A 474,661-nucleotide genomic window follows, 5' to 3' on the forward strand; every position below is an offset into this window, starting at 1 on the left:
GTTTTAAAAGGTCCTTCTGTACCCTGACACAGTTGAAAACATTCTCTTCTAAAGGATATTAAAAAATTGATGGATTAAGATATAACATTTAAATGAGTTCTAAACATTTTCAAAATTCTTCTCTTTCTATGATTGTAATGAATAAAATGAAGGAATAGGAGGAAAATACTTAAAAGAAAGAAATAACTGCCAAGAATTCTAAGTCAAATAATATTTGCTATCCCCTCTATTAGATGTACTATTATGCATTTAAAAGGAGTCTTGACCTAACTGCAGGAATAACCTACATTTATATATATCACATGTAAATATACACAGATGTATATTTTATATATATCTCTGTGGAATCAAAACCAAGCTTCAATAAGGAGAGAAACAGAACTATTTCATCAGATGCAAATTCATCCTATGGCCAAAAATCCTTAAGTTTTTTGTGTATTAATGTTTATATACTTTTATATGTTTATATAAAAGTGGAATTATTTATAAATGAAACTGAAGACTATTAAAACCTTCTAATCCCGTGCTTTTGCCAGGTCATTTTTTAATAGGTTGTGCATTACCACTAAATATATGGCCCCAATTCCACAAGGCAATGAAGCACACAGTTAACTTTAAGCATCCTTGAAATCAAAGAGACTTATTTGCTTTGATAAATTCGGGCCCTAGGCTTCTTGAGATATTAAATAATATATCATATTTCTATCCATTAAGCAAACTGCAGGGACCAGATATTTTGGGAGGTGTTTTGTTTTAACTTTTTTGCAATGACACTCTCAAAATAAGTATCTTGCCCAATGCATATGGGCAAGAGTACCTTTGTGCCCTCACATATTGCACAGGCTCCAAGGAACTCAGAAAGTGACACCGAGAATAGCTGTCAGAAAATGTCAGTAAAAATGCAGTTCGTTCTATTTTTATAGTTTTATTATCTTTTTGGCATTGACACATTTCAGAAGGTTCTGAAGTGCTTTGTGGCCCCAGTTTGTCAGATCACGGAGAGTTACGTCACTTGTCCAAGCTTGGCCAAAACAGGCAAGGACTTTACAGTCTGGAAAGGAGTTCAGGAGAAAAGAATAGATATTGCATTGCATAACAACTAAACCAATGGGGGAAAAAAAGAAGAAAAGAGAAAAGCCAATAGACTTTGCATGTCTCACAAAACTGCAGTTAAAGACTCTAAACAAGTTATCTGGCAGCTAGTTTAAACTGAGGAATATAAAATACTTTTTTATTTTTAATATGCATATGTGATAGATGGGGTGATAATGGGTAATAAACAGTACACTTGGATGTGCTAAGAAACTCATGAAAAGTCTTTGTTTTTAAACAAAATTCAATCTAAGAACAAAGAAACAAGCTTAAGCTATTATATTTGGGAATAAATGATGTATTAATCCATTTTTTACTATCAAGTGAATTGCTGAAACAGTGTGAATACTGCTTTGCAGGACTAAACAAAGAAAAGATGTATTCAAACAATATATCAGTGTATTGTTCTTTACATCAAAATATTAAAAGATTTTTGTCCACTTATTTCTAACATTCACACTCCAGTTTGTCTGTAAATACCTAACAAGGGAGAGTCTGCTTTTCAAGCTAACTCCACAAAAGTAAATACCAGAAAGTGACAGTTAGGGTACATATGAAGGAAAAAAGTCATCTTAATCAGAATTATTAACTCTTGGACCTGTCTTCCACAGGAAAAGGTTATTCTAGTAAATTCTTACTGTCCTGTTAGTTTAGCTGTAGGACAAAATCCTCCCTCAGCAGTGAGGAGTGAAGCAAGGGCAAAGGTTTCTACGTATGAACTGGAAACATTGATGATTGAAAACAGAAGATGTACCAGAAGGAAAAAGCATAAATCTGAATAATCTCAACCTAACCATATCAAAGCTAAAAGCTATTCAAATTCATTTCTGGGAAGGTAGAAATAGACAAGCTTCAAACAGGAAACTCCTTCATTTTTTGGGTGTGAAGCAATATGATTCCTTTTCCTGGTTCTATGGAGACTGAAATAAAAGATAGGGCTGCAAATATGATGGGGATAAAGATGGGGATAATCTTCCTGAGGTGGTTTCAGTGTCCCAGAAGCTCTACACAGGCAATATATGACATCTGCTCTTGTCAAGTCACCAGAAGTTGGTTGCTTGATAACAAACAAAAGAAAGAAATACACTGGTTTGCACCTAAATAAATGTCCCAATCTTACTTTTTTTTTTTTTCAATTTTACCTTTTTCATGAGCATCAGCCGTTAAAACTGACCAACTGAGATCCCAGCTTCCCTGAACTTGGAAAGCTTGTAGGAAGTTTGCTCCAAAGCCACACATCTCTCAATGAGAACAATGAGAGAGGACACTCAGCTTGACAGCTAGGGCATAAAACTCCCATTCTTTCCTTAAACACAAAAATGATGAAAACATTTATTATGAAACATATTTTCCATTACTGTATTGTAGAATGTAAACAAGTTCTCATGACATATGGGGCCATGTGTTTCCTTAAAGAGGTGTTATGTATGTCAGAAGCAGCATATGTACCGTGTGATACAGCTACCACCATGGTAAGCATTTGTTATTGCCTAGTGAACAGGTGCATAAAATCCCCATGTAAACAGATGTCATAGCTGCACTGACATCTCTTACTCATGTCTACTCCTGCAGGAAAATGAGGGGGTTTGTTTCCCCCTCTTGGGTGTTTAATGTGGATGGCCTAGACTTGTGTGTCTGCATCTTCCCACTTTCACGGATCTCCTCCTTGACTGCACAGTGGCTTTTAGGAGGAATAATCACCCAAAGAAGAACCTTTTTCCATAAGAGGTTCCATAGTCATGCTCTTTCCAGAAGTCTCCACCTAGATACTATTGACAGGCACCACCAGTTTCATTAAGAAACTAATCTAACATTGAGAATCCTGAAAGGCACAACCAGATTTTCCACTGATTTTTCTTTTAGCCCAAGAAGATGGCTTTTCTTCATGAAAAAAAATTAAAAAAATCAGACAATTGAAGTGAAGCCCATTAGAAAAAAGACAAAGCGCACAGAAAAACACTGCTCCTTGCTGTCTCAGTTTGCAAGGTGATGCTTGCAGGTGGATTAACATGACCAGGTAAAACACAGCAGATCTCACTGGGAGTCTCTGCATGGCCACAAGTCCCTGCAGTGGAACCAACCCAAACTCACTGTACTCACGTGAGAAAATTTTCCTTCCCCACTAGCGATCTCAGAGATACCTGCACATCTCATGAGCTCCAGGTGCTCTTAGATTTACATATTGTAATTAGTGCAACCCTGAGTTATCAGGTCACTTTGGTGAGAATGAACCAGAAGCTCACAGAACCCTCTGTACCAACTCCCTGAACCCTTTGGAGACTGAGTAATGTAAGGAGTAAACATAAATATGTCATTTCCTTTTATCAAACATATGCATTCAAATCAGGCAAAAAGTCTCGAAAGCTAAGTGTGGTACAGCTTCACACAAACATGAAGGGGCTGGTGTGCCAGATCTGGCTCTTCCCTTCTCACACCTTCTTTTAAACTGAGATATTTGCCAGAACTTTTCAATGTAAGCCAAGGCTGTGGCTCTCTGCTGTTCTCAGACGTGGTCACATTTGTGCTTGTCCTTGCCTGGTACATATTAAAATAATAATTTTTCCTTCCTTTCACCCTTCCAGAGCAAAGTAGTCTGTTTCTGCTCACATACTAAATTTTTAATGCAGTTTTCATTTTAAATTCCTTTAGCACAGTTTCTGTGGTTCTTTTTGCCTTCCTTTCTTCCCCACTCCCCTCCACTATGGCTTGTTGCACAAAAGAAAAAGCTATTCTCACAAAATTATGAAAAGAGACAGTATATTAGGAACATGAATCTGGGCTTGATCCAAAGCCCACTGGAGACAAGGCTATTCTTCACATTTATTTCAACAGGCTTTGGATCAGTCACTCACTCAACAAAAGTCTCTCAGCGTAGATCATTTAAGTTATTAACCATGGCATGTTTCTTTCCAGTGAAATGCAGCACAAATGGCACCAGATAACCCACTGCAAAAAATGTACATGGTAAATCTGAGCATGCTCAGCACTTTATTTATGGCAATTTCTGATAGAGCAGTCAGGCTAACCAATATCCATAAATTCTGTGTAAAAGGAGGTGTTGTGTGCACTGGGAACAGCATGGCTGCAAGTTGTGGCCCTATTCAGGTGCCTGAGATTGTATCATTTCTTGGCTTCCTTGTGGTTTCTAGGAGTTGGTGATGACAAATCACAGTGGGAGCTTGTCCTTTAGAGAAAACGTCCTTCAAGACTCATCCTGCTAACAGAGATGAGGTGATACAGTGAAAGGAGTGAAGCACAAGCCAAGGAGATTGAGGGAAATCTGCTGAAGACCACCTGGGAGAAATGATCCCTTCATGAAGAGACAGGCATAGAGGAAGGAAGACAAAAAGTTCGGCATGGTTGGCATCTCCCACACCACAGACTGCTAGCAGGCATCACAGGTTTGGGTGCAGGTGTGGAGCCAGAGGTGGCAGGAAGGTCTCTTCCCTGGCCAGGGGGATCCCACCCATCCCCAGCCACCTGCCCTCAGTCACCTCTCACTTCTGGAAACGTCGCAGGTTTGGGTTTTTTTTCAGGAGCATCTCTCTGCCATCTCTCCCTGTTCTGACTCAGCTGAGCTGGAGATCAGACAAGATCACAGCCTAGAGCTAGTGGTACAGCTGCAGGCTGTAGCAGGATCCATGGTACACCCTGGGATTAGGGAATCATCCTCCTTTCTCCCCTACTTCTTGCAGTGCCTTTCCAAGATGATGTGACACAGAGAAAACACAGCCTGCTGGTTTATGATATGAACAATGATATTTAAATTTCAAGTATTTAAATACTAGTAAGAGATGCTCTGCAACCATTTCCCAAGGAAGTTTTCCACAGCCCCTTATTTCTGAGCGAAGGAGCAAGTTAATTTTCAAATTAAATGAGAAAACTAACCATCACATCCAAATGCCCCTATCTTTCTCCTCATTCCCTGATCACTTCATTAAGTTTGAACAAAACCATCTTTAGCTGATACCAGGAAATTCATACCAGAGTCTTTTAAGACAGTGCTTTTTAGATCTGTATCAAACCAGAATGCTGGATCTGAAATAAAATATTGAAAATTCCCCTCTGACCTTACTCATTGAGTGTGTATATTTTTCCGGGGCTGTCCTCACCCCTCTGGGAACCTTTCTACTGTGAAAGATAGATTACTACACTTTTTTTTTTTTTTTTTTTAAGTGGCAGGAAAAATCTTTGGAATATCAGTGGCTGGATCAAAATAAGGGATTCATCCCAAGATTTATTCTGTTTTCCATCCCTCATCTGTTTTCATCTCAGCAAGAACTGTGCAGCAAGGGTGGGACAGGCAAATGCAGAGTGGCATTGGTAACCTGTTGTTACCTAACATGCAGGTACTAAGGCAGCAAAAAGAAAATATATTCTTTCAGAGAGAAGAAAAATAACTTTGTATCACAGCATTCTTTCAGTTTGTACACTTTAATATACAATTGTAAATTTTTATTAGAGTTACTAAAGAAAAATTATGAAAAGAATGTCTTTTAGGATCCAAAATCTTGATCCTAGAATGGGAACTTGTTAACAGGGGTTTTATTAACCTTAGTGACACACAGCTCTGGGTCTGCTTGAGGCCTTAGCCAAGACATAGTAGCAATAATAGCAAAAATATAAATAAACCAGAGAGCAGATGATCTGCAACTGTTTTGTCATCATGAAGTAAAAAAGTAAATGGGATCAATAGGGAAATGTGTTAGAAACTGTAAACCTCGTAAACGTAAAATGATTGGGGAAGATGGAAGGATAGAAAGCCAGACAACCTCCCCATTGTTGAAGAGTTGGATTTCTAGAGGGAATTAAGTATTATGGTATATGCTAAACCATGTTGTATCACCCAAGGTCTATTAAAATGTCATTCTAGGGTCCAGATTTTATCTTCCCCTCTCATTGCTGGTGTTTGTTTTCGTAGAGTCTTGACTTGCTCCTTAATGCCATTACTGAGTAGGTTCCCTTGAGAAACTCCAATCCTCTATTTTATTTTTATAGTTTTCTGTGCTGATTAATTCCTGAAAACATATTTCAACCTTTCAATTTCTAGCACATATCTCATTTCACATGTCATGGGAAGCAAAAAAGTATTGCTTATTTTGGGGGGGGTCTTACTTCCCCTCTCTCCCACCCTATACATTTGACTTAATTTCATTTTCAGCTGAGCAGAATTATTGAAAGGTGTTGGTGTGTTGCCACAGTTTTTGAGCTTGGTAAGTCTTGGATACCACGGACCAGGCTGACAGCTGCAATGACCACAGCAGGGTTCACAGTACTCCTCCCAAACAATGAATGATCCAGTATCCCTGTATTTCCCACTACCAGTATCACCCACTTAGCTTTGGCTGGGGTGGGTTGACAGAAGACTGGAGAAAGCGTGTTCTACTTCAGGTTTTTGATAGTTGATTTGGACCCATGCTGTGATCAAGTGCTGGATGCTGATATGCATCAAATCAAACAGCGCAGAGGTAAAGCTGCATGACAGCTTAGAAAAAAAAAAGTAGGAGAAATAAAAGAGAAATAAGTGATCCTTCATTTCCAAGGACTTCCGTGTCTTATCTTTCCAGAAGATTGCTACAGCTAGCTCAATTATTACTTTCCTGGGATGTCTTGTTTGCTTCCACCAGACGGAAGTAATATAAAATTATGTAAATCAGCTTTCTTGAAGTAAAGAATCATGGACCAGTCAATAATGTTTATGCATTAAGAAAGGGCAGCTCCTCCTGGAAGAAATAACACAGGGAGCCGATCATAAGCAAACATTTCTAAACAGACAAAGGGCTGGTCCCTGCAGCACAATATATTATCATATTTCCACATAATTAGTTTGTTTTCCACTTGAAATCAGAAAACGATTCGACATTGCATTCTATGCCTCAGGATGGTGCATACAGTACAATTCTCATGTGCAGGTTCATATGTTGAATAATTAGTAAGAATTAATCTGTTGAAATTAAAGTTTGGAATATTATAGAACTCATGAATAGTGCATGGAACCATCAAGTAAATTAAACCAGAAACAGAATTTAGGAAGCCAGACAATAGCAGATGACTGCTGGCAATCTGTTTTTTAATCAGTGCGTTACAAGCCAGAGGGATGAATATTGTTACTGACTTTGGAAATAGTGTAAAACGTTAGCAGGCACAATAAAGAAGAACTTAGGAAGTGAGCACATTTTTACTATGTTTGTTAAAGAAGGACATTTCAAAAGGACCTGGTCACTTAGATGTGTATCTGTTCTCCACGATGCTCAGATCGGAAAAGATTGGACTTATGGAGGGTCCTGTACTTCTGGTCTGCACTGCAAGTGCACTAAGGACTTCTGAGAACTCCATCCCAGTCTATTTTAAAGTTGCATTTGCTTATCTGAAGCCAAAAAAATGTGTAAGTTTCTTTTTAGTTTCTTTAAAATTAGAAATTGAGTTGCTGTAAGTCTTGGGCAGCATGAGACCAGTGTGATGATTTCTCATTTTAAGAATTTAGAAAAGCCATGCTTTAGTTCAGTTTTATTTTAAATTAATTTAACCATCATAAAGATTTTAGGGTTTTGCTTGCTTTACTGTGAAGAAAGCACTGGTAAAGGCTTTAAAAAAAAAAATTGAGAGCAGTCAGAAATCCTGTGAGGACTAGGTTGATTCATGCTGAAACGCATATATTCCTTCCCTTGAAGGGAAGAGCTTTAAATCTACTAGCACACTTGACTTTTTCTGTTCTGTATGATCCTGTTAAATTGGAAGAGGTTTCCAGATCTATTTGAAAAATGGCCACTACAGTTAGCTGAAACTTCAATCTTGAAAATGAATGAATGGAGCTGGTCCAGTACATTGGCTCTGGACCAGTCTTTAAAATACAGCAGAACAATGAATAACTGAATTCACAGCCAGCTGGTATCATAGTTGGGCAGTGAAAGTGTCAAAATATTAGTGACTTTTTTACATTTGTCAAAATCATTGCCAATATGGGAAGCATGGGCAGCTTGCAAATGCGAATCTTACACCAAAATAGTTTTAAAATCTTGCCTTAAGAATCTGAGCGCAGCTCCTGGTTTTATCTCACCCATCATGGAAAAGACGGAAGAGAATAAAATATCTTTTACTTAGAAGATAAAAGCTATTATTGATTTATCATCAAACATCAACTACTAATGTGGTTGAGTGGTGCTATATGCCCTGAAGGAATAATGGATCAAGCGGCATTTCTGTGCCTTATTTTCTGGAGTCTAATAAGTCCCTTCTAATAAGTCCATCACTGGATTCATTTCTAGAATTTAGCATGTAAAATCTCCATGAAAAATAAGTATAAAATTTATATCTGTCTATACATACTCACACGACATAAAGGAGAAGGAAACAGAATTTGGCCATGCTTCAGTTCCAGGAGAGAAAAAGAAAAATAAACATATGTTAGTGGTGTCTGACACATCTTTCTGCTCCAATAATTTGAAAAATGTTTGTTTTATTTTTAAAACAAAATTTTGCTGGCATTCACTGGATGCTGCAGTTGAGACAGTTTCGCTCTTTTTGGAAAGAATAAAAAAGCATCTCCATGACCGAGTTACTCCAGTGCAGCAATGCAGAAAGTGCCTGTGCTCGTGCACTCAGTTTGTTCTCCAGGAAGATGCTGGGGAATTTTCAGTGCCCACATTGTGGGTGCTTCCTTACCCCCATGGACACAGATCCTTTTGGGTGTCATCATTCCAGAGGGCTTACATCAATTATCCTGTGATGAGGTACACAGCAGCCCAGCATTGCTCAAACCAAGACCCATCTCTCATGGAACACAATGGATTATCACAGAGAGTTTTGGTGACCTGTATCTGCTGACAACTTATTGATGATCTCCAAAGGCCTGATGTGCAAAAATGAGTGAACAATTAACTCTTGTGACCAGTTAAATTAGGATCTATGGAAGCAATCTCGGAGCTAATGAACTTGGGAGCCGCAGCACTCCATCAGGAGCAGGTAGATTTGTGGGAGGACAGTGCAAAACTCCCACTGATGCATATTGGACACAAATCAAAACTCAGCTTTTAAAGAACAGGACATACCTCCTCATTTATTTTTCACTTTAAAAGGCTAATTTCAAAATCAAACACGTACATAGCTAGATCCATACTTTATATAGGCAAATTCACTGCAGTGATTAAGAGAATCTTTTTAATGTCTCTGTGCCCAAATTTCTGATCGATTCCTTTTTTTGCCCCTTTGGAATTCATTAGTTAAGTGAATAATTTCTTTATGCTCCTTTATTAGTTATAAACAGAGAACCAGGAACCTGTGCTATTTTCCCCTGCTCCTCTGCAATGTTCTTATTTCAGCAAAGTAAGGTTTGAGCTGGAAAGTTTCCCTGAGAAGATTTTCATTTCTCATCTTGTCTGATGCAAAGTAAAGAGTATGCCAAGTGCCACTGACCTTAACTCTCCTGAATCAAAAATATCTGATGTGATATATAGAAAACTTTGATGTGTAGATATGCTAATCAGCAGAGAAATGTCAAATTTGCATACATTTCAAGTGACCCAACAATATTTACCTTAGAGCTAAGTTTCATATTTTTCTGACAATTGCAGCATTGAACAAGTGACTCATTTAGCATATCTAAGCAGCATTATGTCACAGGGATTTACCTCAGAGTTGTTTGAAAGCATCAAAAAGATGAACATCACTGTCTGAAATTAACAACAAGCCTAATTTGATTTGACAAATGATGTTGATTTAGATAGGGTCACTAGCTATTGAAGATGCGGAGGACAAATAGTGCCTTGAAGCCTTGATAAAACTGAATATTTAAACAGTTCATTATGCAAATTTGCCCTCTACCTGTCAGTAGTGACTAAAGTATAGGGTTAGAGTGCTGCAGAGGCTTGGTGCTAAGGAGATGACTACTGTATGTGTACCTGGATCTGCTTATAAAAACAACTCCACAGACATTTACAAAGTGGATGTACATCAGCCCCATCCTCCCCAGGTTTGGCAGTGACAGAACCAACAAAGGCTTGATTCTGAAAACTTTCAACATCAGTGCAGAAAACTTCACTGGTTTCAAGGGAGCAGGTAAACAGGGTCATTTTCCTGTTGCATATTCAGGGACTTGTTCTCCAAGCCTTTCTCACAAGATGCACTGTCTGGGAGCCCAGTGGAGCTACCTGCATTATCACTGGTGCTGCTCACATGAGGATGCTGGATGAGAGCCCTGAAGTGTAGGCAGGTAGGAAAAGATCTCCAAATCACTAAGTCCAACCCTTGGCCAAATACCACCATGCCCACTAAACCATAGGGACTCATGCATAAGGACCTGGGAACCACAAAGATCCAGGTTGTTTACAGCTGTGTGCTACACCTATATATAAACCTCCACTATTGCTCCCATCAGCACTTGGCCAACTGGTATGCATTAGCAGCAGAAAGAGAAAATCCTATCCAAGAAAAGACCTTGGGGTTTGAAAAAATACCTTGGGATATCATTGCCCATTCAAAACAGATGGCTTTGGCTCTTTAGGGTCCACTCTAAAAAACAAAATATACTTAAATGCACCAATTCTGGATGAGAACACACATTGTACCAAAGGAACAAAATGTGTAGTAACTTGGAGTGGATATATAAGTGTTCAGGAATAATTAACAATATTTACATGTTCCAAATCTGCAGTACTAATAAATCCTTATTTTGAAAGGAAGTGCTGCAGAGTAATTAATCTATACAGCAGCAACTCCTTAAAGTTATTTTCTTGGTTGGTTTTCTGTTGGGTTTTATTTTTTTGGCGATATACATGCACACAAACTATGGGTTTAGTATTTAGTATACTTCTCTTTACCACCACACTGCATGGCCATAGGTCAGCAGCTTTTAAGATACCACATAATGTTTGGGCAATGTTACTCTTTACAAGTTAATTTTTTGTAAGACTCTTTCCACCACATTTTTCTCAGAGCTCAGAAAAGCCCACTGGCATAAGCCAGGCTGAATTCTGATGCAGTGCCTTTAGAAAACTGTATGAAAATGTCAGTTTAAGTATTGGCAAGTAGATTACATCAGAATAGCAGACAGAAGCTATTTAATTAAAGAAGTATGGGAGAGCAAGAACAATACAGAGGGCAGATAGAATATCTGTTCTGATCCCAAGAAAGCCTTGCCTGGGGTGAGCTGTGCCCCCATGGGCCAGGGTGCCTGTGCAGCAGGTGAAGGATGTGGTGTCAGCAGAGGGGCTTGGACCCACCCTGCCCCACAAACAGAGCTCCTGGTGATGCTGGTACAGAGGCCAAGCCAGATATAAATCAGGAGCAGCACTGCTCTTGCTCACAGCCCTGTGCGTGAACACAGCATACTCACCAAGAAATGGGATTTCTTAGGGCTGAGGAGCCAGGGAAATGTTTATACCACATGTGGTAGACTTGGGCTAAAGTATAGAGCAGCACATTATGCAGACTTCCCAGCTCAGGAGCTCATTAGCACCCAGGAATGTAAGCCAAAAGCATCATGAACCTTTTGCATTATGTACTTTTATCATGCAATCTTATTGATTCATTTCCATGTGTTTTGGAGTATTTGTGTTTTCTTTATCCAGGTTTATCCCATCTCCCCCTTGCTGGTCAGACTAATTGGGAGATGGCTGTATTTACCATTTCACCGGATCTGAGAAAACATGCCTTGTGAGCAACCTTGATTTGTTTATAAACTACTCCCCTAACTCTGCTGAGCTTGTAAGTTCTTGGCTAATTGCTCTCATGTCCATGAAATGGGAGAAACCCAAGTCTGAAATACATGGAAACAATTAGGGCAGAAAAAAAAAAAATAAAGGCTTTCCCTGTAAACAGATGTCTATGCCAAGATACCCTACCTAGAGCAACTGGCACGTGGTATGTTTGCAGATGGATCCACAGTAGGATCTAGCCACTTATATTTAGCATGTAGTGTTATTTGTTTCAGCTTGCCAGTGAGCAATGGGCAGGAGTTGGAATGGGAACCCATCATTTTTGCACCGAAGTGCACCAGTACACCCCAATCACATACCTTAACTCTTAATTATTACACATGCACAGCCATTACAGGAATATCTTCCTTTTTTCCTCCAAAGTTGTCTTAGAAGAGCATAGGTAAGATGATTTGTAATGTGCTATCTCATTACATAGTTTGAGATGACATTTTGTTCCTTACAAGTGGAAAAATAAAGAGCAATACAGCAAAGTGTTCCAGCCTGTTTCATTATGTTGGTAATTTCCACTGCATGGATTTACTGTAAACTCTGGTTAGCATGCATGAAGTAATTCAACAGTCTGAAGGCCAGGAGGGATCATTTGTGCATCTAGTCAGATCCTCCTCCATAAACTGTGTCACAAAATTTCTTTATCTTCATCCACTATCTGTATTCTGCCTTCTTGGTGAGTGAAAATGAAAGAAAATCCTTTTGAAGATTTGAAGCCTAAAAATTATGAGAAAAACCTATTATCCTTTTTCTACATATACTGTTCAAAGGTCAAAATTAGTTGCTGTACTTTCAATGTTTTCCCTATTCAAATGCATTGATTACAAAATCAGAGCTGTTTTGAAGTGGACATAATTTTAAGCTCATGCAGGACTCCTGAAGCAAAAAGTTATTATTTTTTATGAGATGAAAAATCACTTGAAGGAAATGAGAGCACTGAAATGTCAGACAGACATGGTCTTTGGGCTTACATCCAAAAGGAATGGCCACATTTCCATGACCCACAAAGCAGGCATAGATGGTCATATTGACCCTTTCTGCCCTAAAATAATCAAAAAGTTTACAAGCTGATACCTTGGAGGGGTTCCTTTAGCAAAGTCTTGCTAGTATTTGCTCCCTGCCAGTTTACATATGACAACATTAATATTAAGGTTTCTTTCTTATTGGAAGGTGTTCCAAGCACTGATGATCTACAGTATATTTTTATCTTTATGAATTCATAAGTTAAAATGTGTTTTCTGGTAAAAGGAAGGGGACTGAAGCAACAGTTTTGATGGAAAAACTAAAAGCCTAGTCATTTATGTATATATTTAGATGCAGAGTTCATTCTCTCTTGTTCTGCTGAACAAGCACCTCTGCAATCTCTGTATGAAAATGAAAAGGCTGCTTTAAAACATCTCAATATTTCTGAGTTATTGCAAACGCCACAATCCAGAAATCAATAATTGAACCAACTTCAAGGAGTGCTGATTTTGTTAAGAACCCAATTCTCTTTTTCCAAGTATTGTTATTCAAATATCATTAATTTAATGACTCAAAGTGACTATGGATTTATTTTTGTAAATCATAGTATCTTCGAAGCAGATTGAGTGGTTTTGACTCCTCTTTTGCCACAGGACAGATTCTTCAAGTTCTGCTAAATATACCCAGTGTTCTCTAGACTGCATTCTATCTTTGAGGTTGTTTCTGAGACATTTCAGGGTGCTTTATGCTGCAGCTGCTCTAATACTTGGTGTTACACCTCCAAGCATAGGCAGGATAGGTAAGCAAACACTTATTCAGATTTGAATATCAGAAAAATATGGTCCTTCACTTTCTCTGGAGCTCTCCAGAAAATTAAGTTTTTCTCTAGAGACATGCCAGTAATGGTAACATTGGAGTATTTCGTAAGGGATAAAGATCAAAATATATCATCATACTCTGGCTTTACAGCCTCCTTGCTTTGTGAAGCTTTAAAGGTCTGTGAAGGTTTGTGAATAAATACAGGTAAATAAATAGGTTTTCTCATTAGACTTTATTTCCTTTTACTAGAGGAAATCAAAATCACACATAATTTTTCAATTAAAAAGAAAAAATAAAGAAAGGATGTCTCAATTGTGAAAAGAACAAGCAACTGACAAATACCAGGAGGATGAACAGCAAGCAGTGGTCTTCAGAATATTCCTGGAATGAATATCGTACTGGTGACTGGATTTCTGCCAAGACTTTTTATTCTGTTTTAAAAAATGCATAGACTAGTAGAGTCATAAAAGAATGTTTTGTCTCTGGAATATGCTGGAACAAAAGCCAGATATGCTTAGGCTTTGACATGGACATTCATCATGTCCCAAGCTGAATCAGTTATTAATTCTGAAAGTATTAAATATGAAACGGGCTGAGTGTCTAACAAGTCCACCATGTTGTTCAGTTATAACTAAACTGATTGAATTTTGAGAAACATCCTCCTGTATATTAAGTTGTGTGAACTCAACCAAGCAGCTCCTCCAGTCCCAGGCCCCATGGGGACCTCCATCACTTTACCTTACAGGGTGAAGCTGAAGCACCAGGATTATTTTCATTGGCATGGAAAGGTTTTCAACACACAGAGCACAAGCTCCACACAAAATTCATAGAAGCTTCTTATTCTGAAATCTTGCTCTGCACGGGCTCCTTCCTGCTGGCCAAATTGACACGTTGGTTTGAAGGCTGCTGTCATCAGATTGTTGGAGCAATATCACAAGGGTTCAAGACATCCTCCACCTTTTCAGCCTCTCCTCTCTAGCCCTTCAGACCACGTTCAGGGACACACATGCAATTATTTCTGCTATTTAGTTACACTCTTCAGCAAGGTACTGGCTCATCAGTACTGGCTCATCAGTACTGACTAACGTAGATGTAGCATTATTATATCTTACAGTGCTTAGAAACCCACCAATGTTTATTGTAATGGTTGTGTGAGCAGCACTGCTGGGAAATTCTGAAGTTGCAGCATCAAGCCACTTCCACAAAATCTGTATTTAAGTGCCATTTCATTTTTCGTTGCTATGTTTGTTCTGCATTAAAGAGAAAGCAGAACTCTCCTCCAGCTGTTCATCAGCACCATTGCTTATCACCAAGAGGGGCTTCTTGGGAGGGGAAAGGCTACAGCTATAGCTCATGGAGGATGCAAGAATTCTTAAGGACATTCGCTGCACTAACAAAAGAATTCAGCACTTTTTAGTCCTAAATTAAGAAAGGCCTTACATTCAAGGAAAAAACACACCTTTACAGGCTAAAATATTGTTAAATGTGGATTCCTGCACTCCAGCTTTCACCATAAATGCATATCCCACAAAAAAAGTATTCCTAGACAGACAAAAGCTGAATGCTTTCTTAAGCTCCCAACTTAAACCATCTTCAGACACTAAAAACAGAAGGGAAAAAAAAAACCAGCCACAAATCAAGTTAAGTCTTGATTAAGAGCTGATCAAGAGGCTCTGTTAGGATCTCTCAGAATGTGCTTCTCCATTTTCTAATCAATTTTTTAAGTGATGGCAATAGCAGTAGCAATAAATATTAATATTAGTGCTGAGCAAAGTCACCACTGGAACCCATTGCACTGAGCAGAGAAGGGACAGTTCTTGTGCAGAGAGACTTTCATGTGAAAGCCATCACTAGGCAAAAGGATTAAAAAGCATAGGAACTAAAAAATAGGACTGGGAAAGTGCCCAAGGGCCCAGGCTCCACCATCCTATGGACATCCCAGGATCTGACCTGATTTTTTAAATCTTGCTCTGATAGCAGTACAAGGCCTCCTGTATTGTTTCTTATTCCTCCCTTGTAGGAAAATCTCCCCACCAGAGGGGTGTCCATCTCCTTCCTCCTGTCCCCCTTCCTTTTGCCAGAAGTATTTTCTCAGAATGGGAGAAGCCATACATATTAACGCTGCCTCGGACTGTGTAACCAGAGGAAAGTGCCTTTTGAACCATGAATTCCTGATACTGAAGATCATCCGCCAGAAAAAGCCTTCAGCTTTACCTCTGACATTCAAAGCTTTTGTTTATTCCACTAAGCGTGCATGTAATTTTTTAACTCAGAGAAATAGAAGACAAATGTTGTCTGATGCCTACCCAAGGAAATAAAGAAGGTGGAAGAGGATAAAAGGATGTTTGTGCTGTTGTGTGTTAAATTGAAGTGGGATTCTGATATTTCCTCTCAGTTTTAGCACCGTGATAGCAATATCAGAGCTGGAGCCTCAGTATTTCTCCTCTCTTCAGTTTGGGTCTGTGGCTGCACAGAGTCTGTAGCATTTTAGCCCCTCAAAACGATCTTCAAAACCAGTTTCTCTAAATTCCTACTGGTTTTTTTGTCCTGCCCCTCACCTGTATGATCAGAAGCTTGTTTTATTTAGTCCATTATATACCAGATCTGTTCAGCAGAGGGGATGCTCTGCATGAAGCAGGAATCCTTACAGAATTTCTGCATAAACTCTGATTTATTGTCAGAATAGGCTGAAATAAGTCACCCTCAAGCCAGATATGAGCAATTACATACAAATAAGAAATATTCTAACCCAGTTAAGTTAAAAATCACTCTTTATCAAACCAGTGCAAGTTTGCTTCTAGAAAAGGCCTACTAAAATTTGCTACGCTGTTTTAAAACTATTTTTAATACTTTTGGGCAAGCAGCTTATACATCCAGTGTGTGGCTAATATTAATGGCAGAGCTGTAAATCCCTCACAAGGGAGTTTGTGGAAGTGCTGATATATCCATTACCAGCACAGAAAAGTGCTGCCAGGCTCTTCTGTAATTACAGCTTCTTCAAAGGCAGAGTACATCATTTGGTCTGCAGAGAGAAGCAGCAAAAGCCAACACGAGAGGAGACTGACTGATTTCAGAAGTCCTGGTGCCAAGGGCATGAGTACTTTGGTACCCCGACTTCCTCACCCAGGTCCCACTGCAGCAGAGAAGAGCAAATTCCTACCTTCTCCACCACTTTCCTGCTCTTCTTCCTCCTTCATTACACCCACTTGTTCTTTTGCAACCCATGTTTCCCCAACACCCATCAACACAACAGTCATGCCATCCCTCTATATAGCATTTCCATCTGTAACTCTCAGAGTGTTTTGCACAAGGCAACAAACAAGCTGCTTCCTCCACCCAAGGTCACCCATAAGGTCAATGCTGAGCCCAGGAACTGACCCCAACCTCTCAGGACCCATAGCAAGGAAGGGACAGGCTGTACCACTCACAGCCACCTGTTAGGGAACACCACAGCCTGAGGAAGAGCTGAGCTCTTACAGGGTGCTTGACACTACTCCTAATCATGTAAAAATAATGAAAACTATTTTCTGTCCATTTGAGGCACTTGCAAATTACCATTCACTGTCATATTTAAGTGCCAAACACTATCAGGCATACTGACAGGCTTTGAAGGCTTCCAAGATGAGGTGGTATTAATACAAGCCTGTCTCACTACAGTACCACAAGAATTATATAGTGGATACTGAAATGTTGGGCTCTGTGAGTACAATTTGGTTCCTTGCAATTGGTAGAAACAGAGCCTTGGAATGGAGCAAGACTGCTGTGACAGGATCATTAGGTTCAGCACCATCACACCCCTGTGGGGTATCCACAAAAAAGATGTTTTGGTCATGTCCCACAACTCAAGGGCAGTGGTACCCCACAACATCCCCAGGAGTCAGTGGCTGTTCCCAAATAAATGTCTGGCTTTCTGCTGACATGAAATTCTGATGAATCTTGTATTACAGACCAGATAAAAACACTCTGCTACTGGCCTGTGTGCCTATCTTGTCTCTCCACTGCAAATAGTCAAGGAAGAAAAGCTTCCTGCTTCACATGCATGAGGAAATGGTCTCCCACAATTCTGGTCACTGCCCAGGGTACCAGAGTTCATAAAAATGCATCACAAAATTTCTAATTCTGCAGGCAGACATCAAGGGGAAATCAACCCCAGAGGATGGGAACCTGAGACCTTCAGTGGCTGTGTTTTCACTGCTGCATGATGGCATCTGAAAAAGAAATTAGGATGAAAAAAGAAAGAGAAGGAGAACCCTCTATTGTGAAAGAAAATGCCAGCTTTTGCCATCTTGGCTCTTACTCCGATATGGAATCCCTATTCATGTAGTGCTGAGTTTCAAGATGATTCAAGGAGCTTGGACTCAGTTTGAGTACACTACACTTGCTTTCATGAAAGACAACATTTTCCACTCTATTTCAGATATGGCCAGCTTTGTTGGGAGAGAACTACTTTGGACTAGGATACAGGAGTAAGAAATGGTATTTTATTTTCTGATAAGATCAGCAAAACTCAGGTTATAAATCAGTCAAACTCTTTGCATTTTTTGTTGACTCATTAGCTGAACAATTTCAGTGATGCCTTGCTTAAAGGGTATGTGATTCTTTCTCTAGCTTGTGACAAAATTCTGCCAGCAAGTAAGCAGAAGCAAAAATCTCCTAGACATTGTCAGTTACTGCAAATTTAAACGTGTGACTGTATGGAAATAAGTCACTACACATCAGAAAGGCTCCTTTATGAAAGCTCAATATGTGTGATAGAAGTTAAAGGGAAGCAAATACTTCTCAAACAATAATGAAAACATAGTTTTGGGGTTTTTCACCAGACTTAAATAATTTTAAGACTTGTTCTATCTTAAGGGGAAATCTGACCACAGTTTATTGCCAGCAGGGTCACAAAGGGTGATTAAATAATACAAAATAGGGAAAAATAATCCAAAATTTCAGTTACTCAGTGTTTTCCTCCTGCAAAAATAACTGATCTACCATCCTACATGACTTCATCTTTGATATTCTAATTCCTTTTCTATTTCAAAGCCATGGATTGGAAGTGTTTTTCCAGCAGCATTTGGAGCACCACATAGGTCTAAAAAGCATAAACCTGCAACCCTACTACAACGTGTAGTTTCCTTAAAAACATGCAAAGTAGGTGAAAAACATCACCAGCTATAACTACAGTGTAGTTATATAATTACTGCATTTTGGACAAATTACTGAGTACAGGATTACAGGCAATGTATCAGCACACTCTCTTCCATTTAAATCAGATCTTAGTTAGAAATCAAGAAATTTTTTCAAGTTTTAGGGCTTTTTTTGATTTCCTTTTTTTCCTATCATTTAATCCAGAAAGCTATCTTTCAGACATGGCCATCTAATTCAGACATAGCCAAACTACTATTTTAAGTTACAGAATATCTAATGAAACTAAACAGGACATTGAGCAATGAATTTCTACTCAGTCGTTAGTGGACAGCTCTCTCCAAGATGAGCAGCACTGTTTGCACTACTCAACAATTCAGGCAGATTAAGCAAGGATTGAATACACCTCCACACAACCAAAAACTGCTTTTGAGACCATGCTTAAGTCTCAATTGCTTCAATACTGCTGTTGGCCTCTTTTATTTTCTGCCAGTGAACTTGGGCCAGGAGCTGGAAGCCTGTCAGCTTTTAGAAAGCAGAAGCAAAACATGTCCAGGCTGGGCAGTTGCAATTGATTCTCTTGTGACTCTTCCCAAAGATGACTCACACGTTTCAGTTTGTTCATGCTTTGACAGAGCAGAGCATGAGCAAGATCCTCCTGGTGATCCACGAGCCGACCTGCTGCGTGCTGCTGGTTGTCACTCTCCCAGTAAAGCCTGCCGTGGGCTGGAGCAGGGCTTTGTGGGGATCACTTCTCTCCCTGCACACCATCACACCACCCAGGCTCAGAACTCAGTGCATCTGCTGGCAATGCAACTGGCTGCATGTTCAGGGAATGAGGCTTTAAGCAAGGGGTCACCAGATGGCCATTCCTTGTAGCTTCACTTGACCTTCAGAGAGCACTGCTGTGTCCTGCGCCGCGCGGCACCGCGGAGCTCTGAGGCACAGTGTAAGATGCATTAGTAGGTCAAACACTTTCTTGGCTGGAGACCATTGTGGAACTATTTATTATGGCCAATTGGGGCAGATTGCACTGGGCAGGGACGTGCTATAATAAGCACATTAATGCTAAGTGTCACATGCCAAGATCTGACAAAGAGGGGTGAAGAACATCAGTTCATACTTCACTCATCTGTTTTTCCTGGGTAGCTGCACAAGAGGATTAGAGAGCTTCTGCCCATTCTACATCTAACCTGCTGAAAAAGAATCAGAAACCTCAATTTTCCAGCCCAAAACTCACTCCAAATCCACCCAATCTGCTTCAGTTGCAGTCAGAAAAAAATCCTGACTGAACTACATAGGGTTAAGCACTGGCCAAAATATCAGCAGAAGCAGGAGGCTTGGGTGCTTTGAAACTCTGTTCAACATATGTCTGAAGGATTTTTGGGACTGCACAAAACTGTAGTAAAAGAAAAGATTGGCAAGGCAGATGTTCGTTGTTTACTGACCCCTGATGAAACCTGCCCTTTCCTTTACCCATTTGAGATGTTCAATAGATACGTTGGTGCTGATTTTTAAACCATGTGCTGCCAAAAATCTGGTGTATTTCTACGTCCCTGAGAGTTTGAAAACAAGAAGTACACTAGACTAGTGTGAAAACACACTTCCTTATGGCAGGTTTATAAGCTGATCACTGGAAACGAATTTCTTGCAAAGTAACATGTTGAAAACCATGACAGGCTCATTGACAACAAGCAAAGCCCTCACATTTCTATCTCAGGAAGAGGGTCAGTTTGCAGAGCAGGCACCAAGCGATTGTTTATTGGAGCTTTTGCAGAAAAAAAAAGGAAATTTTGCCTTCCGGGTATTTATGTGGAAAAAGCTGATACTGTCGCAAACACAAATAACACAAAAACAGGACTGTGAGAACTCCCAAGCACACTCAAGCTTTCCTGTCCACGCCATTTTTCTATATGGCTAACATGGCAACCTTGGAATCTCAGCCAACGTGGTAACACTTCCGACTTTGGAAGAGACCAGCACTTTGCTTCGCTTGATTTTTCCCCACCTGTCAGGCATGTCTTGTCCAAGAATATTTCCCAAGCAGCTGAAGGGATGGAGGTGCAGACATGACAAACACAATAATGAAGATACTTTCTAGAGCAGCTTCCTAGAATTGCTGGGGCAGCAGCAAGCGATAACCCTCGGGACTCTCATTCATGGGAAGCCAACACCATGGTGGTCCCAGATGGAGTAACTCAGCATTTCTGAAGTCACAGGCACTATTTCTATCACACATTCACACCCTGCTTTCATAGTCACACTTGTCCTAGCTTTCACTATATTTCCAGGTCTTGTGAATGCCAGAAAATAATCCCCACACAGGTAATGTGTAAAGCTGCTGTAAATGGGGCACAACCTGAGATCTAAAAACCTGCAGAGCAAACTGGTATTAAGTGACATCCCATCAGGGAAACCTCCAACATTCCATGCATCCTGGAATCAGCCTACTCATGAGAGTACACATACCAACAGCAGAGGTCTCCTGCTACAGGACACGCAAGACTCAACTTCAGAACATGCCTTAGTGTCTGAGTAGCATATTAAGCTCCACAAAGGACCACCAATATTGTTAAACATGACACACAGTGTTCTATTTTAAGTGGTGCATGGTGCTGACAAAGTAGCTTTCTTCAATAGTAATAACTAGATTAAATCAACGATCATTCCATGCATAATGGAACAGCAGAAATTGATGAAGAGTAGGTTTGAAAATCGAGGGTGGGTTATTATACTACTAACAAACTCTTCAGCAGGAAAAGGTGTTAAATAAAGTTATGGACAAAAAACACATGGAATACTGAAAAGAGCAGAGGAAATGTGATGCTCAGTGTCCCCAGAGTAACCTGGCAAAATCATAGGGTGAAAGGAAGCAGGAGTTCAGAGAAAGCAATTTCTCAGTCACCATCACTGTTAATACATCTTGCAGTCTTCACAAGAAGCTCAGCTGATGGCCTTTGCCATATTTTTAACAGAATACACATGTCATTAATGCTCTGTGTTCAATAATGTGAATATCACAGACCCATGAGAGGCTACTCCAGCATGCTGAGCTGAAGAGTAGAGGAGCCAAGGGAAGCCTCCACACAAAACAGAGCTCAGAGGAAACCCAGTACAGCAGAGATGACTTTGCATACCAGCAGCAGATATTCCTACAAGAGCTTCTACTGCATCATCATCAGCAAACTGAAAACTCATCTCTTCATGAAAACCAGAGAGAAACATCGCTTCAGTAGGAATCAAGGACCCTAACTCTATCCTATGACTTGAAATCAACATTCTTCAAGAATAAATCCTTGCTTTGCCCAGCATGGCCCATTTCCTCCAGGATCACAACCTCCAGCAAGTTTCTCTTTCCACAGAGGCAGACTAACAAAAGAAGGCTGCAGATACTCCATGATCTTGGGCACAGACCTTGGAGACACCAAATGCCTCAGACAAACCTGGCAGAGGGGTGGTTGTCACAGGCAAGGACTCCACCCATGGCACCAGACCCACTTCACAATACTGAGCAGACAGCAAAATAATGCAGGACAAATGAAATTAAAGAACCTATACCAACAATAACATTTCCAGTATAGCAAGCACAAGCCCTAGCAGGAAATTACTTTGGGCAACAGCAAGAAGCAGCAGGGAGACTTTTCCCCATTCCAATCTCAACAGGTTCATCCCTCAGACAAGCAGGGGAGCTCCCTGGTTTTTACTGGAACAGCAAACAACTCCAATACCCAGCCCACTGCTGTCACATGCAGGAAGGTTAATTGTAATTACACAAGTGAAGTTTCCTGATGAATGTATCTGGGGATCTGCCATTTGGCTCACGCTCTTTCTATTTTACAGGTAAAGTTAATGAGTACACAATTAAGCACTTGAGAAACAGATCACTGACAAAGTCCAAACCAGGTTCACTGGAGAGTGACATGAGCAAGTTCAGGGAATATTCCCTATTCTCTCATATCATCTTTCCTGCTCTTCAACAAATATGAAGGAAATAAGCTACCAAACACCTTTAGCTGTTGTTTTCATTTTATTAATGTATTCCTACTGCCATTTTCAGCTCCTAGTCAATGTCTTTGATAGCTGACACATCGTTTCTATCACATCATATTTTGCTGAAGGCATTTTCCAACTCCCTTAAGCCTTTCCATTCCCAAGTACAGTGCATACTTTTGAGCTAATATTAATTTAAATGACCTTTTTTTCCCCTAGATCTGCTTTTTAAATTTAATGAGTTCTCACAATTATACCTGCACTCACCAACACCCACAGGGGTTCAGTCTCTTATGGACAGATTTGTACCAGCTGAACTAAGGAATGTAACAGAGGAAAGATTTACAGGAAGCCGAAGTTCATATGAGGGCCATGTTCCTGCTTCCCCTCCAGGAGCGCCCATTCAGTTCAGACCCCCTGTTTATATTGTGGCTTTGTGGCACAGCTGGTGATGGAGAGAAAAGGGAAGCTACTGAGCCTGAAACTTCACCCAGTGAACACCTCTGCTTTTCTAAATGAGTTATCCCCAAAACCTGGAAGGTCATACATCCAGCATCAGGGCCAAACATGTAGAACTCGTAATTTCAGTCTCCTCACTGGAGACCAGGGACCCCACATCCACCTTCTCTTTCAGCTTCCAAGCCAGCATGGAACAAGCAAGGGACCAAGCCTTCCCACCCCTCCCAGCTCCACCAGCCTTCCTTGGCAGGCTTGCCTCCCACAGCTTGCTTCTCCAACACCTCCCCACCTACTACTCCTATTCCTGCTGGGCTGCAGCCTTTTATAGCAGCTGTTTTTTGATTGGCATTTTTTCACAGATGGGGGAGGCAAATAGGTCCTTCATTAACCCTTTGCAGGTTGCTGCCAAATGTGTGTGGGGGTTATATGTCATTTTTTTAATGAAGTGCCTTCTGGAATTGAACCCCGCCCTCCTTAACTGTGTGGTTCGGTACATCTAACTGGAAAGTACAAACAATATCTATTCTTAATCTTATTTATTGTTAGCAAATGAGGCAGTGAAGTGGTTGGGTGAAAAGCCAGAATTCTGAATAAACAGTTCCCTTTATCCAAGATAAAATTTTAAGATTAGCAGACTTTGGAAAACCACGCAAGTATTTTGTCTCCATAGTTCTGTTTGATTTTTATTTTGCTAAATGAAGTCTAGGATAAACAGGAGTGAAGAAAAGAAACAGTTTGCTTCCCCACTTTCTCCTTCCATGTCCAAGGATCCCTAGCCCGTTTGGTTCTCTAAGGTAGCACTCAACATCTGTTTGCAGGTACTGCGTGCTGGTGGCACGGGACAGAACTCAGCAGCACGTGTGAGCTACCTAGCTGGCTGACCCATGTCTTGGTTTGATTTCTTTTTGTGTCCTTGCTTTGCACACACTCCTGGCCTAATGCTCCGCAGGAGAAATCAATTTGAGAAGGTTTATTAAAATGAAAAGTTCTCTGCCCCACAAAGGGGTTTGAGGAATTTTGCTGTTGGTGAAACATGAGTAAGGTTATAGAGAGAAGTTCTCAAAAGTGAGATATAAGTTATTTAAACCAGAAGCATTTAGAAACAGTATTTGCTCACTTTTCCTATTTGTATTGTGGCTGTAACTAACTACCATACCCTACATCCTCACCGCATCTCAAGCTCAGATACTTTCTTCTCCATTCCTCTTTCAAACATGAGGTTAGGAACAAAGCCAGATGGCAAAAAGGTTGAGAACAGGACAAGGTATTCTAACTACTTCTTGGGACAGGGAAAGGTGAAGGAGAAATCATCAAGATCTGGATAATCATCAATGGCTGGAAAAAACTTCCTACCTCTTCTCAGAACAACCATCTTAGGCATTCTGCTACCATGGGAAAGAGCTGATTGCTTTACTTACACTGTGGCTTTTTCTAAAAGGACACTTAGGGCTGATGTAAAAGTCATTAACACAAGTAGTCCATTCCACCCAGTTTTGGAGGGAAAACACAGCAAAAAACATTGAATAAAATATATTAGATGTCTTCTGCATGATGATATAATACATCAAAATCTGATTTTAAACTTTTTGACAAGTTGCCCCAGGCTTTATATCAAAATTAGCCTTGCGCTTCTGCTGCTGAAAGGAAGGAGGAGGGGGGACAGCAGAATACCACGCATTAAGGAAATAAGCAACCACATGAAAAAGGTGCTTGAAGAGTAACCAACCCTAGTACTCCAATGGTTCCAGGGATTTATGTGACATACGGTGAAAAGGCACAAGCTCAATCTGTCCCCTTTCCAAAGTGGTCAAAGCCTTGTGGTTAACACCATGCCAAGACCAAATGGGAAAGCCCTGCCAGAGACCAAATATATTATCCTGGACTTGGTGCTGTGTTGAGACAGCCACATGGAATATGGACAAACTGGGACACAGACTAAGTGAGGCTGTGTTTGCTGATGATGTACTGGCAAATGAACTTTATGTTCATCCAGAAGACCAAACAAAGGATCTTCCGGCACCATGTCACTAAGGAAAACATGCAAGGCACCCTTTCCAAATTTCCCCATAAAATGGAATGGACAGGCTAGAGCTTCCTGCAAGCAAGGACACATGGGATGTATGTTTAGACAGGCTTCTGAATGGTTGAAGCTGTGCCTTTTCTAGTGTGGATTCAGTGTAAACTCTGTGCACTCTCTCATAGGCATGTACAAAAATGTCTCTCCTGGGGGTATCCAGAGCTTTGCACCTTAAAGGTGAAATTACACCAGCAACTCCAGTGCCAGCATCCTTGATGATCGTGGAAAATGCAGCAGCTGCATAGAAGAAACCAGCACTCATTTCCTGTTAATATTGTTCTTATTTCTGTTTAAAATCCTGCTTGTTTTGATGCCTTATGCAGAATAATAAAAGAATCACTAAGGTACTGACTCTGTGCAACTCTATAACCACACCTTAGGGGTTTAGGGAATAAATATTCTTTCAGTTATGACACTATCTTACACCGATGAACCTTGAATTGGTAGTGCTGCACTTTTAATTAAGCTCTGCAGATTGGTAATGGGAGAAGCATTCACTTCTCCAACAACCCGCCCCAATGAAGTCTCAAAAAATGGCTTGATTTCCTTCCCTTGATTTCATTTACTTTCCCAATGTAATGTCACATTTCCTGGTTTAATTTGGAATAGAAGAACAAGCATCCTGTGAAAGAGCTTGTTCTCTTGAGGCTGCTTTACCTCAGCTTGGTTTATTCAAATGGCTTTGAATAAACATCTGGAACAGCCGAGTGCTTTATCCCATCTTAACATTTAACACCCATCCCTAGTAGTGGAGTGGACCATAGTGGAATTAGATCCAAAAAGAATTTATCTGCATTCATGAGTGCCGTGTTCAGTGAAACTTCACATCCATAGACAAAATCCACAAATTGTCACTGTGCCCAGACAAGTTACTTGTCATTACGATGATCTGCAAGGCATCCATAGAAAGAAATCATTTTGACTGAGCTTCGTTCCTCAAGGACAACGCCAAGGTTAATTTATTTGTTTTTCACTTTGAGTTGGGGGTGGACAGTCCCTGGAAGAGTAGCAGTGTTTGCCAAATGTGTTTCTGGGAGTATTTGCTCAACAACGACTCTTCTATTCCACACCTTCCCAAATGTCTCCAGGAATGTAGGCTGTGTCCATAAGCTCAGTTTGTTCTCAAGGTTTCACTCCACCCAAGTGGTCCCTGGATGAATTTCTCAGGATTTGTAAAAGTGAAAATGGGGATAGCTAAATGTCAATGATCAGTGACACGAGAAACACACTAAGAAATAATAGGTACATTGTTAGAGAGAAATGCAAACTGTAGAGTTGGGAAACAAAAAACGAAATCAAACACTAGAACCAAAAAAGCCCAATTTTGTTCAGAATGTAGAATCACACTGATGGAAGAAGGAAGTCTTTTCCCCCTTCAAGAACTTCTCTTGGGTATGAGGGCAATATATTTACCCTTTCTTCATGGTTTGGTGTTTTGTGTTTGTGGGTTTGTTTTTTTCCTTTTTTTTTTTTTTTTTTTTTTTTTTTTTTTTTGGTTTGTTTGTTTGTTATGTGAGGTGGTATCTTGCTGTCTGCATAATTTGCATAGAAATTTCCTCAGGTCTCCTCATCTTTTAGGGACTGTCTAAGCTTTCAAGATAAAATCTAGAGGTCCATATTGAAATTTAGAGCCTGTTGAGATTTCCAGAACTCTACACTATATTTCTGTAAGTAACTCTCACTATATTTTTGCTTTAGCTTCCCAGGTTCAGAGACATGGCCATGGGCATACAATAAACAGCCCCAACTGTACCTTTGGAATCAAGCCTTTCTCAGAGAACCACATCCACAGACACTTTTGACTGTCTGTATACACCAGGATTAATAAACTCATCTCCTACAGATTATTTCCAAACTAGAGAAGAAAAATGCATATTATTAAACCACACTTACTTAAGGGAAGTTGGATTGTAGAAACATTGACTGCACTTTGAACACACTTGTGAATGTCACTGTAAAAAGTAATAAGTAAAGGTCCTTCTTAGTAAAATTCAATTTTCTGGGGCCACAGTTTGGCAGTTGGAGACAAGACAGTGTTTGGGGGAATTTTTTTCCAGTTCTGACTCAAACTTAAAGGGTTTAATGAAAATTGACCAGTAACTTCAGTAACTTCAGTAACTTCTGGAGGATAGCCTGGTTTGGACATTACATCTACAATGCCAGAAGAAGAAAATCCCCCCAAAACAAGTAGATAACACAAAAAATTAGGTACAAATGCAAGTAATTTTGTTCAAAAAAACCCAAGATATTTTATGCACATTTAATAAAAAATTGATATATTTGCTGCGACATGGTGCTTGTAATCTAAAATAGCAAGGTCAAAATTCAGCCTCACATGAGATATCCATGCCCCATATATTTGAGCAAATGTGGACTTGAACCCAAAACTGTTCTTAAAACTCTGCATGTATGTTCAGTGGTAAAATGACTTCTTATTTTCAATGTGTGTCACATCCATTTGCATCCTGGCCAGTCCTCCACTATTGAGAACCATATGGCTGTTGTTTTAAACAGGTTGAACTCTTTTCAGAATCCATTATAGGGAGCATGCTAAGCATCAGCTTTCTGAAATGAACAGAGCATTTATTCAGCCCTGTCTACACCAGGACTTATATACGTGTAGGGAATTCATGGAATCTCCACCTTCATCAATAACAGTGAATGTTGTCAGAATAGATAAGGTGCATTTAATACATTAAGAATATAGAGAATACAGAGACTTCAGATCGAAATTAAAAGTTTTAATTTAGTATCTGTCTATTAAAAATGCCTGATTAAGCAAAAGGAAACACAGGATGAAGGTGTGATCCCAAGCTACATGACTTGAAAGCAATACACATCCGAGTGTTTGGTAATTTCAGATACATGAACTTCATTATGGCCTGTGCCAACAACGCCCCATTCAATAGCAATAATAATTGCTATTGTTATTTATTATAATACACCACACATAGCTAACAGTGATATCTGATATGCAAAGTGTGTCTCTCAAAGAGGAGAATTTCTTAGATGACATTCTCCCTGCCCCAAACATCCTTTCTGTGTGCTGACTCACATGACTTCCCAGGATATCTGACTGGGAATAGGGCACCTTGCAGTCTCCCTGATAATTTCTTTTTATATTTCTAGTGTCACACATTCCTGTCCCATTCCTGAAATACATTGTCTGTAGTGATCTTCAAAATGATCTTTAGTGATCTTTAAAATGATCCCTAAATACTGCATCTCTCACTGCCTAATCCTGGGTTCAGGACCAACTTATCAAAATCCTGTTGATATCAAGGAGATTGTTTTGCTTAGGGTGAGTGCAGAGTTTGGCCACTATTCATAATTACACCACATAAGTGGAAGGTGATTATTTCCAAACTCTCACTCAGCATGTGGCTAGGTGACTCAGGTATTTTCTTTATTTACTTATATCCTTCTGCAGTTAATTACAAATTGTTGGCCCCAAATCATGACCACAGAAAAAAACAACCACTGCAGCCACAAGAGTAGGCAATCATGTTTTACAAGGCTCCCGAAGAGCTGGAAACTCAAGTTTTCTGTCTCCAAACAGTGACAGGGATAAAGAAGAAAACAAACTCATGCAAACCAGGGAAAATGCATCCTGGGGAAGCCCTGACTTCTTGCACCAGGTTACTTTGCGCAATACCTTGATGTTAACCTGACCACAGCATATAACTGGAGAACTCAAGTAAAATAAATGAAATCAGCTGTCTGACTTCTTTAAGATAAATGATATTATTACAGCATAATTGTATAACCCCATATAGCTTACAGCAGCAAAAGGATGTGTATTTCACATGCCCTACTATAATTACATTCCCATTATAATTTTGCAGTTAGTTGCTATGAGCTCTGGTCATGAAAACATGCCAATTTTGTATGGGATTGAAGTCTGCCTAATTTTAGCAAATTGAGAGCTGCACAAAAGAAAAGAGATAAATACTATGTTGTTATTTTTCATTAGAGAATTGCTATATTAAGAGGCTGTGATCCAGCTGTGTTTGTTTAAATAAAAGTGTGATTTGAATACCTCCTACAGCTATGTTCCTGCCAATGAATAAAAGATAAAATGCGGCTCTCGTTGGATGTTAGTCTCTGAGTTCTAGCTGACTCAGAGATTTATTGTTTAACATAAGGAAGTGAAAAGCATGTAGAGCAGACCACACACAGGGCTCTTTTGTGTATTGTTTCAAGCCATACCACTAATAGATTTGTTCCACCAAGGCTCGCAGCAATTCAGCTGTGCTAAAATGCTCCACTTAACTGTGAAAAAAATAATAATAAAATAGTAATTATGTCTCGATGGCAAATGCAGCTTAGACCAACACCACGAGTAGTGTAAACAGGAACTAATACCATTCAAAGCTGTATGTTATCATCATTATGATAATGAAATTAAGCTTTTATTTCCAAAAAACAAGCCCTTAACATACTACTCAGTGTCTGTATAAACACACTGACTTCCTCTCATAGCTTGATATGACTCTGTAGCTGCTGAGCTAATATCCTTCTAACAATACTTATAAATAAATCTACATATAAATACATACACAAAATGTACAGTGCACTCCAGCAGCCTGAAACTTAATGCAGACAACTTGGAACTCCTTGTGTGTTGGAAGAGCCTTTTACAATGCAAATAAAAAGATGCTTATAAATAGTCCTTGCTTTGTAGCTGCTTGTTTTGTAGGTTCCTTCATGGTAATCTTAGATGGAGGCACATCATTTTCCAGGAGCTGATATGTTTGAATGGATTTCATTATGGGCAAGTGCAGCAGTGAGTGGCTGTGTGCCAGTCACAGCCGACTACCGAAGGGCTTGGGTTGTCAAAGGACTCGCTTGGGCTGTCGGAGTTCATTTAAATAACACAGCGTTCTCCAGTTTGGGGTAAAGAAAAAAACTGAGAAATCCAAAAAGGAAAAAAAGGAAAGGAAAGCAGGACTTTTTCAGCTGTTATATTTACATTGGATTTACACCTATAATGGATTGAGAAATTACATTGCATATGTACAGATTTGTGCAGTGATCAGTAACTATATTCCAGATTTGCAATAATCTCAGTTACAGGCTAACAGGGAGGTACCATGTTCCTGGAATAAAGCAGGGCAGAGTGCAGAGTATCCATAGCTGAAAGGACCATGCGTGGTTAGCCTGAGACTTGAACTGTGTGTTCAGAGAAAAAAACTTGAATCTAAATCTTGCATTTTTGATGAGAAAATGGGACTTTGTGCCTACATTTATCTACTCTAGGGCAGGAGAAAAGCAAGGAGAAAGACCAGAAACCTGATTCTACTCAGAATTTGCCCTTTGGGCAAACAGCACAGTCAGCGCGTGCACAGAAGAACCAGCGACTCTTAGTGCAGTGCAGGCAAATGCTCCATTCTTCTCTTCTCACTTCCCCATGGATGCAGAGGGTGAGCCACAATTCAGCCCTGACCTGGAGTCACCCAGTGCCTGGAGCAGAGCAACATTCACTGTTCTTTGCCCCAGCCTGTGCCGTAAGAACTGCCCAGAGCCTACGAGCGTGTTGAAGCTGTAAGAAGTGTGTTTTGAAGATACAATCTCAGCTTGTTCTACAGGACTTCATGCTTCAAACTCTCAAGACTCTTAATAATAATATCCTGTTTGCTTTTTATGTAGCACCTGTCAACCCGGAGGGACCAAAAGCACTTCAAAAACTCTATGTGGTTGTTGCTGTTAAAAAACTCAGGAATCACTCCTTGAGTTGCCTGCAGGAGGCTGAAATGTAGGATATTTAGCATTAAAGAAGAGCAAGTAATTAGCTATGAATAATTTATCCCCTCAAATCAGCTTCTTTTTGACTTTATTGAACATCTGCAAATAGGTCTCAGCTTCACTCTTAGCTTTATTTGCTAGTTTCGGTTCACTTTTTTCTTTTTTACACCACTGCATATTTTCCTGAACTGTCACCTACCTAAAAACATGTGAAAGAAAATAAGAGCAAAATTTAAATTACCTGACTATAGACACAATAGAAGCCACTAATGCATAATGAGGAGAGACAGAAATTTTAAATAAAATGATGGACAAAAAGCATCAAGTAAAAGGTTGGAAAGAAATGAGTGAGAACAAAAGAGGGTGAATTGTCCATGACACAGCTGGATAGAGACATTTTATGGATATATTTACAGCAATAGCATTTTGGAACTCTAGGCTGAAAGGAAGAGAGGCTCTGGGAGAAACTGGAATAAATGTGGTTGTTTGGATATGCATGTCTGTAAGCAGACATCCCAAGGGAAGCTATAATCATCAAGATGAAAGGAAGAGAAGGTATGAGTAAAATTTAGGGAGGGAGACATCAAACCTGTAGCACAACAGAAGCCATTTCTGAAGCTATGATTAATTCACAGCTTAACTGCATTAATTTAGACTTTCTTCTTCCTGATCAGAACTTTCCTGTCAACACACTTAGTTTATTTGAAATTGTTGAAAAGTTTTCTGAAAATCTGTTTCATTTAAAGGTTGATGATGAGATATTGGGTTTCACATGTTTTCAGTTAGACAGTGTCCACAGTATGGGATAGGATGCCCCAACCATGTGAAACAGATGCTTTTCTAAGCAGGAGGAGGGAAACCACAGCTTGCTGAGTGCTTTCTACTACACATAAACTATGCTGAAGTGAAATTCTATTTATATATAGGTATATATTATGCAGGGTAATTACAGTGAAGAATTGGTTGGATGCCTTTTTAAAATTGATGCACATAAGGTTTTGTCTCAGGATAAAATTCAGAATTCCTCAAGACAAGGTGAAGCAAATATAGAATGATAACTTGAATAAATGCTCCAAGGAGTGAAGTAGAAGAAATAAATGCTCTAGACTTCTCTGACTTTCTAACAAAAGTCTTCCTTCACTCTCCTGGGATTTGCTTGTGACAGAGGACTGCCCCACAGTCCAAAAGCCTTCTTAGATTTGCTGTTCCTGGCTGTTTAACATTATTGGTTTTACTTTTTGCTGGTTTTCTAGGGATCTACCAGCACAGTAATGCTGACGTTTCATTATTTTCTAGGCTTTACTGTTTGAACCCTTCACCTTTTCCCCTCTTTTTACTGCTGGCAAGATTTACTTGCAGTTGCAAAAATACCGACAAACTGATTTTCTAGCTGTGACTGAACTTAAATAAACTGAAAGAAGAAGAACTATTGTAGGATTAAAGTAGTTCAACAGTTTACAACGTGAAACGATTTAAGTTTTGACACATTTCCTATCTTTTCTTATTGAAATATACTACAAATAACAGCTCAGCATGGTAGTGCTGACAGAAGTCACTGCCTGCTGAAGGTTCGAGCACCCAGTGCAGGGATCCCAATGACTGAGCAGCATCTGCCAAGAGCAGGAGATGGCAATGACACCAGCTAGGAAAGGCTTCACCCCTCAATGCTTCCAAGACTTTGGAGCAGTGGATAGCCCCAGTACAGGCACTGGAGCCAGAACAGACAGCAGGTCAGCCTTTTTACGTGGAACAAAATGCATCCCAACCAAAAGCAAGTTCAGGTTCTTTGCTGTAGAAGAATGGAAAGCCTATCAGCCATAACTGGGAACAGAAGGCTCTCCAGATTCCAGGAGCTGAGCACATACAGCTAAACCCACCAGTCAATCCAGGAAATTAAAATCATAGCATCATAGAATCATTAAGATTAGAAAACACCTCCAAGGTCATCAAGTCCAACTTTGACCAAGTGCCACCATGCCCACTAAACTGTGTCATGAAGGGCCACAGTCACTCATTTTTTGAACACTTCCAGGAACGTTGAATCCTCTGGCTCCAATGAGGAGCCTGTTCTAGTGCTTAACCACTCTTTCAGAGAAGATATTTTTCCTAATATCCGACCCAAACCTCTCCTGACACAACTTGAGCCTATTTCCCCTTATCCTGCCCCTTGTTCCCTGGGAGCAGAGCCTGATCCCCCCCAATGCCCTCTCCTGCCAGGGAGTTGGAGAGCAAGAAGGTCCTTTCTGAGCCTTGTTTTTTCCAGGCTGAGCCTCCCCAGCTCCCTCAGCCACTCCTCATAGGACTTAGATTCCAAATCCTTCACCAGCTTTGTTGCCCTTCTGTTGACTGCTCCAGCCCAAGATGCACCATGGGAAACAAGAAAACATCTTTAGATAATGTACTTCTACCTGCAGCCATACTACTACATACTGCCTACTATGTAGTTGTACCTAGCCAGTTCCTATCACTTCAGAGGAAAATAGAAGCCCTAAAACATGGAATTAGTTTAACACAAACACAACAGAACTCATTCAAATCTCTTTTCACCACTCTTTTGTGATTAAAGAATCAACATACTGAAACAGCCCAGATAGCATGATCAGAAACAGTCATTTCAAGATTGCCATTATTCTGTTTTACAGTCTCATTCATTAATTCATTAAAGTTGCTCTTGAAACTATATCCTTTTGGTGAGGCCATTCCAAAACTTCTGGCAGCTACAAACTATCTTCTAATTCCTGGACTAAAAATATTGAGAACAATGTATATTCAGTTGATATTGTACCAGCCTCATGTTACCACTTGTTAGGCAGCTAAATTAAACATTCTGATGTTCCAACACAGTGTTAGGAAGTTCACATGTGTTACAGCTGCTTCTCAGCAACATTTGTGGTAATGTAGGAGAATGGGACTTCATTGTGCTGGGTATGGCAGAAATACATGGAAAGAAATAGATCCTGCTATTCAGAATAGAAATGGCACATAGATCTTGGGGAGATAGGGGAGTAGTATAATGGTGTATACATTTTTAATGTGCTTTAAAAATATGGATATTATTAATCTCTCCTCCCTCCTCAGGTCTCTTTCACTGGTTGATTTTCTTTTGTTTTTATCACAGAGGTGTGACTTGAGAACTAAAAGAAAAATAATCTTCACTGGTGTAATTTGTTGGGACCAGCTGAGAGAGCTGGAGTTCTTTAGGCTGGAAAAAAGGAGGACAAGGGGAACCTCCTCACCCTCTCTCTGACAGGAGGGTGCAGCCAGGGGGGATTTGACTCTGCTCCCAGGGAGCAGGTTACAGGACAAGAGGAAGCCTCAAGTCCCACCAGGGGAGGTTTGGGTTGGGTATTAGGGAAAATTTCTTCACCAAAAGGGTTGTCCAGCCCTCTCACTGACTGCACAGAGCAGTGGTGGAGTCCTCATCCCTGGAGGGATTTAAAAGTCATATAGATGTCATGCTTGGGGACATGGGTTAGTGGTGGCCTGGGCAGTGCTGCATTAATTGTTGGACTCAATGAACTTCAAGGGCTTTTCCAGCCTCAATGACTCTATGGTTCTATGGCCAAATTGATGATAAGGGAGATGAGAGAATGGAATTATTTCCTTGTTTTCTGGGTCAGAGACTGAAATGGATCAAACCTGACCACTGTAGGTTGCAGACCTGAGCTGCAAGGGAAGTGTGGTGCAGCCAAGGATCATAAACAACAAATAGGATGAGTGAAATATTAAGGATATGTTAGGAGTTAACTTCTGTCTGTAAAGAATTTCAGTTATAGCAAAATATCCAGGAAAACACATCCATATTCTGAAATGTATGTTCAGAAACAGTTCACAAGCAGAATTTCAGAAAAGAATGGGTGTAAAGACAAGAGGTGAATGTGCTGAATGGCCAGGTTAAAAAATGGGCAAGAGGTATGAAGAAAAGAGAGGAAAGCACAAGGAAAAGGAGTTTTGGAGCACTCTTACTTGGAGGCAGAAAAAAAGGACAAAAACAATATTTAAGGACTAAAAGAAAGAAATCCTGAATGTTTCCTCTTAGAAAAGAAATGGTAGCCTATATGTCCTGCCCAAATTTCCATTCTCCATTGTTTTATTTTAATTTTTCACATAGATAAAGATGTTCCCCATATTTTTTTTGTTCTCTTTGGTTTTATAATGTAACCTGATATATTCCACAAAAGTGATGAGTGTTTTTCAAAATGCTTACTGTACTGTATGCATCACTTGATTAAATGCATGAGTGTTAGGGATGAGAGATACTGCTCAACAAAGATCTGTTATTAATGTTCTTGGACCATCAGTGCAGAACACAACAATCATTTTCATTGTAAGTTTTTATCTCTCCTCTCCTTCTGCAGAAATGGTAAAGTTTCTCATGCAAGAATCACAAAGCAGGTTCAGGAGGGAGCCTGGCTACAAGTACGTATGGATTTTGGATACAGTTTTGTTATGCCTTACTTCAGCAGAATATCCAAGGCAACAAAGAGAAGGGAAATGTGAAACCGTCCAAAGCACTGGCTGAGCCGTAGCGCCAGGGGGGGAAGAAAGCACAGAGAGACAGAGAATGCCTGAAATGTCTGCAAAATGTAACTCAATTATCAGAGATCAGCCATAACAAGGAAAAAAAAATCACATAAGGCTGTAAGAGCTATAAGTATCAAATAGTTACGTTTACTGCATTTATAAACAGATATCTTTTGGCAGGAGACTCAAAGAGGCCTCCACAAGGCACGAGAATCTGGGCTTGAATCCATTCACTCTGTGAATTAATTGACTTGGTTTGAACTCTACTGTTTTCAGTTGGAGAATTCACTGTGAACATGTTGTACATATCTCAGATATCAAATAGCAAATGTACTGAAGCCAGATACTGAACTGGAGCCAGAAATTTTTCATTAATCAGTATTGTATGCTTTCTGTGAATAGGAAATAGAACAACAACAAAAAGCAGACAAGAATGGGGAAAATATTTTTCTCTCTCTCCCTGTTTCTACACCCCCACATATGCTATTATTATTACTCAGTATTTACATTGCAGTCACACCCAGTGGTTCCAACCGAGCAGGAGCCCTGCAGCGCTAGGTACTGTACAAAATAAACACACTCGAAGAGACAATGGCTGCTCTCAAGAGCTTAAAGTCCAAACAGATGGGACAGATGAGAGAGAGGTGTAGAAAGGTGACTGAGGTGGCCAGAGGTCAGACAGTGAGTCTGTGCAAAAGCTCAGAATCCCATTCTAGGGGGAAATCCTGAAATAATTGTCAAAACCTGTAAGTTTTAGCGGAGAAAACAGTTCATCCCACACCACCAGTAACCATTACCCACCAGGCTCCAGCAGCTCCCCAGTGCTGCAGCTCAAAATTCACTTCCAGGCAGAAAGGGTAGCTGAAAATCACAATAACACATTATAATATCACACTCACAGGCTTTTGTGAAAGGGCAGATTTAGCAGGGAGCTGAGAGTACAGTAGCCCTCACCACCATCTGACAGAAAAGAGGCTGCCCCCCCTTCTGTGGGCTCCTTTAATTAATCCATTAATTTCCTCATGATTTACGCCATCCAAGAGGTCAGAACCAATATCTTTACAACCCAGGAAAGAATGATAGGTTAGATTTTCATTTCTTTGCAGTTCCCCTTGGCAAAGCACGACACAACTGGCAGCCATCACAAACAAAAGCCACCCCTCCTTTTGGGCAGCCAGAGAGGATACAGACATTTTGCAAAGCACCTTTGTTTGCTCAGCAAACTCAGTGGTTCCCATCCTTGCTGTGCCCAAGTCAGGTAGTGACAGAGCCTGCATTTACTGTGCATTGTGTTCTCTGCTTCAGTCTCATCTCCCACATAACCTGTCCTGAATAAAACTTCATCACTCTGTATTTAGATTGTGATGTGCCATGGCCAAAAATATTTATTTGGAAAAAACCTGCAGGAATATATTCTAAACACATGAGGATTCTGCTGGAATTTGATCATGGCTTCTCTGTCTTGTCTCAGCTTTTTCAGCTACCTATTTGCAAGCCAAATATACACATAAAAGGGAAAGCACGTTAAACAGTTGCTGGAGGGAAGGATATTCCTACTTATACAAATGAGCAGGGGGAAATGGAAACAGAGAGAAGAAGACCATAACCAGGAAAATAAATGAGCAGATGGAGAAAACAACAAATGAGGAAATAACACCAGGCAGAGTCATGGCTGTGATTCCAGACGGCCCACCTGCACATGTTTTATGGAGAGCATGCATAAGAAGAATATTTCCATTGGCCATCTCAGTGTTTGCTTCCCATTACTGGCACATCCTATTTGCCCTAAATCCTGCTGAATGCTGGAAAGAATACAGAAACAAGCAAAAATAACAACACAAAGGGTTTATTAATGTCTCTGGGACTTACGAGTCTGCTGGCAGCAAACTGGGGAATCCTCTCAGGGAGCCCACTGACCCAGAGCTCTTCCCACTTCATTCCCCCTGAATTCTGACCCCAAGCATCCCATTAACCTCATCTCCAGCTCTTTTGGAAATCAGAAAAAACTCACAAAATAATTTGACTCCCTAAACCACTGACCTTTGAAATTATATTCATAGTTTAAAGGCCCAGTCCAGAACAGCCTACTGTGAACGTAAAGACACGCACTGCATATTTAACCCATGAATCAGAACAATAATGGGGTACATATAGATTCCATACATATTACCTAGCTAACTGCCAGGTATAAGCCCATTATTAACCCCGAACAGATAACGCATATGAAATATAATTGCTTTGTCTTCAGCAGGAATTTAACATGGTTTAGCTCAGACTAACTTAAAAATTACTTTTTTTTTCCCTCATGAATCTATATACAGCATTTGAGCAATTGTTTGGAGAAATCTCTCTATTCTGTTCTACAGAGCCCCTTACCTGAGTTTTGTAAAGATTGGTAATCCTACCTCATCTGGTCAGGAAGCACAGTTTGCTTCTGACTCTTGAATTTTTATTGTTTACATAGAGTGCTCAGAACAGTTCCAGCCATGTGCACTCCAACTTCCTGAGCAAGAAAATGTACATCAGCTCCCAGCCCTTCTGCCCTTTTTACAGATTTCAGGGAGTGGACAAACACCAAGGAAACACAAAATGAAAACATGGACACCTTTCCCCCACAATGGCCCACTTCCCCCGCCACCCCCAGAATAGCGCTGTATTTGTACAATTAATTGGAACAGAAAGGAAGGAAAACATCATTTTCCTGAATTTCAAAGCAGAATCCCTAAGTCTCTCCCATAGCTAAAATTCACTCCTCCTCCATGCATATGAAACTCCTGTTTATGTATAATGATGAAAATTTTGGACAAATGAAAATGCAGTTTACCGGTACAATAATATAAGGAAAAGGTCTTTGCCACTTTGGGGAGTAGATTTCTATTTAATTTGTATTTTTTTTACTGTTTTGTTTTACTTTTTTCAAAAGGTTCCCCAAATCACTAAGCTTCCTCTGGCAAAAGGAATACAACTCACTAAGAATTGACCTCCAAAAGCAGTAAGAGACCCTGACACAGCTATCTATGCTCATAAAGTATGCAAACTGTATTCTTCCTTCCAGCACCCATTTAGTCTGTTCCAGAATAAATATATTTGCTTGTAGCCAAGTCTGAAGAAAGTACAGTCAATAGACAGATGTGTTATATGTTTTGGTAAGAGGGTCCATTTCCTCTCCACGTCACCTCCCATTTCTGGTAGTTCTGTACTCTAAATAAAGAAGGACTAAAATCCCTTATTTGGCATGGGAGATTGCCAGCTGTTGAATCCAAAGCAGTTCAATTTAATCTAGACGACCACTGTCTGGTTCAAATGAAATATGAATATTTATTGTTACTAAATACATGAATTATTTACATTATTTATATTAGCCAGAAAAAAAGTTGCAAGCATCTTTAAAACAAGAGATGGTTATGCTGCTGACTGTGAAGAGTCAGAACTATAAAAATATTCTTAAAATATTTTATTTATTGATTGAGCATGCACAGTTTGCATACAATCTAGTCTTGGGAATATATATAATAATACATATATAGGTATGTATGTATATATACATAGGTATATCTGAATAGGGCAGGAACTGAGAGAAGGGCAATGTTCTTGATCCCTAGGAGATCAGAATCTTGTAGGATGAAAGTCAGGCAAAGTAGGAAACAGGCAGATGATAATAAGCAAGAAACTGGGACTGGGAAAAAGTCTATAGTGTAAGTGTCCATAGGAAAGAGAAGAGAGTGGTAAAAAGAGGTAGAATTTAGGAGGACATTTAGGGAGAAGTCACAGAACCTGGAAAGGAGTGAAGAGCAATTAACTCAAGTGCAGTCAAATGAAAAACAGGGAAGAAATTCGAAGCTGAGAAACTTGTTATAGGTGGTGATCCTGAGAAAGGGGAGCCTTTCCATTTGGTCTCTGTAGCAGGCAGACAAGTGCTGCTAACAGCCTGTCTACAATTTGAAGGGAGGAGCAGGGGTTGTGGGAGTGAAGACACCCAAGGATTCAGCCTGAATGAGAATGGCTGGAGCGCCGGCTGCAGTCCCAGCTCAGTGCTAACCAGTGCTCCTACTAAAAAATCCACCTCCTTTCAGACATGTGGAGCCTTCTCGTGTTATTATGCAGCACTCTGCATGTGCAGAAGTGTCTGGGGTCAGCTGTGTGGCACTCACAGCATGGAGCAGAGGGATGCCACGGGGAGATGAAGCAGTGTGGTGGAAACAGAGCGAACAGGGCAGCGCTTGGATGGCTGGAAAAGCTGGACAGGCTTTGAACAAGGGGAGGAAAAGGATTTATCTGCACCCCCACCTATTTTTTTTGACATTTGGAGAGTATTTTGATGCAGAAATATGGAGTAGCAGGACTACTTCAGCTAACAGCTAGGAATATCCAATGGGGACGAATTATTTTTCCACATATTGTTGAGGGCTTGCTCTCAGAGGGCACCTTGGAATGCAGGTGACCAATAAATACCCTTCAAGAGATCATGATCTTTGAGAAGTGTGAATAGAGGCAGCACTGACTGTACTGGCTTGGCTGTAAAAATCTGCACTTGATCCAAACCAAAGAGAATGGGATTTTACTTTGGAATCTTTAGCTTTTCTGAAAAAAAAAATTCTCATTTAATAGAACCATAGAATCATATAATTATTTGGGTTGGAAGGGACCTTAAAGATCATCTAGTTCTGCTGGGGATCAAAATGTTAATATTAAACAAATGATCATGGAGAAACTGAGGCAAAGGTTTTATTGCTAGGCAAATATGAAGGACAGCTGCTGTTAAATAATGCAGCAAATATCCAGGATATTTTAAATCTGAAAAACATCCAATCACTGACTCAATAGTTGTAAAAAATATTTGTGAATAGAACATTCCTTAAAAGCCTATTACAAAGTACCCTGCATTTGTTTTAGGACTGTCTATACCTAAGTTATTTTGACCTAGGGTTGATCTGAATTTTGAAAGCAAAAGCCATTTTTGAGTGTTCCCATGCTGGGCAAGCCACAGTCACATGCTCACATAGCTATCTTATCACATCAAATAGCATTGCTGTGGGATCATATTAGGTGCTGGGCAAACCCAAAATGCTGATTGTTCCTGCTCAGAGGCAGAGATCAGCACAGGGCTGGGACTGCCTTGCTGAAACCCTCCAATATCCTGTGTAACTGTTTCTGCACTTTCTCATGCTGATCAGCAGTCTGAAACAATTAATCTTTAAAACATAATGCCCACAGAATGAGCCCTCTGCACTTTCCTGACCAGCCAAGGTGTATGAGAGGTTGGGAAGGAAGATGGAGTTGCTCTTCCTCCCTGCCCTGAATCAAGGAGATGCTGAGAACAGCCTCAGCAAATCCACATTTTCCTGCTCTTAGCCAGTGCGTGACCTCTTCAGTGAAAACATACAACACATTATGTAGCTGCTATTAGTAACAACACTGTAGCCCAGAAACTAAAAAGGTCAGATTAATATTAATTGTCTTATAGGTATCAAGTTATATGCCATATATATTCCTACTAAAGGTCAATATGGCCTTCCCTTATTTTATATCCATCTGCTTCATTAGGTAAGGAAAAGTAAGCTAGATATAATGGATTTTTTGGTAGCTTTAATCAACAATTTCATCAAAAGCACATTTTTCACCTGTACTAACAACATAATGGAAAACTAGATCAATACATTAATTATACCTGCTGCTTTCTAAACTCTATTTTTAAATGAATTATGGTAAATGTTGTAGAAATAGGAAAGAAAAAACCTTTACAACCAGAAGACATTCACTTTCAGTGTCAGGCAAATAGTCTTGAAAATATGTCTGCCTATTTTTATTTTTTAAATAGTTTCATTATTGTTCCATATAAAAGATCAGAAATTAGCAAGCCTTTAATTGCAATGTCCATCCAATGGCAAACAAGCAGCAGAATTGATTTTGGTGGCACACTACACAGAGCAGGGTGAAGTAACAGCAGACTGCTAATGGTAGAAATGGCAATTGCAATTTTACTCTGGGGGAAATCCAAAATGTTTACTTGTGGGACCTCCTCCTCAGACCACTACAGTGAGGATAAATATCCTCATCACTCCATCCACCTGAGGTTCTGTGACCAAAACAACATGAGAGGTCAGAGCTATAGGGAAGCATCTCTACAGCCGGGATGTTTTTCCTTTTTCAGAAAGTGTGTTTCCATACTGAAAGACCTATTTGTCTCCCATGGTGCTGAGTTCTTATTTGTCTCCCAGGATGTGGAATTCTTATGAGTCTAGAAAGTAGAAAAGAGCTACAAATCAGCTGAAATTTCTCTGCAGACCTTATCAGGCTTTGAAAAATATTTGTTCTCCAGGGAAAGTAGGAGCTGCATTTCTCTCCAGTTTTTCAGCCTCAGTAACTCACTATCCACATCCAAAGCTCACCACACATCTCATATGTGCTTCATTGTACAACAGAGAACGGTGCAGAGACCCCCAAGCAGGCACCATTTTGGGCCAGAAAGTCTCTACACAACCAACCCAGCTAATTTACACGGCACAGATCCACAAGCAGCTCTGCCTTAGAGACAGAGCCTATTAATTTGGATGCAAACCTGCAGAAGTGTGGCTGTAGAGATTCAGATCCAGCTCATGGATCTCATGGAGATCCAGCTCATGGAGAGCAAGGAGGGTCTTTCCCTTCTTGCCTCAGTGACTCCAGTTCCAGAGTCAGCTGTGACATTTTAACTTGCAATCTAAGTCAGCTTTATTCATGTACAGTAACTACTCAGCATCTGTTCCAGTTTCCTTACCCCAAAAGACACTTCTTTCATTGGCTTGTTTTCCACCTCTGGGCAATATTGAGAAGACTGAAGACAGGGCAAGAGATGGATTAATCTAAAAAGGAACAAGATAATTTTAAGCTAGTGACTCTTCCATACCAAGGTCTATTTACCATCATGCTGTGCTACTGCTCCCATTTCTTCTCTCCATTCTCCCCAAAACAACACCTCTTTAACTCTTATTTCCTAATTTGTTCATATATTTTAAGTACCTACTTAAAACGGAGAGTTGAGTCCTACATTATTTTCTTCTTCTTCTTCTTGCAGGTTAATTCCCAAAGACATCCTGCTTTCAGGCATACCCTGAAGCTTCCTGATGCACAAGTCTACACCATTTGGGAAGCTTTAATTACATAGCCTATCACATGATCCTGATCCTCTGACCCATAGGACAGGTCAAATTTAAAAACATCTGGGTCTAAATTCTTTGCTGGTTGTGGGGAAAGGGGAGAATTCTAATCTTCTGACTGAGAAGTGAAGGGAGACCTCTGCAAATATTAAACAAGTAATTGTGTGAGGAGTGGAATGAATTAAGTCTGTCTCTTTATGAATTTGAGGTGCATAAAAGCATGACCTTGGGCTGCAGCTTTTCTGTGTAGCTGTGTTATTTACTGCAGCTCTCACTTCCTTGAATTCTCTGGAGTCTCATAAGATGTAAGTTCATGCTGCAGCTTTACCTCAGCTGGGCAACATCAATGTCTTTGTTCATCTATCTGGCCCCATATTTTTAGGAAATTTGTTAGAACCCAGATACTTCGAAAATTCTGTCATTTCATCACAGTTGATTGGAAAGGGCCACTAGATTCAAAAATTATTAGGGGGTACACAAGGACAGATACATGCACAGAGACAGCCTGATCACAGATGCCTTGTTTCCATAGGAAACCAAACTAAAAATAGACAGTTTCTTAAGTGTTAAAGATGGAATTTTTATTTGTTTTTGCAGTTGGGAACCAAACAGACCCACTATTCACATGGCTGTAGCACATGAGAAATATGAAAGAAAAGTAATCTTAGTTTTTTCTGATAGATACCTCAATAAGTGTAATTCAGTGACCAGTGACACAACAACCAAGTGTCCAAAGGCTGAAATACACTGGGCTGATGAAAGGTTGTCTATGGGACAGTAACTATGAGCTTTTTTTCCTTTTGGCACTATCACTTAAATAATTTGTTAAGTTTTTTGTTACTAGTGAAACACATGATGACATCGAATCTATGTAAATATCATTGTTTTGAATGATCTGTGCACAACTAAGGTCTCTGTTTGGTTTTTCATTCATCAAAAAATGATAAAACAGATGTTAGCAACTCATTTTTTCTCCACATCAGTTGCTAAGTATCAACCTCAAAGTGACATGCAGCAGCAAATGATAGCTAGGCATACCACGAGTGAGAAGGCACAGCTTTATTTATGATCAGAATAATATGGTCATTACAGCCTGCATATGACCTGTGCAGGACAACCTTTGCCTGCATCCTCATAGAAGCAGGCATCTTACATCCAGATGTCTTTAGTGTATTTGAGGTGTTTCAGCTGAATCCCTCGGGGATATTATATAAAGATCCTATAGGAGTGAGGTGAGGTTCTCAAGGGATGGATAGGAGAGATGGAGAGAGTGACTGACAACTCAGGCTATCTGTGTATCATCCAGCTAAACACATAGGGATCACAGGACCACAAGAACGATATAAATACAGATAATCTGAGAACACCAAAGGATCTTGAAACAGAAGGCTATTTTTAAGGTGTAGTAATAACGTGGAAAGAACTTCCATGGCATTCTATATGGCAGTATGTGAGATTGTTGTGTGAAAACAATCTTTTAAACCCACTTTTGTTGAGACAGAAGCTGCAGGTAGTTCAGACTGGTTGTGCCTATTGTTACTACCACACCTCAGGTGAGATCTGAGTAGTCAATAGCTTAAAAGGCTGAGCACATCATTTTAGCTGTATAAATGTGGATTCCTGGGCCACTACCAGCAAATAGTGGAGCAGCTGCAGATTTCCCAGAAAGCAGTGCCATGGCATCAATTTTTTGCCTTCATGCAACAACAGACAGCCATGTAAGCTGGTGTGGAGGTCTGTGTCTCCAACCCCTGTGCAACCCAGCTGCTGCTGGGCCTCAGCTTTACTGTGAGCCCTCTCTACTTCCTACCTCAGAAACATAAAATCATGGAGTCATCGAGATAGAAAAAGCCCTCAGGCCATCACATCCAAATGTTCCCTCAGCAACACTGAGGCTGCCACAAAGCCATGTCCCCGAGTACCTCATCCGTACCTCTTTCAAATTCACCCAGGAATGGCGACTCCACTGCTCTTCTGGGCAGTCTGTGACATGGCTGGACATTTCCCATGAAAAAATTTTCCCTAAAATCTAATCTAAACCTTACCTGGTGCAACTTGAGGCTGTTTTGTCTTGCAAGAATAACAATCTTGTGGTTAGTAGCGTGCTCAGAGCCCCCTCATGCAGCTCGCAGCTACAGCGGGGTGGGTGACACTGAGGGCAGCTGTGTTGCCACAAGGATCCTCATCTTCCCGCCAAAATGTTCCCCATCTTCCTGTCACAGCCTTGCTTCAGGAAACACAGACATGTTCTGTAAAAAGTAAGTGGGAATGTGGAGTAGGTGGGGGACCCCAGGTGAGGGTGAGCAGGGAGCTGGGGACGGGTGTTTGTGCTGACCGCTGAGGTGGGAGGGAGGGCCGGGAGCCTGTGAGGGAGCACGGCCGAGGCGGCCGCCATGATGGCGGTCTGAGGGAGGGAGCTGGCCGCTGTCCGTGAACGAGTTAAAAGTCACATCTGAAAACTTTTTCCACACCGCAGCTTGGATGCTGGGTAGAGAAAAGGTTAGGAAGTGCTAGCTTAAATCCAGGATGGAGTTTTTCAAGGATAGGTTGTTACACACAGATTGATGCCACACTGTTGTCAACATGCCAGGGGTAGTTTTAGCTGTCAGCTCTGTCAGAGTCTGCCAACCAACTTTAACTTGTTTTCTGACTTTTCCAAATGTTTTCCAAGTTTTTGCTTGCTGTGCTGAGGATAAATTGTCCCTCCGTTTCTGTAAAACCACATTTGTTTACTTGTTTCCTTTTCATCTTCATTTCTTTCTGTGGTTTTCCCTCTTTAGGGAAGAAAAAAAGCACAAAACTTGCACCTTTGCCCAACCATAATATAAACACAGTTCACCGAAGCTGCCTCATGAACCATAAGATTTTGTTCACCCATATTTGTGCAATGCACTCTTGCCTCCCTCATGGGCTGGGATGTGCTCCACCACAGCCCTGCCCAAGGTAAGGGAATGGGCAGCACATCCCAGAATAAACTCGGGAATAAACTGTCAGCATAGCTCTTTTCTGCATTTTCCTACAGGTGAAGACTTCTTTCTTCTGGAATGAAAGATTTTGAGGAAAAATCTTCAGTTTGGTCAGAATTATCTGACCATGTGTGCAAGGGATTTGAGCAGGTAAGCCACAATCCTTTCTCCTTTCCCAGAGCCTCTCTGGACTGATAGAGAATAACTCCATTTGGGAAAACAAATCTCTCATTACAAACACAGTAATTACAGTGAAATAACATTTAAGGAATGTTAAAAGGACTGGGGACTTCAAAGATTGAAACATTAGAAAGCTGAAATTAAGACTGCACAAGTTCTATGTATGCATTATGCTACGTTTACTCGACTGTGTGGGTTTTTATTCACATATAAGATAGATGGGACAGAAAAACTTCTGTTTTTCCTCACAGTTCAATGTGTGGTCCCAGGCCTTGTTTACTGCCCTGAGATATTAATTTCCTCTTCAGCTTTTTACAGTCACATTTATGTATGTAACCAACAAGATTTAATTTATTTTTGTTATACTACCAGAAGGTGAAGGGAAATGATGTACAGAAAGCAGAAGAAAAAAACCCTAATTTTATAATTATTTTAGAATACTTAACTAGTTCCTTACATTAATACAGTAATTCAGGGTTAACTATAGAAAATATGTCCTTATGACTATTATTTTTTTAAATGCAGCAAGTAAAAATCTGCAGCAGTTGGATCACCTGAGTGACATTAGTGAGTTGCTAAATTAAATATTTTTTCTTTGGAATCCACTGAATTCATAGTGATAATATGTATAAAAGAGAATTTTCAATTCAGGCTTCTTTCTATTTTCACTGTATCTAAAAAAATTCCATCATTTCCATATACTCATGCTTCTTTTTTACTGATACTTGAGTTTACTATAAATGTTTGGTATAGGTTGAGTTACCATAAATGTTTACGGGAATACCAAGTTAAACTTTATATGTTCCTGGCATGACCCTTTATGTCCTCACCTTCAGCTGGTTCAGCACTTCAGTGTTTCTAAACCTGGAGTATCAGTTTGGGCCCTCTGAAAATGAGACACAGGTAAGTGACCATACATCACTGACTACATGATGATTTTAGTAATGGCACTTAGAGAGTCCAGACCTCAGCTGTAAGTGGATTTAACTTTCCTATAACTCCCAAGAATCTCTACCTCATTTATTAGCTCTAGTTTCTCAATATGTGGAGATCCAGAGCAGCCTACTTCACTATTAAACTCTGGTTCATCCCAGCATCGGTCAGAACTGTGCAAGGAATAAGGCAAGAGACTTGTAGAAAAAATAGCACACAATTATATTATTAAAGATATAATGCATATGAACAGAGAGAATTCAATTTACACTGAAGGAATGACATCGATTCTGTAATCTCTTTTCCCATAAGTCCTTGGCATTAAAAGATGTATAATTTCAGTATAGTCCCTGCCTGTCATCTTTCTAAAAGGATCATAAATAAAATGGAAAATAGATCTTCCATCACAATGACTTCCCTGAGGGTCACTCCTGAGTCTGGGACCTTTTGTACCATAGCTTGGACCTCTCTACCTGAGCTAACAGAGCAGTTAACAGCAGCTTCTACTCATGCTGTCCTTATTGGCTTCCAGTGCAGGTTTCTCCACTTACACTCTTTCCATAGCCAGCTCCAGTCCTTTTTTCCCTTGCTAATTTGTCAGACCTGCCTTTTTTACAACCTATAAGTATCTCTGGGACAGGATTTCTTCAGGGAAAGGCTGCAAAAAAGACCCTGAAAGGCTGCTGAACCCTTCTCTCTACCACAGTACACAAAGTTAGGCTTGTCCTCTCAGATGTGTTCCGGAAAATTAATCAGGATGAATTTTGATAGTGGATTAAAGGGCGTAAATGGAGTGATGGAGGGTAGAGGCATATAACCAAAATATTCCAGCATAGATTTGAGGATGAAGTTGGTGGGCATGAGCTGCTCTGCAGTAATTGCATGTGTGCTTGTTACTCCACTGTATATTAAATATAACACAGCCCTCTGTAAAATAAACTGTTTCACATTTACCTCTACTTGCAAGGCGTGCTTGCATACTGGCAGTAATTATGGTTTATATACTGCAAATTCACATTCAAGTTAGGTCACTGTCATTAATTTCTAGACCTGTGTGAGAATGAAGTGGCCCTACATCGTGTGAGTTGCACTTTGCAGCAAGGTCACTGTCATTCTGCAACCACCAAGTGTTTTGTGAAGGGCAACAGATCCACTATGAATTCACATTTCTATTTAACTCAGCTTTTCATACATAGCACCAAGTAAACAAACACTTTTCCACCTCTTTCAGAGTCATCATCCCAGGAGGAAATTGTCATGTTGTGATTCAGCTCTGTGAGTGGACCAGTCTTTGTGGTAAGTCCAAGGCAGAACTATCAGGGTTTTCTCACTCCAAGTCATGTAAAGCATAACAGTAAAACATGCAAGAGGAGGTTGTACATGATATATCACAAAATGTGGTTTGGCACCCAGCACAGTAACAGTTTAGGGAACAGGCTGTTCTTTAAATAATATGCTTTTGTTTTCATGTTTTAATTCTTCAGGCTGCTGATTTAGAGCAAAGGCTTTTTTCTTTAAAAAAAGATCATTATCTAATGCATCAAAACAGAAAAGTATGTGGTTTCTTTGTCAAACATTTCAATAAAGGATTCAACTTTCTCAAGGGGCCTTTGTAGACTTCACATTGGAACAGGATTCTGGGTGGGTGTTTTTAATTTTAACCATGGGCTTGGTTTTCAATTGTTGATGCCTGCAGATGTACATGCACAAATTCACATGCCTGACTTCGAAAATTTGATCTCAAACACACAGCAGGTGAGTGAATGATGTGGGGGACTGAATAAAACTTAATTTTTCACCTAAAAATACCAAAAGAACCATGACTTGAGAGGTGCCTGTCACCAGGCTTCAGCAGAGGTCAAGGGGCAATGTAATTGGCACCTCTTGAATTTGGCGTTGTTATATCACTAAACACAGACCCAGCAGTTAATCCTTAAAAATTATTCGGGGTTCAAGGCTCCACTTCATTTTGTCTGTTTTTGTTTCTCTCTCCCCTTTTAGAAGGAAGTTTATTTTCTGTCTTACTGGGTGTTTATACTGAAGACACTATAGAGCAACTCCTGAGTTAAGTCTGTAGTAGAATTACAGGTAACAGAGGAGTTTAATGTGTGGTGAGGAGAGTTGTTTGATAATGCCACTACATCAGCTTTTTGGTTTCCTGTATATGAAATACACAGAAAAAAAAAAGCTCAGTGATCAAATTTTCAATTCCTTTGCAAAATAAATAGTAACAAAAAAATGTGTTCTGCATTGTCTTTGAATTTAACATTCAAATATATTTTTTTTCCCTATTTATATAACTTAAAATTTCTCATGAGTCTTATCTTCTTACACATTTAGGTAAAATTTTTAATGACAGATACATGTTTCTGAGGGGAAATTCTAAAGTATTCATAACCAAACAAAGAGAGATTTCCTGGAATCAGACATTTTTATTTTGAAAAGGACCAGAAAAAAAATGATTTGCCCTTTAGATTTTTTGTATATTTTTTCCAAATTTTTGGCCAAATCTGTTCTAAAAGAAGAAAAACATATTTTTCTTCAAAACTGTCAAAAAAGCCCTCTGATTCTATATTGCACATTCCATTTATTATGAAAAATAATATACAACAAATTTTGAAATTTTTTATTTAACAACACAAAATTAAAAGAGAAAAGTGAAAAGTAAAATTTATTTTCACAAGATGGAGCATTTGAAACAAATTTCTCATCTGTCTTTGTGGAAATAACTTATTTTTCACTAAAATGTGGTGATAGATGGCCAAGGCATCTGGTCTTCAGCAGTACCTGGGATGTTACTGGGCAAACCTACAAATACAGGGCTTGCAGCAAAGACTAAAGGGGAAACAAGAGGCAAAACTCCTTATTTGGTGGACTAAAAGCAGTGAAAAACCACCCAGATTGTTAAGCCAAGTGTAGACTGAACATGAACAGAGGGGAAACATTAAAATGCTAAAAACCACTTGAGCTAAACTGTGTCAGTTTCAATGTGAGTTCTCTCTTGCTGAAGCCCCTCATGTTGATAAGCCCTGCTTATAAACCTCCGTCACAATAATGCTGATAATTGTAAATGTTGAGGCCCAGGGTGAAATCCTGGCTCTGCTGACATCACTAACAGTTCTGCCTTTGATCTGAACTGGGTTGGGTTCAGCCCAAATGAAAGCAGTGGCCTTGCTGACAAATGGCCAGTGGTCAAAGGGAGGCCCAGTCACTGAGTCCCATAATATATTCAACAAAGGTCAATAAGATGGAAGGTCTTGGATTTAGATCCCTTGGAAGATAAGTATGCCAGGCTGAAATCCAGAGAAATCAAGGGACAGCATTATTTGGCTATTTGCTGTATGGCTTGTTGGAGAATTTTAAAAATGTACTTTACCCATATTCAAATCCAGTTTAAATCAAAGTAGAAGAATATTATCTCTGTGGGAAGAAGTCACAGAAACAATATCTGTGCACCTGCCTACAGATCTATGAAAGTATTTTCAAAACAGTCATTTTGGAAAGAGGCAGCTACTGCAAATCTATTATTGTTTCCATGCAGATATTTATATAAATCCTCTTCTCGTAAAATGCCACATACCCTGCTTAGCTTTGCACTTAGGCAGAAGAAGCACAAGTTCAACCTATGCAAATAAAATTTAAAACTGAGGTGACTTAGAAATCTGGGCTTAATAGATGCAACTGTGTAAGAATTATCTATTAATTATAAAATCATTAGCTTAAAACGATAGTAAAGGATAGTTTTAAATTACTTTTAAACATTTTCCTCTTGACTGTATTTCCTTTAGGAAAACCTAAAAATGCAGTCTGAATAGTAGTCATAACCCTATCCTATCCATCAACTGTACCTGTTAATTTAAGATACAATCACTTGAACACAGTGGGATAAGACACACTGTAACGCTGTGTGTGCCAGTGCACACACATGTGTTTATCCCTACATGCCTTCTTTAATTTTCTTCCTGAGACCAGCACGCTTTGGAATGATATTTTAATTTATTATTATGAAAGGAATGGCAACTGGTTTTTAATGGTTACAGAATGGTGACTCACAACACTGTCCCAGATGCTGTCACCGTCGCTATGAGAGCAGATTTGCAACATCTTGTCATGGGCACACATCAGTGCTCATGCCTGCTGCCTTCATCCCAGAGGACAGCCTAACACCTGCTGCTGGCAGCGTGCCGGCCCTTCAGGGAACAAATGTTCCATTGCTGCTGGGTGATAGGACAGGACAGACTCGAGATTCCAAGTGAACTGGCTAAAGGCACCCTAGGGCTCAGTGCACCCACCCCAGCACCCAGATGGCTGCTGTTTCTGTAGGAATATTAGAGAGTGAGTGGTGTGTCTGTAGCTGTCCCCTATAAATAAAGGAAAAGAGAAAAAATCAACAGCACACTGGATGATAAGACCTCTAGCATTTGCTGTTGTTTCTTATGAAACCCCCCCCAACAATATTTTTCCACTCATTATCATACTGATGCCTACTATATTCATATAAAGAACTTAGAAGAGTCTGTAAAATATAATGTTTTAATAGGAAAATAAAAATGCAAATCCACTTCCATAAGGATAATGTGCTTTTTTCCTGCAGAATATTCTTAACCTTACACAATTTATAAATTCTGGACAAAATAAACGTGATTTCTATATTTCACATAATGTTCAGCTACCATACATTTATGTTACCAGAGGCATTACATTTATATGCAAGAACAAAACAAACAAAAAAAGAGTAAGCATATTTAGTGTCTTTGAAATGTATTTTTCAGCGCACCTATCCTAGAGTTGTAAGAATAAAGAATACTATGCACAAACTCTGGGGAGCCCAGATTTCTCACTGAGGTCAAGGAGAGCTAAAAGGACTCCTGGCTTGGAATAAGAATCTCAGTGCAATTCAGGATCAGGTCTCTTGGACTGCATGTAATGCATTTCTTTCCATTTATTCCCACTCCACTTCCAGTGGGGTGATAATAGCAGCGTTACAATGTCTTCACTTCATGTGGATTGAATAGCAGGCTAATAAAGATGAGGGTGGTGCTTTTTTCAGCTGTTATACTCAAATTTCAAATAAGACCATTTTTATTCTCTTTTTTGAAAAGGCTTTTTGTCCACATTATTCCCTAAAGCTTAGATCAAAACCATGTCATGTGTCTGAGGGAGGTGCAGTCCAGGACACAGTGCATTAGTATTTCATCTACTGTAATATAGTTTTGATACTCCTTTGCATTTCAGCTTTTGCACAGAAATTTACTCCCATGAAAATGAAGTACCTCAAAAAACAAAGAGATTGATCATGTATTTATAGAAGGGTGGCTTGATCAGAAGTCACTAGATTGTTGCAGTTTAACTCTGTGTGGTTTAAATCAATGTGCAGTGGAGGTGATATTTCACATTCCCTGCAGTGTGCTGCACTTCTCTGCAAAAAATCAATCAAATCTACATCACAATACACTGAGCAACACTGAACTGCCAACAAGAGAATTCTGCATGACTTTCACTGATTAAAATTTCCCCCTTTTTCTCCTGTTAGGTTAATGGCTGGGATATATCCATAATTCTTAGGAAAGAGCATATCACACACACGGTGTCCACACTCTGTGTAGTTCTTTGAACACGTATTCCTATGTTATTCTTTCTGATGATCTCTAAATGAAGTTCCCAGGTAATGCCAATTTACAATAATCTCTCTGCTTGTGATCCCACTAGATGCCCTGGGCAAATCTCTTTGTTTTTCTTTGTCCCCTGACTGCTTCTGTAAAATTATGCTAATAATAGCCACACCAGAGAGATGCTGGGTAAATTTGTGTGCCTGCAGAGGACTTTGAAGATGAAAAGGCTTATTTAAATGTTACATATTGCCACAAGTATTATTATTAAAGCTTAAGAGTGCATTCTGCCCTTGGATGGACACACGCAGCTGCTGCTGTCCCCACTGTCTGTGTTTGCACATGCAATGGGGCAGAGCTGTAAGATCTAGAGACTGTAAGTTCAGCAAGTCAGCTTTGCTGGAGTAAAGACAGGGTTTCTGTGCAGATGGCAGGCATGCAAATTTGGTATGATCACAATTTAGAGGTGCTTGTAAAGCATTTGCGTCGGATGAACTCTTTGCTGCTTCTATTTCTACAATGCTATTAACTACAGGGAGAAAGAATAGAGTGGAAGAACAGGAAAAATATTTATCATCAACTTCTGGCTAAATGTCCTAATCAAAAATGAGCAAAGCTAGGGCAGTCCTGGTGACAAAGACCAGGCTGTGATTCCAAGGTCAGGCTGAGCTCTCATGTCACATTTGGGTCGTGCTCCATGAATTGTATTCAAGGCTTCCTTGTAACCTGTGAAGTGTCCCGGGTCACAATGCAGGAAATAAGCTCCAAAGGTGTGATGAATCTTAAAGTGCCTTTGTAATCCAGAATTTCTGTTCAAACTGAAAAAATTATGAAGATCCTGTTATTGCTCAAGCATCGCACTCTGTTTTGCCACTGTTAAAACTGTTTTGTACACTGTCCTGCAGATAGTCTTTACAGAGGATTTACAAGCTAATCTTTCTGACTGTGCCATGTCACACTTGTGGAATTCAATTGCAGTTCTACAGTCACACTGCCTTTGATTAACTTGCCAGGTGTAACGTCAGTAAAATTTGGCCTAATAAGAAGAAACTTAGCCTTGTTCTCAAGTAAAAATCAAAGGAGACTCTCCCTAAATAGATTGTCATATTCCACTCTTCAATGTAGGCTGCTTTGTTTTAATTCCCCTTTTTCTGGCTTAATCAGAATGCTTGCAAAATAATCTGAGTTCAGAAACAAAATAAAGAACACTGCCACTGCTGTTGTTTTAAAGACTGTGTTGGCAAAGAGCAGGTATGCTCCTTTTACCAGCAAAAGCAGGGAAAAGCATTTCTTGCTTTATGTTCAGAATATCCTGAGAAGTGAGCAGAAATGAGGCTGATCCATGCAAGAAGCAGGGTTTCAGAAGTCAAATAAAAAAGTTCCTGCAGTTATTGCTACCTTCCAATACACTTTTTAAGGTCAAGAACAAGTAAATCACAAACAGGAGATATATGCATCTTCAAAAGCCAACCTCCCAGACCTGTTGTGTTTTTTTTTAATAAAAAGATCAAAAGTGGCTTAGGGTTTTGAGTACTCAACATTACTATTAGAGAGTCTGGAATTAAGATAAGGGAAGTCAGAGAGTGTGGGCCAAGCTGACTGACAGAGCAAGCTACTGTCTGGGCAGCTGCCTAAATCCTAAAAGGGCTCTCCTTCCTTTTAAAGTTTAGGACAAAAACAGGGGGAAAAGAAAATCTTTCATTAAAGCTCTGTTGCCCTGGATAACCAAGGACAGATTCTGGGTGGTCCCCATAAGTTTCTTTTTAACTTGATAGCCAAACTCATGGGTATTTTCCAACAGTTGTAGGGGATGAAATAACACTGAATTAATTCCTTTTTTAAAAATAAAAGGAATGAAAGGAACAGCTAGATGTCTGTACAACCTCCCTTGAAATCATCACTATTGGGCTTGTCTGCATGTTCTCTGCAATTCTATGAATTCACATGGTTTGGCCCTCCCTCAGGCTGAACAACTGATCTCAGTAACTTCACTGGAGCACAGCAGGTCACTTGGGCTGGTGAGTGTTCAGGAACGTTATTAAGGTTATTTAGTGGTAAAATACATGCCCTGCTTACCTGGCTTCTTTAAAAAGTGTAGCTGTCTGCCACCTCTAAATCATGTTCTCCTGTACTGTAGGAACAGCATGCAGAGGATATAAAGATTTTAAGATGACATCTGCTAAAGCCATTGATGTAATTGGCTATCTTATATGAGGTTCCAAAATAAGTCAAATATTTGTCAAAACAGTAAACAAGAAATTTTCACAATCTAAAGGAAATTTTAGCTGCTATTCTTGCTCCATGTGGCTCTGTAGCAAAGGTCTGCAAAGAACAGTGAGCCTTGATCTGCTGAACCAGAGGTTATGACCAAGTCACCCTTACATAATTAGAGTCAACACACTTGTAAATGGGGAGAGCCAAATTCTGACATCCCCATTTTGATTTTACCATTACACAAACATAAAATAATAAAATCATGGTCTTATCTGGAAGCTCAATTTCAGGTAAGATGAACACAAGGCAAATTAACATAACAAAGAAGAAAGAAGGAAATATCTGTTGGAACATCTTAATCTGAAATTTGAGTTAAAAGACAGTACCGTTTTTAAGAATTAGAAAGAAAGTACCTTTGATAAGGGACATGGACATCCTCAGAAAATAGTTTTATTTGTAAATTCTTCTTTAAGGGAAGAATTTATATTCTCTTGCAATCAAATTTCCAACTGTTCACATTCTGGCTTGGTTTTCCCAGATGTTCCTTCTCAGGTTGTCAAAGAAGCGAAGTAAATTTCTGTAGTTTGCAGGTGTTAAGTTGCAAGTACATAATTTCATTTTCAAAGATAAAATTCAATAAGGAGAAATAAGATTCTTGGAAGATAAATGTAGTCTTGTGTCTATTTATTTGCATTCCTGTCACCTCTTTCTTACTTATATTAATAGCAATAAAAATCAAGGAAGAGGTGTGAGGTAGATTGATGGTTTCCCAAAATATAATTTCTAAATAGAATCACACATGAATCCAAGAATACAAATGCTAATTAGACAGAAATTTGATTCTGCATTCACCTGCATAGACATTAAAAGCCTTCATGTGGCCAATAATGCGTGTTCCGTGGCTTGAGATAGTTTAAGGACACTTCCCAGCCCACTCAGTCTTCAGCCAGGAGAGGTCTGGGAGAAATCACAATCTCATTGCAAAAGATTACAGTCAGGAAAGTCAAATCAAAGCAAGCCAAGGTATCATGAAATATTTTTTTAGTTCTAGATGACAGTTAAAGCAAGAAAGACCAAGTATTTAAACAGGCATGAAACCAGCTCATGATTCTGTGTCCTCTGAGAAGTGCTGGAGGCACGGCAGCGGCCTCCTGGCTGCCCCCACTGTGCCTGCTGCAAGAACAGCTAAAGAACTTCAGCTTTTAAGCCAAGGCCATTTCACTCACTAAAAGTGGTTTGATTTTTTGGGGTGTTTTTTTGTTTGGTTGGTTGTTTTCTATTTTACAAGAGCAATATTTTTTATTAAAGCTCCCAGCATTTAGAGCAAGGGGAAATTAGGTGACAAATTTACCACAGTAGTGCTTTTCCTTGAGAGACCATTGCTTACTCAAAGATGTAATTCCTATCTCCAGACCATTGCTTACTCAAAGATGTAATTCCTATCTCCAGCTTTTCCCTTGCCTTGAATGTCACGTGTTTATGGCTCCCACCTTCAGTTTTGTACCATGCTCATCATTCCAGATACTGGATATCTTCCAACAGTGGCTATTCTGGATGCAAGGACAGGTCACATATTGTTTGTTCCCTTGCTCTCAGGACGGGCAAATTATTTTGGTAAAGGAAGCATTTGAAGAGGATTGGATAGAGCTTAAGTAAACATCTAGAAAAACATTTTCATTGCAAAGGCTTATGGAATATTTCTGGTTTGGTTTTCTTGTTTGTTTGTTTGTTTGGGTTTTTTGTTCTTTTCTAGCAGAAAAGACTGCTTAGGAAATTCTGGTTATCACTGTTCATAAGAACATAAATAAGCCTTTCTTCAAGTTTGATTCATCTAACCTAATGTCCCCTCTACTAAAGGAGTCAGAAGTGAATTCCAGGGCCATTTCTCTTGTAAAATCATTCTAGCTTTCAACAGTCAGTAGTTTAAGGACTCAGAATTGCAGCTGGATCATCTATCTAATGGATATCAGTAGTTATATACCCCATAAATTTGTTTAACTCCTTTTTTTTGTACCATCAGATTTATTATTCTCCACATCAGTGCCAGGGCTTTGGATTGGATCATTGCGAGAGTATACTATACATTATTTATATTCAAAATATTTAATGTCTGCCTCAACAATATAGCTTTACTTGTTCTAAGATTATATATGAGGTTGATATTGCTGCTTGAATAAACATACACTGACTAGTTAATAAAAACAACATTTTAACTGCTTGAGTGCAATGTTCCAGTGACCCATAAGATCAGTTCTAGGCTCTTTGCAGTCCTAAGCTCAGCATGAATTTAACCTTCATCCACGGGTCCACAGCAGCCATTGAACAACTGATGAACTCCCCTAAAAGAAGAGAGCAAAAAATGCAAACATCAATTTAAATGACTGCATGGAAAAAGCAAAAATTTGCTGTTAAGCTACAGCAGGCTGAAATGAGAGCTGAGAATGACAGAGAGGGCAGGTACTGACCCCCATACTAAAAGATGTACAACAAAGGCATTTGCTCTAAGTTCTCATGGAAAGCCTTTTAGACAAATTAATTAAGCAATAAGACATGACAGGGTGTGAATCGCTTGGTAATGATTTACGCCTATTGTGTTGTTAGGCAGAAGGCCAAAGGCCGAGTGCTGTCAAATCACCTAGGTGTAAATTATCATTTGATAATTTGAGCCCTGGAGTGCGTTATTGTAATTAGAAGGTGTTCTATCATAAGTTTTCTACTTCATTCCATTTTTTTTTCCATTCTCAGCTCCAGTTTGATACTTAGAATGCTATCATTAAAAATTAAACCTTTTCTTCACAATTATTTTAGACAACTAATAGCCTGAGAGACTTTACACAACAAACCCTGTCATATACCACAATGCATAGCAGATAAGTCAATGCAGGCATGTCATCACTGTAATTTAATCACCGTGCCTTCATTCATAAAGCCAGTTACAGACAAAGGGAGGTATTAGGGTTATAGGGGAATATGCAATCAAAATTAGTTGGAAGTTAGGTGCAGAGTCGATGAAGAGGAATGAAGCAGCTGCACTTTCTCTTTTCAAATTAAATAGCACAAAAAAGATGGAGAGATAACAACATGAATTCTTCCAAGCTGCAGCATTCAGACAGCTGCAGAAACCTCAAGAAAGCCATTCCAAAACTTGAGTATTCAAACTGAGAGAATTAAAGTGCAGCAAGGGGTGTTCAGAGCAAAGATGTGAACACCATCTCTAGCTCTGGAAATTCATACAATGCAGCTTACTGGGAGAAAGTTATTACTACCTACTCATCTATTTGTTCTGTTCTTCTGTGTTTCTGGAGATGGGATATTTAAGTAGCAGGATCTCCAATTTGATTCAGTTTTCCATTCGTAGCTACCTGGGGTCATTAATCACATGTACTGAGCAGAAGAAAGGTATTTCAAGTCTGGCATAGAAATGGATGTCATGACAGCCTCTTTTTGCCTCTTGCCTCATCTGTGGCTCCAACATAGGGAAAAATATTTTTATCAAATCCAGCTATTGTTTCCTAAACATTAACCAAGATCACAGTAATCTGCAATAGAACATCCTTAATGTTCTTGCATGACTCGATGACAACAGCCTTCACTGGAGATTTCCTAACACTGAAATGATTCCCACTGATAAGAAGCAGTCCCATGATGGCAGTACCAGGGTGAAATGTTAAGGTGAATCAAGAGAACATCTTTCTGAGCATAAGACACATGCAGAAAAAGAAAATTTTATCACTGGTCAGCCATGATTTCAAAACCAGCAAGAAACCATCTTGTAAGTGATATAACTGTGAAAACAGAGCAGGTCAAATTTGTTCTGAAAAATGACAGGTCTTAAAATTCTTTTTCTAGAGTTTACTTTTGATGTTTGCTTATCAGTGGCATATGCTCCTTTTTTTTTTTTTTGTCATGATTCTTTTTGCATCTATTTTTTTCCATACATTTTTGTGTTGTCGCAAAAGCTGCCACACATCCACATTGCATTTATTTAATCAGAAGGATTCAGATAGCGTGATACTTGGTTTTACCATCCATCTAGCATATTATTAGTAGGTTAGGGTTTGGAAAACTGACAGAGAAACAGATGTTGGGATTATTTTATGTAGCTTGAATACCATAATGATATACAGTTGTCAGAAGCATCTATTTTCTTATTTTAGGAAGATGATTATTTTATGGAGGAAATGGCTCAACTTTTTATAACCCAGAGGGGAGAGGAAAATAAAATGAAGGACCTGAGGAAAATATCTAAGGAAGGAGTGATGGATGTTTAGTCTGTGCCTAAAAGTCTGTGCAGAACATGTGCAATTTATGAAATTGTTCTAAGGGAATAATCCTGGCTGTGCCTGTTTCCCTCACAGATACATATTTAATGAAATAAGGTAAAATAAATCAATAGTATCATGATTTGCATGTCCTTGGTCTGCTGTAAAGCGTGACAGGAAGGAGACACTATATTTGTTAGTTGCAGTTTAATAATGTAATATGCAGAGGTTACTCCGTCTCTCAGAAGGAAACAGAAGGTTGGAAATGAAGAATCTGGACATGCTTGGCATGGCTTCATTCCCTTTTCGCTATGCTTATCCATCATAGAGGGGAAAAAAGATCTAGCTGGTGTCCAAAGGACAAAGGTCAAAAAAACTTCATTTCCATTTTTTCCCCTACATTTAGTGTTTTAGTCTCGAACTTTTAGATATGAAATAATGAGATCAAGTTTTCTTTTGGTTGCTCATGACTTTGCTTGCTTTCTTTTCTGGCCACCTGCTCAAATGACATTTTAGAAAGAAACTGAGGGACAGTGGAAATACTGTGAAAAGGACAAAGTTCCCAGAGCTTTGGTGCCTACTTTTAGAAATGAATATCCATTTCTACCTTTCTTTACCTCTAATTCCTCTTTTCCTGCCTATTTCATCACTTCATGTTAATGCCAGATGTGGAAAAAATTCAGTATCTGGTAAGAAAATTACATTTAGTTCCCATCACTGTAATTTAAGTCTAAATAGTATAGGCACTCAGCTACTTCTGGAGGTGAAATAAGTCTCAAGAATTAGTTCCTTGAGTAGTGGGGAAGGCAATATCTGTATATTTTTCATCCAGCATTCATGAGTATGGCTTGATACCTCTACCACAGACATCTGCAGAAACATTCTGGGGAAAAAAATTGAGAAAACAGAGTTGTGTGTGGATTGGTGTGACTCTGAGTCCAAAGTGGGGAGAAACTTCTCTGCATGTCTATGCACATTCACATGCAGACACTCATGCACAAGATGTTCTATGACTTCTGAAATCTCTTATTTAACAAAATAGAAAATATGTATTCAGTCTTCAAAAAGCACATGAAATTGGGGATGAATAGAGTAACTGCACAGGATGATATAGTCAAGTAAATCCCTAGGAAATTTGTGAAGATCTTTATTAATAACATCAAATATTCTCTTTTCTTGTTGAAGGCATAAATCTTTGTATTGAAATAGAGTTCATCACCTCTAGATTTATATTCTTGGCAGGGGTTTAGATATTTATGGATCCCTCCCACAAAATTTAAGAGATAATAAAGAAGTACTGATCTAATAAAGTCAACAGGTAGTTGATACAATATTTGAATTTAGACTTCACTATTTAATTATAAGGTTGCAACATGTAATATACAGAACTGCCTCTGGACATTCGTCAGAAGTGTCTCCTTTTGATTCACTTACCTAGCCATTGGTTTCTATCTAGTATTGCTCAATTCATAAGCAACTGGGAAAGGATGAATCTGTTAGTAAAACTATTTTCATTAAGATATTTAAGAAAAAGAACATGAATTTTTCCATGCAGTTTTAATCAAAAAAGAGCTGTTCATCGTGCTTTAAAACAACAATAGTTATTGCCAGTACACCGTAAAATTATTAGATTAATCTACCGATCATATTATTTATTCCTTCTTCTCTCTCCTTTTATTTACTTTAAAATATTAATTTCATGGGTGTTATTGACAGTGAAGAACAAAGAAAAGAAAGTCAGCTGAGTCTCCACTGCTCCAGTGCTCCAATTCTGTTCTCACAGGAGCAAGGTTTTAGTGTTCGGCTATGCCCAGCCAATTTTTGAAGTGAAAAAATTGTAGATATTAGCAAAAGTTTTAGACAAAAATTCTGGATCAAAGCATTCTTTTTCTGGGGGAACTCTCGTTTAAATTCTATTCTTCTTTGTCACAGCCTCGTCCCAGGCTCTGAATTCAGATTAATCCACGATATTGAAGTAACTGTGATCTGAACCTTAACTTTGTATTTATGGTCCATCTTAGCAACATCCAGTGACTCCAGAACATCCAAGTGCTGCTACAAGTGACCAACTTGGAAAGGCAAATAGAGACTTTCAAGGTCTGTCAGGAAAGCTTCTAGGATTTGCAAATTATTATTACATAAGGTAAACCAGAAAAAATGTGTATTTGAAATATTTGAGAAGTGTTTGTGTAGTTTTATGTGATTAAACTGCACACCAAAAGAATGGGAAAAATTACCTGTCAAAGATAGCAGACAGGGACTAAAGCTACAGAGGAATGAATTGGGATCACTTCAAACAGATTATTTTATCCTTAAGGTAGATGTGTAGGAGAACTGTATTCCAAGATTATTCTTTTCCTTGGAGAACTAACCAGAATAATGTGATAGTCTTTACAGCCTTCAGTTTAACATATCCAGGATCAGTAATTTAGCATTTTTATATATTGAACAGATCTGCACGCTAACGACAGCAAGCAGCATGATACAGATTGTTCTGTAGCTTTGACCTACAAGTACATTTTATAGCTGAGCTGGTGTCAGGATTCTGTCTGGCTGCTGCACCAGCCTCAAAACACAGCCCAGCTCCCTCGTACTACTTGCAAGCAATTCAGACACAGAATATTTTGGGGATCGTAAATGAGCAACATCTATTCCCAGGGTAAGGCAAGTCTATTTCACAAGTTACTTTATGGACCATATGGTTATACTTGGTTACGTTCAGTCACATAACATCACATAAAGCAACTTAATCCAGTATATTCAGATCCATGCAATGCAAATGGAGCATCATTTCCAAGCTTTAAAGGAGCCTTGTCTTTTCCCCTAGGGAACATGGTGTAGACCATAGTTTTAAATCAAACTTCTCATAAACTTTTAACACTCAAGTCTTAACAGAAATCATGTCATCCTCCAACTTGGTGTGATGCAACTTATTATCTGTATGTCTGAGCATAAAAAAGGCACTCTGGTGTTCTACTAAAATTATGCTGAAAATAGAAAATGTGATTGCAACCAGTAAAGAGGAGAAGTCAGAATTGCTCCAGGATTTTAGTACAATCCTTGCCAAAACCAGCAAAGCATCCCAGAGGCCTCCTTATCTGGTGTGCTGAGATGAAGCCTTCTGGAAATAGCAGGCTTAAAGGTTGCTAAGCCAGACACTTTCTTAGATAATATCAAGGCTTATAACCAGGACGTTTTAGTACTATATAGGGAAATAGCTCTCAGCCTCAAATATGGCAGATATTGGATGTAATTATGGGGTGAGCAAGACAGAAAGCATTGCTCAAGAGGCAAGGAAGGAGTTAATCATTATGCACTCAAAGGTAGGATTCTGTCCCAGGCTAACAGCCCTCCAACACAACTTCCCATTGTTCACAGGTCTGGTGAGTTCCTGGGGTAAAGTACTTTTTTGGCTGTTGATGTCAGGAATGCTATCACTTTTGTGATATAATTTGGTTTTCTGTGTAATTACACCCTGGCAAAAGCATATTTCTAATAGCACAGCTAGGATTTTCTGTTTAAAATGCTCTGTTTAAATTGTTGATTTTCTGCTGGAATGCTGTATTTGGTTACATTCCACCCTCATTCTAGAGCTCCCTGTACATCCCAGAGCACAATAGCGTCATTATGCGCTACCTTGGCCTCCAGGTCATGAACTACAATTATCTCTTTTCATGGCAACAATCTTTATAACCTAGAAACTACTCCCAGGGACAACATTATAAAGAAGGATTGGCATATGCATAAATAAAGATGAATAGATATTGGCACTCCTCAGGGTTTTTGCCATTGATTATGGAATGTTGATTAATGCCATAATCACTACCTCCCCTCGAAAGCGATAGCGGCATTTTGTTCTGGCTTCACTTTTCTGTCTTCACATCTGCTGCTTTCTCTCCAGTCCCTGGCTCTTGTCACCCATCTGATTCATCCTCGTAGCACGATGACAAAAGTCACAATGTTTGGTTGCCAGCGAGAAAATTTCAGAGGAACAATTTTGAATCTGATTGTTCTCGACTAACATGCTGCTCCAACGGATTATAGCACTTTTATATGCAGTTGCTTTTTGCTAGGTCCATCTGTCTGCACTCCAAGCTGTGCTCCTAAGATTTGACATTTCAGGCAGTTCTGATTCTGTTTTCTCTCATTCAGTTTCAGTTTTTGAGAACAGAAATCCAGTCATGAAGGTTATTTGGGGAGCAGTAAGCAAAAAGCATGATTATTATTAGCACTCTTCAAGCTATTAACCACAATGCTTTGTATTTACTTGACATTCCATTAAAAAATATCTACAACTTATCTACAAGGCAGATGAGTAAATAGCACCTGCACTGCATGTAAGTAACTCAAATCCAGAAATCAGACATTCTGTAATCCACAGAAGGAGCTTATCCAACCTAACAGCTACTCCCAAAGCAGTAATTACTACAATATTCCCCATCCTCATTGGATCAATTATTTGAAAATTCATCTTTTCTTCATACAGGATGCTCACCTGCAATAATAGGTAATGAATGACTTGTGAGATGCAGCTGCATTTTTACAGACTGGCCTCACAGACTTCACAGAACATGATCAGAATCATGAGTGATAGAGATTGCTTTGCAGGAAGAGGCTATGCTAGAAATTTATGTCAGAGTCAAATAATTAATTTACATGCATTGTCATTTTATGCAACATATGTTCATTTTTTAAATACTTGCCTTGCCAGAAGCTAAGGAACCAGCCATAAAGATAAACTAAAGCAGACAATGTCTGATAAAGTTTAGAGTAAAAATTGCTCCAAGTCGTACTGCACTGGTCTAGATGTCCTCCTGTAGACTTTAAAATAGATGGTCACATCACGTTGATTAGGTTAGTTCAAACACGCTAGATGAAAATTACTTGGTTTTGGTATCAGGGAAATCTTCTGGTTGCATGTGAAAAAATGCTTGAGGGGAGTTTGTTAGCCAACACCAGAAGAGGTTTTCTCTACAGGAATGTTTAGAGAAGCCTATGCATGTCTATATACTTTGTGTATCTGGTTTATGTGGGACAAGTAGAAAAAAAGAATTTTGTCGCTTTGGTTCCTCTGCTGTGTGGGCTAGGTGTCCAAAATAAAATTGCATTATCCCTAAATGCCAAAGGTTCACTCTCGCAATATAGAAGCTAGGAGCAAGAAAGGAGTAAAATACATAGGTAAGTGGCATAAAAATATATCAAAGCCAGAAAAAATTAAACTGAAAGTTTTTTCAGTTGTACAGGACAGAATAGAGAAAGCTGGGCACAGAAACCATGGGTTTCCACATTATAAGAGCACTTAAAGGCTAGAAATTCATTTTCTACACCAGAAGATTGAACATTTTTTTTGTTTTGTAAAAACAATCCTGCTATTTAATAGCAGCTTAATGAAAGAATTAACAAAGCCTTTAAGAGACAGGGAATTTCTTGAAAGAAGTAGAGGTTGCACAGATATTGTGTCCTTTTATTCAGGAGCTGGCAGAAGAAAGAAAAAAAGATGTTGCAAGCCAGCAGTTCTCTAAAGATGCCTGGGTGAACAGTTGCTACTCTGCTGGTCCTAGCACAATAATGTGGCATGTGGATAATGAGTCCAACTTTTAAATGTTCTTTTTCCAAAAGGCTTGTGGATCTGTGTCAATGTGCTGCCTGTATGAAGTGGCCCATTGCTGTTAGCCCCCAGAATGGTCAAGCCAGTTTCTTTTTGAGATGGGAATTCAACCTCCATAAAATTTGCTCAAAGATTTGGCTGCATGCACATTCAGAGGGGGAAAAAAAGGCAACAAGAAAAAATCAAGCAAAAATCCTCAAGGTGTGTTTAATTATGGGTTAGCACAGGGAATTAGTCACACCGAACAGGACTCCCATAGGGTGGATGTAGAGCAAATCCCTTTAACATTTGCTCCTGCAATCCAGAGGGGTCAGTGAACAACAAATGTGTTCTCTCCATGGTAAAATGAGAGCAGCAGAATGGAATGATAAGTAATATCCTACTTTCTGTACAAAGTACAGAAACAGAGTAACTGCTTTGAAGAATTCCTCAAAAACTGCAAAATAATGAAGAGTTTATTTGAATATATGAAAGGGGTGAAATGCAGAAAAGGATCTGCACAGCAGGAAAAACAAGTTTGTCCAGTACAGCATGATATACTCCCAACATTTGACAAATGAGCCAGGAGCTGCTCTGTCCTCATGCATTTCCATTTTTATCACTGCAAATCCACAGTGAATACAGTTTTATGTAGAAGGAACTGCCTCTGACAGATAGAAAATTACTTCAACACCAACATAGTTTATTGCCCACTCCTTTGCTGTTTACACACAAGCCAAACTCCAGTTCCCAGCAATGTCTGCTGTCTGCTGTCCCTTTAAAGAATTCAGGTGTAATGCCTGAAGTTCATTGACTCTTTATCTGTAGCATGATCTTCGCTGAAAAAATAATGTCTGAACTGAGCAGACTTTAATACATTTATGCCTGTGGAAAATCAGGAATTCCTCCCCTATTCCTGGATAAAAGCAGAAAATAATTATGTCCCTGCTTTTCAGTCTGTCTCTTATGGACAAATACCATCTAAAAGGAGCCCAAAGTATTCCCATTCAGCTTGGTGACAGACTACGTAGGTAGGCTGGAACTAAACTAAGCCCTGTCTGTCTGTCTGTGTGGCAGCAGAGGTGACAGGAGAACACCATTTGCAGTGAGGCAGCCAAAGAGCAACGACAGCAGGGATGATGGTAGTTGCAAAGTGCCAGCAGACTCAGCTTTGGAACAGATTTGCCAAGACTGCTGCACCATGTGATGACACAGATTCCATGCTGAATGCACAGTGACATGGAAAATGTCTCCTAGTGGTGTCCAGGCGTCACCAGTTAACTCCTCTAATAGCTGCTCTCCCCTGACTTTGTCCTGTTTCACCAGCTGTTGTGCATCTCCTGTTCAGGAGGAAACACTGGCACAGTGGAAGAATCATTAGGGAAATGCAACAACATATGGATGTGAGAGGGAGGTTCAATAATGAGTTTCTCTGTGTCTGTGTTCAGTACATGCACAGGGAGCACCATCTCATTTACTTGAGCTTGATTTGCTGTTTGTATCTTTCTGTACCAAGGAGCTCTTGGAAGCGCAGAGCATTCGGGAGGTTACAAGAGCAAATCACCAAGCACAGTTCAGTTCAAACAGGAAATGCAAAGTCTAGAGTGGAGAAAATTCCTGTTTAGTGAAAAGTCAGCTCAGCAATCCAGCTGAATATCCTTCACTCCTGGTTGTCTTCCAGGGCTGAGGACATTCACCTGGTGCCGCTATGATCTATGACTGCTGAATAGCCCCTTGAAGTTTGTGATATCCAGCAGGAACTGCCTTGGGAAGCCTCAAGAGCAGAGACTTGAAACAACCTATTCCATGAGAATTAGAGCTAATGAAGCCTGGGCTTGTCTGTGAATTTATGTCTTAGTGTAAGTCTTTGGATGCAGGGTCAAACTGAGGTTTTTGGAATGCTAGGTAGGAGCAATTCTCTGAGGATTCTCTGAGATCTAATACTGTCAGCTTTGTGAGAAATGCTTCCTTAGAGTATACATAGGTTCATTCAATGGGTCAGCTCTTCTAAATACTGATTTTTACCCAACCTGGAGAAGCTTAGCTGTCCTTAGGATATGTTAACAAAATATTAAAGGCCACAACACAGCAAGATAGCATGTGCCCCCTAAAATCCATGCCCTCAGGAGCCTCATTCTGTAGGTCTTGCCTCTGTATGAAAGGTATTTAAAATAAATTCAGATTTTTTTTCACATTTTCCTGCCTGGTTTTGCCTGGTTGGTCAACAGCCTGGCTGTAGCATGTGAATCCTGGCACTCTGTTCTGCAGGTTATGAAACCCTCAGGAAGGCATTGTTGCAATAAAGACTGACAAAGTGATTGCACTGTCTTTTGCCTTTCCTAGAACCTGTCATGTGTTCAGTGTCTCCAGGTGCCCTGGGGCAAAATTCCTAAGTTTTAGAGGTTTTTTGATCTCTTAAGTTCACACATCCAAGCAGCACAAAATTTATTAGGGCCACACTTAATTAAAGGCTTTCAAGAGTTTATTAGCATTTCTTCCAAGCTTTCTGTTTATGACTGAGATAAGGATGTGTTCCTGCATTCTACCTCACACCTGCCTATTATGTGTTTCATTATTAAAAGCTTTTATTCGTAAATCTCCCACGAGATGCATACCTTAGAGAGTAACTCAAATCAGGCAGTCACAACCTGTCCAATTTAATGTTTCATAAGAAGGAAGCTCTAGAATTCCATCTGGCATAGTAAAAAATCACCAGATATATCACCATGAAAATGCATTGGAAAAATAATCATTAAAATTATTTTTCTGTGTGCTGGAGGCCACTCACTCAACTCTCCTGTTACCCAGAGGAGCTGTGGCTGCCCCATCCCTGGAAGTGTCCAAGGATGGGTTGGATGGGGCTTGGAGCAACCAGATCTAGTGCCTAGCATCTCTGCCCATGGTAGGGGCTTTGGAACTGGATGATCTTTAAGGTCCCTTCCACCTCAAACTCAAAGCACCAGTCTTCAGAAACAAGGCCCAAACTGACTTGTGATGGTTCTTTACTGATGTGTCCAGAAGTGGCAGAAGGGGGAATAAGAAGAGACAGAAGAAAGCAAATCGGGTCATTCTGAGAAAGAAGATTATGATGGTGACTGTAATAGATTCCACAGCTTGCACGTTTTTCGACAACTCATTTGTTTTAGGCTTATCTGCATTCAGATCACATTAATTCAAAGGGCAGTGGATCCAATTTTCTGTTGCCTGACACTTTGTATAACATTTGCCTCTTCTCCAAATGAAGGGAAAAATTGATGTAAAATGCTGCTCAGGATCTGGGCTTTGCTTTCATCTCCCACTAGTTTAGTAGAAATGCCTCTGTATTGTTATTTTTCCTCAGTTACCCTCGCGTGACAGCAGTGGAACAATATGACCTTCTTTTGTCCTTGCTCTACTTACATGTAGCCTATGTTCTTATCAAACCAACCCCAAGCCTGTTTTTTGCCTGTAACTGCAGGTCAAAACATCAATTTTGGCAATTCGGCTGCCCCCTCTGCCATTTGGAAGGAGCAAGGTGGAGACAGCTGGCAGTTAGGGGAGCACTAGGAAGCATATGGTAGCTCTGTGTAGTGTTGTCCAAGGGCTCATAGGACAATCACTCACTTGCTTCACTGATTTCCAAAATGCACATCTCCTTTTTGGGTCTTTTCTCATAAGCCCCCAGGATAGCCATTGTTTCAGCAAAGGTCATTTTAGGAGACACTCCATATTTTGATATTATTTGGTTCTTTCCAGAAAGAAAATCTGCTTAAAAATTATCCTGATACCATAAATGACGGATAAATAAAAGTAACTGGGTAGAGACTGGGGCAATAAAATATTAGAAGAGACCATCCTAAATTTAAGGAATTATGTAGCTGGGCATTTGCAACTTGTGTTTTTAGCATGGCAGCTGGTCGGAGGGTTAAGAAAATATGTGGCCATGCAATGTTGGCTGAGATCCTGCCTGATCTTGAGAGTTAAACACAGCCAAGCCCTGTAGTGTTGGATGGGAAACCGCCAAGGAAAATCCAGGGATTCAGTAAGTGGCATCCTTCCTGCACGATTACAGCAACCCAAGTGCCAGCATGGTGCTCAGGGATAGTTTTGTTGGTGGCAGTGATATTTTAATATGAGATGTAAACTTGTTGAAGGATCTAGTGATGATTTGCACAAAGATAAGGAAGTTTTAATAATCACTGCCTTGTAATTCCATTCTCTGCTTTCTGTTTCATGGAGCTTTCTGCCTGTTTTATTCTCTTGGTTGATCATGATCATCACTACAATAAAAGTGGATTCTTTCAAGGAGGTGGCTGCATTTTTATAAATTCTGTTTATGTGTACTGCCTCCAGAACCTGTACAGCATTGGGTGAGGTGTAGGACCAGAAGTTTGTGCCTGTATAGAGATGTTTTAAATACTCTCCAGCAGTAGAAAATACATTGGAAAGCTTGTAATAAACAATTTCTCTCCCTTTACTGCTGTTGTTGATTTCAGCTCCTGAGCTGCAATACTTTTGTTGATGCAACTGTACTTTATATACCAGAGCAGTGTGCTGGTTTGGACAAAAAAAACCCCTCTAAAAGCAGACATTATTCAACTTGTATAAATTCTGATGAAGTTTGAAGAGCAGCCATACAATCAGTTCCTAAAGCACAACTGTGGAGGCAGTAAATCCCAATGCAGACCTAGATGAGGGGGAGCAAGGAGGCGGGAAACACCTTCATGTGGTTTTTACACCAGAAGAAACAGTCTGACACATTTTTACCACTGCCAGAAGAGTAATGCCTATTTTAAGGTTTGAAGTTTACCTACTAGACATCAATATCCAATCTTTTTGCAGTTAAATTTACATTATATAAGGAAAAGTTTGGAGTTTATAAAGGATATGCAAAGTGGTTTTGATCCTTGAGTTATAATTGTGTCTTGTGATACTATATATAATGCACAAGTAGGAGTGGCTAGATGAACATTTTTGCAGAGGTCAAGCTGTAATTTTTGTTATTTCACTTCACTATTTCCATTTGTAATAAGATTCCATGACACATCTAAATGATTATACACAAGAGTCTCTTCTAATAGTAGTAGGCTCATAAAAAATAACAAGACCAAATGATAACTGTCTCCTGACCCATACATGTATTTACAATAGAAGTACTTTAATAAAGGTAGCTACATCCTCTAGATCCCCAGACCTTTATTTGAACTCTTCTGTAGCATAATTGACAGACAGAATTAGAGTGTATATTAAGACCTGAAACTGAACTTTTTCCATAGACTCAGCTTCACTTACATCACTCATAATATTAGAAAGAATCTGTGACAATCATATTAAAATGATGCCACCCTGACACAGATTAACAGGGTATGCAATTATATTTAAATGCTGTAATTGGAACTTGTTGTTAAGTGCCTACTGTCACTTCTTAATTCCCCTCAAGGCAAGTAAACCACTTCTTCCTTTGCTCTCTGAATTTAATGCCATATTCTGCACACAGTAAGAGCTGGTATTTCATCAAGAGCATTTTGTTTGCCTCAAATGCTGTGAAAACACAGGCCTTGTGAACACTGCAGGAGATAAATCCATCCTGGAAAATGACTCTGTTAAAAAAAAAAAAAGGGCATTTTGCCATTTCATGCTTATGGGGACAACCTGGGTCTTTGCATTTGATGAGTTTCTTCACCTGAAAGCCATTTCCAGCTCAGTCTTTTGTAGATAGCATTATTAGGTGTAAAGATCCTGAAGGCAGGCCTAGGTGAGACTGATTATACCTAGCTGAATCTTTTTAAACCCCAGGGATGCACCCAGGTGTTTCTTAGGGCCTCACCTTGGTGGTAAAGCAGCTTTTGCTTCTGGTGGTGCATGACAAGGGAGAGCTCTGTGGCATCTTCTTGGCAGAGGAGGAACTGCAAATGGGATAGGTGGGAAAAGAGAGCTGTTGTTTATGCTTTTAAAGTAAGGTTTTATAAGAAATTTTTAGAAAAATAATGATGGGAATGTCTTTCATGGCTTTTGGGAAATATCCTCCTCTGAGTGCCTCCTCAGTTCTCTGTGAATGTGACAGTGTTGCCTGTTGGTCATCAGTCAATTTTTTTCATGTTTTCTAGGTTTACTCAGAATTGTGTGCACCCCAGGTTTTGGTATGATTCCTTTTTTGGATTGTGCTAGTTAACACCTAACACGTCTACCTGTGTAAAGAGCAGTGTTAAAGTTTGGATGAGAGTCTTGCCCTTCTCATGGTTCCAAACTGACTGAAGCTGGACTTTTATTTTTCTTGCACAGCCAGGAACAGCGCTGCTTTTCCTTCATGTCTGTTGCCAAAATGACCTAGACTTGAACTCTCCCAAGGATGGGAATGTGATTTTGTGTAGTTGCCATACTGGAGCACTCCTAGGGATCTCAGCTGATAGATGTGATAGCCTAGTGCATGTTACATTGCTAATGCAGAAATCTGCAGCGTTGACTCTTGCTCACTGGAAACTTAATCTAAGGCAAGTCCCTTCTCAAACCTAGCAGTTCAATAGTATCCATTTGGAGATGCTTTGGGAAAGGCTGACTGGAAAGGATAGGAAGGAAAAGGTAGGATTTTTTTAATTGTTATGACTGACTATAGCTTTACTGTGGAAATTGGTATTATCCAGACTGGGGTGCAATTAGATACGCATTCTTAGTGGTGTTGCTTTTCTACATTCTGTACTTGTGCTAATTCTACATGATGTCTACAGGCTTGTGGATGTTTTGAAAGCAGTGACTATAAAGCTGTGCATTGATGGCTTTGATAAATGCATAAGGGACTCAAATCTGAGCCTGGGCATTGATCTACATTGTACAAAAATCCCTCTATTAATCCCTTTCCATTTTCTGTCTTGAATCCATGTATTTTTCTCTGAGCAATGAACTAGAAACCAGCATACCCAGATGCTACAGAGGGCCTTTGGCTCCTTCACAAAATTTGGTCTTAAATAATGTTTTTGCAGTGTGGCAAGTGCTAGAACCCCACATGGTGACCTACATGGCGTTGGCTAGAGCTTTTCTTGTGAATCTAATCCAACAAAAGCAGCTGTCTCTAAACCAGCAGAGCTGCAAAAGCGCTCATGTTTTAGCACTGTGGCCATTCTTCAGGGTACCAGATAGTAAAAGTGAATATTTCAAATGGGATACAACACTCTCACTAAAACACTGGCATGCACATTTTCCTGTAAAATTATTTGTTTACTTGTGGGTTTTTTGTTTGTGGTTTTTTTTTTATTTTGGTCTTCAGACTATATTTACACACACACTACTCCCTGCCTAAACTGGTGGAAGGTAAAAATACAACTGAAAACTCTCTTAAATAGACTTCATGCTGCATCTGATTGGCATTATTGTATGTTTATGGCCTCATTAGAGAATAATAAATACAATGGAAACAGTAATATGGAAACACACAATTCCTGCTGATTCCAAGCCTGTGTGTTCTCATCATGCCTTTGTGTCAAGGAAAGAGTTCAATTTACAGGGAGTCCCAAGAACCCTTCAATCATCCCTTGCAAAAGTTTTCCTTTATTTTGTTGGAGTCCAACAGCATTGTTAATTGAAGGATTTTTTCCAAGTACTTTGAGCATTATCCTACAACAATAATTCACTATTATTTGATCAGAGTTTGTGACATTGACTGCTGCTTTCTCAGCCACCATAGCAAGATTCTGTAGATTAGGTCCTGCCTACATTATCTGAGCCACAATCTCCATCATTAAGACAACTGAGGATATTTCAAGGCTGTATTTGAACCACTGCACTTGTTAAACTACTTCGTTAATGAAATTCTTTCTCTCAGGATTCCCTGTAAAATATGCAGAGTAAAATTCTGGCCCCAGTGAAGCCAGTGGCAAAACTCCCATTGATTTCAATGATCTGAGACTTCATCCTTAAATCCAAACTGGAAGAGATACAGGCCAACAGGCTGCAAAAATACTAATAGAGTCATTTTCAATCCAGTGCCGTGACTGAGGCTTATATTTTGGAAGTGAGAAGCTTAATCCCAATAGTAGGCGACAATACATCTCTCTAAGGAACCAGTGGAAGTGCTGGTGAGGCTTAGAGGTTGTGACAGGCCTGCTGTCCTAATTAATAACTTGTCAATCTCAGGATGGAGTTAGGCTATTTCATCAGCCCAGGACTCCAACCTGGGGATACGCAAAGGCGAATTTAATTGAGGCTCTGCTCTAGCTTAAAATATCACAAAGTTTGGGGGGATTGAAGGATCTGGATTAAACTTCTGATGTGCAGTGATACTTCATTAACTTCAGGATATATTTCTAACAAACAGCATCATAGTATAAAATAAGCTGGAGTTTGATAATTATCTTCCACGCTACCAAAGATACACCCAAATATCTCAAAATATTTTGTATTTAGTAAAAGAAAAGAATAATCTTCCAGGGTTTTAGGATTGGGAGAATAAAGGTGCAGATTTCCTAAAACACTGTAGTGCTGAGGAAAGTATCAGGGACAATAAACAGAAGAGGAAAGACAGCATAAAATAATTGCATAATTGTTTTGAGAAAATAAAACACTGACTACAGTGACCTGAAAAAGAAACAATAGCAAGTGGCCAAATTTTGTATCAGTTTAGTTCCGACATTTTCATTGTCAGACCCTGAGAACCTCAGAGGGTTATTTTTTCATGCCTTTACAAGGAGATGGAAGCAACTGGAAACGAAAGCACAAAAAAGACGTGCCAAAGACTGTACAACCTACTAAGAATTTTGAGTCTGCAATCCCTATATCCTATTCCAGCCCTCTAAAAAACTAATTGCAGCAACTTTGCAGGACTGCCTGCATACAGATAGTTTTCCATATTCTGCTTGAAAGGTATACTTGGTATTCAATGGCTTTTTGGGAGACAATATTCATCAGTCAGCTGAGGCCCATTGTTTTGAATCATGGATATCTCTGCAGCCAGTGAAGAATTTAAAATATTGAAGGAGTCTCCCTGCTATATCCATGTGCTCATTCCCCTCTACAACATATGGATCTGTAAGTCCTGGGACACCAGTTAGCTATCCCAAATCCACCATCACTGGTTGTCACTGGATGTTGTTGAGGAAGCAAACTTGGATTTATTGTCTCATTCTAGCAGGCAGCCAGAAGGGGGGGATGACAGCAAGGTTGTTTAAGACTTAGAGGGCCAAATTATTCTTGATGCCACTAATCAGCTCTAGCACGAATAGAGAGGCTTTGCTGTCCATTCTATTGACTGGGAAAAGCAGACTTAAAACTAGAAGATGTAAGGTATGAATGGAAATAAGGGAAGAGAATGCTTGAAAACCTTGGGAAGCCATGATATTGATTTTGGGAGAGTGTAGGTTCTGCCTGCCCCCAAGGGGAGCAGGAAAGGTGCCTGTGTGGAGGAGTTTGCACTGAAGGACTGTGTGTTGTGTAAACAGATCATGTTAGGTTCACCTTGTCTTTGGCAGCTGTCAGGTCTGATGGTTATAATATCACCTGTACTCCTATAAAATTAAATTGTTTTTCCATCCAGGCTACTAAATGTCATTTCTGTATTCAGCAGCAAGGTGTAAGGGGAGTAAAAAGTCCAGTGCATTTAGTCCATTAGAACTAGGAGTAAGAACTTATGAAATTCAGGGAAAATATTGTATATGCATGAAGAGTCTTGTGCCTGGCAGGTGCAGCTTCCTCTTCCTCCTGACATTTTGGATTGCTGACTGTTTCACAGCTTGTTTTTTTTCAGCTGAGATTTTCTGTGTTACCCTGATAAAATCATAGTGTTTGATAATAAAGTTGGGAAGGAACAGTAGCCTAACATGGGACTTATCTAATGTTGAAAGTGGTTATTTGTAAACAGATGCTGCTACTAAGTGCTTAAATTAGATAATAAATGGTACCTATCTCATGAATTCCTTCCCTCCATTTACTGTGGTGTGCAGTCTGGGAATTTTTTTTCTGCTTTTAAGATGTTTTAGAGATGCAATTTGCTTGTGAATCTTGTGCAACTGTCACTGGTTCAATACAGGCTTAAAGGGATTAATTCTTTTCTAGAGGGTCCCAAGTGGATTTTTTATTAACCTTTTGGGTAATAAACATTTATCTCATTTTTACAGCAGCATTTAACACTATCTATTTATGGCCAAATATCTCTAAATCCATTACATGAGCTGAAAATGCACCTGCTTCAGAAAAAAACCTCTCTGGAGAACCCAGAGCAGGCACTGATAATTGTAAACAAAACAAAAGAGCCCATAAAATAAAAATAAAAGTATTACCTTGAGTATCATGTCTTACAGAATGGCTGCTTTGAACAAAAACCTAATTATAATCATAGCATGTCTATTAAAAAAAAGAAAGAATGAAGAGGATTGATGGAGTTGGTGTGAAACTGAGGTGGGTTCTTATGTGTCCAAGCCACAAGAGCAGCATCTGGGATGTTGAATGTGTATTGATTGAGACCATGACACACTATGATCTATGAGCCCACCCTCTGCCTCATTGCTTATAAATTTATAGCCTCCAAAACTGTATTGAAAGCTCTGTATGAAGAAATAATAATATGAGCTACTGGTAGAAGCAACCCTGGTAAATCCTACATCTGCTGTTGGCTCTTCTCCTCAAAACCCTGGAGAATCAACATGGGTTTTAAAGGAGTAAGGATGAGAAAGGAATGGAGGAAAATACTACCTGCCATCCAAAGAACATCTCTGCATGCTGTGAGCCCAGGTAACACGGAACAGAGAGGGTGCACACCTGAAATCTGCAACAGCATTCTCAGGGGGAACAGATTTTAATCACGTGTTGATTTAAGTGTCATCTTCCTTTCCTAAAGTTAGGCATGTGCTTGAGAGCTTTGAACTGGAATTGTAGTAACAGATAGTCCCATTAAAAAAAGAATCAAAAAGTTTTCTAGAAAGTGTGGTTGAGTTTCAGTGTACAATATCATTCTTCTTGCACGTCTATTGGACTTTTCATGACCTCAAAATCTTTAAGGTTAAGCTAGCTTCAAATTTGGACAAGAGTTGGGATTTAATCAGAGCTGCATTTCTTCTTACCAGTCACTAATGGACTGCTAATATTGTATATGTACATCAAATTTCCTAAAAGATCATAATTTTCTTATTATGAAGCATACAGTTTTTCATAGTTCCCATGTTTTCCAAAATTTACACAATTCAGTTTCCTTAAAAAGATATTTATCTGGAGCAACAGGAGGTGTAAATGTTCATGGCATTGAGGCAACCTGAAAGTTTGCCATTTTAGAAAGAAGTATTTTCACTTACTGAAGTAATTATTCTGTAAATATAACTGATTGTAATGCAGTCATGACTATTTCAAAATGTGTGAACCTCTTACATCTGAAAGGTAGAAATAGGGGTCAAAGAAATTGCATCATTGCAGCATGAAAGAAAGAAGCACTCTTTTCGCTGGGCTGATCAAATTAATTATGCTAAATAGCTGAAAATAGAGGGAAATGAAACAGAATTAGCCCTTCAAAGGATGCTTAAGGCAAAGCCAGAAATGAGCCCACTTCAGAGTGGTCTAGTGATATTTACAACCGGGGATCTTATGCTGTGCCCTCTGGCTCTGGCTGACACCAGTTCAAGTTACTGGTGCAGGTTTCTGTGGCAGAACTGTGCCATAGGAGAGCAGAGGATGAGAGCTGTGAAGTTCTGGGATGGCACTACCACTAAACATGCAGGTTTTTAGAGACTTTTCAGCAATTAGTAACTGCTGAATTTTGATTTGCCATTTACATAATGTGATTTTTCTTTTCTGTAAGTGGAAGCTAAGAGCTTCCCAAGAAGTTGTGTGTTTGGAGGGAATAGGTAAATGTGCATCAAGCCAAATTTCTGTAGCATGTACACCTGTGCAGCCCAGAGGGAGCAATGGAATCAAACAAATTTAACAGAAGAACAGGGAGTACTGAACAGGGGGGAAAACTGTTATGTTTTCATTTATATATCAAAATAAATGATAACAGTATTTATTCCCAATGCTGAATCCATTCACAAGGTGATTTTGACTTAATTTAATGAGTAGTCTTCCTGCTGCTGCAGTGCTCTGAAAATTATTGATTGTGCTCAATTCCCAACATAAAAGCAGTTTGCTAGTACTATCAATTTAATCATAGCTGCATTTTGGTTAAAATGCTTGTCCTATCGATATCAGTATTTATCTCCTTCCTTACTTGAGCTGACAATGTAATCAAAGTACCAGATGTACCAGAATCTTTGCACGCTTTGTAGGGATTTTCTTAATATTCACTACTGTGCATGTAATCTCAAGTAAATATAGAAGACAAGATATTGCGTAGTCAAGGAACAAATCAGGAGCATTTGCTTTGGTTTTGAGGTTTTGTTTTGCTCTGGTTTTGATTAATACAAGGCAAAATTTTCTTCTGTAGAAGTCGTGGCATATCCTTTCCACACCAGCAACGGGCTTAAGTCTTCCCCTCCTGTCTCTATCAGTCAGGAAATGTGTGAGTGAGAAGCAGAAACTGTTCCCAATAGTTCTCATGATTCAGTGAAGGTCACTGATTTTCTGGTACTCAACCAGAAAAGACTTAACATAAGAAGTTAAACAATGGCTTTACTGAAGGTTAAAAGTCTTTTGTACTAGGAAATATTCCACTGTATAGGGAATAATAAATGGAACAAGGTTTGTAAGACCACTTTTAAAAATCTAAAATCCCATCTATTTCTTTGCATTTGCATACATATTATTACATATTATTATGTCCACTTTCTAAATAGGGAGCCTTAGGAATACTTCATACATGGGTCATGTAGTGTATCCACAGAAGAATTAGGAGTACTGAATTGTCCTTCTGCTGGCTGAATCTGATTGTACAATAACCACTACACAACACTGGGTAAATAAAAGGCTGGTGAGAGGTTTGCAGAGGCCTTAAAAGCTCTTTCTATTGTGAGAAATTAACCCTTTGAGAATGAACTGTTACTTGTTGAAGTAGATGACAAGAAATTCACTGCAGTAAAGTTATTAGGAAATATTCTTGAGACAAGATGAAATGCTTCCCTGGGTGGAGCTACTTAGCCAACAAGATTGTTAGGATTCTATAATGGTAGGGGTTCCTCCATAAATAATATATATGTAAATCCCTTGAGAGCTGTGTATTACTTAATAGAATATTCTGCATACTGAAAATGATAACTGCAGAAAATACTAAATCTACAGAACACTATCAGCATTGCTAGGACTTAAATTATGCTTCTTCACACCAAAAAAACCCCAACCTTTATGAGATGTTACTTGCTGATGGTCTGAAGCATGTAATTTAAATCTGAATGGTTTCAAAACTTGAATTAGAAACTTGAGTGACTCATCCAATTCAACATAAAGAAACATGAAGTAATGAGATTGGAGGGGAAGGTAATGAAGAGAAAATTTTACTGTTATTTCTTATAGGTTATGGGAATATGAACAAAAGAAAGATGTGGTACTGATTTGAAATGAGCCCTCTGAAGTAATGAAATAATTTTCAATAGCAATAAAAAAAACCTTAGGAGCAAGGAAAAGTTTTAATGTTTGGGACCTCATTTATTAGACCAAGAAATGCCATAGTAAACAAACTGACAGGGCAAAAGGTTATTCCTCTGGGGGTGTTCTGTGACTCATTAACACTACGAATCCAAGCCTGAGATAATAAAAGAAGCTCCTGAGCTCTGTTACAGAATGCATGTAATACACTTCAGAAGTGATTTGTGTACATATTAGGAAAAAGAAAAAATGGAGATAAAGCTTGTTACCAGACTTCAGTGGACCAGGACTTGTGAACACAGGGGTTTTGTGCTTTCACCATCTCAGCTTCCAAATGATTTAGGTGTATTAGAAACAGAGTTGTGGCTTTGGCTTCTCTGTTGTAGTCACCAATACTGAGATTAGACAGGTGCCTAAAATCCTGCACTTGTGCTCCCTGAACCAGGCCTCCAGTGCCTGCTTTCCTTGGAAAGGTGCTTTGATAGGAAACAGAGAAATGTTAGTGGAGCTTCTTATTTGCCAAGATAAGAATTCCCTGAATTTGAGCCCAAAACTGTTCTAATACCTGATTTGAATTGCTACAATGGGTAATTACATTCAGATTGAAGAAAAATGGTTGAAAGACTCTTGGAGTCTTCAGTTACGTGCAGAGTCCTCATTCTCTTAAAAACACATTGAGAGATTACTCTTTCTATTAAGAAATCTTTCAGATAAATTGCATTTGAGGACTGTCAGTTGTATTCTCTGGCATTTCAACAAAATGAGTTGGATAAGGACATATCACAGATAATAGGACTGCTGAGACATCAGGTGAAGAACCACAGAGTCAAATGAGCATTGCTGAGAACTGAGGGCACGTTCACATTGCTGTGCTCAGTGCAGGCCCCAGTCTGAATGCAGTGAGTTGTTCTCTGATCCAAACACTTGAGTGGTTTAGAGGACAGGGCTGATGTCAGCAAAGATGCAATTTTGTAAGTGATTGTTTAATGTGATGTCAGTGGACAGCAGGCAGAGCTGTTGAGAACAGGTAAACTGCAAAAATACAAATAACTGAAGTACCTGAAAAAAATAGTTTGAATCAAACAAGACAGTGGGGAAAAAAAATTACTTCATTTCTTGTGAGGGCTGCAGATCATTGGTTAACCTCTAGTACAACAGGAGCTGTAATTTGCCATAGTATTTTCCAGAACTAGCACTAAACTACCAGTACCAAAAATAAATAAATACCTCTGAGAAATTTTTTCTATTGTGGTTTTGATCTACCTAGAAGCCACTCAAGGAAAGCCATTTCTTGCTGTGTTTCTGGCTTATTTTATGTATTGCTTGTTGGTTTGACCAAACACTCAAGCTTCTGAATTGATTCAGCTTTTGCCCACAGTTAGAGGTGTCAAATCACAACTGAAAGCTGGAGGAGCACTCATTTTTCTTTCCCATTCACAGCTGCCAAGCTCCTGTGTTTTAGCACCTGCCCAAATTAGCATGCTCTGCTCCAGCCGAGGACTGACTCCCAGCCATCTCTTATGGGCTAAGCCAGAGATTACAATTGGCTTCAGAAATGCCAGCTCTTCTTGTGGTCTCTGGCCTTCTTTGTGCCTCATCCAACCAGAGCCAGGATGTATTCCTAGCTGGTGAAAATTGATTTGAACACACAAAAGCCAGGGATGCTTTAGTGGTTTGTATCTAGCAGGGGTCTGACCTATCTTTGAACTCTGCATAGGCTGATGCTGTTTTTTCCCAAATAATGTTTAAGAGTCTGGTGAGCCTTGTCCAAACTTTAATTTATGGAATATGAGTGGACATAAAATTGAGTTTACCTTTGCCAGCTTGCCTTTGCTACTTCATCAAATAGCCAGTTAAAATCTACTCAGGCAAACCAAATCTTATGCAAAACATCCTTCACGGCCTAGCCCCTTTACAAGAAACACAAATTTCAGGACAGTGCTGTCACTATAGCTTCAAGTTTTGATAAATACCACCCTGTGTGGCTGCTGGGCACTGCCATGTGAGAAGCTAGCGCCCAGGGATAAATCCTGACTGTGAGTGAGGGAATTTAAACTAATGAGAGTGGACACACACCAAGCCTCTCACAACTTGGCTGAAAAAAAAAAAAAAAGACTGGTAAAACTTTTGTTTAATTTGAAGAGAGTTTAGATAAATGCTTTGCAGAGAAACCTTCCTGATGGTTTTGTATGGTGTTTGGGGTCCCTTTGTAATAAACTTGGGGTAGCAAAGTCATAGCACTGAGCTGCCTGTATTTCTCCTGTGAGCACCTCACTGGATGTGGCTCCTGTGCGAGATCAGTGCCAACAAACAGCCTCTGCCATCACTAATGTACCAAAGCATCAGTGGGACCACCGACCGCTCCTTTTACATACTGAGCCCTGAAGTGGTTATTATTTATCAAGCGATTCTTTCTGAAAATATGCTCAGCAGGTTCTCTCATTCTCTTTTCCTTCCCTCAATGATGAGCTAGGGTGCACTATCTTCCCCTTGTACAGCACAGTAATTAACAGTAGACACTTCACAAGAAAAAGAAACAAAAACAAAACAAACAAAAACCCCAAACAACAACAACAAAAAAAAAACAACAAAAAAAACCAACAAAAACAAAAGCAAATAGGTTTAAATATGGGGAAATATTAGTAAATGCTCATATCATAATTCTAACTTCAGTGATCCTTGACAGTCCCTTCCAACTCAGGATATTGTATGATTCTAATTGAATTTTAATCTCTCATTTCTCTGGAAATAGTGAGAGAAATTGTGCACCTGACAGAATAGAAAGTTATCCCTCACAAATTTGGATAACTGCAATTATATAATGTTGTAATTTTTATAAGTTTTTCATAATTTTTGAGAAAAATCCTTTTCACTGGGAACCCTGAATCCTGTTTCAAAATACTTTTTCTTTGCAAAAATTTTATGCTCCTATGACTTCAAACTGATGCAAAAATGTAAGTTTGCATTATTTTGTATTTTATGAAATTTAGAAGTATTGCTCCTACAGTTTACCATGCCATATTTTTTGTGTGTTGCTCTAATCAGCTGTATTGTAGACTACCTTGACAAATACATGCGCAGAGATTGTCCCAGGCATTATTTGAATGATTTCTGATTGGAGTGGGCAAAGGAAGCAGCAGCAGTGAAATGCAAAGAGGGGCAGAGCTAAGGCTGCTTTTTTTGCTCGATGAGACAAGGTGGCAAATCCAACAGAGGAAAAACTGCTGGGAGTCAAAGCCAACTTCTCCCAGCTTGGGGCATGAGGCTCTTCCCGTTGGAAGCAGTTGTGCTTTTTTCAAGGCCACGGGAGCCTGGGGGAATGGTTCTTGGGCTTTTGCTTGCCCACATCTTCCCTTTTCCTGCCAGCAGCCCTGGCCCCGCTCCCATTTCAGTGACGGCCCTGTGAACGAGTCTGTAACCTTGGTGGAGAAGCAGGAAAGTGGTGTTAATAATAAAAGGGCTAATTGTGCACCCCATCTGCCTTGGAAATGGCTGAGTTCAAAGGAACTGTCCTTGCATAAAGCAAACAGTCCTCCTCCAGAAAACATGGAGCGATGTCTTTTAAATGGCTTCTGCAGAGGAATATCTGTGCAGTATATCAGTGTGCATATGAGATGCTCATACAATTGTGACTCTAAAAAACCTGATTTAGTAAGTATCTAATCCTTCCAAATTTTTTTTTTCTCTGAGGCATTTTATATGGCACTCATAAGAGTTGACAGAGCTGAAGGGTTTTGTAATGGAGAGAGCAAAAATACTTTAAATGTGGTTCAAGTGGCAGGACCTTGTGAGGCAGGGGGTTCCCTTCGTCCAAACTCCTTTCTGTGTTAAATATTTTATATTATAAAGACATATTCCCCTTGTACTTTGTAACATGCACAGTGTCAGGACTGAGAGGGAATGGGGTGTAAATCTGCTGGAGTTACCCCCTGCACCCTCACACACACCATTTTTAATCTTCCAACATCAGACACAACACGTGTGATTGTGATCTCATTTATAGTACTACAAAATGGAGATTAATTCCATCTAAATCACACACCAAGTTAAGTTTTGGAAGTGTACCTTTAAGAAGCATATGGCAGAACACAAATGTATTAAAGTCATCAATATTTATGGAGCAGGTAAAACGCATATTAGACAGGCTAGATGCCATCTGTCAAAATAATCTTGATTCCAACTTGCTATCCAAAAAGATGAAGACTATTTCTAGGGCCAGCTCCTTAAGTCAGGTTAAAAGACAACATATTCCTGTGCCAACAAAAGTGAGGTTATCACATAAAAGAATATGAAAGGATATCCTTATGTATTGAGTCACTGTCAATTCCAGACATGTACCAAAAATGTCGGACTCTGAACACGTCATGGAGCAGCCCCTAGGCACGACTTTGTCAAAGTAATTTTGTCCTTCAGACCAGAGTGCTAATTGTTCAGAAGTATTCCGGGCAAATTTAGCCAAAAGTAAATTAACTGGTGAGTCCATATCCCATTTCCTAAATCATCTATGAGAAGAGTGGACGATAGAAGCACATTGGTGGAATAGATTATTTTAGGTAAGGAACAGGCTGAAATTTTCCCCTTTCTAGATTAATTTCAGGAAGTGTTGGGATTTAAATATTTAACGGTCTAATTCTGCATCAGCTTATGTTAATAAAACTGCCATTAAACCCTGGAGGAAGAAATTTCAGACCTTGGAAGTTAAATTTATTTTAATCCTGTTACACAGGGCTGTTTAATGTTCTCCACAGAAATCCCCGAAATAAGGCAAAAGTGACTTGGTTTTCAGATTTTGGGGGAATTTTTATTTCACACGCACCAACCTGAAGCTCTGATCATGTTTGCCAATTTGGCTAGAATTCTGACTAAGCCTAGGGAAAAAAAACAAACCTAAGTTATAGCAGGGGTTTCATGTGGTTTACAGTTTCAACCCAAATAACTTTTAGAATTTTTTGAGTTTCATTCAGAATAAAACAAAGCGGACAGTACGTTGAAGAAAAGGGGATGTGAATGGTGGTGCAGCCCAAGCAGGTTGGTTGTGTAATAGTAGAGAGAGGGCCTTCCACTGGTTATTATCAGGGCTAAGTGAAAAATCCCCCTTTTCAATGTTAAAAGAAGTATTTGAAATTATGTTAACTAACATAGTGTCAGCTGCTGCTTTTTTTTCCTCATTCTTAAGAAACTCCAAGAGTAGACAATTTCCGTATATTTAGAAGAGTTTTTTAAAATGCCAGGAAATGTGTCATATTCAGTAACCAACAGACACTTCATTAGCAAAGCCGTTATTAAGCAACACCTAGCCAAAGTCTCCTAAAATCAAAAGAGAGCTTTCCATTTGCACCTTAAACCAGACCATTAAATGCAAGCCAGGTAGTAAAAAATGAGGCCTAATTATTAGATTTATTTTTTATGAAATGCTTATGTCCTCTGCTATGTTATTAAATGCAGACTGCCTGATCAAGGGTATTTTTTCCCTGAAATGGATTCCCCAAGTCTATTTTATGTCATAGCAAATACCTGCAAAATATTTCATTTGCTCATTAATGCCTTCATTAAATACAAGTTAAATTTTTAAGATGAAAGCAACTTTCTTGGGAGGAGTGGTTTTTTCCCCTCCTACCAGCTCCATTTTTCATCAGTGATGTGAATCACAGAATCCTAGAATGGCCTGTGTTGGAAGGGACCTTAAAGTTCACCTTGTTCCAAATCCCCTGCTGTGGACAAGGACACCTTCCCCTAGACAAGGTTACTTGGAGCTCCATCCAACCTGGCCTTGAACTCTTCCAGGGATGAAGAATGGATGGTTTGCTGTTGGTGACACAAAAGAACTTGCAGTCTTTTCATTTTTCTCTCAAAACCTCTTATTGGGATAATACATTGAGGTACTAAGTGCAGTGGGGTTTGTTTGCTTTCCCCACCTTCAAAAGGTGTTTATGGAATAGTAGAAAATGACACATTTTAATATTCCAGCTCAGAGGTGGAAAGGGGGGAGGAAAAATAAAAGAGTAAGGTCACCGAAAACAGGGCATATTTTTTCTGTACAAGTAGAGGTTTGTGTTCTCATCTCTTAAGCCCATCCTGCAAAATGTTTTCAAGTGTGCTCTTCACTGTGAGTGGATGCTTCTGAGCTCCATCTCTAACCCAGACCTCATATAAAACATTCAAGGAAGACTAAGTCTAATTTAATCCATTACATGATTGTGCAAAATTGCTTAACCACATCAAAGAAGCGAAGGCATCTACCCTGGGACAGACATTGTCAAAGAGCTTTCAAATGCAAAATGCAATCTTACAGGTGATTTAGTCGTGGGAATGCAGCACTGAGTGTGTGCTTCACTTCTGCCTCTCCAACCAAAACAAAGGAGCCATTATCAGAGAAAGAAATATTAGATGCATTTGCCTTATTAACTTTTCTTATTAGAGGATATTTAGCTATCTATTCATCTTTTCTTTTTCTTCATTTAATCAAAGCAGTTTTGTAAAGGATCCTTATTAGTAATAAAGCTTCTTCCAGAGGTGAAGAGACATTTTAATTCTTTTTCTTAAGTAATAAATTTAAATATTTAAAAAAGGAAGAGGTGGGAGAATTTTGAATGAAGTGAATCAAATTCAATACTGAATGAAGTTTCTTTCCACGAAATCCAGTAATTCTTGCAAAAGTAATATTTCTTCTGCAACTAGCTCTTGCTTGTTAGTCACTGAATGTTGTTTATTGGTTGAATTAAAAAAAAAAAAAAAAGAGAAAGTGTTTTGTTATTTGGTTTCTGCACGAAGTAGTTTAAATGCATGTTTACATCCCATTTGGTGGTTAAGCTGGTAAAATGTCCTGACAAAACCCTCAAAACCCTTTTTTGCTGATTTGGTCAGTCCTACTCCAGGCAAACACTACCATGCAAATGACCAGACTTCAGTGAAACTCTACCCCATTTTTCATTGTTTTAGTCTGACATTGCACCTTTAGCAGAGGAGTGGAATAGCTGACACAAACCTGAAAAGTTTGGCTCTAGGGTACCTCACCTCTGTTGTCCTTTGCAGGCCTTTGATTTTGGGGCCATTTACATTCACTGTCAGAGCACAAAGGGGATGTTATGGGAAATAACAAGACCTGGAAGAAGCCCAGCCATGACCCTTCCCCAGGCACATCCTGGAGAGTGATGGCACAGACCTGTTCCTCTCACCTGCCTCTGATCACCCCCCGGAACAGATTGATGTTGTCACATAACCAGGCTCATTTTGGATACCGGGAATCTTTATGAACCATTAATTACTGAGGGTCCAGCTCGCTGACATCCATCCCACACCATCTGAATTGCCTGGATCCTCCTCCATGGCTTCATTTGAAGGCGAGCTGAAGCATAGCCAACCCCCCAAGGCTGGCAGTGATTGAAGGGGGCAGAGTGCCCGGGAGCAGGGAATTATCCTTTGCAGCAGAGTGGGAGTGCCTCTGCACCCTGCACCTCCTGCCTTGCTCACAACCACAGAGCATTCAAAACACAAACTGGGGCAGACAGGGAGAGTCAGGATTGATGTTACCTGAGGAGTCCTGTGCGCTCAGTCCAGTTCCTGTGTGCTGTAGTGGCAGGAAGGAGGCAGGCAGAGCAGCCCAGATGTATTTTTCTGAAACACTAAATCTTTGCTCAGAGCATAGAAAAGTCTAGAAGTCCTCCCTCTGAAATAAAGGTGAAACTGGACAAAATATCAGTGTCTCAAAGAAGATATTTGTGGGATTTCAGCACTCTTGCTCTATGGGGAACATTGGGAGACAGAAACACGCTGGTTTCAAGGACCTGTAAATGCTGATATAGACCACCAAGATGTTGTTTGATTGCAAAAGGAATTGTTTGTTCTAAGCAGTGGCAAAGCAATTTTCAGATATATGGGACTTCTCTTAACAGCCTGCTCATTCCTTGACTGGATTCAGAATGTGTAAATCCACTTAGTATATTTATTTTAAAATAACAATGTCCCTAAAAGGCTATAATAGCCTCTTACAGGTGATTAGCAGGTGGCATGCACTGTGTAGCTTTTAAGGATTGCGTGTAGTAGTGGAGTTGTTATGTGCTCTCATGTATAGTTATATGCTCAGGTGTGAAGGTGTTTCTGTTGGGCACAGACAAACTGCACAACTCCAAGTGCCAGCACTCCCTGGAGATGGAATTTCTTCATCCCAGACAGTGTGGTGGCCTGGAAACAAGAGCTGGCACAGCAGTGCAGGTGCAGTGGGAGGTGTGGCTGCACAACACCTGCACTTCTGCAGCACTGGTTCAGTTGTGCTTCTGCCAGGAACACACCTGGATAATTTCACCTGCCTGTTGCGATCAGGTTTTGGCTCCAGTGTGAATTAACACCAGGGCTTTAGCAAATGTGTGACAATTACAGTGCAATGCTTCTGCAGCAGAACTGGGCTGGGTGCAAGCAAGTTCTGAATTTCTCAGTGGATGAAACTGATGTAATATTGTCCATATTGAATTGCATTTAAAAACAGAAATCCTTCCCCATTCCTTGGTAATTGGAGGAAGCAGATTATAGCTGCCAAAACCACAAGTCAAATGCCAATAATTTAAAGCACAAAGTAACTGAAGTAATAGACACGCTAACCTAGATATTAGAAAAATTGTGTAGGAGGTGTTTTCCTGTTCTATTTTAAGCCATATAAAATTAACACTTCATTAAAATCCCTGAAACATCAGCTTCAGGGCTAAATTTAGCTTGCACCAGCATAAATCCAAATCACCTCTCCTAAAGCAATAATTTTATATAGATATAACCAAAGTCTAATTTTGTCACTTTTGAAAGTGCAACCTTGTAGCCATAGAGATGGCAGCAGAATTGTGAATCTGGCCTTTTAATAGCAAAGCTCTTCCATTTGTGACTAAGTATGCAAGCTGCCCATCTACCTTCATGTAGAGAGGCAATGCAGAGAGAATGAGAATTAAATTTAGGGAAGCCTGATTCTGAAGAGCAAGCTTTAGCAAATATTATTAAATACTGTACTTGGTAACCTTCTGAACTAATCAGCCTCTGGAGCACAGCCCCACTGCTTGTTTCCTCAAGCAGTTTCATTTGCTGTCAAGTTCCCTTTATTTCCATTTCATGAGCTAGGTGCTAGATGAAACACCCTGCCATGGTATACTCAACACTGAGATATTTCCTCTTTCCAGAAAGTACTTACTGTGGACATTTGGTCTTGGGTGCATTGGAAATCCTGCTGGAAAATAAATACAAATACAGACTGTGAAGTCTCTCTGCTCTTCAAAGAGCAGACTGTTGTTCCCCTTATCACCCACAAAAGTACATCGAAGTATTGTTTCCTCCTTATGTTCTTCCTGGTGATCCTCCAAGGATTTTGATGTTTAACATAGACCCTTGTTCAGAGTTGGGATCTAAAATCCTCAGTTAACTGGTGTGTTTGACAGCAAGTAAAAATCTTTATATGCATTTTGAACTGTCCTGTGGGTCCTTAAGGATTAACTTTCTGCTAGGTAGTCTGGAAAACCCATGAGAGAATACTGGCTTTCCTTTCCCTAGGTATTTCTGGTGTAGTTCTGTTTTCTCCCTTCTAATCTAGGGTTTTGTTTTTTTTTTTTTTAATAGAGATATAAAGTTTCAGCAATAGCAATTTTGGCTAATTGGTAGTGCCAAAAGTTTCTACTAGAAATCTTGCAGAGAAGCTGCTTAAATGATCTACGCAAGATCTTCTGCTCTTTATTTTGTTGTGTTTGTTTGTTTTTGTTGTTGTTGTTACAGATTGTACATTTATTGCTGAATAAAATATTTTCATGGGTACAAGGTGCACAATTTTTATGTGAAGAGCTTTGGCGATTCAGTGCACTTGGGTAATCTGAGGAACAGGAGGAGCACATGAGATGGTGCAGGAGCCCCAGCACTTCCCTCCTGTAGCATATGGTGCTTCTGGTCTGCAGGACACGTGTCTGTGTCTGTAAGAACTGAGCTACAAAATGTAGCCAGTCACTCTGCATATGCTGCTGCTTATGAGTCCTTGCAGTGGTTAAAGATGGTGTAATTGGCCGCAGGAAGTATAACCCTCTGTCTCATACAGAAAAAAAATCCTTTATGCTTAACAAGCCTTAAATCTTTTATTTCTCTTGGTAGCTGCTACATTATCTGAGTGCATGCAGCCACTGAAACCATAGAGAGCACTCTGAGTAAAGTATCCAGTGTGGGGAAAACATGGGAAGATGAGGATGTGGTCTTCAAGCTCCAAATTTGCCAAATTGTGTTGCCCATAACCTGTAAGTTACAGTGCACTAACTGACAAACAAAAAAGCTTTTATGAGTATCTGTGTGGTGTGGGAACCAAACAAACCAATTTTGCAATTTGTGACTGCTTAATTATGTGATTGGAGGCCAGGCCTGTTCCAGATAGCAAAGCAATTCTAATTCTGTCCCACAGTGGAAGGTTTAAAAGTCTCTTAAAAGGTTTTACAGCATTAAAAATGCACTAACTATTTTGTTTATTGCTGGACACAATGAATGACATGCATTCTGCCTTGCATATCTTCTCAAACAGCAAAGTTTTGGACAGTTTGGTGGACACTTGAAGAGAGGAAAAGATCCATGCCTGGTTGCCCAGAGTGCATTACAGAGCAGCTCCCTGTCCCAAACCATGTATCTTCCCCCAACTGTATTTTCTGTGTGTAGTGGGAGTCATTTCTTTCACCTGCTGGCCAGGCTACTGCTCCTGAGCTATTCACACATCCACAGCAGTTTGGCTGCCCAGGGAATTTGGAGGGAGACAGGAGGAAGCAGGAGGCAGTGGCTTTGCTTTGGCTACCACACTGATCAGAGGTGGGATCAGAAAGTACCATCCTGAAGCAGCTGCCGGTTGCTGCTTTCTTCCCAGAGGTAGAAAGATGTGATTTTATGTGACAGCTTTCTCAAGGTGATGTGCTACCTTTACTTGAACAGCAGTTATCTGTTCTTTTGGCAAAAGAATGACTTCAGCTGCAGGCTTGGGTTTGTCTGTTGCAACGGAGTTGTAGCTATGCTGTGAATCAGTCTCTGATTCTTCCTGGATTCATAATGTATATATCAGAGTTTGGGCTGGCTAAATCAGCTTGTTTGGTGTAGTGGGGAGCTGAGCTGATTCCCTGTGGATCCCTAAAGAAAACTATGAAAGAAGGAAGCTTGGTGAAGTTTTCAGGAAGGACAGATAAGATGCAGGCAAAGATTTTTTCTCTGTGCCACTATGGCATCTGCTGACCCAAATGCCCACTGTCACACAAGGGAGCAAACCATTATTGGACAGTAATTACTGCTGTGACATCATGCAATTAACTTGAATCACTTGTACTAGCTGGAAGGTGGGAAGGGAGGTGGAGATGTGAAACCTTTCTTCCTTGTGCTGCTCTTGTACAGACTTGCAATACATGAGGAGAGAAAGCAATTAAGTCAAATTTAGACCCACAGCACATGGAAATTATATGTTTAATACAGAAACATGCACCACTGTGAATGCCATGTTCAATCTCTATGCTAACCCATAAGGAGTGCTCCTGTATGTGATAGACAGCACCAAGGGTCAAGTGTTTAAATAACAGTCTGCAGAAATATGATTTTTAAGTTACAGAAGAAATAATAATCTTATCAGTCCTGAAACTGAAGGAAAATTTCTATCAATAATCACAAAGGGACAGTTTCTCAACTCCAGTTAGGAAAAAAAACAAATTGGAGGCTGCCAACTTATAAATTCAGGAGCTCTGGATATTTTCTCCTTCACGGGGACGACTTCCAGCTCTGGAGTGCCCAGCCAGAGTAAACAGGCAGCCTCCAGCCCACCTTCCCAGGTGATCCCATCTGCCCCATGGGGCTCCCAGCCCCTGAGCCAGCACAAACAGCCTTTGCTTCCAGCCCCAGCCCAACTCCGGATCAGGCAGGCACCAAGGGGAATTCCTGGGATATGCATCACCGAGCTGCCACAGTGATACTGCTCAGATCCAGGGACCTCCCCCAGACCACTCTTACCTTGTTCTCCTCACATCTCAAAACTTCTACTCCAAAACTGCCCAAGAAATATTTTGAGAAAAGATCCTACTGCCCTCCTTGCAGAGCAGAATCTCCAAGGCTATGCTTACTGTTAGCTAGCTTACTGTTAGCAAACCATAGCTATAAAATGCTCCACTATTTTCCCAGAACTGGGCACAGTGCAAATGAGCAGTAATTAGGAGCAGGGCAGATGACCTTCTTTTGAACTTAATGGTTCCTTTAAATTTTGATGAAAACTTATCTTTAACCTTTATCTGTATTTCTTCTTTTGGAGAGGGGGTGAAGTTTTGAGCTTTTATTTTTTATCCCTTGTCATTCTTTGCTGAGGGAGAGAGTACAAAATTGACTGAGAAAGGAATTTTATTCTGCAGCTTTTAAAGGGGGCAAGGGCATTGCAAGCAATGGAGATTAAAAAAAAAAAAAAGAAAATGAAACTATAAAGAAGTACTTGACAGTGTCTCTTCTGCACTTATTGGAATATGCTGCTCAAGCTAAAAGAGAGGGCAAGAGGTAATCTGCTCTGCTATTTGCTTTTAATATGATCATGGTTTTGGCTCCCACTACATCTAATGCTGCTTGTATCGTTCAAAAACACACCTCATTATCTCCTGGTAAATGTTGAGCTGCTGCAAAACCAATTGTAGTGGGTAGAGTGCCTCTGAGGTCAGGGTGTACATGAAATATGTAAGCTCAAAATATGTTTGCAATCAGTGACAATACTGCCTGCTAATGTGTTATTGCACCATTTATCTTGCTCTTGGTCATAAATATTTTGTTTCTTAAGCTTTAAGGCAACTCCATATCAGAGACTAGGTTTCACATAACTGGTTTAGTCATTGTTGCTCTGACATTTATCTTGGATGCACCAACTTGTGTGTAGTCTGCTAAAATCAATACATAAAACATGTAAACTTAGTTGGAGAAGAGTGGGTGTCTTTTAAGCTTTTTTTCATATGGTAAGTAGAGGGCTGATATGAAAATCGTGCAGCTAATTTAAACAAGGGTAAGGGAGAAATTAGATTTTGCTCTCTGAGCCTCATTTTTAAGGAATGAAAAGCTCAGTCCAGGTTCAATGCAGCATTCTCGGAGCATTGAACAAAATCAGTCTTTGTTCTTCAGTGAAACTTATCTGTGGAGGAGCTGCATAACTTCCTGTGAAACCCAGCCCTGCAGATGTGCTGTGCTCGTTGTCCCTCTGCTTTTGCTTCCTTTGGTCAAGGAGTCAAGAATGGACACTTTGTGCTGGAGTGAAAATGATGCTGCCTGGTTTGCCCTCTGATGAGCTGGAGCCCTGCTCACCAAAGGGACATGACTTCCTGCCAGTTACTCTGCTGTTTGTTTATTTGTCAAGTGGAATGGGATAGCCCTCAGTGAAACCAAAGCCTCCCTCCCCCAAACCTCGGAAAAAGAGGCAGCAGGTTCTCGAGCAAGTGCAAACAACCTGGACTGATGCTGTAAATGCATAAATGTAGGTAATAAACAAGTGGAGAGAGTGGATGTGGTAGACAATAATTAAATAGTTTAGCTCCTGCAAGCATATGACCAGAGTTCAGGAGGTAGCTGATCCACTTTAACGAGTCAGAATATCAGAAAGTGAATTGTAGCAAATTAAGACTTTAAGTGGTTGGGCTATAAACCAGAATAGAAATTGATTTTCTAATAGTCTTGCATACTCCAAATATCCTTAAGTGCTTTATGTTTTAAATAGAATAAATGCATAGCAAAATGAATTGCCTATTATGCATCAAATAGTACATTTGTTATTAAATCCTAGAACAAGACAGATTTTACCAGTATCTTTTCCCTAGGGATTTATTTAGTATAAAATTTACTTTCTAGAATGAAATTGTCCAGAAATCAGATCCCCATTCATGGCCCCTGTGTGTTAGCTGGAGTATAAATAGAGTTAATAAGATCCCTGCTCCAAATAATCTGGGGTGTTAGAAGGCAAAAAGCACAGGGGTTAGTGAACACATCTGGCTTTCTGTGTTTGTCTCTATATATATTTGTGTTATATTGTCCCAGCTAAGAGGGACAAATCAAGCATTTTCTGATTTGTAGATTGCCACAGAGGTGGGTGTGGGAATGACCAGAGAACTCCAGTGGGGCAGGGCAAGGGAGTTACAGAATGAAGTGGGAGGAAAAAGAAACCAGAAATGCATTGAAAATGAAAAGAGGCCAGTTGTGGAGCAAGAGAGGTCTGAGCAGAAGCATGGCTATGTGGAGAGATGGGAATACCGATGGGATAAGTTTGTGCTGCTGCTGAGTGCAGCTAAGAGTGCTGAGCAAGGTGATCTAGACTGGGGAAACTGATGACTGCAGGTCTGAGAAATAATGAAGTGCAGAAAGAGTAGGACAAGGAGATGTGCAGAGGTGAGAGGATGGAACTTGCAATGTGTCCCATCCCCAGGGAGGATGGAAACATGTGACTGCTGTCAGGGAGATGCTGGCAGAGGCATGAATGGAGAATATGAGTGTAGAGCCACTGGGTTCCTGTGGAGCTGTGAGAATAAAGCAATCTGATGAGACACTGAAGAGGGACAGAGTTTTGTTTTCTTAATTTTTTCACTTGGTTTAAATTAATATAAAAGCAGTTAGAGTGATGTATGTTCATAGTCTGTGCAAGTGTTTTGCATTGTTTGATACATAATACTTGCCCATTTTCTCTAATTTCACATTGGTCCAGGCAGCTTTCCCAGTAATGTATTCCTGGCTCATATTTGTGGTGTGACATTTTTGATAAGTATTGTCTGGGTTAATCCACTGTGGAATAATGGTTTGGATGATGCACCAGAGCCCTGGTTTCCCAACACAAATAAGCTGTAGTGAACGTTGTTTCTCTTTAGGAAGGTAATCACTGTATTCTTAGGTGAAGCAGTTACAAGGAGGAACCTGATTTTTTTTGTTCATTTTAAATACAAAATGAGACATTTTAGGCAAAGTACCATCCATTTCTGACTGGAGGGGTTGGGGCTGGGCATAAAGGTGCTAAGTTCTCTTGCCCCTCTCTCTTTCTGCCTCATTTGGAACATGTTGAGGTACTGTAGGTTTGGAAGCCCAACTCAGTATGAGGTTTACATAAACTGCTCAGTAAAAAGGGGATTATGTGCCTTCCATAAATATGCAAGCCATATTCATACCCCTGTATTCCCTTCTTAGTAAACAGTTTTTAGTCTTGCTGAAATACAAGTTACTCACAATAAGCTGAGCCTCTGTGCAAAGGTTAGAGCCTGAAATATGCTCTTACCCACTACATGGTGCTGTTTGTCTGTGTTATCTCATGCAAACAAGAACTTTTTTCTCCTGCTGCTTATTGATCCCAGTAGGTGAAGGAAGAAACACCTGATTTATTAGTCATTGGTCCCTTTTCCTGAGGACTCAGCATCTGAAATAAATTGAATGGGGTTAAGAATGTACTTAGACCCAGACACAATTGTTTGTGTGCCTTGTCTTTACAATAAGAAAAAACTCAGAAGCAAATTCAAAGTGTCATTAGTGTCATGCTATAAATAAACAAAATGCTGCACAGATAAGAGAATACCACATTTTCCATCTTGGAAATAGCTTACAAGCCATTAGGTGCAGGATAAGACATAGAACCACAGATTTAGAAAGGAAAAGTAAAGACAGATAAGTGCTGAGGAGCAGAACAAAAAGGCAATCTGTGACTGTGATGTTTGGATTTTCCATCCTGACATAAAACTATTCACTCTAGAAACATGAGGAGACGCCAGTATTATTTGTAAGATGTTCTGTCTGCCTCTGAAAAGCATTCTCAAGGAATGGGAAGCTGACCTCAGCTATCTGATGGCATTCTCCCATGATGGGAGAGCCCCTGTGGCAATTCTGGGCCCTCTGTTTCTTTCCAGGATCAGCAGGAGTGAAGTGTCAGGAGGTTGGATGGGAAGCATTAGAGCACCCTCTATTTGGTGTATGCCATGGCCTGATGCATATCTGTGGAGTCAGATATTACAAAGAACTGCTCCTTCTGCACCTCAGACATCTCAGGAAACAGGGGGGGTGTAACGCATTATTTTTGTATTTTTCCTCTTTTTTTTTTTTTCTATTTTGCAGCACACAGCAGTCAAAGCAACTCCCTCTGTCTGGGCTGTCTGCAGCCCAGTAGATAAGAGAGCAAACACCTCCCATAGTGACAGGGACTCGTTCCAACCATTTGTTTTGAGTTGAATGGTAGATCTTGGAAAACATGTTTTTCATTCATAAAAAGGAAAAAAAGCCCTACTCTCGATACTTTCTAATGCCATCCTCTGGAGGCTTGAGGGCCATGTGTCTCACACCCTTACTTTGGAGGTCTTGCTTTTATAGACTTTGTTTTTCACTCCCAGAGATTTATTATCCCAGTGCAGAAACAGTCTGGCTATGGCTCGGCAGTGGAAATGCAGCCATCTATTTGCTAAGAACAAGCTTGTGGTTTACCAGAATATTTCTGTTTCCTTCTGAGGTTTCCAGCTAATGAAGGGGAATTTATCCAGTACATTTATTGACATTAAAATAAGAGTTGCAGTCCATAAATAATCCCATTGTTGTTTTAGTTTGCAGTTTAAAACATTTTGTCAGCAGCATTGTTGTCCACTGTGACTCAGCTTGTGTTTGTGCTCATAGTATTAGGGCTGGTAACACAGACACACATTCCAGCTGTTCCCACCAGAAAAGCTTCAAAGTACATTTTGAAATCATTCCTGAGCTTTTCAGCACTGAACACCTTTGATCCCAAACATGGAGACAAGCTCACAGCTATTCCTCAAGTGACACCTATGAAGATAAAAGCAGCCCCCAGACTAATTTCTGGGTTTGTGCAAACTCCTGCCAGCACACAGAAGCAAGAAATCCTGTAAGGGACAGGTAAAGTGGCAGGAAAAGAGCCACCTCCTGTTTTGCCCACTCCCAGGAATGCTCCTGGCCCTGAACCCCCTCTAAAGGAGCCTTCATAGACAGAAGTGTCATCTTCTTAATACTGGATCCCTGCATTAGGAAAAGATGGAGGTGCATCAAGGGACACTGCAATTCCTGCATCCTTCTATTTCTGTTTTCTAGAATGTCAACCAATTCTTTCATATCTGTCAGCCAGCTTTGCAAAAGAAAGTCCTTTAGCCTGAGGAAAGAGTCAGGTCTTCAGAATTAGGGCCATAAAGAATTGGATTTGTTATATTGTCTTATTTTAATGGGAATTCCAATGGATACAAAAAAAATAAAATCATTTCTACATAGCATCTTCTTTGCTGGCAATACACCATGTGTTGAATAAGACTTGATTTTCAAATATGTGAAGTAATCAAGTTTCATAAATTCTAAACTCATGGCAAATTTTCAACTTGATTAGTTGAAAAATTTTTGCTCTTCCTGGTGTGTTGGTTATTATCAGCTAAGATTCGTGCATATTTTTAAAACCTGTTTCAAAAAATATAAGGAGCCACAGCAGAAGACGCACATCTTACAGACTTCATCTCCAAAATTACTTTGTCTCTATGATCAGTTACTGGAGGGGAAAAAAGGGTGTTTAGAGTGATTTAGAGTGATGTGTTTTGAATGAACTTCATTCAGTTTTCTCTTCCGTGATGTGATGTCCAGTGCCATAGATTACACAGAAGTGTAAATATGTCTTTACAGTCACAGAAGTGTTATCTTACTGTTAAATTTTCAGTAATCCGGAGCCACTTCAACAGATTATGCCTGACTTGCTTGTAAAATTTGCTTACACAGAGCTCAGCCCTGCCAAAGCACTTCTCTAGGTATTTACCTGCAGTGCTCAGCCTGCTGGCTGCCAGTCAGCTGGTATTAGCAGGAGGAAAAGTGTGACACTCAAGAGGTAAAGCAAAGAAATTGGCAGGTATTTAAGTAGATGTATGAGCCAGCAAACAGGCGTGTTTTTAATATTAGTAGCATTTTAATCTCGTTCTCTAAACAAAAGCGGGTTTACTTATTCATGGCTCAAGAATTACAAATTAATGTGTGGAACTGGAGTTAGAACTGAGGGCACTGGAAATTCCTATCATTCAGAGTATTTATTGTTTTAATTGTTCATATTTCCTTTGCTTTGAGGGATTTGGTCTTTGAGAGTAACATGATGGTCACTGCCACATCTGTCTTGGATTCCTTATTCCTTAAGAATAGCCCTAAGCAGAGAGTGTTACAGAAGTCTCTCATTAGGAAGGAGCAGTCTCAGTCTTTTATGTAGCTGTAGATGATAAAAAGCACTGATTTAGCACTGCTGCCTGAAAGTCCACCAGCACTGCTGAACTCAGTAGGTCTCGTCCAAGAAAGCAATTCCAGAGAGATTTGAGGACTTGTATGTCCCTCCTGGTTAACAATAAAATCATTTTTTCCACTATGAGCCACCTTATCCAAAAACTGAAGAGTAAGTAAAAGCAAAAGGAAATGTTCAGAGATTAGTGTTTCCTAGAGCATATAAGGCTTCATCTTTAAATCCAAAAGTAGTCCTGTGGCATTATCTACAAACTGGCAAGTGACCCTTGCCTGTGCCTGCACAAATAGCCATGGGCTCAGCAAGCCCTGGCCCTCAGCATCCTATGTCTGACAAAGTTCATGACAGAAATGTGCAGAATTTCTGCATTTTCACCTGCTGGCCTCACTCCCTTCCCATTCCCTGTAGCTCTCAAATATTAAAGTGGGCTGCAGCAATCCCCCCAGTTCCCACTTGAGTACTTTGGGTCCTTCTACACCCCTCTCCTCCTGACCTACAGAGAAGCAAGCTTGCATGGAGAGATTCTGAAGGGTTATTTCTCACAGCACCAGACAGCCTGAAAAACATTTTACTCATGGCAAAACAAGGCATCCTAAAGTTGGGCAGCATGTGCAGCTATAGCAGATGTTTCTGGATACACAGAAAATTTGGAATGAGGTTATGATTTGTGTTAATATCAGCTAAGCCATAGCTCAAATAATGTCCTGGAACGACGATTATCAGTGTCCAGTTGCACCTCTGAAGATACAGAGAAAAAATAAAATCCAAAGAAGAGGCTCATCTCACAATCAGGTTTCAGGTGACTCAACATTTGCATTTTATGTGTTATATCATCCACTCAATAAAATAGTTTTAGACCTGTAAAAACAGATTGAAAGGGACTAAGAAAATGAATGGAACAAGCTATTCTGGATTTTCATTTAGGATGGGATTACTTTAGAATTAATAAATCCTTTCAGGATGGGATAGTGAATCATTAGGGCAATGTTCAGCAACTGTGCCCTCCCTAAGAAAAGACTTAAATACTGGCCCACTTCTGGTATGTCATGGATCTTTTTCCTGATGATAACTTATTTCTTTAATTATCTACAACTGATTTGCCTAAGAGTCATATAGAGATTATCATATGACACGAAAAATATCAAACATTGTTAATTTTTAAAAAATTCTATCAGCCAATCTTAAACCAACTGGCTATCATATAGAATTAAATAGGAAAATAAATACTCTGTCCTCCTGAATAAGATTTTTTCCAATTGGCTGGCACAAGGAATGAATTCATCATATAGATGCCAATTTACAAATATGTCCAATAATAGTAGGGGGAGCAACTGTTCCACAGCTCTGCCAGTGTTCATCAGACACGGTGACAGTAGCCACATCATTAATCTCATGGTATATTAGAAATAAAGTCACCGGAATGGAATGATGTCAAAGGATAAATGTTTCCCCCTTTGAAAATAAACTTCTCAGTTTCACCTCATTGTGTAGCCTTTTTTTTTTTCTTTCCCCCTCCCCCTTTTCACCCGCCCTCCTATAAATCCTTTGGTTTCACCTGGCATTTAGGTAACAGTAGGAGACCAATATCCTGTGTCAGAGCTCATTCTACAGTTATCAGTTTAGCATACCCTTAAATCCCCACGATTGCTGTGCCAAGACCAATCCTTCCTCTGCGAGGTTAAACATATGCATTACATATTGAAACAATGTAAGTAGCATGTAATTAGCGCTGTTTATGCATTCGCACTTTAAATTATACTTCTAAACCTATGATGTTTTTCAAGGCACTTCATGTTAGAGAGACTTAAATGAGCATTCATCTTGTCATTTTTAACTTTATTCATAAATAACCCTCTAAATATATTTGAATGGTTTATTACATTAGAGCCCATGAACTGACATACACATTCTTCCCTAAGAGAATATAGTTCTTAATAAAACATCCTTTAAAATTATAAAACCCGTGAACATGGCAATTAAATTTACAAACAGTGTCATCGACAACTTTGACAAAAGATGTTTGAAGAGGGGGGAGTGTTGGGGGGCCTTTTTTCTGTCCTTTTAATTTTTTTCTCTTTTTTTCCCCTCCTCTTTTTCTCCCTTTTTTTAAAGCCTTGTTCCATAAGGATTATAGCTCCCCCGCTGTTTGGAAAAGATAATTTCACTTGTAACACTAATAACTTGAGCAGGGAGAAGGCTGGCTGGGTGAATGGAATGCACTTCACTGCACATCTTGGCTTCGCTAGAAATCGGAAACAGATGGTCCTTGCGGCTGGCTTCCCACTCGGGCCCGCTCAGTGCCAGCCTGTGGTCGTTGGCTGGTTGCTGCTGGCACTGTGTGACTTGAACATAGTAGGACAGTGGCAAAAGAAATCAAATCTTTTTCATTGAGCACCAAACTGTAATGAAATTTGACAGATCTGACATTCTATACCCAACATCTAGTTAGAATATATTAACCTTTTAGTTTTCTTGAGCTCCTCTCCTACTAGTTATGAATCTCCTTATTAAGGGGTTGCAGTGGCTCTGGAGATGGCAGTATCTTCTGCATGCCCTCTAATGCTGGAACCCAAAATACATAATGCAAATAGTAAAGGATCTGTGGGGCTTTTAACCCCTCCCAAATTCTTCTACAAAAAAAAAAACAACCCTGTGCTAGTAATAGAAATAGTGGTTAGGCCCTTTTGTTAATATTAATTCTAAGGAGAAAAAATCATAGAAGGTATTCCACCCCTGTACACACAATATTTTCTGTGTAAGTTTGGTATGCCCACCCCACTGAGGCAATGATACCCTTAATCCAGCTGCATCCAAACTGACTTTGTGATTTCAAATACTTTCATTTCAAAGTCTATGAATTTGCATTTGCTTAGATGATATGGATTAGTCCGGGGCAGGATTCCTCCTTTCCCTCTAAAGGCTTCTCTCAATACGTGCTTGATATTGGTTTTTTTTAAGACCCTGCTCAGTCCTTCTTGAGGTCATGTTGGCTGTCACACAGGCCTTGAGTCAGCCAAGTGTGTGCTCCTGGGGGACAGGGACCTCTCATGGGTGAAGAGCATGTTGAAATGTTGTACTGAGTTATGGTCACAGATTAAGAAATAGTTGGTTATATTTAGACTTAAAAATAAATCTGGTTTATGTTCCTTTGCATTTTGGGTAGATAGAGAAGAATTTCTACTTATTTTTTAAAAATGTTTGTATGTGTCATTCCTTCGCCTTCAGTCCTTTCATCTGTTCCTCCTGTTTCTTTCAGACATGAAGTCACAGCACTGTCTGTGATGTCAGTGTGTTTCCATATTGACAGACCGTTCTGTCAGAAACAAGATCTTGATGCTTGTTTCAGATGAGGGAAAAGGGGAATACAGATGGTAGGAAGAAAATCAGAGGAGTGAGAGGGGAGTAGGGAGAAACACACACAACAGAGCTTCAGGGGGAAATGCAGAGTCCAAACCCAACTTTTCCTGCAGAGGGCAAAGGACCACTTTCCCTGGGTTCAGGAAGAGCATCCAAAATGTGTGTGTAACATTAAGCAACCACTAGAAGCTTTATCATTGCACTCCTTTTGGCTCAGGAGTCCTTGAAGGTGCAGCAGCAATGGTCACATGCTGCTTCTCTCCTTGTTTACGCCTTCAGCAACAGCAGATCCTCTTGATTGAAGCCAGGATTATAGGATTTCCAAAAGCTAGAGCACACTCGTTGTCAGCAACTTTGCATCAGTTCAGAGGCTGCCCAAAAATCAACCGCCTGCTCTCACGTGGCTCTTGAACTAATTGTCACTGTTTGAGATAAGGAAATCCTCCTCGTAACTCATCGAAGTTGAGGCTTCCCAAAGAAAATGCCTCCAAAATTAGGAACAGATCTAAATCACACTGGTGCAATGAGCTGAAAAGGTTCTGAGCAATTGCAACTGGAGAAATAGGGGGAGGCAAAGGGAACAAAGAGAGGGTTAATGGGCAATGGGTACCGTGCAAGTAATAGATAATCTAACAACGAGGTCTGAGATCCTAAAGATGTGTCTGGCACTGGGAGCTGCCCGCAGTTCTACCGCGTTTCTTTTACCGATGTGAACAGTAGAAGCCAACATTTGGAGAAACCACCCACTATGCCAACATTTCTAATGCTCTCATGCATTCGGTTTCCAGTAGACTGTAAAATGCCAGCTTGATACAGTCATCTGAATCAATATACTTTATTAGCCTTTTTTTAGTGTTCTTTCCTGTTTCCATGCACTTGATAGGAACAACAATATCCTCGTCCAAACTTGTGGCTAAGGGAAGATAGAGGGGCCTGCTTGTGCTGTGTGAGCTGCAGCAGGTAACTCTGCTCAACAATTGAGCAAATTATTTGTGGGTAGTTGGCCACAAGAGCTTCAATCCATTGCTTAAGGCCTAAAGCTATGAGAAGACAAATCTCCTGTAGTCCACAACATACACACCTAACTTATTTCCAACTTGAAATACCACTCTATACTGCAAGCATTTTTATTTTGCAGCTGTATCTGCACAAATGTTGATGCCACACGAAGGCTTTTTCTTCCTTTGGAACAGATCTGATTTAGAAGCAAATATCTTTGTTGCTTATTAGTCTTTGGAAGGCATCGTTTTGTCCCAGTACTATTCACAGGGAGTGTTGTGCAGAATGCTGATTGACAAGAGTTAAATTCAAAACATGTAGCCATTTTCTGGTGTGTGGTTTTTTTCCTGATTGAAGGAAAACTACTTAGATGTTTGTTTCCAAAACGGCATCTGTCAGCAATCAAAGGGGAAAAATTGCATAAAACAAATGCAATTGTTTGGAGTAGCATTTCCTGGATCATGTTAAATGCTTGATTTGCTCCCCATTATGCTCACCAAATAATTTTATTTTCCACAATAATTGCAATATTTAACATGTTGTATTTAATCTTGTTTTAATGCTATTAACAACAGCCGCTTATGAAAGGAGTAATTGCTCCACGGGTAAGAACCCACCATCCCCAGCATCAGAAAGAACAATGGCAAAGTTAACTGCACCTAATTGTTCTGAATTTAAAACACTGTTAACCAACAGCACTCCTCATTTCTTTGCACATAACCACTCCTCTGTCAGGAAGGAAATGGTTTCATGCTTCTGTCATTCATAATCTGAAAAGTGTATGTTCTAAAAAAAATATTTAGTTGGTGTGTTTACAATTAATATTGGGAGGTAAAATCATATGTTGGTATAGGAAGAAGTGGTTAATACAGCAATCCAGAGAAAGTTTGTCAGTAGATCTCTAACTACACCAGGTGCTAAAAACACATATAGAATACAGATTTATCAGAACTTGCCTGGAATGACATGCAGCACAACTGGGTATGAAATACTAAATAAATAATAAGTAGGGCGGGTAAGATGATGGGTTTGAGAGATAGGAGCAGAGAGAGCAGCAGAAAATCGAATCTGACACCAATTCAAGGGCTGATTGTTACTAAGAGTTTTACTTTATATTTTGTGTGACTATTTGGAGAGGGAGGTTTTTTTCCCAATAAGCAGTGAGACTGAAAGGACAGGTAGTGTTAGCAAACCTGCAGTAACAGAAGACAATAAATACTTTGGCTAGCCAGAGCAAGGACAGTTCCTGGCACAGTGTCCATTTTTTTTTTCTGGACTCAAAATAAAACTTAACACTTCCTATGCTAGTCAGACCCTTTTCTGTAAATAGCAGTGGGATTGTACCGGCTATCTGGAGCTAAAAGTGCAAACTGGGATGCTGTAGTAGCATAGATCATTCACTGATGTTCAGTCCAAACAGATTGTAAGATTTGGGGCAAAAAACCCCCAAACCCCTGCATATTACATTAGCAGTTCGTGCTTACACTAAATCATTTGCTTATCATCTCGCACATCACAGAAATGCAAGGGTATTATTGAAGCTCAATAAAAGTTAGTTCTGTTCTGTACTGAATGGCAGTTCTGTAATCTGTGCAGCCCAGAATTACAATTTTGCTGTAGCCAAATAGTTAAACAACAGTTGATACACAAAATAATCCAAACAAGAATTGTGCACCCACGAGCTCCTCTTGCTGATACAAACAGAAACGAATATTGTTTAAAATCGAGTGGATGTTTTTAACACATTTTCCTCTTGTGTCTAAATCACAAAAAAGATTTGCAGAGTGTAGCTGTTTCTGAGTGAGCGAGTTGTATCAGCCATAGCTCCGCAGCCCCAAGAAATATTCCTGGCAAGAGTGTGTTTGCCAGTTCAGAAGTTCATTTTTTCGAGCACTTGAGGAAAGGCTCTACTGTATAGGCTGGAGTGCCCTGTCAGGGACTGCGGTGGTCACAGCCGAGCAACCGTCGCTCCGTGTGACACAGCGGGGTGATTTAAATGGAAAGCATTCACTGCCTGCTTAATAGTCAGCTGTCACAAAAGTAGTACTTCAGTTGGGTTTACAGTGCACCAGGAGAAGTGGGGAAAATGAGATGAGAAAACCTATGATTATCTCTGGCTTTGCTAGGCAGGAAAAGATTTTAATATCAGACAATAACATGATTTCATAACTTTTCAAAGCAGTTTGTTTTGGGGCTGTCTTTTCCCAAGTTATCTGTCAATTCCTCACATAAATTTTGAGTGTGGCAGAGAAGTTTTGCAGGAGGGAGAAACAAACCTCTGTGAGTTTGGCAGATGTCACCTGATGGGAATAAGAAATGTAACATTAAAAACCACATTTAAAAAAATGTTGTAGCAAAATTATATTTTACAAACATATTGAAAGGGAATTGTTCCATTCTTAGAGGGCACTTTGAACCTTTATATGAAAAGTCATTCATTTAAACAACATGATTTAATATCTAAAATCAAGAAGCAATAAATAGTCAGAACTTGAGTGTCTCAAAAGACCATGAAAGATCATTTGATTCCTTCAGAAAGGATCTATCACTTGATTGAGAAATTAACTTGGACAGTTTATACTTTTATTTTGCCTTTCACTGCTTAAATTATTATATGCACAATTATGAAAGAAAGACGCAATCTTTTTTCTTTTTTTGCTCAGTCTTTCCCCCCCCAGTCACGTACATGAGAAAAGTAGCTGCGATAAACAGATACTGAATCAGACTGAAAGTCTTTAAAAAAAAAAACACCCAAAACATTGCATGATAGTCTCTAAGCAGTTCCATCTGTCAAGCAGAAATTTTAGGCTAATAGCCTGTGGCGATCTCCCTCCACAGTCCACTACCTGCCTTTGTCCTATTAAATCTCTTTATTCTTCTTAAAAAATAAAAAAGAGGAAAGAAAAACCTTGCAGACCAAAATCATCTGAGTGATGAAGCCCTAATTTTGACCGCCTCTCTTTGATGTTGAGCAGTGGGTTCTTATTTAAAAAAAAAAAAAGGGTGAGTGAGAGGGGGGGAGAGAGGGAGAGAGAGAGAGAGAGAGAGAGAGAGGAGAAGACAGTGCTAGGAGCAGATGACTTTTCATCTCCACTTCACCTTGCCACTGGGTCTGTGAGAGATTGGTTCATTGTCAAGGAGATTTTTTTTTTTTACCCATGATTCCATATGGTATGGACCGGGCTACATGTTGCCCAACATGCCAGTGCAAATGTTTTCTCAATTAGGTGTCTTATCTCCCGTGAGTTAGCATCAGATGAAGCTTGCTGACAGCATAATGGCAGGGAAAACCTCCGACGGCTCCATCAAATGGCAGCTCTGCTACGACATCTCGGCCAGAACTTGGTGGATGGTGAGTTGGCAGCAGGGCTGCTTTTTTTTTTCTCCCTTTTCTACTTTCCCTCCCTCTTTGACAAAATGTCCCAGACCTCACATTTATCAAATTAACATTTGATTTTTTTCACACTCTTCAGTAGAGCAGCCTCACACTTGTCCCACTTGTGTGCTTTCCCCTGTGTAACAGGAGACTGTTAATGTGCACTACAGTTTCCAGAGGGAAGCTTTTTCAATTCTCCTTAAGGGAAAAAAAAAAAAAAGTATGCAAAGAAGTAGTTTGAAAAAGCCTTGTTGTGCAGAGTAACTTGTCTCAGTCGGCTGCCTAACGCTCAGTTTGTTTTATTTTATCTGCTGCTTTCCAGCGTCCGTGTGCGCGTGCATTTTTCACCATGCAGTATTTTGTAAAAAGGGAAGGTGGAAAGTTCAGTCCGTTACAAAGCGAGTCGATCCCTGTAAAAGCCTGGAACGGTGCGGTCGTGGCGTGGTGTAAAATCATCACGTGTGAGAGGAGCGCGGTTTGCGAGGTGCTGCCGTTCATCCGAGACCCCGGTCTAACTTTTCCCTCCGCTTGTTTGCGTTAGAACAGGTTCCCGGGCTGTGCTGACCTGGAGCCATGTGTTACAGATCCCACATAGTCTGGCTCTAGCTGCTTTTGGGCACAATTAAAGTTTCAATAAAGTCCCAACGTGCTCCGTAGAACGAGTTAACTAGCATGTCATGGTCAGCCGGGCCAGACAACCTTTGACATCTTGAATCTATAAGAGGTATAGTGAGTTAGGAGGATGCACAATAGCCCATTGTAGCAGAAGATGCAAGTCCTGTTGCGAGGAAGAGAGTCCTCAAATCATTACTGCCCTCGTTAGCGTGTTGTCCGTTAGGGATTAATTCGTTAGCAGCGCATTTTTAGTTTTCTGTAATTATTATTCTTGTGGCAAGCGTGAATTCTTCCAGTGAGAGGAAAAGTTTGCTGCCAGGACAATGAATGTATTATCCGCTCCTAACTGGACCGTGAACCTCAGCTCATTTCACATAGATATCAGTTAAAAAAGGACTGGCGAGTGGAATTACAAAACAAGGCATGATCACTTTCATTGTATGATACGCTGAAACAAGTCGGGGGCTTTCCCTCCCCCTTGCCGCCCCGGACCAATTTTGGTATCATTTGGAAAGTTTAAGACCTCAGAGGACTTGAAAGACTTTTAAAAGTGAGATCCGGAAGGTTTTTATTCTGCAGCTTGGTGGTAGCCATTGTGTATATCATGTGGCTTATATTTAAAGGTGTTTGGGCTCGGAGTTTTCCGTTTTGGGGTTTTTTTTGTCTAAACTCTTAATTTTTTAAGCGTCTATTAGAGGTTTGCCAGCGGTTGCCAGTGAAATGTAACATGCAGTGTTTGGTTAATGGGAATAGGGAAGGCTAACCACTTTACTTATAGTACTGATTTTCCAATTAGACTTTCTGCCAGGAGAAGTTGGAGGGGGAAGGGGTATTTGCATGCACATAAACTGTTGATTATTCATGTGACTTTTTTTTTAGCTTGTTAAACCCCTGTAAATAAGGCTATTGATTTTTACTTATCGTTTTCAAAGCAAAGTTTTTCAAGTACCTGTTTTAGCCACAAGATTTATATCATGCTGTGATTTTGCCTTATTCCAAGCCATTTGTATATTTTATTACCACTCCTCTTTTATTGTCTATCGGCTGCTTTTATGATGAGGTACGTCCGTGTTTATTATTTAATAAGTATCCTCAAATGTTACTAGGCAGTTATTAGCACTCTAGAGAAAGTGTCCAAGGAAGTTTCATTTCAGTCACATCTATTTCACAGATGTTTTAGTGCTGTGAATATAATATGTAAAAATCCTGGAAACATTTAGTAATGCACTTGCCTGAAAATAAACAGTTTTATAACCACACATGCTGTTGTTTAGATTAAACATTGCAGAAAGTTCTCCTTAAACTTGAACGTCACACCATTTATTTTCTAGCAGAAAAAAAAAAATCACTTAAATAGCCTTTTTTTGTAGAAGTTGTGGTAGATAAGAGATGTTATTTTTAGCTGAAGTGAATAATTCAAGATCTTTACAATAGATGTGTTAATTGCAAATAATTTTCATACAAAGTTTCAATTATTGATGGAGTAATAAGCAGTTTTTCATACATAATGAATCTAAGACACACAACAAAAATAGATTTTTTTACCCCCCCCCCCCAAACCTCGTCCCATTTGCCACATTCTTTTCATCAAAAGTAAGCTAGAGAGCAGATTTTAATGTTTTAAAGACAAATAAAGCTTTGAAAATTACCTCATGCATCGTCTGGCTGCACAAAATCTCAGCTGCACAGTGCTAAACTTCGGTTTGGTACTGCCAGCATACAAAGAGATGAGTGAATACCCCTTGCACCCATATGGACTCAGCTGCCAGCACTGGGATATGCAATTTTGCTTTTTAATGAATCGTAAACAATTTGTGTGTCAGGCAAGGGAGTTTGGTTTTTTTCTGGAGCAGGTTCTAAATCCATTTGAAGCTATAGCTCTGTACTGTACTGGAGCATTATGCCCAAATTTAAAGGTTCTGTGTCACTGGGATGAAAAGACCTGTTATAATGAAAGAAACGGCTTTATAAAAGGCTGGGTATAGTAATCTCTCTCTCTTTCTTTCTTTCTTTCTTTCCCTCTCTCTGTCTCTCAACCTCACACTCTCCCTCTTTCACCCCAGTCTATAGCATGTTTATAGCCAGCTCTGGAGATAATGGAGATTGGTTGATTGCATGATTAGTAAAATGAATGGATTTTAGCATTGGGCAAAGCAGCTTGCAATTTTGAAAGGTGGCTTTAAAATGCAGAGTTCTAATTTTGACCTTATTTTCTTTCATAGATTATCTTTATTAATGCTCCTTTAATTCGTTTTTCCTCATCACAGCAAGTTTTTCTCCCCAGCCATCTGATGGAATGGCTAATATATTTTATCTTACTTGCCAAAACAGCAAGAGGTCAAAGTAAAAGAAAAAATGTTATTTCTCTTTCTTGTAGACAGTTGTAAATGTTTCAAACTATTTCAGTAGAAGCTGCAGGATTTGTATATTTCAGTAATAATTGCATTTGTCTCCACTGTTTTAAGGCACTCTTACACCTAATCTACTTTTTTATGCTTTAATCAAGTAAATGCAGAAACAGTTATTATTCTGTCTATATTGTAATGTGACATTTTAGCACAAAATTTCCCCCAAATGCTGTAAATTTGTGTGAGAAGGAGCTATATTTACTTTTAAAATATATATAAAATAGCAAATAATTTAACCAATATAGGAGCCTGAAGATACGAGGTGAATTTGTTGGAAAAATGATCATTATTTTGTTTTCATTGGCACTTTCAATTGAAATTTCCTGCTGTCAAATAGACACTAAAGGGTTAGTCATAGAAAAGTTTCAGTACTCTGTCTTGCATTTGTAACAAATATGTGCAGCTGTGCTACTTTTATAAACATTTATTTCAAGCTGATTATTTTTTTTTAATTATTTGCTCTAGCAAGCCAGTATGATGTGACCATAATATGTTTAATAAGGGATTGTCTGCAAAATTCCTTTGCATGGGGTTGTTGAAATAGATGTGCAGCAAAGGTATATACTGGAGGGAAAATCCTCCATGGCAAAACAAAACTAAATACCCCAAATTGGGCCAAATTCTGCACAAGGTTTACACTGCCACCAGCCTGAAGTGGCTGCGTTGGGAGGAGTGGAGCAACTCCAGGTTCGCTCACCTGAGCAACTGAGTTCCAACCTGGGCCCATAATTTGAGTTATCTCCGTCCAAACAGTTTCAAACCCCCAAACTGCGCTCTTTGTGAAGCATCTGAAGGGAAAAAAAGCCTCATTAATAAATAAGAAGCCATTTCAAATGACTCCATGTATCAGCAAACTGCTGTTATTGAATGCGACAGTTAAAGCAGATCTTCCAGTCATTTCCAAAATAATTATTTTCTAATTTTACTATCCCACTCTCGATCCACAGTTCAGTGTGAATTGTCTTTATTTTCTGTTGAAGCCATGAGTGAAACCAGAATTTATTAAAAATAGTCAACCTAGACTTAAAATGGTAATTTAGTTACTTTAAAGGTTCTTAACATTATTTTTTCACTGAAGCTTTTGGTGACTACTTTTCTTCCACACCTTTGTTTATTCAGAGGAATAACTGGAATTATTCAGGTAATTAATGCAATTTAAAAAAATATGAAAATGTCAAAATGTTGCTAGCATTTCCATCAATTAAGAATTAATAGAATCCTCACTATAAATATCATTGCAAATGAAAATCAAAATGACGGCGCATCTAATAAATATTCAATTTCATCATATGGAAAGATAATTGGCACTGCCAAAATACTCAAAAAAGTATTTTTTGTTTAAATCTCTGAGCATATCTATACGCACTTTCAGTCCAAGTTTATCATGGTAATCCCCACATGCTGTTGAACTGTCCGTGGCTTTGCTGATTTGTGCTTCTTACTTATGATTTATGGTATATCAAAAGGCATACATGTAGCAATAATTATCCTGCTCCTGCCCCTATAAAAATAACAAAGTGTGAACAGTGTAACATTGCAGCATGGATTTCCTTTGTTTTATACAGTAACTCTTGTATGTTCATACGCTGCTCTGCTGCTGTATAAATATTTTTAATAAAATTATTCCTTCTCTATCAGAGTTGCTAAATTCTCTGTATAGCTTAAACACTTCAGTGCATCATTATACATACTTTATATTGTATTCATTTTCTATAAGTGGCCTCCTCTTGCTTACAAGTATTTATCTTAGTTGTTTGCTACTCTTTTTTCCTTCACCTGTCCTGAATATTGCCATGAATGTTTCTAATTTAAAGCCAGAGGAGTCAGTGGCTGATTAGAAGACAGGAAATTGGAGGATTAAACTGTCTGGTTGAACTTCCTTTACTTATCAGTACTGTGTAACTCACACTGGATTATAAACTCATTGGGACAATTTCTACAGTGTATCAGTACTTCCGTTTTCTTAGTCTATTTTTGTGGAGAAACTACAGAAAATGGGAAAATGGGCAATTTGCAGGTAAAACCAAATATTTTTAATAACAGCGAAGCACTGGAAGTTTAAATTAAATTTGTACAAATGTCTTCAGGTATGAGAATTCATTCAATTTTAAGTCACGCAGGTCTATAATATAGATTTTAAATTCAGTATATAAACAACCAAGCAACAGATACTTTCGGGGAGGGGGAGGGAAATGACATCATTTTAGTAAGAGGAGAATGCGCCATGTTAACCCTTGTTCAACCCTCTTCCCCTTTGGAAACTTCCACATCTGTTGTGACACAGTGGTGTAGCTGTGGGACAGTCTGAGGAAAGGCTGGAGAGAAAAGCCTGTTTATCCAAAAAAACTTTGTCTGGGCTCCCAGTGCTGCCCACTGAGCCAGGAGCTGGAGACGCGACGTCCTCGCTCGGCGTTGGCTGGGAGGAGGACGTTGTGTAGGTATTTGTGTCACCAGGAGGAAGGCACAGCTTTGTCCCCTTAAGGGCCAGCTCATTCTTGCTAGTGATCCCCATGTCTGATTTCCAGAGCTCATCATGCCCCTGGTTGTGAAATCGTTGTGATACCTGGGAAAGACTGTAACAGCACAATGTTTTGGAGGGTCTGTGTGGTGAAGGATGAACAGGAGAACTTCCAAGCTCAGTCTGAGCTATACCTGAGGGGTCTCTGTGCTACCACTCACCATCATTTAATCTTACACACTGAACTGAGATCAGAAGCTGTCAAAACTGTGTTTAAAACCAGACAAAATAGACACTACCTGAAAGATCTAACATCTCAATTTGAACCTAATCATGTACTCCAGTTTAAACACCAGCACTGGATCTTTCAATGTATTGGGATGCTTGTGATTGTTTCTGGCAGTCTGGCCTTTATACTTTTGGCAAGTCCCTCACTATATCGGGAGTATAGTGGAAATAGAGATGAAAATAGAAGAATATTCTGAAACTTTTTGCTGCAAAGGTCCCTGTAGTTTCCATACAAACAATCTGAAACTTTTTACAAATAAGGAAATAGGCATTTGCTTTCCTTAACTCCATATGAGAGAAAAAGGTAACATTTTTGGTTTATTAAAAGGTTCCCATGCTTTAATCCCAGAGTGAAAAGAATCTCACTGTGCTGCTTGAAGCATCCCTCTCCCTCAGATGTGGTCACTCACACTGATTAATATTTAAAGATTATTTTAGGATGAATAGAGTTGTTTCTTCATTGACATTTGAAGACAAATATTCTGGTACATAACAGCGTGGTTTGAACTGATAATACCTTTGTTATTTCCATGAGTGTCACTAGGAACCTCTTTCACAAGTGCTGCAGGTAATAATTACAGAGCTCATTTTGGATACTTGACTTCTTTGTATGTGTTCAAACACACACTTTGCACATGAAATACACTCATACTCTATTCACCCACAAGCAGCAGAGGCCCTGCCATACTCCCAAGAAATTCAACTGATCTTGGAGCAGGAGAAGCCAGTCTCAGTGAGGATCAGGTGCTGCACAAACCTGCAGTAGCTCTTTTACACAAAGGTTTTAGCCCTTACATTCACTGCAATGGAGATCTCTGGATCTATTTTCCATAAAGGAGATTAATGAAGAGTAATTCTCAGTAAGATAAAAATCATTAGAACAGATTAAATAGATGTGTTGACTAGTGGAGTGAGATTCAAAATATTTTGCCTGTATAAGCGTATCTGTTGTTCTTTGGTGGTTTGTTTTTTTTTTCAGAGGCTGTGAAACACAAAGTTAGCAATACAAGTAGGGATGGGTGGAAGTGTTGGATAGTACAGATGGCACTATAAGCTTGTAGGCTCTTACTACCCATAATTGCAATGCCCTTGCTTTCAAAGGAGTGCAGGTTGCCCTTGATGTACGCAAACAGCCATATTAATTTCACAACCCAATTGGAGTCGCACACACGGATTGAGGTTGTCAATAGGAGCACTGTGGAAATTAAGAGCACAAACAGTGCTCTCAAATAGGCCTTTCTGCTTTAAACACGACTAACTCAAAAGGCACAGGGTGTACATGGTCACTGACAGGGTATTTCCATAACTGAGTGTCTGTGAGTAAATTAAAGGGGAGTTTTTCCACAATTTTTTTTTTTTTTAATCCGGAATTCAATTAGTCTGAAACTGATTCCGCATGGAAATATACTAGTAAAGAAGGAAAGTAGAGCATGTCTTATTGGTTTATGTCAAGGGAATATAAAGAGTATTCCAAAGTGACCCAAGTTAACCTTTTGTGTTCAATAAGAAAAGAAAAAAATCTGCCTCATTTGATCATTCAGTCAATATTTGTATTTACTTTCAGGAACAAATAGAGACAACTTGCGCGCACTTCTCCTTGCCAGGGTTTTTTACTAGATATTTTCTTTTGTGATTTTATTTGAAAGAGGGTAAGTTAAGAAGAATGGGTTAAATGGATTATTTAGGGCAGTGACTGAAAGGTGAATCACCAGGGTTTTACAAGAGCACAAATGGGGGACAAGTTTTCAAGGATTATAAGCAAACACAAGTAAAATTCAACTTTACTCATGATCTGCTGCTAATGAGGACTTACAGTTTAGACAAATTAGGACTTGTTGCTTCCTCTCCTTTTACGTTGGTTTCTGAAGGAAATCAGCTCTCTGTCTGCCATGTGCATGGAAAGAAATAAGCATAAGGCACTACTTGATAAACACAAGGGCTTCCCTCTTGTTCAAAAATCAATGAATAATGCTCAAACAATTTTAAAGAAAATAGTAACTTCTTTTACAAATTATAACTGTCTCACCTGATTTTAGGATGCAACTTTTTCATTATGGAGACACGTAGAGTTGTTGAAACTTGTTATTTTTCTATGGGCACCCATTCTTTTTGTTCTTAATGAAGTTTTCTAAATATTCCACAGAAAAATGGGAGAAATACTTTCCAGGGAAGTATGAGGGCATGTAGGAAGAGGACAGAGGCTTATAATGGTGGGAAACCTTTGGTGAGGGCCTTGCTCTTGGCAAACAGTGACCTTTGGTAATTTCTAACATAAATTTGTGTCAAGAGCTGAAAGTGTAAAGAATAGAAGGAAGAGGATCAACCCAAGAGTGGGTGCTCAGTACCAGCTCTGTAAAGGAGACTGAAGGAAGGAGAGGCTGTGATCTGAGGATGTTCCCTAGCATTAGGAAGAGATCACACCTAAGCAGAGAAAGTGAACCACAGGATTGGGTTTTTTACCTTCTCCAATCACTCTTTGAAGCTGTTTCTTTTCCATTACTTAAAATCCCATTCAGTAACATATGGGCTACTAACTGCTCAGGTCCAGTAACCAGACCACTGCACAGAAAACTTTGTGGTTTATTTTCCTCTCTTTGGATGCAGATGCAGGGTTTGAATTGCAGAGCAGTTCCTCATTCGCCCAAACTATTCTGCACTGAGGCAACTCCACAGCAGGAAGCCAAAGAGCCACAGGACAGCAGCAAAGGCTGAACAGAGCAAGGTTCTGTGGCAGCTCCACGAGATGTCCCCATGACCAGCAGTGCAAGCACTTCTGATTGCATCTGCTCCGTTACAGAATTTTAGGGAATGTTTTAGGGAGCTTTGCTGTAAACTCTGTCCAGTGGTAACTGAGAAAAGGAAAACAAGGGGGGGAAAAAATGTGAAGACCAGGCTGACAGTGTGCCCCTGCAGCACAGGGATTCAGAAAAGCCTGCTGCTCCACTGGTCATGTCCCACAGCCCAGCATCCTGGTGTCTCCCACTTGCAGCTTGACAAAGTGTGGTGTCACAGCACCTTAACCTCCCTCCTGGAACCAGCTATCCTCATCTCTGAGTGGTGCAGTCCACCTTTCTCTTACTTGCCCCAGTTTTTGAATCTACTCCTTGATCACTGAAATGATACTTCATAAATCCCCAGATCTTTGCAATAGTCAGATGCAGAGGGACAGGGAAGAGCACAAAGCCCTAATGAAAAAAATGTTTTATCTAGTCAGAAAGTGAGTTATTGTCTGCCTAAAAACAGATAGATAGATGGGCTGGGGACTTTTATTTTCCCTTGCAACAGGATAAGGGGCTAGAGCCAAAACACATGGAAGTTGTAGCCTGAAAAGCAGTGTGAGACAAGGCCTTCTGGAATATGAGAAATACAGACTGATAAGGGTGGAACAGCAGAGCTGCAGAGTTTTGAGTATAGTGAAAATTTCAATGTGATGCAAACATCTGTTCATGTACTCTGGATTGAAATACCCAAACACCTGCACTCCCATACACATGCTCATGGCTGCAGATTCCTTTCTTCTAACAAGTTTTCTGGGTGCACGCTCTGGGACAGGTGTGCATGAGCTTGGTGTGGAATTGTTTGTATGCTGAAGGTGTTTGTACCTGAAAAATGCAGGTGCCTGCTTTAAATGTGTGTTCTCACAAGCAGATGTGCAATGTGTTTCCCTTGGTTTCTGTACAGGTCTGCCAAAACTATCACTTTAATTCCTTTATGTCTCGTTATTCCCTTGTATGGAATAGAATAAAAAAACTCACCTCAGAAAGGGTGTTAGATGGTAATTAATAGGTTTTAAAAAATATTTGTAGATGCTGTAATTTAAGTACTTGCCTTTTTTAAAATAAAAGTTATTTGTGAATATAAGGGTTTGCAGAATTAGGGAACTAAAGACAGGAAAGACTGTGAGTCTTTCCATCTCCCAGCAGTCTGTTTTTTACTGTTTATTTATTGCTGACTTTTATTTTGCCTTTAAGCCAAACACTATGGGTTACTCATATAGCATATGCTTCTTCACTCTGCACACAAGTAAAAGCAGTGATCTCCAAATCAAGATAATATTTTAATAAATCTTGACTGAGGATGCCTGAAGTGGTACGAATGCTCACACTGCGTAAGACTCAGGCATCTCCGTTTCATATTAAGTAGGAGTTTAGTAAATTGGGTGGATTACTGGGATTTCATTAAAAATTAAATGTACAATTATTTAGATGAATTTTTCACATATGCTTGTGGGCAAACAATTTTTGATTAGTTGTTGACATATAGTACACACAGTGCGTGTGTGTGTGCGTGTGCACATGTATATTTACATGCACGATATATAAATAAAATACAGACAGTAATGCAGTGTTAGGAAAGTCCACTAGTAGTCATTAATTTGACAAGACTTGTATAGGATGAGAAGAATGATCTTCCTCAGAGTGAAAAATTGTTTTCACTACATCACATTAAGACATTTATCCAATGAGCAGTGTAAGAGCTCAGGACCAAGCACAGCTCATCTCAGCTCGCTTTACCCACCTCTTTGTAGAACTTCCTCTTCCAAATGATGCCGTGGAAGAAAAAATGTGTAATGCCTGTTACTGGCCTGGGGTTGCAGGATTTGCATCAGTGGAAGGAACTCTCTCCGTTTAATTTTAATTAGAAATCAGGTGGTAAAGCTGGGGAAATGATTTGTAAAGATCTGAAGTGTCTGAAGAGGAGTGGCTTGAATAACACTGTATTAGTCATGAGGCGAGGAAGGAAGAATGTTGTCGTGATTTGAAAGTAACATTGTTCAGTAAACGAAGATGTGTGAAGCACTTGCTAAACTAAATTAGTTTTGAGGTTTGGTGCGCGTTTGTGTAACTCTGTTCATTGAAGCTTTGAACAATTGTGAAGGAGAAAACAGAAATTTATTTATTAAGTAAAAAAAATGCTTGAATTCTCTTCTGGTGGTGTTTATCTGCAGTGATTCAGCTGTGATTTTTCATATTTCAGACAGAATCATTAATTAGAACAAATAAATAGACACAATACTGTGTAAGCCTCTGAATTTTATTTTCAGGTGCCAATATAACAAAGACTTTGCTTTCTTTCATGCAAACAGAAGTTGTATGAGAGAACTTTTAGGACCCTCTGCTCCTAATTTTTCTAAAGAAACTGTTCCTTAACAGATGACCTTTTTCTAATGCATGGATTCCTTATGCAAGAAGGGTAAATCTTGCAGTCTGACTGTCCTCTGTAGAATGTAATTGAATAATTGTAACCATAGACTTCATATTGTATTATCTTGTGATTAATTTTTCCAAGAGTTGGCGCTCCGACCTCTTTGTGGGGAGGGGGGACAGGATCTGCACTCTCAGGTCACGTTGTTCCCACCTCATTTTATGGCACCCCTGACACTCACCCATCTACCCGGGATCTTTACCTTTGTGCCACTACACTTGTTGCTGTCTTACTCAGTTAAGAAGTACAAATAGCCCCAGCATTGCCAGCTGCAGTCCCAGGCTGGATCATTACTCCAGATTTGAGGTTAATCAACTGCAAATTCCATTAGCTTCATACAGAGTGAAAATAAAGAACAGACGGTCTCGCATGTGAGCCAGAAGTCAGGTGCAGCACAATACGGCCAGCCTTCAGGTAGAAGGATTTTTTCCCCTTTGGCCAACACCTCTGAGATCAGACCAAAGGAGCAGATCAAAAAATTTTTTCATGAAAGTTTTATAGACTCACTTTTTTTTTTCCCCTTCCCTTTTCTCTCTATTTCCAATTGCAAATGTTAATTCTTCACTTGGCTCTGGTGGCATTTTTACCCTTTTTTTCTGCTAAACAATATGGAAAATTGCTGTTCAGAGTTATAATCTCAGACATTTTATCTTTGTGGCCTACTTGTTGATTGTGTGACTTGTTTTACTGCTTGAGGAAGTGCTGGGTGAAGTCTGGGTGGGATAGGGATATCCCACTGCTGAAGACCCATTTACTGAGATTCTGACAGGCACACGCACCTTGTGAGCTCTGCCACGGATTTCATAAGGACTCACACAATCAAAGCTGGACACACGGGAGAGCAGAGGCAGGAACCAGGCTTAGACACTTCCCTGCTGCTTTTATTCCATGCTCCATCTCCCCCCACTCCCCTGAGGTTTGTTTGTCATCGGTGATTTTCTCACTAGTCCATTTAAAATGTTTAACTACTTATTTTTGCATGTGCTGCAAGGGTCAATACTTGTAGAAAAATTTCTAAAAATTAATCTGCAATTAATTTTGCAAGTTGAATGCAAAAATAATGTCTTTGATAATCCGAATATTCTAAAGCAAAAGCTTTCCCATAGAGCAGAAAAAAACTGCAGGAAAGTCAGGTCTGCAGGCAGAAGTTGAGATGCTGCTGCACTCACAGTGCTCTGCACTTTCCAGGCTGAATTCTCAAAATGTACATTAGCACAGTGATTGCCAAACAAAGTGAATTTTGTGTGCTTTGGTTTTTCTGTGCATCCCTCTCTCTTCACCCGGCTTTGATGGGGAAGGGAGGTGCCTCTGTGTATGTGTGTGTATATCTCCCTATATACATATGTTAGATTATCACTGGCACACCACTACAAAAGGTTAGGGAAAATATTGCTGCCAACAGAACTAAAGATTAAATAATCCAATCTCTGGGAACTGTAAACTAACAATCACTATCACAAACGGGCCCTTTCTAATCATAGTTTGTGGTGGAATGAAAGATGCAATTGTCTGGAATTGATGAATATGGGATCCATGCTGGCTTCAGGGTCAAAGGTGACTTCATGCAAAGGTCCCTTTCTCTCTGGCACTGCTGCCTTTGTATAGCATAGCTTGGCAGCTATCTCTTTGCACTTCGGCTACCTGCCAATGCAGCTGGTACTGTGCAACTGTCTGGTACAGACTACAAAGCATCACTCAGCAACCAGCAGCTCCGCATGGGGCCCCTTTTCTAGGATGACAAAGAAAGATGGGCTATACATTCTGCCATCTATGCCCATTAAAAAGACTCTTAAATTGCATTACTACAAGTTATTGTTAATTATGTAGTAGTCACTGGATCTGTATGATCCTTTGAGGGCTTGATAATCTTTACTGTATGCTGGCAGTACGAGTAATCAAGAGGGAAAAATCAGTATTTTGTTGTGTCAAAAGTAAGTACTTATGTGGTGAGTTGCTTGTGTGTAGCCATATGAATGAAACCTTCACTTGGACAGGTTTCTGGCATATGCAGAAACAAAACTGATTCAACTAGGCAAATTACTTGTGAAGTTGTGTCCTTAGAGTTTCAATATTCATGTTGCAGTTAGACTTGGGAAGTGCTTTTGTTGGTAAGCGTTTATCCTGAAAGCTTGCTGGTTGTTAAAATGTGCCTTGAGCAGAAACAGGGATGGAAGAAAACAAAGTTCCTGAGTACATTAGAATAAACAATTTCAGTTTAGAAATCATAAAACTAACCAGTATTTAGAGGAGGGGATTCTGATAAGGGAAGTGGCAACACTGTCAGACTGACGGGACTCTGAATATCCCGAATACCTTTTGCCTCAGTAGTGCATTTCCATCCTGTTCTTAAGAAACTGTTTGTAGTGTAGTCAACAAAAGGAAAATGTTTGTCCCCCTTAAAGTTGAGGTCCTGGCTGTCTCCTGAGGAATGACTGAGCTACTTCTGTCTAGGCATGATGAATTGCATTGCAACTAAATCTGCAGGCCTGATTCCAGTGGGTATTTTCCAACTCCTGTAAGTCTATCAGTGTTAATATAAAACTGGAATCGCTAATCTGGGCAAGCAATATTGGATTCACCTTCAGCAGGATGTATAGATGACTTGTTCCATAGATCCAAGTTATTTCAGCTTAAATATCTTGAGCCAAGTGCCCCTGTCAGCTGGCACAGCTCCCCTGAGGTTAATGGAGATGTACCAGTTTACCTCTCCTGAACTTTCTGGCACTTGTTTTTTCTGAGATTTCAAGGAAAAATCTGTAAGGAAAATGGTGGGACTTTTTTTTACTAGTGACTGAGTTTTTTCCCCCTTTTCTTTTTTCCTGCTTTCCCTGCACTATTTATGATCTTGCACTTGCCTCCTGTAGAGCTGGCAGGCAGCCTAAGATGTACACCAAATTCTGGGAAGGAAGCAACACCATTTCTGTATAGTACCACTGTGAGAGCTCGTCTGTTGGACCACTTTTATTTCCTCTTTTGTTCAAATTACACAAAAATCTGAGAGACACGAGATACAACAGGAGATGAAAACCCTCAGTCTTCAGTTTCTCTCTTTCCTCCTTGCATCTAATATTCCTTTTCTAGCCTTGTTCTGGTATCGGCTATTTGAAATAGTTATATATAATTTAACATTATACAAAAGTATTGTCATATCAAACATAGTGAAACGGATTCCAAAAACACCATCTGGTATTTGGGAATGCACTGTGAGTTGGGAACGTGAGAAGAGATATTCTTTGCCACTTTGCTTGGGACCCAGCCATTAGCAGTGTAATTGCCAAGAAAAGGTGACAGGCTTCAGGCTTAATGCAAGTGGTTGGGTTTTTTTCCTCTCTCTCTCTCTCTCCCAGTCTGTTAACTCTATGAGTCCTAAACTAAAAGCAAAAGGCACTGTAAGGACAACACCAGGCAAAAAAAAAAAAAAATAGACTCCCTTAAATTTAAAGGCATGGCAGAAAATGAAAACAGTCTCTGGGCTCCTATAAGAAGACTGGAATAAGTGAAAGCAAAATAAGCTTGTTGAGAGGAGGAAAGAAAATAAGACATGTATGCTTTAAATCTGCAGTGTGCTACATGGAATTGTTCTCTTAAGTAGTGGATTTCTAATGATTAGAGTTTCCCAAGCTTTATCCAAAAGCTCATTTCAAAGCCATCATTAGTTTCCTCTAATCCACCCAAAATTGCAAAACGCATATTGTGAAGGTCATCCGTGACTATTTGAAACCTGCTTTATTTGATGTTATCTTGCTTCTTCCTCCGTATCTCCATCTATCCCTTTAAGGTGGGGGGGAAGAGAGAGAGGGTTTAATAAATTAAAATCTCAGATTGATTTCTGTGGGAATATTATTTTGCTGTGTAAGACTCCAAAGGGCACGCACAGTACAGTTTATATAATTTCATGTTGCTGCCATTGGCAGGTGTAATTCTAACAAGTTCTGCCAATAATTCTCACCTGAGAACCAGATCAAACATGAGGGATGTGAAAAATCAGAGATATTTGAACAAGGATCAAAGTCTCTGTATTGCATGCAGGAAGGCAAATAAACTTTGCAGCAGAGGATGAAAATAAGTGAATAACACAGAAAGATTTTCATCTTTATTGATTTCCATCTAACATTTGAAATACAGCCCTGTATTAATTCTCAGCTTTAAAAAAAGGCCACATTGATTTGTTTCGGCATGTCAGAAACTGCGATGCTACAATAGATCTGCTATTAAATTACACAAAATAAAATGATTTCTGGTGGGTGTAGCTAATGCTTGCCAAATTAGATGAAATGAAAGCTAACCCTCTTAGTCTAGCTGTTGTTTTTAAATATTTATGTCTTTAACAGACATTTGTGTGTGCCATGAGGGGGACTAGAAACTCCTTTGCTATCAGTCAGTTGATGTAGACATGCAAAATTCTTACAATCTCAGTACCAGACTCACATGAAACATTTGTCACCGCAAGTTCTTTCAATTTCTTTGAAATTCTTCCGCCGATTCACCACGCTGCTGCTTTGGCTCCCGCTACTTATTTATTTACTGCGATTGCATTTCCCTGCAAACGGGTTCTGTATGCAAAATTTAGGCTACAAGGTGTAGCACAGATTTTTGGAGCTGAACCTTTCAGCGCAGAAAAGGTGGTGGCAGCCCCATGGCTGCCAGATTGCTCGAGGGACTGCGAGAGAAGCTGCGAGCCCAGAGCTCGCCCTCTCTGCCGGCGACCAGCCGGTGCGAAACTTTGCCCTGAAACAAACACCGCCATGCATCCGAGTGGGAAAGAGAGTCAAACACCACAAAGGAATCTCTCTGTTCCTTCTGAGACCTTTATGGGGTGCAATTGTATCCTGGTTGTGCTCGGCCTGACCTCCAGTGCTGTTTGCTTTCTAAAAGGCAGCGATGGTCTCTGATACGGCGCTCATTTAGTACCAGGTTTTTGGCTTTGAACTGTGTCGATACAAGACAGTCCCCAAAGCACCAGTGACCCAAACCCTCTGACTCAGAACCCAACCCAGGCAGCCCAGAAGAAAGATAATGTTCTGATTTCTATCTCACAAAAACAAACACTCTTTTCAGGTAAAGCCAGTCTCCAACAGAGTGTTGTATTCCTGGCCTTGTTCCGTACCCGCTGCTCCAACAGCTCTGCTTGGGATGGAGCAGTGAGGGACACATCTGGCACCCCAAAGTACAGAAATTTCTTGCTTCGATCAGTTCTGTGACACAGGGACAGACCACATGCAGGATTCCTGATTCCCACTGAAGGAATCAGGGAACACAACCAAAGACTGAATTTCCGAAGAGGTGTATTCACCTTTGAAAACTTTTACATACAAGAGGGAAAGCCCTTCAACACAAGTGAAATGTGGTAATACTTTCTGCATTACAGTTCCTCCAGCAACTGAAATTGCACAAATTCTCTCTTTTTGGCTGTGCTTTTTTTTTTTTTTTACTTTTGCCTATTGAAGAATCTATTTTTAAAATACATGTATTTTATTTACCAGTTTTAATCAACAACTACAGTTACAAAAATTTGTATCTTCATTCACTAAGTTAATATTAAGTGGTTTTAGCCTCTGTTGAGCACCTGCAGCCTCTGTGACCCAAAGCCCGCTGCTGTGGTTAACAGCAGCAATACCTTGATTTAGGACAATTTACTCCCCATTCATCCCCACCACCCAGCATGGGGCACCTCGGGGACACCCTGGGTGTGTGCAGGCTGCAGCATCCTGTCCCCAGCTTGTCTGGGTTGTGGGCACACTGATGCTTTCTCAGATGGTAAACTACCAACTCCAGCAGCTTTAGCTTTTTATCACCTTAACAGGAACGTGCCACCCACAGCAGTGTGGAATTACTGGATCTTTCCCCTCATTTTTTCCCTTCTGCATAAAGGGCTTTGCTTCTTTCTCCCTTCCCAGCCTGTGCCAGGCTGGGGTTTTGTTTTGCTCTCCGGAGACATGATGACAAACTGCAAATGAATAATCAGAAGTACTTAGAATGAAAATGGCAAAAATATTATTAGTTGCTGCCCCCCACCCCTACTCCCGCTCCGCTCTCCCATTTTCCCCTCCCTCCTCTTTTGACGGCAGGCAGAAAATGCAGATGCCAAGGCAGCGGAAGATATTTTTAAGCAGGAGCATCTGGCTCCTTGGCAGACTTCACAGGCAGTTGGTTTGGTTGTTTTGGAGTTGCCTCTGGGTCTGTCACATGTTTTGGCATCTGACTGATTGTCTGGGCTGCCTCCTCTTATTGGACATATTTTTTGTTTGACTCACCTTTGATTCTGAATTGTCTCTTTATTTTCATTTGCCAGTGAACAACAACTTCAGCTGATCCTGGGCTTGTTTATGTAGAAATAGTCCCTGTGGTTCCCTGCCTGTGGCTCACGGGAGCCTCCTGCCTGCCCTCTCTGTGCTACCAAAGGTGCTTCCTGCTGCTTCCTCAGGACTCGGGTTAGGCTCTGAGCACTCCCTGGGAAGGAAACTGTTCTATGGGGAAGGGTTTTTCTGCCTTCAAATATACAGCCAAAAGCTGGACAGACACTTCCCAATATATGCTGTATCTCTGTGTGTGGTTTTTAAAATATATACACATAAAATTATTATACTGGGGAGAAGGTTTATCTTAAAACAGTGTCGTTTTTACTACTTTTGCAGAGTGTAAAAATCTACTTAAAATTTTGTCTGTTCCCATCTTGTAAAGTTAGATGCTTAGCAGCATTTTCTTCTCTGTTTTCTCGGCATGGTAAATCAGAGCCAAAGCTATTTTTTAACTCAAAAGAACTTTTTCCCCCTTAAACATCGCATCCAGGCAGTCTGGAAGGCGGTCCCTGCGACCCACCCCAGCCTGCGGAGCCAGCCCCGGGATTTTCCGAGTGCCAGGGCAGCGAGGCTGGCAGAAACAGGTGGGCTCACAGCAGGGAGCAGCAGCCCAAGCCCCGCCACAAGTTCTGCTGGGATTTTTTTTTTAGGTGGTTAAACTAAATCTAATTAAGCCAGAGCATGTTTAAATGAGCTTCATTTAAACGTGCACTTTGTATAGGTCCTCTACTAATAACAGCAGCTCTTGCTTTTATTATTAGTGCTATCAGTTTTCTGTCTTTTCTGATATTCCCAGGGAGTGAATGGATTATTTCTCAGAAGGACAGGGTTTATATTTCCAAAATGCTGGTTTGGATCTGTCCTCTGAACTAGTCCTTGCTGTGCTCAGGAGGCACCACGGAGACTCAGACATGAGATAGAAATCTGTGTTTCCAAGCTAAAAAGAGACTCTATTCCATAAAGTGTTTTCATTTAAGGAGCCTGCAAGCAGAAGAGAGAAAAAAATGCTGGTTTCCAAATACATTTGCAGTGTTTTGAAGGCAACCTTGTCAAAGATTGTTTTTCACTGATCTGATGGAAAGAAGGCATCATGTAACTTATATGTTGCTTGGGATTTTTTCTTAATTGGACCAAATTGAATTAAACTTTTTCAGGGAAAAACATAATACAGCATTTTAAAACAAAAGCCCCCAGTATGTGATTTTCATTGGAGTTAAAGTATTGCCTTGTCTTTCACTGGCCTGTTATTATGGCCCCATTCAGGTACATGTTTGGAAGGTCCATCTCTATTATCACTGTAAATAGCAAGGATGTCAGAGGCCAAGGAACTTGCACATATGGAATAAAGCTATTTATTCATTTATTCCCAAGACAGGATGTTGTGGACTCCTAAGACCCCTTCTTGTCTCTTCTACCTGTACACAGCAGGGAACTGCAGAGTAACTCTCCTGGTACTTATGGAGGTCACAAACACAGAGAAAGGTTACTAAAAAGATTTAAAACTCTGAGAGAAACTGTATCTGCAGTTAATTTTTTTTGTGTATGTGGAAAGGAAAATCTTATTTTCAAAGAAATTGTAATTCCTAAACCAATGACTGAAGGAAAAGGCAGAAAAAGCCCCACAGGTGTGAATACAGACACACTTGCATGCACACACTCCTTACACAAAATTACTTTTACCATCCAATCACAAGACTTGGCCTGTCAGATTCCAGGCAAAAACCAGATCCCAAATCTGTACAGGAATATTAGTAAACATTTGCACTGAACACAGTATCACATACAAATTAAAGTGAGTTTCCAGCTCTGTTTGCAGAAGGAAGCCTATTGGTACAGTGAAGGCCTGAGTTCTGAAGTCTGAAAAAGAAAATTACTTTAAAACCAGCAAAGCCCCCAGTCTACACTGTGTTTTAAAAGTCATCTTGGTATTCTAGAGTATGTGCACCATAAATTTTGAATAGATGGGATTAGCAATATCATGACGGGGAATCCCAAAGGAACTATCTCCAACAAGGAAGGAATCTTGTAAAAGGCATTCACAATAAATCCTTTCACAGGCCTTGGCATTTGGATGTAACTCTGTGTATTCCCTGTTAGGTTTCCCTGTGAGAAAAAAACACAGGTCCTTTTGGGCTTTTGATTCTGTGAGTCGGTTTTGTGATCCGAAAGCACCATATGGGTGCTTTCACCTTTGTTTTTCAGCACCTGCAGCACTTGGCAGATCCATGGCAAAGCAGAAGCAGCAGCACAAAACAGGATATTATTGGGAGAGGGAGATGCAATTCTGAATTCTCTATCCTCTTGGGGCAAGCAAATAGCAGAAAGCAGCTACAGCACTGTGCCAAAGTGGTCCTGGGGGATGATGTGGTTACAATAACTAATCTGGAGAATAGCCTTGCTCCTGCTACTCCAAGTCTTGCAGCCTTGTTCAACAGGAGACTCGATTTTCAAGGGCACAGCTCTAGGAGCATGAGGTTACAACCTCTGAATGAGAGTTACAGGTTTTGGACAGCAAAAAGCACGGGGGCTTTTCTGTCCTGCCCTTAAAACTCCTTAGATCTGTAGATACTGTGGACAGTGCTGCAGCTGGACAGACACCCTTCTCAAGGGAACAGAGACATCTTTAGCACTTCTGGCTTGGTGTCCTGGCTCCTGGCTACTCAGGTCAACACACATTTCCCACCAAGGGTAATTGCCTGTACTTCTTGTTGTAAAGAAATCCTCAGCCAAAGTCAAGTTCTGACAAGTCCTCAACTATGTAGCTGCATTTTTAGGCTTTCAGAAACCCTAAAAACAAGTCTGTGGGTCTTACTGTGTCCTTTTCTGTGATCTCTTTTATGGCCACAATGGGCTTTGTACATCTACAAGAATTAATGAAGGAAGATTTCAAAAATATTAGGAAAAATAATGAAGTGAGATCATTCCACTTGGGAGGGAATAGCAGTCTTCAGTTTAGCAGTAGAGAAAAAGGAGTTAATTGATTCTATGATTATTGAACACTGTCCTGTACAAGGCCAAAAGTCACTCCATCACTACATCAACCCTGATGTAAACTCTGCAAACACATTGTAAAAGATGAATGATGAGCTTGACTTCTCTTCCTGCTTTACCAAGATCCTCGGTGTCATGAACTTCAGTGATTTGAGAAAGGTGGTTCTGTTGTCTTTGTAGCTGAACTAGGAAAGAAATTCATCTGGTTTCTCTCAACTGAAACGAGTAGCAAGGGAAAATATAAAACTGTTCAGAAATCATTTGTCATAAGGACACAAAGATCTGGCTAAGGTCAGAACTAAGACTGAATATTATCCCTTAAATCCCCTAGAAGCTGTGGGTGGTTACACTGGTGTCACCAAGAGGCTCTGAGCATCTTGCTACTGCAGGTTCTGTAAACCTTTTTTCTGCTTCAAATTGAAAGGTGCTGCTGTTACCAATCAGACTTCCAAAACCAGGGACATGGCTTGGCCACTGCTGAGATGGATTTAGTCTCCCAGAAAAGTTGTTTTCTCTGTCACCATCTGACACAGGTGGAGCTTGTGCCAATGCAGCGAGCGCAAATTACAGCCAACATGATGCAGAATATCTTGTGCACGGACCTGTGTAGCTGTGTAATTGCTTGGCATGTCTTTGGCCCTTCACTTGTCCCAAGTGATAGGTGTGTGAATGGGTTTATAAGAATAATAATTTTTGAACTTACAGCCAACTCTTTTCCTCTCTCCACTACCCTGCTGCAAAAGATTTCACAGCCATTTCTGTTGGTTGCAGAAGCCCGCGGAAGACGTGAATTTAATCAAAACTTTGGCTGTCACTCTGCTCCTAGCAGAGATTTTTTTGGAGCTGTGTTTTCATGTTCACAGCAATGAAGTTTTCCTCATATTTTAAATGATCCAAAAGTCATGACCCATGACAATGAGAAAACAATGGCTTAAGGTCTAGATCATCTGGAACCTAAACTGATCCATGGACCAAAAAAAAAAAAAAAAAAAGAAGGAAAAAAATGTTTAAAATAAAATCACATATGACCCAGGAATAATTGTCCTCCCAGCTCTCCAGGTTCACACAGAAAGGTGTGAAATTGAAAGGGCAAACCATGATACAAATTTCACTCACCTGTTGTGTCACTGAAGATCAGTAATACACGGAGGTTATGGAAATGAATCCTGGGATTCATTGCAGAGTATAACAAGGAATATCAGGTCTTCATACCTGAAGTTTAAGTGAGTGTTTAAACATAACTCAGGAACACAAAAGAAAGTTTAACTGTAAAATTTGATAATGAGAATGCTCTCCTGATGCACCACATGCTCATCACCAGAGTATCAATCACTTTTGCTCTGCCTTCTTCATGAAATAGGTAATATTTTCCTTTCCCACTCAGTATTTTTACTGGGGATTTGGGCCTCAGCATCCTCCCAAAATAGTGGGAGCCCCTTATATCAAGAGGGAAGTGCTGTGCTCCCTTTGTGATTGCCCTGGGACAAGGCTCAACTCAAGTGAGATGTGAGCTCTGCAAGCCTAAACACTGCTCTGTGGGTTTGGGTTTGTGGGTTTCTGCCTGATCTATGAACTTTACATCACTTAAGGGTAGATTCTCCCTGTGGTTTAGTATAAACAGCCAAGGGTTGAATTCATACTGTGTTCTTGCAGGTGAAACTTCACTGACTTGTGCCAAGCAATATATTCTGCATGTTCCCAGTTTACACATTAAATCTATGGGGTAGAAGTGGGCAAAAAGTAGGAAATCTCCTATTACTTATGTAGGGTGAGAAATAACATTTGGTGGGTGGATACAGTTTCTTGAGGAAATGAGCTGTCTCTGCTTTGAAGGAACATTTCAATAGGAGGGAATAGTTTGAAGCAGTAAATGAAGTAGAAAATTTCACTTCCTTCTTTATTCCAGAAAATATCAGTGATATTCCCCAGACAGGACAAGAATATATCATAATTGAGTTGAAATCCTTTGCACACATAGATTTTAACCTCATCGGAGAGAAGAATTTACAGTGAATCATTTGTTCACAGAGATGGGAGAAAATAATTGAGGGTTTATTTCTGGTGGAGAAAGTGCTTTGTAAACAACCAAGACGTGTGTTTTGAAAGATGAAGGTGAGAATGAGCAGGGAGTTAGTTGTCACTATTGAGATACCATAGGTTAATTTATAAACAATGCTTTTATTGCAGCTCGTTATTGTTTAGTATGTGAAAATATACTCATTCTTGCATTTTGTGATGTTTCAGTGCACACAGCCCCTCCCCAGCATCACTAAATGCAGGGAGTTTTCTTTATCTTGTGTTTCTACAGCACTGATCCCAGTAGGCTTCTGGTCCATTCCTCAGGCTCCTAAAGGCTGTTACAGTAAATAAACACAACATCCCTGAATTTCAACAAGAGTTGCAGAAGTATTCCCTCTTCCCAAGGAAATAATTGGACTTGTTTGCATTTAAAGAACTAAGTTTGTATTTCTAAAAAGCAAACGAAGTGGAAAAGATAGCCTGCTTGTGGAGAGCCCCACTGACCCCTGTAAGACTGCAGGTAGTTAATTTTTGGCATAAAGCAAAATACATTGTTGGTGTGTTAATGTCCCATATAGGAAGCCAAAAAAAATGAATGTGTGGGCACTAGAGAGGTAGTTAGAAACATCTTCAATAAACACCTTCCTTGGGAATTTATGGTAAAAGTGAAAGGAGGGCAAACTGGGGAGACCGTGCTTTTTTTACCACTGCTCTGGTTAATGTGAGTTTGATTTTTGCCTTTGACAGCAACTCTGGGGTACTCATTCAATTGTTTGCTCCTCATTTTTCCCACATTTAAAACAGCAGAAGTAACACACTGTTGCTCTGTAAGGATCCTGAGAAGGTAAAACCACAGGGCACAGCAGCAGATAAATACAGTGGTGGGGCAGGTCACCTCTGGCTGGTGTGCACTGAAGTATGTCAGACCAAAAATGCAAGTGGGGCAGGTGGCAAGCTGCATATTTGTATAATTGAGTTAAACTGAGACTGTCAATAAATTATATAGATGCTGTGCAATGTCTTGGGGAAATCAGCTGAAATGCAGCTCAACAGTTGGAATAGAAAGTCAGGATTTCACATTTTCTTTGCGTGAAGGCAGCTGGGAAGGACTTAGAAACCAGTCAGACAAGACTGAAAAGATAGTCCTTTGTAATGGACTGTCCTAAAATCATGTTATCCTGTAACAGGATTATCCACAGGAAGATAGAGAATTGATACCTTCATCCTATAAAATGATGGTCTTAAAATAATCTCCTCTTGTTAACCTGCTAGTCAGCTTTAGGACAAAGTGACGACTCAGCTGCTTCACAAATTTCTGTACGTTTATAGGAGGAAGCACAGGCAAGACCTGGTTTGATGAGTCGTAACTCACCTTTGTCTTGCTGGACTGTTTTCTAGCTCCTTCTGTAAAAAATTGTTCTCCTTTAAAGGCAGCCCAGGCAGCCCAGCCCTGCCAGCACTATGGAAGTGGCTTTGTCACTCCAGCTATGCCGTGCCTGCAGTCTGTGCTCCGGTGATTGATGGATCCTCCAGATCCATCGTGACCTTGCTATTCCTATCAATGGGCATCCTGTCGGGAGCCCCAGGGCTTCTGTCACACTGACACCTTCACAAGCCCATCACAAGTTTCATGTTGCAAGTGCTTTCCTTTGAAGCTGCAGCTCCTTTATTTAGCCTGCCCCAGTACAGTTGTTTTGTCCACCTTTGGTGTTGCATCAGCAAATGAGTAGCTCTCAGTGGTCTCAGTTGTTACCACACCACAAAGAAGTGGAACAAGACGGCTTTGCCAATCAGCAAATCAGTACTTATGATCTCTCTTATCTGTTGTTGTTTTATTTCTGACCTTGGTTACCACAAGTTTATCTACAAAATACTCCCAGCCTGTCTTATGCTTGGTTTAGAGAAGCAGGAGATTCACTCACAGAGTTTCTTGTCTGAACTCTGGGCACAGGACAGCATGACTTGATGCAGTAAGTGCAGAGCACCCCATGCCATAGAGAGTTCAGGACAGTGCAGAGCAAATGTGAGCTGGTGTCCTAAGCACAGGCTGAGAAATAGGGCTTTAAAGTCAGTTATGTCACCAACAACCATGAAGAGAAAGACCACGAGAAAACTCAGGTGGAACGAGTACTGACACAGAAACATAAATTATTTCTGGCTGGGCTAGCTGGGGTCCTGATCTCCTACAGACACCAAGGACAGCTTGCCAGTGACCCCAGAGTGCTTCCCTCACACACCCCCATCACTGTCCCAGCCTCACTGCTCTCCTCTGTTGGCAGCAATCCAGGTGAACTTGTTCATTCTTCCCTCTCACCACTGATAAATGCAGAGAAGCATTTTATTTCATTTTTGAATGGTTTCAGCACAGGGAATGGTATCAATAAAACAATAAAGCTCCTACCAGATATGACATAATGATTCTTGGAGGTCACATCATTCCCTTCCTAGATAGCAGAGCTGTTCTGGGGCTGTCAGCCCATTAGTCTGATAGGATTGTCATGATAACCAGAAAAATGCAGTCAGGCCGAGCTCAGAGAAAAATTCTTTTCTCTTGCAAAAGCAAAGCTTTCAATTTCTGTGTGCCCTGAGATGCAAGAGGAGGTGACTGAAGCCAACGAGGTTTCTACAAATAGAAATCTTTATCATTGTAAATCAACTCAGTGAGCAGCAATCGACTTCTTTGTCTCTAGAGACATTTAATAAAGTACCCTGCAGCCTCTTTGTCATCCATTAGTCACCAGATATTGGACATTCCATTTTAAAAGCACCATTTCTTCTTTTAAATATATAGCCTATGAAAGATCTATATTTTACTTCTTTTTGGATGGACATGTTAAAGGATACTCTTACTTCCCACTCTGGACTGAAAGTGCTAAGAAAGTCCTGTTGTAAATGAAGAAAATGTAAGTGCACATTTAGCAGGGGTTTTGCTTACCTTTTTTTAATTGATAGTAAGTTGTACACCTCCAGCCTGCTCTGGAGGCCAGAGCCTCCTCCAGAAGAGTTGCTGGAGGAAATCCAGCCTGGCCAAGGTTTTAGGGAAAAATGGCATTATGGGAAATAGGAAGAACCATTGTTATTCTTTGTATAGTATTTAACAAAATCCAAAAACTAAAATATAGAACAAATTCATCAGCTGCTCAAATTTATTAGTGTGCATATTTTGAGGAGTAAGGATGTTCTCTTCATAGAATCCCAGAATCACAGAATGATTTGGGTTGAGAAGCACCTTAAAGATCATCCCATTCCACCCCCTGCCATGGGCAGGGACACCTTCCACAATCCCAGGGTGCTCCAATCCCTTTTCAACCTGGCCTTGGACACTTCCAGGGATGCAGCAGCCACAGATTTTCTGGGCAACCTGTGACAGGGCCTCTCCACCCTCACAATAAAAAATTTCTCCCTATTTTTCCTGTATTTCTTCTTCGTGCTTTTAGCTGATTTGCCACGAACCTCTGTTTCTGCCCGTGCTGCAAGTCCTGATTGTAGCAGACTTCAATCTGTTCAAGGGCAGGAACTGCTGGAGGTTGATCATGCCACTAATCTGAGCTTTGGCACAAAATAAAACACAATCCCGTTCTTCATGGAGACAGAGCAAAGCTTGACAATCCAAACCCTAGAAGGTCCAAAAATGTCATATAACAAACAGAAAGGGTATATCTTTAGCTTCTTCTGTTTAGTATCCTGATTTTCTAGTCAATGTCATGATGTTCGTGGGGTCTGGTGCATGATTTTGACATTGATGATGCCACTGTTCTCACCACAGGGTGCTGCTGAAATGGGCACTGTATTGTAGGACATCTTGTACCAGTGTGTAACTGGACCCCAGCTCCCTGGGAAATTTTCCATTTTTAGCTGTTCCCTCGGCAGGCTGATGACACCAGCATTTTCCTTCTGGACCAACGTCTTTCCGCATCCTTACTCTGCATCCCAGAGTAAGACTTCAAAGCTCTGCTTCCATGGCGAGGCAGGTGAAGACCTTGCTGACACTTTGCAATCAGTGAAGTGTGGGTTTGGCTGCAGTTACTAATTTTGTAAAACAATGGACACAGGCAGGACTCAAGTAAATGGCTGAGCAGTGAGGAATGCCGCAGTTGATATCTGCACTTTTCAGTAAATCGCTTGATATTCACTGTGACAGAGTCCCATTTCTCTGGAGTGCTTTATTGCATGTCTTTTATTGGCTTTTTGAGTTCAGATTCTGTGACTGGTATATTAATTTTATTTTTTTATTATATTTCCTCCTTTTATATTCTGCAATTACATTAACTCAGCCTTTCACAATCAATAATTGTTGCAAACAATTTGTCTTTCACTGCACATACAAAATCTGTAAAAATAGTCATCAAGCCTTTATGGATTCTTTACTGGTCTTAAATTTATTATACCCTATTAGCATAGGAAAAAAGGCCAGTAAATGACCTGCTGCAGTTTCAGGTGAGTACCAGACTCTACTTCTTGCAAAAGAAGTACCTAGGAAAAAAAAAAATCCACAATATTTTTTCTCAAGAAATTTGTAGCAGGGCTGGCATTACCAGCATAAATTCTCTGTGGTAGCTTTTAAATCCGTGCAAGCTCTGCTTAACTTCACGAGCATGTTGTTGGTTCCTCAGCCCTTTTCAGTGGTGGATGAGGTCAAATGGGATTATCATAATGGTCCTTCCTGGCCTTGAAAACCAAAGCCAGTGCTGGAAGGGTTTGTCTGTCTCCAGCCCTGAATGGAACATGCAGAGGAAGGTGAGTGTGGTAACCTCTGTCCTGCTGCCCCCTCCCCTCTGCTCCTCTGGTCTTTAGTTCTAAAGTCCCAGAGCAGGAATAAGTGTAGGATCCCAGTGGTGCCTCCCTCCTCCAGCAAAGCAACTGGGAAGAGACAGAGCCCTGGCAGAGGTGTCTGGGAATGGCCACAAGACCCTGCAGCAGCAGCAGCAGCAGCAGCAGCAGCAGCAGCAGCAGCAGCAGCAGCAGCAGCAGCAGCAGCAGCGTGATGCCAGGGAGCCAGGAGCCCCACGGGAGCTGGGATGAAGGCACTCGACACTTGGGGCAGCCGGCACGGTGCATCCTGCCCCATGGGCTGTGCAGGGCCAGGGCAAGCCAAGGAATGCTTGGATTCTACTCCCTGGGGGGAAGAGAGATTGTTCATATTATTTTCTCTAGACTTCAGGCTAAATCTTACTCATTTTATTTACAGAAACTGTTTCAATCCATTGACTAGAGCAACACTACTCATATGGGTAAAGAAAAGAAGAATTTGGCCTTGTGACAACTTTAAAGTCCTAGGATTTATGTTCCTTGCATCCCTCAGATATATTTGCAAATGTTGACGCATACTCCTAGATTTTCACTCATAAAAATGCTGCTTGTGTTTTGGAGTTTCTTAGAAAAATATTTTTAAATCACTTTCCACCCTTAAGGGCCATTTGAAATTCACACTCCCAAGGCTGTAAAACAACACTCCAGGTTTGGTTTTAACAGGGAAAAGGCAGGAAGCTGGGGTTTAGTACTGCTCTCAGAACAGTAGGTGATTCTGAAGACAGCTTTGGTGTCAGCTCTGAATATCCCATCTTGCACTGGTCCAAGCAAGGCCAACATATTTCTTTTTTTGCTTTGGCTTTCCAACATTTAATTTTATTAGCTGGGGGGAAAAAAAGGTGGACATAAACTTTTAATGGGAGTGCATGAGAACTGACATATCAGGAGCAATTACAAATACAAGCTGTGTAACGTAAACCTACAGTCACTCTTTACAAACCAGGGGCTTTGGTTCCATGCATTTTAATGACCTCAAACATTCTTGCCTGTCAGTAAAAAATCAAACCTTCTTGTCTGTCAGTATAAAACCAAACACTTTGTCTTCAGTGTGATGTGTACCTAGGAAATATTTTTTATCGTGACTCTCTAACTAGGGATCGAACCCAGCACCTCCCTCTCTGAAAGCACAACCTGCAGTTTGAATTTTGTATCTGCTCCCTTGTCCCATGGAGGTGCCCACTCCAAGGTGAGTGGTCTGTCACTCAGGGCCCTGGCAGGAGCACAGCTCTGCTGCTGCAGTGCAGGTCATCCTGGGAAGGAGGAGATCAGTCCACAGAATCAAAGAACCATAAAACGGTTTGGGTTAGGAAGGACCTTAAATCTCATCTCACTCCAATCTCCTTCCACCATCCCAAGTTGCTCCAAGCCCTGTCCAACCTGGCCTTGGACCCTTTCAGGGATGGGGCAGCCGCAGCTTCTCTGGGCAACCTGTGCCAAGGCCTCACCACCCTCACAGGGAAGCATTTTCTCCTAATATTTAATCTAAACCTACTCTCTGTCTGAGGGAAGCCATTCTCCCTTGTCCTTCAGGGTCTTGAAGGTACTGGAGGGCCTCAATTAGGTCATCCCAAAGCTTCTCTTCTCTGAACAATACAAAGCTTGTGGACCCCAGCAAGCTGAGTGCAGATTTGTGGTGAAGGGTTGAGCGAGGCTTTAGGTCAAAAGTCCAAAACCCCCCACCCTTTCCAAGGGGCACACTAATACCCAGATGGATTTGCTTGCTTCCGTTTTACTTTTCCCGGTACTTAGGCTGACTTCTGTTGTTATAAGTAGTACTAATTAGGATCACCATGATTGCAATGAAACCTGATTCTGAGTGAGTGCCATATGCTCCCAGGGGATTAGGTGTGAGTGCTGCCACAGCTCCTGGGGCTGCAGCTCTGTGTCCTGCTCTCCATGGAGCTGCACTGGGATCTCAGCCCCCCTGACTCTCACATCAGACCAGGAATGGGGGACCCTCATGGTTTTGCCACAGGAGCACCAGGGAAGCTGGATCAGGGTCAGGCTTCTCTTTCTCCTGTGGCAGCTGGGGGTTTTTGTGCCTAAGACATGCTGGTCCCAACCTCCTGGGCAGGAGACTGGGAAGGGCTTGGGCTAGGCTGGATGGTGTAGGAAGGAGAGGAGTGTCCATTGCCCCAACCACCAGCCTACACCACATCTTTTAGGATGGGCTAAAGGTTTGACTTCCCCCTGAGAGGACGACAGCTGGGAAATAAGGAATTAATGAACCCCTGCTCCACATGCTGCCATGCCTCACAGCTCCCTCTGCCACCCTTGGAGCCTCTGTGGAGCCGTGACACTTTGAACATGTAGGTGTCATGAAGGACTCAACTGATTGTTCCTGGCACCTGTTATAACACATTGTTGCCATTTTTCAAGGTGAAGATTCTCTGGCATTTTGCATACGCCTCCCAAGGGGTATCCCAGTCTTTCCATCCAAGGAGAGTCTTTCCATTCATTGTACTTTGTTCTGTAAAACTGCAATTAAGGGAGACAAAATGGTGAGCATCATATTGTACAGCTTCTGTTTTAGCCACAGCTGACAACAGGACTGGGAGAAGGGAATTGGATCCTGATTTCCTATAGGATGGAGCAGCACTGCTGTAGCCCTTCTGAGCTCAGGGATGTAATTACAAAATGGGTCTATAAACAAAAATTCACCATTATGGAGCAAATAAAACCAAAGGGTAGTTAATCCAGGGATATATCACACATCAAATTAAATCTCACTTTGCCTGCAGTAATAACAGAAATAATTCATTAAGATAAACCTCTAGATTATGCACAGCATCTGGAGATAGAATTAAGACCTTAGCTGTGAGTGCCTGTGCACGCACACTCCCTTCCTCCCCCCTCCAAAAAATGATGCCAGCATAAAAGGCAGTTTAGAGTTCACTGTTGAGCTTTTCCCATCCATTTCTTTCCACCACTTACAGAGAAAACAAATGTGATTTCAAAGGAGAGCTGTCTCTGGAAGGGTAAAAAATTCCCACATCCTTTACCCTGTGAAGGAATGTAACATGATGTAGGGGCCCCTGTGCAGAGTCAGGAGTGCTCAGAAAAATGTTGACGTGCAGCCTTGGAACTTGATCTAGCTTCTTATAGAGGCAGTGGGAGTTTTTCCATGTATTTCAACAGAAGTTGAAGGAGGCCCTTCCATTCTTTCTGCTTCACCTGTTTGGTGGAAATAATGCTGCTTGTGAAACTCTTTGTGGGCTGTGTGAAATGTTTGTTATCTCAGTGCTGACCACGGGATGACAAGATCTGTCTGAAGAAGCTGGGTGTGCTAATAGAGCTAGAACTGAATCTGCATCCACATTCAGTCTGAAGCTATCCCAGAATCATACCAAACTGGCATTTCTGCTCCTGTCATGGACCAAGGAAGAGCAGTGCTTTGCTCTGCAGCTCACATTTAGGAATTTTCAATGAAATCTGTCATTTTAAAGCATTTTCCTCCTATAATCCTGAATAATATTAAGACTGGACAAACTGACTTGAGGTAAATAAAATCAGACCACAAAGCCTAAAAAAAACCTCAAGCCAAAATGGATACAAAACTCCTTTACCATTTCTGTGAGCTCTTTGGAACAGAAATTCTCCCTTCCACATCTGTTTTCATAACTCTGGTGCAAGCCCACTCTTAGTACTCTGTACCAGCTCTTACAGCTGTCAGGAATGTGCCCCTGGAAGCTCTCAAATACTTTGACTCTCCATTGGATGTTATTGCTGCTCCTGTTCTTTTTCCAGACCTTGCAGAAAAAAACTCCTTAGGACATGCCCAGGCCACTGTAACAGATCATGCTAAAGAATATGCTTGACAAATCTCTGCCAGGAACAAGCCAGTTTTTGGACAGAGGCTCTCACAGGGGATTTCTCCAGGTCCAGACCAGCCCTGTTTTCATGAACCCATCAGCAAACCGTATGTTAAAAATTCTTACTGGCAGGAATTATAATGATATAATTGGTAGAGCGGAGATAAATCAGCCCTCATTCATTCCTGAAGGCACTCTATTACATTCAGACAGTTCATTTTCTTCTGGACCTTTCTAGAAATGCCCTGACACCTTGTTTCCCATCCGTGCCCTGCAACAGCTGTTACAGCAAATGGATTTTTCTATGGCTCATAGTGAGTAATGGGGGACTATCAATTAGTGCATGCTTGGGAGCTCCCAAGGAATAGCAGCCATCATCTAATTACATTTCTAATTAAGGTTACAGGAAGACTAAGACCAGTAAAGAATAAATGTGTGGACTTGCAGCAAAATATGTATTTGGAGAATACCATCAGGGCTGCCCCAAATGTGTTAGAGAGCAGCAGACAAATCGAGGCGCTCTGAAGGCCTCAATGAAAGATGAGCGTACACAAAGGAACTGACAGCAAAGCCCTGGGAAAGGACAGCGACATGCTGGAGGTGCAGGCACGAATCCAAAACAGAGAAAAGCCCAGCAATGGGTGCCTGAGAGAGCAGATCAAGAAGACAGGATCAGAGGGAGTGGGAAAGCCACAACAAAAGCCAAGGCTGGGAACTATTAGGTCACAGTATCTGCTGCAGCAGGGCTTTAAAATCCCAGTTAGTGCAAATAGGGACTAGCTACTAACTCAAAAGCAAGACTCTATGGAATGGACTTAAATATTTTTTTTCTCCTCTCCAGAAGAGAATCCTCTGCAAAATCTGGTGGCATATGTCATAGGATTCTAGTTTCCAGGGAAAAAAGAAACTGGGTAAGATCCACTGCTCTGGAAGGTCCCTGCCAGTCTTAACCACTGCCAGGCTGGATGTTAACAACAGTCTCCACGTTAATTCAGAAGTAAAATACAATCTGTACAATAAGGCTGAAGCCTATAGTTTAAACATAGAAACTCTTACACAAGTAGAGTTCAGACTTTGGTTCTAGATATGACCCTGCTGGCTTCCAGGTGTGGAATTTAAACCACCAGCCAGAACTCGATGTCCAAACGTGCAGAGTTTGATCCAAGCTGACACACATCATATCACTTGAGTTTGAAAAACAAGTGAGAAACTGCTTAACAGGCTTCTCACTCGGACCCCTTTTAGGTTTTACTGCATTTAGGACAGAAAAAGATCTACATAGCCAGATTTTTTCAGTGTTATTTTTTGTTTCCCCTTCAGTTTGTGAGCAAATTCATCAATTCACTTCCATCAAGTGGGAAAAGCAATTTTAAAAAGCAGGGTCTTGCTTGACACATGGGTTTGATTCATTCTGAGTGTCAGCAAGAGGCAGGAGATAAAAGTGAACAGGGACAGAGGAAATCTCCAAATCTTTGGAAAAGGAGGAAGGTGTGTTAGTTGTGTCACTTGGAGGGTAAAATGAGGAAAGATCATATGGGCTCTTTGCTTTTCTGCTTCCCAACTGGAGAGAGCCAGGCTTTGCAGCACTGCTCTGCCTTCCATGTTCTCCAGTAGGTTCATTTATCCTTTTGTACCCTGCCCATGGAGGATGTCCTATGGACTTCTGTTGGAAGGTACCCTGCCCATTCTGGGGGGGGGTTTGGAACTGGATGACCTTTAAAGTCCCTTCCAAGCCAAGCCAGCCAATGACTCTGTGACCATATGCTGACCATCACTAGTCAGCAGGCCCATAGGAATGAGAAAAGCAACCTCTACGTGCAGGTTTCTTTCCCAAGCCCAGAATCAGAAACTTTAGTGATTTGCCTCTTCTCTCACCTTATAGTATTTGAGATACCCCTGCATCCCAGCCCTGGACTGAATTTAAGAAAAGGTACCTGTTCATTGCCTTCTGCAAACTAATACTCCTTCCTCTTCTTTCTTTTCCTTTTTTTTTCCCCAGTCTCCTGTGTGTGCTGATGCATTCAAATACTCCCCAAACATTCCTCATTTGTTTATTTGTCCATTCCTATAACTGCCTTGTGTCTCTCAGGCTTTTCTGACCATACCTTTCCATGTGATCATTCCCTCTGTGGTGATGCCAGAGCCAGGGTAGGGGTATTTCAGCCTCTGCAAGGTAACTGAGCTCCCACACTGAGCACTGACACTTGGAGTTTTGAAACTATCACTTGCTTAATAACTCTACATCCGTCATTCTTGGATGAAATCCATGGCAAACAGAATGTGAGAAAGTGAAAACTAATGAGCGTCTTCAAGAAAGGATAGGGAGCTTCTGTTATTTCATTTAGTCCTAAGAGTTTAACTTCTGCCACCTCCATCACATTTCCAAATGGTAACTAAAGGTTGTTACTTTTTCAAGTTGTGCTGTGTAGCACATTTCATCAATTAAAATGCACCCTCAATGTAAAATCACAACAGGGCCAGCCTGGCATGAAGGATGCTATCATGTCATGGTTTTTTTCTGCTTTTAAAGGATACTTTTGTCTCAAATTGCTGAGATCTTTATAGAGCAGATTTAAATTAAAGAAAACACAGATTTAAATATAACCATGGAAAGAATACAACATGCCTTCATCTTAGAGTACTATGCAATTTACACTCTGAGTGGAGAGAACTCTGCTTTGTGTGCTCTCATTTCATGCTGTTTCTAATGGTGATTATTAACTGGCTTTGTACTGAGAGGACATAAATATCTCCTTTATTATGTGGGGTGTTATGCAATGACCCCATGTGGGTCTGAAGCTTCCATAGCAGTGTTATCAGATTGCACTTTCCAGGCAGTTGAGGAGGTTTGGATGAAAGAATCAGCATTGCATAGCAGCTAGAGGAGGAGGGTGAGGATTAGAGCACCCAGGGTCTGCTCCCAGTTCTGTGCTGGCTCCTAAAGCACCTCTGCCACAGCCTGTGCTCCACTGCCCAAGCTACTTGCTGCTTCCCACCCTATTCCACATACCTGGGATTAATAATGTTTGGGGGCAGATGTTTTGTGCAGTGCATCAGTGTTTTCACCCATTGTCTGGTGTTCTGGCTGCACCTGCACAGCTGCTCTTCCAGTTCTGCACTGCCATACCTGAGGCTGCTCAGCAGACCTGAACCACCCTCTGTCCTCTGTCTTCCTTGGTTCTGTTTCACCCCCAGGGTTTGTGTTCATGAGGGCTGAAGGATAGAACTGGTGAAGGATGAAAGCAGAAAAATGCAGTTTGATGTGTGAGTTCCTAAAGTTACCAAAACTTCAGCCAGGTGACAAAAATTCACATTTCAAGGGTTCCAGTTTAGCCATTTTTACCAGTGGACAGAAATGAAAACCAAAGTCCTTTCTCTATTACAAGACAGCAACTGACCTCTTTACAGGTCCTTGTTAATTAGAGAATGCCTAAAAATCCCAAATTGAACAGAAATTAAGTCAAAGCACCTTGCTCCATGCACAACCAGCATTCTAGGTTTTCCCTTTCATTTGCTCAGGCTGAACTTTGAGCATTTTTGCTGCAGTTGATATCAGGTAACAATCTCCTACAAAAGTCTATACCTAATGAAAATGATAAACATCCCCTGGCAGAGAAGGCAGGTGTGTTACTGGGTACCCAAATTAGACTAGTTTGAGTCAGGCATCAGAAGAAGGAGACATTTAGGCAACCTGTACCTCTTCCCAAGGGTATATCTTCAATCAATCCTGCTATGGCGCTGGCTCAGCTGTCTGATCCCTAAGTGACATTAGGACCAAGGACACTGATGGAAAAGACTTGTCCCACTACCCAAAGTGCATCTTCCCTGTGCTGGAGCAGAAATGCAAAGTTGAAATTATCTTCAAACCCCTCAACATTCACAGCTCTGAGTTATTGAGCAATGTGCTGAAAACAAACCAAAAAATGATCTGTGATTTTGTTTAAAGTTAACATTTAATTTGTTTTCTTGGGCATCAGACAAAACTATACATTGAAGAATTCAGCTGCAGTGATCAATAGGAGAGGTGGGTCAGCCAGGTAAATAAATGCAAGCCTTGCTGATCTACGTGGTAATTGTCATATAGCTCCTCTGCACCAGCTTATGCTAGCTAAGAATATGGCCTTTCATTTCTATTTTAGTAAAGTTCAGGAAAGTTTCAGGTAGTAATTTTTGTGCTGAGTTTCACCCTCTCTTTGAGTGAAGACTGACCCTCCACAGAAACCTGAAGCTGTTCCAAAGCTGATTTACACAAAAAGTGCATTGATTTTGCTAGAGGAACAATTCTGCACGACCTCAAAGTCCCTGAATTTCCCAAGCGTGGATGGTACAAGTAAACACAGGACTCGATCTCCTCTGAGTCTATCAGCAATGCCTGGAATCATTTGTATTCACAACAGTCTTCCAGGCTGAATGCAGGACCAGGATTTAGGTCTGATGGAACGAGGTAGGGACAAAAGTAGGTCAGGCTTGGAATCCTGCTTTACCAGCCTGCACGCCTCAGGACGAGTGCAGATCCCCAGTGTCTGCAGGGCCAGTGATGATTCCCATCTGAATCACTACTTTAGATTCCATCAGCAAAATGATGCACTGGCTCTATTTTCACAAGTCTGCTCAAGTGCTTATGAAATAGATTTTTGGTTTTATCTGTGTGTCCTTCTTACTACAAATACTGTGCGCTCCGAAAGAGAAAGAGCAATTTTTTCTATTGATGGAGCGAGTGAACAGCCATTCATTTACAGAGTATCTGTGTGTTCTGTACAATTCAAATGCTGCCTATTCAGCCAGTCAGATATCTTTGTTCTATGTCCAAGTAGGCATTTATTCATCACTACATCGCCCTGCCATTCAAAGGCTCAGATGTTTAAAGATATATATAGGCAATATTTGGCTGGCACTGGCATCCCTGAATGGCTTGGACAGCCAAGTCCCATCGGACATCTAAGTCCTCTTGTTAAAGGCAAACAGAAACCCAGGCTCTCAGGGCTGACTTCAGGCACCTACACCCCTTGGACTGTATCTCTGAGATGTTTAAAGGGTCTGTTTTCTGTTTTCATGGACAGATGTATGCATATCATGGGATGGACATATCCAGTGACCTGTCCTGCATCCTGAAATTCAGTGGTATAAAACCAGAATACTTAATCCTCACATAGAAGTTGACTGAGAAGCCACAGCTGGTGTGCTGCAGTTGATGCTTATTAAACACATAATCATTTCAGTCTTACCTGGTGCTTCCCCATCTGTCTGTATCTTCTCTGTATCTCATCTTCCACCCAGACAGGAGCTCCTTGGGATGGGGAATGTTTTTCACTGAGTTTATACAGTACCACACAGCTCCAAACCAGCACTAAGGCTGAGACGATGGCACTCACTAAGGAAACTTCCCATGTTGTAGGGGATTATTTTCAACACCTCCATATGATGGGTTTGCTTGGAGAGTTACTTGGAAGTCAGGTATTTAGGACTAGAGCTTTTGATCTCCTAGTCTGACCTCCTGTATACCACACATTGTAGACATTCATCCTTTGATTCCCAGTGGGAACAGAGTGATGTATGTTTGACTGGAGGTTAACTCCTGGAAAGGCATCCAGCCTTGTTGGGATGAGATCAAAGGGAAAAAAATTAGGTGTTCTTGTCTCTGCAATAGTTTGTCCCAGTGATCCACTGTTACCATAGCTCAAAGTCTTGTGCCTGCTCCCAGTTCTGGTGAATTCTTATGGATGTGCTTGTCTCAGCTGGACAGTTGCATCTTAGAGAGGTTGAATAATAAGAGTAACAGCAATGAATAAGCACCTCATAACTATTTACATGACATTTGCATGCAGTGAGGCATCGTTCCAAGTGTCACAGGTGTTGATATCAAATTGAGAGTGGCTCAGGCTCTCCTGGCAATAATAAAAAAAGATGCCAGTCTTCTTCCTTCACCAACATCTACTGTCACCCCTAGAAAACCACAAGTTTCCTTTGCTTTGACTTTGGTTTCCAAATAAACAGAGAAGATCTCAACCTTACCTAGTTCTGCAAGCTGTGTGACACCTCTGCAGGAATACCTATGTATCCTGTAGTGCAAATTCCCATTTTAACTTGGGATTAAGCTGTCCCTTATTATTTCCTGAGTTTGTTCAGCTCTCCAGAGGAGCTCCCTTCTCATGGAGCACCTTTAGAGGATGACAGTGCCAGCTGAGCAGGCCAGCACTGAGGTCCCTTGTCCTTCTAGTCCCTTCTTCCCTCCTCGAAGGTGGCTTTGCCCATGGGAGGTGCAGGAGCACAGACACACAGAGCACCACGTTCCATCTCCAGCTCGCTCTTGTGCGTGTGTGGCTTTTTGGAACCAGCTCAACATATGTGAAGGAGAGTTTAACCAGAAAAGGAAATATAAGCAAAGTGGTTGCATCCTTTTGCAATCAAGTATTTTCAAGGCTGGCCGTCATGTGCTTAATGAGCAGACTTTTTCCAGTTACCAATGAATAGTTTTATTTTACGTAATTGCAACCATTTCAGCATGGCAATTAAGATAGAATGTTACCTTTGGGATGGGATCAATTAAAGGTTTGAAAATTGAATTTGGGATCGTGATTAGTCTCTTATACATTGCTTTAGTATTCTAAAATATATAATTGTATCATTCAATCCTTTTTCATACATATAGTAAATATAAGCTTTCAAGGTTTCTTTTTAAGCAGAAACAGATTTTTAGAGGCCTACTGGTAACTAAAACCATAGCAAAATAGAGAAAAAGGGCTTCCCCTATTTGATTAGAGGAGATTTTAAACTTATCATACATGAAAATGTTGAATTTAGTATAATTGGTTGTTGGATTTCTTCAAAATTGAAATCATTATGCACTGGCCACATTCCAGGACATCTTTATTTTATTCTCTCTTTTCTTTTTCTTTTTTTTTTTCCTAAGTTACAATTCAAACCAATGTGTAACACACTATAATGTTGTAGTTGGTCATGTAATGTCACCAAAGCTGACTTCAGAATACAGACAAAGGACTTCATGTACCCCAGTGCTCCACCAGTGGAAAATTGATAGCAGCATGAGATATGCTATTACAAGCTTTTTTTTTCTACCTCCAAATTTGTGCTGACTAAAGTGCTTTTGTGCCTGCATGGAGGGAAAAAATCTGTCTAGAAGAGGCTGGAAGCTTAAAACAAATGCGGCATGGAGGGCATAGATTCTTAAGCAGGACTGTGTGAATTTAGCTGGAGCTCACTAAATAACAACCCAAGTGCTTTATTTTTGTCAATTACTATTTCCTGAAAGGACATGAATCACAGGGAAAATGATCGAGCAGCAAAGAATAAAATTCTCTCCAAGACCAAAAAAAAGTAAAATGAAATAGAAGAATTAAGCAGTGTTTCCTAACTCTTGTCAGTCCAGAGTGGAGTTATTGCCAGGTTTGTACACACCACAATCTATTCAAGCATTACTGAGAGATAGGAGCCAGAGATGCACTTTGAATGCCAATTAAGTGTGCACTTTCTTCCAAAGCAGCTTGAAAAAGTCAGCGTGACCATGGATATACGCCCCCTTCCTCCACCCTCCTTCTGAACATAAATAAATCAGCCAAATAGCACCAGCGCCGCTGCCCCCACACCCAAACTGGAGAGAAAAGGCCAAAATAAACATTGTTAGTCGTGAACATTTCACCTCATCTTCTGTGGCAATATTGGTGGGGTGTCTCAGGGACCAGACAGTGAATAGCAAAAGGCTTTTGCCACTGCATGTGTTTCAGGTGACTTTGCAGATCCCTGGACAGTGGAGCTGCCCTTGGAGAGCCATGATGGCCATAATCCTTCCTTTACTACAAACAGTGCCTTTTTGGGATTTGGGGAATGAAACTGGGGGCTGCTTCTATTCCCATCTCAAGGCACCACAGGCAGGCAGCCCTGAGAACTGTCCCTTCCTTGCAAGACCAGCTGCAGGATTGTGAGACCTCTACCTTGCCTGCTCTGCTTCACAGAGCTTTTTCTCCTCTTCCTGGCTCTCTCTGATGTCACACACTCATTTTCCTTCCCACTTCAAATTAAATGTGTTCTCTCTCCATTCATTTCCCTCTAGCCCCGGGCAGAATGCACTCCGTGTCCCTGTGCTGTACACAACCCCAGCACTGCCTGAACAAGCAAATCCCTTTTTTCCTTAAACACAAGGCTGGGTTCTCCCTCTGACCTGCCAGGGCTTGGCTTTGAATTTTCATGTGAATCACAAGGTGCAAGGTTAGCTGGTTCCAGACAAGGTCACTTCCATGCACGGCAGCGACAGTGGGAATGAGTAACCTCCTATCCATCCGCAGCTCTTGCTCCTATTTATCTATAGTTTTATTGAAGAATTCTTCTCCTCCACACAGATAAATCGAGCTGACATCCTGAGAGGTAACTAAATAGCAGCTACAAAACAAATGGACCAATAGTCTATTTAGCCGAGTCAGTGTGATCAGAATATATCCTTCAAAATAAAACACCAGTGGATAGGGTATGGGAGTCCTCCAGATGGCCGAGTGGATAGCTTTCTAGGGTCAGCATGAATATTTAAACAGCATTTTCTACAGTGCAAGCATTAAAGGCACAAAGTTGGAGTTGCTCGTGGTATCCATGGAACCCAGACTGTGAGCAAGGATACCTCTTTACCAAAGAAAAAGGCAAAACAGCCAGGCTTTTGGATTACTGAAGTATATAGGAAATACATTTATTTATTTCTTAATGTGTTTTAATCATGCAGGCTTTTCAGTGATGGGGTTTTTTCATGCTGGCTTTGTACTGGCTGACAACAGTACCAGAGACTTGCCACGTGTGGAATCAGTGTTGGGGAGACATCAGTGGTAGCAAAGTGTTAAAATCAGATTACAGATGGTTACAGTGGTTTCAAGGAATGGCAGTTCCTTCCAGAGAGGCTGGGCCAGGCTCTGCTGGAGCTTTTTCAGACTCCTCTGTTGAATTTAGCTGACCCTGCTTAGCAGAGACACACAGAACGCAGGGGCATCACCTTGTGCAAAACAAGGCATTTCCCAGGCTGTTTCATACCATGCCAAGTGCTCACTCTTTCCCCAGAAAGATGCATGTGCAGGGGTGATACTGGAGTTGGGAGCCCATATTTATTCCCTGGACTTTTTACTCTGCTTTCCCAAACAATAAATGTTTTTCACTTACAAACTCCATTTCTTTCCTGCCAGGATGCCACTCCTGCATCCCCTAGAATCCTGATCCTGTACCCTCACTCTCAGCAACCCTTTCACCAGCAAGCACATGCTTGCTGTCAGACAAAGAAACCCCTTCCGAAAATGATCCTACTTCCATTAATCCCTCTCTTTAAAGAAAAATACAAAGAGAGATGGGTTCATGCTACCACAAATCCAATAACCATATCACCATCCTAAAATTATCGTGCCATGGTCCCTGGGATGAAATCACCTGAGGGTTCTCAGACTACTCCTAAAAAGTCCATGAAAAGCCACTAGCAAAGCAAGCCTCTTCTCCATGGCCTTAAACTTCCTGTGCATGGATCCTCACCTCCAGTGGGGATTAGCAAAGAGAGGAAAGACTGAAATCCATTTTCTAGCCCTGTGCAAGGTCTGAATTAATGCAGAATTATTACATAAATACACAGCATCGTTGTAAAGGCCTTCAAAACAGGTCTGGGTTGTTGGTGTTCACCTATATTTTGTAATGGGATCATGCCCATGTCTTAGCCTTGTTCTGAGATGCTCCCAGTCCAGGTCAGAATTTTGGAAGTGTAAGCTATAGATCAGCAGGTCCCTGGTTTCTCTGTATCACCTTGTCGATGTTAGTCTTGGAGCCAAATTTTTTGAAAAATATGATTTCAACTTTCTTAAAAAGTAGGTGACTAGACTGAGATAACGGGAGCTGTGAGCCAGGTTTTCTCAGCACATAGCACTATTTACAAAAAAAAAAGAAAAAAAATATTATCTAACAATGAGCACTACAATCTACATGTTGTTTCTTTGATCTTTCAAATAGTGCTTTGCTAAACAAACCCCTTGTGATTTCTTTTCTTTTGCTTTTCCATCTGTTTTGCTGAGACTAAGCCTCACAACAAGTACAGTACCCAGAGTGTTTTCTACTGTGAGGTTCATTCCAGAGCTTAGTACCCAGGGTTACTGCAAGGTAACCAGGAAATAAATCTTTCTTGCTTCCTTTCCTACCTTCTTTCTCCTCTGTAGTAAAGACATAACAAATACAATGAATTTAAAGTGATTTTTTACACTTATCTCAGAAATCTGCTTTTAAAAAAGTCAAGCCTGTTGTACAAGCACACCTGGTATATGGCTGCACATGTACCTGTCCTCTCAGACATTTGGCATGTGGTGATACCTCTCTGACACACAGCTGTCCCCTGGCTCCAGGATGCAGTGATGGGGCAGGGGATTGCACAGGTTCATCCTGGCTTGTGCCAGCTCAGCCCAGGGCACCAAGGAGGGAGGGGGCACAGACTCCTGCTCAGACACTACACATTAAATAAAAGACCTTCCTCCTCCTCCCAAGACCCTGCTCCTACTTATTTCCACTCTCTCCTTTGCCAAGGAGAAAGGAAGCCAGCAGGATTTGCTTTCAAAGCTCCATCCTTTCCCTGATCCCACACTGCCCAGCTGCAGTCCTGGGACATTTCCTTTGGCTGGGGGCTAGGCAAAGAGTTTTCTCCTCAACCAACAGACATCCCTTTGCTTCCTGAGCCAGCCTTGGGTGCTACACTGTGATTGGGACCATCTCTCCCGTTCCAGACACCAGTGAGCTACATCTGGGTTAGATTTAAATCTTCCTCTTGGCCAAAATCTTTCCTTTGTTATTTGAAATAACTGTTTCCATCCCAGACTCCTGCCCATCTTCCCCTTCTGTCCGTGACAGAAAATAAAAACAGAAACAGCACTAAAACACATCTCTAAAAGTTGTCAGAGGGTGAATTAACACATTTTAGTTGGTAAATGTGATTACTTGTAGGAATTGTGCCTTTGAAACCAAATCAGCAGGAGGAAGGGTCTGAGTTCTTCTGCCTGGTGCTCAGCTGATGAGTACCTAAGTCAGGTTGTCAGTGCCCCTCTTTGCAATCTGTGGCAAAAAACCAGGCCCATAAAGAAAACTAAATTGCATTCAGGATGGGCATATTCTTCTCCACTGGCTGGTAAAGGATATTACTATGATAAAATCCTTGTGTTTTGTTTAAGTATCTCCTCTTAGGTAAGATGACTGAACCCAAGCCAAAAGCCTTGCAGTGCATGCTACCAGGCCGGACACAGGGATGAAACAAGCTGCAGTTACCCACTGAAACCTGATTTCCAAACCAGCTGTACTGCAGGCTTTGTTTTCTCACACAGGATGGTATCACCAGCCACAGATCAATACTGGTGCTAAACAAAGTCGTGTTGAATTTCTGAGGCAGTGCCGTGTCTGGCGTAGCTTCCTTGCAGCTCACAACACCAGGCCCAGAAGCGTGGTGGCAAGTCTGTTCCAAGCAGGAAAAATGGGGAGGTGATGAAATGAGGATCTGCCCAAGGCTCTGGAAAACTGGAGACAGATGATGGTGCACTGTATTAGGCAGGCACATGCTGATGAGTGCAAGAGCAGGCAGTGACGGATCCCAGCAGCAGGGACATTTGCTTCCCTACAGATTGTAGGAGTAACTGGTTGGAATCCTTATACGCCAGAGTCCCTATAAAAATAACATGCAGGAAATGTTTTGGACTGGCTACTTTTAATAAGCTGAAGGGAGCAGTTGCCCTCCTGAAAATCAGGCACCTCCTGACCTACTTCTTAATAGGAGCTGAAATCAAAGACCCTTTATGCTGCTGAAAGTCTGAAACTGGGAGGCTGTTCCAGCAAGGAAGAAGTCCTGAGGCACTTCTCCTTGTCCCTTATATGTTCTTTCTAGCCTTTGGCTACTCATGGAAAGAAATGCCTTTCTACTTAAACATAGTTTGACTAATTAATCTATTCCATCTGTTCCTTCCTCCCAAAATGTAACCATGACACTGAAGTTTCCGAAACAGATTTGGTTCTCATATTGATAAACAGGTCACAGAAAAACAGGAGTGTGGGGAAGGGGATGAAGGGAAATGTTGGGATTTTAGCTTTTATTTCATCCTGACCAGCTTTTGATACTTTCATGCAGATGGTGATTTATACAGGTGCTGCGTACATGAGGGCAGTCAACAAACACAATGAGATTGTTCATGAAATCAGATCAGGAAAGCCCATCAGTGCTGGCAGAAAGGCTCTGAAAGTGTGGTGTGTTAAAACTGGGGGGGGGGGGGGGGGGGGGGGCGGGGATTGGACAAATTTCAGCAGAATTAAGTCATTCCTTTAGGGTTTTCAGGTGATTTTCCTCCTGAAACATCTACCCAGAATCTGGTGTCACCCACAGAGACTAGTAAATAGGGGTATAGTTTGATCTTTTTCTTAAAACATTAAAAAAAGAGCCAGGTGGGTTAATTTTTAACAGTTCCGAGTGTACTTGAGCTGCTTTGACACTCCCCAGTTCACACTGCTGCAGAGTTGAGAGCAGCCCTGTGCCATGTGCAAGTTTGCTTCTAACAAGTTAGCCCTGCTCATGGAGATCAAACGCCCTTTATCTGAACCGACAGCAGGTAACTGATCAAATATTACTGAGTTTGCCTTTAAATTTTAACCTGCAAGACTTACACTGCATCCTGTCGGATTTTATGTTTCGTGACACAGTGTGCCAGAACCAGGCAGTACAGCACAGCATAATGCAACGTGACAGCTAAATTCAAAGGAAAAGACAGTTCTCCTGCAACAATTAACCACTCTGGATACTTGGAGTGCTTTGGAGTTACAGCAGCCACCAAGGAGTCCCCATAGCAGGCCTGTCAGCTGCAGGGATGCCCATCTTTTTTGAAGGCTCAAAGCCAGGCTGCTGGTGCTGGTTTCCTGAACTTTGTTAGGTTTGGGATAAAAAAAACTTTGAATGGCTTAGTTTTTTCTTTGTGTCCTGATTAGTTTCTCTTCTTGGCAATAGATTGCCCATGTTACTGCCTCAGTGCAAAAATATAATAATATTATTTCCAAACTTGAAGAGAAAATAGTAAAAAATACATTCTCTAATGAGATAAGTGTGCTCCGTCCAGACTGTATGTAATTTGGATAACCTTGACAACTAACACAATAAACAGTGCCATGATTTTAAGTGGGGATGAGCTAGCATGTTACAATCTCCCTGCCAAATCTAATACAGGCGCCAAGCCTTCCAGGTGTTTCATTGTGTTATCACACAGAACTAACATAATTTTTTCTTTCAGTTCTGAAGAGGTGGTCCAAAATGTTTAAACTACAGTAGTTGCAACATGTCAAAGAGGGAATTTATTATCTCAGCCCCAATAGGTCTTAATAAGCCTTACACAACTGTTTAGGCATTTATTCTATTAACGGCTGTTCATTCCAGTGGCTTCACCTGAATATTCATGATCTTACTATTCCCAGTGCTTCAGTGTAGCAGCTGTTTGAAATCCACAGCAAATGTTCAAGAGAGTTCCACAAATATAAACACCCTCACAGCTGAATGTTTGGGGCCTGTGCATCGCAGAGGAGAGACATGAAACATTTATGTGGAGTGATTTTTGGAGGACGGCATTTACAAAGCTTAAATAGTCCTCGCACATTTGGGAGCACTTCAGTGTGATTGGGACATTACCATGGAGGACAAAGAGTCTGGAAGAGCCCACATCCCACAAAGATGTTACGCTTGCCTCTGTGCGATAATTCAGCGTAACAGAGGATTCCTGCTAAATTCCAGATTTGGAATCAAACCTAGGCAACTAGAATCGATGGTGGGGTGTTCTGGGTTTTTTTTTTCTTGCCTCATCAAAATGGGATTGAATGAGGATGGAAATGGCACACACAGAAGGGAGGGAACATGAAAGTGAAAAGAAGCAGAGTGTTCAATTAAATTAAACTAAACAGAGAAGGAAACAGGTCATTATAAATAAATCCTAAAAATATTTAAATCACCTCATTTGTGTATGAACTGAGTGTCTAACTCAGGTCTCTACCGATGTAAACCATTTGTCTCATATTAAGTAGAAAACAAGTTATGATGGAGTCTAACCAGATAAGACACTTTAATTAGCAGGCACATGGAGGACATAAAGAATTCAAGCTCTCTCAGAGGAGTGGGGATGGGAAGTGAGTGCTCTACCTGTGGTTCCATCTGTTCTGCCACTGCCCCTGTCGCTGGCATCTAGAAATTGTCACGGGCGCAGGATTATTTAGGAAAAAATTTTTGCTTGTGAGGATGGTGAGGCCCTGGCACAGATTTCCCAGTGAAACTGTGGCTGCCACATCCCTGGAAGCGTCCAAGGCCAGGTTGGACGGGGCTTGGAGCAACCTGGGATATTGAAAGGTGTCCCTGCCCATGGCAGGGGGTGGAATGAGAGGAGCTTTAAAGTCCCTTTGTACCCAAACTATTCTGATGATTCTGTTGCTATTGGTAGTCCCTGCTGAAATTACTGGAAATATTTAGCCCACTTCTCACAGGACAGGTGCTCTCCTGATTGAAAATGCTTGTAGGACATGAGAGGAAGTTTTGCTCTGAGAAGATGGAGCAGAGGTGCTGGGATTAGGGTTTGGTAATGTTGCCGTCTGCATGAAGGACTCAGAGGGAAAGCAGGAATAGTTGCGCAGTTGAGGGCACTGTCACAGGTTCTGCAAGATTGAGGTTTCTGCCACATTTCATGAATTTCCGCAGTTGTGAGATCTCTGATGCTGGGGGTGGTTTTCACCACAGAAAGTGGCAAGTGGGGCAGAAACATGAGAGCAGGACTGTCTCCTACAGTGATTTGAAAACACTCCCTTTCCAGTTCATGAGGTGGGTCTGCATTTCCTTCCCAGAGACCTCCCTGCTTCTTAAGTCGAGATCCACATGTGGACAGATGCACTTTTGATGGAAGAGGAAAAACAGAAAAACAGAAACTGGAAACACAACAGCCAAAAGTCTTCCCCACTCTCTGAACCACTCAAATAGGAAATTTTAGAGTGACTCTGGTGGCCAGTTTTCCCTGGACTTCTTTTAATACACTGACAGAGTTAACATGACAGAAACACTGAATTAAAGTTAATTAAATAGTTAAACTATAGTTACTGTTAATGAAATAGTTAAACTATAGTCAAATTACAAAAAATGTCAGTCTAAATATTGCAAATATATACACATATTTCTATGTGTTGTGCATGCAAACTAATTAAGATCTTCCATAAACTATTGAAAACAGCCATATTTAGCTTTTGTAGAATTCAGAGAAAAGGAATGGCCTTTCAAAGACTTTGCCACTATGCAGATCTCACAAAAAATAGAGTTCTAGTGTTTAAAGGAAACCTTACAACAGCCCCGGGATTTTCAGTAATATACTGGGGGAGGCATTGTTCATATACAGACCTGATCTCTGTGAACAGTAACGGTTCCAGGCTAATAATGAAATAATCCATTTTTAGTAGATGAAAGAAGGGGGATCAGAAAAGTAACTTGATCCATGGGTAATAATGGTGCCAAAAGCTTATAATGGAAAATATCTAAAGAATCCGAGACTCTCTTTGAGAGATATGAATGATTTCTTTTTTCTTGCGAAAAGTGTATGAAGAACTTGAGAAGAAGTGCCTGAGTGAATTTTATGAGAAAAAGCTCTGTTTGGGGGAGAAAGGGGCAGTGTCGAGTTGCAGCCCAAACACAGCCCAGCCTTACGTAACAGGAGGCACAGCTGAAAGATGCTCCGATGCCTGCACTCGATGCACTTGCACTTTAGCTTATTTTTTCTTTTTCCTTCTCCTTTCATTTTCTGCTCTCCAAAAACCAAAGTTTATAAACGTACAAGAAAAGTCCCTGCGTCCAATTTTCCATCTATTAACATGCTCCATGATTCATACCCTAATAATCATTCAGCAGCAAGAAAATACGGGGTAAGATCACTAAAATCAACGCAACACTTGCTGTTTATTTCAACACGGTCAGGGTTTTGCCATTCCTGCCCAAATACTTTGACTGGGGAGTCAAACTAAATTTCATACAGATACATAACCAGTGTGCACTGCTCGGCTTAGCTCACTTGTGCAAACAATCCTTACTCAGACAACCAGCCCTAATAACATCCCAGAACCTCTCCACAGAGGAGGGCTGGCAGGAGCCTCCCCTCCATCTGTGAAAGTTTTGGAACTGCAGCACTGAATCCTGAAGCACAGTCAGGATTTAGCCAGAACTAATGCTCTTGTACAATAGTATTCTTTGGAGTTTTCACAGGTAATCAAACCTACCTATCCCTGGTTTACAGTTGGGGTAAGATGAGGTGTCAAGGGGCAAATATTGCCCATGGTTACACAGCAAATCTGCACTCACAGCGTGCTCTCAGCAATGCTTTGCTGTCTGTCTGGATGAGGCAGACATGGGAATGAGAAGGAAAATCAGGAGGCTGGGTTTAGGGCAGGTAAAATGGCCCTTTTGGCCATCCCCTCCATTAAAATCCTTTTATTTTCTGCAGTTTCCTCAATTGCATTGCAGGTATAACATCCAACTCCCATTCAGTCATCCTGGGCACGCGGGTACTGGGTACCAGCAAGTAAATAATGACATTGTGGGTATTTCTCTGGCACAATCATTTAATGTGTATTGCAAAATTCAGCCTTTCTCTCTGTAGTTGTACACACATAAACCTCTCTACTCTGTGTGTGAGTGCATGTGTAATGCAGATAAATCATTGGATTTCAATGACTACTGGGCTGAGATTGAAATAAGAAATAGCTTGTTGATTACTAAGGCGATTAAAAGGATCATCTTATTGATTCCCACCCAGCCAGGCACAGACCTCAGTAATGAACATCGACTGGTTTAATAAGGGAAAAGGCAAGATTTACTGGATGCATGTGCTTTTCATTAGAGTGAGCTGAAAGGAAATAAAAAATGCTGACCTACCCAGTCATGGGCCACTGTGCCTCTTACTCTTACGAGTACAGCTAGTACAGGAAAGTAATAGAAAGCAGTATGTGACTGAACAGGGGCAATACTAATAAAATTATTGAAACTAAAGTACCAGAAATTAAATTATTTTCTTCCATCTATCTCTCTTTTTGGTACTGATTTCCATTCCCTTTGCTTAGAGCATAAGAATTTGGATTTCCATTAAAAATGAAAGCTGACTATGTGTTTAAAAATCAGAGGCAAGGTCTCCTTCCCATGTAGATCTGTTGGGAGGTATGAGATGCCTATAAGTAGTTCATCCATCTGGGTTCATACTAGGAGCAAAGGAATCTCTGAAAGATAAGCCTGAGGTTAAAAAGGCATCAGCATGAATGTTTGTGTAATACAGGAGTTCAGACATCAGTCCTATTTGTTCTTGTAACAATCGATGGCTCTGTGAATGTCCCCTTCAGAAAGACTTTCATTTCTCAGCCTGAATCAGGCACAACTGCAGGTACTTGGTACAGGTGATGGGTGAATTTCTCTTCCTAACCAGCAGCAACACTCGCTGATTTTACAGGAAAACAAATAACCATATTTTTACATGTGTAAATCATACCTCAGAAAATTTACACCCTGTCAGAGGACTCATACTTGAACCTAACTCCTACACTGATGTGTAACCTCCTCAACATCCAAGGCAGGGAGGTCAGCAGAGCACAGGAACCAGGCTGTGCAGGAAAGATCTTGTTTCTGGAGGAGAGGAAGTGGGTCTCTGAGAATTAGAGACAATGTGGGCTGCTGAGGGAGACAAGACTTTCAGATAAACATCCCTTCACATCACCCCCTGATTCACAGAGCCCACAGTGCTGCTGAATCACAGGGATTTTTACAAATAATCAAATACCTTGCATATCACATATATGAAACATGATGTTCTTACTTGGTAGCCCCAAGGAGAGTATTCCTTTCTAAAACAGCACAATGTGTGTTTTCTTTGCCTGCTTACACAGTGAATGATGAGGAAATGACGAAATTCAGTATTGTGACCATTTTTAATTCTACGTGAGAAGTGCAGGTTTCCTGGAGCATTTAAAACCAGAGGGGCCAAAGTCTGCTTAGATCTGCAAAGTCTGCAGATCCAAAGTACCTCCACTATCCCTAGGAGTTTTGTGCAACATCTGCCACCAAGTCTCATTTTAAGGAAAGGGGGACAGCCCCTGTGAGTTGGTAAATTTTCCTTTGACTTGAGGAATTGGTACAATACTCACAGCTACATCAATGCCTCTGTGAGTGGCTCCTTGTCACTGCATCCTTTCAATATCACAGGAACTGATCTTCCTTCAGTTTAATTTCTTTTTAGTATTGTTAATGACTCTGGGATGGTACCAAGGTGACGTCATTTGAGTAAAGTCCCTTCCTGCCTATGTGTCCTACTAGAGTGGTCTTCTCTGCTCAGTCTTCCTGGTGAGCTCAGTTCTGCCTCCAGGGAGCACACGCAGAGTCCCAGCTGTTTTGGGTATCTTGGTGGTCCAGGAATCAGCAGCCCTTTACAAGTGGAGTTCAAAGCATTGCATTCTCTCTCAGCTGAAAGCCTTTGGGTAACAGCTCAGCAGCAGTTTGGAGAATCAGCCTCCTAAAGAACCAAGATGCTGATAAGCGATATCCTGCCTCCAGGCAGATGCTCCCAGCTCCCAGGAACTGCTGAGCTCCAAATTCAGCAAGAACCAGTGACACTGACATGACATTCAGGTGAGAGAGGCCACTGCTGAGGGCATGAATTATGCCTCATAAGTGATATCTCCTCGGGAGCTGAGAGCCCTTGTCCTCGCAGGGAGGTGTCCCTCAGGCCATCGCAGTGCCTGGCCTGGAGCCAGCCCTGCCAGTGCCACTCAAAGCCAGAGCATCCATTCCTGTGCCGTGAGCGCAGCTCTGAACGCGGCTCCTCCAAGCGCGGTTTCCCTCTCGGCTCCACCCCAGCTGTCCCTGACACAGGTTGATGGCTGGGCTGGATAAATGGCTGTAGCACAAGATGATGGACCAGTGACATGAAAAGCTGTTTCAGGGGCTGTGAAATGCTGCCTGCGCAGGAAGCCTCTGAGGTGCTAATATTAAACAAGTCCAAGCACTCTGAAGCCCTTTGTGAACACCTTTCTCTCTGCTTATGAGTGGCCTCTTTAAATTCAGCTCAGAATGGTTATGTCTGAAATAAAATGCAGCTGAAGGGCTCCAGAAGCACCGAGAAAGGATTTCAACTCAAAAGAAATGGCTGAGCTTCCAGTCACACCAACCATCTGTCTGGTACCTGTGGCCAAAACCTACCAGAGCCCTGCCAGAAGGGATGGGGGTCTCTCACCTTGAGTCCTACCATCTTCATCCCTTTCCCAGAAACCAAAGATGCCATTTCCAGTCCTGAATACAAGTGACTGATTTAAGGAATGTTGTACATTATGCTGTAGACTGGAAAAAAGCCCACATTGTCCAGGCAAATGTTTTCCTAGATCTTATTTCCCTCCTCTGTCTGCTTCCAGCCAAGAGGTGCCAGCAGTCAGTGTTTCCCCTTCCAAAAGTGGCGGTGCCAACTTCCAGCTGAGGTCAGAGTTAAGGTTTGTTCCTTTTGCAGAGGAATTTGGGCATGTGTTAGATTTCTTGGATGCTGGAAATGCAAAGAGTTTCTTGTGGAGGCTGTTTCTCGGTGTGATTGCTTGCTATAATGTGTGGGCACAAAGGGGTGTCCAAAGCTCTCCTTAGCCAAATATTTCCCTGCATTTTAAGATTTGCATGGGTGGGTTTTGTACTTAAGCAGCCTTTAATGTATTCAAAAAAAGGTTTGGTTGGTGGCTTACATAATCGTGTTGAATCTGACCCAGACGTGTTGTCACAGCACTGCTGTCAGAGAGAGTGAGCTGTCAGATTGAAATATTCACTTGTAATGTAGGTTATTGGGCCCCTTCTTTCTAAAGTGCACCTGGCAGAAAGGCAGGAGTGGTAGGAACTGGAATTGCAGAGTTCTCCAGCCGGGTTAAATCTTCTCAAGCAGAGAATTTTCAGGTAAACTTTGTTCTGTTTCAGCACCAGATCCCAGCTGATTGTTTTTTTCACTGTTCTTCACCAGAATCATGGTCAGAGGTTGTAACTTCACCTAATGGTCTATAATTCTAGGTGTTTACTGGAAATATGCCCAAATAGGAAGTAAAAACATTCAAGGACTCAGGCTGTCTGCAGTCAGCCTTACAACACAGAGCACTGCACCATCAGGCACCATCATTACATAGTTGATCTCTAATTAAAACCTTAAATATCAGAGACCATATAAAGGACTGACCTTTTCCACTGAGAAAAGACTCATTGTTCTTTGTTGCTAAAGATACATGAGGTATCTTTGAAGATGTAACCTTGCTCATTCCAGGACACTTTTTAAAAAAGATTCTGCTCTAGTCATTGAGAAGACGATCAAGTAGCTATAAAAAATAAATTATACCACATAACAGCAGTTACATACACTTGAAAACATTTTACTGTGTATTTCTTAGCTATTGAGACTTGAATTTTTATTATGTACCATCTCCTTTTTTAAATCATTTTGAGTATCAGAGACCAAAATATTAAGTTTGTCTTGGAGGGTATTATTTCTCAATCAAAGAATGTAATGACTTCCCAAGGATAAATCTTGCACTTGCCACGTGTAGTCTTTATAACATGGTGATCTGGCAGTGTTGTGACTGCTTGATACAGTATATCACATAATATATCTGCTACCTGGATTCTCATTACAGAGAGAGAGACAAGTGAGATTGGAAAGTGAGAGCAGAACCCTTCAGATCAAAGTAAAATGGAAAATAGTGAGAAGTAAAAAAAGACTGGAAAAGCCACATAATCAGGACCTTGAATTCTCCCCAGGTTCAAGTGGCACAAGCAGAAAAACAGCTTAATTTCTGCCCTATCAAAAGACAGTCTTTTGATCAGAGGAGAGGGAGGTTAGGAAAGGAAGTGAGTTTGTTGGGAAGAGAAGGCATCTGTGGAAGATATCAATCTGAACCAAAAAAATGTGTTGGTATCCTTGGCTGGAGCGACGTCTGCAGCCTCAGTTCCCCGGGGCTCCCGGCTGCTCTGGCTGCATTTGATGCGCTTTGCACCAACTCCAAGGCAGCTCCTCTCCCCTGTGGATGGTGTGGAGCTCTCTCCCCTTGCACACATCACAAACACTGGCTGTTTGGAACAGTTTAGCTAAGCCAAAACTCTTCATTTGAAGCTTCATCTGCAGGGATAGCTCTGACAGTTCCACCAAAGGCAGAGAAAGGGTCCTGAACTTCCCACCACCAGTGTGTTGTACGGGCTCCAGGAGGTCCCTGATAGCCATCGCTTCTGGTTTGTGTTTGTGCACACACAGCTGTCTGAGCTTTGTTTCTGTTTGGTACTACTTCTACTTCTGATAGATGGGGAATCTAACCCTGCCTGTAACAATGGACTTGATTGCTTAATTGAGCTTTGTGCTGGTTTTGCTCGCACGCAAGTGAGTTCACAGGAATTCAACATGTGCTCCAATATTTCCTCCTTCTGCACAGAAGGAATAAAAGAAACTTTGCCCAAGCTGTTCCACAACTTCTCCCTTTGCTGCCTTTCTCTGGTATTCCTCAGCCTTGACACCGCGGAGCTTATTTTGCTGACCCAGCTGGATTCTTTATTTCCAGGATGGAGAAAGATGAGGCAGCAACTTCAGTTCAGTTCTCTTCTCTGAAGCTTCCCCAGCTCACACCACCCAGTTCATTTTTACTCAGCACCTCACTCTCATGAAATCTGCTTTAAGTTAATCTGGGCAGTATGTCCAATACTGGTCCTCACTTACTAATTCAGCTTCATTCTTTAAATTAAATACTGCGGGGCAGAACTGATTATAAATGGTGGAGGCCACTTGCATCAGATAATTGACTGGCAACTGAACAGTCTCTCCTAGGATTTGAATTCCATGGGCAATGGTGTGTTCTGTCAAGAAAAGAAACATTTGCTAAAGCCTGATCTCAGTGCTCTTTGCATAGGCAGGATGTGGAATCGGCCATAACCCAGCACGGACCAGTGTCCTGCCCTGGGATGGGACATGGGCAGTGTCTGAGCACGGCTGCTCCTCACTGAGGCTGGAGCAGGCTGGAGGAGCTGCCACCACTGCAGTGCTATTGATGGGCAGGGACCACTCCAGTGTGCACTCACTGTCTTTGTGACATTACCAAAGAGAACAAAAAAAAAGAAAGAAAGACATAGAAAGGCTATAAATCCCCTAAAGTGGGGAAGATAAATTTGTGTGAAAATTCATGAGGAACCTGACAGGAAAGAGTTACTTTATGCCTCTTAGTGGCGAGGAAAAACAGCCTTAGGTTTTCTATTGTCTGCAGGTTTTTCTCTGTGAGAACAGAAGGTTGGGCACAAGGTGAACTGTCAGGAGGAAAAATCGAGGGAATCATAGAGAAGATAGGCCTTGTACATAATTGATCTGACAGAGTGCTGCCCACTCCATCATTGTGGCTGAAATATGCTCGGCCTCCTGCGCAATAATGCATGTGAGTTTAGCAGCGCAAGACTTGGTCTATTAGGGAGTTTGTTTAATCAGGAATGCTCCCATCCCTGCCAGTGCTCAGTGTCGCTTGCAAAACATGAAATCTGCTCTCTGACTGGAAGAGAAAATTCTGCTGTGCTCAACACTTTCAGCAGCAGACATAAAAGCAGAAAGTGACTTTGAGTAAAATCGGGAGCTATTGGAAATAAGAGCAACACCTCTACTGCCTTCAACAGGGCCAGAACTGTGCTTTGATCCCTGAAGAATTCCCTCACTGTTTCCCCCCATCAAATTTCTCTCTCCTTTTTTGATCCACTTAGTGGAAGGCGTTATCATCTCATTGAATTGTGTCACAACCATCCCAGCAATACGGAAAATCAGAAGCTCGGTGGCCCTTTATAACTAGTTGTAAGTTGCTTTCATGTGAGGGGCAAAAGATCCCTGAAGATTGGGGATTTCAAACCTGGAGCATTATTGCAGCCACTAAATATCACGGCTTTGCTACTGCAAGATAAAGAGGCAAAGCTTAAAAGATGAAGATACACCATGCTTTGTGTGAGTTCTGATAAAAGTTGGTGATGGTCTTTTGAAGATTCCAGGTGGTCCAATCCTGCAGACTTTTTTGGGAAGCCTCTGTCCTGCCTTGCTTTGAGACAAATGTGGATGAGTGGGCAAATGCTGCAAAGTGCCAGCAGTTCTCTGGGAGTGGAGAGCTCCTGCACCCCGAGGTGTTTGTGGCACTCAGCTCCCCACTGGCTCAGGCTGCATAGGAGATGCAGATCCTGCTGGCTGTCCTCAAAAACACAGAGCTCGAGAGCTATGGAGGGACCACGGAAATTTCCCTACACCATGACCTCTGTCACCTCCTGCTGAGGCCACAAATTGAGTGCTGGATGTTGTCCCTTCCAGCCCATCCTACGGTGGATAAATCAAGCCCGCAGCACAGTTATATTGCAGAAGGGTCACCACAAGCAATTTTCTAAAAACTGTGCTGACATCACCAGAAATTTTATTTAAATCCTTACTATTTCCAGCTAAAAAATCCATCATCATTATGAAAATGACTTGTACCAGACCCCAGAATAATCTTTTCAGATAGGATGACACCTGATGTTTAAACCGATTGTGATTTATTTTACCTCTTAGATTTTTCCTCTGGCTAATGCAGGCAAGAGCTGCAATCACCAACTTCAAACTCAGTAATTTTGCCTAAAAACATTTGACAAAAAAGGGGTTAATGATTTCCATGCAGGGTGAAGCTATCAGGAATTAGTGCTTCGGAGTGTAGAACATTCACTTTTACAGTAGGTGGTGTTCTTGTTACACTTTCATACATGCCAGGCTAATTAACGGTCTTAAAGACCACATCATTAAATTATTTCCCCTGCTTAAAACGCTGCAATGTTTAATGTACCCCAGCAATTCAATTATGTTTAAAACAATATCCTAAAGATGAACTACTATGGGGTGGCATTTAGAAGAAATTTCACGCTTTACCTCAAAAGCAGGTAAAACACAAGAGCAAAAATAGAATTTGAATTCCAAAATAGCTGTTTGAGAAGAAAAAACTCTTCCACAAAAGCCTGTAAATTGAGCTAATTATTATAATGTCGATGATTCATTTTGCCCTAACTCTCTTTCGTAAAAGTTCAAAGACTTGAAAGAGTTTTGGTTTTCCTTCAATCTTTGTTACGATATGCCTGTTCCATCTCATATTTCTATTTTTTTGTTGCTTTACCTTCTTTCCCTGATGCAGTTTCTATTATTTTAAGAAAAAAGCACGTGGCTTCGTTAAGTATAACACATTGGAAGGGAGGTGAAGTCCTGACGGTGTATTTCAGATACTGTGCTAGGGAGGCCACACGCAGATGCCTCTGCTGCACCCCTAATCAAACCAGCTCACGTTCACTTATGAGAAGAGAAGCGGCTGCGTTCTGGCTCTGCCACCTTCCACACCAGCATCATTTCCAGGCACCAGTGATGCATCTCAGCGTGGCAGAAGGAGTGCAGGGTGAGCAGGCTCAGGAAGGACACGGCGCTGCTCCCGCCCGCTCGCTGCCACCGGGGGTGCAGGGAATGTCCTCGGCACTGGGGCCCGGAGCGCCCGGCTCGGCCGCAAGGGTAGGAGCGGCTGCTGCATCAGAAGCTTGTGTCGTTCTGGACCCAAATCAGGGCTCAAAGGAACAAGAAGAATATTTTGGAGCACACCTGAGTCCAAAACCAGCCAGACTCTCCTCTACAATCTTTGCGTAGTGTTTAAAAATACTGATCCCTGATGTCAGGGAATCAAGCTGAAAAATACTTAAAAGTCTTGTTGATATTTGGATATGAAGCTGTGTACTACAACAGGGTTTGTTTTTTTTTTTCATAAACAAATCAAATTAGTTTTTAAAACCTTAGTAGACACACTTCAGGTCAATATACAGATTTTGCTGTTAGAATTGGGATAGCACCCAATTGAAATGCTAATCATCAACCCAAAAATTGAATTGCATTCATCTTCATCTTCTGTCTTTTCAATAGGAATGCCAGTCATCTGAATAGCTTTGGTACCACTCCATATGCAGGAGATGCCCAAACCCTACCCCATTTTCTAAAGCCTTGTGCCAAGCCATGTGAGGGTAAGCAGTATCTTGTAGATAAAATTGCTGAGGCCTAACTCAGGTAATAAACCCCAAGGAGGATGTGTAGGAAGCACAAGCACACAGAGAAGCCAGAACTCAGAGCTGTTGCTTTCAGTGGCCGAAGATGTAGCTCCCACTAGACCAAAATGCTTGTATCCAGCACAATGTGATAGTTTTTGTTTTCAATGAGTGAGAAAAGCCAGGTCAGGTGACTTGCTGCAGTGTAATCACTCATGTGACAGAAAATGCAGTCAGCACCTGGCTGTACAGTTTCACTTCCCTGTGTGATGCCATCACGTGGGGAGATGTGCCATTGTCATGTCACAGAGAGGGACCCGGCTGTGTCTTGTGGCGGACACTTCAGGTGATGCAAGGTGGAAAATCACTGTGCTCACAAAAAATGGGGTCTGTGAACAAGCTGGGGCCACCAAGCAATTTAGCCTCTTCTCATACTTGATGATCTTTCCCAGTGGACTGAATCCAGCCTTTAGGGAATAAACTGGTAGTTCCTAATCTAAAGGAAATGAAAAGGAACTGCAGTGCCGACAGGAGACAATGAAATTTGGACTTTAGTGTAGAAATATCAAGTTGTTCCTATGCAACTGAAAATATACTACTGCAGCTTAGTACCTCACCAGTGAGAAACCTTCCCAGATTTTAAAGGTCTCAAATTAGAATGTATTTAGTGGCAAAGACTGGGTTGATTTCTATTGTAAGGAATTCCCTCACCATGAGGGAAGAGTATATGCACCAGCAATTTCTACCAAACAGTGGCTGCAAATCTCACAGGGCCTTGCTTACATGGCCAATATGGGCAGAGGAAGCTGCTTCTTTAGCAGCTTGGTGGTGGGTGTATATTCTCCTCGTGCAGGTCTGTAAGGAGGTCCATGATCCAGGTGAACACTGATACCTGGAGATTGCACAAGTATTTTCATGCACTTTCCCAGACTTCCAGAGCAGCTGAGAGAGAAGGAGTCCTGCTGTCACTCCCTCTTCATGCAGTGAACCCAGGCAAGGAAATGGCCTGTCAGAAAACCAGGCATTTCTTTTTTAAACCAGGTCAGTTTACACTGAGATCAGTTTTCTGATCTCTCACTGCATGGTCGGAGAAACACCTGTGCTGACACAGGGGGAGGGAGCACAAACAACCATCTGGAGAGCACGGGGGGACAGGAAACCCATTTTGGTTGCAGAACAGGCTTCTGCCAGCTTAACTAGGCATGGAGTGGTGGCGTTAATCAAGACCTTGAAACAAGCCTCAAGGCAAACATAGCATGGCATCTGAGGGATTAACCATGGGAGGAAATACATTACTGGCCATATGATGACTCAGAAGTCCTTAAAACATGTACATCTACACTGAGATACCTCAGTGCTGGGCTAAGGATGCCATCAATTTTATTGGGAGCTGCTCAGGAAATTCTGATTATGTTATGGTTGGAAAAAAGTAGGTCTTTGATGTGTTAATTCACAGTAATGAAGTTAGTATAGAAATATACATTTGGAACATTAATAGGTACCTGTTTGTTTCTAAAATGTGGAGTGTAAGCCTTTTGTACCCTGCTTAAACCTGTGCAAAAGGTTTGGGGTTAGGTCCTTGCCCTGGTGAATCCTGCAGTAAAGTGCAGACATTGAAGCCATCCTGACTCCATTTAAAGTCCAGGCACATCCATGCTATATATTGTGTTGCTTAGTTTTGCATTTGTTTCCTTCTTTTGAATTATTCTTCCCAATTTTAAATTGGCTTTAATGCATTTATTTTCCATATATGTCCCTATGATTTATTTCTCATTTTATTCCAATTTTTATGCCATCATATACTTAGACAAATCTTTTTTTTCAACCTTCAGTTTCTGCATCTGTTTTACAAATAAATTGCAAATGTCAAGATCATTTCCTTTCTCAAGCATTTCCTAAACCCTAACCAGCTCAACAAGTTGCATGTAACATAAAACATACAGCAGGAACTTAACACACAGGAATGCATATAATAATCTCTTTTTTTCCCTAATGTAGTTATGCTTACTTAAGGCATTGATTTCCTTGAAGCAGTCAATAAAATACTTCAGGTAGTAAAATATACCCTGACAATAATATTTTCCATTCAGTACTTCTCCCTTTCCTTGCTGAAGACTCCAGTCATTATGAAGATAATAACTGTTATATATGTTTAAATGGTATCTCAGGATCTCAGCTAGACTATGGTCTACTCTTGATCCAGGCATTATAGAGTTGGGCTATCCATAATGTGGATATTATTCAGAATCACTCACTTTCTTAGGAAAGAATTTGTCACACTGATTTCAACTCCTCTTTTTTGTAACTTAGTTGAACATGCAAAATGAGATTTTAGAGCTTTGGGAGCCACTCTCTTAAAAAGGCGGCTAGAAAATACCTTTAACTAAAAGCAAAGCCCACTGAATTCTGAAAAGTAATTTCTCCAGAAAGAAATTACAGTCTGGATGGTAAGGCTCAGCCTGTCCCTGGATATCCATCTGCAATTGGAGGACCTCAGAACAGCAACATTTTTGAGAAAAGATGAATCCTGTAACTATCAAACTAAACCACGATTCACCCAACTCAATGACCTTTGGCTTGTATGCCTCTGTTCTTGTCCCCTTGCACTTTGCCCACCAAGCTCTGGGAAATGTTGGTCTGAACCAAACTGATCCATAGAGGGCAATGGGAAAATGTCCCTCAATGCAGGCAGGTGTCACCCCTGAATGCCTTTTTCTCTAGACCAGCATCACCCCTGGGAGCCAAGGGCATGGCACCCCACAGGGCCAAAAGCTGGGCTAGGAAAGCCTGATGTGACTAAAATCAGCTGAACTTTATTTGAGTTGTACATTTAAAGTTGCTGCAAATACCCTGGACTGTTTAGTGCAGAAAATAGGTTTGCTGGGATTAGAAAAGGGCAGTAAATCAAGCATATACAGTGCTTGCTCCTACTAAACAAGCATCTCAGTTTCATGTCTGACTTGAACCTATACCAGAAGGTTACAATAGTTTTGCAACACTCATTTTATTTTAGATGCATATGAGGGAGATTTAAGGAGGTGCTGAACACCCCCATTCCTAATTTGCAGTTATAATTATTTTGCAAGAAACATAGTTCTGCAAAGTCTGTGAGTGACAGAGCTGGAGACCGGAATTTTTCTTCTCTAAACTAAAGGTGTGGGAAGGGACAGAGCAGGGATCCCACTCTGACCTCATCAATCACCTTCACCTCATACCACAGGCCAGAAAGGTGCCTGTGCTGCAAGGGGCTCCTCTGTAGGAGCCATGGAATTTTCAGCTTCTCCTCTGTCACTTCCACATAGGACCAGAATTACAGCTTTGAAAATAGCAGAGGCAAGAAGAGCTCTTTAGAGCTCCAAGTTATTTCTTGCTCTTCTCCAAACCACAATCACATGGGGAAAAATCATCCCTAATAACCAGCAGCAACTGTCCTCTGGAATCAGCAAGGTAAAAGGCCACATGTCCCAGCCAAAGTGCACTGGCTTTTGTGACAAATTTCCAACAGCAGATATTCAAAGCTAAATTCAAATTAGGAACACTCAGTGCTCTGAGGGTAAAATCAATTTTTACTGATTGGCAAACTCATCTGTGAAGCAAATAACAGACTTGATCACAAAGATAGTTCTGAAATTTTATTTTCTGCCTCTCCTGTTTCTGTGAGCCCCCAGTTCCTTGCCATGTGCTGCCACTTCTTTCCCAAAGGGAAGATGATAGGCTCAGTCTATCACAGAGCAGGAAGGATTTTCTTTGCTCTCCAGGTGATGCCTGCTGGTCACTGTGCCCTGTGAGTTACACAGCCCTGTCACTTAGTGAGCTCAGCAAACCCATGTTTTCCTAATGACCCTGTCTCAGCCAATTCATACAGCATCATCCAGAGGGTTTGGCTGCCTTTTGTCACTGCCTCCATGAGAGAACAGAATGGAGACAATTCCTACTGGGGATCTGAGTCCAATTTGCCACTGTGCTACTCCAGTTTTAAATAAGTGTCTCTCTAGTGCCTTCTTAGGAAGAAGATTCTTCTTCAGAGGGTTAAAATATCTCAATAACTTTATGTTAGTGAAGAATTGACAGCCCTGCTGTATACTAAAGTATTTTCTATTGCAAGGACCAGACATAGGTGCTGTATGGATGAGGCAGTGCATGAGAAAAGCCCTTGTGGTGCAGGATGGCTGGGCGGTCTGGAGAGAGACCAGCCTGCTCTGTGCACCTCATTAAACAGAACATGCATAGAAAATACACTCATCATTGTAAGGAATAAAATAAGTAGGTATATGTATCCATACACATATTCTGCTCCAAAACCTCAGGTAGCAGAATTTCCACAGTTTTGTTTCAAACTACAACTACTGCAAAAACGAGAAAACTGTATGCTAAATTAACCTAACAATTCAACTCATAACCTGTTCATTTGTCACTGGGTGTCCTGAACATATCCCAGAGAGCCAGGCATTGCTTGAAAATGTTTAGGACAGAAATTTCTCCTGCCTCTTATACCCTTTGCTACTCCTTTGCAGGCCCATTTAATGCACTGTGTCACAGAAACGTGACTCTGTGCTTTAGCAGTGCCAGCAGATTGCGTTACCCTGCCTGACTGTACCCAAGTCACACATTTCTCTCTGCCTGCAGTCCCAGAGGTCACAGCTAAGGTCAGCAGAGAACAAAAACGATGCTTTGTGATCCAGAATTCAGACAGTTACCAACTCATAAATCTTGGTCAGACTGTAACAACAAAGCATGGGACAGTACAATCCTCACACACACAGAGATGTCTTCAGGAAAAAGAAGGCAGAACTATGCATCAGACAAAAATGACTGAATTTAGCATGTGGCAAAGCAGACATGCCTTCTTCAGCTATTTTTATTTTTCTATTTTCCTCTCCTCTTTTTTCCGCATTTCTAGGTGGGAATAGAAGACTGTGTCACCACTTCAAAGTATTTATAGCAGTTAGCTAAGGAGTAATGATCATAAGCAGAATCACTTAAAGAACAACATTGAAATGTTTTTCATACTGAAAATAAATGACTCACTCCTTTGTATTTGGCAGCTTGAAATGGGACCTCTTTCCTTAATGGCATTCCTCCTTTGCAGTGTGCTTGTAGTCACTTGCTGTTGTTCATTTGTTTGTAGTACCAGTAATCCTTGGCACTTACAGTCCGTACTGTACTTATAATTCAAAGATTTTATGAACCCTAATTAATTAAACTGAACAGAATCCTTAGGAAGGTAATGGTTATATCAGTTTTCAGATCAGAAAAGTGAAAGGGATTAAGTTTTCTATAAAAAACCCAAACAGACAAAACAAACCTGCTGCAAGTCACAGGTGAATTCCAGAATTCAGAGGGGTTTTGCTCCTTCTCTCATCACCAGGATTGAGGGCAGCATGGCATGTGCCATGCAAGATTTCTACCACTTGAGACCAAGCCAGTTAACTAAGAAATGTTGGGAATTTTGGTCCTGGTTTGGTTGGAAGGTGTCTGCTTCTTCAGCTCACATGAGTGTGACATTTAAGCATTTCAAGTTGTGGCTGCTCTGAAGGACAATCCTTCCCCATCTGTAACATCTGGTTCCATGAATGCTTCCCTCAAGCTCTCATCCAAAGAGATACTGCAGCCACTGGGAACAGCCTGGCTTTGCCTGCATTCATACAACTTCCTTGCTGGGCAGTTTGATTTCTTATTCTCCTCTATGAGTCCTTTTTGCTGGTGAAGTGTATTAGCAAGTTATGGACAGTACTGAATCAATCCCACTGCACTGGAAAAGTCCTTGGGAAATCTCCTGTTCAACTTTCCAAGTAGCTTCTGCCTCTGAGAGAGTTTCTCTCACCTCCTTTTGCAAGGAATCCTTCACACTTGCTCTGACAGAGATGTACCACTTTGGGGTAATTCATTCAACAACAGCCAGATCTTTCCAACGGCTTTATAGCCTGTCCTCTCCAAGCATTCTTTCAGTAATCCCTATACCAAAGCTGAACCAAATGTGTGTTTATGTAAAACAGCCCATGCTATATACAGCCCGTGCTTTTTGCATGACCTTTAGTGTAAAATGCAATATGTCTGGTCTCAGTTATGTTATTCTGTCAACATGTTCCAGTTTGGGCTAAGCTGGAAGCAGCACTCTGTACATCTGGCTCAGGAAGAGAGGACATCTGTGCAACTAGTCTAATAAACCAGAGCAATTCAATGAAATATTGTTCTAGTGTTAGGGAATGAAAAGAATTTTTGCATTGCAAAACACAACAAATGCTGACTTCTACCAATAAGAGTGATGTCCACAAATCTGGGAGATAAATCAGTATGAGAGAAAGGCAAAAAAATTCTAAATGAGGCTCTTATTTCAAGTGTAAACATCTTCCAAACATAAATTGTCTCATTTGATTTAAAGTGATTTAGTTCACATGGAGTTAGGTAATGTCCTCCTTTTAAAATACAACTTTGTAAATTTATGGATGGAAAGTGCTAATTTTGTATTTTTAAATGCATTTGATAATTTCACTGTGTGAATCCCTTAAGGACATTATGCTGTCTACAGGTCCTCCCCTCTCCTAACATGGATTTTGTGAAGAGCAAATTGCTAATGCAGTCTAAATTAGACAAAGGCATTTTGTGAGGTCAGAATGTTATTGCTTGGAGGTTCCCATTTTATTTTCTTTGGCCATTTTGAAGAAGATAACACCTTATACTTACTCTAATAACTGCATGTAACTCTGAAGTTATTTATTCTGCAATTGTATTTAGCTGCCTTAAAGTCTGTATGAGCCACATTTATCCTTCTTTTCCCAGTCTTTCAAATAGTGAAACAGTCCAAAGTGAAGTAAGCTCTTGCCCTTCTTTTTTAAATAACTCCACTTGTAAAAGCTACTGAGGGTCACTGACAACACAGAAAAATCCCATTTTTCTCTTACATACTGAATTTCATACTTTGCCTCACTTAGGATGGAAAGAGCACAGTTCTGTCAGATTTCTCATGCTGTACTTCACATTCATTGCCACTTCATGTAGCCATTGATCTTTCTCCTAGAATTTCTCTACAAATCCCACTATCCATTCTGCCCATGTATATTTGCTCTTGTCCCCTATCCCAAAAAGATAATACTGCTCCTTTATTTCAGAATTTGATCCAAGAGCCCATCAGGCTGATTTCCAGCTCTCTTGCAGTTTGCTTTCAGTAAACTTTCCTGCTCTAAAGCAGTCCATCACCATAAAAGCCCACATGGAACTGAGTTCATCCTGTTCATCACCTTTGTAAAACTTCCATCTGTCCAACTCCCATTGATAACCTTTTTCCAAGGTGGGTGAAGAAGTAAGTCCAATTTGATGAGAATGATCTCCAGAGAGCAGGGGATACATCTCCATTTATTAAACAGCCTCTGCAGTGGCTGCTTGCAGCGTATACCAGATTTACAGCATCTCCGGAGAATCCAAGAAAACCCAACAGTCAGTGCAAGAGAACTGCAAACCCAGAAATATTTGCAAAATCTCTTTCCTTAAAAGAGACTAAAAGACTCTTAAAAGTTCCCTCCAGGCAATTTGATTTTGGTCCAAGGGCTTAGAAGAAAACAAACCCATCCATATATCTTGATGCATTCTTCACTGTCCCAGGATATGCTCCTGACCCAAGGAACTCCATCAGCCACGGACAAGGCAACATCAGCTCTGGATGTCTGACAACACTTGTCACATAACACTTGTTATGTTTGCCTACAGGAATTTGGGAAGGCAGGAGATGGTGGTGTTATATCTGACAGCCCTGGTGTATAATTGATGAAAGTATTAATGTAGCAGCAATAATGGTCCAGGAGACCCAGCCCTTGATGAAGAATCAAGCTCTCCTCCGAGCCTGTCCACATACCAGACATTGCATCCAGAGGAATCCTTTTGTCTTTCTGCACATCCTTTTCCCAAAATATGCTTTGTTCTAAATTGCTGGGAAGATAGGACCTTGTGCATGTTTCCTAAGGCACATCAGTGCAGGACTGATGGCCTGGATTCTGAGAACCAAGTGCTGTCATTACAGTGGACCCCAGAAGTCTCGTAAAGAGACTCATAACTTGTCTTTTTTCTTAGAAGAGGGGAAGAAAAGACTTTTCAGCTGTAGGAGTACAAAAAAAGTCTCCAACTGAAAAAATGTAAGCAATTTTTCTAACTAAAAGAAGTGAGTGTAAGTTTGTATTTTTATTGTTTTTATTAATAACTTCCAGATGAATCTCTGCACTTTAAAATTTCATTTCAGAGTGAGTTATATTGGCTGCCATAGAAATCCTCAGAAAAAATTCAAATGGAAGTAAAGACTAGGCCAAACTCCCAGTAATTTTCCTAAATTCCAGGGAAATGTGTATCTGAGCCTACACTTCCCACTCCAGAAACATTTCCTCTCCTGGCTCCAGACAGTGTCTGGAGCTTAAACATATCTAAACTTTAGCAGCATTTAAAGGCAAAATGCTGCTTTGTTTCTAGTAATACACATTTCTGCACATTTCAAAAGCCACCAGAAAGCTTCAGCTCTTGTCAAATACCTCATTCCAAATGACTTACCTTGAATGAGTCTAACTGGGCTGAACAGAGGTCAGGAAATACAAAGTGGATATGGTATGGAAATGAAGGTGAGGAGCTCTGTGATGGTGAAAGAGTCAAGAAATGGCACAGTAACACAGTGTGAAGTGGTGGTGTGCTTGAGCTGTAAGGACTGCAGAAATACACATGTAAATGTAGGCCTGCTTAAAATCCTGAAAACCCACATAACCTCTAACCCTGTTACTATTCAAGTTAATAAAATAATACAGGAGTAAAAGCAGTCCACAGATTTTTCAGGATGTTTGCAGTATGTCTCCCTGCAGCACTGAGACCCAGAAGCCTTCTTACCACCTCGGATTTCCCCTGATAAAATCTTCCACTTCCTTAAAATTGCTGAAAACAATCGCGCTTTAGCATCATCTACTGGGAGAGATGGGCAACTGACTGGGAGGCTCCAGCAGCGCAGACGCTCCCACCCGCATCCCCCTGCCTGCTCCCAGGCAGGGCTCAAGCCACACTCCAGCAACACAGGGAAAACTGGACATTTTTCTCTTCAGAAGCTGCATTTTAATGAACAGAGCAAATGTTTTGGTGCTGATATAACAGAGACCAGAATGACTACCTGGGTGCTGCTTCCTGCCAGGCCTTTTGAGTCACGCAGCAGGAGGAGTAAGAAGCCGGGAGGAAGGGAGCAGCTGATCTCACAGACCAGTTGGTGCTACGAATTTTGTCGCCGCAGTCTGAGGTTGGTGGTGGCGATGCTCGGCGCAGCGGGGCCCGGGGGCTGTGCTGTCTGCTCTGCTCCACGTGCAAGACAATCTGAAATTCATGACCAGCCTGCACTTTTTGCCAGCAGCATCAGCCACCCAAAGACCTCAAAGTGCTGGGGACAGTAATCCTGCCTGGCAGGTTGAGGCTATCCCTGTGCTGAAAACAGGGAAGTGGAGACAGAGTTTTAAGAGCAAGAATCCCAGCAGCGTTTAGATGCTTAAATGATTGACAGCAAGCTGGACAAATCCCTTGAAACTGCCACGATTTCACACCTAAACACCCTGAAAAACCCCACCCAAGGTTCCTTTTCCAAGATTCACAGGCTCAGGGTGCGAGAGGGGCAGCATCCAGATCCTAGGAGTTGTGATCTTTTTAATTACTGGTCTGTGCTTTAACCTTCTTTGTAGATCTCTATTAAGGTCTTGCATCAAATGTGCATTCCATGTACAAAGGCAGCAGGTCTCATCTGGGCATGAAGGGTGGATTCACCTCCATTGCATTTTACTGCCTAACATCAGATGTCAACCCTCAAACAGGTGCTCAGCTGCTTTGGCAGTCAAGGAAGAGAGGGGCACTTCCAGGGAGGAGTCCACCTTTCCCATCACAGGATTGCTTCCTTGGGGTAAAATGCAATCACCTGGAATTATCTCACCATCTCCAACTCAAGCTATCAGTTTGGAACAGGTGCTTTTTATCTCAATTATTATTTTAGACACCTACGTCTTGGCTGTGGACACCTATTGGTGCATCCACACCGAGTTGCATCATCTCTGATGGCTCAGTCTTGGTATCTTCCTGCACCAGTGGCAGAGCCTGGACTTGGCTCTACTGCAGGCCTGGAGCCCGAAGGAGCTCAGACCAGGCAGCCAGCTGCAAAATCTCACCCCCACAGATTGTTACACCATAACAATTGATGCTATTCAGAAGAGCAGAGTAACAGTAATATTCCATGTGTATCAAAAAAAAATTACACATGTTTTGGAATTCAGTGGAGTGACCTTTTGACCAAAGATTGAATACATTAACTCATCAGATATCTGTAATCAAGGCCAGGGGGTTTAGGTGTGGGGTTTAAAAGCTCCTGCAGGTGCTAAAATAATGGGTTGATTTTTCAGGTTCTTTACAACTCACACCATTCTTTATAGCATTTCTAATTAAGATACCTTAAAATGTCTTTTTTGCATTTCCAGGGTAGCTCATATTCATTTGTCCTTTAGAACTCTACACATCTTCTCCAACAGCTTTGGAGGCCAAGTAGCAAAATTCTCATAAAAGATTTACTGAGGTTTCAAAAAGTTGACTAAAAATAAATGCTGAATATTTGAGAATATACAACTCATGTATTTCAGAAAATCTCTAAAATCAGCTGCAGTGACTGCATAGCTGATACACATCTCACTTTAGAGAGTCTTCTGTTTCTCTCAGCTACAGAGTTCCCTAAAACTGTGTTACTAACATTGTGTAAAAATACTGCAGCTGTAAAACTGAGTCTGGACTTCCATTACGAACACTCCCAACCTTCAGCTGCCTTCAGGAAACGGCTTGATTACTTATCACACCTGGAAAACTGTGTCTTGAGAAATAAATTAGTCACCAGACAGTTGGCTGAGATCAGCCACCCATTGGCTTTCTCGAGGCAAAGGGAAAGGTTCTTTGCCCAGTTTCACATTTTGGCAGGAGCAGAGCGAGTCCCCTGCCCAGCCAGGGTGACTGTATGTGGAAGCTGGCTGCTCTGAGGGCAGGCAGGGCAGACCCCTGTCTCTCCTCCTGCATAACATGCAGATTCCTCTCCCAAGATACTTCAGATTTTTGAGAAAAATGTAAGGAATACTGCCCAGCTGTGCACTGGCTTGCATTGAAAGAGCCAGGCAGCGTTTTGGAGCTGTCAGTGGCTGGTGTGAGATGTGGTGGTGGGACTGACACCTCACAAAACCCCACCACAGCTCTCCAAGAGGCCCCAAAGTGAGGAGGCTCTGGGACTGACCCATCCTGCTCCACACAGAGAGCACCTCTACAGACCTGTTCCCTGCAGGGATGGAACAATTTCAAAGTCTAACTCTGCTGTCTGTATGATTACTAATTAGGATTATTTTTTAAGAAACATGAGAGCTCTCACTGGATGTCCTTCATTAGTTGGTGGGTACATTACCTGTCCCTTTGCCAGAGGAACTCCAGCACACCCAACAGGTCAGAAACACCAAGGAGACACAAACCGCATTCTGATTGCCCACCTAAAATAGGGAAGTATAATTTAGCACAGAATGTGAGAATGGCAGTGAACAGCTCACCCCACTTGCCATCTCTGCTCTCTGACAGTACATGGAAAGGGGTGTTGCCTCAGGGGAAGAGGAAATAAGGAATAGACCCACTCATGCAAATCTAGAAACTCTCCATTAACAAATATTGTGTGTCAGGCTCTGTTCATGTCTGTTCTGCATTGACCTGCCTCTGGGTGGGGGGTTGTGAGGACAGGGGTGGTGTTCTGCTCTGTGCCTGCTCTTGGATGGCAGCAAACCAAAGCCTTCCCAGTGATGAGCTGCTACCTTGATTCTATTAAAGGCCTCAGTTGGATGCTGGTTAGATCTGGTATTTAAGCACCTCAGCCAGTCTTATCCCTTGAATGCATGAAACCCTGTGCAAGGTTTATCTTCGCACTTCCCCACCAGTTTCCAGAGTCTACTTGACAATTCTGGGGCAGCCAAAAGCCAACACTGAGGAAAAAAACAACCAAGGAACCAAGCCTGATTACATGAGCAGACACTTGAACTACTTGTTTTGGTCTTGTGGGGGTTTTTTACAGAACTAACTTTAACTCTGTGTAAAAGTTTTTCCATCTGTAGAAAAGCCTCCTCTTTCAAAGCTCTGTAGAGATCTCTATTCTTAGCGGTGTTATGTCAATATGTAATTAATTTGCCTAATTCTGCTGTACCGTTCTGAAATACTTGGAGATTGAAGTGTAGACTTTTTGTGACTTGGTTAAAGAGAAAAACAAGATAAAAATAATGGAGTGTTGGATGCAAATTTATTCCCCAAGTTACTAACGCATTAGATTTCATGTGCACTACTGAAGATATATCCATCTGAGTACAAAGATGCCAAAACATGGCTTACTGAGGCAGCTAAAAAAAGAAAGGGTGACACGGCCAATGACAATTTAAATAGTTCTGACAACGATGTGCGACCTGATTTGTTGCTTCCTGAACAGGATGGTAATTTTTGCTGTGTGCGTTGGCAGGGTTCATATGGGTTTATTTACTTGCCATCCCATGTTTAGATGTTGCTACTACGAAGGGGCCAAACTGTGCTCCCTGGGCCTACAGCCTCTCCCTCAGCACACAGGAGCTGCAGTGCTCATTGGGAGATCCCAGTGTGCTGCTCTCCATGTGCTTTGCCAGCTCCCTAAAACCCTGGCCAGATTCTGCTGCAGTCAACAGGGACACTCCCATGGACTTGGAGCTGGATTAGGTCACTGGCTGCCATGGGAGAGGAACACGGCCAGGTCCACTGGCTCAGACACGCAGCGACTTCAGCCTGTGAGGTAGATAGAAATAGCAGGCTACAGCTTCTTAACAAACATTCAGAATAACTAACCAGTGGTTACAGGATACTGTGTCCATGTAGGGATTATGCTGCACTACAGGTTAAGAGTTCTTAGCTGTGGGTTCCAAAGGGCTTTGGCCCCTTTCCCAGCACTGAGGAACCACAAATTCTCATCTTACAGCTCAGCTCCTGCTCAGCAGTGAATGCCCGCTGCTGGGGTCCTTCTCAGAGCTCTTCAAAGTTCAACCCATAAAAGACACAAGGGGTTTTTATTCTGTTGTGAAAAGAAGTCACTTTGGTTGTGGCCAGTGAGGTCTTCAAAAGAAGTCCCTCCCCAGGTTTTGCTTCCATCCTAGTTGCCATGTGCTGCTGGGACTCACTTAAAGTTCTCTTGATGCTTATGGCTCTGTAAGTGAGCTGGCCAAAAGATTAACCAGTATTTTTAAGCCTTTCAGCTGTCAACTCTCTCCATCATTATTTCACACTGGTCTTTAGGAAAAAGGAGTGGCAGCACTTCACCTAGGGCATCTGCCTCTACAATTCCTATCTGGAGGAACCAAATTCCTCTGCCCCAGCCACCATGGGGGAGGATCTTCTCTTTCACCCTCTCCCACCAGCCTGTGCTACCATGGTGAAAAGGTTACTGGTTTTATCCTTTCTATGAGAGGCTGGGCAGAGGGCACTTCTTCCCCTCCATTTGTTTCCTGCAAATAACATCTGTACCTGAAACAGTAGTGAGCTTAATCAACAGACCTGTTTTACTGAACTTTCTCTGAAACACTGCATGCTTTTACAAAGCAGGTTTTTGTGCTTAGGGACTGCACTGAGTGCTGAGGGGGGCAGGTGTTGTCCCATGCCTTGGCACCAGGCCTGAGCCTCAGGTTTAGGTGTCCTCCAAGGTTACTCAGTCACAGGAAACTCTCCCCTGCCTAAGCTGGTGTTTCAGAAATTATGTGGATTTTAACTGTTTGCTAACAGTAAAATAAATGTATAGGAAGGTCAGCCCTGGCTTCAGGAGTTTGGTCACATTTCCAAAAACAAACCTAACTGAACTTACTGATTCATCTCTAGCCAGTTCTGGAAAGAGCTCTCAGAAGGGTGCCCACTTTCTGTCATTCCAGCCTGAGAGAGAGGCCAGACCCCTTACCAGCTTCAGGAGCCCACTCTTTATCATCCAAGGAAATTTTATTCTGCATAATTATATTTTAGTTATACTATATTATAGAGATTATATATATATATATATATATATATATATATTTTAGTTATAACTATTTTTCTAGTGGGTAAACCAAAATCAGTCCTCTACAAAACCAATTGAAAGAGTTCAGCAGCTATAATCTACTTTGTGCCTGTGGAGAACTAGGGAAATGTACATGGGTACATACACATACAAATTTTTTAAACATTCATGAGATTTCATGGAAAGCCTGGCCTTTGAAAGGTAGGGTTTATTTCATTTAATGGCCATACACACAAACAGCATTTCAGAAGATGCCAGTATTCCTGCTACCTTGATCTACGTCTCATTTATCCAAAAATCTCTGCAGCATTGTTATTATGTATGTTATACATAAAAGCAATTGTACCAAAGTGGATTAAATGACAGAAGTACCCAACTCAAAATGTCCGTATTGCAGTTAAGCTTCAGAAAGTACTGAGACGTATTTCTCCCCATTTACTTTAAAAGTTTGTCCCTCTTAACCACAAGAAGCTCTGGAGATGTGGAAAGCATTTTAAGAGAAGCTTTTATATTTATTCCTGATTTAGACTTGATGAAGTACTCTTAAAGAACAGGTCTTATATCTTGTCATTACTATTTTTGTTGTATCTACAGCGTGACAAGAAAACACTTGCCCAAACTACCAAAAGAGAAAAAACCTCTTGAGAGAGCCTGTTCTTGCAAGATTTTCCATCCCAATATTTATGAGCCCAGGAGGTCCAGATAAGCTTTGGATATGCATCAAAGCTCCTGGATGGTTATTCAGAACAAGCACAAGCCCTGAACCTTTTGAAACTTGTCCATCACTAGCTATCACATCCAATTCCTCCCCTTTCCACCAAGAATCAGAGTGTCCCTCTTCAGGAAGTTCCTATGCTCAGTGACTCTTGATTGTCCACAGAGGGATACATAGGATTTCACTAATGTCTATACCAGGCTTTCAAAAGAAGTCACACTGCTATTACTTTCCAGCATTTAAGCAAATCTTTCTTATTTAAAACTTGAAAAAAACTGAGCTTATACTTCCAAGCATTACCTTGACAAAGCATCTGCAGCTCTTGCCAATGATCAGTTGAGAGTCTGTAGGTTCAGGGGTTCAGTGAGGCACAGACTTGGACTCTCCCCATTGGGACCGAGGCTGGAGTTCATCCATCCTGCACTCTGGAGTGAAATACGGGCAGCAGATTCTACTCAGTCCCCAGTGAACAGTAGCTCACACAATAAAACTATCATACCTAATTCAGCTTTTGAGGGAAAGGCCTTGCCTGCAGGCTGATTTATGGGCTAACCCAGCAGAAGATACTCCCTATAGGTCAGGTGTGATGAGGTCATTGACAGGGCAACAGCAACGAAGTTTTTGACTGTAAATTCCCTTTATTTCAAAAGCTCTAACAGACAACTATAAACAATTTGGATAAGGTTCCTCCTTAACTCAAGGAAAATATTCTTGCTTTATGTACTTCATAAAGTTTTGCTATATTGCCATTATCTTTTCTTTCCTTTTCCTTATGTATAAAGTAAGGCTACTAGGATAAATTTATTCTCCACGTTGACAGAACTATCTTCTAAGTACTTTCAAGTTCATTTACAAAATTCAGTGGAGATTGCTTCAATTAGGGTCATCTGGTCATGTATCCTTGATCCTTTGATCACCAAAGCAGAAATACCATGTTAGTAATCTCTGGGCTACCATTTGGGTTAATGAATCGGTTTGACTTTAATTCTAGCCCAGATGTAATCTTTTATAGCTTAATGATTTGTTCCAACATGAACTCCAATTGAATGTAAACAGTTTCTTTATTTAGAGAGAAAATTCTTTTTTATAACTTGTTTCTCTTCCTAATTAATTCTAGAGCAATTAAATCAAACCTTGATCTGTGGCAATCAAGATTAAATCATAGTATAGGTTAGGCTGTTAATATCGTCTTTGAGTTCATTATTATCAAGGCTAACAGTAATCAGCAAAGAAGGGAGAAACTGATGTAGCGAAGACTACAGATCTGAGGACTTGTTCTTATTTTTAATAGCTGATCTGATTTAATATATGATAATACTTGCACTTATTTAGTAACTGTTTTCCAAGGAGCTCAACATACTCTCCCAAAGTTAATTTATTCTCACAACACTGATGTGCAGGAGGTAAACATTATCTCCCAGGGACACTGAAAAGTTTTGAGGCACAGAAGAGTTGTGGGCTGTTTGCAAAGTCACAGATTGGGGCCCAGATCTTAATGCCATTAACAAATCATTAGCTGGGGACCTTCTCTGTAAACTCTGGTTATGATAAGAGAGGACCAGCACCTCATCCATAAGCACTCACTGAGCATCCTTAAGACGGATTTGTTGGCCACTGCATCCCAGCAGGCCTTGGAGTTAAAAGCTGCCGGTGCTGTGAGCTGGCTGCCTCCACAGACCTCCTTCCATCACACCTCCTCAAGAGGACTTGCCATGTAGCTCGGCCCTGCAGTTGCCAAGGGGGATTTGTGTTCCCAGAGGTAAAAAAATTCATTTGTAAGTTAACTGATGGATTTGACAGACATTGCAGTTCTGAGCTTTGTTTAAACAGTTTGGCCTGTCCACATTACCTTCATTCTGAACCAAACCTAGGTTTAAAGGACAGTGAAAGGGACACTTTGCAGCCCTGACTGTTCTCAAATCGAGGCACTGATGTCCGAGAGGAGCCCCAGCTGAACCTGTTTTCTGCCTGGATCTCTGTCCATAATTATATTATCCCATGCTGTGGCAGATTAATCCTGACTGTGCAGGAAACTCCTGCCCATTTGGGTCATCCCTGCAAGGTACAGCAATTGTATGGAGAGGACTGAATCACCCCAGTTCAACTCCTAACAAGGGAAACACAAGAAAGCATCACAATGTTGTTTGTACTCCAGTTCTATATTAGCTTCAAAAAAACTACAGCAGTGCCATTTTCAATTCAGTGTTATGCTGAAAAGGTTGCAAATTAATTAGAATTATGCCTTCTTTGTGCCAAGTGATAATTTACTGCAATTAATTATCAAAAGATCTACTGCTGTCAATTACGGTACTTGCTCTTTGGGGGGGAGAAGCTATTTACGTATAGCTAAATTCTGTAACAAAGTTCCATTTTACTTTTATTGTTTTCAATTAAACTATCATCATTTGCCTTCCCTCTGCCAAATACAATAAAGACTCGTTAAGAACTAATCATGCTACTGTGACCTTTTTTTTAATCCAAACATTAGCTAGACCTGCACTGAGTCAACACTCCTATTGTTACACCTGCAAATTGTACGTAGAGAGGAGCATACTTCAGAATTAATGAGCACAGCTGTGGTCTCTCTTACATTCAACACTTGTAAAATAGACCTCTTTAAAGTGCCATTATCACAATATTGATAGAGTTATTTATAGTACTGCAAACGTTCCCAGTCATAACAGAGTCCTTGTTATCCCCCACAGCAGTTCATGTTGTTGCCATCTCCTGGACTCATTCCACAGTTTGTGATAAGGCACCACGTGGACAATCCTTTACGAACAAACTATAAAAGACATTAGGAAAACTTCTACATAGGCAAGTTTTAAAGCTGGGAATAGGTCAAGCTGTCAAGACCCAGCCTGCACAAGACTTGTCATGTTCTTGTGCTGTGCAGTTTCCTGTAATTTCTGGGTGGGATGTGAAATGAAATTACAGGAAGCACAAGCTGCAAAGGATCTGGATGGCATTGTCCAAATGAGAGCTGCTTTTTGCAGTTAGTAAGACTGTTTTACCATAATTCAGTAAAACAGATGTAAGTTCAAACTCTTGGTGTCAGTCGCTGAAAACAAATACCACAGGTGCCAACTTTGGTTGCTAAGGGAATACAAGCTCCTTGGGCTTCCCAGTATGTGTGCAAACAGCTAGAAATTGGCCAAGGCAGAGGTTCTGCTGTCAGCAGGAAGGAAGTTGCTTTCTTCAGGTGTCTTTCTACTCAGCTTGATCTCCTGACACATTACTGAAGTATCAGCCAATGTGGTCAAGATGAAGTCAGTAGGAGACTTCATCAGTGTGAGTTTTCCTATTAACAGAACTGCAGTGCCAGGCACTTGTTTGTGATATTAGTCTTATTGTAATATTTCATATTAGGTTTTGTTGCACTTGGCTCTGTGTCCACTAAAGATCTGGATACAGCATTTGTGGGGATGCATTCATGGGAAGGTCTCCGGAGTCATCCTGCAGATGCAGCAAACCCAGTGCCCCCAGCCCTTTCCCCCCCTCTTTCTGGTTGCAATGTTTTACTTCTCTTCTTATAGGACAGGAAATGACTTTGCTTCTGATCCACTGTCCCTTATCTGAGGAAAATAGTTTTGTCATAATTCAGCCTTCGTTTTGGAAGGAATTGCTGAAAAACCTCAATTCCCCCAAGAGTTAAAGTTCAACTAACACTTGGTTTACTTATGAATTATTTCCCCAGATCCACCTATTTCATATCTTAAGTGCTTTGTGGCCGAAAAGTCAGATCTAAAATAACCTCACATTATATTCTCCCACTGAATATAAGAGATTACTTTCATTGTACAGGTCAGCTCAGAGACCCAGCCAAGTAGTGTTTAGCTCACAGTTGTTGCTGGTTCAAATCTCCTGAAGGCAGAGTAGACTTGTATGGTGATTCCCAGCTGAAGGCTGGTTGGCTCCTGTGAAGTTATTTGTCAGCTGTTCCTGGCTCCCTGGGGAAGGGAGGAGGTGAACTCCTGTTTTCTCTGAGGCAACAGGGAAGTACTCCAGCACAGAGTTTGAAATCCCAAATTCCCCCACTGAGCTGCACATTTCAGGGAGGATTTTAATACTCTGTTATACATAACATGGTTTGGGAAATGACTTATTGTTGGAAAAATATTTTTTCCAGAAGCCTCTGAGTTGTTTGGTTTGGTTTTTGTGAGTTTTTGTTTTGTTTTTGCAGTTGTTGTTGTTGAGGTTTTTTGGTTCTTTGTTTTATTTTGTTTTGGTTTTTGGTTTTCTTCTTACTTCTAAATAATTTCTGTTGTCAGGTATGCTTGTCTCTGTGTGTATGTACATTCTTTGGAGTCCCCCCTGATTTTGTTAGTGTATTTATCCTGAGCTATATCAATATAGTAGAATAAAAGCTGAAGAAAGAATGGGAGGAGGTGGTATCAAAACCTTCCAGTTACTTTGTGACTTGGAAGATGCTTACATTTTGAGTAGCTTTTCAGGGTTTTGGAAATGTTTCTGTTTCTCAACAAAAGGGTAGAAAGGGACAGAGTAGTTATGGGGACATTGGGTTCTGTGGAAATGAAGGAAAGGCAGAGAGGGCTGGAAACCAGGGCTGTCAGCTGGAACCCTGCTCTGCCATTTTCCTCTGAGTGAGTGACCTTGTTCATCAGAAGAAAGCTCTTGTGTAAGGAAATGCAGAGCTGGGCTGAAGTGAGGGATAGGGAGCAGTACAGAGCTTTTTGTTTCCGTAAACTTAGTGAGGGATGGCACGCAACTTCAATGCACATGTGATTAAACTAATCTAGTTAAAATCAGAAAAGGATTTCTCATAATTCAATTGGAGTTGTTTTTAATGTTTGGACTTTGGTCAAGGACAGATTTATTGATTGAATTTAATTGCTTATATTTTCCTGTCCATTTATTGAAGCCCATTTTTCAAGTCACTTGAGAGGCTGCTAACATTTCAGAAAGGGGATATGCCAAAGCATTGCTTTAATTCATTATCTTTTTGGACATACAGTAGTTGCTACTTGGCCCAAATTAAATCCGTTAGAGAATGTGATAGCATAATTACTTACAGGTATCCAAAACTGCTTTTAACAGAATTCTCTAGGAGGTTACGCATAAGATTTGTTTTGCCCTTACATTGGATGCAAATGTCTGGGATTTCAATGATAAATAAATATTTCATCAACTGAGGACAGATTTTTCTCATTTCCATATGTTGCTGATGGACTAAAATTCTTGTGAGGTCTTTATTTCTCCTTAAAAGTAAAAGTCGTATAAATTAGCTCAGTCACTTTTTCTAAATATGTAAACACAGCAACCCTTGAGGTAAAGAATAAGCCACCTGTGATTCTGACGTGTTTTTTTTTCTTTCAAACTGTGCTCAACCCTGAAAGACTTGCTAGACAAAACTCCACATTAGCTTGATTGCTTCACGCTGTGTTCTGATGACATCAAGTCTGTGATTCTCTAAGAGTTATGTCAGCCTGATTCCAAATGGAGTGAAGGGCTGGATGTTCCCAGCCTGGAAAGACCTTTGGGTTGGAAAACACCGCAGGAAGGTCAGCAGCGAGTTGCACTGCAAACCCCCATCACAGCCTTGCACAGAACCGAGCTCCTGTAAGCTCTGTCCCTGCTTTCCTCACCTATCTGCTCCTATTTCCTCGTCTTCTGCTCCCAGTTGTGGCTTCCCACCCTGAAGTTCTCAGTCTAGCAAAGAAATGGGACATGAGCAGCTCTGTAAGGACAGGGGAGTGACTGCTGGCACTTGTGGACCCACCTGGTGTTGGGCTCAGCGCTCTGGCTCTGCACTGAAAGTACCTTGCATTATCTTGTGGTTTGTGAAAACTAAAGCTGCAGTGGTTGCAGTTTTTAGGATTGTATTTATTGATACAAGGCCTAGGCAGGAAATGTGAATCTACCTATAAAAACCTCACATTCGGTGCTTTTCAGGCACCTGACTCTTTTGTTAGGGAGATGCATATGACAAAACTTAGTTTAGTTTCAAAAACTTCAAATCAAACACAGTCCAGACTTACATATTAATTTTTCTTATTTAAGAGAGCATAATGCTTCCTTGGAGTGAGACAAGGTTCTCACAAAGACCCCAGGATTTATCCTCTTCTTGCAGTAGCTCTGTGGTTAACAAATGCAAGCTGAAATACCTGATGTATGTAATACCTCTCCTCCCCCCAAAACACCAAACATTTAAATGTTGCCTAATTCACAAAAGTTTTGCTTCGGAACTCAGCGATCATATCTGATAAAAGGCACAAGGAATTCCTTTCACAAGGAACTGAACCACAGATGGTTATGTGATTTGAGGGCCACTGAACATCAACAGTTTTACCAAGTGAATCAGAATTACAGAAACACCTGCATGACTGCATCTGCAGACTCAGCTAAATTACGCTCCCATCCAGCCACATGATATTTAATGTGTAATTCTTCTGCATTTTAATCAAATGTATTGTAATGACAGTACAAAATTTCAATATGAATGCACCTTAATGTAGGAGTAACTAATAGCTACCATCCATTAGTACCAGCTAAGAAACATACTTCCTCCTAAGCAACAGGGGCATGGTTATTTTACCTCATTACCTGCTTTGTAAATGACATTTAATTGCACATGAAGTGGATATGTTCACAGGACACTGCTGGGAATGCAAGATTGAGCACCCAGAAGTTAGCAAATATTTGAAAGAATATTGTAGATAGGTGTTCATGAACCCCTGCATGGCAAGACAGGCTCTGTGCACTCTTCCCAAATGGTGCCTCTTCCCTGTAAAACCTGCTCTGACTTTAGCAGTTTAGTGCTGTAAAATTTTTGCTGATCACAAGCAAATGTGAAGTTTGTAAAGGCTTTTGAGATTCAATGGATTTTTGAGACGTCCATAAAACATTCCTTGAGAAACAGATGATGTAGGGCAGTCTCCTAGTTGTTGCTTTCAAACCAGGATCTTATCAGCGCTTTACAGGTCAAACTATGAGAACAGTAACACTGAAAAATATTTCCTAGAACCTTTCTTAAGGATAGATGAATTAGTTTGGATAAAAGTTTTCTAGAAATAAATCAGCCTGACAAAAAAAAATGAATTTTGGAAAATGTCTCCTAGTGGTTAATACCAGATCAAATTTTGAGCATCAAAAATCAACCTTTAAAACAGAAAAGACTGGCCAACCTTGGGAGATGGATAAGTGTGAGTTACTGTGGGCTGAAATTGCTCTTATTTGGCTTTATCCTGATATGTGCCCCCAGTTTAGTCAGAGGTCAGTTCTGATGTCCACAGGGACTAAATTCAGGCTTTTGGCCCTGGTATGAAGTTCTGCCCACAATGAAGCTGGGGGAATCAGGGCCAGATCTCTGGGACACAGACACTTGTATCCTGGTACTCTGTTAGAGGCTTGTTCATGCTTCTAGTGCCAGTAGGGAAAATCTGAAAGCATGGAGTGAGGTAGAAAGTGAAGATTTAAACTAAGAAAATTAATTCCTGAAGGGCTGGCTATTGAAACACTGTGCTTCCTGCCCATGTTTGACTTTACTTCAGTTCATTGGTCCCTAGTGCACCCAGAATTATAGCTCAGTAAACTTCTCCAAGGATCATACATTTAAAAAAACAACCATCCAAAATCTCAAAGTGTGGCTTAAAAGCAGGAAACCCACTAGCAGAAAAGAGATTGAGAGAACACGTCTTGTCTTGGTCATTTCCTACTTCAGATGTGGACACATTTTCATTACAAATTACGCTGAAATCAGTAATGATTTTCATATGGTTAACAAAAAATACTGATTCAACATTTGCATCTCCCTGACTTGCAGTGGAGTGGGATAACAAATGGCAGAGATGCATCAGTTTTACAAAACTTCTGCTTCATGATGGAAAGTGTTCTGTCATTGCTTGAATGGCACATGATACCAGCAGAGTGGGGAGCCCACAGTAACCACAAAAGATGCTAAAAACAGGTACATGGAAATAAAATGTAAATACTCAAAGTTAGCTCAGATTTCTATTTGTTTTCATAAGTAGTGAGTGTTAAAACTCCAACCATCCTGCCTAGGTGGAGCCACAGACAGAGCCCAAACATCCAAGTCCCACTTAATTCCTTTAAAAACCTGCTCTTTCTTTAATGGAGTGACTTAACTGTTTCATGGCAAACAGAAAAGAGCACACAGAATAAAGCTACTTTTGCAATAGCCTTGGATTCCAGTCTGTGTCTAAGAAATGTTTACCATGAGCCTGCAAACTCCACCAAGCAGCTCCCATGTGGAAGAAGGAGAAGGAAAGGGAGGTTGCACTCGGTGGTCCTGTTAAGTTCAGTGATTTCTAGTAACAGCCACGTTTGCTGTGAGTGATCTGGATCAACATCAAAAAAAAAAATCCCCATCTAGTCAAGTGCCCAGCAAGGGGTCTATTCTCATGTCCATGCTCATATGTTAAGTCCCATTGACAAGCATTAGTGGGAGCTGCATGGACATATGGATATGTGAATAGCCCCAATGGGATCTGCATAAAGCAGTGTTTGACTATACAGAGATCGCTTCAACTGCCACAATAAAATAATAGAGGAGGGAAGCCTTAAAGAGTGCTGTGAACAAGACAAACAATTTCAAGAAATTGATAAATAATGGAGGTTAAAAATGAAACAGCAAAATTAAAACAGCATTGGAATCTATTATTTGAAATACATAGAAAATGAGAATTATCTTTAAGAAATTAACCCTGGCAAAAATTTATAAAACAGTTCATAACTCCAAGTTCTCTAATTTTTAAAACCTCTTTGTCTTCCTCTTACTCTGTATTCTAAATAGAAACAATAGACACAGCAAAAAGCTCTTACTGACAAGAGGTGAGTTAAGAAATGCACTGATAAGCATTGCTCTGCTGAAGAACAGGGGACATGAAATAGTGGCAGCTCTACAATAGGTCAATGATAATGATGCTCCTGAGGTTATGCAACACCGACAGCCACTGCATAAATGTCAGAGCACTGCAGAAACTTCCTGGAAGTGGTTTCTTGCTACCTGAGAAGGCTCCAGCAGCCAGTCTGCTGGACACCAAAAATCTCTAAAGAATTTGTTCTCTTTCTGCAGGAAATCTTCAAATTTTCCCCTGAAGCTACTGCCTAATTCAAAATCCCATTTTGGAGATTTTGAGGATTTTTGAATGCCTTTTTGATGATTTGGAGAACTGTTCTTACTTATGCTCACATAGCTGAAACAACAAAACGCTTCCTGACAGCCACACATAAATAGGTGCAATGAACAATGAAATCATCAATTAGCAGAGCAGACAGCAATCACTGCTGTGATAAGTGCCCATATTAAGAACCTAAATTGATGTGATATGGAATAGATGATAAGCAAATAATGTGTATAAATCAGGTCTAATTGTGATCAAGATCACTGGTTTCTTACCCCGCTCTGATGCCCATAGTGGAATTCAACTACTGAATTGCAAGTTATTGCAGAGTTCTGCATGTCTATGAAAGTCTCACTGGCTTCAGACCCAGGTCCAAACTGTTCCAGCAATGGTGCTTTGGAACATTCCGAGGTGAAGCAATCCACATGACTGACAGTGAAAGCTCTTATCATACAGGATGTCCTTTTCCAGTGGTCATTTAGACCAACAGCCAACCTATTAATCACAGTAAACCAAAGCTTGTTAGGTCCCTGCTGGCCAAAGCACTTGAGAAGACAAAAGACAGCACGTTCCAGCTGACACCTGCAAGTAATTACACATGGTGAGAGGAGTGCCTGAAAGTACAATTTGAGAACCAATGCTAAGAGGAGAGGTGCATTGCTTTTTCATAGACTGAACTATTTTCTGATCTCTAAGTGCCTTAGGGTCTTAGAAATCAAAGGCAAATTAGGCAAGGTAAAGAAAATCAGTTGCCAGGTGTTTATCTGGAGAAATTATAGATCTTCAGTGATTCTCACCAGTTCTGAAAGCAAATTCCCCTTCTAAGATGACACTGTATTTTATTGTAAGGGTGTTTAATCAGCGTAATGGCAGAGGGCAACTGCTCCATGGAGAACAGAATCTGAGGCCCACTCTCCCAGTGTTTTCTCTACCTACCAACAGATTTTTCAGTCTGTCTCCAATGTGTTTGGATATCAGAACACATAGACATGACAAAAACAGGCATGCATTTTTAGAAGGTAAAATATGATGGCTGATCCTTTTCTAAAAACCTCCTGGAGAGAAGAGAGAAGATGAGAACACGGCTTCTCCTCTGAAGAGCACCAACCAACCACAGCCAGGTAGGAGAATTCTAAGTTATGTTCCTCTTTAGTGAATATTTATTATATTAGTACTATTTGAATGTTCCTGAATCTTGGTTAGAAAAGGAATGATGGGAAGATATTCAATTTAGGCAGGATTTGTTAATAAAACTCAAAATGCATGCTATGTTTTCAGTACTTAATTCTGTTTTGATAAAACCCATTATCAGAAATTGTTTTTACTCTATCAGTGCATTGATATAAGTATCTAGAAATCCTAAGCAGAAAATAATGTTGCAAGGAGCAGTAAAGATATATGATAACATATTTTGCCCTGTTTTCTAGATTCCCACTGCTGGAAAATAATCTAACCCCAGGTTCGACTTTGAAGACTTCTTCATATTGAACGAAAAGAGGAAGATGAATTTACATTCAGAGACTGAGAAATAAATCACCATCATGTTGTACTGCCACATCCTGGATCTATCAGATGTTTTAAAGAAAAACAAGTTTCTTAGATAATATCCACCCCAGCAACTAATTTCAGCTCATGTTTCATTTTAAGCTGCTGCGTTGATCGGCGGGACAATTTTCTGCACTGAGTCGATCACCAGCATCACTGCAAGCCAAAGGCAGGTCCTCAGCCACTGCATCGATCTCTGCCTAAGTCCCTGAGACTGTTGAGCTGCCCAGGCTTTGCTATCACTGACAATTTCAATGTCCCTCAAACCTCTGGCATTTAAGTTATCAAGTAATAATGGTACTCAGTGTCTTTTTTTTTTGCTTTGGTTTGTTATGGAGTTATCAGTGTCTCTTCCATGGACAGTGTGTAGTAGTTATGCTGCAGATACATAGGCTGAAATACCATCAGTGGCATTCTGCACTTACACATGTGGGCCATGAATGAAATGCATGAGTCTCATAGAGGTTTGAAATTTCCCTGAAGAGCAGTGCTCTTGGGGAAACCACCCAGGACCACCTGGAGGCACACGTTCCATGCAGCTGGTGGAGTGTGTGAGGGAAGGCTGTAACTCCAGCTAGCTACAGACAGTTGAGGGACTGCCTCAGGTAAATAATTAGGAGGTGCATACACAAAGTGCAATCTCTTCATGTACCACACATGCACTCTGAGCTCTGCTGAATGGAGTTGCTTTGCAGAGCTTGACACAATCAACTTGAGCTGAGGTTTTACAGAGGATGCTTAGTATAGACTGAAAGGGTTTTAACTGTCAGGAATGGCATCTTCCCTTGAGCATTTTTCTCTAGGGGAAAACAGCCTGATCCTCGCCAGCTGTAAATGGCAGGGCTGCTCCCACGGAGGAAAGGGCTGTAGCAGGGGTGGCTGGAAAGACCCCAGGGAGCAATAAAGGAAACCTGAGCATTAAAGTATTTCATATCAGATCCAGTTACATCTGTCTGTAAAATTAGTAACAACACAGACACCTGGTAGTTATGATTCATGGGCTAATAAATATGTTAAAAGGTACAGAGGACTGTGCTGAGCCTTGCACTGAACTGTCTGTGCTATTGGGTTTGATAGAGTTTAGCTCCTGGCTTTGGTCAGGGGCTAGGCTAAACTGTGCTCTGTCCAAACTTAGGAGACCTCCAGCAATGTGCCAGAGCTGAAGGAAATGGGATGAGGTCCCTGCTTCCTCTTCTTTCTGCATTACATTTAGCTGTAATTGGAGGCACCATGTGGTGGTACTGTAGAGTCTTGAAATGATTACTGTCTGCTCGTGGCTTTGACAGTTGTTGAGGGTTCTTGGGTGTTGAGAAAGGAGCAAGTTTGTAGGATGCAAGCAACACATAGGGAACTGCTGTGGTGGGTGTGTATGGCCAGAGCAGAAGGAAACTGTGTGAGCAGCAGGAAAAGTGTTTGGCAGCATTTCTTACAGTAATCAATTACTGAGACAGAACTGTACAGAAAAAGTGGCTTGGGGTGAAGCTTGAGGCTAATATTCTGCCTGTAATCCAGTCCCATCCAGGAATGTCTGATTCACACTGTGAATAAAAAAAAACAGTGTAAGGGTATCTTCCAGGTAAAAGATGTCCAGAGATGGGGTCACTGCTTCTCCTTAACCACAGAGCAGAGGCACAGAGCTCTGAGGAATCAGCCATTTCATACCAGGAGGCAGAAAAGGGGTGAAAGATCTACTGGCTGGGGGCTGCTTTTTGGGGGAGTTGTGTAGCTCCAGCAACACGCAAACTGTCTCTTTCTAAAAATAATACATTATTAGAGATATATGAATGTGCAATATCTGCACACCTGGCCTGGGTCTGGAGAGCCCATGAAATGTGTTAGACTAGTTATTACTTGATTATTCCATCGCACAGGTGTACGTTCCTGCTCCCAAATGATTATGCAGTGTCTCTGCTGATGTATACAGACTCACAGCACTGAAGGCTAGAGAAGGCCCCTTAATACATGACAACACACTGCGTGCCATTGCCCCTGCATTAAATACACTCACTTGGTTTTAGTTACCACAGGTCTCCTAGTCTTGCTTAGAAAATAAAATTTAAAAAAAGACAGTATCCAGTTTGTGCCTTGAAAGTCAGCCTTCAGCTACTCTGACTATTAAAGCCCCCTAAATTCTCTCTTGAGTTTGACTTCAACTTGCAGTTATCCATTTTTCTCTGAAAGATTAAAAATGTTATCGGTATCCAGCAGATATTTCCAGACACATCTCGTAGATACTTAAATACTTACACATTACACTCATGTCACGTCCCAGTCTTCCTTCCAGTAAGCAAGGCAGATTGAGCGCTTTAAGTCTTTCACCATTAAGCACTTTCTTCAGCCCTAAAATCCTCTCTGTGGTTCTTTTCTGCACCCACTCCAGTTTTCCAACAATTTTTTAAAAGTGTGAGCACTAGAAACTGCATAATCTTACATTGTCTGTATTAAAAGCAATTGTGTTTGAATGGGCTCAGCTCATGAAGCAACTGAGATCACTTGGAGTGCCATTCTCATCGCTGTCTGTCACTCCACCAATGTTCCTGTCACCCTCAGATTTATCAGCTGTGAATTTACAGTGTTTACATCCAAATCATTGAAGAAAACATTGACTAGCATCTGACCTGATGCTGATCCTGGTAAAACTCTCCCGTTTGATAACGGCTCCTGATTCATAGCTACTTTTTAACAGGCTGTTTGCCAATTCCTAATCTAATTAGTGCATGCTCTGCTGCTATTTCTAATGCTTTTTGATCGGAATATCACACAGTGTTAATTCTAATCTCCATAAAAAAATGAATATCACATCTCTTCATTGACCTTTATCATTCAGTCTTTACCTTCATCATATTATTTGATGCACCTCATCAAAGAAAGAAATTGCGTTTGTCTGCTAAGGCTTATTTCTCCTAAAACTGTATTTACCATCATTAATTCCATTTCCATTCTTCATGGCACCTTTTCCAATACACAGTAACAGCTCAGGATGTGTTAGAGGCTCAGCTTTGAGGTCTGTACGTTGTATTATCAAACCAACCACAACAATTCAATTCTTAAACCCATGCTATGAAACCTGATACATTTCATTGTAGTGGCTTGATGCTTATTTACATTTATATATCATCAGGTGATAAAAAAGGACTACTTGCCACACTGCCTTAAGCATAACCCATGGAAAAACTCGTAGTCCTGGCCTCTGTTTTCCAAGTGTTTCCCAGTGGCCACTGGTACAGAAACCAGTACAACCTTAAGCTTCCAGGGAGAGCTATGCGCTTCCTGAGGCCTGCCTTAGAACACCACCATGAAAGGGATGATGATGAAATATCAGCTATCATGTAACTATCTATAAATGTTAGATTTCTACAAAGTGATTCCACTGAATTGTAATTAAGGGTTTGAAAGTCGAATGATTTTAAGTGCTAGTTTTAATTACCGCTTGGTGAACTTTAGTGTGTTAGAATTGTCACAACTTTCCTTTAGAATTAGTGTCAAGCCAGGCAATACAGTGGGAAATTATTAACTCATACTTTGGTTCAGCAATTATCTGCATTACAAGGTTTATGCAATTAGCTGTTTAAGATGTCATTATATTTTGCCATCTGGTACACAGGAGTTTATGCATATGAACAGGCACATGTTGAAGTGATTTTCACTATATGACACTTGATCTCAACCCAAATCATCACTATAATGAGTGGAAGACACAGTGTACAGTACATTAGTGGCAGGTGCATACTATCAACTTCATTTTAATAGAAGACTTTCATGTTTCCATTTTTAAAGTATTCTGCACAAGTGCTGAAGAATTAATTGCTCGTTTGCAATCTAGCAAAAACCGAGGACACATTATTGCTAAATGCTAAGGAACATCAGCTTTCAGGAAAGTGGCCACTTATTTAAGTTCTTTCCATCTGTAAATCCAGGCCAATTTCTGCTGCAGACAATAAGAAAGTCTAGCTAAGTTCAGCTTAAAATGTTCTCTGGGGAACATGCTGAATTAACTTTTGATAGGCTCACAGCACTGAAAGCCTCTTGAGGATGCCTATGGTGTGGTCCATGTGTGACAACCTCCAGTGTCACCAGTCTCTGCCAGTGCACATTCTATTGTCACCTGTGTCCTTGGCCTGACGTCACTTGTGCCTGTTGGCTCACGCTTGACACACAGATTCTAAATCTGGGGGGGGGAAGTGCTGCTGTTGGCAGCTTCCCACCAGGAAATCCTCACTTCCAGGCAGCACAAAATGTAAATATCGATAACGCCAGCACTGCGTACTCAGATAATACCTGGTATTTCTGACACATACTGCGTCTGGTGTTCTAAAAATATTCACAGCCTTTAATTAATTAAATTGCACACAGCTATTAACCTCATTTGACACAAGGAAACCGGTCTCTGGAATGGTAAGAGACCTCCTCAGTCATGGGAAGGCTGTGAAGAGCCTGAGTGAGCAGCCTGCAGGGACTGTGCTCACTGAACTGCAGTGCAGGCAGCTAAAACCAGGCTGAAACTGCAGCACTGTCCTTTACCTGCCGAAGCTGGGGCCGTGGTTTGTGGCAGGACATGGGTTTGTCACGGGAGAATGGGCAGGACAGCTCCTGCCACATCCTTCTCTGAGCAGGCCTTGTTGAACACGAGACACGTGGGTCTGCTGGAAAATCACACTTCTTAGGAACAGTCATTATTTTGGGTTCTGGTATTCCAGTCAGGATATTCCCCGTGTCTTGGGGCAGTGCTGGTTGCCTCAAAGCAGGAGGAGGCAGCGTTCCCAGGCCGGCTTCCAGCCACAGCCCGGGCTCCAAGCAGGGGACAGCGCTGCATCTCCACGTGCAGTCGCTGCAACTTCATTATTGAATTACATTAACAGGCCGCCCTCTAGTGTCACATTTTATTACTTGGGTAAAAAAAAAATGGGCCGGTCGGGTAAAAAATGCGTATTTTGTCTCAGTGAACACCAGCAAGAGAGGCAGCCACAGAAGCAGCCAAGAAACGTTTCTGTGGAGCACGTTGGAAAGTTCTCTGTCAGGTTAAAATCCCCAAAGTTTGGAGTTTTCTCCTGAGGTTCTGGAATTCAATCACAGAAAGCCCAAGGAAAAAATCACAAATCCTGCACAGAGTTTTCCTTCAAAATCGATGCTAACATTTCTGTAGGTGGTTACAACAACACTGTGGTATATACATGCATCTATACCTCTGATGTGAAGTATTTTGTCCTCTTGTATGTACATCGGTGTCATTCAGGGAGATAACAGGGAATGTCCTTCAAGGAAACGGTCCCAGGGCACAGGGATTGCTTTGCTGAGGCTGAAGACAGAAAGGTGATAGACATAAGCTCGCGGGCAATTATTCAGGAGTCTGCAGCATTTGAGAGCTAAAACTTGAAAAAACTAATGCTGAACAGACAATAAATACTTTTATGTCCTGAAACCCTTACAGGCATTAGCATTTAGTGACCAGACCTGCCCTTACTGGGCCGGTTAGGAGTGGAAAAGGGGACAAAGCACCTTCAGGACCATTGGCAAGACAGGTCAGGCCAACAGCTGGTGTGAATTAGCAGGTGAAGGCAGCTCACATCCATCAGCCAGAGACCTGTCCTTGTGTATTAATGTTCCCCCAGGCTGAAGCCACCTGCCCATCTTCCATTTTTCTGAGCACACCTGTCTCCCATGGGAGATCTGCTTGGTTGCATGACAAAGCACCCTTTGGATAAATAACGGGAAGGATCTCAGCGCCAATTGCAGGGCACCAGGATCCCTTCCTGACCTGCTGGGGACCGGGATCTGCCCCACACACAGGACACTGATGGTATTCAGGGATGGCTTGGCTTGCGGGAAAGGTGGGAAATGGTTTCCCCCAGGGGAGTGTAACATCTGCATCCTCTCTCCTCCTCCAAAACCTCCCTGGAAGGAGGAAGGAGGAAGAAGGAAGGAAGGAGTAGGGGACACCCCACCTTCAAGTCCCACACGCAGGTGGAGGACAGAGAAAGCTTGACTCTGCTGACATCAGCCACATGCACTGTGGCTGTCAAGAACCTTGGCAAAGCAGGGCGAGGGTGCTCGGAGGCGTTAACCTGGATGCGTTTTCGCCGCTTTTGCGGTATTTTTGCCGGTTTCGGCCTCGAGGGCTGCCCCGGCCCCGCGGCCCCCTCAGGCTCCCGCCGCTTCCCGCCGGGAGGGGGCGCTGCGCCGCTGAGGCGGTGGGGGGGGGCGCGGCGGGAGGGGCGGGGCGGCACCGGGCGCGCGCGGCCGCCTCCAGGGGGCGCCGCGGGGCGGGCGCGGGGGCGCGCAGCGGCGGGGGCGCGCGGACAGGTGCGCACCCACCCCCAGGTGCGCGGGCACGGGAACACCCCCCAGTTCCGCGCACCCCCCCGAGCCCCCTCTGTCACAGCATCGCACACGGGAAAGGGGAGCAGCGAGGAGAGCAGGGGCCCAGGGATGCGCCCATCTCAACAAATCGTCCGAGGAAGTTGTTGGGTGTTACCGTCCCGACCCTCCGATCTGTATTTTGCAACCGTTCAGGAACGCAACTGGGATTATTTATTATTGTTCCCTCTTATTAATTTAATTAAGTCTTGTTGGTGTAGCATTTTTTCGCCCCGTATTAAAGGAAATGAAGTCAACATCATTAAAAGGAGTGGAATAGGCGTATGCCAAAGTATTTGTAAGAGCACGTTAAAAATATTCTAATATGAATTCCAGCTGTCTCTCAGGCCTCTGGTAACTTTTCCGAAGAAATCCAGCAACGCCGCAGCCCCGCTGCTGTCGTCTGTGGGCTGAATGCAAATTTGTGGCAACAGGGGGAAGCAACCTTCGTTATTTCCTACAGTCACACTTTTTAAATCAAGTTAACTAGGAATTTTTAAAAGCCTTTGGCATTGCCTTTGGAGTAAGGCTCGTGATGTTTGGGATTAAAGGGAAATTGTACCAACCTCACCTGCTCCAGGGAACATCAAAGACCTCGATGAGCCCACACCAGTGCCACACAGGGCATGTGGCATGGCAGGGGGTTGATGGGGTACCTGAGTTCCAGGGGCTGTGTTTTGGGGTATCCCTGTTCAGGTACAGCCATGTACAGCTGGGTTCTGGTGTGCAGAGTGGCGTGGTGTGTCAGGGTACCTGTGTGGCAGGATACCTGTGGGCAGGTGTAGCAGTGTATTGGGGTAACTGCATGCTGGGGTACCCATGTGAAGGTGCAGTGCTGTGCTGGGATCCCTGTGTCTGAGTGCTGGGGTACCTGTGTGATGGGCACCTGGGAGGGGTATCCCACCCCCTCCCTAGCCTGCCTTCCCCAAGGTGTCATAAAACCATCCCAAGGGATGAGCAGAAGAACGGGGGTCCCAGCAGAAACAAAGAGCCCCCCTTGCAAAAGGGGGTGTATGGATGCTGCTTCCTTTGCAGTCCCCTGGCTGGAGGGCACTGGGAGCACCAGCACTGGTCCTTTCCCTGTTTAAAAACACCAGGAGACATTCCTGGTGTCTCAAAGTGCTGGGAACAGCAGCACCACTGTGAGGAGGGAAAAGCAGCTTCCCTGGAGTGTCCACTGGACATGGACTGCAGTTGACCATGGTCACTCTCTCCTTCCACTCAGGTGTCCATGTTTTCCTCTGCTCTATACATCTCTCCCTGGCTTTCTGATTTTCTAAACCATAGGGAAGGATTTTCCATGGGGATTCAGTGCTCTGTCTGTGTTGCACATGCAAGGCCGGCCCACAGGTTCCCTTTGCCAAGCAGGGCAGAAGTCACTTGCACCAAAGTTTGGAGCTCAGCAATACTGAAAATCTGGAGATATTTCTTGAATTTAAGGAGGAGGGCTGCATGTAAGTCAGAGTTTGATGCTGCAGTGCAGTGGCAGGGAAGAGTTTCAGCCTCCTGCCCTGTGTGCTGCATTACTGCTGGGGGTTTATCCCGGATTTTATTAGCCGTGTAAGCATCTCCAGCAGCATGCGACCGTCCTGCTCTCTGCAGTGATTCCTCCCTGCCTCAGCAGTGCAAGTCTCAGGGACTTGCCAGTGCAGCTGCTGGGATTCAGGCATTCCTGAAACTTCTCTCCCCTGCAACCCTGCCCTGACCCTGGCCACAGCCAAGGGTTGGGACAAAATTCCCAGGGATTGTGTCAACCCCCGAATTATAGTGATACCACCAACAGTTTTCATAGGGATTTTCCTTTTTTCTTTACTGTTAAAGGATGTGATGGGACTAACAGGCAAAGCCACTGCAGGGCCTAACAGAGATGGTTTGGGGAGCCCAAGCTGCGGTCCCAAGCCATGATACCCTAATTTCTCAGGACCAGGGGATCCTTGGCTTTATGGATTTGATTCATGGGCAGTGGGAGCAGTGCTGGGACACCGGGGTACCGCAGTCACTGCACCCGGCTGGCACAGAGCCCCTCTGCCGCAGGGCTGGGAGAGCCGGAGGCTGCCCGAGGCTTTGCATCCCACTGCCGCCGGGGCGGATGCCGCAGCTCCAGCCCGGGAGCTGTAACCCTCCCACAGCCGCATCCATATGGGATGGGGATATATGTGGATACGCACATGTACACGCGGGTTGCGGCGCTGGCAGGCAGGACCTCGCTGGGCGGGAGAGCTCAGGGGTCCCCCCGCAGCCCCCGCGGCGGAGCCGGGCCCGGGAGGCGCCGCGGGGAGCGGCGGGGGCGGGCGCGGCGGCTGCCAGGTGCCCCCCTCCCTCCATCCCTCCCGCCCTCCGCGCCGCCCCCGCCACTTTTATTGAGACTTTATTTTGCAGCGGGGGTCGGGGGGCGCCGGCTCTTCCCTGGATTTCTCCCCCCCTCACCTTTTTCTTTTCGTTATTTATATTTTTGAAAATTTTTTATTAATTTTTTTGGGGGGGGGGGAGGGGGGGGGAGTGGGGAGCTGGCCAAAACCTTCCCGCTCTCCGCATGTGCGTGATTTAGAGTGACAGAATTGCGAGCCGGGGCTGGAGCAGCGATAAATCAGCTCCTCGCCGGCGCGGGTTGCCGGGACTCGCCCAGCACCGGACGGAGACTGCGGCAAAAGAGAGGGGGAAAGGGGAAAAAAAAAAACAAAGGAAAAAAAAAGAAAAGAAAAGAAGAAAAAAAAAAGGAAAAAAAGGGGGAAGGAAAAAAAAAAAAAAACCCAAAACGGGGGGCTAAGACAGGAAAAACAAAACTGGGCAGCCCGCCGGCCGGCGGAGCGAGCGGCGGGGGTTGCGCGGGTGCGGAGCGGCTGCAGCGGCCCCGGTCTGCGCTGCTCCGCGGGGTTTTCCTGTCTTGGTTCCTTTTTTTCGGGTCCTTTTTTCTTAAAGATTTTTCGGCTTTCTTTTTCCTTTTTCTTTCCTCCTCCTGTACCTTAGATGAAAATGGCTACCAGTGACTTGGCGAGCGTTGGGAAGGCAGAGCTGGCAGGTTGCGAGATTTATTTATTTATTCCCCCCCACCCCTTTCCTCCAAATAATCCAGAGGCAGAGCAAAATCACACAGCGAACTTTAAAGGCTTCGCTTTAATTCTTTCCGCCCCGCACCTCCGTTTTCTCTGCCCCCAGCCGCGATGCGGTGCCAAGGCTGTGCCGGAGGGGGGGCCCGGAGTTCGGGGAGATGCGACGCCCATCACGGTCGCCCACGCCGGGCAGCGGCTGCTCGGGGAGCGGGCAGGAATCGGGCAAAACCGGGCAGAAATCGGGCAAAACCAGGCAGGATCCGCCGCGCTGCGAACTCCCTCGGCGAGTAAAAATGGTGCCGCGGAGCGGGCGGATGCTGCGGCGGACACTGCGCTCCCGCGTAGGGATTATCCACTTTTTTCTTTTTTCATTTTTTCTTTTTTTTTTTTTTTTCAATTATTATTATTTATTTTTGTGTCATGCCACAGATCTACAGCTGTACGTGCAAATAAAAGCGAGAGCTCACGGATACCGCTTTCCTTCCAGCGAGGACTGAGTAGTTAATCCAATAAGTATCTGTATTGTTTGGGGCGATGTGTGTGTGGTAGGGGGGAGGCAGTTAATCATGTATCGCAATGTATGGATAAAATAGATGAATATTAAAGTGACGTGGGGAAAGAGTGCCGGCGCGGGGGCTCCTTTCGGGGGAGAGGACAAAGAAGAAAGTGGAAACAATCTTTTAAAATATTTTCCATTCATAAAAATGGCAGAGGGCTTATCCACCAGTCTATTTCTGCGTCTGACTGAACAGCTAATGCGTTATTGCCAGCTTCAAAAGATAATTGTAGTGTCGGTAGAGACCTAATAATACAGTAGCACATGTAATTTTAAACAACACCTCATTGTTTATTGGGATGTAACTTTCCCAAAGTTTATTTGTAGCATTAAGAGATTTTTAAGTGCAGGAACAAATTGCAAATGAGCAGCTGTGGGGCGATGCACGGTTTGTGTGGCTACAAGAGTTTCTATATTTAGTGACAATCTGAATCTGAAGAGGGTAAAAAAAAAATTGAATATTTTTAAGGAAATGCTTATTTCCTCCTGGAGGAGGGGGGAGCTGGGCTGGGGGATCTCCTGGCTCGGGTTTTCAGTTTTCTGAGGGAGAAATAATGCAGTCAGTGTGTCTTTGCCCACGAGCTTCACCACCGTACGTACACCTGCTCCACAGGCTCAGAAATAACCTTTTCATGCAAGAAGTAAAGGAAGGGGTCGGGCATACGTACGTGGGGCGGTGTTGTGATTTATGTGCTTTTCCAGGAATCCAAATAAAACCATAGCTGAGCGTATCCCTTTGTGAGGGCCACCTGTGCATCGCGCCTGCTTCTTCCGGGGGTTACCCTATGGAAATCTTCCCAGCCCAGCATAGAAGTTAACACAACAGTCGGGTGAGCAGAGGATGCTCTCACCTTCTCCCTGCTGTTAGGAGAGGAAAGCAGTGATTGTGACAGGCAGCCCACACGGATTACACTTCCTTTTTTTTCTTTTTTTTAAAGAAAAACTCCCTTTCTGAAAAAAAAAAAAAAAAAAAAGCAAACCAACAAAGCAGCTTCTCCAGAGAGATCCAGTACCAGCGCAGGGTGCCCAGTGCAGGGATCTATATTGCCAGGGCTTACAATGCGGCAGGTCAGTGAATTACAGTAATAAAGACTTCAAAAAAAAAAAAAAAAAAATTCAGGTGCTGAGACTAACACATTTCCTTCACTACTCCAAAGGAGCCATGGGCTCTGGGAAAAGGCAGAGCAAGCAAAAGGGACTGGGCGCACTTCACTCTGTGTTTTTTTTATAAAAATCTTTTAGGCAGAAGCATTGGGTCTTGTGCAGGTTTTGGAGTTATTACAACCAACTTTTGCATGTGAGCTATGGCACAGACAGCTTTTATGGCTCAGTCCTTGTACGTTATGAAGTTGTCTATAAAATTAGAGGAGGTAGAGAAGTAAAAAGTTACTAATCTCGGAGAAAGAGTATTACTTTCAATTCTCTATGATTTCATTTAACTTGAAGCTTATGGGCTAGAAGTGGGGGGCTCTAAACTATCTTGTGTCAGTGCCTGTCTTTCCTATGAAGAATAATGCATCACCTTTTAAAGAATAAATAATTTAGGGCTGAAAGAGGTATTTTTAATAGTAGAAAAGAGACAGAGTCAGGAAAACTTGTGATGGAAAACTTTCCTGCTCTGTACCCACGAGGAAAGTGATCAGACTTCATGTGCTGTCTGGGTTAGCAGGGCTAAAACTATTTTATAAAAAAATAACTGCAGAAGAGAATTGCAGATAAATTTTGTGCTAGAAAAATAGTAATAAACCTGCACCTGTTACTGTGCCCTTCTACCCAGCCTGTCTCTAACCTAGGCACAAAGTTGTCCGAGTTTGTGTCTGAACAGGCCACTCGTATTATTGTTTTTTTCTTTCTTCCCAAAACTTTAGCATAGATAAGAAAAGTGAAAAAAATTTACTTATCAGTGAAGCAGATTGCTACTTTGAATTTTATTTATTTATTTATTTGGGGAAATAATGCCCATCTCATTGTGAAAGTTACAGACTCCAGAGAAAAGCCTGCAGCGAAGGGCAGCAGGGAACGCATGTTAATGAGGGCTAAAAGACCACCACTGCTTCTAAGCAGCATAGGCTGATGTTTAATATTAGTATTAATATTCTTTTTTTCTCTTAGACATAACTTTTCTTTGTCACGTAACTGTTTGTGCTATCTGAAACTTTACAAAGTACAGTCAGCAATTCCTCAGGTTCATTTTTCACACCCTGTATTGAATCTCAGCTTTTATATTCTGAGCGAACCCTGAATGTAAAATGTTCTCATGTAAAAGCAGGGACAAAAGACTTACTTTCCTTTTGAGAAATAGATTGCATAAATAAATATGACAACACATGGATATATAATATACTAAAATAAATAGTGTGTGGATGGGTGTGGATGGGTTTATAAACAATATTTGCCACACCATGTTTATACCACTCTTGCGCAAACTTTATCAAGTGAAATTTTCATTGAGGTGTGCGAGATTAGGACCAAAGTGTTTATGCCAAACTGCCTGATAAAACATTGGGTTTAGGACAACAGCAGTATCAGTTCTGCATGGTGTAATCACCCCGTATCGCTGGAGAATGATTTTGTACCATTGTGAGAGGCGTCCCTCAGCTTCCAGCAGCGATAACACTGCGGGACTGTGTACAAATAAAATATAGCTGAGGACAACTGTACCTATTTGTGTCTTTCCTGGCTCTGAACAGGGGATTTATCCAGTTGCATGGTGGTATCAACATGGTAAGAAGGGAGTTTTAGGTCCCTGCTGGCCCATGGTGTGGCCTGGGCCGACAGGCACTGCTAGAGCCCACTCGTAAACCACAGCAAGCTTATTAAACTCCATTCAGTTTCATAGGGAACTTTCACTTCAAGGCATGTTTAGTTTTTTCAAATAAACCCTGCTTGCAAAGGGGTTTTCAACTTAAAAATGTTACCACTTATTTTGCTCCCCACAAGAAGATCTACAGCAAAACAAAAGGGGAAACACTGCCTCTCCCGCCTCTGTCCGTTCTGTTGCTTCCTTTCTGCAGTGTGCACACCACTTTTGCTGGGAAGTTATTTCCTCCGCAGTGCATTTCGCAATAGGCTCGAGCCCCTGTGGAAATGCATTACAACTCTGCAGGCATTTCTGCTCTGCAGCCAGCGCCCCACGCACGGCCGTGCCAGGCAGCGATGCTGCCACGAGCTCACGGTCCAAGCAGGTCTTTTCACACAAAGATTGACCAATTTTTAGTGTCCTTACTCCCACTTGCCCTTAGCACAGCTGCTTTAATTCCCCACATCAGTGTGGCTTTGGCGATGCACCCATGGCCCAGACCCCAAATGGCGTGGCCGTTTTCATCTGCCAGATAGGGACTGCAGTGCTTCTTCATCACCCTGCTCTCCTGCTGGGAATCGTGGCGATGGACAGAAAATATTGCATGGAAAAACATTATTATTCACACGTATTTTGTGGCGTAAGGTGAGAATTTCCATCAAACGTACTACTCTGCTTATTTAAGCTACTCCCTGAAATTTGGAGCCTGGAAGTTGAAAGTTCTGCCCTCCTGTTTTAGGACGACACAGCGTTCACAAAACCATGGTGTTTATTGTAGAATCATACAACAGCTTGGTTTAGAAGATATCTTAGATATCATCGAGTTCCAACAGTGCTGCTATGGGGAACTCTAATTTAGGATCTGGAGCCTTTAAACTAAGGAGGAAAACCCTGTTATGCCCAGTTCTTTGTGCACCTGTGGAATAAAAAAGCAATCTCTTCCCCAGGGAGAGTCTTACAGAATACTCTCAGTTTTGGTAGCTTCCGAATATTGTTGATTTCATGGTGGATGGTGGGACAAGGTTGGGCATGGCACTAAACTACTGCTTCTCTGTGATGTTTCCACTGGAATTTGTAGATAGCTCCATAGTAGGTTGTGGGACAAGAGATAAACGTCTGGGCATTGATTCCCACCCACCACACTGGCACTTAGGTCACTTGGGGATGTGAGTCAGCAGTGTGTGGCTCTAAGGTCTTGATGGAAAAGGGCTCAGGATCGAGCCTGGTGATTTCAGGGGGCTTCTGGCTCTCAGTGGGGCAAAGCTGCTCCCAGGGCAGCCACAGTGGCTCTCCCAAAGCCACCAACATCACTCAGGGCCCAGGAGAGCCCTGTTGTCTGTCTCAGGCCTTTAATGATTGCTGCTGTATGTTAACAGGCCATACCACATATAGCCCGGCTATTGTCAGCGCTGATCCTTGTCCAACTGACGGGCTATTCAAAGCGCTTCTCAAGCCTCTCCAAAATCCCAGCTTGTTCTACCCCGATGACAGCCATCCCTCCCATTCGGAGTTCTCTTTGTACGCTTGATAACATGGTGGAAATCCCTTATTATGCTTCTTTTAATAATGCTTTCACATGGCAAGGGGACATGATGTTTTAATTTATGCAGTGCACATCATCCTCCGACAATTTGCTAAGAGGAGCCCTCGCGACCTAAGCCTGCGCCGAATAACACAAGTTTATGCAAAACCAGTGGTTTCCAACCTGTGGTCTCCAGACCGCTGGGAACCGGCGGGCTCCCTCCGAGGGGTCACCAGGAGGTAACCAGGAAAGCAGAGCCGCTGCTGCCGGGAGGTTCAAACGCGCCGCCGCACCCGGAGCCGCGCTGTCACCAGCGCAGGTCTGGGGCTCCCAAACTGCAAACTGAAAATCACTATCTCAGGGGTTTTTACTTTCTCACTCTTTTTTTTTTTTTTTTGGTTGGTCTCTGTACTCAGCACGCTGCGGCTGCAACCTCTGTGTCTTTAAATACCTGCTCAAGTCGATTAAAAGCAGTAAATTCAGAGGGGCAACCACACCACTCCTTATGAGTTGTGTGAGTTGAAGTCTCACTTTGTTGTCAAAAATAGCAATTAACCTTCAAATCCACTTGCTCTCCCCCCCCCCCCAAATTAATTTTGCAGTATTATCACGCATCTTGAGGCTTCCAGTTTTAAGCATATAATGCTTCTCCTGTTAATGAAGCGGGTATCCACGATCAAGGGGAGCTGAGAGCCACAGACAATTGTTTGTTTGCCTTTATTTCTCACGCCCTTTGAAGGTTTTTCTTTCTCCTCTGTGTTTTTTTGGTTGGTTTTTTTTGGGCTTTTTTTTTTTTTTATTAAGTGACTTTAGCAGATTGTACCCTCAGAGCTGTGAATAATGGGGTTATTCTACAAAAATGGCCAAGGCTAGTTAAGACACACAAAGCCAGGAAATCCTTTCAGGGATGAAATCAGGACTATTTTAGGGGTGCCGTGTAAGTTGGAGACTTTGCAGCTTGGCTGCTGCATCGCTGCCAGGCACGGCAGCGCTGCGGGGACGACCGGTCCGCCCCCGCCGGGGGCTTGCCCGGCCGGGGGGGACCCGCACCTTCACCGCACCGGGGGGAGCAGAGCCTGGGGGGGTTTGCAAAGCACGGGGGGTGCAAAGGTGGACGTGCAAAGGAGGATGGGGGGTTTGCCAGCGCCAGGTAACTTTGCCCATGCAGCAAAGGAGCTTTGCTGTGCAAGGGACGGGGGTTCCCCTTGCCGGGGGGTGCGCATGGGGGGGTCCCGGTGCGGAAAGGGAGGGGGTTCCCCGTTCAGGAGGGGGTTTTACCCGTGCGGGGGGCTGGTTATCCATGCAGGACGGGGGGTTACCCGAGCGAGGGGCGCTCGCACCGTCCCCCCCGCCGCCCTCCCGCGCAGGACCCCCGCGGCTGGGAAGGGCTCGGCGGGGGCGGGACACTGCGGGCCCGCAGCGGGGCCGCCCGCCCGGCCGGGGGTGTGCGGGGGATGTCCGTGAGCCCCGCCGCCCCCCGGTGCGGGTCTCCTGTGCGAATCGCGGCGATTGCGGAAATACGCGGGGGCGGGGGGGAGGAGGAGGAGGTGGAGGAGAAGGGGAGGAGGGAGGTGGGCGGTGGGCGGGAGGCTGCCGAATCGCTCGTAACTTCTGCAAAGTCCCGGGCACTGGGAGCCCACCCGGCAGAGCGTGGAGAGGCAGCGGCAGCGCCCGGGCCCGCCCGCCCCGACCCCCGCTCGCCCCGCGCTGCAGCCACCAAAAGCCCCAGATCAGCCCGAAACACACGGGAAGAAAAAATCCCAACACATCCCACCTAAGAGCCGGCGGCAGTTGGCTGCGGCGTGTTTTCCCTTCCGGTTCCCAACGGCTGCGAGTCGATTTTAGCCATAAAAAATATAAAAAATTGCGAAGAGGGAAAAAAAAAAAAAAGTGCCGCCAGCCGCCAGAGCCCGCAAAGTTTCTCTTGCGCTGTTATCTGTGTTATCCCTGTTATCCCTGCCCGCGGGACGCGGCGCCGCTTAAACTCTTGTTTTTGTATTTTTAACCCGATTCCCACGCTTTCGCAGAGGGAATTCGCTATTGTCTGCGCGGGGTCTGGGCGCGGAGGGAGCGCGGGTGCGCAGGGCTGCGCCGCAGCTGCCTCTTTTTTTTTAATCTTTTTTTTTTTTTTTTTTTTTTTTTTTTTTTTTTTTTTGTCAGGGATTTGAGAAAACCGCTGAGCTTGACAGATTCCCCCGCTTTCCCCCCCTCCCCGCCCGTACGTGCGCGCCGGCTCCGTGCGCGCCGTCTGGAGCGCCCGCGGCCGCGCACAAAGAAACGCGCCCGGGCGCGGGATGTGACGGACCGCGGCGGGGACCAATGGGCGGGGCGGGGCCTTGTGACGTCAGCGAGAGCCGCCCAATCAGCGGCGGGAGTGGGTGTTGCGACGTTTGAACTCCCCCGGGGGGAGGGGCGCGCCTTTTTTTTTTCTTTTTTTTTCCTCGGTTTTTATTCTCCTTTTTTTTTTTTTCCTCCTCTTTTTATTTTTTCTCCTTTTTTTTTTCTCTTCTTTTTTTTTTTTTTTTTTCTGCCTTTTCCGCCGAAGTTGGCGGCGCCCCGCGGGGACGGGGCCGCTGGCGGGGCCGGAGCCTCGGAAACCTCCGGATTTAGCACCCAAAAAAAAAAAAAAAAAAAAAAAAAAAGGGGAGGGCAGAAGAAGAAAGAAAAAAAAAAAGCTTTTTTATTTAAAAAAAATCCCACGTTTAAAAAATTATTTATTTTTTTAAAGCGTGCTTAGCAAAACGCTGAGTTGGGCAAAATGAGGATAACTTGCGCGCCCACCCGTTTAGCGCTCAAATGTTCTGGGGTGGGGGAAGGTGCTTTCGCTCTACTCGTATTTTTTTTTTGGGAGGGGGGTGTCCGTGGCTGCGGAGGGGCTGCACTTGACCGTGGCCCCTGCCTAGAGGGCGCAACCAGCCGTCCCGCGGCCAAAAGTCTCCCGAAGGGCGCCAAAAGTTACTTAAAAGATAATGCTGGAAACCGCAAAAGGCTGGGAACGGTGCGGCACGGACGAGTGGGGGACACAACCCACTCCCCCTCCACCTCCGAAATAAGCGGCGGGAGGGGATTTTTCCTCCTGTTCCCCTATAGATGGGATTTTTTTTCCCTGCGTGTGTCGCCGTCGTCGCCCTCCCCCCCCCCCCCCCCCCCCAAAAAAAAAGCCTGTGACTACACGCAGGGACGCGGGGGTCACCTAAACTGCCTCCGGCATCACTGGAAAACGCTATTCCCAAGCGGAAAGGGGGGGACACACCACCCGGGACACCCTCCGAGTCCCCAGGAGCGGGCTGGAGAGCATCCAAACCCCAAACCCAAACGTTGCCGGTGCCAAGACAATGCGCTCCAGAAGTGTCAGGAGGCGCGGGGGTATTTTTAATTTTAAGCGCTTCACTTTTAGATTTCATAAGTAAGAAAGAGGGGGGAGTGCAATGTGCCGATGAATTTATGTGTTGCTATTTTTTAGAAGAAAATTTTTATTTTTTTTTAAAGTGGAATAAGCACCCTTGATTCTAAAGCGCTTGATTTAAAATGACAAGTGCCAAAGGGGATGGGGAAAGTTGTGGAAGGCAACGCCGCTTTCCCCAGTCCCCCCCCCCCCCGCCCCATCCCTCCATGGTCAAGGGCCGAGCGGAGCCGCAGCCCCCGGGAACAGCAAAATAAAAAAATAAATAAATAACAATTATAATAGAAAAATACACAGCCCCCCCTTCGTAAAAAGAGGAAAACTTTGAGCCGAGCCCTGCTCGCCTCTCGGCTCCGCGGCTGGCCGCGCTGCGGGGCGGCGGGGCGGAGGGAGGCGGCGGCGCCGCAGCCCCCTCCCCGCCCCTCCCCGCCCCCGCGGGCGGGCGGCGCGGGGCGCGGGGCGGGCGGTGCGCGGCGCAGAGCGGAGGGGCGCGGAGCGGAGCGGAGGGGCGCGGAGCGGGGGCGGCGGAGGGGCGCGCAGCGAGCGCTATGCCTTTAACGGCGCGCGGGGCAGGCATGCCGAGCGCGTAGTGCGGGAAAGTCGAGGCGGGGTTAAAGTTCAGCTCATGGAGCGGCTCCGCGCTGGCTGCAGTTTGGCAGAGTTGGAAATGTGAAAGCAAGAAGCAGGCTCGGGGCTCCCCCTCCTCTCCTCTCTCTCTCTCTTTTTTCCCCTCCTCTCTCTCCCTCTCCCTCTGTCTCTCTCCCCCTCTCTCTCTCCCTCTCTCCCCGCACACGCACACCTCCAAACCGCAGCCCCCCGCAGCAGTCATGTATTCTCCGCTCTGTCTCACCCAGGTAAGCGGCCGCCGGGGCGCGGTGGGGCCGGCGCTGCGGGGGTGCGCGGCCGTGCGCGCCGGGGAAGGGGCACCACCGCCGCTCGCCGAAACTAACTTTGTTGCCTTTCGCTCGCATGCCCCCCCCCTCCACCCCCTTCCCGCACGGCCATTTGTGTCGGCACATGGCTAATGGCGCCTACTTATTAATGCTTTAATTAACGGGGGGGGCCGCGCGGGCGCGGTGCTGCGGGACGACCCGCACGGCCCCGCCGTGCTTGGTCATCCGCGATCGATGCCGCCGATGCCGCCGCCCGCGCCGGAGCGCCTCGCACCGCCCCGCACCGCGGCCCCGGGGCAGCGCTGGAGCCGCTGCGCCGCTCCCCGCCCCGGGCACGGCGCGGCCCGCACCCCCCGGCACCGCGCTCGGGGCTCCGCGGGAGCGGCCCCGCCGGCTCCGCGCCCCCCCGGCGCCCCGGGCACGGAAAGAGGGACCGTCCCCCGCACCTGGGCTCGCTCCCGCGGTGCGGCGCGGTGCAGCCGCCCCCGCGCAGAGCGCCCTCCGCACCCGCGGAGGCCGCCCCAGCCGGGGGACCGTGCGTGTGTCCCCCCACACGGACACCCGCAAACTTGTCCCGCGTGTGTCGCGTGTCCCCCCCGCCACCCTCCCGCCCGCGGATCGGGCCCCGCGGCGCTCGGCGCAACTTTTGCGCCCTCCGCTCGCGGCGGGACGGGGCTGCGCGGGGAGCGGAGGCGGGGGTGTCGCTCCGCGGTGCCCCCCGGTTGCGCGGCCGCGGAACCCCCGGCCCCCCTTTTCCCCGCGCGCTGCTGCAGGACGCTGAATTACACCCCTTCAATTAGCAGGATATAATGGTTTAACGAGGAAATGCTTTGTGGCGGACTCAAACCCCAGATTATTTCCTCCTGCAGGAGATTTTGACTACATTATTCTTATTAATTTAATTGGAATATTTTTTTTCTCCCGGTGAGAAAGCCTCTCCGGGCTCTTTCCGTCGAGAAAAAGGCAAGGAATTGCAGGGAGAGGGGCGGCAGCTTCCCAGGCTGCCCGAAGAGCTCTGAAAGTTTCGTCCCCTTCTCCAGTCGCGGTCCCCTCTTCTTCTCCAGCCTGCCCCAAATTTTGGGGTGCTGGCGAGAAAACACCAGGCCGGCGGGGGCACGAAACTCCAAACCGTACACTTGCTCAAAAGGCAGGAGCAAAATGTGAGCAGCGGGAGTTTGCAGAGGATGGGATGCAGCAACTCCGGGCTGTGCCTGGGCAAAGTTTGTGCCTTTAATTCAACTCTGAGAAATACCTGGTTTTTGTCAGCGCAGCGGCTGCGGGAGGGACCCCCGGACACTCCGTGCAGGGCCCGCAGCGCCGACGCTCCTGGCATCTCCACGTGGGGCTCCTGGGGCTCTGTAGGCCCAGTCGCATATTAAGGAGAGAAAATAAATCCACGGGCTGGTTGCTCCCTGGCCCAGTCGTGTCCTGTCCCCGTACCCCCCACCCCGCTAACCCCCCCCAGCCTTTTTTTTTTTTTTTTAATTTATCAAAAGAAAAGCAGAAAGCCAGGCATGTGCTTTGACTCCGTTAGGAAAATCTGGCATTCTTGCTGCACGTTTGGAAAAGTAATAGGAGGATTAGAGGCCTCCTGACAAACTCTTCCCTCCGAAGGATCAATTAGGTGATTCTGTCATTTTTCCATAGAAAAAAGGGGGCGAGCCCTGAGCTATTGCAAGTAATTTCCTATTTTATCGTTTCAAGAGCTTCTATTGATACAAGTTTTAGGAAGGATTTTTTTTCTTTTTCTTTTTCTTTTCTTTTCTTTTTTTTTTTTTGGTCAAGTTTTCGGTCAGATTTAAAGGGAAGCTCTTGAAAGTGGGTTAGAAAAGGAAAACAAACAAAAATGCTGGTTCTGAGCATATTTATCCAAGTCCTGGAACCAAAATGGCACAAGCATTTTGTGTCATCTGTCAGGAAAAATCCAAACATCGTTCCATTTACATATCTGCTGAGGAGCTAGGAAATAGTTGGGGAACATATGCACGTCTCCTCATAGATTTACAAGCAAATGGATTGTAAAAATATTAGCAAGGGTCGCTGTAGTTGGCTTAATTTCAAAAAGATCTGCAGAAATACATTGTTTCAAAGCCTCCTTTGCAGGATTACATTATCGAAGGCGCCTTTGGGTTGGCGTTGGGGTTCTTTTGTAGTAGGGTTTTTGTTTTGTTTTTTTTTAACACCTTTTTGGAGTGCAGAGGAAAATTTTGGGATAAACAGTACAGAACTGTGCAGCCCAAATTTTAGGTGCTGCTTAGAGACAGGCAAGCTCTTCTCGGAAGAGCTGTATCCTCAAACTTCGGAGAGGAGTGCAATAAAGAAAACCCCTAACTTTTTATTATTGCTTTGCCAGCTTTCTGGTGTCTTTTAATTTTAGGTAACCCATCCAGCACTGAGGGGGGAAAGCAAACAGCTTTATCAAATACTTTCAAAGTTTCCCTTCAAGCTAACTTGTGGAAAGGGAAAGATCATTGCCTTTTCTACCAGTTCCTTAAAATCCTGTTATTTTGCAGCGAGGCTGCAGACAAGTTGCACATCTGTTAGCACCCTTGCACTGACACACTTCCAAAACTTTTGGGGGTTTTTTGAGGGGGCTGTAGCAGCACTGAAATAAAAAATTGTATTGTGCAGAAGCTGCTCCCCCCCCCGTGCCTGCGTCCAGCCCAGTTCTGTTTGATCAGTCCTGGCTGCTTTTATTTCCACTTGGACTTTGCTAATACCTCAGCGCCGAGATTGAGGCGGTGCGATTTTCCGGAGCAGCGTGTTTACCAAGACACTTTGAAAGTTGGTCTGTTTATGAGTCGTTAACCTTTTCTCCTCATACACCATTTTGAAAAGACACATTAGGGTGTAATAGGGACGTGCACACCTCGCGCCTGAGCAGCAGTGCTTCTCATTTACTTCAGCCACAGACCCTGACTTTGCACCAAAAAGCATCTTGGTTTTTTTCCCCCCTCCCTTTAAAGTGGTTTCGTGTTTTTTTTAAAAGGTTTTCTTTTTGGGTGTTGTTTTTACCTCCCCTTTCAGGTTCACATCGTAGAAATCAGCTTTAGCGCAGGTTAAAGCAACTCTCTCTTGGATATTATCCAACGCCGAGCCAAAAAAGTCCCGAGCACATGAGATCAGGCAGGACAAAGCGCTGCTTAAAGCAGAAAAGTTAAAATATTTCAGGATGTACCAAGACGTGTTTGGAAAGTGGGAAGGCTGGAAGCGCTGCCCTGGCTCACTGTGGGCTGTCGAGCCTCTTTGCTCTGTGTACCTTCACAGATAAACTTCCACTTGACAAAAGGCCTTTTTTCCTTGACTCTCCCTGAGTGGGGAAAGGGAAGGACAGGAGGGATCAGGAGGGAGGGTTTATTATTTTTAATAGCTTGTAGAGACCTGTAGTTTTTATATTTTTCTTCTTTTTCCCCCCCTGCTTCCCCCCCCCCGTGAGAGCTGTGTCTGGTGGGTGAGAGCAGCTCCATGTGCTGGGATTGTGCCTCCTCTCACTTTTTGAATCTGCCGACTGCAAACTCGCAGCAATCTTTTTCTTTTTTTTTTTTTTTAAACTTTATTGAAATTTGAAACTATCATCTTTTCCCATAGAGGAGGGGAAAAAAAAAGAGGAATGTGCCAATCACTGGAGTGATTTATTTTATTTTACCTGCTTTTATTTTAATAATCATTCATAATACTTTGATTGCTGCTGCTCTGCTGTAGTGAAATACATTGTGCTGCTAGGAAAGTTTTTAACAGTCTGTGTTTAAAATAAAAATAAATGCAATGGTGCTACCTATAGATTTAAGTATCTACAATTCTGGGGCCACTCAGAGTAAGTGCAATGAAAGCTTTTGGGGAGTCAGCAGAAGGTCTTGAATTATGACCGGATTTTGCTGATAGATATTTCTACTATTGATTTCTCAGTTTTTCATAATTTCTGAAAAGAACAACGCAAATTAAAATAAAGTGTTGAAAGGAAGTAAGATGTCTGTTTTAATAACCATATTTGCATGACACACAATGATTTGAGTAGAAAATGTACTCCATGGGATAATTAAAGAAAAAAAAAGTTAGTTTGCTAATCTGAAAAATCCCCGATGTTTCCTCGCACATGGGTGGGTAGTGGGTGGCTTTTCCCATGCTGGGGAAAATGTTGCAGAGATTACTTTATTTTTCCCTCCTGGAGGGCCCAATCCTGAGAAAAGGAGGAACTGGAAGCAGGGACGTCCCCAGCACGCAGCACTGGATCAGGCCCCATAGGCTGGATACGTTTTTATGTGCAGCCTGGAGTTGGGTCATTCGTTTATTCAGGGAAAAAACAAGAAGCATGGCCCCTGTATATTATAATATGTTTTGATCTCTTTGGCTGATTTATGTAATACTTAGTGAGGAGGAAAAAAAAATTATTTTAAAAAAGAAAAATCAAGGGGTCTTCTCGCCTTTTTTTAGCGTCAGCATAATTTTAATTGAGATTTTTTTTGTGCCAGGGGAGAGGGGTGATCTTTAACTCCTCGTTACACAAAGCAAGCAGTGTCTCCGGATGGCCAAACTAACTTTCCGAGTAGGACATTTCTTTTAAAATATTTGAAAATCTGACACAATTAATAATTCTTTGCGTATTTGCACAAGTTGTGCTACAGTTTTGTGTTACCGCATTTTTCAATTTTTCCTGGTTTTTTGGGGATTTTTTTTTTTTATTTCATAGGAAGGCTCAGAGTTTGACTTTCCCTAATATACCCAGATAGCAAGTTTTTTTGGTTGTTTTTTTTTTACTAAATAGAAACAAAAATATTTTAAAAAAAGATAAATTGCAAGGCTTGCTTTTTCTAGGGTTTTAGTGTTGGTTATGATTGCGCTCGCGGGATAAATCGACCGCGGTACTTCTCGCTCCTTTCACTGTTTAGGAACCAGAGTGAAAACCACCCTTCATTGTAATTGTATATACAGCTATAGTGGCATTTTACTATTCTGCCGGCTGCTATTTCCAAATATATCTTCGGGAAAGTTTTACTATACTTTAGACTTCCCCATACAAACATTGATTGGCATCCAAATGTTTAGGATTTGCCAAATTGGCGGGCAAACGCTGGCTACACCGCAAGCAGCGGGGTCAGGGAGAGAGCAAAGGGAGATATGCGCTCTGCAAGTGGACTTGCAAAGGAGTTTTTGGATTTTAACTCATTCTGCCCTTTTTTTTTTTTTAAAAAAAAAAAAGGTTTGGGGACTGGGGAAAGGGCGCCAGCATTGCACCATCTCCATCTGGGCGCTTGGTTGAAGTTGGACCCTGTTTTTGGGGGCGGGAGCAGAGGTTTTGGGTCGGCGCGAAAGGGAAGCGGGGATGCGGCGGTGGTGGGTTCGGGGTCCATCAGCGAGGGGTCCCACAGCCCTTAAAATTTATCAGCACCCTCCTAATTCTCACCTTCCTGCAAAAGCCCTGTTTTTGAAGGCTCTTTCTTGATGGTTTCGGTGACATCAACCCTTCTCTGTAACTTTTTTCAGGATGAATTTCATCCCTTCATCGAAGCACTTCTGCCTCACGTCCGAGCGTTTGCGTACACGTGGTTCAACCTGCAAGCCCGAAAAAGAAAATACTTCAAAAAACATGAAAAACGCATGTCTAAAGAGGAAGAGAGAGCCGTGAAGGACGAACTGCTAAGTGAAAAACCCGAGGTAAAGCAAAAATGGGCATCCAGACTTCTGGCAAAGCTCCGGAAAGATATCAGGCCTGAATTTCGGGAGGATTTTGTTCTCACAGTCACAGGAAAAAAGCCTCCGTGTTGCGTTCTTTCCAATCCAGACCAGAAGGGCAAGATGAGAAGAATTGACTGCCTTCGCCAGGCAGATAAGGTCTGGAGGTTGGACCTTGTTATGGTGATTTTATTTAAAGGTATTCCGCTCGAAAGTACTGATGGCGAGCGCCTTGTAAAGTCCCCACAGTGCTCTAACCCCGGGCTGTGCGTACAGCCCCACCATATAGGAGTTTCTGTTAAGGAACTCGATTTATATTTGGCATACTTTGTGCACGCAGCAGGTAAGTGCCTTTCTCTACCACCTTCTCCAACTTTTCGGTTATCTCCGTGCCGGGTGCCGTGCCCGTGCGGCGGCTGCATGAGCTGGGGAGGGAGCTGGGGATGCCGGTTATCGCTCTCCCGGGGTGGCGAGGAGGGTGCCAAAACTCCCCCCCTCACTTTTATTTTTATTTTTTTTAATGGGGTTTTTAAGGTGAAGCCACATAAAAGTGGCTCTTGTTTTCCGCGGTTAACAGCATTTCGGGCATCCTTCACAGGTGTTATCCTAAATGTTGTCCTAGGAGGGCTCGCAGCCGGACGCAGCTTCCTTTATCCGAATTTTGGGGGAAAGCAGATAGATTTTAATTTAATTTTTTTTTTTAAATAAAGTTTGTAAATGTTATGCACAAAGTTGTCCAGGAGGTGCCTGAGGCCTGTGGGTCAGGAGTACCAGGTATCCTCACCCCACAGGGATTAGATGGGGAACGTAAACCCTGCAGGATTGGAGGGAAAAGAGAAGACAGTTCCTTGATAGCAAACCTAGTCATCAGGTCTGAGTGGGATGAAACAAACCTCTGGGCAACCCTAGGGGGAAAAGGAGACATTTAAACCCCTCAAAAGATCACAATGTATACACCTAAAAGCTAAGCAGGTCTTGGAAAAAATTCCTGATTTGACAATAGTGTGCTTATGAGGAGGGGCTGAAATGTTTTAACGTGTGATGAAAATCTTGGGATCCCAGACTCCAACACAAAGTATGCTCTGCCTGCGGCATGACTCGGTGTGCTCAGAGGATGTGTAGTATGTTGACTGGGTAAAATAATATGCTATTGTAGTTCTCCTGAGTGATTGTAGTGCAGAAAAATGTGTGTGTGTGAAGTGCAATGCCCCGAGTTTCATGTATGGGATGTATGGGTCCCTCAGCGTATCCTGACTTGTGAGCTGAGGGGCTGGACAGGCTGGAAAAACAGAGGAACAGGGGAGAGAGGAATCATATTAGAAGAAACCACTTCTGTATAAATATTTATCGGTAAGAAAACCAAGCAAATTACAGCCCAGGGAGCCTGCATTTCCCATGCCAACTTCTTTCAGAGGGTCTTGCAGAAAGTTTTGGCTTCCCCAAAGTTTTTCTGCACTGAGTCCCTGCCATGGTTGTTGTGTTAGGCAATGTCGCCGCTGGGATTTTACAGATATGATCCCTGTTCGGAAATAACTTTTGAGTATCCTCATGGTATTTCCTACAGATAAGCTGTGGCATTTACTTTGCACTTCGGTGTGAGGTGGTAAATCATACTGTACATTTATGGTGAAAGGGAAGTGGGCAAATATTGAGGAAAATTATTTATTTACTCTGTGCTTTATTATGGCCACCGTGAAGGAAGCGTTATGGACAAATGGCTAACTGAAGGGAGCTTGGGGCTGGGGCATTTCAGGTCACCTCCTATTCCATCACCAACCCCAAGGGGACCATGGACTCACATCCCTTTTGTCTGCCTCAGTTTCCTCCTCCGCATGTTGGAGTGGGTTGATAAATTTAAAATGCTTTGATATCCAAATAGAAGCTATAAATGTCTATTTACTGATCTACAGCACGCAGGTTTTTATTATTTGGATTTATATATAGCGTGATGCGGTAAATACTGATCCACAGGCCTTCTGTGGAGCGCACAAGTCATTGATAGAAACCAACGGTCTTGGTGTAGCTTGCATGTAGGGTCACAGAAATGTAGGATGGGGAGAAAAGGACCAAACCCAGGAGTGGGAGTATTTCGGGGAGCTTCAAGAGATCTCTCCCTGTTACAACAGTCGGGCAATAGACGTTATGAAAGTTCAATATTGCGATTAGGGATATACCATCTTATCAGCACGCCGGTGGCAAACAGTAGCCTTGATAGCGAACTGTTATTTATTCCTGCCGTCTTCATCAACAGGCAGCGATCTCACCGATTGTCCTTCAGATTCGGTGTTTGCCGCGGAAACTCGGCGTGAGCCCTTGGCGCGGTTTTTTGGGGTTAGATTTGGGGATTTGTGTGAGCAGCCGCGCGCCCGTGCAGAGCGCACCGCGCCGTGTTTTTGGCCGTTGTTTGCTGATTGCACGCGCTGCATTGTGCTCTCAGTGCAGGAGTGTGTGCTGGCATATTCCCGCTAAACCTCAGCGGGGAGGGGGACAAGATGTTTTTTGGGAGGTGGCGCAGCGTGGTCGCTGTCTATGTGGCTTCACAGAGGTGTACCGAAAGCCTTGCGTAGAGCTACCTCTTTTTCTTCCCCCCTTTTTTCCCGTTTTTTTCCCCCCTCCGATGTATCCCAGCAGTCTTTGTTACACCTGAACATTGGCCAAGTTGACAGCCATTGGTTCCCGCAGACCCGCAGTAATGGCAGCTTGTGCCGGGTGCGCAACAGGAAAATTACAAAAGAAAAAAATATTAAGGGTCCTTTGTCTCCAACTCCATCAGACCTCACTCCCCAAATGTATGGACCACGTATTTATAAGGAGGAAGTCGCCAGCGCAAATATTAGGTAGGCTGGTCAACTTACATATAGCGGTTTTGACAAGCATCTGCTATAGTACAGAAGATTTGTAAACACTAAACAATGTTTTTACCTCCTTAAAAGTTTTGAGAAGTTGCCAGTATTGGCAGGAGGCACAGACTCCGAAACGTGCTTGAAGATACGTGCCAAAACCATTGTGACCTTTTCACCCATAGTGCTCGCTTCTCTTTTTCTTGTGGGTTTTTTTTCCCCCCACTTTTTGTCTTCTTTTCTTGGGGGGAGTATTCTGTTCCAAGATGCCCTTATTCGAGATGACTTCGGCAGCAAGATGTCCCTTTCCTTCTAAACATGTAGGATAATTATTGCTTTGAATCCACGCTTTTCCTTCAGTAGGCACTATCATCTGTAAGGGAACACATGTGCACAGATTTAAATAGTGCTTCTTACAAAGCTACTGAAATCAATTATTCTCTTTAAGAACTGGCTAGAAAGAGAAAACAAAAATATGCAAATAGGCAAACTACATGTAATTTTCATTAAAAGGATAAAAAAAAGAAATTAAAAAAAAAAAAAAGAAAAGGAAGATCGGTGCTTTGTGAATTAGAGGTTGACCAAAAAATGTATTGAAATCTAGAGTATTGCTCTCAGTTTGCAGTTTCTAATCTGCTTAACTAAAAGCAGGCGGCATTTTCGTACCCTGAACTTGGGTTTGCTTTTTAGTTTTCACTTATTCTGCTCTTGTATCAAATGACAAGTTGGAAACCATTGTGGCAAACCATTTTCTTTGTGGGAGTCGAACAGTAAAGCTAATTTATGACCGGTCCTTTACCAGATGATCTGTATCAGAATCTACAATATACTAGGCACGTGGCAAGGTCACAATTTAAGTTGTTAAGGTCACAACCTTAGCCACCAGGCATTTGACCTTTTAGATAAAGTTAACCTTTGTTCATTAGTAGGCACTCAACCGAGAACTTTCTGGAGTTTTTTACTGCTTTGGAGTTCCTCCTGCTAATGTGGTCAGATTGGAGAATAGAATCGCAATAGAAGTAGTTAAATTTTCTGAGAGGTCACAGTTTTTAGAGACTTCTCCAGTGGCTGAAGCGGAATGGTGGGCCAGGAGGCGATGCTGCAATGCCCGGTTTATTTTTTTGGCCGGCCATCGTTATGCGCTTCGGGCGAGAATTAAACTCGCGAGGTATTTGTGGCAGAGAAAATCTTTTAATCTTTCAGAAGGACATTTAAAAATCCTAAATTTCAGAAAAAATCTGGGGCTAGGTTTTATTTACGTAAGCTCATTTTTCTGTTAGCGTTTAGACTCGAAGGCAGCAAAGGGGCCAGAACTCGGCCTTATTTTTGTGACTGAAAATTTACTTAACTTCTAGATGTGCTCTGTGGCTAATTGCTGGGCAGTGCTATATAACACATGACCTTGAACTTTAAGCTCGACCCATTTTATGTTCCCATCAACGGACTTAAAATATTCTCCTTGGACGACCATAAAGAGGCATCGATGGGAATAACCCAAAGATGGGTTAATGCAGAAGCCCTCCCGTACCCGTGGAGGTTTCGGGGGGTCCGAGAGGTACCCGAGGCTTTGCGCTGTAATCTTTTAGTACAATTGGTATTGATTGTTGCTGCATTAATCCTGTTAATAGCCGCAGCCGGGCTGGGTGTCGCAGGGGTGGCAGAGGTGTCCTGACAATGCCGTACGTCACTGAAAGAGCTGTCGCAGCGCCTTGAACTCCTGATCGCTGCTCTGCTAAAGTGGAGCGTTCGACGGTGGAAACTATTGCTGGCTCATACAGAAACACACACCATATTGTTTACTTAATTATGCCACAGCGAAGGCTCATTTTTAATTATTTAGCTGACTTTCTCGCTTTGCTCTGATACCACATTTATTATTTAATTTGAAATCAAAAGGGCTTGCGCTCCTGTTAGTTTTTGATGCGTTTTACTTTTGTTTTGGCTACGTTATTGTCATTCCATCGTACGGTAATCCAGATAGCCGTGATATGCAGATTGGCCAGATGGTCATGTTAACAGATTGAGAACCTACTTCCCACTGCTAAAGAGCAGGTGTAAGATCAGTGGGCTTTTTTTTTTCTTCTTCTTCTTTCCTCCCAAGTTTCAACCGAAATGCTCTTTAGACAGATCATAATGGTAGCTAAAAAGGGGCACATTTCAAATGGTGTTTGTTCTGTGGAGATAATGTGTAATGTATATGTCCTTTTTACGCCTATCTGAAGGCTTTTAAAGCATCCATGGCATTCCTTCCACCTATAATGCTTTGAAAAACTTAATTCCAGCTCATGGCTGTTCCAGTCTGCATCCAAAACAGTCCTTAAAGTTTTTTTCTGCAGACAGATTGCATTTACTCTTACCAAAAAACCACTTCAGGCAGCTTCACAGCAGGTATCTCACACGTGTTCCCTGCACAGGCCTCCCAATGCATGCCCAGGAGAACCTGAGCAGATCAACGGTCAGCTGAGATTTTAGGGTTTGTGGGCTGATAGAGTTGTTTTTCTGCTCCATTATTTTTTGCCAAAGTGAGACATCTGTAGCTTTAAAGAAAAAAAGTGACACTAAGACATCTCACAGTATTTCTGCCCTCAAGGAATAAAGGGAGAAGGCAGATTTTGTGTTGTTTTAGCATTACAAAAAGTACCCATAAAAAGTCAGTGGTGGGAGCCTGGGTCTCTGTCTCAGTCAGGAGAGGTGAGGAGAGGACAGCCACAGCTCCTCAACACCCCAAATTTCATGCACCCGCCTATCGTGGGCACACATGAGACACGACGACCTACACACCCCACGTGGCACAGAGAGATATCCCCACCTTTGGATGATCTCCTCTTTGGGGAGCGGGGCTGGCTGCTCGCTGCAGCCACGAGCAGGGTGGGAGCTGACAGAAGCAGGATTTAGGTGGGACAACTGCTCTCCCTGTGCGGGTGTAACTGAGCCGGTGAGTATCCGTGATAATTCAGATACTAACTGGTGCGGCACTCGGGACGGCCTGCTCTATCACGAACCCCTGGCAGGAGTTCAGTCATGTGGTTTAGCTTTTCCCTTTCTCCAACAACAACAACAGCAACAACAAATAAACACGGGATAAAGGCGTATTTCATATGCCCAGGATGTTTTCCAGGTGATGGGTTTGCACAGTAAAAGGGTGTGTTATTTCCATGCCTCCTTGCTTCGAGGTGCAAAAGCAAGGAGAAGCCTGTGAGTAAGAAAGTTGCCCAATGCTTCTGGCTTTTCTACAAGCAACTGCATTTTTATATTTCCCTTCTTTTCCACCCAATGATGAATAGCATTAATTTAGATCTATTTAAGGCGAGTGTGGGAGAAACCACAATCTTTGTTGTGGTCACTGCTGTACACAGCAGGGCTGAATGTTTCTCTTGGTTGAGGCCTCAAAGCTGAATCTGGAGAACCCAAAACATCGTGTCAGCTTTTCAAACCCTTCAAAGAGACAGTGGAATCCTAATTGTTCATAAAACCCGCTATTTATTATTACAATTATGTATTTTCTCCCCATTCTCATGTAAAGGAAAGGGCATCCCTTGCTTACTGCGCCCTGAGCTTCTTCACAGCTCCTCCTCCTCCTCCCCCTGATGCTTCTGGTTCAGGCACTGGTGAGGTTTTTACAACCAGCAAACAAATTCCAACCCGCTGCTCCAAAACGCCTCAACCCCTCCCCGGAACCCTGCACTTTTCTGCACATGTGGGACCCTCCAGGGGTCCCCTTGGGGACCGTCCCCGGCAAAATGAATTCGGGGCATCCTCACTGGGAGCCATGGATCTGGCTCTGCCCCTGCTCCTCTCCTCACAGACAAGGGCTGGAGCTGATGATTAAATTACAGGCTGTAAATTCAGGGGAAATTATTTTAGCCTCCTAACAGCAGCCAACCCGGACATTTCCTTATGCCAGTGAGGGCTTGTGGTAGATAAGCCTTGTTGGTGGACTAAAATTCATTTTAATCGCTTTGGTTTTCCCATTCATGTGGTGCAACCGCATCTCTGGTTGTTGTTAATTCTCTCCTGCATTATGGGAGCCACCAAAAACTGTGACTGAAATCAACACCTGGGTTGTGGTGCCTCAGATGTGTGGGGCAGTTTTATCCCAGCAAGTTCATCTGGGGCTTGCAGCATTTTATCCCAAATTGCAAGGGCAGTGCCTGGACAAACCTGTCATCACAATGTGATTAATTTCAAAGAAAAAACAGAGTATTTATATATATAAAGTGTTTCTAGCTACCATTGCCCCATGTCCCTACCCCAGGGATGGATGTAAGACACCTGAGCTCGGCCCTGTGCGTGGCACCATCGTGGCTCGGGATGTAGGAGCAGGATGTGGCACGTAGAACGGGTGGATTTGGGCTGGATTCGTAGCCGCTGCCTGTAAAACACACGAGGGCCTCCATTTTGTGTGCCAGGCTCTCACGTGCGATCAAAATGGAGAGCGGCGTGGTTGAGTTCGGCCTAGAGCGGAGCATGTGGGCTCATGTAGCCAACCATCCCGGTGCCACCACAGTGCACCCAGACCCACGGAGAGACCCAGGCTGGGTATCCTGGGCTTGTGCATCCATTGGCTCCTCCTGAAGGGTGTTGATCTGTTCTCCATTAATATCCACCCTCCCAGTCCGAGTGCTGTCCCGGTGTCACAGCACGAAGGCCCCGGGGAGTCGTTCCTCCTTCCCGCTGGTATCGGCACCTCAGTGCCATTAGATCAGTGAGATAAAATCAAGACAGGCTTATTGACAAGCTCTTCTGAAAGTTTCCTGGACTTTATTGTTCATAACTTGGACCTGAGTCGGGTTATTTACACATGAGGATTAAAAAGCTGCAAACAACTGTGTGATTTTTAGGGGCTGAAAGTAATTAGCATATGTGGGTAGGAGGATACACGGCCTGTCTGCGTTCCTTTAAAATATAAATCACAGTTATTTAATTATGCTTGGAGAGGGCAGATTTAAGGATATACTGCAAAATGCATTACCTATTATACCAACACGATAATCTTATTAACCTTGCTTTCTACTTTTTAATTTTATTGTGCACCCTGTACAACTCTTATGATATCAAAAATAATTACTTGGAGAATACATGATGTCAGAGGTCCAATATGACATTTATCTTCACAGTGAGGAGACGGCTCCCTTGTGCATTGCATCGCAGCTTGGGAGGCACTCGGCAGGTCCACACCAGGGGGAAGAGGCAGGGATGGGTGTCATCAGCTGCTCTTTAATGCACACAAGTGTGTTTGCAGATTTGTGTTGTAACCGAGGGATGGCTTGACCAAACTTGAGGCGATTCAGCATCCTCAGGCCTCCTAAATTATGTTTTACTTGCTCGTGCCATACAGCTCCCGTAGGTGAGCCAATATTTCAGGGCAGCTCCATGCATTCAGCCCCAATCCCAATTGGATCTCCTATTAAACCCTAAATTCTCCATCCCATGCCTCCTTTGTTTCTTTGTTTTTTTTTTTTTTTCAAATCCATCTCTCCTAATGTTTAAGATGTGTTGATATTTCCCCCTTTATTTTGGGAGGGAATGGGTGAGGGTGGGGGGAAACAAATGCCATAATAATATCCCTTTTCAGAAGAATATAGTTTAATTTTGTGTGTGCGTGCAGCAGCTGCCATTGGCAAGCTGTCGTCTTTGTTGCCATGGGCTTTTTTTTTTGGCATGCGTGCCAGAACATGATTGGATGTTTCAGCATGTTCATGTTTTGGGGTAAGATATATCTGTAGTAAAGCAAAAAAATTACCATGGGGTTGGTAGGTATCCAAAGTGGGGTTATTTGGCCAGGTGAACAGGCTGTGCTGGTGAGTGCGGTACCTGGTGGTTGTTTGGTCAATGAGGGAAAACTTGCTGGTGCTCTGGGTTTTTGGATGATGTGAAAAGGTGGTTTAAAAGCATCACAGAAGGGTGCATCACTGAGGTCTCCTCCAGCAGGGCACCCTCAGGGTGCAGTGGGAAGCCCCTGGGAGGACTGCTCAATGGGTTTCTCCTTCCCATCTCACCTGGTGCATGGGGAGGTTGTGTCCATCCCCAGCTCTTGCTGTGACTGTGGGGAGCTGGATGGTGGCACAGAGGGGTGGAACACACCTTCCACAGGTGTAAAACCAGCATGGCATCCACCCATTAGAGCTGCAGGTGACAGCATATGCTCCAGACGTGCCACTATGTCACCAAGCCCTGGCCACAGAGAGGTAGCCAGTGTTGTTTCTGCTCCTTGGTTTAATCCATTTGTCATATCCTTGATATGCCAATAGCATTGGTATCTAAACAAACTCTAAACCTGTTCTGCACTGTCCTCTGTGCTGTGCATCTCTGGTCTGATCCCAGCCACTGTCACCTCACTTTCAGTACAGTTGGACTCGGTGTTCTTAAAGATTTTTTCCAACCCAAAGGATTCCATCATTCTAAGTAGCACACAATGGGAAGGCAGCAGTGCTCTTCAGCCCAGGAAATCCACCATGCATGGATTGTTAGGTTGCAAAATGCATTTGCAAACTCGTGAGAAGTATTTCATAGGGAAGCATCTCCTTACAGCTAAACTCTGGAAAGCCCCTGGCAAGGGGAAAGTTTTCGGCTCTGTGCACAGTCTGCCGAAGGCTTCAGGAGAAACAAGGGGTGAAGATCTAAATGAAAAGTGTTGGGACAGCCTCTTTCATGCTGTGTTTTTCTGCATCTACCACTTTAATCTTGTGCATGAGGGACAGATAATAGGCTGCCTGAGCTTTGTAATAAACATTGTGTCTGGTTAAATCACCATTTTTGTGTTTAAAACACCTTGTAATGCACTGAACGATGGGATGCGCTCCTGTAAAGGTATCAAAAGACAAGTTAGATAGTTGCTACATTTATTGTCAAGATAAACACTCACTTTGAAGATTTTAAAGCAAAAATACATTGTCAAACAGATTTCATCCTAAGGGTATTCACTTGAAATTTGTCTGATCTTTTTACCCAATACGGTTTTAATTTAATATAGAACAAAACGGCCAAATCCCTCACTGATGCTGGGAACATAGGGTAAAATTTAAATTTAATTCAGGTTTGGTTGTTTTTGTTTTTTCCTTTTGAGGCCAAGTAGTTTCAAGTAAATCAGAAGAATGAATTCTTTGTATTGGGATGCTTTTCTCAAGCCCAGCTATTGTTGGGATGCTTTTAGGGAGGATAGCCACTGCAATGCTTTTATTGTGTGGTGATGAGGACTTTTCCTGATGCCACAAGGACTTCATTAAAAATAGCCAGCAAACCTGTTTTATGTTCGGGTTTTGTGTAAAAAAGAGAAAAGTAGTTGTTGCTTATCTAAAAAGCAAGCCCTGCATAATTTCATGTGAAAGTTTCACAAGCAGTTTGCCTGGCATGGGCAGCACCAGCCTCGGTAGCAGCCAAACCCTTGCGGCGGGTGGAGGTTGGGTATTTCTGGAAAAGTTGGGAAAAACACACAGCAATCAGTTGAGAGTGGGATTTTTGTGGTCAGGATATTTTTTTTTTCTTTTTCTTAGAGAAGGATATCACCTTCAACAGTTCTGATTTAGATTCTTCCCAGACAGATGCCTTTACAAACACCCAGCCACGGAGCTCAGGGCTGTTTGGGGGTGCACACTTGTGTCTCAGAAGTGCATCTTCAAGGTGTCTATTCTTTCTAACCTAGATATATGAGCGTGATTTCTAGGCAAAATAATGTGTTCAACTCCCACTTTAAACATGGACATTGTTTCTTTTTCAGTCAAAAGCTGGAGGGCAAAATCATGGTGAGAACTGAGCGGACCACTTGTTTTCCGTGTGCGCGGTCTTTAGTAATAAACTCTCCCCTAGAAGAGTGAGGTGTGTCTCACAGACAGTGAGCAGCCCCAGGGTGTGAAGCTCTCTGTCTGGGGCATGAGGATGGTATGAACAGTGTCCCTGTCCCATCCCAGGGCTGGGTTACCTGCTGTGGTCCTGTATGGTGCAGAGGGAGGGACTGTTTGTGTGCTCCTATCTCCCTGCAGCCTGCTGAAGTTCGCTGTGGACATGGCCCTGGACAAAAGCAAATATAGAGAGTTTTCATTCCTGAATGTCCTGTTGGTAGGGTAGGTTTCCATGAGATGGATCACCATGGAATTGTTGCTTTTCTCCCCATTCCTGGCTGGATCTCTTCCCAGTTTTGCCTTTTGCAAACGGCTTTGTTTGCCCATGCTTGGGGCTGAGTTACCTTGGCTGCACGGCGCCTTCATCATGAGTTTGTGCAGTTCATCCCAGTTTGGGGCTCTGGCAGTTCCAGGGGTGGCTGAAGGGAAGGCAGGAGCACCCGTGATGCAAAGTCAGGATACACAGGGCATTTGGAAAGAGTTAAATGAGTCAGAGCTTGAAAAGAGAATGGGACACTTTTGTCCACACCGTTCCAAAATACAGGGCAGCGATGTCTTGGAGCTGATAAATGGACTTAGAAAGACTCAAAAAACTTTCTCTGGTTGCAGAAACAGTATTTAATATTAATAATATTTCCTCATTAAAAAGGGTGAGGGATTTCTCAGGCAGTCTTGCTCATGTGTGTGGGTTTTTTAACAAGTGTTGTCTACCTTAGCAACTTCTCCAGGGAACTTTCCAGCTCTGTGCTGGGGCTACTGGCACAGTTCGAGGACGGGTCAGTGGCTATGGAAGCTTTTAACATTTTAATTGCCTTCCTCCACTCATTTGGACGATGACCTGTTTGTTTGGCTTATATCTCTTTTTCATATTTTTTAAAAAAAGGGCGGAAAAAAAGAAAACAAAGGAAGTACAGTGCTGTGCACAGAACAGTTATTAAAAACAGTTGGGAAGCATATAAAAGGTACTGTTTGTGTGAGAAACGGGACAGCTGTGATGGTCTATTGGGAAAGTGTGTACAGATGGTGGTAGGGAGGGGAATGATGACTACATGGCTGATAAATGAAATACAAAAAGCATTAAATTGGTGATCTTTTTAAAGAGTACACTTTTGGTGAGCATTTTTGGTGCATCATTAGGGCTCTTTGTCTGCCTCTTATTTCGCCAGGAAGTGCGACTATCGCCGCACATTTGTGCCTCTGATTTTGTTTACAAATAAGGAGCCTGTTTAATAAATCACATACCACGGAATTATTAAAGAAGATAATTAAGCACACGGGTTTTTCCTACATTGGGAATGGGCATGGGATCGTCCTATAAAGACCTGACAATACCACAAATGCAGTTGGGCTCAAATTAGTGCGGTAACACGTGAGATTTCCTGGAGCCTAAACAGATTTCTTTGTTTTGCAAGAAGTGGGACCGACGGCGCGAGCCTGGTTCAGGGACGGAGGTTTTGGCATTTCGAAACCATGGAAGGCAAAGCCCTTGACATTTTGCCTATATTTTATATTATCTTACGATCCCAAAGGTGTTGGCACCCAGTGATGAGTGCCCAGCTGTGGTATCTGGGAGTTCCTGAGGCTCCCAGGGGATGCAAGAACTCTCTTTTGGAGTAGGCAAAAAAGGGAAGAGGGATAGAAGAAGAGTTGGAGGTAAAATTTTTCCCTGTAGTTCTTAGGAGAGGGATCATCATCTTCCCATCCTTAGCGCTTTACCCCATCCCTTATGGAGCTTGTTTATCAAGGGCTGATGGACATTAAGGCAATATCTCTATTTCTGCACACTGTTGTAGAGACGGTCACTCAAATGCTGCAAACCTCAGCATGGAGAGATTTTAAACTAATGGGCAAAATAATCCCCCTCCTCCCAGCATCTCGTCCAGTTTCCAGCTGAAAAAATTCCCGGTTTCCCTTTGCCTTCCCTCTCACCCACCCGTTGCTTCGTGTTCCTGCTCATTGTTTCTGGGTGCCATCAACAGATGAAAGCATTCTCCTTAATAATAAATACTCTTTGGTAACACTGTGCTTTCCATGACCCAGACGGGTGTCCGGCCGCCCCATGAGCCCCGGCCATGTCATTGTCCCTCCCTCAGGGGACACAGAGCAGCGGCAACCTCAGATCCCCGTCTCGGGTGCTTGAAGTGCCGCAAAAAGGGAGTTCACCAAACCTCCGTAACCAGAACCAGCTCACATGGAATTTTTCCAGGTTTTTTTTGTTGATTGCAGGTTTATTGATGGTCTGAATTTTCTTGATTTACAAACCTTCCAAAACTTCAACATGCCACTTCGGGGATTATTTCTTCTCCTGACACAGTATCACAAACTCCTCTTGTTACCGGATTTGATGAACGACATGTTTCACTGTGCTGCCTTTTGGGCCAAGCCAATATTCTTCTGCATTTTCTTGAAATGTAGAAAAAAGGAAAGATTTTAAAAAGGTTTAATGTGAAGAAAATGTATGACAACTTGATAGATTGCTTGGGACTTCAGTGTAGTAATTGTATAAAGTAGGTTGCAATTTTTTTTTTACAGATGCAATATATTAAGAAGAACAATAGACAAAGAGACGTAAAGCACAGGGATGGAGAGACCATCTTGGCCAACCTCTGCAAATTTGTTCCAAATTTCAGTTATTCAATATCAGAAAAACATGTTCATTGCAGTAACACTGTACGTTTTCTTGGCTGCTCGAATCTTGAGTCATTTAAGGGTTTTTTGTACACCTTGACGTAAATACACTTCATCTCTTTTACCAAGAACACACTCTGCTACTTTTGCAGGACACAGTGGAGGGATGATTTAGAAATATCCAGGCACGTATTAAATGCCTGGATTTAGAGATGATTCCTTCCTATAAATGTGTTATTTTTTATCAGTGAGAATGCATGGTCTCCTAGAGCTTCACTAAGTAGACAATCCAAAAGGTCTCCTAAGAGCTGCACTGGTGGGTACCCAGAGGCAACAGAAACAAGCAGCTGTTCAAGATGCTGCTGTGGTGCCTCTTGGTGATACTGGTCCCAGTTTATTAGTCTTGGCCTTGCAACCTCATCAGCTGCAAATGCAAACAAGAAATGTGGAGGTATCTCTCCTTCTTTGCCGCAGTGCAGAACGTGTACTGTACAAGGTGTCTACTTAACCCCCCAACAGAAAGCCAGATTTCTCTGCCATCTTGCACAAGAGTGGTTTAACCCACCATCCCTGAGAGCAGAATTAGGCTCTGAGGTGTTGGGACAGGTTCTGGATCTCCTCTCTCCAGAGCCTCATCAGATCTGCCGAGTGCAGAGTCCACCCCGTTTTATTCAGCTGCTGTTTCAGTCTCTTCTTTGAGATATGCTGCCAGCCACAAGGAGAGGGCAGTGACAAAATATCTGGGGTCCCTGGATACTGCCCAAACTTTGAAAGAAAAGGTTAATTCTTCCTGAAGCAGTGATTTGTGTCTTTGATTAGTTACTAATTTTGCACTCACTAAAATAATTCTCTAATAGTCACAGTTGATGGGAGAGCCCAGCTACATTGTATGGCTGTGATTTACAACTTGTGTTTCCAAACTTTTTTGTTTTTCTTTTGCTGTAGGGGTCTTGGTCTTGCTCAGCACAGAGGACCCTCAGCTCCATTTGAGATCAGGTAGTGCCCAGCCCCAGACCAGGGAGAGTGATGCTACTCCCATCAGCAGACTACAGGAAGGCAACTATTAAGAGTAGAAAGCTATTAAGCAGTCAGGTTTTTATTATGCTTTAGTGTTTTGTTTAAGTCTCTTCTTAATTGGTTGATTAATGTAAGCTAAGTCCTTTTCTCCCCCACCATCTCTACAGATGGCAAATGGTAGGTCCCAACTGTCATTGTGTGCAAAAAAGGTTATGGTTCAAAGTCAGAGATCCAGAGATACCACGATAATCAATCATAGGAACTTGTCTCGCTGTGCCCAGCCAGGCAAAAGTTAGGCTTGGTAAGAACATCCCCTCCAAACTCATCTGGAGGAATTGCTTTGCACTTTTATTTCGGGAGGGGGACAAGTTGCTGCAAAGTTCTCGCGGCTGGATCCGGGGAGTTTCAATAAATCCCGGCAGAGCTGCAGCGCCAGTGCGCGTGGCCGGGGCTTTTCTTCTCCTCGGCATCCTTCTCCTTGGCAGGGGCTCTATGGAAGCAGGAGGTGCAGCCTGTGAACCTCACTGTTAAAAAATGAGTCCAGCAGAAATAAGACCAGGATGTCTGCTTCAGAGAATTGCCTTCAAATACATATCTTTGAAACGTTTTTCTTTTTTTAATCTAAGAGGATGATTTATTAAGGCTAACTTCCTTCTCAGGATGAAGCATAGAATTATGTTTCTGGTATCGATCTCTAAAGAGGATTTGCATTTTATTCATACTATAAAAGTGCTTTTAATGGAGACATCGCGGTAATTGAATTTATACTGTGTGTAACTATCGAAGTATCTTTTTAATTATTTTATGTTATGTAATACAATAACTAAATCTAAAGCCTGTGAAAGGGGATGGCTGTACTCTGTCCTTAAGAGTAACATATATAGCTTTTAATATTCTAACGGTGGAATGCAGTTAAGGACATTCTTTATTTGAGGGAAAAAAAGAGGGGAGGGAGAGAGAGAGAGGAGAAAGATTTCATTACATTCAGCACAGTATGAGACTAAGTCAAAGTAGTTTTGCTAATTAAATTCAATTGCTATCCATTAGACCAATGGAATGAGATGAATCTACCATATAGCTGACACAGCACAGGTATGCAATTTGGCTAAATGGCCATTCCGGAGCTGCAGCATGCCTTCCTGCGCTCGCTCGCGTTTCCAGGCTCACCATTTCTGCGCGGAGCGGAGCCGAGCCGCCCCGACGCCTCTCGGGGAGCACGGCCACGTGTTGGGATCCGCAGGCCCAGCGCCCGAGCGCTCGCTGCCGAGCACTTCAGCATGTGCTGGAGCAAGCTCATAAAGTCCAAAGGCGATGGAGGGTGGAGGGTTTTTTTCTGGGTTCATTTGTGGATATTTTCCTTTTCTTTCCCTCCTTGTGTTGCATAGAGCCCTCCAGCAGCTGCTGAGAGACCAAGTCTGAGTTACCAAAACGAAAGGCAGTGAGCAGGGTATGTGTGCCGGCGTTTTGGCAAGTTGTACTACTTGGGGAGATCTTGTATGTCAGACAGAGAAGTCTCCTACCCCAGTGAAATGACAAGAATACCTCTCAAGCATTGGCGGAGGCAAAATTTTGACAGCCAGCAAGGCTGTGATGCTGCTGAGTGCACAGATTTACACTTCCTGCCAAGATTAAAACGGGCTAAACCCAAAAAGGGTATTAAGGATTGTCACTTTAGGAAGAAATAGCGCCTTAGTGTAACGTGTGGAGGCGATCGGCCTTCCAATAGTTTTATTTCCTGAGATCGTGCAAGCTCACGTGTAATGGTTGGTGTCATTGGGCCAGGACTGGCAGTACACAAAAATAAAAAATAAACTCATAAGACAACTGGGATGAAGAATTTTCCACCTCCTCTGCTTGGATGCTGGCGCTCAAGTTCCAGCTTTGCCTCTCGCTGGAGCAAATCTCGGCAAAGTCTGGGGAGTTCGGTGTGAATGAAGCCTCTGAACTTTGCTTTCTGCTTCTGATTAACCGCTGTGGAGTATTTTCCTTCAAGCTATATTTAGTGAAAGAAAAAAAAATTGCCAAGTTGGGCTGAAAAAAGGCCTGGCAGAAAGCTGGTCATTTAAGCCTCTCTTTGCTGTACGGTATCCTTAAACTTCCTTCCGACGGTATCCTTAAACTTCCTTCCGAGTGCAACCGGTGATGCTTTTTATGATCAATCTTTCGAGTCGGGGTATTTGCTCAATAGAATCCAGACAAATAAATGTGAAGAAAAGCATCCTGCTTTAAAAGAAGGAAACAATTAAACCTCCTACTTTGTTATTTACAGTAACTACCTTTTTTTACCAATTGTTGGAGTTCGAATGGAAGTAGCAGTGTGAAGAGGGAAATGTGGGAACTTTCATTTGTCGAGACTTTGCATTTCTTCTGCTTTATAGCCATCAGAAAAGAGATTGTTGTGCATTCTATTAAATACTGCCAGTATGATTAATTTAAAGGGTTACATTTTATTGAACCCTGGTGTAGATGTTCTTTGTCAACTCACATTCACTGCTAGTTAGAGTGTGTGTCGCATTTATCAAAACTTTCTGGAGCCCCTCTCACCTCATTAGCATGTGAATCTCTATTGAGCAGTTAATGTCCGTTACAGCGAGAGTGCTCAATTCTTGTTTTCAATAAGCCAGTTGTAAAATGTCAGACTGTCACTTACAATATAAAAAAGCAAAAATGATGGTATTTGTAAAAATGTTATCACCTCATAAAAACAAATTGTAAAGACATGAAAGTGATCTTGGTATGCTTTGCTTTCAGAAGTGAGTTAGTACAGCTGCTTTAAATACCAGTTGTCTGGATTCCCACACTTTCCTACCAATGGAGAGGTTTACACAAGCATAATTTAAGTTACAATTACCCTAATTAACATCTCATTTGCATAAATTGTTGAAGTCAAAACAACAAAGAATTGCTTAAGAAGCTTAACCCTATTTGTCCAAAATAAAGAGATGAGTTTTCACTTTGCAATCAAAATTGGCAGGTTCATTATGTCGGAGCTGGAATACAAACTGAAGTTATACTATTAATTAATACTTTACATTTTTATGGTTGGGCTGTGCTTCTCTTATTTACAAGGTGTGAGATTTCAAAACATCCCACTGTTGCTGTCAGAGGTGCAGAACTGTCAGGTGGGGAGTTCCTGGGGTATTTCTGGAATTAGTAAACCCTGGTTATGTCCCCCTCATCCCTCTCCTTTGTACACGCGAGCTAACCTTGGCTTAGTCTGCTCTGGCTGGGAGCAGACATCCAGTATGGGCTGAAAATTCTCATCCTGAATTGTAGAGTGGTGTGAAGAAGCCAAATGACAGCAGTGACAATAGCAATGATGAGCAGAGACCCTCTATCCCTGCCGTGGCAGAGCTGGCCAGTCCACCCGGGTCCTTCCAAGTGTTTCCAAACTTTCTGAGGCTACTGCAAATTTTGGCTGTTAGCTTGGAATACAGAAATGCCAAGACAGAACTGCAAAATAAACTTTAGATACTCTTTATTTGGTAAAAACACAACTAGTCTTCCAGTTATGGTCTTGGGGTGTGGCTTTAGAGAAGCTTCCCCTGCTTTTAGGTGAGTCTTGGTTCTGCCCTCTGATCCATGTCCTTTGAACATCCAACTCCTGTTCAGTGCCTGCAGCAGGCAGAGTGGATGAACAAGGCTTGGCCAAAGCTGATGAAGGCAAGGAAAATTTTTCCTTTGGACGGTTACTACACTGTGTAGGTTAAAGCTGTTCCACTGGCTTTTGCTATATCTATTCACTGTCTACCACTAAAAAATTACATCTGTGCCTCTGCCATTGATAGGGGCAGTCAGTGCTGTGATGCTGAGGGGTTTGAGCAGGGTGGGATGTGGGGAAGCTGGTTAGCCTGTGGGGATGGAGGGTGGCACGGGGTTTTGATGGGCTGTCAGGTGCCCGTGTGCTGGTGCTAATGAAAGCGTTCCCAGTCGCTGGGGCCATATTTTTCTTTCCTGTATTATCTTGTTGCAGCTTCATTAGCTAAGTCAGAGTGAATGTGCATTAGCCCAATAAAACCCTTCCTGCAGGCCTGTGATTTAGCATCCCCTCCCAGCAATGCCCTCTGGATGGAGATTATCCGCCGGCGTCTGCAAGTAGGTGCTGATCGATTGAGCTGCGCCAGAGCCCTGCCTTGAGCTCAGGTTTAACTCGAGGCTGAACCTGCACCAGAAAGCTTTGCAAAGCAAAGACCCCAGTGAACTTGTAATTGTAAACCAGCTGAACCAAAGAGGAATCTCGCCTCGTGGTTTTGCATATTCCTTTTTAAAGATTGTGTTATAATTGAGCGGTTGACTTTCGTGTGGCGCTCTCCTTTATGAGCCAGTGATTACACAGTGTAGGGCGCTTACGCTCTGAACATGAATGAATCTGCCAGTTCTACTACAGTACTCTTTATAAAATAACAAGGCTTACCAGGTGGCAAGAATTGCATAATTGAATTGGACTGAATCCTGGTTTTCCCAACCCAGAGCGGTTACACTTAGACGTAAATTACAATTAAAAGAGACAGAATGTTTCCATTGTATTAAGAATCCTTAATAGCAAACTTTTCACCCATAAGGCTCTGTTCTCTTCCTGAAGTGTGAGAGGAATGGCTGTATGTGTCTAACTACCATTAACACTAATGGGAACAACGTACATAAATCCCGGCACGGCGATGGCAGAACAGACCCCAGATGCCTTTAAAGAGGAAAGTGCTTGTAGGGGATGAATAGAGGCACACGAGTCTGTTGGTGCCTGGAACATCTGCTCTGGAAGTGTGGAAGGGCTCAGTTTGGGGTGTGGGTTTTCGGATACCCTTCTTGAGTTTCACGTGTTGTGAAACCAGCTCGCTGCTCCCTCAGCTGGGCTCTTCCTCCAGGGCTCTGGGAGGAAGCAGATCTCAAAAGCAGATAGGAAGATGCCATGGACAGATTCAAATGCCACTAAAACCACTATTCATTTTAGTCCTCCAGAAAGTTAAAAAAAACCAAACTGGCGCTGTTTGCCAAGAGTACCCGCGCTCCCCAAGTTGTGCTCACCACTTCCTACCCTTCGGAGCTGGGGATATTGAGAACATCTGTTTCCAAATGCAATGAGAAGAGGATAGTCCCCTTCCTTCCCTCCTTTCCAGAGGACCTTCGGCTTTCCCTGCCTCTTTGTTTCTTATTCCCCTTCTCCCTGGGATGCCTGTCAACAGCAATCCTAATCCAGCTGTGCAGGTCAGGCACTGCACAGAGCAATTCCTTCAGCCATCCTGAACAGCCAGGGACCAGTTTTCCACCCCCCAGCCCTGCTCTGGCCATTTGGGCACGAGCGTCCACCCTGTGCACAATTCACTCAGCAAGGAGAAGATGAGGATACAAAACCTCATTTTTATTCCAAACCCAGTTCTTGTGAACTTTCCGGTCTGCACTCCTCGATGGCGATGCGATGCACTGTCACCTTGCCATTAGGGCCCAGTAATTAATAGCTGCCTAATAGGAGTGAATGTAGTTGCTCAGCAAAATGAATGATGTGTGCTACAAGGAAAAGCACTAGAAAGTAAAGCTGGAGCTGGGAAGTTGTTAGTGAGGGGAAATTTCTGCTTGCCCTTCATTAGGAGAAGCTCCAAAGAAACGTAAAGTTTGATCACATTAATCAGAACTGGCATCATGCAATATTTTTCTTTGTTATTTGGCATAAATTGCATACATTAAGTTATTTAAATTATGCATATACCTGCCATAAATTTTAATTTATGGTATTTAATGAATAGTGTGGGTTGTCTTTGAGCATTGGAACATACGGGCTGGTGAAGGCTGAATGCAGCCCTGTTTTCTGGCTCACAAAATCAGTTTTCACGTGGACTCCAGCACGGACAGGGAGAAGGGGGCAAGTTTTGAGTGAATTTGTTACCATCAAGGCTCTCACAGCCATCCCTCCCTCATGCCTCTCACCACTCTTTTTTTTGAAGATGAGCACAGTTCCGTAAAAAGCAAACCAGCACTTCTTGCACCTCCACTGTGACAGATTTTAACCACTATGGTAGTCATGAAATGGCCACAAAATACCTACAACTACTCAGAGACCAGCTGTGTTTTTGTAAGGTCTGCTTTGAACAAGTTGCAGTCAATGTTTTCTGGCTCTTTAGAGGCCCTGACTGACATGAGCATATATAACATCAGGAATAACTTTATGTGATTTTTTTTCTGTCCTGGTACTGTAGTGTAATTGGCAGGTCCAGACTTGCTCGTGCTCTTTTCAAATGCAGTTTTTCTTGGGGAAAGAAATTAAACCAAAGGATGATGTAGCTTTTCACAGCCACTCAGATGAAAGTAAGTGGTGGTTACAATTTTTCAGAAGTACTCAGAGAAGTATTGAATATGTTAATCTTTACTAGGAGAAAGCACTGGACTGGTGCACGTGGCTGGAAATGTGCAGAGGTTGGGTGCCCTTCCAGCTCAGCCACAGCCTTTCTTTGTGGCCTTGGGCAAACTATTTAACTGGTTCTGCAACAGCACAGTTTGTCAGGAGCGTGAGTGGGAGCACCACTGTTTCTTTTCTTCTTTCTATTTGTCTGCTGACGATATTAAAATTTTCTGGAGTGCAGACTCTGTGTGTGTGTAGCTGCTGTGCCCAGCCCAGGCACGGCACAGATATTGATATTTATCACCGTTACCATCTTTCTTGGCTTGCAGGAGGCATTTACCAGCCTAGATCAGAGCACGCAGCAGCAATGGAGGAACTTAAATGTAGCAATCTAGAAAACTGCCTGCTATATTCAAAAATGAGAGTGGATGACGCCCTCTCCCCCGCTGCTCATCTGCTGGGATGGACGCTGAGGCTGGGATAATGCTGTCCTTGTTCTCAGGAACACGGCAGCGCTTTCTCTGGCGGACGGGGCTGGGGCCATTCCTCCCGTGCCTCCACATGCACCTGCAGAAAGCCCAGAGATTCCCAATGCCTTTTGCTACTGACACATCCCTTTAAAAAATCTGTTTAAAGTCAGGGAGGAGGTTATTTTTGAGGACTGGGTGGTAGGATCCAGTCTGGTAGGGTTTTAGAAATACTTTGAAATTTGCTCTCCCCTGGCACACCCAGAGAACGCTGCCACAAAACTTTTGTGAGAAATGTTGGCTTTAGACAACCCAAAGCTCTTGAAAAGTAAAAATAGAAAAAAAAAAAAAAAAAGTGATAAAGGCCAGTATCTTTGGCTTTGGCATGTGTAGGTGCAGCCTCTTTGTCCAAAATGTGGTGCAGCACACAAATAGGGGGGTTGTTCCTGGGTCTGTGCCGTGTGGCTGCTGGAGTGTCTTCTGCAAAATCTGAATGGCAAATAAAACCCAAAAATGGTCTGTCAAGGAGACTAGGAAGAGAGGGCTCATGTACAGCATCAGGGCTCATCAGGGTAACAGTGCTCAGGGTTTGCTCTTCCCAGAATTGGGGTGTGAGCTGTCATGGACATGATTTGGTGAAAGAGAGAAACTCAACAGGGAGAGTCCCTGGTGTGACAGTCCTGGGAACCTCAGGGGTGTGGGACTGTCTGCTTTTTTTTGACTGCAGAATTTTTCACCCATCCCTAGAGCCGTTGCCTTTGCTGTTCTCTGTGTTTGAGTAGAGCTGCCCTTGTTTTGCCGTGGGTACCATCCCTGCAGCATCATCAGAGAGGTTACAGCTTTAACAAAGAAGAAAAGCAAATTGCTGTAGGATGTCCTGAGAAAGCAGCCTGTTGGGAACAGGCTTGGAAAACAGGCAAGGGGAGCAAGTAGATCACCTGGGAAATAGCACTAAAGAAATACCTAGCGTGAGGTTTTGTTGAGTTTATTTCAAGTAAAAATTAAGAGAGGTCTTCTCCTCTTCTAGAACCACATTCACTTTATTATTAAACTTACCAACAGTGAGCACCACGTGCTAGAAGGAACATACCCATCACTGTAATGCTGTTCTTACAAGCCAAGGCATTTGCATGTCCAAACGGGATGTGTATCATAAATAGACTGTTTACAGTAGACTTAAATTATATGATGAGCCATATAACAGCAGTGAATATATCACACCGTGAGCCCCTGCCAACCATGCATGACTACTATTTGCTTCTCCTCAGGCAGTAAACAAAGTTTTCAGCTGACCTACTGTTTGGTAGAAGTGCACGGAAACAGAGATAAGCAGCACCACTTGTAACACTGTAGTGGAATAAAATCTGGCATAAATTTGCCTAGAAAGTAAAAGGAATGCATGAAATATTATTTCTTAGTTCACATACAAGTCTTCTGCCAGCATACCATGTAATATTGCATGGCTAGGAAAAGGGGATTTATTCCTGTTTCTGCAAAGTTCATATTCTGATCAGTGGTCAATGTGTATCATAGGAATATCAAATCTTTTAAGCTGAAGTGTGCATTAAATGGTTGGAACCCCTCTGCTGTGGAGCCAGGCTGGCAGAGCTGGGGGTGTTCAGCATGGAGGAGAGAAGGTCCCAGGGATATCCAAGAGCTCCTTCCAGTAGGTAAAGGGGCTCCTAGAGAGAGCTGGGACAAGGGCTTGGAGGCACGGGACAAAGGGCAATGGCTTCCCACTGCCAGAGGGCAGAGTTAGATGGGATATTGGGAAGGAATTCTGGCTGTGAGTGTGTCAGGCCTTGGCACAGGTTGTCCAGAGAAGCTGTGGCTGCCTCTGGATCCCTGGAAGAGTCCAAGGCCAGGTTGGACAGGGCTTGGAGCAACCTGGGGTAGTGGAAGGTGTCCCTGCCATGGCAGGGGGTAGAACTGGATGGGCTTTAAGATCCCTTCCAACCCGAACCATTCTGTGATTCCATAAATATTCTAAACTGATAACCTGAAGAAACACACGAAGGGGATGAATTGCCCCGTATCACATTAAAATGCTTCAAGATTCCCACTGGATTCAGCAGGACTCAGAGTATCCCTTCCCACTTTAGGATGAGCACTTTAACAGAAGGCCAAGAAGGCACATCTGGCTTCCCAGGACAGACCTAGACTTCACCTACACTGCAGAACATGCTGTTTGGGGCTCTGCAGATCTGTATAACACACTATGGACTAATTTTCCAGTGCCTAATGGGAACGCTGTGCATCCCAGCCGGTTGTTTGTTTGTCTGCCTGCTCCTCGCCTCCCTCCTACCCTATTTATATACGCACACATGCAAAAAATATGAGAGTTAAAGAAAAATGTCAACCATATGTAACATACATGGAGATTAGTGACAGTAACAGTGAATTCATTGTGGTTTTGGCAGTCAGGACACCATCCAGGCCATATTTTAAAGTTTTAGACAAATCCACATGTATTCCAGAGATTGCTGTGGATTTTCAGTATGTGTGGCTCATTAGATACGCAATCTGCCTGCTATTCTCTCCTGTCACACAAAGCTGATGGCAGCAAACTGGCATCTTGGAGATGTTGGTAGCACTGCAGATTTTAGCATTAATGCCAGCCTTGGGCATCCTGGAGCTCCGTAGCCTTGTGTGACACGTGCTGGCGGTGAGGGGTGCCGGTGTCCCACGGCTGGGACATCATGGATGAGCCTGCAGCAGAGGGCTGCTGCTCTAGCTGCAATTCTGCTTTCAAGCAAAGTACAATGATTAAAATCCGTATCTCGAAAAATCCACATCTCAGATCATTGTCCTTAAAGAAGGAAACAGTGCAAAGCTTCAAGCCCTACAGTCAGATTCTGCTCTTTCTGGTCCTTCACAACTACAGCTTTTTTTTGCATTGTTTCCTCTTATCACAGCTTGAAACTACTTTTGGGGGAGCTGTAAGTGAACATAAACCTCTTCTTAAGTTCATAATTTCTTTCAGATTTTCACATTCTTTTCAAATTCCTGTAATTTTTCCCGTAAATCTTCACAGCTTCATATCCCCATGACTCTATCTGTATAGAGCTATTGCTACCCATCTAATAACCATGTGCAGCATACAAAAGCATGGCTTTGATTCACATAAAAGTGCTAAACTTGCCTAAACCCGTCGGAGTTCAGGCAAGGCTACGTTCAGTGCGGGGCTCAGTGCTTAAATATAGGTGAAGGCAACTCTGGTCTGCTAATTTCAGCAGAATGTTTCAAACAAAGTGTTACTGTTTAATCTGGGCACATGACGGGTGAATGAATGTTTGAATGAAATGACATAATTGTTGGTTAGCCTGTATAATTTGGAGAGCGTTTGCACAAGTTTAACTCTCTCTGGAGGCAGTGGATCCTCAAGGCAGGAAGGGAAGCGCCTTCCCCAAAGGCAGAGGATGGCCAGATCCTGGATCCCTTTGCACATTCCACCCTTTGGAACACCGTGCTGGACTGGCTTTTGGTTCCAGAGTACCATCCTTAGCCCCTCTCCTCACGTCGTGTATGATATTTAATGCGTCATCTTTGTTTTAAACAAACAATACGCAAGCTGTTGCTGGCAATGGTGGGAAGCTGGTGGTCCATCTGGAAAGCAGGGAGATAGATGAGGGGAAAAAATAGAATTAAAACTGTTTAGGGGTGTATTTGCATGTGTAAAACCCTGGGATGGGGGGAGGGTGTTTAATAGATTTTTAAAAAGAAGTTTGAAGACAGGGGAGATGCTTTGTCTGTAAAGGATTCTGTCAATAATAGACATTATTTGTGTAATAAAACCAGAGGGTTTACACAAAACAAAGCAAAGCTGCAAGTCCATACCTTTAAAAAAGTTGTTTATTCATTATTTCTGCTGCATCAAGTCCACTCACTGTAAAATTAACCAATTTTTCCTTGACAAAAGTTCAGGATGGTATAAAATTAACCAATAATATGGCTTATTAATTAAACCAGTGGCAAAACAGCCATGTGAGCATAACGGACTCCCCAGGATGGTTGCAAGTCGGGTTTCTGGCTGAGTGCTTCTGTCATTCCCAAAGACAGAGCACCCCACCTCAGCTCACCACTGCCCAGCGTGCAGCCAATCTGCCATTGAAAACCTTGATTATAACCAGAGAAAAGTTCATTGAAACCAGAAGAAGTTACAAAATCATTAATCTTTCCTGCCATCTTGGATTCTCTCTCTCACCAGAATCCAGCCAGATGTTTTGCAGTCGCTGCATGCACAGGGCACCGCGATCCTGTTTGCACAGCTCGGGGTTTTTCCTCCATCCTTAGGGATCTTTGCTCTGAAATTATGCATTTTGCCTTTGCTTTGGAGATTCTCCATCACTGCTGAGAGCTTCCTGGAGAACAGGAGGCACTCTTTAGGCATAAGCCTGTTGGTAAATTAAACTCTTTTATGCATGCAGCGGTTTTGCCGCCATCCTTGGGGACTGGGGCTGAGCGTTTTGGGGAGCAATTCCCTGCAGGAATGGTGAGCATCGCCGCCATTTCGGGCTTGCCAGGCCTGAGGATGATGTATGGAGCAGGTGGTTGCAATTTAGGGTTCGTTGCCGTTCCTGGGGAAATGGGTGGAAAAAAAGAGGGTTGGGAACAGAGTGAAAAGGCAACGGGAACAAGGCTGGCATTATCCACGCTGCTCCCAGCCTGAGCCTGCGCCCTGCATGGCTCAGAAAGCTGCATCTTCCCCCCCTTAAAAAGGACCTCAGTGAATGAGCAGGCAAAAGACCTGAGCGAGGAGGTTTTTGTAAAAAAAAAAAATTTAAAAACCTTAATTGGGGCTCACTGAGCAATCCGACATCACGGCAAATCCTGCCCCGAAATATATGTGCTCTGCTTTAATGACAGCACATAGAGTACTGCTGAGATAGTGGAAAATTTTACAGGGAGTTTTGCTTAAGGAATGGCTTTAACTCAAGTTACCTGTAGAGCCCAGTGTCATATGGAAATACTTAGGGAGCTGTGGAAAACTTTCTGAAATACAGTGGAATTTATCTAGCGCAGCATTTCGCGTAGGGAGGAGGAATATGGATTACAATGGAGTCAGGAAGGAGCGGGCTACGGCGCTCTTGGAGACGGCCACTCGCAGCCCCGCGACCGCAGATGAAAAGTACATGTGTAACCGGGGGGAGCATTCCTCACCGGCCCCGTCTGGGATGCATTTATGCTATTTGCCATGCACGTAACCTCGTTATAGAAAACAGAGTCCAATAACTTTAAAAAGATGGACGGTAAAAGGAAAAAAAAAAAAAAACCCAAAAAAAAGGTGCAAGGAAGCAGATCTGCTTCCAGATTTGCATGCCCGGGGCCTGCAGTGGGGTAGGAACGGTGAAACGCGGATCCAGGGGGCCCCCGGTGCCGACAGCCTGTGTTCGCTGCAGGGATGGTGCTGATGGAGCTGCGGCTCCAAGGTGGAAGAACGCAGGACAGCCCTGGAGCAGTGGGAGCACTGCATCCCTGCAGTCCTGCACGGCCACGGTGCGCCCAGGAGAGCCGGTGTTTGGTGCCGTGGGGTGTCCCGGGAGCCGGGCAGGAGAGGGATGGGAGGAGGCAGAGATGCTTTCAAGTGCATTTCGTTATATATTTGCTCCCTAAATGCTTATGGCACTGGCCGCCAGAGCATCTGGGCACTTCACAATAATTAAAACTGACAAATCCATAAACAGTAAACAACAGGCTACCCACTCGGGCAGCCAAAAACCCACTACTGCATAAGCTCAATAGCTGCACCCATCTGCCAAATAAAATCCTCTCCACTGCCTCCCCTCGTCTGCGCAGGCCAGGACAGAGCCAGGCCCTTCCCCACCATCGCCCCCCGGCTGAGCACAGCCTGACCCCTCACCCTCCCCAGGGCGTCTCCAGGGCTTCGTGCCGGCTTTGGGAGCAGCAAGAGTTTATTTCAAATTTTCTTTTTTTCCAAATTTTTTCCCCACCACAAAGTGGCAAGAAGTAATGACACCCTTTTCCTTCTGACTTCTTGGCCCGCTAACCCTTTCGCAACACAATGGGAAGGCAACCGCTCGCACCCGGGGGAGGGGATTTAATGACTAGAAAATAAAGAGAGAGAATTTACTTGGAAAAACTGTGGAATTAAAAGTTCTGGACAAAACATGCATCACTGATGCATAACATTTTTGTTAATTGGGTCTTAACAGGTTTGTGACTCAGGCTGTAATTATTTGAGAAATGGGTCACACCAGGCAGTGCCAGCCGCCCGTCCTGCCGCTGCGGGAACTTTCACCTAGTTGTAAAACTGCATCTCGACGCGTGTTCCCTCCGCCCCGGCAGGGATCCCGGCCCTCGGAGGAGCCACGGCAGCGTGCCGAGCCCGTGGCCTCTGGATGGGTGTCGAGCCACCGGGATGCTCCCTGCAGAGCCCTCCTGAGCCAGCCCCGTCCCACTCCTGGTGCCATGGAGAGGTGTCTCATCCCGCGTCAAACTCTCTCCGCCTTTCTCCCACGCTATTGTTTTTACTTTCTGATTTTTCCCCGTGTTTTCCTGACCCGGCAGAGGCACTAAATCTTCCTAAAGCCTCCCTGCCCTCGTATCGCAGAACAGGCTGCGGGAAGTTGTTCTTTCTTTCTTTCTTTTTTTTTTTTTTGACTAAAGCGAGATTAATTAAAATATAAAAAATGCACCCAACTGTGGTAAATCATTTCTCTTTGCGGAGCGATTGCTCCCTGCTCCATCCACCTCTGCTTTCCTCGGCAGAAGTATCTCCATGCGAGCTGAAGTCTTCTAACGCTCGTAAAGCACCCGAGATATAATCTCTCTAATTAGCAGCTGGAAAAAAATAAATGAGAGATCAATTAATGCTATAATTATAAACACTGCCTTTAGATTTGTTGTTTGTGGTGAACGAAGGCTTACGCTGTCAAGAGCCGTGCTGTGATTCTCCCCCCAAAATTTGGAGCAGGAGCCCCCTCTCCAGCCCCGAGCTGTTCCTGGCTGCATAGCCCACCCCAGGGTGCTGGGGAGGAGTTTGAGGGGGCTCCCACATCCCAGGACATTTTTCCTGGTCCCTGACTGGCTCTGGGAAGGTGATGGGGTCCCACGGTGGGGCCAGGGGGAGTTTTGCAGCTCTCTCTTGGCCCTTCCCTGCTCCGGGGTAAGCTGTTTTTCATATATTGTAGCCTGGGAAAGCTGTGTTACTGTTAAAAGAGTAACCATATCCCTTTCTGAGCTGTTGCCAAGCAGATGTAGGGTTTTGGAAAGTTCCCAACAAACTTCCACAGCTGATACTTTACCGACTTGTTCCTTCTCCCATCCCTCTACTTGCACCTATTTAAATAACCAAAGGACATAATTTGGGGGAGGGAGCGTTGCTCTGCAGCTTCTACTTGTTAAATATAATTAATTGAGAGTGACCTGTTAGTCAATTACAGTGTATAGCTTGGAAAAGAAATGGGGAAATATAAAATATTACTGTTTTACCAAAAAAAATAGCGCCTTATTTTGTGCTGAAGGAGGACAGAATAATGGAGCAAATCGAGCCCTTTGTGCAATGCAGGGGCTGCTGCTGCCTCGCGACAGGGCAAATATCTCATTTGCTTTCTTAACAGCAGTTTGTGGGGTGGCTGCAGGAGGAGGAGGAGGAGGAGAAATCAGGAGAAATCCAGGCTTTCAAGGCTGGCAGTGGTGTGAAACTCGGTGTCGATGCAGATCCCACTTGCGTGTGCCGGAGGGGGCACAACGCAGGGCACTGGAAATATGGAAAGCACCCATAAATCATATCTCTCAGGAAAGGTTTATGGGAGTTCAGAGTATAGCAGAGGGGATGGATGTCAGGTTTTCCTACACAATAGAGGGTCTTTTGTTTCTGCACTGCCTCTTGGCAGCAGCCCCCATGCCACTGCTGGTAATTTCCTGTCCATCCTTCGCCGAGCGGCGGGGCTGGAGCAGGGGAGTAGTCCCACGTTTTTGTTTAGACTGTGTTTTTTTAATGCTGAGCCTTGTCCTAAGCAGGATATCCCTGTGTATGTTTGGAGTTCCTGAACTTCTCTGGAGAAAATTATCCTTAAAAAGCCCCTTCCACAGTGCTGAGTTTCTAACTTCTCTCTTGAAAAAAAAACCCCAACAACAAAAAGCCCAGGTTTAATTGCTTTTGCTTGTGAGAGCTTGTACCTTGCAGCTTAATCCGCTCGCGTCTCAAACATCCGTCAGCGTTTTCCTTCCACCCAGGGGCTCGGGAGAAAACCAAAAACTGGAGATGATTGGATTGGCAGTTTTGCTTTTGGCAGCTGGGGGACGCTTCAGCAGGACCCAGACCACACCAGGTGGGACAATGTCCCTCGGTCTCTGCATGTGCAGAGGGCTCGAGCTCATCCCTGTTTTCCAAAGCATGGATATTTTGCAGTCAAAGGAGCTCGAGGGCCTGGCTGATGGTGTTTGGCTGCTGAGTGGAGCTGTAGGTTTCTCAGAAAATCTCCCAAATTATGAACCAGCACTTAGTTTGTTTTTTTCCCGTCTCTCCCCAATTATTTCCTCAGACCGCCCTGTCTGCATTTGTTGACACCTCATAGTAAAGACAAAGTAAAAGTAAAAGGAGCCCAGTGGTTGGTGTGCACGGAGGAAGCAGGGCAAGCTCCCAGCTGTGGCTCCCTAGAGGAAAATATGGAAAAATATATCCAGTAAATCCAAACCGGAGGCGCCTCCATAATGAGTCTCAGTGACGGGACAGCCCTTTGGATTTGAAAAACACTCCTGCATTTTCTGTAAAACTCCTATCCCCTTGACAAAAAAGCCCAGAAGAACCTCAGGGATGGAGTCTCCTCTGCAGGGAGCATGGCCCTTGCTGCCATGCCCCATTATTTAGGTGTGGAACCCCTCTGGATTAGCAGCTGGCACGGTGAGCATTCCAGGGCAGCCCGGCCGCTTCTGCTCCACCGCATGGCAATTACCCTGTGCTGGGACAGCCCGGCCAACAAGGATCGGGAGCAGGGCTGGAGTTGGCCAGGTCACTCCCAGGAAGCCCTATATGAGTTAAGCTACACCTGCACGGTGCTGTACAGAGCTCTGTGGTGCTTTGTGAGGCCATACAGTGCTGTACGGCACTGAGGGAGCTGTGCAGTGCTCTGCAGGGCTGTACTCTGTGGTGTGTTGCTCTGAGGTGCTGTGCAGCCCTGCACAACTCTGCTCTGAGGTGCTAAATGGTGCTGTGAGGCACCCTACACAGCTATATGGCACTGGGCAGTGCTATATGGAGCTATACAGTGCAGCGTGGGGCTGTATGGTGCTGTGCAGTGCTGTACAGTGGACGGTGCTACACTACCTACAGTGCCACACAACTGTTGTAGGGTGCTGTGGGATGTTGTGCAGTGCTACACAATGTTGTACCATGTTACAGGACATTTCACAGCGCTACACAAGGTGGTACAGTGCTGTAAATGTGCAGTGCTGCGCTACCTACAGTGCTACACAAAGTTGTACACAGTGCTGTAGGATGTTGTACAGTGTTACAGGACATTTCACAATGCTACACAAGGTGGTACAGTGCTGTAAGTGTACACTGCTACACTACCTACAGTGCTACACAAGGTTGTAGGGTGCTGTAGGATGTTGTACGGCGCTACACGATGTTGTACAGCGCTCTGTGCACTCCCCCGACTCAGGCATTCTTCTGGGTAACCTGATCTTACTTCTGTCTGCTTTCAACAGATAGGGGAGGTGAAGTTATGTTAAACATGTCGCAGTAAGTTTGATTCACACCGCTCTGGTCTGGTTTTCTTCCTTGATTAGCTTTAATCAAACCCTCTGCGTTACATGACCTTAATAAAGCTATTTTTCCTGACAAGCAAAGACCGTCTTAACAAGCAAAGCTCATCTGGCCTGAAACTAAAGCCAAGTCAAGATGGTGTTTTAGGTCCTCATTAAAGTCCACAGCGTGAAGCGAGAGGGAAAATGATGGAATGGTGCTCCACCAAACCATCTCTCCTTTACATTTAATTAGAGGAATTATACGCAACCCAGTAGATGCCTTGGGAAAGCAATCGCCAGTGGGTTTGTAAAGATCCCAGCAGTATAAAAGCGGGCAGCTCTGGCTTTGGCAAAGGGCAAATTAACACCAGGAGCTGGGTGGACTTTGGGATCAACCAGGAAAACAAAATAATCATCTGGTGTTAATATGAAAAGAGCTCGGAAGCCGCCCGTCCCGGAGCTCACATGGGCAGCGCGCAGCGACCCTGCAGAGCTCGAGAGGGAGAGTTTCCAGCGTGTCTGTTCCCCCCTCAGCCCTTTCCTTCGGTTACTGCTGACTCACATGGGCTGGGGGAACGATGCAGGCCGGGCTGGGCGAGGAGCTGAAGGAAAAGCCCCAGCAGGGAGCGATGCCACGGGGCTTGGCAGTGGGTGAGGAAATCAGCCACATGCAGACAAAATGCGGTCAAGCAGCCGCCCCATGCAGAGGATGTCCCTCACGCTCATTAGCATTGTGTTTGGAGCAGAGCTTATCAAAAAGCAGCCAACAGACAGAATCTGTGGTTTGCGCTTTCTGGCGTTCCCTTTTTTTTTTTTTTCTTACTCTCTTGTTTTCCTCTTTTTTTTTTTTCTTTTTTTTTTTTTTCTGGAGGGTTTCTAAAAGGGATGTAATCCACTCTGTTTTTATTGCTGTTGCCTCTGGACATGCTGCAGCTCCAGCCAGCAGTTATTCCAGCCTCTCCAGCCTCCCTGCAAAGGTCTGTGCTGCTGCTGCTACTAAACTGCAAACCACAGGACTGCCTTAACCCTTTGCCTTCTGCAGCTGCCCAGAGTGTAGGGACAAAGAGTTCTCTCAAAACTTGAACCCCTGGGGCTTTCAGCTCCTCCAAAATGTATTTTTGCACATTGATGGCTGTTCCCTGCAAAACTGAGGGGCTGTGGATCTGCTGGATGAGAGGAGACCCTCAGTGCTACTGCCCCACAGGCTCTCTTGTGCAGATCCCTTGGGCTCCGTGGATCCCCCTAATCCATCAGCTTTGCCAAATGCAGCCAGAGTCTTCTCCTTGTTGCCAGAGGGATGTGGGTAAAGCCTGGCATGAGGAAGGGGTCCAAGGCTGCTCCCCCATTCCACTTGGCAGCTTTGGTGGGATTAGGGAATGTCTCTGCATCCTCTAGTGCCAACGTCACCGTGACTGGTGAACCTGCCACCTCTCTGCACCTACTACAGACATCGTGCTCAGCCCTATCCATTTTCCTCATCTCCACTGTTTCATCCTTAAACTCCACTTTTCCCTCTTGAGAACAAAAACATCTTGCTGTGATACAGTCAGAGCTACTTTGGGTGCACGATTGCATTTGCAAAATGCTGTCCTGGCTGTGCATGCCCCTTTCTTTCCTCCACATCTCCCCATCTCCCAGGGATGTTTGTCCCACTGCTCTCTGTTAGCCCATGGATGAGTGCTGTCCTTCCCTGCCCCATTCTCTCTGAAAATCACAGAATGGTTTGGGTTAGAAGAGAACTCAAGGCCCATCCAGTCCCACCCCTGCCATGGACAGGGACACTGTCCAGTAGACTGAGTTGCTCCAGGCCCCATCCAGCCTGGCCTTGGACACTTCCAGGGATGTGGCAGCCACAGCTTCTCTGGACGACCTGCACCAAGGCCTCCCCACCTTCAGAGGGGAAGTGTTTTTTCCTAATAATCTTATCCAAACCTGCCTTCTTTCAGTTAAAGCCATTCCCCCTTGTGCTGTTCCTCCATGCCCAGTAAACAGCCCCTCTTTGCTCAATTGATTCTTTGCTCTTTTGTCCATGAGGATATTTGGAAATAATCTCCTAAAAAGGCAATCTCAAAAAGATCCTGTTGTTACCCATATTTGTACACAGGCTCATGAGCGACAGAATTCCTCGGGCTTGTCTACACGGGGACAATTGAAATGGATGTGAAATAACTTTTAAAGTGGATTATCTAAACTGCATTACATCCTCGTGTAGACACTGTCATTTAGAAATGAAACAGCCTTAATTTGGTTTAGCTGAATTTTGCTTTAGCAATTTAATAAAGACACTTTAAAGTCTTGAGTGAGGAGTTTACGCAGGGATTTAATGCAGTTTAATTAATCCACTTTAAATTCACAATTTTAATTAATTAGAATGAACTTTCCTTAAGTCTTCCCCTGTTGAGATAGTGGCATGGCATTCCCAGCCTCTTGGCCTGATGACCTGGTGATCTACAACTCAGAAGAGCTGTTGCAATGATTGGTCCAGCCCTCAGAGCTGGGTACATAAAGAAAGTAATTTAAAAATCCTCCTGGTCTGGCCACAGCCGAGAAGTCCTTCCCTGCAGTAAATTACCTCTGGAGAACCCAGGTTCCTGCAGTAATGAGCCACCATCCTCCCAAAGTGCTTTAGGTTCTTGTGTTGCCCACGAAAACCTAAGCAGAAGCATCTGTGTGATGTGAAAGGGCTTTGGGAAGATGTGGCCTGAGCAGGGAAGGGCACAAGGGCGTCCTTCAGCTCCGCGTGTGCTGAGCACGGACAGGGCTCCAGTTTCTCACCCAGGGCACGCCGTGGTTTTGCAATATTGGCAAACCCACAAAAGCACTTTCTGTGCAGGAGAGCAGCAACTGGGCTGGGGCTGGTCAGGGCTGCAGTGCTCCCCTTGTGCCTGGTTATTTATGATCAGTGGAAGTGCCTGCTGGGCTCACTGTGCAGGTGACCTCTCCTAGAGATGCTGGCCTTGTCCTGGGTCTCCTCATTGTCAGCCTTCACCTCCCCAAGCCCACTGGCAAGGATGGAGTTTGTACAGGGCTTTTGATGATGCAGTTTGCACAGGAGTTTCTTGCTGTGAACTGGAAGATCTCCTTGCTCAGCTCCCCAAGATCTCTTCAGTCTCCTCTCAGCTCTGCAGCTTCCTTGGGGTTTGCCTTGTATGGGACTCCTTGGTGTGCTGGCCTTGGCACCCATCTCATGTCCTCTTGCCCAAGCCCCACAGCCCTTTCCATCCTTGGAAAATCCTCCAGCAGCATAAAGTCCACACATGGCTGTGGGTTTTTTGGGCTGTGATCTATGCACAGCTTTCAAGAGATGTTAGGGATTGGGAAAGGTGAAGGAGCAAAGGGGAAGATGGGTGGGGCTGAAGTGTCCGGTAAATGAAGAAGCTTACTGACACCAAGCAAGGGTTTTGGGATTTTTGAAATAATTTTACAGTTTTGGGCACTTTTAAAATCCTTTTTAAACTTTTCATCAAGGGTGCTAGCAGTGCTGTTGGTGGCAGGGATCACTGCCTGTCCTTGCCCCTCCAGCACATGGCCTGGAGCATCCTCTCTCCCACTCTCTGCCCAGCTCACCAGAGCTGGGCACAGCTCAGCCTTGGTTTGTAAACACCAGGCTGCTTTTTAGGATTGCTAGGCCAGTGCCAAAACCCAGCACAGCTTTGCTCATAGCCTCCATGGCACTCGCTTGCTGCCACAGTCCAACGTGATGTCATTGATTGGAGAAGGGATCTGCCACCAACTGCAAGCTCAGAAGTGCCAGTTTTGATTAAAAACTACTCTTTTTCAGTGTGTGGCTAAAAGGAGGTGGGGAAGAACATTCCTTGGCTCTGGCACTTGGATGTCTCTAGGCTAAACAATGTAGGGGAAGTTTTCTGTTGTTAAATGCTTGGTAATCGTGTGTATTCTAAATTTAGGGTTAGTCCATTTTCTCTGTCATATGAGGGGACAAGGGAGGCAAAACCAAATTTTTGGCAAGCATCAGGGTAGAGACAGTCTTTCTAACAGCCATAAAAAGATTGTCTTTGATAGGGATTTTGTTATTTCACTGTAGAAGTCATTATAAGGGAAGATCTGTATGACTGTAGTTAGCCACCAGATTAGTATTCATATATTTTATTGGTAAAAAATATGACAGGGGATTATTGTGTGAGAACTTTGTGGAAAAGAAAAGAGATAAAAGCAGTTTAACTGTCAGTACATTATGACTGTGGTTAGCTCTGAATAGTGTTACTGGATGGAAGGAGACTGGGTCTCCAAGGACTGTGGTTTTTCTCTTTGGATAGACATGGACCACGTCGGGGCTTGGTGAGAGGGATGAGCCCAGGTAGCTCAGAGGAGGAAGAGGAGAGGCTGGAAATGAAAAAGGGTTTGGTGTGACCAAAGAGATGGAGACATTGAGGGAAGTCAGCATTGTCTCCATGTCTGTGCTGAGGATGAGTCCTCATCCAGCTGCAAAAGGGCTCTTGACTGCGTGGATGTGGAAGGTGGTGGCAATCCCTGCATTTCTTCTGCCTTCTTTGCACATGCTTCCTGAGGTTTTTCACCTCCATTTTCCTCATTTCTCCATGTTTTTGGCTGCAGACATTCATGAGGCTTGGACAAATGGCTGTGGTAAAGATACAAATTGGCTGCACAGCGAGCACGCAGGGAGCACGCATGGAGCTGCGGCAGCAGCACGCTCCGTGTCCATCTGCACAGCACATGTGCACCAGGGCTGAGGCACCAGGGGGCTCCTGGGCTGGGACATGGAGCCTGGCCACCCAGCTGCTCCTCTGGAGCAGGTTGAAATGTGGTTGTCGCAAGAAGATCTGTTGTGGAGTGATCCTGGATTGGTGGGGGGAAGGGCTTGAGGCTCCTCTGCGTGGCTCTTGGGAGCCTTGGCACAGGTGGACCATGATGAGGAGGTAAGTGGGCTGCAGAAGAAGTGCCCAGGATGGAGGTCCTGCTTGGTGTCTAGCTCAGTTGGAGTGCAGGAGAATGGATTGTGAATTTCAGGAGAGCACTTGCTCTGGAAGTTTGAGAAGCATGGTTGGGCCCGTGCGCTTCGTAGGGTGCTCACGCTTTATAGAAGTGCTTTATAAAAGATACAGAGATGCTGTATTGCTAAGATGCCTTCATCACTGCCTTCATCACCATTCTCACCAGTGTTACAGGATTAAATTCATAATCTATGCCTTCCCCTCCATGAAATCAAACTGTACAGCACCTAAGGCTCCTACTGTGCCTTGTTTAGAGTCTGACCTGCCCATGTCGCCATCCATCCATGCTCCTTATAAGCGTAGCTGCAAAGTCCTGCTGTATTCCATGGGGCTGTGCTGTTTCTACTTTGCAGGTTTGGACACTTCAATGTCTTGATGGGTCCTGCTTTGCATGCCAAAGTGTTTTCATTAGCGCAGCATTCATGCATGTGAGATTGTCGCTAACTGATATAATTAACCAGGATGTCAAAGGCTATTTGTTTATTGCATATGCAATGGCTTTCCTGGAGTAAGAAGCCCTTTCTGCTGACACCCTGCGAATGGGAACATGCTAAACTGGAGAAATAACACTGAGCTGGAGGTGGAAGTTAGGAACAATGATCGTACTTAAAAAGAAGCAGAAATAATAATGCAGATTTGAATGGGTTTGAGTAGACATGATTAGTGTGTGAGAAAGGAGGACAAGGATGAGGAAAAAAGAGTTTGTTGGATAATTCCTCTCCTCCAATTACTATTATTATATGGGAATATAATGTTATTCAGAAACACAGGTGTTGACTCTCTCAGGTGGATTGACTGAGAACTCTTTGGGCCTTCTGTATATCGTGTCTGTTTGGCATCATTTTCAACATCTGCACAGTTTTAAAGAGATTTTTTAAGGAAATATTTCATTTTACTTGTTTATAAATAAATATTGCTGGGGGGGTCCTCACAGCAGGATGTAGCAGTTCCTACACCATGGAACGTTAATTGTAGCATTCATGTGTTAAGTATTAAAACATGTAGTTTGTAACAAAAATATGGGGAGTCACATTCATGAAGTCTGAGGAAGTTCTGTGGGTTGATGGTGGATTGTGTCCCAACAAATCTGTGGGCTGCTGCTGTAGAGAGACCCAAATACCTGCCACGGACATCTCAGTGAATGCTAGAACTTCTTGTCCCCTTGGGTTGGAGGTATCTCACAATCCTCATTTAGGCTTCCTCCTCCACACCTTCCAAATAATTTCCTTCTGCTCCCCTGGTTTCAGCTCCCATAATGCCCAGTCCATTGTTCTCATCCTGCTCTGCTCCCTCTGCTCAGTCCCATGGGTCAGTCCCTTCCTACAGCTGCTTCTGCTGAAGCAGTTAAACCCTCAGCATTATTTAACACCATCAAAAATTACTTCCTTATTTCCTCCTCTTCCCACTGCCACTTCTTCTCCTTCCTTCAGTCTCTGGAATCACTGCCAATGGATGGCCAAAGCCAGGGCTGCATCTTTGACTTCTTGTTCTGCCAACATGCAGACAGTCTGTACCTCCCCGTCTCTCGCCTTGCCCATCCCTCAACACATGATTGCTCTTTTTCACTAGTCCTGGCTGCTGCAAGGCTGTAAATTCCATGGCCTGGATTTTCTCAGTCTCTTCCATCTCTGCTGTTTCACATTGATGCTGGATTTTATCCCTGGCCTTTGACCTTGGCTGTGCTGTCCCTCAGAGCATCTCCCAGCCACGTTCTCCCGTAGCACTCACATGTCTATTCACCCATGTCCTTTGTCCTGCCCCTTCTTCCTTCTCTCTCTTCCAGCCTTCCTTGTCTCTTGGTTTGGATTCCCTCTGTGTCTCCCTCACTCACCACCTTCCCTGACCTATCTGGTACTTTCCATCCAGGGTGCATCCTCAGGACCCTCATCTCCCGCGTATCCTTGGGTCGCAGGGGCTGTCCGTGACACTGCACCTCACAACAAAAATCCCATATGCTGTGTATCTGTGCATTCCTCTCCCTGTTAACTTTTCACCTGCTCCCTCTTAGCACTTTGTTGTTGCCTTTGGCTTATCTTGCACTGTAATCTCTGCAGGGCACAGTGGTCTGTGTGTTCCTATAATTCATACCGTGCCTGCTGCAATGCAGCCTTTGCGCTGTCGGGTACATGGGAACATTTCTAATGCAAACAACTAATAGCTAGGAAGGGAGCTAAAAAATTAGAAAGGACTCCAAGCCCATGTCACATATTCTCTTGCAAGGAATGGGGAAAAAAATTGTTTATTCTGGCCCCAAATTTTAATCACCCAAGGGCTGTTAAGATAAAAATAGTCAGTTCTGCCTTCTGTTTATGGTATACTTGGTTGAGTGCAAGCCAATTTTGAAGCTGAACATACTGTCTGCTATTTTTGCTTGATTTTAGATTCCACATTTTAAATAGTTTCTTTAACAAGAAGCATATTTTCACTGATACAAACTTAGCTTGAGGAGAAGCATCCTGAAGTTCCAGCCATATTGAAGATCAGTGAAATGTAGTAAACTCTGGTTTTAAGGGTTTTGTTTTCTCCAAGAGCTGAAATGAAGAGTGTGTTCTGGCAACAAGTGCTGGCACGTTGTTCATTAAAAGCTCTCTTCCGAGCCTTGGTTCCCACACACATGTGCCCTCATTCTTCAGCAGAGCTTCCAGGCAATGGCATTGGCAGTGCTCTAGTCTGATCTTCAGCCATACAATTTGTCTTAATTGTCTACTAGCATCTAGGCAAGACTTAGCTCACGGGTGGCCACAGCAAGGGGCCACATGCAAACCGATGAGCTTCTTAATGTGGCCTGCCCGGCAATCGGATGATTTAATTATCTGTGCCCGTCGTAGGCTGCCTGGCTGCTCCCCATCCCGCCTGCCCTCAGGCACGGCGGGCTTAACCACATGCAGCCATGGGGGCAGCTGCATTTGATCTTCCTCGCCAACGCCAGGGTCCAGCCCTGACAACAGCCTCTCTGTTCGGGGCTTTCTTTCCCCTTCTTTCTTTTTCCGCTTCGTTTGGCACCGTGCCCCCAGCATCATTTGTGTGTACGGGAGGATGGGAGAGTTGGATGGCAAAAACTTAGAACATGGGGTTGGGTGTTGACAATCCCAATGATTAATTGATCCTCCGAGGATCCAAGATGATTTGCTGAAGCATCAATAATAGAAATCCTGTCATTATACACTATTTACTTGGTCTTTCTGCGGGAAGACATCCTGTCTCACTATGTGTCTGCATCGTGTGTCTCACACGGGGCCAGCCTGCAGCTCCCAGGGCACGAAGGTCTGGGCTGTCACCCACAAACTTTCTGCCATCACTTGGTGCTCTCATGTGCTGTAGAAAAACAGAGCATGTCCAGTACATTGAATGTTTTCAAAATTGACTCAGCAAAGCTCTTTGCTGCCGATACTTGTGGAAAAAAGCTCAATCCCCTTTAACTAGCATGAAACACCAGAGTTGGGCTGGGGCTGGGTGGGATGGGGAAGGCAGAGGGTCCACAGCCCACTGCCTGGGACATTCCCCTGCTGGAGAGCTGTTGGGACACTTGTGACATTTGCCCGTAGTGTTTCCTGCTCCTGCTGCATGTCAGGTAAGGGCAGGAGACAGTGTAAGAGAAGCAGTAGGATCAGGGTGACCTCATGCCCGGGGCAGAGATCAGGGATGTCCCTGAGGATGACCTCTTGCCATCCTGATCTCTTCTTATCTGCCCAGGTCGAAATGCAGCTGCTTGGCTGACTTGCTGCTACCTGGGAAGGCAGCTCTGCTACCTATGGGCAAGGAAAGGAAAATAAGTGACACCCAGGCATCTCAAAGGCTTTGGGAGCCATGAATAATCCTTCCAGCTTCTAGACTCTGCCATGATCGGAGTCCCACTGCCCTCCTGGCTCCAAACATGGAGTATTCTGGTATCATGGAATCGTTAGAAATGGGAAAAGGAGAGGTAGCAGCATGCAGAGCCCTCCTGGGGCTGACTGCACTTCATAGAATGGCAAGGGTTGGGAGGGACCTTACAGCTTATCTCATTTCACCCCCTGCCATGGGCAGGGACACCTTCCACTAGACCAGGTGACTCCAAACCCTATCCATCCTGGCCTTTAACACTTCCAGGGATGCAGCATCCACAGCTTCCCTGGGCGTCCTGTACCAGTGCCTCATCACCCTCATAGTGAAGAATTGCTTCTGAAGATCTAATCTAAATTTCTCCTCTTTTAATTTACAACTGTTTCCCCTTTTCCTATCACTATCTGCTTGTGTGAAAAAAAAAAAACAAAAAACCAAACACTTCCACAGCTCTATGCCAAAGCAGAATTTTTATCCAGGGATTTTGTGGTATTTTTCATCTGTACTAAGTGTAGGGGAGTCAAACATTTTCAGGTGGTGTCAGTCTCTAGTGCTGAGCCAAGAAAGGCTGTCCTTTGGGTAGTTAATGCATCTTGAACCTGCTGGTAGAATATAAAGTTTTAAACATTATTAATGCTTTAGCAGAGACCTCAGGAAGCATTCATACTCCTCTCCATTTTGCTTTCATGCAGGATGGTGCCTGGGGTGAAAGTATTTCACAGAGTTGGGAAAAGGGCATCAAAAGTGCTTGTGCCTGCCAGGCACCGAGAATATTTTATTCTTTCATTGGTGTGGCTCGAGTTCAGCTCCTGGATCCTGCTCACTGGGTTGTTTTGATGTGTTTCACTTTCTGAAAATAGTGATAGTTTTGGAACAGGCTGCCCAGGGAAGTGGTGGAATCACCGTCCCTGGAAGTGTTCAAAAACCATGTTGGATGTGGTGCTTGGGGACATGGGTTAGTGGTGGGCTTGGCAGAGCTGGAGGAACAGTTGGACTCGATGATCTTAGAGGGCTTTTCCAACCTTAATGATTCCATGATTCTGAAAATAGCGTTGAGTCATGGCCAGATTAGGGATGCTCATCCCCTGCACCTCTTACGTGCCTCTGGAAGCCTTCTCTGCACAGATCCTCAGCATGCCAGCCCAGCCCATGCCCCAGGGGGAATGTGCCTGCATGTCCCCAGGGCACTCTGGCCACCCTGCCTGGTGCACCCCAGGTCCCAGCTGCAGTCCCTGCAGCCACGTCCTCCACAGCTCCCAAATTATCCCGCTGCATGGCGTGCGCGGCACGAGCAAACCTGCGACAGAGACATGGGATGGCAGGATGGGACAGCTGATTTTAATTATTTTATATATAAATAACTTGCAGATAATTTGCAAGTTTGGCAATAGCTGCCGGCGCAGCAATGTGACCTTGTTACTCTTACCCCATTCCTCCGGGTGTTTGTCTCACTCACTTGTTTTTCCGTGTCTTAAATTAGATTGCAAGTGGTCAGGGAAGGGGCTGGGGCCACCCCTGCCCCGCACAGCCCCACGGTCCCACAGCAGCAACAACAACAAATAGGGGTAAGACATGGATTTGGGATCTGCTGATTCCCTGGGGATATGAAAGCCCCAAGTGCTGTGTTTTTCCCTGGGATGGTGGGGTCAGTCCCCATCCTCCAGCTCCACGTGAGGCTCTTTGCTGGAGGCCAGGCACAAAGCAGGGGCTGCCACATCATTCCAGAGGGATGTAGGGATGAGGAGGGGGACGGGTGTCCTGGATTTTAGCACTTTGGGGAGTTTATTAGTGTTGACAGTGTGTGAACTTGACATCCTTTGTAATAATGCGGTTTTAAAATCTGCATTATTCATGCGCGCTGTTTGAATACAGGCCCACTGTGTAAGTTCGGGAGGAAAATTAATTAAATAAATGTCAGCATCCTTGAAGAGCACGTGAGATTTCACATTGCAGGATAACAGCTCTGGCTGCTTTAACCACCAAAGGGAGTAAAGGGTGGGAAGGGGAAGATGTGCACTTAGGTGAATAGACTTTCCCTCACTAATTCCTTAGGAAAGCTGAAAAGATTAGAAAGAAATCAGTCCAGCCACAGAGATCACTAATATTTCATATTTTCATTATTAATTGTCATTTGTTCTACTATTTATTTATATACACTGGATAGTTCTGAATGATTTTATCCCAGGAAGCACCCATTTACTCTTAGGTTAAGGTTTAAAATTAAAGCATAGAGCAGATGGCTGGGGATGCACTGGCTGGGGAAACCAGACGACTGCACCAGTGGGTGGAAAGAGAATTGCATCCACGAATATTATTTGCAAGAGTAACGGATAGTTATAAAAGTTGTGTTTCTGCTGAAGCACCCAGCAAAGGGTGATAGGGCAAATACTGCCAGATTAACATGAAATCAATATTTAAAGTGAAGCTTCTAGGTATTTTTAAGGAGGAGGATTTCTCTTGAATTCTGTAGCAGGAGGTTGCACCTTTCCAGGCAGAACTGACCAGGAATGCTTTTTGAACACAGTGCTCCTGCAGAGCAGGAAGAGGCAAAAGAGTAGATATTGCAAGGGAAAATGCTCTGTAGTTAAAAAGGATGAAAAGAAAGAAAATTCTGCTTGTTAGGTCAAACCAACCCTTTGGTCTGGTCACTGTAGTTGTTCTCAGAAGGAAGGGAACAACTTCCATCTTGCTGGAGGAAGGTGTAGTTATCCATCCCTGATGGAGATCACTGAGCTCTTACACCAAGCACTTGACTTTCTTGAGGCTTGGTGTTTACCCTCCAAATTCTTTAATACCTGTGTGCAGGACCTTCCTAGTAAAGTGTATTTAGTAGAATCCTGGAATCCCAGAATGATTTAGATTGGAAGAGATCTTAAAACCCATCCTATTCCACCACCTACCACGGGCAGCGACACTTTCCACTATCCCAGGTTGGTCCAAGCCCTGTCCAACCTGGCCTTGGACACTTCCAGGGATGGGTCAGCCACAGATCCTCTGGATAACCTGTGCCAGGGCCTTAATATCTTAAAAAGGAAGAAATTTCTGTTAAATGGGAGAAGCCTTTCTTCCAAAGTGAGCAGGGCAGGGCACTAAAGGGCTCATCTGCATTGACGTGAGGATCAGGAGCTGCTCTTGAGGTGGGTGCAGCAAGTGGCTGGGATGGTCTGTGGTACACTGCACCTGTGAAATAAATCAGAAAAAAAGGAATTGGGAGTGCCACAGTGATTGTGCACAGGTCTACTCCCAAAGTCAAGTGTACATAAAGTCCTTGCAGCACTCCAGTGATTTTGAATTGCTTGACATTGTGGGAGCGCTCCAATCTCGGTCTCTTTGAACCTCAAGAGCCTCAGTGTTATCTGAAGCACAGAATCATTTTATAACCCAGGCAAACAACATCCTCACCTCCCAGGTTTGAATGTGAGGATGTGTGGTTACACACACCCATGCTCACAGTTAATGCACAGGGCGGGGGGAGAGGGAGGAATCCGTGCCAGCAGGAGAGCCCAGAATGCGCTTTTCCCACTAATGCTGAGAAGCAACAAAATCAGATTGCAGCTTGTGAATGTCCTGTCACTGAGAAAGGGGAGTTTAGAAATAGCCCCACAGATAAAGGAGGGCATTTATCCCCACGATTGTTTGGCAGAAAAAGCAATTTCCATAGTCTGCTGATGGTCAGTCGGGAACGTGCTGCAAGGGGCCCGCAGTTGTCTCGGATGGAGCTGACGGTTTTACTGGCTGAGTTTTGTTTCAACTTAATGAAGTAAGTACTTTGCCTGCGTCCAGGCGCTGACGGGGAAGGTTTGTAAACTCCTCGCCTTTGTTGGGGTGACTGAAGTATTTTTTTCTTCTTTTTAACCAGCCATTTTTGTTTCTTCTCAAATTCGTTGCCATAGACAAAGGGTGCGTTTACTTTTAATAAAAAAAAAAAAAAAAAGAAGGAAGGAAGAAAAAGGCTTTGAACCTGGTTTGCATCTTGAGTCCTGAAAAGCCCATTTTTTATGCAGGGGAAGAAGGGAGCCTTAGAAAAGGCAGGAGGCAGGCACGGAGGCGAGGGGGTGGGGAGCCGGAGATTTATGGCCCTTTGAAGACAGCTTTTCTGCCCAGCATCCTGCCCGGGTGCCGTGGGCTGCGGTGGTGGGACCAGGCTGGAACCTGCCCCTCGCCAGGAGCCAGACCCAGCAGGGACCCAATGGGGACACAGGTCCTGCCAGATCCCCAGGACCTCCCAGGGCCACTGATCCTACACCCGCCTCAGCCAGCGCGGATGTTTGGTTTGAGATCATCACACAGCCTGAGGTTTTTGAGGTTGTTTTGCTTTTTTTAACTCAATGTGGGAGCGGTAGTTTGATAGCAGCCTGTGCTGGAGCACAGCTGCCTGCCCGTGCTCCAGGAGAGGGGCGCATGGGCAGCCCGAATCCTGCCCAGCAATACAATAATAATTGAAGATATTTAAAAATGTATGTATCTTCCATCTTTCCCATATGGGCTCCTTAGGCAACATGACCTTATGTGGCCATTATCTGACCTCTCTTACACTTGGATTACTAGGTACAAAGCAAATTTATGGTTGTTTATTCTCTCCTCCTATCAGCTATTAGTGCCTAATCATATGGTCTATCGATCAAGTGATTAATCGCCTGCCTAAAGAGGCAGCAGGTCCCGGGGAATGCTGCACTGCACCAGCCTGAACTTCAACCTCTTATACAAACCGGCGGAGTAAAGGCATTAGTCACTGCCTGCAGCCCGGGGCTGGAATGCTGCGGGAACGCCAGGAGGTAAAGCCCCCGGCTTTCTTCAGCAGCCGACTTTGTATTTCCCTTTCTTAATGGATAAAACTCCACCTAACTGAGCGGGCATACAGTTGTAAATGGGATGATTTCCAATGCATCCTATAAATAATGATCAAAGAGGAAAATATGTGGGCCTTATTACAACAGTGCCCGCTAGTGCTGCTATAATTAAGGGTCTGTCAGCATTTCTATTATAAACCCTTATTTTCAAGGGTTTATAACTCGGCCATAAAATTTTGCTCTGGCTGAGACTTGGCATAAAACGTCCCAGCATGTGACCAGTTTTTCTTGTTACCAAATTGTTAAAAACCTAGCGATCAGCCCCGTTTTAGTTATAACAACATCCAAGCACCTTTGTGTTTCAGAACCACTTTTACTTCTTAAACAAGCCGCTTACTATTAAATCAAAATTAGCATTTGAAATCAAAAGTACTCGCTGAGCCTCTCTGCTCTTTATTTTAACCAGCCCTAAAAAAGGAGCATGTTATTCCCTTCTGCCTGGGGTTAAGTTGATGGCACCCATGCTGTTGCCATCAGCGGGACACGCTGTGGCTGGAGTCTTGGAAGGGTCTTCCAGGGATGCAGCGTTGGCGTTGGGTCCTTGGCCTGTCCAGCTTTGCAGGGCTGCCCCACATGCTCAAACCAGCAATTATTAAAAGCAGTGGGCTGATTTCGGCCATCAACGATGCTGTATAAATCCAGAGTCCTGGAAATGGGTGCCCTGTACGCTCCGGTTTAGCCAGAGTTCCTGACCTGCCTTAAGTGGATTTATTCCTCCATGATCCATGCACGTTAACTCCTGCTAATGAGAATTATGGCTTAGTCCAAGGGGGGAATCCAGAGTTCAGTTTGAGTGAAACTGAGGGAACTTCACTCTAAGAACACGTACTAAATTTTAAAAATGAAAGGTTGCCATACCTATACCTCTCTGGTTTCAACGGGAGTATGTTCCATTTCCAGAAACATGTCCTTGATTTGTTAGCAAAGGACAGCAAGTTGGCTCAAAAAGATGCAGCCACTTAAAAACATTGATTCTCCCAGGACAACACGCCAAAATGCAGAAATAAATTAAACATAAGCAGATGCTGTACCTCCTTTCCATTTTTGGCTAGCACGTCCCATTGTGGGACTACTAGTGGGACAACTGAGAATGACTGACATTTACTCAAACTTAAGGCCTTATTGGACTGTCCTGGCAGAAGTGACAAAAATTCAGGCTTGTGCTAGTATTAAATCTGAATATTTCACATCAGTATCGTTTATCTTCCATGCCAGTTTTACACTATTTCTCTGTTTTAAAAGGACCTGATCAAGTTTGCTAACATCATCTTGGATTTTCAATGGAGCACTAGGGAAATATGGACCCAACTCCTATTGAAAATCCCCATCTCTAAACTCCCCCTGCAGAGTTCCTACCCTGGCAAGGATCCCACAGCTAAGCTCTTTCCATTTCCAGAAAAATCATTGAGCTGAGGCTAAGAACACTCATCTGGTGCCTGTGGAGTGTATTGTCTGAATATAAACATGATGATTCTGGAGCAGGGAAAGAGCTTGCGACTTAAATGGATTTACACTGGCTAAGAACCTGGTCTTCCACACTCGACTTCTGACAACACTTGAAAGTAAACATTGAGCTCAACTATTTTGTGATTTACGTGGTGGTTTAAGATGCGTGCAGTGACCTGGCAGTTTCTCTTGCCATGAGTCTCACCAGGTTTGATGTTTTCCTTAAGGTTCCAGGTAAACCAAAAATCTCCATGTGTATCTCAGCTGCCATAGGAAAAAAAAAAAAAAAAAAAGTAAGAAAAAAGATGAAAGCTTGAGTTTCTGACTCTTGAGAAAAGCCTGAAAATGTTCCTCGTCTGCACTTTAACGGCTCAGAAAGCAGAAGGCAAAGAGAAAAAAAGGAGTTTGAAAATGCCATGCTTTTTGAGATGTGACATATGCTTTTGCTGTGCTCGGGGTTGGCAGGAGGCGCTGCATGGTGGATGCAGCCCCGGCAGAAAGCAGGTGTGGGAGCCCGAGCGAGCGGCGCTCCCTCCGCTCCGCTGGAGCCGGAGCCATCCAGTCGCTCCTCCTCACTCCTGGGCCCCACTGAGCAGCAGATTGTCTGCAGGAGATGGGATAAATACTTGTGGATGTGCCCTGAAATCCACAAGTATTGGGTGGTTGAGATGGGAGCCCCTACTGAAGGGCTCGTGCTGTTACCCTGTGGTGACAAGTCATGAGTATGGTTGTGTGTCCTAGGGCTGCAGGAGGGCAAAAAAACCTCAGGACAGAAATAAACCCACCTGCTGGACAAGCCAAAATTCTCACTTTTATGCTCTGCAGGCCAAAAACTGTGGGTGAGTGGTTTTCAGGATGACAGTGGTGACCCAGGTGCTCCTCCAGCCTGGCACAGCATGAAATTGGATGGTGGACGTGGGTTCCCAGGGAACCCCCCATGGGCTGTGCCAGCCCCAGAGGGGCAGATTCTTCTCCAGCCTGGGGTTTGGCTGATGGAGGAGCGTGTGTGCCCCAGGATCCATGGGGACACTCAAGTCACTCTTCACCAGACTGTCCCTAAGCTGGAGGGGCTCTGCAGTGGGGCTCCTTGAAGCCTTTGGTCCCATCTCTCCAGGTCTTCTGCAGGGATGCAGAATCTGGGACTCCTCATGCATCCATAGTGTCACTGTGGGCCACTCCTGCTCAGGGACAAAGCAGGACATCCTCTTTGCCCCCTTGTTCTCACTGAGAGTGCTACTCTACCTAACTTAAAATGAGGGAAAGCTCTTCTGCACAGCACATTTTTGGGTTGTATAGCAGAGAAGAGCCTTTTCCATGTGGCCCTTCTCCATGTGGACTCCTGCAAACAGAGCACCCAGGGCACAGCCTGGGCAGCTGCAAATTGCCTTTCCAAAGCCATCAAGGGGGTTCTGTGGATGTATTCTGGACTGGGAATTCCCTTCCTCCTTGCTCCATGAGTCCAGGGAATGCTTTCCTCCCTGTGTGAAAAGTGAACTAAAGATTTTACAAGCACTGAATCTGGCCCCTTAAATATGATAATTTTAAAAAGTTCAGCAAAATCCAGGGGCTGGGGACAGGCGGGGGGGCTGGTGTTCCTTATCGAGGGGAGGAATGATGGGTTAGCAGCAATTCCTTCCTCGCAGTTAGTCTGGGTACCATTGGAAGCAGAATTTGTCAGTTCTGAAGTGCACAGATTAGAAAGGAATGTGGAATTTGGAAACGTGGCAGCTTGTAGCACTGTATGGTTTAAATTAAACCTTTTTTTGGAAAGCAGAATCGCTGTAGGCCACATTTAGGGGGAAAGCAACAGCAGAGAGGGCTGGCTGTGGTTTTTGCTTTGCTGTGTAACCAGTCCACTTTCTCTTGTTTTAACACAGACTTTTTTTTTTTCATTTAAAAAAAAAGAGGAAAAAAATATGCCTCTGGCCTCCTTCTGCCCAACCACAGCTTCACTGCTGACCACAAAGAGGAAGCCTGGGGAAGCAGCCATAGGATTAATACCCACTGTCTCTTAACCCAACAGGGTGTGAAAACATTTTATAAAACATCTCTTTTTTTATTTTTTTTTTCCCCTTTCAGATGGATAGCGTGGCTGGGATTTAGACATCTTGAAACAAGCACATGGTTGCTTTTGCCTTGCATTGTGTTCCTCAGAGGGGGGAGGTCCTAAATCACCCTGGCCAGATCTGTTGTTTAAAATCTGTTTACACCCATCTCCAGAGCTTTCTCCTTGCAAATCATCAACAACTTTGTTGGTCTCGCTGAAATGACAGGAAATATAAAAATGAGTCTGCTGTGAGGGCTGCACGGTGTAGATCTTGATCAGTTGGAATATAATTGTTCCTAATGAAATGGAGACGCCTAGCTCTTAACTGAACAGCCTTTGCTTCTTTAGAAATAATAAGATTAAGATTATGGATTCTATTAATCATTTGATCAGCTTTATTCATTCATCTTATTTCCTTTACATGCAAAAAACCCCCTGCTCTCTCCATGCCTTTATCTTTTAAGATGATGACATTTACATATTTCCCGGCGCTGGAACGTCCCGGGCGTAATATACAGATTGCTCCGCTCGGATCTTGTAAACTGACTATTTCCATGTGCTAAGTACTCTCGGTGATGAAGATCTTAATAATGTGATTAACTAAATTGTGTCTTTATGCTCTTCCTCGCGCCTCCCTCCCTCCCTCCCTCTCTCCCTTCCCCGCCACGGCCTCCCAGCCGCTGCCGCGCTTACCACAAATGGCATCAGCTGCCGGGACGTGCCTGCGGTGGTGACCCCGGTGACAAGGAGGTGTCACATAGCACAGAGCAGAGAGGTCTGCGCGCCTCCGAGTCAGGGTGTAATTCAGATGACCTGTGCATTAAGGGAATCTGCTTTCCTGGCGTTGTGCGGGAAAGATGCTGAAAGCAGGAGTTTGGAAGCGTTTGAGGGAATTATTAGATGAGGAATTTGTTCCTCCGCAGCGTAGCGACAGCATTGTTATTTCTTGCTTGGATGTGCCATTGGGAAGGTTTGATTTTGTTGTCATTAGAGAAATCTCTCTGTTGTTATAACGCGTTCTATGTGTGAAGAAATACAGACATAATGTGTATCTAGTCCATTAAAACACTCTTTCGGAGCCTCCACCTGTGGCACAGCCTCTCTGTACTGCCAGTATTTTGCTGGGTACTGCTGGTACTTCAATTCCTCTCCTTCTGCCTTGCACAGATTAGTAGTTCCAGAGAGTTTAAAAAAAAAAAAAAATCCAGAGTAGCAGCAGGTTCTCTCTAACTTCTGTTAGCTGAGCTGGAGAAGTTGCATTGCGTCTTGGATCTTTTTCATCTTGGTGGAATTATACTGTAACTAATTGAATCCATTGATCACTGTCTTGTTTTTTTCCATCTTCTTCTCAGAGGATTCATTTCATAGTGTTCCCTACATCAGTCAAGAAAATGGCTGCGGTGGAATTACCAGGGTTGATAATAAAGGTAATTTAGCCCAGTTGAAATTATTTTTTATGTATCTAAGTAGGGTAACGCATTTAAACGTGCTGCCTTAAATCTTGGGATGAAATACCTGCATGATCTAAGCTGCGGGATCCCGAAATAACTCTTCTGAACAATCACAGAAAGTAGGAGTAGCTGATCAAGGGACCTTTTGCAGCCTGACAATGACCAAACAATAATCAGCAACGTTCATTTGATCAAAGAACTGTCCCAGAGCCGGATAAATAATCTCTGGTTTGCGCACTTCATGGGACAGGGAGTATTTTTGGATTAGATAATAAGTGCTTAACAAGCAGGAATAGCGGGAAGTGTCGGGAGAAGCGGTGGGAGCCGGGAGTAGCTGGTGGTGAGCAGTCTCCAATGATTTGGGTTAGAAATAGGAGCCAAATCTGGCCTCAGCCAGGAGGGTTTTACGGAGGATGTCTGCTGGTGGCATTTAGCTCTTACTAAGTAACAGTTTGGAAAAGGATTCTCCTGCTAGATTAGGGCTGGTCTTGTCAGTAATGCGCAAGACAGGATGTCAGGAGATCTGAGCTGAGGTCTGCCACAGATTTCCAGCACGATTTAGGTCAAGTTATCTAATCTTGCCTCCTGACACAGTTTCACCCCAAGACAAGGTGACAGGAGAGTTTGTAAAAGGTTTACTTAACAGAGGCATTTTTACTCTCTCGTTCTCACCCAGGTCAAGAGCTGGAAGTAGGAGCAGAGGCATCTCCTGCTCGCAGGGCCACGGGTGTGCTCCTTGCTCCTGCTCCCAGAATTCAGCATCCAGCCCTCTGAAGGGACCAGCTCCCTTGGCCAGCAGGGCTCATTCCCAACGGGAGGAGCCCCCACTCCCAGCCTCTCCCTGGCAGCAGCACAGCGGCTGCGGGAGCTGCACGGCTGCCTACAAGCACATGCCCTTTGCCGAGATCAGCACTTTTTTGGACAATGTATAGTATTTGCAAATGGGAACTGACAATGGAAGAAATACAGCAGAGTGAAGGGTTTAATATAAAATATTTATACAGTAAAGATCTTTCATCTTTTGTCAGTCACAGGGTAGGGAAGTGAGGAATGTATTGGGAGTACATTACCAGGAGTATGTTATAAATTAAAATCTCAAATTGAATAATACTGGCTGCTAATGTGTGCAGCGTTGGAAATGAGTCACTTCTGAATCAATGTAATTTACTGTGCCAGCTGAAAGATATTTACAAAAGAAGGTATCTTCTTGTTGGGTTTTTTTTTTTTTTACTTAGATTTTATTCCATACTTACAGATAGCCTGGGCTGTCAACATGGACTAATTTGTCACGGAGAGAAAGTCAGAGCCGTTTGTGCAGAGCTGTTTCAAAAGCACTTAGAAAGCAGAAAGGTGGGCTCCAGGCTACATGGGTGGCCAGACAGTTTGTACTCATTGTTTTCTCTCAAATTTAGTACTGGTAATTAGTAATACAGCAGTTTTGTGGGGATTAGTTATTGGGAGAGAGCAGACTGACTGTTTCCTTGTAGAATTATGGAGTGCAGAAATGACTGTTCCCGCTGCATCCTCCCAGCCCATATCCTTCTGTGTATTTCAGCTTTTCTTTGGGCACTGTAACCTCAGAGAAGTCAGGGTTTGGTCCCATGTCTCTCAGATGGTTGGTCTGGTTCATGGTATTTCATAGCTGGGGCCATTTATTACCAATTTATTACCTTGGAACACCCAGCACTGAGGTGAAAGGTGGTGCATCCTAAAGGCAGAACTTTGAAAGTGTGGATTTTGAAAGGTTTTAGCCAGATGCTATGCAGGAACTGGTAACCTCCAATGTCCAAAACACATTTCAGTAGGTATAAACAGCCATGCTACGGTGCTGTGCACATGTGTGTGTGGTTCTCAGTCCTGGGGAGGGTGGCTGCTGCTATTTATTTACAGGCCACTCCATGGCAGACCTTGCAGGTAACCATGTGTTGGGAAGGGTGAGTCCCACATTCATGCAGATGCAAGGAGCCAGCATAGAATTGAATAGAAGGCAGGTTTAAAAGCCAGGCTAGATCCAGGTTTCTGCCTTGTTCCTCCTTCTGCCACTGATTTTTCCTATCTTCTCATGAAAAGGAGGATGCTCTGGGAATTTTTGTCCTAGTCTGAACTGTGCCAGATTTTCATTCCACTGGATTGTGCCACAGACTCTGATCCAGGCAAATATTTTGCACTTAGGTAAACCTCATCTACATTCTTCTGTCTTAAACTTGGGTGTTTGGTCTAAGATGGTTGTGTAGGCTGGTTCTGTTGTTTGATGAAATGGAGGGTGGCACTCCCCAAGGGCATTCCAGCCCAGCAAATTCCTGCTTGGCTCTCACTGTTGGCTCCACAAAGAGCAAAGACACCTCACTTTGAGCTGTGCCCAACCATTAGACCGACACTTTTAGGTGAGACAAATCTCACCTCCAGTCTCTCTGCCTGTTAGTGTTTTTATCAGTGCAATAGAAATAGTTTCAGATAGACATGGTGAGAGTAAGTAGTCTGAAGGATGGGAGAATATCCAAAAGGAGAGGGATGTTTGCAGTAGCTCTTGTAAAGTCTGATGGAACTCCCTCTCCCTTTGCTCGTAGGCAGTACCAGATCAGATGTAACTGGGGAGATGCAGGTGGTCTGATGGATTCATGGCCAAGCTTCTATACATAATAAAATATGTATTAAGGTCATATTCTAGCAGTGCTGTAGGGAAACTGGAGTATTCTTATGCCATACTTTTTGGTAGGAATGCTTCTGCTGGGTTGCATCACTGTCTGTAAATTTTATTGATTATAATTAAGTCAGTCTGCATTGTCTCTAAGAATCTACATGGGTTTAAAAATCAATACTCCTTATATTCATCAGGGGAACCAGTTTGAAAAGGGATTATAGTGGGAATAAGCAATGCATTTATAGCCCTGAGTTTGTGTTTACAAACCATTAAATGCTGGCCTTCTCGACAGTCCTCATTTAAGGGTCAGAAATAGTTTTTTTCCCCGTCTCTTACCCCATGAACAGTAACAAAAATTCTTCTTTCATGGAGAATTTCTCCTACCCTGTTTGTACGTGGTGGATGGAGCTCTGCTGTCTCAGTGACCTTCTGGGGGCAAAGAGACAGCTTTGGACAGGCAGGAGCATGAGCAAATATGGTAGAACCAGGAGTGAATCCACCAAAGGTCTCTCAGCTGTGTCACTTCTGTGGCAGTATCCTGTTGCCTTAAAGGGCTTCATAAGTTCTCTCCCTTGGCTTGTTTCTCCCAGAAAATATCAGTTCCAGTTATTGGAAGCTGTAACGGCCACGCTCGTGGAAAGTCAGAACAAAGAGCAATTGCTGAGGGTATCTGCTATCGTTGATTTATGGCTGAAGATTAAGACCAGATTGCCCTGTCCCTATTTCTTGAACAACCCCGTCCTCAGATAGACTTCCTCCAACTCAATGGGCCCCTTATTTAAGTGCTGTTTATTGAGGATAATCTTATCGCAGTCTGGTGCACTAAATATGTATAACTCACCTTAGGGAGAAGATGTGAAAGGTCTTTGATGATATGAAGGGTGTGAACACTAAGGAGAGTGAAGGATAATTTAGGTTGGGACTTGGGAGTGCAACTAAAACACATACCATCAAAGAAATGGAGTAGATGTGGTGTGCTCCCCAAGAGAAAAATTAAATGCCCTTCAGATTGAGTTGTTTGAAAGCAGAGAAAGGACTAAAACTGTGTTTGTATGGATCATTCTGTGGACACAGAGGGCTGGGTGACCTTACTGAGCTTTTCTACCTCTGTGTTTTGTGCAATGCTTTGATTCCTATTTTATGTGGCCAATAATTGAGCTACATAATGCACAACGTATTCCACCAGTGATGCTCTTTTAACACTGCTATACCTCACCTCAGCCAGGAATTGTGGAATTTACTAGATTTGGCTAATTTATTTTATCAGTTTTAACAGCTTTTAGAACAGTGGCGAAATGGCACAAACCAAGGCATTCTCTTAGCTCATGAATCCTTCCAGGATCCCAGGGATCCATGCATGGCTCCTCAATGCACTTGGGAAGATGGTAGTTTTGCTATTGTTATTTTGGGGATGTGGATGGGTGCCTGCATGTTTCAACTGACATTTTGTGACCATATGAAAAGACCACAAAGGAAAGACCAAAGGAAACTGGGCTTAAGTAGAAGTCAGAGTGGTTTTAAGATTACATGGCAAAGCAACTTTCTCATCCTAGGCACTGCTCTTCTCCATCATCCACATTTTGATTGTGTCTCAGGGCAGAAAAAGCAACTGCCTGAGCTTTGGGTTTGTGCAGAGCCCTGTGATACTGCTCAGTGCTAATAAATGCACATATAGACATATATATTTTAAATAAAAGGGCCTGGAGATTGCTGAAGGAACTGCAAAAGTCCTGTGCAAAATAGCAGAACTTTTTTTTTTCTCCTTTTTTTCAGTCTGGGCAGCTGTAAAGACCTGGTCAGAGCTGGCTCTGGGCAGTGGCAAAACTTGCAGGCTGGGCTTTAAAAGCACACAAGGAGTTGTGAGAAGTGTTCTTCTTTGAGGCTGTCATTGAGATAGAAACCACTGCCCCAAGCCAGGCTATCCTGGAAATTTCTCAGGGACGTTTGAAGGGACCTGACTGACAACTGAAGGTCTGGTGGTATCTGCCATACCAATATTTTCCAGTGTGTTCATTCAGCTGTAATGATTCATTATAAAATAAGTTTAATTGTGGCCAGTAGTTGTGAGTATTTCTTTGTACTCTCTTATCAATGTTTTCCATTTGCAGCAGGACTTGGTTTGTTTGTTAATCTGAAGTTCTCCATTTATTTGGAAAACAAGGTCTGACTTATCGTGTTGTTTGGCAGGAGAGAAGAAAGGTGAAATGGAGAGCCCCTAAAACCACAGAGCAAGGAAAAGGAATATTTGACTTTCAGGGAAAAGTGCTCAGTCAGGGGGAACCAGCAAAGCTGATGTGGGCAAATGAGTGTCCAGATCTCACTTGAATCACACAAATGAGCAAAATGATGAAATCATAGAGTCACAGGTTGGTTTGAGTTTGGGTTGGGGTTGGAAAGAACCTTAAAGCTCATCTTGTTCCAAGCCTCTGCCATGGGTAGGAACACCTACCACTAAATCCAGGTGATGATGGTGAAGAGACTTAATCTGTGCAGTAGCTGAGGAAGAGACAAGACAGTTTTATTCCTCAGAAACGTTTGAAAAGCCAAAACTACTTTCCTTGGACATTTTAAAAAAGCATACCTGTGCCAGTGTGCAAAATAACATACACACTGTTTTCCTCAAACTACAAATTGTAAAGCTCACAAGCTGCTGTGCAACTTGGATTAAGTCCTACTCCCCAGTGTAGTACCAAGTAGTAGCAAGGAAATTCTTCAAGTTACTGAATTGTTCATGTGACTCTTGTGTTTTTAAAATACACACAACACTTAGAGTTTTTCACAAATGCACAGTGTGGGGCGGCAGTATTTCCATTTTGCTGGTAAAATTGGGCAATGATAGTTGGCATCTGCATCATGTGTGAAGCTGATGCTAGAACCCACATCTCCCTAATCATAAACAACTCACTTTTAAACTCTTCCCATTGACCTTAATAGGGCCAGGGTTTGATTCCAAGTGTTTATTCTTCATTCCAAGCTCAAAGATGCATATTTTTAATCTGAATTTGAATATATGTTTCATGGCTTATTCACGCTCGGAAATACTTCTTGGCAGAGTTGCCTAAATTGAGCAAAATGAGAAGCTTCTTTTAATGCAGAAATATTAAACAATGTGTGCTGGAGTGCAGAAAGCTATTTGGACACCGGAAAGCTTTATAAACATAGATTTGATTGTGATTGAACCAAAAATAGTGGTATTAAATTAAGGTCTGTTTAAGACACTAAAAAAAAACCCTCTGCGTTTTCCAAACTGCTAAGGATAAAATCAATCTGCAAAAGTATTTTAACTTTGTAACAAAAATATCATTGACAAAGTAAAGTGAAGATAATAAAGCATATTTAAAATTACTTGGAGGTCTTCTTAAAAATTTATGACCTCTTTCCAGTTGGAGCTCATTTAACTCAAAAGCCATTTAAGAGCCTGGAAGTGGCCATGTTTGGGCCTTGCAAGAAATATTCATTTGTTTGTTCAGAAACAGTGGTGACTTTGGGTAGAGAGAACCTGTTGAGTTTTATTATTATATATGAGCTGCAGTAATGCAGTGTTTGTGTTTTCTTAGGACAAAGATTACTGGGATGTAGCTCACAATCTTTGCAGCACAGGGAACAGTTTCAGATGAGCAGGATCTGCCCACACCAACACATGATCAGATCCATGTCCTTCCCCTCCCATGACTTCTGGTGCCAGCAGTCCTTCTAGAAGATCATTTTGGGAACTGCTTTGCTCATGTCCCTGTCCCAAGCACTGAGATAGAGGCAGGAGCCATGGCTAGACTCAGCCAGAGGCTGGTTTGGATCTCAGATCCGAGCTCTGTGCCCACAGGAACTGAAGCTGATAGCGAGGCCTTGGGCCGTCGATATTTTCCATTACCATAACTGCTGTTTAGCAATGTCTCCTTGATAGGAGGGGAGTGTGTGACTGAGGCCATGTTCATCTCTTTGCAACAGGAAGAATTATGGCATTCATAGATTGGAAGAGAGTGGGTGATAAATAAAACTGAGGCTATCCAGAAAGCCCCAGGGAGCTTCCTCTCCACAGAAAGAATAAGAAATTTATAGATGTCTAGAAATTACGGTTGAGCTTTTTGCCTTTTCTTTTTTTTTTTTTTTTTTTGGTTAGCCTCTTTCAGTCATATGACTGGAGTTCAATTATCAGCACAATAAATATTCCTGTGAATCGGATCCATGTGTTGGCAACATTTTTGTGCTTCCTAGAAAGGAAGGAACATTTAGAATTGTTTAAAAACAATAGTTTAACATCAAACTTGCTCCTAAAGTCAGAAAGTGGCAGAGCCCAAAAATACATGAGCTAAGGAGAAGTGTGTTCTGGAGGATGCAAATACAGGCAGGTTACTGCAAGTATGTTTTTGGAGTAAGATTTTACAATTATGAACTATTCAGACTAAAACAATGCTGTGCATCTTCATTGTTTTCAAAACAAAGGAAAGCAGTTACTAAGAGGCCCTTTTTGCTGCTTTTAAGAGGCTGCACAGTAGGAATGTTACCTGCAAATCAATTTAGTAGATAAATTGTTATGCTAGGAAGTACCACTGGTAATCGTAACGTGTCTCCCCTAAGGTGAGTTGTGCCTGCCAGGTGGGAAATAGGAGGCATTTCAGACTTTCTCCACGTCTTGAATTTTCTGGAGTGGTTGTTTGGCTCCTTTAGAGTGTTCCCTGGAAACTCTCCCTGCTCCAGTAGAGCACGAACTGCTGGGGCTGGGCTTCAGCCCTGCTTTGTCCTGGGCAGGAGATGAAGCGTGGTGACGAAATATGAAGTTCCAAGATAATTTGGAGTCCTGGAACACTTTGATTCATCTCTCGACTGCCTGGGCTTGGCAAATGCCAGAAGTCTTCCCCAGGATAGTCCATTGACTGACCCATATTGACTTGTTTTCAGTGCTGTTCCTGTTTGGCAGGACATTTCTAGATCTGTAAGCAGTTTCTCCTAATTTAAGAGAGACATGACTGTTCTGGGCTCAAGGAGGTCTGACAAGAGGGAGCAGAAGTCGTCCCAACTGTACACCTTTGGCCAAGGGGACTGTAATTCTTGGATCCAGCTAACACAGGCTATTTTAAGAGAACGACTTGGCCTCTTTACAGTAAACTTCTTCGGGGGAGAGTTCATTGCACCTAACAGGCTTCAGCCAGTCTGGATCAGCGTCTGACATTTGAACTCGATGCTCTTAACACATTTGTCAGCTCTGCATGCACACAACGAGATGCTAAATGCTTCGATAGCCCGCACGTTTCCAGGCAATTCAGCAAAACCCGATTCGTTATTAGCTTTTAAATTCCAGGGGATATATGTGTGTATTTATGAATATTTCAGCAAGGCTCTGGGCGTTGAGCATTGCAGGAACACAACTGCAGTAGCCCCACAGTCACGAGAGCAGCTACTGAAGTTACAGGCGCCCGCTGCAGCAGTCTGGGGAGTATCCGAGTGGAATTTTACAAATGACAGTTTAAAGAGTTATAGTTGCCTAAAGAACGAGGCTGGAAAATTTGCAAAAATGTGTTTTCAATTATTGGGTTTTTGGTTGGGTTTTTTTTTTTTTTTTTGTTCAGCTTTAATTCCTCCAGAGGAATTTCAGTGCACTACCTTAGCTGCTCCTTTGTAATCCTGCATTCCCGTTGCTTTATTAAATACCTGGAGTTATAATCTTGTTTATGAAATCGTTATTATCTCTCCAGTTGCAAATTGCAGCATTACGTAGAGAAGTGATTATGGCATGAGGCATGGAAAAATCGGATATGCAAATGAAGCAACTTAAGCATAATGATGGTTCAGTCCCATAACGGGCGAAAAAAACATCACTTTGCTTTTGAGTTGAAGTGTTCAGCTTTATACCAACTTGCAAACTGACCCCATCTTTTTCATATAAATGCTCCAACTGTCTGAAACAAAACAAACAAAAGAAAAGAAAACAAAAACAAGCTGTCTCAGAAAATATATTATAAAAATAGATTTACTCTTATAAGTAGAATACTTTTGCTGTGGTTCCAGAGCAGAAAATGGTGTCTTAAAAAACCTTAGATGCAGTGGTCTAAGGACTTTTGTTATATGTTGTTTAAAGGGAGAATTATTTTAAAGGGTTTGAGTGTGCAGCATTAAATAATAAGTAAAACCTAATGTATATACTTACCTTTTCTGATTGAGATGACTCTGGAGAAGTTAAAACTTAAACAAGAAAGATCTGGCTATCAAAATCCTTATTTAAAATGTTTTCTCCTTTGGGGTAGCTACTTACTGTAGCAAGGATCATTCTTGCTCTGTCAAATTCTCACTCAGCTGCCCTACAGTCGAGCTGGCCTTATCCTGGTATCTCTCTGCCAGCCCTGCACACATTCCCAGCTAATCCAGCAACCTCATTTTGAGACTCTCTTTTCCCCCTCCACCTTGTTTTTAAGTGTAGCTTTAATGGTGGGTTGCTTTGGACTCTTTGATGTCTGAAAGGGGAGTAGGGGAATAAAAACTCGAAAAGAATCTGATTTTCTTGCTTGCATCTTTCCCTGGCAGTGGAGTTAAAGCTGTGGCTTGTGTTCCCCAGCATTAAGAGGATTGTTGACCAGCTTTCAGAGTTGACAAGGTCACTCGAGGTACTGTGACAGGGCATTTAGGTACAGGAGTTGATCCTGTGTAATGTTAACCCAGGAAGCTGGGGAGAAATGGGGATGATCTTTCTCCTGATTTTTCTTGCCTAATTAAGGGTGTAGGAAAAGCAGGCATTGCAACAGAACAAAATGTAATTACGGAGATGATGCCTGGCATGTGTCCACTAAGCAATTGCGCCTCCCTCCCTTTTCAAAATAACTGTATTTTAGTTCCTTTTGGAGCAGTTTAAACCTTTGAACAGCTCCACTGCTCCTGCACAGACCGGGGAGGAATTGGCCACGCGCGCCAGGGAAGATGTTCAGAGTTTACTCACTGGCTTGCCCGGGCTTTGGGCGCCGTGAGGAGTTCCCTCCGTCACTCTGGTGCCAGGATCCAGAAATACCGGGCAGGTTGGGCCAAGAGGAAGTCAGAGCTGCCCTGCTGAGGGAAGGAGATGTCTGGAATTCCTATTCCACCATTCACAGCCCTAAAAAGGGATTTTTTTTTTTTTTTTTAATTTTTTGTGTGTGTGCTTTGTCCTTATTTTTGCTCTGTTGCCTGAGGGAGAGCCAGAGATGTGTGTTTGAGGGAAGTCGGTGGGGCCAGCAGATCCAGATGATGCTGGATGCTGACATGGAAGCAGCTGTGGCACTTGGTGCACTCAGAGAACACCATAGCTGTTAATTCGATAAAATAGCTTTTCCAATTGAGATATCCATCCTGGGACAGCTGATCTTTTGTACAGCACAGCCCAATCATGCCTTTAAAGCAGCAGCAGCACCAGAACTTCCTGGAGGGAGCCTGCACTTCACTGCACACTTTGGCAGCCTCACCATAGGCCTGAGGGATACTTTCAGATTTCCCTGTAATTAATGAGCACCTCTGCACTTATGGCAAATTACAGTGTCTGATGTAGAATGTTGACCTACAGCTGCCCCATGCCAAGTAGCCTATTTAGACCTATTTATTTCTAAATAGAGCCTGTAAATGATAACCGGAAACTTCGCTATTGATTCATTTGCTCCTAAATGCTTCCTCTTTCAGGTATTGAAGTTGAAATAATTTTTGATAATCCTATAGTTACGCTGTGCCTTGGATTTATTCTGTATTTATTATGTGAACATTCTCAAGCTATTTAGCATTCCTGTAAAGCCAGAGAAATTAGAGATGGAAAGGGCTTGTTTGATCTTGCATAGCCTGTCCAATAGAGCTCTGATTATCTATTTCACTTCTGAAGTCCCAGGTAATGAAAAACCTTCCACTTCTCAAAAATGTTGGACTGCCAGAAGTTTCACTGACTTTTGCTGCTGCCCTGCAACACGGCCAGCTCTTGTATAACCATCTCTTTGCTGTCACTGTTATGCTTATTTTGAAATGTTATTTCCTCATTTTTTCTCTCCCCATCATTATTTGGTTTTCTTATTGTGTTTGGCCATTTTTCTGAAACTAAATTTATTCTGTGCTCAGACTGCTTTCAGACTCCTAGCACCTTTCTTTGTTCTTCTGGTACATCAAACATCTGGTTTGTGGCTTTGCATGATTTTCAATCCCTTCCTATTTTTCTTTTAAGAAAGATTTTAAATTAGATGGGGTTCTCTTCCTGCCTGTCTCCTTTCCCCATAATACATCACTAAATGAGTAGTTTCAGCCCAGAAGGGGATTATTCATAATTTTCATCTATTCCAGTAAGTTTTCAATCCATACAATAACTTTAGAACCAAGTCAAAATAATGCTGCGGATGCAGAATTTCATGAGAGTTTGCTTCAAGTACTTTGCCAGGATCTAAATATACAACTTCTATTGTTCTATTAATACTGTCATCCTACTTGATATACACCACAGATATATCTGGTTTGTCAAAAAATATCCGCACTAAAACAGTAATTCTAATTGGTTCAGGCAGCTCAGTTGTCTGCCTTATGTGCTTCGATTTTGTTCTGTTAATTTTTTACTCTGTAAACATTAGTTTGGACCGTTAGTGCCAGGATTACTCTTCTCTTCTTTCTGGAAGATTTATATCGCATTTCTAATTTTTCCAGTATTCTGATCTCTTGCCATTTCTCTGAGAATTTTTAGAAATAATTATTCATGTTCTGGAGGGCTAGTTAGATAATTCAGTAAAGAGTTTTTGTACAATTAAGGACGGTAGGTTGTGGATAATAATTTTAAGCTTGATCAAAAGCCCATGGAAGCCAAGTCTTCTTAAGGCTTAAACTACTGTATTAATTTTACGGAGATCTGCCTCTGCTTGCTGCTGATTTTTTGCTCACCTTTCACATTGGGCAAGTTCATAGGTTAAAATAATGTAAATCAGCACAAGTCCACTGGAGCCTTTTGTGCCTTTTGAAGAACCAGCCCCTCAGGGTTAGGTGCCTTCCTTTCCCCATATATGCTGTTGGGATGAGAACTACTTTCCTCACAGGAGTGTTTAAAGCTTAATTTTTTATAGCATATAAAGTGCTCAGAGATGTTCAGATGAGGGATGTTGTGAAAATGCAAAGTAGTATTATTGTTGATAAATTATTTAAAATATTGTGGTCCATTGAGAAAATACTGGTTTGTAGGCAGTGAAGTGGTTAATACGATTGCATCTCTTACAGGTTTCACCAGATACACTCACTCACTTACAATGGATAATTGTTAGCTCTTGTTGTGCAGATGCTGTTGCAGATGGAGCCCTGTACCTGCATGCATAGCAAATGAATTAGACTGGCAATCCCCTTTATAAAGCATAAATATGTAATTTGTTCAGCTGTTGTAATTAAATATGTATGTGTGAAACAGCCACCATTCAGGTCATTAATGATGCGCCATGCCAAATTAGAGCTTACAGACAGTAATGTACATTGTTGTGCAATGAGGGAATTGCAAATAACATAGCTAAGCCTTTCCTAGTAAAGTGATGGATTCAGTAGCTTTAAAAGGAATATTTATATTTCTAGCATTTTGATTGCTTCAGTCTATATTTACATTGATGCTCAATGAAAAAGATACAATTGGATGAAATTTTTCCTGTGTTTGTTTTATACTCTTTGAACATGATAGAATACCCATTAGGTACGTGTCACACAACATTTATTGGGTGTAACATTTCATACCCACTGGTAATAGGCTGAATATGTGGCTATGATCATTCTTAAATATATAGTCAATTAAGACCTGGTAAGTACCTTTTCTTCAGCATAATGTAGACAAACAGTGTATCAAAGCATTTGGGCAATTTTAATGTTTTCCATGTATCTGCTTTTTAATCTTTGGACTTCAAAGACATGACTGGTAAAGGAATCCTCACTGTGGTAAACAATGTATATATTTCCACACAAATCTGCCTGATAGAATAATTGTTGTAATGAATTAAGCTTGCCAGTGTAGTGGAGTTGTTTAAATGCAGAATGACTTAAACATCAGGCTTGCCTTCTTCTGTCCACATTCTTTCTTTCTTTATATGTAGCAGAAAAAGGTAATTGAGCTTCAAAAAAACCTTCCTTGAGTCTTCTGGAAAGAACAAAAAGTTAACAGGCAACTGTTGTTGCGAGGCAGAATGAAAAATCATAACCTTAAATGCATCTGAAACGATCCTTCCTAAGTGTGCCTCCTCCTGTTTAAAATAGATGAAGGTTCAGCCCACGTTTTGTTTTGACGGTGGGTTCCCAGTATTCGAGAGCTAATCGTTCTGACCTTTCGGCCAAACAGGGCAGCAGAAGGAAGCATCTCAGAGTTAATTCTGTCTTGTTCACAGTGGGAACAGAACATTCCTCTGTGATCCTCTTTCACATGATTCGCTTGGGCCTCCTGGAAGCCCGTCCTGATACTATTAGTGCTGGGCTTCTTAGGTCTAAAGGAGATCGACGGCGCTGACATCACCCGCCGCTCGCAGGCTGCCTGGGCTGGACAGACAGAGCAGAGGTGTTAAGACTCACAATAAACAAGAAACTTCCATGAGACATTTTCTGTATAACTCTAGATTTCAAGTCTTCATCAAGCTTTCTCTTATAACTCACTCGTACTTAATAAGAAAAGGGAGTAGGAAATGGGATTAGTTGATAGATCATTTGTGGAGGTTTACAGTGAATTTTCAACTTTTAAAACCTAGGCTAAGAAAGTAATAAGAAATAAAGATTTTTGTCTGGTCTAGAGCTCCTGCAAAGCATTAAACTTGGTACAAAACATCTGCTTTAGTAGATAGACTCTGACAAAAGTCAAGTATTTCAGTTGTTTAAATGCATAGATTAAAGGCAACACCAGAATAATGATTTGTAAACTTCTAACATTTTAGTTAAATTATAATATAAAGGCTCGCTTGCTTTTTATTCATTTCATCTCTTCGTTCCTTAGTAACTCCACTCTGTCTGTTCAAGACATTTTCCTGAAATTCAGTTTTTCCTGTTTGTTCATAGGAAAGTCCATTTGATTTACAGTATGAACGAGTCAGATGTGCAGGGTCCTGGATTGTTCCTTTACTGCATTTTAACACTGCAATTACTGGTGTACTGGGAAGCCATTTCAAGGATGACCGCAATGACAACAGCCCTGATCACAGCCAGGCCTCCTGCAGGGTTCCCCTAGTTTATTTTTTTTCCCCTCCTTTCCTTACCTTTCTGGAGTGGTTTTTATGAACATTGAAGCAGCTGATTCGTGAGTTGAATTAGTTGCATTTTGCACCCCTTACTTGGTGAAGACTCTAAACTGTATTTGGTTTGGAGGGTGGGAGAGAAGTGAGAAAATTTATTTTTGTGTCCGTTAAACAGCGTTGCATCACCAACAACTGCTCTACCTTTCAAAATCTATCCATTTCTGTCCCCAGCATGCACAGGCCATTGGCCGTGCACAGGAGTAGCTTTGAGGAGCTTTCATGTGCACGTTCCAGTCTAGGAGAACAATTCAGCTTTGGAAACCGGCTGGGCAGAAAGTGTCTGAACCACCCGATGGCTTTACAGGCCTTCACTTAACAAAGGGTTAATGCTTTGAGGCTGTGCAGAGGCCGTGTTCCCTCACGCCAGGGACCCTCATGCCAGGCCATCAGTGCAGATGAGGTCAAACTGGCACATTTAATAAATTAACCATTTCCCGGGCAGGGCGGCAGGCGTGGGGTGGCCCGCAGCCAGGTGCTCGGCGATAAGCGTCCGCGGGCCGGGCCGAGGCGAGCGGCTCGATCGCTGGCAGTTGCTGCGTTGGCCAGTGCTGCAGTAAACACTTTCCCTTGGATGTTGGTGTTCTGTTGTGTCTGGCAGCCACAGAGGGCTGCTTGAACTTTAGCCAGAGGCAAATATTTATACATCAGAGCATGCAGTGTTCAATGGGTCCGGCCTGCGAGTGCAAGGCACATGGCGGGGCGATCCTCTTAATTGCGCCCGCGATGCGGCGAAGCGGGACCATCTTGGGGGTCGCGGCGGGTTTGGCCGCAGCGCGAGCTCTGGAAACCTGTGAAAACATTGCCTTCCCTGCTCTTGGTGGAGGGGCCATCCTGACGGGAGCCGTGTATGCCTTCAATTCCTGTTGGAAAGTTTACAGTTAATATTTTCCCTGGAACGCTGTCAAGCTTTTGACAGTGCCTGAGTGTATGCTGAGCTGTGAAATTGAGACGCGGAGCAAGTTGTGAGAAATCTGTTTCTACTCAAATCTGTAAAGGTTTATAAAAACTTCAGCGGAGGGGGAAGGAGGGGGAAAAACGTTGGGGACAAAAAGAAGCCCTGGGGCTGGGGCTGGGCTGGGCTGGGCTGGGCTGGGCTCGCTCGCCGGGCGCGCGGCGGGGCCGCCATTTTAAGGATGCAGCGAGGGGCGAAGCTCCCGCTCCTTACATGGCGGCTGCTCGGCTGCGGGGCCGGCCAATGAGGCGGGCGGTGCCAAGTCACGTGAGGTGCCACGACGGCACCGACAGCCATTTCCTCATTTCTGGAAAACTTCGGTGCCTCCGCCGAGCGCTTCACCGTGTTTTCGGTGCCAAACGCTCCCTGCCGCATGTGCCTCACAGGCTGGCATTTGTCCATAAAGTTATTTTAGTAGGTAAAAAGTCTCGGAGCGCTGGAGCTCTGTGCGTTCTGTATGTAAAATGGATTTCCCTTGCTGGCCCCAGGCCAGGAGCGCGGAGCACGCGCTGGGCGAGGGGAGCGCGTCTCTGCAGAGGAACTGGTGGACTGACACACTCTAATTTTTTGGCTCCTGACCAGATGAGCTAGATGGATGCCAAAATTCAACAAAATAACACATTATTGTGTAATAGGAACAGTGCTCAAAGTGAGCAAGAGCTCACAGGAACTGAATACCAGCACTTTTTTTCCCCTTTCTTTCTTTTTTTTTTTTCCTTCCTTTCTTTCCCCTTGTACAGCAGAAGCTCAGAACTGGCACTTTTAATATATGGCTTCAATGGAACATGGAATAAATATAACCACAATGTAAAGAATGAGGAATAATGTACAAGCGGGAAAACGAAGGGGAGGAGAGAGAGTAAGGGAGGGAGGGAGCGAGTGAGACGGAGGGAGTTAAAATTACTTTTGTGAGACTTCCTTCAAACATGCTCCATAGTGCTCAGGGCTGGTTTAACCCTGTCTTCCCTGCAGCAGATCCCCAACATGCCTCATGCATCCTTCTTTCTCCTTTAATAGCTTGATAAATAAACACACATGTTAAAAGCAGCACCCAGCACTGCATGCTGCTGAACCAGGGCCATCAGAAGGGTTGGAATCAGTGCAGAAAAAGCCTTCCTAGAAAAAAACTTTATTTTTTCATTGTCCATCTCTGAAAGAAGGAGAACCTGTATGAAATACTGGTTTTCCTCCTCAAATAACCAGCATCACCTGGGTTTGTCCTTACTGTAGTAGCACCTCCTAGCACCAGCCCAACTTTGCAGTAATAAATTAATTAAGCTTCCCTGAGAAGCCACAGCATTCCGTAGCTTCATCTGCAAGATGCAGGTGTCTCTGGGGCTGCGCATGGCAACTCCTGGAAAGTGCAAAGCAACACAATAGGAAGTGAAAACTAACACAGCCTATGGAAACTGTGAGGGGTCGTTGGGTCAGCAGCATGTAATTACAAGAGCTGGAAGGCGGCCAGGATGAGGATGCCCATCGTGTCAGGGAAACGCCATGTGCCCACACGGATTGAGAACTTTCTGGTCTCAGGATTCGTAAAATCATAGAATGGTTTGGGTTGGAAGGGATCTTAAAGATCATCCAGTTCCATCTCCCTGTGGTGAGCAGAGAGGTCACCCATCTGATCAGGTCTCCTGGTCCTGCTGAAAGGGAGACCATTCCTGGAGGGACTGTGGAGGACGTGCTCCTGAATGGAGAGTGCCAGGACTTGGCTCCCATTCCCCACTGAGAGTTGGTGGATGTGCTTGCAAAGAATGGGAGACAACCTTCCTCTGCCCTGAGACTTCATCATCCCAGAGCACAGAATAATGGCCATAAACCTTTTCTACCCTCATTTCTTCCTACCCTCTACATCTCACAGAGATTTCCCCCCAACGGGATCAAAATCCATTGGAGCTTAGGCCGATTACTGTCCTCTTAGTGCTCCTGTTGGATTTATCCATCTTATCAAGCCTGTGTATTCCTAAGACAGATACTGCTGTGGTAGATTATCACCAAGATCTAAACCAGAGACTTTGCTGGGATTGCATCTTAAAATCTGTCTGAAGAGGGCAAGTACACGTTTCTCGTGCCATATCTCAGATTTGATCTGCCAAAGAGAAATAAAGGGCCTGTGTCTCCTTGTTACTTTATTAAAAAAGCCTGGCATAAGGATTTGAGGAATTTTGAGGAATATGGTTTCTAGATTTTAACATGAGGGATGCAAGTAACTACCAAAGGTGCTGGTTTGGGTTGAGTCCCAGTGCACCACTCCTCCCCATTGTCCCTGCCCTGAATTGCTTCCAGGCAAGAATAAACCAAGGTAAACAAGCTGGTTTGGTGTGTTCGTGGCCTTGGGTAAAACAAACCATATTAATGATATGTTATATTATTTAATTTGGTTTTTTAATGCCTTATCAAGTATAGAATAGAAAATGCAAAATAAATAGTAAATAAAAAATAATGATATGGGAGTCAGAGTCATCCTGGTGTGCAATAACATTAAGTGTGGCTGTAATTATGGTTTGGACTTTCCATGGTAAAAGCAGATTTTTTTCCCTCATAACTGGTTTTATATCCTTCTGGAACAAAGTAAAAAAATCTTCTGGCAGTTTTTTAATTGAGGTTTTGTAGCTTTAATGGTCTGATGCTATAAAGAATTCAACCCTTCTGCCAGTTTTTTAAGGCCAGATAAGGCTTTGCCATCATGTTGAATGCATGTTTCTCCGTGTACATGTATCCACATGCTCCTTTCTCTTTCTCTTTCCCTTTCCCTCTTTGTCTCTGGGAAAGGGAATAGGAGACCTTCAGAGCAAATATTATTAGAGGATTCAGAGATGTAAAAGAAGTTGTTCTCCCCTCGGTGTGTTTGGATTGTTTCTCTCCGTGGAGCTGGCTGGATGTACCTGTGGTATTATAGAAGTGAACTGAAGTGCAAAGAGAACATTTCTGGGAATGGGCTTATGCAGATGAGAGTTATGATGGAACCACTCCAGCCCCACAAATACCTGCAGTGCTGCAGAGGCTCAGCTGCTGCCCCACTGTTGGCTTTTCAGAGCAAACCCTTTTCCCAGCTGGCAGGGAAATACCTGGGACTCTGCTCTGGAGCCGGGGCTTCACAGCCAGGAGCGCGTTAGAAGTTAATACAAATTACATGAGCTTTACACCCGGAGCCCTGGCTTGCCTTGGGTTACCATTTTGGCACAAAGGGTTCAGGGAACATCCAGCTTTGTGATAGATCCTCTGTCCGGTGTCCAGCTTTGCAGCACATCCCTCTGTGTGCTGTGCACTTCCCCAGGGAAGAACTGGCTTTCTGTGCCTTAAAGAAATAAGAAAGCTGTTAAAAACCCAAACAAACAAACACTCAAACCAGTCAAAAAGCAGTAAATAAGGGGTAAATCCCCACAACTTGTAGGGAAACCCAGGGCTGTGGGTGGTGTGCCCTGTCTCTGGGTAGTGTCAGGCAATAATGTGGCACAGTTAAAGCCAGTTAAAAAGTGTGTGGATGTATCACGGACCAGTGCAACTCCATCATCTTCAGAGATGAGCTGGCATGGATGTGGTAGAAGAATCTTGTATTATTTCACTCTTGGGTTTTGGGTTTTTTTAATGTGTTAATATGTTCTTTTCCACTCAAATAAAAAACGCTTTAAGAATTGGGGGAAAAAAAAAAGAGCCCAGGTGCAGTAACAATAGCTGATCCCAAACAAACAGCAATTCACTCTTGCCACTCTGCAAAGATAAAGCCTGTCATGTACATTAGCAAAAGATAACTGACATTAACACAGTAGGCAAGGTGATTACGTACCACACTATTGACTCTGTGTGCTCATTACTGCTATTTGGTGGGTTGCTTAAGTGGGTACCTGAAGGTTAAGTAATAACTGTAGAAAGAATGAGAGGGAAGCAGAGAGAAAGAGAGAAAGGGAAAAGAAGAGAGAAAACATTGACACAAGGTTAAAATGGAGGAAAGTGGATAAGTGGGGGTGTGGATGTCTGAGGAGAAAGGTGAGGTGGCTGTGCCTCAGTAAGTGATATTTAAAGGCTGGTGGCTGAGTAAATAATGCATCCAGTTGTGTTTCTTTGTTATTTTTAAGTTTGTAAAATAATAGAAGGAAAACACAACTTTGGGGTAAACCTGTGATCGTGAAAAAGCCAGAAGAGAGCCACAATCTAAATTTCCCAAGACGTGTTCTCCCTCCCCAGCTTTCAACAAAACCCGAGAGAGTGCAAGGTCAGGATATGGAGGTTTTTTAAAAAACCAGCCGCCTTTTAACTCATCTACATTTTTTTTTTTCTGTGAGCCTTTGAAAATGCTTTGTTTATTTTCATACTCTGAGTGTGCACGGCCAGAGAATTCCTGAGCCTTCCTTGCACGGCTTGGCTCCAGCGCTGCGATGGGAGTCGATGGCACGGCTCTCACTGCCCGTGGTTAAGGGCCCTGGCAGGGCTTAGTTAGGCCATTGACAGCAACTCTTTGGGGTGTTGGGCATCCTTCCTGTCTGTGTGGCCTGTGTAGCACTCTGTGGGCATTGCTGCTTCACGGTGAAATAGGAACTGTCCTCTGGAATCGATGATTAATGCCGGCTTTTCCTCTGGAATGCAGTTCTGATATTATATTATCATGCTGCAGAATCAAGTTTAATTTCAAATTGTATTAACCTATTTACGAAACATATCAAGGGGACATTTTTCAAGGGAATGGTTCCCTTCTTTATATAGATTGGGAAATAAAATACTTCTTTTAATATTGCGTTCTCCAGGCTCTAGGACTAACTATTTCCCTGGAATTAATATCTAAAAGGGAGTCATTGCAAATTTTATATTGACGTGCAGAACCTAACATTATGACTTTTTAGGGTGTTATATGCACAAAATATGTATGTGCATTCCAAACTAGCTAATAGTTTTGCAACTGGTGAACATAAATTTTAATATCTGTACTTTCCAGCTTGTAGCAGTGTTGTCTGAAGTCTGGGATGACTGATGTTAATCTCCAACTTGTTTGTGGCTTTCCAAAAAATGAACTTGAAGTAGAATAAAATGTGGTGTAATTCCTATTCATATTTAAATTTATAATAAAAAGTGCAGTGTGGGATCTGTCCTATATACTCCTGCTTAGCCAGACTTTAAAATGTAGCTGTGTTCTTGCATTGCAAAAGGAGGAATATGCACATATGTTAGCTGTTAAATACATTGCTGTTCTTAGGGGCTTGCACTTAGATGCCTCCCATATCATAAATTTATCCTCCTTTGCCCTGAAGTTTGGAGTTTTCAAACATTAAGCAAAAACAAAGGAAAGGTGGAGGTGATGGTGCCATCTCAGTTTCTTCTCAGGAAGCAACATTTGGGGAATGGTGTCTTATTAAGACACACAGGAGAATTCTAGAATTTCCTTTTTTACTCTTTCTCTGGAGTTAGACTGAAATTACACAAGCCTCGTAGCTGAGAATTTTATAGGTAATCCCTTTGAAGACAGAGGATGAAAGCCTGGCTTCACTGAAGGAAAGAGGAATTTCTGCTGTTGATCTCAAGCTGGCTCCGAGCTGCTCCCTTGGTGTGTCCGGGGACTCGGTCGTTATGCGGCGAGCGCGGCGCTGCTTGGTGTATCCCAGTCCATGGCTTTTGTTAGGCTGAGGCACGTTCCATGGCAACATAATGATTTGGAGCCAAATTTCAGAGATGCTGAGCCCCCCTCCTTTCCCCCCCTGCCACTTGCATTCAGGTCAGCGGAGCTGAGAGTCGAACCCTTCCAAAGGAGCGGCGTGTCCGACAGGAATGAGCCAGCGGCTCAGGACGGGCAGGAGTTTATTGGGTGTCTCTCCTGTGCCGGAGTTTTAGCCATGAGCGCTGGATTTGTTTGAGAGCAAACACAGACGCATTAATTGATGAGAGTGTTATGCAAATAAAAAAGAGAAATGGGATGGGCAAAATAAAAGAACTGTAAAACACTTTATTATGCCTGGAAAGCCAAGCTAATCCCAGAGGAATTCTGCTAGGATAAAATGTTAGCTGCTTGGACATTTGAAGTCTTTAAGAGTTGTCCTGGAATTTTCTTTTTCATTTTCTTTTGTTACTTTGTTAGATCAGTCTACAGAAATGTGGCTCACGTTTTCCTCCCTCCCTCCTTTCCTTCCCCCCTCGGCTGAAGGTAACTCAGCCCACACTTGGCTTGCAGGGGAGATGAAATGGTTAAGCAGTTGAACCTCAGGTGCTTTGTTCTTGTGCTGGATGCCTGCTGCTGGGAGGCAGGCAGGAACTCCTCAGGAACGGCAGGGCTCCTGCAGGGAGCAGGGACTTTGCTTACCCTACAAGACCACAAACGAGTGGCTGCAGTGGAGTGACCTGAGCACGCTGCAGAGCCCCAAGCAGGGCAGATAGTGGGTCCATTAGCTCAACTCCTTTTCTGACCTTTTCTCTCGCTGTTTCCCCCACCTTTCACGGACTTTCTCCCTCTTTCACCTCAGATGGGTAGGCAGGCAGGCTGCTTTAATGAAAGCAATACTGTGTCAAGAGGGATTGCTGGCAGAACCCTTCCCAGCCAGTCTGACCTAGCACCTCAGCAATGTTCTTGGCTTTGGCCAGCAACAGCTTGAAAACCCAGGTCTGTTTCTGAATCCAGATGGTGGTGCGTTGCCATATGTCAACAACACATGTCATCCTGATTAAAATTTTAACCACATCCATTCTGCCATCCCCATAAACCATCCTCGGCCCACTGCGTGGCAAAGGCTCCTTCCACACTGATTCCATTCCTCCAGCAGGAACGTGCTGCTGGCATCGGTGCAGGCGAAGCCATTGCCTCTGCAGTGCTATCTGCCTTCCCATCCAGCCCCTGGTGCCTGCAAGCTCCACCTGTGAGGGTGCATTGTCCTTATCAGCACTGCTGGAACAAGGTCTTTGCTTCAACTGACTCCAGAGTCAGGCTTTAAGTGTTGGAACAGAAAAGAAAAAAAAAAAAATCCCCCCAACCTTAACTTATTTAATCACTTGTCAGGGCCTGTTGGGTTGTCTGTTAGGAAGTGGCCTGCCCAGCCTTGGAAAGAGAGATAACGTACTCCTGTTGAAACACAACCTTGTCAGGTTGCCACTGAATGGCATTTTGAAGTTGCCGATGTGTGGAAGACCAGCCCAGGCTGTTCTGTACCTGGGGTGAATGCAGCTCCCTTTACCTTGGTTTCTAAGTTCTGAGGTGCAGCCCTTTCCCTCAGCCATGAACGCAAATTCCAGCAGTTCCTGGGGAAAGGAAGCGTCCTCCAAGAGGTTTGCAGAGAAAAGCTCCTGTGCTTTTACATTTATCCAAAGAAATGGTACCAGTGGGCAGCAGGGACAGGGTGTGCTACTAAATTCAGACCTAGGGTCTCACTCCAGTCCTTGGAGACTGGGAGAATTTGTGAGGTGGAAGTTGTTTCCCTAGCTGTGCCTCTCAGTTCTTTCCTATTTCAGCTTGGTTTCTGCTGCAGCCTCCCCTCTGCCCGTAGGTAATGCTCACAGAACATTTATCCCTTTGGCTAATTTCATTCCAGTATGACAGACAGATAAAAGCTCTCAAAGACACCAAGTTTCTACTTCTTTTTTTTTTTCTTTCTTTTTTTATGAAAATGGTGGCTGAGCAGGGAAGAGACACCCCCATGCACATCCTCCCAGGAGGAATGCCGGCAGGGTGAGCCTCACCTTTGTCTGTCTGGCGCGTCAGTCAGCAGATGCAGGGCTTGGAAGCAGCCACACGCAAGCTGCTTCTCGCTCTTCCAGATGTGAGGGCCAGAGGTCGGGAAGGGAGGAATCGCAGGGAAGGGGAAGATGAATCATAAAGGAGTTGGGGGAGAGGTGCAGGATGTTGTCCTGGGAGGAATGAAGACACGCGATGCGAATCCTCAGGAAACAAGGCTTTGTTTTCTCTGATTTTGGTTGTATGGAACAACTTGGCTTTCTGAGAAGAAGAGGGGTGCCAGAGCAGGGGAAAGAAGCTGGAAGGGCTTCTGGTTGTTAAATATTTTCTTTTATACCTGTATATTTTTCCCCACCTCTTTGGAGTATGGTGGATCTTGCAACCACCATATCTCTTTTGGTAGGGCATAAATTCTAGTATTAAAATGTCTGGTTCTGAGCTTGTGGAAATTAGGAAAACTGTTAGTAGACATTAGTTGTCTGTATCTGAACTTGTTTATGGTCTGGAAGAATTGTTTTAAAAGTTGCTCCAGTCCCCAAGGGGAATCTGGGATGTTCCCCATCTAAACATAGATATGGCTTGTGTGAGTAATCTCCTAAATCACTTCAAGTTAGTAAAGGGAGTATTAGGAATCTTGGGAGAGTGAACTTTCTAATTTCCTTTGGAGGGAAAAAGATGTTTTGGAAGCCAAGGATGGTGAAATGTTGACCTGGTCTAAGGTCTGAGACCATGTGAAGCATTCACTTCAAAGCTTGGGTTCTTCTATCACAGCAACAGTGGTATCCCTGTTCCAAAGAGAAGCCCAAAGGCAGCACTTGGACTGAAGATAGGATTTTGGACAAGAACTCGCAGGGAACTACCTCAGTCCCCTAACTACTCTAGCCAGTTTAATTGCATTTCTAGAGCAGGTACCCCCAGTGGCATCTTCAGGTTCACACTGTGAGTCATAGAGATATAAAACACAGAACTGATGAGGTACCCAAAGGGGAACAAAAAACCAAACAAACAGAGAGAACTTCTCTAATACATTGTGCACAACTGCCTGCCCTAGGAGAAGGATGTATTTGGATCCCGTTTTTCTGGGCAGGCACATTTTTTCAAGACAATGCCAAGAGTGTGCTTTCGGTTCTCTTTCAGTGACCGAGTGCCGGTGGGTATGTGCCAGTGGAGAGACATGCTATTTATAAAGCTGGGTTTTATTTAGTATATATTTGCACCAGCTATTGAGTTAGATTCCTGGCTAGCGTAACACAAGACAGCTCTGCTGGCTCCTGTGATTTCCATAGTTCAGAGTCTGGCATATGTTTTTCTTGCAATGTATATTGACTGCCCGGCCTGTTAAAACTCTCACCGCTAAACCTACGCTGTTGTGTAATACACTGTTGACTTTTTGCAGGGCTGCTATGAATAGCTGGAGGAAATGAAGTAGCTGTGAGGATGACTTTTCTTACACTATATAAAGTCTGCTTGAGGCTGATACAAAATGTAAATGTCTTTGGTAAAGTTAGATGTGGAGCCTACATCTAGTGGAGAAATCACAGAATGGTTTGGGTTGGAAGGGACCTTAAAGACCACCTCGTTCCACCCCCTGACATGGGCAGGGACACCTTCCACTAGACCAGCTTGCTCCAACCCCCATCCATCCAACCTGGCCTTGAACACTTCCAGGCTTGGGGAAACCTGTGCTGGGGCCTCACCACCCTCTGAGAAATCAGCTTTGAAGAAGTCCAGTCTCAGTTTTGCCTCTGACCTGCTCAGGGATTTGGGGACTTGCCTATGTTTCAGTTTTCTCTTCCATGAAATGGCAATAATGTGTGAGGATTAATTAGTCAGTGGATAGCAAGCCCTGGATTTTGCAAATGCCAGCGGTACTGTTTCAAAAACTTTCTTTTCTGGGTTAAAAGGAAACAAGCCTAAGGATTATTGAAGTCTTAAGCAACATTGTTGAATGTTTTTTCAGTGACGCAAATACAGATCTCAATTTTAAAAAGATCAGAATGGACATCGATGGTAAATAAAATCACCGGCCAATAACTTGCAGCAATTAAAGCAAATTTGATTAAGAATTAAGTGTGGAGAAACTTTCTTAGAGACAAGTAGAGACTGCAGCCCTGGACTTATGGCTCCATTCCTGCACTTCCAATATGTGCATGTGTTCACCACCCACCAAATAGACAGTGCTGAGGGGATCCCTCTGGTGCGCAGAGTTTGGGTGCTGTGCAGTCACAGTCAGCTCAGGTGGGATCTTCTTCCTTGTGTCCTACACCAGGACACGTGGGTACATGCTGAGGGGGGCTCAGCCTGCAGAAAAGGAGGCTCAGGGGGGACCTTCTCGCTCTCCCACATGTCTTCTGACATGGAACAAACCCCAGGTTGCACAGGGGAGGTTTAGACTGGAGATGAGGGAAAATTTCTTACCAAAAAGAGTTGTTGGGTATTGGAACATTCTGTCAGGGCAGTGGTGAAGTCACCAGCCCTGGAGAGATTTAAAAGATGTGTGGATGTGATGTTTAGGGATATGGTTTAGTGGTGGGGTTGGCCATGCTGGATTAGGGATTAGACTTGGTGACCTTAGCTTTTCCAGCTATGGCTTGGAAGAAAGGCCACCCAATCCTCCAGTCAACCCTTAGGGACTCATTTGATGCATGCAGCAACAGATGAAAAACCAATTTGTACCCCCTACTTACACTGGACTGTTGCATTTGCAGTCCTGACATCAGGCTTTGGGAGCCCACCTCTGAAACTCCTTCCTTCTTGCAGGCTTTGGGCTCATTTCTTCTTGTTCTCTCAACGATGATACTTGTGGTTTCATTGTTACCATATTGTTTTCTTTAATTTAATTGGATTTATCCTCCAGGACTGAAAGAGAAATCCTTTGATTTTTATCAGTTAGGTGTTTAGTCACAGCAAGTCACGTGGGAGTGTTTTTCATCAGTGGAGAGAGACAGATGCAGCTGGAGAAACCAACATTTTTGGGATGGGAAGGCTGCTGCTCTGCTCTTTCTCCACTGGTGTCCTGGGAAAGCTTGGGTTTGCTGTAGGAAAAGCTTGGTGAGGGACGTGAGCTCAGGCAGCAGAGGAGGCAGAGCTGTTGTGCCTATCATACCTGCAGGTTATGAAATGAAGGAGTTAAGTTTCCCAACCTGACACACGAGTAGCACCCTGTTATTTGCTTAACAAAGATTTTTGTGTATGCGTCTCTCCACCCCAGTGTGTTTTAAATTCACTGCAAATAATTCTTTCAGCTGTTTCCTAGACATCCTGTCACGCAAATGGATAAAACAATATAGCCAGCTCAGTGGAAAAAACAATAAATTATACAATAAAAAACATATACAGTATATTCTTTGTGTTAGGGCCTGACTCGTCGCTGTGATGCTCCAGGTTTACACCACAAAAACTTGACTTACATGGTAAAATACTGGAAGGAGAAAGTGGCACATCAGGCTGGTAGGATGATGTGAATGTGCTGAAGTTTTAAAATTTATCAAGAGCAAAATAGCTGTGAGATCCTGCATATGAAGTTCATTACTTTCTGGTAATGGTGACTTTGGTAGTGTTAACATTTAGGAAAATATTTCTTCTTAGAACATTTTCATATGCATATTTAAAAACTGGAAATCCACGGTTTGCACAGGAATGCCATTAACATCATAAATCAAACTGCACCATTAAAGAATACACTAAAAAATTGAGAAATTAAGAGAAACACTTTGTTTTTTAATCAATAAGCCAGGGTGAAAGATATATATTTAATATAAATTACTGCTTCTGCAAGCTGTGAGCAGCACGTACCTCCTTACAGGCAACGGATTTGGGTGCTCTCGTTTTCTCTCTGGAGGTACTTGCCTCTCTCCCCTGATTGCATTTGGTATTGAGACTCCTAAAAGCAGGCATGAGGCCAGGCACCCAGTGGAGCTCCGAGGAGAGGATAATTTAAGTAAGATGAAATTCTGACAATTTTTACAGAGAGCGAAACTCAAATGTACAAATTACCTGGGAATGCTGGAAGTTGATGGCTTCCCCATGGAATAAGGCTCCTGGAGCAGGGAGGTGCACGTGGGGACTGTATCAGGTTAGCATCTGGCAGGCTGTGATTTACAGAACCCAAGAGCGGGGCACGGTACGCGGTGCTTTCAAAGATCTTTGTGCTGGTTCCAGTTTAATTTCCTCCCAGCCCTGCGTACACACACAGAGCCCCTTTCCCATCTGATCTCTATATAAAGGATGGGGAATGATGTGTGTGAGGAAGCCGAGGAGGATGCCGCAGGGCCAGCCCAGCAGCCATGAGTAGGTGTTGCAGCGTGCCCCCGAGGCATTTCTCCAGGCTGTTACAGGGACCTTCTGGGAGCTGGTGGGAGAAGTGGCTTTCCAGGCTGAGCTGGGACTCAGTCTGTGCAGAAACAACCCACAAGGTACCGGGCTGTGCTAATTATGGAGGTGAATATGGGTTGTGCAACCTCTCCAACAGGCTCAGGTCTCCGAATATCCAAATTTGTTCCGTAGGAACCCTGGAGCAGCCACCGAGCGTTCGGTGTCAATCTGCTTGTGTTTAAGCGCGAGGAGTGGGGGATTGGTGGCCCGGCGCCAGACCTGGGCTGCCAGAAGAGCTCAGAAGTTTCCTGATCCCGCTCCCCACCTCCCGTCTCCGAAGGGAGCTGCCGCCTCTTTCCCATGACAGCTTTGTCACCCGTCCAAAACGCAGGCATTTGTCAGGATGTTCTCTCCTTTCCTGTGATGGAAGAGGCTCTGTTTCTGCCTTGTGGCAGGGAAGGAGTTGGGCTTTTGTGGTCTTCCCATGCACGGGCTGGTTATTTTAGGGAATGGGCAGCAGCAGCAGCACTGTGCTCAGCTCTGGGGCAGCAGCACATGCAAGTTCCCGGATGGAGCCAGGCTGATCCACACATGTGCAAGGCCAGCATTCTGCTGGGGTGCAGAGGAGAGGGCCTTCATCCTTAGCCACTTGGCTCCCCGAGGGCTGATGTGTTTGCAAATATCCTCTTCATAATTTTTGCCCACACATAGGATGGTTTTCAGTGTGTTCTCAAAGTCAGCATTTAATCTCAAAACCCCGGCTGCACTTTTACTCCACTCCACACTTGCCATTTTAACATCATCCCACACGGATTCTCACAGGATCAGGAGAACCACAGCTTTTACTATGTAAAATAGACACGTAAGGTTGCATTAGGATAAACACAAAATAGCAAGGAAGGAAAGTGTTTAATTTGCAGCCCAAAGATCCTAGAAATTTGTTTAAGGATAATCTCAGTGCACAAGTGGGTATCCCTTGCTCACACCAGGACCAAATAACAGCCCAAGCTCACAGGGCACAGTCAGGCTCTCATTTACCAAATTATATCCTTCTCAGTAATGTTCCCTGGGTCAGTGGGTGAGGCAGCTGTGGGTTAGGACACTACAAATCTGACAAGAATTAATGCATTAGTAATTCTTTTTAAGCCCGTAATGTATCCACAGCTTCCAGGGGAGGTATTTTCAGATAAGAAATGTAGAAGTCGGTTGTTATATTAAGCTGCCTCTCATTAATGGGAGCCTTCCCTACCGTCGTTTCCGATTGCATTAGTGGCAAATTCTGCTCTTTCAAAGATTAATGGTCTGAGTGGAATCTATAGCGGAAGCGGGGCTGGGGACACCAGTGAGTTGGCTTTAGATCAGGCCTTGGCCACAGATATCCTGGGCAAGTTGCTCAGGGAGGATCTTGGTTATGGATGGAGCTGTGTTATGGATGCGTGCAGTGGGCTCCGGCTGCTTGCCAAGCCCCTCTCACAGCCACTGGAGCTGAGAGTCTGATCCCAAACATCCATGCCTCAGTTTCCTTCCCTGCAGCCTGATTATAACAGCAGCCTCCTGCAGAAGGATCCTGGGGAGTTATGTCAGTTTCTGAGGTGAGTTATCCAGGTTTGATACTGGTTACGCTGATAAATAAGAGTGATTCGCTGGCACAGGTTGTCCAGAGAAGCTGTGGCTGCCCCATCCCTGACAGTGTTCAAGGCCAGGTTGGAAGGGTCTTGGAGCAACCTGGAATAGTGGAGGATGTCCCTACCCATGGTAGAGGTTTGGAACAAGATGGTCTGTAAGGTCTCTTTCAACCCAAAGCACTCTGGGGTTCTGATTCTTCAGTTCTGAGCTGACTGGTGTCCCAGGACTTACAGATCCATATGTTGTAGAGGGGAATGAGCACATGGATATAGCAGGGAGACTCCTTCAATATTTTAAATTCTTCACTGGCTGCAGAGATATCCATGATTCAAAACAATGTGCTTCAGTTGACTGATGAATATTGTCTCCCAAAAAGCCATTGAATACCAAGTATACTTTTCAAACAGGATATGGAAAACTATCTGTATGCAGGCAGTCCTGCAAATTTGTTGTAAACAAATTTATTCTCCTATAGCACACCTACGCTGTAAGTCAAGGCACTGTCATGTGGAAGGTGTCTAGGCAAAGATGCATTTGCCAGCTCTTGTTCCAGCCTGCAGAAGGGCTCTTTAGGTGTTCCCAGATGGTACTCTCATGAATCCCTCTTCAATTAAGTGAAATTTTTGCAGCACTGACTTGCTAATACATCTTGCTTAGCTGTCCCTTTTATTCAAAGTCACTATCTGCTTTTGGAGGTTCCCTCTTTTCTCCCCCGTCCATCACAACATTCTTTTCTTATATATGTTAGAAGTAATAAAAAGCCTTTTCAACACTCCCACCCCCAAATCATTAAGCTAAGAACTGTCATTAGAAATGTATGTGGAGCAGAGCAGAGGAAGTGGCAGTGAGAAAATGTGGCAGTGCCACACATTTCTTGTGTTTTTGGTACAATCCTGCCTCGTCATCTTCTTGCAGATCCAATGCTTTTGCAACACTGAATTTTCTGAGGTTGCTGCTTTTGTTGGTACCCTTGCAGCAGGGGCAGATGTTCAGGGATGGGGATGCAGCCAATGCTCAGAGTCCTCTACAAGGACTCTGAAGAAGCCTTCATGTTAAGCAAAGTTAATTTTGCCTGGTTGTCATCCCCTTTAGCCCTTTGCCCTTTCCACCTTTTGGTGGTGTAAGAGGGCAATAACCTGACTAAAAAGAGGCTTCATAGTTCCAGTTGCATAATACATGGAGAACAAGCAGGGTTTGGTGGTAGGAGTGAGTTTCAGCCATTGCTCTGTGGTTACAGTCGTGTTCTCTCCTCGTCCTGGAGCCCACACCAGGCTCCACAACTCTCCTCCCGGTCTCTTCCTTCGCCTTCCCTTTCCTCCTAGTAAACTTAATTAATGTTCAGCTACTGTTTTCTCTGCTGGGCTCCACGGAGCGGAACCTCCTCCCGATGGGACGTGGCCTGGCAAGCACCGCTGCTGTCCCGGGGAACTTTGGACTTGTGACACAGCCAGACGTGGGGCCAGCCATGGCCCAGCCACAGAGAACTTTGTGCAGGATGAGGATGAGTTTGTAACAAGGCCGCTCTGCGGGCTGCCAGCGCTTCCCAAGGGCTGGTTTGGCAGCCTGGCCGTGCCAGGACCCTGAGCCCTTCCCGGCGTGCCCACTGTCCCCCAGCCAGCGGAGGAGGTGGCGGCCGTATGCCACGCAGGGATTCCCTTTCCTCGGGGCTGCCAGGTTAGAGCAGCTCAGTTCCACTGAAGCAGAAAGCAGCAGCACTGCGGTGAAGAACTGGGGCCTTTCAGTGCGTAAATAACTAACCCCACATGTGGGTTTGATTTTCAGCACCGGGGTTTGGCGTGGGGTGTTTTTTCTCTCACTGCTCCACACCCAGGGCTGATCTGCAGCCACCACAGTGAAGCTTGCCCGGGTCTGAGGCTGCCCCTCCACTGGCGAGACAAAATATTTTCACGCTTTTATCTGTGCAAATTAAATGAGTTAATATGGGATTAAAAAAAGCGCTTGTTTATATTGTTGTCCTCCTCTAGGGTAACCATCTACAAATTGATCTAAAAAGATTGTATTTGCTTCAGGGAAAAAAAAAAGAAAATTGTATTAAGCTGCAATCTCACTAATTATTGACGGGGGGAGCTGAGCTCTGGGTATCACAGAGATTATAATAATTATATGGAGCTAGGTTTTAAAAGCAGCATCCTGCGTGGCTCTGAGCATTGAATTAAACTGGAAGTTTTCTAGCAGACATCTCAGTTGCCAACAGTAAAGTCTGGGTGAAGAACAAACAATAAACCACAGTAATAAAGATAAATCCAAAGGAGAAGGAGAGTAAGTGTGATCTTTCAAATCAGCATTTAAACTGAACCACGACTGCAGCAGAAACTTTAGTTCAAATAAGAACATTCTGTATGACTTCTAAATTTGTCATTTTGTGTACAGCATTTGTGTACTGGCAAAAGGCTTAGTGTTAAAGGCATTTCTGTCAAAACAACCCGTTGCTTTGGGGGACCTAGTATGAACTTTATTGGCAAAAGCATTTTTTATTTGTATAAGGTACAGTTACAGTAGAGGAGTTTGCCAGCAGAGCCGTACGAGGAATTTCTTTGCCAGGCTGACCTAGCCCAGAGACTTGTTCAAAGTAACCGGTTGTACATCGGCTTCGCTTTGCTCTTGCTAACAGCAGAGCTCCTTGTGCTCGTGGGGAGCACGGGGCTTGCACTGATTATTATACTTCAACTATGTAGAAGTGGCCATTTTTAGGAGTTGGGTTATGATCCTGTGCTCTGGCTGGTGGAGGCAGCTGAAGGTTTCTGCCCTCCATGCCAAGGCACTATTGGGTACCCCAGCAATGATGGGCTGGGGCTCTGCCACTGGGACCAGTCCCACGACCACACAGCAGCCTGCCCTGCAGGGTACTGCACCCAGAGCTGGCATTGGGACAAGAAAAGCAAGGACACAAAGTGGCAAAACTGGAAAGAAGCAAGATTTTAAATAAAAGAGGAAAGAAAGAGTAGTTTAAGGTAGTGGTGATTGTTTCGAAATGTAGGTAGGACAAAGATCATACATAGAGGCATTACTAAACTGACTGCATAATGGGAAAAATGAGATAATCTTCTAGGGACACAAACTTAATTAAAACAGATCTTTATATAACTCAGTTCAGCCATTAAAACTTAGCCAACTATCTCAATTTTTAATGCGGACCAGTGTCGCACATCCGTCGCATTCAAACGTGCAAGCAATGTTTTCACCGATATGGTTAAGTAACCCAATACTTTGTATAGCTGAAAGATCAGTGGAACAAAGTATCCATCTAATTAAATCTAATCAGTCAGTGCACAAGCTTACATTGTGGTCATCGCCTTGGTATGTACGGGAGGGTTTGAAGCAGTGAAGCGAGGGCCATGGGATTGAATAAGTGTTAGATGATGAAAGGCAAGGGTTAAAAACTCTCAAACTACAGTGTTAACATTTCTTCCCTGTCATCAGCTATCTGATATTTTGGTATTTCAGGGAGGAGGGGGGGGAAAAGAAAAGAAACGAAGAAAAGAAAGAACAAACGAAGTATGCGTGGCATCTTGATCCTGGGTAGAGTTCCCTGGAAGCTGCAGAGCTCTGAGTTAGTCTGTACACAAAATTAGTTGCATCCTCTCATTTGCAATTAAGGCTTCCCCACAGTGTAATGACAGTGTTGTTTTAGTGATGGAAAGTAACACTTTGCTAAGTTTTCAGACTTCTAGTGGCAGACTTTGGATGTCTCCAGCGGGAAAGTTGTCGGTTCTTTGCAAGACAGTTTTATGGAAAAAAAAGGTTGAAGTTTGGTGTAGGAGCTGCAGCACACATAGCTGCATCTGATGTGAATAATAACTACTGCTCACTTCATCCCTTAGATCCAGATAAGCCCTGCTCGCCGCAGAATAACAACAGGCCTTTACTCATAATCTTCCTAAATGTCTTCTGGTTTTTGGGGCTGCTTCTAAAAACTCACCCAGAGCTGCAGCAACACGAGGACAGGCCAAGCCAAGGGTGACTTTCAGCTCTTATGCAAGTGGGCAAAACGGCGCTTCAGGGCAGACTTTGGCCATGAACTTGTTGCTCACAGGAGCTCTGACCATGTGGCCAAAACAAACTTGAATAATGTTCCAGAGGTTGGGGCAGGTTCTCGGGGCCAATCGATGCAGTTCTGCAGAGATTAACAGCACCAGGCTGGTGATTGATGCTGTGGGGGGCTTGGCCCCTCGTCACGTCCCCACTGGAATCCCAGGGAGCCTCACCCTCATTGCCTCCCTGCAAATCTCTTTTATTAACTTCTTCCTTCTCGGATCCGCGCTAAATGAGGCGGGGCAGCCTAATCCGGTGACATGGCCGAGGGCTGTGCTGGGGATGTTGCAAGGCTTCTTTTTGCTCCATGTCATCAGTGCTGTTTGCTCTTGTCCCTTCCTGGGTCATCCTGCTCCAGACAGGTAAATAGAAACATGGGACTGTTCCAGTTCCATGGGTCCAAAAGGAATGGTGTGTGTTTAGTCCTGCCTTTATCATCCTACCTGTGCTGGAGATATTTTCCTTACTGCTGGGTAAGCCCAGATGTACACCATCTGCTTGTCTTATGATCTTTGACATGATTGAGAGGCCACCAAAAATACCCAGTGATTGCATACTTTTCGACTGACTGGTATAAAAGGAGAAGATGTTAATAATCAAGCGAATAATATTTGCTATTTTGGGGCCTCCTGAAATTCTTGGGAGATATATTTTGAAAGTAGAAGCTAAACATTGTGTGTGCATAAGCCTTTGCATATATCTCTTCCCTTAGCCATATGTTTGAATACACACAGTTTTACATGAAATATAGCAGAGTCTATTTTAGGTGTGTTTGAAAAAGTCAATAGCCTTAGATTGGCTGCCACAGCCTGCTCTTGTCAGCCGTTTCAGTTCTGACTTTCTGTGAAGTCGCAGGGTCTTGAGACCAAATATCTGAAATGCATCTTATACCACTATGGGTAAAAAGTAAAAATATCCTTCTCGGTACACTTTTGAGCAAAATACTTCATCCATTACCCTTTGGAGAGAGCTTGCCTCTGCAAGGCTGGAGCGCCTGTTGCCAGCACGGAGATCAATGGGAGCCCAGTCCCTCAGCATCTTGCCAGAGCCCCGCTCCAGATGTCCGATAAAACTCCATGGGGCTCGTGCTTTGAAAAGAGCGTGGGCTCTGTGAATCGCTGTTGCAGTAATAAAATTGCACCTATTCCAGATCTTGTCTTCTCTGTCCAATTAGAAGAGCATGTTTTCTGCTTAGGGTTTGTAAAAGTTGGCTGACCAGCTGGGTTTCATTCCTTTCTCCTGGTTTTTTTTTTTCCTTCTCCTTTTTATTCTGTATTTTTTTTCCCTTTTTTTAATATGTAACATTCGAATCGATGTTCAGTGCCGTTCCCTTTGATAGTTCATATGCTGGTTTATGAGCATGGCAAAACCAAAAAAGGTCAGATAAAGGTTAAGAAAGACAGTTATCAGGCCTGTATAACTGAGGTATTTTTAAGGCTCTGCTAATTGTCAGTGCAGTTAAAGCATCATTCATAAAATAGTGTGCATTAAAATGACCATAGCCATTTTTAAGAGTATGGAGATTATTCCTTTGCCAAAAGGATTAACTCCACCTTCTCATCACCGCCTTTATACTGGGGTGTTTTTCCATGGGAGAGAATAATTTTGGGCATTTTGCCTGCAGTATCCAGGCTTAGACCCCTCGCTATTTAACTGTTACAGCTGGCAAAATCTGGGACTGAAAATGTAGCCATCTAACATGGCAACAGCCAGAACAATAAGACAGGCAAATCTTTTAAATCTGTATTTTATAAAACATCTGTTAAAGAATATTAAGTCAGAAGTTCTGTTCACATATTTGCTGTGTTTCGCTTATTAAACTCAAAACATTACAGCTTGCCTTATTTTTCTTAATAGCATTACTAGCCAGGCTTAGGAGAGAGATTGGGAAAAAAATCATGCTGTTTTTTAGCCTCCTCTGAAGCCTCTGGAGTAATGACCCAGGCATTCTGGCCCAAAACCCCGGCAGATTTTACAAGGGCTGCTAGTTACATTCACCTGGTTTGGAGGGGACCGTAACAGATTTTTCTCCTGATGTGTTTGCCCGTGTGCTGAAACGCTGCCATAACCCGTCCTCATTCTGTGGCCAGCCCGCGCGGCAGCCGGCGCTCATTTGTCTTTTGTCTTTCAACCATCCCTCATTCTGGGTCAGCAAATTCTGGTTTTCCTGAGAACTGGAGTGTCCAAATCAACATCTCAAACCTAAACTAAAACATCTGCCGGGTCTCATGTGCTGGCTCAACTGGCAGGAACTATAAAACGGGGCGAGGACAGTCCCAACTTAACCCAAATTTTCCAAAATGTTTACAGTGTGGTGGGTCAAACCACAAGAAACACAGGCTCCAAAGTGGTTCTTCCAGGTACATTCCTTACCAACCACAGCCATTATGGAATATGCTGGTGATACTCACCCTGAGGGAGCCTCTTAGGATCTCAGCTGTGAGTCCCAACAGAGCAGCAGGGTCAGAAAAGCCCCCACGCCCTCACTTGGTGTGTGGAGACATGCCCTCAGGCCACACACTGGGAAACAGGGCAGCATTCATAGGACTCCAGGCTCAGGCTCATTTCCCAACCCAAGTCGTTGGATGCTAGGCTGGTGGATACCATGCGAATTCATACAGTTGATACATATAAAAATGGATTATCCAAAAAAGCCTGTTGTTAACTTTTCCAGCACTAGTGTATACTAATGACTGGAGTGGCAGGGCAAACAAATGCTTAGAATGTTTAAGGTACACATGCATCTTTGTGTCTTGCCACCTTTCCCTGTAAGCTGACAGCTTACAAATGCCTTATTGAACTGGATTCCTTAAAATGGAGCAGATACTCCTGGGGAGCAATTTTCTATATTTTACCAGCCTTTCAAAAAAAAGGCTGTAGGCACTTGCGACTGCTGGTAAAGTCATATTTTAAATATATATTTTATGGAAGAATTTTATGGTTATCTTATTCCATCTGATGAATATATGATTTTTTTTTTTACCTGGGCATACTAAAGAGTGACTAGCTGTTTTATTCTGAAGCACTTAAACTCAATAACTACATATATAGACTTTACTAGTTGCTTTACTAATTTATTGTGGCAATGTGGTATTTAGACCACTGTTTAAGTGAAGTTTGCCAGTACAGTTAAAAGAAATTAGAGACACCATCATTGCTAAATCACTTTACCATTCAAAGAAGAACTGTAAACATATGCATTCATTTAATTATAATAGTACCAATTATAAGAGAAATTGTAATGTTGAGAGTAGTAGCTTTTATGTGATCATAATAATGGCATATATTTATCTTGGTTTGGCAAGTTAGGTCTTTCTTTAATAGTTGGCTTTGCTTAAATAGAATGTGGTTTGTTAAAACCCACACTAACCCCCACACCCTTCCATTTGTTATTGCCCAAATAATGAACAATAATCATGTGGTATAAATGATTAATGTATACATGGCTTAGCAAGTATCTTTGAGGTTTAGAAAGTGTTTTTATTTTCATTCTTGCGCCGGACCGAGCTATAGCCCAATTACATGTTATTCTTTGGTATTGGATAGGAAATCTTTTCGCTTTGGAAGAAGTGATAGGAACTTGAAGCCCGCCCGAGTCTGCTCTCTTTGAACTCCATGGTAATTCCAGTGCCAGCCTTCGGAGAAGCGAGCCCATTGTTTCTGGGGCAGTTTGCTTTGTGCATGTTATCTGCTAAATCACAATTTAATGTCACATGTAGGAGAGCCAGAACCCCGCATTCCGTTCCCGAGCAATTAATAGGGTCCATGCAAGGAACATCCTACGGAGGTAGATGTAAGGAGTCTTCCAATTATCGTCTCCAGATAAAATAACCTCACTCGGCGGCGCGCACGGCAGCGCCTTTTAACGTGCGCCTGCAGCTCCCAGCCTGAAGTTTAGCAAGTTCTGTATCTCGCTTTTATTTACATCTGATTTCTTTGGAGCCTAATCAGTCCCAGTGATAAAAAAAACAAACAAACTCTTCCCTTTCAAGATTAATTTTTAAAGTGTCAGCCGTACGCGACTATTTTCAACAAGATTACCCCACGCAAATGAAGGGGGCTTTATCTTGGGCGCCGCAGCGAGCGGCACAATGTTGTCACCGCGCCGCAGACAATGCCACCCATTTATAAGAGGATTCAAAGAGTTAAAAAAAACGCATTACTTGAAACTTGATATAAAACCTGTGGCCAAAGCAGGCTATGGGCTGGAGCACTTGATTATTCTTTTATCAATAAATAAGAGTGGCATACAGTTAATTTCAGCACTGTAATTGAGCGGTGCATTCTGGGAGGCTGCAAAGCACTGTAAGATGAGGAAATGTTTTAGAGACTAATCATGAGAAGAAAGGAGCCTTTCATAGCCCTTATGATGCTGTTGTCAGAGCTAAAGGCAGATAATGATTCAGTAATAATGGCACATTGTGAATATTTAAGCTGAAAAGATTGGGACAAAATGAGCAGACATTGTTGGTTTGCTAAACTGAACAGTTGGTCTTTGGGCTCCAAAACTATCTACAACTCAAATTTGGGGCTCAGAAGTTGCAAAATGAAAAAAGAAAGATGTTTCCAGGACACTGGCCTGGCACAGGGGTTGTGTGTTGAGCCTGCACGGGGCCTCTTCGCTTACTTTGGAAATCTGAAATTGATAGTCGGAGGGGTTTTTTCATGACTCTCTGAACTGACAAAGTACAATACACTGCAGACTGTGTAAATCTCCCTCCATTTAGGTGCCAGAAGAAATCACTTCAGAAGAAAATCAGTTTTAGTAATGACCTAAAATATTAAATATAGGATGGAGAGTGTCATATTACAAATAAGTCGACTCATTTGCATTTTGTCTCCGGGGCATTGGTAGCGCTATAAAGAGACATGCAGCTGAATTTATGTACATTGTCTTTTTTCCTCATTACTACATTCTGGATCTGTTAGTTGTCTTTCTTTAAACATCTGTTAAATGCAGTTTCATGAAGCCGTACGTTCCCATATGTTTGGGAACGGAATCAAAGCGTTGAGCTTTTGGCCTCCTTTACAACCTTTTGTCTCACAGAAAAAGGTGGATGAGCTCTGGGGCCGGATTCTGCCCAAGCCCGGGGCCAGAAGCACTGTTGCTTTCTGTAGGGAACCAGATAACTTTTCTCAAAATGTAAAAACCAGCCCTGATACGGACAAAGAACATTTCAGCCCTGGACCCTGGAATCGATACTTTCAAAGATTTTTTTTTTTAATAAAAAGTGAAAATTTAAAAAGAAAACCTACCAAACCCAAAACTTCTGAGGCTTTTAGGATAACTTTTAGTCTCTGTAATTTTCTACATGTTAATTCTAAGAGAATTCTGAAAGTTTGCCTGTGTGAGAACTGCCAGGAGAAACCATCTCCTCCACTTTTACAGGCACAGTAAGCCCTAATTTATTATTATCTTTACAATGACATAAACTATTCCAGCCCTAGTATTTCTTTTCCAGAAATGCTTTTCATGTGTACTTTCACACAAAGAAGAAGAAACAAACTCCTGCATCTATACATCTGTTTTTCCTTGAGGAAAAGCAATTACTTACAATAAACAGCTTCAAAACTTTAATCAAAATACAGTTAGAAAAAGTTTATCTTTTTGCAAAATTCTTTTTAAAAACAAGCTCCATGTTTATAGTAACACTCATTTTTATCCATATGCTTTGAATCTGTGTATTTACTTAGCTAAGCAATATTTTTAACTTCCCCCCCCCCCAAAGTCTTTATTTTTATAGAAAAGTTTCTTACAGAGTCATTTATCTATTAAGAAAAATTTAAAATCCCAGGACCAGGTCCTTCTCTGGGGAAAAGAAGCATTGCTGCAAGAGTCCACAGGCGCTGCAGTTGTCCGCAATAAAAAGAGAAACCCAGTTTCTTCATGGTTTCCAGGGCCCCAGTCTTGCATACTTATGCACTTACTTCACTTAACTACTGGAAATGAGATCACACGCAGCTCTGGTGTGAGCCTCTGCCTCGCAGGGAAGGGCTGCACGGGGATCGCTCCCGCTACCAAAACAAGCTCCGGCAGACCCTGCTGGTGCCTCTGGTGCCCTTTGCCAGGTACACAAACCTTGCCAGGCAGACAAGCCCTCGGTGGCCTGGTTTCGCAGCGCTTTGCCGGCAGCTCGCGGGCTTGGCGCGAGGCGTACGAGCGCGTCGGTGTTTCTGGAGCAGGGACCGAGGTGTGGGTCAGCTCGGAGTGACCCGAGCAGATCTTTCATTTGGACTCACATGATGCTACCCCTTTCCCATTTTGCTCTGACTTGTCAGTTTGTTCCAATTCCCCAGGTAAAAAGGAAATTTCAGTCTGAGGCGCTGATTTGATTCCGCGTACTTGTGTTACGACTAAGGACTGGTAACTCTACTCTTCCCTTAAAGGCTTTCTTTCATTTGCCTTGCAAAGCTCAGCAGTCTCCCTCCGTCTCCCACTTTGTCCTGGAAGTGCATTCGGGGCTCAGTGTCCAAGTGCATCATTGTCAGATTTCAGCCAGCTCAGTGGTAAGGGGTTCAGAGCTCTGATTTGTCCCAATAACAATGTCTCAATCATTAAATGAAGTAACACTGCTAAATTCAGTGAAGATCTGGCCCACAGATCCTTTGCCAAATGTAGTCAGATCTGGATGCAGAATTTCAATATCCCTAGTGCCTGGGCTGCTTTTGATCTTCCTTACCCAAGTGATAAAGGTACAAGAAGAACAGATTAGCGTTGGTCCATCTTAACATTTAGGAGCCATGTTGCAGCTCCAGTACAAATTGCAGCAGCACGTATAATCCATACTAATAGCTCCCTGCAGCAGGGAATTCAAGGCACAAATTTCCCCTTTGCTGCCGTCATCAGAGCCTCCAGTTCACGCCGTCAAGAGAAATTCATAATTGTCAAGTGCTCAGGCGACCAAGTCGGCGCAGGACAAACAACAATCCCCGATTTGTTTGTTCCGCCCTCTCTCTTCCTCCATCCAGGCCATCCGAGTTGTCTGAGAGCACTTCACATGTTGCCCTTGGCCGAGGACAGCTCTGCCTGGAGCATGTCCAACTTGGCGTGGAGACGTTCTAATAAAGCCCCCAATGATGCTCGTTGCCAGTGAGGAGGGGGATGAGGAAGGTGAAGGAAAAGATGGCGCCAAGGTCATCGTGTTTTGGCCTATAGCAATGTGATTTTACAGAAAAACACGTTTCTCTCCCGATTTTACTCTTGAATGCCGCTCTTAACAATGGTGATGATAATTTCATCAGTGTCGCTGATACTTGATATTTCTCATTTACATTGCATGTTTCATCTTCAAGGCTCTTGAAGTAATGAGCTAATCCTCACAACATCCCTGTAAATATTATTCCCCCCTTAAAGAAACTGAAGCAAGGAAGTTAAGTAAATAATGTACACTATTTATATTATGATGGCTTATAGGGGTGCTGGTGAAGGTCAGGTCCTCCTTGTACGTAGACATTATATAAATAAGAATCTATATAAGTAAACTACTCCTTGACCTGATGAGTTCATACTTCAAATATACAAAACAAGCAAAGAATAGAGGGAAGGGAGCCCTATCAAAACCCCAGAATGGCAAGGAGATTAAGTGATTCCTTAGGAAGGAATTCCTTAAGTGAATCCAAGGAATCCTGCTCTGCTGTGTGTATTTGTCCTTTCTGAGATGAGGATTGTAAAGCCTGGATTAGTAAAACTTGCTTTTACTAGCAGGTGACACATGTGACTTTAAAATGTTTAAATGAGCTTCATTTTAATGAAAACATATTAGTATTAAGGTTTATAGTCATTATAAATGTAGAATGACTTGTAGGTGACACAGGAATGGTAACTCACTCTTAGGTCTTAAAACAGCTTTTGGAAAAGTTTGCAGTTTTCTCTTTTTGGCCTTTTATAACTGCTGAAGAGCTGTAGGTAACAGTCCATTAAAACAAAACTGAGTGTATTGTCTTAATTTCACTCCCAACACTCAAGACTTCAGTGTCCAGCTTGTGAAACAGAAAGGGGTTTCAGTGGGATGAGGGTCAGCAAGCACACTTTTTTCTGGAACTGAGGAGAATTATTTCTTGTTCCTCATTAACTGAGGCTTCAGTTCAGCGAAACACTTAAGCATTTACTGAGCTTTCAACTGGAGTCCCATTGCTTTTAATTTAGAAGAATTTACCTTTGTCACAACCTCTGCTTCAAGGCAGTGGCATGTAAGCACCGGCTTAGAGTTCGGCATGTGTTAATTGTTTAAATATGTTTAGCCCTTTCCCCAAAGCTGTTGTGAATGTTTAATGCAGTATTTACACTAGCCTTAGCACAAGGACTTGCACTGTAGGATTGATGCTTAAACATATACTTGCTCTGGAGTATGTGTCAAGTGCGTCGCTTGAATTTTTAAATTTCTACTGGGACTTGACTTGAAAGTTTTTAAGGGAAAGCACGCTTCAAAAACAAAATGTGATTTAACATTTAATAAAGGCAACTATCTGCTTAAGGCACGGAGTAGCTGGGAAACTGGGAGAAGCCCTGAACATCTGTGTGGTGGAGCAGTGCAGGACATGGCTAAAGCACTGCTCAAGCGCCTGATGCCTCACCACAAATGCAAGTTCTGGTGTGCTAAGAGCTTAAATACTGTCATGAGTAGTTACCCTTCAAAAGGAGAACGTGTGGAAAAAATGGCATGTTTGGTACTTCAGGAGTTAACAAAAGTAAGGGCAAATCCACTTAGAGAAAGGCTGGGGGGGGTGTGTCACTTTTATGCAAGGATTCATTAAAAAATATCATTAGTTTATTTTAATATAGTTATCTCGTTCTTATTTAAAGGAAGAGGTTACATGCAGTATATTTAGGGGATGATTTTATTTAACACTTGGATGCGTTTTGCTCTAAAATGAATGCTTGCTCAAGAGTCTAAGAAGGCTTCATGGGAAGAGCAAAGCAATCTAAGCCATATGTATTGGGCAGTTTGCCAGTTGTTTGCCAATATGCCCAGGCCACCTGGCTATATATGCAGCCAAGTATGCCATTCTGACTAGCCAGCTTTAACCTTCAGGCTGCTTCTTTTTCAGCTCTTAGGAAACTCTAAAGCCCTCCAAAGCGCGCTGCGTTTCCCCCATGCCAGTAGTTTGTGTGCATCCAGACGCAGGCTGCGCGGCCGCCCTGACCAGACAGCTCACAGCACCCATTTTCAATGAGTTCGCCTTTTGTCTAGAGAGCGGTTCAGTAGCGTTGAACCCGGGCCATAAGATGAGTCTGGAGATAGCAGACTGAAACCTTTACCCATATGCCATAGTTAGACACTTTGACTGACAAGCCACAGTTTTTGTTCCCAATACTGTAGAGACACTGTTTTACGGGTGGGGTTTAGGCAGGATTTTGTTTAATGTAGTTCACCACTATAATTTCTTTTCCCGAGTATTTGCATGAATTGTAAGAGAAGTGAAGCATTTAGCATAACTCAGGCGTTAATGGCATATTGTTTCATTATTGGGGTAATTTATTTAAATGTTTATTCATTAAATTTCACTCGCAGCCAAAAATATCTCAGCATTCTATTAATCTTTAGTTACATTTTGGGTTGTGGGCAAAGCCTAAAACAAGTACAGTATCCATGGCAGCAATTTAACATTTAGTAGATATCAGATATAATTAAGCTATTCTAAATATTGAAATTAAGGTAGGGAGAAAAAAAAAAGATTATATTCAATTCAGTAAACACAGCATGGGAAGTTTTGGTGCAGCAGCCAGCAAAATCTTTAACTGCATCCAAAGTAAAGGGCGTGCAGTCTGCAGGAATTGTCTTCTGTTTTAATGGAAAGGAGTTTGGGAATGGGATAATGCAGGGACTTTCCCTCACTTTATAGCTGTTGATAAATTCAGTGGGAGAGCTGTGTTTGCAGGCTGGGGAAGGCAGCCGTGCTTCGCTGGGACATGTGCTCGCTGCCTGCTTCGCTTTTCGGAGGGACGCGTATTTTTTGGCGAGCACACGCGCTACAAAAACTTTCTGTGCTCCGATCTGGAAGCAGAGCCTGGGGTTCAGATCGGAAAGCTCCAGGCAGAACTCGCTCAAAATGGCCACGGTTTCCTCCCTTCGCACACTGAAGCCATAAATCTGACACAGCTTCGTTTCAAAAGATCCGTGAACCTGAGGGCCTGATATTTGAAACCCAACTTCTCCATTTGCAGGTGGGATTATTCGTGGAAGTAAGCGAGAGCACGCAGGCATCTCGCCTCCCGTCCGATCCCCCGCTCAGGTGGCAGCCGGACTTTTTTCACAGCCTGCAAAGCCGGGCATGGAAAAACTGACACCCTCCCTTATTTTTTTAGGCACAAAATTGAAGGTTAAACAAAGGAAGGGAGGTTAAGGCTTTTGAGAGAAAAAAAAAAAAAAAAGAAAAATTGGGCCCCGAGGGAAACTTTGCCAAGTTTCCCATGAAGCCCAAAACGAGCAACTTTACGAGGGAAGTTTTGCCGCGCTTGGCTCGTCGCACATTGTTCCCATCGCTTTGAAAGCCGGGCTGCTCCCGCACCGCCACCTGCGCCCGGGCCGTTCCCAACAAAGGCAGCCCGAGATCAAACGTGGAGCCCACCAGCCCTGCGATTTAATCCAGCAGGGTTTGCTGTTGAGTTGCATTGAGGTATTCTTTGTCCCTACAGGCGTGCTGCCTTTGGGGAGCCAGGCATATTGAATTGCTTTAAATCAGAGCCCACGCTGACATGCTCAAGGTACACTTTTTTGGGGAGGCCCATCTTGGGTTTCCTCTGTGGAGGAGCACGTTGCGGATCTGTGACTTATTAGCGGAGCGTCAGAGCCGGAGTCGTGCGGCATCGGTGACATGTTCGATAAAGGCCCAGGGAAAGGCGCTGTTGCAAATGCACAAAGACAGACATAAAGGGAGTGGGAAAGTGTCCCGGTGGGCTTTGCAGTCTGGCAGGTGAGATGCAGCTGCAGCCGCCCCATCTGTGCTACCTTGGCCTGCTATGGCTGTCAGCGTAGGTAACTTGGGCTATGATGGGAGAAGCAGAGCAGAAATTGAGACAGAGAATAAAAATTAAGGTTAAAAGGGAGAATAATGTTCTATGGGCATTTTGGGGATACTAACAGGTCACAAATTTTCACTTTAAGTGTTCACTGGGTCCCATTTTGTGCATTGCACTAATACATGGCTGGACAAATATACCCACTACAGTTTGTATCGTTTGTTTACTCAGCCTTGTATCAATCTGTGGCAATTTCCATATCATATTTAATCTAAGTGGTGGGCTTTGGGCCCCATATTAATGATATCTCTCCTATCATAGGCTTTGCCATTGTAAATCTGTTTATTGTTTTTCGGTGTGGGTGTGTGTCACGCACACCCGCATTCTTTCTACTTTGTTACTCTCTTATTGTCTTTTTATTTATTTGGACCCAGTTTTGCCTTCAGATAAAAAGATTAGTCGTAAATAGCAGCTTTGTCATCCAAGAATTTCTAAGCACTTAAATTTTGAAAGGTTGTTCGTGAAAAGTTGTTAAATGGGAGCATTATACTACGGTGTTATATTTATAATGTTAAGTATCCGCAGTTTAGTTTGATTGTTTCTCAACAAAGCTATTCTGCGAAAAAGGACTGAGAAAAAGGAGGGCTGGGTATACTCCACAGTTATTCCAGCCTCTGAGGACCAGATATTTTTTTCCTTCCACCATTTCTCACCATCTTTCTCTTCCAACAAACCTTCCTCCCATCCCAGCCACATAATGTATTGCAAATATGCAAAAACACTAAGGGCTTAGTTCCCCTCTGCTTGTAAACACAGCACTCCTATTAGCGGTGAGGCTGCCCATGCCTTTCAGGGGGAAAATGGTCTCTGAAATGCTTGGGAGAAAGAGCAAAGCTCTAATTCATGTGTCTTGGGTTGAAAAATTGAACCCACTCTGCTTATTTGCACCTCCATGCCAAAAAAAAAAAGTGCTGGTGCACTGGTCACAAGTGCAGATGAAGCAAACTAATATGGATTTCCGTGGTCTAATAACAAACAGGGATGTTCAGACGCTGTTGCCAATTCTGCATGATTGACTGTTAAGTCCAGAGAGACAACTCTGTCCCATTGAAATCAATAGGATTTTTGCCGTTGGCTTTCCTGGGACAAAGATTTAATTTCCAATAATCCACCACCTGATTTTAGGCATGTCATTTAGTAACTGATTCGCTGCCAATTAACAGGAGAAACTTCCCCTACTGAAGAATCTGCTCTCTTTTTTCTCTTTTCCTTCCTCCTATTGCTCCCTTCCCCCCCCCCTCGCCACTGACTTTCCACTTAGTAATAGTTCTTTCACAAAAGCTATCCATTTCCCTTTAGATTTTTTGTCTTGTTTTGTTCTGTTGGGTTTTTTTTGTTGTTGTTTTTGTATTTTACTACATACCATAACATGGGAAATGGTCCCTCCAGGCATGACTGTTTGAGATGAGGATGTGGTAAGTTGAGGATCTACGTTGTTGTGTTGGATTTCTTCGTGCCTCCACACATCCTTAAAGCACTGTGACATGCACTGACTTGGAACAACTAATCCACACCTGGTGACAGGCTACATCACCATGGCTTAAAAAATTTCAGCCTCTTCCCTCGTGTACAGGAAGGGGTCATGTTCCCCACGCCTGCCGCAGGATGCTAACAGATATAATAGTCAGGACAGGGAAACAGAAGGATCTGTTAAAGGGAGTTGTCATGATAAACAGGTGTGATATTCAGGTTGCTACTTCAGGGAATCTCAGGAAAGGAAGCTGGGTAGCTGAACCCCAAGCAGATGGTAGGGTTTGTCTTTGCAGAAGGCAGAGGCTGAAACAAATTTTGATGTGGTTACACTAAGGCAAACCAGGGTTGACTCCACAGGGTGGTTTAGGACTGTAATGGAAAACAACACAAGCTCCACAACTTCTTAGAGTTCTATCTTTAAATTTTAGATTGTTATAAGACTGTTAACTTTTAAATGAATGTGAATGACTAAAGGGTGTTGGAGACAGCCCTGTCTCGGCCCAGACCCTTTTGGGTGCATAGGCTCCCCAGCAGTGCCAGGGCTTGGATTAATACTTGGGCTCTAGTTAGCAGTATGTGACTGCTCACACAGATTTCCATGTTTGAGAGCTGATAGTTAAAGCTGGGGATTCGCAGGCAAGTATAAGTCTATGAAGGATCTACCTGTGAAAAACTTTTAAAGTCAGTAACTTGAACAACACTCCAAAAAAGAGGAAAGAAAAACAATTCTCAAACAGAATATAAATTACAGAAAAACACAAAATTAAGAAGAATGGAGAAGCAAAAACATGTAGTGTGTTAAAATAATAAGTCATTTTGTGCACATGCACAATTTATTAATTTACAGTTGTGTTTCTGGAGGCAGTATTTCTGTTCCTAGCTCTCAGTTACTTCAGTATAGAAAAATGTCAATTTCCACTAAAATTCTGTCAGCATTGATATCAGTTTTATCACAGTTATTTATAACCCATATACCAACCTGAATATAATTAACTGTATATAATTTGTAGGCCTTGCCAAATAGCGAACAGTTATTTGCTACCCAAAGTATTTGTGTAATTAAAAAAATGTCAGCTAGTGTATTAGAAACATTTCATACAGCTGGCTAAATAGTTCAGAACATATTGGTGAATAATATATTAATTCACTGATGTACTACATATTGAATAAATTGTTTTAATAAGTGAAATTGCATTTGGCCCATTTGAGTTGACTCCAACCCTGCAAAGCATTGAGTCGAAGGGAGCTGAGGGCATGACAGAGGAGGCTTTATCAGATTGTTAAATATTAGGTCTTGTGAGTACAGCAGTTAGGGGTACATTTAGGAGCACTACTGAATGAAGAATACAGTTCTCCAAGACACTGTTCTCCCGAGGTCATTCAAATGTGGTAACTGGAACCTTTCTAAGGCATAAAAGTACTTTTGTACTTTTGCAAAATCAATACGGTGCCGTTAATGCGAAGTTCGCTTTCCCAGCCTGTAATTACTAAGGTCAATATTGTACAGTCGTTATTAAATAAAGATTAAAAAAAGTTCCCACCCTGTATCTAATCAAATTTCAGGTTCTGTGTTCTGTAAGTTCATGTTATAACTTTGCCATGTTAACGAGGAGTTTGTGCAGCAGCGCTGGCTGCACCGTGCAGCTACGTTGTTGTAAGTGCTTTCCCATCTGGTGAGCCGTGCCTGCAGCAGCATATAGCACTTCTGTCTGGTGTCATGCTCCCCTCTCCCCAGGTTTTATATGCCTAATTCAATACCAAGGCGAGTCGAGTTAAAGGGGAAATCGAGCCCCTGCCTTGTGGCCCCTGTGCTGGCTGTCTCCCTGTCCTTTACCTGTGAAGATCCTAAGGCAAGAGGCCTTTGGAATGAGTTTCTGTTGGTGTTTTTATGTTGGTATCAATTCCATGAGATGCACGAGAGATTTTGTGGCTTCCTGTTGTGCATCTATACTCTATTCAGAGCAGGGAAGCAGTAAATTTAGAGAAATAGTAGAATGCGTTTCTGTATTCTCAGTATTTTTAATAAAATTCAGTAATTGGTGTATTATAAAGTCATAAACCGGTACAATTTTTCCTGCAGTGTCCATTCAAAGGGGGCTCCTGGATCGTGGCAGCGATAAGCAGGCAGGGCTGTCTGTTGGGTTACTTATCCATGGCACCAGGATTGTCTGTTGTTCAGATGTGTGAGCTCCGGCCTCGGTTTCCGTTCACGGTTGCCGTGTATCATCGCAAGAGTGATGATAACGCCTCTTCAAGGTGGCATTATAGTGACAGTTTAACATGGCAAACTTCTGCTTGGCAAACAGACAGCGACTGTTAGCCAATATTGGCTGAGACTCGCGGATGATACCACGTAGTGTATCCTTAAAGAGGATAGTTCTTTGGACTTGATCCCGCTCCGTTTTCTCTCATGTGCCTCTCAGTCCAAGGAGGAAAAAAGAGAGCAGATAAATGTATCGACCCTCCTTTTTATGGCTGCCTCCACCCTTCTTTTTACAGGGGTATGCAGAGGAATGGTTTCCAAATATAGGCTTTTTACTGTCTTTCCTTCCAGGAAATGGTCTGGAGTTTGCAGAGTCAGAAATCCTACTTCTGAAGTGCTAAAAACGGGGTTTAGCATAATGCTTATCTTTGGGAGCTGTGTCTTTTTTGTGAGAGACTTGAGAGAGTGTGTCCCAGTGAGCCCTGCCAGGATGGCAATCTCCCTCTGGCGGGTTTTTGGGTTAACCAAGTTAGGGTAATCTCTGTAACAGCCCTGAAACTCTGCAGCTGGAGACCTCAAACATTGCTCTTCCTCTGCCCAAACATGCTGTCATATCCTTCTTTACCACTAGAGCACAAAATCCAGCAATCCACACGAGCTGCTTCTCAATCTCTGCTGTTAACTTCTAGTAAATAATGCATTTAGGATTATTTAAAATAGTTGCCTTTTTACCATGTAGCTTCATTACGATGCTCTCTGAATGCCTGTCAGTGAAATAACTGTGAATTTTAACAAGCATGCTTTAAATAGGCTGCTTTATGTATAAATGTAAGTTAACATCTTAACAGGAATTCCATTTTAGTATCTATCGTAATGTTTTGATGATCCCTTCTGATACCTTCTGTGTACCAAGAGTCTCATTCCTCAAGCAACATTGTGTTGTTAAAAGGTTATTCTTATTTTACAGCCTTATTTTGTGAGCTTGCTGATGCCAGTGGAAGCGTACGAGCCCCGTTTCAGACAGCAGCACCTGTAACTCACGTCCTCAAGAAAAGTGGGTGTGCAGGCATGCAGATATAGTTTGCCAATTGTATTGAGACCTCTTTGTAATTCCTGCACAATTTTTCCCTCTTGATCTAAGCTTTTGGACTCCCCTTTTGGCGACTGGACGGTTCGGCACGTTCATTTTTGTGTGCTTTGGTCACAGTCTGCTGGGCATGTGGATGGGTTACTACGTGGGTGGAAGCGGAGTCGCGTCGTGCTCGGTTCAGGAAAAACATTGCTCCAGAGCAACTTTGTCTTGGTTTGTTTTGGAAGGAGCCGTCACGGATCTTGGCTGGAGGCGAAGCTGTCAGGGTGAGGGTCATGATGAGCTGTACGAGAGCGGTGAGGCTGCAGGAAAGCCGGTGTCACGAGCCAGAAAAAGTGCCGGCCCGAAGCCGAGCAGATTTACTTTATCCCCACCACGGCTCAAGGCAGATTGCCGTCTTTACTGCTCTGACAGGAATTTGCCAGCCCTTCTTAGGTGCCACCCCAGACATCTCAGGAGGATGCATCTTACCATGTGCCTGTCCCAGCAGGAATGAGCTGGGACTATTCTCTTTTCCAGAAATACATTGCGAATTGTTGGGCCAAAATAGAATGTGTAAGTAAAGCTTAGAGGTAATCTCTGCTTAAGCATTGACCCCGGGCCTTAGATTTATAAGCTTATTCCTGCTGTCCCACCATAAAACTAAAATACCCACTCCAACATGTAGCATTTACACAATAGTTTGGTGCAGCTTTATGAATGTATGTGCTCATATTTTTCCCTTTGCTGTGAAAAAGAGAGTCCTGAGGACTTGATTCAGCCTGGCTGTTCCAGTGCAGTGCAACTTGATCCTGCTATTGCAGAAGGTGGACTCATCGCCTGGGGAGAGTCACATCACTTTCTTGGGAAACGCCGTGAAGAAAGCAGCTGTAAAGTGTCTGTAGGGCTGCCCAGCGAGCAGCTGCCTCCCGGGTGTCCTGGCCATGGCCCCGTGGCTCTGCCTCCTCTTCCTCCAGGGAGGAAGATGGGGGTGCCTCGCACTTGGGCAGCGCCCGCTTGGGGCAGGACAGCTGCTGCTGGGAGCTGGCACCTCAGTTTTTGTCCTCCAGGGACCTGGAGATGAGCGGAACCCTCTAAAGTGTATAAACAGCTGCAAAGTGAGTTTTGCAATAAAACATGCAAAATATGTAGTATATAAAAAAAGAAGGTTATTAAAAACTTAAGATAAGATCAAAACATTCCAGACGTTATGGTCTGGTTCTGCAGAGCTGTGTAAAAAATGCTGGAGCTTTACAAAGAGGAGCAGCAGAAGAGTTCAGATATGTCAGATATTTTGGACCTTGCAGCCCATTAACATAACAAATTAAAAATAACAGATGATAGTCTAACTCTTGAGATTGTAGCACAGTCCTGCTTTTAAAGGCAGAAGATGTTTCTGATTTTTCACAACAAACTCATCAGGTTTTTACGGAAGATTTTCAGAGGTTTCTTGAGTGCTTTGCTAACATTGTGACTTTCAGTATAAAATATGCACTAGGATTTACACCCTAACCATACACTTTATAATTGGAAAAGGGTGTTCCTGTGGCTGAGATTCAGCTGCAAAATCCATGGGATTCAGAACCAAGCTTTCATTTTGAACTGTGGCCACTCAATCTCCAAATTAAACATGAAAATACTAGCTAAGAGATGAATATAATGAGTGGAACAGATGATCTGCAGCAAACATGAGATATTTCCTTTTAAATTATGAATCATCAAAATCACACCTATCGTTATTATTTTCCCAGTCTCCATGGAAGGTCAAAAGTGTCATCAGCTAAATGGATGCAAATCTAGAATACTTTCAGCAAAGTTACTGAAACATACACCAGACTGATTGCATTGATGAAGAAAATGAGATGAAAGATATATGGCCTTTTTAACACCTTCTTTCCATAGTGTGAATTGATTTAAGGTTTATTTAATCCTAATTATATATATATATATAATTATATATATATATATATGTCGGGTTTTGAAAATAATTTCTTTTGAACCTGTTGTTGCAGTATACAATCACATATTTTAAGGGATGAGTTTGGGACTTGCCAGTTGCAAAAAGCACCTCTAAATTGTCCAACTATAAAAGTCAGATGTCCTCAAATACCATTTGAAAAGATAACCATGGTTTTTTTTCAGCTGTAGCCTCCATATCTTACTGTCAAGAAGCTTCTTTTGGGACTGAGACAGGTCACGTTGGAAGTCAGTGGCTAATCAGCTCCCACTGCACACTGTCTGCTTTCAGCTTGAATTATCTTAGGCAGACATCCTGGCTAGCTGCAACACAAACCTCTGATGGCTTAAGCCTGAGAAGACCCGAGTTTGGCAGCCACTAAGTTAGTGATGAGGAGAGGAAAAGAAATCCTATCTCTTCTGGTGCTTTTCCCGTCTTGGTTTCCCCACTAGAAATCAATAGGAAGGTCGATAGTTGGTTTTGAGTTGTCCGCTACATGCTGGAGTTTTCTGATGTAAACCTTGGGTGTCTGGGTTTCAGATGCTCTAATGTGTCAGGAGGTTTGATAGCTGCCACTGCCATCCCAAGTTACACTTTATTTCCAGTGACAGCCTTTGTAACATGAGAAAGGGATGAATTCAACAGTTAGAAGTACAAATCAATCTTAGACGCTCACTGCTCAGGGGGAGGGGACAGGTTAAAATTTTTAGAGAAATTGTTGATCATGTTTTTTTTAACAATATGCTGAAAAAATTCTGTGTGAGATAGGGCTACATGGAGGTAGCATCATTTTTTCCCCAAAGATTCTTTTGCCATCATTCAAAACTCCATGAGCATTGGGTTTCTTTGCTCACTGCTAAGTAGAAATTACTCAGCATGAAGGTACAGTGGCTGGGGAAAGTTTTATATTGATTAAAAAGCTCCCATTCAGGGTTCTTTTCTTAGCAGTTCCATAAGCAGGATAGCTAAGATAATAAGAATATTGCATAAATGGTATTCTACAACCTATGTTTTCTCTGTTGATGTGAAGGACCTGAATCCATGAGGGAAGCTTGAGTTGTGGCAGGGAAGCTTTAGTTGTGAGCAATGTGCAGGTCTTTTCTGCATTTATTTAGTCTTACAAGCTTTGGTACAAGAGATATCTTTGCATCCCTGTAATATGGATTTGTCTTTCATGACAGTGGTTTGGTGTGTTTCTGCCTCACCTGCTCTCATCTTTTGTCAAATCTCCTCTGAAAACCCCATTTTCCCCCTTGCTTCTTGAGTGATGGTTCTTTATTCCTGAAGAACATGTCATTGGTGGGGCAGGTTGCTGATGTAATTCTTCTTCTGCAAATTTGGAGGAGGGGTAGATGGATGTAGCACTTCCTCTACAACAATAAGACATCACTCTTCATTTCATCTTCTACTCACTCTTTACTCACACTAGAGGAAGTTCTGCCCTTGGGCCTACACATGGGCTTCATCAACTGGCTTCAGTGGAGAGCAGCTGAAAGCTAAGCCTGGACCATATATATTTGAAAAGCACAATCCAGTCCTCCCAGCCTTTCTCCCAGCATATCTGTTCGTAGCCTTGGCAAACATTTCAGTGAGGGTGCCCATAGAATCTGAGGAAAATGCTTAAGCTGTCCTGCCTTACACAGATATTAATTGCAAATGTGATTTTTAGATTCTAGAAAATCAAAATGTTTAAAGTGGACCTAGAAAAGTCTTTGAAAATTGTGACGATACATCTTTCATATTACCAAAATGACACTGTTATTTAAAGCACTGAAGCTGCTCTTTGAATTCTATCTCAATATTTAACCAATAATATTTAAAGATGTTCACATGAAGCGAGTATCTTACCCCAGTACACTTTTAGATATCAATCATGCTGTATTAATTGAAAGGATTTGGTCTAATCTCATAAAGAAACAGGCAAACTCTTGGCTTTTCTCTAAAGTAAAAATATATCACTCATGTCATCCATTACTGTGCTATAATTATGGTAAGTGAAGCAGAACAGAATCGATGGAGCAATTTATCAATGCATTCCCAACTATTCCTGCACAGCTGACGTCATGTGGCTGCAGATACTGTCCTTCAATATAAAAGATACCCAGCAGTGTCAAGACTTTATTCTGATCTACTCCAGCATAATATTTTCATATTTAATATTGTCATTTCAATTATGGTTTAATTAATTTATTTCATTCACTATGAAATTACACTTAATTAGTTGGCTTTTAATTTTTTCCCCCCCAGATTAAACTTTCAAAAGGGCAAAAAAAAGGAGGGAGAATAAAAATCCCAGACATCATTTAATTCAGACTTCAAGGTCAAAAACCCCTTATAGTTTAAACTTTATGCTAATAGAGCATAAACTTGATCTTTTCTGTTCCACTCTAAATTGTTTCAAGATAAGAAGCAGAATATAATGTGTGTAGTAAGCATTTCCAATAGACATTTGTCTTCAGATATTAAATACTTCCCCAAAATGTCATTTTAATACTCGGATACTGTTTAGTACCTTCAAATATTTGCCTTTTTGCACACTCTGTTTTCCAAGTGTTGAGTTTTGCCCATATATTATCTTTTTTAAGTTTTATTCAAATAGGCTGACAGAGTTAGAGCCTCATGTAGACTAAACTTTAGTGCAGCAGTCCTGGAGATAGCACTGTTTGTTCTGTAAAAACACTCACCCCACATTCCTCCTCAAGTTATTAAATGTGTTTACACTACATTAAATATGAAAAATGAACTTCTTCAGCAAAGGGATTGTTTAAAATACTGGGAGAAATATGGCCAGAATACCTTCCTGTACCCCCTGGCCCTGAGGAGCGGTACTGAGGCGCTTCTCTTGGCTCCTCACGGCACTTTTCCTACTCCTGGGCCAGAGCAGTTTTTGACAACCATGCCTTTCTTCATCTGGCACAAAGTCTTCCTTGGGATTTTGGCACTGTCAGAGTGAAGGGCGTTTGGTCCAAAAACACACTGATCTCGCAGGGTGGGGAGAAGAAGGGAAGTGTTTGTTTACAGCTCGCCCCGCCATCGGGCTCTCTCAATAAACCGGCCTTCCCTAAGATGTCTGGCTGCTGGGATGACTTTTTTCTCCTCAAACTTTTCCTTTTGTCTCTGGGAGAGAGGAGCACATGGAAAAGTTAGCCAGGAAATTAAAGCTGCGAAAGTACTTTTTTCTCACACGACAGCTGCGGGTTTACGTGTTGTTGTGTACAGTCCCCCTGTCATCCCATTTCCTCCTTTGGAGGGGCCTTTGCTCCCGATGGGGTTCCTGGGGCCTCGTTAAACAGTGATGAAAGGCAACACATCTTCTGTGTCCCACCATCCGTAAGGTCCTTGTTGTGCAGTGTTCCCATCACCAGGACCCCCTCATGGGCGCCTTGGTGGGGCTTCACCAGCGCCGTGCCCTGGAAAGGGTTAAGGGGCCCAGGCGGCCCCATGGCAAGCGCAGTGTCCGTCTCTCTTTAAAGATGTACTTACAAACACCTGTGGGGTGGATTTCTGAAGGGCGAGTTTACCTGATATTACACGGTATTGTTTAATTTGGACTATATTTAACCAGCGCTGTGTTGAAACAGTGTCGGCGAGCTCTGAGAGCTTGCCAGGCACATTCTCAAAATGGTTGCCAAGCTGTAAGATGGCTGCCAAGGTCTGACTGCACTGAACAGGTCCAAAATGGTGACCAACTTCTCACAATTTTCCTGCTGCCGAAATTCTTTTTTTTTTATCTTTTTTTTTTCTTTTTTTCTTTTTTTTTTTTTTTTTTTTTTTTTTTTGTGCTCGTGTGTGCGTGTGTTTTGTTTTCCTTCCCAAAGTAAGGAAGATGCCGGACTTGGCACCGGCCTCTTGGCACTACGATTTATAGTGTCATCCAGAGATTCAAGTAGTTACTGTGTTCTTGTTTCACAGCACTTGGCAGAAAGCTCCCGAGGGGAGGACGTGAGGTGAAATAGCCGGTGTAAAATAACATCAGCGTTTTCCTTCCTTGGCTAAAAAGTACCAAACACGTTGGGGGGGAAAAAAGTTATAAAAACCCAGTATGGAAGGTAGGATATTTGGAAGAAAATCAGCAGAGAGCAGCTTTGACCAAAGCTTCAGACTTTCTTTTTGAGCTGCGTGTCTGAAGTGGTGCAAACTTTATCTCCAACAGGTTTAGGATTATCTTTATATATATATATGTATGGATGTATATATATATTATTTTTTTCCCCTGCATTTGTTTACTGGAGTTTATAGCAGTTTCTTTCTGGCAGTTGTGCTACTTAGCAGATTGAAATAAAATCATAAGGGTGAATTAAAACACACTGCTGTTAGTGCTGATTAGAATTTTAGCTTAGTGTAAATACCGGATGCAGTGTCCAACTTTTCAGGGACTTGGCATAGACTCAACAGGGATCTCCGGGCTGCACAGGAGAAAGTGTGTGCTTGCAAGCTTTTTAAATACTTGGATAGGTGAAACTCACTGCTTCTGCTGGCGTGCAAGCTCATTTGGTGCCTGTGTAATGCATTATGTAGTCCAAGGTGGCCCTAAAAAAGAAAGAAAAAAACCAAAGGATAAGAGTAAAATGCAAATAGTTTAAGCTAAGAACTTTGAATGTAGGGATTTGTATTTATATGCTGACCATCCCATGCTAAATGCTTGCCTGTGCATACAAGCAGTAAATACAGTCCTAGCTACTTTTTAGATGGCACTTGAAATTAAACAGATTGCCTAAGAACAAGTAATTTTGAAAATACTAAATGGTCCTCTATGCAGCTGGAAAATATTTGTAGTTACAATGGTAGATAGAGGCTTTTTTTTTTTTTTAATGCAAATGCCTACATTCAGGTGGATTGTATTAGTAAAAACTCCCTTTCTCACATAGTCTCACTCTCAGCCCATGTGTCAACTTTCATCTATTAGGAGTTTTCTCGAATTACCTTGGTATATGTTCCCTCTTTAAGTTAACAGTGGAAAATCAAGTTTTATCATCCCAGGTGATGTGACAGCTTCACTCCACCCAGTGTTTGGGAGGTATTAAAGCAGCCACAGGATCCACTCCTAAATCCAAATGCCCCATCTCTGCTATTGCACATCCTCTACTAGAGCTGGCTCAATGGGACACATCATTTCTCCTGCAGGAATGGCAGGACCCTGAAATCTACTTTGCCTCTATCCATTTGCTTGAGGAAATTCATATGGATGCAGATGTCTTTTGCAGCAATGTTTGCTGTTTATATCCACATTTCTCCCATAACTTATTCCTTTATGTCTTTGTAGAGGTTATAAACATCCCTTTAGTTCAGATTCGCCCTCTTTCATTGGCAGCCTATATTTCCATCGGGCTTCCTTAGACCAGGGTATTATTTTTAATGATGTAATTTGAACTCTTGATTCTGTGATGAAAAGATGAGATTAAGACACACAGCCTCTGAAAAAAGTATTGGATACTGGTCAGGGCACATGGAGTTTAATTGAGCCAGATGCATTTGCTGAGTTATGTACCAGATTCTCTAAAATATTTTTCAGGATATTCTAACATTACACATGACCAAAATTTAGAGCACTTCAAATTCAAGGGGAAAAAAATCAAGAAAAGTCTTGCTTATCAATGTAATAAAAAAAAAAAATTGGTGTAGAAACTCAAAGTGAACCCTCTTTAGTGTTTAAAAATCTTAGTGAAGACTTTTAAAGAAAGATTGGAACAGGATGCTGGTGTTGTGTTCTCAGCTTCATCTCTTTCTGCCACTTTAATAAAAACCTGTAAATTCTAAGGGTAATGTTTCATCTGCTTTAAATAAAGTGCAGTGTTTAGGAGATCCTAAACCTAGGCACAGCATGCACACCAGCATAATGTTCATTACTACTTTTAAAATTGAATTTGGGGGTTCATTCTTGCCTTTGTGTTTGAGATCTAGGTAGACAAAACCTCATAATCTGCTGCAAACCTTATTTTTGATTACAAAAGTTGACAATTTGTTTATTTACATAAATATTCAAACATACCTAGTTTAAAAACTGAACATAACCTTTGAATGTGAAAAATTTGTGAGCCATTAGGACACTTGTAGTTTATCCTAAATTATCTCTGGTCCATTTTATCCCACATATTAGCGTGGCTCCTGCATGTAAAGATTGTCTTTTGATTTACACATCAGTAAATTTTCTTTTGATTTAGGAAGGGAATTAGGTCTGTGGTACTTTTCTTTAAGTAGCCATTATTAGCTCTAGAGTCTGATGTCTTATACTCTTGTATAATGGCAACAACTCTACTGAAACTAATGGAACACTGCAGTGAATATTGTGACACCAGTAGGACTGAGCACAGGATCAGTTCTTCAGTTTACAACTTTTCAGACCTGCAGATTTATCTCCCACAAACAGCAGTGAAATCCTTCAGCAGCTCTTGGCACTTTTGCTTGTTTGTATATTCTTCATGTACACATCATGTGCATCTGTGTGTGTCTGTGTGTACGTATATATGATATGTGTAAAAGTACTTTTTATATAGTAACTTTCTGCATAGGGCAACCCAAACAGCTGTTATTCCTTTTTATAGCTTCTTTAATCTATGTGCCAACAAGTCAGTTTACAAAATCTGTTTTGTTGATGACTGCTGCGATAATAATTGTGGTGTTTTGTGGCTTGGCAAAAGCCTGGGGTCTCCTCCGAGGACTCTTGCCAAAGCCTTTGAAGGGGTTGAGGTGGATTCACTGCCAAAATGAGTCACCACTCTCTATTTTATTTAGTGTCCTTCTGCCAAGGCCTTAGACACTTTCTGTTTTCATTCTTTTGTAGGCTTTCCTTCCCACATTGTGGTTTCCTTCACAGCCAGAGTAATGTGTTTGCCAGCATAGGTGAGAGAGTGTGGCTGACTCTCCAAATGCCACTGCTAGACTCTGCTTAAGGGTTAGTGGTTTAGCTATTGTGCTTTCTCAAAATGAATGTGCAAGATTTAATTATATGCCTATGAATTATAAATATTAAAAAAAAAATGCTGCTGCATCTGATGCAGCACAGTGCAATAATCTAGAGTAAGGTCAAGGGATTTCAGAGGTCTGTCAGTGTTTGTTCCTCCAAATCTTTGTGCTCTGCATCCATTGAATTTCCATTGAATTATTTCACTTGTGATTGTGCTGGTGAAACCAGAGAGGAGCCAATCCTCTAGAATAATTTTTTTTTTTTTTTTTTTTTTTGCCTGAGGCTGGCCTTCTTATTTTCTTCTCCATCCGGAAGCAGATAATGGTTCTGTTCACAGCAGAAAAACAGATGCATGGTAGTTATCATAACACTTTGCATGTCCCACCCAGATGTCTCAAAAAATTTGAGAAACCAAGATGAATGGATGTGACACCCTGACATCCTTCGTACAGATGTGAAAAGTGAGGAGCAGAGCAGTGAAGAGATTCAGCTGAAGTCACATAGGAAGTCTGCGTGAGGCCTGGAAACAGAGCCCACACCATCTGACTCATTGGCCTTTGCTTTAACCACAAAAGCTTCCTTTTCCCTGCTATACTGAAAGTGATATGTTTTGGCCTTATTCTCAATAAAATGTTAGATGTAGAGATGGCCTAGATACCCTTACAGTAAAATGTGCAATTCCTACTCGGGCGATGTTGGATGAGTCATGGCTCGTTACAGTATCTGTGGTTTTCTTAGTGCTGCAAGGTTTTGGTTTGAATGAGGAAAGCAATATGGGGATTTCAGTTAACTGCTGAGCAAAATTAGAGTGGAAAAACACAGAGTAACAGCAGCATTAAGCTTTCCAAACAGGTTTTCTGTTCCTTATCAATAAAGTGCTGCACTGTGAGGTCAGCAGCTGGGTAGTACAGTGCTGACGTTCAACCCTCAGTTCTGAAGGACCTAAAGGAATTATTGTGTTCCCCAAAATCATGCCTTTAGCTGACTCTGTGTTCACAGAGGTGCATAGAGAGGTGATCCTGCAGGATTTGGAGTGTCACACCTGTTTCTCCAGTAAGGCACTATGTGGGAGCTTACAGGTGCTCCTCAGTATTTGCTATCCAGCAAAATTATTGTAAGTGCGTATTTTTGAACATTAAAAAAATCCGAATGCTGCCAGACAGTGTAGTCCTTTGTGTGGCTGTGGAGTGGAGCCAAATCAGGAGATGTGTTTTCATCCATCCTTTTCAGTGTCATTTGCTGTGTTTCCTTCTTTCTTGATTGCCTTCTCCTCCTCTTTGGAGATCAGCACAAAGGCTGAGCAGTTCTCAGTCCTGCTCCAGCTTCTGAGTGATGTCTTTGCCTGAAAGTCTGGCTTTGGGTGAACTTCACTCAGAAAATGTTTTAATCCCAGGAATTTTCTGTGTCCTTAACAATGCTTAGATCTCATATCCCCTCCATACAAGGAACCATTTTAGCCTTCATCCTCACACCTGTACAACTCCTGGGATAACCTGGCTACACCAGAGTTGCTTAGGATTGAGTTTGGGTTTGCAGATTTCAGACTGAACTGTAATTGGAAAGAAGAGACTGCTTTCTGGTTTACAGTCTGAATTTAGCTCATGATAAATAGATTAGGCCATGCTCTTTTCTGTGTTATTCAACATGGTTCCAGATCTTGTGTCCTGAGTAATCCTGTTGGACTGGGTGATCTCCACAAAGGAAGGGCAGGGAAAGGGGAAAAAGAGAAGACGAAAGCAAGGGGAGAGGGGAAAAAAGAAAATAACTGTGATTTACAGAGATTTCCAGGGACAAGAAACATTTTTTTCAGACACTTCTTTGCTTTCAATGACTCTAGTAATCTTAATTTCAAGAGCTGTGTCCTTTTTTATTTAGAAAATATTTGATGTCCTATAGTCAGGTAATGATTCAACTCTATATGGAGTCTGGATGACTGTGACTAAATTCAGTTTTAAGTACAAGTTAAGGGATGATTTGTACAGTTCAGCCACAGCTTGCCTAGGTTATCTGTGGGTTATGGAATTTGCTTCACCAGTGACAGCATCAACAATGCAGGCCTTATTTACAAGAGGTTTATAGTGATACCACAACTGATAGAAATCTCTGAAGTTCCACTGGTTTTAATGGAATTATTCCAGATCTAGTTGCAGATCTTATCTGTTACACAGCACTCCACATTTTAAATAACCATTACAGTTTAGAGGAGTTTAGGTAAATTCTGGGACTCAGTGCATAGTTATCACAGGGAGAAACTATTATAATTAAGATGCAAACCCCCACTTTTCCAGAGTTAAATTAGGATCTATATTTGTTAGCAGCAGCTAGACTGAGTCAGCCACACTGGGGAAGATGCAGAGACACCATATACATTTATTTCCCTCCCCCCTTGTACTGTTTTTAAAGCATTTGCTGAGTTCTGTAGCTCTAATTCAAAATTAGAGAAGAGACAGAAACATTTTAAGATCATATGGTATATTCTCCATCCTGTAAATGCACAAAAGTTGAAGAAATGGTTGGTTTATGAGTAGAACAGAAAGAAATCTTTCAGTTCAGTAAAAACTTCTAAAACACAATAACAGAGCCTGGACTATATCATATTAGAGAATATATTGCTTACCTCGCTGAAGTAGATTGAGGGTATTCATGACCACTGGTGAATTCCCTGGTGTGTAGTAATCTCTGATTATTTGCACCTGAAATTCTTCACCAGCATAATGTTCTGTAGCTGAGGCTTATAGAAAGTTCAGTTTTTATTAATTCAACCTTATAAGCACAGTACTTGGTTCACATTCGTGATTACAATTATTTATTTAAGTAGAAAGAGATATCTAAAAAACACTGTGTGGATTATCCTGAATCTCAGAGGGCTCTTTTATATACAATATTTAATGAGCAATCTTCTTTGGAAAATAACTAGATTTATTGTGGGTAGCAGTCCTTTATCCAAGTGATGTGATATAAATACAGTGGAAGCCACTTTTTAAATTATTACAATAATAGGAGCACTGAAAGAAATAAAAAAGATTTCTTTTTTTGGTATGGCAAGCCATAAAATGTACAATGGTGCAGCAGAATGAATGAGTGCCTGTTCAGAAGGGAAACTTTCTGTGCACCAGAAGGCTAACTGCTGAAATAATGGAGCCATTCACAAATATATTTTTTTGCGTAGCAAATAATAAAATAGTTGGACAATGAAGTCTCCTCAAGTGCATAATAAATAAAGAAATTAACCACAAAAAAAAAAAAAAAAAAAAAGAAAAAAGGGAAATAAAATTCCATCTTCAGGATCATGGTTGAATCAATTAGAAAATATTTGTAAAGGCTGATCCTTTGCAAGTCTGTGTGTGCCCCAAAGGCTGCTGATGCTCACTGGATGGAGCATTTTCTGGACTCTTCAAAGAAGCTGAGCCCCAAGTGAGCGTCAGTTTGGGCACTCTGTAAAAAAGGAAATACTTAATCGAACGGGGAGTTTCGATCCAGTCTGTCCTGAGCACATAAATACTCAGCCAGCAATTTTTCTCTTGCTGTTCTTCACATTCAGCATTAGTTTTGGCCACTTTTTAGATGTGTTCCATTATCTATGCCTAAAACAGGGGGCCAGTACACTACATTTCTTATCTTACGTTGCATTATTGACACTGTAGTTAGACCAAGGTGGTATTTTAAGTCTAAATCACATCCCTCAGTGGTTTATGTATTTATTAAAGGACTTAGGTGCATTTAATATATTCTTTCCTTCAAAGGTTTGGAACGAAACAGAATGGACAGAATTACCTTATACTTTTTTTCCCCCATTTTTATTTATGGCCTTTTGGAGCCAGAGCTCTGAAGATTTACATTTGGCAGGAGACTTAGGTGCTGTGCTTGTCCTGCTCCCCTGGTAGGCCTAGTAAATCGTGAGCTCTTTCAGGCAAGGGCTCTCTGTTCTTTGCTTCAACAGAGCTCAGCAAAATGGATATCTGCAGGGCTACAGTCCTGATCAAAATTAATCCTGGCCAGAATTAGTCTTGATCACCATTAGGGATCCTGGGCTTGGCAGTGAGGTCCCTGTGCAGGGGTAAGGGATGAGCCCTCTCCTGGATCACACAGGAGCAGCCCGTAGGCATTTCAGCAGCTGCAGGTATCAGAAGAGTTTCTGCTTGGATTATGGAACCTGTGTAAGGTTGAGAAAGCTGCAAAGTCAGATATTTGGTGCATTCACCCCTCCAGTGTCCTTGCTTCTCGGTCTCAGCAGCACAGAGCAAATTGTCCTGGACTCCGTCCTGGGTATTGCTCTTGAGTGAGGAGTGGCGAAGAACCAGGGAAGGATTTTGCCTAGTGGGGGAGCACAAGACAGTCATAATTTATTGCAGCCTTGCCTGTCATGACTAATGGACTCAGCCCCTATTAACTGAGCTGTGGCACCTAAACCGACTATTTTTCTTCAGCTTCTTGCCTCAATTTGGACCAAACCACATACCTTGCAAGAAAGACATTCTTCTTTTTTCCAGGTTAGATTTCTGGGCTGTGGGATGAAGGGGGACTTCAGGGATACAGCCATACCTGCACACACAGGCTGTAGTTGGGGTTACATGGCACCATCACTTCTGCCCAGAAGTTTGAGTTTCAGGGCACATACATAAAAATATAACAGTGTAAACTCTGTAATACTTCTGGCAGTCTTCTCTCTGCCTTGCTATTCCTGTTTTATTTATCCTGCCATAATAAAATGAGTATCTAGCAGATTCTGGGCAAACTGGAGCTCTGCAGAGATGTGCTGAGGGCTGCCCATACTTTGGTTAGTCAGGAGCATGGGCATTCCCACCTTACTCACTGGGATGGGCTGGGTACATCCTTGCATCCATAAAATCAGAGCTATCCCACAAAAAAGCAATGGGCAGGAAGGGTCTGTACTTGCATGGACTGATTTTATCACAGAGGTTATTTTGGAACTTCTTCAGGATGAGAGCGCTGTTGTAAGAGGATGGGCCAGACTTTGCTCATCACTGAGCATTGTCGGGCACTGCAGTGCCATGAGGAACTGGGGTTTATAGCTAAGTTTTTTTTCAGTTTTAGACACTTATTTTTAGATTTGGGTTTGCTAAATGAAGAAATTCCTCTTTTGGAACCAGCATGAAATATCCATTTTCTGAGCATGTTCACAAAATGATTTACTCTTGATAGGAAGTTAAAGGGGGAAAAAAAGCAGCCTCTTTTAAAGTCTTACATATACTTTTCTACCTAGATCATGGGCTACATAATAATTTTAGGAAAGGAACACAGTTCACATTTGAGGACTAAGTTAAAAAACCCTGAGTTTGAAATTCATAGGACAGAGACATTCCTGCTTTATTCTTATGGTTTGGCATCAAACCAGTCATATGCAAATTTTAAATTGCACTGCTAAATAGTTAAATAAGCAGATCTAAAGGGTGTAACATCCACACACAACTAATTTTATATCTTCTACCAATACATTTCAAATCACTTTTCTGATTTTATTGTAGAAAATGTCTGAAATTTTAATAGGAAGGACTTGAAAAAGATAGTTGAATCTGGATAAAATATTCATAGATATAAGAACTTCTAGTTCCAGGAAAAGGCTGCTGGGTGCCTCCTTGACTGTTCTTCTAATTTCCTAATTTCTGTTTTCCCTGTTTTCTATGCTGTGTGTTTAAATAAACTCTTCTGGTTGTCTTTCACACATCATTGCTTTTTGCTTCAAAGGCTCCTTTTAAAAACTTATTCTTTGGTTTAATTTTCTTTTGAACATGAATTGGGCTTCACCAAACACTCTGTATACAGCTCACACCCACAAAGCCTGAAAGCAGGGTTGATTCTGTCTACATGTAATTTTGTGTATGAAGTTACTCTTTACTGCACTGGCTGACAGAGTTTCTGTTTTCAAAGTCGTTTCCTTCGTTGCTCCTTCTTTTATCAATCCCATGGTTGGGGCTGCAACTTTTCCTCCCTTGTCTTAGTGGAAAACAGACCACACTCCAGGTTTGCACGGAATCTCTTCCACCATATGTTTTTAGTAATTGTATAGTGGGGAGGGGAAAAAAAAATCACTTTTCCCTTGTCAGACATTTCTAGCAACACTTTTTCGTAAAGGCCTTCATCAGAAGTGGCTGAAATTTGAGCCTATTCATAGAAACAGTCCTCAGAGAAGGTTAAGTTTGAGAAAGAAAACAGAAAATATGGCTGAGCTGTGATTGAAAAATCCCTCCTGAGCGTGCTGGTGGGAGCCTGGCCTGGCGCGGCGAGCGCTCTTTGTTTCCGCGGCGCTGGGAGAGTCCGCGGCTCCGCGCAGGCAGCGGATGCCGTGTGCTGCCGCCTGCCAGGACAGCTTTCCAGAGGGTGTCATTTATTAGCCAGCCACTCTGCTACAAACTTTGCTTTGCACTGGCTCCTTTTTCTGCCGTTGCACCTGTGCCCTTTGGTGGGCAGTGGCTGCGCCTGCTGCCTGCTGCGTGTCGATGAATCCTGTGGCACTCTGTGTGCCTCCCTCACTACATTTCCCTACTTCTGATTTGCTGCTCAGCTCTGATTTTTTATACCTTGTATGGAGGTAAATGTATCTCTCTTGCTGTTATTCCTAATTTCTTCTGAGCTACTGATGGTGGCAACTTAATAGTAGGGAATAATCCCATTTTAAAAATATAAGACGCTCAGTACAGAGGCAAACGTGGCACATGCAGAAGGCAGAGGGAAATCAAATGTTTATTTACCTTTTGGGATGACTTGTTCAGATTGTAGTTAATCCCATTAGAGTAGGAACAATCCTCTTGGATGGTGAGGTCTGCACAGCGCATGTGACCTTGGGACCAGTTTGCTGAGGCACCTGTGTCCTTACCTGAGTGGTAATGGGAATTAGTAATAGTCTTAATATCATTAATAATTTGTGTGCTCCAAAGGGTTTTTAGGTATGGGAGGAAGTGATTAAGGAAAAGGTAGAGCTGATTCTTTGCTGTCTTTCTATGGTCTATAATGGGACCAGCACAAGGTCCTATAAATAGCTTTGAACATTTTAATCTGTAACATTTGGTGTAAATTGTAACTTTCAGAAACTTATCTTTTATGTGGTGCAGTTTGCTTTTATGTCCCTACTGTCTAATCTTATCTTCCCATGTGCTGAAATATAAAAATTCATTGCAATTATCTTTCCTGTAGTAAGATATCAAGGAGTTGGTACATTGTAAGGGGACTGGGTTGAAGTACAATCAACACACATTTTTTTGGATCTAAAAATACCAGTGTTCCAAAGGTCAGCTAAATGATAAATCCCGTTCTAAGTGTATATATAATACACATGAATGCACACTATAAATTTGTTTTATAGATTTTCATTGAAGTGTTTCACAGTCTGATGATAATTTCAAAACGTTTCGAGTTTATCTGAGGTCGCCGGTACAGCGAGCGAGGAGGGAGAGCCGCGACGGCAGAGGCAGCAAGAGGAGGTTCTGTCCCTCTCGGCCGAGGGACAGGGAGCCTGCCTCTTTGGCATGGTGAAAATCCATCCTTGCTTTTCCCTAAGAAGCCACTTGGACAACTTCTCCTGTGGCCAGAGTCACTCCTGTTGATTTTAAATAGGAACAGGCCCTCGTATCAGGGTATTGACTTCTCCTTTGTTTCCCCGAGAGCACGGAGGGTGAATTTGTGCAGAGCAGAGCTGCTGGAGCTTGTGCTGCCTTTCCTGTGTGGACAGTGTGATCCATAACCCACAATTTAACAGCTTTTCTCGAAGTACTCCCAGAGCTCTGTTATCCCCTCTTGTGGTCTTTTTCTTTCCATGGGAAAAGGTGGATTCAACCAAGGCCCTGTAAATAATATAATTTACTGGAGGCATTTTTAGATGCATGAATACTAAAATGGATTTTCTCTAACATATAAGGAGAGGAGAGTTTTGTTCCTTTCCAACTGGTGCAATTTATTCAAGTTTGGTGGTCTTGATATGCCTTTATTAGGAGTAATAGTTAAAAAAGAGGTAGTGGTCAAGGAAACTGAAGGACTCTCATCTGTTTCTCAAAATAATAAGTATTTTTAAGTAGATCCAATGTTTCTTGTACCGAACTAAATAAAGCATTCCAGAGTAAAATAAACACATCTTCCCGTTCAGGCTTTCATTGCACAAGTCCTGCTGAAATCCGTGCTAAGAGGGCTTGAGAGTTTCCCTCCCTCCCTTTGGGGCTCCCAGTGTCCAGCATTGTGTCCAGCCCGCTCCGTGCTCAGCACAAACACAGCTGGGTGCTCAGGTCTGTGCTCGCAGGAGCTTTGCAAAGAGCTCATCAAATGAAAACGCCTCACGTGCCTCGCCTGCGTGACTGTGAGGAGCAAGTCGAGTTTTAGCTACGCTTTCTGAAGTGTTACAGGCAATACAGTTGCTCTTTTCACTGGATAGTGCTTACTTTTCTTTGGGATCACAAATATTTGAATACAATTATTCAGTCAGCTGGACATCTTTTTCCTCCCATTTCTGCTCGAACAGTAGTAGAATTTAGTGTTGATTTAAAAGACTGTCTGCCTTAAAGCAGATTGCAGAGTTTGCACACTGTGAATTGTAATTAAAGTGTAAGGGGTGCTTATTATGTCAACAACTGGCATGAGAACCCCCGAGCAGCAGGTGACCCCAAACATGTGACGTTTGTGACAGCTAGGATCCTTCTTTCACTGGTTTAGCAATCTGAAAGACCAAATTGAAAGAAGCCCAGAGGCTGTATATTTCATTAAGTCCCAAGGGAAGTGTGGGATACAGCTTCCTTCTGCTTTGCTGGGACGTAGCCAAAAACTTTCTAGAGGCTCTGTTTTTGACAGAGGCTTGCTGAAGGGGGGGAAGAAACCTTCCACCAATCACCCATAGGACCATAAATTTGACATTTCCCACAGTTTCTTTGAGGCACTAATGTTGCTGTGTCAGCAGTATGTCCCGAATCTTGTGTTGTATTGTTTGAAAAGGAACAGTCAAACTTTCAGGGGAGCTGAAATGTTTTTCTTCCTTGTCCAACAGCTCCTCTGCTGCAAAAAAAAAAAAACCACAAGGACTGTAAAGCACACCTCTCCAAACAGGGGCTGCTTTTATCAGCAGTGGGTTCTGTGCACGCTGGCAGAGCGTGTGCTGCTCTCTGACGAGGCAGAAGAGTCGATAACGTTTCATCCATGTTGCAGAGCAGGCAGGAGATTATCAGTTATACCCACACACGACCTGATTGCAGCAATGATAGGGAAAGGATCCTTATGAAAGCGCTGTGCTCAGTCTCTCCCCGGTATAATTCCAGTTGGGTTATGTCAAGAATTATCTTGGCCCAAAGGCTGAATTATATGGTGTGTAACGCAGCTTGTAATTTATTTTTTAAATAATTCTGAGTTTCGTGTTAAACAAATTCTTTGGCCACAGACCCTGCCACACAGCCCACCAATCTTTTTGTGGGTGACCTGTGGTGCAGCTGGAAAACCCATGCTCTTCCTGAGCCTCCACAGGAGAGCAGGGAGCATTTCTCTGCATGGTTCAGAGGGAGAAGGGCTTTTCATCTTTGATAAGAAATTTTACTTCATTTTTTTCAAGGGGTTTGAAAAACAGCAAATGTGTGCTCATTGTCTTCATTTGTAGTTTGTTGCCATCACACACTTATTGATCTGTCCATCCACACTGCCACAGCATGTCCTGCCAGCTGGTTTGTGTGCTGCTGATTCCAGATCCTTCCCTTGCCTCGGTGGCACCTCCATCACGTGATGGTTGAGGGGTTTCCATGCTCCCTACATCAGTTTACATTTATATATGTTTTTAATTAGTGGATGAAAGGTTTAGAAATCTTGACTCCCAAATGTGAGCATTATCACTTCTTCTACTAAGTAAGTGTTTCTGGTCAAGTCACTTAACCTATAGTCCTCATCTGCTTAGAGAGATGCTACAGTAACCAGCATTTTCTAAAGAAAATAGATCAAGCTAGATAACGATAAAATAAATTTAATAGTACTCCTTTTAGTACTTCTGTTTCAAAGGAGTATTTTGAGAATTATTGTTGATGTTGTTCTTTGATCTTGGATGAAAGATGCTTTAGAAATGTAAAATATCTTTGTTTTTTGTCATCTCAGTGGCTGTGAAATTTTTCTCAGAAATGAAATTTTGGAAAACACATGCAGAAGGTTTCAGTGTAGACTTGGTTGTTTAATTTTTTTTAGTAGACTTTCAGAAAAAAAAAAAGTGACTGGGTTGTTTGTGATTACACATAGCACAGTGTGTCAGTGGAGATGTAGGTAATCTGGATTTCTTCATGCAACTTCCCTCATTTTGACATCATATTCCAGTGCTACTAAAAAAATAATAAAATTGCAAGTAAAATGTTGTGATTTTGAGGGTGGTTTGGCGCCCTTCCTGCCCACTCTGTGTGTTGCCATCATTCTCACAGGATCGCATTTTTATTTCTAACCCTACACGCGGAGCCAGTCGGACTCTGGAACTGAGACAGATTTAGGCCCTAAGAAGTGCTGGAACAGAAGCTTTGCCACCTCTCATCTCTGGCCCAGGGCAGTGGTCGACTTAATGTCTTTGCATTTGATTTCAGTACATTCTGACAAAGACCTGCAAGCAGCCTCTTCCCTGCCAGCAGAGAAATGGGTGAAAATCCTGTTAAAAATGGCAGAGGGAGTAGTTGTAAGTCAATGAGGTGCCTACATTTGGTCTATTTGTAATTTTTGGACGACTCATTTCTTTTGAAAATCAGCTTCTGAGTGAACCCTTTCCCAAGCGTAAGGCTGCACCTTTAACTTTTTGGAAGGTCTGTTTCTGGGGAAAAAAAATAAACAACATTAGTAATGTTTTTGTCTGGGGAATTTTAGGGGGATTTTTTTGTCAAACTGAAGTTTTCAGGCTCTGTAACGTACTGCTTGCTAAAAGGCACACTCTACAATGCATTAAGTACAACAGAATATTCCTTTGCAGGATTCCCTTTGTTGCAGACATTATTTATGACATTTTAGTCAATATTTGCATGGCAGACTGTCCAAAATTATTTTGTTTTAGGCACATCACTGATAACTGGACCCATACTCTTTATCATTCTTTTACATTCATTAGTCACTCTGTAGTGTTTTTAACATTTTAAAACACTCATGCAATTCAAAGGAAAATAGATTTCAGCCAAAACGCCTTCAAAATTATCTTTTTTCCTTTGAGTTATTCAGCGATTTTTAACACTTCATATGTTTGATGTTTTTTTCTTTAGTCTCAGCAAGGCAAAGTTTTTGCAGGCTTTGACTATGCTAAAGATAGGATTTTGATAGAAAAAAAAAGTGAGGTAAACTGAACTTAATGTGAAAATGTTATCAGACGTGGTGTAAGGTGTAGCCAGCCAAAAAACCTGGCTATTTGCCTTCTGTGTAAAAGGTAATTTAAAAAAAAAAATTACAACAAATCTAATTAGCAGATATTCTAATGCAAGAAAATGTTGCTGTTAGTAAAGTTTCTTCAATATGCCAGAAAGCAGATGGTGGCAATGGAATAGCGTTTTCTTTTGCCAGCTTTTCTATATGCTTTCTAAACCTGCAAGAGCTTTTGCTATTCAGTATTCAAATTTCTGACACTCTATGATCTTTTTCATCTTAAAACAGAAATAGAAACTGAAACTTAAAAATGTAATCAAGTCAAGCTGTCTGTTCATCAGATCATAACCATGGCTTTAAAAGTTTGATTAAAATTTCGTCTACGCAGTGTAGTTACGGGTTTGGAGAGCTCTGGACTTTTCTGGTTTTAAATTCCTTCCTCAAAATATGGATTTGCAGCATTGGGACCAAGTGAAAATGGATTTTAGGATGCATTTTCAGAGACAACACGTTATGCTGAATATTTTTTCAGGGGGCCAACTGTATATACACCCAACTCTTTCCTGTATTTATAGTGATCCACTGTCCTTTGAGGTGTAGATATAATTCTGTTCCTCCATGATTTATGGTGGTTGGACCTCAGATTTTGCTGTAACTTGTGCCGAGCCTGCAGGATGTTACTTCTCTCCAAGTTTTAACTTTCTCTTCCACTTGCATGGCTTACAAACACAGCAGAAACACAGACCAAGTAGGCTGCCTACCAAAAGGCTGCTTTTTTTTCTGCCCGAGTCTGTGGTGTTGATGCCAACATGATACTGATGCAACAAAACACGTCCCGATTTTTATGGTAATTCTCAGTTCTCCTTCGCAGTCTGCAATATTGTGAGAGTAGAAACAGATCCACAGAGCAACAGTCAGTGGCAATTTTTTGTGGGCAGAACCCTCTGACTTTACACTTGGAGAAAGGCTTCGGGCTGATGGCAATATTTCTGCAATTATTTTGGGGGGAAAAAAAGGCAAAAGGAAAGGAGGAAGGGAAAAAAAAGGAGCTATCGAGCAGCTTTTTCTGCTGTATAATTTTATATATCTATGTATTTTTGCCAGCAGTTTAATTTTGTATATAGCTTAAGAAAACCTGAAATGGAAATTCTTCACATGCCACGTTGAACTCCTCGCAGTGCACAGAACAAGGAAAAGACATCTGCCAGAAAAAAAAAAAAAAAGAAAAAAAAAATTTGGCCACTACAACCAAATATGTACTTAAGAGGGACTGAAATGGGAGCCAAGAGGAAAAGTGTCAGGTACATCAAAATAAAAGAGTTGTGGAAACGGGACTGCAAGTGTAGATCCACAGTAAAAAAATAGTACCTAAACTTTGCTTAGACTGCCTCATCTGTAACTTCTTATTAATCTGCTATTGACAGAATCTCCATGGAATATTAATTCATCTTTTGTTTACTTCTTAAATAGTTAAATAGATACTTCTTTTATCATCGACATCGTTTTTCCCTCTGTGAAATAGAATAATCCTGAATAGGGAAAATGGGCCCATTCTTTGAGATATTAGTTCTTTTTAAGTACTCTTTACTCTGTTGGATGTACAGATTCCTAGTGGAGTTTTCAGTTGATCACAGGAAAATTTTACACTTGTCCTTTCGAGGAAAGAGAAGCGGGAGAGATTGAAAAAGGAGGAGGTTGGGGCTCGTGCCCAGTTTGTTGGTGTGGTGAAGGTTTTTCTTTGTTTTTGCTAGCTGATGAAACCTGGAATGGCTGAGGCTGTGGAGAGACCTTGGGAACAGGCACGGACTGAAATGTAGGAGCACTCTGATGCTCTCCACGAACAGCGTGGTTATCCGTGTGCTGCTAGAATGGCCAGCTCTGGACAGCAGTTTGTGAAGCATGTGCTCGTTGTCAAGGGCTTATTTGGCTTTCTGATGGAGGGCAGTTTTGGAAAAAAAATCTGCTCTGGAAAATCTAGAGATCCTCCTTGGGCGTGACCTTGCAGCACGGCGCGTCTTGGCCGGAGGAAAGGCGCCAGCTCGCCAGCTCCTGCTTGGGATAAAGGATGAGGATGGGCACTGACGCCAATAGCCTGGGAATACGCAGCTCCCCGCCCAGGGTCCCATAAGGATGAGTTTGTCACAATAAATAAATAACAAGGGGATGGTGGGGGATAGAGATTAATTGGGTGGCTGTACGACCGCCAATGGAGTCTCACCATATGGTGGACATAATCCTGCTTTGCTGATGGTGGTTTTCTCACCAGGGTAAAAGCGCACAAAAGCAGAATGGAGGGTCTTTGACCAAAGCTACCAGATCTGCCCATCGCACAGGCTCATCTCCACTTGCCTTTGTAGATGAAGTCGGGCATTGCAAAACCAGCTCTTTAGTCGCCCTAAATACTACTGTTGTTATTGTTAAACTGAGATAGAAAATACTCTGGAGAGAGATGGTTTCTTGTTTTTCAAAATAACTAATGAGAAAAAGAAAGGCAAGTGAAACAGAAGCCGAGAGTGACTGGAAATATCCCCTTCTAGGTGACTTTGGATCCACTCTACCAAGTAATTTTCTACATAATGTAGTTGAAGGCTTCCTAAGTGGGCTCTGCCATTGCCATTGTAATGGCTGCTTTGGTGGGAGGGAGACTTTATTATCCAGAGCTCAAGAGCCCGGCCCTGTGCTTTTTACTCCTGTTAGTAACTGTGCCTCTCAAGGTAAATCACTTAACCTCTATGTGCCTCCTTCATCCCCACATAAAGTGGGCATAGTTATGCTCACCTTTCCCACAGAGGTGTTGTAAAGCTTAGTTTAATGTTAATAAGCTGTTTTAATTTTCAGGATAAAAGGATGTTCTATAAATATACATTAGAAGTAATAATAGTTTTAATGTATGCCATTATTTTATAACAGTGCTTTTCTAGTTTTAGAATTTTTTTAGTGGTTTGAAATTATTACAGGATCAGTTTTTGTTAATTAAAGATTGACATTCGGGCAAAATTTGTTGAATTGTTCTATAAATCCAGGTCCATGTGCACTGAGCATGCCCAGAGCTGAGCTCACCTGCACTTTGGGATCATCAGGACGGCCCTTTGGCTTTTAAAACAACTCTTTGATGCATGTGCTCAGAAGTTTGATGGCTTCTAAATAGAATGGTTCAAATATTTCAAAGCACTTGAGATTCGTATAGTGTGAAGCAATTTAAAATTATTGTACTGCAATTAATTTTAAATAACTGAGCACTGCATATGTCTAGAAACCCGTACAGATCCAAATGGAAGCTCTCTAAAAATTGAAATGATTCAATAAATTTAAATCACTCTGAAGAAATGGATGTAAGTACTGTAAATCATTTTGTGAGGGGGATAAGCAAATTTTTTGCAAGTGAATCTGAGGGTAGAGACTCTAATTAGATTTTTTATTTTGGGGTTTATGATGATGAAATGTAGGTTAATATATATTTCCTAGGGATATGAGGGCAGCTCTTGTTGATCCATATGGTTTCTTGTAGCTCTTACATAGGCTGCTTTTTTTTTATTTCCCAAGATTACAGAAACTTAGCAATCCAACTTTGCACATATTTTTTTTCCATTACAAATATCTTTCCCTCCAAATCTGTATAAAAAGACATGAGAAAAATATTGGTCCACAGCTAGAAATGCCAAGTGTATTTTTAAATGCAGCTAAAAAAAATCCTGCAGAATTAAAACCCTGTGCGGCATGGAAGCTCACATTTTGTGGAGTTGGGCTGCTCAATCAATATGAATTTTTATATGCCTCCATCACTGATTCAGGTACAACCTGTATCTGCAGGTACCAAAGTGGATTATTGCCTGATAGCTGTTCGTTAGCTGAGAGCATGTTCTCTCTCCTTCCCTTACAGATGTATTAGAAAGATGCTATCTTGTTGTAGGGAGGCTGCTAAAAATATTGATGCGAGACCTATTGGAAAGTAATGTCATTTCCATTGGCTCCAGCTCAGCTCCAGGAAAATCCGCGTGCGGCTTCCTCCTCCTGCCGTCGCGCCGCGCGGGTGCGTGCGGCTCCCTGTGCCGTGAGCCCAGCTCTGTCCCAGCTCTAGGGGTGCAGTTCTTCCCCAGTGCCGGGGCCAGAAATGAGGACTTGGTGCTACCGTCCTGACCCTTCCATTTTACTGTGTCCCCAGCAGCACAGGAAAAATGGGACAGCCTGGTCCCTTCTCGTGCGAGCGCCCGGCTCCGCTCTTGGAGCGCTTCATCCGGAGACATGGCCACCTCTTGGCAAAGGGGTCCTGAGGGTCTGGCTGCTGGTGTTGGGGTGTCCTAGGTCCCTAGGGTGGGACAGAGCCCTTGGTGGCCGAGGGAGCCCCTCTGCCAGGCTATTCCTGGTCATTGTGCGCTGGGGAGGGAAATTATTTCTCGATTTGCTCCATGGCTGGTGGGCTCTTCCTGGCTGGAGGAGCCACGGAAAGCGAGAGGGGCCCCTCAGCAGGGTCTTCCTTAAGGCCTTACCTTACTTTTAGACAGTTGTCATTATCTTTGTCTAAAGGTCATGGCTAAATTGAATAAAAGGAAAGCTGTGTGTTCCTGTCGATGCACAATGGCAGTATTGACTTTCGTAATCCAGTTTGCTGAGGGGTGAGAGAATTAAATTAGATATCTAAGCACAGAAATTGAGAGCCTTTGAAAACAAAGATAAGGAGACAGCCTGTATTTTCCTTTTCCTGGGAGCTCTGGGCTCAAGATTTTGCAGGTGTGTCATCTGATCCATGGCTTGCATCGATCAAAACTGTGCCAATGCATATTTAATTAGCAAGGGGACCCTGGATGCATTATGGCCATCATCCCTATATTGAATGGACTGTCAGACTTTCTGAATGCCTCCCCACCCCCCCGCTTCGTTGTTTGGGGAGCTTCTGCATTTTGTCTGAGCAGCTAAAAGTTTCTTTGTTTTTAGCTGGTGATGCATACAGCACCACTGAGGAGAATACAAACAAGTAAAGTCCTAAAGTGTTTATTTTGTCTAGGAAAAAGGGCTGAACCAATTTGAATCCTTTGGGTAACGGATTTTTGTATCTCTTGGAATTAAAAAAACACAGTCGCACGATGTTTACTTTAAGAATATTTTATTATAACAAATAAAATCTGTGCTGTGGGATTTCTTAAGGAAGCCTTTGATGACAATTTGAATTAAGTCAAAATTAACGTTTGCTACTGCAAAGGAATAAATAGAAAATGTTCCAGAAATGAATCAGTAAGCAGGAATCAAAGGCTGTAAACTGTTTTAAAAACAAACATTTAGAAGTGAATCAAATACTTGTTTGTAATATCAAGGAACAAATATGGGAATACACAGATTCCCCACATTCTAGGCTATCACACGATAGCAGTAAATCATTTATGGGCTTGTGAGAACAAAGAAAGTTGATTTAAAATGAAACCATTTTGATACAGCTTTAGGGTCTCACAGCCTCTCGGTGAAGTTTCGCGTTCTTATTCCCAGCGAGGAGGGAAGTGAGGGGGAATTTCTGCAGCCAAAAAAAAAGTTAGGCGGGGAGTTGTGGAGATCTTTGTTTGCGTCCACCTTGGTACAAAGCCGGCCCAGCAGACAGAGTGTTGCCTGATAAACAGATGTAATACACAAAGTCTGCTTACAATACCGAGCAACAGACTGTGGGCACATGTTTTGGGCTCATTCAAACTCATCAGCATAGTCTAGCTGGCTGTTTTGTTGCTAGTCTGCTTATGGGGTAGCTTAGGAGCGTCTTACTGGTGAAGTAACAAGGAGGGTTTTTTTGCCACAAAAGTTTTGTGGCAGGGGCTGATGGGAAAATCATTTGCATACATCTTGTTACAAAGGCTGACTACTTCCTGGCTTAGACAAAGTGTTGCCTGATAAACAGACTTAACACACAAATGTCTGTCTGGAATAAACAACAGCAAGCTTTGATTTACATTTCCATTATCAAAGATAATCTCTTTCCCAGTGTACAGGAATTAAGAGTCCTCGCCTTATAAAAAAGAAAAAACAGGCTGGCACCACAGGGATTTTACCAGTGCAGAACCTCGTTGGGGAGCCGTGGGGATAGAGTGCAGGGGTATGGAATCAAACTGGGAATCTGGTGCTGGCGTGTACATGTGTGGTGGTGAGGTAGATGATAATGAAGCACTTTGAACTCCCTATAAAAGTTGACTTGAAAGCAATGGCTGGAGTAAAATGGAGAGCCAGGCCTTCCTTTAAAGAAATCCTAGTAGCCACCAAAATCGCCGTAAATAATAATTGTAGCATATATGGAGTGACCCCTATGTGTTTATATTATAATGTATAATGAAGGGAAAGTGAGTGTAAAAAAGCCCCAGTCCTGGTGCTGGTTTCTGTTTGTAAATCCTTTAAGCTCACCACATAAGACTGTATATAAAAGAGCATGATTTCAACTTTTTTTTTTTTTTTATGTATATAAATCTTTGGTAGAATCCATGCCCAAAATTATAGATGAAAAATTTATTGCATGAACACAACCCAGCCATATAAATTTTTTATTACAAATAGGGCTCTGAAACTTGAATAAAATATGTCAGTTTATTATACAGTATTCCCCCCACCCCCAAAACACGATATGAATGGAAAATTTAACTTGTGCACTTCTGAGGTGCTCCTGTGAGGTGCTGGGCTGGTGGTGGAGGAGAGGAACCTGCTGTATTTCACTGCAGAGCAGGCTCAGCATGGGCAGTGGCGGTGCTGCCCTGCTCATCTGGCATCACTGGTCATTTTTTTCCTGCTCTACATGGGGATCACCTTTACTGTTTCCAGGATAGATGTGTCTGCACCTGTGGTAGCTCACGGGCTGCTCAGAGGCTCAGGGCTGCTCAGAGGCTCAGGTTCTGCTGGGGAGCTGCTCTAGAGAGGTAAAAAATGATCTTGGCACGCACTCACTGGGTCTGTGCAAACCAGCAGACAATGAGGGTTACTGCCACCCCAGTGAATTCCAGGCTGGATTCAACCTGCCCTGGAAAACACGGCGTGTTTTTGGGAGTGCTCCACAAAGTGTCCTGTCTCTCCCCAGTCAGGTGGCCGTGGAGTGGTTTAGCAATTGGAAGTGCCATGGCACTCGAAAGAGGCTTTTTTGGTGGAGGAGTGCAACAACACTTCACCGTCTGTGTCACGGTCTACAAAAAAGAACAACATTGTCAGTCTGTTGACATTGGTCCTGTCCACGGGCCAGACTTTCCTGGGAAGGTTTTATTCTTTCCAAACAATGGAGCGCTCCCTTCCAGTGCCGCCAGCCTTGCTTCCATGCAGCCGCCGTGCAGCCCAGCTGGAGCTGTGCTCCTGCTGCAGCTGAAAAGGAAAACTGCAGCCTGAAAAGTCCAGAGCTTCCGTCCCGGAGCTGGAGGTCCCTGCCTGTGTAGGGTTTGGGATCAGGCAGATCTGGGGCTGGGTCCTGCTGAGGTAGCATATGCTTAAGGAACAGATCCAAAGAGGAACAGAGAATAGAGACATGAGAGGAAATGCTACTTTGAAAAACTAGCCTGTTTTGTTATTTGCGCATTTTTTTTTCCTTTATCCCTTAATCATAATTGATTCTTGGAAGTGGAGAGTAAAATAGCTTCAACATGTTTTTTTGATCCTGTTTGCCATGGTTGTGGTTGATACCAGATCCCCTTGAGCTTCTCTTGACCAGTAACCTTGAGCCCAGTGCACAGACTCACTCAAACCCCAGCTAGCTCAGGGTTAAAAATTCCAGCCACTAACTTTTCTCTAACTAAAAAAGCCCCCAAATAAAACCCATTGTGCTATTCAAGGTTAAGCTTCCTTAAACATAAAACTAGATTCCTTGGTGATTTTTTTTTTTTTTAATCAGCAATCTTAATAGTGGTTCCTCACTATAATATTTCCAACTCCATCTGAAATCATTTAAATCCTCCCCTTAATAACATGCACTTTATTGTAATATACAGATTCTTTGGCTTCCTACCAGCCTTAGCTTAAGGCACCAATGAAACTCGTTGCCGCAGGGGGCCGTGGATTCAAGAGGGGCTCGCATCTACTGTATATTTTGTTTTGTAAGTTTTCCAATGGCTCTAATTATTGCAGGTGGTAGAATTTAACTGGCAGTGTTGTTGCTAAAGAAAATAGGCATAAAGTGTATACTGTTTTGCAGAGTGGCTATCAAATATATAGAAAAGAGAAAATCAAATGAATTGTTAAACTGCTCTATAGTAAGTGATTTTATTGATTTAATGCAAATGCTTATGAAAACGATCTTCCATTTATATCAATTATGTATGGGCAAAAATTAATTTATTCCTCCGGTCACCTGTTTGGCTAACTGACTCAGCAGGACAGACATTCCCCCTCCTGTTGTAGCCGAGCCCGCAAAACACTGAACGTTCAGAAAACTGGAATTTGAAAGTTTCCATGTGCAAAACAACAAAAAAGCCCCGACAGGAGTTAGTGCCAACTGCTGAAAAAGCAGAGAGCGAGTGGTGGAGGCTGAGCAAGACTCCCTCGTCCTAGGCAAGACTGTAAAACACAACGGCTCTGATTTTGCCAATCCCTTAACCATGTGGCGGCACATTTATATGTGCCGGATCATCTGCGGCATCTGAATAAAATCAGGGAAGCAAAATTCTGCATATAAACATTTTGGCTAAGTGCCTCAACTCAGTCTTCTTATCTGGGGTTTCCACAAGATGCCACCTTGCATAACAATGCTGAGCACACGCTTGCCCAGTCCATGTTTTCGGTAGCCTCCCGTGATCCCCACCGCAGGATTGAGTGGCTTTAATTCTACCTCGTCCTGTGTTTTACTGCCCTGTGCCTCTCCACAAAGAATAGTGCTTAAAGCTGTGTTGTCTTTTCCTGGGAAATTAATATTTAATTTCAGCAGAAGGGGCAGGTTGCGGGGAAGCAGAATTAAGAAAAAACGCTATCGTGGTGATGAAGGGAGAAAGTTAAAGATTCGGCGTGCAAACAAACGTCCTACGGCCAGTGGAGCCCCTCTTGTGCCACTAGCCTTGGTGTTGGAAAAACAGCACTCGAGGCAGACAAAAGTACTTTGTTTGTTCCTCCCAAGCCAGGAGCAGCTCGGGCTGTGTGTGCTGCCCACCGGCTGCAGGGCTGTGCTGGAGCCAAGGTGCCAGCGCCGAGCCCGGCTCCCGCGGCCGCCACCGCGGCCCTGGCTCGTTCCAAATTTTAGGGAAGGGAAACACGCTCCCAGTCCCACATTTCAGCAGGAACTTCTCCAAATCTATAAATTTTTGTGGAATTCCGAGCCTACTTGAAACATAAAGCCCAAACTCTGATTGAGCCATGGCTGGCTGGAGGGAAAGTAAAACCTAAAAAATAAGCAAAAGGCCAATGCCCGCCCTGTAAAATGAAATCCGTTGAATGTTGACTTTGAACGTTAACTAAATATTTTACATTCCTAATATTTTACCTTTGTTTCTACCTTTGCGGTATCGGAAACGCGAAACTTCTTGCCAAAATCCAGAATACAACAGCACTGTGCGTGTTACCCCCATAGTGATCTGCTGGCACTGATTTCAGCTTCAGGGAGAGATTATTCAGTAGATCAATATTTAAAACAAAACTGCAGAAGTGAGGATTTTTTTTTTCCCCATTAGCTTCATTGGCAAAATTATTAAAAATAATAAATACAAAAGAGAGGAAATGGATTGTGGGACGTACTGGGTATATATCACTTTTTAGGGGAATTTTATTGATTTTAAATAGAAGTATCATGACTGAAGCTTTCTTTGCTAAATATTCTGAGTGGTTATATTCTGAAATTCATCAAGTTTTGTTTTGTGGGTGCCTTTTTTTACTTGTAGTTTTTAATTTATACAAGATTGTCCTCTAAGCTTCTGAATGATACCTAAAGCAGACAGTCAGCAGGTAAAAATATAATTTGAATATTTAAAATAGGCATTTTCTTTATAGTGCTCTGCGGTAATTAAAATCTTCATTTGCTTAAAAGCAAGGAACCTTTTTAAAGCAATAAATTAGCATTGCTTGACCCAAGGTCACTAGTAGTACTGCTTCTTCCAGCACTATTAATACCTCAAAGAAAAAGAAGGGGTGGTGTTATGACTCCGTTGCAATAGAAGTAAGATTTTCAATTTAATCACAGTTAAGTGTCGTGACCTTTTGATCTTGCATTGACTTCTCACTGAAATGTGGTCAAATTTCAGACAGCTAGTTCCAAACTCTGCAAAGTCAAGGTGAAGTCAGAAAATGGGTTTGCCACGATGAGGGGTGGTGTTGAGGCTTGAGCAAGCGGTTTCATCGCCTAAGTTTTGTTCCACAGCAAAAACTTTTTCTACAGGATCAATAAATTACAGAACAATTTCTGGGGGAAGAAAAAAAAATGTATTAATTGCAAAAAAACAGTTATTTGAGGGATTTCTTTAAAAATATTTTTTCCCACAGGTAAAGGGACTTTTTTTTCCAGTCCATAGTGACAGAAATAATTAAGAAGGAAAATACTGTTTGACTAAAGCTTCTACTAAGAATAATTTTTGGACCAAAGAGCGATCATCTTCACATAGAGTTAATAACGTGTAAAAAATGCAAAACGCTCATATTTACACACACCCTTTTATAGATCATTTTATTATTTTAGGCAAATAAATTTTGCTCGTTGGAGAGTGTTAGCTGGGAGATTGTGGGATTATTTACACAAGTTCTAAAGCAGGTCATCCAGTATCTGGACTCACTTATCCCACTGCAAATCACCACCAGCACCGAGCATTTTAGGGATCTTGTGGTGCTGTAACCACTGTGAAAGCACGCCAAAAAAAAATCAGCTCTTCCCTCAGTTTTGCAGATTTTGTTCCAGAAATGTGTAGCCAACAATCTCCCCGACTATGTAGGGTTGCTAAGTTACCTTTCTATGCCTGCTTGGAGATATGTTTTGAGACTTTACTATGTGTTGGAGTAAGGCTCTGGTTTGTATACAACATAGAGGCTGCATTATAAAAAAACATGTAGGAGAGTCATTTAAATATGCCTTCTTTAAAAAGAAGGATTCTCAAAGCTTAATTTATGCCAACACACACACCCCAAGCACTCTGTGTAGTGCCACAAACAAGATTCCCTTTTTTTAATTTTTCCTTTTTATTTTTTTCTTTTTTTCTGGCTAGCTAACATATTACCTAGGCACAGGACTTTTGCATTATCATGTCCTAGTGCAACACTCCTGTCCTCAGTTTGTACTCTCAGCCTTTTGAGGAAGTCTGGCGCCTCTGATCTATTTTCCACAGCAGACCCTGTAATTTTTGGCTGTATTTTATGTTTTTCAGATTCAAGTCAATCTGAAAGTCCCAGCCAGCCAAGTGAAGCTGATATTAAGGACCAGCCAGAAAATGGTAAGTTCTTACCTGCTGCTCCTGCTTTGGGATATTAAAACAGCCCATATTTATAAAGATTTTTTTTTTCCCCATGTCTAATATAAAAAGATGATTCAGAATAATTGACATGGGTTGGCTACAAATAGGTTGTGCACTCTCCTCATAGTTAAAATGCTACTGCTTCACTAATCTAAGGTAGCATTTCTTTGTCCAGTCCTGGAGAGACCCTTTTTTTTTTTCCCCCCTTTAAAATTAATTTTAATTAGGGAGATGCCATTAAAGAGCCTGCTGTATGCAACCCTTATCCTTATTCCTCCATAGCAAAGGCTTTCAGTCCCTTTGGCCTTGAGTCATGACCTTTAGGGGAGCAGATGCAACAGGAAAACAGATCAGGGAGGTTCAGCTACAGCTCCTTGGTGCTTCTCTCCGTGTTCTCCAGTGGCAGTGGCTGCAGTGGAAGCATTGGAAGAACTGGCACTTTTGGGGAAACTCATATTCTCTGCACCGGGACAGATTCAAAGTGGAAGCAATGGCTTCTGCTGGACCAATGGCTTGCTTTGTGAAGCAGCCTGGAAAAAAAGAATCATTCAATAATAGTGGATTTCTGTGGATTTCTGTATGGGAAAAGATGACTGTGTGTAATGGAAAAGCTTCTCTTCCTTTTTGTGTTTAGCTAAGGTAGACCTCAACAATTTTTGTTGGCCCGTGGGCAACTGAATTTTGTTTTATTACTTATATTTAGGACTTAGAGTAAGTGATGATTATTATTAGTAGTTTTTCTTGACTTCTTTTATCTGTAACCAGAACTTTTTTTTTGGTAAAACCCAAATGTAGACGGTGTTATCCATTGTACTTGAGCTCTACTCTACAGGAAAGAATTTGTGTAAAGGGTTTATGCCTCTGAAGCCCTGTCACCATTTCTGGGATGTGTAAATCCCTGTAGAAATACTGTATCTGTAGTAATACACGTGTGATTTCCCTTTCACAGAGCAATAGCTGTTTTGCCTTAAACCCCTACAAGGGACAGGGTAGGGGTGAGGGGTTTCATCTGGACTGCTTTGGGGTTAGAGTTTAATATTAAGGGAAGAAGAAGAGGTTTAGGTTCATAAAAACCTTTGAACAAGCAGCATGATTCATAGGACATGGAACATAGGGCTCATTGGGCTGCTGAGATTTTGGCTATTTGGGCTCCTGTGTTTTCGTCCCATTAGATATGAAAGGTTTCATATTTTGATAGATTTTGTGCTGTTCATCTCTAAACATACCATCTTAAAACATGGTTGTTGTTTCTGAAAGACAGCGCCTAATTTCCCTTATCAATCCTGTTCACAGAAATTCTAATTTGTAGCCAAAGGATTGCAAGGTTAAGAGAAGAACTGACTAAACTGTGATTTTTGTTCTGCCAATTCTGCTATTTTTTTTTATGGGGAATATGTTGCCTGTGTTTATTAAATCATATTTTAATTTAGAATGTATTAGGCACCAAGCATGTTATTATTTCATGTTTAGATAATATTCCTTCTCAGCTATTAAAGCACAGTTCATCTTACCCTGCAGTTTCTTAGTCTTTAACAAAGCTTGCTACTCAAGAACTGCCCCGAAAAGCAGCAATGTCAGTGTTTAATAATGTAGAATCTGTAAAAGCCTAGTGAAATGAAATATCTCTGATTTGGAGCCTGAGTCTTCTTTGTAAAACAATCTTTTAGCGAATTCTTGGAACTTTGCTGCTGACCTGCAAAAGGTACTTTTTTTAATTTTTTTTTTTTTTTTTTAATAAACAGGAAAAGGTTTTTCTCTTTTTTTTTTTTTTCTCAGTTTTACTAAAGGGTATTTTTTCCCCCAGCACAGCAGCAGCAGCAGCCTCCTCACTGGCTCTGCACCCTCTGCAGCGCGTGTGTGGGAGATTTTCTAAGGCAGAGTGTTGGCCCTGAAGGGCTCCTTCCCCCCGGGCAGGCTGAGCTCATTCCCAGCACACACAGCCCCCAGCTCCGGGGTACCCAGCATAGATCAACACAAATCTGCAGCTCTTATCTCCTGGACGTGAGGATGAAAGCAAAACTGCAGCCTTTAGAAAATGAAAAACTGCACGCACAGGAACGGACACAATAAATCATATTAACTGCGTTGTTCTACACTTGCTGTAGACCCACTTCCACAGGGCCTGATCCAAATCCCTCAGGAGTCAATGGGAGGCTCGTAATTGATTTTACTGAGAGTGGGAATGAGCCCACACAGAGAGGAAAAATTTTTTTTAATTATTTGTTTTCTTTTTTTTCTTTTTTCTTTTTTTTTTTTTTTGAGTCGAAGAAAAAATAGAATCGTGAATAATCTCATTCCCACTGATGCCAACAGTGGAGTGACCAGATTGAGGGCAGATTTGGAAGCATTTTTGCATGTGTTTCTGGAAGGCACAAAGAAGTGTATCGATTCAGGGCTGCCTTTTCCATGCATGCATTCCTTCATTTTAAAAAAATAAATCTTTAAAGGCCTTGTGAGGGTTATACAGCCTCTCTACTTGCCTGTTAATATCCTTTCTGTTCCACTCCATAAATTCTAGAGCTATTTATTATACACATATATTTTGCATACCTTGAGTAATGTAGGTTCAGAAGGGTCAACTATACGGCCCTGAAAAAGAAGGCCTCCCACTACAGATTTTAATTTATCATCCTAAATTGTATGTGTTGTTTTGCAAAGCTTGTGTGCCTAACCTTCATTGAAGTGAAGTTCATGGGAAAAAAAAAAGCTTTTTTTTTTTAGAACCACTCCTGTTTTTTTTCTAGTGGGCTTTGCTGGTTCATTTTCTGGAGCAGGATCATCACAGACAGGGAAGGTGCTGACATCTTCTGCTCTTGGTGGTGGCTTCAACACCAACTCTGGCCTTTCCCTCAGCCTTCATTAAGACAGAATAGTTTCCAGGCAGTCATCCAGTCACCAGGGCAAATATTTAACAGAAATATTAAGCATTTAATTCTTTCTAAAGACAGAGATGCAGCGTGATGGCCATGAAAGGGAAACATGCAGGCAAGACAGCACTTGTTGGTGCATGGACGGTTCAAGGTCCAGATGTTTTGTGCTGGAGCTGGGGGTAAAACCAACACAGGGTGTGCTGCTCTGTCACCATGGGAAACAGCTTTTTGGGGAGAGGCAGAAAATCCAGAATTCCTCTGCTTGTTAAATGGGTGAGGAAATTTGCAGGAGCAATAATGAAAGAGGCCAGCAACTTCATCTGAAAGGCAAGAACATTTTTTGATGCCCTGATATTTTGCTCAAATGAGGGATTTTTTCTGACCAGCTGGGTGGAACACCCATGTGGAAAATTCCCCACTTTTGTAGTTGCCTAGTGGTATGTAAAAGCTTCATTTCAGTTGGCACCACAAAGTGATTTTGCAATTCACCCAATCAAAAAAAAAACAAAAAAAAAAAGAAAAGAAAAGGGGGTTATTGATTTTAAAAGCTTGTTAAATGCACTGGTTTGGTGTTGTGTTTTATGAACAAACTAGTTTTCAGTGAAGTGAGGATGACAAAATGGGTAGTCTGATGTAGTGAAGTGACTGCATGCCTGGGGATCAGGAACAACTGAATTCCCAGCTCAGCACTGCTGTGGACACTCTCTCAGGCTTTTATTCTCACTTTCAGTCGTGGAAACAGCTATCAGATAGATTTTCTTTTTGTAAGTAGGATTATTTTAAACTTTTGTAGGGAAACCTTTTGGTCTTTTTGTCCGCAAAGTGGGGATATTTGCCATTCTGGCCTTCAGAGAATATTAAAAGTCGGATCCTGCCCTGCTCCATCAGGAGCTGAACTCTGGAGAAAGGCAGGGAGGATGTAGCAGAGCAGTCAATAAGTGTGGTACAGAGCTGTGCTGCTGCTGTCAGTGAGGGGATGTCAGGCAGTGTTTGTGTTTGATGTGGTGGCACTAGTGAATGAATAAGTGCAGCGTAAAGGTGCACACGAGGTGTGCAGTGCAGAGCAGGAGAATGCTGTGTCATTTCTGACAGCCTGCTCTCCAGCAGGGGACTGTGGTTTGGTGGCTCAGAGTTGGTAGCACAGCACTTTGATTGTAGACGAGCGCGTTCTTTTTAAAGAAGTTGGGGAATTCTCCCATTTCAAGTGAGCAGGGCAGCAGTCATTATTACAGCTGATTGCAAATGTGTGCCAAATCCATTGCTCAAACAATTTCTGAAGAGGGAGAGGCATTTCTCTAAAAAATGAAAATGTGTAATGCCCAAACTAAATGCTGTTTTGGCTTTAATGCAGTCTCATTGCTTTGAGCTGCAAGTACCTGAACAGCACTGCAGGAAATAAAAGGCACATTGTTCATTGAAACATTAAAAAAAAAGAAAGAAAAAAGAAAAACAATGATGCACCGTAACTCGCAGAACTCGTTTTTCAGCCCTGCAGTAATTACACTGGACTTGTAAATATCATCTGTGAATTCTTTGCTTAAGTAGGGTTGGACTTGAGTATTAAACTTCAGAAAAAATGCTTAAGTATATGCTTACTTTTCCATGCCCATAAACAGAAAGGAAGAATTTCTGGTCCCTGAGCTGTGGGGGGAAGAGAAGGCCACAGTGGGAACAAATGCAAAGAGAAGTTTCTTCTTCTCCAGGCAAAGCTGGTCACAGAGGGCATGATTTAGCTTTGGCTGAAAGGGAGGAGAAGATTATGTGTGGGAAGACCCCTAAGCCCAAAGTAACAGGCTGCAGAGTCCAATCCCCCTGTGAATGCTTTCATTCTGGTCTCAAATGTGGCATTCCAAGCAGTGGGATAGCCCTGCCTAGTCTAAAGCTTGGACACTCTTCTCAGACCCAGAGCTCACCCTTCAAACCCTCATCCCAAGCAGAGAACTGGTGACTGCTCTTGGTGGCTGTCCCCATCACTCATTCCAGGTTAAATGGCAGCTGAGGGACATCCAGTTCATTCCACAGACAAAATTTTAACAAGGGGAAATGTTCTGCCTTCCAAGGCCGTCCCTTCTGCTCAGGCCATGCCTGACCTCTCCTCTCCACTCCTTCCAGCTGCCTCACAGGCTTTCAGAGCTAAAACAGAGCTCGATGCCAACTCTCCAAGGAGGTGCTGGGGCTGTCTGGAGGCTCCCCTGTCCTTGGATAAGCCCCTCAGCTCCCACCTGAGGAGTGCAAGGACGTGAGCAGCCCTCCGAACGCACAATGCTGAAACTGGTGCTGTTGGAAAACACACGGTCTCAGATGACTAACATTCCTGAAACACCTCATTTTCAGGAGATAACTGAGCCTTGCAGAGAAAGTTTTCTATCAGTTACAGCTGCAAAGGCAGTAATACAGTAACGGCAGCTTTTATTAATGTTCTTGTTCATGGGATTATTTGCATCAGAATCTTATAAATGCAAGAAGACTCTCCTCTCTTGTTTACAGAGCCACGCTGAGGAGTTATCACAGCCTGAGGGACTAATCTAAAATTAACTTTCTTCAGAAAAAGCTTTAAAAAAAAAGCCCTTAGCATTTCCAATAAGGAATCTCATTGCTGGCGCTGAAGTCAGAGCTCCTGGTGATGTCAGCTTGTTTGCACCTTTGTAACTTGCCAGGACCAAATTCTGAACAGATTTGCACCCTTACGGATCACGTTGTGTGCTGACTGGGAACAGCAGTGGGGAAATTTGTCCAGGCTTGGAAGCTGTGGTCGAGTCTGGGAGTACTGGTGGGGTTTGGTCTCTTCTGGGACTGGGCAGGACAGGCTGTTGAGTCTAACAGGACCCATCAGCCAAGAAAGGTCTGATGAGGTCCAACCTGTGTTTCATCACCCCCTGAGAGTGCCTGTAGGCAGCTCTGAGAGCCAGCGTTTCCCAAGGAAACAAAAGCAGATATGTCTGGTTATAAATTTAGCTTATGTGTGATGTAGTCTTGCATTTCCTTCATCTTATTTCATTGCACTACATTCCCAAAAAGAACTGGAAATACAGCATTTCAATCATAATAATCTAGAATTGAAGCTTTGCAGCGTCCAGGTGTATTTCCCATCCAGATTCATGACTGTCATGAAGAATCATCTGAATTATTAGGAAAGAAAACACCATTTCCCCCTATAATACCATATTCTCTTTTGAGTCCAGACTGTGAGGCACAGTTACACCATTTCCAGGATTTAGAGGGTCCTGTGGTAGGCTCAGGATTTAGCCTGCTTATCAGTGGCTGGCACTCTCTTGGGGGAATCCAGTGATGGCAAACGGCTCTGGCTGTCAGTCAGGCCAGAAATGGGGACGTCAGTGGGGTCAGCTGTGCAGCCTCTGCTGGGCATGGCTGGAGACCCTTCTCATCAGTGACCTGCAGCGCTCGAGGCTTGGGGATTGACACAGGCCTTCAGTCTCCACTGCTGCTAACCATTAACCTTCACAGGCAAAGCATTCCCACAAAAAATTCATCCAAGGCGAGGATGACAGGAAATATTCAAAGCATGAAATGAATGCTTATAGCATGACAAAGCAGTGCTTGAAAGACATGAAGCGTTCATTGCGCTTGGAGTGGCTGAGCACTGCAAAGGAGAGGAGAAATAAGTGTGGCTCCAGTATATATTTTTATTTCCCATTGTGTGTGTACAGAAAAAAGGCAGTGAACCCTTCCAGTGGATAAGGTGCATAAATACAGCTGTGATCATTCTAAGTCTTTTCAAAAATGCATTTTTTTTCTGCTGCTCCGTCCCATTCTCCGTCCCATGAATCTTTATCCACGAGATAACAGCAAGGGCCATCTAGAGGGCAGCTTGGAAATGGGATGGCCAGGAGCAGCCTCTTAGGGAACTCCTGAGCTTTCCTTTGCAGGGTCAAGGATTTTCTTTGCCCCGAGGGCACCTCAGTGTCAGGTCACTGCCCCCTGCTCCGTGGCAGCGCTGGCATGGGCAGGCAGCCATCCTGCCCATGTCCCATGTCCCAGGACACAGCAGCTGCAGCTGTGAGCAACCACCAGCTTTCACTACAACTGTTTTTAATGTCTCTCTTCTTGAGAGAGTTGCTGTTTAATTAGCAGCTGAGAGCTGGGTTGCGTCAGGGTAATTGCGGCCGCCGGAGCGGACCACAGGCTGAAGGATGCTTGGAACACCACCCTGCCCACCAGGAAGCTGGGCACTTAGGGAAAGGAGTTTATTTGTGGTGTGGGCATCGTTTAATTTCTGTTGAGTGGAGAGGGGAGTTTATTAGTGGAGGGAGGATGTGATGCCAAGGTCTGGCTCGCAAAACAAAACCCCAAACCTTTCTATTTGCCTTTCTATGTAAAAATTCCCTGATGCTCGGTAATGTAAGACAAGGGGAAATTTTTACTTGCAGGAGAATTGCCTTCCACAATAACCAAGAGAAAAAACACAGAACGCCCACACCAGAGCAGCATGATCCAAAATGTGAACTTTTTACGCCTCCCCAACCTTCTAGGTTAGGCTTCCAACCAAGTGATCTTTTATTATCAACATGATATACCCTTGACATAATTTGGCGCACTAAAGCTTCTTCTGCTGAACTCGTGATTTCATTTACTAGATCTGATGAAAGTTCTGTGAACCACAGTAAAATGTGATAATTAGTAGTTTAATTCTTTTAGGGTGTGCGTATTAATTGAAAAGGCTTGAACTACAAATACAGGGCCTGTGGATAAAAGCCCCCTCTGAAATCAGTCGCTTCACCCAAGTATTCATTACTCCACATCTACTTAGGTGGTGTCTCTTTGTGGCAGTGAGTGGGAAACCTTCACTCAGAGATCACAGCAGCGAAACCCAGGCTGGCTCACCGCTGCTCTCCTGCCATTAGAAATGCTCCCTGGCCAAAATTTTGCCCTCTGTGGTCAAACCACTGGAAGTTAGGAATGTGTGCTGGGAGCTGTGCTGTGTCCTGGGAAGGCACTGGCTCCCTTCCTGCAGGAGTCAGAAGGGGATGAAGGCTTGATGCCGAGGCAGTGGCAGCAGTGGGTGGGTGGGTGTCTTTCTGTTTTCCAACAAGTCCACCCTAAGGCATTAGAGATTCTCTATGACTCCAGTCCCAGCCAGTCTGACACTTCTTAGCAAAAGGTACTTTTCCTCCCACTTACCCTTCACTGTACCTGAACTACCAGCACCTAAACTTCTGTGGGTGGCTTCAGCCAGAGCTTGGTTCATCCAGATGGGGATGTCCAAGTGTAGATAAGGGATTGCACTTCCCCACTAACACTCAGGTGTTCTTTTGCTCTGACTTCCTGACCAGTACAGGAGGTGTTCCGTTGCCTCCAGACCTTTCCAAATATATCTACACACTATGGAAATGTGTGTCATTTTTTCACACCTTCCTCTGGTTTCTGCCTGTGGCATAGTGCCTTTATGAATCTTGTGGTTTTACAGGTACAAGGTGGTTTGCTTTCGAATGGATCCAGACCTTCATACTCATACTTGGTTTGCACACCCAGAAAAAACCCGTATGTTTGCACATATTGCAGATTCTTGGGTTTATCAGGTGCTTTCCAAGGGACCTTAACTTTGTAAGCCTGGAGCTGTGTGCCCCAGCAGGGAGGTGCATGTGAAGGGCAATGCACAGCTCCTGAAAGCAGCATAGGGGAATTTGATGTTGTCAGGGGAGCTCTTTAGTGACACCAGGCCCCCAGAAAAAGCCTCATAACTTCTATAGATAATTAGATGCTATTTTTTAATTGCAGAAGTTGCTAGCTAGGAACTGGAAGGAAAGTTCAGGGCGGCTCTCATAGAGTTGTGAGAATCAAATCCCCTCTGAAGCCTGGCTCTAGTGTGGCCGAAATGGAAAAGTACCAGATCCATTTCTTGGAAAGTGAGAAGGAGACTTTTATTTGCAATGGTCCGCAAATATTTTCCCAGGAGGTAGCGAGCATGGCAAAAGGGGCAGGAGGAAGGTGAGGAGAGTGAGCCACACTGTAAACACACTCCTTTCCCTCTGCTGTTGTTATCTGGCACAAAAAAAGGGCGCCGCAAGTTGTTTACAGCAGTTCGTGTTGTTCGTTCCTGCTCCTTTCTCAGTGCCCTATCTTCACTTGGACAACTTTTTTTCTGGGTTGTGATACTGTCTGGGTAGGTTTGGGCAGTGGGGTGGTAGGAAGGTGCAAGTTGATTAAATGTGCTGCTTGCTATGCGCATTTCGTGTCTGCTGTCTTAACATTTCTTTGTTAACCACTGTTGCAACTGAAGAAAATGCTCAAGTTTGACAGTTGGGAGTTACTGCTGAGTATGTGCTGTAAACTATATCATCCCTCTGCCTTCTCCCTTTCTCCCCCTCCTGCTGGAACCAAATGATTTATAAAATGCCTTCACATTCTTGAGTGAGTTCACACTATCACCTCCAGGCACTGCACTGAGGAGTCTTAGGAGTGGATGGGAAACACAGATCTGATAGCTGGTATTTTTCTCTGAAAGGAGAAAAAAAAAAAAAAGGCAAAAAATGGCTGATTAAATTTAAAGGAGAAAAGTTTCCTGCTGTGCCCCAGAGTAAATCTGTAGTCGGTGAAGCACCTTCTAGTAAACAAGAGATGTGCATGGTTACAGTGGGGTTTTATTATTACCCACTGCCATTGTTTTCCATTTTCATAAGATTCAATTAATGCAATCATTTTAGAGTGTCTCTAATCATTACCTCCCTCCCTCACTTGCACTTGAAGCAAGGGGATCTGCTGCAAGCCACACTCTGCTGTGAGGAGCCAGCACCTCACTCCCATCCCTGCTGAGGGGAGGCACAAGGAAATGATAGGGCTGCTCCAGGGGATCCAAATATTTATCTTCTCTCTGTCTGGCCTTTGCAGGACACACAGCCAGCACCCCAACCTGGCTGTGGTGTGCCCTCCCATGGGGCCACCGTGGCACCCCAGCAGTGGCCCTGCCCTGGGGTGTCAACAGCAGCTCTCAGGCCACGCTGGGCCAAAGATTTGCTGGGATTTCTTCTCCCAGGATCATAAGGGAGGGATTCTGCTTATGTAGCTGTACCACTCTCACTCACCCAGAGAACCCACACCCCTGTCCCAGTTATTTTTCTACTTTAATTCCTTACTCTTAAGGTTTTATCTGCAACAGAAGGCTCTTTGACAGCTGCATCTCCATCTGAAAACCCGCTGGTGTTTGGGGGGGTGTCCCCACCTGACCAGCTTTGCACTGCAGACCTCCTGCAATTTTCCCACATGTTAGACCTCAAAGTCCTGATTTTCAGAATCAGGGAATTCGCATTCAGGAAGTTTCCAGCAGCAGAATGCAGAGAGCTGGCCCTGTCCCCCACGCCGTGCAGGGGGGAGCCAATTTCACCGCACAGCCGAGCATGCCAGAGCTGGAGCTGCAGGGAGAAGGGAGGAGGTGAGGGGCAGGAGAGGCTGGACAGCAGCTTGACAGACTGAGGAGGCTGTGGTTTTGAGGCAGGAGGGGATCCCCACAGATTTTTGTGAGGGAAGGCTTAGAGCAGTGGTTGGGAAGTGGCCCACGGCTCCATTTAAATCAATAACAAAGTGGGCTGGAAAGGATGTGACAACCCCAGCAAGCAGCTGAGGAATGAGGCAGCTCAGTGCTAGTGAATCCAGATTTCTGCCTGCCATGGCCATGAAGGATGGATTTGCAGTAGGACTGGGGGCTGTCCACTGTTAGAAGGAGAGGGAAGTAAAGATCATCCCGTGTACAATATAAATGTAAGTTGTTATTACTACTATTGCTATGTCAGCCGTAAACTGTTCCCACGAGAACAGAGATGCAGCATCATTGAAAAAGAATGTCTTACTGTGAAATGGGCAGCAGAAACACTGTGGCATTATCTGCCAGGCAGTGAATTTACCTTGGTGACAGATCATTATTCCCTCCTGCAAACGAACCGGATGAAGGGCAGCAACACAAGGATAACTCAGCAGCCCTTGTACTTTACAGGCCTCTGGATTGAAAAAACAAACAAACAAAAAGTAGCTAGATAAAACTGTGAGGATGGAGAATGTCAAGAGAGATTGCTTAGGGCAAGAAATGGGGAAGAAAGCAAAGTTTCTTCCAGATCTATGCTGACATGATACGTGGACTAAGACATGGATTTAACAGTAGGCATTAAAATGAGACACCAGTGGTGAGCCTAAAATCCTTCCTGTCCCTCTATAATCACTGGAGATATCAGGTCTTTTGAGAATTAATCTCTCTCTGTTGAACCTCAGGGAGTTTTAAAACCAAGATGTTTCAAACACTGCAAATTTCCCTGGACCTGAGATTCTGCTTCTGGAGGAAGTCACCCACCCCTGTCCTGCTCATCCTGAGCAGACAGAGTTGAGACAGAGTTGCTTAAGAGCAAAGGTGGATCTAGCAGGGCCTGTGGACTTGGCTGAAGGATTTCTTCATCATTAGATGTAGGGAGTAGAAGAGTGGACAGTCTATCTATCTACTGCCCACGTGTACTTTTTCCCTTTCTGTTTTTCTTTTGAATTCTACAGAATGGGAGTTTCTTAGATAAATTATCATTTTTGACAAGCATTCATGTGCTCTGTAGAAGAATGTGTCTAGGGATGGGCACACTGGAAGAGAGAATTTCCTCCTCAGCTCTTCCAGTGAAGTCTTGTTCTAAACTGACCAAATGAAGCCATTATTCAAAAGTAAAAATGTTCTGTTCCAGTTCTTGTTTTCATTCTTTCATGTGTCTGGGGACTAAACTTCTGTGAAAAAGAGCCCATTCTCACAGGATGCCTTGCCTAATTTTGCAGACAAGAGAGGTTCAGCTATTCCAATTACGATGAGATAAGAATCTGAAATGTTTGGGATCGCATCCATCCTGAGCTGAACTCTAACTTTTCCAAAATCCATCCATCATTATTTTTCCCTTTATTTCTGCATTTCAGTAATGCAAGCAAAGGAGGATCAGAGAAGAAATGAATGTTTATGCATCATAAACCATAATAGATGGGTTTTCTTTTACCTGAGATGCTTTAGTTTAATGTAAAGCTCTCTGGCAGTGGAATTCCTTTTCCTTTTTCATTCTTTCCTGCCAGCTTGAAAGTCAGTCAGAGTACAAACTGTCACAGGCCAGACTGCTAAGTGTGGCCCAAAATATGAAGTCCTGGCCTCTGTGGTATCTTCAGACTGTCTTAAACACATGAGGATAGGGCAGTCCACCTCAGTGCCTTGTTTCTGCATTGCTGGGTATTGCACTGTGCCACACACACTGACTGCTGGGATGGGGTAGATGGTCTAGAAAGGCAAAAATCTTCTACCACAGGAAGGGAGTGCACAGGCTGAGCTGTCCAGCCCAGCTTCCAGCAACAGATTCATCCCAGGTCCTCACTGGTACCCCAAGAGCATGTCTGAGTTGGTGCAGGCACCCTCCTGGGATGGCACATCCCACCAATGTCATCCCAATTCCCTGAGCACCTCCCCTGGAACCACCCAATCTGCCACACCTTGGATAAGCACTTGAAATCAGTGAGGGATGAGCAAGGTCCCTCTCTGTCTCTTCTGTTTACTGTGTTCATATTGAATCCCTCACAATGAGTGAACTCTGAGACCCCCTTTGGGCTACAGCTTGAGCAGATTACACGAGAAAAATAAACTTGTTCTGTGTTCTGGCCTGACCTTGGCCTGAACCTGAGAAAGTGAATGCCCCTATCACACCAACATGTGTCTGTGGAAGTACAGTAAACACAAATGGGGGTCACTGGCCCTCTCTGTCCTGCAGTCCCAGGCCAGGAGTCTGGAGTTTTGGGCTGTCCGCCCAAGTACTTGTTAATAAATGTCCATTCTTAGTCCGTAAAGGAATGTAGACAGGGCATTCTGCCCTACAAAACACAAACTTAGAATGAAAGGGAAAGAGAGTCTCAGTCATGGTGCAGAGCTCTGCTGCTGGTTTCCACACCCAGCAGTCTCTTCCCAGTGGATTTATGTCCCTGGTTTGGGACTTGGCTGGGGAATTGCCCACTCATCCCCTGGATGTTCTCCACGGCTGTTTGTGGTTAACCCTGAGCGCAGCAGAGCTTGGGAGGTCACTCAGTCTCTGGGGCTTCCTCCTCACTGCTTGGGGGGACAGAGACCTGGCAGAGCCTGGGCTATGAGCCTGGAGAGCCTGGGTCACCCCAGGACGGGGTTGTGTTGCTTCCAGGGGTGTGCAGCACTTTGCCCCTGCACCTTCACTCTCCCAGGGGAGCCCGTCAGGGGCAGATGATTGCATGCCATGGTGTGACTGGTGGCAAATCTCTGCCCTCCCCAGGCACAAGAATAACTGAGGTGTAAAGTTAGTTAAAATAACTAATATGTAATCAGTAGACATCAGCCTAGTTGGGACTAAAAGCTATCAGAGTCAGTTCCGTGCAAAGAATAGAGTAAGAGGCTCCTGGAGAGAAAACTCCAACAATTCAATTCCAAGGACAGCAGGTAAATACACAATATCCATGGAGGTTACTGTGACTGACACCACCACCACCACCAGATCAGGACTTAGCTTCCATGCCCAGCTCCCTTTCTTCTTACTTTCACATCACATTTGTACAATCTAATGTTGAGCAGATACCTCCATTATCGTGGTGTCCTGCCACAGTCTTTTAGAAGGGCCGTGGTGTGAAGAGAGGGGAGTGCCAGGAAGGGAGGATGAGAGGAGAACCAGTGGATGAATCACCAGGGTTTGTGTCCACATCACCCAGCAAAGTGAGGCAGGGGAGCTGCCCTCACCTGACCCTGTCCCCAGAAGCTCCTCCAGGACTCTGGGCTTTCCTAGAGAATCCTGGAAATAATAATACCATATTATCTGGGTACATGGATTATTCCTAAAACTATAAACTAATGTGCACATTAAAAACATCCCAATACCTCTTTTTACAGACCCCTAATTCTGTGTCCTCAGGGCTTCAGACTCCCTTGGTCCAGCTTTGAGTGTCTGAAGGGTAGCCTTGGAGGGTGCACGTATCTCCCACCAGCTGAGGGAGGGTTTTATAGATCCTGAAATAATTACAGCATCCTTGAGTGCAGTTGTGTAATTTCTTGGCAAAATGCTAATTAAAGTGAGGTGTTTACACACAATGCTTATTTAAACTTAAGACTTATTTAAAAGAACCTGCATACTTCTAGTAACTGTGTATCACAGCTTTATTGAGGATCATGTTTTTCATGCAGATTGTGTTCCCATGCTCTGTTATCAACGTAAATGAGCCCATGGCTTTATGTTCAGGCCTGTATACTTCCAGGGCATCTGAATCATGCTGGTATTTCATTTCACCATCTAAAATTACTTTTGAAATACTATGGTTTTTTTTAACTTGCTGTGTTATGGCAATTAGAAATCGCTGTGTTTACTAGGAACAGAGAGTCCAGCAGAGCAGAGTGTTTAATGTGATGAACAGTGTTAGGAGCTCAAAGAAAAGTCAGATGCGTGTCGACACATATCAAAGCTGTTCTGCTGCTCAGAATGACTGTTCGTGATACTTGTTTCATGATAAACTTCCTCAGAACATGATGTTACTGGAAAAAAAATGATCCACTCTGAGAAACACGCAGGTGACACAGTTGAGTCAGCAGCTTGCAGCAGTGACACAGGCTTACGTTTATAAAAATCCCCTCTGAACTTTTGTCTCCTGCCGTGTGTACATCAGAGCCTTGAAATCTGTCCTGCTTCTTGGTGTCACTTGGTAGCTGTTCAAACTAGCAAAAATCTCCCCACCACCCTGATGAAGAGGTAGATTCCCAGCTTTAAAAGTCTCAATAGTCACAAAACTTTCCTCTTTCGTAAGTAACTCACCATATAAATGTTAGTATCTCCGGTGACCACTGATACCTCCGGGGAAATGATAAACATGGAAAAATAACAGACTGCTGTGGAAACCAGAAAATCCCACCTCCCATCCGAGAGGGTTTAATTATTGGAGTTGCAAGCGTTTTGCCGTGCACAAGCATCTCAGCATTCATAGGTGGAAAGTACATCATGCTGTGTTTGAAATATCAACTGGATTTAAAAGAAGGCTTTGTGCTTCGGCATGGACCTTTCTTAGCCTCCTGCAGATGGTTCCTGTTGCTGAAAAGAGACATGACTTGTGAGATGGGGAGACCTCTGTGCCGATTTTCCGTGCTGCTCTAATCCTGCTTTACACCCATAAAGGACTTCAGTCCTTAAGCCTTTACCCTCTTTCTCCTAAATATTAAAATTATTTTCCTGAGTGTCATACCGTATTAAAGCAGAATGAAAATGGTTTTAACAATTGCTGGCATGGGGCTTCTGTACAGCATGTGTGTCACAAATCATGTCACTTTTCAGCAATAGGGCTGCTGCCAGCGGGAGGCTCAGAAATGCTCATGTTAATCAAAAATTTTAATTTCAAATCAAATTGACAGTTTACACATGGTGAGAAATGCTTCTCACCATGTGATATTTCAGTATGCTACACTGGGCAAAATGGGTGCACTTTCCTGTTAAGAATTTTGACTACAGTATCTGCAAATTTATGGGTTTCAGTGTATTGGGTATGGTAGTGGTTGATCTAAGGGAGCCCCTTGGAGAATAGGAGACAGAAGGGTTTTCATGCAGCCTGGCACTGGTGAGCCGCTGTTGGCACATGCTGCTGGAGAAATGACAGGTATTCAATAAACATCACTATGGTTAAGAGGAAGATTTAAAGGAGGGAGGGGCTGCAGTGCTATAAACAGGATTTGAAACAAATGTGCTTATTTCAGCCCGTGATTAGTCTGAATACCTAAGTATTCCACACCAGTTTTTAAATATCCCTACGTTTATTTTCACACTGATGTTCTTCACACAGCATGAACAATAATATTTATGGCATTAATACTGTAGCTAAACTCTAATTCGGAGCAGTGTAAACCCAAGTAGACTCTGCGTGTTCCAAGGCACGCTCTGGTGGTGTGCGCACCGGAACGCGACCATAGCACACAGCCCTGCCATCGGCTCCTTCCTCCTGCCAGCAGCATCCCAGAACCCCGAGGGCAGGCAGATCCAGGAGGCAAAATACCAGCTGATGCTTGGTGAGGAGTGAGAGGAGCAAGGGCAGGGGATGGAGAGAGGAGCAAGGGCAGGGGATGGAGAGAGGAGCAAGGGGCAGCTGATGGAGCGCACGCGATCGGCCACAGACAAGCAAGTTGTACAAACCCACACTTTCAGGCTCCACCAGAAATAGGGTCAAAAAATGAAACAAAAACATCAAAAAACGGCCAGTGGATAGAACTATGATCCTTGCATTATTCTCTTTAGGGGGTTTCCCAGCTGTCTGGGGAGTCCTGAGGTTAGTGCAATGCCAAGCTCATGACTGGGACATTATTTTACGGAGGCCTTGGAGATGGAGATGGGCAGGGATGGCAATATTCCCTTCTGGGTCTTCCCCTCCAGTGCCCAAATTTCCTGTGGGGTGGGTGGGTGCCTGTTGGTGGGTGCCCAGGGAGCACCCTGCAGCATTGCATGCTGCCAGCTTTCCCTGGGAGCTCCATTTGGACACTGAGTCACTGGCAATGTCACCACAGACCTTGGAGATCTCAGCTGTCATTGCTCCTGTAACCGGGGTTGATGTGAAAATATGAAGATAAATAACTCCTTCATATTATTATTTTCAGGGAGGCAGGCTTTTCTTTTTATTACTCTTTTTATTGTTGGATGCTATAAATATTCCAGAATTATTATCCCAAGGTAGATTTCATCTCATTTACTTCGAAACGCTTTTGAGGAGGCATATTATTTTATAAGCTGCCAAATGAGTATGACCATTTATAATGATTTTTTTCTTCTTTTCTTTAATATTTCATTTTTGGATGGAGGACCTGAAACAGAAATATGCTAATTTAAGACATCTGTTGTTTTTCAAGCTATAGGCCCCTATCGGTATTAATGCAGGTTTTTTATCAAATTGGGTTTATGGTAGACAGGGAGATTCTAAATTTTTATCATTATATCAAAAAACGGTATTTAACTGATTTCTCACACACACGGGCACTGAACAGTACCCAGTGATGTGAGGAGTCATCAGAAATGAAAACCCACAGCAGACATCTTAGATCTTGGAATGGTTTCCATTACACAAGGTCTTTAATGTGAATTGAAATGCTTTCAATGTTTCAAGAAGACCTTTGTCTTCAAGAGAAAGGAGCTATCCCTGTGCCACCACTTGGACAAAACCTGACATGATTGATTGCAATCTGTAATCGCTTCATTAACGGTAATAAGTTTCCATTAATTCCACTATCTCTGCACTTAAATATAAAATGAGTTGGAATCTCCCAAGAGCTGAGGCTGCAGTGGATCCGTGCAGGATCAGGCTCTTGGTGACACACCTGATGCCATGTTTGCTGTGGCCCCATGTTTATTAATTTGCAGCCCAGACTCTGAAGCTCCATATGACAAATATCAAAAGCATAATTAGGCATTTTTCTCGTTAGAGATTCTAAAGTGCCACGAGTAGGAAAGGTAGCACACAGGGAGAGGTTACACATGTATTTGTGTTCTGATTCACCTCTGGAGCATGCCTGCTCGGATGAGTTCCTTAGGGATGGGTGAGAGTCCCTCCTCCAAGCCACCCCCAGCAGACATTGATTCCCAATGGCCACAAACCATATGGAAAAGGAGCTGAAGTTGAGCTCTGGGCACCCACAAAACCAAGCAGTTTTAGACAGACAATTTCACTGTCTGCTGGATACAGACTTTTTAGCTAAAACCCAAAAAGGCAAATCATTTACCAGTGGTTTTGCATACTGTGAAGGGTTAACAAAACTTTCATTATCACAGTCTATTAAGCCAGGACCAGGAAACAATTTCTAATCAACACTCAGATCTGGGCAGGGATTGTGCAGTCTTTTGTAGGAGGCCTCAGATCTGTGTTCTCTATTCTCACATGCTCACTTCCAGCTGTTGTCATTGAAATCCCACATAATCTCCCCGGGTCAAAGGGCAGTCATCCATGACTGCCGCTGTTAGGAGGTTATGCTGATTTCTGTTGTCAAATATTGGCCCTTTTCTCTTTCAATCACTCCCATTCTACTTTTTTTAACAAGAAAGATCCAGCCTAGAATTGTATTACATGACTTTAAAGTCTTAAAAGTGTTCCTCTATTGTACTGACACAACATGCCCTGGACGGTCTAATCCATCCTGCTATGGGCCACAAAGAAAGTTCTGGTGCTTCTTAAAACCTCAGCCAAAGGCAGGTAGTGAGTCAGGGAAAATAACAGCATCTCTGACATGTGGCCCCACAGTTATTTCCATAAGAAAATGTGCAATTTGTCCAAGGTGAGCTGTTGCTGTGGCATTAAAATTATATTGGAAATAAGAAGCCGAAAAAGAGCATTTGTCAGGGGAGGAGGGAGAGGTTTCTGCATCACCTTTAATGTATAATGACTTGCTTAACTCTTCTATAAAATGTCCATGAATTAAAAATGTGGTCTGATTTACCATTAAAGGTTTATCATTTACAAATTTGAGGAATGCATTTTGTGCAAAGCAATTAAAATAAGGCCATTGTGGCAGCTCTGGTGATCAGTATTTGAGGGCTGCTGGTAAATGCAGATTTCATTGTTCCTACATGCTGTATCCCAGCCTGGTGTTGTCTGCCATCAGAATGGCACAGACATTCCCTTGGACAGAATATTGTGGCTGGCATAGATGATCTCTTCCATCTCCATTTTTTTTAGATTCAGATTTAGCTTTTTTTAGACACACAGCTTAGCCCCGTGGATCTTGCTTTGTGTTTCCAGCGTGATATAGAGCTGAGCTATTTCTCAGCAGTGGCAGGGCTGCCTCAGCTGGGTCAGCCCAGCCTTGATAAACTCACCTTCCAATTAAGCAGGGTGTAAATGTTATGAAGGTCTTGACAGGAGCACGCATGTTCAGTCCTTCCCTTCTTTGCTGGAGAATGCAGATTAGGAGTTACTCCCTCAGCCCCATCCTCCTCAGCCATGGAACAGCTAATCTTTTGGGAGTCCTGGGGGTGAGCTGGGTTCCCTCTGATAACATCCCCTCTCTCCAGGCCTGCGTGTGCTGTGTGATACAGACATTAATTTTCTCATCCACATTATTGCTCCGCATTGTTTGTGAAACATGGGATTATCTAGATAGAGGATAAAACCAAAAGGAATCAAGTTGCACTTCGAGCAGAGAGGGCTTTTCTTTTAATCAGGCATTTGGTTAAGATAATAGGCTTGAGACCCTAATTGATTATTACTATTTTAAGGTTTTAAGATGGCTATGTATAGTGAGATGCTGAACATGAAAAAAGCCTAAGAAATGGGTTCAGTGTTAGTTTGGGGGACTTGTGTAATTTCAAAACACTGAAAAGGAATCAAAGTCTCCCAAAAAGCTGTTCTCTGAAGCTCAATACACTGTCACTCAGATTGTAGTGGAAGAAAAATAACTGGATTTGGGCTTCTTCATCTTCAAAGGAGTAACTATCTCCTGGTTTTATTTAAGCTTGGCTTTCAGGAAACCAGCTGCATCTCTGTTTAGAAAATACCTTATATATTTATGGTGCAATCTAACTATTTTACAGCAAAAATAACACTGTTGGAATATGCAAGGAAGCCTGCTAATTAAATAACAATAATACCTTGAGCACCTTGAAAACATCTTCAGATATTCAATTAAGGAACAATAACCCGATGAACTTTAACCTATAGACTATATTCAGACTTTCTACATAAAAGTAATTGCATCAGTCATGATTTTCTCAAGCTACAACACAAGCTCTTGATTGGTAGCTCAACCTCTGAGACTCCTTTTTACTGCATTAATTGGGAAAGCAGACAATACTCTCCCTGTAAACTCCATTTTAGGACGAAGGTTAGTTGCCTTTGTACACGTTTACTCATTGAAATAGGAATGTTTGCTTAATAATTCAAAACAAATAGCACTAGACAACAAGTCCTAATCCTGATTTCTCCTCTGCCAGTGTAAATTAGGAGAAAATGAGGTGAAACTCTATTTGATCAGTGTAGAAAGATTTGTTTAAAACTTCTTTGAGAGAGATCAGAATTAGGCTCCAGCAATTGAAGCCTTTTCTTCTGGCTTCTTTGCTGGGATCCAAAGGAAGAATATGTAAATGGCATTGGGAATTTTCTCCCCAATTAAAGCAGCCATCAAGTTATGGAAAAATGTTTTCCATGTGGTACCTGGTACAATAACGTTGTGCTGTTGTGCACAATGATTTAATAGTTACTATTAAATTTTTACTATTTACTGATCTTCTTTATTCAATTTGGTCTTATTATCCTGGGTGTTTTCCCCCCTTAGGGAAACATGATCATCCTTGTGGGCTGAAGTTAGATCTTAGGTGATGAGCTAGGTCCCACCTGCCCCTAGAGTTGCCTGAAGGAGTGATTGAACCATTTATTTAATTCCTCCTGGAGGTTGTCAGCCCATCTTTGTTTGGCAGGGCAGTGAGCACGTGCTTTAGCCAGGCGTGTGATGGAAGTGGAGCACGTGTTCCAGCAGCTTTGCTGAGTCAGGGCCTGCCCTGGCCAGCCACGTGTCTTAATTTGTACCCAAAACTGCAGTGAATGAACTCCGGGAGGTTCATTCTGGGCACCTCCTTTACTACCAAACTGTGACTGCTGCACAAAGCTGCAGGCATAGCCTGTCATACACAGCAGTTTCAATGTCCCATCTCTTGGATACTGAGCAAAATTATCACAGTGCAAGTATTTCAGTAAAGTGCCCTATGAAAAGTAAATCTTGGGAGCTTTTGGGATGTTTAATCATCTTTTCAGTGCAGGAGCTTCTTAATGCTAACATCTGCATTGACTTTACCTATTTTTCTCCTCATTCAGAATTAAGTGGATCAGCCAAACTGGTACATTTTTTGCATTTTGACCCCTGTTAATAATGTTGGCTTCACATCTTTTGTCAGTGCTGCTGTTTCCCAGTAATTCTCCTTTTACATGTTTAAGTTCTTTGTACTACTTCCCTCGTTTTCTTCTCTCACTGTAATCCAAGCCCAGCAAAAACGAGAGTCTTAGGCCTGGATTTTGCAGTCTGAGCCATCCAGGCAAACCTTTAAAAATTCCATGGGGTTCTACTGAACTGCAAATTCACAGACCGACCATACCCTAAAATACATTCATGATCCAGCTCTAAGCCAAGGGCAAGGCTTTTGTGGGTATCAGGGTATTCTTAATGATTGGCAAGGCAAGCCCCTGATTTCCTAATGTTTATAAGCAAATATCAAATTGGAGAGTTGTGAAATTCACCTTTCATTTGTGAAATGTTTATTTTTGGTATTGAAGGGTGAAAATCTTGCCATGCTTGGTGCATGCTGTTGTTTAATGTACTCCCAATAAGGAATGTTCCTGCAGGAGTAAGTGGGCATTTGAAGTGTACCAGAGATAGGAATACTGAAGTCAGCATGCCCAAGATAACTTACTCATCTTCTCTCATGCCCTGAGAGTTAGAATGTATTTAAAATGGCACTTTCATTTCTGGTTTCACCTGTGTGTGACAGGTTAAAGTAACGTGGTTTGCCTTGCCACAATCACATTTTTACTGGATAACTACAGAAGGCTTTGGGCTTTCCCTTTAAAAAATCAGCCAAATATCCTATAGTGCCTGTGATTCAGGGTTGGGGTTTTTTTTTCCCTTCCATATTTAAATTTCACCTTCACTCTCCGTGCTGCGGGATCCTGCCTGGGAAATGCAGGTGGGAGTGGACCCCAGAGCAGAGCCAGGGTGGCGTGCTGCAGAAAAAAAACAACACGTGGCAGATGTTCATGGCATTGCTGGATGCACTTCTGGAAGTTGCTCAGATGCTGCCATGATGAGCACAGTGTGAGAAGTTACATAGCATGGACTGGCTTCCCTCTGAAGGGCTCTGCGGAGTAGTAAGCGTCCTGGCCCCGATCCAGCAAGGCACTTAAGCATATGCTTAATTTTAGGCACATGAGTGGTTTCAGTGAAGACCTAAGAGAATTATTTTTAATTCACAGATCATTTAATTCAATAGGCAGGTCTGCTGCAGCATATGAAAAGTAGATCGTCATATTAAAAATACTTGGGAAATCGGCGATGAACAAACGTTGTGTATGGGCAGCAACCGTTTCTAAAAAGCAGAATGAGGTAGTCATCACCTTTATTGTGGGAAAATACAAAGCAGATCAGGCAATAGCACTTACAGCTATCTGGGAGCTATTTCTAAATTGAAAATAAGGAAAAATAAAAGCTTGTAAGAACATTTTTTTTCATTTGAAGTAGGGAAAAATTTATTCTCTTGATGTAAATAAAAACCTTGTTTGCAGATTGAGGAATTTGTTTGTGTTGAATTTCAGCATCAATTTCAATATTTTATAGTACATTTATCTACAGCTGGAGCATGACAGATTTGTGTATATTTATATGTTTGTGTACATAATACATATGTATACACACATACACAAGGATGCCCAAAGATATACATATACACAGTTTGAAAACTCATCATTATTGCTGGAGTATAAAAACATGCCTGATGCAGAAACTTGTCTCGAGTCTGTTAGCTTAGAGACTGCGTTCATCTGGCACCGTGGGCTCCTCGCAGAAACAGGGAACTTCTTCTGTGTAGGAGCAGAATTCCATCAGATCTTGGCTGGAGGTGGAAGGCTCACCTCCCTCCAGATCCCTTCCAAACCTTTCCCTGACACATAGCCTGACATTCCACCCTCTGCAGACCTGTGCAGAAGGTGCATTCTTTTCGCATCCCATTCCACAGGTAGAAATGGCAGTGGGGCATTCTGGGTTTGTTTAAACAACCCCAAAAAGAAAAGCCAGGGGGACAAACGTGCAGCTGGCATTAGTGCTGTTGCTCTGACCACTAGAGAAGGGTGCACAGGTATTCCCAGCAGGAGCGTGGGGTGCAGGAGAATACATGGAATGCAGGGAAATCGTTCTGAGCTTGACAAACAATTACCGGTGGAGCAGATGGTGGCCCTGCAAAACATTCAATAATAAATGTGTGCGTGCGCCGGAATCAGTGACTCTAAGTAGGACAGCCTAAAAAGGTGTGCCACTTATCCTGTGGGCAAGCAGGACTTTACAGTTCTTTTAATAATCCCTTTATCCTGCGATTTCTGCTGTGACCCTGATTTCCCAAGCAGGAGGTCAGCCCGGCCGGCCGAGCGCTGCCCTCCCTCCCTCTCACTGAGGTCCGGCTCTGTCCCGCCGGATCCCGGCCTGGGCTGCAGCCCGGGCTGCTCCTTTGTCACTGAGCATAGCCGTGAAAATTAAATGAACATTTGGTGGTAGGCATGTTTGCAGAGAAGAAGGAAAATGCTGTTATGTAAAGTGCCATCACATTTTGATGCCGAGTGTCGAGGCATTCCTTGCACAGGGGAGGTGAGCGTGGATGCCTCCGCCCCAGTTCCTACAGACAGCCCTCCAAGTTAATACTTTTTAACTTGAGATTTATTTTTCCCTTCAAAACCTAATTTTAAATGTTAGAATTATTTTTTTTTAGTTGAAAAGGCCTTAATTTAATTTTTTTTTAACCATCTGCTCTCCCAAGATCCCCCTAGTGTAACCTTAGATAAATGAAGAATACATCTTTAAATCTTGTTTGGTTTGAATGAATGGGTAGATAATCCTGATCAGATGTTTCTTTAGAGAATAATGTTTAAAACGATTATGGAACTTAGCTATCCTGTCTGTTTCCTAGGTACAGTATTTTCATTTCAGTTGTGAAGTCATTAGGGGTCATCCAAGGTAACCATTTATTAAAATAGTCCTCTTTTGTTTCAGATTTCCTGTTGAGATGCTTTAACATGTAAAAATCTCCCTGCTGATGTGTCATGTTAGCTTTCCTAACCTCTAGATAGAAACCACAAAGCAGCCTACATAGCTGTATGACTGGTTACCCACCTACATAAACAATAATTACTGCTAAGTGGGAAATTAGATGTCACATTTTAAGTCTAAATGAAAGTAAAGTATTTGAGAATACTGTCATTAAATGCTTGAAGCTAATCGCAGTTCTCTCTCTCTGTTTGTTTTGTAGGACATTTGGGCTTCCAGGACAGTTTTGTCACATCAGGTGTTTTCAGTGTGACTGAGCTAGTAAGAGTCTCACAAAGTAAGTATCATGTTGTGTCTGATTTATGCGGTTTCTGCAATCCAAGTTATTTTTTTTCTTTGATTTTTATTGTTCCCTTCCTCAATTCAGAAACAGCATCTTGAAAATTAGGACTCTCCTCTCCCCACTTCTTGACAGTGGACAGCATTTATGTGCCACTTCTTTTAATGGGTGAAAATAAACCAGCAGAATTCTAGAGTGAGCTGATAAAGAATTCGATTCTGCAAACTTGCATGTGCAAGTTGATAAGCTTGTCTGGTACCCAGCTGAAAATGGGCAGAGTGCAGACAAATGCATACAGAGATCAGCCTCCCAGGGATCCCTTGGAGGATCCAAGGGCTGTATTGTAACCAGACCTCTGGAAATTACCTGATCTGTGCACGTAAACCTGGAAATTTTCTGATGCTGTTTTTTCCCATTGTGTTCATCCATGCCATGTGTATGTCCACGTGTGTGATTCTTGGGGCTGTCCCAGTGCAGGGCCAGGAGCTGGACTTTGATGATCTCTGTGGGTTCCTTCCAGCTCAGGGTATTCTCTGCATTTGGGGTTTGTACACCTGCAAGTTGCTGAAGTCATTAATAATGCCAACAGCAACTGTGCCAACTTCAGCCCTGCTAATGTCACACATCCTGACTTCCCCAGGCCCACGTTTTCCATTAGCTGTATGGAATTCTGGCCTCCAGAAGGATTTGGGATGTGACCTTTAAAGAATGCTAATGCCCCCAGCATGAGTGACACGCTGCAGCATGATCATTACAGCCTTGTCAATACTCACTAACAACACCAAATTAAGAGCACCTGTCACCACCCTGTTCCATTGATCAAAGGTGCATTGATTGTATTTTGCTATGACATAATCCAGACAGCCCAAGGAAAGAGTGTGGACAGGGTCTCGCAGAGACACTGCTGCAAGGCCAGGCCTGTAGGGATTTCTTTAGGGATCTAAAAAATTCTTCCCTGTGAGGGTGGAGAGCCCTGGCACAGAGAAGCTGTGGCTGCCTCATCCCTGGAAGTGTCCAAGGCCAGGTTGGAGCAACCTGGAAGTGCTGTGGAAGGTGTCCCTGCCCATGGCAGGGTGGAATTGGGTGATCTTTAAGGTCCCTTCCAACCCAAACCATTCTGTGATCTTTTCTTCAGCTAGTGCGGAGATAATATCACATTATCACCAATCACCACTGCTCCAGGGGAAACCCTCAGCTCTGTGCCCCTTTAAAACCTTAGGGTGCAACCAGTCTCTTTAAATGATAAAAATGGTTCTCCTCCTAGATAGCAGAAATATTTATTTGTGTGCTGGCTCTGGGAATGTAATTTAAGTCATTCTGGGGCTAGAATCTAACTGGCACAAACCTAGTAGAAAATCCATGGTTTTGAGTGAGAACACAGAGTTTCTCAGAGGATTTTCCTGGTTTATTTCCTCTTTTGGAAAGACACTAGCTACTAAATTGGCTTTATATTCAGAAGAAGGATGGTACAAGGAAAGCATGGCAAGGGGGAGATACATGAGAGCTCTATGCCCTGTAGAGAGGCAGAGAGAAAAAGGTTGAAGAAGACATTTCTCCCGAGCTTCCTTCCCTGACAACTGGTGGGGATTTTGGGAGAAGGGCAAACTTAAGAGGACTCAAAAGTCAAGAGGAGCTGCTGAGAGCTCAGCACATTTGCGAATCAGTTCACTTGCTGAAGTGCTTAAGCAGAGACTTTGGCATCTGGCTGGCTGTGCAGGGAGCAGAGCCTGGCTGGTTCCTGCAGCCAGGGTGGACAAGCCCAGGTTGTCACCAGGGTCTGAGTGTCTCCGTGCTGTGTCACCTCACTTCAATGTGACAGCCTGAGGCTTTTGAAGCCCAAAGGGTTCACCCTCCCCCTCTGCAAGGCATCCCATTTCCCCACAGCCTTATCTTGGCTGGAGGAGCCCTGCACAGCAGAGCTGCCTCTGGACTCTGTCAGCCGTGCTCCATGTGTGCACTTTTCCTAGGAAAGTGCCCCACTCCTGGCTGGAGCCTTCCCAGCCTCCCCCAGAGCTTGGCACTGACCTCGTGAGCATCGTGTTTCAAGCTTATTAATTTTCCCTGATATTTTATTGTAACTAAACTGAAACACTGGGTATCAGAAATCCTAGCACTCAGCATGTTTTGCAAATTATGAGCTGTGTCTGAGATGTTCCCTCTGCTTGCAGTTGACGTGCACCACCTTCAAGGATGGGGCACCTGCATGCAGGAGGAGCATGGACTTTATTAGAAATAAGAAAGGAGGTGATGGTGGGAAAAATGCAAAGATTCAGCTTTTATCTGTTCCAGACACAGGAGTTTGCACTGTTTTTCATGGACTCTTTAATAATCCTGGGAGGTCAAGACCTCAGTTTTATATCCTGTCTACAAGCCAGCACCTCTACCAAAAATAGTGTCCCCAAAGCATATCGGGATATCACTTCAGAACTGACTCAGAGGGAAGAGTGCCAGCAACTGATTTAGCTACACTGCTTTTGATAGCACCCTGGATTTTCCTTGGAGATGCCCCAGACATGTACTGACCAGCCTTAACCTTGTTTACTTTATGAGGTCTGAGAAGCCCACAGCCTGACATGCCCTGGCTACCCAGTGGGATATGTTTAGTGTCAAATCCAGCAGCACATTCCCAGAAAACTCAGTATTAATTCACATGCTCATATTCGAAGAATTATTTAACATAACAGAACAACAAGGTAATTGCTGCATATTTGCCTAAATTGGTAAGCAAGGTCTTTTAAAGTTGATATAACCCTCTCTGGGTTGTCTGCATGTTCCTGTGTCCTGATTTGAGACCAGTCCTCTTTCCAAAAAGGTCATCTTTGCGTATATGCCCACTGTTATTTTTCTTTCTATGCTTGCCTTTGGTAATGCAGTGATAGAAATAAGTGATTTCCCCCAGTTTTAACTGGCCTGAGGCAGCTGTTATCCAAAATTAATCTTAAAAATATTGTGGGTAGCAATTATGTGCCGGGTTTATTTAGTAAAGTTCCCAGAGGTCCACATGACAAGGAGTCTCAAGTAAGAGGCAGTTGTCTCCGTCATGCAAATTTGGGGAATGAATTAATCAAGTGAAAGGTCAGCTGTTTCTGTTATCTATCTTGCCTATCAGTGCTGATCATCACACTTTCTGTGAGCTATTGAACAAGTCTAGACTGTGCTGGTAACAGAAACTTGCTTTCTTCAGTCCTATAGATGCAGATTTTCTTTCGAAATGCTGCCCAGCTGCTGAGTCTTGCAGAGCCTAGTAAAACAGAGAAAAGAGATCATAGATGTGCATCTGAAAAAACAAAGACTCCTCTCCAGCCCGTCTGATGTGGGTGTTGCAGCTCATGCTGTCACTTCTCCTCCATTATTAGCAGGCAGAGGGTGTGAGCTCCTCTCTGAGTGTTGTCTGTCACCCCAGATACTGGGGAGACCCTTGCAGATAACAGAGGCTTCATTCTTCCCTCTCTGGAGAGGTCTGTGCTGACAACAAAAGGCTCAGAGGCAGAAGCGTCGGGGACGGACGGGTTTGGGAGCTGACAGCCAGCTGTTGGCCAAGTGAAACCTCCTCCTCTTCTCCCTGCTTAGGAAAATATTCCACTAGCTGTGGGCAGCCATCTCAGGGCACTGGAGGAGACCCTCTGCAGAGGTGCTGCAGAGTGTCCCCTTCCCTTGGCAAGGGCTGGAGCAGGGAAAAAGGCACGGGGCATGCATCCCCCCTTGGCTTTGAGTCTGCACCATGTGCAGGGAGAACTGCTGGGAAGATCTCCTCCCTCAGAGGTCATTCAAGCAGCCAGATAAACTGCACTGCCCAGGATGTGAAGAAAGATTTAGGATTTATGAACGTTGGCTAGAGCCAAATCAAACATATTTGTTTGGTGGTGTGTTATTTGTCAAAATGACATCATTCTTCGTGCTGATAAACAAGGGAATTCTGACTGCACCCTGGCCTGAAAATGCCACACGTTGGCTTCAACGTGTGCTGTGTGCAGTGAGGAGCAGTGGGGGGGACTTCCAATCCTTCTGGTGAGCCTGTGGCACCACAAGCTCACAAACTTGCTCACTGCTCGTGTGCACACACAGAAATGGCCCAGCTGATTATCCCTGAAACACTCGGACTAATTCCACTAATTCCACGGGTGTGAGCGGGACGTTTTGGGAAGCTCAGGATCCTGCACCCACGCTGATGCAGCAGGTGCCAGGCTTGGGGATGGAGCTTTGGGGATGCAGACAGGGACTGAAGTGTCCTTGCCATGAGGGCAAGGGCTGGGATGGGGAGGCACTTCCAGCACTCCAGGCACGGAGCATGGGTGCGACCAGGGAAACGCAGCCTCCTCGTCCAGCTTTTCCCACAGGGAAAGTGAATCCCAGCACATCCTGGCAAGGTGTGGGGTGCCCTGGCTCTTGTGGAGGGGCTGGGCAGTGGATGCCTTTTTGTAGCCCAGAGAGGCTTTTCTCCTCCTCACAGACACGTGTGTGCAGCCAGGGTGTGATAAACCTGCTGTCCCTGAGCTGCAGCCCGTGTGTTTTCTGCTATCCTAAGCACTATACTAGTGAAAGCAGTTAAAGTCGGCAGCATGAAAATTAACATTTAAAAAGATACTCTATATTCCTTAGGAAAGCACTGCCATCCAAAACTCTCTGTGTGGGCTTGGGTATGAGAGGGAGAAAAAAAGATTATAATAAAAAATAGACTGCAGGCATAGAGTGAACAGTTGCCATGACCTTGCCTTTTGTATGCCATTACACAATTCAATGGCAGTCCACTCAAACCTTGCTCTCGATCAATATCCTATTAAAGCAGCACAAAAAGTCTCTATAAACTTAGTGGTTAGCTATGTTTATAAATGGAACTCAGCATAATTAGATGGTCAATAGCAGGCTGTACTTGTAATTTTAAAATGAACATCACACATTTCATATCTGTTGTATTCGGCGAAGCCTCTTTGAATCTAATGATACAGTGTGGAGCAAACAAAGGCCTTGCAAAAAAAAAAAAAAACCACCAAGCTCCCCTTTCCTCCCAGCAGCAGCAGCACAGTGTGTTTCCCTTTGTTTATGGAGTCACAACACAGGAAAAAGTTTATTAGTCAAATGTCATGTTTCTCCCATTTAACCTTAAACACATTATCACTTCACTGCAGTGTTACACGTGTAATGATCTTAGTCACATCCCAGCCCCTCTGTAAAAATAAATACATACAAATGGGGACAAAAAAGAGAGGCTAAATATTAACGTGGCTTAAAGAAAGTGCCATATTCCAAGGGAGACAAATACCAGCCTGGCTGGTTTTATTTAGTGGGTTTCCTGTTCTGTAATTCAGTAATTTTTTCAAAATAAATATTGCAATTTGGTTTAGTCAGAGGGCTTTTTCTTAATTTCTCTATTAGTTTTCTTGACATTTGGGGTGAGGAGCTGAGCTGGAGGGAGCAGACTGGGAGCAGGGTGATGCTGCCCTGCATCCTGGGAGTAGAAACGTGTCAGGCAGAGGCACCAACCTTCCTCCTCCTCTGTTTGGGCAAACCAGCTCCTCCTGCCCCTCTCTGAGTGTGTCCCAACTGCACAGGGAATTTTTGTGATGCCAGCAGCTGAAATGGGGGCTCCAGGCTGGGTGTAGGGCAAGAGGGATCCTTCCCTCTCACCTCCTTCCAGCTCACAGCCCTGGGTCAGGAGGCATCTTGAGATTTTTGCTTTGAGTCACAGTTGCAGTTTCTGACGTCCTTTCCCATTTGGGGGATGTTCCTGAGCTGTCAGGAGGTCACTTTGCTGCAGAGCATTTCTTGCAGGGGTAATGGTGTGGTTTAGATGTCATTGCCTGGAGTTTGTGAGGCTGCTGCTCCACGTAGGGCTGGAGTGTGCTCCTGGGGCGTAGGAACAGGGGTAGGGAGGTTGTGTGATGGATTGCCACATGCTGCAAGGAACAGGTTTGGTTTAGACTGAGTTTTTTTCGTTTAGACAGTGTTTTTTAGTTTAGACAGTGTTTTTTAGTTTAGGTAGTTTTTTAGTTTAGATAAGAGTTTTGGCACAGTTTGCACCACTCTGATCCCTTTGCATACTCTGCAGACATGCTGCCTTTGCTGGGAGTCACAGAATGCCAGAATGGTTTGGGTTGGAAGGGACCTTAAAGCCCATCTCATTCCAGCAGGGACACCTCCCACTATCCCGGGTAGCTCCATCCTGGCCTTGGACACTCCCAGGGATGGGGCAGCCACAGCTCCAGCACACTGTTGTGATTTATGGCAATAAATGCAATAACTGCAAGCAAAGGTACAAATGGGCTTTGATGGAATACAGGCAGTGTCAGGAAGGCAGGAGAAGGGATTTTGGAGCAGCTCAGTCCTGTGCAACCATTGCCACAGCACTTCTGGGGCAGAGACCTTGAGCTGATGGTGGCAGGGTGGTGGCTCCTGTGCAAGGACTGCCATAGGTTCAGGAACTGGCCCCCAGAGCCCAGCCAGGCACTTTAACCTCTGCTGGTGTCTATTAAAGGTGAGTTTTGTTCCTTAACCCCCTGGTTTCACACTGGCATTTGAGTGTGGCAAGGTGGTTTTGGCCAGTGACCAGCACAGCATCCTCAGTGTTTGCTCCCCAGGCATCAGCCCCTGTGGGGTCAGCCCTTTCTGCCATGCACTGAGTTCACCCAGCATCAGCAATAGCTTGTTCCTACCCTACCCCTGCTCTGAAGACACATTCCTTTTTTCTATAAGGCCAACTCAAGAAATATCCAGGATTTGGGGAAAGGGCAATAAACGGGGCAGGGGGAAAGAAAGAAAGGAAGCGTTACCCACATACCAGTTTTTCTTCCTTATCTCCTTGGAATAAAACTGTTTCATAAATCTGGCAGTGTCCAGGAAGTTCATTGTGCCTCAGAAAGAAACAGTGCTTTAATTTAATGCTTGCCTTTTTATGTTCCTGTTTGGAAAACTGTGTGCTTAACCTGTAAGTTTGGGAGGCAGAGAGTGCAGAGGAATTGCTCAGGAAAGGGTTTGCAGAGCACAAATCTGTTTGGCAAGGAAGTTGCTGAAAACTGTGGAGTAGATGCTGCAGAGAGTACCTTTATGATTGATTTCCATTCAAGTCAGACTGACTGCAGTGTGGTCATTTTTCTAACCCATAACTGCACACACTGCAGCAGTCTGCTATCTGCAGGGTGTCTGAATTATAGCAGTCCATGTCCCTGTTACCTTTTACACAAATTACTTACACCAGTTTCTTTTTCCATGCAAATTCATCAGTTTTACAGCCTCTTGTAGCTGCTGTCAGGAAACTGTTGCAGAAAGCACAAATTGATAAAACCAGTTAATTTTACTGTGCTTAATTTTTCTTTGCCTCTGTTAACACACCCTCTCATATACACCCAGTGTGCAGGAAGCCCATGATAATTAAGAGAAGATAACAAAGGATTTGAGTGTTCTTGTCATAAATTACTTCCCAACTTAATTCCTTTTAATGACCATTCCAGATTTTCTCAAGTTTTAATGGCCTTGTGCATTTTCCGTCCCCGGCTTTTAGAAGTCCGTGGATATCCAGGCTGTTCCCTTTCTGTCTCAATGACGTTCTTAAAAGATCCTTGCCAAACAACAACTAATTGTCTTGTGGGGATGATGAGGCAGCTGCAAAGCTACATTATTCCTCTGTCAAATCTGACATTGTGAGCTCCTTAAGACTTGGGGTGAAATACTGGCCCCGTTACAGTCAGTGGCAGCACTCCCAGCCCAGACATGTTAGCTGGGTGATAGGAGCTATCCTGTCTTCATTTCCTCACTCCTTCCCCGTTGGACTGAAAGATTTTTTCATGTTTGAAAATGGGCCAGGTTCTCAGACCAAAGATTAAACTTGGCTCAGCATCCCTGTGTGGCACTGAGACTGCCTTGCCTTTGTGGCTGTGAATCAGGGCTCTCAGACAATGCAGCCCAGGCCAAGCTGGTGCATTTCATTGTGCAGGACGTCCTTGTTTCAGATGGCTCTGAAATGTGAGAGAAACTCATGATCTGTGATTGTCAGCCCCCGAAGTTGCATTGTCCTGTGAATAGCACTGGAACAGCCACAGTGGACGTGGTACCATTTGCTGTATTAGTGGCATTTCAGCACGAAATCCATTCTCTGCTGGCTCCAACGTTAAGCTGCTCTGCTCCTTGTCTGCTCCCAGAAGAATACAGCACATGGAGTTCATGGCTTGTGCCTGCAAATTTCAGGGTGTGTAGGAATCTGTGATGTTTAATGTGAAACCAAAGATCCAGGGCAGGGAAATTGCAGGGATTCGTATCCCTTGCAAGAAAAATTTCAGTACTGGGTAAGGTGATGGGGTGAAGAGTGGAAGGTCACTGCTGGATAAGACTTTTGGGGAGTCGTATGTCTCTAGCTCTGATTTAGCTGGAGGAGAGGCCAGAGGAAAGCTCAGATGCTCTTAGGCACAAAAGAACTCAAGTTTCTCATCTGCTTTTTTAACCCCTGTGCTTGTGGCTGTACATCACACGTACCCCAGAGGTTCTGAGGTGTGTATTTCCCTGCCTGTGCTGCTTATAGATCCTGCCAAGCACTCTACAGGGATGATGCAGCCTATCTGTAACCATGCCAATAGAGACAACGTGGTCCTAAAAGCAACAAGTTTCATTAAATGTTAGAATGACATTAATAGAAAAGCAGCGCTTAGAGGAAGTAGTGCTGTAATTGTTTAATTTTAAAAAATAATAATAATATCTTTGGAGGAATGTAAGAGAGATTCTATGTCATGGAACACTGTATTCTTGATAAAATTTCCATCTTCTTGATTGCAATGCCAGGTACCATTAGCATTTCCTAATTTCCACATCCCACCTGTTCCCATCGTGAAACTAAACACACCCATGAGGAAGAAGAAAGTGATTTTGAAGTGCAATTCATGCCATATTCACATGACTTACTGACTGCAATCTCTTTTGTTTCCCCAGCACCGATAGCTGCAGGAACAGGCCCTAATTTCTCCCTCTCAGATTTGGAAAGTTCTTCGTACTACAGCATGAGCCCAGGAGCAATGAGGAGGTCTTTACCTAGCACATCCTCTACCAGGTAATTTAATCCCTGCCTACCACCAGGTTCCTTGGAAACCCAGGCCAGCATCATTACTCATCTGGGAAAGTAACCATTAAATTCTCTGACAAGCTGTTTGGGGGCCTCACGATGTGGAGCTGTTTCAGATTCACAGAGCTGAATGTTCAGCTGGATTGCAGTAAAGTTCTTTTTGTGTGTGCAAGCCTCTAAGAAAAACTGCTGCGTGGACCTGTGTAGCTCCTGGTTTTATCTGGGTGTATCAGGAGAAGTTCCACTGGAATTGCTGAGTTTTGGCTTGTGGCAGAAGAGAACTTGGAGCATAATAAGATGCAAGGAAAGTCTTAAGATAGACTTAAATGTATTTTTTATTGTAAAAAGTGATACCTGTGAGACTAAGACTGTTTTAGGATCTTGGTCTATAAAGCATTTAGTTTTCATAAAGCATTTAGAAGTTTGTGACTCAGCCTTTGGAAAACCAAATTGCTAATGCAGATGACTGCCCCATCTGATTTTGATTTTGATTTAGATGCCAACTATCAAACAAGGATATTTTTTATTTTTTACCTTTCACTTTAATCATCCATGAGATTAGATTTATAAACAAGCTCAGTCACTCGAGTAGTCTTGAACACTATTAAGGAACCAGATTGATTTTTCTTCCCCCACAGCCAAAATAGATCACTTATTTCAAAGACATGACAAGAAAGTCCAACTCCTGCCTAACGCTCTTTTACATTTTTATCTCAGCCTGCAGTGCCACCAGCTTTGCAGTGAGCAAGTGCACGTGTGAAAAATCTCTGTAGTTTGAATATAGCTGTTGTTTTTATTTTTAAAATAATAATCTTTAACGAGAGGCTCTTAGCAGTAACTTCTTACAGTTTGCAGTGATTGGAAGAACATTCTGTCTTGCACTTAGTGTGCACGCTATGGAGCTCAGTGACTACAATTCCCACTACACATCAATTAAAAACTTTGTGCTGTTTCTTTCTTGCCTGTAAACTGTGTAGCCTACAGCACTCATCATTAGCACCATTCTCAGGTAGAATTTACTGGTGACTCCAGAAGCAAAAGTGAGGTTATTAATGTTACTTAAGAGCTCAGTTGTTGCTCTTCTATTCTTCTGCAAATAGCTACCACTGATAAGGAGCTAATTATAAACAGCATGGGTAGTTAATAACTTGGTAATATGTTTGTTTTCCTCTCATTAGGCTGTTCCCAGTCAGAAAAAAAAAAAAATTCTTTAAATACACAGACTCAGCAGAATTATCAGGCGGTAATTATATTGTATGCACACAATTTCCCCTATTGACACATAACAATTCTCTAAATTAAGGAATGGCCAAACCTGCATTCCACACATGCCACAAGACTTATTCTTCCTGTTTCTCACCAACTGGTTTTGCACACCCGCCAGCTCCTACCTGTGCAGAGCTTCGGGTGGGGAGGCTGCAAGCTCTAAACCGAGAGTGGAAGATTTTATGTCTGCTAAATGTGTTCCCCCCACACAGAGCAGCCTGTTCTTGAATGCCTTAAGTCTTAATAGAATACAGATTTGGGGGAAAAGAAAAAAAAAAAAAAAAGTGAGCTGGCCCAGCCTTGGAAAAGTACTTAGAAGAGAAATTCTCAGTAAGGTCCCCACACAGTCTGTACAACTCATTATGGAAAACAGAGCCAAGCTGAGTGTCTTTGGCTCTGGGATCCTCTCCCTGCAGAACTGCTGGAGCCAGCGGCCACCAGAGACCACTCAAAGGGCTCTTCTGTGTCCTGAGCCTCTGGTGAGGGAGGTGTGATGTATCACAGGGGGATTCTTTAATGCTGACACTGGCCACAGATACCCATTGGGGGCTTTCTGTGCTTGCTGGCACAGCTGCAGAGTCAAATGCTTCTTATTGTAGGATAGCATGAACATTTGAACCAAAAATGAATCCTTCCATCATCCACTTGCCTATGCTCCTTCTTATGGGACTGGGCTAATTGAAAAGATTGAAAGTAAAAGTTTGAACTGATAAACAATTTGCTTTCAGAATTAGCCGTGAAAAAATCTGGCAATGAAAATAAGTCTCGTGTGTCATCACCATATTCATTCAAACTGCAAGAATCATGCAATGCAGATGAAATTCTTGCCTTTTTATTGACCTCTGTGTGCTTTGAAAAATGTCCTACTCTGAATCTGTGAAAGCCTAAATGTCAGACTAACTTCTGGTCAAACTGGTGCGTGTTTAGGGGTTTAGCCTGTGAAATGTTGTTTTGTATCTCACCAAAGCACCCTAAATCTGTTCTACCTTGAGTTATTCTCAAGCATGTCCCAACAGCAGTGCCTTGGTTCCTCTTCCATGCCCTCATTGTGTGTTCCTTGCATTCTCAGCTCCACAAAACGTCTCAAGTCTGTGGAGGATGAGATGGACAGCCCTGGTGAGGAGCCGTTCTACACAAGCCAAGGGCGCTCTCCAGGCAGTGGCAGCCAGTCCAGTGGATGGCATGAAGTGGAGCCAGGTAAGCCCCGGCTCCCAGAGCCCCAGAACTTCATCTCCACTTGCTCTGTTTCGTTATCAGGATTGCTGTGTTAGAGAGGTGACCAGCTCTAGACGTCTCGTCACTTCCGAGAAACGGCCTCATGAAAATATGGCAGTGGTTTTATTGCTCCTGCAGCTGTGAATGTTTCTGTAGTGTGTCACTTCTGTGTTTTGGCCAAATATCTGAAGTATTTAAATAATGCAGCAGAAGATAGGCGGTCTTTTTCTGTCAAATTGTCCAGATCCAGTTCTGGGATAGCTTTTTCTAGCAAAAAGCAGTACCTGTCTGGGCTGTGCTCCATCAGTTATGCTGCTTAAATAAATATCCCTAAACTTATATAAGGTAGAAGGACTTTTCAAGCATTATACAACACTTGAGATCACTCAGTAATGACTTTTAAGAGACTTACAGAAGGAGTTGTTTTATTAATCTGTAATGCTGTGAAGTGTGATTGGAGGCTTCATATCAGAATAGATATCACTGGATGTTACTCTTCAGAATGTTGAGGAAGCTCTTTGGCCTCTTCTCAGTTAATTTTTGTGTGTGATCTTTCCTGTTGATCATTATTTTGGGTTATGTTATGTTACATACTTGACTGTCCATTGATCACTTATCCTGAGATCATCTGGGTGCTTAATACTCTTGGAAATATTTTTCTGGGTCAGTGATATGTGCACAGGTGAAGTTAATGCCTCAGTGTTGCTTACAGCTAAATAATCAAGTATTTATTGCCAATAAAAATAACAGAAGTCTTATTTGTTAGAGGAAAGCAAGCAGTGCCTCCCAGGGTTTGGGAAGGTCCTCTAAAAGGGCAAAGGATCTTTTGCAGTATGTATTTTTTGTCTTTCTTGTTCGTCTGGATTTAAAATAATATGGGTTTGGTTTGTTTGGCAGAAACACATGCTTGTCCAGGGCACTGTGTATAATGAACTATACAGCACAGAAAAGTGAATTCGACCTGCACAGCATTAAAATCAGTTCTGTGGGCACTTGGCCAGCCACCTATATCCTTCATCATGTAGGAAACATACCCACAGCTTTCTCTGGAGACCCTGTCAAACAGCTGTCCTTTACAGCATGCCCAGAAAGTCACCAAATTTGGGCTATTCCAGACTGGGAGGAGACTGATTCCTGTGCCTGGGAGCCCTTGGAGGATCCCCTGCCAGCTGCCCTCTCTCCTCTAATGAGGAGGAGCCAGCTTGTGGGCCCTTATTGACTGCAGATGTGGCACTTTGGCAGGAGGAGAGGGTGGACCTGCAGGCAGACAAGTGCCAGGCTCCCCGTGACTGCCTTGCCACCGCCGTCCCCAGGGCTCTGCTGTTTGCTCTGAGGTGTCCTGCTCCCAGGCACCAGGGGCTGTCCCCTCCATCAGCTCCAGGCTGCAGATGATGTAAGGCAGAGCCTCACCTTGTGCTGAACCTGTGCTGACGGAGCGGCAGGAGCGCGGACAAAAGCCCGGCTTGGAGGGACAGATCCCAGCCTGCTCTGCAGACACAGATGGCTGGAAACTGGTGGGGTCACTGCTTCTGCATCACTGCCAGGCTGGGGGACAGCTCCCCCCAAAGTTTGGGGTACTCGTTGTAAATGACAAATGTTCTCCATTTGTGCAACAGCCAGGGGTTGGCTATCAATTCTGCTGTCACTGCTGGTGGTTTTCCCCACATGTGGTCATTACCTCTGGCTCGTCCAAGCCCTGGCTTGATGGTGGCGCTGAGCTGCTGAGATGGGCAAGGGAAGTACCCAAAGCACCTCTGCTGCTCTTGGCACCACTGGGTGCCCATCATGAGGAAACACAGCTGCCTATGTCGAACTTCCTGAGGTGCTCAGAAAGGCAAGAACAAGTCAGACAAGAGAAGGTTCTTCCTTCCTCGTGACCTTCCTCACTTATTATAGAAAAATTCCAGATTCTGCTTAGTCTTGCCTGTAAAATGGCAGAAAATCACCTTGCAGCATCAGGGACTGTAGCCAGGTACCAACTAGATATAGCTCAGATTCACCAAGCCATCTATCACTGTCACAGCTGTGAAGAAAAAGAGCTTTCTTTATCCTGCCCACGTGGGATGCACTTCCAAGCCATCCCTGTGCTATATCCACACAGCCCTACCCCAGTGCTTCTGCCCTGGCTTTCCAGCAGCCTGTCCTCTGAATTCATTGCCTCAGCTTCTCTGTGAAACAGGGTCACTGCAAGAGCACGGCTGACAGAGGGATTACCTGAAGAGCCACAGCTCATCAGTGGTGAAGGACAAAACAGTGCTGAGTGTCCTTCCTTGCCAGGGCAGCAGTGGTGTGTCACTGGCCTGAGGTTCTCCCCCAAGGGACACGTCCTGCTGTGGTCTGTGCACAGACATCACACCTGGATGTGACACTAACCTGTGGCCTTTTGTGTTTGACATGGAAGTTTCACCTCCAAAATGTTTGAGGAGTCTTTAGTGGGGCATCTGCCTAGAAAATAATTTGGTCACCTGAAAACTGCACAAGTGATGCTAACATCCCATTTTAGAAGGGAACTTTCCACAGCAGTCCTCTCTGAGAGGGAGCTTTGGGGCCTGGACCAGATTCAGATCCATCCTTTCCGATGTCTTTATTTCCAGAGAAAGGCCTTGCCATTGATTTAATCTACAATCAAAATGGTGGCACAGTTTTTAGCATACAGTAATCTCTGAGCTTCGGTGTTTCGTTTTCTTCTCAGTGAAATTTGCAGTAGAAGTTTAAAGACTAAACCCATCTTTTTGTTTAGCTTGGCACTTCTTCCCTGCAGCTCATTTTGTGCTGTGTGGGATAACACAGGTATCAGCAGTGCACATAGAATGGGGCTGTTTCAGAAGACAGGCTGAGGTTTTATCCCGTGCTGGCAGAGTAGTGCAAGCCAGGTTTCCAAAGTCCATAATTAAACCCTGTCCTTTGGGTTACTGGCCAAACAACAGGAGGAAGAAATCAGACCAAGGAAAGGAAGCTTAGACTTGTCTGTGGGATGGCTGCTCTGGCTGGGAAGGAAAGTTCAGAGAGGAGCCAGCAGCCAACCTCCCAGCCCAGTAGGATCCACACCAAAGATAATAATACATCCTTTGCCTTTATTGCCTTTGAGTAGATTGCTTCCTCACAGGAGATTTAGATTTATGCAGAGATAGCTTCTTAGCCTATATGCCTTGACAGGTTTATGGGAGTGAGAGGATGAATATTCCATCTCTGTGTGTCGCATCTGCTTAATTTTGAGATGTGCACATGAGAAAGAGGAGAGACTCAAACCCTGGAGCAGGTGTGAAGCACGCACGTGCTGGTGGCACAGGCACTGGGAGAGGGTGGTACTGAAAGGTGTGGCCTGGGACAGTGCAGGGAAATCAGGGCTGTGGGAGAGGGAGATGGAACAAATGCACTTCAAAGAGAGCAAAACCTAGAAGAGAAAGGGCAAATGAGAAGACAAGCTTTAGACCATACAGAAGGGAAAAAGAAAAAATGCCAGAAAAACAAAGGTTTGACTTCCTAGAAAGGAAATATGAAATGGAATATGTGAACTCCTCTTGGAGAAGGAGAGCACTCCAGGCAGAGGGTTATTTACCGCCAGCCGTGACTCGCCGCTCTACATCTGTCTCCATTTTTTTCTCTTGAACAAATTCCCTTTTTGGATACTTTTCTTCCTGCTTTGCTTCCCTGTGATTGCCCCTGTAAGTGGTCTTTGGAGGGCAGGCTGTATGCTCAGAACATATGTGCAAACTGGCCGGAGAACAGAAGAGGACAAAACCACTCTGTGTGCTATTTCCATCAGGCAGTGGATGCTTCCCCCGTGCCTGCTCCTGTGTGCAGGACACAGGCTGCAACCCATTGTCCATCCACAGCCCTTCCTCTGGGCTTCCACTTGCTCTGCTGAGGCACCCTGGTGTCTGTCTCATGGTGGGACTTTGCTGGGTGTAGATCCTTCACGCCTCACCCACCACCAGCAGCAGCACGACCTCTCCCTTCGTGGCACATCAGGCCTGCAGTGATGAGCAAAGGACTCAGCTTTGTTTCTTTTACAGATATTTCCTGCGACCAAGGGTGCAGCAGTCTCCTTGTACGTCAGATGTGACAGCCAAAGCAAGCCCCAGCATTAATCCCATGTTCCTTGGGCTGTACTCCTTGAGTCTCACATCCATTTACCTGCACTCGAAAGCTCCTGGGGAGCTCTCCGACCTGAAAAGGCTGGAGTCTGCCAGAAAAGATGAATTTCCTTTCACAACAGGAAGGCTTAGGAAGTAAAACAAAGCAGACATGTAGTAAATTACTTCTGCTTTTCAAATACCTTTTGCGGTATCCTCCTTACCATTACTTTATCTCAGCACTTTCAGTACATAACTCTTGTTAACTGAGAAGAAGGGCAAGAGAGGATAAAGATGATGTTAATAAGAAAATAAGGCAACATCACACTGACTTTGAACTCCTGCACAAAGCTGGCCTCTGTTCAGTTCTGTGGCAGCTCTGCTTGTAATGGGGGTAAGCCATAATTACAGGTATACGTTTTTTAATTCCATAATAAGAAACATTGAGTTAATGTATATCTCTATTCCACTTAAGCAATTTTTTTTTTAATGCATTCTCTTGATCCAGTCCAGGAGTAATGTTCACATTGTGCTCCCTCAGTCATTTTGTGGAACACATGTATGGTATTTGCCAAGTCTGCTTCCATTGTGTTTCTACAGCGTGGCATGGAAAGAAATGTATAAGATGCAAATTCAGAGTATCCTATTGGATTCTTTACTTAGGTATTCTACTTGTTTCTTTACTTAGATCTTCTACTTTATTCTTAGATCTTCTACTTGTATTTCCACACAGTATTTCAGTCCCTAGAGGACAGTAATCCCAGGAAAGGTTCATGTTTGCACTCCTTGCACTTCTTGAGGTATCTGAAGAGACAAACAGCTCTGCTCTGGTTGTGGTCTTGACCAGCTTGGTTTGCAAAAGGGCTGGAGCTCTGTGGTCCTTTTTGCACTGAGAGACTGGTGTGACTGTTCATGTCATGGTCATCCCCCTGCCCCAGCTCCACCCTGGATGTTCTGCTCCCATTGTGCTGTGCTGGGCCTTTGTCTGTCTTCACCTTGAAAACCCCAGGAAACAAAGAAGACTTTCAGTGCAGAAACCTTAAGGAATTAGTAATACTTCTTGCACTGCATGGCTGATAGACATATCTGCAGTTCCAGGGGCTTGTGAGGTTGATAATTTCACATGAATTTCTAATGGGAGAGCTCCCCCTTACACTGCTGGGCTCATCTGTGGTGGTGACGATGCTTTTAAAGTCAGACTTGTGACTGCTCACTGAACCACCCGGGCTGCTGCTGCTTGTTCTCATGCCACCATCCATGGAACTGTCTGAAAACAGTTTCTGAAGAATTTCTGTTCTACTGAGGAGCTGAAATCTCATTTTGGAGTATTTCCCTTGCAGTGTCAGTGACCCGTAACTTAACTCTCCCCATGGCTGCTTATGGAACAGCCACATGCAGCAACCAGTCCAGAACTTGTTTCAATAATGCTTTTCTTAAATCTGGCATGGACTTTCTCCTCAGCATGCAAGAAAACTTCTCCATGTTTACTGAGAAACTTTTATTTATGCCATATGCATCAGAAAAGCTCACTCAGGCATAGTTCAGATGACCACAAGAGTTTGTTTTCAACGTCTGTTTGGAATTACATCTTGGAAATTCGGGAGAAAGTGCTATAAGGGAGATCCTAGATCATTTTCTTTATGCCCTAAGCACAGTTGTTTCCTGGCACTGCCTGGAAGATGAAATTTTATGTGTGGTGTGTCCCATCATCAGTGATGCAGAGTGTGTCTGGTATGTCCTCAGGCAAAAGGTCTGTGGGCTCATCAAAGGCCTTGACATCGTGCACTAACTCAGAGCCCAGAGAAGTTTTCAATGATTGTGCTGCATTACTACCAAAGATTCAAGGGATTGACTGCAGAAAATATGCTGGAAAACATGAGAACCATGTATTATAAAAAATAAGGAATAGAAAAAGAATCCCTTTTCACTGGGAAAACATTCAACTGCAGAGCTGGAGTATTCAATGTCAAATAATTCTCTGGCACTACTTTTCAGTGACTTGCTGCAGTGGGCAGTTTTCACTGGGTCATAACTAGACAGAGGAATTTCATGATCTTAATCAATTTCCTTGAGCTGAACTTTTTGGATACTCACAGGCCTACAGCAGAAAGACAAAGCCTAGGTAACATCCCTTTTCCTTAGACCAGAGGAGGTCTAACATCCAGGATCCCTGCCAATTGTATTTACTCAGTACTTCCCAGATGTGACTTTGAATTGCCCTCTGGTTCTCAGTGTGTGAGGTCAGGCAGTCCCAGAGCTGCTCTGCCTGTACCTGCCTGGTGCAGCAGCTTCATTACACACCTCAGCACATCTCCCAGCAGGCACCAGGGCCATTTTTTCCTCCATTGAACTTAATATCTAAAGACAGTGGGAACATTTCACACAGAATGGTTCAGGCTGGAAGGGACCACATTGGGGTCATCTGGTCCCACCTCCCTGCTCGAGCAGGGTCATCCCAGAGCACAGGGCACAGTCTTGAGTATTTCCAGTGAGGGAGACTCCACATCCTCTCTGGGCAACCTGCTCAGAAGTTGTTCCTCATGTTCAGGATGAACTTTGTTCTTTAACATGTTCTTCAACAAGGCCCCACATGCAGGCAGCCACCTAAAAAGCTGACTCCAAGTGAACAGGTAGATGCTTGAAGTGAAATGTATGATGGGGACACACTTCAAGGAACTCCAGCAGCTGTAGGATACAGAGCTTCCCTTAAATGTCTTTCTTTTGATAGAGTCCATGTGTTGCCATATCCCTGCTCTCTGCATTACAGTATCCCATCAAAACACAAGCTGCCCAGTGGTTTTCAAGAACATAAGATTTTTCTTTTCTTCTAAGAGCAATAACACTTATCAACTTTTACTGAAATACCATATCAGCTCCTTGTCACTGGCAGTCTACAGTTCCTGCCGCTAAAAGTTTAATGCATTTACAGGAGCACTTAGGCATCAAGACTTTGATATCACAATCTGTTAGTCACAGGTGCTACATGATAGGTTTGTGTTAGCACATTATAGATCTTTTATCAGATACTGCACAAAATGTGTGTGTTTCTCTGCCAGGCAATCAGAATCAGGCTGCTGCATAGCTGATGAGTTACTCACCAATATAAGTTGTTGTTTATTTTAAACAGAACTTTCCCAGAACTGCACCTTAATGGATAAGTTAAATTCTAATTGGTCAAGGCCAGTGAAGACCAGGAACTTAATGGAGCCAGGAAAAACACAGCAGGTCCATGGTGGTGCTTTGAGCATTGTCAGTCTTTCACAGTGGCACTCGTCAAGTCGAGTGATTAACATTGCTCATTTGCCATCACAGACAGAGTCATTTTGACAGCAAATTACCACTGGATCAATAGCTCAGCTTGTCTTTGGCAATTCACGTAGTAGCATGAGACCTGTGACAACTTGCCATGCTGCTGGCAGTGCTGCCTCAAAACCATGGAAGGAAGCTGGAGGTAGGGGAAGAACTGCTCACCGAAAAGTCAGCTCAGATTGAAAAGTTCTAGATGCTTTCACATCCCTCCAGGGCTCCTTTTATTTTTTTTTTCCAGACTCTGGACAACACCAAAGAACTTGGCCTTGGGATTCAGCCTAAAGTGTACTTTCCATTTTTAATAAAATTAGTAATCCCATGCAAGTGTTGAAGCACATGCCTCAGCTTTGCTGTAATCCCCTGAGGAAAACATCCCTTCAGCGTGGTCCCGGAGAAGTCGGGCGGTCGGTCAGCCTTGTGGCTTTGCTCCTTGCATCCAGTTCCAGATGTCAGGAAATGCATCATTTAAAAATGGAGATGGAGCTGTAGGAGTTCTGAGTTGAAAATGCAGAAAGAATTCTCCTGTAGCTATCAAATTAAAGCTGTTTTTGACTGGCCTGGTGCTAACATCACCCCTACATGCTGCTTTCACTGACCTCGGCGGCCGAGGGAAAAGCAGATCTTTTGTGCACTGGCACAGTGTAAGGTCACCTGAGGTATTTCTGTCACCAGACACAATTCACATCACCTGCATCCTTTTTACAGACATATAGGAAGGATTTCCTGCATGGAAAACTATTCTCTGACAAAGGCTGGAATGATGTTTCCCAATGAGATCAGGATTCCTGGGATGGCTGTGCTGTGTTGGTCATACATGGGCCTGAACTTTCTCAGATATTGTTGGTGACCAAGCAACAGTTTGTTGCCACCCATTGTTGACCAGAAAATCAAAGAATCCCAGCATGGTTTAGCTTGGAAGGGATCCCACAGCCCCAGGCAGCACCTTCCACCATCCCAGGCTGCTCAGAGCCCCATCCAGCCTATCCTTGGACACTTCCAGGGATGGGGAGTCCTCACCCTCTGCCCACAACAGCCCACAAAATGTAACTTAAAGCAAAGACAGTGATGTGTCTGGGGCTCCACTTTTGACACTGAGTGAAAACTCCCACCTTCCTTGGCAGTGAGACAGAAGCAGACACTTCCTTTCCACAGGTGAGCCCTGAAAGACAGAAGCTCCTCTGGGTGACTGTGGCTGTGCATTTCTTGCTGCTTGGGGTCTGTCAAACCTGAATCTTTGTGACCTCCAGACAGGTCTCCTCTGACCCAGAGATCCTTGAAGATCATCTGATAGTGCAGCATGGGGCTGTTTAGTTGCAAAATGGCATTAAACACATTAAAAGTAGTCTTCCAAAAATGGAACTAGTCTTCTTGTTTGCTTCTGGGACCAATTCAGGATGTTGACTTGGATCTATAAACTCTCCTATAGATTAGATCTTGGTTGGGAAATGGACTACATTCCTTTCATGTGCTGTCTTAGCAGTTGAGATCAGCAGACTTGCTTTTTCTAATGTGTTTGGGAAGCAGAAGCAATATTTTATCTCCTGTGGTATGCTGCTGGTATAGAAATGTTCAGGCTTATTAATTCTTCAGGACACAGGAAAGTCTTCATCACCTGTGTAGGCAGTCATGGGAAAGGACCCACTGCAAAGACTCCCTTGAACTCTTTCTTTTTTATTTTTTTTGAAAGCAGCTGGAAAATATTAGTAATCTTCAGAGCCAATATACAGTACATATTGAGAGCCAGTAAATGATGCATATTATTGCAAATTCCTGTGCACTTCTGCATTTTATAAAACAGATAACTAAAATACTCACCTAGCCAGATCGGTTCCCCCAGGGATGCACATTTCCAAGCAGAGGACAAACCAAAAACACAGAACAGAGCAAAATTAGCCAAATAGAATGGCTAAGTGTTTGAAACAAATGGTTTTATGATCACTGAGTAAGGAGCATGACCTCCTTTTGCATCAGTCAAGGCAACTGTGAAACTTTGTGAAAGAAGCTCACCACAAAACAGATGCTGGGCTATCTTAGGTAAATAAGTTACAAAAAAATAATAATAAACCCCCCACACACACTTTTTACAAAGCACAGCTGTGTAAATATTGCATGAGACAGGGGAGAGGGGGAGAGATGTAACATACACCCTTTTTTTATGCAGAAGTTCTGCTCTGGGCACTGTTTATTAACATTCCCAGTACAACCATCACTCCAGTGCCTAGCACACAGTGCAGCTACTGTGCTCCCTGCACATGTTTGATCTTGGCTTGAGAGGAGAAAACAGGCTTTATTTTAAAGGAAACATTTTCACCCAGAGATAAAAGGTGCAAGGAGAGGTGTTAGGAGACGGGAGGAATTATAGGATCATGGAATGGTTTGGGTTGGAAGGGACCTTTAAAAGCTCATCCCATGGGCACGAACACCTTCTGCTATCCCAGGCTGCTCCCAGCCCCATCCAGCCTGACCTTGGACACTTCCAGAAGGCTGTACAGGACCAGGTACAGGAAGAAGACCAAATCTCATCTCTTTTTTCCATTCTCTTTCCCACACCTTCTGCCACACTGACTTTAGATGTGCTCCTGCTTCTGCACCAGCTGAGGAGCCATTCTCCTTAATTTCGTTGTGCTGGATGCCCTCTGCAATTTTCCTGCTTCTCAACTGCCAGGTACAGCACATTCCAGCCTACAAAAATCTGCCCACAGAGAGGAGCAAATGGCTCTTCTCAGCTAGACCAAAGGCTCACCTAGACAGGCAGTTCACTCTCTCTGACAAGAGCTGGTGGTGGACACTTCAGGGAAGATAACAACAGTAGGAGAGGCATCCAGTGATGCTTTTCAGAGCACAGCCTCATGGACTTTGGCAGCAAACAGCTTGGTTTCATGAGCCAGAGGTTTTGTCCACATCTTTGGGACTGACTGCCTTCAGTGAACTTGCCTTTCAGAGATGTGCTTTTAACTCATTCTTTATTTTGGCCCCCACAACATCCCATGGCAGAAAGTTCCAGTTTTGCTCGGTGCTGCATGAGGAAGAACCACTTCTTTTGTCTGCTGCCTGATCATTTTGCTGGATGCTTCTTAGTGGTTTTCTTTTTCACTGCCAGAAGTAGTGAATAAATCATTCCCCAGTTACTTTCTTTACTTTCCTTCAAGTTAAGTGCTGCCCAACACTTTGACCGCAGCAGTCAGCGAGCACAGGGAAGCACAGAAATCCATCTAGCAGCCTCTCAGCTCGGGTAACAATTTGGCTCAGTGGCTGCAGAGCCATCTTATACCTGCAGAAATGCCCGTGTGCTGTGACAGCAGCTGTGCTGTCCACCCAAAGTGGGTTTTCTGTGACTCCCACCCCAGAGCTCACGGTGTGAATGCAGCGAGCCTAAAGAAGGGATGATGTTTTAAGTTCTTTCAGTTTCCAGCTCCAAAGAAACTTAAACCTCAGCATCTAGCATGGCTACAGCTCTCTTCTGGTTCCATCTTGCCCAGGGAAGAGCAGGAGATCCACAACATCCTCCACCTCTGCTTGTCCCCACCACTCCAGCACAGCCCTACTGACATCATCCTTTCTGCTCTTCCCTTACATCAATGCTCACTGCTATTTTTAGTGTGATATACACCAAAAAGCATAACATAAGAGATCCTCTTGCTAAATTTAGCTGGAAAATTATAGGCTGTTTTACTGTTTTGTGCACAGTCTTCATTCGCCTCAATAGATTTGCGTGCAGATCTTCAAACCCCAAAAATCCAGACAAGTGAGGTGGTACCTGCAGCCCCAAGAGCAGCACTCTGGAGAAAAATGGGACTGTTTTATCTCAACAAGGGCTGGAGGCAAAGCCTTGGGTTCTACTTAGAGGAGGGAAATAATTTTATTAAAAAAAAAAAAAAAAAAAAAAGTAAGGATTTACAATCAACGAGATTTGAAAAATATAAATGTATGGATTATCTTTCTTCGCATTTAGTGTTTTATTGCAGCAGCCCACGTTTGTCTCCAGGAGTATTATCCATGATGCAGCACACTAATGCACTACCTTGCTCTGAACAGGAGAAAGCACTTTGGATGTAGTCCAGGTTTAACCCTGTCTTAGGGCTTGCTTTTACTTTTAAACAAAATAGCAGCAAATGGAAGTAAAGCACCATCCTGACTCTTCCTCAGAGTGTGGCCAGTCCTACACCTGAGGAGCAGCTTTGAGACAGAGGTGATGCTCATTCCCACTTGGTTCATGACTCCTCTGCCTCTCTTTGCCCTTTCAGTCCCTACAACCCACCTCTGTTCTCCATCCTTGAGTGAAATTCCCACAACCACACATAACCTAAAGGTGCTCTGCAAGGAGCTGCTCCTGGTCAAAGGGACTGTTGGACATCTGACATCAGGCTGGTCCCTGGAAAGACCCCTGTCACCCAGGAAAAATTGCAAATTCGGGCTGCTTGAGGTTTTAAAAATTAAAACATTCCCCTAAACAGCTGTATTTCTTATGCAAATCCCCCACCAAATGGTACCTTGTAAGTATTAGAGAAATTGTTTGTCCTCTGTTAAAAAATGATCATCTAGAAACCCATTAATTTTGGGGGGGAAAGGTTTTAAGAGGACAAAGCAAGCTTACAAACCACATTTCTCCCATGCTCTGTGAACTCTTGTGCTATTGTGATTTTACAGTGCTATTTCTCTGCTTCTGCTGGGTTTTTCTCCTTAATTTTATGTGGATAACCCAGAACAAAAACTGACACTTAATTCTGAGTAAACAGTGGCAGTGACTGAATAGAAACTTGATGTCAAATATACAGCCACCCTGGGAAAGTCAAAATCCAATGCTTTCTCCTCTCTTCCAGTTGTGTCCTCTGTAAGTGTATTGTCCATAAAATTAGCGATTTAAAAAGGCATCAAAACATTATTTTTCATATTCATAGCGTCACTTTAAAAAAAATGGTTAAAAATCGATTTGCTGGCCTCTTGGGGAAATGCTGTAATGTTTTTGGCTGTCTCCTACTTTCTGCTGCCAGCTAAAAGTACCATCTGGCTTGTTTAGGGCCCTTTTCCATATCAGGTGCTTCCAAAATTCTCCCCAACCAGAGGATTGTTTCGTTGGGTTGCTCTGCCTGCTGAGGCATGTGTCCTGGGCTGGGAATCCTACTGCTTCTGTTCCCTGCCATCTTGCTGACAGTGGTGTGTGTATGTTTGGGCACGGATCTTGCTGCCTCTCTCCCGAGGACATTTGCATCATTGTCAGCTGCACATATTAAATTGATATGCAGGGCTCAGAAACACGTATCCCATCTTTTGTCCCTTTGTTTGTGCAATTGTTGTGGTTTTAATTCTTCTTTGACACCTGGAATATCACAAAGCTGCTGATAATCTGTTGGCTACTAAGGGAGATGACATTGATAGAAGGATAATGTGTGTCAGACTTATATCTCGATAATTGCGGACACACCCCGAACCCTCGCAGCTCAGGGAATGAATATCCTAAATCCATTATTAATTTGGAGAGTCGCATGTGGCAGTTGGCTGTGGTGTCATCCTCTCCCTGCAAGAGTCACTTGCAGGGGATTTGGAGGCAGTTTGGGTGGATCCTGCAGCGCTGTGCGGATGCGCGAGTCGCTCTTGGTGCGTCCTCGCTGCCATTTCGTGGCAGCCCGAGGAGCTGTGACAAAATGGGGTGGGTGTCCTCCCTCCTCAGCAAAATGGGGTGGATGTCCTCCCTCCTCGACAAAAGGGGGTGGATGACAAAAGGGGGTGGATGTCCTCCCTCCTCAGCAAAATGGGGTGGATGTCCTCCCTCCTCAGCAAAATGGGGTGGATGTCCTCCCTCCTCACCTGCTGGGACCGCAGCTCCCCATGAGCCTTCTCCTGCCCAGGAGTGCCAACCCAAGTAGATGAGGAATGATGCTCTGTTGGGACCTCCTCCTTGGGACCCTTTGTTTTTCAGATCCACCAGTTTACTTGGAAATAGAAACACGCCCCTGAAGGGTTTATGAGTAAATTTGAAGCGCTGTAGCTGCAAAGTCCAGGCTTGATGTGATTGTGTGGGAACAGGAAGGGTGTTTTGGAGCAGCTACTGCCGTAAGCTGTCTTGTCCTATTTCAAAAATGATCTGTGCCATACACTGCTGACTTTTCCTGTCCATCCATTAAAAAGTGAATTATGAAGAGTGCTGAGACAAACAGATAGGAGTTTAACCTTGTTAGTAAATATCAGGTAGCTGATATATACTGCTAGAATGTTACATCACAGCCTCACTCTTCAATATAAGTTTATGAAATTATCTTGTTACTATATAAACTGCCTTGGCTGGGTACATTCTTCCAGAGGGTTATTGTTTGCTGGATGTTGGCACAGTAGCATGACTCTGAAGAGTCAGTTCACGATGTGGTGAATTTTAAAGACTTGGGAGATGGCCATATCTATTTTTCAGCAAAGGAATGAAAGCTTTTTTTGCCTTTTTTTTTTTTCCCCCCTCCCCTAAGGTATTAAAAGTTTCAAAACATGTGCTGAAATGAAAAGGAAATAATAACTAAGACCTGCATGGGAAGTAGTGCCTCAGAGTACTGACTTTGTTTATTTGCTTGTTTCCCCCAAAAATCTTAATATTTCAAGTACAAGTTAATATTTTAAATCAAATAAACCTGTTCTCTGAACTAGTAAGGTACTTAAAATTTTACAAGCTGTAATCTTGTTCTTTTAATAGAGAGAAAACTATGCAGAATATGTTGCTTAGAGTATTAGATAAGCTGCAGTATGTTAATCAAATATTTTCGTGATATGAGGGCAGTTGAGAAAACAGTACAATTTTTGCTAATGGCACTGGTAAGTAAACGGATCTATCATTACATTGTCATGAAAAGTGACATTGAGCAGAAACACCCTGCCAATCCCTAGAAGATAAGTATTTAATGTAATTAGACAGACACTGTCTCCTTTGTTGAACGTAGCATTAATCACCCAGAGAAGTCCAACTTTATATGAAATGGCTTTTTCTGATATGTCTTTGTATTAGAAAGCTTCTCACACGGTTTTGCCACGATGATATATTTGAAGAAATGACTGCAGCAGCTACACGGGTTTCCTCATGGCACATTTCTTGCTGTTCTGTGTTCCATAATATTTAATTCTTTTTTATTTAGCAGTGTTGCATTACATAGCTGTGACTTGTTCCTAAGTCCAGAAAGCCACGTGCAATTGCAGCTGAACCCCTTTGAACCAGTGTAATGCATTCAAGTTATGAAATATAAAAGCAACACAAATAGCTTCCATTATGTTCTTCAGTCCTTCCTCTGTGGTGTTAGCACAGGTTCATTGCTATGGCATAAGCAAAATGTTCCTTGCCTCAAATGCTAGTCCATAATATCACACAAAAAAAACCCCAAAAAACCAACAAAAACAACCCCAAACAAGCAAAAAAAAAAGAACTTCTTTTTATGAAAATCTCATTGTTAAATGGATGAAAAATGTTGCCCCCTTCCAGAATTCATTGGCACTACATTTTTTTTTTTCCCTCTTTTTTTTTTCCCCCCCCCTCCTCTCTGTTGCTTGTAATTTGTACTGTGAAACACTGTCTGGTTATGAACTGGTATCAATTTGAGTCAGTGCACAGCTGTGTCTTCCCACCTTCTCAGTGGTGCCGAGGGCTTTGAAGGGAAAGAAAAGGGTTTAGTCAGAGATGACAGCCAACTTCACCGGGTAACAGGTGGAGGTCAACTTGGTTTATTTGTTGGGCTGAGCAGAGTGCAGAGATGAAAAATCTTTGCCATAATAAGGTTTAGGAAGAAAATGCTGACTAGTCTAAGCTTTGATTCCAGCTGACAGATCCTTTTCTAGTGTTCATTACTTGATTTCACAGTTCAGGCAATTTTAAGAGGCTTAAAATTATGTTTCTGCTCTCCTCTATAAAACTTTCCGATCACTTTCTAATTTTTGCTTTAAGTAAAGTTATAGGGACTCCCTGATATATCACTCCTGCCTGTAGACTCTTACAAAGTCAATATGCCATCAAAAATGTAAGGATAAGCTTTTTTTTTCAAACCCCTGCTTTCACTGATTCTTTTAATAAATGAAGAAAAAAAAAAAATCATGTGTAGGCACTGATTCGATTAGAAAATTAAAATTAAAATTAAAACTTTCTAAAAATCCCCCTGAATAGTGGATAGCAAGGATGCTTAAGAAGCCAGTGTTCCTGTCTGGGCATTTGGGATTTCTGTGCTAGCGAAGCCCAGAGTGCTGAGTTCCAGTCCCTGTGCTCCATCCCGAAAGGGAGCCACAGCCAGGCCCTGAGAATCAGAGCAGAACGTGCTGGCTTTGTGTGGCTGGGGCTGGGGTGAGCACACACAAAGGGATCTCACTGGGCTGAGCTGCCTGCAGCCTTTGGGTCCCTCAAGGGCTCCCTTCCCTGTGCCAGCTCCTGGGAGGGACACGGAGGCGTTTCTCCTCTCCCATCCTTTTTCTTCCACCACCACCACCTCCTTCCTACCTGCTGGAGTGGGCAGAATAGGATTATCTTTAGCCATTTGCTAAAATCTTCCCCCTCAGACTTTCTATTACTTCTGCATTCATTCTTTGCAGGAAGAGGAAACTCACTGGTCAAACCCTTGGACACCAGAATAGTTGCATGCAGTTTCCCAGGGAGCCAGATAGCTCTAAAGCTTCCCAGTGAGTGACAGTTTCTCTCTTCTATTCTTCTGAAACATGTGTTTTACACATATACTGAAAAATGTTAATATCAATTTACAGCCAGATCCTTGCCTTTTTTTTTTTTTTTGCTTTTTTTTTTTTAATAAAAGGTTAAAAAAAATCAAATCTCCCAAAGTATTTACACTTAGAGCACCTCAGCACACATGTCACTTTTTTTACGTAGGAAAAAGTGTTGGATGCTCTTATACACATAACATCATTGGGCTTTTGAAAGCTGTTAGCTCATTCTGAGTTAGTGGCAAGAACGCTGGACTTGCCAGCACCAAACTGTGAAACCTTTTCTGTGTGACTGGTAGAAATCTCATGGGGGTAGAAATCCAAAAAAAAAAAAGAAAAAAAGGGGAGGAGGGGGGGGATGTAAATCTGTGCATTTGGATTCGAGCAGCTTCAATAGCATGATATCAACTTTGTCCTAGAAGTCCTTGAATCACAAATCATTTGGGAGAGTGTTTTGGAGAATTACCACTGTATGCTTTCCCTGGTTTTTTTACTCTCTTTTAGGCGTCCATTAGTTCCCACTGTCAGGGAGAGGATTCTGGACTAGGTGGATCCCTGTAATCTGATTTGGCATGGCTATTTTTCTGTGTTCCTAAGCTCATGAGATCAAGTTATGTAGGATTATTTCATAATGCCAGAGCAGCAGTTTCTGAGGTTGGACAAAACTATCTAGCAAAAGTGTCTGATAAAAGAAAAATCCTGTCCCATACTGTAGCTTTCTTGGTCCAGTGAAGCAGCATCCTCACGCACACAAATCTTGTAAAGTTGCTTCTGATAGCTCCCTGTGTCCCTTGGTTTTTGTAAGCTAAAGTGCCATTTTCCTTTTTACAGCTTAATTGAACCTAAATGCACCCATTTTCTGCAATGTGGTATTTTGGTAATTTCACTATTTGCTCGTAAGTTTTCCCTTAAGCAAACTGAAAGCTTCCCCTTTATCACTTCACTGGGCCAAGATTTCACACAGTATCCTGCTTGCTACAAAATATGATAGTGTTCTCTCTCACCTTGTTTCTTTTTTCTTCTTTTACTTTCTTTTATAAAATCAGGATATCTAAGAAACCCCGAACACCGCGGAGCACTTCATGGTGGGTGTGCTTATTCAAACAATGCCAATGCTCTCTCTCGTTCTCGGTGCACAGAGTTGTTGTGTTGGTTTGGGGGGGATGTGCCAGGTGCCCCCTCTGGTGTGGATTCTCCTGTGTCCAGCAAGGACAGAGCTGGTGCCAAGCACTTTGCCGGAGTGCCAGCGCTGGAGGAGGCACTCCCATGTCACCTCTGCCCCTGCCGTGCCTGTTGTCATGGAATTTGCAGGGGGATTTTCCCTGGGAGCCCTCTGCCTCTCTGCTTTCACCTGCCCCGTGGGTGGCAGGGGGCTTGGGCAGCTCCCAGGAGCATTCCTGCAGGCAGCAGGGCCATCCAGGCTCCTCTGGAAACGATGCCAAAGTGCTCTGCCTTCCCTCGGGGAATCCTGGAGCCACTGGGGATGGAGAGGAGGGAGGCTGAGCTCACCTGGCTGCTGTCACCTGTGGGGAAGTGGCTTCAGTCTCTCTGCCTGGTGGCAGGTCCCCAGTGCCATTCCAGTGTGCAGCTGGACATGGACATTCCCAGGAAGGAGCACAGCAGCTACAAATCATTTCTGGTGTTGTGGAGGGTTCAGTCCCGTGACTGTCAAATTGTCAGAGGGTGAAAACACCGGGAACCACTGGATACCAAAACAGAACAGTTCCATGAGTCCACTCTCGACCTGCCAAATTATAAATCCCTTGGTACAATGCACACAAATTCAGTTTGCAACTCTTTCTTCCTTTGGAATAACCTATAAACTCTTCACCTCAAATTGTGCAGAAATCAGGTGGCTTTACAGTCTGTGGTAAATCACCTGGGCTATTTTCAATCCTGACCACAGCTCTTTTATTAATTAAAACACATGTTCAATGGCACTGTACACCGATTAAATCTTCAAAACCAATATTAGCACCAAACTTAGTCTTGTCATCATAAAAGTCATTTGAAAGCATTACCATGCAGTAACTGAGGTCACAAGTCCAGAAAATCTGCATATTTACCCATCTCCATGTCATGCCTGGGGCGTTCAGCAGCCATCATTGTTATATATAGCCTGGCTAGCCAATGATGGCTTGATGACATGCAAATAATGACCAAATGATTTTTAAGAAAATTAAATAAATAAATAAATAAAACCCCCAAAATTTTACTCCATCCTCTTCAGTTACTAAAGATTCCCTTTAGTATCACTCGCAATTTAGGATCCATATGCATCTTCAGGAAGATATAGTTGAAACATAAATCTATTCTGGGTCTTTTACTTGCAAAAATATCATACCTCAGCTATAATCATATGCAAAGACTTTTTAGAGGGCTTTGTAAATGCCATCCAAATTTATGATGGCATTTTTTGCCTTGCAGCTATAGATGTTCCATCCCCAAAGCACCCACATAAAGGTATATTCTCCTATGGATGGCTGCAGTTTGTCCCTGCTGCTATATCTAATCTGCCAAGTGTGCTGAAAAACTCTCAAGTAGCATTTGAAATGAAACAAATGTAGTCATGAATTTTAGACGAGATGTCTAAAGACGTCATTAGAAATTTTATTTTTTTTTATTCTCCTTGCAATATATATTTATACAATGGAAAATTATGCCGAAGCTGACATTAACTCAAAGGCAGAATTGAACTGTTATCCTGCTGTTTATTGCTCTTCTCATTAAAGTTTTTAAATATATAACTCATGAAATTATGTTTTGAAGAAATTGGTTAGATTTCAGTGCTAGTTTATTAGTTATTGAAAGAACTGCTTGGGTGGCAGAGCAGGAATGAAGCCTAACTTAAGCGACCTAAAACAATCCAGATGATGCTGTAAACACAGATACAAACAGACAAGGTAATACACTCTATGAGAACATTGTACCAAACAATTTAGGCAGACTTTCATGGGGTAGGATTTAAAAATAATTGTGAATATTGAAGTGCTCGGCTTTAAAATTCTGCAGGCAAGGTTGTCCATCACTATAAAGTGATATTTCTCCTTCCTAAATGCATCTGTGCTCATTTGCAAAGGAGAAATTTCAGCCTTCTTTTTCCCCAAGTGACATCAGAATTTTGATTCTAACTTGAATTATCATTTTTGGCTAAAAATTGCTGAGGAGTCCAAAAGCATTTAAAACCTAAAGCCATTGAATCCATTTAATGCGCCTTTGGCACCTCTCTCTCTCTTTCTCTCTCAGTCCTTTTTGAACATTCTGGTCCTCATTTTAATCAATCTCTTTTTATTAAGTTCTTTGGCTCATTTACTTGTACGTGCATTTGCTTTATTTTGTTTGGAACATTTCTTTTGTAGTGTCTTGAAAAAGAGTTGTGACATTTCTTTTGGATGGCTTCTTAAGTATCTGGCAGTCACCTATGATACGATGTTGATGGGTACGGATAGATTAGCTCTGTTTTCCTGATGATCTGTCAGATGTCGAGTTCTGAGGAAACTGGATGTGTGTGTTGGTGATGCATATGCAGCAGTTTGATAAGTGGATAGAGGGGGAGCTTTCATTTTTCTTCTGTAAAAATCACTGTTTATTAAGCTGGATTTAGCCTCGTGAAGCGAGGTGCTCCGCTGGCAGGTAGTTAATCAGTGATCATGGTAACTCCGGCTGCAACCAGGGGAGCCAGTACCCATTCAGAGCGTAGAAACTAAAGAGCACTTCATTAGGATGAGTGAATTTCCATCTGTGTTGTATTTTGTGTATACTGGAGCAATTAATACAGTAAACTGATGGATGGCAGTCAGTGTGATCGTATCTCGGCTGATGACAAAGTTTGCTCAGCACTAAATTGAACAGACTTGCTATGACTGGCAGCAGGGTAGCCGTCAACGTTTCAAGAAGCTTGAAATTAAGAATTCCCCAGGAATTTGAAGGAAAAAATAGAGCAGCTGATCAGCCTTTCTGTTGATACTGATTTCAGTGGAATTGCTGGAATAATTCGCACAAAAGGATGAAAATTCCTTGAAAAATGCTTCCCATATATTCAGTTTTTTTCCTTCAACAGCCGGCTTGTTTTTCTGCATCATCTGTTTGTTCTGCATGTTGTCGAGTTCATGGTCCACCTGGTAATACCTGAGCTTCCATGATTCCTTTTCCTAGTGTGCCTTGGGAAGGAGGATCCAGACCATGTTTCACTCATAGCTTTTGTTATGCAATCTCCATCAAGAGTCTAGTGGCAGAGAGCTACTGGGAATATTGGGGTAATTATCCAAAGGTCTTTGGAGATGAGTATGAGCTGGTCTACAAACCCAGCTAACGAGAGATGGAGTTGTTGTGCGAGATGTGTGCAGGTAGAATAATGTCAGTAATTAATCACGTGAAATTGGATGGATTTTCAGGTGTAGATTTGGAGAGAAGGGGGATTGTTCTCCTCTTGCTGTGACTCCACTGACTCCATCAGAGTTAATCCTGATTTTTTTTAGTAAGGCACGTGGCAGGTACATGGAAAAGAGGTTCACAGATACTTGTTTGTTCTGGGGAGGATTTGTGCATTCAATTCTCACGCATCATTTTCTGGTCCATTTAAATATATATCAGCCTCATACATGAACATTTGAAGACCTTTAGCTGTACTCAAGGAAGACTCTTATGTGGTGCGTTTCTAGTACTGGCAAACATAAGGAGGTAGAGGAATTAAACCCACCACAGTGCTCCAGTGCCCCTTAGAAGATGAGGAACACGAAGTTTTCCTGTGCACTCATTAAACTTGGGCTGGAGGTTTGCGAAGTGCAGAGTTTTGGAAAGTCTTTCTGCGGGACTTCAACATCCAATGGCTCCAGTAACCAGAGTCTCCCAAGGACAAGGATCCCATTTGCGCTTGCATTATGCATTTGAGCAGAAGGGTGTGATGCATGATGTGGAATGAACAAAATAATAACTCGTGTGTTTAGGGAAATGCCAAATTAATGAAAATTCAGAAAGCTCTAATGTTGAAAAAAAAAGCACACAAATTCCTTGATAGAAATATAATGCTGCTAACAGTTTCAAGATTATTGTTGTCTGAATTTTCTGCTTATTGTGTACTGCAATTAAAATTCTTCTCAACTGAAAAACCGATGTCAAATTAATATTTCCTTTTGGAAAAAAATACGAAAGTACACATCTTGTTCCATTTAGCACCATCATGGTCTTTGATCAGGTTCCCTCTGTCCAGTGAATAAAACAGATTTATGTTAATGGGATCAGGCTCAGACCATATATGTTTGGCATACATATAGAATCACATGAACACAAGTACAGTAAGTTAAAGTAGCACACCCACTCAGGCTTCCATCTGCGTTTTATGCCACAAATCCCTTTATTTTCTTCTTTTATTTAGCAATTAACTTTTCCATTTATTCTGTAGTTAAAAGCTGCCGTAAGATGAAAATAGACTAAGTCTGATTTTCGTCTCTCTCACTCTAAATAACATTGAGAGGAGACTCAGACCTGGATTCTGAAAGCTGTGCTCCCTAAAAGTGCCAGGTGTGGCTGTGATTTGGACAAGAGTCCTATCCACAGAATAGTAAGGAACACTTTTAACCCCCACCTGGGTTACCCAGCCGTTGTGTTCTGGCTGTTCTTGTTTATTCCTTGCTCAGAGCAGATGGATGGAGAGAGGCAGGGAACGGGGAGGATCCTTGGCTCCATTCCCTATCCACCGGCCAGCGCAGCTGAGACGGGCTGGGGGAGATTCTAATTTGTTGCAGCCCTGCACCAGAGAGCAGAGAGAGGAGAGCAGGGACTCAGAGGTGTCCTCAGAGCTGGCACTGCCCCTTCCTCGGGGTCCTGTGAAGTGCTGAAATCTGCTGTTCAGTGCAGTGGCTCCCGGGACCGACGCCGAGCAAAGCTGTGCAAGGCAGCCCCATCCTCCCGGGATGCATCCCCAGCTCTGCCCAAGCTACCTTCAGCCTTAACTTTTTAATTTCCTGCATCCCTGAGCAGCACAGGAGGGGCCCTGCGGACTGGAGGCCGCTAAATGTGTTAAAACTCATTAGGTTTGGAGCAGAAGACCCTTAAAACTAGCCAAGAGTCTCAAACGTGGGTGCCAGAAATTAAACACCTAATTCAATGTTTAGCCACCTACCTTTAGTTCCTTCCTCACAGTTAACGTACACTGTGCCACCTCATAGGTGGCCTGATTTTCATAGGCACCAGGCACCTACAACTAACTCAAGTGTTGAGACTGCTCACCTAAGTGAGACTTGTAGAATTCAAAGTTTTTCTGGGTGATTAAACAGGAGTCCCCTCGCTCCCAGGCTCCCGAAAGGAGCTTCGATAGAATGACCAGCACTGTAACATATGGCTTAGCAAGGGGAGGAAAAAAAAAGAAGAAAATGAGTATTAGAAATGGATGGACTAAAGAATACGCAGGATATATCAGGCACATTAACCAAACATATGGTGCTAAATGAGATATTTTTTTTAAATTGCAAAAAAATTGACATTCCTGGCAGTCTCAAGGATAATGTGACATGGCTGTGATAAATTTAGAAGAATGGGACATATTTTGGCTTGTTCTTGGAAACCTTTTTCTTGCATGCCGACTGTATTTCTTCTTTTATTAACCCATTCAAAGAATGTTTGAATTTTGCTGCTAGAGCACCATGCTAGCGCAACATAAAATGTGAATGATGCTAATTGCTTTGCACTGCCTAACTTTCTGTCATACCCTCCCCTCTTAAAGGACAAAACATGCTTTGGAAATGAGCTGGCAAGCTCATCTTCTTCTTTCTCCTGGTCAATATTAAGTGATGTAATTAAGCTCCTGTTTGCATATTCTTCTGAACTAGGAAGCAGCCATTTTTTTCTTGAGATCTGATGGATGTGATCACTCAAAATAAAATGTGTCATTACAAACCCCAAACAAAACAAAAACATGGTATAGTTGGACTGTTCCAAACCAATACATTTCAAAATACCCTGGGAAAAAAATAAATAAATGAACCAAACTTGTGATAATAATGGCAATCAGAACGATAACAAACAAATAGAGCAAAAGAAGTAGCAACCAATTATCAGCGCTTCAGTTTGTTTTTCTACTCAATTTCCCTGCATAGGGTTACATTAAAATCTCTATTTTCACATGAAAGCCTCTGCCTCAACCTTAGAAAACCCATCCCCACATGAACATGCCACTGCTCAGCATTGCCACACTCAAGGTCATTCATCAGCTTCTTTGTAGCTCCTCAAGTTCCAGTGTTTGGACACAATCACACGAACTTGCTGCAGCTTTTAACCATTTTCCACTCCCTCCTTCCACAACCCTGCTGTGGTTTAGAGATGAGTCCTGCAGGGGTTTTTTTTAAACACAGGGGTAATAGAAAAGCTGTTTCATTTTTTTCAGAAGCTTTATTATCTTTGCCCTGAAGAGGGTTTGTAGCCAGGGAAAGCAGGGAGCAGCTGGGCCACAGAGTTGAGATCTCATTCCTCCCCTGGCCTCTGTCACCTGCCCAGGGCTCAGGTAACCCATGTCCCACCTGGGTCCCAGCTCATGGGCTGCACAACCTTGCTCTTGGAGCAGCTCCCACGCTGGAAAATTTTAGTGACCTCCCCTGTGCATAAAAGTCCCTTGGAGTGTCCATAATATTTTGTACTTAGAGCTGGGGTTGACACTCGTTTGGTGTTTCCATCCCCAGTTCTTCCATCATAGGGAAATCTGGGTCAGAGCACCATTAATTCCTTTGAGTGTCCTTGCCCTGAATGTGGACATGCCATGACCAAGTTACATCCCACTGGAGCAGAAATTCAGCAGGCTGCTCTGGAATATTTCATTGAAACACCTCAGTTCAATCTCCTTTTCTCTCTTCCCCCGAAACTGAATTAATCTATGCTTTTGTTCCTACTCCAAAGTCACTAAGACCACATAAAAAAAAAAAAAACCCACAACAAAAACAAACAAACAAAAACCAAAAAACAAACAAACAAAAACTTCCCCAAAACCCCCAAAAAATTACACCCCCAACCCAATATTTTTCTTGCACCATAGTCAGTTCTAAGCTTTGATTTTTCAAATGTTAAGTCTGTAACCTTTCCTAAAAGCCACCATAACAACAAACCTTGTATCAAACAAGTTTTGAGGCAGAAAGCTGCAAGTACAACACTGGAACTCAAACCATCCCCTCACTTTGTTTAACTTACAGAAATATAAACTCCAAAGCCTCACTGAAACCATTAAGGCCCAGCAGTGCAGAGTATAAAGTACAAGAAGGCTCCTGCATATTGCAATCAACATCCCAGGGACTATAAAACTAGTCTTATTAAATATAAAGTTAATAATATAGCCCAGAGATAATCTTGTCCAGGCCTCTCTCTTTACTTTTTTAACAATTAAATACTATAAAACACAGAGTTGGAAATAAAATTAAATTACTTTGCTGGTGGAAGTTCAACTTGCCCACTATGTGATATTTTGCTTTTCCCCCTGAAATCTCCACCTTTGTTTTGCTGTATCCCTATGGATATGCAGAATGCCTGATGGGCTGTATATACTGGAAATCTTGAGTTTTCAGGATACATTCTGATAGTCAGAATACCCAGATGCATCTGTAACTGCAAAAATATAGGCTAGTGCAGACAAACGTGCATACTTTTCATTTATATCCTGTAAAATTATTCCATCCAAGCATGTACCATACACAGAAAAGGCTCGGGTTTTAAAAGCCCGTTGCAATGTGTTCATTCCATTAATTTTTTTTGATACCACAGCTATGTTATGGCATCAACAGGAGTTATTCTCACCCTGTATACCAAACCGGTCAGATGAGTACCACACCATTTCTGCCTGTCCATGGCAGAGGTTTCACCCAGTGACAACTTAACTCTGATTTTCATTGGGAGCCTTTGATGCAGTTCAAGGGCATTGTAACAACTCCAGAATAATTCCAGTGCAGCTTCTAATATCAGGACATAAATACCATTCACCCTTTAAAAAAAAAAAAAATTGAAAGCGAAAGAGAGCCACATAAATGTATAACTTTCAAATACCTTTGAAGTCAAGAGAGTGAGGGGAGGAAGAGTTTGAACTCAGAGAACTCCATTCTCTGGTTGTGCCTTGAGTCGTGCGGCACATTTAAAAGATCCATTTGCAATAATCTACTAAAACCAAGGAGTGAAAGACAGAACTCATAAAAAACCTGTAAAAATCCAAATGCTCCAGCTATTACAGATTTCTAAAAATAAAGCAGAGTAGGTTTCAGTAGCAATAATAAGCTGCATCTTGTCTGTATTTCAGCTTTATAAGAAAAATATGGCTGCCTTTTAGTACTCATGGCTCAGAGCAAACCATGGCTGCTTCTGCCTCGACAAAAACAAAACCCCACAAATAAAAGTGAGCTTTCAGCTTGCTGTTGTGTTGCGTTTCATTTGTCCTTTAAGTGTGTCTAGCTGCTTCTGCACCCCCTTTCACAATGCATAGGCTGTCGTTCCATGACCTAGCATTATTAAATTGCACTTATCAATCATTCTTGCCAGGAATGCCATCGCCAACTACATTAAAGAAGTCAGAGAAGTCTGGTTTCAGCAGTCCCTCGCCTTCGCAGACCTCCTCCCTTGGAACGGCTTTCACACAGCACCATCGACCTGTCATTACAGGACCCAGAGGTGAGGCCTTTCCCGAGAGCCCCCAGCACTGGAGGGCAGCCAGGGCGCCGTGGCCGTGCCAGCGCCGCTCCAGGAAAGCCATCGCCGCCTGGGACCGCCCGCGAGGGGCTGCGCCACACCCAGCAGGGCTTAGGGCTCACAGGCTGCTTCTCTTAGGCTGGGCCGCTTTTGGGAGAGCTCCTGACGACCACCCCAGGTGGAAACGCTGGTTTCTGGGGCCTTGGGGTTTTGTTGGAAGAGGGTGCGGGGAAAGGGACAGGATGTGTCTTCTGCTCGTGGCCATCCATCACGTTGACTCGGTCCAACTGCTCGAGACAGGGACCCATCCATCACTTCTGACCCACGCCTGTCTTCCAGCTCTGTGGACTTCCTTCTGCCAGTCATTTATTCTTGTGCTGCTGGTGTCAGTGTGCCTTGTTAGGGGACTCCTTTGAAGTTGGTTCCTGCAATACTTTGGCTGGTTTCCTTCTCAGTACTCTTCTGACTGACTTTCCAAGTAAAAGAGATGTCCTCTGGGTCTAGATGTGTTTATACAGTTTTGTTAGAAAGATGCATTTGCATTTAGCCTAGAAAACTAAATGCAATACGGAGTTCACGTTTGAAAAGGAACTCACTTGGGCATAGAAGAGACACAAATGAATGAATCCTCTTACAAACCTCTTTGGAAGATATAAAAATAGGAGTGAATGGTTGTGACACGTTTCTTTCTGCTATGAAATTTTGTCTCATTTAGAGAAGATTATTAAGGAATTGGTCGAATGGTGAAGCATAAAAATGCATATTAGCAATTCATCCTAGAAATTATCTGGAAATGTCTGTTTGGCATCAGCCTGGTTTTACTGAGGGCAGCATAAACCAGGAGGAGCCTCTTTGTCTGCACATCCAGGTGATGTGGTGAGAAATGGTGGAGTTGCACAAAGTTGAAGCAAGGTCAGACTTGCACTTCAGGAGGTTTTTGTGCTTTGTTAAATCTGCTTATTGTAGTTTGATTTGTTGTGGTTAATCCATAAAAATTATTCATTACCCTTAGACATGCACCTAGATCCTCAGAAGAAATTTAGGCATCTAAGCTCTACAGAGATTTCCCTTGAAATTTGGATCCGAGCTGTCTGGCAAATATGTCCTCTTTTAAAAGCCTTGATAATTGGTGATACAAGTATGACTAATATGAAGCTTCCATTAACATTCTATTCAGTGCACATCAGCTGACTCCCAATTCCTGTCTTTTAGAAGTTCAGCCTTTTAGATTTCAGTTGTTGATTGATTAGTTAATAGGCCTTTCTTTATTTAGCTGTGTTTTACCTCACACTAATTTTTTAAGATCATTGACTGCCTTTGTCTGCCCCTGTTTAGACCCTCTGTGCTTTGGATTCTTGTGTGGTTGAGAGAGGAAATGTCTCAGTGGTGAGGCCTTGTTTAAATCTCATCTACAGTCTGTTTTCACAAGACTTTTTCTGTGCACTGAGGGATTTCTACTGGCTACGTGAGAAGAACATTCAGTGGGAGCCAGAAAAGCAAATAGAATCATTACAGTCCCACATTTTGTTTGTTTGGAAGGAGATGTTCTTTACTAACTCCACAAAGAAGCAACACAGCTTTTAAATCGTCATGGTTCCTAAAAAGTTAACCAAAACTGTTCTTCTGCAACATCATTTAGAAGCATCTTCTATTTTATGCTCGTTCGCAAACAAAGTCTCACTGACTTTCAGCCATCCATGGTTTCTTTAAGTGCCATCATCCTGAAAAAATCTTGTCCCAGACTCCATCCTTTGTTCTTTTGGGACATTCCTCCTCAGTATTCTCCATCCACAGCACACTGGCTGTGTTTATTTCCCTGCTGCAACAATCATTCTGTTAGTAAAGGGTGATACACTGAGATGGATTATTTTCTGCAAATCCAGCTTTGTTCTTTATCCCATTGCCTCCGGCGTACTTTAGGGACAGTAAGCAGAAGAGAGAAGCTTTTCAGGTATCAGAAGTGGCAACATAAAGAGTATAATGCTGTGGTATAAGAGGATATAATTGAGAGATTCACTTCCACCAGCAGTGACTGGGAGTTGTGCCTCTGCAGGGATGATGGTACAGCACACACAGGCTAAATTCCCTCTGGACACAGGTGCATTATGTAAATGGTCAATGGCAGGTCATTCTGAGGGGTCTTTGGAAAACAAAGAACAGGATTTAATCTCCATTGTGCAGGGGGATTTCGGAGGAAGGGGAGTTGTGAGTAAGTAGGTCACCACCAGAGTAAGCTCCTCAGCCAACACGACGATCACAAGGAGGTTCCATCTCCTTCTCATGCTCGTATGTGCAAGTTTATCACTTGGATGTGTGTATGAGATGCATTTGTAAAGCATGATCAAAATAGACAGCAGAGAAGAAGCTGTAGACTATTCATGGCAGGTGTTGGCATTGACAACCAGCGATTTATAACTTCTCGGGAATATTCCCGAATCTTTCACACGCTTCCAAGCATCCCTTGGAACACACCGCACATCTGATGCTGGGGTGTCCCAGGATACTGAATGCCCTTCCCTGTGGTCCCCACAATGAGTCATTCTGGAAACAAAACTTCCTTGGAGGAGGAGTAAGATCCTTGAGAGGATTTCCTCGCTCTGAGGTGCTCCACCCAACGAACCAGTTGGAAAACCTCTGCTCTCGTGGAATTGCCTGGATGTGCTGTGCTGTGGAAGGCTGTGCCCTCGTTCCTGTGAGCTCTGGTGCTGCTGCCAGTGCCCAGCCCAGCTGGGCAGTAGCCAGGAGAGAGGATCCGAGCTGGCTGACCAGCAGACCAGATGTGCAGCAAGTGCTGGCGCAGGGATGCCAATGCTTCAGTGACTCCTCAGTACTTCCAACAGATGGTGGCAAGATCCAAGTTTCTTTGGTGATAAGCTAGCAAAGTGATTCATGGAGCCTCACTTGATGATGGCAGTTTTTTGGGCATGACTCTATGAATGCACCATATGTCTTCTCTGGACCAGCGTGGTTAGGATTCAGTGTCTGGCAGATGGTAAATTGATCACCTATAGGGTGGCTTTAGCATCACTATCAGTTTTAGAATTTATTTCAAAGCCTTGAAAATTCAAGCAGCCAGATCTCTCTCCTACTCAGGCATACTTTTGTTACCTGCAAATGAGATTATTTGGTGGTCAGCATAGCTCACCACAGCACTCCAGCATTGCAAAGCCATTATGGATTGCTGGCATCTCACAAAGCTTCCCAGAACACTTGAACTCTTCACCAGGCAGTGAAGGATTTAAATACTATGGGTGACAGCAGTATTTACATAAATGGTTTTAGGCTTCCATGTATTGCTCCTTACACTCTGGTGACTTTATAACTGGAGCTGGCTGAAACGTTAAATTGACCACGATCTTGTAAAGCCGGGATGTACAGCAGCCTGTGCTGCAGAGCATTCAAGCATTCCCATGGAATATGACAGTGTGGATCCTGCAAGCCAAAAAAGCAAGGAAAGAAAAGGCAAGGAAAGGAAAGAAAATAACAATGAGATGGTGTGTTAGGAAGATAAATGAAGGAGAAACACAATTACAAGAAGCAAGAAATACAGCACGAAGGCAAGAACCCAAGGAAGGGGGTGTGTGAGAAGAAGGGATGAAAGTCAACTAGTGGACTGGTTTCCATTATATTAATTTCCTCCATAATTACCATTGCCACTTAGACTTTTATCAGGACAAGGCCTGCCAGGGAAACGCTGCAGCACAGTACTCTCTGTCCATGCCAAAGTGGCAAAACCTTTATGTCACATATCTGGAAAGATACTGTGTCCTTCTCTATCAGCATCCTCCACTGGCTCACCAAAGTCCTGGTGCCTGCTCGCTGTCCTGTCAGCCAGCTCCAAGGGAATCAAAGTGAAGGCTCCTGGTGTACACTGTACAAAGGCATTTTGTGATGTCCCGTTCTGTCACACGAGTCTCTGTGGCCGCTTCTTGGTGCTGTCAGCTGGCACAGTGGTGTCACCTTCTACTCCCCTCTGGATTTTGACAAAAACAAACCAGACACAGAGAGTGGTGTCAGAGAGCCAGGAGAGTCACACCACAAGGGCGAGGAAGCCACGAACAGCACAGGGCTGACCATCAGATGAGTTTGCATGATGCAGTTTACAATGTCAGGACAGCTGCCTGAGCAGGGGAAGATTTTGATTTTCTGCACTCACTCTGGAGCAACCTGGTGCTGAAGGAAAAGCAGTTTCCCAACAGATGGCCTCAAGGTCGGGCTTTAGCCATGCCACAATCCCCAAACTCCTGCAGCCCGGGCAGGGAGGGCAGAGAGGGAGACCTGCAAAGGGTTAAAGCTCCAGCTAAACAAAAGTCAGCGACCGTGTAATTAAAACTCTACCTTTGTTGTATTGTCAAGAGTTAGCCTGTGACATAGGAAATATTTAAAGGAGCAGGCTGTTCAGCTAATTTGTGTGTGAGTGAACTGCTTAGACAGTCCTATCCTAAATTAACTGTAAGGCCACCCACTGAGCTCGCCTCATAAAGGGCCACGATTGCTCAGCTCCGTTCTGTATAACCCTTCAATAATTACTAGATAAATGCATAACTAAAACCTCTATTACACTAATAATTTGTACTGAGATAGATGTGTGGGACACCATGCTGGGTTAATTTGTCATCCCTGCAGCAAACTTCTGAAGAGGGCTCTTTTGCAGAGGAGTTGTGTTAATATGTTGCTCCAGTGAGGACATGTTAGAGCAACAAGATGACTTGGTCGCTTAATCTCCTAAAGAGGCAAAATGCCTGGAGGGGAAGTGCCAGAAAGAAGAAAGGGGGGTGATTAATACAGTGGACCCAGATTTAAACTCATCCTGACAAAAGGAGCTGATCTAACTGAGCAAAAGAATGGGGGGAAAAAAAAGGGGGAGTGTTAAAAATACTAATAGGATTTCATGCATCCCTAAAAAAATAATATAAAAATAAAGTGCTGCAGGAACAAAGTATTTTGCCCGTGCTTTTCCTGATGCTGTGTTTGGTTCCTTTGCTCTCTTTGATGTATCCATGGAGTTAAACTATATGCTTTAAACAGTGCAGTGAACTATAATATTTTTATCTCTGCTTTATGCTAAATTCTTCTAGCTTCAGACACACACAAAAAGCACATTATTGCTTTAAATATGGAACCCATGTTTAAGCATCAGAGCTCTGGATTTTCAACCTCCTCTATTGACAGAACCATAAATCATGTTAAAGTTAAGTGAATTACTGTAGCGTGGAACTATAGCTTTAACAATGTTTATGTAGTATCAGCTTACCATCTACAGAATGAAAGGGAGGAAAAACACTGATATTAGAAATGGGAATGTGGAGTCCTATTAACTTAACAGCAATATATCACTCCAAAGTCACAGATTCCATTACCATGCCCTTTTTAGTATCAAAGCAGAATTATATCATCACACACATAAAGGTTGTAGTTTTAAAGAGAATTTACATTTCTATTGTAAACTTATCAACTGCATTTCATTATAAGAAAGACATGATATATTCTCCTAGCAGTAGTTTTTATCTTGTGATGAGAATATATGAGGATGCATCATGTGTATTAAAAGTAATAATAATAATATGCAGAAGTTGACAGCATTTGATGCGAGGCAGGAATTCTACAAATATGGTAAATTAGGGTCTTTTTGACCTCTAGCTGTAGCCTTGGAAGGAAGGAGTGCTTTCTATAGGGTCTGATTTGTATTTCTGTCCCAATGTAATCAATTCTATAGTATTCTGGTCTCCCAAAGGCAGCAGAATTCTGACATGTTTTAAAACATTCTGCTCAAAAATAGCTAACTTAACTGGCCCCCTGCCCGTGCCAGAATCTGGAACCAGTGCTCAGTTCAGCTCCACAGGTTTCCAAAAGCAGCCTGTAATACTCAGCGGCCCAGAGTACACCAATAAACCCTGAGCTCAAAGACAGCCCTCAGCACATTTTCCTTTTGCTAGGAGCTCCGTGGGCCTTGGCACAATGTCCTGCTGCCTCCCACTTGCTACTGCAGAACTTCTTGCAGGAAGAGTTCCTGAACAAAGGGTCCAGGTGCCTTGTACCACTGAGAGCAGCAGCAGCAAAGGGCTGAGAGCCAGCCCTGAGCTGGAGATAGCGTGGTGGCTCTGTTCTTTTCAGCAGTGCCCAGCTGCACTTGACTTCTGGAGCTGAGAGATGGACAGCCTGAAATTCAGCCCATTTTTGTGATGTTCATGGACAGGAACAGATCCTCCATCCACCCTATCTAAGGGTGTTTCACTACATCTTGCATTGGTCAGCTGTTTCTGTTATATTTTAAATCTTTCATCTATACTTGTCTACAGAATGTGGGAGTGAGAGATACCTAAATTTTACCAATGCTCAGAGGGTAAAGCCCATTTTTGTTCTCCAGCTCCATGATTTCCCAGCCTTGACACTGTGGAAATGGGAATGTGAGATGGGATCAGTTTGCATTTAGCTCATCCTTTGACCTGACAAACGTCACTAAACAGCCCCTTTGCACCATTATGGGACTTCACAAATACCTGAGTTTTCCAGGGATGTGAATTCCCTTCCAAGGGCTCATCCTAGGACTGGTCAGCCCTACCCTCAGCACCTCAGTATTTAAATAGAGGAAAGTTTTGCCAACCTGAGCGAGCAAGTCCTCTACTTTTATCACCCTAAAGTCTTTTCCTAATGGGCAATAAGAAAAATGGGGACTTTCAGAAACCTTTGAAAGTGTTACAGGGAAGCAGCTCCCATTGAAATTCTAAAGCAGTTAATGAATTCTCTCAGGACCTCTGCAAATCCCAGCCCGAGTTTCTTAATTATTTTTTTTTCTTGTTTGGGTAACTGCTTTCATCACCAAAATCTGTGGGCTTAAAGCTATTGTTTTAGGCTTCCATTCTTTACCTCTTGTATTGTATTATACACAGAAGTGTAAGTTCCTTTCAACAAACTTGGATTATTGCCAGATCTCCTTATTAAAAAGTCACTCTTCATATTTCCGATAAACACAGCTGTTTCATGGTGTTTGAAAGCATTTCACATCAGCCAGCATGGTGGCTTAGCCAATTAGTCCTCTAATATGGTCAATTTTGAGAATAAGTACCTTTGGGGTACAAAGGGTGGGATCCATCTCGCATAATTTGAACTGGCATCACTGGAATGGCAGCAGGAACTTTGCAGCACACAGGGAGTTAAAGCAACTTAGAAGCCTGACGTGGAAGCTGCTAGCAGAACAAACTGTTCTCTAACATTTCCAGGGAAATGACTTTTCAGAAAATACTTTCTTAATTGTAATGAAGCCAATTATAATGGCCTCAAAAACAAGCGGATAAAAAACGATCCCGTTTCATTATGGTTCTAGTGTTACTATTTCTAGGAAGGCTGATCAATGTTTAATGAAGTATTAGTAAACTTAATTATCACTTTCTAGAGGAGGTATCCGAGCACTGTGCCCTGCTCCAGCTGATGGGCCAGCCCTTGTGCCTGTGAAGGAGCAGTGGTTGTGATTCCCAGCACTTCTCCCTGGAGCAGTCTGGGGTGATAACACCTTCTCCTGAGCAGCACCAAACCACCCTTTCAAAGACTTCAAACGATTTCAGGAAGAAAGGAATTCCATCCGGTGCTGTGGACTTGAAGGGGCTGGCAGGGCTTTTTCTGGAAGAGGAGATGGAAGGTGGATGGATCAATATGTGGCCCCATATGCTGGGCTGTGCTGGTGGAAAACCTGTCTGAGCACTGTAGGTGTCCCTTCACCATGTCAGCAGGCACTCCTCGGGAGCAAGGATCCCAGGGCTCTTTATTAGGAACCACTCCTTTGTTCCAGGATCCTAAATAGCTGAAGAAAACTGTGACCTGTTTCAAATTAACTGATCCTTTATTGTCTCATCACTCGCTCGGACAGAATTCACAATTTTGGCTCTTCTTCAGAGCCTCGGCCACGTGCAGCGCTCACCTAATCAATGGGTGCAGCTTATTGTATTGGTTACTTGGTTATTGGCCACCACAAATCAAGAAGGGGAAAGGAAAGGCAAGACAGAGCTGCATAATCAGAATTCAGCATTCTGAAAAATCCTGTGACTTCTGTGCTGCACAGCACCCCGAGCTCATAAAACACTGAGGAATCCAGTGTAGCACGCAACAGCTGTACTGCATAATTACTTGGCCCAATAGCAGCAGTTTTAAAATACTGGTATATCTGTTGCAGGCCACCATACATTACCATCTCATTTTCAATAAAAAGTCTGGGATGTTTCAGACCAGCTTCAATGGAATTAGAATCATGTGTGCTTTGAAATATTTATGCTTGCCTTGAGATGGAAGGATAACTCCTGCCTCCAGCCCCTACACAAAATAACAGATTTCATAACGCCAGAGACTCCAACTCCTCCATACCTACAGCAGGTAGAAATGAAGTTCTGATCTTGAGTACACATCTTTTCATAGATTGTAGAAGTCATATTTTATGTCATTTACTGAGGTCAATAATAAAATATAGATGTCACAGGCTGAAAGACGCCAGGAGAAATATGGTTTGGCAGGATGGAGCTGCTTAGGGATACATAAATAATAAGTCAATAAGTAAATAAATAATAGACAAAGACCTATTTTATCTTCCATTTGAAGATCTCAAAGAATTTACAATCTCTGATTGAGACTTGTAATATCCCGTCAGAGGTAATAAGAGCCTCTTCTCTTACACAGGGTAATTTCCATCACTGTAGGTGTGGGTTTAGGAATTAAAGACTTTATCATTTTTATTAAGTCTGAAAATCATGACTGAAAGGGCTCTTGGCCTTTTTAGAGGCAAACAGGGATAATAATGACCTGCTTCATTACCCCTTGTGCTTTCACTGATTAAAAATGCTTGTGAGGGCCCCTATATTTGGAAACACCGTTGTGTTCTGCTCTCAGAACTTGTTGGAGTGGCCAGTTTTGCACTCTCCAGAGTTGCTGACCACAACTCAGCCATCAGAGTAATGGTCTGTGTCTGGGCCAGCAGATTTTAGACTTTAACATTTAATTCCCTCTCTCTAGTATCAGGCAGGCACATTTGTAATGTTGATCAGTTTAATAGTAGTGGTTTTTCTCCTCTTATCAAAGAGCCCTTTCTTTTGGCACTTGAGAAATTTGCTATTTCCTAGTCAGAGACTGCACAAACAAACCTTTGCAGATCCTTATTGCACTCGTCACTCCTTATGCTAAGGAGAAAATGACCCCTCCACATCAGTGTGTGGCACGGGCTGAGGAATGATGCCAATTTTCTTGTTTCCCTCCCCCAGTCCTTCCCTGATCAGCAGGAGGCCCTTGGAGGTGGGCTGAGGAGCTGGCCAAGGCTCCAAAGAGGAGCCACATTCTCCCTGCAGCGCTTTGCTGTGCTGAATTGTTGGTCATTCCTGCATTTCTTTGCTTCTCTCTCTCTTTGGGCAGGTCACTGACACACACTCTCCACTTTCTTTTCTACCCTGACATGCTGAGGAGGTCAGGGCAGCAGAGAAAGGCTTGCTCCTTACATGCCACTGAGTACTTCTTTCATCTTTCTTACAGCAAATCAAATTATTAAATGGAGAGCCATACTTTGGAAAAGCTAAGTACAATGTTGTCTTAGGCCTAGCTTTGAATTCCCACATGTTCCCTGGATAGAATTCTTTATTCCTTCTTGTCTTAGGTGCATTTCAATCTCCTTTTCACCCAGCAGACAAACAGAAATGAGTTTGTTCATAAAGGACAGTGCAATTGCATAACAATTTCAAACAGTACTAAAAGAGCTGATACTAAAAGGAAATTCTCTTTTTATATTTCAGAAATTCCAATTTATTCCTTACTTAATTAGATGTTTGTCACATAAATGTCCATTTCTCACTTTTATCTTCATCCTTCATATTCCATCTGGCACACAAGGAAAGGGGGAACTACAAAAGCAGATACAAAGGAAGGGAGGAAGACAGAAATAATGTAGGCTAATAAAAATTTTGTTGTAGTCATCAAAATGCTGGCTGGGATCTACCTGACAGAAGGTGTGTGGGTAGAATGGAGGTGTTGACCTCAATGCAGCACCAGTCAAGGGCTGGGGATTATTTTGGGGTGAGGTGGCTCCCTGCACACTGTTGAGTTCTCTGTTCATTGTAGTAATTGTCTCCATGGTGGTCCCTCACAGTTACAGAAGGGAATCCCCCTTTATCTTTAACTTTGATGTTTCTCTTTTCATTGGGGATGTTTTCCACAGAATTAAAGGGAGCAGAGTTGTGGGGTTAATGTGGTTACAGGGGAGCCTTTCATGGCAAGGACAAGGGTTTCACATCCATCCCATACCAGCACCCCTGGCATGAGTGCAGCTCTCTTTGGTGGTGGTGTCAGAGCAATAATTCCTGTCCTGTGCTGGAAAGGGATGTGTTTGGAAGGGCTGCCCAGCCAGCCCTCAGTGAATGTTTACAGGAAAAGGCAGCAGTTTCCTTGCTGCTGTTTCTGACTTCACGTTTTATCCACATCCTCAGGCTCTTGAGTTTGCTAATGGTTTAATAATGCTAAAGAAAAAGAAGTTATTAATAAAGTGTCATATTATTAAACTGGCATTGAACAAGAGTAAGAAGCAGATTTTAGCTTTTATTTAACTGAAGGTTTTTCATAACATTCATCATGAAATGAATGTTTGCTCATTTGTGTTTGATTTTAGTTAACTTTCCTGCATCTCTCCAATTTTTCCAAATGTGCCAAAGGCTTTTTTTATTTTTCTTCCCTTCTTGTATATTTAAATTTTTCCAAGCCAACACCTGAGTTTCTGTAGGATTTCCCCTGCCTTGCATAGCCTTTATCTGATTGGTCATATGCAGTGTACGAGCACAATCTCTGCACATGGACACCCCTGAAAGACTCCTAGGCAGCAACAAAGACTGTTTGGTGAGAAATAAACAATGATTTACAGATGAGCTTGTGTGCAACCAGATTAATTGGTCATTCTGAAGGAAGAGTGAATCCTCATTTTAAAGGGAGAATTCATGGCACTGTAAGTGGCAGCAGTTGCTGCCTCGTGGTGACAGCTAACAATGGGAAGCACTGTTGGCTAACAAGAGTCCAACCCAATATATTTTGAAGGCCAAGGAACTGGGCAAAGGTGTCACATAATGCAGGAGAGCAAAAGGCTCTGGAGCTGCACTTGTAGTTCTGCTGAAATCAGCTGAGGGTAAAATCGGTCATTGCCAATGGGCTGGTGTACATCACACCTCTGCACCTTCTCTGGAGTGCATTTTCCAGCTGGCTTGTTGGCCCATAAATTCACCAAATTAAACTTCATCCCTGAGAGCAAGCTGGGGGCTTGCTGAAGATCTGAGCCCAGCATTATTCAGGAGAAATGTAAATGTGATTTTCCAAACGATCTCGCCACTTTGTGCATGTTCATTAAACGAAAACACGTTACTTAAAATAAATGTTCCTGAAGTGAGATGGGGAAAAAAAAAACCCCAACAACAAGAAGTGTTAGACTGTTTTTAAATTATCGACCATTTATACTACAATGTAAAATGGATTCGTATGTGCAAATCCAAGTTACATGAAATGTCAATTAAATCAACCCTAATCTCCCAAATACATTTTTTTATTGCCTGATTGATGAGGGCTGCTCTCAAGGTGATGAATAGTTTTCACTCTTACAAAGGACTGCTGATCCCTTTCTACGTGTCCACTAAAAACACAGAAAATCCTTCAAAATGTCTGGCTCCGCTTGCTTCCAGGATCTAGATGAAGAGAATGTAGGACACAATGTGGTCTAATATATTAATTGATGTATAAACAATACTGTACATTTAAAAACAAACCAACAACGTAGAAAAAACAAAGCTGCTTAAAACTACAACAGAATTAAACTGTTTTATTTTTCCAGAGGCAAAGCTCTATATAACGTCTTTGTTTTCTTTCCTATAGCAAGTCCACATGCAACACCATCGACTCTTCATTTTCCAACATCACCCATTATTCAACAGCCTGGGCCATACTTCTCACACCCAGCAATCCGCTATCATCCTCAGGAGACTCTGAAAGAGTTTGTCCAACTTGTCTGCCCCGACGCTGGTCAGCAGGCTGGACAGGTGGGGTTCCTAAATGTAAGGAAGCCGTTTTTCTTTCTTCAGAAGTGTTTGTCCTTTGTAAAAATTAACCAGGGGGTTATGGATGGGGTTATTGTAACAGCATGTCGCCTGAAGGAGCGCACCTTGAGGAGTTGCTGGAAGGGAAAACAAACAAACAAACAAACAAACAAAAAATATATAATATATATATATATATAAAATAATAATGTTGTGCTCCAAAAGCATTAAAAAAAAAAAAAAAAACAAAAACAAGAGACCTCCCCAAAAAACCACTCAACCACATTGTGGTGGAAGCAGCTTAAAGTGTCAGAGAAGCTGGTGCTTCAGTGACCTGCTGGGTCCCCCCACAAACGACTTTGCTGCATGTGTTGTAACCCTTGTGGAACCTGGGTTAACAAAATACAAAGGCAGAATAATTTTTATTAATTATTTTTGAAGTTCAGGGGAGAGTGGGGGGGAAAGAGCAGGAAAAGGGAGGGTGAGAAACAGATGTTTCAGATCAGCTAAGTTCATTAAAAAAAAAAAAAAGATACTGCCTTATAGCACTTTAGATCAAGTTGACCAGTACTTGAACTCAAGATGTTAAAAGTACAGTTTATTATGGTTTGTTATTTCTGTAAGCAGTTATCTTTTCCCCTTATCTCTATGAAAAATTAAGCAGAGTTCCAAAGCTTCAAATAACCATTTTCATTTTTTTTTAATCAAATAAAGTGAATCATCTTGCTATTATTGAAATAGCATTCTGGACGAATACAGAATTTATAAATTTTATGTAAATCAAATCTAAAATAATGCTCTGAATATTTCATGAAATGTAATGCATGTAACTTTTTCCAGCCAATGAAGTAATAACTGGCAAAATTACTGCTTCTCTCCTGACATACTGAAAGTGTTAATGAGAATTAGTTTAATTATTAGCATCTAATTTATTACACTTATTTAATAAGCTGCATTGTTCTCAGTGTTTTCCTTTCCCCAGCAGAAAAACTGACTCTACTTATTCCAGCCAGTCCTGGCTTTGAATAATGTCTGCAATATGTTAGCAGATACATTTATGTCTAGACAACAAATCAATACAGTGCTTTTCTTTTTCCTTGAGTATTCATTTGCTTAATTTATCCCAAACCATTCAGCATTATGAACTGTTAGCACACTCACAATGAACAGGCAGCAGGGGTCTTCTTGGCAGGAAAGGGACCTAATTGGGAGACAAGATAGTGTTTGAGAGATGTCACTAATATATTAGTTTATTAAAGGTGCTGGATGTTGGAAAAATAAACATCCCTGAAGGATTGCTTCTCGCTGCAAACTCCAGCAACTGCAGTCTTGGAAGTCTGTGGGAGTGCTGTTAAGTTAAATGCAGATGAACTTGAGTCTTACCTTATCCCCTGAACCATTTTTTGCTCTGGCACAAGTGTGATTTGCACCTCCACAACTTTAAGGCCTTTTGTCAGTGCCAGAGCAGGTGAAATGAAAATAGAGTCCCAAGTGTTTTGCCAGGATGGGTATTTTGTCCCTGGCAATTCAGGCTAATGGAAACCCTATCAGGAATTAAAATATTATTTTCTTTAGCAGTACTTAGAATATGGAGCTGTGTTTAAAGCTGAGCTTTTATCATCAATGGAAAAGCCAATGTTCAGTGCCAGAAGAGCTGCAGTGAGATCAATTTGTAGAGTGCTGTCGAAAATGATCTCATCATTTTTGTCACTAAAATGGAACACCTGATTCACAGCCTGTCCTACTTTCTCTTTATAATGGTATTTGGCATCCCTCTGTATGGTTTTCAAGTGTCCAGGCTGGGTTACATTTAAAATGTAAACTTAATAAGCTGGGGGGAGGGTTGGCATGTTTTTCTAAGCCTGATTCCTGTTTTTGTGATACTTGAAAACACTTTTACTTAGGGACACATTTTTCTGGTGATTAATTGAAAGACCACACTCATGTAGCTGATCCCCTTCAGCCTGTGACTGACCACATCCCAGACTGAAGGGAGGGTGGTTTTTTTCTCCCAGTGTGTAAAATGAAGCTGTTCTAAGTTCACTCATTTCTCCATATGATCCTAATGGCAGCTAAACCAAGAGCTACACTATTGCTAACTCAAACGGGATGTGGGAGAGCAGTTATTTTAATATACACTCATTCATTTTCCTGTAATGAGATATCAGCGTGATTTTTAAGACCACCAAAAACGCTTGTTTTTTCTCTTAATGAGAAGTATCTTTAAGAAATTTACACTCAAGTCCTAGACACTGATATGCTGAGGGTATAGCACAGGCACGAAACTGGGGGATTTTAGGGGTCAAAAATACTGCTTCACCTCTCACTGAGCATGGGTTAGTGCTGCAGGACATGTAAAGAGGAGTAGGATTTAATCTAGGACAATTTAATCTTATTTCAGACAAGCTGCTAATAGGACAAGTGTTTAAAAGCCAGAATTTCCATAGTTTCACAAGGTTCACAGAGTTTGACACAAAGCTCCTTGAAGTCCATGGAGAATTTGAGCCAGCACTTTCTTTGCCACCTCTCAAGTAACTGTAAATGTATTGCACAGAGTTTTGAACTAGATTTGTTTTTACTGGAGGTTCCTAATAGCTGATTTTTAGTATAATTTCTGTCTGTTTGCTTGTTTCTCGGCAGCCCAATGGTAGCAGCCAAGGCAAGGTGCACAATCCATTCCTTCCTACCCCAATGTTGCCACCACCACCTCCGCCACCAATGGCTAGGCCTGTGCCTCTGCCAGTGCCAGACACAAAACCTCCAACCACATCAACAGAAGGAGGGGCCACCTCTCCCACTTCTCCAAGTAAGTATAGACGCAGCGGGATCCACAGCTGGGCAGGGATAAGGCCTGCACACACCTTGGGAAGCAGGAGAGCTCTCTGCCCTCCACCATGGACAAAGCTCTGAGCTGCTCCTGTGTGAGCGGGGAAAGCCTTAGCCCAAGGTTGCAGTTTTATTTTTGACTTGGTTGGCATTTCACGTAACCACGTGCGAGGGAAATCGAGGCCGGTGGCTCAGCTGTGACACAGAGCTCGGATCTTTGGGGTCTTGTTTGCTGCCATGAGGATTTGAGTTGATATCCCATCCCTGGAAGTGCTCAAGGCCAGGCTGGACGGGCCTCTGAGCAGCCTGATCTAGTGGATGGTGGCCCTGCCCGTGGCAGAGGGGTTGGAACTGGGTGATCTTTAAGGTCCCTTCCAACCCCAAACTATTCCATAGTTCTGTGATAAGTTGGTGTCTCAAGCCAGGCTTTAGAGCACAGATCCCACATGGAAGTCAGGCAATCTCCTTGAGAACATCCCTGCTTATACACACTGGGCTAAACTAACAACCCTTTCCAGTTTACTTCAATTGCCATTCTTTTGGGAATAAATCTTCCCGGATTAAGCCAGACATCTTTCCCTTATGCCGTGCATCTTAGGCAAGAAGTTTTGGTATGTCTTAGGGCCAGGGAGAAAGCTCTAATCCTCTCCCACCACCCACACAGCTCCCATATGCATTTTGTGTAGCCACAAGTCAAATTTACGAATTCCTGGATACACACTTGGGGATGCCACTTTGGAGTCACTCTTCTGGGAAACAAATGCAATTCAGCTGTGTCTGATGCTTTAAAAAAAAGTCTGGATGTTCAGGGAGTTAATTGTGAAATGATTTAATGAAGCTATGCTCAAACTGACATTTAAAAACAAAAGGGAAGCTTTCAGTGCTTTAATGGCAACTGTAGGGGACTTGTTCCACAGTGAAGGGAGTCCAAATAACATCCACAAACAAAAATCAATCTAATCGAAAGAGCAAATCCCTTTGTGTGCTTTTCAAGCTTATTATTTAAATGCTATATGCAACCACTGCTTGATGTGCAGAGAGGTACTCACTCTTCAGACCAAGCAAAGCCTACATTTTTAAAGCTTTATATACTGTTCAGGAGACTTGCACAGGTTCCAGGGGGCATTTTTAAAATCTGGTAGTTCCTCAGAGGTTTTCATTGCCTTCTGCTACACGATAGTGCATCAACTGCAAACTCAGCAAGATGCTCTGGCTCGCTTGGAAATTGAAATGGGTTTTAGTATGAGACAGTCTGGTAAGATTGTGAACACGATCTTCTAGAATCAGGACTTCTCGAATTGATCAGCAGATTTTTGTTGAGTGCAGAAGTTGATTCATTCCCTCCCCTCCGCTCCTCTTCCTGACCTTAGACCAACACTGGTGCTGTCAGGAAGCTTTGACACTTTCTGAGGGGACTTTTGAGTCCTATCAATGAGATTCAGCGGTGGGATCTAAAAGGTTAATGTTTAGTCATAGTTATCACTGAGCACAGTCAGCAGTGCCTTACTATTTCCTTGCCTTCAGAACCGGGAAAAACAAAACTAGGTCAGTGTGTACTTGTCATTACGGTTGTGACTCAGTTTACTGGCAGTGTTTGGTGTCAAAAAGAAAAGAAAAAAATTCCCAACAACATTTTAGCACTAATCTTAATTTTTATGATACTGTGATTGTGTAAACAAGCTCAGAGTGTGTCTGGCCAGATTCTCAGCTGGCAGAAAAATGGGTATTTCTCCTCTGAAGGGAGCAGGACACCCATCGGTGTCTGCTTGGGGCTGGTCACTGGGCTCTGTGTTCAGCAGACAGCTGCCACGTTAATTGGGAATGGAGGTTTTCTCAAGAGCAGCCAGTTAATGGTATTTAAACAAAAGATTAGGAAAATAATTACTGTTTGTTAATTAGCCACGCTGATGACTAAACATATAGTTCTGTACATATTCAGGCACGCATCTTCCTTTTGGTGAGGGGTTTGAATAACAGTGACTCAAGTTGTAAACAAGCATATAATTTAATTTAGGGAAAAAATTTTACAGAAAAGTAGATTATAGGAAATATTTTCTAAGAAAAACTATGACATGTAAAGCAAAGCCAGTGGAAGCATTGGCCACATAAAGAGGAAAGCAAACTGAAGTTTGAGGCGTCGCAGGCAGGGTTTGCCAGGAGGACCCACTGGGCTCCATTCAGTGTGTCAATCAGGACCAGCCCTCCATTTCCCTCCGTGTTTATTTTTTCCTTAACTAAATATTAGCCTTCAAACAGCGAGTGCAGATTCACCAGAGTTCCATAAAAGCCTCACAAAAAGGTGTTTTCCATGGTTACGAGCTGCTGGAGCGCACCGGTTCTGGGAGTGTCGCCGGGCTATGGCTGACTGCCCCGCAGGGCTTGAGGATATTGGAAAGTCACTAATGCAACAAAGGCAGGAGTGATGTTAAATTTTGGCCAGACTCTCTCCTTAGCCGTGTGGAAGAGAATGATCCCCCCTCCTCCCGAGGAAATGGAGTGAAAGGGGTTGGCATTTGCTCCATTCTCCTTCCCTTTTTTGGTCTAGCAGAAAGCCCTCAGCAGAAACAAAATGCAGTCACGGCCCAACCAAAAATTGGAATATGGCCCTCCTGAGGGGTGCAGGAGCCAGGAGCAGCTGTTCAATACAGCAAGGCCTCCTGGGAGCAAGAGCTAAAAATCACAACAAGGTGGTTAATGATTCTCAGAGCAATAGTGAAACTCTCCAGCTGTGACATTAACCAAAACATGAACATTAGTGCTGTCCAAGGAAGGAAGAGCCCCTGGAGATGCACACTGGGGATTTGCCACTACTGGGTGGCCAGGCATGCTCTGGGAGCTGGCAATTTCAGCTGTGAATCCTGTCCCTTTGGAAAGCCAGCATTTTCCTCAGTCAGACGGCACAGTGGAGATGGGATTCACGAGGTTTGGGAGGTTCAGTTTTCCTCCACAAAACCTTTTTCAATGGAACATAATCTTTGATATCAGAAGACCCAACATTATCTTATCTCAGATCTCTTCTTGATTTTCTTTGGTTGGTAACCCATTACAAACACAACACAGTATTTTCTTGAACTTGGCAGTTTTGGGGTTTTATATCTCACTGCCCAAAGCAAACACCATCTCCACAACATTCCAGTTGGGCTTTATCACTATGATAATTAAATCATTCCAGAGCAGCCTGAGATACTGCCATCCTGCACACCCTGACTTTTAAACAGCTTTTTAAAACAAAGTACTATTTTCTGAGATTCACAACTCTTAACTTAAATGAACTCATTACTTGTTAATGTCCCTTTGAACAAAAGAGTTTTCTTGTTAAATGGCATTTGTGTCAGGATGAGGAGAATGATCTTGTGGCTGTAATACAGGACTCATAAAGCCAAGTGCCAGGTCCTGCCCTTGGGTCACAACATCCCGTGGAGCTCTCCAGGCTTGGGACAGAGTGGCTGGAAAGCTGGAAAAGGACTTGAGGATGCTGGTCAGCAGCAGCTGAACATGAGTCCACGTGTGCCCAGGTGGCCAAGAAGGCCAAAGGCACCTGGCCTGGATCAGCTCTGGTGTGGCCACAGGACCAGGGCTGTGACTGTCCCCTGTGCTGGGCACTGGTGAGGGCACACCTTGAAGTGCTGGAGAGTGTCCAGGGAAAGGAATGAATCTGGGGAAGGGTCTGGAGAACAGGAGAGGCTGAGGAGTTGAGGGGGCTCATCCTGGAGAAAAGAGGGCTCAGGGGGGACCTTTTGGCTCTGCACAACTCCTGACAGGAGGGGACAGCTAGGGAGTAGTAGGGCTCTGCTCCCAGGGAGCAGGGACAGGACAAAAGGAAATGGCCTCAGGTCACACCAGGGGAGGTTTAGGTTGGATATTGGGAAAAACTTCTTCAAAACAGGGGTCAAGCACTGGAGCAGGAGCAGTGGTGGAGTCCCTATCCCTGGAGGGATTTAAAAGCCCTGTGGATGTGGCACTTGGGGACATGGGTTAGTGGTGGCCTTGGCAGTGCTGGGGTAGGGGTTGGACTCAATGATCTTAAAGGTCTTTTCCAACCTAAATATTTCCATGATCCTGCAATCAGATTGGCTTTCTCTCCCTTCCTCTGCTATGCACTGACTGAGCACCTTCTGGGTGAATTTGAGCTCTCTGTTCACTCCTTTCCCCATCCATAAAAAAGAGGGCTGACTCTATCACTCAATTTGCTAAAATTTGCAGTTCCCTCTCAGATCCTCAGCTGCAGAATGCACTGCAGTGGGAATTGTTCTACTGCACTACATTCCTCCAGTTAATCCTCTTGCTGCAGCTTGAGAAACAGGACAACTCTTCACATCAAACACATGTACCTGTGTCATCCTGGTCTGTAAAAGGGAGACCTAGTGGAACATTAGGTCATCATTCACCCAAATTATCTTTACCAATCCTTTTAATCCAGAACGATGACAAATTACACACTCCTGCTCTCAACAGCAATTATTTCAGGACAGTATATTTAAAAGTAACATTTCCCTACTGCAGGCAACTTTAAAACACACAACATCCCCAAAACTGTTTGTTTGTCTTGTCTTTCATACAATTTCTTGCCATTTTGGCTAAATATCAAAGCTGTCTGTGTGAGCAAATGTTCTTTCTCTGCCAGCTCCTGTTTTGCTTGTTCCTGAAGTGAAGCATCATAGCAAATTTGTGGCATCACATTCATTTCCTTGGCTGTGGGCTATGATGTTGCAGACAATCCTTAGTGTATTCCAGTAGCAGAAAGAGCAGGCTGGGCAGGAAGCTGTTGCTGTTCATGCCCAACAGGACCCCTCTCAGCTGGTGTGAACCCCAGGGTAGGTCTCTGCAATTCCCATGGAGCCAAACTGATAAAATCTGGAGGAGATCTGCCTAAGAGACCTGGCTGCTGTTCCTTGTTCCTTCCCATGCTTAGGCTTTCCCCAAATTGGAGTTTGAAGACCCCAGCATAGGCTTAGCTTATATTTATGCTATATTACAACATGACCCAGCTTTATCCAGTGAGACAGTTTGCCCCATCCTAATTCTGGGGCAAAGTTTAGGGATCAGACTTCCAGGAATCCCACCTCCATGCCAACCAAGGGCGTTTATCTGAAGACAGTAAGATGCAGCTGGAAGTTGATCATGGTCTAAGCAACACTCAGTACTTCTCCCTTTCCTGAAACAAATCTCCCCCTAACAGGGGAATGTGTATTCCATGTCAGCTTAATATTCTGCGCCAAACTGGCCCCTTCCAACCCATAAACATCCCAGGACATTTTACAGCAAAGAGGGAACAGCACCTTGGGAGAGTCCAGTGTAAATCCTCTGCATATTTGTCGTTTTGGTGCTCTTCCCTCCTTGGCTTCAGCAGTGCAGTTCTATGGCCTGAAGGAAATACCAAGCTGACATCCAAGTATTTTCAGAAAGCAAGTTAAACATGGTTTGGAGCGGAAGGAAGGTGTACATAGCAACTCACCCAGCGAGCTTTGAGGGGACTTTTGTGCATATTACACACTTTTCAAATGCTTTCGAATTTTTTGTTTGAACAGAGAAGCCATTTAAGTCAGGATTCTGCTGGTTCCCCTTTGATTTTCTACCAAATATCACAGCAAAAGTATCTGCCAGCAGGGAACTGTAAACAAGATCTTGAGTTCCTTCCCTTCTGGGTGGAACTTACCTGCTCCAAGGGATTAAATGGCCTCTCCACTCAATCTGCTTCTTTAAAAGTAGACCAGGAGAACCAAACAACAGATGTTTGATTTTTGAGCTCTAAGTTAATTTTCCCTACTGTAGAAGGAATTCTTAGTCTTGCACAATATTAGTTCATTAGTTAGTTTAAAAAAAAAAAAACCTCCACAAAGGACAGCGCAGAAGAATCTTAATACAAGGCACTAGCAACAGGGAAATGTCCTTTGCAAATGTGTGGTTTCTTTGAATTATTAACCAAATTAACATGGTGAAAGGTGATGAGAACATCTCACCAGATCTACTCAGTAAATTTCTTCCTTGATTTGCAGGTAGGAGTAACATCCACCTTACCTGTTCATAGTATTCAAGCTGCACCACAATTTGCAAAATCATCTCAGGAAGATTAATTAGTGCACATTAAAATTCCTTTAAGACTTTGTGAAGGAGAAGTGTTCCTTGCATGATTTTTGCAAGTGTTAGCTTCTTGGAGAGAAAAGCTCACCTCACCAGAAACAAGTGGGAAAAATTCCTTCTTAGAATCCAGGAGTGCCTTATCTCCCCTCATATCAGTAGGAAATGAAGATATGCAGTTCCTGGGGTGATTTCAGGGTATCTTGATAAAAGGGAGTATTCTGATGAAACTGTGAGAGCTAAGAGGCATCACAAGACGTTTGTGAGACTTGAAGGATGAGGTTCTGCATGCTCCTAGACTTGGGAACTCATCACCCAAGGGCTTTTTGGGAGGCAGAACATCCACATGGGTCCAAGTGCAGATTGGGCATTGGGTGAGAAATCCCTCCAGGGCCTTAATACAGGAAGTCCCTGAGCTGAAAATAATCAGAGGTGGGAAAGAATGGGAGAAAGTAAATATGTGACCTGTTTTGGTTGCATCTGCTTACGACTTCTAAGAGAGGTGACAATGGCCAAGGTGGAGCATTGGTCTGATTTGGCACAGCCTTAAACCAAAGGCTCCTCCAGTGTAATTCCTCTTCACCAAGCATTTGCTTTCAGAAAGGTAAAAGAGTTTCCCCCACACAGCCAACTCCGTGTCCTCTCTGAGTCTTAACTCGCTTTACTTTTCTGTAACGTTGAGGCCTCAACATTATATTTAGCCTGACTGGAATTTGGCAAGGAACTTTCCTTTTACTATTGTTGTTTTTTTTTTTGTCTCTTCATCGGATAGTTAGGTTGTCTGGGGATTTTATTCAGCAGAATGCATTCCCATAAATATATTCAAAATAGATAGGAGCCCTCTTTGTATTAAGGCATCTATTTGCGTTATTTGAATTTAGATCTAAACATGCAAAAAACTGAGGAAGAGAGAAGATTGCTTGAGGGTTTTCAAATGAGAGGAAGACTAAAAATGCATTGAAAGCTTTTGGATGTGGAAGTACGTGGCATTGTGGACAGTTGCAGTGGAGAATATAATGCAACAATAAAATCATTAAAGTACTTCAAGTTTGGAAGTAATCTGGGTTCTTGGCTTGCATTGCATTTAATAGCTTTACATTTATGGGAGCCACTCCAGTTTTTAAAGGCAGCTTCAGCCTTCAGACTGATTGCACTTACCACCCCAGTGAAACTGCAACCCATTAATTTTTTACCGAAAGGATCTCCCTAGTTTGTCAAACACATCAAGTGAACATTTTAGAGAGTGCAGACCACAGCAGTATGAAAACCAAAACTTTATATCCAGAGAGAATGCTGGATTAGCATGAAATAAAGGGTCTGATTCTGTTAATGAGCACTTAGGTAATTTCATTGCTATACAAAACTCTGTTAAAAATAGAGATACCAGACATTCGAGTGAAAACAGTCAGGACCTGCAGAATTCTCCTGTACCAGCCCATCATGGAAAGGCCTGCAGTGGTTCTGCCCGCCCTCCCCTGAGCCCACGTTTGGGGCCATGCCCTCTCCCAGCAGCCCAGTCCCCTACGTGTTGATCCCCCCACCATTAAGCCCAAGCCTTTCCAGTGTCTCAAACCAAACTCTCGCTCTCTAAAACGTTCGCACATTTCTATGTCAAACATCTGCTTAGGTGGCTCTGAGACAGTGTGTTTTGGTGTTGTTCGTGTGCAATCTAGTGCCGCTTCCTCAACGCATGTGTCCCTTCCCTTCACAGCCTACTCGACACCCAGCACCTCCCCCGCAAACCGATTCGTCAGTGTTGGACCACGGGATCCAAGCTTTGTAAATATCCCTCAACAGACTCAGGTGGGCCGCTTTCGACTTCTCTGTTTGCCTGCAGCCTCTTCTCCTCCTCCTCCTCCTCCTCCTCCTCCTCCAGTGTCCTCTAACGTGTCCCCGCGGAGCAGCTGCACTGCCGCTGTCACTTCACCCACATGGTCTCAGTAACTACAGTGAAATGTCACTTGCACTTTGTTTGTCTGTTGTGGTTTTTTTTTCCTTTGTTTGTTTTTGTTGTTTTTTTTTTTAATTTATTTTTGGGGCTTGTGTGGTGATAACGCTGCTTTCATGACTGGAAGGACCTCTCTCTGCTTTCTAAGGTGTTGGCTCCCAGCGCGCAGTTGTTTGCTCTAGGGCCGGGTTTTCAAAGGCTTTGGCTCCAACCTGCTCCCCAGGCACTGCATTTAATTGTGTTCAGATTAGATGATAGGCAAAAATCCTTCCCTGCCAGGGTGGGGAGGCCCTGGTAAAGGTTGCCCAGAGAAGCTGTGGCTGTTCCTGGATCCCTGGGAGTGTCCAAGGCTAGGTTGGACAAGGCTTGGGGCAACGTGGGCTAGTGGAAGGTGTCCCACGAAACAAGATGATCTTTAAGGTCCCTCCCAACCCAAACCAGTCTGAGATATGCAAAAGGAGCTCAGAGAGACCCATCAGGTAACAGTGCCCTGTAGTCCCCCAGCAGTGACTGCTCCAGTGACTTCCATGGGAAAAAAAATACTCAAATTCCTGGTTGGCCATTTGCATGGTGGGCTTTGAGCGAGCAGGAGATTTTTGTGATTGTGAGCACATCTGTTTTCCTTATGCAAAGAGAAAAAAGTCCAGTTGAGGCAGGCCTATAAAGCTGGGTTAGCTGAATTCATGGTCCTGCTATGGTCAAATCAGAAGCTCAAGTAAACATTTGTGTTTCTTTAGGAGAAGGACGAGATTTAAATGTGCTTTTTCCAAGCTGTATCAAATTCCCAGGGTCGATTAAGAAAATAGTTGTTGGCAGTTTTGTTAGCAGCTAATTTGAGACAGATGTTGAAAAAATTAAGTCTGGGCTTAATATCACGTTATCATGGGGGGGAAGGTATAAAAAAGTGAGCAGAGTTAGTGCTTTAGGACAACTGTAGTTTATAGTTTGAAGTGATTGCTTGACTACGTTGCAATTCTTTTAAAGGTCAACTACACAAAATATTTGTGATTCTGTTTTGAGCTGGTTGCAGTGACTAAAAAGCAATAATTCAAATAACTGGCAAACTGGGCATTACTACCCTTGGCTCTTGTAAGTTCTTTCAAATGGTTTATAGGCTTCTGAATAATTAGTGTGCAGATTAATGGCTGTCACATGCCACAGTAGGTGCATGAAGACAGACTCCTCGTTGTGATGGCTTCAGCACCTCCACTGTCACTGAAACACAGGTCACTCATTCCCAAAGATTTCCAGTTTACAGGGCTGCAAGCAGCTGCCTGTGAGCACAACGTGGTTTTTTTGCTGTCTGCTCTTTGTGTACAATTTGTTAGGGGCTTTAGTTTATAGCTCTGTGCACAGCACAGGTTAAACTATATCGAATCTCAAACCTTCTCTGCATTAAATAGGGTCACAGAAAGTACAGCAGCAATGCAGAGAGGGGTTTAACCCATCAGATTCTGGGTTTTTTTTTTTTTCATGCCTTGACAAAACTCAACCTGCACCCCACTTTTCCAGCCTTGTGCTTTTATGGGGTTCATGGGTGTGACAAGTTCTCATGCACCTTCCCATTTAAATCATATTTCTCCAGTTGTTTTGGAAACAACTGGAATACACAGAAATACACTGAAATCAAGAAACAGGAATGTTAAGGTGTGCTGCTAAAGTCCTTAAGCATTTGGTCTTTTCCTTCATAGCTCAGGAAACCTGAAACCCTTTGGAGAATGCTACTTACCTTTTCCAGAAGACTTGAAAAACTCCTAGTTGGTAAATTGATTATGTAGTAAGACACAACAGTATTAAGTCTCCAAAGATATTTAAAACTTACTTCCATCCTGCAGCCTAAGTTTCCCAGATAAGTTTGTTGACTGTAAACTTTTATCCTCCTTATTTATGACTTAAATCATTTTAAAGTGCTCTAGCGTTACTTTAAGTGCTCCTCAGTAATGCAGTGTAGTGAATAACAATGCTGTACAGTGAAAAACAATACTCAAGCACAGCTTTCAATTAAAGTCTAACATGCTGCAGTGGGCAAGGAGACTGACTTCCAGTCTCTGACTCCAGCTGCATCTCCCTGCTTCTATACATCATTACACCACCACAACCCACTTGATACTAAATATATAATTTATCAGCAAACTCACTACTTATTCATGAAAGAACTCTGAAGTTGACTGTGCTTTGAGTCAGAGAAGTGAGGTAGAAGTGCTAACTGCAATGATTTGGGATTTATGTAGCATTCCTCTAAACAAAGACAGGCTTTTGTGCTCCTTTTTGCAGAGCATTAGTGTATAGAACGACCACTTAGGACATTTTCAAAATGAAAATGTAAAAACATATAGGACTGCATTATTAAAAGCAGCTGGGGTGGCTCCTTTCCATCAGGGTCTTTAGAGTATATCCAGAGCCAGGCTAGATACAGGTCCTGAGGACCACTAACAGCCAGAGACACAGCTCCCTGAGATAGGAGGAAGCAGGGAACACTCTGAGCTTCTGGAAGTCAAGCTTAAATATAAGGGTTAAGTGACTCTTTGCTGCTGGAACAATAAAATAAAAATGAAGGCTGTATCTGAACATCTGCTTTTTAAAAACTATGGTCCAGCTACAACCCATATGAAAATATTTTGGTCAGATTTTTGGTGGCTCTGATGTTCTCTTGGTGGAACGATGCACTAGAAGCACTAGTTACACATCATCATCATCATCATCATCATCATCATCATTAGTCTTCAAGTGCTGCAGAAGTGAGTCTGTGCACAGGGATGTGGCAGCTCCACGGAGCAGGAGTCACAGTTCCCATACATGGGCATTCCCAGAACATTGGAATAAAATCTCAGGCAAATGTACAATGGGCTGGGGCAAGGATCATTCTGTCCTGGGCTGTTTCTAAACAACCAAACCCAGTACATGCCTTTCTGAATCATTATTAGAAAAAATATCAGTAGACATTTCCATTAGCACTATGTTCTGATTTATGTCACCTTGTGGCAAATATAACCCCTTAAAGGAATTTTATAGAGTTTATATAATATTCATTAAAAAGCCATCTTCCTGTGTCAACAAAGGTTGCAACAGGACAACCAGAAGAGATGGGAAATAAACTGCTTTAAGTCAGTAGTTCTGATTTGGTAACAAAAGCCCCAAAAGGCCTGTTGGCTTTGCCTGGTTTTAGCAGTTTCCAAACTTTTCAGTTGGTTTGGTTTTGCATCTGCTGCTTACACCATCCATCACTCTGCCACTCCACTCACTGCACAATTGTCCTGTCTTGGGGGTTATTTGAATCTAAATTTCTGTTTGAGCTATTAGAAGCAACACTTGACTTGGCATCCCCTGTATATGTTGACAAAAAGGCACAGGTGTTGTAACCTTTGCTTGATAAATCATTTACTTTTGCTACTTGACTTGCAAGCAATATGGGGGCATCAGCTTTTTAACTGCCTATTGCATATGCAAATCAGAAATACAGGATGCCTGGGGTACAGGGGGCTCTGGTTTCAAAAGCAAGTTGGTCTGGATAGCTCATGACTAAGTAATAGATACGTCTCTCATATTGCCAAGGACTTGCAATACAGAGAGGTGGAGGGATGGGAAAGTCCCATCACATTAATTCGGGACGAGCCTCTCGGTGGCACCGAGGTGAATAAAGGGGGCTGCATTTTGAGGTGTTTTTTTCCTAAAATTAATAGTGAAACACAGGCTATGGGCTGGGAATGCATGCAGCTGGGAATGCCAAACCAGCAGCCTGTGGCCAGGGTTTGCCACTCACCACTCCAGATGCTGTTTGCTGCTCTCTAATGCCCTGGCTTTGCTCTAGGGTACAAAATTCCTTTAGGGATCCACGTGCTCTGTACTCATCGTGCTGCAGCTCCACTTCACACTAAACATTGTTTACTATGCTGAGTCCTGTTTGCCACCTACTTAGCCTACATCTTCCTGGAAATTGTACTTGAGATGCTAAAAACAGCTCCTGAGAAACACATGCCTGCTCCATCTAATCGCTCCTACCTGCCACTGGCCCATGTGCCCTGCACAGGGAGGTTGTGAGGATGCAGGGAACAGAAACTGCCTCCTACTGCAGGAACCCAGGCAGAGAATCAACCACTTTACCCTGTGAGAAAGTGAGTCCTGTAGCCCTGACCAGCTGTTTCAGGAAAAATCCCTCTCAAGTGTAAACATGCTTTATATCAGATCTATCCCAGGTAGTTTCTAAAAACTTAGTTAAGCACAAACCCAAATATTTATTCCCTTGGCTTTCTGTAGGAAAAGATAAAACTTATTTCTAGGAGGACAGAAGTAGAAGCTCTTCCTGGTTCTGCCTTTGCACAATCCCAAAGCACAGTCAGATCCTGGATAATAAGCAAAGGCCTTGTGTTTTCACACTTTCCCTGGTGGGGCCCTAGAGCCACCCAGCTACAAGAGAGCTCTAGATAGAGCTCATCCTTTATAGCACAAAACAACTGAAACAAAAGGCCTGTAGCCTGCCTAGAACACTGAAATAAAGTTTAAGAAAAATCCCAGAAGTCAAACAAGCTTATCTAGGCAGCAAAATAACAGGTATGGAAACCAGCAAGCTCAGCAGAACAGCCTTATAAAGACCAGGTACAAAAATGCACCCTGTGAAATACATCTTTAAAAGAGCAATATTAACTTAGGAGGGAAATCACTGAAGTTTAGCAAAGTGTTTATAGTACAAGGAAATTGCTAACTCCTTTAGATCTTCTCCTGCTCCCTGCCCTTCCCAAATGAGACAGTGGTATCTTTGTAGCTTTCTCCTTTTGGGCTTTTATTTATCTCTAAAAAAACCACCATATGCCTCAGGTGCATCCACAAACCTAATTGTACAATTACTTTCTTTCCCAGAGACAAGGCAAAGCTTGTTTTGCTTCCCCACAAGAGATTTTTTTTTTAGAGAGCAAACTGCAACCTGCAATTTTTCACTGGCAGCACTTTAAAACAAAGGGCATGAGAAAAAAAAAAAAATGAGCTGTATGCTGTGTCCTGTAGGATAGCAGATGTGAGCTCTGTCAGACCAGGGGGGAGGCAAATTCCAGAGGAGAGGGTCCTTCTGTGAGAGCAGCCAGGCGCTGCTGCCCAGACACTGGAATCTGGGGAGCATGGTGCAGGTGATGCCCCTCTCCAGGAGGCAGGCAGGGAAGCAGCCCTGTCTGTGGCAAGCCCCAGAAGTGTATAGGATCCATAGATCAAAGTCAGCACCTTGCCTGGGAAGCTGATGCAGCTCCTGCAGCGCTTCGCTCCTGCAGCTGAAACGGCGGAGCCGCTCTGTGCCCAGGTTCCATTGCCACCCTATGGAAGAAAGAAACCAGTGCACACATTTTTCTCCTCTGCACAAATCCGTGTGTGCCTGGCTTCACGGGGATTTTCCATCCCTGCTGCTCACTGCCACTGTGCCCTGCCCTTTGCCCCCTCCCAAGGGGACCCTGAGCCCCACGCAGCTCATTTCCATGTGCTTCATTAATGAGCAGCACGGGCTGCCTGGCCTGGCTGCCTGCACACCCTGCTGCCTCCATCCCCAGAGCCCAGGAATGGCACTGGTCAGACAGGCAGGACCTGCTGGCCCAGGGGACAGGGGCAGGGCAGGATTTTGTGGCGCTGTGCTGACAGCTGAGCCACCACATTGCTCCACACACGGGGCAGGGCAGGGACACCTTGAGGGGTGTGAGGGCCACATGGCAGAAAACATGAGAGGCTGCAGGAACGACACCAGGCCTTTTGTTTTGTGGGTTTATTTTGGGTTTTGGGGGTTCTGAGCGGAGCTGTTTATAAGCCAGGTCAGAGGTACTTGTTGCCCAGAGGACTGTCCCTCCTCAGGATCAGAATACTCATGCTCAAGGCAGACACTGCTTGTGTCTGAGTGTGAATGGAGATAAAAAACTCTAACTCGGAAGCATTTGTTAGGCTCAGCCCTCTAAGAATTCCATATTCTGTACAGTAACCTCCCTAAGACAGTACATGTGTCCAATTTCAGCTGCAAAGCACTTCTAAGCACGCTTGAATGTTCCTTTTCTTTCTCTTGGCCTGTCCAGAAAATGTAGTGAGAGATTCAGAACACGATTTCCATGAAAGAATAACATCTTTAGTGTGTTAAGAAAAGAAATTTGCATAGATCAGGTATAAAAACAGAGTTTTGGGGTGTGGAACTGCTAGTTTCTGCTGAACTTAGAGGGATCACTCTGCTCCCAAACCCTCCAGGGATCTGTGGATTTTCCCCTATTGGCAAAGGAAAGTGAGGGCTGCTCTCCTCCAAGACCTGGAGCCCCCTTATGATCACTCAAAGTTTTGATCTCTGTCCAAAAAGTGCTTTGCTGTTGCACCAGAGGCATCAGGCTACTGACACATGACCTGAATTTTGGTGCTGGGTTTCCTCTTCCACCCAGGACGCAGGAATACCATTCTGAACTTGAGAGTGGCCTGGAGATGGCTCTGAAAATGCAGTGTGAGCCTAGAGAGAGTGTGGATAGGAAATTCCACTCTCAGGTCAGTTCCTAAAAGGAGCTGAGAACAACACATGCCAAAAAGAAAGCACATATTGCTCTAGAGAGGTAAAGATTCACAGAAAACTTGCCAATGCCATCATGTGGCTGCATCTTCAAAGTGGGATGGAGCCAAATCAGTCCCAAAATGCCTGGGTTAGTCCTCAGCAGGGGAGATCCTTGTTCCTGGGCTTTTTCTTCCTCCTCCTCCTCCTCCTTGTAGACTCTGGTGAACAGTTCAGACTCCTTTTTGGAAACCAGCACTCAGCATCCTATTTCCAGTAGATTTAGCATAGAATTATTTACAATGGACATAGAAGAATTTCCCAAACTAAGCAATTAAACTTACTGAGTTTTCCCCCTCCTCACAATAACCAGGAAGCCTGTGTGTAAGGCTGCCTTTCTGTGGGTTTTATGGCCATTACTTACTCCACAGTGGGGGAGAAGAAAGGGAAGGAGTAAGTGTGGGCCTGGTGGGAAGAGTTGGCAAATGCAGAAATATGATGAATGAGCTGGAGAGATTTAATTTCTTCCTAAATTCTCTACAAGCTGTGTAACCTTTCTTTAGCTAAACAATTACTCTAAAAGGCAATGATTTTCTGTGTTTTCATTGAAAAGTCTTCATAATAACAATGGCCTATGTTCTCCTTCTTGAAGAACTTCTGCCAAAAAACAGTTTTCTTTTTTCCATTCAGCAGGAAACTTTCTTTTATTTTTATTTTCTCAATCTCATATTCCCCGCTAACATGGATTTACAAGGCCCACCACTTACTGCATGGGGCTGGGAAGAAGCTTCCCCTCAGGCCAAATCATTTTGGTCCATCTCCTTTGTAGGGATTCTTGCAGCTTCCTCCCAAGAGGACTGCAACCACTGTCAGAGACATAATACCAGACCCAAGTGGCCATTTAAGCTGACAAAATGTGACATTCCCTGTGTTCACAGGTCAGGGGCGTGGGAGGGGATTCCCAGATTTGTTTTTCAGCGGACAGGCAGCAGTTCTTGCTGTGTTGTGGTGGGTGCAGTTTTGGGGAGCATGACTTTGGTGTAGTGGGGGAAAAGTCATCAGGTGTTTAAATTCATGGCTGCCAACATGAGAAAATGAGATGAGCTGATCCTCCCTGAGCCACAGGGTCCAGCTTAGGGGCTGATCCCTGCCAGGTGGAGCCTTGGAAGGGCTCTGAGGGTGCAGCATGGGCAGAGCACTGCTCACACCACTACGTTCACACACACAAATGAAGCCAGGCTAGGGCAAGGTTATGGTTCTGTTGTTGGCTGGCTTGGCTGATTTCCTGGCCACCACTGCCCACCCCAGCCTCCACAGCAGATAATGCTGTATTGGATTAGTCTGCTCGCTGCTGCATCAGGCCCACGATCAATTTATTGACTCTGTCAGAGTGGCTAGTACAGTAATTGTTACAAGAGCAGAATAGAAAGCAAGAATGTGTCCACATAAAATATAAAAATGACGTTTTGTTCGTTCTTTCCTCTTTGGCCCTATAGATCTTGATGTGTTTACACAGTGGAGAGCACTTTACTTAAGTTAATCAGCTCCTTCTACATTATTAATTGCGACAGTTAGGGCGCTACGTGGCGGCAAACGTATTATTGAGAGCATTGATCCCACGCTGATGGTGTGGACCTGGGCAGGTTTTGTATTCCTTCCCTTCTTCCCAACTGCTTGAGGGCACTATCAAATCCCATTTCTCTGACTGACAATAGACCATCGATACCATCGATCCCAGAGAGGGGCAGGAGGCTGCACAGCAGAAGGGAAGGAGTGCTCAGGGAGCCAGGCTTGGGAAGGGGCTGTTGGAAGTTGGTGATGGCAGTAATTGCATGCCTGGCCTGATTTCTCTATTTTGTAAAGAGTAATAATTTAAGAGCTGAAGTTTCCCAGGTGCTGAAAATTTGCAGAGGTGGCACGATGAGACCTTTTAAAACGCGTGCAGAATGTATACCCTTAGAAAAAAAGAAAGCTATACTGACTTTTTACAAGGGTTTTGGAAGTGCCTTTGAAAGACATTTCATGAAAGTTCAGCCTTTGCAGCTGATACCTATATGAGCCCCATAAATTCCACCCAGCCTGACAAACTCCAGTAGATGTCACATGTGACCTGGATGGAAAAGGTCAGCAGCTGAATTTATGGCTTTTGCATTTACTGGAACATTAAGATTTTTTGCCAGCTGCCATATATACTTTTTAAGAATTCTGCAATCAAAGGATTAGGACCACAGTCTACAATGAAGGTCAAAAATTAAAGGCCACAATCCCTGCATCCTTCCCAATGGATAGGCATTAAGCTACCTCTGTTCTAGGAATCACCTTTGCTTAATGCCATTAACACAGAGGTCAAGGAATGAATAAGCTCCAGAGGTGAACACTTTGCAAAATAAGACTGTCCTGCTCTGAAATTAATAGTGAAGTCCATAAAAAGGGGCCAAAAGAAGCCTTTTCTTAACAGAAAAGGAGTCCTCAGTTTGCAGAAGATTCCATGTTCCCAAGACACTGAGCATCACCTGCCTAGTGCTGGACTGTCCTAGAGAAATATAAATAACACTGACTGAGTTTTCAAAAGAAATACGGTAAAATTACCTCAATTTTGGTAAAATCTGATTATATTTTAACTTTGACAAAGGTGTCTGTTCTTAGTAAGTATTGCTAACAGCATGGGAAATTGCAACTTTCAAATTTTACCTGGTTTTAGTTTAGAACAGCAAAACACATCTCATTTTAGGCTTTTGCTTTGATAGCATTTTCTGCTTGAACAGAGGTAGAACTGGAAAAGTTTAATTTAAAACCAGGATTTTAAAAAAAAAATATCTCATAAAAACCAAAAGGCTAAACTTAAAAATATCTTCTAGGTTTCCCCTTAGGTGCTTTAGTTATTAATATTCAACTTTCAAAACAGTACTGACACTATAATCATAATATTCCCAGGCATATTCACTTGTGTGACCCAACTGTTACATCATCTATACAAACACTGGTTATTACACATGAAGAGAGATGCAGCTGAATGCACTGCAGAAGGCACTGAAATGTAATTTTAATTATGAGATACGAGTAACCAAAGTCACAACCAACACCGTGCAGCCACCTCTGAGGCTGAACACAATAATTTAGGAAGAAATTGTTCCCTGTGAGGGTGGGGAGGCCCTGGCACAGGTTTTCCAGAGAACCTGTGGCTGCCCCTTCCCTGGAAGTGCCCAGGACCAGGTTGGATGGGGCTTGGAGCAAACCTGGGATAGTGGGAGGAGGTGTCCCTGCCCTGCAGGACATGAAAAAAGACAGGCTTTAAGGTTTCCTCCACCCAAAACCATTCAAGGACTCTATGAATTTCTACATTGCTTGGAGCAGCTTTATACAACTTTAGATATCCTTTTGTGCCTTTTCTGTAACTACATCTTTTTAAATATGACAACAGAAAAACTACCTATTTTTAAAGAAAAAAAAAAGGGGGGGGATAAACTGAGATACGATATTTGCATGTGGTGTTGGGTTTTTTCATCTTGGCATGTGCTAAACAATGAGATTTAAGATTTTGGAAAAACACTTTCACACATTATATTCCTTGTTTGGCTATTGCCTGGCTTGCTGGGGTTTTTTTAAGGACTTTCTTGCAATCCTTTAGGTTAAAGATCATGTCTGAGAATCTGTGGTATGGGACCCAGCTGTACATTCAGTGAAGCTGATGAGAGGAGGAGATGGAAGATTTGTTATTGGCAGGAGTTTGTTTTAGAAATACAATAACATTTTTGTTTAATTATGCTTCTCTTTTGCTTATATCTATGCACAGTAGAGTAAATCTAGTCTTTTTCAGATAAGATAAAGGTTAAAATCCACATTTTCTCTATGGGGAGGGTTTGCAGTGCAGTCTTCATGTATCTGTGGAATTTTTATTTTGTGGTTACAGGTATTAACTCTCAGTGACTCTAAAGCCATTTTCCTTGATATGGAGATGGGTTTGGGGTTTTCCCAAATTACTGGTCTTGTAGGCTAAATTTTAAAGTTTAGACCAGGTTGGATGGGGCTTGGAGCAACTTGGTCCAGTGGAAGGTGTCCCTGCCCATAGCAGGGGGTTTGGAAGATCATCTGATCTTTCAGGTCCTTTCCAACCCAAACCATTCTGTGATCCCATGATTTCCCAGCAAGGGAGGCTCCACAGGCTCTTTATAAACTCTCTTCCTACAAGCACCCAGGGCAGAATTTGTCCCAGCAGTGGTAATTTGTCCCATCAGAGCTGTTGATATTGTGTGAGTCAGAGCTCAGATTCTTCTCCTAGAATCTCTTTGAAAAAACAAGGAGTAAAAGTAGTAACATTTAGGGGGAAAAAATGGGGGGAAAGAAAGCTGGAGGAGAGCTGTAGTTAACCATACAATGGAGCAGCTTGCTTAGGGAGTACAAAGAGCCACTTCTACACAGGCTATTTCCAGGGAAAAGCCTCACATTCAGTGACTCACAAAAGAGAAGAGGCACCTTTTGATTTTAAGTTCCAGGTTTACATTAGTAATTTTGTCTGTTTTCTCTGTTAGTATTAATTAAATTGAGATAGTTTAATTAGTATTACTAAATTTGATCATTAGTAGTAATTCATTCTGCCTGCCATACTGCACAAATATGATGAAGCAGAAATAACTAAATTGTTTAATTTAATCTCATTTAATGACTTTACACTCCACCAGGACGTTCATTGGCATCTCACAGTATGTGCAAAAATTGCTCCAAGCTAGGCCAAGACCCAACTCCCTTTAGCCAACCATGTCTAATACATCCCTCCTCATCCAAAGATGGATCATGTGCTGCAAAGCCTTTTCCCATTTCTCCAACAGAGAGCTGGCAACCTCTGGAGCCTGGGGTGGTCTTTCCCTGTCCCACTCACACAGCTCCTGTAGCATCCTGACCCCAATGGCCCCATGGATCTTTACAGGACTCATCCCTGGATGGGGTTCCCCACAGCATGATGGAAATCCCTTCATGGATCCCCACAGATGGGTCCCTGAGTGCAAGCATGATGCACGACCTTCCATTTTTCTTAGAGCAGTTTAGCAAGGTACAAAGCATCAGGAAAAATGCAGATGTCAAAAGTTCCCACGTTCAGGAGAGGTTTTTTTGTTCAGCTCAATGCCCTCTTGGCTTTCTTTTTTTAAGAGGAGTTTCGGGAAGGGGGGGGGGTTTCCTGATGAATCCAGTCATTATTCCTCCAGCTCGCTGTCTTCTGTAATTTTAAGGTCAAAAGTGCCAGAGTTGCCTCTGTGCTCCTATTTCTGTCTGTGTTAATTTGGAGCCTGGTTTTGATCTCCTTGCCCAGTAACACCTAGGACTTGCCAAAACCCGAATTCCTCTTCCTTTTTTTGCGGTCTCCAAACCCAGCCTTGCTCTACCCACCTCTCCAAACGTGCTATTGTCTTGGCCTCCTCATCATGGGGTCCCCAGCTGTCCCTTAGCCTGGAGTGTGCCGTGCCAGCCCCACTGTTCCTGCTGCCCACATTCCAGTTCCTCCCCTGTGCTTCCCAGTCCCCACTGACCCGTCCCTCCTGCTTTTTGCCCTGCTTTGATCAGGCTGGGCACACTTTGCTGTCCCCACAGGGCCGCTCATTTGTTCACTTCACCCAGACAGAGAGCACAGGCAGGGACCTGACTTTTGAGGGGGAATTTTGGAGGGAGTGCTCACTCTCCTGTCCAGTCCAAGTTATCCTCTTCCCTCGCTTTCCTCTGTGTGCTCTGAAGTACCCTCAGGGCAGTCAGAAAAAGCAGCTGAACTACCTTGGGCAGTTGTAGGTCAACTGCCTTTTGACCCACTGTCGGTCTTCTCCCATTACAACACAGACAGCCCCTGGACATGGCTGGGGTGGTGGATGGGTCCACTACAGCTCCACTGGGGCTGTCAGAGCCAGGATGATATAGGCGCTGAATGACCAGGGCAAGGAAAGGCCACCTCAGCCTTCAACCTCTGAAGGCTGTAGTCACCTTTCCCTCCTCCTTGCTCTCCAGTGGAGAAACGGGGGAGAAAAAGGCTGAAAACTACCTTTTGTACCCCAAACTGCAGAGCAAAGAGCCGCAGCCTCTGTGGCAGCTTGCCGGCAGAGCCATCCATCCCACTGGGAGCCCTGGGCCCCTCACGCAGCTCCTGTGGCTGGGCCGGCCCGGGACGGGGCAGGGGAGTGCAGGGCGAGCCCCTGTGTGTGTGTACGTGTGTGTCTGTGCGTGTGTGCTCGGCTGGCTCGCTGCGAGCCCAGCCTGGGAGGCCCAGGCTGGGGGTTGATTTTCTTTGGATGACTTTCCCCGATTGTCTAAAGCAATAAAAAGTAAAGAAACTTTTGGGGGGAGAAAAACGGTGGTTGAGGGGAGATTATTTTTGCAGTCCTGGTGCAGGCAGAACTCCCGAGGCTTGGTGGGGTGGGGGGGCTGGTTTTGCTCGCCTGAGGACTGCAGGAACTGGCTTAAATTGAATAAAACTGTAAGTACAGTACCGGGGACAGCGTAACAAGGAGTTCTGCAAAAGCAACACCACCGGAAAGCACAATGAAGAATAGAGCGGGTTACGCCGCGGTGAAAGTATGTACTGGTTGTTATAACACCGTGCCTCCAGAATAAATTATGTCCCTTTAAAAAGTAATACTTTAACTGTGGAGCTATATAGAGACAATTAAGACGATATTGTTCTCCTCATTTCCCTCCCCCCTCCCCTCCCTCCCTCTCTCTGCAGTAGCTCTGTGGAAACTTTTAATGCTGCAGCTTGAAACTTGGGCCTCTGGGTCTGAAATGCCTGAGAAAGCACTGCGGGCTCTAACTGTAAAACATTCCTTCGGCGGGCCCTGGAAACAGGGCGCGCTGGCGCAGGCGAAGTTCAGAGGGATCACATGGAAATGAGGGCTGGCTGCAGGCTCCCGAGGAGCGGTTTATTTCCCTTAAACCTGAACTTGAACTTGGGAAGGCGCAGCCGGGGCCTGGGCCGGGCTGAGGGCGGCCGTGAGGGGCTGGGAGCGGGGCCGCCGCAGGCCCCGGGCACCCACCCTGGGGCTGGGGGGGATCCGCGGGCACCCAGCGGCTTTTGTGCCGTATCCAGGGGGGAGCTGGAGTCCAGGGAGCCAGAGGGTTTTGCTTTCATCGAAGCAGAATGCTGGAAAGTCCCGTCGCAGCAGCGTGTCTGCCGTCCCAGTTTCCACGGGACTTCCCGGCATGAGGTTATGAGCTGCTCCAAGTCCCCGTGCACGTGTTGTTTCATAAAAGGAAAGAAATGAGTGAGATCTGCTGTAAGAAATACAGGATTGTTGCACTCCTGAGCAAATTTAACTGTGCCTCCAGCAGAGAAAAATACGGGGCTGTCTAAAAACGAGGCGTAGAGTGCAAAACTCAGCCCCCCTTGCAGTACATTTGCTTTTACCTCGAAATAGTAGATGTAAACCGTGAGGTGGGTTTAAAGTTGGTTTTGCCTCTTTGATTCCATGCATCCCGCTGTTTCCTTCTTCTCTTACGGAAGGGGAGAGCGAGGTGCTGATGCTGGCGGGTGTCACCCAGGTGTGGTGGCAGAGGTGGCTGCTGTCCCAGCCACAGGCGTGGGGCAGCTTCCTCCCCTCCTGCCCACAGCTGGCCTTGGCTAGGGGGTCATATTTTGGTCATTTCTGATTACTCCAGAACAATTTTTGGCTATGTTTATAGCAAAACTTTGAAAGGATGAATGGGCGAAAAAAATCCCGCTTGGCAGTAACTCAGGAAATATCTACAAAGATGTTCTTTCTGGAGCGAGATCTTATTTCAGGGTTTGTGTTAGGATCATTTTTATTCTGTGACAGCACATAAAGAGAGCGGGACAGAGCAATGAGGTCTGGCATAGCTAAAATCCCTTCTGTGTGTGTGAGGTTATATAGTTTATCAATGCAGAAACCACCACGGGCTTGGAAAAGTAAACAGCTGGCTTGGGTCTGTGTGCTGCACTTCGGAGTTGTCTGCAGGATTTAAATGGCTCGCCTGCGATTTTCGGAGCGGGGCAAATATATATAGTTTTCCTTTCAAACATGTCAGAAGGTTTTTTTGCAGCCGTTTGTTTTCTCTGCTCCTTTTTTATTTGTTGCAATTTTCCTTTCTGATTCATTCCGGTTTATTTTGCTTTTACAAACGGCTTCGCTGCCACCAGCAAGTCTACAAATAAATTTAAAATTTAAAAAAAAAAAAAAAAGTTCCTAGCCCACTCAGAAAACCTTATGGCAGCGACAAATATCAGAGAAAGCCATCGTCTCTCTCAAAGATTTCATCTCACCCTCCACTTAATCCGCTTGCTGTACCTCAGATCTCAAGTAACTTTCATACTGTGGGCTCACTTAATGGATAGAATCTATTTTTCATGAAAAAAGCAGGAAATAAGCTGTCTTTCGTACAAAGATTTACAAAATGTAATCATTGTTGAAATATTCTCTTTGAACTGCCTTGTCCGCAGGGGTGTCTGGCTCCCAATACCCCCGTTTCTTTAGAACACCCTTACAAGTTCTTCTGGTAGATCAGGTACACTGGTGGTTCTGGTCTTTGATGTCTTGAATGAATGAAAGAAAAGCATAATAAAAGAGAGCTGTTGATCAAGCATAAAATACTCTTTAAGCTGACAGAATGGCAGAGTTAACACATTCTAAGCTGCTTTTAGGTTTTTCCTTTTTTCCTCACATTTTCCTGTGCTTTGTGTACAGTGGGGGTTTTTATTTTTTGAAAAGTCTCTGATCTATGTAGTATGCCGTCCTCTAACAAAAACCAAAATGGGATTGTTTCTCTCTCTTTCTCCCTTTCTTTTTCCTCTCTCTCTTTCCCTTCACTATCTTTTTTTTTTCCTTTTTTTTAAACAGCAAGGGTTGCAGTTTAGCATGGCTGCAGTCAGCTTTCAGCCGACCACGCAAAGTTTAGAAGTTATTTTGCAGATTTCAAAGTCAATTTACTAACAAATAAGTGAACTTTGTTGCTCGGTTTTTTTTTAGAAAACTGGAGGAAAACTGTAACTGGCAAAATGTTCCCCAAGTAAAGGCAAGACCCTCTGCCTAAAAGCAATTTTGTAAACCAAAAGACGGGGCAGGAAAATGACCTCATTGTGAGAGAACTTTTCTTTTAGAGGCAGAGAAAAGGGAAAGTTTTCTTCCTGTAGATCTAATTTAGATCTTAAGTTCCCATACATTATTTATACATCATATTCAGAGTGCCAGCCTACTCTGCTGACTGGGTTACATTTCAAACATTTGCCATTGATAAGTCTTTGCTGTATTATATTCAGGCTAAATGCGAATATGTCATAGCGCAGTCAATCTTTAATCCGCTGAGCTCCAGGTCGGGGCAGCAGGGGGTCCAGCACTCAGAGCATTGGTTTATACTTAAGAAACATCTGGGGCCAGCTGGGACACTTTACTGGAACATTCAGATGTCTGGAACAACAGCAGGAGTTACTGTATGAGTGTGTTTTCATAGGTTTGGGAGGGTTTGGGGTGACTTATTTAAAAACACTAGCTGTTCCCAACTTGAGGTTTGAACCCAAGCAGAAATCTTGCCCGAAGTGAGTTTGTTGGTCCCAGGAGAGAAGTGGTTTTGGACTACTATACATTTTTAATAGTCAGCAGGCAAAAGTGCATATTACAAAATTATTGCACGTAATTTAATGCAGTTTGCCACAACTGGCATTCCTGCAAAAACTATTGGATGCAGAGCTACTGTATGCATTGCCTGGAGAGCAGTGTCCCTCCTGGGACAGGTTTTATCTGCCTCCAGACAATATAAATGTGCTCGGAGTGGGGCGTGTGACTCTCCCCGGAGCGGATGTTGGACAACCAGAAGATTCTCTCACTGTTTTATGTCCCTTTGGGGATGACCAACATGCTACTTACGTCCCTGTTGGTATTTCAGTCTGGAAAATATAATTACTAAATAATTAATTCCAGCTCTAAGAAAATAATTTCCATAGGCACAAAGGTGACCTTGTCTTTTATATTCACCTTTCGGTCCTACACAGTAGGATCAGATTTTGGGCCTGGAGAAACTCTGGAGGAAGCACTAGAAGAGTGGGATGAATTCAGATGTGGGGTAAACCAGAGGCAGTTGCTGTGTCTGCAGGAGCCCTCCAGCCAGTCGCACCAGAAACTGAACTGCCACTGTCTCCCCTCACCCTGGCAACCCTTTTGAAGTGGCATCAAAGGCCCAGTTTTGTCCCCTTGCTTTCACACGACGCACCGTGGGGAAGAGCCTTGCCGGCACCTCTCACAAGGTGATGCCAAAAGGCCCAGTTCACTGCCTAACTGCTCACATTCCCCTTTTATCTTTGCAACCAGAAGGACTCGTTACCCCAATTCACCTCCCCGGGGTTAATGTTCGTGAGAGCCTCAAAGTTCTTGAGGTGACTGAAATGTCATCCCCAAGCAAAACAACGCTCCGCAGCGAGACCTTGCAGGTGCTAGCGGCCGTGGCTTGGGTTCTGCTGGGCTGCCCAAACAGCCGCTTTGCCGGCGAGCTCTAAAGCAGTGGGGTTTTATTTTATTTTATTTTATTTTATTTTATTTTATTTTATTTAGGCTCTTATCACAGGTGTGTTTTCCCGCCCGGGCCCGTGCAGCGATCGCTTCCTGCACGCGCCCGGGGCAGCAACGGCCGCAGCAGCCGCCTTTGAAGTCCCGATGGCACGGACCCGTCGCGCTGCCGGGCACACAAACTGGGCTTCAACCTACAGAAAACGGCTATCACTGAGCAGGCCTGAGCCCTGAGTGGGTACAGGGAAGCCAAAGCTGCTGTGCGTGGAGTTTGTCAGAGTTTCAAACGTGTGAATGTCCTTAAATAACCTACATCGCCCGGAGAAATAAGCCAACTGTCACACCCAGTTCTGGATTCCACATTAACAACCTCCTTCCGCAGCGTTAAACTTTGCCCTTGAGGACTTTTGTTTAACTTCTTAATTTGAAAAACAGATAGGGAGGGTGCACAGCCCCAGCTTTCTGAGCGAGCTGAAAGGTCCCATTGTTGGGGCAGGAGATGTGCAGGTAGAAGCAAATGGAACAAGTTTGGGTTGGATTGTCGTTCTGGTTGGAAACACGTGAGCGGTGCTCGCAGCAGGGCTGGGGGTGAGGGACGGCGTGCAGGAAGGCTGGTTTGAGGAGGTTTCCACAAACAATGGGCCTGTTCCTGGGCTCCTGACTCAGGCAGAAACTGCTACAGGAGTTGATGAGGCACTTTGTTAAATATCCAGAACCACAGAACGTTTCCTCGCTGTTCTTCCCGTAGAAAGGAGCTGACTGTCAGGAGTGGCTGGAGGATTTTTGTGTGTCTCTGCTATCTCCAGGAGTGCATAAGAAACAAAAAGACTTGCACTATCAGAGAACCGTAATTGCCATCTCAGACTTCCTGTTTAGGATTCAGTCAAGTAGATATTGTTTATGGATCATAAAACCTTACTACTGTGAGGATTCTCAAATACGAGTTTCAACTTTCATGGTGCTGTAAATTAGGGAGGGGAAAAAAAAGTGTGATAATACTCCTCGGAGAACAGTAAAATAGAGCTCTGCAATGGTTAAATGGAATTTTATAAGCACATTCAGTGTGGAACTGTTTTGCATTACATGAGTTGAATACCTTAGAGATGACACACATCTGCAGGCACTTTATTAAATCCTTAGTCAGCACTTTTCAACCTGATGAGATTACTTCTTCATTTGACTGGAGAAAGGGAAGCAAAGATCTCGTACTGGACTGCAGAATTCTTTCTGATGTTTCACCTTGAGCACTGGAGAAGGACAGCGAGATGCTGGGCAGGACAATACAGACTCGTAGTTGCAGCGACAACTGTGTGGCAGCAATTTTACTGAGCAGGACCTTTAGCTCCAGTGGGTGCATTTAGCTCTAAACTCGCTGGGAGAACAGTACTGCAAAGTAAATAGAAGGGAAATAAAACACCGGCTCTTTTATGAAAAAGCACGGAGATAATATCATCCTGACCGTACTGTGATAGGGCCCATGATTTAAATGGAGATTTTAAATTAAGAAAGGCAACACCGCCTTCTCCGAGTGGGTGCAGTCGGATAGGTTACAGAACTGCAGGGATGAAATGGGTGAGGTGCTTAGGCATTGAGCAGCACTCTAAAGCAAGGCACAAAATACTTCAGCCATCTAAATGTAGGGATCCAGGCTTCTTTTTTTTTTCTCCAGTCTAAGCTCCCTAATCATGCAAAAAAACCCTTGATAGGTCCCAGCTATCAGGTCTCCAAGAGCCTAATACGCTTCCTAGACGTTTTCATTTGAGGCCGGAGGTCTCCTCTCCCTAGCAGAGAAGTTTCACAGGTGCTCCAGAGGAACAATGGTGCTCTTCAGCCCTAATCCTGGAAGACTTAGACGTGTATAGGAGGCTTGAGGGGGATATGAGATCTTAATATTAAAATGATTAGCAGAAAAAGGAGGATCATACTGTGTGTGCGCTTCAGCTGTAAGATGCTCTAAATTAAACCGGTGTCCCGAGAGCGGTGCTGGTGGGATCTGCTGGGTAAATGCGTGCTCTGTCTCGCTGTTCTGCTGCCTCAGCCCATAAAACATCTCATCCAAGTGGGGCTGCAGGAGCAGGCGGAGCGGGACGCAGCTGTTGGCGAAGCGCTCCGAGTTTGGGTCCCGTAAAAGCAGCTTTTCACTCAAGCCATGCAGAGGAAGTTTTGAAACAAGCATGCGGTTTGGTTTGGGTCTCTCCTGTAAGGGTTAAGTTCTTCATTGGTATTAAGGCCGAGCAGTGTCTGCAGGAGTCATATTGACACCCTAGTGCATGGTAACTCTACTCCTTTATTGACATGTTGCTAGTCAGGAGCACAATAGCGCTCTGTGTCTGCAAATCATTGCTAAAATCATCTCAAGAAAAAAAAAAGTTTGAAAGCCCAACGCGAGACAAAGGCCCCAGAGCTGCACTGCGCCGCTCAAAACTCCCGAGTCAGCAACTTCTATTGATTAAAAACTAACCTTTAAAGTAACTCGCAGAGTGTGTGGTTAGCATTTAAATTTAAACATGTCATGAGTTGATTTGTGTTACTGAATACCAACTCCGAAGGAGTTACATTCACATCAGATTTTTTTTTTTCTAATTCCCTTAAGCAGCTAAAGTATTTCATGAAATGTCAATAGGGCAGGGGGGAAAAAAAAGGTGTTTTGGAGGGAGGGGACTCGCGCCCAGCCTCGCCGTTTCTTTTCCCATGCAAATAGTCACCCCAAAAAGAAAAGTGTGGGGAGCGACACACAATAATTAGACCTTTGTCTAACTTTCCCAAGTGCCAGAGAAAGACAGATTAATTAAATATACAACAGTGTTGGTTTTTGGAGTGGGGGTCTCTCTTGCTGTGGAGGTCATAAATTAGGCAGAATAAATAGTTCAGTGTGTTGGGAGCGGGGCTCGACGTCAGCGCGGCTGGCGGCGGTGGGAGGGCGCAGCGCCGCGCTTGCGGATGGCGGTCACGTCTGGGGCTGTCTGGTTGCCCTTAGCAACGAGACATGATGTAACACCGGGATGAACTTGAACTTGGGGGACTTGAAAAGGGAACAATAGACCAGAGCAATCAATAAAGCCTATTTCAGTGAAGGATTACAGAGCCGCTCTGGGGTAACCTTGTCTGCGAGGCGCGGGGTGAATAGCGAGATGCGTGAAGGAGCGCGGGGCGGCGGGGGACGGACCGACGGAGCGGCCGGGGCGGCCGGACACACGGACCGAGGGGCGGGGGGGCGGCGGAGCCCGGGCGGGCCACGGGACCCCAGCGCCGCCAGCCCCGGCCCCGCGCGGCCCCACCTCCGCAACCTCTGCGCTTCTTTTTTTTTTTCTTTTTCTTTTTTTCTTTTTTTTCTTTTTTTTTTTTTATTTCCTGCCTTTTTTTTAAAAAAAAAAAAAAAAAGGGGGAGAAAAAAATCAGCTTTTGAAACGAGGGAGGAGTGGCGAGGGCAGCGGCTCCCGCCACCGGCGGGCCATGTGCCGGACCAGCGGCCATGGAGCAGCCGGACAGCGGAGATGGGAACCATCGCCTGGAACTGTTCAACCCCTCCACTCCACGGCCTCACAGTTTTTAACCCTTTAACCCTGCAGCCTTCAACCCCTCCACTCCACGGCCTCACAGTTTTTAACCCTTTTAACCCTGCAGCCTTTAACCCTTCCACTCCGTCACCTCGCAGTTTTAACCCCTCTACTCTATCGCCTCTGAATTTTTAACCTCTCTACTCCATCACCTTGCAGTTTTAACTTTTCTACTCCATCACCTCACAGTTTTCAGCTCTTCTATTCCATCACTTTGCTGTGTCCAACCCCTCTACCCCATCTCCTCTCAATATTTACCCGCTCTACTCTATCACCTCAGTCTGTAATCCCTCTTCTCCTTTACCTTGCTGTTTTAACCCCTCTACTCCCTCCCTTCCTGGACTTTATCCCCTCTCCTCCCCGCTGGGCAGTGCCACAGTTCCCAGTCAGGCCAAAAACTGTCACACTCAAACAAAAAGCATGAGGGATGACCCTGAAAAGTTTGGAAAAGTTGAGAGCAGGCAATGGCCGGAGGTGCTGGCAGTGGTTGGAGATGTCTCCAGCACAGCACAGCCCACACTCCACGTCCCTGCACCCACCTAAAAATCAGTAGGGCTCTGCAGTCAGAGAGGAGAACAGGACTTGGCTCCACTTCACGAACCCTGCCAGAACTTTCCTCTGTTTATAAACTTTACATATGAGAACTATTTCGTTTAATTGCAGCCTGAGTAAGTCTAAATATAAAATCTGTAGGCAATAGATGGAGCCGATATGGGACCGGTGTGTTTGTATTCAGAAGGGCGAGCAGAGGAAGAGTTAGTTAATGAGGTGTATTGGAAGCAGGACAACTTCTCCAATCCTGCTATTTATTTTACCGGTTCCTACCTCCATGGCAAGACCACATAATCTCCAGATCCCACATGAAACTTGCCTCAGAGTCTTCCGTAAATGTTCATAAGTCCTCCCTGAGCTGATTGTGCTATCAATCACATCAGAGGCCAAAAAGGAGCGGAGGAAAAACTTGGTAAAACTTGTCATCAGCCCGTGCGCGCACACGGATGCACCTCGTATATTACAGGAGCCCCAGCAAAAAAACGGGGGGTATCAGCAACGGCTCTTTAATACCTGAGTCTTTCTTGTTGTATTACTTTACTCCAGGATAAATAGTTGCTGCTTGTTGGTGTATTCCCACAGCAATATGTCACTGCCAAGGAGCATCCCCCCGCGCGCGCGGTCCCAGGGCCTAACACTGCTCTCATTCATGGTGGGTTCAGGTTGGGCTGACCCTGCCGGGGCCGGGATGGGCTCTCCCCGGTGTGGTGGCACTGCCCCGGCTCCAGCAGAGCCCACTCCAGCTTCCCAACTGTGTTTATTTTCTTATGGAGGAGCGAAATTGCTCTCTGTGCTCCGGGCATCTGCGCCGTTGGGTTAAGGACGGTATTGTTGCGGGGCTGAATTCCCTGGGAATTCCCTCCCTATGGGAAAAAGAAGAAAAAGGGAAAAAAAAATATTTTCCCAAAGAAAAGCTATTAGTTGAGGCCCACGTTTTGTTTTGAAACACAAGTATGGGGAGAGGTACGGGACATTTTCACTGATCCACTTTCCCCAGATTTGCTTTATCCTGGCTTTTCTGTAGCGATCCACATTTCTCCTAAGAAAACAGCCCTGTTGTTGAATTTCTGTGCATCTGTTCCAGCGAGACAGTTGAAGCAGGGCAGTATAAAGCAACAGATGCTTATGCTGGCACATGCCTAAATACCCAAGAAAACCCCGACTGCAGGGTGATAAATGGCACAGAGAGGCGAATGTGTATCGCCTTTTCAGGGGATTAGACAAAAGTGAACTGGAGGGATCTTCAAGCCATCATCTATTAAAAAGATTGATAACTTGTAACGTGACATGACCCCCGCGTTCATCTGTAGCTATGTCCAGCGACTGTCGGCGAGGAAAAAAAAATATATTGATTTGTACAGTATTTTTAATTAAGCTTTGTAATTAGGTCAATTCGTCACGGTCTCAATTAGCCCCCCTCTTGGCGGAGGAGGCTGGCGGCCGTGCCCGGAGCCCTTGGGGAAGCGGCGAGAGCGAGCGGCCGGGGCTGATGCCTCTCCTTTCTCTTTTTGCAGTCCTGGTACCTGGGATAAAAGTCTCCGCTTCCCACCACGCACCGGACAGACCACCAGACCCCTTCCCACCTCTGTAACACGGAAGCAGCAGCAACGCAGCGCAGCGACTTCACATCGGCGGAAGGGGAGGCGAGCAGACACCGACAGCAAACTCGTACATGGAAATGGCAAACGTTATGGTTGAATGGCAAAGGCCGTAACTTTCTCTCGAGATTTGATTTTAATTTTTCTTTTTTTTTTAATTTTTTTTTTTTTTTTTAGACAACTTTAGGACTGTTGTAATTTCTCATATGGTGCTGGAAATGGTTGGGCTTCATAACTTTTGAAGTGTTTCATTGGTAGTGTAAGCGTTAGGTGACACTGAGTAGAACTAGCCTCTGCTGCTGCTTACCAACTCGCTGTTGTAACACACTTTCCATATGGAGCCTAACTGTTTTACAGTATCCTCATCGGATTTTCCCATACAGGTGTGAGACTTCTTGAGAAATCATGAAACACACTTAAACTATAACTTTTGTAGTAGCTGAATTCTGCAATATATAACTTACCGGACAGACATAGAGCATGTTTTTTTTTTCTGTAACATATCGGGGAAAAAAAAAAATGCAGGTTTCTTTTTTTTTTTGTTGTTGTTGTTGTTGGGGTTTTTTTTTCTTTTTTTTTTTTTTTTTTACAGTCGGCACTTAGAGACGTAACATGAACCATAAGAGCATTGTCAACAATTTTTTTCCACTCGATTGCAGAGCAATTTAAAACATCAAACTACTACTATTCACTTAAAAAAAAAAAAGAAAAAAAAGAAAAAAGTTTGAAATGCTGCACTTACATTTAAAAAAAAAACATTTTTCAACAATTTTCAACAATTACACAAAAATTCACGCAGAAATGGGGAAGTTGGTCTGTTTTGACAGAAACTGACAGGAATCAATCAAAACAATCGAATTTTGAATTGAGTAAAGTGCAATTTCATTGGATAGCTAAATATCTTTGTAAGATAGAGATTGTTGAAAATTCTATTTTTGTTTTCCAAGTCCTTCCACCCCAGGACTCTAAATTATTGGGGTAAAAAACAGCCTTGCAAGAAAAAGGGGAGCTATTTTTGCTTTTTATGTTTTTTATTGTTGAACTTGTATCCCTTTAAAACTGAAGGAAAATTAAAAAAAAAAAAAACAAATCTAATGGTGCTTTTACCACAATATGTTAACTACATTAAATGCTAATTAATCATTTTCTGTTATCAAAGCACATAACTAAAATGAAATCATAATATCTGTTAATTTTATAAGCTAAAAGTCACTATAATGGATTATGCCAATTCTGACAAATTTTACGTGTTTCCGGCAATATAGGGTTTATCAGTTCTCAAACACCTTGGGAATAAGAGAGAACGGTCCAGAAAGTAAAACACCTTCGTGTCCCTGAACTGGTACATTTTCTGGACTGTGGAGAAATCATTACAGAAACGAACGATGCTGATCTTCTTACAACTTATGCCAGTTCAAAGCAAGGGCACTTGCTGAAGAAGAAAAAAAGAAAAAAAACAGACAAATAAGTAGAAAATGAAAAAAAAAAAAAAAAAAAAAAAAAGAAGTTTGGACCCCAAACGTCCTGTATCTTATGTACAAAAAAAAGGAAAAAAAAAGAAAAAAAAAAGAGTGCAAGTGATTTTTTCTATCAGACAGCGGAGCACCCCTTTGCTTCACATGCAACTTTAAGAAGGTTTCCTATACTATACATATATATACGTTCTGGTTGGCGAGTCCAGCTAATCAGAGAAAGTCTCTGCATGTTCTAGTGTTAGTAACTAATTTTTATATAGTTAATGTAGGGTAAAGTAGAGTGCATTAAGACACAATATTGTAATCCCTATTCCAGGCACTTGCCTTTAAACTATGTTTGTTCGACCCTTCAGAAGGGTTTCTACTACTGTCCTATACAATCAAGTAACTGAAATTCTTGGGAAGACACTTTGCTCCTCATCTTTTCCCTGAAACGATGTTTTGTTTTGTTTTCTTAATTTGCACGAAACAAAAAAAAAAAAAATTCCATATCAATGTGCCTTGCCCTGGATAGCGATTATTTGTGGAATTGTTGCACATGTTCCTATATTGAAAGGGGTTTTTCCCTAGTCAAGCATTTGGAGACACTTTTTGTAAATGTGACTTTTATGTCAGCCATTGTCAGTTCCAACATCTAGAATTAAATAGGATGTTAGTTGTTCCGCAGATAGGAGTAGTGTTTATTGTCCTGTATGGTCAGTGGCAGTGCTATTCTGAGATCTGTAGATGCTAGATTATCAGTATTTTTGGATGTTGCTGCATTTTACCTTTTATTTGGAGTCTTCCTTTTTTTGTTTTGTTTTCTCCCAGATATATGAAAATATGCAATACCTGCTTATATCATGTAGAAAAGCTTAGCAATTATTAATTTTTCTTTTAATTTTTTTTTATTTGACCAAAGTTGGTGCTGCACTTGACGCAGTGTGTTTTAGGTGTTTGTCTTTGTACTTTTGTGATTTTTGAATGCACATGCAGGAAGGGCTCTTCTTAGAGAAGCAGTCAAACTGTGAAGCACTAAGCTGAACCCTGCTTCAAGCAATTTTTGTTTTACAACTGTTCCTTTCACAAGCAAGCCTTAAAAAAAAAAAAACAACTTCCTTTTTCTTCAGATCCCACACCCATTTTTATTAGCAGACTGCAATCAATCCACATTCAATAAAAGTATATAATGCCCATTTTTATATGCACGTTTTTAAACTTCCAAGTTCTGAAAATTGTTTACTGGTTATTCTCTATTTAAGGAAAAAATAAAATGTTTTGGATTTTCATATGTGTCTGATAAGTGGTTGAGTAGTCATTTTGCTCTATTGTATTGTGTGATTGTTAGTATATGGTATCACATCCTCTAGCCAGCATCCTTTGCCTTCCCTATAGCACTTAGCTGGGCATTACTTTATTAAGACATATGTGCACTAAAAAAAAAAAAAAATAGCAGCTTTCAGTGCTTCACAGTGAAGGGAAAAAAGCCTAGACAAACATTTTGTCAGAACCTTGCTATGAGACAAGGTATTACCAGTAAATTGGTTGTATATACAATAAAATTGCACCCTTTTTTAAACAAAACAAACTAAGCAATAGTTTGGGCAGTTAGTTGTTTTTAGTGAGCATGTTGTAGTCATGGCTGCAAAGAGAGAGAATTAAACTGCCCACTCAGAAGATATGTAATTTGTATGTTGTATAGTTTTATTGATTACACTGATTTATTCTACCCTATTTTATAATGCAGGACTTTTGTAATGTTGTTTAAATGAGGAAAAATTTCTGTCAAATTAGCTTAGTGGAATTTCTGATTGTTCGTTATAAAGGCAGCGTTCATAGAATTGCTTTTTTTTTTTTTTTCCTTTGGGAACTGGATTTAAGTTAAAAACTTTCCCGTTTCCTTTTTTTGTATGTATTTAAATACAGTTATTTTTCTTCTCTCAATGGTATAGCATATTCCTATGCTTGAGAAGTATAGGCTACTGAAGAACCATTGTAAATGGACATTACAGGTATGCTGTATTTTTGAAGGTATTTTTGTCATATTAAGTTTGATGACGCTAAAGTTAGGGAACTCTGAGCAGAATTGCGAGAAAAAAAAATGTTTTAAAGGCTTTAAAACATTAGGTAGGAGGTCAAGGGTGTTAACCAACAGGGGTTGTAAAGTATTACACACTAAATTCAGTTTGCGTTCACCTTCCTCTCACGCAGGAAACGCGGCAGTTCCGTTCTGTGCAGGTGTAGAGAACAAACAGTGTTTTAGTCCTCCTTTAGAGGAGCGGGGAGGCGAGCAGGGATGGGCAGGAGGGATGGGGCATCCATCCATCCCTCCATCCACCCATCCCTCCATCCATCCATCCCTGGATGGTCCCGGCGTGCGGGCGGCAGCGGAGCCCCAGCCCCGCGCCGGGCGCTCCTTCAGAGTCACCCAAGAACTTTTTTTTCCTCCCCGCCTCCTTCTCTCCAGAACTGTCAGACGCACAAATTCTCTGACCTGTGCCCACCCCCGCCCACCCAAATTTAAAGCCCTAGGGATGGCTTAGCGCGAATTGACTTTTTCCCAAGTTAATTCCTTTCTTTTTTTTTTCTCCCCCTCTTTTTTCGGGTTTTTTAATTTTTTTTTCTTATTTTTTTTTGAGCGAGGGCACTTGCTTTTCTCATGCCGCACACCCCAGCAATGCCATTATTATTTATTCTTTTTCCTTTATAATAAAAAGAAAAACTTTCGGGCTTCGAGTTTAGGCAGCCATGGTACACTTTGTCTCTGTTGCTTGTTCCCCCTCCCCTTAAGGTCGAAGGGGAAAAGAAACACCAAGTTTTCTCAACTCCACAGTATTCAGTCAGCCCACAGGAATATGCAAAATCCCTCTAACATTTTTTTTTTCTTTCTCTAGTTCTCTTTGTTCCGTATATTTGCAGCTTTGTAGTAACAGTGTTATAAAATATTTACTGTACAAAAATACAAAAAAACCCAGATACATAGCCTAAAACAGGTTTTTTTTCCTTGTGGTGAATTATTTTTTTTAAGAATGTCAGTTAATATTGTACTTTGCATTGTGTCTCTGGAAATATCTTTTTTTTTCTTTTTTTTTGTTGGTAGAAGGCCTCCATCGAACAAAATTAAAACCATAACCGGCATGACAATGTAAGGAGAGCTTCAATGGCACCTAAACAATAAATAAATAACAAATTCAACCTCATGAGGTCTGTCGGAGGCAGGTCTTGTGAAGTTAACACTGCCTGCTAGGCAGGATTTTCATTAAATCAAGCTTACAATGCCAATTTTGTCTTGAAGTCAATGCATGTATTACTGTTTGACAGTAAACCCAGCTATGCCATCATCAAGTCCAAGGCTGCGCAATAGTCTAATTAGTATCGAGTACATTTTCCTTTTATTTTTTCCAATAAAAAAGCAGTGGGATGAAAATTGCTTTGATATATAGCAGGTAACATTGAAGCTATTCCATAGCACTTAACTGTAGTGAATACTGTGTCACCAATTCTGAAATCAATTTAATGTTTAATGCAAATCCATTACATGGTGCTATTACAGGCTGGCAAAATGATTTACAAAAATGTGACAACTTGGGCTCAATTCACTCTGCTTTCCAACAATGTAAATGCATAGCAGTGTTTATCTGCATGAAAACTATGCACTAATCTATCTGAAAAAAAAAAAGAAAAGAATATATCAACTTTGGTATCTACTTTCCGTTTACTTCGATCCTTGCCTTTTCGGTCATTGTTATAATGCCAGCTTTAGGACAGAAAGAATTATAAGAAAACCAGCATAATACCTGATATATTAAAATGTAGTGCCTGTGAAATCTGTATTATATTGCTCTTCTGAAGTAAGATTTTTCTACACCGGTAGCCTTCGCTGTCTGTCAGAACCTTCTGATATAGGTGATGTAAAATAACCGTACAATATTAATGCATGCTATTCCATAATGCTTAGTAGCTGTATGAATATTACTCAAAGTTATGTTAGTCTTTTTTTCTGACTTGGTTCTTGTCAGATAGGTTTAAAGATATTTCACTGAGAACGCAAATTCTGTCTTTATTGATTTGGGGTGTTTTCAGTATTTTGGAGGTATACATTTACTTAAATTCAGTATTACTTGTGTTTTGGGTTTTTTTTCTTTTTTTTCTTTTTTTTTCCTTTTCTTTTTTTTTTTTTTTTTTTTTTTTCCTAGAGGGCAGGACATGGTGTTTGAGACCAGAAATCTGTGCCTGGTAAGATTTTCGTCTCGAAAAGCTACCCTAAGAATTCAGAGAGCTTGCTCTGAAGAACAGTTCAAATTGAAGGGACAGTCCTTTAAACCCACAAATGAGACAACCGAGCTCATGTTGCGAGAGATTTCTTAATGGGCAGCGGTGAACCAGGTACCCATGCTTGACCCTTCTTCACACCAGACTTCCTCATATAGAAAGAAAAAAACCCTTTAAAAAAAAAAAAAAAAAAAAGAAAAAAAGAAAAAAAAAACCTCATGTGGTTGTTTAGTTTCATGCACAGTTGCAATATTTTTCTTCAAAACAAACTCTGTACAAAACTTTGGGCCCGATTCATAAAAGCTCCTTTGCTATTAACACGGGAGGCTGGTGGGCTCCTCTCCTCCAAATTGAGGGTGGGCTTCGCCCTGGCGAGCCCCGCTGGCCCTGCTCTCCCTCCCCTTCCCCTCTCCGCCTCCCCCAGCCCCGCGGAGACCAGGAACCGGTGGGAAGGGGCCCTGGAGGAGGCGAGGCAGCGCAGGACCATGCTCCGAGCCCCAGAGGTGCAGGTTGGCAGGAGGAAAAGGGGGAGGACGGCTCCGGCCGGTGCCGGGGGCTCGGGACACCGCGACTCGATCACAAAAGAGATCTTGTCCGCACCAGAACAAAACGCGCTCGATCGCTACCTCTGAGCTCTAGAGAAACCCTCCGTCGGGGCCAGCGCTCGCCCGCAATGTGAACTTTTGTACTTTGGATGCTTTTTTTTTTCTTTTTCTTAGGGAAGACTATTTTCCACTTAGTTAATCTTCTATGCTCGAGCATGAACAAAAACAATTGTGTTGGGTGAAACCCCCCCCTTTTATCTGCATCCACAAATTAATATGAGGGGAAAAACAAAAAGAAGATGAGTTTCTAGACGGAGCATGGTAGGGCGAGAGCGCCTGGCTCGGCATCCGCCACCGACGCTGCTCGTCCTTGTTGCAACTGCTGCCTTGGGGACAGGGCCACGAAATTCTTGGGAAACACAATCAAGGAGAAATCTCCATTTTGGCCGGCTGTGCAGGTTCTCCCGAACTCTGCCCCAGCCCAGCCCAGTCCCTCAGCGGCGGGTTGAGATTTGAGGCGCTAAAATTTCCACCGGCCGTGTGAAAGATCTGCTGCAAATTCACTTGACACCCGTGTTAATACCATGTCGTGTTCATTTTTTTTTATGAGTCAGGCCCCTCGTGCCTCTAGTATACTTGTATTGACTCTCATAGTTACCATTTTAGTTTTACTGTGTTCTGTGAAAAAAATTGTAATTGGTTGAGAATCACTGTGGGCATCCATTCTTATTCAACTAAGTCTCCGCAGGTTTTTTGAGCTGGTGTGGATTAGTTTAACTCTTGTATTCAACCATTAGTGCTACCACCTTCTCACATTACAATACAATTACTGGAAGCAAGTACTGCATTTCCTATGCAACAAAAAAGGAAAATAAAAAATTGCTAATGCTAACAGGCCGTGTTGTTATTTACTCCCAGCCGGGCACGGGGTGGGGTTGCGGCTGAAGGACCGTGGGCATCGGGCATCAACCTCTCCTGGCCCCAGCCCTGCAGCCTGGGCAGGCTCCCAGGCAGCAGCTTCATCCCAAATCGTGGGGATATTTGGTTAAATCGAGTCACTTTTGTCACATTGGCCACTCTTCCCCGTGTTTTTGGTGTCCCGTGGCACAAAATTGTTCCAATATTGGATTAATCCTCAGCAAATCTCTGCAGATTAATCATTCAAATTAAAGAGATGAAGCACACCTAGGAAAGATCCAGGATGCTGCAAATGCTACAATGCAACTTTAAATGTAGCTAAACTATGAAAATATTGCCACATTTCCAAGGAGCCCCAGTATAGCCACAGCTGTTGGGATTGACCTCGGAGCTGCTGGCAGGGCTGTCTCTCTCTGCAAGGCTCTGGGTGCAGAGATAGACAATAATTAGGCTTTTTTACAAATATTAAAGTTTCCTTCGAAGTTTTTCACTCTGCAACACCTTTTGCTTAAGAGATACATGCAGAATTTAGCATTTGCAGAACAGGTTTTTTTGCATTTAAGCCGTTCTGGCTGTTTTGTATGTAAAATTAGACACTGAGCCCACACCTGAAGGGTGAGGGCTGGTGCAGCTCTGCCACTGCCCTTGGGGACAGCAAACAGGGACCCCCGTGACCCCCAGCCCTTCCCCAGGCAGCACCAGCTGCAACACCAGCTCTTCCATTTTATTTGGGGGGAAATGAGTGTTTTCTAACAAATGTGTGCCTGACACACATAAACCGCTGGTATTTCCTTTCTCACACCTCCGCAGAGTTTTGGTTTTGGCTACAAGGCCAGGGCGGGAGGGTCAGGCTGGGCACAGGTCTAATGTCACCATCCCCAGGGGGGACCCTGTCTGTGCCCCTCGCTGTGTGCCTCCCATGTGGCCAGTGCTGGCACCAACGCATGGTGTGGCAGCTGAGGACAGGTTGGAGCCTGTTCAATTTGGCTTTTTTTTCTCATAAAGGAGACCAGACAGTGAGGAAAAGCCAAATCTGTCCTCAAAGGAATCACAGTACCCCAGGCAGGGCTTGCCAATAGTGCTGGCCCCTTTAACCCCCACAAGCTCTGGGAGGAGGGAGGAAGAGGGAGGGTGAGGGTGCTGAGCCTGTGCTCAGTGTCCCAATTGGGCAAAAACCAGCCCTAATGGTGGTGATGGTGCCCCGTGGGCTTGGAAGTGAGCCCAGGTGTGGGCCAGCCTGTCCCATGGGGCTGCCAGAGCTGGATGATTCCTCCCAGCACTGGCTGTGAGCACGGGGGATACCGGGATGGGAGGGAGGGACAGGCACCCACCCCTGTGCATCACTGCATGAGCAGACAGAAAAACTAACACCTGCTTTAAAAAGTGAAATTACAGCACAAAGGGAGGTGTCACCAATCAGCTCCAACTGCTCCTCACCACTGCCCGTTCCCCGTTCTTGTCCATCCCTCCCTAAAAATCATTCACTGTTATTTATTTATACCCTTTGCTATTGAGGGTGTTGGCTGAGGTTTGGTGGAGGAAGCATGTGGGGTGCAAGGGGTGACCCTGTCCCACAAGGGTGATGGCCGTGCTGGCAGTGGAGTGGGCACTGTCCAGGGCTCAGGCACCACCTTCTGCTTTCTCCCTCCTTTCCTTGCACATTTTCTTCCCCTCCAGCTTTCTGGCTTTCTCTTTCTTCCTGTGGGAGAAAAGGTCTCCATCAGCATCTAAGGAAATAAATCCCATTTATTATTTATTGCTATCAAAATGTGTCAGCCTGGCTCAGGACGCCGGAGGAATACGCAATAGCCCCTCACAGAAATCAAAAAACTTTGGGTGGAAAAAGCCCAGGGTGGTGTTCAAGCAGGGAAATGCAGGTGCTTCACCCTGCTCAGAGGGAGATCTGGCTCCTTAACCTCTTCCTTAAATGCAAATATTCCTGTTGATGCAACTGGAGCAGCACTCACTGAGGCGATGGGTCTGTCCGACATCTGCTGAAGACCAGCCAAGAATGGAAATATTTATTGGTTCAGTGCTTCAGCAACGCTGTATTAATTGCAGCTGATGTTTTGATGGGCAGTTAGCACACAGGTATTGATGAAAATGGCACCACTTCATCTCAAAATTAACTGCTTGGCCATTCAGCAAGAGGAGCTGATAAATTATGGCAATAAATTTGCCACGGAGATTTATGGCACCGTAATTCGGGCCCACAGGCACACTCTGGTGGGGACAGGGACCACGGTCAACCCCTTCATTCCTTACCCATACACAGCCCCATGGGGATGTTCAAATGCTTCCAGAAATTTGGGTGCAGGAGTTTTGTAACCTCTCAGGTCTTGGTGCTCCTTTAAAATCACTTATACTCAAGGGCCAAGGGACCCTCCCAGCCACAGGAGGCATGGCCAAGTCTCCAGCAGCACAGGGGATGGTCTGAGCCACCTCCTCTTCCTCTGGATCAATGGAAATAATGGAATGCCGAGCTTTCCCCATCGGTGTTATCTTTATGGAGGCCATTGGTGAGGAGAGGAGCCACCTTATAAACCATGCAGTCATCTCACTTTCCTAAAAACCCTTGAGAAACAGAGCCAGGCTGCTGGTGCTGCAAAAGGGAAAGGTGTCACTTGATTATTAATAGCAATATTATTAGTAGTATTGATATTATCATCATCATCATCATCATCATCATCCTCTCACTAGTGCTGCACTCAGCATGTGCTTATTTATTTATTTATGCCCCATTCTACCCTCACAAAGCCTTGCTGCCTTTCAGGGCAGCCCCAAAGCCACCCTTTTTTCCAGGCTTTTTTAGGTTTTTACAGGATTTGCTCCAGGAGGGACACACTGTGTGGGCAGGGGCTGCAGCCCACCCTGTGTCACCGAAATATTCATCTGCGGAGGATGAACAGCAGCTCCCTGCCTTGGGCAGCAAAGAAATTGGAAAATATCCCTATAAATGTGATTCATAGGACACAGCACCTGCCTGCACACTGCATTATCCAAACCCATTAGGGTGAGGGAGAAGCAGCCAACTATTTTGGGATATGGGGTTTGATTCCCCCTCCCCATTGTTCCTTATTTCCCCACTGGAATTTCATATCCTGACACCTTTTTTTCCCTTCCAAAATTCTTCATGTTGTTACCGGGTGGAAGAGGCCCAACTTTGAGAGAAACTTCAGCTGGATGTTGCATGTATAAATAAATGTGACAAATTTAATAGGGTAGGATAGGTATTTGAATTATTGATTGTTAAATATTTAAGCTGCAAGTCCCCATCCATCAGCGTGTGTGAGAAGGCTCGGGGCAGATTTATGATGCTGGAGTTTTCCTGGTTAGCTGGCACTTGGCATTTCTATTAATTATAGCCCACACATTCGGGTTTTTTTCAGGATTTGTTAGAAGTATTTATAAAAGATGTCCCTATTATACCATTTAAATATTGTTTGTGCAACTGGAACGTGTTTTCTATTGTGGATTAACACCCTGTTTGATTTAGGGGAAAATTAAATTAGAAGGTGTAAGTCTCAGGAGATAAATGCTTTAGTTGAGAAGGGTTTCCACCACTGGAAAGCACAAAGTTTTTCTTTTAGATATAAATATTTTTCTCCAGGTGTTTGCCTGGGTCTGCAGGTGGGTGGAAAGGCTTTAAAGTGCCCTTGGCGACAGGGAGTGGGAGAGGAGGCACGTGGTGGGGAGGGGGCAGGATGGAATACATCCTATTTATTAATTTTAAGGGATTTAAGGCCTCCCCCTCTGACCATTTCCCCGGGAAGGATGCGAGCCCTGGGGCAGGAAGGGTCTGTGTGAGGGAGGAAACCGCCCGGGGCCGCCAGGTCAATAACGCGCCTCCAAAAAAACCCCTCCCGAGGTCTGGGGCAGTGTGATGGATTGTAATTGCTCAAGAAGAGCCATTACAGCCCTTAGGTCAATACTCTGCATTTCCAAAGTGCTTTAATTAATACATGTTTACATCAGGTACAGCAGGGACTTCTCTGGGCCGTGGTATTAGGCCAAGAAAGGCTTCAAACTTTTGTAATTTGGGCAGGGAGGGCATGAGTTTAGTCTCTTAGTGCTTTATTGCCCCTTATAAAAACACATCTTGATGTCATGAGCAGGAAGAAAATCTTCATCCAGCAAGAGCAACACATCCCCTCTCACTGGGGCAGCGGCCAGGGGGTCCCACAGGGCAAGAGGGGCCCCTGAGGCTTCACCAACTCACCTACCACAACCCCCTCATCCTTCTACTCCTGCTTGCTCCTTTAGAGTCACAAAAAGTTACCAGAAGCAGAGATAAATTACTGCTGCTCCAGGGGAATGAGGGATGCTGCCAGTGGGGAAGGCATCCAGGCACTCCAGGTTATTTTGGAGAGGGTGAGCCACACCCTCCAAAGCATTTTTAAATCATGACTTCTGTTTTCAAGCCACAAGTCACCCGTCCTGCTCGTGGGACCTCAGGGCTCAGCCACCTCCTTCTGTCACCCTTCCTCCTGGGTGCTGCTGTGATCCTGAACATGCAATTAAATATATGAAGGATATTAATTAAATTAGAATATAATTAAATATAAGATAATTAAATATAAGGAGGACGTGGACCTGCTGGAGCGAATCCAAAGGAGGCCACAGAGATGCTCCAAGTTCATCTGCTGTGGAGACAGGCTGGGAGAGCTGGGAGTGTTCACCTGGAGAGGAGAAGGCTCCAAGGAGACCTGAGACCCCTTTCCAGTGGCTAAAGGGCTCCAAGAGAGCAGGAGAGGGACTGGGGACAAGGCCTGGAGGGACAGACAGCACACAGGGAATGGCTTCCCACTGCCAGAGGGCAGGGATGGATGGGAGATTGGGAAGGAATTGCTCCCTGGGAGTGTGCTGAGGACCTGGCACGGGGTGCCCAGAGCAGCTGTGGCTGCCCCTGGATCCCTGGGAGTGTCCAAGCCAGGCTGAAACAACCTGGGATAGTGGAAGATGTCCCTGCCATGGCAGGGGTGGATGAGCTTTAACATCCCTTCCAACCCAAGCCATTCTGGGATTCTGCAGCTGCTCAGAGCTCGGTCTGGTGCTGGGGTCACCAGGACATCTCTCATGGGACACTGATTTACCTGCTGGAGTAATTCCAGGTCTGTGCCTCGCTGTGGGAACCAGAGGTGTTCCATCTCTCCTGAATGTGTAGGGCTGCCCGTCCTGGAGGGGCCGGTGACCAGCAGCAGGTACCTCTAAAAACATACAAACATACACTCCACAAGCTTATTGATTTTCTTTTTTCCATTTTCTTTTTTTTTTCCCCCCGTGCAACCACAAATTACAACCGGCACTGCTAAAAATCACTGGCCTATCCACAAATTTTAATTAAAACCTAAATAAATCATTTTGGGCGCTGCACTTGCACACAGACAATGCGGGAGATGGCACACTCACAGCGGCCTGTCAGCGGCCGCTGACTAATGAGCCGCTGTGAAAATACAACCCCAAGGGCCGGAATTGAAAGCAGATTCCTCGCCTAACGAAGGGCACATGCGACCCCGCCGTGGCCATCGTGGCAGAAGGCACCAAAACCAGCTCTGGGGGCTTGGGAGGGGAAAGAAAAATTTCGTTGAGGCTGCAGGCCGAGGTTTATTAAATAAAGCGCGGCGGGGAAACGCAATAGCGCAGCTGCAGCCTTTTCGCCCGGCGATGGAGTCATGTTTTCCCCTGTCCTTGCAGCAAACAATAACCATATGCTGGGTTTGTTACCAAATGTTTATTTTATTCCTTCATTAGTACACAACGAGGACTTGGAAAAAAGAGGTTTCGTTGCTCCAAGCGCTCGGGAAGAGCTTTTAAGCAGGCCCCAGCTGTGCCGTGAGGAACTCGCGGGGCTGCCCAGCACTGCTTGCTCAAGGTTGTGCTTTGCCATGTGTCACCACGTGTCCCTGTTGTACCTCTGGACCCAGGGGTCCTACCCCTGGGCAGAGGAGCCAGGATGGATCCATGAATCATACGGTTCCTCCCACCCCAGGGCACGGTGCTGTGGGGATGGAGGCCAAGTGAGACCTAAAAAAAACCTCTTCAACTCTTCTGTCTCTCAAACAAACTCTTCTCCTGTGTTCCAGAAGCTGTCCCTGTCAGATGTGACAGGGAACGCCCAGGCCAGGAGAGAATTCCTGGTTGTGCACAGGAGCAGAGACCTTGGCATGTGCTGGTGAAGCCAGCACAGATGGGAATCCCAAGATCCTCACAAAACTTCACAAGATCCTTTTTTGCAGCTCACAAAAAGCCTTGGAAATGAAAGCTGATTTTGTGATGGAGCCATGGTCTAAGAGCAGTGGCCTTGGCCCAGCTCTGCTCAGGGCACTCGGACTCACCTGTGCTGCTCCCCCAGGGAGGAGCCCAAGGGACGCCAGTGGTGCCTCCTTCAGGGATCCTCCCTCCCTTCATGGACCCCAGCCTCCCTGCCTGGACCACCCCCTTCAGGCACAGACCAGGAAGGTGCCCTCCCAAGGCCAGCATTCCTCTTCCAACCAGCAAACATCCACAAATGCTCTGAGTCTGGCAAAACCGCATTTTCCCAGGGAACACCTCCACCAAACGGTTAAGGCAGGCCTAAGTTTCAAAGTTTGGGGTTTTCCCTGTGAAAGGACTCAGAGTTTCCAGCCAAGAGCTGCATCTTCCACACAGGCATGGAGCTTGGAGCCAGAGTTCCTAAAAAACACCCAACAGGACAACTCTCCCTGCAGCAAATGCTGCATTTCCATGTAGAATCTCCCTGTGGCAAAGCATTTCCAGCATAGGGCAAGGACTTGTGCTGCTCCCAAAGTACCCAAAATGGTGCTATTTCTACCAAGAATGATGCTGTCTCTACCAAGAATGATGCTGTCTCTACCAAGAATGATGCTATTTCCACAGGAATTATGCTATTTCTACCAAGAACAATGCTATTTCCACTCAATAAGGATGCTATTTCTTTGGGGCAATGATGGTAACTCACCCCAAAGCATCCCAAGCAAGGAAATTCCTAGAAATGGGAGCTGGGCCACCTCACTTGCCTTTGTTTTTTGGTTTTTTTATTCCTCCCTTAAAGCTGCCTTGTGAAAAGAAAGAAAAATGTGGTCTGTGTGTGTTGCTCCTGCAATTCAAAACCTGATCTTGACTGAGGAAAAGCTACCCAAAAAAAAGAAGAAAAAAAAAATTCAAACCTCTCCCAACTGCTCATGGGAGCAAGATGTGGAGCACATGAGGCTGTCCCAGGGAGAAAGTTTGCTAAAAATAACATATGCAGATTATGTACATAAAATGTCATGAAATATCAGCAGAGAAACCCGTGTGGAGGTTCAGGCTGTTGCAGTTACAGCTGAAATGGGCCAGATGAGGGACACACAGCACTGGGAGTGTCTGCAGCAGGACCAGAAGTGAGGCCAGCTCCTCTCTACAGCCAGAGCTCAGGGACCACCTCTGACAGAGCCAAAACTGAGTGGAATGGGGCTTATTTTTAAGGGATTTTTTTAGGGAGGGTCAGGTACAGCCCCTGGGCTGCTCTGAAGCCCTGTACCTGTAAAGAGTCTGCTCTGTGATTCTCCTAAATCAGAGCCATTTTGCTTAAATATTGAATAATATTTAATATTAAGTGAAGAAGAGGCAGAGCCTGACCTGGGGTCAGGCTGGGCTCGCCACAGGGGCAACAGCAGCACATCCTGATGGCTCTTACATGAGGACAAATTGCAGAACAGAATCCATGTTCCAAAATACATGGAAATGTGTATCCTGAGGGAACACTCCCACCTTTCCCATATCTGGGGGATCCTGGAGATCCTGTGTTTCCACTAACGGGAGTCATTATCTTACAAAAAGGGAAGAGAACAGAGGAGACAAATTAAATAAAATATGAATATTTCATGAAAATTGACAGCTAAGAAGAGCTCATCCATTTGGCAATCAGTGGGAATGGCCCAACACCATTTTTACCAGCACAGAGGGCTCCAGCAGGACAGCCATAGGAAGGAATGCCACTGCCCCCACCATGCTCTCCCAAAATACAGGGATGATGGATTCATTGCTGCTGAGCTGTGCATCCCCCTGACACCCCTGCAGCCCAGCCCTGCTGCCTGGGTACGTATTAAAATGAGTTATGTAGGTCACTGTGTGAAAACAAACAGTGCTGTGGATGCATGCAAATAGCACAGCAGAACTCCCAGAAAATTTATATCGCAGCCAGAGCACTAAGGAGGGAGCGTGGAAAATGTCAGCCACGTTTTAATGCCACCCCAAAGGGCTCTGGGGGGTCTGGCAGCAATCCTTAGTGCCTGGGGGAGCCCTGGGATCCCCCCATCCACCAGCAGGATGAGATTCTGGGATGGCTCCTCTGGCACAGGAATGGGAAGGGATCTGCTTCACCTGGGATGAGGGGTGAGCAGGGTGAAAAAATCACCTTTTTTCTGTGATTTGCTGTAGAAGCAGAGGTGTGGGGCACAGTCACAGCCCAGGGGAACTTGCACAGCTGGAAATCACAGAATCATGGAATGGTTTGGAGCCATGGTTTGGGTTGGGAGGAACCTTAAAGCTCATCCAGTCCCACCCCTGCCAAGCTGCTCCAAGCAATACAGAAATTCATAGAATCCTTGAATGGTTTTGGGTGGAAGAAACCTTAAAGCCTGTCTTTTTTCATGTCCTGCAGGGCAGGGACACCTCCTCCCACTATCCCAGGGCACTCCAAGCCCCGTCCAACCTGGCCTTGGGCACTTCCAGGGATCCAGGGGCAGCCACACCCTGCGCCAGGGCCTGCCCACCCTCCCAGAGAAGAATTCCCAGCATGATGTCCAATATTCCTGGAGAGGATGAGCATTTTCCCAGTGAGGATCTGGATGTGGGACAGGAACGCTGGTGAGGTTTCCCATTCCTTGTGGTTTGGAGAGGAGAGGAAAAGGCTGAAATTATCCCAGGATGCAGCACTGGGATCTCCAGAGGCAGAGCCTGTTCTCAGGGCAAGAGCTGCTGGCTGAAGGGGGATTTGCACCCAGGGCCTTTGGAAATGCTTGGATGGGGCAGGCAGAGGAATGACAGGAGTGCCAAATCCTGGAGCCTGATGCTATTTGGGAAGTGCAGCCACCAGGAGTTCCTGTGGGAAAGGACATTTCTCATCATTTCAGCTGTGGAAGCAAGGCTTGAAAATGCATGCTCTGGAGCCAGGAGACAAGGAAAATCAGATAAAATGTACTTCTGTACAGGATTTTGAGGTGAGACTCATGACTTTTTAATGGACTGGACTGATTTCACTCCCGTTGTGTCGCTGCTGGCTGGTGCAGATCCAGCTTCTTGCTGTCCAGCCAAGCCAAGGATCCTTCCCTGCTGCCACAGGGTGCTCTCCCAGCCAGATTCCCACATTTCAGCCACAGGGAAGGGTACAGGATTCATCTGGACAGGCAAAACCCTACATAGCTCAGCCAAGAATACATTTGAATTCCTGAGGTCAGCAGTTTGACATCATGCTGTTACACCCATCTCAGATCTTCCATTCCCTTCCTGAGTCCTCATCAGGAGACAGACCAGGCACTGATTGATTTGGGGGACCTCTCCTTGGGTCAGGAAGGACTTCACAGGCACTGCACTGGAAGAGGACTGAAGGACATGAGCAGCCTGGAGGATCATCCAGCTCCAAAACCAAGGCAGGAGTGACAGCAGGTGAGGATGTGAACTTGTGGGAGCATCAGTCCAAGTCACCCCTGTGTCCTCTCCTTCAAAAACACCTTCAAAAACACTTGGCTCAGGAAACCAGAGGTGTGGGTGCTGGGGGCACTTAGACTTTACCTTCCTGCATGCACAAAATGATGGGTGTCTCCCACCCACTACACACACCCAGCTTTGCTGGCTGCTGTGGCAACAGCGGCTTTGCAGGAGAGTCTCGTCTTTGTTCACCTAGGAGAAAGTAATTGGTCAAATTTAATTCAAAGAGGGATCAATTAGAACAGGTTGTGATAGACAGTTGGGTCAGCAGCAGCTCCTATAAATCGCGGGTAGAATTTCCTCCTTCACCATCTACCAGTTTGATGTAGGAAATGGCTCATTTGCAAGCTAAAGGTTTAATTAGGAGAAAAAAGAAGGTCAGCAGAGATCAGATGTGAATTGCAAAGTGCTAAAGAAGTTTACTGCAGCAATGTATTTATTGAGAGCCGTGCTATAGATCTGCTCCCTCTCTGTCCAGAATGCAAATAGCACCCCTTTGAATTCTTCCTATCCACAGAAAATTCATCAATAATATCTGGGATGTTTTGAAGCTGTTTGCCACATGGGCTTTTTTAATGATAATCAGGACTCCCTTACCCATCTACTTAATTGTGGATCCTTCTTTCCAGGTCAGGTTTCTAGAATGTGACACCCTTTGGGCTGCTGTTTCCTCTCCCATCCATGGCAATGTGAGCCTGGCACTGGGTATTTATTGCTCCCCATCACCAAGGACATGGTGACAATGTAAAATGGGCCAGAAATATCAATATGATGAAAATTCATGGTGTTTCTTCCTCACCTCACTGTACTCTGTGTGGTTTTTATGGCTGTGTAAACTGCAGGGATAAAAGAGTTCTGCACAAGCTCTCTTGAAAGCAATGGCAGTGGCAGTAATGTGATTACACGAGGCTTTGGCTCAGCGGTGACAGTGCTGAGCTGGCCCAAGGCAGCAGAGCCTAAAGTTAAGCCATGCCATTGGTCTCAGCTCCTGGTCCAGGACAGAGGGGTCCAGGGAGGCTCTGCATTGGTTTGGGCTCTGCAGGCTGGGAAGGGAACAGGCTGTTCCTCTGTGGGATGAGCAGGACACTCCAGGCTCTGCTGCTGCTCCTGCAGAGGAGAGGAGGGGCACCATCAGCCTCAGCAGCTTTCAGCTGGGACAGAATAGATTTAGATTGGATATTGGAAAGGAATTGTTCCCTGGGAGGGTGGGCAGGCCCTGGCACAGGGTGCCCAGAGAAGCTGTGTATGCCCCTGGATCCCTGGAAGTGCCCAAGGCCAGGCTGGACAGGGACAGTGGATATTCCTGGGACAGTGGATATTCCTGGGACAGTGGAAGATGTCCCTGCCCATGGGAGGGGTGGGGCTGGGTGGACTTTATGGTCCCTTTCAACCCAAATTATTCTAGGATTCTCTGATTTTGTGGTCTCCAGGAGATCCATGAGTGCTCCCTCCTGCTGTCCCTGCTCCCTGTGTTTCTGGGGGTTCCCACTGGAGAGGATTGGCATTGGAGCTCTGGGTGCAGCAGTGCTGTGCCTGCCCTTGGCTGGGGCCTCATCAACAGGCACAGATGCAGCCTCCAGCCTGATCTGCTCTGCAGCTGAGGCTGGGAAGGACTCAAAGTCCAGGATCACCAGGGGTCCAGGCATCCCAAACTGTCATTGGGAACACTGTGATTTGGGGCCCCATTAGATGTCACACATGATTAATGGCTCTGCACAGGCTACAGCAGGACAAACCCTGCAGAGGTCCAGGGACAGCCACCAAGGTGGAGAGAAATCAAAATGGCAGCTGGGCCTGGCTGGAAAGACAAGAGCAATTTTTCCAGTCACTTCCATTTGTTCCAGTATCACTCAGTCCCCCACCCAGTTTGATGTGAGGCTGCAATTCCTCTCTGTGAGAAAGGACAGCTACAGCAGCTCCAACTGCACACTGATGTAATTAAACAGGCAACGTTAATTCCCAGCACCTGAGACTCCAGTGCTGCGTGCAGGGATGAGAACACTGATTTCAATCATTTCGGCAGGGCCAGCAGCAGGAACGACAGGCGCAGGACAGAGCAGGCTCCTCGCTCTCCTGCAGGATCAGAAACTCACCACAATTATCAGTCAACACTTCCAGCTGTCTGCTAAAGGCTAAAGCAAACACATCCCAGCTCTGAGGTGGGAGGCAGCAGAGCTGTGATTATTTCAAAGTTTAACTGCTGCCTCCATCTCCAGACACAGGAGCGAGGACGATCCCGACGTATCCCGCTTCCACCGACAGCGTGTGATGCTCCTCCTGCTGCAGCTCAAGTGGCTTCTAGGATGCTTCAGACTCAGGTGTGAGGTGTAGAAAGCATTAAGTTAACCATTTCCTACCTTCAGCAGGCAAAAGCTGCGTTACCTTGGACCAGCCACGTTCCCATTCAAATATCAGCTCCTACGAGCCTCGTGAGAGGAGCAGGAGATTCCCTGAGCTCAGCTGAGTGCGTGGGGGAAATCCAGGTATTCCAACACCCAGATCGTGTTTGACATCAGATAGAGGAGGTGACAGACCTCCTGTGTCCCTGCATCACTGACTCTCATCTCTGTCTGTCCTGGTTTAAAAGTAAGGCCTCCAAAATGCGATCCAGCCAAGGGAGCCGTGTGGGGCTTTATCCCGTGGCCTCCTCTGCAACAGGAACAGCACAGCTCCCAGTGTGGGCCATGGATATGGCTGGATTTATGGAGTATTCATTATTTTAATAGCACTCATTGACTTAGGGTCAAAAATCTTTTTCCAGTATTTTTTTTTATTTGAGGAAAGAGCCCGTATGTCACAATCTCATGCCTCATCTAATTGGGTAAGTGTTTCCTTTGTCCTTGAAACCGAAAAGTAGACGGCGTATCCAGGAGCTACAGAATGAAAAAGCATCTGCCTTTGGTATTTGGCAGGCCTCAATTAAAAACCTGCTGCCTGGGCTATCACTTTTTCTTTAATTCTGACCAAAGTTCTTCTGCTCGGATTCAAGCAGACGGTTCTGAAGGTTGAGCTAAAGGAACGCAAAAAAAACCCAAATATTTTGGAATAATAAATTATGTTTTACATACAACAGGAAAGAGTCCCAGATCCAGAAGCCCAGAGCCATGCTGGAAGCACAGGAAGGACTCAGATCCCCTCCAAGCGTTTCCATAAGCTCCTGCTGGAGCAGAGCTCAGGTCCACACTCGAGCCCACAAATCCAGAGCTCAACATGCACAAAACACTTCCATCTTTAAAAAATAATTGAAAAGGTGCACTCTGAAGTTCACTGGATCGATCCCACTGAATTTATTTAGAAGACACTTCATTGTGTCAAAGATTTAATGGCGAGGTTACGATGCCCAGCCTTCAGAATGTCAATGCGCTGCAGCGCTGGGAGCGTTGCAGGGAATGCTAAAACCCTCGGCAGCACACACCCCAGCACAACGGCCAGGTTTGTGAAATATGAAAATTATTACACAGAGCTTAGATAAGATGCAGGCTGCTGGGGAAAAGCAGCCCAGGGGCTGGAATTCTGCGTGTGTCTTATGAGTAGTGGGATGAAATTTTGCAGCCTCCCTGCGGACTCCTTGGCCGGCCCCTCGCATCCCTTGGAGCCCTCGCTCCCAGGCTGCCCCTTTGGAAATGTGTGTGTCTGGACATGAGCAGTATTTCCCGGCACACTTGATTAAATACCTCCCCTGGTTATTTATTGCACATTAAACAACATCTCTCCTGCACGTACCTTGCTTGGACAAAAGCTCTTTGCTCTCAAGTGCAGAGCTCAGCATGTCGTAGGCCAGAGCTCTGCAAACCCCCAGCAGCACCCATCAGCATTCCCTGCTTATTAAACACCATTTCTGGGACCTGAGAGCTACCCTGCTTTCCTACAGTTTACATTTCTCAGTGCCTGGGGTACAGTTTTAATGCAGAACACAGCCAAAGGGGTTTTTTCTCTCTGTCCTTGGGGAATGTCCCTGTTGGGTGCTGCAGGAACAATCCCGACCCACCGAAGGACTCCCGGGCTGTAAAGTTCCAAGCGAAGTGGGAGGGTCGGGGAAGGAATGACAAGTCCTTTTTACTGAAATTCTCTCCCCAAATGGATTTGGCAGAGCCGGGGCTCTGCTGATCTTAAAGCAAGGTTTATCATTCGTGCAGGCTGCTGCCTGAAGGGGGAAAAGATCTTTGAAGTTGCTGAATGATGGAAGGGTCTCCCCCCTCCTCTCCCTCGCACACATTTTTTAAGGGTGGTGACTGGGAGATGCTCAACTGCCCTGAGTCAGGAAATTACATGACAAATTAAACAATTATGTGTTTTAGTGCTGAGCTTCTATTTAAACATTTAGCATCAAACAAGCTTTTTAGCATGAATTCCACAGGCATTTATACTTTCCCCACCACCTGTAATTCCACGCTGGGTTATTTTCTCTGCATCTCAAGAGCTCCCCGGGTCCAGTATCTACACCTTGGAGATATTTCTTTATCATTTAACTTTATTACAGAAGGCACTACTGCCTGGACACTGTTGGAGTGACAAGGACTATTTCCTTAATTACTGTACATTGATAATAGCATTTACTCTGGCAGCTCCAGTGCTATTCAATCAAGCAAGATTCAATACAAAAAAGCTGATTTGCCAAAAAAGAGATTAGCATAAGTGCCTACAGTCACATTCTATTTTTGAAGGTAAAGCTACTGTGTCTGTGAGCTTTCTTGTGGGAACTTTATAAAGAGAGATTAATCTAGTTTATCTCCTTCAAAACATATTTGGGGAAATCGCAGAGAGTCACTGTTTAGGCTCTTTTGGCAATAATTTTCTATAAACATGTAAAATAAAGACCTGCACAGAAAGTGCTAATCAGCAGCAGGAAGGTGTAATTTTTTCATTTACGTGGACGTAGACATTTGTGGTGAAAAACTCTGTGTTCCCCAGTTTGCTGTTGCTGTTCTTTGTCATTTAATCAAGTGGTGACTGTAGCTGTTGCACTTTAAAATTAAACGCTATTATTTATGGTAGAACTTGTGCTGGTTAAAAGTGCAAAGCTCAGCACTGTGTACGTTTGTAAGCAGAAGGTTAAGCAGGACATTTTAAATGGTAAAGCAAAGGGCTTAATCAAGGCTGAAGAGCAAAATGCAGTGGGATAACAGATACAGTAAATAGGCATTAATCACCATACAGGCTTAATCCAGGTATTAGGCAGTCTTGGGGCTAATTCGAAGACTCACTTACATAAGAACTCGTTCTACCAAGCCCTAAGTAAGGGAATAACTTTATTCTTAGGAGAAAACTTAGCAGTGCAAAAGGCCCTTGCCCTGTCAGGCCGGAGTTATGTATTTGTAAAATGATCATCACACAATTATTTTGCCTGAAGGGGCTTTTCTGAGTTAGGAGGCACGTGGAGGGGGGTGGTTCAAGGAAGGAAAAACTTGAATCACCAGAGCATAGGGAGCCACTTTTCCATGTGGTTCCCCCCCCCCTTGACACTGTCTATTACTGTGACATCAAAATCCAAGCTAAGCACTTCTTGCCAAAGATGGACCAGATAAAATCACGAAGCCAGTATCATCTCATGGGAGACAGCTCACTGTCTTAGTGCCAAATTTAGTGACTACAAATCCAGGCTTAGAACATAGTCCTTCCCTAGCCATAATCCAGCACTTGCACCCTGGATTTGTGTTTAACTACTGATGACCTAAACTTTGGGGCTTAAGAAGATAATTGCACATCCATAGGTGTGGAGCTCGCTGAACAGAAGTTCTTTTATTGGGTGCTCAGAAAGATTAAAGTTCTTCCACAGAGTTTGACTTTACATCAGAAATTCCAGATCTTTGTACAGACAGACACCTCTCATGCACTGACACAGCAGCACACAAGCCCCAGGGTGGATTTTGGCTTCCTGGTCAAGCTTGCTTTAGAATCCTGGAACCATGGAATGGTTTGGGTTGGAAGGAACCTCAGAGCTCATCTCTTTCCACCCCCTTCCATGGGCAGGAACACCTTCCACGAGACCAGGGTGCTCAGAGCCCCTTCCAGCCCGGCTTTGAACATTTCCAGTGTGTTCCAGCCCTGAGGAGCAGCAGACTCAGGGTTAGCACCACACAGCCTGCCCTGAGGAAACGGGGAGGCGATGGAAGTGGGGAATGCAGTAGATGTCCACGGTTTATCTGCTCAAGGAACAGCAAGATGAAAAAAAATCCACAAACCTTTAATTGTGAATGTAGGAGAGGGACAGTGATGTAACTGTTCCCAGGGAACACTATTCTTATTTTGTAGAGGGAGGTGAGCCAAGATACTTAAGCTCTAGAGAACCTTTAACACAGGAAGCTATTTATCATAACAAGCTTGGTTGATACTGCTCCCATACTGAACCAATTAGATTAGCCTATTTCGTCATACTTCATAACTTGGGATGATAGGTTTCCAAGCATGGTACAGTGCAGTAATTGAATTTTGATCAAACACACATGGCCCATAACCCAGTATGTGAAACTTTCAGAACAGTTCACAGCTTTTAAATATCCAGTCAACATGTTGCCAAAAGTACAGGATGTACTTGATGCAAGTGGGAGAGGAGGGGGGGAGCACGAGTCCACGCCGTAACTTGGTACAGCTGTAAAACAAACATTTTTTTGTTCCGATTCTGTTCCTACTTTAGCAAAGGAGCTGGGAGGAAGACAGTGAATGTCAAGTAAGTCGTTTTTCTCCCCAGCCCCCACGCCCCTCAGGCACACATTCCCCTTTTAACATTCTTAGATTACCACAACCTTTTAAATTCACTCTACTGTACTTACATACTGTGTTAGACACACCAGCAATTATGGTTGTTAGCATGACACATCCATTGCCTACACTTAGTTAACAAAATAACTTAAAAGTCGCATGCATCAGCCTCTTAATAGGGCTCTAATCAATGGGGCCCTGGAATGAAAGCCCTAAAAATTACCCCCCACCTCTGCATTCCCCAGGCCCCTGCCTTTGCCAGCACAATCCACATGGTGGGCAGTCTTGTCCAGCTCAAGGTGAGCACTCAGTTTTTCAGTTCTCAGCGTTCTCTTACATCTTCCTGCCATATTTTCCCCATGGTAAACTCAAGGAACTTTGAAGAAGACCCTGTAAAGGAAACAGAATACATTAATAAATACATTCCTATGGCTTTACTGACACAGGGGCAAAGCAGCCACTGCAGAGCAGGTTTATGGGAATGGGAAAATGCTGTGCCAGGCATGGGAAAATGCTGTGCCAGAGTTTCTTTGGAGCAAGTGGTGGCTGTCCATGTCAAAGCTGCTCCCTGGCCTAAAAGGGAGTCTGGAATTCTCCAGCAGTGAAGCAGGACATCACCAACCTCTGCTTATGGAACTGAATACTTCTTCTTCAGTTTTAGAATCAGAATCACAGACTGGTTTGGGTTGGAAGGGTCTTAAAGCCCATCCATTGCCACTCCTGCCATGGCAGAGACACCTTCCACAATCCCAGAGTGCTGCAACCTGGTTTTGGACACTCCAGGGATCCAGGGGCAGCCACATTGTCTCTGGGCACCCTGTGCCAGGACCTCTCCACCTTCACAGGGAACAATTTCTTGTGTATCTCTAACCTAAATTTCCCCTCTTTCACTTTGACCCCACTGCTCCTTGTCCTATCACAAGTTTTGAACGCTTTGACCCAAAGGCAGCCCCAGATACCTCAATGCCCCGAGGGGGGAACCTCCAGGGCACCCAATATTCATCGAGGTGGTGGCAAATGACATAAAGGCTGGGCGTTCCTGCTCCATCCCCCCAGAGAGGGCAGGCTGTGGAGGTTCACCCCAGCAGTGCCTGCCTCGGAGGCGTCTCACACACCTGCTCTGAGCACAGCTGTGCACAGCAGCAGCCACAGGTTCCAAGGGGAGAAACGGTGCTTCTTCCCGGGGAACAGAATGCACAGCTCATTTCGTCCTGCTGTTGGTTGGGGACAGGTATTTCCTGACTGCAGCCACCCCCTGGCAGGACAGGGAGCAGAGGATGTGCTGGATCTCGTCTCCCTCTCCACCCCGCTGCCCACTAAGTTATGATACTGCAAAGAAAAAAAAAAAAAAAAAAAAAAGGGAAAAAAAAAAGAAAAGAAAAGAAAAAGAATTTGGTGCTCAACTTAATCAGACTTGGACCAAGTCTCAGCTCAAACCAAGGTTAAATAGGCCTGTTCTAAGGTAGGATTTATATAGCAATTACAGTAATGGAAACTGAGCTTTATAATTCTTATACTGCCTAAAATTCTGCTGTGTCATATGCATCTGCAGAGCCCGAGGAATGTGCAGCTCGGGGAGCACTGCAGTCCTGAAAGCAGCCATTCAAATGGATCATGGAGAGTTATTGGAGCACGTGGATGGCCGAGATTTTTATGAAGCACAAAGAGTTACAATCAGAAAAGCAAGGAGCTGGTATCCGAGACAAGCAGTATTTTTTAAAAAATACTTTATTTTGTTGGGAATGTTGGGAAGTAGCTCTCCATGAGACACGGTGCAAACAGCATGGAGGGTGTCCTTTTTATCCTTGGATTTCTTTGCCTTTGCTGCAGTCTTAGATCCACGGTGCAAAGTGCGCCTTGGCCAGACAGAATCCTCGCAGCCCCTTTCCAGTTCGCTCTGCTGTGCAAGGAAAAATACCGGTGTGCTCGGTCTGCGCCGCGATAGAGAACAGCTCGGCAAGATTTGGGATCTGATAGGGGGTTTGGCTCCACCTTCAGGAAGCAGGAGGCAGAGAGACAACGCGGGGCTGAGTTTCAGGCACTTCCCGCAGAATCTGGAGCCTGACATCATTCCTGTCCCCCAAAGGGTCCCTGCTCGGATTTATCACAGAAGCCCTGATCTGGTGCCCTGACATTCCTGCATGAGGGATGCGGCTCTGAGGAGTCCACTCGTCCTGGAAGAGCTGGAAGGATTGGGGCAGGATGTCCAAAGGGAGCTGATACTTGGACGAAAAGCAGCTTTAAGGTGACAAAAAGTTGGGGTACATGGGATGCCACAGGAGTGCATCCAACACCATCAGCCATTCACACCATCAGGGCTGAGGCTCCCCTGCAGAATGTGATTTTCTCTTCTAATTCCCAGAGATTAGGAAGGTTCTCTGGGTATCACAGATGGATTGAGAGGAAGAAAGTGGGAAGAGTCTTGATCATATTTCAGTCTAGCAAAACACTTAAGCATATGCCTAAAGTTAAGCTATTTTTTCTCCTCGGATTCAGGCAGAAGATGCAAACGGAACAATCTCTTCTATTTCACTTTTTGGCAGACTGATGCTGAACCCAGAATGAGGTAGCTGGTTAAACAGCATGATTTAAATGAATTTAAATGGTGCGTTTTTTAAAGAAGCCACACAGTGACCACTCACAATAATGAAAATGGCAGGGTAGTTAGGGATGACACTGAGTTGGAAAGTCTGTGTGATGTGTTACTGAAATAATCAGCAATCACACAATTAGCAACAGTCCTGTGAGGGAATGGAAATGCACACTCTTGCCTCTGGAATTTCCCCAGCTGGGTGCTTGAGCACCCACCTTTATTGTATTTAACATCACTTTCAGGAGGAAGCAGGTTTGAAAAGTGCAGAGCAAGCAGCAGTGCAGAGATGGCCTAAACACCTAATGAATCTAAAAATTAAAAAAAACCTCAAAAACACTGAGAGGAGATGGGAGCAGACTGAATAGACAGAGCTGTGCAAGCAAATATAACTGAATATACTCCTGAGGAACAAAGGAAACAATCCTTGATGGGGTGACAACAGATGTTCTCCAAAAAAAATTCTAAGGGAGCATTTCGAACACAAAGACCTTCCTGTGGAGCTGAGAAGTTTTACTGGCAGACGCACAGGAATACATCTTTGGAAACAGAGTAAAAGCTAACATTTAAGGTGTTATCAGGTCCTGAAAGCAGCAGTGATATCTTCATGTAATGAGTGGTGGGTGGTGGTGGAGAGGGAAAGGCTGAGGATAACAAAATGCTGCCACAGGAAGTTGCTGTGGCGGAGTTGTGGTTTAAATCCCAGGAGGAATAACCAGTTTGTTGGAAAAAAACTCCATGAAAAGGAGCTCTAGGCACAAGTGAGAGATGCACAGGCTAACCCAGCTGAAGGAAAGCAACTCAGAGGCATTTATTAGTGCAGTCAGCACACTGAATGAAGTGCCACCACTTTGGCACTGTGGGGCAGATGTGGAGTGCCCAAAGTTGGATGTTTCTCCCAACTACGGCTCCTTCAGGTCATGGTTAAGCACACTGCAGAAAATCTCAAATTGGTCATTAAAATAAAGGGAGAAATAGGACAGCTTGTAGAGTCATTTTTGAAATGAATTTTGGAATCATTTTTGAATTGCACTGGTAGTTTGGAAAGATTTGTGTTTAAATGCCTGGCCTGGATCTGCAGCATCTTCAGTGAACAGTTTTATCTGAGTTTTTAAAGGCTGGGCACCTCAAACTCTTGTTTTAAACTCTGGCCTTTACTTTTTATGTTCTTTATTTTTACAGATACAGAATAATACTTCTCTGCCTAGTTGGAATGTTGAAAGGATTCCTGACTATCTGCAAGGCCAGCAGATATCATTTTATCTGGGAACGAGGCAGGAGGAGGACATACTACATTGTCTAATTGTTTTCATTGCTTTGCAACTGTTTTGGGGAAAACAACCCCGAGAGAAGATTATTGCAGTGCAATCAGAACTACAGAAAGCCTGGGATGGACAACTTGATTGACAGGAGAAGGCTAAAGCAGGCAGCAACACAAAAAATCATCATTGGACAGACATTTTGATAAATATTACCGCAGCCAATTTATTATTAACACAGTGGGACAGCTTTACATCTTGCATCACACTTTTCACAGCCCTTATGGTAAACATGCCATATCTGACAATTACAAGATGAAAACAAAGACCTCACTAACTGTCTCCTGGCCCTGCAGCTTTATCTGCTCGCTCAGTTAACCCTCTCTCCACTTCAGCTGTGCAGCTAAACGAACAGATAGAAACATATTATACATATATTAACATTTATTGCGTGTTCATATAGAGAACACAACCCCAGCAGCAGCCCGTGAAATTCCCAAAGGTTAAGCAATCTGTGGCACTTCTTCCTAAAACATGGGAGAGGATTGGGGCTGAGGTGGGAACCTGTCAGGACAAGACAGAGATCGAGGGGAATCCCTCCTGAGGGGAAGAGATGTCACCCATGGATGTGTCCTGGCTGCAGGGACAGCCCCAGTGTGAGCAGCCCTGGATCCCAGCCTGGGCTCCAGCAGGGAAGGATCCCAGAACAGAGAGGGATCCCACAGCAGGGAAGGATTCCACAGCAGGGAGGGATCCCAGAACAGAGAGGGATCCCACAGCAGGAATGGATTCCACAGCAGGGAGGGATCCCACAGCAGGGAAGGATCCCACAGCAGGGAAGGATCCCACAGGAGGGAGAGATCCCACAACAAGGAGGGATCCCACAGCAAGAAAGGATCCCACAGCAGGGAGGGATCCCACAGCAGGGAAGGATCCCACAGCAGCTCTGATTTCCTGACATGCCTTTTCCTACACAAGCACTGCAGCTTGGACCAGCAGCTCTTTCTCTGCTGGCTGCTTGGCTTCTGGGATTAGCATCTCATGGACCTCAGAACTAAAATCCTATTTTCACCTGATTCACACAAAGCAGCTCCTGGAATTTTTTTACAGATAACGAAGCACAGCCTGGATTTCTGAAATCACCAAGTTGAGCCCTCTGCTACTTGCACACCTGGAGACACATTTTAGAATGGAATCTTGTGTGATAAGTCGCCCAAGGCTATTTTTTTATTATAACATCCATGACATCTTCTTATTTTCACAGCTTCATTATCAGCTTCAGGGTTGGAAAAACAAAAAGCAGACAAGTCACAGGATGATCTTAGGCAGGAGATTTTACTTGATTCAAACATCCACTTTCCATCCACTTCCTGCCTTGTTTTTCAAAGTATTTCAGGGAACAAAACTGATGAGCACAAAGAGCATTCAGTGAGAGAGGGAGCAAAGGGAGACAGAACAAATATCAGGCAAGGGAATGGAGCTGACAGAGTGTTCCTGTCTCTTTGAACCCGCAAGGAAAATGCATGGCAGGAAGGATTCCAAAACCACATCTTTCTTGCGTGAAGGGAAGAATTAACGTTAAGCACAAAGTATTCCTTGTGGTTTATTCTCATTACGTGACATGTCAGGTTATGCTGATTTGGGTTAAAAACAGGATTTCTTTACAAAGCTCTCTGTGCACTGGGCTTAGTGTGGGTTAAAAAGAGCCTAAACCCCACAAATTGTGCTTTCATAAATCCACTTAGGAATCTCGTTCTTGGGAATTCCCTTAAAAATATGGTTAGTGGATATATTAATGACAGGCTGAAAGTTTCAC

General features: G+C 43.1%; 1 protein-coding gene and 2 long non-coding RNA genes across 22 annotated transcripts; 2 read left to right on the forward strand and 1 right to left on the reverse strand.

Moving 5' to 3' along the window:
* Positions 1 to 100,972: 100,972 nt before the first annotated feature.
* On the reverse strand, positions 100,973 to 106,465 carry LOC143694672 (uncharacterized). Of its 2 annotated transcripts, none has more exons than XR_013183326.1 (2): positions 106,085 to 106,465; positions 100,973 to 104,535 (listed from the first exon to the last, which is right to left on the reverse strand). It is a non-coding gene; the product is annotated as an uncharacterized LOC143694672 (long non-coding RNA). The 2 variants fall into 2 exon arrangements; XR_013183327.1 differs by having other exon boundaries at positions 100,973 to 104,598.
* Positions 103,490 to 452,584, forward strand: NFIA (nuclear factor I A). 19 transcript variants are annotated; one of them, XM_077182587.1, is made up of 13 exons: positions 103,492 to 103,796; positions 209,318 to 209,849; positions 338,596 to 338,661; positions 362,534 to 362,608; positions 371,525 to 371,642; positions 373,990 to 374,117; positions 390,068 to 390,154; positions 391,240 to 391,278; positions 399,701 to 399,829; positions 411,725 to 411,888; positions 414,526 to 414,691; positions 422,501 to 422,592; positions 445,338 to 452,584. In XM_077182587.1, the coding sequence occupies exons 1-13, from the start codon at positions 103,701 to 103,703 to the stop codon at positions 445,353 to 445,355; spliced, it is 1,710 nt and encodes a 569-aa protein (XP_077038702.1). In that variant the 5' UTR covers positions 103,492 to 103,700; the 3' UTR covers positions 445,356 to 452,584. The 19 variants fall into 19 exon arrangements, with proteins under 19 accessions (XP_077038700.1, XP_077038703.1, XP_077038708.1 ...); XM_077182586.1 differs by having other exon boundaries at positions 103,493 to 103,796; positions 411,725 to 411,903; XM_077182585.1 differs by lacking the exon at positions 445,338 to 452,584 and having other exon boundaries at positions 103,490 to 103,796; positions 411,725 to 411,903; positions 422,501 to 422,733.
* On the forward strand, positions 193,938 to 195,139 carry LOC143694670 (uncharacterized). The gene is made up of 2 exons (XR_013183325.1): positions 193,938 to 195,003; positions 195,092 to 195,139. It is a non-coding gene; the product is annotated as an uncharacterized LOC143694670 (long non-coding RNA).
* Positions 452,585 to 474,661: the final 22,077 nt, after the last annotated feature.

Source organism: Agelaius phoeniceus, chromosome 8, assembly GCF_051311805.1.
Source record: "Agelaius phoeniceus isolate bAgePho1 chromosome 8, bAgePho1.hap1, whole genome shotgun sequence".
In the NCBI taxonomy this organism is placed as follows: Eukaryota; Metazoa; Chordata; class Aves; order Passeriformes; family Icteridae; genus Agelaius; species Agelaius phoeniceus.

Coding starts and splice junctions, on each gene's coding strand:
- NFIA (XM_077182585.1), top strand. CDS start 103,701: ATGAAGCTTGCTGACAGCATAATGGCAGGGAAAACCTCCGACGGCTCC. Junction 371,643..373,989: donor CCTAGCACATCCTCTACCAG/GTAATTTAATCC, acceptor TTGCATTCTCAG/CTCCACAAAACGTCTCAAGT. Junction 374,118..390,067: donor ATGGCATGAAGTGGAGCCAG/GTAAGCCCCGGC, acceptor CATTCTTTGCAG/GAAGAGGAAACTCACTGGTC.